General features: G+C 35.7%; 1 non-coding gene and 2 pseudogenes across 2 annotated transcripts; 1 reads left to right on the plus strand and 2 right to left on the minus strand.

Annotated features, from left to right (window-relative positions):
- Nucleotides 1-130,459: 130,459 nt before the first annotated feature.
- On the minus strand, nucleotides 130,460-130,569 carry LOC123838019 (U6 spliceosomal RNA). Its single transcript, XR_006789362.1, has one exon. It is a non-coding gene; the product is annotated as a U6 spliceosomal RNA (small nuclear RNA).
- Nucleotides 130,570-384,837: 254,268 nt separating this feature from the next.
- On the plus strand, nucleotides 384,838-385,285 carry LOC123837040 (large ribosomal subunit protein uL14-like; annotated as a pseudogene). The gene has a single exon (XR_008505451.1). The product of XR_008505451.1 is annotated as a large ribosomal subunit protein uL14-like (transcript).
- A 121,183-nt stretch (nucleotides 385,286-506,468) lies between these two features.
- Nucleotides 506,469-517,672, minus strand: LOC123836470 (CUGBP Elav-like family member 4; annotated as a pseudogene).
- Nucleotides 517,673-576,716: the final 59,044 nt, after the last annotated feature.

Genomic DNA, 576,716 nt, shown 5'->3' on the forward strand with positions numbered 1-576,716 from the left:
TTTTCAGTATTGCAGCTCCAGTGTTACTCAGAATATTCATCTTTGTTAAAGCCTAGTAGGTGTCTAAAATTATAGTGTTTATTCTCTTTCATATTTGCATCAGGCTTTTCTTGAATTATACTTTTCTGGAGTTGCTAATTGCTTGTCTTTTGTTGTGTTGGGAAAAAAAATTAATATATGCTTTTTATTTTTTAATACATGCTTTTTATTCTACAGCTCTCATAATATTCATGTTTGTAATGCAATTCTATTTTTATTTTTACTATACCACTTCATTCTATTTTTTTTAATTTCAACATACTTTATTTTTTTATTTAAATTCAATTAGCCATCTTATAGTCCATCATTAGTTTCAGATGTAGTGTTTGATCATCTATCAACAGCACATAACACGCAGTGTTCATCACATCATGTGCCCTCCTAAATGCCCATCACCCAATTACCCCATCCCCCCATCCACCTCCCCTCCAGCAACCCTCAGTTTGTTTCCTATAGTTAAGAGTCTCTCATGGTTTTTCTTCCTCTCTGATGACTTCCCATTTAGTTTTCCCACCCTTCACCTGTGGTCCTCTGCCCTGTTTCTTATATTCCACATAGGAGTAAAACCATATGATAATTGTCTTTTCTCTGAAACCATATGATAATTGACTTATTTCGCTCAACGTAATACCCTCCAGTTCCATCCACATCAATGTAAATGGTCAGTATTCATGCTTTCTGATGGCTGAGTAATATTCCATCGTATATATATGTGTATATATATATGTATATATATATATACACCACATCTTCTTTATTCATTCATCTGTCAATGGACATCTCAGCCTCTATGGTCAACTAATCTTCAACAAAACAGGAAAGAATATCCAATGGATAAAAGACAGTCTCTTCAATAAATAGTACTAAGAAATTGAACAGCCACATGTAAAAGAATGAAACTGGGCCATTTTTTTTACACCATACATAAAGATAAACTCAAAATGGATGAAAGACCTAAATGGGAGGCAGGACTCCATCAACATTCTAGAGGAGAACACAGGCGGCAACCTCTGTCACCTTGGCCACAGCAACTTCTTGCTAGACACGTCTCCAAAGGCAAGGGAAGCAAAGGCAAAAATGAACTGGGACTTTATCAAGATGAAAAGCTTTTGCACAACAAAGGAAACAGTCAACAAAACTAAAAGGCAACCTATGGAATGGGAGAAGATATTTGAAAATGTCTTATCAGATAAAGGGCTAGTATCTAAAATCTATAAAGACCTTATCAGGGGCGCCTGGGTGGCTCAGTCATTAAGCATCTGCCTTTGGCTCAGGTCAAGGTCCCAGGGTCCTGGGATTGAGTCCCGCATCGGGCTCCTTGCTCTGCGGGAAGCCTGCTTCTCCCTCTCCCACTCCCCCTGCTTGCGTTCCCTCTCTTGCTGTGTCTCTGTCAAATAAATAAATGAAATCTTAAAAAAAAAAAAAAGACCTTATCAAACTCAACACCCAAAAAGCAAATAATCCAGTCAAGAAATGGGCAGAAGACATGAACATATATTCCATTATATTTTTCTGTTGAACACCAAAGTCTTCTTGCGTTGTCTTGGACTGGCTTCTTTACAATTGATCTGTGGCTTTCAATTACAGTTGTTTGTTTTTCCTGAAGTTTCTGATTGCCTGTTTTACTTCCCAGTGTTTCATGTCTTTTTTGTATCTTATTTCTTCTAAAGTCTCCATCATAGTAATTATTCTGGGGAGCATCTTTCTCTCAAGCCTTATCTTTTGGCCTACTGTAGATCTAAAGAGGTCACTTAATTTTGGATCTCTTTACTGCTTCTTGTCTGTTGAACTCATGCATTTTTTTAAAATACGTCCTCAGTATGCATCTTCCTACAGAAGATACCAGGATAGTGAGTTTTTTCATGAAGGAAATGCCTTTGTTCTGCCTTCACATTTGATTGTTTAAATAAAGAAAGTAATCTATTTCTAAAAGTGTGTTTTCTCAGCACCCAATGCTTTAAAATGTGATGTACTTAGATAAACTGTTATTTTCCTCTATGATAACTTCCACTACTTTCATATTAAGCAAATAATCCTTAATCCTCCAAACAGATCAAAAGTCACTCAATTTCTTGTTATTTCATTTTCAGATTTCATATGTTATTCTGAAATATGGTATATAGTGTATGATAAAAAAAGAAAAAGGGATCAAAGTTGACACATTTCTCTATACCATTTGGTGAATAATCCATCTTTTCCCCTAATTTATCAGTGGTATGTCCTTTGGCATATTCTAAATATCAACTCTCTATATTTTTTTATTTTTTAAAATTTTATTATGTTATGTTAATCACCATACATTACATCATTAGTTTTTGATGTAGTGTTCCATGATTCATTGTTTGCATATAACACCCAGTGCTCCATTCAATACGTGCCCTCTTTAATACCCATCACCAGACTAACCCATCCCCCTATCCCCTCCCCTCTAGAACCCTCAGTTTGTTTCTCAGAGTCCATAGTCTCTCATGGTTCATCTATATTTAAATATCAAAATATCAATTCTGCTTGACCTGTATGTTGATTCCTATACCAGTATTAAATTATACAAATTATTAAAACTTTCTACTATGATTTAATATCTTGAAGACAAGTCTTCCTTTCTTATCCATTTTATTGCTACTATTATTTTTTCTGAATAAATATATGTATATATCTTTCTACACATAAAGATTATCATTATAAATTATAACCAGTTATTATAATCACTGTTAAAAATTCTGTATATAAAAAAGAGGAAAACGAAGATCAATGTATGTATAGAGGCACAGGGGAAACTATACACATTTATCGCTCTGTGTATCATGACTGCATAGAATTCCCTTGCAAACATGTCCAACATCTCTATACATGGTTCATAGTGGTGGACATTTCATTTACATCTCATTTTGTCTATTAAAAAACAGTGCTGCTATGAATATCCTTACACACATCTTTGCACTTACCAGGTTATTTAATTGATACAAATTCCCATAAGTAGAATTTCAATATATGCTCATTTCATAATTATTATGATATACGGGTAATTTCATATATATATATATATTTTTTTTTTTTTTTGAGAGAGAGAGAGAGCCAGCACGAACAAGGTTGGGTGGGGAGGAGGCAGAGGGACAAGCTGACTCTCCACTGAGCAGGGAGCCCAACATGGGGCTCCATCCCAGGACCCTGAGATCATGACCTGAACCGAAGGTAGATGCTTAACCAATTGAGCCACCCAGGCGCCCCATATGGGTAGTTTCAAATGGCAGTTTATGAATTTATGTCAAAAACTCTAATAGTCTATTCAAAGGCCTGATTTCCTCCATCATCATTATTTTTATCATTATGTCATTATTATTATGGTTGGGAAAAGGAAAATTGCTTCTATAGACAAAAATAATATCTTTATTATGACTTGTACCTATTGATTGCTAAAATTATTATGGGTGATATGCATTTATTTTTAAATTACACATTCATATTGTTTTTCTATTTCTATTAGACAATAACTTTTCCTTAATGATGTGTAGAAGCAGCTTAGTTGACTGTCAAGTGTTCCCAGTTTGTCATTTGTCTGTTAAACATGCTGTCATGTTTTTACTACAAGTAGTGTTTATATATTTTTTTAAAGATTTTATTTATTTATTTGACAGAGAAAGACACAGCGAGAGAGGGAACACAAGCAGGGGGAGTGGGAGAGGGAGAAGCAGGCTTCCCGCTGAGCAGGGACCCCGATGTGGGGCTCGATCCCAGGACCCTGGGATCATGACCTGAGCCGAAGGCAGACGCTTAATGACTGAGCCACCCAGGTGCCCCGTGTTTATATTTTTAAAATTAATTTTGTGGGGCTTTTTTTCTGGGTTTAGATCAGTATTAGAGAGGGTTTAACATGCATAAGATTTGTTTTATTTCCATTTCCATTTTCTTCCTAGAACTAGAAAATTCCATTTTCATATCTAATTTAGAAAGGAATATGGAATTTATTCAGGTATAAGGAATAAAGTAAGAATTTAACATTTTTCACAAATTACTAGTCATTTATCTTAATGCTATATTTTCCCTTCAGATTTGAAATATTATTTTAAAATTTGGTTCTGTTTCTGGATTCAATTCTGTTTTAGCAAACTATATTTCTACTTTTGTTCTGGTTTTTAAATTACATCAGGTTCTTAAAATATTTTAATATTTTTACCAGTTGGCACGTTATGTTCTCATTAATAATTTATTTTTTAATTTAGGGACTTAAAATTTAAGTCCTCTCTCTCAGAAGGCCTGGATAGTTTGCTCTTTTTATTTTTTCCTTTTTCTTCCATTTGCATAGGAAACTTCTTGGCCTCTCCTGAGTCTCCTGGACCTTGTGCTTTTTCATAGAGTTTGGGGACTTCATACTCTTATAAGCCAAGCCTCACATTCCAGCCCAACTTCCACAAAGCTTATATAGGGGGTTATAGTGTATCAGTCAAATTAACAATAACTTTTCCCATTGAGTCCACTTGTTAACATTTTCAGAATGCATAGTTACTTCAGGAATCTCAGAAGGGAAGGATACCCGTGCCAAGTTAGAATTCAAGCTTCCCTCTAAGGTGTCCTGGTCAGTCTTTGTAGTTCCTCAGACCACATCGACATCCATAATCTTGTGGTATGTTCCACAAGAGTATGACAAAATACCACACAAAACCTCACTTTTACTTCCATAGTTATCTGCATCACCATATGTTATTTTACTAAATGTTTCAATTATGAATATTTGCTGAATTTTATTAAATGCTTTAAATATATCTATGTCAATAATCATATTTTTGTCTTTTAACATGCGTAGGTGTGCAATTATATGATAGAGTTACTAATGTTGAAGTGACCATCCCTGTTTTTGTAGGATAAATTGTGATCAGTTTATGATCTATTATCCTTTTAGTGCACTCCTGTATTTAATGTATGGTCATATAAAAATATGTATAATTATTATGCTTAAAATGAAATTGTTATTAGTATCTAACTTATATCTATCAGATGTTTACATGTCTATTCGTAAATGAGAAATAACAAATTTACAAATATCTATTGAGTGCATACTGTAGGGTCAACAGTGTTCAAAACACTGAGGTTTCAGCTGTGTCTTCATGGAGTTTACCCTCCAGTGGCCAGAGATAAACAATAATCATGTTAAAAAAGGGGGTAAAGAAGGTAAAATAAATTCGCACTGTGATTCAACAAGTAAAATAAAATTGGTTGAGTTGGATTGCAAGTGCCTGGCACAGCACAGTCTTTAAGGGAATGTTCAGGGAAGGACCTCAAAAAGTTGCCATTGGAGCCTTAGTGATGTGAGGGAATCACACCTTAAGGAAGAATGTTCCAGGAAGAAGGTAAGAAACAAAAGTCCTAGAAAAGTGCTATTTTTTTTCTGAACTTTTTTAGATTTGGTAATGCTAGTATTATTAAATTATTGGGAGAAATTTTAGAATTTTGTGTTTTCTGGGATATGTTCTAGGTAATTTCAGTGAAATAAAGATTATTTACTCACTAAAGATTATTATACCATTTGCCAGAAAAATCCTAAGAACCCGGTTGCATCTGGTTTGGAGTTTCTTTGATATCTTTTCTATTTTTGTCTCTGATTATTGGATATCTCCTAAGTTTTCTACCATTTTAGTACTTATGTAAAACAAATCCTTGTTTTCAAATTTATGTCCACCAAATATGCAATATTTTCGCATGATTTTTAATGTACCCTCTGTGATTGCTAGTTCTTTTTAATTACTCTTGTCAAGTAATTTTCTTTATTTCCTCCGAAAGCGTTTCCAAGGTTTGCTGTTTTTGTTGTTGTTGTTGCTAGTTGTCATCTTTTCACAGAGTATCGATCAGACTAAGAATCATCAACTACTCTTTCTTTTGCTTCTTATTTCCTTAAGTTATGTCTTTGGGTATTATCTTCTTGTCCTGTTCTTTTAGCATCTTAGATCAAATTTTTTAACTAATAAATTGTCTTCCTCAACAAAAACTCTCTTTGATGACATCCCATAAGTTTGGATACATGGTATTGCAGTAATCAAAGTCTTCTCTTTGATCCAATATTATATAATAAGAGGATCAAATATTTTTAAGTTTTCATGGCTCTTATTTCTGTATAACACATTGGAGCCACCAATTAACTTTTACTCATTTCTAGTTTGATTAGCCTTGTAGTTTGTAGAAATTTCTTCCAGTGTTAATAATAAGTAGTTTTTTTTTTAGCTAAAGTTTTCAAAGTTTAAATAAATTTGTGTATTTTATTTATATCTATAATTATACTTGTAGGAATTTAATAGTAAGCTCTTTAGGAGGTAGTAGCCTGATATCACTTTAATTCATTCATTCATTCCTTCACTTAACACATATTTATTGAGCCCCTACCTTGCACAAGCTGTTGGCCCAAGAAATGAGGACAAAGCTACAAGCAAGAAAGAGAAGATCCTGGCTTTATGTGCCATTATAAATGGAATTTATAATGTGGAAAAATGGGTGCCTGGCTTACTCAGTCAGTTAAGCACCGACTCTTGATTTCGGCTTAGGTCAGGATGTCGGGGTCATGTGATCCAGTCCCCCCCTTCCCACCCCCCCGTGTGGGGCTCTGGGGCCTGTGCTCAGCACAGAGTCTGCTTGTCCCTCTCCCTCCTCCTCTGTCTTTTCCCTTCATCCCACCTGTTGGCCTGGGAATGTGCACATGTGTGTGTGTTCCCTCTCTCTCTCTCAAATAACTAAAATCTTAAAAAAAAAAAAAAGGTGAACAAAAGTACACATAACCAGAAGGATATGAAATCATCTACAGTACTGGTTCCACAAAGATGACCACTTACCATGTTGGTATATTTATTTTCTGTTTTTCTTAATAAGGTTTAAAATGAAAGATTTGGTGAAGAGATTTCACTCCTCTTTTAAACATAACAAGCCAAATTCTGAAGGCAATCACATTAGATTTTAAGGGTCTTAGGTGGGTCAAGTAAGAAACCTAAACTACTTGAACCAATGTCCTCAACCTTTTTGAAAACTGAAAATAAGCCAGGTTTTCTTTGTTGCATGCTTTCCACTAGCTGTTGCTTAACAGAGAACATTTCAGAAGCCTCTCTTTGCATTGCTGTCTTGATTTTCTTTTTTCCAATTTCAGCAGAGTGGCTCATAAATAAACATGTTCACGGCTCAGGTTGGGAGTGACAGTTTATTCCTACTATTTTGATGGATTGTACAAGATATCTACAGTTCTCTTCTCTAACTAAACATCCATGCATGGACTGTAAAATTAATCATAACATGGCAGGATGCCTAAAAATTTGGAACTGTTTCTCTCTTGGTGACTCTCAGTGTCAAAGTGAAGCTTTCATTTCAGTAATGATAATTAACAAAACCTACAAAACTCACTTTTGGAAATTTACTCTCTAAGTGATGTATATATTGCCCTTTCTCTCATATACGATGCTGCATGTGCTTAGATGTCTATAGATTCTTTTTGATTAGAAAGTAAATTTTTTCCTTTGGTTGTTGAATCATTGTTGATGCTTTTAATAGAAACTTGTGATATTTTTCACATATTTGCTGATGACCTTGATGTCTGTGTACATTGGTAGTGCTGCATCATTAAAGATTGGCACCCAACTGTGGTAATGCTCTTCTGTGAACCCCAGCTGCTGTGCACCTTGAGAACAAGCTTGGCCCTAATTGCAGGGGAAATGGGAGGTAAAGGGAAGGCTGTGTATATATCACTTACCCCAATACAAGGGGATGTCACACTTGTTCAAATGTTTACTCTCTTTTTTATTCTTCTTTCGGCTGAGCCCTTTCAACTCACTGGGAAGAGGCTGGTGCTTGAGATCTGAAGGTCATGAATTCAATCGCACTGGCAGGTTTCATGGATGTGGTTAGCAGATGACTATGATGCCTGTATTCTTTGTATATAGGGTCACAGATCATTAAACATCACTTCCATTAACATCTGCTTCTGTCTTTCAACGATAATGTATGTGAGCCAATGGAATGTCTTAACAGGGGAAAGGTAACAAATTTATTGGCCCTGCTTTACAGGCATCTTTGCACACATAGACACAGAAAATATTAATGGCTATACATTATATGATCATCACAAGAAATATTTGCTCTTGTATGCTACATAAAAAACACTATGACTGAATGAATAATTCAAAAAAGTAGAACCCATTTTCTTGAGATCCTACTAACCCAGCCTTAAAATGTTCCTGTTCCCTTTCACTGCTCTCCTTTCCTGTTGCTTACCCTTTGTTCACAGTGCTGGAAGACTGCAGAGCCTTCTATCTAGTCTCCACATCTCCAACGTGGTCTCATGTGTCTGTGTCATATTGGCTTGTTTATAGTACTTCTTTTTTTTTTTTAAAGATTTTATTTATTTATTTGAGACAGAATGAGAGAGCACATGAGAGGGGAGAGGGTCAGAGGGAGAAGCAGACTCCCCGCCGAGCAGGGAGCCCGATGCGGGACTCGATCCAGGGACTCCAGGATCATGACCTGAGCCGAACGCAGTTGCTTAACCGACTGAGCCACCCAGGCGCCCCTTGTTTATAGCACTTCTTTGTGCATCAGCCTCCTGCTCAAAATCCATCAATGGCCCCCTCTTGACACGAAGCATCCAAATTCCTTAGTCCGACATTCAAAGTTCTTTATGATATGAACTAAGCCTCCCTTTTAATTATTATTTCTTACTGCTATGCGGCTATACTCTCCTCTCTGGCCAAGTGAATCACACATTGTGAGAGAGTGTTGCATAGTCAATGCTTAGGGTATAGAGCTGAATGGGTCTGTAGCTTTAACACTAGTCTTACCTCTTATGATGCATTGCTAAAAATTACTCAATTTTGAGTCTCTCCTTCACTGGGAACAACCACCAATTTTGCTGGATAATGAATGAATGGGGGTGAAGTGCCTGCGTGGAGCTTGAGGCATGCGAGCTACTTTTTTTTTTTTTTTTTAATTTATTTGACAGAGAGAGAGATAGCAAGAGCAGGAACACAAGCAGGGGGAGTGGGAGAGGGAGAAGCAGGGAGCCCGATGTGGGACTCGATCCCGGGACTCCGGGATCATGACCTGAGCCGAAGGCAGACGCTTAACGACTGAGCCACCGAGACGCCCGCGAGCTACTTTCTTAAGGAAGCTGGTGGTTATAGTGAAGGTGCTAGCGGATTCTCCCAACTAGTACTTTCCATTTTTGTTACTTGAGTCCAATCCTTCTGTTAAGTGACAACAACTTTCCTTCTTGTCTTAGGAGGTTTTTTTAAGATTATTATCCAGCTACTAGATTTTTGCCCTCTCTCATTCCAATGACCTAATTATCTGCATTATTAATTTGTGTTTTAAACTCTCTTGTTTTATTTTCCATATCAAGATTGGGAGCTGCTAGAAGGGAAATCCCTTATGTTGTATATGTTGTCAGTTCTTTGCTACGATGGCAATCTCACAATTTTGCAGAGCATTTAATGCAGATTTGTTGGTTAATTTATCTGATATATTACAGAGTCAATGCCATACATCTAAAGAATATGGCTTTGTGGCTAGTTTAAATGGAACTTTCACTAATAGTCTGAGTTCAGCTCTGAGAGAAATAAATGCAATTTGCTAGTTGGTGACAGTAATTTCAAAATAGCCAAGATTTTACTTCTTTCGATTTCAGCTAACTTGGTTACATCACACAGATCCTTGTTGAACTGAATAACACCTCCAGCTTATTTTTATCCTATCTACTTTGTGTCAGGAGCATGCTAATCTTCTACATAGCCTTGAACATGTTATATTATTATTCCCATTTTATAGATGATAACACTAAAACTCAGAGACAATAAGGAAAGTGCCCAAAAGTGGAGATTGGAGCAAATATTCACTCACATCCTTGATCCCTTCTTGGGATGCAATACATTCTGTGCCTCATTTTGATCAGGCCACATGACTTTGGCAATATAATATCCATAATTGGATATTATATAAGCAGAGACTTTGAATGTGTTGTGTAGTTTAGCTTGCCTTTTGCCTTGCTGTTATTTACTATGATAAGAATATACCCTGGGTGGCCACTGATCCTCCGGTGTACATCAACCTGACCTATAGTGAGAAGTCAAGCCCATCCTGACCACTGCTTGAAGCAAAGCTGCCCACCCAAGCACAGCCCATAGGGCCAAATTGCCTTGATCTATAGACCCATGAACTAGAAAATCACATCGGGGTTGGTTTGTTAAGTGGCATGGCAATAGATGACGAATCCACTAAAAGTTGGATGAGCTAGGATCTGAACTCAGATCTTTCTAAATCCATGTACTTTTCACTATACCACACTTCACCAGCCAAAATGCACACAGAAGGACTGCATTTGGAGTGCTATTCAAAATCTCAGCTTATATGATTTCATATCGATCAAAATAACATTCTGCTTTCCTTATATTGCTACAAGAATACTTCTATGAAAAGCACTCTGATTGTCAAAATGAATGTCATTAAAAATCCTTTCTTAATGTCTGTGAATCCATTTTTGGCATACTATTTGTACAGTGAGGACATCCAAACCACAAAACTTCTTCAAATGTCTGCTCTCACATATGTATACTACTCTAAACAAATCCTGCTTGAGGTGAATTCATTACCACAAGATAGTTCTAAATCAAATATAAAGTTTAGGAACTGATTATATATTCACCAATGGTAAACAGTAATTTTTCAGAGGTAGAGGGTAAGCTACTTTAGAAAGTCACATCAAATTGGAGAGTGGATGATTAACAAAATGTTAATTGCCAAATGTGGTGGGTAATTGAAAATGTGATAATTGACATATAATTTTGGCTATTAGCACATCATTCACTGCTTATAATATTTGTATGTCCTTCTGATGAAAATACTGAGTGCCCAAAATAGATTACTAACACAACTGAACTGGCTTGAATCCATGATACTTGATTAACCAGTGCTAACTAGTAGTTTCTAGTTGGCATCTAACTTTGCCAACATCTCATCATGTTCATTATCATTTTTAAATTTTATCTTCAAGTCCCAAAATCCTTAAATAGCAGCAACCTTGTTGAAAAAAATTTTGGTTTTTCATTTGACATCTGAAATGTCACACACTGAAATTCCTGTTAGCTACCACTTCTCTTTCCTTAAGTGCTAGCTTGATAGTGATTATGGAGATGGCTGCAAAGATGGCTGCCAATAAATGATCACATTCACCTACATGCATATCCTACTCTTCACCCATGAGGTGGAATCCATTTTCCCTCTCCTCGAATCTTAGTTGAGACCTCGTGACTTGCTTTGACCAACAGAATGTGGCAGAAGTGACAGATAGAGGCCTCAAGAAAGCTGGTTGCTTTAGTTTTTGCTCTCTTGGCATCCAGCTTCCCTGTAAAGAAGTGTGTGCAAGACTTCTGAGTGATGAAAGACTATGAGTGCAAGAAGAGTCCCAGCCAGCCCTATAGCTCTTCTAACTACTTTATCTGAGGTGCCAGACATGTGAGCAAAGCCATCTCTGGTCCTCAAGCCCTAGTCAAGCTACCCCAGACAATGCCACATAGAGCAGAGAAAAGATGCCCCCAAATTGCAGAAAGATGACAAATAAAAAATAGTAAATGTTGCTTTAAGTTACTAAGTTTTGGGGTGGTTTGTTATGCAACATTAATTACTAAAACAGTGATATAAGATAAATACAAGATAGAGCCTTTCAGAATATTTTTAACCTTTCCTATGTATGATCTCAGTTCTAATAAAAGCATTTCACCAACATCTCTTTTTCCGTTTTAATCAAAATCATTAAAAAGTCATGCTTTATTGCATTCTTTTCTCATTTTTATTCGATTTGCATTATTGGATAACTCAATGATCTTTCAATCATCATTTTTTATAAATGTATGCATATATTTAGCAGAAAAAAATTAAAGTCCATATATAAAATATAGATGAGTCAATGATTTTTATTTGGTCTTACAATAATATATAATTAAAAATGAGTCATTTCATAGAATTTTCAACAGTAGAGGGTAATAATTACCCAATTATTTGGAAAATATTTACTTCCACAGAATATTTCAATGTTCTTTGACTACGTTTTTTTATATCCAAATCTGCCATAATATGGAATAATTAGCTACTCTTCAATAATAACTATGCTTAAAAGTGAATTATAATTAAGTACAATTAATTACCGAGTAGCAATAGAAAGGATAATGGTTTAAACTTTGTTTTATTTATTTTATTTTATTATTATTATTTTTTTTAAAGATTTTGTTTATTTGACAGAGAGAGACAGTGAGAGAGGGAACACAAGCAGGGGGAGTGGGAGAGGGAGAAGCAGGCTTCCAGCAGAGCAGGGAGCCCGATGCAGGGCTCAATCCCAGGACTCTGGGATCATGACCTGAGCCAAAGGCAGACATCCACCGACTGAGTCACCCAGGCGCCCCTAAACTTTGTTTTAAACTTATGCTAATTCCTTTCCTTCAAAGTGCGGGCATATATATAATTTGAAAATATTTTGTTAAAACTCTGTGCAGACAATTATGACAATAGCAATCTTAGTATATTAATTTTAAATTCATGTACTCCTGACCACTGTGTCTGACAAGCGAGATGAAACTGCCCAAAATAAACAGAACATGAATATGTTCCTGTACATACCAATTCAACTGAGAATCATTTTACCTACATTTTCAGGATTAGATAAGTCCGTATTAAGTAGAAAAGTCAATGACAAAAAGGCAGTAGATCAATATTAAAGCTAATTTAGTCAGTGTTTGGATATCACTTTAGATCAAACGTCAGCATCACTCATATGAAGATAATAGAGGTGAATTGGAAACAAACTATGGTATAACTCTCCTGATTTGATATGTCTATTGAATAGAAATTACCGTGTTGGAATTCTTGACTCAGATTGCCCAGATGAACACTGAATATTTGGAACCTCAAGAGGCATAAGAGGACTCAGGGAAATAATCGACCTCAAGTTCAGAATCTGAAATGTTTAACTTTGACTCTAACAGACAAGTTCAAAACTTAAATGGCCGGGAATGTCTTAGAATTTCTCATGATTCGTCCTTTTTTAACAATCACAAGGGAAGGAAAGGGCTTGGGAATGCACCTTCATACTGCACGATGAGAAGAGAGGAGGTAGAACCCTAGGATGTTTATCATCATTATTTTAGGAGTTAAAATATTCAGGAGAGTGCAGGAGCTCTGGGCTGCTTTGAAACAATCTGCACCTTGGTCACAATTTGTATAGAGTAGTTTGAGAATTTCATCACCTAAACACCTGGCGCGAGAATTCGAACTTTAGGAAGAGAACTGTCTTTGGGGAAAAGGAGACACTTGGAGGTAGTAGGTGAGACTCTGTAGAAGCCATGTTGGTAAAGGTGACTGTCATGCTTCCTTGCACTGGGTGTGAGTAGAAATGTTCATTCTGGTGTCTGGAGAGTAGAGGGACAAGGAACAAAGGAAATGGCTGGCCAGTGTGGGAGGATAAAACCTGAACCAAGGAAGTGGCTATGAAGTTTTAGGAGCAGTAGTATTTCCAATGTGGAGTATTTTTTTTTTTTAATTGACTTTATGTTTTAGAGCAGATTTAGGGTCACAGTAAAAGTACAGAGAGTTTGCCTATGACCGATGTTCCCACCCCCAGCCTCTACCACCATCCACATCCCACACCAATCTAGAATGTTTGTTACAACTGATGAAGCAATACTGACACATTTTTATGACCCATTATACCTCACGGTAGGGTTCACTCTGGGTTTTGCACATTGTATGAGTTTTGACAAATGTTTAAAAACACGTACCCACCATTATAGTATCAAACAGTAGTTTCTGTGCCCTACGTATCCTGGGTGCTCTGCCCAGTGATCCCTCCCATCTCCTAACCACCCACTATGGGATTTTAAGTTGTGAGCCTTGCTATGCACTTCTATCCCTCTAACCCTTAATGAAGCTTTATACACGAAGTATACTGAGTTCCTCTTTAGTGTTAGCATTTAAAAATGGCATGAGACAATCTAGACACTTAGTCAATCCCTAAATATAAATAAGAGAGCACTTGCAAAGCAAAAATAGCTTCAGAAATCCATAGAAATCTTGAAGAAGATATTTGATTCTCCATAAACTGGGGCATCTTAGAACTTTGAAACAATTTCCTTATCCAAAGAAACAGGGGTGCCTGGGCGGATCAGTTTGTTAAGTGTCCGTCCCTTGATTTCAGCTCAGGTCATGATCTCAGGGTTGTGAGATTGAGCCCTATGTCAGGCTCCATTAGGCATGGAGGCTGCTTAAGATTCTCTCTCTCCTTCCTCTCCATCTGCTCTCTCTTCTTTCTCTCTCCCTCTCTAAAAAAAGAAAAAAATCCAAAGAAACAAGTTTTAGCTGACATCTGCATTAAACAAGTTAGATAATGTTTTAAATGCATTTGATGATAAACAAAAACAAGAGCCTTCAATTTGGGAGTGATAGGAGTAGCCATTGCAAAATTAAGTAAATTGCCCAATCTCTTTGTAGCTTCATCAAAAGGCACTCAGATCACCATTTCCTTAGAGTCTAGCTGAGTTGTACCCACATAAGAAACTGGTCAATCAAATCTTAAATGGGATAGCCTTCAAGTAATACTTTTGTTGTTCATAAAGAGCTGACAATTTTTGAGATAAGATTTTTTTTTTCTTTTTTAGGTGGGGAGGATTCTTTCAAGTAAATGGAAAGGAATTTCAGAGTATTGTTCTCTCTGGGAACATTGTTAAAAAATAAAACAAAACAACATCAACAACAACAAAAACCTCAAAGGATTTTTTCATTGAAGGAATGGATTTTTCTAAAGGAAAGTTACTCATTTAAACCACATATAATCAAAATAAATCAGGGAATAAGCCCTTTGGGTAGAAGAGGAAATATTTGATCCAACAGCCTTGAGAGCATAGATTGAACAGAAATGTCAGCAGAGAGACAGGAGGAAGTCGTCTTGTGTTAAAGCTGGATGAGTGGTATGGGAAGGGAGAAAAAACAGACAGCACTGACAGCAATCAGAGAGAAGCAATGAGGACCCTAGCAAATTTGAAGAGATCACTGCAGGGAGTCTGTCCCATAAAGAAAATAAAAGGGCTAAAAATATAAGAGAAGGGAGAAAAGCAGAGAAACAGTAAAAAATATTAATATGTGCAGCAAAGAGAGCAAAGTGTTGCAATAAGAGTAATATCTGAACTAATAGGAAATAGAAATAATTAAACCAAGAGGTATGGTAGCAGTTAAGAGCATAAACTCTAGAACCAGCACACTTGGGTTCAAATTCTGGTGCTATCCCTACTGGCTGTGTCACTTTGGGCAAGGTACTTAACCACTCTGGACCTCAGTTTTTCAACCGTATAATGGGGCTATGGGGCCACAAGGACTGCATGAGTTAATCTACATAAATCATTTAGAATGGTGCTAGCATATAGTGAGCGCTCAATACATACTTATTAATATTATTAATATTAACCAATTTGTAATAATGATAATGAAGTATTATAACTGCTTATATAAGTAAACCACTGCAATATAAAATAACTGAAAAAGAAATAGGACAACAGAACAGCTAGTTGGAACAAGTTGATTCATGAAGACAACTTGTGACATATAAGAAATTAGCTCGAGAGAAAGCACATGAAAGAAGGCTCAGCCCTGGAACGGAGTCTTTTTCTCCAGTCCTTAGCGAGGAGCAGTGTGCAAGCAGCCTCAATTGAACTCATTGGCATATTTCATATAGTGATGTCTGAATTAGTTGCATATAACTAATAAAATAGCTTAATAAGTCAGATTATGGTTTTTTAGCCATATTGTTCTCATTAAACAAGTCTCCATTCTGTTTTTGTTTGTGTATGGTTTCAATTTTTAAATCCTAACTAGGAAACTTCATAGCAATGATGCCTGGATCAGCCTGAAGTCCATTGACTTTGCACAGGGATGGTTCTTCCAGGCTTAGGGTGCTATGTTGGCTGGGTCTATATCCATGTAGATATCAAAGAGCATCCTGATAGTCCAGTAGCACCAAAGCAGAACTGGCACTGCCTTCCAGGATTTATCTACCCCTTGCCTGGGAAGGGTTATCCAGTCTCACGTGCATTAGCTGTTTACTGATGGGCTTTCTCTGTGAATGAAATTTTCAGTAGTATCATCAGTACGTGATCCTAAATGTGAAGTATGATTAATTACATTTCCATAGCATAATAGAAATTTTTAGGTGAGACAAATCATAAACAACATGTAAGTGTCTCACTGTATACAACAGGGAAGTACATGGGAACAAAGAGATTAGGTGGATTTTCTATGATCCTACAGCCTAAATAAAACCAGGGCAAGAAACCAGATAGCTTTATTCCTATTCCTGCACATATTTAACAAACTGCCTTGCTCACTGGATGCTTTCTTTACTCACAGAATGATGATGGTTTTCAAAAGCCAGAATAAAAATGACAGTACAAAGTTATCAAAAGGAGTTGGGACAAAACAATGCTTGCTTAAGTTATAGAAATCCTTTTATCATGCTTATCATGTAAATACACATTTGGCACTCAGAAGCAGTATTCCCCCGGATTGCATAGATTGCTGCCCTGGCTTGAATCCTATTTATTTAGTAATCATTGTGATCTTTGGATCTCCGTTTATTTAGTAACCATTGTATTTTATGTGTCTGAGACATTCCATTTTTTATCTCTAAATTACCATGAACTCTTTCATAAATTATACCTCAAAAAGCTTGATTCAGACAAATGAGTGGCAACTAAAATAAAAGCACCTTTTTCTGCTCTAGTCTTATTTTGTTACTCATATGTTGAGTGTGTGTGTTATGTCTATACTATATATATATATATATATAATGTGTATATATCATGTCTGTGCCAGCATCTCTCTATGTATCTTATTATCTGTGTGTGTCTATATATGCATCTTTCTGTGTCACTCAACTCTGTTTTCTATCCATGTGTATTAATTTTATACATCTGTGCAACTAATTATTTATGTTTCAGAGAAATCCTTTAATGTGTCTGTAGTCCCATGGACTAGGACATGACAAAATGGTAACTTCATATGTAGAGCACATTAATTAACAGAAATCTGGGGGAAAGAATGCTTGGGAAGAGTGGGGAAGAGGTCAAGGGCAAAAGGAAAGGTCTGCAGTCTGGCAGTGATGCCGAATCCTGCAGGTAAGAGACAATAAATGTGAAGATTCCATTGCAGAAATGCTAAAGAATATTTAAGGAAAAGAACTTCTTACCGTTTATTTAAACAATTCCTCTGGCTCTGATTCTATGAAAACGACTCCCTCAATTGTCCTAAATCCACATATAATGCTTGTAACATACACATCCATGAACTGGCAGTACTTTAGAAAATGAAATGTTCAGGGTTATAACCTGGAGGTACTATAATGTGGAAACGAACATCATGCGTGGAAGGCGGTGGGGGTGGAGAAGCAGCTGGCCATTGCGTGGCCAAGAAGTGGAGACAAGACACTCCTACCTTACCCCCCAATTTTTTAGAGGATGTTACCATTGAAGGAAGATGGGAAACTGACTTTTGGATTACATATACTGTGTGACCACGAAAGTCCCCTGCACAACCAAGAGCTGTCGCCAAAATTATGTATCTCTCTGCTAATCATTTTATTTTGCAAGTGTAGACACACACTGCAAAGAGATACAATCATTCTCTCACTACTTTTCCATTAGGCATAACTTCACAAGAACTCCATTGTGAGAGAGGCTTAGTTTATATTCTATGGTATTCTACATAATAATAATAATAATAATGTGGTTCCTGGGTAACTGTACCACTAAAAATAGTACCACATCTTTATAATTGTGAGCCACAGTTGAGACTCTCTGTACAATAGGCAGGAATGTGTCTCATTCCAGAAATCATTTACAACTGCTGCAGTCCACCCAACGCTCATAATCTTAAGCAAATAAAAATAAACATATGTTTATTTCCCCCAGACAACTGCGTGCATACACTGACCTGCAGGTCTTCCCCAGTCTGATTTTTTTTTTTTTTTTTTGGTTACGAGCAGAAAAACAACACTTCCATTTTGGTAACTTTTAGTATCCTTCTAGTGTTCTTTTAGAGCTTTATCCCCTAACAAAGTGTAAGAGAACTCTAAAGATGGGGGAGGTGACGGCCTAAAACCTTCTATAACTCTATTACATGACTTCACATCACACACTTGACGAAACTGGACTTAGAAATACGTAAGATCTACCTGAGGATTATATTCCTGGGTAAAAAGAATCACTCTAAGATTTGATGACTGTGATCATTTGAAGCCCAACCTGGTCTCAATAGGGTCCCTGTGCAAGAGACTCCAAGTTCTCAAAGAGAGATTGAAGCAAATCAAAACAGGTGTGACGCTGGGATACGAGTCGCTCTGCTCTTTCTGTGACTGTAGGGCAAAGAGGCAGAAGAAGATGGGAGAAGAATTGATACCTTTGTGATGCCAACAGTGTAGGATTCTAATTTTTACCTTAAGATATTGCCTCAAAATATTTTATCACTATTATAAGCTAGTTGTATTAACATAAGTGGTTGTTTAAAACCATATATAGTTATAGAAATTCCTACAATGCCAAATATTCACTTAGACTGATTTTCTCCCCCTCTGAACTGACAAAGGGGGCCTCTGTTACGGTTTCACCAGCCCTCTTGTGCCTTTCACCCATGAATTGAAGAAAATTACACAAGTTGCTATTGGAATTGCACCTAACATCCACATCACACCTGGAACATTGTAAGCACCGAATAAATATCTGTCTCAGACAAATATTTGTAGTAGACATACGTAAGTTTTTGCTGGACTAGCACCCATTCCAACTTCCAGGACTCAATCTTCCTTTAGGGATTCAGTCCTCCTTCACGTTCAGGACACGTTTAGTAAGACTGACCCCACGCTCCAACCTAAAGCATAGACATGTGACCCATGTCTGGCGCTTCACATATTTTACATATCCCTTTTCCTGGCCAAAGTGAGAATGTAACTTCAACCAGGATGATAGACACTCAATTCTAAGATGTCAGTTGGAATTTTGGGGGGAAAATACCCCTTGCTTTCTAAAACAAATTCTGGCTGCAAAAATGACATGAGTCTGGAAATGTCAGGTTTCTCCACATCAACAATGTCTGTTTGGGAAAGAGTTCAAAACAAGAAAAAACAGAAAGAGAGAGCGTGAGAGCAAGAGGGGGAGACCTGACAAAATTGGCTGAATTCCTGTATTCTGCCAGACCTAAAGCCAAACACATTTCTGTATTTTTCAAGCATGCAATAATTTTTTTTTGACTTATATTTATCTGAATTGGGTTACGGTTATTTGCAAGTGAAAGAGTTCTGATTAATTCATTTTAAATGGTTTTACATTCCTCCCAAAGTGAAGAGTGTGTTTCATTCATGAAACGAAACTGGGCCAAATAGAGTATGTCATGTTTCTAGGATGGAATAGGGGAGTTGCACATAAATTTCTGTAGGCTGATCAGATAAAAATACTTTAGAGAATGTCAGTAGAAGGCTAAAACAGAAGAAATCACATATATTTTTCTAGCTCTTATTTCCTCTTGAATGGGAAGGTGTAATGGGCAGTCCCTAAATTGGCCCTACTGATTCCCCTCCTGGATTCCATGCCTTTGTCTAATCTCCTCCTCCCCGAGTGTGGGCTTAGTTTCTTCTAACCAAAGAAACCTGAAGAAGAGAAAGGATGTCACTTCTGCAGTGAGGTTATAATGAGATAGTGGCTTTCTCTCAAAGATCTTCTTTTCCTCTCCCCTCGATTTCTCATCAGGTCATGAAGCTGTTTTGTGTGGGGAGAGAGGGCTCTGCATGAATGAGATTTGTATCAGATCATACCTTGGTCAAATCTCAGACTAGACTCCAGCTCATAGGTTGATTGCAACCTCCTGAGAGAGTCTGTGGCAAAGGCATAGGTCATCACCAAAAATGTGAGGATAACATATGAGAATCGGTTCAAGTTGCTAATGTTGGTGTCATGTATTTCACAGAAACAAGTAACAATATCCAGGAGTAGAACCAAGATCAGCAACAATGCAATGGAATCAAAGTTTCTACCATAAAACTGTAGCCATCACTGTCTTCTGCCAATTAGCAAAAAGGAACCAGGGCACCTGGGTGGCTCAGTCAGTTAAGCTCAGGTCACGATCCCGGGGTCCTGGGATTGAGCCCCGCATCGGGCTCCCTGCTCAGCAGGAAGCCTGCTTCTCCCTCTCCCACTCCCCCTGCTTGTGTTCCCTCTCTCGCTGCTGTCTCTCTCTGTCAAATAAATGAATAAAATCTTTAAAGAAACAAACAAAAGAAACCAGCCAAGGAAAATTTGACTTCTTTCGGTTTCCCTGAATTCGACCAGCCACTACGATCACCACCATGAAGGACTTGAATAAAGCAGTTTCTTCTACGTAAACTCTTCCTACCATTTCAGGCTTTTCCCCTTATATTTTCAGTCTGCCACTATGTGATTTTATTTAGTATTTTGGAATTTGAGTAGAACTCACTATTGTGTAACCTGCAATTATTACCTTTAAAACACAAACAGGTTCTGAAAAGTAATTGCAAAGAAACTTCACTTCTGTGCACAACAACACATGAAATGAGGGCTGAAAAATTTCAGGGCTATCCAGGTAAAAAATTGCTAGAAGTTTTCCCTAGAGGACTTTTATGCACAAATATGCTATTACATACACTCACTTTGGGAGTTGAAATTTTACAAAGGTCTTGTGAATTTTCTTAAAGTTCGTGTGTACTGAGCTTCTGAACTTTGATTATGTATCTGAGAATTCAGAGACCTAAAATCTAATCCTGCTAAAACAAGGAGCAAGGAAGCAAGTAGTAGCAGAAAGAGAATATCAGCATGTAAATCATGTTTCCTTTTTGACATCTTAGAAACAACTACTTGTTTAATAGACTATCCCCCCCAAATTGGCAAATTTAGATTCTCTAGTATAGTTTTAATATAGTTAAATTGATTGTTTTCTACCCCATTTCTTATTTATTTATTTACATTTTTCTTTAAAGCCCAAATCACGGAGCTGCCGTCATGGGAGAGTGATCTACATGATTGCACAAATCTACTTATGACCTTTTCAAGGAAGTATATTCCAGGATCTCCTGAAATAGAGACCTGGAATTTCTAGAGAATTTCCAAGATATTCCATCTTCCCACACAACTGCTATGTTGGCTGCTCTGAAATGGTCTTAATGTGGAAAGTTCAGCTAGGAATCAGAGAGAATCAAAGGCAGAGCACTAGAGTAGGCATGACACCTTTTCAGTTTTCTGGTAAAATCTGAGTTACATCAATTCATAAGCCTCTTTTGTTTCTTTGACTAGTCACACTGGCAGAACTGTTTGTCCATTTATTTAATAATGTGAGTCATTGGCATAAAGCACAGGAGAAAGAGAGCTAGATGAGAGTGGGGGAGAGAGAGAGAGATTGGAATAACCAGATCTGTGTTTCCATACCTACCTTTCACAGGGTGACACTTCCAGGCCCTACCAGGCTCTTCCACATATCACCAATGAGAAAAGTAAAAGTAACCCGTTCTTTCAAAGAGAAGAGAAATTGGAAGGATTGAAAAGAGGGATTGGAACTGTTAACCCAATAATTCCCTCTTGTTGAGAAAAGCAGAAATCTCATTTCTGTCAGAGTGTGAAGGAATAAGTAACACTCTTCACAGATAATTCTTCCCACCTCATGTGGGAAGAATAGCCTTCTGTTCCAGGGAGCTATTCTTTTGCTCATTCAACAGTGCTTCTCAAACTTGAATATGCATACAGATTACATGGAGATCTTGTAAAATGTGGATTTGATTCTGTTGGTCTGGTTGGGGTCTGAGATTCTGCATTTCTAACTAGCTCCCAGGTGATGTCAGTCCATGAACTACATTTTAGTAGCAAGAATTAGAAAATCTGATATGTTGCAAGACTCTCTCTCTGTTCGTTACTGTGGAAATATATGCAGACACAGTTCTCAAGGAGCCTACAGTATATTCAAAAAGAAAAGTCAATCTGTGTGTTAAAATAGCTCATGCATTAACAGAATTGATAGCAATTAGTGTGCTGGGGAGGTACAGACAGGGCTGGCTTCATGGGCATGTGACCTGTGTAGTCCCCCAGGGCCCCATGCTTTGAAGGGCCCACATGTGGTCAAATGTTCTGCTGTCGCCGTCTCGAAATTCTTAGTAAGTTTTGAGCAAGGGACATTTCATTTTTGTTTTGTACTGGACCCCACAGATTATGTAACTGGGTACAGATAAGGTCCTATTGGGGCATGAAATTGGGTGAAATCACCTCAGGCTGAAAGGAATAAGAAAGAGTTTCAAAAAGCCAAAGCAGTGGAGTCCTGCCTAAAAGAGCAGGCAAGATCTAAACAGAGATATATGTGGTGAAGGAATGGGGGAGAGCAATCTGGGCAGATGGGTTGGTACGGATCAAAGAATGAAGACTAGAAAGGGTGGCATGTGGGAGGAATGGCAAGCAGTTTAGTCTGACTGGAACATAAAATGCTGAGCACATAGGAGGCACTCAATAAATTTCTGTTGAATGAAGTTTTGCTCAATGAGTGTCCCAGAGATCAAGGCGCAGTCTTGCCAAACTACCAGAGAGAAACAGTGATACCACTGTATTAGACTGGAACCAGTACTTTTGGAGGTTCAAAAGAAGAGATGGTTACAAGTGAAGATTCAAATAAGGTTTGTCAGCAGATATGTTTCCCAGCCCTGCAAAATGGTGGGTTCTTTAACTTGTCACCAAATGTACCCTAAGTAACTGGGGATGGGGGGTGGTGATTTCTTTTCACTAAAACATGAGATTTTAATTTTCACCCATCTGGAGGAATTCTGTTTTATATTTTAGACATTTTAGAGGAACCATACATTGAAGCAAAAAAAAAAAAAAAAAAAGGTGTTGCCTTTGAACAGAATTAGAACTGAGGTTAAACCATCACTACAATGCATCATTTATTTATTTATTTATTTTTAAAGATTTTATTTATTTATTTGAGACAGAGAGAATGAGAGAGAGAGAGAGCACATGAGAGGGGGGAGGGTCAGAGGGAGAAGCAGACTCCCCGCTGAGCAGGGAGCCTGATGGGGGACTCGATCCCGGGACTCCAGGATCATGACCTGAGCCGAAGGCAGTCGCTTAACCAACTGAGCCACCCAGGCGCCCTACAATGCATCATTTAAAAAATAGGTATCAATGATCAGTATACGAAGACGTATCCGTATCACATTTGGAGAAACCCACGCATAAGGATCGAAAGAATCACAAAACGGTGGAAGAGTAGGGCACGCTTTTGCTAATTTTGCTCCTGATTAGATGTGAATACCAAGCATAAGCTTTTATTTGTCTGTTTTTCTAAGAAAGAGGCTATCGTTTTGCAATAAATTCACTTGGGGAAGGCATACGACTTGCTGAGGCTTATCTTTCTCCTTTACAAGTAGTGTGTAGTGTCCAAATTGTCATGCCTGACTACAGTACTGCTTTGCCCCTTTGCTCTTTAGGCGCCTCTTCACTTCCCCAGCAAGTCCTCCTCCACGTCCTCACCTTCTGCCCCTGCGGGGACAGATGAAGGGGACAGGACCAGAGGATGCTGCAGGCAGCGGCATTCAGCCAGTCCCCACTAGAGACACTGACTACCCGGGCCAGAATGGCCACTATGCTGTCTCGCCATGATGCCACCTCCTGGGCCAACTCTTGGCCAGGGTTCCCTGTGAAACCAAGAACAAAAGCAACATTGCAACACGCATTACCCATGGTGGACCTCACAGCAATGGAATATGCCCTTGATCCCTAAATCCCCTCGGCTGGCTACTCTCTAGCTACTTTTGCGTGGTGTGATCGGTAACGCAGGAATATTTTATCAAAAGCTTACATAAACCAGGCCCCGTGCTTTGTATATGATATATTGACACAGTTTCTTTTCCCCTTCCATTTTGTAATTGCTGTAATTGTAATTAATTTTCCTATCCCTAAAATAACTTCTCAAAATAAAACCTGGAAAGGAAAGAGATGCATCAAAAGCTTTTAAGAAACATGAATGTTTAACCGTATAGTTTCTTTGCTTTCTTTCTGAGGAAAACAGAAAAAGATAAAAATCCAGCTGAAATGCAGCAAGCTTTTCTTTTATTATTATTCTAGAAACAAAAGTCTGGCTAGAAATTATGTTATAAAATGGATATTGATAATTCACAGTTAGGAAATGAAGTATGCCTGAATTGCAATAAAGATTTTTAAAGAGCCACATTTAAAATGTTAATTCCCTTATCTTCAGGGTCTTCAATCAAAAGGCAAATATTGTTTTTGTCTTGTCTGTGACTCAGTGTACTATCTCTCCAGTCGGCCAGACTTTGCTCATCAAGTATAAATGCAGATGCAGTGAGTTACAGAGTAAACTACAAACTTGGTCACTTGGGTCAGCTTTTTCATATATGGTCTGTATCGGAGGTCTTCACTGCTGCCATTAATCAGACGCTTTCTAAATACTCTGTTCCTTTCGTGTCACAGAGATTAAGTGAAATTTCCCAGTTGAGGAAACAGGTTGGCTGCTTGGTGCTGAGTCTCTCTGGCTTTTAAACAGAAATAAAACAGACCCGCTTTGTAACGCTGTTGTTTGGATTGTCTCACTCATATTCTAAGGTACCTGAGACAGTTACTCCTTAGAAAGCACATTTTTTTTTTTTTTGTAATGGGGACACTTGCATGCACAGAGGACAGACGAATGTCACTGAATGGGCAAGTCTCCACAGTCGGACTGAAGTGTGAAGTGCTGTAATTAATTGGGATGCTTCAGACAGAAACCTATTAGCCAAATAGTTAAAGGAATTGTGGGACAGGGGTTTCTGGCTTGAGTTATTCAATGATTATTTTCGATTTCACTTTGGCTATAAAAATGTGCCAGTGGATACCAGATTTGTGTATTTTGGGTCTAAGTGAAGCCCCGGCACTGTTGCCATAGTGAAAGATTTAGGAAATGTGCGCTCAAGTGCTTTGTAAAAAAAAAAAAGGGGGGGATCTTTAAATTTATCCTTAAACCTGAGCACATGTGGGCATTCTTTTCCTCTCACAATTAAACCTTTTATATGTTAGGGACCATTACCAAAAGAAATGTCTAAATGTAATAATTGCTGAGTTCTAAAAGTATATATACAAAACATTAGCAAGACAAAGCATAATGGCATCATAACATTCAGCATTAATGGTGGCTGATACATTTACTTTATCTAGTTCAACATTAACCTCTTCATTTTTAGGACCATGTCTAAAGATATACAAAGAAAGATTAGGTCATTTTTTTTAAGTAATAAGATACTACATATGCACCTTGAAAGAGGGACCAGATTCATTATGGGTAGTCTGAGGTTCTCACTCATGAAATACTATACTAACGTGGAGGGATTTAAAAAGGAAGAAATTAACTATGCTCACTTTCTATTTACTTACCGACCATACTTCTCTTCCGAAGTAAGAATATCCCTGTAACTCTAAATGCTTCAACAGCCAATATGCCTGGTGTTTAGCCAATTCTCGACTTCTGGGTAGGACTGGTAAAAGTAGGTGGGAGAAATGGGAGTGGCTCTTTCTCCACAGGACTCTGATTTTAGCCCTAACAGTTATGTAGACATCAAAGAACACCCCAGGACAACCAGCATAGAACAGCTGTGGACTTCCTTTGAACTCTGCTCAATGACCTCTTCATCACATTTAGTGTCCTTCTTAGTCTGGGGAATTTTTTGAATCCCTATTCCTTCTAGGGAAGCGACAGCCTGTAAACTAATGCTGGTTACCAGAATATTTTGCACGGGGGAAAGAACTGTATTAGTAAGAGTCTTCCCTATGGACTGTTTGTTCTCTATGCCCATTTAGTATTGAGAACTTTGGTTTTTTTACCCTTCTCTTTCTGACATAGCAACATCCCCATCTATTGCAATTAGCAGGAGAACCTTGATAATTCAGGGCTTGTCATCTACAGGCTGCCTAAGTCTTTTGTTTCTTCAGTATTTAATCATTCCACTGATGTTGTTCTCTTTATAACAAATTAGTTGGAGGAAAGAAATTCTCAAATCAGGCAATTAGTTACCAATTCTAATGAAAAGATTGGTTGAAAAAAGCAACTGAAATAAATAATGTAGTGATTTCAAGTTTCATGTCCCATGTTCTGTAGAAAAATAACTTTAATCATGGTTAGGATGTTTGTACAATTGTGGGCCTTCTGTTCAGTATTCAGACATTTTTTTTGAGGTCAGTTACTTCAAAACTATTAATATGACTTATTTTATAGATATTTCCGTTGCATTGCATTTAACTTACTCAGATTTGTTAAATACTAACTATAGAATAGACACTATGCTAGGACTCCTGTGGGAAATTTGAAAGGGGAATAAGTAAAAACTCAGCATCCCAGGATCCTCCTGGTCAGTGTAGACTGATACACACCCGAGAAAAAACTCTGATACACAGAGAAAATGTGATTTGCAATAATTGATAAAAATAATTGAAGATAAGGGCGCCTGGGTGGCTCAGTTGGTTAAGTGACTGCCTTCGGCTCAGGTCATGATCCTGGAGTCCCGGGATCGAGTCCCACATCGGGCTCCCTGCTCGGCAGGGAGTCTGCTTCTCCCTCTGACCCTTCTCCCTCTCATGCTCTCTGTCTCTCATTCTGTCTCAAATAAATAAATAAAATCTTAAAAAAAAATAATTGAAGATCGAATTATTCAAATTGATAAGCAGAGTACTGGTTTAGTGGAAAAGAAGGACTTGAGGAATTCAGTTCTTTGTTGTAAAAATACATCATGCTTATGGCATCTTGGACACCTGAATAAATTTATCTACTTATTCCTAAGTGTATCTGTATTTAAAAAAAAAAAAAAATCAGGCGCCTGGGTGGCTCAGTTGGTTAAGCGACTGCCTTCGGCTCAGGTCATGATCCTGGAGTCCCTGGATCGAGTCCCGCATTGGGCTCCCTGCTCGGCAGGGAGTCTGCTTCTCCCTCTGACCCTCCCCCTTCTCATGTGCTCTCTCTCATTCTCTCTCTCTCAAATAAATAAATAAAATCTTAAAAAAAAAATCATGAAGTCATTCATAAAACATGAAAATGTATATTAAAAATGCAAAAAAGAATCATAAGACAAAACTATTAGAAAAGCTATGTCATGGGGCACCTGGGTGGCTCAGTCGTTAAGCGTCTGCCTTCAGCTCAGGTTATGATCCCAGGGTCCTGGAATCAAGTCCCACATCGGGCTCCCTGCTCGGCAGGAAGTCTGCTTCTCCCTCTCCCACTCCCCCTGCTTGTGTTCCCTCTCTCGCTGTGTCTCTCTCTGTCAAATAAATAAATAAAATCTTAAAAAAAAAAAAATCTGTGGATTTCTCCAAGTATAATGTCAAATTATTTACCACCTCAGTACCTTGGGGAGCATGCTATAGAAAGAGCTGAACGCACTTTGTCCATTAACTTTTTGTTTCATTTGTTTCTTGTTGCCATAGCATTTATGGTAGTAGAAGATAATCTGCAAGAGAAATGTTTTGCACATTAATCAGTGCAATCAAACAGTAAATATATTTGCGTTTTAATAATATAGTGCCTTGTCCTAAAAGAGAATTAAAATGTAGATCATGTTGATCACTTTCTTTCCAATGACTTATAGGTAAGCTTATAGAAATGGAGTATGGTGCTCAAGAAATTGGCATATTATGTGAAGTCACTGTTTGATCCTCACTTCTTCCCAGAAACCTGGCTAGCTAAAGGCTACCTACTGTAATTCTCAATGATCCTAGCCCTTCTTCTTCATAGTACACACCACCCTTGTGATTCCTACTCACATCATTGCTAAACTGTAATGTCTATGAGGGTAAGGCCTTCTTTACTACTGCATACCCAGAACTATAGTAGGTAAATAAGTATTTCCTTAGTAAATGGATAAGGAAGAATTATGTTAGAGGATATAGAAAACTTTTTAAAAATTATGGCAAATTGGGTCCCTGGGTGGCTCAGTCAGTTGAGCGGCTGCTTTGGGCTCAGGTCATCATCCCAGGGTCCTGGGATTGAGCCCCGCATCGGGCTTCCTGCTCGGCGGGGAGCCTGCTTCTCCCTCCCCCTCTGCCTGTCGCTCTCCCTGCTTGTGCACTCTCGCACTCTCTCTCTCTGTCAAATAAATCAAATCTTTAAAAAAATTATGGCAAATTATGTTAGTTTCTACATTTAAGAAATGGATGAGAGCTTCCTGGCTGGTGAAGACATGGAGGTAGTGAGAAAGTGGCTGCTCAGAGTACATGGATGCTCCACCCCCATAGCATCTCTTCCATCTGGCTGTTCCTGAGCTATATTGTTTTATAATAAACTGGTAACCTTGTTTAAAAAAACTGATGTATTTATTCTTCTCTCTGTGCCATAAATATACTTTATAGACTTCTATGAAATCATATCCTTCATGGCATGATTTCACTGTCTCTCTTGTTTAACCTCCAGATCTTGCTCAAGGATCTAAGGAAAAGTGCCTTGGAGCAGTGCAGTATTTAGAAGGGGGGATCTCCAGGCTGAGCCCTCGGAAACAAAGAGGGACATTCACTCAGGATGGCTGAAATATGAAACAGTACAGCCAGAAGGAGAATTTGAACCATCGGCTGGAAGGATCCATAGTTAGTTTTAAAAAAAATGGTTGTCTTTCAGGCTCAAGTTTAAGATAAATCAAAAGCATAAATTAGGATCGTAGGGTTCAATCCTAGAGGATATAGAAGAGGGAGGGATCAAGAGTGAAATGCAAAGAGGAAAAATAATGCCCAACCAGGACCTTAATCTGTCAAAGAACACCGAAGCTGCATTTTTATTAATCCTCAGTAAACTAGACTGGCTAAAAATGCCATATCTGGCTAGACTATTAACTGCTAGATTATGTCTGATCTTTGAATTTCTAGCACTTTGCACAGTTGTTGAGTATATGATAGAAACCTGTACTTATTGACTTAATGGATAAATCACTGAGTCTTTCAAATCTCAGACAACTTTGTCTTCTGGTTCTACTGGATTCTTTTATCTTACAATGAGAATGTTTCCAAAACAATTTGACATTGTGAGCATCATAAAGTTTATTGCTAAAGCGATTAAAAATTGTGATTTAAATGTCTTGTATGGGGCGCCTGGGTGGCTCAGTTGGTTAAGCGACTGCTTTCGGCTCAGGTCATGATCCTGGAGTCCCGGGATCAAGTCCCGCATCGGGCTCCCTGCTCAGCAGGGAGTCTGCTTCTCCCTCCGACCCTCCCCCCTCTCATGTGCTCTCTCTCTCTCATTCTCTCTGTCTCAAATAAATAAATAAAATCTTTAAAAAAATAAAATAAAATAAATGTCTTGTATGACTAGAAAATAATGACATTGAATTCTTATTATATATACATATATATGTTCAAGAATGAAGTAGGAATATAAAATTGAATTTATTTCCCAGATTGACATTCTGGGCTTAAGTTTTATACTGGCAATATTGTCATATACTAATTGATGCAATCTAATATTAAATATATTTACTTTCTGATAATTTAGCATTTTACTGCAAAAGACAGTTAAAATGTGGATTATGGGGGCACCTGGGTGGCTCAGATGGTTAAACATCTGCCTTCAGCTCAGGTCATGATCTCTGGGTCCTGGGATTGAGCCCCAAGTTGAGCTCCTGGTTCAGCGGGGAGTCTGCTTCTCCCTCTCCCTCTGCCTCTCTCCCTTGCTCATACTCTCTCTCTCTGTCTCTCTCTGTTTAGTTTTTTTTAAAGATTTTATTACTTTATTTGACAGAGAGAGATAGGGAGAGAGGGAACACAAGCAGGGGGAGTGGGAGAGGGAGAAGCAGGCTTCCTGCTGAGCAGGGAGCCCGATGCAGGGCTCGATCCCAGGACCCTGGGATCATGACCTGAGCTGAAGGCAGACGCTTAACTGACTGAGCCACCCAGGCGCCCTGATAATGACATTTAAGTATCATCAATAACATCATTTTTAAATAGTAGAAATTACATAAATCTTTACTATATGAATATATATTGTATTTATATAATTTTAATTCTGCAAGGTAAAATTCCATGGTAAAATTGAATTGATAATCAATAAAGTTCTTTTAAAATTTTCTTTTCGAATGTAAATACTTAAGCCTTTTCAAAAGGGATATGGAATACTCCAGAATAGGAGAAATAAAGATGTCAGGAAGAAATCTACACAGACTGGGCTTCTTCACCAGAGCAGAGGAGTATATCGAGAACAACCATTCATGGAATAACCTGACTCCTGCCAGCTTAAGGAAGAGTTTCAGGCTAGACAAAGGCCAAAAGACCTTAGCTCCTTCTATATCAACGACCTCTCTCCTCCTACCAACCACACTCTCTCAAAATCTTGAATCCTCATATGAACTTTTAAATAATACATTGGAAACCAAAACCAAACAAAAATAATGTAATAATGTGACCTTATCATTGTCAGGAGAAGGCAATAGGAAGCCCCGTTAGGTGTGGGATTCCTGACTCAGGGAAGTTTCCTGGATTGGGGAGGTGAGAGGGTGGAACAGAAGAACCCAAGCAGATGCAAAAGTTTGAGTGGCAGGCCAGGCCCTCCGTCAGTGTTGAGTCAAGCTTCACCTAACTTCAAAAGTTGACTTGTTCACTTTGCTTAGTCTCCATCAAGAGACAGAAGCAATAAAAGAACAAAAATAAGGATAGAATAATGTCATGATAATAATGAAAATAATAAATGTTAATAATAAAGAAAAAAGTATGAAAGAAGTAGAAGAGGTAGATTTTTTTTTTTTTTTAAGATTTTTCTTATTTGAGAGAGAGAGCACAAGCAGGGGGAGGGACAGAGAGAACAGGAGAAGCAGACTCCCGGCTGAGCAGGGAACCTGATGCGGGGCTCCATCCCAGGACTCCGGGATCACGACCTGAGCTGAAGGCAGACGCTTAACCGACTGAGCCACCCACACACCCTGAAATTGATAGAATTTTTAAAAGATAAAAGAATATATAACATTTATAAGGTCAGTTACAATTTTAATCACAAAATTCTCCTCTATGGTTAAAATTTAAACCCTCTGTATCTAGGCACAATTTATAGGTTTCACATTGTAAACTCAATACTAAAATTACTAACTGAGAGCATGTTGAAAGCAGTGGTTCACTGGGCGTACTCTAATATTTGGGACATCAAGCTATCCTAAAGACATACTGAACAGATAATAAATCTCTTCTGGAATGGTGGTAGGAGAGTAATAGCCACTATTTGCTTTAAAAGGTAAGCATAACTATGAAAATATAGTTCTTGGTCTTGGAAAAGGTTTATCTTTTATTATAAACCAAAACCAATATTTATATACAATTTCATTCCGTTTTGACTTTGATCTTTAATTGTTAATAATGACTGATTCTTCTAGTAGTAGTTTACATTCTGTTTTGAATAGATGGCACTTGCAACCATCTTGAATATTTTAAATTAAAGTTAAAATGTTTTCAGAGTGCATACACTGCTCCAGGGCTTTAGGCCAATATCCATCAATTGCTTTGCTCTTTCGGTTGAGTGCGAGTCTCATCCATGACAGCTTTCTGTAAATTAGAGATAAAGCCTTACTCTGCCTTTCTAACATTTTCCATGCAGCTTGATAACTTCTGCATCTTTTCTTTTCCAGGGTTAAAGGAGAAGAAAATTTGTGTTAGATTTACTCCTCTCTCTCACTCATCAATTACTTGCCTTATATTTATATAAAGTTATCTTCTTATTAGCAATCAGATTAAAGTCACAAATTATGCTCAGAAGCCCACTGCTTTCCATTAAAGGAACATGTGTCTTTTTATTAGACAAATGATTTTTTTAAATCACTTTTAAACATAACAGATTTCAAAACTGAGATATAAATTGATTTTGCCATATGGCCTTTGTCCTAGCTTTGTTAAGCTATCGAAATATCTTATCACACCCTATGTCATTCATTAGCATATACTGACTCACTCTTTGTATGAAAAATACTCTGCAGTTATTCAAGGTTACAACTGTCTTTGCATTTTAAATTATTGGTACTGTAACAAAACCTTAAAAATACAATTTTTGTTCACTTAAATTCAATTTTTGTGTCTTTTCCTTTATTAATTTGAAGATATTCTGGTTACTAAGTATAGAATGTAATTTTCACATTAACAGTTTAAAAATAAAACAAATAACTTTTATTCTGTAACATTACGATGACTTTTTATCGCATTTTATATATAAATTTGCATTTCTGTCGCTTATATTTTCATGCGAACTATATTTATTTTTTATTTATTTCAGTTTATTTTGTTTTTCATACTAAAGAAGTAGCAGTTTCCATTTGCTATTATCAGCTCTTGCTACTTTTGTCAAGATGGATTAACAAAAATGAATCTTTATTCAGGATGGATTTTGACACTTGGGGCTAAATGAATGGCTACTGAATCCCAGGAGTGAACCAGGCTCTGCTCAGACAGAAGACAAATCCTACTTCCAATGACCTTCTGGACTCTGCAATATATATATATATATCCCTTAGTTATATATCTGAGATAGATAGATAGATGATAGATAGATAGATATCCTTTAGTTACTTAAGCGCTGTTGTAGAATTTATAGGTGTACGTATGATGTCCCTGCTCAGCATCATCCATGAATTACACACAAACCCCCTCCAGTCCTCCTTCTGGTCCTTGGAGCAGGTGATAATGAAGCAGGCAGGCCCACCACCATTCCCCATCGGACTCCGCAGAGCAGGCTCAGAATCCTCCGAGCCACACCAACTGTGCCTGGTTATGATGCCCTTGCCTTTATGTGCAGTTCTCATGTGTTTCTCATCTGTTTGGATGGGTATACGTATTAGAAGTATTTTAAAGTGCAATTTCACCAGTCACGGCATCAAATGCTTTACAAAAGTGCATGTATTCCATCTACTATATTCTTTTATCTTCTATTCCTGTCTGTAATAAAACAATAGCCCCCTCCCTACCACCAGATGCTTCTTCTAGATCCTTCTCATTAACCAAAAAGAAGTCTGCAATTCTCTGCAGCTGTGGCAAGCTCCAACCCCACCCCACCCCACCCCCATTCCACTTCCAAATCTCTCATTTTTACACTACCTCCCTGTGATGAGAAGCCCACTAATACATTCCCACTCTCAGCTGCACAACTTCCTGGAATAGCTCCCAATAACAAGCCTAAAACTTCCTCTTTCGGCTGCGCAATTTTAAATCCTCCCTACCACAGGCAGACTGGGACACCTACCTTGTATCCTAAAGAAGCATTCTTCCGTTCATAGCTAAGGATACGGTGATCCCGGCTAAAAGAAATATCACTACCCTCATCCTGCCAGAAGCCTCGAATGCCTTATAAAAATATCACCCACTATGTCTTTAACTTAATGTTATAAACACATAAACTTGTTTTGAGTATGGGGGGCAGGGAAAATACAAATCTGGGGAAGTGTTTGTATACAATAATGCATGCTGAGGAAAATATCATCCGGCATGCCAGTCAAATAAACAAAGAGAGGAAAATCGGTTTAATGGACTAACACGGATATTAAGTCTAGAAAAGAAGGCTGTATTTGCACAGTTCTATATATCTTTGTGAAGGGCAAAACTTCAGTCAGTCATCCATACGTTAGCTGGGGTATTTGGGTTAGCAGGGTATTTGATATTAGCTGGATATTTGATATCGGGTGTATGGTGTGAACAGTTACATTTATAGTTATGCCCAGACTTTCTAAGTATTTACTGAAAATAAACATAATAAAAATGGTTTTTGAAAAGGAAGATGAAAAATACTGTCCAAATTCAATACGACCACATCTCAGTACAGATTCCTTTTATCCCTTGAGGGTCTGTGAAATCTGACACTGCTCTGCAGGCAAGCTAAAGCAGTGTGTCCAGAATACCATCCAACATCAGAGGACACATGGCTTCAGTTTCAACAACCTTGACAGATGTGCACATCTCCATTATAGAACTAGGGCACACATGTGAGGAGATGCCCTTGCCCTCGGTTACTTCTGCTTTATCAATGCAAATACCAGTTTAATTAAATGATGGACTTGAATAGGCTTCCCAGACAGAAATGAGCTTCCATCGAAAGTATCTGGATTTGAAAACACTGAGAGGAAAACACATCTATTTAATGTAAGAAGTATTTAGAAGGTCATGTTGTCAGAAAAAATCAGTGACCTGCTGTGAGTCTTTTTCTAATTTTAAGCTGTGATGGATTATCCATGCACAGGCAGCGTGCACTTATAAACCAAAGCACAGATAGGTTTGCTATGATACAGTGGTTTTAAACTGTGCTTTAATTTGCAGCTATTTGAACCACTTCCATTTTTTACAGATATTGAAAATTGGAAATGAGTCAAGCAGTAGCATGTTCCAACATACTGCTCCAAGTAACAGCATATCGCTTCACCATGTACAGTGAGAGTCTGAAAATTAATAACCAAGTAAAAGACATTTAGGTAAAAAAAAATCACAAAATAAGAGGCTAAGATAGGCTTTTATTAAAACCTGACTGTTGCGGGGGGTGGGGGGGAAGTGCTAAATAGATAGAATCCAGAAATCTTGGCAGTCAATTCTGTGACATTGGTCAAATCCACATTTTCTTTAAGCCCCAGTTGTCATATCTATCAGATGGGAAAAATACCAGCCATTGTATATAAGCATGATTAATGTGAGAATCAAATGAGGTAACAGAATTTGAACGAGGAGAGCTCTACGACCTCTGGTTTCATTGTCATCTTCATAACCATTACGATTGGTCAGTGCAATCTGATTTCATCAAAATAATTATTAATATATTTTCTTCATGTGTAGTTCTCAGATATATCTTTTGCATTATCCCTTCATTCATGCATTTATCTTATACTGAATTTGTCATATATATGTCAACCATGGTTCCTTTCCTCACGGATCTCATATCTGGTAGGAGACATTGATATAGATAATTATATATAAAAAAAGAAGTAAACAGAAATAGAGGCATGTAATAGATCTTAATGCCACACTGAGAGAATAATCAACTAACTCCTTTTGGAGGAGTGAAGAATTACTTCATAGAGAGTGTGATGGTTAATTTTATGCATCTATTTTGCTGGACCACAAGATTCCAGATAGTTGATCAAACATTATTTTGGCTGTTTCTGTGAGGGTATTTTTGAATAAGATTAGTATTTAAATCAGTGGATTTGAGTAAAGCAGATTGCCCTCGCTATTGTGGGTGGTCTTCATCCAGTCAAAGATCTGAACAAAGCAAAATGATGACCCTCTCCCACGTAAGGGAGAATTCTCCAGCTGACTGCCTTCAGACTTCATCGGCAACACTGGTTCTTCCTGCCTGATGGCCTTTGAACCAGAAATCAGCTCTGTCTGGGTCTCCTGTATGGCTGGCCCACTCTGCAGATTTTGGACTTACCAGCCTCATAATTGCATGAGCCAATTCCTTATAATGGATCTCTTATACATGTAAAGTGCATCTGTATCTATATAGAACTGATTCTGTTTCTCTTGAGGACCTTAATGCAGAGTGTGCCACTTCCTCTGAATATTAAAGTAAGTAGGAGTTTGAGAAGTAGAGAAGAGGTAAAGGACTACATAAGAAGAGAAGGGAGAGTATGAGACATTAGAATTGGGTTGTGTGGAAACTCCAAGAAGGTCAGTGTGAGCATCAAGGTCGGGGGTTAGTATGAGCGGAAGGAGGGTGCAGAGGCAAGAGATGAGTCTGGGTGTGAGATCATCGAAGGGCCTTGTATGCCATATAGAAGCATTTGGACTTTAACCTATAGAAAATGAGAAGCCATTTGAAGGATTTAAACAGGGAAATAAGATGATTAAATTTGCATTTTAAAAGATTACTCTAGCCGCAGTGTCGGGTATGGATTAGAGAGGGTCAAGGCTGCTGACAGGGAGATTATTGAACCAGCATAAGCCAGGATAATGAGGTCCTGCACTAAGTCAGGAGTGGTGGAAATGGAAACGAGATGGATATAAAAGATACAAAAGAGACAGAACCAGAGAATCCACTAAGTGGTTTGGCATGGGGATGAAGGGCAGGGGGTTAGATAAACTGAGCAGGATGCCCAGCATCCAGGCCTGGGGAACAGGGTGAAACTGATACTGTAATACAGACAGAGGAGGTTTGGGAAAAAGGACAGTTAGTTCTAGTTTGAGCACGCTCATTGGTAGCCCCGGGGCGGGGGGGGAGGTGTCTAACTGGCATTCGGATAGAAGGATCAAGAGAGAAATTAGAAGTCAGAGCTGAAGTGACAAAGCTAGGGACATAAGAAACCTAGGTATAAATTATTAGTGTTGATGAGAACATTCAAGAAATCTGTGAAAAGTAGAAAAGGAAGATGATGGAGACAGAACCACGGAAAGCTCACAAAATATGAATCCCCAGTTTGCTGGATAAGGACATTTCTAGAGTTAGGAAGTAGAAGACCCTTTATAAGACGTTCTTTAAGAGATAACAGGTACTTAAGCTAAGCACTAGTTATGATTTGTACTATGTGAACATGTAGTCTGATGCTGCTTTGACATACCTTCATCTACCTTTCAACCTTGTTATTAATTACATCTACAGAGTCAGTACTTTAGTGAGATGCAAACACTTTGGAAATCTTGAAAAAAGAGAACTAACATTGATTTTAAGTTGATGACTTAAAACCTACCTGGTATCTTAGTAGAGAATTATGGAAGACAACACACAGTCGCTTTCTTCTCTGAGTAGGTTTCCTCATCAGGAAAATAAAACAACTTGGGAAACAGATTGGTGTTAATTTCTAGTAATAATAGCCGGAGGTCCTGTGGTTAGTATCCTTCTAATGTTCTTAAATAAGTGGTTTCTCAGTGCTGCATTACTTTATTACATGGATGGACCAATTTGGGCATTTTAGGAGCACCGGGGGGTGGGGAGGGGAAGAAAAAGGAGACACAGCAGCCAAGACAGAGGCTGTACGTGGCCCATAAAGCAATAAAAATATACATATATCCCTCTAGAAAAAAAGATTGCTGACACTTGCATGGAAAATGTATGTGTAAACAATATCCAGGTCTGAGAACAAACAATCAAATTAATATAATCTCCAGTGAACAAAAACAACCCACCACTACCAAAAAAACTTTATCTAAGTCAACATATAAATGACTAGCAATTTTATATCTGCTTCTTTCTGCCTGCGACATCTCCTTTGTAAAAGGGGTCCTTCGGGAAGCATTGATTTCTATCTCCAGCAAAAACCCCAAATGTTCCAGAAAGACGCTCTAAGTAACCTCAGATTGGAATAAGCAGTAAATGTCCCCATTAGTCACGAGGGTCTTACTGGCCTCTGAAACAGCCTCAACTCCTACTTTAGCTCTCTGCCATGAAGCCACAAGGCTGATTTATGAATAACCAAATCACTAGTTCCAAATTCCAGGACGCCCAACATATCAAACAAATCTTTAAAAAAAAAATCCACATATCTTATACTTCTAATTTTGCCAGAAAAAAGTTACAGACAAATGAATTGCTGTGCTTACTGATGGGAAGACAAAAGTTCTTTGAAATGGTAGCCAAAGGTGTTTTTTTCTTTTTTAACAGCTGTTTGTTTTTCTTTTTTAATAGTTTTCCACCAACTTTCACATAGCTCTGTTTTTCTTCATTTATCCCTCTGAAAAATTTCTCACCCACACCTCTCACCTGCTCCCTTTGTTTTCTCCCTCCTGCGAAAGGAGTGAGGGTTCCAAGAGCAATAAAACACAGACACAAGGACGCACCACACTTCCTCACACACTTTCTTCCTGCCCACATCCATTTCTATTTGCTTCCCACCTGATCCAGTAGATCTGGTTTTTTTTTTTACTGTTTATTTTACCTCCTAGCATAAAGATCATTTATTCTGATCTTCTGAGAACCAAGTTTTGCTGTGACTAGGATTTTTAAAACGTATTTCCTAGAGTTTTGAATAGAATAAAGGTGTTAATTACTATGAGAAAAAATATTTAAGAATCTCTAACAGAACAGAAAATATGGAAATGTCATTGTAACAGATGGTTGCATTCATTCAAAGGAAAAATAAGTAACCAAAGAGATGCAATGTCCCACTGAACTGAGCAAAACTGTAATTCAAAAAGTGTGGTTGTCCAGTTATAAGATAAATAAGTCTTGGGGATATAATGTACACTATGGTGACTATAGTTGATAATACTGTATTGTACATTTGCAAGTTGCTAGGAAAAGAGATCTTAAAAGTTTTCATCACAAAAAAAGAGAATTTGTAACTGTGTGGTGATGGATGTTAACTAAACTTCTTGTGGTGATCATCTTACAATATTATACACACATTAAATATTTGCATTGTACACCTAAAGCTAACATGATGTTATATATTGATCATACCTCAAAAGCACAAACAAACCTAGAAAACAAAAGACATTGCTGGATTCCTAAACTATCATATAGGAATCCAGAAAATGAAGTAATGCCTATTTCCCCTATTTCTAATTATTTCGTACCCAAGGAAAATCGGGTCAGCAGGATTCTGCTTACTTAGGACTTTTCTGCTGAAGTTCATGTTCTCATGTGAGGATGTCCCAGACCGAGGGAGACAACTTGTCCGACAGTAGATAGTACACAGTGAAGATGAGGAGCGATAATTTTATTTTTCTCAGCCTAATAGATTACTAACCCAATTTGTTGATGCAATTTTGTAAGGTATACACAAGCCTTGAACAAGGGAAATGAAATTAATCACTGAAACCTCAGTCAGGAGAAATGACCTTCCCAGTTAACGTCCCTTTAGAAACAGAAAAATTCCAAACTTCTAGAGAATTATAAAAAGCTCAGCGGAGCAGGCACTGCTGTGCTTTTTTGAACCCCCAGTGAAGCCTGTGAGCGTTACTCAATCCCACTACAGCAAGGTGGATCGTCTTACTGTTTCCACAGCTGCCAGAGTATTAAATCCTGACTGCATCCAATGCTGTGATCATCGTACTGTGTCTAACTACACACTAGTCAAGTGTTGGGCTCAGTGCTGGCAGAGGACTTCTTCCTCCTGGAGGCTGTCAGGCTCTGATAAGTCCAAGTCCTCTTGTTCTCCAAAGATCTGCCCGCTAGCCACGCGGGCTCCTCACTGACGACCACTAACCTCTCCTGACTCCACATGTACTCCATAGGATTTCCTGTTAGAGCCGTTTTACCCTGTTATCTTAAAATTCAAAAGTTTGCTTAGTAACAGAAAAAGGAAGTTTTATTTTTTATTTATTTTTTTTAAAGATTTTATTTATTTAATTGACAGAGAGAGACACAGCGAGAGAGGGAACACAAGCAGGGGGAGTGGGAGAGGGAGAAGCAGGCTTCCGGCTGAGCAGGGAGCCCGATGCAGGGCTCAAACCCAGGACTCTGGGATTATGACCTGAGCCAAAGGCATAAGGCAGACGCTTAACCAACTGAACCACCCAGGCGTCCCAAAGCTTTATTTTTTAAAGTGGGGGATGGCATTTACCACCACCTTAAAATCTTAAATAGGTATTAACCGATAAAAGACAGAGAAAATGAAGATAAACGGGTTGTGCCTATTCTTTACCATGTGCTGGTCTCTTGACCATAACTTCAGATACTGCCACATTATAATACCGAATTATGTCATACACTTTGCATTCCCACAGAAAGGTTAATATATACCAATCACCTATAGGAAATAATACCAAAGATAATACCACATTAAAAAAAAAAAAAGCATGCCATTTTACATATTTTTTAAAAATTTGACTCCATTTGTGGTAAATGGTTACAGAAGTTTTTATGTAGTGTTTCTAAAGAGGTCCTACTGTGTGTATATGAAAGTGGTGCTGTAAGCACTTTAAAGAATATGAGACATTTTAAAAATAAATTGAATTTTCTTTCTGTTGTTTGTAAATTGTTCTTTCAAAATAATAATATTCTAAAAAAGAAAACACATACATAAATATCTCTATATAATTGTACATGCAAAATTTTTCACATCGCACTTTACCTTTTCACAAAATTACATCCTCCCTAATTTTTATTTCCCAAGAACTACAGGAATTAAAGGCTTCAGATGTGAGTTTGCGCAAATTATAAAAATATTTTAGATTTCTTCCTCCATAGTAACCATTTGTGTAAACTTTGAAAGTACAAATAAGAAATATATTTGTGGGGAATGCATTTTGAAGCAGGAAAAACATATGAATGAAGAGAATAATCACTTGTGAATAACCGCCTATTATCATTCTTTTATAGTTCCAAGATCTTCCTAAGGAATAAAACCTACCAGATAAAACTTACAACTTTCTAATAATTAGTTTTATCATAGTTACAAATTACAGGAAGATAAACTTCACAAAACAAAATAACCTAAGGTAATACGAATGTTAGCATACAAATATTTTAAATACAAATTATGCTGAATTCTCTAGCAATTATTATAACACTTAGAGATAAAACCAAGATTTAAATTGCCATTAGATGTTATGTTGCACTTAGTGGTGTGTAATTTCGTGCCATATTTTTTTATAGTAATTTCCCTAATTTCTCACAACTGTTCTGTGCTGCAAATTAAAATCAACTGTTTCTTTCTAAAGAAAATAGAAAGAAGTGAATGCATGACGATGTTTGCTGAAAAGCACATAGACAATTCCTGATTGGCACAGTGTAAGTCTCTAGTTTGTAACTTTACTCATATTACTCATATTTATATAGAGTTGAAATGGTCTCATCTCAGGAAAGGTACATTCAAAGAACTAAGAGGGAATTAGAAAGGAATTATGTACAATTGAGATTCGAATGTCTGATAAAAGCTTATGGTCATTTCCTTATAGGCAATTTGAAATAATAATAATAAACCAACGAACATTTTTGAGTGCCTATAGTGTGTCAGGCAATGTGTTAAGAATATTATGTGAACTACCTATTTTAATTCTCAAAACAATATGGGCGCGATTTTCCTATCATTTCTATTTTATATGAAAGAAAATTAGGTCTTCGGTTAAGAAATTTCCCTAAGGACATACAGCTATTCTGTGACAGTCTTTTTGATGCCAACATCTGTGCTTCTAATCACTACTTAAAATAAAGGTGAAAGTAAGCACTCAGGTGAACAAAACAGTTTTTGCAACTGAGATTTAAAAACAACCCCCAAAGCAAAAGGAATGTTTTCAACATCTTTTCTAGAATTACAATTTTAGCATTATTGCTGATCCTTCCTTTTATTTCAGATGCTTTCCTCACATCATTGAACTTGACTTTCATAGACATAGGCTATGCATTCTAGCTATGCTATAGGATCTTACCAGTTGGAACTTTGGGGGGGATATTATTAAATTCTTTGTGTACATAGCTTAAATATATTTATGTTATAAATGTCACATGTATAGAGAATGATTATAGGGTGGGAGAGAGCAGGGTGGAAAACCAATCCTAACATTTAAGAGGTCGCCTTACTCTTCTCCAGGCTTTTGTTCCCGCTCCAAATCCTCGACTACCTTCGGTTTCACATCATCAGGATTTGCCCTCTGCCTGGGTCCTTCTGTCTCAGCATCTATATGTCCTTCCACTTACCTTTTTACAGATTTGTCTCTCCCTCTACAATCTGAATTCCCACAGTAAATAGAAAGATTTTTATTTCCCTCTGCTTCTTCCACTGAGATCTTGGTGCTTACCGCAAAGAGATTTCTTTAAATGTTTTTTTTTTTTTTTAATTTTTTAATGAATGACTGAATAAATGAATAATTACAATATTAGGTAGTGGACCTTAATTTGAGGGGAGTTTGGGATGCGTAACTTTGTCAGTTCCCTCTTCAATTCTGTGCCTAATATTACAGCTCAATTGAAAGAAAGTTGATGTGTGTGTTTATGAATTTGAGGCCCAATTTTTTTTTTTTTTTTAAGATTTTACTTATTTATTTGACAGAGAGAGACACAGCGAGAGAGGGAACACAAGCAAGGGGATTGGCAGGGGGAGGGGGAGAAGCAGGCTTCCTGCAGAGCAGGGAGCCTGATGCGGGGCTCAATCCCAGGACCCTGGGATCATGACGTGAGCCGAAGGCAGACGCTTAATCATTTGAGCCACCCAGACACCCCGAGGCCCAATATTAAGGATATTATCTAATCTTTGAATTAATTATAGAAACCATGAAATATATAAAAGAGAAACAATGTGACTTATGTTAATGTACTTACCACTCAGTTTAAGAAATAAAAATCTCTCAGGTGCCTGGGTGGCTCAGTTGGTTAAGCGACTGCCTTCAGCTCAGGTCATGATCCTGGAGTCCCGGGACTGAGTCCCACATCAGGCTCTCTGCTCAGCGGGGGGTCTGCTTCTCCCTCTGATCCTCTTCCCTCTCATGCTCTCTGTCTCTCATCCTCTCTCTCTCAAATAAATAAATAAATCTTTAAAAAAATAAAAGAAAAAAAGAAAAAAAAAAAGAAATAAAGATCTGACTCCTAGACAGACGTTAACCCCCTTCCTGAATTACAGATTTATCACTTCCATACATTTCTTTATGCTTTTATCATGCCTTAATATATCTATGAAAAATCTTTCATATTTATATTTATAGCATTGGTTTTGTGTTAAACATTTCTATTAAAAATGATGTCATGGGCTCCCTGCTCCATGGGAAGCCTGCTTCTCCCTCTCCCATTCCCACCGCTTGTGTTCCCTCTCTCCCTGTGTCTCTCTCTGTTAAATAAATAAAATAAAATATTTTAAAAAAATGATGTCAGACTATATTCTTCTATATTTCTCACCCAACATTTGATGACTCACCAATGCTTTGTATCTAGCTCTAATTTATGAGACCTAACTTTGAAAAGGTGCAAACAAAAACAGCATAGACTGTGTATGTGGAGAAGGCCAAAGAAAATCTGATCAGAAGGAGTCAGGGTTCCTCAGTTGTGTTTGGAGTTGGTTCTTACCCGTGTGATGGTTACGGACTGGCACACAGAAGGGGGAATCAACTCCATGAATGGCACAGGGGGTAAGAGGACAGCCATTGGGAATTCAGTGAGTTGAAAACAGGGAAACAGAGGTTGATTATCTCTGTGACTTATAACTTATTGACCTCGTGCTGAAAATGGGGCACACTGGATCGTAATGAAAAATTAATTTAGATGCAGATAAGAAATAGATGTGCACCCTGAGGTTAGTGAGAAGAATTTAAGTTTGGTGATGGGAAGTAAGTAATTAGGTAGGAATCTGAGGGAGAATATTATAATGATTATGAGTGGAATATATTGGACGGGATATAGATTCATGTCAGGGAGGTCAGTCATTAAGAGGGTACATTAAGTTAGGGATCAGCCATGGAGAGCGTGTGCTACAGTGGAAGCCCTATCAAGGCAGAGACAGACAAAACCAAGAGATCATTGTAGGGGGAAATAGGTATAACATCTTCATTAATCTCCTTTGCAAGAGGAGTGAAGAAAAGATTAGGGTTAATACACATATCAGTGTTCCAAACCTGAAAATGAGCGTTTTTCCTTTTAAGCTACAAAGTATGTAAATTAGGAAAACTATCCGAACTGATAGAAAAACTTACTGGTTGATGACTAGCCAAGGGTACAGATGATTAGAAGTTAAAGGATGATGAAAGACTGAATTGTTTCAGCCTCTCGTTTAAATCTCTTAGGACTCTGTGCAGGTTTTGGAGATCTGTGGGCAGAGAAGGACAAAAGGAAACAAAGAGGACAGGAAGAGCAACTGTGCAACAGGCTTTGAGGAATGGATTAATTTACTCAAAGGTAAAATCAAAATTCTGAGGAAAAAAGAACTCCCACCCTCACCCTACCAACACTGGTTCAAATGTTGGCTAATCTGCAACTTTATTTTGCTTTAAGTGTTTAACTAATTTATCCGTGCCCAAGCTAGCCCAATTGCCTCAAGCATGACATTCTTGAGGTCAAAGTCTTGGGTTCGATGCTCCTACAGAATAATTAACTTGGTGCTAATCTATGGTCACAGCTCATATCCCAAGACAACCCCTGACAAGTTGTCTTTCTTCCTAAGAAGGGGACCAGATGAAAGAATAGTACTGTGAGAACAACAACCCCAAAGCACCACTCAATGGACAAGGATCTGTTATGCCATGCTTGTTTATAAATTATTCCGTTTGGATTCCTGGTTTTCATTATGTATTCTTAAAAAAGGAAACCATAAAACTTGCTGTAAGGCATATGTCAAATCAAAAGCTTCTAAATTAGCGAACTGAAGGAATGCACTTAAAGATAAAAATATTATAGCCATTCAAAAATCTTATTTTCTACCACATAACATGACTAGAACATCTATAGTTAAATAGTATAATTTATCATTGCAATAAATAAGAGTTTATATTATAAACCTTTTCCAGAAGATTAGCATAATTTTTATATTGAAATTAGAGTCAGGTTTTTACCTCAATTTTCATTTGATTTCACTTATTTTCTCTTTATTTAGATCCAAAAAGTTATTAGCATTGCTCAAAGGGACTGGAAAATCTAATATTCATTCTAAGGTAAATAGGGATTATTTAAAGATTATTTCCATGCTTAAAAGTCAAGTAAAATAAGTTTTAAGATATTGTGGATTTTACTTGAATTGAAAAGTATTATAAGGAGATTTTGTTATTGTTTGTTTTGCTTTTGTAGAATCACTTGCCTTCATGGAATTCTTTTTGCTTTCTAATAATTTTATAATATTTCTCTATATTTCAATATATTTTATATATTGCTCTTTATTTAACTAATGATTTTGAAATATAAAAAATTCATTTTCTACTTGATCTATTCAGTTACTTTAAAAATACAGTGAAAAGGCTAATGCGTTAACACCTTTTTGTATTTCCATCTCTATAGTCAACATACTTATGAGTACCATTGTTTGTCATGCAATTGATGTACAAAATTATTCTCTGGTCTTTATGAAAAAATATTTGTATGTTGACTATACTCTTCCTCTTTATTATCTTACCTCTTTGTCTCAGCCTGTCTTAGATTGTGTATCAGATTTGAAACTTAAAATTTTTGCAAAATTTTTTTTTAATTTAACCACTGTCGAACAGCTTTTCTCATTTGCCTTGTCTCAAGTCTCTAGTGAGGGAAGGAAAACAGTCTTCATCATACTTGTGAACCCACTATGTTGTTATCAATGTCACTATAAACTAAACTGATAAAGAAAACTATGTCTTAACCATTACTATGGAGAGGATCTGAATAAAATGAGGTTAAGCACTGCACAGTCAGAAATGACTAGGTCTAGATAAATTAGTGTAGGAGTAAGCAAACAAATTTTCAGTCTTTAAAAATAAATTTTATTTTTAGAATAGATTTAGCTTTACAAAATATAACAGAAGGTATTAAAATTACAAAAAATTAAAATGATACAACCAAGAGAGATATTAGATATTACAGAGCTCTGATATATTCTACACCTAATTTCCCTAGTACTTCATGCTTATTAGTAGGGTACATGAATTACAATTAATGAACTGATATTGATGTATTATTATTAACTAAAATTCATGCTTTATTTAGACTTCCTTGGTTTTACCTAATGTTCTTTTTTGCTTCCAGAATTCAAACCACTCTACCCGCACTGTATTTAATTATCATGTCTTCTTACTTGCCTCTTGGCTGTAACATTTCCTTACATTTTTCCTTATTTTTGTTGACTGACAGTTGTACATACTGGTTCTCAAGTATTTTATAGAATGTCTCGCAATTAGGATTTGTCTGATACTTCTCTCATGATCTTACCGGGGTTATGGTCCTGGGAGGAAGACCATGGATATAAATTGTCATTTTCTCTCCGTCCTTCTTTTTTTTTTTTTTTTTTTAGCTTGACTACCCTACATTTTCCTACAAATGGATCGTGAGAGCTTGTTTAGGGGGCGCAGCTACTCATATACCCTTGACAAAAGAAAGGTCCTCCTCCTCCCAGGAAGGTCATCCTCTTCCACCCAGTGTGTAGCTTCAATAGGGGCACACATGGAGTGGTGAAGGAAAGGGACACCTGCTTAGCCAGCCAATCAGCTGAATCAATCCTGGTGATCAACGGGGTGACAGATGTTACATCCAGATCACCCTCACGTCCATAAACTGCCATTTTCATGATACCATATCAAGAGTACATACTATCAACATGACTTATTACTGTTGACGTTGACATTCATCACTTGACTAAGGTAGTGTATTAAGTTGCTATTGCTACCATAACAATGTGCCATTCATTGGGTGCCTTAAATAACAGAAATGTATTGTCTCTCAGTTGTAGAGGCTAGAAGTACAAGATCAAGGTGTCAGCCAGCTTACTTCCTTCTAAGAGCTGTGAGGGAGAATCTGTTCATGCCTCTCCTCTAGCTACTGGTAATTCGCTGGCAATCTTTCATATTTCTTGGCTTATAGATGTATCACCCCAATCTCTGCCTTCATCTTCTCATGTGATTTAGAGAGAACTGGGACACTGACATCAAATATTAATGGTACTTATCTCTATAGTTGGAGACAATAAGAACAATAGTATATTCTAAAAGAATCTCATAGGGTGCCTGAGTGCTCAGTTGGTTAAGCGTCTGCCTTCAGCTCAGGTCATGATCCCAGGGTCTTGGGACCGAGTCCTGCATTGGGCTCCCTGCTCAGCGGGAAGTCTTTTTTTTTTTTTTTTTTTTTTTTTTATTTCCCGCAATAAGTAATCATTTAATTAAAGAAAAAAATTAACAGGAATCAAAATGTTGCAGCTTTATTTTTTGTTAGACATTATATATATATATAAAAAGAAAAGTATAATACAGTCAATAATTTTGTGGAACATGAACTTAAAGAGTTCTCAAATTAACTGTGATCAGAATAAAAATGTCTTTTCAACATAATCCTGCAGGCCCCTGCGCCGCACGTCCGGCATCAGGGGCCCGAAGCTGTGCCCGCGCATGCAAGTCCCCCGGCCTCCGTTTCACTGCAGAGCTCTAGACCCTGGTTCAAAGGCAAATGACCGTTTTCTTCTGGGAGAGCGACTCTGGGTCTCCACTGGGCCCAGCAGTTTCCACTCTGCAGACACAAGCGAGCGAAGGACGTCCTCTGGGCTCCCCTCATACAGGTGAGCACAGCCCAGACTTCACCTGCCTCCATGATCCTGCTTCTGTCGCTGACGCGGCAGGGAGTCGTGAGCCGAACTTCAGGAAAGTTCCCTGATGAATGTTCAGTGTTGGTGTCAAAAATTAAACACAAATTCTTCTCAGAAGAAAATCTCTATGGCCTCTCCTTTGCACCACCCCCCACCGCCGCTCACTCTCTCTTTCTCTTTCTCGATGTCTCTCTCAAATAAATAAATAAAATCTTTAGAAAAAAAAGCACATAAATTCCCAATACCATACCTTTCTGCCATCCCTCCTCTTACTGTATGAACCGACTAGGCTCCAGTCTAAAACAAATCCATCCACTACTCTTTCTTATTCACTGATTTTGAGAAATTTGTCCTCTCTATCCTGCGTCACCAGCATTTCCTTCAGCTCTGTCATTTTTTGCCACCATCCTAGCCCAAGTCATAATCGTCTCTCTTTTGAATGATTGTGATATGCCCCCAAATGGCTTCCCTGCTTCCACCTTTGTCTTCTTATGGTCTAGTCTCAACAAAGCTGCAGACAAGATCCTTTAAAAAGATCCATCAGATCGTGACTATTTAAAATCCTTTAAAGGCTCCTCATTTTACACAGATTAAAAACCGTAGACCCATAGGTCCCTGCATGACAGGCTCTTCCTTTTTCTCTCTGACCACATCTCTGCCACCCATTCCCTCACTTGGTCTGCTCTAGCCAGAGACCTCCATGCTATTCCTTGAACCCCTCAGGCACATCTGTGTTTTCAGGACCTTTGCACTGTGTGTTTGACATGGCTCGTTCTGTCACCTCCTTTGGGTCTTTACTCAAATTAACTTTCTCAGTTAGGTCTATCCTGTCCACACTGCTTAAAAGGATGACTACCTGCTAATCACATGGTTTCTATTTCACATACTCTGCCTTACTTATTAAATCCATAACATTTATCACTTTTTAAGTCAGTATACCCTTTAATTTTTATGTGTATTTTCTAGTTTTCTCCATTAGAATATGAACTCCATGAGGCAGAGATTTAAGCTTTCCTGTATATGTCCAAGGACTAGACTAGAGTCTCACACTTAACAGACTTACAACAAGTGTTTTAAATTAATTTACATAACAATAATAATAGTAATAATAACAGCTAACATTTTGAATACTTTTATGTACCACATAATCTTACAAATTCATTAGACACATTAACAACACATTTCATCCTGAAAACAACTCTATGAAGTATGAACTATTTTTTCCACTTTACAAATTAGGAGACAGGGTAGATTCTCAAAGATCTCAAAGTGGAGGGTCCAAGATTAGTGGTCAATTTCTTTATCTTATTTCCTATTTTTCAAAAATCATTACAAAATTCCTCCACCTATTCCTGCAGTGTCCCTCTATAATTACTCACTCAGTAATTCCTTACAAGATGTATTAGCTGGAATCTGTGGTTCTCCTTCTTATATTGACTATGTAAATGCTTATTTTCTATGTATCTTTTTTTTTAGTATTTTGTTTATTTATTTATTTTTTTATTCTTATGTTAATCCCCATACAATACATCATTAGTTTTAGATGAAGTGTTCCATGATTCATTGTTTGTGCATAACACCCAGTGCTCCATGCAGAATGTGCCCTCCTCAATACCCACCACCAGGCTAACCCATCCTCCCACCCCCCTCCCCTCTAGAACCCTCAGTTTGTTTTTCAGAGTCCATCGTCTCTCATGGTTCGTCTACCCCTCCGATTTCCCCCGCTTCATTCTTCCCCTCCCACTACCTTCTACTTCTTTTTTTTTTTTCTTAACATATATTGCATTATTTGTTTCAGAGGTACAGATCTGAGATTCAACAGTCTTGCACAATTCACAGTGCTTACCAGAGCACATACCCTCCCCAGTGTCTATCACCCAGTCACCCCTCCCTCCCACCCCACCCCCCACTCCAGCAACCCTGTTTGTTTCCTGCAATTAAGAATTCCTCATATCAGTGAGATCATATGATACATGTCTTTCTCTGTTTGACTTATTTCACTCAACATAATACCCTCCAGTTCCATCCACGTCATTGCAAATGGCAAGATCTCATTCTTTCTGATGGCTGCATAATATTCCATTGTATATATATACCACCTCTTCTTTATCCATTCATCTGTCGATGGACATCTTGGCTCTTTCCACAGTTTGGCTATTGTGGACATTGCTGCTATAAACATCGGGGTGCACGTACCCCTTTGGATCCCTACTTTTGTATCTTTGGGGTAAATACCCAGTAGTGCAATTGCTGGATCATAGGGTAGCTCTATTTTCAACTTTTTGAGGAACCTCCATACAGTTTTCCAGAGTGGCTGCACCAGCTTGCATTCCCACCAACAGTGTAGGAGGGTTCCCCTTTCTCTGCATCCCCGCCAACATCTGTCGTTTCCTGACTTGTTAATTTTAGCCATTCTGACTGGTGTGAGGTGGTATCTCATTGAGGTTTTGATTTGGATTTCCCTGATGCCGAGCGATATTGAGCACTTTTTCATGTGTCTGTTGGCCATTTGGATGTCTTCTTTGGAGAAATGTCTGTTCATGTCTTCTGCCCATTTCTTGATTGGATTCTTTGTTCTTTGGGTGTTGAGTTTGATGAGTTCTTTATAGATTTTGGATACTAGCCCTTTATCTGATATGTCATTTGCAAATATCTTCTCCCATTCTGTTGGTTGCCTTTTGGTTTTGTTGACTGTTTCCTTTGCTTTGCAAAAGGTTTTATCTTGATGAAGTCCCAATAGTTCATTTTTGCCCTTGCTTCCCTTGCCTTTGGCGATGTGTCTAGGAAGAAGTTGCTTCGGCTGAGGTCAAAGAGGTTGCTGCCTGTGTTCTCCTTTAGGATTTTGAAGGACTCCTGTCTCACATTGAGGTCTTTCAACCATTTGGAGTCTATTTTTGTGTGTGGTGTAAGGAAATGGTCCAGTTTCATTCTTCTGCATGTGGCTATCCAATTGTCCCAACACCATTTGTTGAAGAGACTGTCTTTGTTCCATTGGACATTCTTTCCTGCTTTGTCAGAGATGAGTTGACCATAGAGTTGAGGGTCCATTTCTGGGCTCTCTATTCTGTTCCATTGCTCTATGTGTCTGTTTTTGTGCCAGTACCATGCTGTCTTGATGATGACAGCTTTGTAATAGAGCTGGAAGTCCAGAATTGTGATGCCGCCGGCTTTGCTTTTCTTTTTCAACATTCCTCTAAGCTATGCGGGGTCTTTTCTGGTTCCATACAAATTTTAGAATTATTTGTTCCATTTATTTGAAAAAAGTGGATGATATTTTGATGGGGATTGCATTGAATGTGTAGATTGCTCTAGGTAGCATTGACATCTTCACAATATTTGTTCTTCCAATCCATGAGCATGGAACGTTTTTCCATTTCTTTGTGTCTCCCTCAATTTCTTTCATGAGTATTTTATAGTTTTCTGAGTACAGATCCTTTGTCTCTTTGGTTAGATTTATTCCTAGGTATCTTATGGTTTTGGGTGCAATTGTAAATGGGATCGACTCCTTAATTTCTCTTTCTTCTGTCTTGTTGCTGGTGTATAGGAATGCCACTGACTTCTGTGCATTGATTTTATATCCTGCCACTTTACTGAATTCCTGTATGAGTTCTAGCAGTTTTGGGGTGGAGTCTTTTGGGTTTTCCACATAAAGTATCATATCATCTGCAAAGAGTGAGAGTTTGACTTCTTTGCCAATTTGGATGCCTTTGATTTCTTTTTGTTGTCTGATTGCTGTGGCTAGGACTTCCAATACTATGTTGAATAGCAGTGGTGATAGTGGACATCCCTGCCGCGTTCCTGACCTTAGGGGGAAAGCTCTCAGTTTTTCCCCATTGAGAATGATATTCGCTGTAGGTTTTTCATAGATGGCTTTTATGATATTGAGGTATGTACCCTCTATCCCTATACTCAGCAGAGTTTTGATCAAGAAAGGATGCTGTACTTTGTCAAATGCTTTTTCTGCATCTATTGAGAGGATCATATGATTCTTGTTCTTTCTTTTGTTAATGTATTGTATCACATTGATTGATTTGCAGATGTTGAACCAACCTTGCAGCCCAGGGATAAATCCCACTTGGTCATGGTGAATAATCCTTTTAATGTACTGTTGGATCCTATTGGCTAGTATTTTGGTGAGAATTTTTGCATCCATGTTCATCAGGGATATTGGTCTGTAATTCTCCTTTTTGATGGGGTCTTTGTCTGGTTTTGGGATCAAGGTAATGGTGGCCTCATAAAATGAGTTTGGAAGTTTTCCTTCCATTTCTATTTTTTGGAACAGTTTCAGAAGAATAGGTATTAATTCTTCTTGAAATGTTTGGTAGAATTCCCCTGGGAAGTCATCTGGCCCTGGGCTTTTGTTTTTTGGGAGATTTTTGATGACTGCTTCAATTTCCTTAGTGGTTATAGGTCTGTTCAGGTTTTCTATTTCATCCTGGTTCAGTTTTGGTAGTTGATACATCTCTAGGAATGCATCTCTTCCAGGTTATCTAATTTGCTGGCATAGAGTTGCTCATAATATGTTCTTATAATTGTTTGTATTTCTTTGGTGTTGGTTGTGATCTCTCCTCTTTCATTCATGATTTTGTTGATTTGGTTCATTTCTCTTTTCTTTTTGATAAGTCTGGCCAGGGGTTTATCAATCTTGTTAATTCTTTCAAAGAACCAGCTCCTAGTTTCGTTGATCTGTTCTACTGTTCTTTTAGCTTCTATTTCATTGATTTCTGCTCTGATCTTTATTATTTCTCTTCTCCTGCTGGGTTTAGGCTTTATTTGCTGTTCTTTCTCCAGCTACTTTAGGTGTAGGGTTAGGTTGTGTACTTGAGACCTTTCTTGCTTCTTGAGAAAGGCTTGTATTGCTATATACTTTCCTCTCAGGACTGCCTTTGCTGCATCCCAAAGATTTTGAATAGTTGTGTTTTCATTTTCATTGGTTTCCATGTATTTTTTTAATTCTTCTTTAATTTCCTGGTTGACCCATTCATTCTTCAGTAGGATGCTCTTTAGCCTCCATGTATTTGAGTTCTTTCTGACTTTCCTCTTGTGATTGAGTTCTAGTTTCAAAGCACTGTGATCTGAAAATAGGCAGGGAATGATTCCAATCTTTTGGTACCAGTTGAGACCTGATTTATGACCTAGGATGTGATCTATTCTGGAGAATGTTCCATGGGCACTAGAGAAGAATGTGTATTCCGTTACTTTGGGGTGGAATGTTCTGAATATGTCTGTAAAGTCCATTTGGTCCAGTGTGTCATTTAAAGTCTTTATTTCCTTGTTGATCTTTTGCTTAGACGATCTGTCCATTTCAGTGAGGGGGGTGTTAAAGTCCCCCACTATTATTGTATTGTTGTCGATGTGTTTCTTTGCTTTTGTTATTAATTGCCTTATATAATTGGCCGCTCCCATGTTAGGGGCATAGATATTTACAATTGTTAGATCTTCTTGTTGGATAGATCCTTTAAGTAGGATATAGTGTCCTTCCTCATCTCTTATTACAGTCTTTGGTTTAAAATCTAATTTGTCTGATATAAGGATTGCCACCCCAGCTTTTTTTTGGTGTCCATTAGCATGGTAAATGGTTTTCCACCCCCTCACTTTCAATCTGGGCGTGTCTTTGGTTCTAAAATGAGTCTCTTGCAGACAGCATATCGATGGGTCTTGTTTTTTAATCCAGTCTGATAGCCTGTGTCTTTTGATTGGGGCATTGAGCCCATTTACATTCAGGGTAACTATTGAAAGATAGGAATTTAGTGCCATTGCATTGCCTGTAAGGTGACTGTTACCGTATATTGTCTGTGTTCCTTTCTGGTCTATGTTGCTTTTAGGCTCTCTCTTTGCTTAGAGGACCCCTTTCAAGATTTCCTGTAGGGCTGGTTTTGTGTTTGCAAATTCCTTTAGTTTTTGTTTGTCCTGGAAGCTTTTTATCTCTCCTTCAATTTTCAATGACAGCATAGCTGGATATAGTATTCTTGGCTGCATATTTTTCTCATTTAGTGCTCTGAAGATATCCTGCCAGTCTTTTCTGGCCTGCCAGGTCTCTGTGGATAGGTCTGTTGCCAATCTAATGTTTCTACCCTTGTAGGTTACATATCTCTTCTCCCGAGCTGCTTTCAGGATTTTCTCTTTGTCTATGAGACTCGTAAGTTTTACTATTAGATGTCGGGGTGTTGACCTATTTTTATTGATTTTGAGAGGGGTTCTCTGTGCTTCCTGGATTTTCATGCCTGTTTCCTCTCCCAAATTAGGGAAGTTCTCTGCTATAATTTGCTCCATTATACCTTCTGCCCCTCTCTCTCTTTCTTCTTCTTCTGGGATCCCAATTATTCTAATGTTTCATCTTATGGTATCGCTTATCTCTCGAATTCTGCCCTCGTGATCCAGTAGTTGTTTATCTCTCTTTTTCTCAGCTTCTTTATTTTCCATCATTTCATCTTCTATATTACTGATTCTCTCTTCTGCCTCATTTATTCTAGCAGTTAGCACCCCCATTTTTTATTGCACCTCATTAATAGCCTTTCTGATTTCTACTTGGTTGGATTTTAGTTCTTTTACTTCTCCAGAAAGGGTTTCTCTAATAACTTCCATATTTTTTTCAAGCCCAGCTAGTATATTTAAAGTGATGATTCTGAACTCTAGATCTGACATCGTACTAATATCCGTATTGAGTAGGTCCCTGGCAGTCGGTACTACCTCTTGTTGTTTTTGTTGAGGTGATTTTTTCCGTCTTGTCATTTTGTGCAGAGGAGAATAGATTAATGAGAGAACAAAATGCTAGCAGAGTAACAACGTCCCCAGAAAATATACTCTAAACAAATCAGAAAAGACCTAAAGCAGTGGGAAAAGAAAGGGAAAGAGAGAAAAAAGAAAAAGGAAAAAAAAGAAAAAGATAAAGATAAAAACAAAAACAAACAAAACAACAACAACAACAACAAAAAAACAGAATGTGATCAAATATGATCAGGCTGGTATATAGATCAGTGCCACACACTAGATTTTCGGTGTATTTTGGTCTGTTAGAATAAAGTGCCTCCCAAAATTTTAAAGAAAGAAAAACTTATATATGTACAAAAATAAGGGTTGATATGATGAAGGGATGGAATATGACTGTAAAGATGGAAATTATAAAAAATTTTATAAAAGGAATTGATAAGAAGTTGTTTGAAAAAAGAAAGAAGAGGATTTAAAAAAAGGAAAAAAAAAAGGGAGAGGATGTGATCAGGCAGGGGAATAGAAAACACCATATACTAGAGATTTAGGGTATATTTTAATCTGTTAGAAGAAACTATCTCAAAATTTTAAAGAGAGAACAACTTATCTATATAAGCCAAAAATACGGGTAACTACTATGAAGGGATAGAATATGACTTTAAAAATGAAAAATAAAAAAAATTTTTTTTTAAAGATATTGATAAGATGTTGGTTGAAAAAGGGAAAAAGAAAAATTCAAAAAGAAAAAAAGACAGTTAAAAAAATTAACTTTGAAAGACTAAAGAATCATGGTAAAAAAGCCATGAATTCTATGTGCAGTAGTCCCCTAGCCCTGGAGTTCTGCCGTTCTCATTGATCGGTAAACTTGGTCTTGGCCAGCTGTTCTCGCTGATCTTGTGGGGAGGGGCCTGTTGCCGTGGTTTCCAAATGTCTCTGCCGGAGGCGGAATTGCCCCGCCCTTGCCCCCTCCCGGCTAAGTAATCTGCTCGGGTTTGCTCCCCGGGGCTTTTGTTCCCTGCGAGCTTTCCGTACAGCTTTGGAGGCGGGGAGTGAAAATGGCGGCCTCCCAATCTCCGCCCCAGAGGAGCCGAGAACTTGGGGCCCCGCTTCTCCATGAGCCCCCAGAGAAAAGCCGTCAGTCACTCCCGTCTCCCCGGTCTCCGGCCGCACTCCGCTCGCCCGGCCTGTGACCGCGCGTTTCTCTCTCTGGCACCCGACCCCGGGTGGAGTCTCCAAACCCAGCAGATCCCTGCGGTGCCCTCCCGCGCGGCTCCTCCCGGGGGAGGAAGGTGAGTCTCCCCGGATCTGCCGCTTGTTGGGTCCCTGCTGGAGGAGCAGGGGCCCGACTGTGCCGCGGATCATGGTTTATGGCCACCCCGAGCTGAGAGCCCGCACCTGGGCTTCGCCTCTGCAGCCGGCTTCCCTGCTCCGTTACCTGGGAGCTCTGCCGCCCTCAGGCACCCCCGGTCTTTCTGTGACCCCGAGGGTCCTGAGACCACACTGTCCCGGAGGGTTCCACCCCCCGCTTAGCCACCAGAGTGACGTCCCTCAGTGGAGCAGACTTTTAAAAGTTCCGATTTTCTGCTCCGCGGCTCTATCACTTGCCAGAAGCGGCCGATGGAGGCCCCTCCCCCGCCGTCTATCCTCCCGAATATCGCCGCGGATTCACTTCTTCGCACGTCCTACCTTCCAGAAAGTGGTCGCTTTTCTGTTCAGAGAGTTGTTGCTATTCCTTTCTTCGATCTCCCGTTGGGTTTGTAGGTGTTCCAAATGGTTTGATCCCTATCCAGCTGAATTCCTGAGAGGAGACGAAATCCAGGTCTCCTACTCCTCCGCCATCTTGCTCCGCCCCTCCTTCTATGTATCTTTTATCCTTGCGATTAGCTCCTGTGATTATAACTACTTTAAAAAAAATAAATCACAGATTTTAATATAGTGCTCATTCATTGATGTCTTGGGTGTTGAATATTTGGGTTTATCCAACTTTGATAAGGATGTGTATGCTTCTGTGTGTGCATTTTGAAAGTAAGCCTTTTTATAAGATTTTATTTATTTATTTGAGAGATCATGTGCCTAAGAGAACACATGAGGGGGGGCAGGAGGAAGGAGGGGCAGAGGAAGAAGTAGAACTCCCCACTGAGCAGGAAGCATGATGTGGGGTTCCATTCCAGGACCCAGAGATCATGAACTTAGCCAAAGGCAGATACTCAACTGACTAAGCCACCCAGGTGCCCCAAGAGTCTTTTTTCTTTTTTAAGTAGGAGTTACTAATACATTTGCTTCTTTTCTTTTATATTGAACTATAACATATTGAAGGCCTTCAGCAAGCTAAAAGATTCCCTAAGCAGCCCCTTAAAACATGTCAACGAAATAATACAGGGTAATTATTTTGTTCTATTTTTAAAGATGGCACATAGAGGTGAGGTAATTTTCTTGAAAGCAGAACATTTACATACTGTATTTTTAATTAAGCATCTTAAATTACCTGTCCAATTTACTCCTAAAATTTTTATGAATGTACCCGTGATTCAAAAGCTAGCAACTTGATGATTCCAAAGGCAAAGAGCCAACAAGTTTGTGGTAAAAAAGAAAAAAAATCACTAACAACCGTTACAATCTCTGTCTATTAAAATGGCCTAGTGATATATAATTGTAGTCATTATTTAGATGAACTGAGGTTAATTAAAATCAGCACAGTATAAAGAAAAGTAAAATTTGGGTTAGTTAAAACAGTCTTTGGTAATCAAAATTCCATAGCAGATTAATTTCTGAAAATACAAACCAAACTAAATAGAAGTTAACTGCTATATTTTATTTGGTATATGGACACTTACTAGGGGAGTGATCTATCATAGCATTCATCTGTGCCTTCCTGTTACATGTGCTCGTGTGTGTATGCGTGCAGTCATAAAATGAGGCTCACGTATGAGTGGTACTTTTTATAAAACAATTAAAACAAAAGTTAGCAATTGACAAATTGATACAGTGTTTCTTTCTCTAACATGATACTAAACGTAAGATAGAAATTAATGAAGAAAAGGAAATTAGTAGAGGACTGAGGTGATAAGGCTTTTGGGTGTCTGTACGAAGTATGGTACACAGATACAGAGAGAAACTTTACTAAAGACCTACTTCTCAAGTCGGCCAATTCTAGGCATTATTCCTTCACTGAATTTGCACATACCTTCTGTGGTAGATCGTTTTTGAAATAAGTATAATCATTTCCTTCCCTCGCTGTATGCATAGCTGATTCTCATTTGCTCCTGGTCTAGCCTTAGTGACTATTTTACCCAAGAGAATGCAATGGAAGTAACATCCCTGGTGTTACAAGATCAGATTAAAAGAAGGCTTGCAGTTTCTATCTAGGCCTCTTGAACACCGACTCTGGGGATGTTTTTACTTGGAAACCACTTCCTGGGCTGTGAGCAGTCAGTGGAAGCCACATGGAAATACCATGTGTCACTCTCTGGTAGGCAACAAAGATGAGCTCCTAGGAAACAGCATCACTGACAACAGTATGGATGAGCTGCCTTAGATATCTAGCCCCGTAGAGCTTTCATATCACTCCAGTCCCAGCTTCCAATGTATTGTCACTTCATGAGGAATCCATAATGACAATCAAATAGTTGAAACCAATCAACTTACAAAACCAGGGGAAATCACAATAAATTGTTGTTTCAAACCATGGAGTTTGGGGGATAATTTTTTCACAGTCATAAATAACTGGAACAAAAATTAGTACCAAAAGTTAGCTACTACCATCACAAAAGCTTAAAACATTCTTTGTAACTAAAAGGCAAGCACAAATTGGAGGGATCTCAAGGAGATTACAGTAGTCTTGAAAGGCAAAGAGGAAATTTGTTAGAGGATGAATAAAAGTTACCCATTTTATATAGCAGCAAAATGTTTGCAACAGTGTTGCTTGGGATTAGGAAGAAAATAGAAAATACATATAATGAATTGTGATTAAGATTTCTAACAACATTGGGGTACCTGGGTGGCTAAGTCGGTTAAGCATCTGACTCTTGAGTTCAGCTAAGGTCATGATCTCAGGGTTGTAAGAATGAGTCCCACGTTGGGCTGTGCACTGGGCATGGAACCTGCTGAAGATTCTCTCTCTCTCTCCTGCCCCCTCTGCCCCTCCTACCTTCAAACCCCTCCCTCTCTCTAAAAAAAAAAAAAAAAAAAGTTTTCTAACACCATAAAATTGCAATTGCTTTTTGAAAGTCATGTATAATTAAATACATACAGAGGGGGGATAAAAAGTGAATTGTTCAGTTTCAGGAAGAATTTTGAGGAAATACAACAGAGCCTGGAAATGTTGGTTCAAAATTAAACTGTTTCTCATTCTTGGACTTTCATGATGACAAAAAAGCTTTCAAAATAAGAAATGGACTCCAGGCTAAGATCAAATACAAGGTGTTGCCAGTAAAATGAGGCTTCAAGGTAGTAATGTCCAGACTGAGGGTGTGGTTATACGACCTTTAGTTAAGACCTCAGAAATATTTAAGGAAGTGCTTTGTGTACCATCTCAGCTAGATAAAAAGACTTCTAAGAATCTTAAGGGTATACTTCTTAGACATTTCCAGCTGGGGAGTCTAATAATGATATATCTTTTAGATTCTTTCTCTAGGCAAAAAGATTTCTAAAATTTTAATAACACTATGCCATAGCACCATGACTCTCAGCCCTCAAAGAAATTATTGACTATGCCTTCAGTCAAGTTAATTGAATTTCAATAAGATTTATAAGAAATATCTAATATCTTAGGAATATTGGATTAACAAAAATGTCATGCTTCAGAGTAAAAAAGGCAGAGGTAGTTCAAAATGACAGCCTTTGGGGCCTGCCACCATCTGCGGGCAGAAAGCAAGAGGAGAGCTACTGAGCTGCACACACAGTCTCATGGATGACTTGGATCAAAACCAAGAGTCCAGAGGATGAATCAAGAACCATGGAGAATCTCTCCTAAGAAGATTTTAAACTAATGAGGTAACTGGTAATATGTACAGAAGTGGATTTCAGAATTGCTCTAGACTGGTAATGGCTATGTACTGTCTGTCCTTTTTCTCACTTTTGTAGGTTTTTAAAATTTTATTTATTTATTTGAGAGAGAGGAGCACACAAGCAGAGGGATGGGTAGAGGGAGAAGCAGACTCTCCATTGAGCAGGGAGCCCGATGCAGGGCTTGATTCCAGGTCCCGGGGATCATGACTGAGCTGAAGGCAGATGCTTAACTGACTGAGCCACCCAGGCTCCCTTTTTCTCTCACTTTTGAAATGGAGTGTTTATTTCAATTATGTTATCTCTTTATCACCATTTTATACTGAGTTTGGGAGGTGGGCAGAAGAGGCAAAGAAATTATTTTTCTAATTCACAGATTTTCAAACTGAGAGGAGTCATACCTGATGACCCAGACTCAAACCCCACTCAGAGGCTAAAACCCTGGATTTAGAACCAGTACTGTAATGAGATGAGTTTTGAGCTCTTGGTTGGAAAATAAGTGGATGTTACATGTGGAAGGGAAATAAATTATGGTTTTCACAGGGTAATCTGTGGAGAACAGTCTCAAAGATGCTCATCATCAATTCCTTTCCCTGTTATATATGCCTACTGCTCTTCATATCAAGAAGTCAAATTACCTCTCCCCCTAAACATGAATTGGCTTTAGTGACTCTGACTAATACAAGATGGTGCATATGAGATTCTGAGGCTAAATTTTAGACTTGTAGTCCACTTGGTTATTTTAAAAAGCTGATTATTAGAATTCACCTTCTTCAAAAGAACCCACCACAGTATAAGAAGCATAAGCCACAAGTGCAGCAGCCATTCCCTGAAAAAAATCAATCTGAGTTTTATGTGAGAGCCATAATCAACTATCAGCCATGGGAATGAGCTATCTTGGGTATTAAGCCTTCAGATGACTCCAACCCTAGCCTCCTTTTGATTGCAACTACATGGAAGACCTCAAGTAAGGACTACCAAGGTGAATCTGTCAACAAATAGAACTATGAAAGGTACTAACAAATTAATCTTAAACCAGTGAATACTATTCTATCTGTAGCAGTAGATAACTAAAACATCATCCTTCTAGCAATTTGGGACCAGGATAGGAGACTAGAGAGAGCTTATCCATGATGACAGCATGTAGGAAATGACTGCTGGATGTTGGGGCCAGGCACTTCTGTGGACCCTTCTGTCATATGAAACAAAACCTTAAGTTCCTTGGGGAGAGGCAGCAAACACTCTTATCCACAAAGTGAAAGTGGAGGGATAAGCAGTAGCACAGGGGATAGATGTAAAACTCCGCCCTCATCCCAGAGTTCTTCTCTATGATGAAGCAATAGCCTCTGGGGCAAGGGCAAATGCTCTTAGGCCTTATATGAACACCAAGCAGAAGTTTTGTACCGCTAGAGTAGTGGTAGGAAACTCTGACTGACCTAATTTTAACCAGACACAAGTTTGAGTTAGACTGCCATGAGGAGATGGGGTATCAATGGTAAGAAAATCCCACCCCAATGTCTAGGTGCATATGGCCTCCCTAAGACAAAAGTGAGATCAGAATAGCATAGAACCTGCCCCACTTCTAAAACAACAACAACAACAACAACAACAACAAAGTTAGCACATATTAACAAGCAATATCAGTTAACTATTGAGGGAAAAAGAATGTGGAGAGAGCCCTTTTCTGTGGATTGGGACATAGAGACAGTAAAAGATGAAGGTGGAACCCAAACACTAAAAAGAAACTCACCCCTAATTTCCTTCCCATACACGTCACACAGTGGCAGTTGACAATTGGAGGAACTAAAGCTTGTGATATACTGACATTAACTATAGAAGCAGCCAAACTGAAACTCAGCTCAATTTCTGGTTATACTGACTCAACACCCGGTCTAATGGTGTGAATGAAGAAGAGAAATGCTCATATTCAGCTTAACTACTACTTACTCCATTTTCTAGCGCTAAAGACAATGTCTAGAATTCAATGAAAAATTACAAGACACACAGAAAAAGTAAAAAAAAAAAAAAAAAAGGCCTATTGTTGACAAGTAATCAATAGGATCAGACTCAGACATGACTCAGAGGTTAGAACTTAGAGATAATTATGATATTGGAAATTTAAAAGAACTATGATTATGGGGTGCCTGGGTGGCTCAGTCAGTTGAGCATCTGACTCTTGGTTTTGGCTCAGATCCTGATCTCATGGGTTGTGGGATTGAGCCCCATGTCAGGCACCACGTTCAGCGGGAGTCTGCTTGGATATTCTCTCTCTGTCCCTTCCCCCACTCGTGCTCTCTCTTTCTCTCTCTCTCTTTCTCTCAAAATAAATAAAATCTTTAAAAAAAAGTACTATGAATATAATATTAAAGGATCTAGTGGAAAATGTAGACAACATGAATGAGCAGATAGGGAATGTCACAGAGAGATGGTAAATATTAAGAGCCTAAAGGAAGTACTAAAAAAAAAAAAAAAAACCCAGAATGCTGTCTCAAATAAAAATTCCTTCACTGTGTCCAACAGTAGGCTTGACATAGTTGAAAAAAGAATTAATGAACTTATAGATAGTTAAGTAACAATAACAAAAACTAAAGCACAAAGAGAAAAACAAAAGGCAGATAAATAAAACAGAAAATCCACAAGCTGTAGGACAATACCAGATAGCCTAACATATATATAATTTGGTTTTACAAAAAGAGAAGAAACAGAGAATGATGCAGATAAAATATGTGAAGCAATAATGACTGAGAATGTTCTAAACATGATAAAATACAACACATCATGAATCCAAAACCTCAGAGAACACCATAAAGGATACATAGAACAGCAATAACTACCACTAGCACTACAACAAAAAGAGACATCTAGAAACGTTAGGGTAAAACTCATAAAAAGCAAAGGTGCAAAGACTATTTTGAAGGAACCAAAGAAAAATAGCACATAACAAATACAGGTGGGTAGTGGGAAAGTTAAGAATTATAGCACACTTCTTCAGAAACGACATAAACTGGATGACACAATGAAATGACATGTTAGGAGTGCTGAAAGTAGTATCAGTCCACAATTCTATACCAAGTTGAAAGATTTTTCAAAGATGAAGACAAAGATTTTTTAAACTAAAGAAGAAGGAGAGAAAGAGAGAGAAAAATTCTTTTTTAGCATACCTGTGCTACAAGGAATGTTCTTCATGCAGACAAAATACAATACCAGAAAGGACTTCTTTCTCCACAAAGAAATGAAGTGCTCAGGAAAGAGTAAAATGGAGGTACATATATGTATCACTATGTGTCACTCTACTCTCCCTTTCATTATTTGTGAAAATGTAGGCTATGCTTCTTAATGGACTAATAATATATGTTTTTATTAACCTTTGCTTTCTGTAGAACTTGGGACAGACTTTGGGCAGCTATCAGATTGGTTAACTATACTGACTGCATAGGAACGCAGATCCAGGTTTTCTTTCTTTTTTTTTTTTTTCCATGTTTCTACTCCACCATAATTATGCTAACTTTTTTCTTGGTTGCAAGATGTTGTGGATTTCATTCTCATGATAACATCTCAGATCAGAAAGAAAGTTTTTATCAGAGTAGAAAACCTTTCCCAAATGACATCCAGCAGTGTTCTCCTCAAGTAACATTGGCCAGAGCCCTGTTGCATGCCAGGCCTAAAATAATCACTGGCAAATGGAATGAGACTAGTGTGACCTATTTATACAAATAATGATCTGTTCTTGGGCCAGAGGAGAGTGACCCTCTCCTATGAAAGATATAAAGGACATGGGTGTAATCTTCTTTATTTTTTTTTAAGATTTTATTTATTTATTTGAGAGAGAGAGTGAGCAAGAGAGAGAGAGCATGAGTGGGGTGGAGGGGCAGGGGGAGAGAGAGAAGCAGACACCCTGCTCAGCAGGGAGCCTGACGTAGGGCACTATCCCAGAACCCAGAGATCATGACCTGAGCCGAAGGCAGATGCTTAACCAACTGAGCCACCCAGCCCTCCCGGCCCTGCCATGGGTGTAATCTTAAAAAAAATCAGAGTTTGACTAGGAAAGAGGAATATGCCTTCTATAGATTTTAATCAGGCAATCGCTTCCCCTTATCCAACACTGTGTCCAAGAGCAATTTCAAGCTCTCTTATTGAATATTGACAAAGAATCAAGCATAGAGAAAGCAAGCAAGGTTTCTCAGGTTGAGAGCAGGGCTGACTGAATATGTAACACAAAAGCTATCCATCCACTAGGTAAGCATTCAAGCCATTGGAATTTCGCAGTGTGTGCTGGGGAGGAATAAAGCTTCTATGGTAATAACAACATGTCTTAAAATGAACACTTAGTAAACACTGATGATCCCTAAAAGGGATGATGCCCAAACCAGGACAGGATAGAATGGTATATGAGTAGTGTGGAAGGCAAGCAATAGGATTAAGCTAAAGCTGCACAATGAAACAAGAGGAATTTGGACCAAATCAGGACAACGTTATACAGGTTTTACTACTTCCTTAGTAGAAATGGACATTAGAACCATACTTAAAAGAGTTGTTGGATCTAATTATGCCTAGGTTAGTTCTATGTTCAATATAATCCTATTCAAATCCTAGTAGATTTACACATTCTCCTCCCTCTCTCTCTCTTTCTGTCTGTGCTCTCATTCTCATACACACACACACACACACACACACACACAATCTTTATAAAATCTGGAGTCCAAATATCTATATTTGGACTAAGTGGAAATTATAATTGTATTAAAAATTGTCACAACCTTACAAAATATTACATTAACAAGTCATAGATTCTATTTTTGTGTTTGCAAATTACAATAGCACATTCCCTTTCCAAAATGACCACTACAATTGCATAGCGTTCTATATTTGGCTTTGTGGGTATGTACACATTGTTATATCCCATAAGCATGCCATTAAGAACTACTTATAGTCTATTTATTCCTCCGTCAAGACTTTTATTTTTTCTCTTGCATTGACCAAAATTTCTCACTTTTTAATTTCCATTAAGCTTCTATTCATGTGCATTGTTCACTTATCTTTCTTACTTCAGTTGTTTTTAAATTTGACAGGCTAAAAAACCATTACAGAATTGAAGTTAATACCTCAGAAAAGGGCATGACTTTAGGATTCATACTTTTATTACAGTAATATCTTATGCTTTAATGCATCTAAATATACAAGCACCTTATTCTTTAATGGAAATAACTTGTAAAAGGGTACAATAACCAAGGCTTTGAAATTCTCCCAATATTAAATGACAAAAAAAGTAATTAACTTAATATTCTCATTCTTCAAAAAGCTTTTACGCAATGCCTTGCTGTTATTTATTTTCGCCACAAAAATGTATACTTTGGATAATTATAAAATTTCTATAGATTTTAGTTAAATAAGAGTTACCCTCCAATTAACTATATCACTGAGATTAAGGCTACATTATGATTCTCAGATGAACCAGTTAGAAAGGGAATTTATATTAATAATCTCAGAATTATTATTAACCACTGTTATATATATTTCTATTTCTGTCTGTTGCATGCTTTTCCTAACAATGATCGTATTCTATGTAATCAATAATCCACATGTCTGCCCCTACCAATCACATGTATACCTAAAAGAGTATCTGATACATGAGGCTCCTGAGCCTCAAGTTTAAAGAATAAATGGATGGATAAATAAATAACATAGATAGCTTAGTGCATCTACCATCTATTGGGTGCTATATACTATAACTAATACACCTACAGCAAAAGCTTTGCTCTTTTAAGAAAATGAACAGAGCAAGTCCCCCTTCCCCCGATGTCAAGGGCAGCAAAGTGAAGGCATCTTATTCCTTTCATCTGCTCCCACTGACATTTTCTGTTATAAGGTCTTAAATTTCTAAGATTTCTTCCTCTCTGCATTATATACATTTTGCTTCTCTTCTACTTTTTGTTTTTTACATATTCATATAATTTTTTCTTGACTCTTAACCTCTTCTAACCCTTATACGGTGATAGTTCTTTCAGTAGAAGTAAGCCTATACATGTCTACATGTACAGGGAAATGATGGACAGGATGGACAGAATCTGGGTTAATTGACTCAGTATCTGTACTAATTCATTCCATTATCATTTTTCCGGTTTCTATTTTTTCTCCATACTATCTCATTTTGTTTCTTGAAGGCAGAAAAAAAAAATTGTTTTAATAATGAAGGGTCTACATCCTTTATTGGAAAAAAAGTCTCTTTGGTAGAATTCTGCAGGAATGTTCTGCTGCCCAATTGAGAGTCCCTTTGATTTCAAAATTTTCTGGTAAAACATCGGTTGTACAATTATTGCTAGTGAGTGTTTTCCACCTATAGTAAATATCTGCAATTATTATAAAACTTATTAAGCAAATTACTTTTGCCAATAAAACATTTTAGCTGAAAATAATATAAAATAATAAGGTGATGGTACATGTATATATATAATTAATTTTTAATTCAGATATAATTTCATGATTTTTTATAAATATTCAATTTTTAAAATATAGGTACAAGTGAGGCTTATCTGTTTATGGCTCTCATCTTGGAAAGGCAGCAGTACATTTACTGGATTTGTATCAACATTATATCAAATTAGCAATCTATCTCAGGAGTATATATTTATGTGCATATTTACATATGAACAAAAACATATTGGCACATAATTTGTACACAACTAAGCATCTTCACTGTCAAACTTACCCAAACTAAGATAAAAGAAAAAAAGTCCTTTCAGTTCAGTAAGTTCATATCCATCTGGTGGCAAAGAGAAGTGAATTGGCAATCAGTGAATTAAGAGGAAGAGACTTTATTCCAGTGCACTGAGCCAAGGCATTATTTTATTATTTCCTTAAATGTAAGGGCTGAATAACTTATTTCATTAAAAATGATGGTGCGGTAAGTTTAGATTCTTTATTTGCATATTACTTCTGCATCTATGAATTAACATTTGATGTACTCTCTTTAGTCAATTTGTGCATATGCACAGACAGATTTTCATTAGATCTACAACAAGCTGTGCCTGAGATCTTAAAGTCAAAGAATAGACCTTCTCAAATGGTCTAGAAGAAATCTTCAAGATTAATAAAATGTTAGTTGAGCCCCCTGGCTTTAAGAATTAAAGATGAAAGAAGAGAAAAAAAAAAGAAAAGGAACAGAAATATATTTCGGACAGGTTCTTCTGTGATGAGCTTACTTGTGAAGTCACTCCATGTGAATTGACTTTAAACATGAAAACATTCCTCAAGAAGCCGTGTTTACTTCTAAAATGACTTGTTTGAAAACAGAAAGTAATACAAATGGAGTGTTACTACCGCCAAGGGTAAACACCTTTTTTTTTAATATTGTTTCAGTGGAAAATTAGTAATTTCCATAGGTCCTGGCCTAGCCCCTGCTTGAAGGGCCAGCTGTTTCTTAAGGAAAATTCCTTGGCCCACCCTGAGAGGCCCATGCAGAAACTGGGCAAAGTGTCCTGGCGAAGATGACTGTAAAGACAGTTTTCCTTCTTATCTGTGAATAAGAGGCTTCTTCAAGCCTATTTCTTTTTTGTTTTGTTTTGTTTTGTTTTGTGCCCACTAAACCGCTTTAAGCACTGGATAGCAAAGATTAAAATAGCTAAGTAGTCTTCCAGATTAAAAAATTAAACATCTATTAATTGCTACTCTGAGTCCTAGCTTCTCTCAAGCTGGCCTTTGGGAACCTTGCTTTAGTTCTTTCCCAGCAGAAGTGGAGGTCAGAATTCCGAGTTCCTGTTTAAACAGTGCAGTCCCACAAGGTCAGCAGGTTAGCTTTTCTAACAATTTACAGAACAACGGGTTAACACAGTAAAAAATACTGCCCTAAAGAGTGACTAAAACAATGTAGTTGGTGGTTGAATTTGTGATTAAAGCACACACACGCACATACACACCTGAAACCTCCATCCTTTACATTTTAATGGGTTAAACAAAAAACTTCCTAATTTCTATCTTGTGTGTTGCTAGGAGGAAATGCGCCACAGAAGTGTTTAAGTCATTTAAACAGATTGAGGCAAGATGACATGAGGGAGAAAAGTAAAAAGTCACCTTGTGCTGAACCCGAGAGAAGCAACCACACAGCAGAGAGTAAGCAGGAAAAATCAAAGTCCACAAATGACCATGTCTGCTTTTTAAGAATGGGAGTGGGCATCCAGCAGAAAATAACTCTAGAAGTAGCTAAATTTGGGTTTTTTCTCTGAACTGATATTCATCCAGGAATACTGAGCTAGCTTGCAAATTTAGGAAAGACCAGAATGTGTCCTAATTTAAAAACATTAACATAATGAAATTTGGCATACAATATGTGTGGGAGTGTTGATGATTAGATTAGGCAGTTTTTACATTTTACATGAAGAATTGGATTACTGGAAGTAACCAGTAATCACATGTACAAACATCTTGAAATTGCAATTAAGCCTAATTACTTTTTTAAGTTTGAACTTTTTCAAGTAAGAGTTCTTCTTAATATAATTAGAAATTGTAGCTATTTGCTTTTGTTGAAGCATGTTTCTTATGTTTTTTATTACCTTTTCCTTTGGGGGTAGGGTGGGACAAAAGGATTATGCAGGCTTTGGAGAGGATCTGCAGAAAAACACAACAGATCTAAAGTCCTTTCATCTCCATCCATAGGAAATCTCTAGCCTGGACAGCACCAAGAAGTATGGTAGCTTTTCTTGCTTATAAAGAAGTCCTAGTCAACTAATCTGCCAAGCATGGCATAAAAAGGCAGGAGCAAAACCTGGTTCTCACTTTACCCTCACGCTGTTGGATGCTGTTGAAAGAAATTAATCTGAGCAGATTTAGGACTGAGGGCTTTATGTCCATATGGATTGGCAGTTGGTGAGACCTCACTATTAACGGTGCACAATTAATAAATAATATGTCTCTGTTTGCTTCGGTAGCTGTTCAAGCATTAAAAAGCTTATAAAAAGATTGCTTAGACAAAAACCCCACATATGGGCAAGGTCTTGATCCATGCTGGATGTCTTCCATTCAGGAATCCCATTTGCATTTTGCATGGTACATCGCCCCCCAAACACCAATTTGTTATTCAGTTTACCAAGAAGGACCAGATGAGTTAGGTACACTTATCAGTAATTCAAATAAATAAATAAAATAAATAAATAAATAGCATTAAAAATAAAAGAACAATCATATCCTACAATGGAATAAAGTTACTGTTCCAGCATGCAGGCAAAAACTGGGATCTGAGCAGCTACCACTTACAGCATGAACCTGTGGCTTCTCAGCATTCATATTCTCCTGCACAGTAAATGACTCTAAGACACTACTTCAGTTCTAATTTCAGAAGCAAGTTAAATATCAAAATTAAAACAAATTTAATTTTAATGCCTCTTTTATAACACCTGTCCACAGCAGCCCTTACCAAGAAAAATGGCAGGTTTTGTGATCCTAAGAGATGTTTGACCTGATTTAAACCTTGGGGCTAAAATGATAAAGACCCTAGCCAAAGAAGGCTTCTGCTAAAATACCTCAGCTAGCATAATGCTAACTCATGTTTGAATGCTGCTCTGTGTCTGCAAAATCTTAGTCCGAATTGCATCAAACCCAATCCATAAACTGATTGATACATTTTAGTTCTTTTTATTTTATAATGATAGCAACTGAATACATGCAATGCTCTTTAAAGAATAATTTGGGGGCACCTGGGTGGTTCAGATGATTAAGCTTCTGACTCTCGGTTTTGGCTCAGGTCATCGTCTCAGGGTCATGGAATGGAGCCCTGCATCAGGCTCCATGCTCAGCAGGGAGTCTGCTTGACACTCTTTCCTCTCCTTCTTCCTCTGTCCTCCTCCAGCTCCCACTCTCTCTCTCTCTCAAATAAATAAATCTTAAAAAAAAAAAAAAAAAGAAAAAGAGAGTAATCTGATCACCATATACTAATAGTAGCTTTGTAAATGAACTGAAATAAAAATAAAATGGAAATGAAAATACCTAAACCCAATGTCTCTAAAAATTGGCTCACATGTCATGGACATATGTTGACATTAGAGAATATGGTATTATAAGGTATCTTCACTTTCTCTTTCTATGATCCTTCCAGGTGAGAGTATATGCCTGAATTTTCTTTCTTTCTTTTTGTTCTTTTCTTTTTTTCTTTCTTTTCTTTTCTTTTTTTTAATTTTAAGGGAACTCTTACTCTTTTACAAGTAAAACTTTCCAGTAAAGTCTATATGGCATTACTGTTACATGAGTGACATTTGCAAATATTGAGCATAATTCAGTTTCCTTTGAAATTGGTCACAGTTTTTCTACAAGAAATTCAGTTTAATGGATAGGTTGTAGTGAATCTGCAGATAAATCAGGTAATTTTGGATGTACTAAATAAAGTTCCAATTCTCCTATACTCTTTACTGTATTACTCTGTAATACACACAGTTAAGGTTAGCATATGTTTAAAAGTATTTCATCGTATTTCCTTTTAAAATTAGTACAACAATTTCATTATTTTGGTTGATTTATTAAATTTATTCATTGCCAAAAAGTCTCTGCAAATGAACAAACACATTCATTAAAGAAGGGAAAAAAAAAAATCAACCCTACAACTTCTTTTTCGAGTAACACTTCCTGGGCCTTCAGCAAAGCAATTAACTAAAATAGTTGCTACATTCTCTTGGAAATTACATGGTTACACGCAAACAAGACTTCGTGCAGGATTTTCAAATGCAGATTTCTAGGAGTAACTTTTATTCCACGGAGAATCAGAAGAAATTACCTTTTGTATTGTAATGTAGATTTAGTGTAACCATGGTAAAATGGGGCAGGTTGGGAATCTTGTCAGTCATTGCTTTAGGGTTTAACTCTAGGAAAACACTTTAAAACAACACCCCCAGGACTTTCATAAGCTCTTCCTTATTGTCAAAGTGTCAGAATACTACATCAGGTAGCCACTAACCTTAAAAGTGATTTATGACTAAAAAATACACCTAAAGATTAGTTTAGTTTTATCACTTTGAAACATACATGCATTCTTTTAAATTGTATCTTTTTTTCTGCTCTTTGCAATACAACCCACAACAGAGCAGTTAGCTCATAAAAAGAACATACATTATAAGAATGTTCTAAATTTTCACATTTTGTTTATATTTTATTGCTTTTACTCAGGTTAACATGTGGTACATTTTTACAAAGCCTGATTGTTCACATATTTAATTTCTATGGCCATAAGGCCATATATTTTTAATACAATCCAACCAGCAGGAAATGATCAGACTCTACTAAATATTTTAATATTAGCCTGAAGTTGTGAAGTGAAATATAAAAGGGAAAGTGGTTTTAGAGCCTGTGACATTTCACACTATTCCATCAGTAATAAAGATATATAAATCAGCTTTTCTGGAATGTAATTTGGGAATTTTAAAATCCTAATACCAATGCTATGAAATAATTAATGAAATATGATATGTAAAGTCAACAATGAACATAACACAAGAGTATATTTCTTTTTGTCACTAACCTCTTTTCCATTATTAATACAAGAAGTTTTCCTTTTAAGAGACAATCCATTCACTATGCATAGGAATTCTGGTGGTTTTGTAAATTGAAATCCTGTATTGTTCTCATACCTGATATATAAAACTGCTGATCAATTTATTTAGTCCTAAATTTTAGGCATGTTTAAAGAATCACATCTCTGTTTACAAAAGTACTATTTTTACATCCTTTTTTCTCCTACTTGTAAATTATTTGGCTTTTAAGTTGTAGTTCTGTATCCATCCAAATTATACATTAAATGGAGGGCTGCTGAACATCCCATATATATTAAGTGGAAGGTTGTTGCAACTCTTGTGGGGTAAGCAGGAAACAGATAAAAAATCCCAGAAATAGGGGCACCTGGGTGGCTCAGTTGGTCAAGCAGCTGCCCTCAGTTCAGGTCATGATCTCAGGGTCCTGGGATCGAGCCCCTCATCGAGCCCCTCATCGGGCTCCTCATCAGGCTCCCTGCTCAGCCAGGAGTCTGCTTCTCCCTCTCCCTCTGCCACTTCCCCTGCTTGTGCTCTCTCACCCTCTCTCTCAAATAAATAAATAAAATCTTAAAAAAAAAAAAATCCCCAAAATAGGAACACTAAAGATTTTTCACTCCAACTTCTGAAGCCAACCTATGTTTGAGGGACAGAAAAAAGCATAAGCACTTTTAGTTTTTTGAAATAATGAAGGAGGATCATCTAAGTGGATGCTTCATATGTTCCTTTATCATGTAAGACCATAAGAAAAGTAATTAGTAGACATTTTGCATGCAGTCTTCACAGGGGATATTTTGTGAATATATTCACATTAGAGAAGAATCCCATCTCCTAAGGTTATTTATGGAATTGGTTTGTACCATAAGAAAACAGAAACAGAAAAAACAACATTTATAATAAAGAGACCATACGTATTTGAGACACAGTGTCTCAAAGCTTTAAAGTCAAATACTGAGCAATGTCAGGCAGAGCAGGTATTTCACTGAGGCTCAGTTCTTCTACATGGGTGGAATCTGTGTGGAATGGAAAAGGAAATCAGAGAGAACAGAACCCAGGAAAGGACAGAATAGAAGAATCTATACTAAAACTTGGAGAAAAGAGTATTTGATAATTGCTACTCTGTTCTTTAAAAGTGTTTGATGTCTTTCTAACTTCCTAGGTCTAACTTAACTTTCTACATACATTCTGCTCTTTTTTTTTTTTTAAAGATTTTATTTATTTATTTGAGGGAGAGAGAATGAGAGATAGAGAGCACGAGAGGGAAGAGGGTCAGAGGGAGAAGCAGACTCCCTGCTGAGCAGGGAGCCTGATGCGGGACTCGATCCCGGGACTCCAGGATCATGACCTGAGCCGAAGGCAGTCGCCCAACCAACTGAGCCACCCAGGCGCCCTACATTCTGCTCTTTAATTATTTCTCAAACTGCTCACCATTTCCCAAATACAACCTATATCTTAATTAACCACTTGTGGATACCTGAGTGTTAGCTGCCTCTACAGCTTTGCACATGCTCTGCCCCATGCTTGAACCGCCTGTTACTTTCTAGCCTATCAGGAACTTCTGCTCACCTGAGTCAGTTAACATGTTGCCAATTGGGGGAAGTCTTGTTTGATCCACTTTAGATTTTGTCCTTTGTGCTGCCATTATAATTTGAATGGATTTTTATTAGATTTAGCAGAGTGTATTACAATTATTTAAAAATATCTTTTCTACCTCCTAGGCTTTAAACTCCTTAACAGGAGGAAAATTAACTTATTTTCTATACCTTCGGTGCCTACCATAATGCATGGTATGTAGTAGAGATGTAATTAATTTTTGTTGAACAAATGAGTGGATAATGGATGGATATTTGCTTAGGTACTACTGGTTAGGGACATTACCAAATAGCCAATAAAAAATAGAATTAGACATTTTGTTTCACTTTTATATTTATTTTCTACTGCCTAAGACATTCTTTGAGGGTACTATGAGAAAAAATACTAGAGATGATAGAAGAGAAAAGGGATTAAAATCATAGTCATGGTAATCTAGTATTTGGGTCCACTTGCATATTTATTTAAAAGTGCACAGAAGTTACATTATTTTCTCACTTCAGTCAACTGGATTGTATTTTTCTCTGCACACCACTGCTTTGTGACTGGACCACTTGAGTTCCATGATTATAAAGGTTCGCCGCTCTCAACTTTCTATCTATTCATTCAAATTCATGTACCCAGTGGTCATTCTGCTAGCAATCTCTAAGACAGCAAGAAAACGAAGTTGTTTTATTAGCTAATGCTACAAAGTTCTAAGGTTCCCAAACAACACATACACATTTAATTTCTTTGTAATAACTGCCAAAAATCAGTGAACTCTCACGTTGTGCCAGGCACTGTCATAGGTTCTTTATATGTACTGTCTTCTTTAATCTCAGCAATTTATGAAGCAAGTACTATTTTAAGCCCATTCGCAGATGAGTAAACTGAAACACAGGAAGTTGCCCAAGGTCACATTGCTAATTAGTGAGCATATGAGAAAACCAAGCCACAAGAAATTTACTTGAGAAAGTATGAAACTTGTTTTACATGTAACAACACAGGCTTTTCAGTGAATCTTCCATATTTACATATGCCATTAGTTATTTTTGAAATAACTGATCTTATTTCTGAGTTTGACTTCAATGTCAATAGAATGATTGCCATTTGCTACAGGGGAAAAAATACTCAATCAAACACTCTTTCTAATTTTAACTAGATTTTTATATGTGAATCCATGCTTCTTCACCATAATCCTTAAAGAAAAAAGAAGTCTTCTCTCTTTTAAGAAAGCAAGAAAAATATTAATTAAATTTTAGTTAGTATTAATATTACAATCATTTTTAAGCTACACTTCCTATCATATTGATACTTTTTTGTATAATCAATGTACATAATTAATTTATTATACTTTTGTACATCTTGGAACTTAACTATTTCAAATTTTATACATGTTAGTTGTTATATTATTTTGAACTTTGTTACATATAGCAACATATTTATGACATACATCTGCAGCCCTGACTTGGCCCCTGGGCTTTCACCCTAAGTCTCCAACTGCTAGCTGGGTCTCTCCAGAGATCTTCAACCATTACCTAATCTTTAGTTATCCAAAAACACATTCATTATCTTTTTCCAAATATAGTTCATATCTCAGATGGCTTTCTTTCTATCATTGACATAATAATTCTCCCAAGGTCCTAGTTTGAAACCTTGGAGTCATGCCTGACTTCATTCTCAATCACTCTCTCTACAGACATTAAATCACCATGCCCTTTCTCTATTGACTTCTATGCCTTCCTTTACTTTCCCACTTGACCTACCTTACTCCAGATCCTACCACAGCAGCAGAGAATATCCTTGGAAATGCGCATTGACCTTCTTGAAAGGATCTGTTTTGACACATCTTTCCTTAAACACTTAAAAGGAATATGGCCAGTTAAATGATATCCCTTTTGTTTGTTTGTTTGCTTGTTTGCTGTTTAGCATCTTTGGCTATTAGCACTTTGGCTTTTTCTTATCTCTCTAAATATGTCCTCATCTGTACTCTCTCAACAATTATTCTTCTGTTCGTCCTAATCACATTTCCATTTGTTCACTTTTCCCCCCTTATTTTTGTTGTCTAACGTGTCCCTTCTCTTCTTTCTTGACACACCTTGGGCATCATTTTGTCCTGAGGCTTAACTCAAGTCCTACCTACTCCATCAAGCTCTCACCACCATTCTATCACATCTCTTCTCAACTTCCTTTCCATGCCGTTCATTGGACACTTAGCATATGTAGCTCTCTGCTTATATTTATGGTTTTACATGAATATCTTATCTCCTTCACTGGGCTACAAATAAGAGCAGGATTTTTAAAAATGTAACTGTTTAGCCTTATACCTTGTATTCATATACAGAACAACTATGAAACACTGTGTCTTTTTATTGAAACACTGTGTCTATTTATTGAATGTTATTGAGTGCACACTGTATGCTTTTCTTTATATAATTATCAAAGTTACTTTTTCCTAAAATGTAAAGTTTGCTCGGTTTATATCATGTTTAACCTCAAAAATCTTCAAAGACTCCCAATTTTCAATAGATAGCAGTCCTACTTTAGTATATATTGCCCTGTGACTTTTCCCTTTACACATTTACACATTTGTAGTGATCAGGTCCAAACACATAATGTGCTGACCCCGGCATGCCAGAAGCACTTTCATGACTTTTTCTGTTTTTGCTAATGAGAGTCCTTTATCTTAGAATTCCATACTCCTGTGAAATCCAAGTAAACTTTCTATGCTTCATTCAAAAGTTACTTTGTTGAAAGAGTTTCTGTCCTCTTTGCTGTCAAAGCACTTTGCTTGCCTTTCCATTATAAAAATTTCATTCATATTTGTCCTCTAGTCATGCATGCATGCATATTACTTTTCCTATACTAAGTTGTAAGCCTCTTGAGGTCAGCTGCTGTGTAAAATATGTCTCCATATCCCTATCGATATCCATCATTATAGTGTAGCAAGCATGCAATGAATTTACACAAAATAATTTATTCTTCATAATTTAATATTGAGCTCTATTTTCCAATTTGGGTTCTGATACGGAATATCTGAACCTTGTATTCACATAGAAAGGAGATAGGAATAGGCGCTATTTGTAACTGAAGCATGCTTCAACTAACTAGCTCATTCTCATGTTGTCTCTCACTAATGACCTTTTTTTAAGCAATACAATTTGGTAATGTTTAGTTGGCATTCTGGCTTCTCTAACTGGCAGTTGGAGGAGAGTCAGCTTGCGAGAATTTTTGAACTTGGTTCTTGGGAGACTTTATATGCAATTCCATGATACTTTAGGGCCATCAAAGACTAGTTCTAATAGCAATAGAATTCTTCAAGTTTTAATGGGTTTCTATAAGAGGCAGAGGGTTTACACTTACTGCTAGGCATTTGCCGTGCTCACTGGGGGTAATTCCATCAGTTTTATAGAGTACAGGTGAACAACATAGCTTTCTTCATGCACCTTAGCTGAATCATTTAAAAGCTCTGCAATTCATCTCTTTGTGGTTAGATATGCCATCAAATTCAATCCTGCCATCTTCACTGTGCTGAAGCACAACACTGTAGCAAGGAAAACAAAGAAATAAAAAGTATCTGGAGTAGCAAGGGATTAAGAGAGTTGTTTACAAAAATAATTTATGTGTATTGGAATCAATTTAGAAACACTTGGCTTGTGATATTGTTTCCTTAAAATTTTTTATAATCACCAATACACAACCCAGTGTATGCAATATAATGTCCAACTAGGACATAGTTTGCCATGAAATTCTGTGTTCAGTTGAAATTATTGTGTTAGGAGAAGACATCTCCATGGATAAATGGAGGGTCTCAGTAAACTTTACATCAACATGATCTTTTATGTTGGTGCATCAAAATTCATGGGCCAATGCTGATTATGAAAAATCACAAAATCTGATTGAGGACTCTTTGTTGAATTAAAATAAAATTTAAGAAAATCAGAAGATCTATATGAACATAGTAGTTATCTCTGTACTAGCAGAATGCTAGGTTACTGTATGTATTTATGCCCCATACATTATGATTTCAAATCTACTATAGCAAAGAATTGCTCCTAATTTGAAATATCTGATCTACTCAGAGTTAGTGTCAGACTCTACAGGTTTAAGGACTCTGTCCCACAAGACTGCTTTCCCTTCAGAGGCCAACAGCAAGTCAAGTAACATATCCCCAAAGTACCCACTTGTATTCAACTTGGCTACAAAGTCAAGGTTCCCCCCCTACACCCATTCAATAATCTTTTATAATGGCCCATGGAACTCAGAAACATTTTACTTATGTTTGGCAATCCATTATAAAGGATAAAGTGGATGACCAGCTAAGAGGTACATAAAGTGAAGTCTGTAAGGGTCCTGAGAACAAGAGTTTCTTTCCCTTTGGAGTTAGGGTATGCCACCCTCTCAGCACATAGGTGTGTTCACTAATTTGGAAGCTCTCCAAACCCCTTCTTTAAGGTTTTTATGGAGATTCCATTATGTGGACACGATTGATTAAATTATAGACCATTGCGGGGCGCCTGAGTGGCTCAGTCGTTAAGCCTCTGCCTTCCGCTCAGGTCATGGTCCCAGGGTCCTGGGATCGAGCCCCGCATCGGGCTCCCTGCTCCGCGGGGCGCCTGCTTCTCCCTCTCCCACTCTCCCTGCTTATGTTTCCTCTCTCGCTGTGTCTCTGTCAAATAAATAAATAAAATCTTAAAAAAAAATAAAAATAAAAAATAAAAATAAGGGGCGCCTGGGTGGCTCAGTCGTTAAGCGTCTGCCTTCGGCTCAGGTCGTGATCCCAGGGTTCTGGGATCGAGCCCCGCATGGGGCTCCCCGCTCAGCGGGAAGCCTGCTTCTCTCTCTCCCTCTCCCACTCCCCCTGCTTGTGCTCCCTCTCCCGCTGTGTCTCTGTCAGAAAAATAAATAAAATCTTTAAAAAAATAAAAATAAATAAAAATAAATAAAATAAAAATAAAATCCAAAAGTGTAAACAATAATGGAAAATACTAATAATTTTGGTGATATCTGATTATGAAATTATGTTCATTGAAATCCATGTTCAAACAATGAAAAGATATTTGTGATACGAGTAGCCACCAAATGGGGCTCAGTCGGTTAAGCGCCTGCCTTCGGCTCGGGTCATGATCCCAGGGTCCTGGGATCGAGCCCCGCACCGGGCTCCCTGCTTTGTGGGGAGCCTGCTTCTCCCTCTCCCACTCCCCCTGCTTGTGTTCCCTCTCTCGCTGTGTCTCTCTCTGTCAGATAAATAAATAAAATCTTAAAAAAAATAAATTATAGACCATTGGTGATTAAATCAAACCTCAGCCTCTCTCCCATCCCTGGAAGTTAGGGGTGGGGTTGATAGTTCCAAACCTGAAATCTCTTGGTTGGTCCCTCTGGCAACCAGCCCCATCTTCTGAGAGTCACTTCAGTAGTACAAACTCAGGTATGGCTGAAAAGAGCTTGTTATGAAAAATAAAAGATGCTCCTCTGACTTCTATTACTCAGGAAATTATAAGGGTTTTGGGAGCTCTGTACCAGGAACAGAGGATGAAGACTTTCTCAAGTAAATCAATGATCATAAAGACGACTAGGAAAATGAAAATAACCGTTAAAGAAAAGAATGAAACAGAGAAAACATGAGTACTTTTGCCATGCATAATTTCAAAGTCAAGTCTACTAATGACTGTTAGCTTGTCACAGTTTTGTGAAGGTCATAGAATTCCCCAATAGCCTTTTAAAATTTTCTGATTGGGGGACACCTGGGTGGCTCAGTTGGTTAAGCGTCTGCTTTTAGCTCAGGTCATGATCCCAAGGTTCTGGGATTGAGTCCCGCATCCGCATCCGGCTCCTTGCTCAGCGGGGACCTGTTTCTCCCTCTGCCTGCTCTGCCTGCCGCTCTCCCTGTTTGTGCTCTCTCTCCTTCTCTCTCTAACAAATAGATAAATAAATAAAATCTTTAAAAAAAATTAAGTAAAATAAAATTTTCTGATTGGGTTGGGAATTCCTTTCTTTAGTGCTTTAAATGGGGTGAGGATTGGGCATTGCCAATTTTTTCTTTACTGGCATTGATAGTATTTTACTTCAATTTTCTTTTGTTATTTAGCACAAGTGAATATTTTCTAAACATTTTTTCACTAAACAATTTTTAAATTTTTATGAACATCTATCGTTTTCTATACTTTGGTGATATTTTCATAATGATAATTTTTATAATGCTAATTTCTTAGTTTATTCCTACCACCTACTCTATTGTTAAAAAAACTTCAAAGAAATGTAAAAAAAAAAAGGTCTAGTTTTACAGATACATTTTTACTGAGCTTTAAGGTTATGTTTTATTATTTCAAAATATTGAAAATAAGCTTACCAAAATTAAAAATAGTGATTTAAATAATTTTTATATTATAAATGAGCTATTATAAACCAATATAACAAAGAAATTGACAAAATATTCTCTCTTATGTTTCCTCCTTTCTATACATCTTCATGATTTAATTAAATTCCTATAGAAAAAAGAAAACTATACAAAGTTAGAATTTCTATTGAGCAATAGAATCATCTAGATGTTATTATTAGTTTTCATTATTATCAAATGCAATGTACATATCTAGAGCAAAATAATTCATAACTATATTTGAAAAATAAAAGAAAATAACAAAATAATGAAGAAAAACACATTAAAAATTTATTTTACTTCTTCCTATATTCTTTTCTTTCCCTAAGTAGGAACAGAAACACAGTGACTACAAGATGGTGAAATTTAAACTTAAATTATTATTATTCTCTTCATCTTCTCCTTTTACATAATTTTATTAATTTTTACATTGTTCTATTTACATTTTTTAGATTTAAATACCATCAAGGATACCTATTTCAGTTAAGTAGTGTTGCAATTTGTCAATTTCACACTTTAAAAAATTATATCCATAAAGTCCCAATATAACATGGAATTTCTCAAGTATCAAATTTTTAAAAATCCATACACCAAGGTTTAATAAACATACACTTCAGATTTTCCAAAATTCTAAATATTTATTCTAGAATATACAGTCATACTTCTAATTTATGTCCCAATTATTAGATAGAGAGAACTCTGGATGTGTAATCTCCCATATCTGAATGCTAATGATTATACAACACCTCTCCAGCAAGACTCTATTGAGACTGGGATGGTAAAGAATAGTTGAAATATTTTGAAGTCAGTATCATAGTGAGTGACTTGCACATGGTCAGGTAGCTTTTTAATGGCTGAATAGGTGGCAGAGAATGAAGAGTGGAGAATGATATCTGCATCTCTAATGTGGACAATTAAGTAAAAAGTGATGTTTCTTTTGATATAAGGAATAACAGAATATTTTATGGGGGAGGATAATGAGCTCATCTTTAACATAGGAAACCTGGTACTTATGGGTCACTCAAATGGAAATATCTAGTAGGATATAAAATATATAGATTTGAGCTAGAGAGAAAAATCAAGCATTGACTTTATCAGCATGTGTATATTATAACTGAAGCCAAGAAAAAGGGTGAGATCACCTAGGGCTAATGTGAAAAGAATAAGACAAAATGCTGGAGACTATCAGAATGAAAGAGCATTTCATTGTAGATTTTGAGATAATCTTGTCAGAGGAGGGGCAGAGATAAGAAACAGTGGTATTGCACAGAAAAAAATGAGAATAATTTGCAGATGATATGATAGCATACAAAGAAAACCCTAAAGACTCCACCAAAAACTATTAGAAATAATAGATAAATTCAGTAAAGTTGCAGGATACAAAATTAATCTATAGAAATCTGTTGCGTTTCTATACACTAATAACAATGGAGCAGAAAGAGAAATTTAAGAAAATAATTCCATTTACAACTGCACCAAAAAAAGAATAAAATACCTAGGATTAAACTTAACCAAAGAGGTGAAAGATCTGTACTCTAAATAAACTCTAAAATATTGATGAAAGAAATTTAACATGATACAATCAAATGGAAAGACACTCTGTGATCATGGATTAGAAGAGTTAACATTGTTAAAATGTCCATACCACACAAAACAATCTACAGAATCAATGCAATCCCTATCAAATTACCAACATTAATTTTCACAGAACTAGAACAAACAATATTAAAATTTATACGGAACCACAAAAGACCCTAAACAGCCAAGCAATCGTGAGAAGGAGCAAAGCTGGAGGTATCACAATCACAAATTTCAAGATATACTACAAAGCTGTAGTGATCAAAAAAGTATGATACTGGCACAAAAATAGACACACAGATCAACAGAACAGAATAGAGAGCCCAGAAATAAGTGTTTTATGGTCAATTAATCTATGACAAAACTAGCAAGAGCACACAATAGGGAAAAGACAGTCTCTTCAGTAAATGGTGTTGGACAGCTACATGTAAAAGAATGAGTCTGGACCACTTTCTTATACTACACATGCAAATAAACTCAAAATGGGTTAAAGACCTAAATGTGAGACCTGAAACCATAAAACTTGCTGAAGAAAACATAGGCGGTAATTTCTTTTACAGGGGACTTAGCAACATTTTTCTAGATATGTTTCCTCAGGCAAGAAAAAGCAAAGCAAAGATAAATTATTGGGACTATACCAAAATAAAAAGCTTCTGCACAGTGAAGGAAACTATCCACAAAGCAAAAAGGCAACCTACTGAATGGGAGAAGATATTTGCAAATGATATGTCCAGTAAGGGGTTAATATCCAAAATATATAAAGAACTTCGACAAGTCAACATGAAAATAATAATATAATCCAATTAAAAATGGGCAGAGAACCTGAAGAGACAGTTTTCCAAAGAAGACATATAAATGACCAACAAATACACGAAAAGATGCTCCACATCATTAATCATCAGGGAAATGCAAAGCAAAACTATGATGAGATATCACCTTACACCTGTCAGAATGGCTAAAATCAAAAAGGCAAGAAATAAAAATTGTTAGTGAGGATGTGGAGAAAAAGGAACCATCGTGTACTATTGCTGGGAATGTAAATTGGTGCCACTGTGGACAACAGTATTGGGTTTACTCAAAAAATTTAAAATATAATGATGATGTGATCCAGTAATTCCACTACTGGGTATTTACTCAAAGAAAATGAAAGCACTAATTTGAAAAGATATATGCACTCCTATGTTTATTACAGCATTATTTTCAATAGCCAAGATACGGAAGGAACCCAAGTGTCCACTGATAGATGAATAGATAAAGAAGGTGTGGTGTACATATATGGAATACTACTCAGCCATAAAAAAGGGATGAAATCTTGCCATTTACGACAACATGGATGGGCCTAGAGGGTATTATGTGAAGTGAAATAAGTCAGACAGAGAAAGACAAATACCATATGACTTCACTTACATGTAAAATCTAAAAAATGAAATAAAAAAGCAAAAAGAGCCCCATAAATACAGAGAATAAACTGATGGTGGCCAGACAGGGGGAGAGTGGGCAAAATGAGTGAAGGGGACTGGGAGATACAGGCTTCAAGTAACAGAATGAATAAGTCACGGAGATAAAAGGTCCACCGCAGGGAATATATTCAACAGTATTATAATAGCATGTACAGGGACAGACGGTAGCTAGTTACACTTGTGGTGAACATAGCATAACATATAGAGTTGTGGGATCACTATGTTGTACACCTGAAACTAATGTAATACTGTGTGCCAACAATACTTCAGTTTTCTTTTTGATTGGAAAGAAATTTGACCTTTATTCAGGAGGCCAGCAACCTGGGGAGAAGGTGGACTCTTGTCCAAAAGCCAACTCCGTGCTTTTTGCCTGGCCTAGGGGTTTAGGGTAGTTAATCAGCAAAAGGAGTATAGTGGTCTGTAACATTTCTTTTTTTTTTTTTTTTTTTACTTTTATTTTATTTTTTTACTATTATGTTCAATTAGCCAACATATAGAACGTCATTAGTTTTTCATGTAGTGTTCAACAATTCATTAGTTGCATATAACACCCAGTGCTCATCACTCAGCCATCAGAAAGGATAAATACCTACCATTTGCATTGACATGGATGGAACAAGAGGGGATTATGCTAAGTGAAACAATACTTCAATTAAGTTTTTTTTTTTAAATAACAAAAATAAAGGTGCTGTTCCAATTGTAAAAGACAAAAGGAAAATTTTTTGAAAAGAGTTTTCATCTCACCTCAAAATTACATTTTGCATGATGTTTATTTGTCAACTGTGCAAAAAGATTTTTTAGGTCCAAGATGAAAAGTATTTCAACTGTCCTTCTCAATTAGTCCTTGCTTTCTGCTTTTTTCCAAGTACATAATTTCTCTACTCTTGGTTGAGATGTTCTACTTTTTGGTGGTTATTTCATCCTCAAAATTTTACATGCATAATTGAATTAATATGCTTAAAGTCAAGGAAGACATTTAAAGCCAGGTGCCTCCAAGGCAGCAAATAATTCGTCGGCTTTCAGCTTCCTTTTACTTTTGGCCTCTGGGGGAATTAGCTTGATTTCTCAAAAGCTAAGCTATACATTTAAAAGGATGTTTGTTATATTATCCAGAATTTCTTGGTGTTGCAGGATGATATTAATGATATCTGCCATATTACCAGAAGTAGCAATCTTAGTTGCTTTAAGTCTAGCAGTATTGGGGCGCCTGGGTGGCTCAGTCGTTAAGCGTCTGCCTTTGGCTCAGGTATGATCCCAGGGTCCTGGGATCGAGCCCCACATCGGGCTCCCTGCTCCGCAGGAAGCCTGCTTCTCCCTCTCCCACTCCCCCTGATTGTGTTCCCTCTCTCACTGTGTCTCTCCCTGTCAAGTAAATACATAAAATCTTTTAAAAAAAAAAATTCTAGCAGTATTTCCTTTTTACTTTATCCTGTGAGTTCTATCTCCAAACTGTTCCTGAATTCTAATTTTTTAAAAAGATTTTATTTATTTATTTGACAGAGAGAGACACAGGAAAAGAGGGAACACAAGCAAGGGGAGTGGGAGAGGGAGAAGCAGGCTTCCCTCGGAGCAGGGGTCCCGATGCGGGGCTCGATCCCAGGACCCTGGGACCATGACCTGAGCCGAAGGCAGATGCTTAATGCCTGAGCCACCCAGGCGCCCCCTGAATTCTAATTTTAACATGGATACATCCAAGTCAGAGTTAAAACCAGTAAGACTTTCTGGAAGGGGAAGGAGGGAATGCTACTCCCAACTTCCGAATTGAAGTCTCCTGTCTTGCATCTGTTGCTTTCTGAGGAAGGCCCACTTCCCTACACCATGCTTTACAGCTCTGTGAGACACCTGTGTGATGCATGACTCTATTCGTATTTGGACCACATGGTGACCTCGGTTCTCCCTCTTGGATTCCAGTCTTAGCTATCCCTCAGACTCCTCCTCCCAAGCTTGCAATGCTCCACTTCACTGGGTGAGGCAGGATGTGAAAGGATTAAATCCCATTTCCAGGAAATACACTTTTCCTTTTGGAGTCTGAGCTGAAACTTGGTATTCCGTTTGAGCAGTACTGTGACATTTTCTGTACACCACCACTAGTGCCTGTATTTCCACAACCCCCCTTTCTGCCTCATTTTTCTCATCTGTAAAATGATCTCTCTCCCCATACTAGATAATAGTGCCATGATCACAATCACATATAGCAACATTCATTATTGCCTTTTCCTGGGGTCTGCTGCAACTTTGCAAGAACCCTAGTTTTCAAATATTGAGAAAAATGTTTTAATGTGAAAATTGATGTGATAGGCTAAATAATGGCCCCAAAGATGTCTGTGCCCTAATTGCTGCACTCTGTGAATATACATTGCCTTACATGTTTAAAGTTAGGACTTTGTAGACATGATTAAAGTAATGATCTGGAGATGAAGAGGTTATCCTGATTATCCCAGTATAATCATAAGGGTCCTTATGAGCAGGAGGAAGTAGAATTACAATCAGAGAGAAGGCACTGTGATGACAACAAGAAGCGCACACTGGAGGGGTGCCTGGGTGGTTCAGTCACTTAGGCGTCCAACTCTCAATTTGGACTCCGGTCATGATCTACGGGTTGTGGGATAGAACCTTGCACTGGGCTCCACAATCAATGGGGAGTCTGCTTGGGATTCTCTCTCTCCCTCTCCCTCTGCCCCTTCCCACCCCTGTGTACACTTTCTCTCTCTCTCTCTTTCTCTCTTAAGTAAATAAATAAATCTTAAAAAAAAAAAAAAAAAAAAAAGGAAGAGCAGGTTGGAGTGATGTAGGCACAAGGCAAGGAATGCCACAGCCTCTAGAAGCTGGAAGAAGCAAGAACCGATTCTTCCTTGGAGTCTCCAGAAGGAACCAGCCCTGCTAACACCTTGATTTTAGCCCCATGAGCTTCATTTGAGACTTCTGAATTCTAAAGCAGTAAGAGAATGGGTTTGTGTTGTTTTAAGCAACTAAGTTTGTGGTAGTTTATTATAACAGCCAAAGGGTACTAACATGATAGGCAATTTAAATATACATAAGAACAGACATCGCCTCATTACCAAGAATAATAGTAAGCATAGACATTGTAGTAGTAACAATAGTCCTTCTCAATTAGTCCTTGCCTCACAGTTTCCACTTACAGAGATTCCATTATTTACAAGAAATTCCTCTGGGTGACTTATTTTATTTAGTTCATGTAATAGCACTGCAAAAAGTATATTACTATTTCCGTTTTGCAGAAACAAAACCAGAGAAACCAATCTATCCACTGAATGAGTAGCTGAGGCTGGATTTGAACACAGGACTTTGTGATACTAATTTAAAAATTGATACGTTGCATCAACAAAACACAAATTAATGAAGAGAAGTTAAACATGACTGAAAGAGGTGTTGAAACTGAATAAGCAGTGTTATAAGTTGAAACATCTCTCTCAAAAAAAGTTATATTAGAGTCTTAACCCCCAGTCCCTCAGAATGTGATCTTATTTGGAAAGAGAGTTTTACAGAGGTAGTAAAATTAAAATGAGGTCATTTGGGTGGGCCTTAATCCAGTATGACTGGTGTCCTTACCAAAAGGGGAAATTTAGTTACAGAGAGAAACTTGAACATAGGGAGAACACTATGCAAAGACAAGGGCAGAAATTGGGATAGTGCTTCTATAAGCCAAGGATCACCAAAGATTGCCAGCAAATCCCCAAAAGCTATAGGAAAGGCATGGAACAGACTCTTCCTCACAGAGCTCAGAAGAAGCCAACCCTTTTGACATCTCGATCATGGATTTCTGGCCTCCAGAACTGCAAGACAATAAACTTCTGCTGTCTAAGCCATCCAGTTGGCAGTGCTTTGTTATAAGACCTAGTAGACTAAGATGAGCACCAATGATGATGGCAATGATAAAATCTGTGGCTGTTTTTAAAAATCAACATCCATGCGTTATAATTATAAAATCTAAAAATGTAGTCCTTAGAAATCCTTTTATTATACATATTAGCCTAGCACGTTTTAGCAATCACTTTAGGTGGGGGGGGGGGGACTCTGAATAAAATTTGATCACATTTCCAATTTAATCCAACACATACAAACACTTTAAATGCATTTATAAAGACAATATTTTCTATTTCCTTTGTAAATATTTCACTGCCTGACTTAAAATCTTGAGTACTTAATAACTTCTAATAAATTAACTTCTAAATATGCTGAATCCAAAAGACTATTAAATGTTCCAACACTGTATGTACATGGTAAGATTTCAATTTAAAATCATAAGCCTAAATCAAGTACTGAGTTAGATGTTTAAATTTATTCTTATGGCTTACATTCTTTTCACCTTTCAAGCACATAAAATACAAAAACTCCTTAACCCAAATATATAAAAGTTATGGGGTAGATTCACTCAAACATTCTTTTTTTTTTTTTTTTAAAGATTTTATTTATTTATTTGACACAGAGAGAGAGAGAGGAATCACAAGTAGGCAGAGTGGCAGGGAGCGGCAGAGGGAGAAGCAGGCTCCCCGCTGAGCAAGGAGCCCGATGTGGGACTCGATCCCAGGACCCTGGGATCATGACCCGAGCCGAAGGCAGACGCTCAACGACTGAGCCACCCAGGCGCCCCTCACTCAAACATTCTTATACTGAATTCCAAATCTTTCTCAGGTTGAAAGATCCTTATGAGGGAACAGAAACCATTTATCAGCCACACAATTTTGGGGTTACATTCTCACTTTGCTGGAGCTACCTAAAGAAGAGAAGATAGAAGCTGAAGCATGACTGGGCTTGTGTCTATGTGCAGGTAGGAACTCTAAGTCTTATTCGTGGCCTGTAATAGGGTCTTAAGGAAGAAAATAGTCTCATGTTCCATATGCCTGAGATTTGAGTCAAATTCTTACTTACTCTTTAAGTCAAAATAAATTCTATACCCTTAACCATGTGGCTCTACCAATTGAGGGGTTTTGCTTTTCTCTGCCTCTTAAAAGCAAGCACTACTATAATGTTAATAATGTGCCAAGCATAGGTCTAAGTACTTAAGATATAGTAGCTCATCTAAACCGTGACTTGAGACTTTATGTTCCAGTGGTGGACTCTACATTTTATCAGCATCAACAAATGAGGCATGTCTACTTAGCATAACCAAAATGTCTTGTAGCTAGATTGGAAGGGGTAACAGAGACAAATCTTTTCAATAATCATATCTAGGAACAACCCATTAGAGTTATTTAGTTTGAATATAACCAATTCTTGTAAGAAGGGAAATGGACTACCTGGGTGACAGATCAGCCAGGGAATAACAGACTATGCAGATTATAACCCTATACCATACCAACTGTGACAACTCATAGCTCAAGGAGACTTGCTCCCCAACTAGGTTGCATTTTTGTCTCTCTACTAACTCTTGAAAGTCATAGTCTCTGGCTGAAGCCTTGGGACCTGGCCCTGATGAGGCCTGGCGCAGGACTGACACTCACTAAGCCTAGGAATAGTGAAAACATCCATGATGACCAGGTAACTAATGGGCCATCAAATGCATCCAACCTCAAGTTTGAGGTACTGTGGCCTCGAATATCAACTCTAAAGTATGGGTGTGTATTTTATTTGTTGACTAGAAAGTTTATTCTGAATAGACAAATTAATTTCATACTGGAAAATTTTTATAGTAAATATTCCCAAAATAAACATAAGCGATTTTGAAAGTTTATCTCTTGTAGTAACCTCTTAAACATATAAGCCAGTGAACTGGACATGATGTGGTTTACCATAGAATTCTAACACCATAAGTTTGACAATGTCTCCCATAGACCCAATAATATAATTCTTACAAAACCTCTGAGTTACCAGTTAAGGAACTGAGTGTTACAGAAGCTAATATGAAGGCTGGTCAGTAAGAAGCAAAGCTATGATTCAAACCCAGCACTGTATGCATCCCAAACTAGTGCTCTTGATTGTTCCACTGTTCTTCCTGCCCAGTGATTTCCATGGGGTTTTAGCCTCTTGCAATTGGTTTAGGAAGAAGACCTTTTTTAGATCACTATATTCTGAAATTGTGGATTAAAAGAAAAAAGAACATGAGAATGTTATTAAACCTATTCCTTATTTCAGTTAATGATAAATGACAAAAAATAAAAGTGAGAACCTTTTGGAGTTTGTAATGAATAGGAATTAACAAATTGGACAACAGAGAAAAAGATAGAGATGGATCCTTGCTATATTTTCTTTGGATTTGGAGGGAGGTTTATTTCAGGAGGAAGATAGGAATGGGAGATACTTCATTGGCATTTCAAGCCATCAATCTTGAAAAACAGCAATATTTCTAATCATTATCTCATAATGGCTACAAATCTTGGTGCAAATCCTTCCATTATTTCAGTAATTTAATATAGACAGCACCCAGCTACTTACATTTTAATAAGATGACAATTTATTGCTGAAAGTAATTTTGTTTAAGCTATTTTTACTTCTTCTCTCTCTTTTTAATTGTTGGAAATATTCTGATCAGCATATTCAGCCCTTTCCTTGTTATGGCAGTGTTATATGCTGCTGTGGTTTGTAGCTTTCCCTTTTTTAAGTCCAGGGAAAATATTCTGGATAATTCATTTTTATTATTCCCTTTTCCAAGAGTTGTGTTCATTTTTAAAGCAGTCAGCTTTATTTTCCTTTCTGCCAGACAATCTACAAATTATAAACATACCACAAAAATTCTTGAACATAATGAATCCATACCTTTTGCAAACTAAAACCAAAACTTCAGTTTACAACATTTTTTCAAAACAATGGTCTCTGTGTTTATTCTTTTTAGCCTGTTTAATTTAAAACATGGTCAGAGTCAACATTTGGCATATTTCAACACTATCCAGACTTAATTTTCTCCTCCTTGGCAGCCTCTGATCTTGTTCCAATCCTACCTTGAAGCAGGATCAGCATGTTGGTGGATCTTAACTCCACGAGATATTAGACTTTTTACTGAGGACTCCATGGGGAATGAAGACATTTAATAAAGTTCCCCTGTCAATGTCTGTTTCCCCCAAAGACCCCCCCTTGACTTCCATTAAATGCTTTATCTTCCCTTTCTCAGACTTAATGGGACATGCAAAGAGCACATTAGACAATTTTTGCAGTAAACAATTTTGAAAGGATTGTTAAAACTTTGCTTTTGAAATTATTTAGCAAGAATTGACTTACAATAAAATTACAATTGGTTCTAATTGTACTGTGTTAATCATGATAACTCATGGGTTCTTGCAAAGTGAGAAAATGTAACCTAAAATTGTTCTCATACATCATGACTTTTTTTTTTTAGAACTCAAATTTAACAATTAATGAAGTTGACATAAGGTTATGCGTTTGTAGACATTTAATTAAAATTTAATTAAATATTTATTTTTGACTATGTCATTTTTTTTTCCTGTGTTTTGAAGCCGATGCTTCTCTCAGGTCTGACGTATTTTCAGAGAACTCTGTAGAGGCTCACCATAATGCCTTCGAGGGCTAGTGGCAAAACATCCACAGCACTAGGAAAAATTCCTTCAGTGTTCCCATCCTCTTAGCCCTAGCCCTCAACTCAGATAATAATAATGCACTCGGAAAAACAAACGCTTGATAATTAGCACTCCCCAGCCCCTTTGAAAGATTTATATAGGTTTTGTCCTCCTGTATGCCTTAGCATCATAAGGAAATACAAATGCGATGAAAGCAAATCTTTCACTTGAGAGGATACTAACTCTAAGAATAATGGTTTCCCGCCTATTAAATACCTCCTCCTCAACCGGTGTATATTTGCTACACTCCGCAAATCTCCATAAGCTGCTTTCCAACCAAAGGCGGGTCAGACATTACGCCAAGAGTCTCCCTCTGGCCCAGGAGGAAGTGTAGCAAAGGTTGGGACATCACAGCCTGCAGTCTCTGCATCCAAAACCAGCCAGAATGGGATTCGATCTCACCACCTCACCTCCTAACACCCTAACCCCCTGTCCAAGCCACCAAGTCTCTCCCTGTGCTATTTCAGTGGCCTCCTAACTGGTCTCCTGCTTCAGTCCTTGGTGGTCTTCAGTCAGTTCTCAACCCAGCAGCCAGAGTGGTCTTGGTCAAGGTGTCACCGCTTTGTCATTGGCCCCATCTCACTACGTGTACAAGCCCGAGTCCTTGCGATGGGTGGCCTCACCACCTCTGGTCCCCTTTGCTTCCTGACCCCTCCTTGTACCGGGCTATCTCTGGTGCACTCCACTCCAGCTCCACTGACCCCTGTGCTGTTCTGGGAACAGAAGACTTCTGCTGAGGGCCTTTGAACTTGCTCACTGTGCTCGGTCCTCTCTTCTCCCAGTGGTTGACCCATTTCCCTCCTTTACATCTTCCTGAGATCCCTTCTCAGTTTTCTGCTTAGCACTTATCACTGCTAAAACATGCTCTATACCTGACTCACTGATCTTGTTTGTCGTCTCTCTTTCTTCAATAGACTGTAAGTGCCATGAGGCAGGGACTTTTTTTTTTGTCTGTATTGTACAGTGCTGGACCCCTTGTGCCTAGAACAGTGCTTAGCTTGTTTTATATATTTTACTATTTGTTCAATGACTGGGTACATAAAATGTTCCTTTCTTAAAGGAGTTAATGAGAAAAGGGACATGATATTTAAAAATAGTATTTAGGTCTCTACCACTTCAAGCCCCAAAGACTCTTCCTCTAATCCAACCCCTAATTTCCTTTCCCAGGAGAGTGGGCCAACTCAACTGGGAGACCATTTTGGGGAGAGGTTTTGTTGTTGCTGTTGTTGTTGTGTTGTTTTGTTTTGTTTTTTACCTTGGGCTGGTGATCTCTACCTGGAGAATGTTTATGTCTCCTGTCCCTTGCAGGCACTCCCCATTAATAGCCAGGCCACATCTGATCCTGTCTCTGTCAGTCAGGTCTGCTGTGATGAATATACTAGAAATAGGATTCCAAAAGGATGGAAACTAGGAGATGGTCCTTGCTTTCTAGCGGGGTCCAGCACATTTTAGGACAAGACTAGTGTCTGTTATTAGGCCCATGATCAAATATTGAGAAGGTATCTGCTTATCCTCCTCCACCTGAGACCCTTGCCTTGGAGGACTGAACTTAAGGGCATCCATCACTTTCCTGCTCCCCACATAAACTGCCCATCCAAGCTAGCTTGTCTTACTCTGTGTAGAAAGCTCGAGTGACCTCCTTACCTTCCTCCTATTCTCTCACAACAGCTCAGGAAGTCCTTGGTGACATTTTTCCAGCAGTAGATCCATAGTCCACATAAATTTCTCACTTGGTGATCTGCACCCCTCAGGTCAGACTTTCCACAGAGCTCTCATTAGCACTTGACACCAGCACAGTCCCTATAACACCACAGAACTCCCCTGTCTCAGAGCCAGCTTTTCTCTTCTGCTCATGCCGTCACTGCTGCTCTTTTACAGGGGTGGTTATTTATCCCTGTGGCTCCTCTAGGGAATGACTTAAGCACAACTCAACTATTTCTCCTAGTCCCTAATATTTCACTCCCAACACGTGCTCTGTCTTTCCTGCCTCACAATCTGCATGAGAAAAGATGAGCTCCTTCAGTTCAGGTGACTAGTCCAGGTGATGTGGGAAACAAAGGCAGAAGAAAAATTAAATTTCCTCACCCCTCACGGCCTATTCCCAAGTCCTTAAAACAGGCAGAGTGACATTCCTCTAGGAACTCAGCTGCCTCAATGTTAACACTTTGCTAAAGGCGGAAGGTAATCTTAGCTTGACCCCAGGATCCTGTAAGTCTACTTTAACATATAAAAATACCTTGGGAAACTTCCTTTATCTCTACCCCCCAAAATATATGTTGGCAATCATCCCCCAAGCATATGGCCCACCCATATACATCTAAAAGGTCTCATGACTCAGGTTTTATTAGATGGTAATAAATAACCTTTTCCCAACAATAGCTAGCCCCCTCAGGTCCTGGAAACCGTGCTTCCAAAATTCCTTAGAGACTTAACGCTATCCCTAAGCCCCTCCCAACTTGAAAGTATATAATCGGCCACTCTTCATGACCCCGATTCAGCTCTTTCTGCCTACGGGTCCTGTCCCCATGCTTTAATAAAACCACCTTTTTGCACCAAAGATGTCTCAAGAATTCTTTCTTGGCTGTCGACTCTGAACCCCAACATCTTTCTATGTTATAGGCACAACCTGGCATACACAATCTGAACCTCTCAAGATCCTTTTTTGACACTAAAAAAAGTCAAAATGCCTCAAAACAGTTGCCATACTGTTAGTGGTCATGGAGTGATTGAATTAGAAAAAGTGTGTGTGTGTGTGTGTGTGTGTGTAAATTTTATCTATAATTTGCCTACAGAATCACTGATTTAATTAGATTAATTTGTTATAGTAAATGTCAGGAGTCCTGATAAAAACATGGCATACTTAAAATGGGATCACTTGAGGTAAGTTTATTTGCAAAAAAGGCAATTTATTTCAAAAGTGTGAGTGTGTGGGAACCACGAAGGATAGTGGAATAACACAGAACTGCTAACTGCCAAGCTGTTACCACGCTTTCGCCGGAAAGAGGGTGGGGAGAGCAGTTCTAGGAACCTGGGAAGAGTATAAATTGGCTACCTTGCCAGGAGCAGTGACTTATAAGAGAGCCAAGGGAACAAATACCCTGAACACATTTCCCTCTCTTTCATCTTCTGCTGGGATTTCCATCAGCCCAACATAACTGGAAGTCTGAGGGCATAGGAGCCCTCCTATTTAATCCCCTTAGGTTGCCCCCCACCCCAGGAGAGGGAATGGATTTGGAGGAGCAAGTACAATGAGCTTGTCTCAATTCCCTACTTTATTGTAATTCTGTGGCAATTCTTCATTCCTCAGACATTTCTGTCCCTCAGTGCTGTGCAAGACTCTACCTTAGAAAAGACTTCTTAGGTTTCAGGGATTCTCTGCCTTTAGTGCCCGAGGTTCTTGGTCATGCTGCTTCGAAGAATAAAGATACCAGAAGAAGAGTGGTGGGCAGCAAATCAAGTTTATTGAGCAATAGCATAAATCTCCCAGAGAGGGAGGGGGACCTGAGAGAGCTGCCCCCAGAGTTTCTATGTTTAGGGATTTTTATGAGCTCTTTTGTGGAACTATCTTAAGCAATCAGGGTATTCCAAATCATGCCAATCAGGGCTTTGGTCATGCATCTCTCTGCCTATTAGGTTAGTGTCTACATGCTGATGGCCTTTTTTGGCTGACGTCTGGGGGCTTGTGTCTTAACTGCCCCTTGCCATGATGGTGACAAATGCTTTGTGGTTAATTGTTTTATTTTAGGACATTTTGCAAAAGTCGTTTCTGCAAAGGCTGCAAAACAGAATGCTAGTGGGGTCTTGTCTAAGTTGCAAAACAGGATGTTAGTGCTGTTTGATCTTAACTATCCTGACTCCATATTTTCTTGTTAGGGACACTGGCCTTGACTACCTAACTGTCCAACTAACTTCTAACACTTAACACCTGCACTTTTTGCCATTTAATGAAATTTCAAAAATAAATGGTCATTCATAAATGGTACTGATGAAAATATAAGGGAAATTCAAAGAGAGCAAACAGAAAACACTCTACTGAACATTTCTTAGACCAAAGAATTAAAAAGATAGAAAATCCTACAGAGAATTTCTGAGGCTGAAATTTTAAAATGCATTGAAACTATCTGGAGGTTGATTTTGAAGTTTATATGTCTGAAAATTTTTTTTCTTTTAAAACTTCCATTCAGGATTTCAGACGTTGATGTATTGCCCACGGGGAATACATTGCAATCCACAAGGCAGTAAGTAGGGTGGGCTGCAGAAACTCTGCAGCCTCGGGTTATATTACTAGATATCTAGACTTTGGATTTGTTAAGAGGATCCTTGTGGAGACTCTTACCGAATTACAGCGTTCTCTTTGCATATTGATACGGAGCACATAGGTAACAGAAATAGATTTTTTAAGGGTATGCGTATTTTCTATGTGAAACAATATGTATTAAATAAGCTAAACTTATTTTAAAAACAGGAGAATATTTTTTTTCTTAGAACCATTTAGTAGAAACAAAAAAGAAGTACAAACCATTAAGTATAATGACAGTTTTAACAAAAACTTGATAAGATTAAGGAGTTGCAGAAATTATACATTGGGCGTTTGGGAGGCTATTTTTATTTATTTATTTATTTATTTATTTATTTATTTATTTATTTATTTTTAAAGATTTTATTTATTTATTTGAAGAGAGAGACACAGTGAGAGAGGGAACACAGGCAGGGGGAGTGGCAGAGGGAGAAGCAGGCTTCCCGCTGAGCAGGGAGCCGGATGCGGGGCTCGATCCCAGCACCCTGGGATCACGACCTGAGTCGAAGGCAGAAGCTTAACGACTGAGCCACCCAGGTGCCCCTGGGAGGCTATTTTTAGAAGTCATTTCTAATTACTTTTTAATGGGAAGATTTCATATAGCATGTGTGTGTGTGTGTGAGCGCGCACGCATGTGTCTTAGATTAGCTCAGATGAACACCAACTACAAAAAAGCTGACTGCTTTGTTTTACAGATGCATTTTTAATTTGTCTCTATACAAATAAACAGATCTCTATCTTTAATTTCATAGCATTTCCATTTCATGTTTTGATGAAAAGACTCAATCCTTTGGCTTTCTTATTATCTGAAGTGCTTTTGTATTAACCTACTTGGAAAGGAAAAGAAGAAAAGAAAACAGAGTTCATATTCTAGGAAAGAAATTGTCCAGGCCAAACTTGAGAGTGATGCTTTGAGCGTGTAGTGGACAATTTTTATGATAATGTTGCCATTCGAATGCATTTGAGATTTTTCAAATAAATAGTGTCATTTTTCATTTAACTTTGGGTGTAAATTTGCCAAGATATCTTAGTCATATTCCTTTTCTGCTCAATCTGAAATTGTCTTTGGTATCTTCTGCTTATGTCCTATTAGAAGGGATTGCTGTCAGAAAGCATTATTTATTTTTTTGGAGAATGCAGTTAATACAGCAAATAATGATTTGTTTTAACTCTTCCTAATTTTATGTTTGCTTTTGATATTAAATTTTAACTTTGACTATTTAGAATCTAAAGCAGTTATTGTGACACATTTATAATGATTTTCATGATTTAGCAACCAATTATTAATTCTATAGTTTGGTGTTATTTTTCTGTGAAGAAAAAATAATGACATTGATTTAGGGCTTGGGCAGTATTTTTAAAATGGCACAAAGGAAAAGACTGATAAATTGTAATGCATTCAAATTAAAACCTCTATAAAATAAAAGACATGGTTAAATTAAAGGTAAGGATCAGACTGAGGAGATACATTTTTGTCATTTATAATATACTAAGAATCACTATCTAGAATATATAAACTACCCATAGGAAGCAAAATGAAAACTATCAATGATCAGAAAATAAGCAATGAATAGGAGTAATTCAAAAAAGAGGAAACAGATTGGCTAAAAACATAAAAAATACCAAATTTTAATGACGATCAAGACAATGCAATTTCAAACAAAGATTGTTCTTTTCAATTATTGAACTGGCAAAAATAAATGTCTCATAATTGCAAGGTTCAATGAAATTGTGCAGGAACTGTCATTTATTCCTGGTAAGAACATATAGTGCTACAGAATTAAGCAGAATCTAACAAAATTATAAAAGCTATAGCAGGCAGAATTCCAAGATGGCCTCCATGAGTCTTCCCTCCTCCTACTCTGGTATTATGCTGTGTACAATCCCCCTTCCTTGACTGTGAGCAGGACCTATCACCTGTGTCTAACCAACAGAATATGGTAAAGGTCATAGAATGTCACTCGTATGGTCAGGTGACAATGTACAAGCAATCCTTGCTTTGCACAGTTCTGAAATATGCACAAATTCATTTACCATAGTTTAGGTAAATAACACTAGTCTTCCAACTATACAATCTAAATAGTTTCCTGTACATTCATTGTGACTAACTGCAAAAATATCAAAATTTGCTGCTAGTTCTTCAGTCTACATATCACTGTGTAAGTAGCAGACACACATCATGATCAGTGACCAATCACTGACTTTCTTTCAAAGTCTGTTGGTAATTGGTTATTCACTCCATACACAGACAGCAAAGCATGTAGTTGTATTGTCTCCTTGTCCCCCCACAATAAATCATGTAGCATTTTATAGAAATGGATCATTAATAGATGCAGTTGACTAACAAAGATGAAAGTATAGCAAGCAAATGAAAAGTGAAAACACTGGGAGTAAAATTGGATTTGATTAAAATACTTGAATGCAGACAGAGTGAAGTAAAAATAGGACAAGACTTACCCCTGAATGAAGGTACTTTTTCAATGACATGTCGTTGACATTGAAAAAATGCCATGAAAATATTTTTTAAAAGGCAAAGTTCTTTTAATATCTTCAGTTAAAATTACACTGGAAATGAACTGCTTACTTCCACTTTGGATTACAGACTGTAATCATAATAGTAACAATCCCATTCAGTTTGTCTGGTATTCAGGCCAAAGTATTGAATTTGGTTGCCTCACTGGAAACAAAAAGAAGAAGAAGAAGAAGAAGAAGAAGAAGAAGAAGAAGAAGAAGAAGAAGAAGAAGAAGAAGAAGAAGAAGAAGAAGAAGAAGAAGAAGGAGGAGGGGGAGGGGGAGGGGGAGGAGGAGGAGGAGGAGGAAGAAGAAGAAGAAGAAGAAGAAGAAGAAGAAGAAGAAGAAGAAGAAGAAGAAGAAGGAGGAGGAGGAGGAGGAGGAAGAAGAAGGAGGAAGAAGAAGGAGGAAGAAGAAGGAAGAAGAAGAAGGAAGAAGAAGAAGGAAGAAGAAGAAGGAAGAAGAAGGAAGAAGAAGAAGGAGAAGGAGGAGGAGGAGGAGGAGGAGGAGGAGAAGGAGAAGGAGAAGGAGAAGGAGAAGGAGAAGGAGAAGGAGAAGAAGAAGAAGAAGAAGAAGAAGAAGAAGAAGAAGAAGAAGAAGAAGAAGAAGAAGAAGAAGAAGAAAATTACTGAGGCTGAAGCACTAAATTTTACTGCCGGTAGAGGCTGGTTTCATTGTGTCAGAAGTCAAATACCATGATTAACATTAACATTGGTGAAGCTATTAGAGCCAATAAGAATGCAAGTGTAAAATTTGCAACCAGATTCCAAGTATTGGCTAAGGTGGATTTAATGATTATCAAATATTTTATGTTGATGAGACAAGTCATTTTGGGAACACAACCCAATTAAAAACTTCTTGAAGGAAGATACAGAATTGCAAAATGACCATAAAGGAGAGACTCTGCATATGCACAGTGAAGAACTTAGTGAAGGTGTACTAATTGACACCAATGACGGAAGTGGTTGTGATCGAAGGCATGAAGAGGTCCAGCAGAAGAGACTGGAGGAATATTTTACATTAAAGGGACTCTTAGAGATATCTCATGATATTAAAGCTACAAAGGTTAAAATTTTGGAAGCTGACTCAAACTTAGAAAGGACTATGATATTTCACCAAGACACAGAAAAGGATGCTTATTCCATATAAGAAGTTATATGATGAGAAGAACACAAGCACTGTTCAAACTATTCTTGATAGTTTTTTTTTTTTACAAAGAAATCAAACACTAGTTCTAAATATTTCTACTGTTTGAAATTACAGTTCTAACTATATTTTAGTTTTACTATTTTAAAATATTTTTCTATGTATCTTTAACCTATTGTAAGAGAGTGTTATACACAAAACAATGATCATGGAACACTACATCAAAAACTAATGATGTAATATATGGTGATTAACATAACAATAAAAATTTTTTAAAAAGAGTGTTTAACGTTTTGACAAAAGTTTTGACAAAAATTTGTAAAAGTTACAAAAAATAGTAATGAAAATGGTAATTTATCATTGATAGTTAAGATCACTCTGCATGGTTTCAGCTTGGACTCTCAGTTGTATATTCCCACAATACTGAGCAAAGAGAGGACTGCCTGTGTCTATAGCACTCAGGCTTACTAGCACACACACCAGAAGACAGACGCGCTGCCCTTGAAGAATTAAGCTGTCTTGTGATGAACCACCGGTGGAGAGGGCCATGTAGAAGTGAACTGCTGTCCTCAACCCTACAACTGCAAGGAGCTGAATTCTGCCAAAAACTACATCAGTGTGGAAGAGAATCTCAATCTCTACATGAATCCATTAGCCCTCACTGTCACCTTGATTACAGCTGGTAGGCTCTGAACAGAGCAAGCACCAGGTAAGCCATGGCTGGACTCCTGACTCATAGAAATTGTGAGATAATAAATACACATTATTTCAAGTTAGTATGTCAATGTGTCGTTTTAAGCCACATTTATTTTAAATGCATTTTGATTGAACTAGAGTTCTCTTTGTCAACATGAATAGATTAAAAATAGTTTGACTGATGCAAATACCGCAATGAAACACATAATTTGAAATCATTTATGTAAATAAGAAAAACACTCAAAAATGCTATATATTGTCTATGAGAATATATGTATACATAAAGGTAAAGAAAATGAACTAGAAGTGTTTACACTGCATCCCAAACAATGGTTGTCTCTTGGGGACGGGAATGGGGTATTGGGAATGCTACCTGGAGTGTCAAACAATAGGAATTTTAACTTTAACAGAAAGAATTTTTTTTTAAGATTTTATTTATTTATTTGAAGAGAGAGAGAGCATACAAGCAGAGGGAGTGGCAGGCAAAGGGAGAGAGAGAAGCAGGCTCCCTGCTGAGCAAGGAGCCCAATGCAGGGCTCAATCTCAGGACTCTGGGATCATGACCTGAGCCAAAAGCAGACACTTAACCAACTGAGCCACCCAGGCTCCCCTAACAGAAAGAATTTTTTGATAAAAAAGAAAGCAATCACAAAAATATCAATAACTTGACGTTAAATGGCAGGTTCACAGGTATTTCTTATTTGCAATTTTCCCATATTTTTAATCGCTAGAAAGGGAATGACTATAATTTCTAATCTCAAGCACACTTTTATTTTTTATTTATTTATTTATTTATTTTAAGATTTTACTTATTTGACAGGGAAAGACACAGCGAGAGAGGGAACACAAACAGGGAGTGGGAGAGGGAGAAGCAGACTCCCCGCCGAGCAGGGAGCCCGATGCGGGACCCGGTCCCGGGACTCCAGGATCATGACCTGAGCCGAAGGCAGTCGCCTAACCAACTGAGCCACCCAGGCGCCCTCAAGCACACTTTTAAACCCTAATTTATATCTAGCCACAGAAAGAAGATGATGAGGAATTAGTAAGGAAAATGTTCAAAATATTTTGTTGAGGGTAGAAGAAGTTAAATGTTGAGTCCTAGAGAATAAAACCAAATGGAATAGATTCTTCCTTTCTGCTCCAGAATGGTTGCTCTCTGGGTTTCAGGACAAAACTTTCTTCAGTCTCCTGCTAACTACTTGCATTTATTCCTAGGCAAAAGTGAGACTCAGCTGGCTTCCACTGGGAGGAAGCTCAAAAGCACTTCAGCGTATCTCTTGTGATGATGTGTTTCAGAATCTCCTGGAGTGAGTCCTTATTAATGATACAGATGCTTGTGCCCAGAGCACATTTATGGAGTCACAATTTCTGGGGACCATGGCTAGGAATGTTCATTTTTACAAACTCTCTGGGAAATTCTTTTTTTTTTTTTTTTTTTAGATTTTATTTATTTATTTGAAGAGAGAGACACAGCGAGAGAGGGAACACAAGCAGGAGGAGTGGCAGAGGGAGAAGCAGGCTTCCCACCGAGCAGGGAGCCCGATGCAGGGCTCGATCCCAGGACCCTGGGATCACGACCTGAGCCAAAGGCAGACGCTTAACGACTGAGCCACCCAGGCGCCCCTCTCTGGGAAATTCTTGTGCACTCTCATTTTTAGAGTAATTATTACTATTTTAATAGTAAAATAGAGCTCAGGAAAATGACAAAATGTTTGAAAATTTTAATAACTATATACATGAGTAACATTTTATTGAAAACACATCTTTTAGGGAGATGGACAGGAGGCATTTATGGTGCCATGATTAAAAATGTATAATTTTCCCTTTGTTTGACAGACTCCACTCCCACCCTTGGGTAATGTACCATAGTAAATTCAGGATGAGTGAAAAGTACCTCACTCCTTTCTTTTTTCAATCTTTTTTGAACTTTTAAATTACAAGTGAATTAAAAAGTTGCAAGAATACTTTAATGAACTTCCTATTTCCTCACTCACATTCACCCGTTGTTAACTTCTGTCACATTTCCTCTGTGAATGTGTATACATAGTTTTGCTGAACAATTTCAGAGTAAATTAAAGATACCATGAATGTTTACCTCTAGATATTTCGGTTTGTATGTGTTCTTCAAAAAGTACATTCTTTTATATACAGTGTTATTATAAAATATTTCATACTGTTAAAATGCTATTATTTAATTTACTGTCCATATTTAAATTTGGCCAATTGTCCCAGTAAAGTCCTATATATAATTTTTCTTCTAATACAGGCTTCATGTATCTTAAGTCTGATTTATTCTGGAATGGTTCATCACCTTTTGCCATTCATGACACTGACATTTCTTATGAGTTAGTCAATAGTTTTATTGAATATTCCTTAATTTGTTTCTTTTCTCCGTGTTGCCTCATGGATAGATGCAGGTTATGTGTTTCTGTCAGAAATACAAGTGATTTCTTGTCTATCTCAGTGCATCACAGCAAGGCACACGTGATGTCAGTTTGCCACTATTTGGTAATGTTAATTTTGGTGACTTTTGGTAAGGTGTTTTTGCCAGGCTTCACTGAAAAGTTATCATTTTTCTTATAATTAATAAAAAATCAGTTATAACATACACTGAAACTATAAATATTCTATCCCCCATCAAACTTTTTTTTTTTTAGTTTTAGCATACACTGATGATTTTTCTCCTTGAATCGATTGTCTCTATGATTATAAAAAAAAGATTTTATGAGGATAATTTTTCCATTTTATTGTAAGAAAGAGCTTCCTCTTATTTATTTATTTAGTTTTCACAGGGACACATATGTTTTTTTTTTTCTTTTTTAATACAAAATTGGTTACCATCACTATTTTGATGCTCACATTATTCAAGATTTAGCTATTGAAAGCCCTTTATGTTTTTGACATGTTTCTGTTATTTTTGAGCACTTTACAACTTTGTAGCACCATAAAGTATTCCGGATTAGTTGCACTTTTCCTCCATGACCCTTCAATTAACCATTTCTCCTTAGTTCCTTGATTCTCTTTAGAATGACATGATATGTTAGAAATGAAAATGTGCAAACATACGCTCATGGCTATGAGTGGCTTTACCTCTCAGCTCTTCAGCCAGCAGGGCTTACGCCTCTCACTTTGTCCTTCAGGATTTTCCCTTTCTTTTCCCATTCCATATCCATATCTTCTTTTTTTCATGGTGAGATTCCTTTATCTAAAATTTATAGTTAATTTTGAGAACCAATACAACAACAGCTCTGAAGGTACTATGGGTGAATGCAAGCAGCGCACACACAACCCAATATATGAACCTTGGGAAGCTAATGGCAATATGTGGTTTCCCCTTGGTTCTGAGCTCAGTCACACTGGACAATGCCACCTAATGACTAGAGAATATTACTAAGACATCTTTCATCCATACTGGAAAGGGAAATAAGATACCAGAGCCCTATGAATGAAGATTTCTGAACAATCAAGCTGATTTATCTTACGCTTCTTTTTTTAACCCCAGGGAGTAGAATCAGATGGAGTAAAGACAGGTTGATAAGTGTACTGTATTCTATACTTGATTACAGTTTTGTAGATTTACATTTGGACGTTTAAATGACACTATATGAGAATAAGCTACATATTCTTATCCACTGTCTGATAAGATTTTAATAAAAATCAGAAAACAGACAAGAAGCAAAAAGAAATTCTATTCCATTAGTGGAAATCTCCTTACATAGTTGAATCAAGGAAACATTAACAGTAAAAGTGAGAAGGCGTTGGTTTTTTTGAAAAATATTTCCCTATTTTAATTGTATATCAATAAAAATAATTTCAGTTGCAGCTTATACTTTTCTGTTTCTCTTTTAATACAATAATAATTACTAATATTTATATACTGAGTGGTATAATAAGCACATCACATGCCTTATATTTAAGTCTTGAAACAATTACGGATGGAAGAAAGTGCAATCTCACTCTATAGACACAGAATTTGGTGTTTGGAGAGGTTGAATGACTTGTCTGCATCCACAAAGCTAGTTATTAATCAAATCAATATTTATAAAAGTCATATCCAGTTGAAGCCAACACATATTGATATAATATACTAACTAAAATGTGAAAATCAATAATTTTAACTTTTTAGAAGTAAAGAGAGTCTTTCATGTAGTTTACTTTTGCTCCTTTTAACTTAAGGAAATGTTCATTTTAATTCATTACTTTCAGACAACTTAATTCTTTTGAATTCAATAGCTAAAAAGAGTAAAATACAATTTTCTATCTTTCATTGTCATATCACCATCTAAACATAGAAACATTATATTGCCCTGGGTTCAAAGTACTCATCATCATTAGAAGGCATTTAACAAGATTCAAAAATTATTTGAATGTATAGTGTGTATTCTAGAAGTTCAGCATCAGTGTCAGTCTAAAAATAGTTATTACTTAGATTAAATTAAGATATAATTTTCCTCTTTATTGAATTATTATTAAAATATTTCTTGCACTTGTGCTTTAGGGCTTAGTTCTTATATAAAATTATTATTACATATAACTTACAAATCCATTAGACTCTTGAATAATTGCCTTTTTAAAGAGCTTATTCTAACTGGAGTAAACTCTAGCTATTCTTGGTCCTATAGGTCACTTGATTAGTCACCTGGCCAGAGAAAAGCAATCCTTGTTTATCAGTCTGAGCTGGAAAACAATCTTAGAACTGTTCGGCTGGGTGGAAAATGGTCACTCTGTGATGCTCCGAAGGTCTGGGGAGTCTTTTCCTCTGTACTTCCTGAGAAAAAAATTCCTTATGCTCCATTCTAGTTTAAATGTAAAATATCACCTTTAGGAAACTTTCCAAGGCAAATTAAAGTGCTTCACTGTAAATTTTCAAAAAAGGAAATGAGTCCTGGTCCCTATTCAGTTCTTTGGGTTTATGCTTTACATTCTATAAAGAAATGAATACAAAAATGATAATACTTTTACATATTAAATTAGATATGTAGAAACATTTTCCTTTTAGTGAAAAACTATGGGGAACCGGCTCTTTTCTGTAAGAGTAGAAGTGTGATATAATTAGTCATTATTTTTATATTTTTTAATTAGGGAGGAGGGAAATTCTTACTTAAAACAATATAATTTAGAAAATAAGGAACACAAATGCTGGAGTCAATTCAATATAATTATAAACCACAGATGATGATGGTGATGATAATGATTATGGTACACCTTACACAGTACTTATCATTTACATGCACGATTTTAAGGTTTTTACATATATATATATACACACACATATATATATATATATATATAAAACACTTCACGTGTATGTGTACATACATACGTTTTATATAACTACTCTTTGAATTAGTACCATGCTTATCTTCATTTAATGGATGGGCGAAATAAGGCACACAGAGGTTTAGTAACGTGCCCAAGATCACTCATTAGTGAGTACCAACTATGTTAAAAACCTAGGTATTTCTACAAGGATTTAATGACAGCTGGAGTAGCCCAAAGTACCTCAAAACTGAGAACTGGTCTTGGATATAGTAGATGTGAGAAACGTGGAACTTATCTTTATAGAACTGATATGAAAATGAGATCAGGAAAGAGTAGGGTATAATAGCACGTGTCAATTATATCTCAATTAAAAGAGTAGGACAGGGGCGCCTGGGTGGCTCAGTCGTTAAGCGTCTGCCTTCAGCTCAGGTCTCGATCCCAGGGTCCTGGGATCGAGCCCCGCATTAGGCTCCCTGCTCTGCTGGAAGCCTGCTTCTCCCTCTCCCACCCCCCCTGCTTGTGTTCCCTCTCTGGCTGTCTTTCTCTCTGTCAAATAAATAAAACCTTTAAAAAATAAAAAATAAATAAATAAAAGAGTAGGACAAAGACCAATACGTGGAGAATGGAATTCAACAACTCAATGTAAAAACTTTCTTACACAGCTGGGGTCACTCTTCTGTTTGAAAATTGTTTTGTTGTTCCTGAGGCAGGCAGAGAGGATGAGTGACAGGACATGGCCGTAGAATTAGATGGACGTGGGTTTGAAGCTCAGCTTTACAAAATTTTTTCTACCTGAATAACCAGACAAGTTACCCTCTTGTTTAAAGTTCTGGTTACTCATTAATGGGCTGTACACACTTCTTTGTGGGACGTGAAAGGATTTTATGAGAATCCTGTGCAACAGAACTTAGCACAGATGGTTGGTTCACAAGGCAATTTTACTGCAGTTTTCCTTCTTGCACCATTGACTTCTCCTATGCCACATACACGACTTCCTAAATTTTACTCTCCCAGTTCTTTACTCCCTTCCTTCTCACTCAGCAAACCATCTTGCCTCCTTCTACATCACAGAGAAGTATATCAGGTGTAAACTTTATCAGTTTAACTTCCTCTGGTTGAGAAGACCAGCACTAAATTAGCACAGACTCAAACGTTCATTAATTATAATCATGTATTCGCAAGTGGAAGCACAGTTCTGAGGGTGTGTAACCTGTGACTGTTTTGAAGGTACAACACACCACTTGGATAAGTGAGTCTTCATCTCTGACCCCTGGACTACCAATCAAAGCGAAGTAGAGTGTCAGGGAATACAAAGACTATTGTTCCCACTCTAGAACTTCTGAATCAGGACCTGTGGGGATGGGACCCTGTAATATGTATTCATAGTGTTTCCCATAATGTTTCTAATGACCTGAAATTTGAGTGTAACTGCATTTAAAGAGCTAGGATTACATATTTTTCACTCACTGAGAGACTAATACCTCCTGTGCAGATGACACAAAACTATTTGAATGAAAAACTAGCTGAGACAAATGGAAATCTCTGTCATTTCTGGAAGAAAACCATTTTTGTTAAACTCACCACAAATTGTAGAGTTAGTTTTTGGTATTTACTCTCTGAACATATCTGTGTGTTTCAGTCAGTGGCAGAGAGGATGAGCTTTCAGTGAGACTCCCTGTCCGGTGCACAGGGCTCCACCTGATCCATCTTCCCTTCACTATGCTCACCTCCTCTCTTTCTGCCCCCGCTCCACAGGCCTCACTGCCTCAGATACGAGGCACATTCCTCTCAGGACACTTGCCGCTCTGTCTTCCAGAATTTTCTTCCTTTAGATTCTCACAGGCTTTCTTTCTTTTCTTTCTTTCTTTCTTTCTTTCTTTCTTTCTTTCTTTCTTTCTTTCTTTCTTTCTTTCTTTCTTTCTTTCTTTTTAAAGATTTTTTTAAATTTATTTATTTGGCAGAGAGAGAGAGACAGCGAGAGAGGGAACACAAGCAGGGGGAGTGGAAGAGGGAGAAGCAGGCTTCCTGCGGAGCAGGGAGCCCGATGCGGGGCTCGATACCAGGACCCTGGGATCATGACCTGAGCCCAAGGCAGAAGCTTAATGACTGAGCCACCCAGGCACCCTGCTCTCTAACTTTCTTCAATCTTTGCCAAGTGGCACTTCCTAATGAGACTTCCTTGAGCTTCACCATTTAAAATTACAACTACATACAATACTTCCCTGGGGTTCTCTACCCACCTTCCCTGGTTTACTTCTTTCCAAATTAATAGTTTTGAATATGAAAACTAATGTATTTATTTTTATTACATGCCTCCCCGAACTGGATTATAAACTCCATGATGGCAAGGCTTTAGTTGTGTGTTTTCTCTTCATTACTATAACTTGAATGTCTAGAACAATACCTAACACATAAATGCTCAATCAATGCTTTTTGACTAACCTGATATGTAAGTTTTAACCTTCCATTATTCATGTTTGACATCCTACAGAATCCATCTGAATGTATATAGAACTCACAAAATTTCTTCCTCTTAGAATTTGAATTATTAGATGATAGATAACATGTTTAATTCTTCAAATTCAGATAAAGCCTACATGTAAATCAGAAAGTATATTTTTGATACTGTGGCTTATATAAACAGCAACGGGAAAACATGATTACAAATAAAATAGTGTAAACATGAAAACATTGGGACTTAATAGTAATTGAGCCATGAGAGTTGACAATTTCTTTTATTCTTATCCACAGAAGAGTGTGCTATCTAAAGATTGTAGGTTTAAAAAAATTAAATCAGAAGAATAGCATTGAAGACAGTCCTTCCAAAGTGCTTAAGAAATATAAGAAAATTTCCTTAAATGTTTTAATGATAAGAAGATGCTTGTTCTTCCTGATATGGTGGGTTTTAATTCAAATATTTTTCAATCACTCAAACTATATGTAAATTTTGAAGACTTGGGGGATACATTAAACTTTTTAGTTTAGATTTATAGTAAAATGTTAGATATTTCCTCCCCTTATCTATCCATTCTACTCTTCATTTCTCACTAATCCTCTGCTGTCATTATAGGGCAAACCACCTTCATCTTTCTTCTAGGCAACCTCTACAGATGATACGAATTGCAAGTAATACTTTAGAAATTGTTAAAGTTCTCCTTCCACATATGGCACCAAGTGCTGCTTCCTGGTGTTAGGAGGATTTGACAGAAGGAAAGTAACCTGCAAACCTCGCCCTTTCTGATTTGGGGAATAGAGAGTAGAACATAGGGGAGAGGGATGGAAGGAAAAGGCTGGAGAAAGAAAAGAATCTGAAAGCCACCAGATTCCCTTCTCCATTTCTTATGCCATGAGATCACCCAGCCAGCCAATACCTTGAAAATATCCAAATGACACCCTTAGGGAGAGAATCAGGGCGTGGGAAGCGAAGCTGGATGGCAGTATTTTTATCCCAGAGAGATTAAACATCATAGGAACTGTAACTATCAGGTCCGATTAATCTTTATGCAAAATAAGAATTTAGTTATGCCCCCCTTTGCTGACCAATGGGTAAGAGATGGGAGGATGTGAAAGACAAATATGAAAACTTATAGACAAGCAACATAATCCATGTATTATTATACACATCTGTAATATTTTAATTAAGTCCTGTAATTAATTAGATTCTGTGATCTAAATCAAATTATCTCAATCCCATGTTTAAAAACCTTAGTGTCTTTCCCTTAGTATAATGTACAAATTCTTAATATGCTAGGCCTAAAGTTTATGTAATCTGTCCTTTGCTTATTTAAATAATATCATCTTGCTCCAGCTTCTGTCTGGGTCACAGGCTCTAACAGATATTTCAGTTCCTTAAATGTGCCAAACACTTTGCTGCATAGGGTCTCCCTAGAGCATTCCACTTTCCATTTTTCACCTGTCTATTCTAATGTATCCTCAAGTGCTTACTTGAAATGCTATTTTCTATGAGTTTTTCTCAATCTATAGTGGTTCTCACATTATCATTATCATTATGATTATTATTATTGGCATTCTCTCCTTATCTTCCTTATACAACAATATTCTTTAATTATATACTTATGTGTGTATATCTGTGTCTGTAAACTCTGTGTTTGGGGACTGTAGGTATTTTATGTATTCACCCCTACCTGTTCAGAGCCTGGCACATAGTAGACATTCCATATTGTTATAGAATTAAAACTATTTTTTTCCCCTGAAAGCCGGGCATAAATTGTTTTCAAGGCAACTTTAATATCTGCTCTATCTAGTTCCTGTAATTATAACATCAGCATTTCACATTTATCTATATTTTTAACACCATTAATATTGTCTGGTCTAATTTAAGCCCAAGTGATTTTAACCTCTAATAAAGTGTTTTCAGTGTACTGGATTTTTAAATTTGTATAAAGTCTTTGGACTGGAAGTAAAAGAAAGATAAGAAATTATGAACTGCAACTAACTGGGAGCCATGTCCACTCTCATCCTTGACTCACTTGCATCATTAAGATTTTAAACACCAATAAGCTACTGTTTCAGAGGTGCTCTTATATCTCAGGGAAAAAAAGGCATGCATAGATAAAATGGAGTGCAGTTAGCAATTTTCCCATTATATTAACATGATGATTTGTGTTTGAAGAAATGAAAAAGAGTGCAATTTGATGTGTTGGAATATAATTGGTCAACTTGAAGTGTGGGCAGGTTTATTGAGTATGTGGTGAGATTACAAGTATAGATTCATGCAAGTCACTCTGATAGTGACTTTTTTTTTAAGTGTTTGTATTTATTTATTTATTTATTTATTTATTTATTTATTTATTAAATTTTATTATTATGTTATGTTAATCGCCATACATTACATCTTTAGTTTTTGATGTAGTGTTCCATGATTTATCGTTTGCATATAACACCCAGTGCTCCATGCAGAACGTGCCCTCTTTAATACCCATCACCAGGCTAACCCATCCCCCCGGCCCCCTCCCCTCTAGAACCCTCAGTTTGTTTCTCAGAGTCCATCGTCTCTCATGGTTCGTCTCCCCCACCCCCTGTCTTTTTTTTAACATCACAATGCTTCTGAGGGTGGCTCTAGAATTTAGCAGAAATAACATCATCTTGCAAGGTTACAGACATTCCCTGTTTGCCCCACTCCTCCATTAGCTGTGTGAGCTCTGGTAATTTGTTTAATGCTCTGAACTTTGGAGTCATCTGCTATAAAATAAGGACACTTATGAGTGGCCTCTACCACTGCTAATATATATGAAGCACTAAACACCGGGTCTTCGCATAGTAGGCATTCAATTAATGGCAGCTATTTTAAAGCACAGAGCGACTCTCAGCACAAGTAAGTGCATTAAATACTGTGCAACACAGAGTTTGGCCTCCAAGTCTGCACAAATAAGAAGCATTAGGAGATAGCTTTCTTTTAACTTTTCATTATCTGGAGCATCAGGTGAAAAGTGATTTTATTTTTATCTCTTCTCCATTGCACAGAATAACAAACAAGTTCCTTATGCATTTATAAATGACTATCTTTTGGGCATGTCTACACAAAATGGTAAGGAACTTATGATTGAACTGGGGTCAGGCATGGTATTCTGCACATACCAGATGCTCAATATGTATTTGTTGGTCAGTTAGCTGTCACCTTTTTTTAACATTTGTTTTTCAGATTTTAGCCTTTTAACTTTTCTCTTGGGGTTCTCTGTCTTTCTTATACACTTTAATATTGCTCATTTTTTTTCCCATTTAAAAACGTTGATGGTTTCTGATTCAATTCTATTTCAGGATCATTCCTGTTGTTAAGACTTATTTTAAAGATAGTTCAACGACCTCTCACTCAAATTATGCCAAAGAAACAAGTTATAATGATTCTGTATACAAATACATATTAAGTAGCCCTGTTATATTTGAATAGCTGAGACATATTTAACCAGTTAGTAACTGATACTAACTGTCCACCAGTTGGAATTTGCATAGGCTCAGCAGTCTGACCTGGCCAGTCACCTCAGTTGAGATGAGGCATTATGCACATAAGTATATGAATGTAATACCATTGCTGACATTGGCACTTTGGAATTTAAAAATACAGTCAAAATTTTAATCAAAACTGCCAGTAACAATGGAAAATTTATATGTGCAATAGAGAAGTATTAGAGCCTTTTTTCAATGCAGCTTTAAAATCTTCGTGCCCATTTTCTACTTTATCAAGAAGAGCCCTGTATAAAGTTTTGCACATTTACTCTATTCTTTTTGAGTTTTCATTCAGACATCAGAAACTCTTTGATCTCTAACAAACACACAGTCTCTAGGAAAAAGGATTGTTAAATGTGAAATCTTTATTAAAGAACCTGCCTTAAAAACAGGCTCTCTGAATATGCAAGATACAGAAGGAGGACGCATAAAGACAGGTAGCTGCAAGCGTAAACAGCAAGTAATCAGCAGCCACAGAATCACTAGATGTCCTTATTCTACTTATTAAAATTATTTACAGGATGTCCTTACTTTCTTTACTGTTCTCTTCAATTTTGAATAATACGTTCATCACATGTCATTTTACATTTATTTAAATTTTCAGCTCTGCTGTGATACTTATTACTGGTAATGAAAGTACACCAAATTTTAAAAAGTAAAAAAAAAAAAAGAAAGAAAGAAAGAAAGAAAGAAAGAAAGAAAGAAAGAAAAGAAAGAAATCACCTTCACATGTGTTTCTTATGTGATGATATTTGGTAAAACATCAAGATAAACAAGTAAACTTTTACTTTTCCATACTTTCTTGGCTATTGTAAAATGAAGCTACAAAATGAGACCTTGGTAGGGTAAATACATAGACACTTTGCTGATCTTATGTAAAGAGCAGATAGGAAGACTATATTGGGATGTTAGTGACATGAGTTTATCACTGATGAGACAGTGGTCATATTTCCCGAAAGCAAACCCTGAGAAATGATTTACTAGAAATTGATTTAAGGACAAATTTCTGGAAGTGTAGATTTCTCCAAGAAATCAAAAGACTCTTCAAAGTAGAGGCCTTACGGAAGTCTATTTCAAAGTGAGTATTAAGCATTTTCCTCAAATCACCTTATGAAGTTCTAGGATTCCTTTATCTTAGGATGATTTCTGAATTGGGAGTAGGGGGGCTGACACACAGAGGAGACCGTTTGGAAAAGACTGTATTATCTACAAGCTCCTGAAGGTCTCCATTATGGGGCCTTGTCAGGTCTCGTAGAGCTGCCCTAGAATTTCAGAATGTGAGTTTCAAAGTCTAGAGGCCACTTACAGTGGACACAAACAAAGGATATTTAAGCACATATCTGTTTTGACATGTCCGTTTCATCAGTGAGACCTGGTTATCAGGCATTTCCAAGGTAATTTATATGAAGAACCTCTAACAGTGCTAGTTATCAAAGCTGAGTGGAACAAATATGCAATCAAACTTTATTTATTTCGCTCGAATATATGAATTGGCTCCTGCTGTTTTAACAAGTATCCAACTGGCATTCGTTAGAATTAAATGATGATCTCCAAGTGAGAAATATAGTATGTTGTTAACCATTAGCATTTTATTGACCAATTTGGAATCACTGAATAAAACAGAAATCAAACAAATGGCTGTTTGTATAGTAAATAAGAATAAGAAAAAAGAAAAGATCTTTCCCCTCTGGCACTGTTAAATCTTCTCAAATGATTAAAGAGGAAATATTAACAGGAAGTCAAAAAAATAACCCACCTATCAGATTTAGCATTAGCTTGCAAAAGGCATAGGTCATAAACTCAATTATTGAAATTCTTAGAGATTTCCAACTCCTATTTATACTTGGGAAACCGTGTCCTTAACAGAATTGAAATCTGCAATATTTATGATCACTAATAAAACTTGTTTTCACTTTGTTTACATAGCTAATGTTGCAAAATTTTGCATAAATATTTGAGTTACTGTTTTCCCAAGATGTTCACAATGCTTTATTAATACTTTCTCTAATAATGTTTTCCCTGTTTGGTCATACCACAAGGACATACAGCGGTATCTCCAGCATTTTTATATTTTTAATTAATTTATTTATTTTTATTTTTATTTTTAAAGATTTTATTTATTTGACACAGAGAGAGAGATAGTGAGAGAGAGAGAGCACAAGCAGGGGGTATGGCAGGCAGTCAGAGGGAGAGGGTGAAGCAGACTCCCTGCTGAGCAGGGAGCCTGACGTGGCACTCGATCCCAGGACCCTGGGATTATGACCTGAGCTGAAAGCAGCCACCTAACTGACTGAGCCACCCAGGTGCTCCATTTTTATATTTTTTTAAAGGCAGGGAATTTAGAGGGTTTTGAATTCTTGAGGTAGATGGGGGACTATAGTAGCAGTGATCTGTGAAGTTACACTGAGGCAGGTAAAAGAAAAGAGACGAAAGAAAATAAAGGGAAGGATGGAAAGGGGGAGGGTTCAGGAATTCAGAGGGCACTACTTTCACTAGGAACATCACATGTGTCCTCTCGTTTACTCCTTATACTTTCCATGGATAAAAACCAGTGCTCGAATTCTAACAATAAAACAAATGAGGCCCAGATAGTGAAGTAACTAGTTAGACAACTAGTAATTCTAATAGAAGAAGGATTTGAACTCAAGTCTTTCTGAAACCATAGCACATATGTTTTCACTACCCTCCTGGATGGACAATATGTTTTGAAACTCTAATCAGTATTGACACTGTGTAAACAGGGATAAAGACTGATGATGAAAGTTGCAGATTTGCAAAACTAAACAGTGCATTCCCACCAGATCTCTTATGGTAAGTTAAGAGGGGTAGTTGGGGAAAAACAGGTCCCACAGATATGCCTTGGGGTCAATCAGACACAGATGAGGCTGAGAATTTGAACCCTCAAATCTGCCTGATTGTACCTTTGTGAGTAGCCCCTCCTATCATCCTACCTCTCCAACTACTTATTCCTGTCTAAGAGAATCAGTCTTCTCTCACATTAAGAAGTAAAACCACAACAAAACAAAACTTTAAATGTTACCTGGTGCAGATACTTCCTAAGCAGATGCTGATTCTCTTCAGTATTTCCTCTCAATGTCCCTCATTGACTCCATGTCCCAAATGAGAATTAAGTCCAAGCATAGCACAGAGAGATAAGTCAGGGCCTCCTCCAGGAGGAAATTGCTGCAACACCAAGACAAGTGTCATCTTGTTGGACATTCTCTCCACTAAGGCATTAAGGAATACATTGCTGAGGGGATCACCGGAATTCATGAGAAGAGATTGTTCTCTGTAGGTTAGAGAAGACAGTGAGCACTGCTGTGATGGAATTAGGTTCCCTGGTGGAAACAATGGGACGCCAGAGTGGTAGAGGTCAGGTGTTGGCATGTAACCTTTAGAGACAGAGTGGGCACATTACCATAATTAGCCACAGAGGTCTATAGCAGTGGCTAATTATTCCCAGGGCTCTGGGAATGAAGTAGCCGGGCAGCTTCCTAATGTGCTGTTTGATTTAGATAAGCAGAAAAATTCCAGGTCTGCTGAGCAAAAACAAGACTTGAAATAATGTAGTGGGGTTCATGGCCTCTTACTCAATTCTAAACTTAAATGATCTCACAGACCAGAATGACTTAATCGGCAGGGACGCCAGCCCCTTTTGAGGAAAGACCCTTGAAAAGGGCCTCGACTCTACTGTGAGTCTCCCTCCAAGTCCTCTCTGGAGGCTTAATCCTTAATAATGTGACTGAACAAAAACAAATAACCAGACCATACATGATTATTAGGTACTGACTCTGAATAGAAGCATGTGGTCCACTCGTCCAATCAGGGACTAGTGTAGGATTAGGTGAATGATGAAGTCTTGGCAAAGTCAGTCTTACCCTAAATTCTTTGGGGTGTGTCTCCTGTTATCTCTTTAGTTCTGAAATATTTGGAGCAAACATATTTACTGAGTCACTGGCAGAGTCCGCATATTGGTTCTCTCTACTATGGAATGAGGGTAGAGCAGACAGTGAGCTCTGCTGCAATGGAATTAGGGATCCCGAAGTGGCAGAGGTCAGGTGCTGGCAGGGAACCTTGAGAGACATAGTGGGGACAGTTACTATAATTAGCCATGGAGGTCTATAGCAATGGCTAGTTATTGTAGAAATGTTACATACAATTTCCTCTCACAGTGTCCTCCCCCAAGATGCTAGATCAAAAGCAATACCACATTCTTGGTGGGTATTGCAGACACCATCAAGAACTTAAGAGATAGATAACGGAGTCGAAATTTTTATTTTATACCCATTTAACTTTCCTGTTTACTGCAAAAGTTAGAGAGATCTTGGAGAATGACTGGATTATAACAACCTTAATCAGATGTTCTGGACATGGTATTTTCACTGGAGCAAATGAATAGATAGATGCCCTTGAACCCTGGTATGTTATACTATTTAACCTAAAAACACTGTCTTTAACTGCCAGCTAATTAACAATCAGAAACCAGGTAACTTTTTTTTTTTTTTTTAGTTCTATGACAAATTTTTGCTCTCTGTTTTAATCTAGTATAGAGGAAACTTCATTGTTTACTTGTGGCATTCCATAGACTACATGCTGATTCACTGCATTATGCTAATTGAAGTAGGTAAGAAAGAAGTAATAAGCACCATAGTTGCTTTAGTGAGATACATGCAGGCCTGCATAATCCATGAAGCTTTCTGGGGTCCCTCAGGTGGGGCATGTCAGGGGATACTCTCCTAAAGTGGAAGACAAGTTGCTGCACTTTTTATCACCCTCCAAAAAGAAAAAAAAAAGCAGAATTTTTAGTTAACCTCTTTAGAATTTCTAGCAAATATAGGGATGCCTGGGTGGCTCAGTCAGTTAAGTGGCTGCCTTTGGCTGGGGTCATAATCCCAGGGTCCTGAGATGGAGTCCCACATCGGGCTCCTTGCTTGGCGGGGAGCCTGCTTCTCTCTCTGCCTGATGCTCCCCCTGCTTGTATACACACACTCTCTCTCTAGCAAATAAATAAATTAAAAAATCTTTAAAAAATAGAATTTGGAGCAAATATGTAAAATATTTGGGCATGTTATTTTAATATACTTACCAGGTAGCATTTAAGGGTGCAGGCTTGAGTGAGGCCCAAAACAAAGGACAGCTACACAGCAGGTCTAGGCTGTTGCACAAGCTCTCCTGACATATGGACCTATAACCCAGCAGGCACAATGGTCCTGAAAGGGACTGTGGTACACAGAGATTCTTTGTGAGGTCTCTGCCACATCCAAACATGAGCATAACAACAGAGACCGCTTAGGTTTTAGATTAGATCGCTGCCCTATTCTGCCAGCAGTTTATTCTCCATTTGAAAACTAGCTCCTTGGGTACACCTGGGTTTTGGTAAATAAACTCTAATTGCCTAATCATGGGACACCCAGTGATTTTATGACTCAAGTTTCCCAAAATGGAAAAGCAGACAAGAAACGATTCTGAGGGATACAATGCTGAGGGGTGAATTGTGCTGATTATTCTATGTTTGTTCTTCCAGTTCAGCTCTTCACTCTTTTCCACCCTGTTGTGTGCTCTGCGAAGCCAAATGTATATCCTGGGTTCCCTTGCCCTGAAGCTTCTAGGCCCTGTGTTTGGCCAATGGGAGGTTAATGAAATGGAGGGCAATAGGAGATTGATTATTACTTCATCCCCTGGGCCTCCTGTCTGCTGAGCTGAGGTTTAGCAATAGTTATGTTACCACTCTAAGACCATACCTCTTTTTCCTACGGCCATACCTCGAACCCCTGCTAACTGTCTGAGGATAGTGTTGGTTCTCCTCCGACCCTTGCTAGTCCTTGGGACCCTCAACCTCTTTTGCTGCTCTTAACCTTTTTCATGACTCTGTAAATAGTTCCTTTATTTAACTCCCAGCCAATTATTCCTTTGAGTATGCAATCATTTTTTTCCCCCTGGAATAAGTGGCAGAACAAAAAGAGAATCCCAGGAAAATATCAGGTCTTATTGTATTTTGCATTTATGGACTTTTTAGTAAGAGATAAATAAAATCTATCTCTTTTAAAGACACTGTTATTTTTGGGTTTTCTATTATGGCAGCCAAGCATAATCCTCAATGATATAACTTCTCACTTTGGTAACTCCTTCTCCCACTTGTCTGGAAAGTGCTGCTTTTTTGGTCTGATCCCAGTATCCACTGCATCCCATAGATGTCTCTCTTCCTCTGAGTGTCAACAGACTTAGTGACTTTAGTGCTTATTTGGGGCTGAGAATATCTAAATGTTTCTTTATCTACCATTCCCGTATCATCCACTGTCCCTTAACCAAAATGTAGAAAACATGCCCTGAACTCAGTAGGTAATCAAAGTACATTGTTGATACTTTCCCGTTTATTTAGGAGGAGTCAAATTTCACAGCCATCTAAGGGCAGAAGATTGATAGTTTAAGTATTTTCTTTCTGGATTTTTGCCATAAGTCTGTCTTATGATAAGCTGGGTCTTTTTTTTTTTTTTTCCCCTGAGTCGGCCTGAAAAGCAATGTGGAAGAATATCACTGGGGATGCTTTAGTGAGGAGGGGAGAAGGACTATGGCAGAGATTCAGGCCCTGTTTCATCTAGCTCCATGGTCATGTGTTGGGGCAGATTTTGGAGTCAATGGCTCTCAAAGATCTTTCTGCTGGCTGTGGTACTGTCAATATCGCTCACTTAACTCCAGTGAAAACTTCTCTTTCTTAGGCGCGCCTAGGGGGCTCAGTCATTAAGCGTCTGCCTTCAGCTCAGGTCATGGTCCCAGGGTCCTGGGATCGAGCATTGGGCTCCCTGCTCGACGGGAAGCCTGCTTCTCCCTCTCCCAGTCCCCCTGCTTGTGTTCCCTCTCTCTCTGTGTCTCTCTCTGTCAAATAAATAAAATCTTAAACAAAACAAAACAAAACAAAAAATACTTCTCTTTCTTAGCTACATCTATCCCTCCAAAAGCTGTAGATGAGACCGCCAGCCTCTCACTGAAGGGTGAGTTTGTCTGTATGTGTCTGACTGGCGCATAGCTCATGAGACTAGAGGCACTGGAAGGGCAAAGAGTTTTTTTCTGCCTTGGGTACTTTTGTATCTTTAGCAGCTAACACATTTCTGGCTCATGGTGGAAAGTCAAAGTAACTTCAAACAAAATAGTAAACACATCTTCAGGATCTCACTCAAAATCCAGCATAGTACTCATCCATAAAACCTTCCTTCACACTATTTTCTATCACCTTCGAAATGCTATATCTGATAGTTCGATTTTACTCCCTCTGTAGTTCCATAGTCATACATGTTTCTCTTGTAGCGTTTGTCAGGGTACCTCACAATTATATATGTCTTTCCCACTAGCTTATGTCATTATCAAGCACAGTAGCTCTACAAGTGAGAGTTTAAACCCTGGGGCTCTAAATTCCAGCCCTGCTACTTTATACCTATGTCATCTTAAGTGATTTAACTGCTAAGATTGTTTCCTTATTTGTAAAATGGATATAATTCATTCATTAAGTATTTATCATTGATGTATTTATTATGTGCCAGATGCCAGTGTAGGTATTGGTGATAGAGTTAAGAGAAAAGAAAAATAAAGGGCCCCTGGGTGGCTCAGTCGGTTAAGCGTCTGCCTTTGGCTCAGGTCATGATCCCAGGGTCCTGAGATCGAGCCCCGCATTGGGCTCCCTGCTCAGTGGGAAGCCTGCTTCTCCCTCTCCTGCTCCCCCTGCTTGTGTTCCCTTTCTCGCTGTGTCTCTCTCTCAAATAAATAAATAAACTCATTAAAAAAATAAAAGAAAAATAAAAAGGAAAGTAAAGAGGAGGAAAAGCAAGTGGACAATGTCCTTGCCCTTATAGATAGTACGTTCTAGCTACAGATGGATACTTATCTATCCATGTCCAGATCTTCAAAACAAGCAAACAATATAATTTCATACATTTACGAGTAATCCAAAAAAATAAAGCAAAGTAAGGGAATAGAACCTGATAGAGCTGGCAGAAAGTCCTAGTGCTTGCTAGAGAAGCTAATTTGTGAATTAAAGAAGACCCTCCAATCCTTAGGGCTATGCATATATGTTCTGTTTCTTCTTGATGCATTGATAGGATTACACTTTCTACCGTCTCTTGAGTTAGGTATGACCTTGTGACTTGCTGTGGTTCATGAAAGGTGGACAGAAGGGATTCCCATGCAGAAGTTTTAAGAAGAGCCAATTAAGATTTAATGTATCTTCTTTCCCCTGTTGGAATTATTTTGGAAATATTTATTGAGAAGGGGCTTTCTTTAGCTTCGGCCTTCACAGTGACCCACACTGGACATCAGCCCATAATTTGGGAATGGGTTTACTGTAGCATGACCTATCCTATCCTTACTGATACATGCCTGATCACAATGTCTGGCACCCAGAAAGTACTTGGTAAGTTCTTCTTCTTATTAATTTTATTTTGGTAACATTTGTATTGTCAATGTTGAAACATACTAGGGAGTCAATATCTTTCTCTTAATAAGCATGAGTTTTAAGGCATTAAAGTGCAAGTCTTCTGAGCCTACCTTCACAAATAGGAAAAGTAAAGTCCAAGTAATTCAAATTACCTGTCAGAGGGGGCAGAGTGGCAGCACTTAGATCCAAAGAGGTCCCCCTGTGGGAAAAATTAAACTTTGTTTCTAATGCTCTTTTTCTATTGATTAGCAATATAAAACTAGATACACACACTTTTGAAGTTATTTTATTCAACAACATAGTAAATCTAATTATAAATTCAGAAAACCTTTAAAAATCAAGTATATAAATAAAAAATGTTAACTCTAGTAAAATACAATTAGGAATAATAAACTTTGTCTCAAAATGCCAATATAAACTAATAATGGTTATTTATTTTGAGCCACAAAAATTAAATTTTAAAAGAAATAACTAAGTAACTTAACTGGACAGAAAGGTCAGTTTGAACTGAAATATAGCTCAGTTTCTCTTAAACCTTTGCAAGGGAGCCACGGTGTGTGTGGGGGGGGGGGACACATAACTTTCTCTGGTGGCAGAAATTGCTAACAGCACCAGAGTAAATCTGCTGGTTGTGAAACATGTAAGGACAGATCTAGAGAAGAGGAGAGAAATGCAAAACACATCAGAGGCAATTTTTCAGTGGATAAAATTAAATCAAAGGAAAAAGCAAGTTTACTGGAACATAAATATAAACGATAAAATGAGAACTACATTTCTAAAATAAGAATGTGTCCCTTAAGTATTTCAATAATATCTATAAAATCAACTCCATGATTTAAAATTCTGTAAATGAAATTTTAAATATCTTATTTCTGATGTAGACTAAAAACTAGTGACTTGATTATATTGTTTCTTTTTAGAGCTCACTATCTACCACAACAATTGCTGCAGCAAAAGAATTAAATTGAATTTGTATTATATCTTAATAACAAATATAGGACAATCACCATGGTAGCTTTAATAGACTTGACTTGAGATAATGTGCTTTAATAGGTTAAATTTGAAAATATGCAGGTAATGCTTTTTCTAAGTCACTGAGATAACCAGTACAACTTCCTTTACTCTGGGAACTGAACAAGAAAAATTTATTCAATAGACTAGGACATAAGTTACACTGTACTTTTAATTTTCCTGTTGTTTGACAAGACATGTTACCCTAAATAGAACAGATTTGTAAAATGTGTTCAGGTAAGAATGAGAAATTGCCTTTTGCTTTACTTTTAGGATTTTTCTTTTCTTTTTATTCCAAGCTCACAGTGCTGATTATGTGCCTATCAAAAGAAACCTTAACCAATCAACCAAGTTTCCAGCAAGTAGTTTCTAGGAACTGCACGCTTCAATTTGTGTAGGTATAAAACCCAAACAAACAGACCTATGCACAAATTATCACAACAATAAAAATGATCTACTTCTTAAGTTTTATCAATAAAAACTTATTTTAATTCATCCGTCTATCCATTTCAGTTGATAAGTAGCTTTGGGATTTGGAAAATTGAATATAAACATAATTCCAGATAATAAACCATAAAGAAAAATAATTATATATATATATATCCTATATTAAGTCATACATATACTATCCATGGTGACATACATATAGAAAGATATAGACTGCATATACATATGTATGTACACACATATCTACATCTCTCTATCTATCTATATGTATGTATACACACACACATATACACACATACTCAGAGGCATACGTGTGTGGCTTAAATTCTGTGATCGTGTCCCATACTGGAAACAATACAAATTTTGAACTAATTTAAACAGAAAAAAAAAATTATGTTTTCTTTTGTTCTAAAATGAAAATACAGATCTTGTCCTTTTCTTGAGTTCAGTGAGTTTTCCTTAAATGGTTTGACACTACCGTGTTAGCAGGGGTAGTCAGACTCCCCAGAATTTCCAAAATGTATTAAAATAAAGGACTCTTCCACTAACAAACTCCACTAGAATTATCAATTCTTCACCACTGAAGTTTAGTCATTAGGCAGATGGATGGGTTTCTACTCCTCCTATCATTTTTAATTGTCATGGAATTACATTTATCCTCCCTAAACCAGTACAATGTATGCTGTTCTTGCTTCAGTTGAAAGGGATGCACCCTCGAAGAGATAAATTATTCCATTATCACCAAAACATTTATTAAATGTCCATATTTTTAGGAGGCAGGGCTGAATGTTATAGACAGGAATTAATTAGGTTTAATTCCTGCCTCACTGGGGGTGAGAGTGTGAGATGTCCAGACAGCAATGATGCAGGCACCCGAAGGCCATGCATCAAACATGGGAAAAGAGATGAGTTGAGTAAGTTGCTATCATGAACATTTGCACCCTTGAGCAACGTATATCAGTGTACTGGGTGAAAAAGGAGACCCTCCGGAGATGCATGCCACGGTGATTCACAACCACTCCACCAATCATACAAGAAAGACCTCTGCCAAAAGAAATCCCAGGATTTAACTGAGTGCTGTTCAAATGAGAGCATGATAAGAAGGGATAGGTGCAGTGGGATTTTTCCTAAATCTTCCATATCTCATCTCAGAACTTACCAAAGGGAAGTGATTGCCAGCTACATCTGCTGTACATATTTTTTAAAATGCCTTTGTGCTGGCGGGAGGAGGGATCAAATAGGAAATGAGCGGGTTACTGGCAAACATGGAGAACTACACCAGAGCAGTGAATACCTTTCATACTGGTAGAGTTTTAAGTATATGCTTAGAGAATTATACCCATTTCATACATCAGACACCCCTAATGCACCAATATGTCACTACCTCTCCTTTACTGCCCAGCTCTAAGTGGTTACTGGATCCCACTAATTCTACCATATTTCTATCTCTCAACTTAACCTCTCTTTCACCTTTTGCAAAACAACCAAATTATCATAGATTGTTCATCTTTTCTTTTTGAATAATTAAAATAACTGCCTAGCCATTTTTTTTTTTATTTCTAGTCTGTCTACCAATTTTTTTCCATAATGGGTCCACATGGTCTATTAATTTGAGGTTAATTTTTTTCAAAAATATACATAATATTATACACTTTTCACTTTAAAAATTCAAGAGTTTCCCATCAATTGGGCAATAAACTCTTGGCTAATCAAAATAATACATAAATAACTCTGATATATCAGTTTTTTTCTTCAGGAACCTCTTGATCACTACCTTAATTCCCCCATCTCAACCGCGAGTTTGATTAACTCATTGTGAGTTTTCATGCTTATCTGTATGTGTATGTATTGCTCTCTCTGCTTGAAATATTTTCTTTCTTCTCCACTTGAAGAGCCCTTCCCTTACCTCCCATATCAAATCTAAATGTTGTCTCTCCTACGTGCCTTTCTGGTGTGTTCCAAGGTACTCCCTACTGTTTTACCCATGACATTTTATGGGTCTGATTTTTCCAATGTATGAGAGCTCTGAAAAGGCAGACACAGGGTCTTGTTCATGTATCCTCACTTGCCAACACCATCAGTGATTTAATATCTCATTACATGTTGATTTTTATTTTTATAGTGATTTCAAGCACATTGTTTCATTTTATGGCTTTCAATGATTTTGCAAAGTACTACACCACAGATGTTGTTCTCATATAACAAGGAAATTGAGTATTAAAGCCAACAAATAAATGAGAGTTTTAGATTTGTTTTAAATATTTGCCTTGTTTTGTTTTATTTATAGCCTATATATCTTTCCAGTATATCATAGCATTTGTTACATAAACATTACATTCAATCACATGTGAGTGTGTGTGAATTTCCTTCTGCTAGGGGGTAAAAAGAAATATTATCCCTTTGTATGCACATGATTTTCTTTGAACATTCTTTAAGGATCAGGGTATTATAAACAACAAAAAATCTCTTATCCTTTATTTCTTTCATTTTGACTCTAACCTCATCATGACATAAACTATGGCTTGACAAATGATCCAACCAAGGTATTATAAAACATTTTTGATAGGTGCTTTAGGATAATGATTTATGAAATAGTTGTTGAGGTCAACTACCATGAATTGAGCATTCCAAAAGTCTCAGCACAAAAGTTCTAATAGATCATATCCTTTGTGCACTTTAGGGGAGGTAACCATCAATTTATTTGGATACTGTCTATGTTAGTTGGTATGTTTTATTTTTCTTTTATGCAAAACAGTGAGCATTAATATAAGTGAAAACCTGTGATGAATAGAGGTAAATACAAAAGGAACTGGTTAATGTTGTTCCTACATTTCTATGTTGAAAATAAACCAGATTTAGTTTTCATCATACATGAGAGGAAGGGGGCAGGGAATAATATTAGCCAATATAACCAACTCATTTTTCTTTCCAGAAAACAGCAAGATTTAAGAACATAGGGAAATAATGAGAGGAAGAACATCCAGGCATTTTTAGAACTCTGAAGGCCAATGATTAGATGATGGGTTTTGTGGAGTATAATACCGTTGTTTTCCTATATACAACACAGCCACTCAAGCAGCTTTTAGTGGGGCGCACGGCTTCAATTGCTTCTATTAGTGACTGTGATGGTTTTGTCCCGGTTCATTCACACTGGGTCACCCGATCCCTATTTGTGTGCACAGCCGGGCATTTATAAGCAGATGCCTGGGATCTGTTAGTGACTTTCTTCTGATGAATTGTGTGTGTAAAAATATCTCTTCTTATCTGAACATTTACAGCAAAATTTGGTAAATCATGTAAGATTCAGGAGGGAAGACATAAATCAAAAATAAAATCGTGATTTCAACACCTTGAACTCTTGCTGTGTGCTTTGTCACTCTTGGGCCTTACTCAAATGGTTAATGAGACCCAAATTATTTGAAATGCATGTCTCTAAAAATGTAAGTGGGATGCAACCACATTTGAGTACAGAGCTATTAAAATGATGAAATCATTATATTGTATCCAAGGATAAAAGACATTGTAAATATTTAGTCTTTCATAGTCACAAACCACTTAAATGGATGAATATAGTCTAGTCATTGGTTTATGGTTCTAATAACCTCCAGGAAATGTCAAATTCACATGTTATCCCAGAACACAAGATTTAGCTTTTGGATTTTTAATTTAACTAAAAGATGTGTAAAAGCACACAGTCATCCAGCTCCCTATTGGCTCCACATCTGTGTAGGATTATATGCAAACAATATTTGAGCTAGCACTGGCAGTCACATAGGTTTGCTAGCTTGAATGTAATTAATTGCGTGTTTTTTTTTTTAAGATAGACACAAAAAGAATGAAGGAGGACAATTTGGAGAAGCACTGTTTTCAGCAATAATCTTACATATGAGGTAAGGCTCAAAGTTGCCAAAATGGAATCTGGAAATAGAGATCCATCAGCTTTACGTCTAAAGTAAATCATAATTGTTCTGAAAATGATTAACGCTGGGTGACAGCCAATGTTCCTTTGATAAAATAGTACTTAGTTTGATTCCACAACTGAGCAGACAGGAAATGGCTCACCTTTTGGTAATGAATTAACTCTTTCATAGAGGGCTATAGTAATTCCAAAATATAAGCCCCCAAAAAGTCCAGGATGCCAGGAAATTAAACAGAGTTTCCAAGGGTAGCAAATAGTTGTACTGTTTCTAACACTGTCTTACATTCTTTACTTTTATTCTTATCTGCAGATTTTGGTGGACAATGTAACTATTGCTCAAGTTGTTTCTTAAAAATTCTCTCTGTGGATTTGGCAGCATCAAAGTAGAAGTTTAGTAAACAATGGTATTACGGTACTCCTTGGTGACCTTTGCAGCTTGCAAAAGTTACCCAAAATATTTTTCAATACTTTATAATAAGGGGAGACAGAGGCAGAGCAAATTCTCATAATTTGTCAAATGTAGTCAATAAAATTGTAATAAGATCTTGAAATTTCCTGATCCCTGGAATGCAAAAAAAAAAAAAAAAAAAGCAAAACAAACAAAACCCCAAAAACAACCCCCGCCCCAGGCCAAACTACTAAGTTGGGTCTCTGTCATCATCTGGTATATTTGAATGCTTCTTTTAGACACTCGTCTTCGCATTCTACTCCATACTCCCTATATGCAACATTGGCAAGTCCAGGCTCTCCCTTCCCATGGGGATAACTTAAATCCATCTAGAAAATGATTTGATCTGCAGAATGCAGATCATTTTAAACTGGAATGAAGAATAAAGCCTTGGAGACAGCAGAGAATGTGGTTATAGTAGTCCACATTAAAAATGACCAGAGCATCAACATGGGATTTGGCTGCTAGACTAGTGTGGTTATTAATGGACAAATGCTCTTTCCTCAACAGGGAAACTGCTTCTACTCCTTGTGGTTATGGGAATAGGAAATGGAAGGAAACAACACTTTACTGGCAGACACATTACTGACCCTGCAGAGGCAGCAAGAATAATGAGCAGAGAAGGCTTTAGAGAAGAGTGTCCTGCCAAGGAGAATAATTGCTGCAGGAAGTACAGGATACATTGGACATGATGTTGACTGGGTTGGATCATCCTCTATCAGAGTAGGATGGATCAACCAAATGGGTTGGTGAATCAAATTATCCTAAAATGTTGAAATCACTGTGTAGGAAGCAAGGGCATCCTGATTCTTGTCCATTTGTGAGTTATGGATATTTGAAGGAACCAACTTTTTACTTCACTTACAGGCATGTATGGACGGTTACTTGCTACCCATATATCTGGAATGGTCTTGAGTTCAGATATTCATTCTGCAATCAGAATATGTTTTGATTTTTTGTTTTAATGAATATGGCAATAAGAATGAGGTAGAGATGCAGTTTTAGACTAGCACAATTCTCCAAGTTAACGCTTAAGACAAACAAACAAAAGGGTCAGGATTTTTTTTTAATTATAGATTTTAGCAGATATGTTTGGTTAGAAATGAACAAATATTAAATGTATGTTTTTTTGATTTGATATTTTGCTCATTTCATATCTCAAAATGGTTTACTTATGACAGAATCAAATCCTTATGAAAAACATATTTGGAACTAGAGTCAATACAATCTAATGCATAAAACAGATGAAGGAGAAATAAATAATGAAAGAACATAAATAAATAAAATTAAGTGAGAAAACAAGCCATGTTACTGTAGGCTAAATAATATGTAGACAGGCCCCTCCTTAGAAGCAGATATTCTGTTTAGTGTTTTTTTTTTCTCTTTTCTCTAACACTTTGACTTAGGGAGCGCAGAGAATAGCTTCTCCTGGGAACAAAAGCACAATTAAAGGAGTCAAACAGAGGGACAAATCAGTACTCACCTCTGCTATTTAGAACTTGAGGCATAAGTGGATAATTTCTGAAGCAAGACGTCTTTTGCAGGGCTATATTTTTGAGATGCTTAAAATTTTTCCACTAACAATGTGTTCTCCCACTTGTGATTTATTATTGAATTTTAGAGCAGGAATTTATCGAGGCTTTTTGGGTCTCTAAAAAACAATTTGTTTAAATGAAACTCCCCCGGGAAAGGGTCAGAACATTATGAGCAGACACTCAGGCAGTTTTCTTTGTAATCATCTTAGAAAACCCTGCTTGCTGGAAAGGGAAAATAAGATGACCCTCGAAGGGGCTATGGGAAAAGGAAAATGGGTGCCTCGCCTGGGAAGAAATGGAAGTGAAAAGGTATTAAAATGGACTATGCATAGTCAAAATATTATCATAACTAACAAAAATGACAATAATCCATTTTATTTTATGTTTTTCACTTTTTCTAATTTTATTGAGGTATAATTGACATACACTATATAAGTTTAAGGTGTCCAGCATAACGGTTTGATTTATATATATTATAAAATGATTACCTCAATAAATTTAGTTAACATTCATCATCTTATAAATACAATAAAAGAAGAAAGCAAAAAAATAAAAAATAAAAAAATGGACTTTCTTTGGATCTCTGCCTTTTCTGCAGTCTGCCCCACTCTGGCATACAAAGCGGTCCAGCTCTGGCAGCTCTTCGTAATGATGTTCTTGGCAGTCAGCTGAAAGTCTGCAGAGAGAATGCCACAGTCACGGTAGGATTGTTTCCGTATTGAAAAAGCAGAGACCAACTTCTTGGCACTCCATCAGAAGAGATGTGATTTCCTAACGAAAGTGGAATGCTCAATCAGAAGGGTTGTTGGAACCTTCCCCTCTGCCACTAAACCTGGTGAATGGTTTGAATTTTTCCATAATTATTTCAAATTTAGCTGCTAGGAGGCTGTGCCGACCGTTCCAATTTTTCTTTCAATTTTGCCTTTTGTTGGATGCTCCCTCAAGTCTTCCAGGATAGTTCAGTCATTAGTCAGAGCTGGAAGGTTTATTATTTATTTTGACAGTCACCAGCTTATTTTGTCAAATAGTACACATTACTGCTCCATTTGACAGGTATTACTCTTAAAATCCTTCAGTTTCTTTTTCCTCCTTTGAGTGAGGCTTCTATATCTGCTGTCTTGTTTGCCTTCCCAAAGGAAGCACAGTACATTTTCTGGTTGATAAAAGCTTTGCTTTGTTGCTACTTTTCAGTGACAGATTAGGCAGCCATTGGTCAAAAACTTTTTTCTTGATTTAATCTAAATTTTGGTGATGTGCTTAAGCTGGGATCCAATGGGAGATAAAATAGAAGAATAAAAGAAAGGATAGTGGGCACAGTGTAACTAGAGGCAAGAAAACACTGCCGTTCACCTACAAGATGAATATTGTGAGGTTAGAAAGGTCAAAACGAGTTTTAAGTTTAATGGTGTGAGATTCGGTTAAAGAAAAAAGAAGATGCATCATGTATTTGATTCTCTCACACAAGAAAATACTGGTGGTTATGATGACATAGAAGAGAACACTAGGCCAGATGAAAGAAGTTAGGTAGGTCTTTCTGGAGAAGGCAACTTCTGAATTGATTTTTAAAGATAAATGGTTATATAGGCCAAAGAAGAGATGGTGGGAAGGGCCCTCTATAATGATACTAATATAGGTGGGATGGTGAATTTGATTTTGGATGTGTTGCTTATAACATATTATCAAACATTTAGGAATTAAGTTTTCTCTGATATTCATGGTCCATCTTTGTTACCCATTTGGTTCTCTAACTTCCTTATCTACTCAAATGTCGCATTTTCAGGAAGCTTCTGACTACCCAATGAAAATATTTCTCTATCACTTCCTTGATAGTTCTCTATCCTGTTAAGTCCTGTTTGTTTCTTTTTTTCCTTTTCTTTTTTTTTTAAGATTTTATTTTTTATTTATTTGAGACAGAGAGAGTGAGAGAGAGAGCGAGAGAGAGAGAGAGAAAGAACAAGCAGGAGCAGGGGCAGAGGGAGAAGCAGGCTCCCCGCTGAGCAGAGAGCCCAATGCGGGGCTCCATCCCAGGACCCTGGGATCATGACCTGAGCTGAAGGCAGATGCTTAACCGGCTGAGCCACCCAGGTGCCCCTCCTGTTTTATGTTTCTTAACAGAATGTTTTATCATGTGACAGGAAGAAAAAGCAAGTATTTGTCTAATTACTTATTGTCAGTCTCTTTCTGTGTTTTAGCAGTACGGTGCTATGAAACATACTCCCCTAACACTAAGTGGATAAAATGCAACATGTTTATTAATTACAATTTTGTGGTTCAGGAATTTAAGCAGGGCCCATCAGAGATGTTTAATCTCTGCTCTGTTGTGTCAGCGGGGCTTACTTATTCAGATGGTAGGTGGGTTGGAGGATCAAGAATGGCCTCACTCACTTGTCAGGGGCCATACTGCTGGGCTATTGTCTGGGGCTTCTCTCTTCACATGGCTCCTTTCTCCAGATGGACAGCCTGGGCTTCTTTACCAGGAGCCTCAGAATAGCAAAAGAATGCCATACGTCATAAAGCCTACACCCTGAACTAGTACAGCATCACTCTACCACTTTCTATTGGTCAAATCAAATCCCTAACCAACCCCATGTCAAGAGGAGAAAAAATGGATTCCATTTTTTAATGTGAAAAGTTGCATGCACAACATATGGTTGCTCATTTATTACTATTTTCTTCATTATGTCACTGAAACACTGTTGAGTACCACACCCACATCTCCAATCCTGATTTCTCTCTTTTTAACTAGAATCTTTTATCTCTATCTGCTCATTTGTATTTCTTCTTATATGGCCTAGTATCACTTCAGAAACAATATATTACAAATAAACTCATCTTTCCTCCCATGCCAGTTTTTTTTTCTCCTCGTAATTCTTCTATTCCATAAATGCTACTATCTCAGGCTTTTATTATCACCAAGGATTTAAAATGTGGAGTTATCTCTCTCTCTCCTTTTTGCAATCAGATAGAAGCAGAAGCACATTTGAAAATTGTTCTACACAAGTTGTTCTTTATTATTTTGGCAGTGTGGAATTGAGTGGATGACTTAACCTTTCTGATCCTATTTATTCACCATTTCAAATTGGTATGATACTTTCATCTCAGGGTGATTGTGGAGATTAGTTTTGGAAAAAAAAAAAAAAACAACCTTTCTGGAGGACCTGAATATGTTAAGTACTCATTAAATGCAAATTTATAACTTCATGAAATCTTTCTATAGTACTCATGTGCACCATATTGATCAGCAACATTTTACATACATACTATATCTTCACAATTAGGAGTAAACTACTTGAAGGCAGTGACTCCCCAAATCCTTGGCATGGGGCCATACACAATTAGAATTTGGAACATGATAAAGCCTGTTGATTAACACATTAACATTACTTTAAAAATATAAGCACCAGGGCCCCTGGGTGGCTCAGTCGTTAAGCGTCTGCCTTCAGCTCAGGTCATGATCCCAGGGTTTTGGGGTCGAGCCCTGCATCGGGCTCCCTGCTCGGCAGGGGGCCTGCTTCTCCTTCTCCCGCTCCCCCTGCTTGTGTTCCCTCTCTTGCTGTGTCTCTCTCTGTCAAATAAATAAATAAAATTAAAAAATATATATATAAGCACCATTTTGGGGGGAGGGAGTAAATGTGAACTCACTGGCTTTACCAACATTAAGGTAATATATATTAGTTTGTTGTTGTTTTGCATGCTACATTATGCTCTCTTCTCTATAAAGGAAACCTAAAAGAAATGGTGCAAAGGGACTACTGTTTTTGACAGTCAGAGGAGAGTTTTCAAAACCTAATGCCAGATGTTGGGTCAATCTTGGGAATCACATTCCTTTTAGTTTTACATTAAGAACTTTATATCTCTTTTTAAGACATCCAATAATATTGCAGCAATTACATTTTGAGGCAAAAGCATTTTAGAGACCAAACGCTTTTTTCCCCTCTCTCTAAAATATGATTATTTCAATTACTAGTAGCAACAATTAATCACTAACTGATTCATCAGCCTGCAGCTGGGATTGGAGAGCTGACTTCCTTTTTTTATTCCTATGTTATGCTCTACTGTGCTCAGCAGGGATTGAGTAATAGCAAGCTAATAACCTTTCCCTACCCTCAATACCTTTTTCTAATACCAGCAAAGAAGAAACTTTTGAATATTTTTTCTCAAGTACATCTTTCCCCCATACATTTCTGAAGGGAACTTTAGCATTGCAAGTCTTGATCCATTTTGCTGTAAGAATAAGACATTATAGAAAGATATTTCCTTAAGGTTTGACCAACCATTCTTTGCTATGTTTCGTTAAACAGCTCATGCTAGAGGAATGTATATATAACTCACTCCAAATGGGTAGTGCTTTTCTATTTCTTGGAACTAATCTGAGTCGTATGACTCCAGATATACAATATATTACTATACCCACCTACCCAGCAATAGATCTCCAAGCATTCTTGTGTTCTGATTATCAATATGTTGCATTTCCTAGAACTCAGTGTGAAGATACTGTAATCTATTTGGGTTCTTATGAGGAGGTGCCAGAAGCTTGACCTAGGACAAGCATACTCATCCTTTACTCCAAAGGAGTAGGTTCTCTTATAGCAAGGGTTCTCAATTAAAAAATCCATAAACTTCTGGGTCACTGGAGTGGCTCACTTGGTTGGGTGTCAGACTCTTTATCTCAGCTCAGATCTTGATGTCAGGGTTGTGAGCTCAAGTCCTGTATTGGGTTCCATACTGGGTGGGGCCTACTTAAAAAAAGAAATAAATCCATAGACTTCAAACTATCTGCAAACATCAAAGCACAATTTGTGTCATTGGGCATTTTCTATATTTTTCATCAGTTTTTCCAAAATATTAAAATCAATCCCCTGAGTTCATCTCAGGACATACTGAATAATTTTCTATATAACAACATTAATTTATTCACTTAACTATTTTAAAGTCTAGTATCCTATGAAAATGTTAGCTATAAGTTCTAAAGTCTACTCTCCCTAATATAACTGAAATCATAATTAGTATGCATTAGTAATACAGATGTCAAGAATTCAGTAAGGTCTGAGACTTTACCCTACCTATGTGCTAAGTTAGCTTGCTATAATTTCATGGGTGCAGGGGGAAGACATGAGACTCCTGAAACAGAAACAAAGAACTTTATTACTCACAGCAATAGTAGTAGTCAGAGTATCAGCATTTTATGCTGGTGTCCCACAGGGCAATGTTAAGTGGGCCGAGTGCCCGCTCACACATCATTATTTGACTTATAGGAGTAGAATTCCAACTGTAGGAAATAATGAATCTTTTAGAATGGGCAGTAAACCTGATTTTGCCCCAAAGGGAAACAATATCTGAACAGTAAGGCCCATGGAGAATTGTTTTTTAACTATATTCATTCCTTGATTCAACACTGTTTTGACTTCTGGAAAAATTTCCTATGAGTATACTACTCTGTCAGGCACATTGATCAATATGACTCACAGAGATTAGGACTAAATCTGTTAAATTATTCTCATACTACATTTAATTAGGGTTACTATCAACAAGACTCTGAGCATCAGGATGAGGCAACATTCAGTATTAACATCAAGTGTCTTAGACCCAATCAGCTAGGCAAATCTCAACCATCTGGATCTACCTTAGAAATCCGGGTGTATTCCTCCTTAAGTTTCCACGTTGACCTTTCCACTTGGCTCAAGGCCTTAATCCAGGTACAACTGGGTATATTAGAGATCACACAGACTCTACCTTGCCCTGCAAGGAGAAAATCTACAGCCAATACCATCTATAACAAGCCTGGCCACTGAGTTAAGGCTAACCTGAATGCATTCTAGGACAGAGGTGGTATCTTTAGGATCATCTCAATTAACCAACTGAGCCACCCAGGCGCCCTAGGATCATCTCAATTAATATCAGAAACAAACTTTATATCACTTTTCTTTATGAATTTGTGTGTCATCCTTGCACAGGGGCCATGCTAATCTTCTCTGTATCATTCCAATTTCAGTGTATGTGCTGGCAAAGCAAGCACTTGTATCCCTTTTTCCTAATAGAATTTTTTAATTCTAATTTTCCCTGTAATGACTCATATTGTAGGGGAAACTGACTATGAAGTTGGAGTAAGTAGCACATCAGCTACACTTCTGGGAAGATTCCCCAAGCAACTAAATGTAGCTCATTTTGGAGACACAGAAGAGTCATTCAAGGGCTACATTGTCTACTGGGAGTGTTTCCTTAAAATCTTGGAGATCTCTTATGATTACTCCCAAGAGGACAATCATCAGTTTAGGGGGAGAGAAATAAGCTAATCCTTGGTTTCCACACAAGACCTATAATCCCAAGAGTACACTTGGTATCCCTAAAAAGAGAGCCATTTACAATTATGAAAGCTCCTGAAGTGGAATCTACATCACCCAGAAGCACAAGATGATATTGCTCCATTTGTGGTCTCCAAGCTATCTGGTAGGTCTTAGGTTTCAGTTCAGTTGAATAATTGAGTCTACTCATTGTTTTTGAAGGTAATATTTGAGGATAGTTAGTCCAGTCTGTCTGGTCCACGCTATCAGCCAGATAACCTTCACCCAATCCAGGAAATCACTATGCTACAGCAGTGGGAATGTGGATGAAGCAGATAACTAAAGGTGTTTACAGGAATTATACTGGGGAAAAAAGGAATTGTACTGGGAAGTGTAGGGACTAGGGCTATTACCTTCCCTTTTGATAGACTTTTTGGTAATTTTAAGATGAATGGCAATCAAATGGTGACCAGAGCTGTCTTATGGGGAATTATGACCCAGAAATCAGTTAAATTTAGGTGCTTGATAGTTTGGGAGAGACACATGAGAGGATTTTTCTTGAGGAAGGCTCCAGCCATGGTCTAAAGGAAAAAATAAATATTAATGTCCTTTTGCCATCTATGTCTCCCATGGTCTAAGATGATCCTTCCCCAGATGCCAGATTGTTGCTCTTCTTACAGTGCCATAAAATACCTGTGTCCCATTACAATAGCTATAACTTTACCTTTTCTCAATCATCCCCTACTCACACTCCCAGTTTTAATTTAGAAGGGACAGGTGCAAAAGTTACAAAAACAATTTAGTTAAACTTATAAACTCTGTTATTTCCCTCACTTTGGCCAGTGTGGGCTGCTGTAGGGGAACTTAGCAAGCAGCGTACTTGACCAAGTGGTCATTATCTTTATGATGTAACTATGCCATTCTTCTAAGAGAATCCGGGTGGTTGAATAAGAATTAAACAGAGGTTGTACAAACCAAGCCATCCTGAAGTTGATAGTGAGGAAAAGTAACAAGTAGCGTGCTCAATAATGGTCAAGTCAGAATCTGGAGACAGCTTTATTTAGTGGTCAAACTGATTTACTACAGAGTGTAGATGAGGAAGAGTTGAGGGAGGTAAAGCCAGAAACCTTTTTGGGTCAATTTTTGAGGCTATTCTAATGTTCTACAATACCAAATGCCTTAGTCATTATAGGAAGTCCATTGAGTAACTTGATTATTAGCTCATTGTCATGTGACTTATACAGAAAAGATGCACCAGTGTTAGCTGTCAATGGTCCATAAAGCTGAACACATGGCATAGACTAGTTTAAAGAGCCACCACAGTGGTGTGTTGGACTCTGCTGATCAGACATGGAACAGCAACACTGTAATCTGAAAATTGTTGAGAGCTGTGAACACTGCTGATCCCCCTGAGAGGGGTCCATATTTTGGTTTAGTTGCTATGCAATGAGCAGGTGAGGGCAACCCCCAATGTGATATGGTTTCTCCTACCACAGGACAAACATCCACTTATGGTAAGATTCATATGTCTGGTGTACAGTGGTGGACTGTGTGTTATAAACCTATTGTCCTTTACTTTGTGCTCAATCTATGGTGATGGATGTGTTGCCATATCTGGTGGGAGGTAAGTCTAGACAGAAATAGTGGCAATCTAGACAGTATAGCACTTGGTCTCATCAAAGAACAGGCCCTCACTGTAGACATCTCCATGACTGGCCCAGATGGTTCAACAGGCAGCACAATTTGTTTCCACAGTTGGTGGTCCTAAAGAGAAGTGTCTCTAATCTGCCAGGCTCTAGTGTACCAGGTGGCAGAATAAACAGTCTAGACTACTGGCCACAGCTCAAGAGGCAGTAAACATGAAATGAGTTTCATCAAGGAGAGTATTGGTTTACTGAATTGAACAATCACGTCTATGTTCAGTTCTGCATAGCTGGTGTTGTGGTTGCACACCTGCAGCAGTCCAGTGGACACCATCAAGTGTCAGTTTAGATGAAATATCAGGGAACCAGGCCTAGGCACTTAGGGCAACCTCTGTGAATCAAGAATCCTATTGTGCCAACAGCTTTGCTTCAATCGGTGGAGAGGAAGATAAAGATTTCCCCAAAGAGATGATTACCAATTTTTTTTCTTCTCATGTAAAGAAAAGATGCTCTAGGGGCCAAGGCAGCCTCATTCCTCAACCATTCTTGGATACACTGCTTCTGCTTGACAAGAGAGGATTGTTGAACCCTTACTTGTTAGCCATTATTAGTCGCTGAATCCAACTCAACCCAACCCCAGATGGTAATATTAGGCTGGAAAGTCACAAAGCCTTCAAGGTGAAGTATGCAGTTTTGCCTAGTGTTTCATAGCAAGCTGATTGCTGATTTTCAAAAGGGTTATACCTGGTAACTGTGTCATGGAGGCAACAAATCCAAAACCTCTAAGAGCATCACTGAATGTAGGGTGCCTCCCTTTGCCAGATACTCCAAACAGCAAAATTATCAGTCAGAAAGACTTGCAGCTTAGAGAAGACAGTAGTTTAGAGAGCATGCAGAGCTCATTGGATAGCTTCCAACACACACTTTTGGTCTGGATTCCATTCAAAGGATGCTTATTTGTGGACTAGCCAATATAATGTTCCAAGTAGAATGCCCACTTGCTTCCAATACCAAAAGAGTTCAATAAATTGTTGGATCTCTCCTTGGGAAAGTGACAGCAGTTTTTCCTTGACTGCTGGAGGTTTGAGAGTTTTGATATAAACTCACATAGGCCCAAGATACACTTTGGCTGGCAGTCCTCTAAATTACTTTGGGATTTATCAGCCACTCTTGCTGGTAGAAATGTAATAGCACCACAGTTAAGGCCATTGACACTGAGGCTTCTGACTTGCCAATGTACAAGTCATCTATTTAGTGAAAACTTCAGACATTAGAAGGTAGAGGCATTGGTGTTACCCTGGGGCTCAACCCCTGGTGGCAAATGGCAGGGGAATTTATGTACTCCTGGGGGAGTACTGCAAATATATATGGAAGGCCTTACTACATGAAGCACATTGGTCTTGGTCCTTGGGTGCCAGTGGGACAGAAAAGAAGGTGTTTGCAATGTTCAACTCAACACATCTAGTGTCATCAATCTGTGCAATGGATTCATTTACAGGCCTATAGCAGCAACAAGTGGATCCAATGGCAAAAATCCATTGTAAACCCCCATCTCCCATTATCATTTTTCATTGGCCATATAGGGTTATTGTGTTAATATTGCAACCTACTCTTGCTACCTTTAAAATTTAACCAAAGTTGTGATTTCCATTTGTCCTCCTCGGATTATATATTGTTTCTGTTGGACCACTCTAAATAGGATAGGCAATATCAGATAGGCAGACATACTGGGAAGTGATTTACACATACTATTAGCAATTTCCTATATATTACACTTCCTGATTGGGAGAATCCATTCTGGATTTTATAAGTATTCACAGCACACACATTAATATACATTAATGTGTATAAAACATTAATATACATTACTATACATTCCTCAGTAAAAATCACAATATTATATTGAATCAGTCCAAAGACCCCACTGCAAGGATATATTAGCTCTCCTTCTCCAATGTATACCTAGCCCAAATTTTATTACCTGAATCTGGATATCCCTATACCTACCCTGAGTTGGGCACTTTTCTCCAATAGAATTATATAAGTTTTAGTTTCTTTATTCTTCCAAATTTGCCAGCTTACCTAGATGAGTACTCATGGCTTTTGGTTCTCCTTGGGATCAGGGACATCTAGAACTCATTCAAAATCATCTTTCTCAATGGCTTAAGTCAGGGTAGTGAATAGAGAAGATTCAAAGAGCCTAGAGGAATTAGAGGGCAAGGCAAACTTACTTTCAAATTTGAATAGAGTGGTTGTGGCATGCAGCTCAACCAAATGAACCTCTTATGTTTTCAGTCCATCCAAAGCCTCGTACTGACACCACATATTTTAGATCTGGGGACCCCTTCATTCAACTGCCATTGTCACATTGCTTTCTGGCTGAGGCTGTGGGATTTATTTCCTTTGACTTATTTGCATTTGACATACAAAGTGGTGCCCTTTTTTTTTTTTTCCTCACAGATTTCACCTTTACCTAGGGTATCTGCAGTCCCATTATCAAAATAACAACTCTTAAGTTCTTGTAGGGTCTCTACATAAAGCCTAGGGGAGTTTTCCAAGGTGGCATGGCTTGCTAAACAAGTTTATCCAGATTTCTCTGGGTCCATTTCTCATTCATTAGTGGGTCATTTTCATCAGCATTGTAAAACTCATCCAGGGCAGTAAGAGCCCCAGTACTAGTCAATGCCTCATCTGTGGTTTCTCAAAGGAGTTTGTCTTTCCCATGGAAATCTCCCTTAGAGGACCAAAGTTCCCTCATAGTAGCCAGGACCCACTGCAAAAAACCCTGATGATATTTATTGTCATCTCTGACAGGATCTAGGATTCTACATTGCAGAAGGAACTAAGACATAACACAACCCATCTATGGCCATTCTTCCTTAATAGGCGTATGTGCCTCAAGTCAAGCATTATATCCCCACATGTCTCATCTCCCAAGTCAACTAACAAAAATTCTAATATTTTGCCTGATTTCAGCCCACAGTGGTCATAAATTTCCCTCTACTCTTCCTTGGAACATCTCTTTTGAATGAAAGGCAGTGGAACTTTCTGCCATCAAACCCCAGGACAAATCTTAGTACCAGTTGTTGCAAAGCCACAGACCTGAGGATGACAACCAGATGGGAGCCCAGTTTCACCTCTTACAAGAGAATTAGCAGCACCCAGCACATCATATGGGTAGTTGTCTTTGTACTTACATCCTAGTGCTTTGCCTGAAACCATCTCCTCAATTCCTTTTAATTAAAAGGTAATAAAGTAAAGGACTCTACTTACCTACTTGACCATACATGAAATTTCCTCTACTCCTATTAACTGGCCAATGAGACCTTAATCTTTCCTCTTTCAGAAAGCCACATCTCTCAGAAAAATGGAGAGGTTTGAGATTTCACCTAACAAATTATTCTGTCTTTCTTTCATGGATGCTCACAGAAGACAATCAATCAGCCAATCAATCTCTTGGATAAAAAGCAAAAGACTTTACTATTTCTAATGACTGTTATACCCCAAATATCACTATTTATGGCTGGGTCCTCAAGCTCCAGTTCCCATAGGGTAGCATGAAGCGCTTCACGTGATATCTATGTATGTATTGGGTTACAATACAAGGGAGAAAACATGAGTTAGAGAAACCAACTCCTTTCTAATAGGTAGAAAGCATGCCTGATTTTTACCCAAAGGGAAAGATATTTTTGTTATACTGGACGGTAGTATTAATGACAACAACAATAAAAATTAACAAAAACCAATCAACAAACAACAAAACAAAACAAAACAAAAAACTCCACCACAAAAAACCTACCAACCAACCAAACAACTGCTCTTGCTCCAGAGGAAACAACTACCTCTATTTCCTGAGGCTATTTACTATGCTAACAACCTTGAAATAAGAATCCAGAACAAAGGCCTAAGCCTCTGCTCATAAAATATGCAAAAATGTAGAGGCCCATGAAGCATTGTCTCCCAACATTACCTGTAAAACATATATTAAAGTGCATGCTGTCTCTATCTTTGTTTCTGTCTCCATCTCTCTTTCTTTTCCACACACACACAGCAAATGTTAAAGAAGTGTTTTTGAGGTGTCTTATAGCTTTAAAACAATTCCCTGAAATTTTATATTAAAAATATCAGGATGTTCATTTGAAGTAAGCCTCAGAATTTCTTTAATAGCTGATAAGATAAAAAAAAAAAAAACAACCCTCTGACTTTTTTAGTAATCATTAATGGGAAATGGAATGAATTCTAGCCATATTCATAAACTAGATAAGGGGAACGACGGTGGAGAATAATGGGAGACTGATATGTGGTAATGTTGAAAGTCACAGAATAAGGAGCATTATGTGTAGCTAAGCAGATATCAGGCTGAGGAAATAGGCTGGAATGAGACAGTTTGGCAAATATTTGAAAAAAGAAAACAATTCGAGTTAAATTTATAAATGAAAAGAAATCCAGTCAGTTAAGGTGATGGAGGAGGAGTGAGGGTAAAGTAGTCCCGCTTCACTGAGCAAGATAATAGTCTGCTCAGAGTATTCTGGACCCAAGAACTTGAGAGACTAAAGATTTAAGGTGGCTATAAAAGAATGAATTGTAGTAGTTGACATAGGAAGGATGAATAGGGATATCAATTGAAGCCCACTCAATGTAAGAAAAATCTGGCAATGTTTCAGAGATGATGATAGTCAAAACTATATATGGAAGAAGAAAAAATTCCTCTCAGAATTTTTCAGTACAGAAGCCATTTAACTCACATGGAAGTGAAGGTCTTTGGGACAGCCAGCTATTTCACAGGACATAAAGATCTTCTCCAGTGGGAGATAACAGATACAGCCCTCCCAGCTCCTGTCTGAAGATATATGCAGCACAAGTTTAGGAAATGCTTATTATTATATTATTTTTATTGTACCATAAATATTCATAGCATCATACCACAGAGGAAAATTGTGCTGAAGGAGAGAGAATTCCAGCATCAATGAGCTTATGGAGCAATGTAATATGCAGAAGGAACAGAAGGAGAAATGTAATATACTGACTTTTAATTTTTATTTGAGACTGATGTTCATGACTATCTAAAGCCAGGCTCATTAGCAGAGGAGCAAAATAAATTATATTAGTACAGGAGGGAAGCATACTACAAATCCCAAACTCTAGTTTTGACAGACTTATTTATTGCATAAATATGATGAAAATGTAACGATTACCATTTATAATTATGCTTTGCCGCCAGGTTTTGTTTTCCCTTTTTAGAAATGCTCACATGTAATGTGCAAGAGATATTGAATAAGGCTAGTTTCTTCTCTCAAGAACAAATATCTTTGTATGGTCAAGGGTCTCACACAGGATATACACATAGAACAGGCCCTTCCTTTTTGATATTTCCATCGGGATCTGCCTTGACACTGAGAACTCAAAGGAGCAATGCCAAAGTTTAATACATCAAGACTTAGTCTTCCTAAAATCTCTAGCATAATCCCATAATGAAATAGAGTTCATTTGTGCTTAGCTTACTCAGAAGCCACCTACTGCAATTGCCTTGAATCATGCTGCCTGTGTAGTTTATCTTGCAACAAAATCTAAGTTTATTTGTACCCATATTATAGAAGCTAAAACACATCTGGAAAGTAGGACTGTGGAAAAACATTTGTATAGATACGTGTACATTATCATGTAACAACAAAGCAGATCTCTTTTGAATTGCAACTTTGGAATACAGTTCTATCAGTAGCTTTGTGTAGGCATGAGTATATGGAATTGACTTTGAATTCTAGGAATATGGTTCTAGTTTGATTTTATTTTCTACATCTCTAGGGAAACCACTGAAGGAAGTCACGCTATCAAATAAATAATAGTTTATTAGCTAAAATTTATTCAGTCTTTTCCATGTGTCAGGCATGAGATAAACATTTATATGCAATTTCTTATTCAACTCTCATCACAATCCTATGAGGCAGGTACTGTTACCTATTACCTCAGTTGCATACATGAGGAAATGCAGGTTTAGAAGGTTATGTAATTTTCCTGAACTCACAAACCAGTTAAATGATATTATCAGGGCTTAGACCAAAGTTCTCTATGACTTTGGAGTCCAAGTCTTCATCAAGATCTCTGCACGACCTTGAGAAACACCTAAACAGAGTCTAGGATTCTGCAAAGAAATAAATCTAAAATTGATTTGAAAAAGAAAGATGAGGCATGCAATTCAATTAACTCAGTTTGTTAGAACATGTTATTTAAAAATGTTTTCTGTTACACTCTCCTACATTGGAAAGTTATTCTTTATCGAGAATCCTGAGTCACAGAGTGCAAATCCAACCTGGGAAACTGCCCTGCAAATACAAGCTGCTTCTTTTGAAAAAGCCCTGCATCATTGTGGGTGGTTCAGCATGAAACATCACCTTTTTCAGAATCTCACATTCAGTCCATTATAAGCCCAATGGTAACTTCAGTATGTCAACTTTTTTTTTTTAAAGATTTTATTTATTTATTTAACAGAGAGAGAAAGAGCACAAGCAGGGGGAGCAGCAGGGGAGGGAGAAGCAGGTTCCCTGCTGAGCAAAGAGCCCAACGTGGGGCTCAATCCCAGGACCCTGGGATCATGACCTGAGCTGAAGGCAGACATTTAACCAACTGAGCCACCCCAGTGCCCCGAGTATCTCAACTTTATAGGTGAGTTTCTCAACAATAGTTCATTGTGAAAAATAATTTTAAAATTTAAAGAAATACCTTAAAATACCTTCAAGTTACAGAGTCCATGTTTAGACATATCATTAAGTACAGAGCAGTCATATTTAGCAGTTCAATGTATATTGATCAGAAATCGTAGTTCTTTAATCTTGCAAAATGATTTACTCAATAAAATCTTTAAATGAACTATATAAAAAATGCAGGTGAAAGCTGAACAATTACATTATTTAAATGTGCTCAATTGTGACCATTTATTTTACTGTGAAAATAAAATGGACTCTGATTAAAACTTTGATGAAATAAATTAATCACCACTTTGTATGATCATTAAAAGATTAGAGTATTAAAAATATATAGCTGTAATCATTTGTTAATGGATACACAAGGTAAAAAGATGTAAATTATAACATCAAAAACATTAATATGTGTGTGGGGGGATGAGAGAGTTAAAATGTAGAGCTATATTATGCATTCAAAGTTAAGCTGTTATCAACTTAAACTAGACTGTTGTAAATATAAGATCTTTAAATATATAGAATGAACTAGTGGTTGCCAAGGGGAGGTAGGTAGAGGGAAGGGTGAAATAGGTTGAAGGAGATAAAGAGGTACAAACTTTCAGTTATAAAATAAATAAGTCTTGGAGGGGTACCTGTGTGGCTCAGTCAGTTAAGCGTTGGACTCTTGATTTTGGTGCAGGTCATGACCTCAGGATCGTGTGATGGAGTCCCATGTCAGGCTCCGTGGGCACTGTAGAGTCTGCTTGAGATTCTCTCTCTCCCTCTGCCTCTGCCCCTGCTTGCATGGTCTCTTTCTGTCTCTAAATAAATAAATAAAATCTTAAAAATAAACAAATAAATAAGTCATGGAAATGAGAAGTACAGCATAGGAAATATAGTCAATAATATCATTATAACTTTTTGGTGACAGAGAATAACTATACCTATTGTGATTAACATTTCATAATGTATATAACTGTCAAATCACTCTGTTGTACACCTGAAACTAATATAGCATATGTCAATGATACTGCAATTTAAAAAATAAGTAAAAGATGATTTGTTTAAACCTCCTGGTAACCACAAAGCAAAAGGGTATGGTAGATTCACAAAAGATAAAGAGGAAGGAATTTAAGCATATGATTATAGAAAATCATCACATCACAAAGGAACAGAGCAAGAGAAAAGGAAAGAAACAAAGGGATTACAAAACAGGCACAAAATAATTTTAAAAATGGCAATAGTAAGTCCATGCCTATCAATAATTGCTTTAAATGTAAATGGACTAAATTCTCCAATCAAAAGACATAGAAAGGCTAAATGAATAAATAAAATAACACCCAACTATACGCTGCCTATTAGAAGCCCGTTTCAGCTTTAAGTACACACAGATTGAAAGTGAAGGATGGAAAAAGATATTCCATGCAAATGGAAACTCAAAGGGGGCAAGGGTAATTATACTTAGACAAAATAGACTTTAAAACAAAGATTGTAATAAGAAACAAAGGTCATTATATACTGATAAAGGGGCTAATCCAACAAAAGGATATAACATTTGTAAATATTTATGCACCCAACATCAGACCACCTAAATATATAAAGCAAATAGCAACAGATCTGGGGATAGATAAACAGCAATACAATAATAGTAGGGAACATTAATATCCCACTTTTTTTTTTCTTTTTAAAGATTGATTTATTTATTTGAGAGAGAGAGAGTGGAGGGAGAGGGAGAAGAAGAGACAGAATTTCAAGCAGACTCCCCACTGAGTGTGGAACATGGTATAGGGCTTGATCCCAGACCCTGAGATCATGACCCCAGGTGAAATCAAGAGTCAGCTGCTCAATGGACTCATCCTTCCAGGTGCCCCTGATATCGCACTTTCAACAATTGATTGAACAACCAGACAGAAAATCAATAAAAAGACATTGAACTTTGTGCATTAGACTAGATGAACCCAACAAAACACACATTCTTCTCAAATGCATGGAACATTCTCCAGGATAGATCATATGTTGAGCCTTAAAGAGGCCTGGTGCCCATGCAGACATGGTCAAGTGGGGCCAAGAGGACTCACCCTGGTTTGTGGAAGAGTAGGAGGTTGGACCAACATGAATAACTGGCACTGGACAGAATGGGTTGCCACCAACTGGTCCAAGGGGAAGCTCTGTGAGATCCTGGTGGACGTTGTTGTAGAGAATGTAAGAAGCAAGTAGAAGGCAAGTTTTCCAGGAGCAATCACAAAGGAAAGTCAATTTCATTCTATGAATGGAACAGCAAACTGGGCTGGAAAGGTACAGTTAACAAATCTGGTGTGAAGCACAAAGGATTGATTGAAATAACCAATCTCTCTGAAGGAAAGGAAGTAGATGACACCAAGGTGAATGTGAGTCAAAAGAAAGGTGATGGGGATATATTGAAGGATATTAACAAAACTTTAGGCACCACCAAGTCAGGGAGGTCCCTGGAGATTACCTGAAGCCACTTAAGACAGAATTTACAAGGGGAATGGTTTTACCATTTGAAAACTTTGGCAACCCAGGAATTGACTGCTAAAAGGAAACTGAGTGAGAATACCTTGCAGGCCTCATCTCCAGTGGCATTGGGGGTAAGGATTCCCACTGTGGCACTACTCATGATGGAACTGTTCAGCACAGCTGTGAAACAGCTGTGCAGCATCTTCACTGTGAAAGGTCTGGTGCAAAAATTTTCTGAAAGGGGAGGGAAATTCCAGATGTTTGATTGGCACATCACCAGTGAATATGTGAAATTGTTAACGAATAAAAAGATCATCATGAAATGGAGATGTAGGAACTAGCTAGAAGAACACTATACAACAGTTTCACTGAATTTTGTGTCTGCTTCAGGGCAAATGGAATTACAGTTGAAATGTAAAGGAGTTTCTGTCTCTAAAGAAGAGAACATGAAATTCTGTTGGCAGGAGCAACATTTTGAATAAATAAAAGGTTTACTGCAGCTGACCACCTTAAATGGCTAATTGGAAGATTCTATAAGGGCATTACCTTCTGTAAGCAGAAAAGGTGTCAAGTTTACTTGTTCCCTATTGTTACTTTTAAAAAAGAAAACAAAAACTATTAGTTTATATTGAATGAAATCCATGAACTTATAGGAAATTTAAAGCATTGTTTCAATCTTTACTGTAGCTAGATTCTGCATCAAGTTAAAAGCAGCAAGAAACCTGAAATCAGATATTAATCTCACCTCCCATAGATGCTCCTGTGGGAACAGGTTGAGTCCCTGAGTAAGATAATTGAAATTTCCCAAGCTAAAGTTTGCCTGAGCCAGTTTAACTTGCACCTGTGGTTTTAGTTCAAGAAGAAAAAATAATAAATTGCATGCTGATACTATTTCTTTACTGAAAAATCAACAATAAGAAAAACCAAACCAAACCAAAAAAAAAAAAAAAAACAAACTCAAAAACCAACAATAAAACAAAACAAAACAAAACAAAAAACTCAAAATGGAAACCTTAAAGCATATTTATTTCTTTTCATGTTTTTACATTTTAGTTGAGAAGTTCTACTTGACCTCTCATTAAGTTTTCTTGAAAAGAGCAATGCACCTATTATCTATTCAAATTGTTCTGCTAACAAGACAGGAGAAAAGCACGGTATTTACCAAATTATTAATACTTTAGAACTGTAATAGACATTTCTGTTTACATTTTGAAATTAGACCCACAAAGGAAACAGACCATACATTATGGAAAATCTTTAAAAGTTCAAACTACAATTTTAAAATAACCCCTTCATTCTCTCTATTCTGTTAATATAAGGTGGATATCGATAATATATTAGCTTTGAAAAGGAAAGGATTCAAAAACTACGAAGTTGACTGGCCTGGGAAAGGAGAGAGACCCAAGTCATGCTCCTAGGTTTACTGCTAGTACTAGTGTGGGCTTCAGTTCTAAGAGCAACAATTGCTAACAAACTTCACTCTTGCCTTCATGCAGTGTGAAGAACCTTTACAAAAAGCTATGAAATGAAGCCCTTGGCTGTTCTTCAGTTTCAGCATAACCATAAAATCTCAGTCTCTGCAGAGCAGTTCTGGTGCTCCCCTGAGGGTTGGAAATAGTCATAGAAGAAGCCAGCCTTGGACCCAGCACAGTCAGAAGATTCTGTGTGAAATGAGGTAATGAGGTTTTGTTGAAGTGGGGATCAGTTTAGAATGCTCCCAAGGATCATGAACAAAACCAGATGGTCTCTGAGGTAAACAGCCAAAGTTCCCAGGAGTTCTTAGACTAGGAATGATCCATCCATGACCCTACTATAAACTTCTCTGGTCCCTTAATGGGAATAGTCCTTTCAGAATTTCTGTAAATCTCCAAATTTACATCTGTGTAAAAAATCATGACTGGGAAAATTTCTGCGCTGCTGACTCCTGCCCTCAGATGCAGTCATCCCACACATTGGTAGTGATCAGTTGCCTCAAATTTACAGAACTCAGAGATCTGATCTCACCATAGGACATCCAAACACCCCAGGGTCTAGTGCACAAGCAGCCAACACAGAGGGGTCTGTTCTTTGTGTGAAAGAGTTTCATATGTTGCCTTGTGTCTTGCAACCTTGTTATAATCACTTATTAGCTCCAGGAGGCTTTTGTTTGTTTGTTTGTTTGTTTGTTTTTTGGTCAGTTCTTTTGCATTTTCTACATAGGTAATCTTGTCATCTATGCCATCTATTTCTTCATTTTCAATCTGAATTATTTAGTTCATTTTCTTCTTTGTTCCTGAGAGTTTTTATCACGAATGGTTGCTGGATTTTGCCAAATGCCTTTTTTTTTTAATATGATCATGTGATTTTTCTTTGTTAGCCTATTGATGTGATGAATTACATCAATTAGTTTTTGAATGTTGAACTAGCCTTGCATACCTGGGGTAAATCTCAATTGGTCATGTTGCATAATGCTTTTTATACATTGTTGGATTCGATTTGCTAATATTTTGTTGGGGATTTTTGTAACTGTGTTCATGAAAGATATTGGTTTTAGTTTTGTTTCCTTGTAATATCTTTGCCTGGTCTTGGTATTAGGGTAATACTGGTCTTATAGAATGAGTTAGGTTTTATTCCTTCTACTTCTGTCTTCTAAAAGAGTTTTCAGAGAATTGGTATAAATTATTCCTTAAATATTTTGTAGAATTCATTTTCTGTTTTCAGAGATTGTTAATTATTGATTCAATTTCATTAATAGATACTGGCCTATTCAGATTGTACATTTCTTCTCATGTGAGTTTGGTAGATTGTATGTATTAAGGAATTGATCTACTTCATCTAGGTTATAAAATGTGTAGGCATTGAGTTTTTCATAGTATCTAGTTTGCTTTATTATTCTTTTACTGTCCAATCTCTATCAAATTTCCTAAGTTGAAAACATAGATTATTGACTTAGATCTTTCCTTTTCTAGTATATTTATTTAATAATATATATTTCCTTGTACTTACTGCTTTCACTACATCTCACAACTATTGATAAATTGTATTTTCATTTAGTTCAAGATATTTTGAAATGTGTCGAGATATTTTCTTTGACCTATGTGTTATGTATTTTTTATTTTTATTTTTTTAAGACACTATTTATTTGAGAGAGAGAAAGAGAGTGAATAAGAGAGCACAAAAGATGGGGAGGGGCAGAGGGAGAAGGAGAAGTAGACTTCCTGCCAACAGGGAGCCTGATGTGGAGCTTGATCCCAGGACCCTGAGATCATGACCTGAGCTGAAGGCAGACGCTTACCCAACTGAGCCACCCAGGAACCCCGCCCCATGTGTTATTTAGAAGTGGGTTTTATTTCTGACACTATTCAATATATAGTCCATTTTTTCCTCAATGCTTTTAAAATCATACTTACGACAAGCAAATCTGTATACATACAAAAATATACTTATGCTTCTTTTCTTTTACTGATATATTTGTCTATTCTACTGATATATTTGTATATTTGCTTATTTGGTTCATAGTGTGACTTGATATTTTCCATATCACTAATTCTCAATATCATGTTGCTTCATATCACTAGGGAATATTTGGAAGGTATGGGGTATTTTCAGGTGTCACAATGATTGAAGGTGTGCCTTTACTTACTTTCACTTTTACTAAGTGAAGGCGAGAAATGTTAACATATTCCAATAAATGAGAGTGCTGTTGAGCAAAAAATTATTTTAATCAAAATGTCAGCAATACCTTATTTGAGAAACCCTGTTCAAGGAAAAATAAAAATAAAACAAAGCAGAAAGCAAACAAACAAAAATCAAATAAAAAGCAGTTTAAAATCATTTGGTAAAGTTCAATTTTAAAAAATGAATTTGACTTGGCATTCTTTTAAACCTCCTAACTAATTTGGAGGAGAATTAACAGTTAAGGAGAATTAAGAATGAAGATTAAAGCTGATTATCCAGGACAACCAGTGTCTTCAGGAAAGTTTATTTTTTTCCCTCTACGTAATCTATAGGAGCCGTATAGGTTTTCCTACTACTGTGAATGAAATTTGTCTTTTATTTTGCATGATGTTTTCTATTATATACATCCATTTTATTTTCTAGTAGTTATAGCCTGTGTCTAAGAATGGGAAAGCCATCAAGTATTTTTCTTTTTCTGATACACTCACTAACTTTTTAGAACTCTTTTCTTGGGCCTAATTTTAAAAATTTATTTGGTTTATTAATTCTCTTATTATCTGGAGATAGACAACCATGTTTTTTGCAAGAGAATTTTTTTTTTCCTACCATTCAAATATCTCATGTATTACTTTGTATAATTACATTAACTAGGAACTCAAGTAGTAGTAATACTAGCATCCTGTTTCTCACTTTAATGGAGTGTCACTAATATTTTATCATCAAATATACTGTTGACTCTCTTTCTATTAGATATGCTTAACCAAATTTTCCTTTTATTCCCAGAATATTTACTATTTTTATTTTATTTATTTATGTATTTATTTATGTATTTATTTATTTATTTTTAAGATTTTATTTATTTATTTGAGAGAGAGAGAATGAGCGACAGAGAGCATGAGAGGGAGGAGGGTCAGAGGGAGAAGCAGACTCCCTGCCGAGCAGGGAGCCCGATGCGGGACTCGATCCCGGGACTCCAGGATCATGACCTGAGCCAAAGGCAGTCGCTTAACCAACTGAGCCACCCAGGCGGCCTATTATTTTTATAAATAAACTTTAATCTGAAGACAAATGTATAAACTCTGCAAAAAACACTTATTCAATTATTATGATTTAATTGTTCAATATAAGATGAAAAGTGGGAGACACCTAATTGACCAAGTTGTTCCAATGACAGTTTTAAAATTAATTGTAGTAACAATTCCCCAAATGCTCTCTTCTCTTTGTATTTACATATTTGTATTTATTTTCTTCAAATTTGAAGTGGCTCTAATATTGTTTTTACCTCAATATTACTACTACTAGTTAACTAACACCTATAAGGTACATTCTATATACTGGATACTACTCTAAGTATTTTGTATATATTACTCATTTTTCCCATATGACATTCTTATGCAGATATTATTATCTTCGTTACAGAGATAAAGAACCAATCACAGGAAAGATAAGTGACAATACAACTGATAATTGACTATAATGGAAGATATTGGATGAAGATGGCATATTAATCAAATGTCATTTAATATTCTTCCCACTTAATCTCAAATATTAAATGCCTTCATTGCATTCCTGTGTATCACTGACAGATATGACCTTTAGTTTCTCTTTGGTTTGCTTTGCATTCTTTCTGATACTTACCAGTGATCTGCATTTGGATTTATGTCCTTTAGATTCATGACCTATCATTTTCTGGGGTGTGTAGCATTGGTTGTATCCAGCAGCAGATCCGTAAAATGGCACCAGTGGTACCTATGGGGCATCCAAACAATTGCATTTCTTCAGCATAATCTTGGATGTGGTTCCTCCTGCAAAACTTCTGTTGTTTTCTGCCAATTTTCTTAACAGTTCTTCCATCCTGCCAGCTAATTCTGTGAGCTATCTAGCATTCTTTCAACAAATTTATTTTCTCTTTTTATTAGCTAGAGCTATTTTTGCTGCCCACAACCAAAATCCCTAATTGAGAAAGTGTTACCAGGGAATGGGGTGCATTAGAAACCTGCAAGGGAACATGGAGACTATCAATTGTTTATCTGGCATAGCTGGGTCAGAAACTAGTCGAAATCTTACTTAAATGTCAATATGGGAATTCAGCAGCAGTGAAAAAGCTAATCAAATCATCGCCTGTGGTCACATGGCATCAAGTGCTCATTGCAGGCATGACTTGTGGGGATTGAGTTGCTCCCACCATACAACAATAGGATGTACATGAAGAATTTATGGACTTAGTAAGGGGGCAGCTGCTTTAAACATCAATGGGTAGCTTAAAGAAAGAGAATGACAAGTTAAAATCCTTGAATTCTAGGCTCATAGCACTGACTGAAATCCAGAGAGTTACTAGGATCAAGATAAAAAGAATCTCTTATCTTTTGTTGCTGCAGGGACTGAGCTGGGTAAAAAACAAAATGTGGTCTTGGAGATAGTAAAATCAGACTATCAGTTGAATTGAGAGCTTTTCCTTCTCTCTTATGTGAAAACCAGAGAATCGGCAGAAAAAGAGTATGTTAGCGTTCTGAACACTATGAATGAACTTCCACTCATAGTCCACTGACACTGAAGAACATACTAAAAAACTTCCTCATAGTTGTCCCTAAAGACAGCTGTAGCCACTTACCAAGGTAAAGGTTTATTCCCTGGGGAAAGTGGAATACACAAATCTTTGGGAGATTCTTATATACAAGCCTTAAGCGTATATTGGCCCATTGTGCCTATTGGGAGGATTTTCTTTCTTTCTGACCTACAAGGCCACTTGTGGAGCTCGTGGAGCAAAATAATGCCACAAGAGGCCCAGTTTTCTCTGGTACTAGTATGGAATATAGAGCTTCACAACTGTTTCACTTTGCCAAAATCTACCAGAATTTATGGAAAGTGGCTGACTGTTTTCCTAGATAATAAGAAATCTCAATGGAGCTGAACATGGAGATTAATAACAAGGATTTGGGGGAGAAGGGAGAAGCAGGAAATAATTCCTTAAAATGAGCTCAGAACATAGAAAAAGTCCATGCTGCATGTTAACTCAAAGGACCTTTCTACTCATACTAATTAAGTGGACAAGAGAACATAATTTTTTAGTGTTAGTTGTTTCCCATTCATAGCAACTTCAGAATTTACTTAATGAACCAAGTGGCTATGGTGAGAAAGATGAGTGATAGTCACAATTGCCACACCACAGGATTCCCTTTACTAGTGTATGGGTGTAATTTTACCAAAATGGTAAAAGTGAACCTATAATATGGTGCCATATGTTTTGGTGTCAGGTGATTTTTTTTTTTTTCACTTATTTTGTCATGGAGAGTTCCTATAATGTGGATTAGATACTCATTCTGGATTTGGATTTAGATTTGATTTCTCCATCCATCCTGTCTCAAGTAAGCATTACTATGAATGTCTGAGACAACTAGATGCCTTGTTCAACATCATGATATCTCTCATAATTTCTTCCAAGCAGGGAACCTAACTTCCCATAAAAGAAGAAAGACGATCAGGTAATGGCCTCAGGTAACTTTAGTCTTATCGCATACCTTATTGAAGAATCAGTTATGGCACCAGATCAGAGGATGCTATTTATGATTTGAAATATTGACTAATATATGTACCATTTCTTGCAGAGTGGCTATGTATGAGTCCAAAAACTGAGGATTAGAACTGGAATTAACACCACTCCCAAATATACCTCATCAACCACATTTTTTTTATTCCTACTCCTGAAATTGTGGCAACTGCTGGTTTAGAAGTTAGTAATAACTGAAAGAAGAAACAATCTCCCAGAGAATTCAGCAATGTTACATGGAGGTAACCAATGCCATCTAGACCATTTAGAGTCTGATGACAGTGAGTCATTAAGAATTGGGGGTGATATATCCTGAAAATCAAGAGAAAAAGAGGCTTGATTATGCATCAAGGAGGATGAGGACCCAACTGTTCCCTGGGGAATTTTCATACAAACTCTACTTGTGAAAGACTAAGACTCTATAGATAGGCCTAGCAAGAGCTCAGAATCCCTAGGAATAAAGGGTTGGTGACTCTACTGGCTAAAGAACTCTATAATAGCTCGTAACAAAAGAAATATGAGAGAAAAATAGAAGTCATATATATAAAACTTTGAGACCACTGTAAAAATGATTATGGCTTCAATGTATATATCTAAACTTCACACATGCACAATCTCTGCAAATCTGATTAGTTAAAATATATACCCATAATTGCAATCTATTTCTCCTTTCCTTTCTTTCCTTTCCTTTCCTTTCCTTTCCTTTCCTTTCCTTTCCTTTCCTTTCCTTTCCTTTCTTTCCTTTCCTTCCTTTCCTTTCCTTTCCTTTCCTTTCCTTTCCTTTCCTTTCCTTTCCTTTCCTTTCCTTTCCTCTCCTCTCCTCTCTTTTCCTTTCAGTCATTACTATGACAAGAATAAGTGATAGTAAAGGTCATTTATACTTTTGGTTATATTTTGCTGAGTATTAAGACTAGCTCCAAGAGAACTAGGGTCAGAATGGACACTATTCAAGGATTCTGGTCTTGGAGTTAAATGCAGTGACTAAAGAGACTTAGTTTTCTCCTTTTGAGACATTGGTGAACATGGATTTTTCTATGAAAGAAATTGCGTTGTGTTAGACAGGAGTTTTTTTCTGTCATAATAATAAGAAGATTTTATATGAATGCTGGATTGCCAAAGGGACAATTTTTAGTGGACATATTTGGGGACCATCATACAAATGCTTGTCTTATTTGGGGAATAAAGTCCCCATTATGTGGATCTTGGAGGGAGACAGGGTTCAAGATCAGACAAATCGGGTCAAATACTTCTCTTTCTTTCCTCAGGCACCTAGAGCAGGACAACTGACCTAGGCTCTACCAACTGGATGCCCCATTTTTTTTTTAATTTTGAGGAAATGATAAAAATAGGAATTTGTTAAAAATTGGTTGACCATAGTTGTTTTCCGTTGTAGCAATGCCCAGTGAAAGCAAGACTAGTACAGAGGTGTCCCAGGGCAGCAGAGCAAGTGGCACCTGTGTTCTAACCAGGGAATTCCTCTGATGGAACTTACCTGTGGTTTTTGGTGCCTGACATTCCTGTTTTCCAAAATATGATTCTCTAGCTTCAAGTCAACTCCAATCTCAATATCACCTCCGGTGGAACACTCTGTCTGACCCTACATAGCTCATTTAAATGCCACTTCAAAAACCTCGTATTATTATCTCTATCATGAGATGTCTTATATTATAATTGCTTTATCATATTAACTGCCCAGTTAGAAACAGGACTAAAACTTTCCTTGCTCATGCTGTGTGTCCATTGTCTAGTCTCACACAGTACCTGATATAAAGTAGGAAATCTGAAACTGTGTTTCCAGTAAAGGAATGTGGCTGATTTTCTGGCCAAGACCTATTCCAGTTATTAAGTATTGCCTTTCAGCTTAAACTCTTTCTTCTAGACTCTGTTCTGTGACGTTAGGGCTGGAAATTTGCAAACTATGTTTGCTTTACCAACTGCCTCTCTGTTAATCTTGGCCAGTAAAAAGCAGCAGAGGGAGCTGTAAGGATGGTGGAAGAAGAGGGACCCGCTGCATCTTTGCTTGCTGTTGGCTTCCTGTTGGCTTCCTGTGGCTTTCAACATCACCCTAGCCTCATCTCACCTCTTTTCCCTGGCAACAGCAGCTTGTTTCAGTAAAATGTTGGATTGAGTTTTCAGTGTTTTAACACTTGCAGAATCAGCCTCCATGTGCTGCAGGTGCTCAGTATCCCTCTTCAGATGTCTGGGTCCTGGGTCCCATGAGGCTTCTCCTCCAATCAAACAGACACCAGCACAGGTCAAGGAGCAACCCCTTCTCCCAGGTCTTAGTTTCAGCTCTGTGGGGCCCCTCCTCCAAGTTTGTGTATTTGCCACCTCCAGCCCTAGGATGGTAGCTGTAGCCTGTAGACACTCCTGTATAACTTAATTTTCCTTCTTAATTCTTTAATACCTAATTGTCAACTTTTTAAAAACGATTTTGTTATTATTTGAAAGAGAGAGAGAGTGTGCACATGATGGGGTGAGGAGTGGGGGAGGAGCAGAAGAAGACTATGAACTGAGTAGAGCCCGAGGTGAGGCTCAGTCCCAGGACTCTGAGATCATGACCTGAGTTGAAATCAAGAGTCAGACACTTAACCAATTGAACCACCCAGGCACCCCCCCATCAACTTTTATATAAAACTATTCCTGTTGAAATAATTGTTCTGATTTTTTTTTCTCCTTCTGACGGGACCCCGACTGAGATAAACTGCTTTCAGGGTAGTGGATGCAAAAGCATGCTCTATTGTACCCTGAACTTCTGTTCTGGCCTATTTAAATCCAAACTAGCTGTGAAAAAAATGCATCTTTCTGCTTGTGTTTCTGCATGCGATGCATTGACTCAGAGAACTAGAGAAATCCAGGTGCTTAAGCCAATCTGAATTGTGTTTTCAGTATTCACAATCAAAATATGTAATGAGGATGTTCATGTTTTACTCTATTTTTGTATTGTTTGAATAATTTACAAGAAGAATCATGTATCAATCAAGGTCCTGCAGAAAACAGATTACATATTCAAATCAGGTAATTTGAGATGAATTTAATAAAAAGACTATTTATGAAAGCTAGGGTAGGGTATAGGGAAAACAAGAGAGATGATGCAGTACCCCAGGGTGAGTTATGTGGACGGACCTGTTACCACCCTTAGATCTGAAAGGACTAAAACCCATAGGGAGACCTGTCAGCAAGAATCACCTGTCAGGAGCTGTGACCTTTGGCTGAGGTACACAGTCAACCTGCAGAGAAGGAGCGAGGGGGGTAAATTCCCCCACCCACGTCTGATCTCCTGCCAGGGATCCCCATTAACAGAGCTCAACTGGAAACCGGAGGGCAAGGGAATTGCTTGATGCAGTTCACGGAGGTCAGTCTCCTGGGGTTCTAGCTGGGTGGAGAAGGGGGAACAGAGGATCTAGAGAAGTAAATGAAGGATACCTTGCACATATGGGTTAATTGCCAATGTAATAAAAATGCTTTTATTGACAGCAACATGTTTAGGAAGAAACTGTTTTTGAATCAATGAAGAAAATTTACTGAGGGCAGGGAGGGAGTGGGGCAGGAAGAGAAGAGGAACACATTCACAAAACATTTCTGGAAGCACAGAAGTTAAATATCAAAGAGAAACACTGTCATCTGAAAACATGAAAGGAATTGGAAACATAACCGTTCGAAATAACATTTTTATTTTTAACAATAAATACAGATTTTTTAACAAACTTCCATCTTGATTCTGGAAAGCATTTTAGTGCTAAATAGCACAAAAAACACTGAAACAGTTTGACAAATACCTCTACACACATATAACATGTGTATATATGTATGCTTTAACATTTCAAAATATAATATGTGATAAGTTGCAGAGCATTTATAATTAATTAAGCTGTTTTCACAGCCCTCTAGAAGAATATTTTTCCAGGATAGCTGACTGCATAATGTTGTGCATGATTTATTTATAGACTACTAATGAAGACATATCTAATCATCATAATTAATTGGAATTTTTGTGCTTTGGGGCCTAATCACAAAATCTTTCATATGCTGGCTCAAAGTAAACCTGGCCATGGGGCAAACATTTAGGAAAAACCCTGCTTGTTTTTTTCTAATATACAACTCCATTGTATTGATTTATTTATTCAACATTTCTGGCTGTTATTATACAATGCCAGGGCAAGTAGCCCATTTGGTCAATCCAGTTTTTAAAAAGATTTTCTCGAATAAATCAACAAACAAAAAGAAACCAGAGGAGTTATATGTGGCATAATAGATGAACGGGTGAGTTGTTTACATTATTTATTTTGTTGTATTATTGTCAAATTTCATACTATTTATAAGACTTTTGATTATCTTGAAGTCAAAGCAGAATTTTGAAGGAGCTTTACCACTGTAGAATCAAAAAATACATTTTTCCCTTCAGATTTACTTCTTATTTTTTTTCTTTTTTTACGTATGTGAGAAATAATTCAAACTCATTGCTATGAAACAGATAAGGATCTTGTTAATCTATTATAATTATTGGGAGTTTCTGAGGAAGACCCTCAGAGTACTTTCATGTTTGGATACTGAAATAGTAAGGAATTACACAATGAGTAATGATGGATATGGTCAGGTTTAGGGCGTGGATTATATTTGCAGAATTAGGCTGGTTCTTACCCTCCATTCAGAGGAAGCCCCATGAGGAAGGCTTGTCCTGGAACAGCGTGGCAGAACCTAAGCTATCTTTGAGCAGCTTCCAAGAGGAGGAGGGGCAGAGTGGAGCCACAAATGCCCAGCTCTTCTTACCCAAATTTACAAATTCCATAAATCACGCTACCTCTGAATAATAGAATGAGTAAAGAGGTAGAGAGAGAACCAGTGTTATGCTGATTGATATGCTTTCAAAGGAGAGTTGGGGATAAAAGATTTGGTTCTGTGACAAAGAAACAGAAAACAATATTTTGTTTTTGCCAACAGCTTTTTTCAGTTTTAGTGATTCTTTGAATATTTTAGGATTAAAATATTCTAAGCATTTCATTTTATATGCCTGCTGGTAATCAAGCGATCTACACCATGGTTGCTGTTCCAAAGGAGACAATAGGCACTTGGGTATTAAGATTTCCAACCTGTACTATTCACCCCAGGTAAAATGTGTGGTAAAAAGGAATTAGCCATTTTGTGGGTCTAATGGAGCAAGAGCTGTGACCAGAACATGAGTAGATGGCCAGTGTGGTCTTCCACAGTGAATCAGTTTCTTCAAAGGTAGCCAGGTGACCTAGAAAGCCTGGGTGATCGGGTATGGACATGGCAGAAAGTAACCAAGGGCAACCCACTTATTTGGACACAGTCCGCATTTTGTATTTTTTCAAGATATTCTGACACAGAACTTCATTTAGGATGTTCAGAACTTACTTTTACCCACACTGGAATGGTAGTGGGTTCATCCTAAATATCTAGGTGTCGTGGAAAAACTGACATGTACCAATCTGATCCCACTCAGCTTAGGGAGGGGACAGTCAGCAGATATCACCAGCAGTCAGCTCTTTCAGGATCCATCTCAGCTCCAGAGAGCTACTTTGACCTTCCCAGAGTGAGTAGCCCCCATCCAGTTGCTAAGTGAAGTAAGGGTGAAAAGGCTAGCCCATTCGGGTCTAAAGCAAGTCAACTCTCATGGGCAACATTGGCCCAGACTCGATTGGGTCTGCCTCATAATCTTACTTTTCTCTTCCCAGAGGGGTCAATCCCTAATAAACATCTTGAATCCCAAACTCCACCTCAGTATTTGCTCAGAGAACCCAACCTGTGACAGGTGCCCCACCCACACTTTTTTTATGATTGTGAGCATGTTCTCATATTAAAATAATAATTAAAATAGATCATAAGGCAATGATCAAATAAAACAATATGGTAAGAAATTAGAATATACCCTTATATATTTAGCTTCCTATTTAGACTTAACCAAGTTTTTGACCACTCTTTTACTTTTTAACTAGAAACACTATTAGTTTGATCTTCTGCAAAGTATAGTGTATCTTCTGGACATTAATTTCTACTGCATTTCCTGGAATTGGAATAACTTTCATAATTAAATTAGTAAATCAGCTAATTTTCTTTTTTTATGATTCTTCTGTATCTGCGCATTTCATTTAAGTCAACTCCTTATTGATTCAATGTTATTTACTTACTTCTATAAAACTTACAATAATTAAATCATTCCTACTGAAGACCTCCCGAGAAACCACTAGAATGACCAAAAAAACAAAAACAAAAACAAAAGTGAATACTCTATCAACAAGAAGGAATCAGACTAAAGGAGCAATAGGTTAACATAATTGGAATGAATTAATCTGATATACGTGCTTGAAAATTCAAGTATTAGGAAAATCTGCGGTAAAAAGGGGGCACATTCCTAAAGCAATGCATTTATGAAGATGTGAATTATCTATTTGTATCAGTCAGCTTGGGCTATTAAAACAAAACACAGCAGACTGTATGACTTAAACAACAGACATTTATTTCTCACAGTTCTGGAGGCTGGGAACTCCAGGATTAAGGTGCTGGCTGATTCAGTTCCTGGTGAGAGCCCGCTTCCTGGATCACAGATGACCTTCTCTCTGGGTCCTTACTTGTCAGAGAGAGAATGCAATCTCTCTTTCTCTTCTTATAAAGCCACTAACCTGATCATGAGGACCCCACCCTCATGACTTTGATTTAAGCCAGGCTCTGTCCCAAAGTCTTATCTCCAATAATGCTTCAACATACAAATTTTGAGGGTACACAACTCAGTCTATACCACTATTCACAAAGGAACATTTTGAGATGAGCAGAAAAATGAGTTTCCCAGATTGTAGAGAAACATTCAGAATCCATTGGGTGTTGTTAGGAGAATGCTGAACTGAAAGTCAAGACACCTAGCACTGAGTTCCAATGACTTGGCCCAAGTTAGGAAACATCTAGGACTTTGACCTTCTCTGGGAGTAAACTGGGACTACCAAAAGATTTTTCCATGGGATTGTCATGTATTTCTAAATTAGATAAGAAATATACTGTGTCAAAACAATAATGGAAAATTACAGGTAAGATATCATGGAGATGACTTCTTCATTTTAGAGATTAACATATAAGTTTTTAAAGCATTCATGAGACTTACAAACTGTTTAGAGAAAGAGTAACTTGGAAAAAAGAAGAGTTGGTATGTAAGAAAGGTGTTTGGGGAACTCTCTCTTTTTTTTTTTTTTTTTGAAGATTTTATTTATCCATTTGTCAGCAAGAGAAAGAGAGAGAGAGAGAGAAAGAACACAAGCAGGGGAAGTGGAAGGCAGAGGGAGAAGCAGGCTCCTCACTAAGCAGGGAGCCCAACACAGGACTCAATCCCAGGCTGAAGGCAGACGCTCAACCAACTGAGCCATCCAGGAATCCCTGGGAAACTCTATTTGAAGCTTTCTACCACTGACTGTCCTACTAACACTTCTATACTCCTTATTGGATATTGTTCTTCCCAGGAAGTTTTATTTCCTTTCTTTAAAATGGAATCTATGAGATTTTAAACTGTATTTTTTGCATTCAATTGCTCTAATCACTTAAACAGAGTTGAAGGGTTTCTTAAGGAGTGCTGTCAGAACTGATGGGTAATTTGTTAAAAAAACAAAACTGTAAGATTGGGAAGAGAGACAGGGCATATCAAGAGACCCTTGCAACTGTGTTAGAGCATTGGGTTAATTATTACTTTCCAGAAGTTAATGATGAGAACTATTGGCTCAAATATGAGAGTGAGGAAAAGAACACAAGTAAACTCAATAGTTGTTTTTCAAGTATGAGAAAGTATCATTTCCCTGGAATGTGACTATTTTTATGGGTACACAGTTAACCTTTAGGGTCTGTGCCCAGCCAGCATTAGATATTAGTAATAGATGTGCTGCAATACGTTTGATTAGCACTACAAAGCAGATATTTTCCAAATGAACATTTTGTGTAATTTTATTAAATATAGTCCCACATTCTCTCCTCCCCCCCAATCTTCCTCTACTTGTTAAATGTGTGTCATCCATCTTTAAAAATTGTGTAGAAGACATGAAAGCCCTTTACAGTTTGAACAATAAATTGTGCATAGGAGATACACAAGTTTAGCTAGCATAGGGACAGAAGACCTGCTGTGTTTTATTCCAGCTATAAAAATAGAAATGATTCCCAGTGTAGTTTGATAGATAATGATGGAGGTTACAAAAATTATTGTGACTAATTGTGTTTATCCTTTTTGGTTAAGCTAATTGAAAATCAAAGTGGAATCTCCCTCTAGATAAATTCTATATTTTATTATGTTTATAAAATCATAAAACAGTATGTCATCCTCAATTTAAAAAAAATAATTATATCGTTCTTGAAACTGTCAGAACAGATTTTTCTATGGTATATTACATAAAGAGGTAAGCAATCTGATACGGTGACCTAAATGTTCCCAGTTTAGCCATTACAAGACTTGGTTCTCCACCTTCTGTTTGGAAGCAGTGAATTAATTGCATCTTATAACCTGTTTGCCTATGGTAAGGGATCTATTATGACAGCATACCAAATACTGTAGATTTTTGTTCTATAAAAGATCTCGATCTTAACGTCTTCATTAGGGTTATACATTAAACAAACTTTGATGAAACTAGTATCTTTTTATCTTCCTAAGATAAAAGGAATCATTTAAATCCATTTTGAGAATCCAAACTTTGGTGGTCAGTCGTCTTCTTTTGTTCTCTAAGTTTGCAATTAATGAGGCTTAAATAAAACTTCAGTCTGGTGGATAAACTGGTTTGGGCTTTTGACTTAATTGATTGGTCAGTCTGAAAATTGTCAATCAAATAGTTTGCTTCTACCCACCCCCCCCCATCACCTCCAAGACCTGGATTGAGCTGTTTACCTGAGTAACTTATTAGCCTGGTTTTATGTATTAGCATAGTCTTGGGTGAAGCAGTTTATCCAAATGTATTTGCACTTTGATAAAGCACTTGTTCAATAGAAAGGGCCATAAAAGTATTTATCATATTTCTGATGCGTATTAGTCAATAAAAAGTACGATTCACTGATATCTAACTGGGTGCAGTATTACATGGGGTATCAGCTCCAACGGGAAAGTAGAGATCTTTCCCTGATGGTGAGAAAGCTACATCTACATCCAAGGATGCTGCAAAGCAGGCAGCTGGATGAAATCCTGAATCACCTCACACACAGCTGCTGCTTCACTTTCTGCGAGAGCAGGGTTAGGCTGATGAAGCTATGAGTATTTGAAGAGGTGTTGTTGTTGTTGTTTCTTTTTCTCTTGTCTGGCCATCTGTGGAACATGGACAAACAGGAATGCGTGGTTCTCGCCCTGAGGCACCACGTTACCAATCCAGATCCTCCTCTCTCACATATAATTTTGTCCTGGCCAAACTGTTTTTCATTATTTGATCGGGTTCTGCATTTTCTTTATCTTTCATCCTGTGTCTTCTGCCTAAAATGATTTTACTCCAATCTTCATTTATCGAAAGGTACCAATGACCACCTTTTCCCTGAAATCTTTGCTTATCACTTGTTCCCGTATACTTATAAATGCTTTGCCCATACCACCATTATGGGAGTTTTTATACATAGTCTTGCATTTCTTCCTTCCTTTTTTTTTTTTTTTTTTTAAGATTTTATTTATTTATTTGACAGAGAGACAGAAAAAGAGAGAGCTCACCCAGAGGGAGAGGGAGAAGCAGGCTCCCTGCCAAGCAAGGAGCCCGATGCCAGGCTAGATTCCAGGGTCCTGGGATCATGACCTGAGCTGAAGGCAGACCCTTAACACTGACTGAACCACCCAGGGGCCCAGCCTTGCATGTCTTGTTGTTATTTTAAAGATATGTCCACAAATTCTTTGATACTCCCTGTTGCAAAAGGTTCAGCTTAATTCAGCAGTCCCTTGAGTTGGGGTTGGACTTAGTGACTTTTCTAGTGAATAGAATTTGGAAGAAGTAATGGAGTGTCACCTGCAAGAATAGATTATAAAGATCTGCGGTTTCCTTGCAGGATGTTATGTCTTATTCTCCCCTGAAGCACTCTCTCTGGGGGAAACCAATATCATGAGAAGACTCAGACAAACTTCGGAGAGGCTCACGTGTTGAGGAGGGACAGAAACCTGCCAAAAGCAGTGACCGTAAAAAGGAATCCTTCCTATTGAAACTTGAGATGCCTCCAATTACAGCCAACAGCCTGACTGAAACTTCATGAGAGACCCCAAGGCAGATTTATCCAGCTAAGCCACGTGGAACAGGTTTTGATCCTCAGGAACAGTGAGATAATGTTTGTTGTTTATGCTGCTAAGTTTGGGGTAATTTGCTTTGCAGTAATAGATAACTAATACACTTATATTTCCTTACTTTCTTTTTTATTTATTTTTATTTATTTTTATTTTTTTAAAGATTTTATTTATTTATTTGACAGAGAGAGACACAGAGAGAGAGGGAACACAAGCAGGGAGACTGGGAGAGGGAGAAGCAGGCTTCCCGCGGAGCAGGGAGCCCGATGCGGGGCTCGATCCCAGGACCCTGGGATCATGACCTGAGCCGAAGGCAGACGTTTAACGACTAAGCCACCCAGGTGCCCCATCCTTACTTTTTTTTTTTTTTAAGATTTTTATTTACTTATTTAACAGAGATAGAGAGCACAAGTAGGCAGAGCGGCAGACAGAGGGAGAGGGAGAAGCAGGCCTCCTGCGGAGCAGGGAGCCCGATGCGGGGCTCGATCCCAGGACTCTGGGATCATGACCTGAGCCGAAGGCAGACGCTCAACGACTGAGCCACCCAGGCGCCCCTACTTTCTTTTTTATTAAAGTATAAACTTTTTGACTACTATTGATATATTTTTAGTCAAGATAATACATGCCTACGGCTGTAAAAATGAAATCTCAGAAACTTAATCCAATAACAGTTTAATTTTTACTAACACCAAATCCAATATGGGCATATTTTCTCCAAGTGGTGGCTCAGGTATTTAGGCTCCTGATATCTTTTGGCTCCAGTGTTCGCAAGAGTCACCTCAGAGGCATCTGTTTCTTTCCCTGCATCTGGATGGCTGAGAAACAAAAACAGAGTAAAAGAGGCATGCTGGCTCGTTAATGTCTTGGAATGGAAGAGATCCATTCCATTTTCACTCACATTTCATTCCATTTAGAACTCAACCACATGGATCCACCTAGTCACACAGGAAATACATCTAGAAAATACAACTTTCTTTTGTTCCTAAGGAAGAAAAGAACCAGATATGGGAGAAAACTAGCAATGTCTTGCACAGGTTTCTAATCTTTATAACATTTAAGTCTATGTTTTACAAAATTAGTGCTCTAAAGAATTTGTTGAACGGATGGATAAATAAATTAATGAGTTATCATAGAATAAAATATTAATTTAAAATTAGCTGTATAAATATTACATTCAATATTAATTCAAGTCAAATATTTATTGAGCAGTTACTATGTGACAGACTCGGTTCTACCAGTTAAAGAAGTATTTTGTGGACAGCAATGAAGAGGCTGGAATTCATTGGACAGTTTTATGCAGAGAGATAACATAATTTGGTATAGATTACTGAACTTTTACTATCTCAGGCTGGGTTTTCTAGAAGCAGAGCATGAGACAATAAGCAGTATCAGGAGGGAAACAAGAATGTGGTCTCAATGGAGACTAGCTTCAGCCTGATCCCATGGGAAGGCGCTAAAGCAAAAATTGCAGCACAGAGTTAGTCCCCAAGGCAGGAGCCAGTCTTTTTTATCCCATCTATCAGTCACTGGCCATTTTCTATCCTGGAGCTATAAGAGGGTATATAGCCTCTGGAAAAGCACCTATTTGATGTAAGTCAATACTCCAGAGGAGACCAGGATGAGCTATGTATTATCAGCCAATCCTCACAATAGCTGGAAAAGGAGGCCAACATGGGTCTCCAAGAATCTCTACTACAGTCACATTGGCTGCTGAGTGGAGAATTGATTGTGGTGGTGGTGGAGCAGAGCAGGTGGAGAGAAGGAACACCAGTGAGTGGACTACTACAATATTACAAATGAGGGGATGGATGGATTAAATTGACACTGGACTTAGAGAAGGGCGGTTGAAGGAACCAAGAGATAGAGGATATATTCTGGAATGAGGATAATGAGACTAGATGTGGATCGAGAGAACGTGGGGATTAAGGATGACTTTTTTTTTCTTTCATGTATGGATAACTAGAAACTGCCACTTACAGAGAAAACTTATGGAGGGATAAGTAAGATTATACATCTTTCCAAGATCCCCCAAGATAATTTCTTTTTTTAAGAAAGACTTCATTTTCATATATCACTTGGGGAGAACAGGGGAGAGAGGTTTCAAGGGGAGGAAGGAAAAGTGGAGAAGGGAGGTACAGGTCTGAAAGAAGAGGGGTGTTTAAAGAGGTAATAAGATGCAGAACAGTAAGGCGCCTGGGTGGCTCAGATGGTTAAGTGTCTGCCTTTGGCTCAGGTCATGATCCCAGGGTCCTGGGATCGAATTCGGCATCAGGCTCCCTGCTCCTTGGGAGCCTGCTTCTCCCTCTGCCTCTCTCTCTCTGTCTCTCATGAATAAATAAATAAAATCTTAAAAAAAAAAAAAGATGCAGAACAGTAAATAAGGTAAGGAGAAAGAAATAAAAACATGTAGGAAAGGGAAAAATAAAGACCAAGGATAATGAGTGTGAGAGGGTTAAGGAAGAGAGAAATATGAAAGTAGAAGGGGATCTATAGAGCCACGGTTCTCAAAGTGTGATCTGAGGAGGCCTGGAGATCCCGGAGACTTTTGGAGGTCTGTAAGATCTTTCTTTGCCCCACTCCACATCTGTTTCAGGTCAGGCTTTCTTCATATACTTCAACCAAACTGCATCAAACTACATATTGCAACACACTGAATACAGAAAGCAGGTATGAGAATCCAGTTATTTTCTATCAGTGGGGCACTAAGGAGACTTGCAAAAATGCAAAACAATGCCACTCATTTTTTTTTTAAACTATAGTTATTTTTTATAAATATTTTATTTTAACATGTAATGTATTTGTTATTTATTTATTTTTTAAATATTTTATTTATTTGACAGAGAGAGCCACAGCGAGAGAGGGAACACAAGCAGGGGGAGTGGGAGAGGAAGAAGCAGGCTTCCCGCTGAGCAGGGAGCCCGATGCGGGGCTCGATCCCAGGACCCTGGGATCATGACCTGAGCAGAAGGCAGACGCTTAACGACTGAGCCACCCAGGCGCCCATGTATTTGTTATTTTTAAAAGGCTATTTTAAAACTTTTTTTCCAAAAAAAATAAAAAATAAAACCTTTTTCCGTTATGTTTTCTGATAAGGAAAAAAATCAAGATATAACACAGAGAAACAAAAGCTCCTTGGGGTCCTCACTAATTTTTGAGAGGAAAATAAGTTCCTGTGACCAAAGAGTTTGAGAACCATTGCTGTAAAGATTATCTAGGTTTTGTGCTAAATGGCAATGAATATACTCTTCCACTGAGCTGCTGTTAACTTGGGAAAAAGTATGGTATCATCTGGTTATTTAGTAATCATATTTCAGAGGTTTCATTCTGAAACAAATATCCAGGGTTGCTAGATAAGAAGTAAAATATTCTGCATGACAGCAATTTGCCCAAAGCTATGTCAACTCAAAGTCTTTGCACTGAATGGAGTCAAGTCAATATCAGAATGGGCCCAACAAAACGGAGCATTGTTTCTTTATCCTACTTTTTTTTTTTTTTTTTTTTGGTCTATCCTGCTCCAGTGTTCCATGATTAAAAATGTAGGTATTTTGGGGCGCCTGGGTGGCTCAGTCGTTAAGCATCTGCCTTCAGCTCAGGTCATGATCCCAGGGTCCTGGGATCGAGCCCCGCATCGGGCTCCCTGCTCGGCGGGAAGCCTGCTTCTCCCTCTCCCACTCCCCTTGCTTGTGTTCCCTCTCTCGCTGTGTCTCTCTCTCAAATAAAGAAATAAAATCTTTAAAAATGTAGGTATTTTATAATGTAAATAACAGAGAAATTGAGGCATCCCAAATTCATTAGTATTCCAAGAAATTCTCTGAACTGATGAATTGCTTTTGATGAAGTATGAAACTCACTTAAGACCTCTTACGTAGAAGAGATTTCAGTAGAAGGATAGTTGAGACCTACGTATAGAGCAGTAGCATTACTATGGACAGAGGGCATTCTAGGAGCCAGCTAAACACTGACTCTCAGTCCTGGTCCATGTTTTTGCTTAATGCCCTTCAAATTTCTTGTTTCTCCTCTTTTCACCGCATGGTACCCTGTATTTTCCGGGTCCAATTCTATGGAGGGTCACTCACTCCAATCATCCCAGCCTCAGGCAAGGTGTCCACAGGTATTGTTGCAACACTGTGCCCCCTCCCAGCCCAGCCTTGGCTGCTCCTCTCAGAATTCATCTGCAATTGGTACCCGAAATGTTTCAGTGAGCAGGCAGCAAGGGCCACGGACGACGTATAGTACATGATTTATTTTGTACATCTGTTTAATAACTTTTAAAAGAAGCTACAACTTTTCAAAAATCCCCGAATTGCAAGTTATTTTGAAAGCTCTCATGGTCGGGACTCATTTATAATAGAGTCAATGTCGTTATTCAGGCCGATTTTTTTTTTTTTTTTTTTTTCCATTTAATGTTGTCTTAATGTGGACTTTCACGCTTTGGCCTAAAATTAGAAGTGGAGAAATCGAACGTTTTTCCTCCAGGTCAACCCTTAAATATGTTAAAATTGTTCCTTTTTTTTTTTGGTTCAAAATATCCTCTATTCATTCTACTAAGGATAATTTTTGAAGAATTAATCAGAGGAAAGCAGACAGATTTAAAAGAAGATAGAAAAATCTGAAAGCAGGCAAACACAGAAAGCTCTCGACATAGATGTTGTCATAATGTATGGTAGATATCAATAGCAGTGGTAACAAGCTACTGAGAAAGTGCTTGTCATTTGGGGCTTGAAGGCAGTTTCTATGAAGAGAAATCTTTTGCCATACACTAGGTCTTGTGGTAAATTTGGGCAAGAGAATACTCTGCGAGATATGATAGGGAATGTTAGTCACATGGTCATTATCACCATGAGCCCTAAAAAATAAAAACATAATATATAAAGCATGAAGATACAGTCGCAGCTCCCAAACCATGTGACTGATTCAGACTTGCAGCGCAGCAGGGCGGCTTCCGGTCCCATTGTACTAATGGAAGTGTGAGATCTCATCCACTGCAGATGTGCGCTCTAAGCGCACAATTAACTTCTACTGAGATCCATAATCAGGGATTGTTTCTAGTTTTAAATTTAGACTGTTTATCTGAAGAGGCTTTTCAGAGGCAGTGTTAAGCCAGGAAAACTGATTTTTTTCCCAGCTTTATTGAGATATAATTGACTTACAACATTGTGTAAGTATAAGGTGTACAATGTGATGACTTGCAAAATGATTACCACAGTAAGGGTAGTTAACACATCTATGACCTCACATGGTTTTCATTTTTTGCATGATGAGAACACTAAAATGCTACTCTCATAGCAACTTTCAAGTAGATGGTACAGTACCTTATCCACAGTCACCACGCTGTATGGTACATCTGCAGAACTTACTCATCCTATAAATGACAGTTTGTAACCTTTGACCAACACCTTCCCATCCCCCTCACTCCCAGCCTCTTGCAATCACTAATCTACTCTGTTTCTATAAATTCAACTTTTCCGAATATTTTTTTAATTTGGCAAAAGATTATTTAGAGATAGATTTTATTTTTACAAGAATTTCTTAGACACTGTGAGGTTTTGATATGTTCAAATACTTTTGATTTACTTTAATTTTGGACCAAAAAACTCATTAATATGAGAATTCAATTATAGGGAGGAAAATTCAATTAGCTTTATAAAAAGTTCTTAATACAAAGATAGGTACACAAATACTCATGACAATATTCAATGAAAAACTGCTAGGTATTTTAAATCTATGTAAGATTAGCTTATCATAAATAATGTATTATCACACCAAAATATATTTTAAAATATATTAAATTTCTTCCAGATATCTTCATTGCTCTATTAGTATTCTTAATGTATCCTCTCCCTCCTCTTTAATTTCAGGTCTAATTCTATTTAAAACATCATAAATTCTCAGTTAGTGAAAATTGCATTGCAAAGATTTTACGGAATTGCTGAGAGTATCAGTCTATTTTAATTTGGAAATTAAATTATAAACTGTTTTGTTACATGATAAAGAGACATGCTACATGATAAAGGGACAGTGATTAAGTAATTTTAAAATAAACATGTATTCAGTAGTCATTTTATAATTCTCACAGTTCTAGATTATAATCTCTCTCTCTCTGTCTCTCACATACACACCCCAAATGAGAAAATGTGGAAATAGAGATTCACACAGGTTAAGTAACAATGCTAAAATCACAAAACTAATTTCACTTTAAATTCTGCTTGATACTAAAACAAATTGGATTTCTTCTTGCTTTGAGAAATTTAGTGAGAAAATGACAATTAGAGACAGACCCCTATACTCTGAGGTAGAAGACTTAGTTGTATAGAAGCTATGTGTTTCTTAAAAAAGAAAAAAAAATATCCTGAACCTTTAGCCACTGGCTTTCTCTTTTGCAAAGCCGGTTAGTATTACCTACTTTACAAAGGTGTGAAGATTATATTCCAAAAGTCCTGTTTCACCCAGTTGTATTTTTCCCTATGCTTTTTTTTTTTTTTTTAAGATTTTATTTTTTATTTGAGAGAAAGTGAGCGAGAGAGCATGAGCAGGGGCAGAGGGAGAGGCAGACTCCCCGCTGAGCAGGGAGCCGGATGCTGGGCTCAATCCCAGGACCCCGGGGATCAACCTGAGGCAAAGGCAGACGCTTAACTGACTGAGCCACCCAGGTGCCCCTTTCCCTGTGCTTTTTAAATGGATTGAGGCATAAAATGAGAAGCCAAAGGGGAAAGATACTCATTTGTCATGCTGTGCATGTGAGGAGAGAACTGTACTAATGATCAGTTTTGGCTGCAGAAACTCAGCTAAGTAGTGCAAAGCAAATGTTGTCACTCGTAGTAGTGATCAATGAGGGTTCCATGACAGAGAAAAAGGGTTCCATGCACCTGGAATCTAGATAGACAACTGTATTTGTTTTCTATTGCTGTGTAACACATTTCTACATATTTAGTGACTTAAAGCAACACCATGTATTATCTCACAGTTTCTTTAGGCCAGATGTTTGGCCATGACTTAGCTGGGTCCCTGCTCCAGGTCTCACAAGGTTGAAATCAAGGTGTCACCTGGGGCTGTAAACTTATCTGTAGACCAAAATCCACTTTCAAGCTCGGGTTGTTGGTACAATTCATTTCCTTGTAGATACAGGATAGAGGAACCTGGCTGGTAGAGTTCATCCATTGCCCTCTGCCATATGACCCTCTCCACAGCATGGAAATTTGATTTTAAGGTCAAACATGAGCATATCTACTGCTGCTTCTTATCTTTTACCTCTAGATCCTCTTTTACATGCTTCACCTGATTAGGACAGATCCACCCAGGGTAAGCTTTTTTGATTAACACAAACTCAACTAAATAGAGACCTTAATTATATCTTCAAATTCCCTTGATCTTTTCCATATAAAGGAACCTAATCACAGGAGTGATCTCATTATATTTATAAATCTTACCCATCCACAACCAAAGGGGAGGAATTATAAAATGGGGTCATGTTACAGTTTCATCATAGTTGGTATTATGGTTGTCATCTCATGATCTATTTCACTTCGTGCCCTTATATAGCAGTCATACAGTTTGGGGACAATACTTTGTCTCCTAGAGTAAGTCCTGATTAGAATAAGCAAGTGCTTTTAAACATTTTTAATGCAATTGATGAATGCATAACTATGATGTATTGCAATCTGATGCAGATACACACACACATATATAAATGTATAAATGAAAACATCTAGGATTATGATGTGTAATTCACTCTGTTGTTTTCTAGTCAAGTTTAGCTTATTCCACTCCATAATTACATGTTAGTTGTACTTCAGCAAATTGAGATCACAGACCCATTAAGGTGTTACCACCATGGGAAGTAAAGAAACACTGGACTAAGACAATTATTGTTATTCTATTCCCTTGCCAGGGACTGTTGTAAGAAAGCTAAGCATTTTACCCCTCAAAACAGGACGGACTAAAAATTCAGATGGAATGAGTTCTCCAGCGGGATAATTAGTAGGGAAATCAGGGCATTTAAAAGCAAAGAATCTGGAATACATGAGAATACATGTAGAAATATTTACAAATATAAATGGAAGACACATTACAAATTAATATTTTGTTCTCCCTCTATGGCTGTCCTGGGTTTTTAGTAAGGCTTGCTAGCATTGATGCTGTCCCTATTCATTCTGTATATTCTTCTCAATTGAGTAAAGCAATATTGTGGCTGAAGTCTTACCTCGTTTCAGTTATTTTATGTCGCCATGCTTAAGAATATAATGGGCAACCTGGAAGCTGGTGTCATGGTTTTATGTGCACAATGGCAGTACCAGTTGTCTGAAATTCAGATTTAGAGGATCAAATTTTTGTACCACGGGAAGGCTAATTGTATAAATGTCAATCTTTTCAGGGGCTCATTAAATTATGATACTTAATTAACATCAATGTCAGTGAAAGAAAAAAATACCCAAAGCTTTCGTAAAAGCCATTCATATTCAAATATATGTTGATTGATAGAAGCCTATTGTTTCTTGGTGCCTGGTAATGTTCTTCACTGCATATATTACCTGGAGACTCCACCAAACACTGAGATATTTGGAACTCTAATGAAAAAAATAGTTTCTGTTGTTAGGTAGAAAGTGCAATTTTATGAGCAGACTTAGTGACTCTCCCTATCCATCTACTGAGCATGTATCTACAACTTGATTGATTTCGACACATTCTTTACTAGCTGGTTATTGGTCACAGAATCCCATGAATAAAAATAAGAATCTATTTATTGGTTGGCATATCAGAACATGTTAGGAAAGCATGGTTTCAATTTATGAAGTATCATCTTGACTCCATTCCTAGGTAATGTGGAATAATAATAAACATGCACCTATGTGATTTCTTAATTTAAATTGACTTATCCAATATAATTTAAGTTAATTCTGTAAAACACTTAGTAAGTGATTACTAAATAATGAAAACAGTTAGGCCAGGAATAGGGTTAGACTCTAAAGAAACCATACTGCTATCAAGTAAGAGTGTGAATGGAAATGTGAATCTAGTCACATCTTTCTTGAGCCTTATTATTGGCTACATAAAATGTATTAGTTCTATGATATCTGTAACCAAAAAGTGATTCTAACTTCTTTTGCAGAATAGGAAGAAACATGAAGTGATGAAGCTTATTGAACAATGCGGATGGTGGATAGCCATGATCAGTTTCAATGCCCATTTGTACTATTTGAGATGAATAGGATATAGCGATCACAGTGATCCTACAGCAGGGTAGAGTATAAAGAACAAAGCGACAAATTAAATAAAAATAAAACATATTCATTAGGAAGCACAAAATGTATGGCATGTTTTTATTTCGCTTACAAATACATTGTTTATCAAAGCCTTCAGCATATGGCAAAAATGAATTATTTCTTTCCCTGTACCCTAAAATGCCTTTAAAGTCATCAAAAAAAGAATAATGCAGCACTAGAGAATAGGCCTAGAAATACAAAAAAAGAAGTAGAGAAAAACACAAACAAGTGAATCTATAAACCAGCAATTTAAGTCCTAATGAGAGAGGAAAACTATAAGAATAGATTCAAATACAAGCTACAGTTATAATATAATATTAACCTCCAAACAAAATGTAATTAAGTATAGAGGCAAGACCTAGTTCCATAAATAGCCATCCATAATCATATACAATTGGCATGCCATTATTTTCTATTAGAAAAGAAAGTAAATGAGAATAAAATGCAATATTAAATGTCTGAGAGAATTGAGCTCCTAATTAAGTCTTCAACTGAATTAAGTAAGCGTTTCCCTTTCACTTTTTCTTTATGTGTCATGTATAGGCTGTTAAAAATGCTTGGCATAATTACAGTCAAAATAGATGTATTTTTGCCTGTTCTGAACAACATGAAGTTTGGCAGGAAATGAAGCACCCAACAAACCACAGCCAAATTACTGAATCCTTGAATTGCTCATGCAAGCAAGAAAAAACTAAGGTCTCCTAAGCTGGAAAAATAATTATACTTTTGTGACTTCTCTGTCCAACACATAGTTTACAACAACAACTTCCTGCCACATCCAAAATAATCCTTACTGGCATTCAACTGTAAGCAGTAGTTTAATCTACTGAATATTTATGATAGGATCTTCACTAACATTTCTTATATTAGTAAATCTTAAAGAAATGCTTAAGTCCTTCACCATTTGGAAAGGGTAAATTTTTCCTCCAAATTGGTCACATTTCATTAGACTGTTACATTTTGGCCTTTTTAAATAAGCTTGAAATCTCTATATTTCAGTTCCTAGAAAGGCTCAATTTTGTGGCTGAGGGAAAACATGAGGAGATATGTAGTCTTTCACCACTAAGTTTTACATTTAAATCCAGTGTCCATTGTCAGTAGCCAAGTATCCATGGCCATCCTAGAGCTGCTATGAAAGATTTAGTTGCCTCAATTTAATTTCTAGTGAATATGCTGTATTTGTTACTTCAAACTAAAACCATGTCTGGCTGAAAGTCTTAGCTGAGTCTACAATCAAATGATTTGTCAAGAAATAAGCTACACTCTGAGTCTTAGTTGTGTGTGGAAATTCTAGTTCATTTGGGAAGATTTTGCTCTCTTCTGTATTTTCTAAGAACTTTAGAAAGAAACAGAATATTATAAATCAAATTTTTCCATAAATATGTTAAAATTATAAAAAAGTTAGAAATTGACTAAGTTATGAAATTTTAAAGTAAACTATGTTTCCTCTATATTAAAAAACAAAAGCACTTACGACTTCTGATTCTGGCCATAATGAAGTAGCTGGTATTATCGTTATTATAGGAGCTTCTTCTTTTTGTCATAAACAACTATAAATACTGGAAATATATATATATAACAACTTTTTGAGATGTTAGATAGTAGTAGAGTGCCATAGTTCTTGAGAAAAGGACAACACATGAAGTAAGCCACACATTTACCTTGACTTTCTCTCAGAAGCCATTTTCTAAGTTATGTAACAAAGTAGAGCTTAAGCTGAGAGCAACTCTGAATAGGAAAGCAGAGATTGCTATTCAGGCTTGCTAAATGGGGCTGAGTTGGAGGGAATTGAATAGAAAAGAAGGGAATCATAAGAGACTCTTAATCTTAGGAAACAAACTGAGGTTGCTGGAGAGGAGGGGGGTGGGGGATGGGGTAACTGGGTGGTGGACATTGGGGAGGGTATGTGTTGTAATGAGCAGTGGGTATTATATAAGACTGATGAATCACAGACCTGTACCCCTGAAACAAATAATACATTATATGTTAATTTTTTAAAAAAAAGGTAAAAAGAATAAAACAATGAACAGTCATAATCTTACAACCCAGTTTAAGAAATATGGGCGCCTGGGTGGCTCAGTTGGTTAAGCGACTGCCTTCAGCTCAGGTCATGATCCTGGAGTCCCTGGATCCAGTCCCGCATCGGGCTCCCTGCTCGGCGGGGAGTCTGCTTCTCCCTCTGACCCTCCCCGTTTGTGTTCCCTCTCTTGCTGTGTCTTTCTCTGTCAAATAAATAAATAAAATCTTAAAAAAAAAAAAAAAAGAAATGAAACTTTACCAGTGTAGTTGGGAAAAAAAAAAAAAAAAAAAGAAGGGAAACACAAAGACCAAATCTCAAAATTCTGCATAAAAACTCCCAACAGATCCTTGGCTAACTCATAAGTTATGCATATACAAGGCAAGACTTAAGGAGGCATAACAGAGCTGAAAAGAGATTTCAAAAGCCGCAAACTGCTGTGGAGATAGTAGAGTTCTAGCCCAGCCAGAGTGGAAGGAACCTGATGACCAACCTAGACATTGAGTTGAGACTTCAAAGGGCCAAGCTCTTGTAGTCAGGGCTATACCTAAGAAGTAAGGACAAAATTAAAATAGACCTGCTCCAGAAGAAGATTAAAACCAAGCCTTGAAGTGACTCAATTGCCCACTGGAAAATAAAATAACCTTCTTCAGAAGAATGTAACGTAATCTAGAACCTCAGCAATGGCCAGCATCCAATACAGAATCACTAGGCATATGAATAAGAAAAAAAACAAGTGACAGATATTCAAGAGATAAAGTAGTCTGTAGTCACAGACCCAAGGAGGAGCTAGATGTCAATATTAACAGCAAAACTTCAAATATGATTAAATGTTAATATTAAAAAATATAGAAAAATGTGAATGCAAAGGACTAACAGATGCAGTAATTAAAAAGAGAATAAGACCATTAAAAATGATTAAAAGACACTTTAGAATTAGAAAATACAGTATCTGAAATAATTCTGATAGCTCTTGATTTTTATCAGCAGTGTTACTGCAATTGAATGGGGAAAGGAAAGTACTTTAAATAAATGGAGCTATAGCACGTGGATAACTATATGGCAAAAACATGAACCTTGACTCATTGCATTCCATTAACGAGAATCAAATCTGAAGTGGATCAAAAACCTAAATGTGAAAGAACAATAAACTTCTATAAGCAAACATATGAAAACATCTTCATACTTCAGAGAATGCAAAGATTTTAGTAATACACAAAAAAGTCCTAACAATAAAAGGAAAACTATAAATTTGACTTTATCAAAATTTGAAATTTTGCTCCTTCAAGATACTATTAAAATTGTAAATTCAAGGCAGATACTGGTAGAAAACATTTGCAATATGTATGTTTGACAAAGACTTTTATCCAAAGTACATAAATAACTCTTATCATCAGTTTGAAAAAGACAAACAAGTTTTTCTTTTTTAACAGACAGAAGGCTTGAACAAGCATACACACAAAAAATCAAAAGCAAAAACGAATATCTGAATGGTCAATCAGATTGTTCCTCAACATCATTCACCATCAGGAAATAAAACTTAAATTTATAAATTAGAGTTAAAACTAAAACATACTTTCCAGATTGGGTCAACTAAGCAGACTGGCAACATCAAAAATTGGCAATGATAGAGAGCCATATATCACTAGTAGTAGCTTGAAAAGCATAAGCAATTTGTAAAATGTTTGACAGTATTTTATAAATTGACACAGTAATTCCATTACTAGATATATACCCCAGGAAAAAAAATACATTTTTCTAATTCAAGGCCAGTTTATTCACAATAAGCTACTACTAGAAACAACCAAGCCAAAACTCAAAAAACAGGAGAATGGGTAAATAAATTGTAGTACATTCATTCAATGGAATACTACTCAGAAATAAAAAAAAAGATTGAGATATTGTTACACATAACAACATGGATAACCCTCAAAAAGCATTATGTTTATTGAAGTTAGCCAAGCAACAGAAACATTGTGTGATTCAATCAATTTTAGGTAAATTAAAGGGAGAAGGAGAAATCTATTTATGGAAATAGAAGTTATAAAAATGATTACCTCTCTGAGGATCAAAGGGGAGGGAGGCAATTGACACAAGGGAACATTCTAGGTAATGGCAATATCCTTATCTTGATCCGAAGGTGGTTACATGAGTATATGCATATATAAAATTCATTAACCTGTATACTTAAGATTTGTACATTTCGATGTATGTCAATTATACTTCAACTTTAAAAATTCATCAGATAGCTGTTACGGTTGCCCAGAACTGCAAAACATCTGACTTATGACTTGAAATACAAATGAATAAAAAAGTATTTAATTTAATTTAAGCAAAAAAAGAAAACAAAAAGAATAGAAAAACAAAATGAACACATGGGACATTATCAGATGATCTAATATATGCTTAATTGGAGTCTCAGGAGGAGAGTTGAGAGAAAATGCGACATAAGTGATACTTGAGAAAATAATAAGCCAAGAATTTTCTAAAACAAATAAAGAAATTAATCCACAGTTTCAAAAATGACAGTGAACTTTTTCTAACCAGGAAAAAAAACAAAGGAAAATAATTAACCCATATTATGGTCAAAAACTGCTAAAAAACATAAAATAGACTATTAAAAACATCAAGAGGAAAAGGAAGACATTACCTTCAGTGGAACAAAAGAAATAGGTCTGACCTTTCAACAACACAGTAGAAGCCAAATGACAGTGAATAGGTATCTTTAAAATGGTAAAAGAAAAAAAAATACTTAGAATTCTATATTTATTTAAAATATTTTTTTAAAGATTTTATTTATTTATTTGAGAGAGGGAGAAACTGAGAGACAGAGCACAAGTGGAGGAGGAGGGGCAGAGAGAGAGGGAGAGGCAGACTCCCTGCTGACCAGGGAGCCTGACGTGGAACTCTATCCCAGGACCCTGGGATCATGACCTGAGGCGAAGGCAGATGCTTAACCGACTGAGCCACCCAGGCTCCCCTAAAATATATTTTTAAAGTAAAGATGAACTATAAAGATTTTTTTTTGTGCTGAATATCTGTCACCAAAAGACTTGCACTACAAGAAATACTAAAGAAAGTTCTTTAGCCTAAAAAATTATCTCATATGGAAGCATGAAAGTGCAAGAATGAATTAGCAGCATAGAATGAATGTATGTGAAAATGTGAGGGAAAATTGACTGTTTAAAACAACATGAATTTTAATGTTTTATGGGGTTTATAACATATGAAGAAGTAAAATATATGAGAATAATAGAATAAAGATGGGCATTATAGGTGAAATTAAACACTGGGTGTTGTATGGAAGTGTTGAATGACTATATTGTATACCTGAAACTAATATTACACTGTATGTTAACTACCTGAAATTAAATAAAAACTTCAAAAAAAGTTAAGTAAACTCTTTTGAAGGTTTTTGCATTGTTTGGAATATGGCTAGAATACTATATATAGTAGACAATAAGGTAAGAATGTATGTTATAATTTTAGTGTAATTATTTAAAAAAACTAATAGAAGAGATAAAATGGATTAGTGTGAAATTCTTGTTTCACACAAAAGAAGGCAGTAATGGAGAAATAAAGTAACAAAAATACCCTTAACATAAATAGAAAGCAAAAATGGTAGAGCCAAACCCGTTCCATCAAAAATTACATTAAGCATCTGATGTAGGTGCAAAACATACTTCTAAAGCCTAACCATGTATTAAATATTCAAAAGTCCAGAAGCTATAAATAATTCCTAAAAATTAAAGAAGAAACAGATTTTTTTTAAAGATTTATTTATTTATTTATTTATTTATTTATTTATTTATTTGAGGGGGGCAGAGGCAGAGGGAGAGAATCCCCAAGCAGACTCCCCACTGAGCCTGACTTGGGGCTCCACCCGGGGCTCCAGGAGGGGCTGGACATGGCGCTTGATGGCCCGCCCCATGAGATCATGACCCAGGAGATCATGACCTGAGCTGAAATCAGGACTCAGTCACTCAACCAACTGAGCCACCCAGGTGCCCCGAGAAGAGACAGATTTTAAAGTTTAGTTTCCATTCTCACGTTTATCCGTCATGTTCAATTTATTGTGTAAGTATGCTATATCATTATGAACAACAGGTGATATGCTGGATGGATATACTTGATATCACAGGAAATGGAATCGTTCATGAAGGATAAATATGACATAAATCTATCTGTATATTAAGGATATTTTGTATTTTTCACATTTTGCTTTAACATTTTTACCACAGTTCAACAATTTTGTTAAGTAAGCATTTGTGTATCAGTGAGCATTTGTGTATCAGCATATAGCTACTGATTAAGTGAATATGGTATCCCAGAAAGATAGTGCCTTAATGTGATATTGGTATAAATCAGAGTTCATGAATACAAACAATACTGTGTGAAATCCATCAGTGTAGAGTTCTAGTCAATGGCCCTGTTAGATTAAAACTATGAAACACATTTGAAAACTCTTCCGTAGTGCTTAAGCAAAATGACCTTCATTGCTCAGTCAGTTCAAGTCTCCATTTGCCAGGACTTGATACCTCTCTAGGATTCTATGAATTTTTCTTTTATATTTTCAGGTAGAATTTTTTTCCAAATCATCCCAGAAATACAAATTTATAAATTTTGATAAGTACACTTACAATATTATCGTTGTATAATGCAGAACACTTAATTATTAAATTGTGAATACACTTATCATTTTTCATCAGTTGAGAGATATTAAGAGAATTGAAAGATAATGTAAGCAAAATGCAAAAAATAAAATAAGGGAAGCAAGACTTTGCAGTGTTTAGAGACTAATTCTTTTATCAGCTTCTAAAACACAAACAGCTTGGTAAAATATGAACAGCTTCTATTCTGATAGTGTATTACTTCTCATTGCCTCAGCAAAACTATTTTTGAATCTACAAAGCTTTTGCCACTATCCTATTCATGGGAAATCTATCACAGTTCTGCAAATCACTCAAATTTTGTAGGAAATTATATTGCTGAAAATGATCACACAAGGCTCCATTTTAGCTTCAGCCTAGTTCTGTTCTTGGATATCAGAACATGCTGCAGGTGTTTAATCCTGAAATGACTCTATAAAATTTGGTTCTTACTACCAATGAGGTAGTCATTCTTTTTCAAAAGTCATCAATTTCATATTAATCATGATTGTATCTTATGCAATTGTTATAGTTACAATATACATATTAAAAAGTTCATGTTTCCAATTATTTAAAATCAATATTTTTATATTTACTGCTAATATTTTAATAGTAAAATATTACATTTTGAACATATTCTAATTCTAAATCGATCTGCCTTGAGGTTGAACATTACCACAGTTTGCTAGAGGATAAAGTAGGGTAGGTGATTTGAAAGGAAGGAAAAATCTATTGAATGGAGTTAGGAAGTGGTTCATTAAAAAAAAAGTAAATGGACTTGGGAAATGAGAACACACATACTTTGTGCAAGTAATAGCTATTCTTGTTGGCTGTGGCTTTACATATAATTTTGGAATATTAGAACGAAAAGCTTATTTTTCTTGTTATTTGATTGATTGATTTGGGGCCAGTAATGACTTACTTCTATCAAAGTTAAAACTTATTTAAAGGTATCATTTGTGGGCATGTACTTTTAAATTTTCTTTTCAGCTAAGGCAAATGAAAAGTTTAAGATATTAGAAAAATACTTCTCCAAATACTGCAATGTTCCAATAACTTCATAAAATTGCATTAAAATAAGTAAATTGACCTCATGGGCCACTAAAATAAAATTAACAATTAAAAGTTGGCATTTGAGATATTAGAAGATATTGAAATAGATTTATTTCATATGGAATATTTGACTCCCAAAATATTAATTAGTTTCATGATTACTATAAAAGTTTTAGACCAACTATGTATTAGAATTAGATTTAAATCAGAAACTAATTAAGGTTTGTTATAATTATATGCATTCTTATGTAGATTCTCACTTATCCATCATAACCAGATTTCTGTTTTTATAATCCAGAGACAAAATTGCTAAAATTCCCATATGAGATTAGGATAAAGTCAAGCAAATATAGGAAAACTTTGTTTCTTCCTCCTTCTCACTCTCTGATGTGAAAAACAGGATGCTGAGGGAGTTCAACTTTTCTGAAAACTTTAAGGAGCATAAAATCTTGTCATTTTCTAGTAATTCCTGCTGCTAGGTCGGTATTACCAGGAACAGACCTATTTTGACGGTCAGACCTGTAGTAATTCTTGCATAACTATTTTGTAAATTATTGAATTAATTAACCATAAAAGGGCAAATGTATTTGAGCTATGGTTTCTCACAATTCTAAAATTTCCAATACAGTTACCTTGGCTCATAAGACACATTCGTCACTGGTCACGTAATGTTTTATGGAAAGAAAATCCTGGTACCAACTTCAGCTCAAAACCAGAGTCGAGATGATCAAGCCTGTGAAAACAAGTTCTTGAGATCCTGTGGGCAAATAGGCAATACCTGAATTTTTAAAAGATTTTTATCAGGATCGTGTAATTCTAAAGGGGGTGTGCTTGACAGTTCGACAATTAGTTCCAGCTGTGCTAGTGGTGGGGCTTAGGCTAGTTTCATAGCAGCCTGAATTCTTCGTTTTCTCAACATTAAAATGAGTTTATTAATTTAGCAAGGAACTGATTACTTTCAGGCAAAAAACCAAAACATGCAGTGAGTAAAAACAAAGAAAGTCTGGTGGTGTAGGAATATTAAAATAGGTATTTCGTAATACCCAAGGATGAGTCAAGCAATAGGGCCTCAGCACTATCTAGAAACAAGAACTTAGAAAGACATTAACCATGCACCAAAGACATGGGCTGTGTTACCTGGGGAAACAGGGGCTCACGCTTTCAATTCTCTGTAGCTCTGCTTGGTTATTCGTTCTTTCTGCAGATTTTTTGTTCTGCCTCATTTACATAAAGTGGATTTACATCACTCTCTAATTCTAGCAATAGTGATATAGTACTCTTTTTTTTTTTTTAAAGATTTTATTTATTTATTTGAGAGAGAGAGAATGAGAGACAGAGAGCATGAGAGGGAGGAGGGTCAGAGGGAGAAGCAGACTCCCTGCCGAGCAGGGAGCCCGGTGCAGGACTCGATCCCGGGACTCCAGGATCATGACCTGAGCCGAAGGCAGTCGCTTAACCAACTGAGCCACCCAGGCGCCCCGCCATCATTTATTTCAAAACATGTTGTTTGTTCAGATGTTCATATAAAGAATGCTATGGTTTGTTTTTTTTTAAGGTCCAATAGCTGAAAAATTGAACACTTTTGTCCTTAAATTGTGATTTCTAATCTGATTGTCTAATGAGCATATCATTAGACAGTCATCTCTTCATACATCTTTTTTCTATGCATTTATTTGCCATCATTTTAATCAATAGGTGAGATAGCATGAGCTTTATATGTGAATTATAGTTTTACCAGATCACACACCGAATGAATACTTTTGGACCTGACTGCTTTTATAATTTTTTTTTTAATTTTTTATTTATTTGCGAGAGAGAGAATGGGAGACAGAGAGCATGAGAGGGAGGAGGGTCAGAGGGAGAAGCAGACTCCCTGCCGAGCAGGGAGCCCGATGTGGGACTCGATCCCGGGACTCCAGGATCATGACCTGAGCCGAAGGCAGTCGCTTAACCGACTGAGACACCCAGGCGCCCCGTGATACAGTACTCTTAACAATCTGCAAAGTAATTTCAAACTTTACTTAGCAGTTTACTGTCAACGGTGATATGATAGTGTAATTTTGAAGCCATCGTATAAATGTTGTCTGAATATATATGTTTGTGTAAGAATAAGTAGATAGATAGGTAAATAGGTAGGTAGATAGGTAGATTTATTATGAGGAATCAGCTCACATGGTTATGGGAGCTGAGAAGCCCCAGAATCTGCCATCTGCAAACTGAACGCACAAGGAAGCTGGTGGGGTTAATTCCACACTGAATCTGAAGGCCTGAGATCCACGGGAAATGATGGTGTAAACCCCAGGTGAAGAGCAAAAGACTGATGTCACAGCTCGACAGGCAGGGAGGAACTAAAATGGGTGAGTTTTTCTTTTCCCTCCATTATGTTCTACTTAGGCCCTCAAGAGATTGGATGATGCCCCTACTTGACTAACCCTACAGATTCAAATGCTAATATCATCTAGAAACATCCTCCCTGACACAGTGGAAATAAGGTTTAATCCAGCCACCCCCATGGCAATGAAGTCAACACCCAAAACTAAATATCACACCACCTCAATATTGGTGATCAAATTTGGCATCATTAATGGTGGGACAACCTAACAATATGTGACTTCTGCATAACACAATAAAAAAGCATACTGCCTATAAAGTACAATTTTTCTGCTACAACAAGTATCTGCATAAGGCAAATGAACTTATACTCAATCGGTAAATTGGGAAGTAATGTCAATGGAATATAGAAGGTGTGATGGTTCATTTATGATTTTTCTTAGTTAAGAAGAGAAGGAGTAGAATTATTACCTGGCCTAACGTTGCCAGAGAAAACCCTAGCTCTAAGAAGAAAGATCCTCAGGGCTTAAGGCAGAAAGTTCTCAGCATGTATAGAACCAGTCAGTAACAGTCAAGAACAGGTACAGGTGTATTCAGAGGTGGGCTGAGGAATAAGTTTGGGACATTATCACAATTAGCTGCAATCATAAATATATTCTTCCTTGATTTCTTCTAATAAAAGCTTTATATTAATACTTTTCACATTTAGTACTGCAATTCATATAGAATGAGATTTTGCATATAGTCTGATAGAAATGTCAAAGTTTGTAATTTTTTAATATACGCATACTGTTTAGGTGGCATCATTTATTAAAGAGATAGCGCTCTTTCTCCTGCTCTGCCGTGTTTCCTTTGTTATAAACTTTCTCTGTTGGTGTGGGTTCATTTCTAAACCCTCTATGCTGTTTCATTGGTCTGTTTGTCAATCCTTGTCCCTGTTGTACACTATTTAGTGAGGTGTTACAAGAAGATGTTTTCTCTAGTAGTTTAAGATTTCCAATTTGCACTTATTCAAGGTTCTCTTGACTATTCCTGCCCCTTTACATTGCTATATAGCACTTAGAATTAGCTTGTCATTTTCCAGCCCTTCCAAAACTAAAAAGGAACACTAGGATTTTTTAGAGATCATAATACCTCTCTATAAAGTTTGGGAATTGTCTTCTAATCCATTGGACACAGTATAGACCGTTATTTTTGTTTTCCCTTATACCTCTCCATGTTTTGTTGTTTTCTACATATGGTTCCTACATAACCTGCATTAGACTGATGTGATTGTAAATGGCATTACCTAAAAAAATAATTCTTGTTTGTGCTGGTATATATAACTACAACTGATGTTCATAGTAACTTCATGTCCAGTCCAGTGATGTAACTCAATTCATTAATTCTAGTAGTGTGAGTGTGTATTCTTTTGAACTTTCTATGGGAAAATCATGTTGTCTGCACATAGGAGATTTTTATTTTGGTATCATCATCATCATCATCATCATCATCATCATCATTATCATCATTTTATTACTATTTGGTTTTTTGCCCTGGGTAGGACTTGCAGGAAAATGTGTAAACATCATAGGAACCATCCTTGTTTCACTCCAGAACTCAGAATCCTTCATTTTACAACTGAATTTGTTTGTTGCTTTTTAAAAAATAGATGCTTTGTACCGGAATAAGAAAATTCTGTTTCATTTCTAGTTTCCTATTATTTAAAACTGTGAATGGGTTTTGAGATAATTATTATAATTCCTTTAATTATTTTGTGCTAAATTAGAAAACTACATTGATTTATTTTAAAATTTTAATCGACCCTTGAAGTCATGGAATAAATGTAATTTTTACAACATATTGTCTTCCTTGGGGGGGAGGGGCAGAGAGAGAGGGAGAGAGAGAATCTTGAGCAGGCTCTATGCCCAGTGTGGAGCCCAATGCAGGGCTTGATCTGACGACCCTGAGATCAAAACCTGAGCTGCAACCAAGAGTCAGACACTTAACTGACTGAGCTACCCAAGTGCCCTTGACATATTGTCTTTTTAATTAATTGATGGACTCCTTTTGATAATATTTTCTAGCATTTTTATATCTATTCAGGAAAGATAGCGGTCTTTTAGGGTCTTGGTATCAAGCTGGGGTCATAAAAAGAGTTTGGAATATTCCTTCTCTTGAGTTTATAAAAGTAGTTATTTAAGGTTGGTATTTTTTATTTATTTGTTTGTTTAAAGATTTTCACTTGGAGTTTTATCTGAAACACTATTTTAATTAAATTCAATTATAAAAGGACTCATTAGATTTTTACTTCTATCAATTTTGAGAAAACTATTTTTCTAGGAATTTTGTTTAAGTTTCCATATTTATTGCCAGAAAAACAGCTTATCCTTTTTGTTTGTTTGTTTTTGGCCCCACAATACCTCTGTGAAACAAACTACTTTAAGGATGATTGGCTTAAAACATACACTTCCTTTTGTGCATTGATTCTGTATCCAGGAACGACGTACATTCATTAATTTCAGAGGTTTAAATGTGGATTTTTAATTATCTACGTAGAAATATATCATCTTCAAATAAAAAGAATTTTGTTTCTGCCTTTCCAGTCTTACACATCTATCATCTATCTATCTACATCTATGTTGGCTTTGCTCTTTCTATTTTGTCAGCTTGGCATAGTTCTTAGGGTCTAAGCTGTACTTGAGGGGGGTCACATGCTTCATTAGCCAGCTGTGTTAAGCTGGGCAGTTTTGCTGATTTGGGCTGGGCCCCTCTCCACAAAACTGGAGCCTCAGCTCTGTCTTTTGGGCTTATTCAGCTGTGCTTCACATTGTCTCTCATCTGTTCAGACCAGCTTGGGCTTGTTTATAAGGAGAAGGTAGGGGTCCAACAGAAAGAGAGTGGAATCATAGAAGGCATCCTGAGACCCGGGCTTAGAAGTCACATGCCATCTTTTCCACCATATTTTATTAGCAAAGAAAATTATAAGATCCAATTCAAAGGATGTTAAAATAGATTCAACCTTTCTATAGGAGGAGCTAAAAAGTCACATTGAAGAAAGCAAAGGTAGAGGGAAAAATGGAGATAGAAGGCATTTTTGCAATCAATCAACTACACTCTTATTTTCATTGTCTTTATCAATGTAATGTTTTCACTTTTCTCATTTATGATATTAATTGTGTCCCTTTTTTCTGTTTCTTGGTAAATTTTTATGGGTTTCTTAGTTATTGATCTTTGCAAAAAAGCAAAATTGGACTTTGCTGCTTTTTTTCTTTTTCTTTTTTATTTCATTAATTTCTGCTCTTCTTATTTCCTTCATTGAGCTTTTTTATGGCATTATTTATCTGTTGCAACTTTTTACAGAAATTTTAAATAATTGACGTTTAAGTGTTCTTAAATAATTGACTTTTACATTTCCCTAATATATATGCATTTTGGATATTTTCTACTTTGCAATGTGATTTCTTATTTGAAAAAAACAAAAAAGCTACTTATGTGAGTTGCTTTATTTCAAAATACTTGGGAATTGTTATCAAGAAGTTTTTATCATTTCTGTATAATTTTATTCTTGTCAATCAATAACAAGCTACAAATTTCAATTTTGAGGTGTTTTTTTGTTTGGTTGTTTTTTCGCCCAACATACAATTAATTTTTTTCTGTTTCATGAGTATTTGAAAAGCATGTGTAGTAATCATTGCTGGCTGCAGTTTCTTATGTGTAGCATTAGATCACATTTGTTCATCATTCTACTCAAATATTCTATACTTATACTGACTTTGTCTGCCTTTTTTCTTCTGGAAAAACTATGCTACAATTTCTACCATGATTGTGGATTTACTTATTTCTCTTTTTTAATTCCTTCCATTTTATTTTAAATTGTTAGGTGTAAGCAATTTTGAATAAGAACTGGATATTAGATGATTTTAGGAAATTATTACTGATATTCTTAGGTATGACAATGGCATATTTATGTTGGCTAATATTATTTTTAGAAGATGCATAATGAATAATTTAGGGAAAAAGGCATATGACATTGAAACCTATTATCAGTATTTTAGGACATAAATTTTGTTTTTTATACACGTATAATTTTATAGCAAAAATTGACAATTACTTATGCTAGGTGTTAGGTGTATGTGTGTTACAGTATAATTATTTCAATATTTCTGTATGTTTAAAATTCTTATAATTAAAAATAATTGGACAGATATTCAGAATGTTCTGAACTTGCTGAACATCCTGCTGAATTGAGAGAAAAAAGAATTCCTACAGCAGGATGGGTTTAAGTTTCTTTTTGTGTGTTAATGCCTGCACTTCAGTACCTATGTTAATCTTTTTCTCAAAATCTTTCCTAATATATTCAGAAGTAATCACCTAACCCATTTGTCTCTGTAATACCAATCCATTTAGAATATTCTATGACAGAAAGTATCTGGTTCCTGATATCACACCCTTAGTGAACATGTGTTGAGTGACTTCAGACAAAGATCTATGTTCCACAGTATGCTAATTTTCCAATTTGGGGCATTAACAATTAGTTCCAATTTTATCCAATAGCAATTCGATGTACTCCATATTTTCTCTAAGGGTCTCATTGCTTGCAATTCCACTCAAGGAATAAATACCAATATTGAGCCTTGTTTAATTGCAGGAGACAGAAGCCTACTTAAGTTTGATCAAGTAAAAAGAGATTTATTATACAGCTATTAATGAAAAAGGGAATGCTGATCAAAGCCTCAGAAAGAGAGGAAATTTGGGATGTCATAATTTGTTTTTTCTTTTTTTTAAAGATTTATTTATTTATTTATTAGACAGAGAGAGACACAGTGAGAGAGGGAACACAAGCAGGGGGAGTGGGAGAGGGAGAAGAAGGCTTCCCACAGAGCAGGGAGCGCCTTGCAGGGCTCGATCCCAGGACCCTGGGATCATGACCTGAGCCGAAGGCAGATGCTTAATGACTGAGCCACCCAGGCGCCCCTGTCATAATTTGTTAATAAGAGATTGCTTTTAGCTTCTTTTGGGTCTTAGTTTTTTGTTTTGTTTTGTTTTGTTTTTTATCTTCTTATCTCAATATCTGTGTCTCAGATTTATCAGGAGAGACTCTCTGATTGAATCAGTCCAAATGATGAATTTTTCTTTGGAGAAGGAGCCTTCCCCATCCATTCAGATGCAGTTAGGTGGGAGACAGCTTGTATGTCCCATATTGCAAATGGAAAAACCATAGCTGTTGGCCAGAGAGATTCTTTCAGAAAAGATTGTGGGCTGGGAAATAGTGATCAACATCTTCAAGACATCTTGTCAACTCAAGCATTGTCAAGGTCATTAGCAAACTGAGCCAGTTTTCAGCAGTGATTCTAACTTGAAAAAGTAAAAGGATTAGGTCTGCATGTGCATGAATTCAGCTAATATTTTATAATAAATGAGAAGAACATTTTTAAAAATCTTAGATGTTTCACGATCAGCTTCTGGAAGAAGAGACTGCCCTGAATACATTACTTCATTAGTATTATACTAAGGACCTCAGACCTTCATCAAGGTGTAACAAAGTGTTTAGATAAAATAGCCAACCTGTAATTACAGCACTGATAGAATCTGCTCTGTTATCTGATCCACGGGTCTGGCACAGGAAGCTCCTTGAATCTATGCAAAAGAGGGGAGAATAGATTTACATTTACATCTGTCTTCCTGCAGAAATGTGAATGAAAGGAATGTCATGCATTTTAAAGAGGTTTCCAATGGATGCACTCCGGTTGGACCCACCTGTCTCAGGGAGGTATTTAATTCAACTTGGCAATTACAGCTTAAGAATACTAAGTTTTGTGGGGAAATTAAATACAAAGTCAATATCCTCATAGAACTTAAAGTGTTTCATGATTATAAAGTACACATTAGTTTATGAGCAAAACTGTTAATATATTAATGTATCTGTTATAAACTATGTGAAAGAGTAGTCTGGAGCAAGAGTTAAGAAATTTTCAGGCATGGTGTGTAATGAGCTTGTCAAATACATAAATTCTGGATAAATGGAGATGAAAAGGGAGACACAGCAGAATGGAGGAATATTATAAATGGAGTGTGATGAATTAAAGTTAGGGTACTAAAGGCCACAGGCTTAAACCATTTACAATTTTATGAGAAATTTTTGAAGAAAGGCCAGGGGAACATAACCTCTCCACTATAATTTTATGGAGGGAGTTGTTGTGCTTTGTGGAATTAGGACTGGAAAATTATGCTGAACAAGTCTGGTGAATTTGAAAAAGATGTTTCATTTCTTTGCTAATCTAACTGAATATTTAATGACTCAGGAAGATGCAAGTGTCATTTTTGTCATTCAGTATTATCTATTTTCATAAGTACCGTCCAAATACTGAAACAAACACAAAGACAAACCATGGATTGTCTGCTGCTTCTTGGCAATAGTACAGTAAATTTTACTAAACGGTTTTACTAAGTTATATGTTGTTTTTCAAATATTGTAATGAAAGTCTGACAAAAATTCTATTAACTAATTTTTTTCATTAAATCTTTTAATTTGAAGTACCAAGGATACTTTTGACTATTTTTCCTAGGAATCTCTCAAAACCCCAAAAATTCTTTTTCATGTAGATTAAAAGTTCATGTTAAGTAATAAAATGTGTAATTTATTGTTATAGCTTATCACTGAAAAATAATTCTTATCTTTTCCTTCCACTATATCTTTAGAACTTGCACATTTAAAAAAACTATCTTCCCCGCATTTTTATTTATCAAATGTAGTTAGTGATATCTCTCTGTAGGGTTATAGCGGGAATTAAATGAGATATTTGAGTAGATTTAAATGTATAAACCTGAGTAGCAGCAGCTATAATAATCTAAGCAATAATCTAACAACAAAGTATATCTATAGAGAGCCATTTTTAACATTATTAATGTCATGTCAAACATATCAGCAGGTAGTATAACTACATTGTAAACACACTACCTTTTTACTCCTCTCTTTAGACATTGTTTCAACCTATCCTTTATTTCTAACCAATATTAATACTCTTCCTTGAAATACCTCTTTTTCCACCAGCCAAACTATTATTCATCAACAAACACTCCTTCAATATTTAGAATGTAAGCATTTAAATGCCAAGTTTTATATAATTCATAATATATCTGGGCTCTCTGTTGTGGCTTGAAGATGTGAACTGGTCTTTAAGAATTCTGAACAGGGGCACCTGGGTAGCTCAATGTCTGTCTTCGGCTCAGATCATGATCCTAGGGTCCTGGGATCTGGCTTCTCCCTCTCCTTCTGCCCCTCCACCCCACATTTGTGTTCTCACTTGCTCTGCTCTCTCTCTCTCTCAAATAAATAAATAAATCTTAAAAAAAAAAAAAAAAAGAATTCTGAACAAATTGAAGAGTAAATGTAGCTTCAGAAATGGCCTCAAATATTAACTTCTTTTTTGGATTGGAGGATGAGATAAGTCACTACTGTTACCACGAGGAGGGGTTAGGGTTAAAGCTGGTAAGAGCTGGAGGAAAAGTGGAAATGTTTTATCCATATTCCCCTGGAACAGCAGAAGATGTTGAAAGAAATTTCTTTTTCATGGACCATGGAAAGAAAGCAGAAAATCGCAAGGACATGTCCTTCTACACCATGCTACCTGTTCAGAGTTGGGAAATACGACCTATATGCAGTTCCTTAGTGATCAAGAAAATATTTATACCAAAGGGGTTGTTAACAAATATTCCTCTGAGGTTTCAAAATGCATGATTCCCTGATATGCCTGTGATAATTCTACTCTTGACCTTCTGTCTCATCCCAATATTAATGTTTCCAACAAAATTTCAATCTCTATACTATTTTAATAGATCGTTGCTCTTGAAACTAAGAGACTACTGTTTTAAGTGAACCCATAAACTTCTTCTTTTAATCTAAGACCTGATAATTCTTTCCTTGAGAATAGCCTAAGGAGTCCCATTACAGCAAAACTTGTTGTGAAAGTCCTCAGATCTTATTGAGTAGTCCTTAAATTAGAATACCTTCATGATTAGTTAAACAAAGCTTTTCTTTTTATTTAAATTTTTGGGCCTTTTCTGGAGATTTAGCATAGAGGTTTTATTAAGAAATAGGCCTATATTATTTGAAACCTCTGTGAATACATTCACAAGGCTGATATTTCACAAAATAAATCCCCTCTGTATTCCACTCTCCTACCTTCTAGTTAATGTGACAATCTTTTTTTGTTTAGATATCAATCATTCATCATCCATTTAGGTTTTATTCTTTATACACTGAAGATAAAGCTACTAACAGCATAACATATTTAATTTACTGTTGGTATTATATAAAATGACTTCAGCTACATGTCATGGAAACTGATTCAAACTGGCTCCAACAGTCAAGAAATTTGTTGTCTCATAAATAGTTGTCCAAAGATAGGATAAATTTCAGGGCTAGCTGATTTCAGTTTCCCGGTTCCACTTTTTTGTGTGTGTATATATATCTTACTTGTCTGGGGCGCCAGGGTGGCTCAGTCGGTTAAGTGTCTGCCTTCACCTTGGGTCGTGATCCCAGGATCCTGGGAGTAAGTCCCGCAGCGTGATCCTTGCTCAGTGGGGAGCCTGCTTCTCCCTCTACCCCTCCCCCTGCTCATGCTCTCCCTCTCTCTGTCTCTCTCAAATAAATAAATAAAATCTTTAAAAAATATATCTTGATTGTGCATATTGGCTTATACTACAGGCTGTATTTCTTACGGTGGCCCCATTTTCCACACTAGCATATTTCAGCATGCAAAGAAAGAGATGAAAGCTTTTGTCCTAATATCGCTGGGAAAACTCTAAGACTCACTAAAACTGGAATGTTTAGCTCATATATGTACCCTGATGTTTGTCATGGGAATAGAATACACTGATTAATTTAATCCAAACTTAGTTATTAGGGATATAGTTGGTTATGCCCAAGGCCTAGCTATGGCTAAAACTTGGATATCTTAACCAGTTTAGGATTTATATTACTAAATGGGAAGACGCTGTGTAAGTGATCAACCTGCCCACTAAAATGATCCTCTTTTGAAACAGAACCTTTTGTCCAGTGTCCTTTTTTAATGATCAAAGGCAGTTTTATTCCACATTGTGCAAAGGGTAAGAGTTGCTTGTGTTGGTGTAGAGAATTTTTTCCCCTTTATAAATCTTGCAAGTACATATTTAGTTAAATATCATGATCCTTAGCATTTCATTTAAACCCTTGGGCTAATTATCTCAAAGGTGATCCATTACATGATTAAGGACAACATTTAGATTACTAAGGTCTATTGATTATTTGTCTAATTTATTCACAGTGATGGTGTTTCTAATCATTTCAATCAGAATGTGCCATCTACTCATACTTGCTAAAACTGTGTTTTAAAAGTAATATTTTACAATCATCCTTCAAATATTCTGAGGTTTGTATTCCCGGAAAAATCAGTGTATGTTAAAATGAGGACTATCTGATCCAATGTTCCCGTAGAAACAATTTTATAATGGGAATTATGTTGCAGACCAAGAGCCTGATGCATTTTTAGTTTTGTTTTGTTTTAGAAATGGCTACAGATAAACTGCTTTATGAACTCTTAAATTAAATATAAAAAAATATACTTGTAAGACAAATAGTATGTTTTTCAGTGGGTTTATTGAATTGGGTAACATCGTGCCCACGTACATAAAATGTTATGAATTCTGATAGAATTCTAGAAGAATTTTTTTTTTTTTACTTTAAGAAATTAGAGGTATAAAAAAACGTGAGTCAGGAACATAGAATGTAAGTGTCTCCTTTGAAACAATTTTAGCAGGAAACTTTAAGCTATTTTTAGGGATACAGAAGATAACTGCTGGATTTTGTTTGAATATTTAGTTGTCTGTTTTCTTGTTTGTTTGGAAGTTGGTTCATGAATGCTTTTTTTTTTTTTAAAGATTTTATTTATTTATTTGACAGAGAGAGCAAGAGAGCACAAGCAGGGAGAACAGTAGAGGGAGAGGGAGAAGCAGGCTCCCCGCCAAGCAGGGAGCCCGATGTGGGGCTCGATCCCAGGACCCTGGGATCATGACCTGAGCCGAAGGCAAACGTTTAACCATCTGAGCCACCCAGGCGCCCCTCATGAATGCTTATTTTGATAATTTCTATTGATCATTGTAATATTCTCTGCAGCAAAAATAAGCTTAGAGTCCTCTGTATCTGACATTGTATCTATTTTTTCATGACTGGGTAATATAACTGTGTTATATCTAAATTGTTTCAGAAAATTTATATGCACTTAAAGTTCAGTGTTAGAACTGCCATCGCCAATACTTAATGATCTGTTTTTATTTTTCCAGCTTTATTTATTTATTATTTTATTGGAAGCAAAATATTGTAGAAGGAAGGAACACAGATCTTCCCATCCAAATGTTTATTCATTGGGAATTCCTTTTCTGGGGGGTTGGGAGGGTTGGGGTGGAATTCTTTTTACTGCAGGATTGACAATGCTGTCCATGAGAGATGTTAGGGAGAAACTCAGTTCAAGCTAGCTGAGGCCAACACAGGGGTTTTAATTAGCTCACAGAACTAAGAGAGTCAGGAAAGTAGCTAGGCTGAAGCAAGAGTGGACATCAAGAGCGCTCTCTTTCTGTTCAGATTGTCTGAGTGCTTGTCTCCTTCTTTTCTCCTCTAAATACGCCCCCTGCCCCATACTACTGCCCCCATTAAGGTTTAATCAGTTTAGCTCCAGATTCCAGTAAAAGAGAGCCTTTCTCTCTGTCTCCATATATAAAACACCAGGCAGTAAAGTCCAAATAGTCAGACTGGACATGAAACAACCTGTCATATCAGTGTGACAAGCCAAAGTCCATGTGTATAATCCTGTGTCCAAGGAGAAGTAGAGACCTGTGATTGGACTCCCTCCATCAAATCTATATGCAGCAAGAGAGAAGAAGTATTTTATGAAATGAGAGTGAATATAGCAAGAAGACAGGATGAAGAGATGATGGGCAAATAGAAACAGTAGGTACCCAACTGTCTCTTTATACCTATGGTAGGTTGAATAATGGCCTAAAAGATAGCCACACCCTAATCCTTGGAATGTATGAGTGTTACCTTATGTGACAAACAAGGACTTTGCAGATATGATTAAGTTAATAATTTTGACAAAGGGAGATTACTCTGGTGCTCTAAATACAATCTCATGTGTTCTTTTTTTTTTTTTTTAAGATTTTATTTATTTATTTGACCAGAGAGAGAGAGAGAGAGAGAGAACACAGCAGGGGAAGCAGCAGAAGGCAAGGGAGAAGCAGGCTCCCCGCTGAGCAGGGAGCCTGATGCGTCTCCATCCCGGGACCCCAGGATCATGACCCGAGCAGAAGGCAGATGCTTAACCAACTGAGCCAGGCAGGAGCCCCCATTCTCATGTATTCTTATATGAGAGAGCCAGAGAGCAATTGACACATGACAGAAAAGAAAAGATACTGACCCACGAGGGTAGAGATTAGAGTGATGTGACCACAGGGCAGGGGATGCTGGCGGCCACTAGAACCTGGCAGAGGCAAGGAGTGGATTCTCCCCTAGGTCCTCAAGAGGGCGTGCAGGCCTGCCCACACCTTGATTTGGGGCCAGGGATACTGATTTAGGACCTCTGGCCTCCAGAACTGTGAGAGAGTAAATTTTTTGTGTGTTAACTTACCCAGTTTGTGGTAATTGTCCCAGCAGCCACGAGAAACTAAAACACTGCCCGGCAGATTGATATTTGCCTCATTGTAATTGTTCTTTGATGATTCCCGACTGGAGGTCTCAACAACCAAAAGTAGGTGAATCTGTTTTTCTTTCTTCTTGGTCCTTGTGGAAGTTTTTCAGAAGAATGCGCGTGGATTTTCTTGTTAAGGCTGCATGTAGATAGCTTTGTATAATCCTGATCCCTCAGCTTCCTTCCACTCTACTATAGTGCCTCAAATCCTTTTAGGAAGGAAAAATGGATGAGAAGAATGACCGTGCCTATTTTAATGAAAAGAGATAGGTTCAGTGTTGGTTTCAACCTTCTCAATTATTTGATTTTGTATATATTAACTGACTTCTTTGATGGAAATATATGCACACATTAATGGCACACTTATATCGGATATTTGGCATACTGTAGGTACTAAAAAACTCTTAGTGACATTACTCAATTCACCATCACCTTCCTGTCCATACAGGAAGAGATATTCCCTTTTGTAAATGGTCAACATATCTCTTAAAATATTGCACCAAAATCAGTGTAATTATTAGCATAATAAGCCATATGTGGACTAGTTAGCATATAACTAATTCATATTTCCCATTATCTGGAATATACACACACAAGTTATTGATTACAAAGTATTTCAAGTGATCATAAAATAACATTACAGATACTAATTGCAAGATTGTGATTTATAAAAAAATATACATATTTGGTCAACCAGATGACCAAAAGATATTTCTTATATACATTTGTCTTCATCCATGGCTCCTGGCTCATAGCTCCTAAACCCTTGGAATTTCCTAAGTGTTGAGAGTGATACAGGTGTCTTTTGTTAGGTCAATAAAGCAACTTTTGGAAAGTACCTAAGGACGGAAGCTGGTTGCCAGTGGAGCCAACCTGTGATTAGAGGGTTGGAATTTTAGTCCCACCCCTTGGACTTTAGAGAAGGGAAGGGGCTGGAGATTAAGTTCAATCACCGATTGTCAATGATTTAATCAGTCATGCCTATGTAATGAAGCTTCCATAAAAACCCAAAAAGGTGGGATTCAGAGAACTTCCAGGTCGGTGAACACAGTGGTGGGACTGGGAGAGTGGTGTACTCATGGAGCATGAAAACTCTTTGACCTTCCCCCATACCCTGCCTTATTTGTGTCTTCCACCTGGCTGTTTCTGAGTTATATCCTTTTATAAGAAACCAGTATAATCTAGTAAGTAAAATGTTTCCCTGAGTTTTGTGAACCACTCTAGCAAAATAATTGAACCCAAAGAGGGATTCGTGGGAAACTTTGATTTATAGCTAGCTGGTCAGAAGTCCAGGTTAACATCCTAGACTTGTGAGTGGCATCTGAATGTCAAGGAGGGGGTCATGGGAACCTCCGATCTATACCGAGTTGGTCAGAAGTATAGGTAACAATCTGAGTTTGTGACTGGCGTCTGAATGTGTGTGTGTGAATCTTGTGGGATTGAACCTTTAACCGGTGGAATCTGATGCTATCTCCAGGAAACAGTGCCAAACTTGAGTTGAATTCTCAGACACCCTGTGGGTGTTTGATAACTGTTTGTTGGTGTGGGAAGATTAAACACACACACATTGAAATCGGGTCCAGGAACCCTTTTACCAATATACCCCAAACCACAATAAAGTAGATGTTAACATTGGGTATTATATCATTGCTTCATGAAAAGAAATAAAATTTGACAGGCTTATTAAAGTCCATCCTCACTACCCCCACTCACTTTCTTAATCTCTACAGGGAAAGACTCACCTGAAATCGGTATATTTCAATCTGATATAGGTTTTGGTCACTCGGCAGATATAAATGCATTTATAACCATTGCGTTATTGCTTTCTATGGTTTAAAAATACAAAAATGGTGCATTGTATATACTACCTTGTAATTTCCTTTTATAATTCAAAAAGATTTTAAAAATTTATCCATGCTGAATAGTGCAGAAATTGTTCATTTATCTTAACTATTTTTTATTATTCAACTGTTTGTTAAATGCATATATTCAAATCATTTCATTTATACATTCCCTTGCTGAGGAATAATTAGGTTGCTTCTGTCTTTCCCCTATTACCAGCAGTCATGCAATTAACATGCTTAAATATGTTTTCTTGTGCAGTGTTGCCTGTGAACTCATGAGTGTAAATTATTAAATAATAAAGGAAATGAAAATTTATAATTTTATTACGTATTTTCAGATTGCTTTGCAAATGAATCGTACCTCACTGCTCTACCGACAGCTATGTAAGACAAATTCTATTTCCCCATAGCTTCGTCAACACTTAGTGTTTTCAAACTTCCTATTTGTGATCATATGATTTAATGATATCTTATAATTTTGATTCACATTTTTTGGTTTTTAGTGAAATTAAATTGACTACATGTTTAATATTGTCAATTTAATTTTCCTGTTCCATAAATTGCATTTTTATAACTTTGCTTATTTTTTTTGATTTTTTTTTTCTTTTTCACTTAATAGGTCTATGGAAGTTTCATATTCTCTAAATTTTGAACTTTTATTAATTAGATGTGATGCAAATATTTTCTCCAAGGCTTTCCTTTGTTTTTCATTTGGTTGATGGTTGTTTTTGTTTTTAGGATTATTAATGTGAAAAGTTAAATGTCAATGTTATCAAATTTCATGACCTTATCTGATGTCATAAAGATATCTTCTACATCATATTGTAATAATATTCATATTTACATCTTTAACCCATTTGGAATTTAATGTATAGGTATGAGTTAGGATCTGATTAAATGTTTCCATATAGATTGCCAGTTATTCCATTCTTTCTCCAGTGTTTGTAATATCATTTCCCATATATATACAGATATCTGTCTGTTTTCAGATTCTCTCATTTGTGACATTGCCTCACTTTTTTTTATAGCATTCTTAAATTTAGTCTAATTTTATTATGAGTTTTATATGTTGTTGGATAACTCTTCAAAGCAGCTGGGCTGTTCTTGGACTGTAAGTCTCACATAGACATTTTAGCATAGCTTTACAAGTTCATAAAATATCATGTTGGGATTTTAATTAAAACTGCTTTATATTTAATTTCATATTTAGCTTGGGAGAGATGACATCTTTATAATTTTGAGTCTTCTGATCCTGAATATGTTATAATCTCTCCATTTATTTGCCCTCTTTTATGCCCTCCAATAAAGTTTTATATTTTTTTCCATAGAGAATTTGCACTGATCTTTGGTTGGATTAATTCCCAGAAATCTTATGATTTGGGTTGATTTCATGAATGTTACATTTATAAGCTGCATTTCTTAATTATTTTATTGTGGCAAAGTAATGCTATTGATTTCAGAAATTGTTCTCAGATCCATCAAACATAATTAACTATATAGTCTATCAATTATGAATAATTATAGCTTTTTTTCTCACTCACTTGCAGTTTTTTTTATTCTTGTCTTGTGCTGAATAGGATCTCCAGTACAATGTGTATAGATACAAAGATCATGAACCTTCTTGCCTTGCTTCTGATTTTAAAGATAATGCCTCCAGAAATACAACAGTAAGAATATTTTCTATATTTTATTGTTAGTTACAAATACCTGGTTAAAGAAGTTTATTTTAGTAGTTTGCTGTGAGTTTGCTTTATAAATGGATGCTATGTTTTTTTCTGCATTTAGTGAAATTATCTTTCGTTTTCTCCTTTAATCTGTTAATATGGTGACTAATATTAATAGATTATCTTATATCCAATATCTGAATTGAGGAGATAAACTTTCCAGAAGTCAGGAAATATGTCTTAAATTTTCCAAATGCAGGGAAATCAGAAGCTAGTTTTTCTTTGCCTGTACTACTTTGCATAGTTTTGCATCATGGACAGGTAAGCTGACCAACCATCCCAGTTTTCCTGGGGCTGTCTTAATTTAGTACCAAAAGTCCTCCATCCTGGGAAACTTCTCTCTGGAACTCAAAAAGTCCCATTTTCACTGATACATGTGGAAGTTTGGGAGAAAAGTACAAAAGTTATATAGCAACCAAAAATAGGTTCTGGAGGCAACATTGTTTTAGTATTAAATGAACACAGCAGGGATGGTTGCCTTCCATTGTCCCTGTTGCTAATTTTTCCTGACCACTGATGTTGGCAGTCATGATTTATAGTTCCTGATAATGAATCATCCAATGTTGCCATCACTTGATTGATGCAAGGTAATTGTGTAACTTAAATGTGTTGTATTTGTGAACATTAACAATTTGCCTTTTGCCTGTGGATTAATTATTGTCCTTGTATTAAGATACCACTAGTTTCGTTTCAAACATTGTGAATACTGTGACCAGCTTTTCCAAGGGTTTAGATAATGAAAATGAGAAAAAATATAATATTAACATCAGCATTACCTAGAACTCAGTGGAAAAGAAGACTAAACAACGTTTAATTTCAATGAAAAATAAAAAAAGATTCAGGAGCTATGTAACCAAACAAATCATACCGTAAAATATGTAGAAAATAATTTGAGGGTGGGCATGGCGGGGAGAAAGCCCGTTTGAAAACTGAATCCATAAGTCAAAATCAGCCAAGTACTTCTAAATCAATCATGGTATTTTTTTTATCTACCAAAGACACCACTACTTAGTCAAAAATTATGGTTGCTGAATTAGTTTGAACAGATCACATGCGTAAACACCACATGACCATAGCTATCCCTTGATTGCTCAATGGCAATGAGTAATGTTACATTTCCTGATATAGAGATTGCAATTAAAATGTGTTGTGTTTAAAAAATAATAACAAAATCTCTAGTGTTTGTTCCTTATCAGGTAGAGCTGCTGCTGTCAGGTCTTACTAATTATCATGGTTTTTTATAGTGTATCAAGTGAATAGGTCAAATTACAGCAAGAAAAACAACAATAATGACAAAAAATGTTCCCCTTAGCTCCTACATACTTTAATTTCTGAAATGAAGGTTCAAATAGTCTGCTTAATTTCTATGAAAATTTTAATGAAATCATAGAAACTACAAAAGCATAAATTGCTGATATCTCATCTAAACACACACTAGGCCATGCTCATCTGTCTGCATATTCAGCAGAAAATGTATATATAAAACTTGGCAAATTCCATTCATCTATAAACTTCTTGCTAAAGAAAATGAACAACTCTAATATGCAAAAATATCCTGCATATCTTGTATACTAAAAAGAGGTATAATTTGCTTACCTATGATATCGATGCTGTTATAATAAAATTTTTTGTCACTTTTCATTTCATCAAAAGTACATAACATAATGAAGTCTCTAACTTGTAGAAGTTCTTATAAGATGTATATCATTATTGCCTTCCATAGAAAAGATTTTTTAAAAATCTGCTGTAAAACCATATTTTCAAAATGTGGGAAAGAAGAATGTCCTTCTCCTGTTTGGAAATTCATTAATGATGAGTGTAGAGAAAACAGTTACAGCAAGATAAAAATTCCTATGCTATTTCTCTGAAACTCTTTGGTGGTCTTTTGAAGAAGCCATAGGAAGTCTAAAAAAAGAAGTTAACTAACTGTGACCTGAATTGCTAGCTGTGATGTGAAGGTTGTGGAAAAAAACTCATATTGGGAAAAATGAACAATTTTTTAAATAGAAATAAGACTGCTTCAGAACCCAAGAATGTGATCAGAAAAGGACAGTGAGGTAAGCAGGACTTCTTCAATTTCTTTATTAAAACTGTAACTTAGTGGGATGTAATTTAAATTTCACAAATTCTAATTGCCCCTATGCTTTAAAATATTTTTTTTTTCCTGAAAAAGAGGTTAAAATCTGATGACATTCAATGTGATTCAGTGTTTAAAAATGTTGGCTATTTTAGAGATGGATATTCTATATGATAAATTTATAGATGCAAAGGACTTGATTGCAAAAACTGGCTTACTTAAACAAGACTGTAGATACAAGGTATAGGGCAATTTTGGAGAACCAGAAAGTAATTCCAACAAGTTTAAAAATTTGCTATTGCAGGGAAGTAAAATACTAGTATTCCATGCTCAAATGTTATTATTGAGAGGTTATTCAGCTTGATGTTATTAGAATGACACCAGAAATGAGTGTAATGGGGACTTGCTCAAAACAGAAATGGAAATTGAAATTAATCTTATGGTTGATTGTATTCAGTTTTACCTCTAAATAAAAGAAAAGGATGATGTCCTAAAGGCAGTTCAGGGAAGAATTATCGGAAAAAGAAAACAGAAAGGTAAAAACACCCTACTGTATCTTGAAATAGAAGGAAACATGCCATTATTATTTCATATAGGTAAGATATGTTAATTAGTCCTATTGTATTTATAAATTTTAAACACAGCATATCTTATATAATTTAATAGTCAATAAAAGTAAAAAAGAAAATAACTTGCTGTGTCAGAACGCAGAAACAAAATTTCAAGTGAGCACCAACTGTTCATATTTTTTAAAAGAATAACATGTATGTGTATAACTATTCTATAGTATTTACTTTTACATCTGGTGTGGCTGTGTTTTGAATTTACTCTCTAAAATATTGACTATGCAGGGCTCCTGGGTGGCTCAGTTGGTTAAGCGTCTGTCCTGGGACTGAGCCTCCCCCAACCCTGGGCAGGCTCTCTGCTCAGTAGGGAGTCTGCTTCCCCCTCTCCCTCAGCCCCTTCCACCCCACTTTTGCTCTCTTTATCACTCTCTCTCTTTCAAATAAATAAATAAGTCTTTAAAAAATTAAAATAAAATAAAATACTGACGAGGCTAGTGCAGTTTATATAATATGATCTTTGGTATTTGTTGTACTGTTTAATACATGCTTAATTTTTGCTTGAAGAGAATATAATCATTAATTGTAAGGGTTAAGAGTTTAATATACATATCAATGTATAGAGATTAATATTTGTTTTGTTTAAGTCATTTATATTCTTACTTTTATCCTGATTGATCTATTAGTTTCTAAAAAAAAAAAAAAGAGTTATTATTGTCCCCCGCACTAACTGAAGATATGTCCAGTTTTCCTCACAATACAGGCAGATTTTGAATTATTTATTTTGAGAATGTTTTAAGTTCATACCTGTTTTGAATTATAGCATCTTCTCAAATTATTCCTTTAATCATTGTGTAATGACTTTATCTCTAATAATCATTCTGCCTTAAATTCAAACCTGATTAATACCATTATATCAACTTAGCTCTCCTTAGTATTTGCCTATGTCACTTCATATGCTTTCATATGCAATCTTTCACTGTCATTTTTACGTGTGCTGCTTATTTACATCATATAACAGATTTTTTCTTTTTTTCTTTTTTTGAAGATTTTATTTATTTATTTGACAGAGAGAGACACAGTGAGAGAGGGAACACAAGCAGGGGGAGTGGGAGAGGGAGAAGCAGCCTTCCCGCGGAGCAGGGAGCCCGAAGCGGGGCTCGATCCCAGGACCCTGAGATCATGACCTGAGCCGAAGGCAGACGCTTAATGACTGAGCCACCCAGGTGCCCCTAACAGATTTTTTTTCAAATACATTTTAAGAATTTCTGTCAACTAATGATATTGACTTGTATCTATTTATTGTGATTACTGATATTTTGGATTTATTTCTGCTGTCATATTCTATACTTTTTATTTACCATGCTTTTAGTTCCTTTTTCCTTCCTTTTTAAAAATTTAATAAATTGTATTTTTAGAGCAGTTTTAGGTTCACAGCAAAATTGAGGGCAAAGTGTAGAGAGTTCCCATCTACCTCCACTTCCCACACATGCACAACCATCCCCACTATCAATATTCCCAGTGTTACATTTGTTACACCTGATGGACCTACACTGACACATGATTATCACTCTTAGTTTGCATTAGGTGCCTTAGTTCCTTCAGGCTTCTATAATAGAGTATCATAAACTGAGTGGCTTATAAACAACAGAAATTCATTTCTCATACTTCTGTAGTTTGCAAAATCCAAGAAAAAGTTCTGGAAAATTCAATGTCTGGTGAGAGCCAGCTTCCTCGTTCATAGATGGCTGTCTTCTTGCTGTGTTCTCAGAGTGGGAGAGGTGAGGGATCTCTCTGGGGTCTTTCTATAAGGGAGCTAATTCCATTCATGAGGGCACCACACTTATGATTTAATCATCCCCTACAGGCCCCATCTCCAAATATCATTACGTTAGGAAGTTCAACATATGAATTTTGAGGGGACATAAACCTTCAGCCTATAGAATTAAGGTTCAGTCTTGGTGTTGTACATTTTATGGATTTGGACAAATGTATGGGGTATGCATTCACCATTGTACTATCATACAAAATAGTTTCACTGCCCTAAAAATCCTCTGTACTTCTATTTATCTCTCCTTCTCCCCAACCACTCTCAACCGCTGATATTTTTACTGCCTCCATGGTTTTGTCTTTTCCAAATTGTCGAGTAGTTGGAATCATACAGTTTGTTGCTATTTCAGATTGGCTTAGTAATATGCATTTAAGTCCCCCCTACCCCATGTCGTTTCATGGCTTGATAGCACAATTCTTTTTAGCAGTGAATAATACCCTATTGTCTGGAGGTTACAGTTTATTTATCCATTCACCTACTGGAAAACATCTTGGTTCCTTCCAAGTTATTTTCAATTATAAATAAACTTGCAATTTTTTGTGTGGGTATGCTTTCAATTCATTTGGGTAAACACCAAAGAGTATGATAGCTGGATCATATGGTTTTATAAAAACTGATAAACTGCCTTCCGAACTGGCTGCACCATTTTGCATTCCCACCAGTAATGAATGAGAATTCCTATTCCTGTTGCTCCACATTCCCACCAGCCTTTGATATTTTTAGGGTTTTGGATTTTGGCTGTTCTAATAGGTGTGTAATGGTATCTCATTGTTGTCTTAATTTGCAATTCCCTAATGATATATGGTGTTGAACATCTTTTCACATGGTTATTTGCCATCTGTTTATATTCTTTGGTGAGATGTCTGTTAAGGTCTTTGGTTCATTTTTTAAAGTGGGTTTTTTTTTTATTGTTGAGTTTTAGGAATTCTTTGTGTATTTTGGATAACAATCTTTTATCAGATGTGTCTTTTACAGATATTTTCTCCTGGCATATGGCTTGTCTTCTCATTTTATTGAAAGAGTCTTTTACGGTGCAGAAGTTTTTAATTTTTATGAGTCCAGATTATCAATTATTTCTTCCATAGATCATGTCTTTGGTGTTGAATCCAAACAGTCATCACATAGCCAAGATCATTTATGTTTTCTTCTATGTTATATACTAGGAGTTTTGTAGCTTTGCATTTTACAGTTAGGTTTATAATCCATTTTGAGTTAATTTTTGTAAAGAGAATAACTTTTTTATATGTGGATTTCCAATTGTTCCAGCACCATTTGTTAAAAAGATTATCTTTTCTCTGTTGCATTGTCTTTGTTCTTTTCAAAAATCAATTATATTAATGGGGATGTATTTCTGGGCTCTCAGTTCTGTTCCACTGATCTATTTGTCTATTCTCTCGCCAATACCACAGTGTCTATTACTACTTTATGATAAATCTTGAAGTTGTATAGTATCAGTACTCTGACTTTGTTCTTCTTCAACATTGAGATGACTATTCTGAGTTTTTGGCTTATCCATATATACTTTAGAATCAGTTTGTTGATATTCACAAAATAACTTGCCTTGGATTTTGATTAGGATTGTGTTGAATCTATAGGTCAAATTGGGAAGAACTGACATTCTTATAATATTGAGTCTTCTGTCCATGAATATGGAATATCTCCTCATATATTTAGTTCTTCTTTGATTTCATTTATCAGGGTTTTGTAGTTTCCCTCATATAGTAGATCTTGTACACACTTTGTTAGATTTATATCTAAGTATTTTGGGTTTTTTGAGTGCAAATGTAAATGGTATTGTGATATATAGTTATATATAATTTCAAATTCCATTGCTTTATTGCTAGTTTATAGGAAAACAGTTGACTTTTTATATATTAACCTTACATCTTGCAACCTTGCAATAATTGTTTTATTAGTTCCAGGAGATTTTGTTTAGTCTTTGGATTTCCTAAATAGATGATTATGTCATCTGCCAACAAAGACAGTTTTATTTCTTCCTTCCTAATCTATAATATGGGATGTTAATGATTAATAAACATTAATCTTATTTATTAGAGTTTACTAACCTGTGTGCTGAGGAACATAATTTGCTTATAAATAGGCTAGAAAGGTGCTGATTTAAGACCTTTGATGTATTTCCCACCATCTGGAGGAATTCAATGGGCAGGGAGAAAAGCTGATATACAGGGAAGAGTTAGTCAAAATGGCAGAAAGATTCCTGGAATGATTTTGAGTGCCTGGTAGTTTTTGAGACTGAGCAAGAACACTCCTCTTTTCAGAATTTGAAGGTTAAAATTCCCTTCAATTTTTTGATGTAAGCTACTGTCTTTACAACAGTTGCTTCTTCCCCCCCTAAACCAGTTTGAATGACTTTTCTGTCACTTGCATACAAATGTGTCTTGATATAATCACATTAGAATGTTAGGATAAAAAAAAAAAATCAATGGAAATAAAACTGTATTTACATGTATAAGGATAACAACAACATGAAATACGCAAAGTCAAATATTTTTTAATTGTATAAAAAATCAGAATTCATTAATTCCTTCACTTTAAAAATATTATTGAGCACATACTCTCTATTAGCCATGTCTTTTTAGGCCCTGGGGTTGTAAGTCTTTAGATATTCGGATTACTGTTAATTTTATTTCTTGTTTTTCTTTTCAAAATGTTTTAAAATGAGCTAGTAATTTTAAAGAAAATATAGGAAGTGTAGAGGGGAAAATAAACTTTTGTTACAATAAAAGCAATTAGATACAAACACTAGTTGTAACAAGTGTGCTGAGATTATATTGTTAAAATGATAAAGAATGGAGATAGCAAAACATTAATATTATTTATTAGAGTTTACTAACCTGTGTGCTAAGGAACATAGTTTGCTTACAAATAGGCCAGAGAGGTGCTGATTTAAGATCTTAGTTTTCCTTGGAGCTGAGTGGAGGCTGGGGTAGCCAGGAGCTTAGGTTGGTTTCCACAAACTTAAAGAAGACTTACTCAGTCTACCTCTATTACTACTTTCTAAGTGGGCCATAACAGAGGTTTGGGGACATTGTTTTATGTGATCACTTATGTGATGTCTATAAATTTTTAATATAACATTCAGTTCCATTTAGATGACAGATGGACAAAATATGAAACCCTTCTGCCACAAATAGCTAAAAATCTTTGAAATAAAATAATTAATCAAGATAATGTGAATGCATGTCTGAGTTCCTAAAAATGGAAACAAAATTTGAAGTTTCCAAAATTGGAGTGAAAGCAAAAAAATAAATATCTGATGAAGTTATCACATGAAGAGGGTTCCCCCTACCTCCATTTTGACATGTATTCCCTGCCTCCCTTTCCTGGCTGCCAAAGCCATTTTAGGGCTGCTTATAGGTGCAAGATGAAAAAAATATATATCCTGGGGTGCCTGGGTGTCTCAGTCGGTTAAGTGTCTGACTTTTGATCTCAGTTCAGGTCTTTTTTTTTTTTTTTAAAGATTTTATTTATTTATTTGAGAGAGAGAATGAGATAGAGAGAGCATGAGACGGGGGAGGGTCAGAGGGAGAAGCAGACTCCCTGCTGAGCAGGGAGCCCTATGCGGGACTTGATCCCAGGACTCCAGGATCATGACCTGAACCGAAGGCAGTCGCTTAACCAACCTAGCCACCCAGGCGCCCCGATCTCAGCTTAGGTCTTGATCTCAGGGTTGAGAGTTCAAGCCCTGCACAGAACCTACTTAAAAAAAAAAATCTCGTGTGTGTGTGTGTGTGTGTATATACATATATATATAATAAAAATAATAATTATTATTTAAAAAGAATAGTATTTATTATTATTTAATAATTATTAAATTAAAATAAATAATAAAAATAAAAATCATATATATATAGATACATGTATATCTATATCTATATATCTATATCGATTTCAGATCCATAGTTCAGTCCCAGGCAAACTGTTAAGGGCTGGGTGGGGACAATCTGTGTGGCAGCTTCTATCTGTTCAGAAGTCCATGTCTTTATTTGTTCTCCCATACTCCCATCTTATGCTGATATGCTGTGTGGCTCCCAAGACTGAAAGTAAGGGGCGGAGTGGAGGGATGTGAGGAGGAAAAGAAATCCCTCCACTTCCAGGATTTTTGTCACCCCTCCCCCAATCTTATTAGAGGCCCATATACTTTTTTGAACGGCTTTTGTTTCTGTTTTTTTGTCGTTTAACATTATTGTTAGTCTTTGGTTTATAACATAAATGTTAAGAGTCCTTCGATGTGCTGAGCTTTAGCTTTTAAAACTCATGAAGATCATCTTCAGCCTATTGTTGGGACCAAGAGGTCCAAAGGCCTAATTTGCATTTCAAAGCTGGGAATTTTTTGTTTTCTTTTCTAATGTGACAACCCTTTCCTGCAGCCCCAGATGAATCAGTCTCACATCTAATTTAAGGAGAGAGTCCACAGACTAATAAGGGAATTATAGTAAATAAATAATACATGGTCTGATATCACAAAAGGTTATTCTGTCAGTTTGTTATAGTTTTGCTCTCCTCTCTCTTGTGGAGCAGACCATCTTCCTGGGTCATTGCCAGGACAAGAAGATCCAAGGGAAGCAAAGACTGACCAAAAGGCTGAAGTCTGGTCAACTCAGACAAGGCTACAAGGCAACAGACTTCCAGCTTTTCTGAAATCTATGGTTGCCTTCTACAGTGGAAATACCTAGAGAGTAAAACAGATTAGGCCATGAGGAATTTGGCCACAGGCTTATTAACTACACTGACTTAATTAGAGTCAGCAGAAGGATCAACAGAAGATAGTATTTGCCCCATTTTTACGTGAGACAAAACTCAAACTTTGCATACAAAACTCACTGACATTATGGCAATGATAGACAAGCACCCTATTTCATTAATTTTCTGTTATTGCCTTTACAAATTATTCCGAATTTAGTGTTTTAAAACAATAACTATTTATTATCTTTTTTTTATTTATATCATTTATTATCTTATAGTTTCTACAGGTTGGAAATCCAGGTGGTCTCAGCTAGATACTCAGCTTAGAGTCTAACAGGGCATAAACCAAAGTGAAAGCCAGCTGAGTGCTTAAAACTCTAAGATCCACTTATAAGCTTATTTAGGTTTTTGGCATAATTTGGTTCTTTGCGGTTATGGTACTGATGTCCCATTTCTTTGACATGTTGCCCCCACCATCTTCAAGGCAGTAATACTGTTTCAAATAATTCTTGTTTAAATCTCTCTGACTTCTGTCAAATCTCTCTGATGTCCTTCTGTGCTTTAAAGAGCTCATGTGACTACAACTGGGCCCTCCAGATAATCCAGAATAATCTCACTATCTTGAGGTCAACAGATCTGTCACTTTAATTATATTTGTAATGTCTCTTTTGCCATGTAGCATAATAAATTCACAGGTGTTACACAAGGGGACAAAGACCATGGGGGCCAAAATTTTGCCTATCACACATGTATACAATATAACAATTGTAAAAATGACATGGATTAACATAGAGCATGGTTAGGTTCTACATTTCAACATTCATGCACAAGAAGCGTGCCCTGCACATGTTATCTGACCACTGGCAGAAGCAGAAGAGCCTCTTCTAGTCTTTCCTTAGACAGTGTATCACTTGAGATACGTCATTTCATCTCTCCGTGCCTCTGTGTTTTTATCTTAAAATAGGAATAATACATATTATCATACCTAACTTGCTGAACTGATGCAAGCATCACAAGAAAGAAGTAAATAGTGGTAAGCACAATATTTCAAGAATTTAATGCCTATTTCTTATTTCTCATCACTGAGACTAGACCATGATTAGAACCATTGCTCTTGGTGTAAAAAGAAAAAAAAAAAAAAAAAGGAAATAAGAAAAGCCAGTGTTTAGAAGAATATGTATTTAGCATTATTTAACTCTAATGAACTTGGAAAATCTTATGGAAAAATCCGTATGGCGTGTGTAAGTGCAAATAGACAGAAAGAAAAAAATCAGATGAGAAATCTATTTCTTTTCAAGTTTCATTTCACCAGGAGATAATGCAGTCCTCACTCTGAAATCTCATCTGTCACACTGTGCTCTATAAAGTGACGGGACACGATGTGACATGTTGATGAGACCCAACGTGACACAGGGCATGGTTTGTGGTCTGTGTTGGCATAGATAATTAGGAAAACCCCGGAAAAGGGTAGTTTGAGAAGGATTTAATGAAGAACTTTATGACAAATAAATAAAAGGTAAGAAGGAGCATATCTTTTTTTAATAAAATAAAACATGCAGAATATTAGATGGTCTTCCCCTGACCCCCAAATTTTATAATCATCTGTTTGGCATTTAACCTTCATATATGATTAAGATAGCAAACCTCATACCACAGCATTCCCCTGTAAGAGGAGAATATAGTGATATGAGGTAATTGCATTTTGTTCTGACCCTCTTTGGCCTCTGTGCAGAAGCAATTGGTGAATTATTTAGGAAAAAGGAAAAGGATATTTCCCTCAAGAGAGAAATGCTGGGTGCAAAGAAGAATTTAGTTCAGTGGTGCACTGTCTCTTAGAATACATCTGCTTTCCCAGCTTGAAATGAAAATCGAAATGGAAATTTCTATTTATCCTTATGCATTAACAAGATCCCTTCCTTTCACTGCCATGCTTCGTATGGGCTAAACTAGACCAATGGCAGATCTAAAACTTTACAAATCATGCTGAAGCCTTTGTTATTAAAATGACAATCTATGACTGAACCAATAAAAGAAAGTAACCCCATTGTAAATAAATACAGCACGAACATTTGAGCTTCTGAAGCCAAAACTAAGGCAAATTAAGAGCAGTGTAGATGTTAATTGTAGCATTTCTCTTCCATTATACCTCTTTATATTTACACACTTTAAAAAAAGAACTGCAGCTTATAGGCAAAAGAATAGAGGTGAAATGAATAAAAAATTCTTTTTTTTCCTTGTCTCTTTCTTCTGTGTTAAAGTACTTTTTATGTTGTGATTACACAACTTTCCCTCCGAAAGAATAAAAAAATGCCGATATTATCATTGAGCTTTAAAATCAATCACAAATATGTCTAAAGAATACTGTTCTCCAGAGATTACGGATACACTACTTTTTATAGCCATCAACAGTATTGGCATGTATGTGACAGCAAAAAAGGGCAGAATGAAAATGATTTAATAAAGAAATTCCAAACTAACACACACAAAAATGGAATTGCAACTGGACTGTCACAGCCTTAGAGAGTTAAGAGGCCAGTATGAAACATTTTGTTTTATTTCTAAAGCTTTGATTAGCCTGCCAACATGCATTTGGGCTGTCACTCTGAGGACACTTCTTGGAGCGCTGAAGTGGCAGGCAGCTCTTGATTGATGAGTGTTTGCATCCATTTTATTATTTGTTGCATATTTCTTCCCTGACATGTTTAACTAGAACAAAAATTCATACGAGAACTTTTACAATTCTGTGAGTCAACCTGCACCAGATTTCCATTTCGGTGTGGTTCACAAACTGCAGCGAAGACAAACACACAAACACAACAGGCTTCTCGGAGATAAGGAATATGATGCCAGTTCCTTAACATTAGGAAGAGATTCCTGTTGAAGAAAGGGGGAACAAAGAATCTAATACCAAAAAGAAAAGGTTGTAAAGAAATCAGACATGGCTAAGAACTTTCTGCAATTGTTCAAACAACTTCTTTGTTACCTTGCTATTTTTTCATTGCAATTTTTTTTTTTTTTTTTTTTTTTTTTTTGCAAATGGTAAAGAACCTCAAGTTTGAGACTTTAAATTACAGCATCTGTCTAGGCGCCTGGGTGGCTCAGTTGGTTAAGCGACTGCCTTCGGCTCAGGTCATGATCCTGGAGTCCCTGGATCGAGTCCCGCATCGGGCTCCCTGCTCGGCAGGGAGTCTGCTTCTCCCTCTGACCCTCCTCCCTCTCATGCTCTCTCTCTATCTCATTCTCTCTCTCAAATAAATAAATAAAATCTTAAAAAATAAATAAATAAATTACAGCATCTGTCTAAATATTAGTGAACAGTGTTTAGAGACTACAGTGCCCTTGTAATCGAGGATTTAGCATTCTCATTTCCTGAGCTTCTCGGGGTTGGTACAGTGTTAATGCCGTAAGCCCGAGGTTGGCTCAGGGTGCAGGTTGGCTTCTACTTGGTCTTTTATTGTGCCACTGGCTGAATAAAATGCGTGCAAAATATATCCTCCTCTTGATTATTCTCCTTGATTTCTCTTCCCTATTATAATGGAGCCGTTTTTGTGTGTGTTAGGGCTCTTAATGCTTCAGTTAAAAAGAAAATAACTCAAACTGGCTTAAATGATACATGATAGGGAGTGGGTTTTGCTTGTTTGTTTTGACTTTTATAACTAGAGGATCCAGGGCTGGGCATAAATCAGGACCGACTTGCTTTAGCTGCCCTGGGCATTGCCACTCTGCATGCCTTGGTCAGGTGCTGCCACATCTTCGGACCGGCTTCTCTCCGAGCGGCAAAAGGACTGCACGGATTTACGCCTCACGTTCACCCCCCTCACAGTCAGGAGTGAGACACCAGGCTAGCTTCTTTCTCAGAATCCACAGAAAGCTCAGTTGCCCGAGTTGAGTCAGAGGTTCTTTCCTGAGCCAATATAAAGAGCTTGGTGGATGATCACCAAATACCAAACACAAAACAAAATTAAGAGAATTTTAAGGCTCATGAGTTAAGGGTTAATGTGTTGATGAGTGTGGTGAAGAAGTTTTTGTGGAAGTCGAATTAATTAGCATTAAAATTTTTCCCGAGAGAAATTATAATTGTAAGAGAGACCAGAAATACAGGAAAGAAGTGTGATGAACTAGGAGGGGTGTGTATATGTACTCACTCCTACTTCAGTACCTCTGTGTAAGCATGTGTGACGCTCTTAAAAACAGTTTCCCTATCAAGCACTATTGTAAGCACTATGCTAAGTTCTTTATAAATATTATTTCATACCATATAATAACCCTGTTTAGAATGAGATATTATTATATTTATTTTGTAGATGAAGAGACTGGATTTCAGAGAGATTAAATAACTTTTCCAAGATCATTGATAGAAAGTGATGGAGGATAATTTGAATTCATATCTTCCTTCAGTTTTTTTTGAGTGTAGTTGACACATAATGTTACATTAGTTTCAGGTTTACGAAATAGTGATTCAACATCTCTCTACATTATGCTATGCTCACCACAAGTGTAGCTACCATCTGTTAGCATACAACGCTATTGCAGTACCATTGACCCATGGTCCTTATATTGTACCTTTTATTCCTATTACTTCATCCCGTAACGGGGAGCTTGTATCTGTTTACCCACGCCCTGCCTGCTTACCTCTGGCGACCATCAGTTTGAGTTCTGTATTTATAGGTCTGACTCTGCTTTTTGTTTGTTGGCTTATTCATTTGTTTTGTTCTTTATATTCCACCTATGAGTGAAATCATATGGTATTATCTTTCTCAGTTTGACTTATTTCTCTTCGCGTAATACCCTCCAGGTCCATCCATGTTGTTGCAAATGGCAAGATCTCAACTTTCTTATGGCTGAGCAATATTCCATTGTGCATGCCTGCACACACGTGCATGTATGCATACATATATACATATACCACATCTTCCTTATCCACTCATCTATTGATGGGTATTTAGGTTGTTTCCATAGTTTGGCTCTTGTAAATAATGCTGCAATGAACAGGGGTGCATATATCTTTTTGAATTAGTGTTTTCATTTTCTTTGGGTAAATATCCAGTAGTGGAATTATTGGATCATATGGTATTTCTATTTTTATCTTCCAATTTCAAAGTTCATGATCATAACCACTACATTATTGTTATACCTTTTTTTTTTGGTTTACAGGTCAATCTCTTACTATATATGAACATCCTAATGTCCTAAGGGCAGGGATTTTTTTTCTGCTTCATTCACTACCATATCATCAGCCCCTAAAATCAAGCCTGGCTTTTGGTAGCTGCTTAGTTAACATTTAAACATGGTTGAATAAAGGACTGATTATATCTCTTTGGCTAAAAAAATGATATTTCATGATTGGCTTTGGGCAATCCTGAAGTTCATTTCTATATAAGACCGGAGGGACAGAACTTACCATAGAAAATAAAATAACTATAATCTCTAAAATGTCTGTGGATAATCCTTGAGAAAAAATTCTGGATTTGAAATCTGGCACCAATTTTTATTAGCTATATAACTTAAATATAATTTTCTGTGCCTCTGTTTCTCATTTTAAGAATTATGGTAATTTACAGTATACATAACATTGTTTCATTGTGTGTCACTGAGATGATTAGATAAGGTTACATATTAAGACAGTCATCATGCTTTCTGCTGAAAGTAAGCACTCAATGAATATTAAATAGTATTTTTATTTTTATTTATTTATTTTTTTTCAACAAATTTTTTTTTTAAAGATTTTATTTATTTATTTGAGACAGAGAGAATGAGAGACAGAGAGCATGAGAGGGAGGAGGGTCAGAGGGAGAAGCAGACTCCCTGCCGAGCAGGGAGCCCGATGCGGGACTCGATCCCAGGACTCCAGGATCCTGACCTGAGCCGAAGGCAGTCGCCCAACCAACTGAGCCACCCAGGCGCCCTTAAATAGTATTTTTATTATTATTACCCTCTTTTCCTATTTCAGCATCATCCTCCTCATCATCTTCACCACCATCATCATCAGGTCTCAAAGTGGCTTATTTATATATATCCTGAGGGATGCCATCTTTATAATCCACTTTAAAGTGTAAGATAGTCCTTAATGGCATCAATAAATCTATTTCAGTTGAATAAGTATGCCTGAGAAGAATATTTGGACTTATTTGTCCTAAATCGGAAACTCCCTAGAGACTGTCCTCATCAGAAGTCATTTAAAATTCTATCTAATGAGGGCTTTGCCAGTAGCAACACAAAGAACTTAAAGGATGTCTTTGATATCTAAAAAGAATATTTTTAATTCTGACTTGGTAGACCCAGGTAGCTGAAATAAATTACCCAATTTTTCAGTTTCTGGAAAGTAGAATTTAGGAATTCTGTAAAATACATTTGGTTCTGAAGACTTAATTAAATTTTATTCCCACTCTTTAAGACTGATCTTAAATTCACCTCTACTTTAAGAAACTGTTTTTTTAAATCACTTTTTATCCACTGAAATGTTAATGCTCACACCTGACATTTGTAGCTATTTATCACATAGAATCTGACAGTATTAGTTGTTGTTTAATGTGTGTTAGACTTGCTTTTCTAAAAGTTTTTGATCATTATGTATTCTCATGGTGACAGCATTTTCCAACCTGAAAAACTCACAATATAATTAACGTGCATACACACACATACGCACAGAGTACTTAGGAATTCTTTTAAAATACCAACCTCCTATAACATAGTTAGAGCAAGTCATTTTATTTTGCCATTGAGGAAAGTCTAAATTTCAGAGCATTAAGTCATTTATTCAAGGTCACTCATCTAGTAAGTGACAGATCCTAGGTTTCCACTCAGGTAGGTCTTTACACTTCAAATCTGGTATTTTGGGCTCTTTTCTAACATAAATATTGCTGCTGTGTGTGTATATTCTTATACTAGATTGGCAGATTTATGAGAGTAGGTACTTTTTCTTGATTTCTTTTTACTTCTCAGAATGTTCAATGTATTTCTCAGAATATACAAAGTTACTATATAAAAAAAATAGGCTTAATTGATAAAAAAGGAAACCAGAAGCATGTACAGAGGCTGTGTGTTGGAATGATCTAGTCCTGTCTTCTGTGGATGCTTTCAAGTAATAGCTTTAAGCAAGGTTGAAATGTAGCTTCATCGTTTATAAAACACTATAAATTTGTAGATCAAACTTGGATAACTTGTTCCCAGTTTATTTAAAAACATAGTGATCACAAAAATGTGTGGGGTGGACGGGAACTGCAGGGAATAGTGTAGGAATCTGGGAGTTGTCTCCATCCTTAGGCTTGAAGAACCTGGGAGGAGAAAAAGTCTATAAAGTAGACCCCCAGCCAACTGGAGGCAACCTTCTCAGAGGGAATCATGGAAAGAAGGAATCTGACTCTGCTCTCCTTCCTTTCTTCTGCCAATCTTTTGACATGGCAGAGCATTCTATTTTTATGGTCTCTAGAGGCTGGTCTAGAGGAGTAGAGAAGGGGATGGGGAGGGGCGGAGAGCAGATTTGGAGGTACAACAAAGATTTTGAAAATACACTGATCTTTCTATATAGTTGTGAGAAATAATAAGATCATGTGCATAAATGTGCCTGGTAAACTGAAATGGATAAAAGTATTCTTTATTTTATGTCATTTAAAGGTTTATTAAATAATTGTTAGTTAATTGAATCAAAGTGTAATTATTTTTATTAAAAAAAATACAGATCTGTAACTTGTCCAGCTAAAGAACAAAATTTTAGTTCTAATTCTATTACATTTTCTAGGGAAATGTGGTGGTTCAGAATATCTCAACTATTTTTTTAAATTGCTGAGTGAACTAGCCTTGTAGTTAATAAAAAAAAAAAAATCACACAAAAACAAAAATTGCATTTGGGCTGTAAATGTCATCAGCTCTTTCTGTCTTCAAGTCCACCACGTGTACTTTAACAATCCTTTAACTGAGCAAACTCATTCCTCTAAAACTCAGAAAATAAGAAAATTAAGTGAAATGACTCAGAATTTTACACTTAGAAGAAAAATTGAAGATGATTAAATCCTCCATTTTCTATCTACACATGATGGAAATAAAGCTCAGAAACATAAAGTAACTTGCCCAGGGTCATGAAACTCTCAGATGGGATTGGCTATGAAGCCTCTAAGTTCCAGCATGGGGCTCTTTGCATTACTCTATCCTCATTTAGCTACACCCACTGAAGGTGCTAATTTATTTAGGCAATCTCTGGGTTTTTGGGTTTTTTTGGTTTTTTGGTTTTTTAACTGACTTTTTTTTCCCAGTGTTTTTATTTTCTGAACATTTATTATAATATGTAGAATATGAGAGTAGTGTGTCACTCCAGTGACCCTCATAACTGGTTCAACTTCTTTGACAGTATAAATAGGGGTTCTGCTTTCTTCTATACTCCTACAATCCTTTCTAATATTGTATCCTCAGACAAAGAAGGTGACCATTCCATAGAGATGAGGATGCAGACCTTGCTAGAGCCTCTAAACAACTAAATATTACTTAACCAACAGATTATCATTCATTCATCTCTTTGTTTATTTATTTAATAAATATTTATTCAACTCCTATTGGATCGGTGGGGATTTAACAATGAATAAGATAAAGTCTTTGACCTCAAGCGGTTTATAGTCTAGTGTATAGTGCCAAGAAGGACATTGATAAAAACCACAGGGATACATTTGATCTTGGGTGTACTACGTATCTATTCTAAATAGTTCACATGTGTTGGCTCAATTAATATTCACACATGTCTGAGAGATAGGTATTATTTACTTCATCATACAGATAGTACAATAGAGACCCAAATAAATTAAGTAAATTTCTCAAGGTGGTGATAGTTATAGAGTGACAAAATTGAGGCTTAAAATTACACTGTCTGACTGAAAAATCCAAGTTCCATACTATTTCCTTGCAGTCCAAGAACTTGGTGGATACTATTACGTCACTCGGAAGAGTATACACTATATGGTTATTTGTGTGCATGTGCCATTTTTTCTGCTAGATTTTTAGCCCCTGAGAGAAAGAAACCATATTTCCTGTATCTGGGACTTACCCACAGTATCTATCATCATGTTTTGGAAATAATTACTTTAGAAACAAATTAAGGAGTAATTTGTTTGTATACATTTGTAATTAAAGAAAATATATGAATAATATCAAATATATGGAATGAGCCAAACACACGGAGTAAAATTTGCAAATACATTCTGTAATAGCAAAATGTAGGCTCTTATAGTAAGGCAGGATGAGCTTAATGCTCAAAGAATAATCCTGTTCTATTGTTAAATCAAATAGGACGTCTAATTAGCTAAGCATAGATTTTTCTTTCTTTTTTCCTCCCCCAGAAACCCATTCAATTTTTAAAATATTCAAAATTCCTAAACGAAACAATTTTAATCATCTATCTGTAAGTTGGTAGCACTATAGGAAATTGACAGGCTGGCATCAGAGTTAAACACCCTTTTAATTCTTCTTGCTCCTAATTTGTATCATTAGCGTATCTTAGTCTGTCAAAGTAATCAAAGCCATCAGTGGGGGAGAAAAGGTGACTTGTACGTACGGGTATCATGTATTTATTAATATGATTATTTAAATCATTTAGTTGGAGAGAGCTTATTTATAATGAGTACAGTTGCTGACCATGTATATATTAGCCTCTTTCTACAATGGCAAAGGTCCCATTCACAGTAAGCAAGCTGTGACTAGCATCAAGGATTGATAATACAGCTCTGAGGAATGTGTGCTCATGGACTATGAGGGCATACATGTGTGGCCTTTGTGTAAGGCATAAGCAAACTGGTAGAATCAAATCAAAGGCATCTGGGATAACATCTCTTATTTCATTACTCTCCAATTAGAATAATATGAGACCTTGCGGGCACATTGTCTGGAACGAAAAACCAAATCTCACCCTGAGTATGCACACATGGTGCACCTTAATTGTTGACAAGAACTGTTTCTCTCTTGTCCACTAAGTGTCTTTCTCAGCCCATTACCGCCAAAGAGCTGCTTCGTGGGGCTGCAGAAGAGCTTTCTCTGGAACACCAGATGGATGATTGGGAACATCTACCTGCTTCCTCTTCCTGGCTTCTCACAGCACGGGTGTGCTCTTATGCTACAGCTGCAAATCTTCCGATACCCCGGACTGAGTTTGGTCAGTGCCAGTCACTAGGATTGTAAACGCAGTTTGAGGAAGCTAACATTTGCTTTTGGCCTTCAGTATGGACTCCTTTTTCCTCTTTCTCTTGACCATTGCCTGATCCTCAGTAAAAGAAAATACACATGAGCATGCATGTGTGCGTGAGCTATACATATGAAAGTATATAGTCGTATTCGTAGATGAGAAACACACACTCACCCGTTCAGAATTCCCTAGGAGGAAGAACATAACTTAATAAAATGCAGTGTTTTATTTTTAGTTTTGAGAAAGTATTCATTAAGGGTAAACCGGAAAGACGATCAAAGCACATGAAAGAGAAACTGCATTCTTTGTACTTTCCTTGTTGTCTTGACTGAAGTTTAGTCCTCTTCACCTCTTGCCCCACTGGATTCACTAACCTCCAGTTTTCTTCTCCCTATTGTGCTAAACTCAAAAAAATGCCCAGAAACCAAAGAATAAGGTTGCCTGTGACTTACGTATGTTTGGAATAGGGAATTACCATACCTAAGCTTTCTCTGAAACTTTTGAATTATTTTTACCCCTCAAGGAAATGGAATCCTTTTTTTTTTTTTTTCTTGTTTCTTCCCTGTCCCGCTCCCACCTGCCTTTGCCGGTTTAGATGCTGTCTCCAATAGGCGCTGGGAAAACACTGAGCGGCCGTCCCTCTCCCTTCCAGCCACCAACACCAGAATGGACTATCATCCAGCTACACAACCCTGGATTATTTCCCTGTGTTTGCTTGCTGCACTGAAACTCTAAATCCTGCCGAAGCCCAAAGTTCAGTAGAGACAGGGCAGTGCAGAGCCGCAGAAATAACAGCTTTTCTGAAAAGCGTGTGTCACAAAAGCAAAACCATGAGATTTCCTAGGTCAGCCAAAACACGAAAACTGGAAGTGAAAAATGCCCTGTTCAGTGATCCAGTCAATGAGATTAAATCACAAAACTCCCAACCGTTGTTTTAAGTAATCTCACCCGTGATGTTCTGAGTACAGATGCATATCCCGCGATCCGGTATCCTTTTCTGTCTTCCATGTCTATTCCGTGTACCGTCATCATTTATATGAGTTTCCTGTAATGAAAGCATCTATAAGCTCTAGCATCTGGAGTCTTCTGCGATACTGTTTTTTTTTTTTTTTCTTTTTACTCTCCAAACGCCCCCTCCCCTCACCCTATCCAAGACATGAATTTGTGTTATGGAGCGCCAAAGCACGCACAGTATGGCTTGCCCGCTGGGGCTTGGAGGTGTCCCAGCACAGGACTTACGAGTCAGCTCCTTCTGAACTCCTGGGCACTGCTGGATGGAAAATAGAGTTTTTTTCTTTTCAATTAACTTTAAAGATTTAAAAACATGACAGTGCAAGACATTCAGAAAGTAATTACATAATCATTGTGTGACAGTATAAATATTGTAAGCAAAAAAATCCCCATGTGGTGTATCTGATATAAGATATTTAACTAAAATAACCAAAACCATTTAAAGATCCTGAGTTTTCATCAGGAAGAAGTAGGTGGTTTAACCAGATGTCATGAGAATTGGACCTATATGGAAGTTATCCATATCTGTATCTTTTTCTACATGGAGTCTTTTTTATTGTTGATCCTATGCCACTAATAATCTAAAACTCAAAATAAGTAAACAAACAAACAAAGCAAATAAATACATTCAAAAACGCAAAGGCAAATTTGCTCTGCAACGCATTCACCGCAAAGTGTTCCGTGTCCCTTAAAAGCATTTTTTCTTTATTATAGACTGCCCATAAAGAGTTAATAGGGGGAAGATTTCTTCAGTGTTAATTATTACACAATTAAATAAAACAAGTTAATTAATAAGATAAAGTACAGCCTCCAAAACCATGCCTAACAGTCAGAAAAGGCTGTTAAGAATGTATTATTCAAGTAATTTTTCAAACAATAAGAATTTATTAATAATTCCTTCTTTTAACAAATATTGCTTGAGTTTCTTCTATGTGGTAGATTTTGTTGTGGGTTCTGGAACTTTAGCAATGCACAAAATAGATGAAGGCATGCTCATAGGGTGTCTACCTCATATATCAAGCATCTGTCTCCAATTCTACATTAAAAGTTGAGGTAACCGTTTTTTATAGATCATTAAATTACCTAGTACCTTATCTTAGTCATTGGAGATGCTCAAATTCTGTTTTAAAAGTAAATTAATTACTAATGCCTTTGAGAATGGGATGCTTGCTTGTAAAAAGCAATGTGCCTGCGTGTAAAATGATCAGCCAGAAGATTTTTTTTTAATGCATACTTAATTATAAAGAAAAATTACATTAGGGCACCTGGGTTGCTCAGTTGTTAATCGTCTGCCTTCGGCTCAGGTCATGATCCCAGGGTCCTGGGATCAAGTCCCAAATCGGGCTCCCTGCTTAGCAAGAAGCCTGCTTCTCCCTCTCCCACTCCCCCTGCTTGTGTTCCCTCTCTCACTGTGTCTCTCTCTGTCAAATAAATAAAAAACTTTAAAAAAAAAAGGACAAAAGAAAAATTACATTAAAGTCTGCATTGTAATGCTAATTATAATGTGTAGCTTTTTGATAGCACATTTCTAGAGGCATGAATGCTTTGCTTACTCCTCTGCCTACAATTTAATTTAAGTATTTATAATAATATTCACAGAAATGGTAACATTTTACTTTTATCAGAAATTCAATATTGAAGTTCTTATATATAAAGTGGAAAATCTTGCCCATGTGACTCATGCACTGTGCCTGTGACTTTAATGCCTTTAACAAGACAGCCTAATGGCCCATTATTGTTTTTAACATGCCACCCTAAAATAACCTTTCGGCAAATTTTCTGACATATTTTATCTTAGCCTCCATTTATTTCATTTATATTGACCCTGGTCCCTTTAAAATAGCTGGATTTTGAGAAACATTGGAGTAAGCACTGCATTTCTGCAAAGATTTTAGGATTCTTCCAGTAATTCCATGTTGACGTCGCTTCATTTTATGGGTAGCAATCTGCTCTTTGGGAATCTGTCAGGATCAGAAAAATACACATTAATCATTTACTATAGGAGCCCGTACAGCTCCAAATGTCCCCTATTTCAAGATGACAATTGGACACTTATCATGAATTACCTACATCCTTACAAGTGAGGAGTTGGCTGTGCAGTGTAAACCATGGACTGCAAGTCCTCATCAGATGGTGTTCTTAGAGACCCTCGAATGGACCTCTATGGACTGTCATGTGAATTCAGGACTGCCATAAAAATGCTCTGTGTTTACGGATGTACTGTATTTATTGATGTACTATCGTGACTGTTTCACTTCCAAACTGAATCTGAACCTTGATGAAGCTCTAAAGGAGCAAGGCAGCTTTTAAAGGACCTTTGGGTTAGGAGTAATGCCACCTGCAAAAGCCCTCTTCAGACTGGAGTTGGACCTACTCATGGAGGAGGCCAGGAAGATCATGGTTCCAAACTAGACAAGCAGTGTTGTGGGGATTCAGGGAGAGATTTAGCTTCTCCCTCAGAGATATGAAAATATCTCTTTGACTGTTAGACATTGTGTGAGGATATATGGTCCCCAGAAATCATTCAGTGGAAGCCTTGTAGGATAATTTTCACCAACGGAATGTCTTTACATTTTTATTATCTTTGAGATTCTTACCTTCTCTAACATTCTGACCTAGGTTCATAGCCTTTTAATTCCTCTTCCCATCTCTAGCAGGTAGTATTCTCGATCAGGGGTGGGAGGACACCCCTCCCACGTAGCTCTTGGAAATGCAAAACCCAGAGTCAACTAGAATGCAAATATTACTTTTCTAAAATATATGATAACCGAATCACTCTTTTTTAGCATATAAGCCAGGCAAAATACTCGAGATAAATACATATGTTATTTCTTACTTAATCCTAGATCATTCTGTCTCTGAAAATATACAATTTTTTATTCTTCATATTTTGACTCACGTTATGCCCAATATTACTAGATCATTTATAGTGTAACTTCTACCCACATGTCCAGATATATTTTCAGTTTGCAAGAGAGAAAAAAGAGACTTAATACATCTATTCGCATCTATTCATTTTTTTTTTGTATCTTTCCACACATTTTATTCACATCTATTTTATTCTACTCAATATCAAGAGTTTAAAACTGGAAAGTAAAGATTTAACATGTAGTAAAAGATAAATTACAATATGAGTGGAAATCAAGTGTTGAATTAAAATATTAAAATTAAAAGATCTCAAACACATGAATGTTTCCATAAAGCAAATTCAGTATTGTCAGATATGCACAGATAAGGTATGAGAAATAAAATAAAAAAAGTTATGAAAGACATTGGAACTCGTGTCTTCAAAAATTTCTTTGGATAAATTTCACATAATCTTTTCAATAAAAATGATCAAAGAGTAGTTTAAATGTTATATCCAATGAGTATATATAATTCCAAAACACACTAGGACTCCCTACTCAATTTTGTTGGATAAATGAATGAATGGATGAGTGAGAGAATCAATGAATGAATAAATAAATACATATATCGGTACATACATATATACATACAGGAATAGTTCAAGAAAGTTACTGTTGTCTGGATTTCATGAAAAATCACATCTGGCCCTTGAATGAAAGAAATCTGAAAAATAGATAGGAAGAGCAGGGTGCTATATTAATATTCAACATGTGGAGCTGAGAGTATGGAAGGCATCTTTAGCTATTGAGGTTAGAAAAAGAGGGGAACATTTTTCAAAAATTATGTAAGTGATATATTAAAAGTGATTTTCAGGGAAGACTAATTTGGCAAAGTAGGAATACAAATTAGTAGAAACTTTCTACCACATAACTTGATAAAACATATTAAAACCCCTTTATTTGAATGTTTAGTATTTATCTGGCCATCCATATTTAAAGATTTATCTTAAGATAACTGAAGATATATAAGAGTATATGAGGGGCGCCTGGGTGGCTCAGTTGGTTAAGTGACTGCCTTTGGCTTACGTCATGATCCCAGGGTCCCGGGATTGAGTCCCACGTCAGGGTCCCCCTGCTCTGTGGGGAGCCTGCTTCTCCCTCTCCCTCTGCCTGCCACACTCCCTCTGCTTGTGTTCTCTCTCTCTCTGTCAAATAAATAAATAAAATCTTTAAAAAAATAAGAGTCCATGAGCATAGAGGTGCCTGGCTGGCTGGCTCAGTCGGTAGAGCATGTGACTCTTGGTCATGAGTTGAAGCCCCATGTTGGGCATAGATAGAGCTTGCTTGCTTAAAAAAAAGAGTATATGATTATAGAAATTCATTTTAGTATTGGTTTTAATGATAAAAGAAATAGACAGAAAATGGAACAAACCAAATAGCTAAAATAAGCTTACAGGTTAAATAAATTAATCTATAAAGTGTGTGAATAATTTCTGACGTGGAAAAAGTGCCCAGACTATACTTACTGAAGAAAAAATAAGTTATGGAGAGATTTTATTATATAATCCATATATTAAAAATATATATATTTCTGTGTTTGTTTTTTCTGAATCCTTTCATAATATGCAATATGACCTTTTATGGCATTCCATGGTTTCCTTGCTTCGAATCTGCATTTTTAAGATTCTCTCTCTCATCTGTGTGTATCTATCTATATATCCATCTAAATTTGCCTATTAACTCCAGTTAAGAAGAACTTGTGCTTAAATACAAATTTCTTGGGACACCTAGGTGGCTCCGTTAAGCATCTGACTCTTGATTTTGGCTCAAGTCAACATCTCAGACTCAGTGTGGAGCCTGCTTGGGATTCTCTCTCTCTCTCTCTCTCTCTCTCCCTCTACCCCTCCCTACTGCACTCTCTCTCTCTCTAAAAAAAAAAAAAATTACAGATTTCTCTTTCTTGGTTTGGCAATGCTGCTCTTTTGCCTTGCTTATGATGACCTACTCATTATGATTTATTGGTCAAGATACTATTAAAGCCATCCTTGATCTTCCAGGACATACATGACTTCTCAAAACTTCCAAGGCACTTTGACCATAAGAAAATCCTGATGTCCACGGATTTGATTCTCAATCCCCTCCCTTATTAGCTGTGGTCTGAAGGAACTAAGTTATCCTATCTGAACCCCAGACTCTTCATCCTTAAAATGGGGACACTGAGTGTGAATTCACAAGAGTATTGTATAGATGACATGTGTAAGCACCTGGAAGAATGTGCCCAACTCAGGTGAAGGGTTCTAGACATGTGAGTTCTTCCTCTAGGCTTTCTGTTTATATGATATTTCCTAACTGCACTGAATAGTGTTTAAGGGTAAATAAATTGAAATCTTTTTATCCCTGGTAATATGATAGAGCACCATGTATCTAGCAGTTGTTCAATAAATATTTGTTGACGGTGTGAATATAAATTCACCATAATGGAAATTTGAAACAATTTTTTAAAATAGCTTTTTGGGAGACATATGTAAAATGGACATATTTCCAAGAATATACACTGTTTTCTCTTTCCAGATATCTTTATCTCTCTAGGAGAACAGAAAAATGTTTGCTAATGCAATGGGAAACACAAAGCAGTAATCCTGGTAAAGTGTACATGCATGATTTTCTAGTTGGTCACCTACTCACTTGGTCAGGCAATAGTGAGAACCACAAAAGAGGTGGAAACAAGGCCCAGAAAATATGATAGAATTCAGCAAAAGAGGTCATGGAGTTTATCAAAATTATAAAAATAGCTACTTTTTAAGAAATGCGATTCTTTAAAAGGAAGTTTTTTTCTTATTAATGAAATGTGTTGGCTTTGTTAATTTGCTAAAAGCTGCCTTCTTGTCAGGGCAAGATATTGTTGGGGAATTTACTATGGGGGCTTTTGTTTTGGCTCAGATATTTCCTTTAAGGCAAGCAAGCAGTCAAACGAGCAAACAAACAAACAAAAATCCCTGAGAGAAGCAAGGAAGCAAGATTTGTCTACTGAATTTCCTATTAATTATATAAGAGATAGGGATATTTCAGATAAAAGTAGGCAACTGTGAACTTATAAATTTATTTTTTTAGATTAAGAGTCAATACAATGTAATACTCTGATCACCCCCAAAGTAAAAAATACTGTCACTTGTTTTAGGCATTTACTTGGCATAATCAAAGACATTTACCTGGCTAAAATGGGCTAACAGCTTTAGAGAATAGAATGTGTTTTGTTGGAATGAATATAAGCATATTTGAAAATTTTTTTTTGCTCAAGTCATTTGAGAAATGCACTACTAACTAAATTGGAAAATAATTGCAAGGCCTGGCTCCCACATTTAATCAGGTGGCAGCTATTGGGCTCTCAGCTAACAGGCTATAAATGAATTCTGTAACATTATTAGTAATTGTAGCATCACATTTCACAAAACTAGCTAAAAATAATAGCAATGTGTAAATCTCATTGCCATAAGGCCCCCACTGCTGAGGCATTTATTTTGCATCATATCCTCACCAAAAGAAAAAAAAAAAAAAAAAAACAGATCAATAGAACTGTCACTGAGTCATCACACTTCTTAACTCTGTTCCCTATCGACAGATGCAGCCCCTGCTGTAGTTCCTGGTTTTGCACTCCCGCTTGCCTAGAGAGTGATGGTATTTACTAGGGATCATAGGAACCGAGTGGGGTCTGACTCAGTGTCACAGAGGCCAATGTATCATGCCCCCTGTAGGTAAGGAGAACTGCCAACAACATGTTCTTAATTCACAATGGACAGATTGTGAAACTGAAACACGAACACAGAAGCTGTGTAGGAGGAGGAAGGAGAAGAAATGAGAAGCAGAAGAAAGTGGCAGATGTAAATTTTTTGTTTGTTTTTCCTTTGTGGTACTGGGTCCCGATAAAGGGCTAATGATTGGAGCATCTTAGCCATGCTTTTTAAAAGATGATGTTTAGGGGTGCCTGAGTGGCTCAGTTGTTAAGCGTCTCGCATTGGACTCCCTGCTCTGCGGGAAGCCTGCTTCTCCCTCTCCCCCTCCCCCTGCTTGTGTTCCTTCTCTCGCTGTGTCTCTCTCTGTCAAATACAAAAAAATGTTAAAAAAATAAATAAAAGACGATGTTTAAGACCCATCTCTGGTTAGAAGGCGGAAAGATAACACTTTGAATTTTGGAACGAAGAAGGTGTCATTATTTTCCACCTATTTTTCTTTTTCTTTTTCCCCCATCCGTCCCTCCCATTTCCCTTCCTCCCCTTCTCCTACCCTCCTTCCTTCCTTTTTCGAAGTTTATAATCACTGAAACAACTTTTAGCTAAATATTTCTGAAAGAAAGAGAATGTTTCAGTGTGAGTGTGTGAGTGTGAGTGCATGTGTGTGTGTAGGGGCACCGTTAAGTAACATTTGCTAAACTGTGTCTTTGCCGATTTTAAATCCTTCCCCTGATTTTTTTTATTTTGTCAGAAATGTATTTGTTTTTCTTTACTTAGATAAAATAATTTAAATTCTCAAAACTTATGTGACCACATCAGCTTATAATACATTTTCGCCTTAATACTTGAGATTTAATTTAAATGTTCTTACATGCAACTAGAAAAAATGAAAATAGTGACTACATGGACTCTTTCTTGGAATAATTAAAATAACTTGCATTCAGTGGGAACAGCACAAATTTAGCCTTTTGACAATGGGAGAAAAATTGGTCCACCTTTATTTTACTAAAGCAAAATCGTGTTACAACATACCATTTGTAAAGTAACAGAAAACCTGAATCTCTAATATAAATACTGGCAAGAATTGTTTTGTTTCTTGGGTCTGGATTACATAAATCTAAATTATAAAATGATTTGATGCATAAAATATTTAGCAAGTTACTGTGCTTTAGAAAGAAATCATTTAAAGTAGTGCTATTTTCAAAGAATCAGTCTACAATATATCAAGGATGTGAAAATGACTTTATATGTTAGAAAATTGGCCTTTAACAAGAAAAAAATATTAGACAATTTTAAGTGCAAAGCTATTAACTGGCTTATTTCTGATCCCTGACACAGGATGTCATCCTCAACCCAGTGCCTGGCTGCTCAGCATCCTGTGGGAACCACAGGCTTCCGAAGATTTCTCTTTACAAGTAACAATCAGTTCAGATAGAGGAGACACAAGGAGAGCCAGTTAAATCTTTCACATCATTACCAGCCTCATTGTTTTGCAAATCAGTAGCATAAAGTAGAACATGTGCATAAATCCACTTACAGGTTCCTGAATGCTAGGGATTTCAAATATGTGAATCCTGTTGCTAGCAATAAATGAGTAAGCCACATCATAAATCACTACCTTTATCAGCTAGGTAGCTAAATTAAAGATTACAGGTTATGGTTTGAATTCTTCAAGACTTGTCCATCTGAAATGATGAGGCTTTCCCCTATTCATATGTCAGTCCGTCATTATTGTGAAGTCTGCCACATCTGATCACTAGCTCACTTGAATAGCTCAAAACAGCATTTTGAAAGTCTCCTATTTATAGTAGAGATATGCAGAGTAATCCAAAACACTGTCTGCTTTAATATGCTAACCCTCTCTTGGCAAGAAATTCTTCTCAGGAGACTCCAATTTCTGAAATGATCAGGTCCCAAAGCTGAGTGCCACAACAATGGGATAAAAAGTGATTTATCTGTATTTTAACTGGCTACCCGTCCCCTCCCCCCATTGTAACTTTCACAAATGCAATTATTTATTTTCTTCAATAGGTGACTAAGTTGATCATATTGCACTTATAGATATTTAATATTCATTTTCTTGTAATGATTTTTCAGTACTATTTCCCACAAATGTCAAAATCCTGAGTTGTTTATTTGAATCCTACATTAGCGTTCTAACAATGAGAAGCTCTAATTATAGAGTGCAGTGAACTAGGCAGCAGAAAGAGAGCTTGCATCCCAAATATTACTACTAACATGGAGACATATGATGAATACTAGTAACTTCTTTACAATACATTCGCTACTTTCTGGTGTTTGGATACAGACTGTTGTCTTACTTTTAGAGGGGTTGCAGCAAGCTCTGGAGTTAGAGAAACTCCTTAACCTTGTTTGTACTCTCTATTCAAATTGAACTTCATCTCTGTAAGCTGAGAACTCACCTGAAGCTTATTGCCCTGGAGTGGTGAAGACAACACTTTCTCTCACTCAACTAAAATAGCATAGAAAACAGACTTGACATTGATCCTCACTCTCAATCATTCATGTGGGTGGTACAGTGCCACTCCGCTCTCAAACACTTGTTTGTTACACATATCTAAACAATATTAGTTATAGGGAGCAAGCAAGGAAAAAAGAAGTTTTCCCCTCCTACTCCCCATCTGTTGTGGAAAACACACAGGTTTTCCACCACAGGTTTAGAACAACCTCATGTCCTTGGAGTATAGACTCAGACTGCGTTGTAATAACAGTGGGAACCTTCCTCCCACTCCTCAACCCACAAACCTATTTTTAAGGCTGCATTCTGAGAATAGCCTTCACCATGACGCTGTTGGAACATAAGCTACCATGTTAAACAGCAATGGCGTGAGACTGACTAATCTCGGTGAAAATGACCTGCTGGCTCACCAGCTCCTCTGTAGAGCAGTAGTGACTACAAGCTTGGTGCTGCATCTGTGGGTTAGAATACCTTTGCTATGCTCTCAAAAGGTAAATGGTACAAAACTACTCTTCATCAAGGCAAAGCCTAATTTTATTGATTTTTATTTAACACATTTAATGTTTTCACAAAATATTTGCCGATTTTAATTAAAAAATTAAATGCAATTTCTACATCAATTGTTGACTTATTGCCTCATCTGTGGACTCAATGATCAGAAAATACACATGAGGGATAAAAATGACTTAAAAGATGCAGACATAACAAAGGAAGAACATTGAGGAAGTAGCTGATTCAGCTATAAAGCTGAATTCAAACTCAGAATAACTCTCTCTCTCTCCTGAATAGCACAAGTGATTTAAACACAGTGTGCCGTGGAAGACAAATTAGATGGGGGCATCTGATTACAGAGGTACGAATCCAAAGGTCTGTGTTCTATTCTTGGCTTCATCACAGGTAATTTGTAGAATCTTTCCTAAATTACTTTTAACCATTTCTCCATGTTAAAATAGACTCCACATTAATTTAACTGCCATTCTTCTAATTAAAAAAATAACATTTATTAGCAACTGACTCTTGGGAAAGTTCCAAAAAACAAGATGCATATAGTCTTTATAGATCTTACAACTTATTTTTTTAATGCACTTTTAGTATCACTCAAGAATAAACAAAAAATGATAATGCCAGAACTAAAACAAGGGAACCTAATTTATAATAGCCAGTAATGTGTGACTTGTGTTAGTATTAATAATTTTACCTCAAAATTTAATTAGTAATGAGTTTTTAGATAGTCAAAAAGTGACAAGATTCTACATATAATGTTATTTACAATTAAATTTTTTAAGATTTTATTTATTTATTTGACAGAGAGAGGCACAGTGAGACAGGGAACACAAGCAGGGGGAGTGGGAGAGGGAGAAGCAGGCTTCCCGCTGAGCAAGGGAGCCCGATGCAGGGCTCGATCCCAGGACCCTGGGATCATGACCTGAGCCTAAGGCAGATGCTTAATGACTGAGCCACCCAGGCACCCCTCAATTAAGCTTCTTAAAACTTACCTTTTGATAACTTTTCATAAATAACCCTTTATAATTAATTTCTCATAACCAATCCTTCATACCTGAAATATTTTGTCATTACCTTTTTTTTTTTAAAGATTTATTTATTTATTTTAAAGAGAGTACACGGGGAGAGGGGCAGGGACCCAGGGAAAGGGAGACAATCTGAAACAGACTCCTTACTGAGCACGGAGTTCGACTCAGGGCTAAATCTCACGACCCTGAGATCATGAGGTATCCCAAATCAAGAGTTGGACGTTCAACTCACTGAGCCACCCAGGCGCCCCAGTCATTACCTTTTATTTAATTTGCTAACATCCTTCCACTGCTTGGGCCCTCTACACAGCACTCATTGGTGGCACTGGTGGTTGATGCTTTCCTCCTGCCACCCTAAAATCTGAGGGGAATCCTCTCATTGTAGTTGTGTCTCTAAAGCATATTTGAACTTTGACCTTACATGTCTTCTGAAGTACTGTTAATTACAAGAAGATAGTGAGAACAATGGAGACCAACTCAAAAATCAGTTTATATTAATATAGTAATTAATTATATATGCCAGAATAACTTGAGAATCTTTTCTTTGTATTTACAGAGAGCCTAAATTTATTTGAAATAAAGTATTAGGAATATTAAATGGAGAAATAAATGGAGATCAGTATGAACTAATGTGTTAGACTCTTCATAAAATTAAAAAAAAGTAATAAGAAAATAATGACATTTTTCAATGATGAGCTTTCTTTTATCTGAAGTTAGAATGGAGATAACTTATATCTCAATGCCATTCATCTCTTTTTTTCTTTTACCATATCAATGAAGAATAGGGGCCAATTCTCAGTAATACTTTGGATACTTAGAAACCCTAGTGGTTTATTTGAGTTTACACTATATAAACTTATGTACTCCCAAAGAACTTGTAATGCCAATGGTATTTATCAGGTATTGTTTGTAAAGGATATGAATAATAATAGTCTATCTGCTATATTCCCTTTTCATCAGAGGAATCGTACAAACTAATGTTGGACTGGATGTAATCCATTTAGGATGACTCATGAGAGTCATAAAAATGAGATCTCTCTCTTTTAAAAAAATTCCCTAGCAAGTATTTGTCCGCTAATTATTTTTCCTTCTTCTTTTTGTAAAGTCCATTTTAAAGTTCTTTAACTCTGTCAAGTACTTTATGACTGGGAAAAATACCCAACAACATCGACAGGACCACCACCATCAACAATGATGTTAATTAAGCCTATATTTGTAAAGACCTAAGCTTATGCTGTGATATTTATGAGAGAGAGAGAAAAAAAAGAGAGTATATGAAGATGAATCAAATATCACAATAGAAGAAAAATGAAAACTAATATTTATTGAGTGCTTACCAACTACTTTAGAAATATTATCTCCTTTTGATTTTCACAGTATCTCTTTGAGACAGAAACACAAATGAAACTCACTTTACCACTGGGGAAACAGAACTTTAGAAAACAGAGAACATCATCCTGAGGTCTCACATTGAGGACATGAGAGAGTCAGTACTGAAATGCTGGTCTATTTTCTGACAAATGTATGCTCTTAGTTACTATGAAAAATAGTCTCTGTTCATGGGCTGATGGAAAGCAAACCTAGATAATAAAGTGGTCTGGAATGACAACATTTTATGACTAATTGATTTTATTGATTAAGAAGTCACTGGTACACAAAACTATTTAATACCAGTAAACCATTTACACCAGGTACAATTTATGTCAGTCCTCATTCATGAGCCAATAGAATTTCTCTTCCAATTTTTATGGAGAGAGGAGCAAGCAACTTCTATTTAATTGTATCTTTACATTTTTTGTTACATGACAAAATGGAAGATTGCTAATAGCGTAGACATAATAAGAAAAAATAATACATGGGCAGCTCACAAATGGGAACTATCCCAAGTCTTACAAAGATTAGAACATACGCAGTTTTGCAGAATACTTCCTCTCATAGACATTCTGGCTTTTTCTTCATTTGTTCTTCTACTGTAAACATTTTTTCATCCTGTCCCATCCTTCCTTTTTTCCCCCCAAGTTGATCTATTCTTTTCCATGTTCAATCACAATCTCCTCTCTTTAACTTATTCACTCCTAATATTATCACAGTGTAAACAGCTGAAGCAAAGGGGAAAAGATTGCAGTATGGAATTTTTTATTCCAAAATATAAGATCTATTGTTTGAATGATTTCCTTTTGGGCAATAAAGGATCTCCTCTTATGCTTCCTTACTAGATAGAAGGGTGGTATAGTAGAAAAAGCAAAAACTAAAGGCTCATATACATTGGGGTTTAAATTTTAGCTCAGCTATCTATTGGTATGAACATTTGACCAAGTAATTCTTGTGTTCTAATTCCATCTGGGCATTGGAATTAATAATACTTATGTTTATTTTTAATAAGTTAAGGATAATTTATATATTTAATTCAACTTAAAAAATGTATTGGGTGCTTACCAAGAGCCTAGTAATTTTCCAGGTTCTTGGGATACACCATGAACCAAATAGATAATTATTTCACTACTTATGGAATTTACGTTTTAAAGAGGGGAGAAAGAAAGTGAATAATTAACATAATAAATAAGTTATTCTTATGTTAAAAAGTGATTTGAAAAAAAAAGTAGGGCAGGATAAGAGATTTGGGAGGGCTGGGTGTGGAACACACTGCAATTTTGCTTATGCAAGGTTGGGTAGATATTATTGAGGAAGTGACAGAGCTGAAGAAAGGAAGAAAAACTATGTGACTGTTCCAGAGGAAAGGGTAGAACCAGTGCAAAGACTCTACAGGGGGAGTGCCCTGTATTAAACAAGAAGCAGTATGGCATGGAGGCCACTAGGAGATAATTCATAGACATTACAGAGGGATAGGGTCTTGCCTCCCAGAGAAACAAGACATGCAACTGTTATGGTGTTGGAATGAGAAATGTTAGGCTTACCAACAGAAAAAATATATATTGTCCTGTAACTGAAAAAAAAATAAACATAGCCTTGTAAATATTTATTTAATATTGCCTGTGTGTCGAGCATTGTACTGATCAATAAAAAAATTCTCATTTATTCCCCGTGAAAGCTGTATGTGGAAAATGCCATTTCTATATCCACTATACAGATGAGAAAATGGAGTCTCTAATACGTTAAGTAACTTGTTCAGGATCACATTTTTATTAAATGACAGAGGTATTATCCAATACCTTAATGTGATTCCTTTGTGTTTAATGTTGAATGCGTGTATCCCTTTGCTTCTCTCCAAACCATACTTGTGATATCCTTTTCATTTCCAGATTAGCCTTTTACTTTCTTTTAGTTCTTAGATGGGCTCTTTTGAGCTCTTTATCATTATATCCTTTCCATGAAAGGCATTCAGTGTGCTAGTTGTGAAAAATAAATTACTTTTTACCAGCTTTCTTCTGGATTCACCTTTTACTAGGGACTGGATTTGATTGTCCTCTAGCTATCATTTGCTCATCGTGCAGGGATTTTATTTTAAATGTGGCCCAGCAACAATTTTGTGATTTCATTTGCTAAATCATATATTTTAGGTATCTTTCTTTTTTATTGTTGGTGTTATATTACCTCTCAAGGTATTCTTCCTTGCATTAGCATTGATTTACTCACTCATTAGATTTGGGGTATTATTTTTTTCTCTGAATGATTTTACTCTGCTAAAAAAAGAGAATTATCATTAGACTTTTGTTTAAATTTTTACGTAACAACATGCAAATCATTTGATCAGATTTTATTGTTGGCAATATGTCAAAAAGCCTGCTGCAGGACTCATATGAGATAAAGGTATTAAATATTATGTGTTCTTTCTTTTCAAAAATTATCATCAGTTTACCAGTTTGATATTTTCAAAATTCAACAATGAAAGGAACATAAATTCTAATATATCTTCTAAATCTAGGATGGGATTTGTTGATTAAAACATATTATTACGGGAGTGCCTTGGTGGCTTAGTCGCTTAATCGACCCACTCTTGATTTCAGCTCAGATCATGATCTCAGGGTCCTGAGATTGAGCCTGCCTCCCACAGAGCACAGAGTCCATTTAAGATTCTATCTCTCCCTCTCCCTTTGCCCCTCACCCCACTCTCTTGTTCTCTAAAATAAATAAATAAATAAAATCTTAAAAAAAAAATTACAAGGTTAATGTGTATAAGCCATATCATCTCCTTGTTTTTATATTTTTATATAATTTTTAACACCATGGCTTAATATTTATATTCCCCCTAATTTTAATCCCCCTTGTTTCTATTTGCTTGTGACAACTAAAAATTTGCTATCAGAGGATTCAAACTTTAAGAAAGTGTAAAAAGCCAAAATTATAAAATAGTTTACTTACCAGAAGTATGCAAGTGGTTGTTTGCTTTTGAGAGCATTTAGATAATTGGATTTTCTTTTACTTTTAATCTGATTCTTTTAGCATAATATGGACAAACCCGAATTCTTTTTTTAGGCAAGGCTGACACAATTTTTTAGTAACGGGAGGGTTATACCCAGTGCAATGTATTAAGAATCTACAGTTTTCAACATAGAAATTTGTTATGCTGCTTTCCTTATATCAGAGTACAAGACCTATAAGCACAAATGAGATTAGCTGCAAAATCCTGATCTCCACTCAATCACTCATTAATCCATTGGTTGATGAATACAACTTCATGGTTTAAGAAAATTAAGAGTTTACATGATCCAATACTCTTATTGGAAACTTGGAATTCTCGTAAAAAGAGGGAACTGGTCAAATATATGTATGACCTTAATCTTAAAACAGTTTGAAAACTGATGTCACATAAATGTGTCAAGGAGCAACATTCATGGAATATTTAGCATGTGCGAGGAACTGAAGTATTTAATTAAACCATGGCAAATACTCATGATTTAATATTGAAAAATTCATTTAAAAATTCTCTAAGACCATTTATAGTTCTCAATAATACAGTACACAAGGTGATTTTTATGATTTTGTTACCTATAACGTTGGAGTATATTAAAGCTAGAGAGGGTGAGAGGTGAAAAAGCCAAGGCATTATTGAGATGAATCAGTGAAAATTGAAGATCTAAAAAAGTAACTTAAATGTTCAATCAAATACTTTACCCAAAGGACAGAAATATCTATCATGTTACAAATGAGAAAAAAAAAATGTCATGTTGAATCAGGAAGAGAAGATTTTTTTTTTTTTTAAAGGAGAACTTTTAACCGTTTCATACCACTCTAACTCTTCAATCTTAGTAGGATATTGAGGGTAAAACTTGCTGCATGAAGAAACTAAGGTGACTATACAAACAAGCAACAATAAATTAATACCAGCTGATTATCTTTGCAAAATTTTTTCATGTAGATTATCCTATTCTGACATACATTCTGTAATCTATCACTATTTTGTTCTATGATTTTTCAGCCACTTGTATGAGGGATGTTTATGAGAGGTATATGTTAGTGAATATGCCAGTTAGGTCTTAATTTGTTCTGGAAAAAAAAAATCGGTATGGACTATTGGTAAAAATTCCACTTGATTTTGAAAACGTCACATGATTACATATTGCCTTATATATATACTAGCCATGTTATTACAAAATAAAGCTAGTAGATTTGATTTCTACATTCTAACTAAAATGAAGAGTTTTATTGTTTTTCTGGTATAATAGGCTTTGTTTTACTTCGTTATGTTTACTCTGTTTTACATTTTTAAGTGTCAGGAACCTCAACTAACAAACTAAAAAAAATTTTTTAAATGTTTAAATCTCATCCAATTTTATTTTTAATACATATAAAAACTCATATATTATTAAATGTAGGTAATTTAGGTAGATTAGGGAGTCGATGCTTGTAAATTCACTGATTTATTCCATATTACTAAGTTAGTATATAGAATTCAAGAAATTTAAACTCCATGAGATTTCTACTATATAAACTTTCTAATTGTCATATATCTTATAGAACGATGTCTGTAGAGTAAAAATATGTAGTCAATTGATAATGACCTCAATTTAATTTTTAGGCAAGCTCTTCAAGAAAAATAGTTAACCTTTTATATTTTCCTCAAAAAAAAAAAAAAGGTTTGGAAAGAAATGGGCTTTTATTCTTAATTCTCTGACCCACAGCGATCACAGGTTCCATTAAGAGCCTCTTGTCTTATAGAAGCAGAAATACAATCAATGTAGGTTATTGATCATTCTCCCAAAAGATTAAAAGGGTAGCCTCAGAGTTAGGAAACACAATTAAACTGCTAAAAATAAAACTTTCTTCACTGCGATATACAGTATGGGTCTGGCATGAAGGCAAAAATGGATAAAATGAACACTTTACGTGTATTAGAAATTTAGTGCATTTAGCTTTTATTTACTTAAATGATTTCTCTTTTGCACAACACCGTGCTGTTTTTCTTTGACCTTTTTCGATTTGAGAACGTTTTTATTTGTATGTATTATTCTTTAAAATATCTGAAAACCAAAGCACTTTTATTTTTTTAAGTCTAAATTAATATTTTCATTTATTCAGTCATTGAGTTTTATACAACAATTGATCCATATGGGGCACAGTTCTAGGTTCTAGGAACACAGCTGTGAAACAGACTGACATTCCTTATTGCTGAGGAACATGTGTTTTAGTGGTAGGTACAGCCAAGGAAGTGATTGGGTACAACATAGGATAAGGGTTGTGAATAGGAATATATGAATTCAATAGATGCTGGGAACTTAGAAGGATCTACTAATCTGGACTTGGCACACTGAGCATTTTTTTTCAACATCAAATGTGGAGTCTGACAGGTGGAGCAAAGTTAGTCAAATAATGGGGAAAGGAAAAAGGATAAACTAGGCAGAGAGAATAGAGGAAGCCAAAGAACTTGATGAGTAGTGAGATATGGGGAGTGATAGAGAGAAAGGAGTCAAGCAACTGGGAAAAAAGCAGTGACATTCAGCATTAAAAAAGGGGGGTGGAGAAGAGAACAAAGTCAAGGGTAGATATATTGACTTTAGTTTTTTGGACACAGTTTTTGGTGAACATAAGATGATCTCTAGTAACACATGTATTATATACATACACACATATATTTTATTGTTTTTAAGAAGCATGTATTTTCACATTTTAATTTTCTAAAATCCAAAAACATGGCACAAGCAAAAGTGTCTTACAATTATAATTGCCAGTGGGCTTTCTTTCTTGCTTGTACGTAAAGTATTGGTGCATATTATAGTGAATAGTGTCTCAAATTGAATGAAATATGATATGCCATGGATTTCAGTCTCATCCTGCAATATTTAACTTGAACCTAAATCATTCATAACCAACTTCCAGCCCTTGTATATCATTTTTGATATCTTCAGTGAACTTCAAACTCTCTTCACCCTGAAACCAGTTCCAAATCCAGGCAGCACAGCACTTTCTAAGTCATGATTAGAATCCCAAAACAGGTATGTGCCCATCATGCTGTTTAAAAGACTGATTTAGAGCCATATTATCATTTTACAATTCTCTATCTCTCAATCCACACAACGTATCTGGGAAACAAGAGAACATTCTTACCTGAGAAATTGTCCAAATGCCTTGCCATGAATACAACATACCTCACAGGCAGAGCCAGGATAAGCATCCACGTCTCCCTGCTGCCTCCAGCTCCAATCAGCAGTATTCTAACACTGTGTGCACACTTGTCAAACCTGCTGGGATTTGGGGCGGACATCTCCTAGATTTCTTTTCTATCACCTCTTTTCCATTTATTTTTTGCAAGAACCATGCAATAACTCTTAGTAATTTTTAAAATGACCTTCTCATGGGGCGCCTGGGTGGCTCAGTTGGTTAAAATGACCTTTTCATCTAGTAACTCTGTGAGACCTGATGCTAATTAAGGGCTTAGGGGTGATAAACTAACAAACATAAAATGTATCTCAGACTTAGTCTCTCGTGAGATTCCAGGGAATGTGCTTAGTTGAAGATTAAAGCTTTGGCTGGAATGTTATGCTTGAGTTTTTGTGAGTCTTCTTGTGGTAATCAGAATGAGTAATGTTTTCTTTTTTTCCAATGAACAAAAGGTTACTTAGTAACTAAGCTAAGTTACTTTCAGTTTTAACTTATTATTTATTTTTAATTTTAATTTCTCTATTTTCATTTTTGAAGTTTTTAATTTTAATTCTATTATAGTTAACATACAGTTTTAACTTATTTTTAAACTATAAGTTAAATAAAGTGTGGGTGTGTATGTGTGTACACGTCGTCACTAGGGATACAAATAATGAAAAGATGCAAGGCACCTTTCCTTTCATCAAGTGGTAGGCATACATATAAATATCCTCTTTCAATAGAATGAGGGAAAGCAGAAAAACCGAGAGAACAAAGGCACTAAAGATTAAATCTAGGGGTGAGGGGGCTTTAAAGAAGTAGGTGTAACTGAGATATTCTTGATTGGTGGAGGATTAGAAGAGGCCATTAAAGGCTGGGGAGTTAGGTGCAGATGCTGAGAAGCATGCATGTGTACAGGGAATGACAACAGTCTTCTGTGGTCAGGGAACAAGGCTCGTAGAAGGCTAATGTGGGAAATGCAGCTTCAAAGGTAGTTTATACAGTTAGGGTCAGACCACTGAGCTGTGCTAAACTGTTTGTTTATTATTTTGAGGGGATGGAGAAACTATTGAAGGCATCTGAGGTCTGGAGAGCCATTACTGAACCCCTGCAAAGCTCCAGTATCGAACGAGACCTCAGATGTATGCAGTTTTACACCACTCCACAAGTGAAGAAACAAAGGTCCAGAGAGACAGCTCGTCAGTATTGGTCTTGTTCAGCCTACTGTTCTATCCTATGAGAAACAACAAATTAGCCTTAACAAGACTATTATTACTGAACGAAATATGTAGGGATTGTAAATGAATAAGAAATGTTTCATGGACCTAATATTTAACTACACAGATAAGATATTTTTAAATTAGAGTCACAAAGGTATCCCTAAAACAGAAGAGCCCCCCACCCCCCTGCCAGTACAACCCAGAGATGTCATGATATGCAGGGGGCATGCGAAGTAGTAGGAGGGCTGGGTAGTAGGAGGGCTCAGTTTATTCCTGGTCCTTGCCTACCAGCTCACATTCCAATGAGAGAGTCAGAATATAGATATAAGATCACAATAACTTATCTGAGGGGGGAAAAGGGTGAATATTTAAGAGTTGAGAAGAAATAATAGATGTTGAGTTTTACTTCTGCTTTGACTGCTTATTACAATCTTTGCACTATCTTCAATCCTTAATAATCCTCAATTTAAGACATCTTTTTTTTCCTATTGAATCAAATCATTGAAAAAAAAAAAACAGTGCAGAAGAGTATGAACATTTAATAATATAACACCATTAGGTCTGATATAAAACTGATTTCATCCTGTTGTAAAATAAATATAGGATAATGTCAGTCAGCTTAGGCTGTCATAGCAAAATACCATAGATTAGGTAACTTAAACAACATAAATTGATTTTCTCACAGTTCTGGAGGCTGGAAGTCTGACATTAGGGTGCCTGCATGATTCGTGAGGACTCGCTGGCGTGCGTCATTGGCAGGGACAGTTCTTGGCTTCCAGATGGCCACCTTCTTACTGTGTGTTGACATGGCCTTTCCTCAGTGAGTGTACATGGAGAGAGAGGGAGAGAGAGAGAAACAGAGAGAGAGATAGACAGAGAAAGAGAAAGATATTTCTTCCTCTTGCAAGGCCACCAGTCTTAATCAAGTTAGGACTGCACTCTTATGTCATCATTTAACCATAATTACCTCCAAAAAACCCTATCTCTAGATATAGTCACATTAGGGGGAATCTGGGGAAGGGGATAATTCAGTTCATAGCAGGTCACTGTGGAAAATTTGGAATGTGTAGAATGACATTCCAAAGAAAACACCATCATTGTTCATTTCTTCTCTCAAAGATAACCACTCTAAGCTTATGAAATAATAGTTATTAATATTTTAAAAATATTTGCCATGCCTTTTCCCTTTAACTCTCAGAGAAGTTGATAGAGCTCCTTAGTAGTGGAGTCAAAAAAACCCTGGAAATAAAACTGAGGAAGTCAGATATATGATGGATGATATGTGTTCATTCGTTCATTCATTCATTAGTTCATTCATTCATTTACTTAGGATTTACTATGTGTCAGATCTGTTCCTGCCAATTTAACAATGAAGTGGAGATAGGAATTAAATAATCACAGGTTAACGTAAAATTGATAAAAGCAATGAAAAAAAATGCAGAGTATATGGTAAATAGACTAAATTTGGACCACATGTGAGGGTAAGGGGATTAGAAATTCCTCTTTGATGAGAAGTGTTATTAATATTGTAGAGATTCCTTACATGTGGTGCATTATTTTACTCTTGATGCCTTTAAGATTTTCTTTTTGTCTTTGGTTTTTGACAGTTTGTCTATGATATACCTTGTTGTGTATTTCTTTGAAATTATCCTACTGGAGTTTGTTGAGCTTCTTGGATGTACAGATTAATGCGTTTCACCAAATTTGGAAAGTTTCTGGCCATGTTTTTTCAAATATGCTTCATGTCCTTTTCTCTTTTTCTCTCCTTCTGGGACTCCCATTATGCACGTGTTGGAACACTTGATGGTATCCCACAGGTTTCAAACGCTTTGTTCATTTTTCTTCATTATTTTTTCTTTCTCTTCCTCACATGGATAATCTCTATTGACTTATTGTCAAGTTCACTGATTCTTCTGTAAGTTTAAATGTAGTGTTGTGCCCCCGTAGTAAATATTTCATTTCAGTTATTGTACTTTTCAACTGCAGAATTTCTGTTTGGTTCTTTTTTCTAATTTCTTTAATTTTTATCTAAGTAAATTTTAGATTTAGATAACTTATAGATTATATTATTGATTGACAGATAGATAGATAGATAGATAGATAGACTATTGATATTCTCAGTAAAAGGCTTATTTAATATCTTTGTCTAGCAGGTCCAAAATCCAGCCTCCATAGGAATAGTTTCTATTTTTTCCCCCTGTATATGGTTTATAGTTTCCCTTTTCTTTAAAGTCATTTATTTTTTTTGCTGAAAACTGGACATTTTAGGTAATATATTGTGGCACTATGAAAATCATATTCTTCCCTATCCAGTGTTTGTTGTTATTATTATTATTGTTTGGTTAGTGACCTTCTTGGACTAATCCTACAAAGTCTGCATCTCATGAAATTTGTATTCACAGAAATTTCTGCTCAATCGGCTTAGTGGTCAGCTAATTCTTAGAGATTTCCCATAATGCCTTAATCTGGTAAATCTCCTATCTTTTGTTGAGGGATATTGCACATATGGGGAGGAGGAAAGCTTACATACTTTTGTACATCTCCGGTTTAGACTTTAATTCCTGTTTTTGCAGGGCCTCTGGTTCATCCAGAGATGAGTAATTGGGACCTCTTAGTTATTTTCTGTGCATTTTCACAGCCCTCTGCATGTGTATTTAGCCCACTAGATCACCAGGATTATGTCAGAGATTTTCAGGGCCCCCATGATCATCTCTTTCTACAAGTCTTCTTTTTAATTTTTTTTGTATGTTTGTCCCAACTTGTATCTCAGTTTCAGGCAACTGTGATAATAAATAATTGCAGCTGACTGTTTTTCAACAAACATCTTGAGAAAAGGACTTTTCCCGAGAAGGAACTCTTAAGTTGTATCAAATAACAGCAATACACTATGAATGATGATTTTTCAGGAAGCTGTGAGACAATTCAAATAGTAACAATACTCGGGATGGGAAGTTTTGAGGAACTCCAGTCCTGGTCTACTCTCTCGGGTGGCTGTAAGGTGGCTAATTTTCAAAGCTACCATGATCATAATGCTGTTGGTTTTCAAAACTCCTGCAGCACTGGGAAGGGAAGATGGGAATAGGCAAAGGTAAAAAGTCATGAATCCCACTGTTATCAATGTTCAGCAGTTTGTTTTCTGAATAAACTGCTCTTATGGTTGTTTTAACCCTTTAACTTCCAAAATTCTGAAAAAATTGATTTGAATAATTTTTCCCATATTATGTGGCCTTCATGGAACAGTGCATTTATGGTAGTTCTTACTCTGCTATTCTGGAAGTCCCACCAAGAAATCCTCTTTGAAAAAGTACATTAGTTTGAAAATTGAAAGGTCAGTAGAGATTTATTAGATGATGACAAGCTAGCAAGTGGAAAGTCCCTGAGGCAAGAAAGAGCCAACTAAGAGAAACATAGGGAAGATTGGTAAAGTTGGAGTACAAAGAGTGGAAGAATAAGGTTACAAACATGACCTTTCACATTGCAACAAGGTATTAGGGATAACAAAGTGAAGGGCCATATTGATAATAAAGGATATTTAGTTGTTCAAATGGATTAATTTGTAGTGTAGTGATATAAAGTATTGATGATGGGGAATGTGAAGAAAGGTTGAGATCATCATGGTTTAGAGGAGCATGTCTGAGTGTTAGAAAGTGAATTTCCCTGCTGTTAACAAAAATAGCAACAACTGCTATTTATTGAGTACTTACTCTGCTAGGAAATGTTCTAACCACTTTATATGAATTGGCTCAATTAATCCTCAGAACAACCTTATGAGGTAGGTATTACAATTATCCTCAGAAGAGGAGAGTCATCAGAACATGTTTAAGGTCAAAGTTTTTAAATGGCAGAGCCAGACTTCCAATCAGCCACTCTGGCTCTTGGGTCCATTATCTGAACTCCCAAGGCTTATCATGAAATTATGGAATTGTCTTGTAAAGCCAGATACTAGTTTTATAATATGAAAAGTCATAAAAATTCCTGTAATTAAGAAAGATATGTTTCATATTGTACAAACATCTTCTTAATGAAAGTTACTGAAAAGACACTAAAGTTAAAGTTGTCAGTAACAATTTAAGTATATGAGTTGTTGGAAATATAATACATAACTGCTGTTTGCCTGCTTGATATACAATCAGAAATTTTATCTGTTGTTTAAAAATTAAACAAGACCACCAGAGTTTCAAGAAATAGTAAATTTATTTACTTGTCAATTCAGAGATGTACCAATGAAAATGTTCACTGAGTAGTTCCCTGGGGTGGAAAAATAGAAATTTTCACTGATGAGGAAAATCAGGAATTTTTAAGTGCTAGAAATTTGAAGATTCATGAAGGTTATAGCATTTTGTTTATACTATCATGATTATACTAGCACAAATTTATGCTATGCAATTTTAAAAACTAGAGTGCTTACAGAAGTATTGATTTATAGACATTCTTTATATATTTTGAATACAGGTCATTTGTCAGAATTACATATTGAAAATATTTTCTCCTAGTCTGTAGCCTGCCTTTTCATTTTCTTAAAGAGCATTTTGATGAGAAGATTTTAATATTGATAAAGTCCAATTTATCAATATAATTTTTTATATTTACTACTTTTTGTGTTTTATCTAAGCAGTTTTTCCCATTCCAAGGTTATAAAGATCTACTCTTATTTTTTTTTTTTTTGAGAAGTTTTGTAGTTTTACCTTTGATACTTAAGAGTATGATCCATCTCAAATTATTTTTCTATATGGTCTGAGGTAGGGGTTGGGATTCTTTTATCCCCATATGAACATCTAATAACTCTTGTATCACTTGTTTAAAAATTTTCTTTCCCTATTGAATTAGCTTTTTGGCTTTTTAGAAAATCAATTAAGTATACATGTGAAGGCCCATTTCTAGACTCTTACTTTCTCTTTCAATGCTCCAAATGTTTATTTTTTTGTTTTAAGTAGACTCTACACTCAACATGGAGCCCAATGCAGGGCTTGATCTCACAACCCTGACTGAGCCACCCAGGCGCCCCTCAAATGTCTGTTCTTACACCAGTCCTACTCTGTCTTAATTGTTGTAGCTTTATGAGTCCAATCATGTAGTGCATTCTCCATCTTAGTTTTCTTTTTTTTTTTTTTTTAAGATTTCCTTTACTTATTTATTTGAGAAAGAGAGCAGGAGGAGGAAGAGAGAGAGAACCTCCAGCAGACTCCTCACTGAGCATGGACCCAGCTGTGGGGCCTGATCCCACAACCCTGAGATCATAACCTGAGCTGAAACCAAGAGTCAGGCACTCAATTGACTGAGCCACCCAGGTGCCCCTTTCCTTTTTTATTCTTTCCTTGCTATTCAACACTCTGCATTTTCCTTATAAATTTTTGAATCAACTTCATTTATGCAAAAAAAGGCCTGTTTAAATTTTGATTGGGATAGTATTTAATCTACACATCAGTTTGGAGAGAACTGACATCTTAAAAATATTGAGCATTCTCTTCTATAAATGTGGTGTATATTTCCATTTATTTATTTATTTATTTATTTATTTATTTATTTATTTATTTACTTTTTGAAGATTTTATTTATTTATTTGACAGAGAGAGACAGTGAGAGAGGGAACACAAGCAGGCAGAGTGGGAGAGGGAGAAGCAAGCTCCCCGCTGAGCAGAGAGCCCTTGCGGGGCTCTATCCCAGGACCCTGGGATCATGACCTGAGCTGAAGGCAGACGCTTAACGACTGAGCCACCCAGGCACCCCATATTTCCATTTATTTAAATCTTTATTTCTAAGTATTTTATATTGTTATTTATGCTATGTAAATGGATTTTCCTTTTTTCTAATTTATTGTAACAGAGAATTACAATTGATTTTTGTAAAAGATCTTTTATATGAGATTTTGATCATTTCTGTAATTAATTATAGTGTGTTTTTTTTTTTTTTTTGTCAATCCATATCATTTGGGAATAAGGAGAGTTTTACTTTATCTTTCTAATCTTTATGTCATTTGTTTCTTTTTCTTGCATTGGTAATGGCTAGATTTCCAATAAATACTGTATAGAAGGAGTGAGAATAGATATCCTTGACTGACATACAGGTTTTTAAAAATGTGTTTAATATTTTACCATTAAGTATGATGTTAGCTATAGGTTTTCATGAATGTCTATTATCATATGTAGAATATATTTTTCTACTTTTAGTTTTGCTGAGATGTTATCATGAATAAATATTAAATTTTGTGCAAAGATTTTTTTTGGTTTAAAGATTTTATTTATTTATTTGACAGAGAGAGACACAGCGAGAGAGGGAACAAAAGTGGGAGAGAGGGAGAAGGAGGCTTCCTGCTGAGCAGGGATCCCAATGCAGGGCTCTATCCCAGGACCCTAGGATCATGACCTGAGCCCAAGGCAGACGCTTAATGACTGAGCCACCCAGGCACCCCTGTGCAATGATTTTTTTTTTTTTACTCTAATGGAGGTAATTATGTCTTTTATCCCCCTACTTCATTAGTGTTATGATTTATATGGTTTTCAAATGTAAAATCAACTTATGGTCATAATGTATTGGTTATAAAGTATTATTGGTCATAATGTATTATTTTTTGTGTGTTGTATTCAATTTACTAATATATTTTAATGATTATAATGCTCTCTTTATGTGATATATTGGTTTGTAGTGTCTGTTAAGTTTTGGTAGCAGGGTAATGCTAGCCCCATAGAATAAAGTGTGAAATGTTCCTCACTCTTCTACTTTTTAAACAATCAATATAGAATTGATTGTTTTTATTCCCTAAATGTTTGATATAATTCACCAGTGAAACCTTCTGAGAGTGAAGTTTTTTTGTGGGCAGATTATTTTTTGATGCTACTTAATTGTGATTGATATCTAAACATGTGTACATATTTAAAGTGTACAAATTGACAAATGTTGTCATACATACATGCCCACAAGACCACTACTATATATGTCTCTCTTTATCATGCTCCCTTTTCATATTTATAACTGAATTCTCTGGCAGTGATAAGCCCAAATCTTAATATTTTTAGTATATTTATCTTGTTTGATCAACCTCTTAATAAGTAACTAACTTCTTGTTACTATCATCACTGTGCCTTGCCCCCACTCAGGTGGATGTCCTCTATATCCTACTCAAGGTCTAACACCCTGCCCTGTGCCATCACATCTGTTCCCCTATTTAAATGCCCTCTTTTCCTTAGCAACATTCCAACTTCTGTCTCCCATCCCATGTAGGTTTCTATTATGAATTGAATTATGTCCCCCTAAATTTAATAACTTGAAGCCCTAACTTTCAATAGGACTGTATTTGGAAATGAGGCCCCTAAGGAGGTATGTAAAGTTAGATAGATCATAAAAAATGAGGTCTTAAGCCAATATGATTGATAATGCTTATAAGAAGAGACTCCAGGGATGTAGATGCACAAAAACAATGCCACATGAGAAAACAGGGAGAAGGTGGCATCAGCAAGCCAAGGAGAGAGGCCTCAGGAAAAACCAAACCTGCAAACACCTTGATCTTGAACTTTCAGCCTCCAGAATTATAAGAGAATAAATTTCTGTTGGTTAAGCCACCTGGTCTTTGGTATTTTGTTATGGAAGTCTCACTACACTAATAGTTGCCTCCTCACACTGCTCAAATACCAGCACTCATGCTCAGTCATCTTACCAGGGAGAAATCTCACCTCAGGCTTCAACAACTGGCAACAGACCAACTCACCCTCCTGGCTCCCGTCAGTCCTTCCAGGTTGTACTCCTTCCAGGTTGTGCTCCAACTCTGCATTGTAGGTTATCTTCCCTAGTGGCAGGCTTCTTTTTACATCGTAGTAGACTACCTTTCCATAGCTTCCAATCCTTATACTCTGATATATATTTTTGCATCCATGTGTAGATGCTGTTATCACTACATTTGGATTTTCACACTGTACACCAGGCTGACCTTCTGTAGTGACAGTAGGTCATCCTTCTGCTTGAATATCATTCTCACTGTGTTTGGGCTTGGACAACTTGTATCAAACTCCCCCTGCCACTTGGGTGCCTTTTTCATGCTAAACTTTGATATCTCACACCAAGATCCCTTCACATAGACTCATTTCTCATCCTTTTCAGGTTCCAACTCTGTGTTCTGTGTAACTGTGAATCCCCCTTTACCACTCTCCCAAATACATATGTTTTGTTCGCCTGGCTAACTGCTCTACCTAACGACTTCTGACTAATTTTTTATTTTATTATTTTATTTTGTATTTTATTTATTTAATTTTAGGAAAAGAAAGGAAGTGGAAGGAAATAAAAAGGAGAAAATTGAGAGTTGTCTAGAAACATTTTACTCCATACTGGACATTGTGAATATTATGTTGTAGAAACTGGATTTACTTTTCTTGGGACACCTGGATGGCTCAGTCAGAAGAGCATACGACTCTTGATCTTGGGTGGCAAGTTTGAGTCCACGTTGTGTGTAGAGATTAATAAAAAAATAAATAAACTTTAAAAAAAAGGATTAGTTTTCTTCCTTGAGGAGTGTTGATTTTTGTTGTGCCAGAAAGTTAATTCTGGCTGATCACTTTGAACTTGTGTAGGCTTAGGTTGATACTTTTTATAGGGTGGTCTCCTTAAGTTTTGCCTTTACTACTAGTTCTATTGTTTTAGTCTCTAAATATAGCTCTACTCCTAAGGCAAGAACTTTATGGTGATTTAATTGGAAAGTACAAAATATTTATCAAACTCTAATTTTCTGGGACTCAAATTCTAAACTATCTCCTCGGTAGTAGGCACAAGCTGAAAATCTCTGCTCAGTCTTTCAAATTTATAGCTTTTCTCTGGACCACTTGAAGTCTCCTGTTCAATTCAGTGGTAGGTCAAGGATTTAATGGAAATTTATACATAGATTTAGTGTTCTCTCTCTTTTGGCTTCTTTCTATGATCTTCTTCCTCAATTTCCATCTGCACTAATGGTCTGATACTTCAACTTTTATCCCCTCAACTCTATGAAACAAGCTTTCTCCTTAAATTCCAGACAATATCGACAGTGTAGCAGGAGCTGTGTCCTTGGGAGAAAAGCTATATTAATGTGGATATCACTAAGTTTCATTCCATGCTTTCAAAAGTCATGTGCCTCCAGTTTCTACTTGCAATTGTTGTATATCAGTATCTTCAAATATTTGTGTGTATTTTTTTAAGGTTGTGTTCCAACTTTATAGTTGTTATTAGCAGGAGGCTCAGTATAATATAAGTAATTTCACCATTACCAGTATTGGGACCATGCCTTGTATTCAGTTTTAATATCTCTTAGGCATGTTCTAAGTAGTTGAAAATTTTAATTTTTTTCTGTCTTAAAGTGTTACAAATATTTTGGAGAAACAATCCAAATGTTAATCTTACAAATAAAGATCAAATGAAACATTTATATATTTTTATATGTATGCGAAGGAAAAAAATCATGCACATATTCTAGAAAATTCCTTGTAGGCTTAGTAATTGTTATTTAAATATCTTTTCTACAACTTTCTTTGAACAATTAAATAAAGCTATATTGATGACAAGCTTATGAATAAAACATGACACTGCAAAAAGTATTTTGAAATCAGGCTAATATGTGATTTTTCAAATTACATATTTTATTTTTTTATTTTTTATTTTTTTTAAGATTTTCTTTATTCATTTGAGACACAGAGATACAGAGAGAGGGAGAGCATGAACAGGGGGAGAGGCAGAGGGAGAGGGAGAAGCAGGCTCCTCGCTGAGCCAGGAGCCCAATGTGGGGCTCGAACCCAGGACCCCGGGATCATGACCTGAGCTGAAGGCAGACGCTTAACCATCTGAGCCACCCAGGCACCCCTCAAATTACATATTTTATGCAAAATATTTGATATTTTGTATCATGTTTATGTATTTGGTAAAAATTCAAATCTTTATATCAAAAATTTAATTCAACTCAAATATATTGAAAATTAAAAAGAAAAGCACTGGACGCAATTGAGATTTAGTGATTTTGATGGATTTTCCTGGCTTATACAGCTGGTAAAACTAACATTCAAACTTAAGCATTACCAACTAGATTTAACTATCTATCCACACATACGTGTATACATATACTCATAAATATATACATATGTATATATGTACACATACAAATACACACTTCTTTTAAATTATATGTCTTTTTAATGGACACTTAAATTATTTACAGTTTTTGTTAGCGTGTAATAAGTATTTGAATATAATATATGCTTTTATGATTATACTAGTTGTACTTCTATATGTTATTAGGAGCAGAATTACTGGATCAAAGAATTTTTGTAAAATGCATTATACTAATATAGCCAAATAGATTTCAATTCAGGGTCAAATAATTTCCTCATACATTTCAAAGACTAAATAATTTGAAATATGTGGTTTCATTTGATTTGGCTTAATTTTGCAAAATAGTTTGGATAAAAAGAAGTATCATGTTGTTTTTCTAAGTTGTATTTCCCCAATATGCACTTTAACCTCCATGTCAGGTTGACATTCTGTTCATTTCTTCTTCTAATTGCCTGGTCACATACTTTACTTACTTCTCTATTAGACTGTTTTTTGGTAGATATATGTGGTTCCCTTTGTATTATGAATAATTAAGCTATTTTTGTTACATTCATCTTAAATAGTTCTTTTTCTTCAGTCCATTGCTTGTTTTCAAATTCGTTATGGATGATTTGCCATGCAGAGTTTTCAATCCTCTTAATCAAATCTATCAGACTTTTTATCCTGAATTTTTGATACTTTAGAAATACTTTCCATTCTAAAATTGTGTATATAAAAAGATTCCACATGTCTTCATAGGTATATGAGTATTAAATTATTATCTTTTACTTTCAGTAATTTAATCTAAATTTCTTTTGTGTAATGTAGATTGAGGTAGTTAAAACATCTTAGCCCCTCAATGGCTCATCTGATGACCGATAAAATTTATACGTTATGTATCCTTTTATAACTGTTATTTTCTATGAAACTACTTGTCTCTTTTAAAACTTCACATTTTTTTTAAAGATTTTATTTATTTATTTGACAGAGAAAGACACAGCGAGAGAGGTAACACAAGTGGGGGAAAGGGAGAAGCAGGCTTCCCACCAAGCAGGGAGCCCAATGCGGGGCTCAATCCCAGGACCCTGGGATAATGACCTGAGCTGAAGGCAGACACTTAACCGACTAAGCCACTCAGGCGCCCCTAAAACTTCACATTTTAATTACTGTGATTTAATATTATTACTTTAAATAAATGAAACTTCTTATCTCCATTCTGATCAAAAGTATCTTAGTTGTGATAAAATTTTAATGTAAATATTTGGTCAATTTTTTTTCTCTATGTGTTTAACATCTCTTTGAAAATATTTTCTTTTTGGGCGCCTGGGTGGCTCAGTTGGTTAAGCGACTGCCTTCGGCTCAGGTCATGATCCTGGAGTCCCGGGATCGAGTCCTGCATCGGGCTCCCTGCTTGGCAGGGAGTCTGCTTCTCCCTCTGACCCTCCTCCCTCTCATGCTCTCTGTCTCTCATTCTCTCTGTCTCAAATAAATAAATAAAATCTTTAAAAAAAAAAAAAGAAAATATTTTCTTTCTAAATTATCTGTTTACATTTTAGGTATATTTATGTCCGTCTATATTTATGAATGTATTTATACCCTGTTTCATACAGAAAGAAATTTAAAGCAGCATCAAAGGTCATAAAGTACAAAGATATAACTACAAATGAAATGCATTTGTGGGAAAAGAAAGAAAAATATTTGAGATAGAAAAATTGTTCCATAAGTGAGATGAGATGTGAAACACACAACCTACCTACGTGCTAAACTGAGGCCGGCTATGAAAGAGTAACAAAGACCAGACTTACCCTACATCTTAAGTTACTGGCAACTTAGAAAAATTATATGAATCATTGGTATTGTGTTGTTAATTCATAAGCATTGCAAGGAATGATCCATGAAAAAAGGAGAATAAATAAATTGAGCCTGAGAGAGTCTTACTTTAGTCTCTGGAGAGAATTTCCAAGCTGTGGTCAAAGTAGGGGGAACCAAACAAAGCACATCAGTCTCATTGTGTAGAGAATATACAGTTTGGCATTTAGGGAGGCCAAGGAAGCTAGAATTTGCAGAGCAAAATATCAGAGTAAAAAGAGAGCTGCAAAAAGAAAGAGTGTTCCAGGGATCTGTAAAGGGGTTACTTCGAGTCTTTGGCAGAATACTTATCTGAACATTTGAGGAAAGTACCCAAGGAGAGTGGTGATGAAATAATCACTTAATAAAAGTGAACAGAACGATCCCTGAAGCTCACAAACTGCTGGAAATAATTTTTGTTTCTTCTAGTCAAAGCTAAATGTCCTTCTAATACTGGCATCATGTAGAATCCTCAAAAACTGATTGCCTCAGTTACAGGGACAACTAATTAGACTGTGACTTAAATGAAAGACTGCCCTGGACACAGGCTACCATGCTTAAAATAAGTCAGGGAAGATCAAAACGATCCAAATTAACGTAACAGTACCCCAGAACAATGTTAAATAAAATGTAAGGGAATGCAGCCCTCATTAGCATAAAATTCCAAGTGCTTAGTATTGAGTAAAAAGAGGGACTTTGACCCATAACTAGGAAAAATAATCAACAAAAATAGCTATGATACAGACGATATAGATACAATGATACAGATGATAGAATTAGGAGATTAAGACATTAAAAGCATTATTATAAATAGACTGCATATTTCTAAGAAGGTAAAGCATAAACATGATGAGAGAAATGGAAGGTATAACAAGGCACAAACCATTTTTCTGGGAATGAAAAATATACTTCAAATGAAATATACTTTGGATAAAATTAATAGAGGATTAGATGTTTCATAAGAAACTTCAGAAAGAAGAAATAGTGAATGAGAAAATATAGTAATGTAAAATATTCAAAAGAAAACACAGAGAAATAAAACATAAAAAAATGAACTCAGAATCAGTGACCATTCAAAAAGTACAAAAAAGGAAGGCAGGAGTTAAGAACTATTGGCCAGGGGTGCCTGGGTGGCTCAGTCATTAAACATCTGCCTTTGGTCATGATTCCAGGGTCCTGGGGTCGAGCCCCACATCGGGCTCCCTGCTCTGCCGGAAACCTCCTTCTCCCTCTCCCACTCCCCCTGCTTGTGTTCCCTCTCTCGCTGTGGCTTTCTCTGTCAAATAAATAAATAAAGTCTTAAAAAGAAAAAAGAACTATTGGCCAGAACTTTTCTAATTTATGAAATCTATAAACTCACAACACTAAGAATTTCAATGAACTCTAAACAGAAATAATTACGAAAAATATCAAACCAAGGTATAATCAAATAAAATTTCTAAAAACTGATAAAAAGTAAACCTTAGGGACGCCTGGGTGGCTCAGTCATTAAGCATCTGCCTTCGGCTCAGGTCATGATCCCAGCATCCTGGGATCGAGTCCCGCATCAGGCTCCCTGCTCATCAGGGAACCCGCTTCTCCCTCCACCTGCTGCCCCTCCTGCTTGTGCTCTCTCTCTCTCTCTCTGGCAGATGAATAAATAAAAACCTTAAAAAAAAGTTAATCTTAAAGGTATGTAAAGGGCTGGGGTGGGGGAGAAGAGACAAATTATATATATTAAAAAAAAGAAATGTATGACAGTTGACTTGTCATAAAAAATCATGCTTTATTGAAGAAAATGAAGTAAAATCTTTGGATTATTCAAAGAAAATAAAACCACCAACTTAGAATGATATACCTATAAAATTACCTTTCAAAAACCTAAGTAAAACAAAGCTTTATGTAGACAATCAAAACTGAAAGAATTTACTGCCAGCGTATCTGCCCTCCAAGAAGTGTTAAAGGACATTATTAAAATAGACAGAAAGAAATTTGGGTCTGCACAAAGGAATGCAGAGCACCTCAAATAACAAATCTGTGGGTAAATATATATTTTTTAAATCCTCTTTTTTCTTTATATCAAAAATATCACTGATAATTTAAAACAGAGTAATAATAATGTTTTATGGAACTTATAAGTATAAGAAAATTATATGCCATCAGTAGAACAAAGGGCAGAATGTGAAAAATATAATTGTACACTTTAAACTTCTTACAATAATTATGAAGTAGGATCCTTAAAGATAAAAAATTGCATGTTTTTCCCATAAGATGGGGAATAGAGTTAAAACGTCCATTTCACCATGCCTGTTCAACATTGTACTTGAAGTCCTAACCAGTTTAATAAGGCAAAAAAAAAAAAAAATACATAAAATGATGGAAGGTTGTAAAAGGAATAAAGCTATCTATGTGTACATGCTCCATTTGGGCATGTAGAAAGCCCTAAAATGTATATAATAAAGATATTAGAAATAATAAGTGGGTTTAGCAATGTTGCAGTTTGAAAGTCAATATATGAAAAAAGTCTTTTTTATATACTAGCAATAAGTAATTCCAATGGAGAAATGAAAATATATAATTTATAATAGCATCAAAATATGACATATTTTAAGGTAAATTTATCAAATACATGCAGGAATTATACAACAAAAACTAAAAGCATTACTAATAGAAAAAAAGAAAATTTAGTTAAAGATATATCGTGTTTATGAATTGGAAGGTGCAGATCGTTAAGGCTTAAATTCTCCCAATTTTGCTCTTTATATTTACACAACACAAACAAAATTCCAGAAATATCTTTTTATAGAAATTGACAAACTGATCTAAAGTTTATATGAAATTACAAAGGACTTAAAATGGTAAAAATAATTTTAAAATATAAGGACAAGGTTAAGAAAACTTATACTATCTGATTTTAAGACTTACCATAAAGTACAGTAAGCAAGATACTATGGTTTTGGCTTAAAGACAAGCTAGGTCAGCTCAAGAGAAGAGAGAAAGTCCAGAAATTGACATGTCCATATACAAATGAATGGTTTTTACTAATATTTCCAAGGGAAATTTAATAGAGAAATTTAATAGAATTTAATAAAGAATAGTTTTAAACAAATAATGTTTAAATAAATGTATATTTATTTATTTAAAAGTATATTTATATATGTATGTATATTTATATTTATTTAAAAGAACATTGACTCATATAATACCGTAATAAATTTTAACTCTAAATAGATCATAGTCCAACACAAAGCATACATTATAAGAAACATAGGAGAAAAATCTTTATTTCTTTAGGATAGGGAAATATTTTTTAGATTAAAAAAATAAATGATCAATTAGCCTCCATGAAATTTAAATAATTCTGCTCTACAAGACACACTGTTCAAAAAATATGAAGGCAAGCCTCCAACTGGGAGAAAATATTTGCAATAAACATACCTGATTAATGACTATATATAGAATATGTATCATTTAAAACCCATTTAAAACCCAATTATTATCAACCCAGTAAAAATGCACAAAATATTTTAACAGACACTTCACAAAATGAGATCTAAGAAAGGTCAAAAAGCACATGAAAGATGTCCAGTGTCAATCATCAGGGAAGGTACAATTTAACACCAGAATTAGAAACTCTATACACATTTTAGAACGTCTAAAACAAATTGACTGGAAAAACCCAAATGCTGACAAGCTTTCAGAGCAACGAAGCTCTTTTACATTGCTGTTGGGATTGTAAAATTATACAAGCATTTTGGAAAACAGTTTGGCAATTTTTTATGAAGTTAAACATATACTTACCATGAGACCCAGCCAGTCCACTTGTACTTGAAATGAAAATATTTTTCCAAAGAAACATTTGAACATGAATGTTTACTACAGCTCTATTCATAAGAAGTCCAAACTGGAAATGACATAATTATAACAGTTATATGGATAAAAAAATAATGGTATGTTCATAAATGGAATAGTGCTCAGCAATAGAAAGAATGATCTATTGAAGACATGCAACAACATGGATTAATCTTAGCAACATTACCCTGAGTGAAAGAAGCCTGGAACAGATGCGTGCATACTGCAGGATTTCATTTATTTTAAAATCTAGCAGAGACAAATAGAATCATTGTGACAACTGGAAGTTTGGTAGTTGCCATAGTGGGGGTAGAATGGACTAGAAAGCATGTATAAAGAAACACTTTGGGATGATGATAATCTTCTGCATTTTAATTGTAGTAGTGGTTACACAAATGTACCAATTTATCAAAACTCATGAGTACATTGTGTTGCAGTTTGCACATATTCACAGAATCCATAAAATAGACAAAGAACTTTCCTCATACAGCACGGTGATGCAGTGAATTGATCCAAGTGTGAAATAGCCATCTGGAAACATCAGTATTCATAAAATAGAATAAAAAAGTCAAAGTTTAAAAGCTTAATCAAGAAAAATAAAGATATTTGAAAAGTTTGCAGAAAAAAGATTATTCTTAATATATGGAAATGCTTATATCAGTAGTTCTCTGCTATGCCGAGCGAAAAGTTAATCAGTAATACTTGATTATATTATTAACATTGTGAGACCAAAGAACACTGTAGATGTTAAGCATTTATTCTGAAACAAAATATTTTTATTAGAAGACACTGTGGGCAAAATGATGGGAACACATCCAATGTTTAAATAGCTTGTAAGTTGGCAGATGCTGGGGTTTTCTTTTTGTCACTATTCCATGGCATTCTCGTATAAATCGGAATATCTTTAGAGAAAAGAATATACCAATTCCTCTATTTATGTTAGCAGGTTAATTCCACTGTCATTGCCATAATACCTCTTTCTGAAAATCACTAGCTCTGACATTCTTCGGTGGTTTAGAAATAGAATCTCGCGGTTAAAAACAATGCCATGAAAATCTCATTCCTATAATTCTATTTCAGTAAAAAAAAAAATGTGAAGCCATAGTGAAATAACTGGCTAAGAAAAGCGAAGAACAGACCAAGAGCTGACTTACTTTAGAAGAAATGAAGAATTAATCAGAAAAACAAAACAAAATAAACATTGTGGAAACAGATGGTCTTTATTACCTGGGTATCATTGGACTATTCAGATCTAAGTACCTACATCAAGTTATTATCAATTCTTTTTAACTTTTTAAAAATTAAAAAAATTTGAAAATAGTTGACACAAAACATTACGTTAGTTAAAGGTATACAAGATAGTGATTCAGCATCTCTGTACATTATGCTCTGCTCACCACAAATGTAGCTACCATCTGTCACCATACAACTCTATTGCAATATTACTGAATATATTCCCATGACTTATTCATTCCATAACTGGAAGCCTGTATCTCCCACTCCCTTTCACCCATTTTGCCCAACCCCGAACCCCCTTTCCTCTGACAACCATCAGTTTGTGGGGCTCCAACTCACGACCCTGAGATCACAACCTAAACCGAAACCAAGAGTCGGACGCTTCACTGACTGTGCCACCCAGCCACCCCAACATCTTTTTGAGTTAGTGTTTTCATTTTCTCTGGGTAAATACCCAGTGGTAGAACTACTAGATCATCTGGTATTTCTAGTTTTAATTTTTTGGAGAACTTCCATACTATTTTCCCCAATGGCTGCAGCAATTTACATTCCCACCAACAGTACATGAGAGTTCCCTTTTCTCACATCCTCACCAACACTTATTATTTCTTGTCTTTTGATTCTAGCCATTCTGACAAGTGTAAGGTGTGGTTTTGATGTGCATCGCCCTGATGATCAGTGATGGTGAGCATGTTTTCCTGGGTCTGTTGGCCATCTGTGTGCCTCCTTTGGAAAAATGTCTATTCATTTTCATGGGTCCTCTGCCCATTTTTAAATGGATTATTTGTTGTTGTTGTTGTTGTGTGTGTGTGTGTGTGTGTGTGTTTAGTTGTATAAGCTCTTGATATATTTTGGAAATTAGCCCTTTATTGGATATATCATTTGCAGATATCTTCTCCCATTCCTAGGTTGCCTTTTTGTTTTGTCCATGGTCTCCTTTGCTGTGCAAAAACTTTTTATTTTGATGTAGTCCCAATAGTTCATTTTTGCTTTTGTTTCCCATGCCTGAGAAGATATATCTAGAAAGATGTTGCTAAAGCCGATGTCAGAGAAATTCCTGCCTTGTTTTCTTCTAGGAGTTTTATAGTTTCAGGCCTCACATTTAGGTCTTTAATCCATTTTGGTTAATTTTTGTCTATGGTGTGAGAGAGTGGTCCAGTTTCTTTTGCATGTAGCTGTTCAGTTTCCATAGCACTATTTATTGAAAACTGTCTTTTTCTCATTGTATATTCTTGCTTCCTTTGTCATAAATTAATTGACCATATAAGTGTGGGTTTATTTCTGGGGTTTCTTCTTTTTCATTAGTCCACGTGTCTATTTGTGCTAGTACCATATTGTTTTGATTGTTACAGCTTTGTAGTATTATCAACCCTAGAATCATTTCAATGTCTCTATATCTGTCCTGGTCCATTTTGTTAGTATTTATCTCATAAAATATTTTCCTTCCCAATTATTTAAAAATAATTTTGTTCCTCCAGATGATTTTATTGCCTGCCTCTGATTTTGTCTATCTTTTCTATGCCTCATCTTTAAGACCAAGTGTTTTGGGACTTACCTCGACTTTTTCTTTTCTAATTTTTTTTTAAATTTTAAATACCACCTTTTTACACATTTAATTGCTATTTCATTGCTTTAGGTGTACAAATAAGTTCACATAAACCTAGGCTTTACTTACTATAGGATATAAGCTACACATTCTCTTTTTACCTTCTCAGAGTGGTCTGGACTAATTGGATACAGCAAATATTTGGTTATAACTAGTTATTGATAAATTGCCATTATAAAAAAATTGCCAGAATTTGAAATAATTTCAACACTAAATAATAATTAATTACTGCCTAACAAAGGTGAACCTTTTCTTTTTGGGGATTTCCAGTTACCTAGAGAGAAAACCCTATTCTCATGGAGGGCACTCTGAAATCCTTCCTGGGGAAGGATACATCTGAGCCTAAGTTTGATGACTTAGATTACTAAGAATCAGTCATGGGAAGAACTTTTATTTTTGAGAATTTTTTTTAAAATTTTATTTATTTACTAGAGAGAGAGAGCGCGCCAGTGAGCAGGAGCAGGGGGAAGGGCAGAGGGAGAAGCAGCTCCCCAGTGAGCAAGGAGCCTGATGCAGGACTCAATCCCAAGACGCTGGGATCATGACATGAGCCGAAGGCTGACGCTTAACCGACTGAGCCACCCAGACGCCTGAGAATTTTTTTTTTAAGTAAGCTCCATGTCCAATGTAGGAATTGAACTCACAACTCTGAGATCAAGAGTTGCATGCTCAGGGCTCCTGGGTGGCTCAAATGGTTGAGAGCTTGCCTTCAGCTCAGGTCATGATCTCCAGGTTCAGGACTGAGCCCCATGTCAGGCTCCTAGCTCAGCAGGGAGTCTGCTTTTCCCTCTCCCTCTGCCTCTCCCCCTACTTGTGCTCTTTCTGTCTCTCTTTCTCTCTCAAATGAATAAATAAAATCTTAAAAAAAAAAAAAGAGTTACATGCTCTACCAATTGAGCTAGGTGCCCCCAGATGTTTTAATTTTTTATGTGCAAAATTCCTTTGTATATTTATATTTTACATATTATGAAATCACTGACAGTTTTCCATGTTAAAAGTGTGCATCTTTCACCTCTAACTTTTTGCATCACATTTTAATTAAAATGTTATATATTTAGTATAATAATTTCTAAATCTTTATTCCATTAGTGGAAAAGTAGCTTTTTTTTTTATACTGTTTATTTTTTCCACTTTCTATTCAACAATTATTTATGTTGTATCTCCCATTGCTGTTCTTGGCAATATGAGTATAGTAGTGAGTAAGACAAAAATCTCTACTTTCACTGATCAGTGCTGCATAAAATTTTTGTATATGTAGGGAATTAGGGCTTTTGTATCTGATTTTCTGAGTTGTAATTTTACTTAATGTTTCTTACTTGAGCAAGATATTTTACATGACAAAACCTCAGTTTTCTCTTCCATAAAATGGGGATAATAACACAAATTTCATGTGTTTCCTGTGAGGATTCCTGAGGCTAATGACCACAGAGCACTTAGTATGCAGCGAATAGTAAAAAATTATTAAAAGAATTATTGGGTCCAAAGGAACTTCCACTATGTGCCACTGCTGTACTTATTATGCCCACTGGGCCTTCAATGGGTTCTCCCTAGTCTATCATCTTCAAGACTTTATTTATTTATTTGAGAGAAAGAGAGAGAGAGAGAGAGAGAGAGAGAGAACACTAGCAGGGGGAGGGGCAGAGGGAGATCAAGAAGCAGACTCTCCACTGAGCAGGGAGCTCATTGCCAGGCTCCATACCAGGACCCTGAGATCATGACCTGAGCCAAAGGCAGATGCTTAACTGACTCAGCCACCCAGGTGCCCCAGACCTGGTCTATAATCTTAACCCAGCCTTAGTGCCTTGGGATCCCAATGAATCTATATTTTAAAATGGGGGCAGTCTCTGCTACAAGGTGTTACTTCACCCTATATTTACATAAGTAAGGATCTTCCTCAACCTTTCTAATAGAGTTCAGTAGATAGACTTCAAGGTAAAAGTTTTCTGAACCAATTTATGATAAGAAATATTTAGCCACAAGAAAAAACTATGTGTGTGTGTGTGTGTTTTCATGTCCTAGTAGATACATTGTTGAACAGCAAATGATTTGCTATAATTTTAATGTTATCCCCTCTCCTGGTTCTATATAATTACCTCCACAGTCTATATTCTGTTTAAATACATTGGTTTCTATGATTTATGGGAAAATATTATAAACTATAATGAAGAATTTATCTGAATCTCTCTCTCTCTTTCCTCCCCACATGCCCATCCCTCATATTATGCCATCCTTTCAGTAATGGTATTGCTTCTAATTATTTACCATCAATTGCCCATTTTAACATTTCCTTTGGATACTATTTAATATCAAAACACAGTACTTAAGCTTTATGTTTCATTTTTCCCCCCTTTATTTTTATTTTTAGAGCAGGGACTTAAGTGCCATTTAGTTTCCATTCTGTATAATAAGAATGCTAAAAGGCATTTTAGAACTAAACAACTGTTTCATTTTCCTTATATTTATTATTATAGGTTCCCTTAAACTCAGCAGTTTTAAGCTTTATTTTTAGAGGCAAGTCACTCTAGATGGCAAGGGACTATTATTTGGCACTGAAACTATGAACTGTGTCCCATTCTTCTTTGAGACCTTTCTATTTTTTTTTTTTGTCAGCAAATAGCCAATTGTGAAGAGTCTATTTTTCTCAGTTTTTAGTTCCAACATCCCATCAATCATATGAGACCTGAGGGGAGAAGGCATCATGTGTGCGCTACATTTTCAAGCCCAAAGCCATGTTGCTGCTCTCTCTAGCAGTACCATCTGCTCTGAGCCAAGTTTAAAGCCAAGGGACTCCAGAAAACCAACACGTCAAAAACTTCCCACTATGCAAGGAAATCATTCTAAAGGCTCTGTGTGAAATGTGAACCACACACTTCAAAGGAAGGAAATAATATTTGGGATAACGCCATAGAATTCAGAGTGCCTATTACAGAGCTCGCAGAGAAGCAGCTACCCCAGGAGGGGACACACTCCAAAGTACAAAACTTAAAGTGATATAAAAAAGAAAAAAAGCTGATCAAAATATTACCATTAAATAAATATAAGCATACTTTAGTGACACTGAGGGAAAAGAGGACTTCCTAAAGTTCTGAAAGTACTTGAAGATCTTTTTCCAAAAAAAAAGTTGTATCTCTATTTTTTTTTTTTTACTTAGAATGATATTTTAAAGTAATCTTTAGTGATGCTCAATATTTAAAATATTTTAAACCATAAGATTATAGTAATTTAAAAGATTAATGGGGGCGCCTAGGTGGCTCAGTTGGTTAAGCGACTGCCTTCGGCTCAGGTCATGATCCTGGAGTCCCTGGATCGAGTCCCGCATCGGGCTCCCTGCTCGGCAGGGAGTCTGCTTCTCCCTCTCCCACTCCCCCTGCTTGTGTTCCCTCTCTCGCTGTGTCTTTCTCTGTCAAATAAATAAATAAAATCTTTAAAAAAAAAAGATTAATGGGCAGGGTGCCTGGGTGGCTCAGTCATTAAGCATCTGCCTTTGGCTCAGTTCATGGTCCCAGGGTCCTGGGATCAAGCCCTGCATCAGGCTCCCATGCTCAGTGGGAAGCCAGCTTCTCCTTCTCCCTCTCCCACTCCCCCTGCTTGTGTTCCCTCTCTCGCTGTGTCTCTCAATAAATAAATAGAATCTTAAAAAACAAAACAAAAAAACAACAAAAAATTAATGGGGCATTCAGAGGTGCTTAAAAAGTCCTAAAATTATGAGGTCATCATTATAGGTGAAGAATTTTTAAACAAAATAATAAAAATCTTATTTTATACAGTTATTTAGAGCTAAAATGCTTTTATTTTAATGATTTAAGTGGTCTTAAGTTCATTATGTTTAAATGGATTTTCCTCTAGAAAAGATGAAATAATAGAATTTATATTCCTAATCAGAGCTTAATATATATCAAATTATATAAATGAATATATACATCATATTTAATTTTGACTAATGTTTTTCTCCTGGAAGTTTTAGATGGTAATGCAACAGCCAGACAAAAGTGTACTTTTTAATTTTCTTACAATTGTTTAATTTTGTCTTCATTTATAGTGTATTATCTTGTGTAGAAAGTCTGTAGTACAGCTTGGGGAAAAAGGGATAATAGACTTTTTAGTAGAGGAAAGAAGAATAAGAAATCTTGAAGAAAATGGCAATGTGGATTTTATGAGCTTGAAAGACCTCCAGGAAAGGAAAATTTGAAGGCAGGAAATTCTCCTAAATGTCAAGAATGAAGGAATATTTTATTACATGCAAATATATTGACTAGGGATGTCAGGGTTTTGGGGTGTTTTTGTTTTTGTTTTCTGTTATGAATGTTAAACATTACCTCAGTACCATTTTGCAGTAGAATAAATCACTCCAAAATTTAGTGGCTTAAGACAATGTGATTCTCTCACAGTTCTAGGTGTTGACTGGGATTGGCAAGGTGATTTTCACTCAGTTGTCTTTCATGCAGTTGTAGTTCAGATGGCTAAAATATTCTTCTGAAAAAAAAAATAAATAAATAAAATAAATAAAATATTCTTCTGATAGTGTCACTACTCCAAAACAAATACAGGTGCTATATTTTCTATGAAACAAAGTTTAACTTTCTTAATGAAACATACAAGATTTTTTTTGAATTCTATCTTTACCTTCTGCTCTAAACTGCTTAGCAAAATGGTTTCTCCATTCATTAGCACCTACACACTTGCAACGTTTTAACATCTGCTCATGAAGTTATTCACAAAGACGTACATCTTTCTAAAACCAGTCATCAGTTCAATCAAATTTTCTGCAAATATGACAAAAATTAGTCATTCCTTTATTCTTGAAATACTTTAATGTCTTAGTTGGTTTCTCTCCTAATTCTTTGGGGAATTTCTTGTTAATTTTTTTTATTGCTTCCTCCTTCTCCAAGATCCCTTTCTTAAATTTCATATAACATCTAGGCACTTACCAGTCTCCATTGTATATTTTCAGACCAGAACTCTCACTTGGCTCCAGGCTTGACTGTCTACAGAAAATCACCATTCCATGGCCAAAGTGAAATGAATGACCATCACATGCCCTCACCAAATCAGCTTTCCTCTGAAATTTTTCCTTATGAGTAATATCTAATTTTTCTCATTTTTATACATTTCATTTCTAATCATTAGCACTTTTTGTTAGCACTATCTTCAAAATTACATGAGTCTAACCACTTCTCACTATTTCCATTATCAAAACTCTAGTCCAAATTCCTTCATCTCTCTTCCAGATTTGTGCAATAATCTCATTGGTCTTCTTGCCTCCACTTATGCTTGTCTACAAGTTGATCTCCCACATAGGAACAAAGTGACCCCTCCAAAACATAAACCAGATCACATCAGTTCCATGCTTAAATTACACCAGAGGTTACCAATTACACATGTAATAAAAATGGAGTTTATAAAACTTTACATGATCTGGTCCCTCCCTACATACTTGATGTAATCTACTCTCTACCGTGTTCTGTGTATTCTAGTTAAACTGGATTTCTACTGTACTTCAGACATATAAACTATGTTCCTGTCTCACTGTCTTGGTGTTGGAAAAGCTATTCTCCTATATATTCTTTTAAATAATTATTTTTGAGTAAGTGTGGGATGGAGATTAAGGTTTAATATATTTTTTTCCATAATGATATTGAGTTGTTCCACCAATATTTGTTGAAAAAAACTACACTTTCCTCCTGAATAGCCTAATATCATTGTCCAAAATCCACTGTACATGTGTGGATCTATTTCCGGATTCTATTCTCTTCCATTAATCTATGCACCATCTCTACACTGTCTTGATTTCTGTAGCTTTATAATAAGTCTTGAGATTAGATAGTATAAATCTTCTAATCTTATTCCTCTTTTTAAAGATTGTTTTGCTCCTGTAGGTCACTTATTCATAAGCAATATATCTTTTTCCCCCCACTCTGGGAGCATTTAATATCACTTTGATGTTTGCAATTATGGTACAATCTGCCTAGTATTTAAAACATTATTAATATTTTGTTCTGCTTGGAACTCAGCTTTGATAATCCCTCTGAATATTCAGAGACCCATTATATCAGTCATCTTTTTAAGGGGCTAATATTCGGTGGAATGATAGGATATCCCATACAGAGTAAGGAATAAATTATGTTGTCTTCCAAGTGCCATTACCTAGAGAAGAGGTAGGCCTGTCTGTGATCTGGGACAGCATATTCCATACTTGGAATACTTTTCCAACTCTTTTATTGAGTAACTTGGATAGCTGTCATGAGGTCAAGAGCAAGAAAGAGTTCTGTAACAGGTCCAGGTCTCACTAGAAGCAGTACAAACTATTGGGCCAAAAACCTTGAACTACACTATGGAAGAATCTCTGTGGAAAAACATACCATGTGGGGTTTATGGCAAGTCCTGGTGGGAGAATCTCACCGTAGATATCTAGGTTTCTGGAGCAAAGCAAAATTCTCTAAAGCAGAAGATCATACATCATTTAAAAAATAGTCTCCAGCATGTTAATAAGTCCTGGTAGAGATTGAGGCTCTTGCCATGGAACATAAATGATTCGAACAAGTTATAAATTTAAGCAGATGGTGGAACAATTTATCATATGATGGAGGTGACAATTATAGGATTAGGCTTCAGCAGAGGGCACATATAAGTTCTAAGAGCATATAGGCCAATACATCTCCCTTAGCTTACATCTAAGACCACATGAAGGAGTTTCTTATGTCCAGCTGACTGAAAGAAAAAAAGCCAAACTTGGATAATGAATGAGTCACATTGGTGGGTACAATCTGAAAAGGGACTGCTACTATTCTGCAGTCCCAAGCACTGGTCATCCACTTGGGTGCAAGGTAAAATTTGGCCCAAGGTTACATTTACATATAAATTATGAGCAGTGGCACATGGTTTGGCTATTCAGTCAGAGGCTTGGAAAGAGAAAATATAAAAGATCATGGGCAGTATAATGGAAGAAAATATTAACAAATAATATATCTGATAAAGGGTTAATATCTGGAATACATAAAGAACTCTTACAACTCAACAGCAACAACAAAACAAGTAACCTTTAAAAAAAATGGGCAAAGGATTTGAATAGACATTTCTCCAAAGATCATACACAAATGGCCAACAAGAATGAAAAGATGTTCAGTATCCCTAATCATTAGAGAAATGCAAATCAAAACCACAATAAGATATCACTGCATCCCCATTGGAGGTGCTACTGTATGAATTTGCTAGAGTGTCCTTAACAAATATCATATTCTTGGTGGTTTAAACAATAATAATTTATTTTCTCAGATTTCTGGGGGCTGGAAGTACAAAGTCAAGGAATTGATAGGTTTAATTTCTCTTGAGGCTTCTCTCTTTGGTTTACACATAGCTGCCTTCTCCCTGTGTCCTCACATGGCCTTTCCTCTGTGCAGGCACACCTCTGATGTCCCTTTTTTTGTACAAATATCCTCATTTGATAAGGACACCGATCAGGGTAGATTAGGTCCCACCCCAATGGCCTCATTTCTACTTATCAATTGTCTGCATCACAACTACCACCATGTATGCCCTCCCTCGTGGTCCAACATCAGTCTGTGGCTTATTTTCTGCAGTGATATGGCATATCCAGTCATCAGGCCAATGAGAGGCTTGATTTTGTCCTGGTATCAAGATTATGCATAAGTCTCCCTGCAAGGGGTAGGCCAGCAGTGATATCATCAGCCATATGACCATCATCACTACTACTTTTTTTTTTTTTAAGGTTCCACTCGTGAACAGAAAGAATACATTCCCAATATCTGAATTCCAGCAGTAAGCTAGGTTCTGAGCCTGTTGTCTTCCCTTAAACAGACTTAGTCCCTTTACCACAGCAAACTCCTGGCCACCAGGAAGCCAGAACCTGCAATAGAATGGCTTTAGCTTTACATCTGTATTCTCTTTGTACTCTACAATATTATCTTTGTTTTTGAGACCAGTGATTATTTTATTTTGTTTTCTTATTGGATATATCATTGTCATGCACATGGGGCAGAAGCTATGGCAACACTGGGAAATCTTCAGCATTATCTACCAGCTCTTCCTATCACAATTAGTTTCTGATTCTGTATTTTAGTATATATAATCCTCCTTCAATACAGCAAATACGTATCATCTTCAGTTTCCATGCTTTTAAGTATGGTCAACATCTTATATCCTTCATAATTTTTAACACAATGACTTTCATAGAATGGACTAAATTAAATATTTGTTAATAATGATGAGTTTAAGGAAAGTCCCATACAGAGAAAGAAAACAGCAGAAAGATGTACTTTGTAGGATCCCCAAAAGGTGAAGTCAACCTTCAGGGCCCACTTTTTCTTTTTCTTTCTTTTTTTTTTTTTTTTAAAGATTTTATTTATTTATTTGCCAGATAGAGCGCGCAAGTAGGCAGAGCAGCAGGCAGAGGGAGAGGGAGAAGCAGGCTCTTTGCTGAGCAGGGAGCCAGACGTGGGACTAGATCCCAGGACCCTGGGATCATGACCTGAGCCTAAGGCAGCCGCTTTACCAACTGAGGCACCCAGGTGCCCCAGGGTCCACTTTTTCATTAACAGTTTATATCTAAAAGTGCTCATTAAATTCCATTACATTGTTGTAGTGTAGTAATAAAATTATGGCACCCAATAATACAGAACAGGAATTTGTTAGATTTTCTAAATAGCTCTTAATAAAGAGAAAATATATAAGAAAAGACACATCCAGCGTTTGGAAGAGAGGGTGCCAAAAAATATCTAAGCATGGCATGTTGCTTAAAAGTAGAGTTCCCAGAGCACCCGGGTGGCTTAGTCGGTTAAGCATCTACCTTTGGCTCAGGTCATGATCCTGGGGTCCTGGGATCAAGCCCCACATCGGGCTCCCTGCTCAGCGGGGAGCCTGCTTCTCCCTCTACCCTTCCCCCGCTACCCGCTCGTGAGCTCTCTCTCTCTCTCTCTCTCTCAAATAAATAAATAAAATCTTTTAATAAAAAATAGAGTTCACAGTGGGTTTCCTCTTTATTTATATTTGTGTGTATTGGTTTTAGGAGAGAGGGGTTCCCTTGGGTATCAGGAGCCAGTGCAAATATGCTGGGCACCTAGGGGAACACAGAAAATAGGACTTAAAACTATCAACACTGCCAATTTCTCAATTTTTCTGAAAGCTACCTCAAGTTGTTTGCAATGCTTATTTATTGGTTTATGTCCTTTGAATATCACAATTATAATTTTTTTTTTAAATTACATATATATCGGGCGCCTGGGTGGCTCAGATGGTTAAGCGTCTGCCTTCGGCTCAGGTCATGATCCCAGGGTCCTGGGATCGAATCCCACATTGGGCTCCCGGCTCAGTGGGGAGCCTGCTTCTCCCTCTGACCCTCTCCCCTCTCATGCTGTTTCTCTCTCACTCGCTCTCTAAAAAATAAATAAAATCCAAAAAAAAAAAAAAATTACATATATATCTATCTCCTTTAAGGATTAGGGGACAGCTTTAGATTCAATAATGGGAGAAGAAATATAATAGAGCTAAACAGTAGAGAACAACAAAAAAAAGATACTATCTAAACATTACTTCTAATTTTTATAGCACCTAAAGCATTTTTGGCAGGAAATCTCACCATATGACCCATATCACTTTGTTTTTGTTTCCATGGCCTAATGAATTATAGTACAGTATCAGAATGTGAGCTTTTCTTTTTTTTTAAAGATTTTATGTATTTATTTGCAAGAGAGAGAATGAGAGACAGAGAGCATGAGAGGGAGGAGGGTCAGAGGGAGAAGCAGACTCCCCGCTGAGCAGGGAGCCCGATGCGGGACTCGATCCCGAGACTCCAGGATCATGACCTGAGCCGAAGGCAGTCGCTAAACCAACTGAGCCACCCAGGCGCCCCCAGAATGTGAGCTTATTAAAACCATGGTCCTTTAGGAGACAAAGAGCTCATTCTGCTTTTTTCCTTTGAAATTTGGCTGTTATTTGTTATGTAGTATGGCTAAACTAAAAATTGTTTATTTAAATATCATTGCATATCTAAAAGGAAGGTTTTATTTTACTGCAACTGTATTTTCATACTTAATTTTTTATTGCCACCAATTTTCAGCAGTTCAATAATCCCACTGTGGTTTTTACATTGAGATAAAAGAACTAAAAAGACAAGCTTTGCAACCCACTACTTACCAGGGTAAGCTCTCCACAGCTCCCAAGCTTAGATCCCTACACTCACAAGACCTAAAAATTGTTTCGAGCTTTAAGGAAGTCATGACACCGAGATGAAAACAGAATCAATATGGAACAATGTTTGAAAATATAATACTGGATTGAAATGTAGAATATGTCTCTAAGGTACCAAATCAGATCTACTCATTTTTAAAAGCCAAATTCAATTTATTGAGTTAAGTTTTAAAGATTTACAACTTTTAATGTATCAGCCACCTGTCTAAACTGATATTAATTCGATTAATATAGTAAGACTTGTTTCATAATGCTTTTTCAAGAAGGAAATTAAAGAAAACATACTGAAAATTTGGGGAAACCTTAAGTTTGCTAGTGTAAACTTAAAGGTACAGTCGTCACAGGATAGTTTGAGGGAAAGTTCACATAATCGTAAATGTGTTGTATGCCAGTTTTGGCCCACGTACTGAGTACAGTGCCTTTTGATAGCATTCGTCAGAAAAATCTGGTACCGGTCCCAGTGGCCTTGGGGCAGGAACCACAAAAAGAAGAGAGAAAGACATCAGAGCAAGTCTATACCGCCTGGTTGGAATCTTAGCTCTGCTGCTACTAACTCGCTTTAGGAATTTGGATAAATTATTGAACTCGGTGCCTCAGTTTCTACACCTGTAAAGTCAGGATGTTGATAATAATAGTACTCAGCTCATAAAGGACTTGTGAGCATTAAAAAAGTCAATAAGTTGATGTGTATAAAATATTTATAACAGTGCCTGAAATATTGTGTACTCCCAATAAATGTTAGCTATTATAATTATTGTTAGTATAAACTATTAAAACACTTTTCAAAGTGTTAAAAAAAAAAAGAGGAATATGTTGGTAGTAAGTGCTTTGGAGGCCTTTACACTGTTTTGCTGATACCATCATCGCTCACAACCTATTTGCAGGCCTTTCCTTGAAACTGCTTTCAAGGCCTACAGAACATAAACATTCAGCTCACATTGGATACTTGGCATATACTGTATGCAAGATACCACTCTTGGTGCTGGGGATGAAAAACGAGTAAAACACAGTTTCTGCCCTCAATAGGTTTATGCTCCATTGGGAGAGCTAGAATACACAAACAAGGACCACAGCACAGCATCCTCTCAGTGTTTTAGTACAGAATTTTTGACATTGAGCCGTATTTGAGGATTTATATGCAATCCTGATTCTCATGGGACTGAAATGTATACAGAATAGGGATTGCCCAGAACCAGCACTGGGATTAACACCATGTAAGTATCCGAGAAATGATTGCTGAAGGAATATAAACAGTAACAAATATACATAAGAAAATGGTAGTGATGGTGGAAACTGTCAAAGCTTCATAAGAATGAGTAATATTTTCATTAGGTTTTGAATGCTAAATAGGAGTTTATGAGGTAGGGAGTCACAACATCATTTTGTGTGTCCGGAGAATTATCAAGCGTTTGGTATTGGCATGGTGTTTAAAAAATGTAAAACTTTTCTTTTCTTTTTTTTTTTTTTTTTAAGATTTTATTTGAGAGAGAGAGAATGAGAGAGAACACATGAGAGGGGGGAGGGTCAGAGGGAGAAGCAGACTCCCTGCCGAGCAGGGAGCCCAATGTGGGACTCGATCCAGGGACTCCAGGATCATGACCTGAGCCGAAGGCAGTCGCTTAACCAACTGAGCCACCCAGGCGCCCTAAAAAATGTAAAACTTTTCTAAGCCATCTCAAGAAGCAGAGCCCCCCGAAGGGAGATTATCCAGAAGGGAGGGTATAGAATTGTGAGACTGGATTCAAGGCTGCAACAATTGAGAAGGAGAAGACCGATTCTGAGCAAATTTAGAAATCAATATCTGCAAGATTTGGAGGTGAATTGAATGGGGAGTGGTGTGAGAGAGAGTGCATGGGGGTGTTGTTAGATTTTGGTCTAAGGTGAAACTTTTAATGACCAGAGTGGTGACAACTCTGTATTTTGATGGCCAGTTTTAGAAAGAGCTAACATTTTTTGGGCGCCTGGGTGGCTCAGTTGGTTAAGCAACTGCCTTCGGCTCAGGTCATGATCCTGGAGTCCTGGGATCGAGTCCCGCATCCGGCTCCCTGCTCGGCGGGGGGTCTGCTTCTCCCTCTGACCCTCTTCCCTCTCGTGCTCTCTGTCTCTCATTCTCTCTCTCTCAAATAAATAAATAAAATCTTTAAAAAAAAAGAAAGAGCTAGCATTTTTTGAGCCATTATTTTTGAAAAAAGGGATTTTTAAACTAAAATTCAGCAACGAGATACTGTTATATGTTTTTCCTCTGGCATATCCAATGCTTGTAGATATCATTAGAAGAGCTCCCAAACATTTTAATTAGTGGAAACGTATGAGAATTTCTGTAAAGTCTATATGGAGTTAATTTTAAAGATGGAATTTCGTTGAGTAACTAAGTTCTTTATTTAAGATCATCTTGTGATTGTATTATCATATCTTATATTTGTTATTGCTCTATGGCACTAGGAACTCATGACCATGCTATAAGGCCTCTCACTAACAAAAAATTCCTCTTTGTCTTCCTTGATCCAGAGTCGCAAAATGATGATAGAAATTAAGGGGGGCAATATTTGCTGTTTGTGTTGGGGTATCCAGTTAGTCATTTAGATAACTGTGCCTGAGGAACTTAAGAATACCATAATCTAGGCGATCTCTCTACTTAGCTAATATATTTCAGAAGTAAGAATATGACATTTTTGAGGCACCTGGTTTTCTAACATCATTTTAAGTGTTCAGAAGTCCCTCTTTCTTTTTTCAAGCTTATTTCTTATGATCCTTAAACTGAAGAAAATGTCTTTAGAATATTTTTGTGCTAAAGTATTAACCAAGTTTGCGCAACTTCAATTGCTTGAATCGAACATCACAGCAGACTTTCTGGGGGTGATGGAAATGCTCCTAAAATTCAGGACAAGTCCAGAGGCTTATGTTTTTAAAATTTTGAGGTGGCAAAAATTACATTATTATACATTTACTAAATGTATAAGAAGATCAATTTCAGGTAAGAATCTAAGTTAAAGACTTAGACTAAAGGGACACCTGGGTGGCTCAGTGGTTGGGCGTCTGCCTTCGGCTCTGGTCATGATCCCAGGGTCCTGGGATCGAGCCCCATGTCGGGCTCCCTGCTTGGGGGGAAGCCTGCTTCTCCCTCTCCCACTCCCCCTGCTTGTGTTCCCTCTCTCACTGTGTCTCTCTGTCAAATAAATAAATAAAATCTTAAAAAAAAAGACAGGCTATTGACATTTTTATTCTAGATTTACATGTACTGCCTTTTAAAAAAATGAATGCCTATAGGTACACCCAGTTACCACGGATATTTTTTTAAACCTCTTATGCATGCAAGGTATTTATATGCAGACCCTAGCAAAGCTACTTATCAATGCCCACTGTGGTACCACTATATACAATACAATTATCACAGACACACAGGTATGTTCAGTATACTTAAAAATTCTTATACACTTTGCATAAACAAGATACTTTCTGATAATTTTGGGTGGTAGATTAATTGCTCTCAAGTCACTTTTAATCCAAACCGCATAGCACATCCCTAAATTGGACCATGAATGCTTCAGTCTGTTTCATATCCTTTTTACTTAAATTCCAGTGATTTTTTTTTTTTTTTACCATATTTTATGGAGCAGCTGCGGGGCTCGAGCTTCTTTTTGTCTTGAAAAAAAATAAAGGCCTCATTTAGCTGGTGGTAGAGCTATGAGCTGCAATGTGTTTGTTAGTCTAATGCATCCGTCTTTTGTGTAGCCCCTAACTCCAGACAGCATCGTGACTCCTTTCCGTGCTCAACTATGTGAGAAGACAGTAGGTCATTGCTGCAGTCTGCCATCCAACAAAAGAAAGAGAGGTGTGAAGAAAATGTTTGTGTACATTTGAGATGCAGTGACTATTGCGAAGTAATTAGCATAAGACAGAGGCTGGCCCATCACCACAGGAAGGATAAGAAATTTTACTGACAGCTCAATTGGAACTATGCTAATCTGGCAAAGATTGTGTAGAAAGGATGCTTGTATTTAGTTACCAGTGCCATACTATGTACAGTTTTCTGTATCGTTAGGCGATACTCAAAATTCTTGGTGAAAGCAGTCAGTGTCCTGATTTGTGAGGTGTGAAACCATGGTCAGTTGTAACCATGACTACCCTGTCACCGGGAAGTCTGACAGACAATGGAATCCACTAATTATAACAGTATAACCCTCCCCTATCTCTAGTTTACCAAATTCTTCACAGGATTATTGCATTTAATTTGTCTCTTAGTGAACGACCTGGAAACCCCACAGCTCTCTCACAAATCTTATCAGAGGAGCTGTTTACCATTTCCAGAAACCTCCCTGAGCTCTAGCTACAAGACAACCTTTAGACTTTCCTCTTCCCCGGATGTCTTTTCAAGCAGTACAAACTTCTTTCTAGTTGGAAGATTTACTTCACCCATTAATCATGTGTAATTGTTTCCATGTTACAGAGTTTTTAGTACATTCTCAATGATGTGATTTATTAAATTTTATGTTTTAAATGACTTAGTTATGCTCAGAAGAAGTAAAAGACATGCACGGTGCATTCAGGAAACACTACTCTGAGTTACAGGTGGTAATTACCTTAACATACTCGAGTGATTTCTCCCATTTCAGAGTCATAATTCATAACCACTTTTATGACCTAATTTTTGGATACTTGGAATAAAAGAGATGAACTTTTATTAATCTTTATACTTTTCAAATGCGTATGCCTACATGTTTGTTAGTACTAGAAATATTAGTGAGAGATTTAACGTTCTTAAATGATAGAAAGTTCACACTACTATTTCACATCATGACTTTTCCTTAGGTAGTTGGCAACTCCAGGATCTCTAAAAGGAAGACTCATATTATGTCTGCATTATGAAGTAGTCATGAAACAAACTATGTTTGAAGTGTTTTTAAATACAAAATTATATGTTTGGAATGTTAGCAACAGACAGCAGTTGAGGTAGTTCAACCATAAAACATCATTATAGCTACAATGAAAATAATTGTACCAGCAAAACCAGATACCAGATAGACAAACTTAACTAAAATTCAAACAGAAAAATACACGTTCTAAAATTGTACCTAAAAGAATGAAAATATAAAATAAAAATACTCACTATGTTATGTCAGAAATCATAAACCAAAAAACCAAAAAAAAAAAAGAAATCATAAACCATAAATAAGTCATAATTTTTCGTCTTTTGGTCTGAAGTTCCATATGATTTGCTATTGATGTGAGGTAAATTTTATTTTAATTATATATATATATAGTATTTATAATCCCTACACTCTTTCTAATAGTTTGATGTTAATTGAGAATTATACCTTACAGATTTTTAGGGAGAGGGCTATGTGAGATATAATTAATTTAGACCAGTGGACGTAATTAAATACCTGAAAATAAATACTGAAAAAAAAGGAGGAGTTGTAACCTCCAAAAGAAGCTTCTAAGGGTTGAATTGTATGTTCCCCAAATTCATACACAGAAGCTCTAAACCCCAATATCACTGTATTTTCAGATAGGGCTTTTAGGTAATAAAGGTTAAATGAAGTCATGTTGCTCCAGTCCTAATACAGGAAGCTTGATGGCCTTATAAAAAGAGAACTAGAGAGAGAGCTCTCTCTCCACGCCCAGGCACAGAGGAAAGGCCATGTGAGCACATAGGGAGAAGATGGACATCTGCCAGCCAAGAAGAAAGCTCTTACCACCACCTGACTCTCGTGGCACCCTGACCTCAGACTTCTAGCCTCCAGAACTGTGAGAAAATAATTTTCTGTTGCTTGAGCCTCCCCATCTGTGGTATTCTCTTATAGCAGCCCAAGCTGACTAACCCAGAAGCACAATATATAAATTACTTATTTATGTCTGAGTAATTTTTATGTCATGAAAACTGTAAATCTCATCCATTGCATACTTAATTAAAGATGTTAATTTCATTACTGGGCATAGAGCAGAAATGTAAAGCTTGGCACTAGAGGTTTTCATGAGTATTTCAATACCAGCTGTCTTGAGATACAAGAAATAAGATTTTTATCCACCATCTTTTCTAGCTTGTTCAACCTTACTGTCACATAACTGAGAAATGAAATGGACATATATTGTACATTACACATTCTCAGTTATATGATACTTCTTATTGAGGAGGGCATTTATTGAGACTATGCTTTTGAAGATCACTGATAATTGTTTTCCTTATTCCTCCTTAAATATATATAAAATCATGAGGTCTAAAAAGAAATAAACACCAGTCTACATAAGTGACAAGTAAGGAAAATAACAGTGCCATTTATAGAATACTACTGTGTCGTTTTCCGCAAAGGAAAGCTGGTGTGTGTTTTTGAGGATATTTTCAAATAATACCCTTAATTAAAATTTATTATTGTGGATGATGTGCAGAGTCTCCTTTTTGAACCAAGGAACTCATTCCCACAGCTTCCTGGAATGCCTGTTGCTGACAGAACTCATCTCACTGATTGCTGAGAATCCTCTTGCCTGAAGGGAATTGCCTCACCTGAGGTCTTTGCCCTCCCAAAGGACAGTTCACATACAACGACTAATGGATGAAAGGTACAGAGGCTTGCTCCCCTGCTTTAACTGGGACATCTCTGAAGGGCCATTTCAGCTCCAGATGCCCTCTGGGGTCGTCAGCATTGGAATTCATATATCCAATTCTACCTTCCTCAGGTGCAGTTCCCCAGAACACTCCCCAATAAATGGTGTCTGGGCAAATCTTCAAGTGTCAATTTTTCATTCTTCTTGAAAAACTTATTTTATATAAAAAGCCACTTAGGGCAACATTTGATACATATCAAATAAGAATTTATGAAAAGTCACCTGGGAATGGTACAATTACTTAAGGGTAACTCACTATCATGTTTTCCACATGGGTGGGTGATGCACTTCCTGAATCATCTTACAGTAATGTAGGTATTATTTTCCAAGTTGTTGGGAGCACTGTCAGATTATCCTTAGCTTTCAGTCATCTTTGTGGATTATCTCAGATGATAAAAACTGCCTCGCCCAAGGCCATGCCTCTTTCAGGGGCAGACTGCATCCAATGGCATATTAAAATGAAGTTAAAGGCAGCTCTGAAAGGCCATCCCAGCTCAGGAGTTACTGGTGGGTTTGGCTAAGGGGTGACAAAGCTTCCTTAAAGCAAGGGTAATTCTCAGAAAAGGAAAGCACCCTAAACTGTTGGAAGCCACTACTCTAAGCAGCTGTGGGAATTAAGTCCTGGTTCTGAAGCGGGGAATCCAGGGGGGATCCAGCATCACAACATTTACTTCAGTCTGTCTAATTCCCCCCCCACTTCCCTTCCTTTTGTATTGGTCCGTGAGTGCTCATGGTCCGTGAGCACTCACTAATACATTTTACAAGCTAAAATTTGCCTAGACTTCTTTCAAGGGAATCCAACCAGTGATGATATATATCTGTATGTGTGAGTGGGTACATGCACATTTTATCAGGTGACTTCTAATTCTATTGCATATTTAATAGCTTAACTTTCAGAAGTCATCTTTCTTTGCTCTTTGTCCACTTTAGCAGGATTATATTTTGCAGAAGTCTAGATGGTATTTTGTATACTTTATATTAGTATAAATACTACTTCTTCCTTTTCTGTCCATCACTCAGTTAACAGATAAACCCAATGCACTCCAGTAAGAAGCATGCTTGTAAAGTGAATTATAATTCTGTGCTCAGTTTCGATATAAGTAACTGAATAGTCTCTTCTCCCATAATTATGATCAACAGAATGGATTTAGTGAAATCTTCTTCTTTTTTTTTTTTAAAGATTTTATTTATTTATTTGACAGCTAGAGAGACAGCTAGAGAGGGAACGCAAGCAGGGGGAGTGGGAGAGGGAGAAGCAGGCTTCCCGCTGGGCGGGGAGCCCGATGTGGGGCTCGATCCCAGGACCCTGGGATCATGACCTGAGCTGAGGGCAGACGCTTAAAGACTGAGCCACTCAGGCGCCCCGTGAAATCTTCTTCTTATTGGATCCCTTAGTAAATGTATATTGCTAATTTTTGTGATGATAATGGTAATGCAAACAAAGAAGGCATCTTCAGTTTATAAAACTTTCAGCTCATGCTAGCTTTGAAGATGTTAAGTAGTGTGCTTGGCATTTGCCATGTTTTCTTTAACTGCACTACCAAACTGCTGGTAGTTTCATGTGGTGAATTACTTTTGCAATTCATTTTCAGTTACCCAAGTAGCCAATTTTGGAAAATCCTGTCTAGCATAAAAGGAAATAAAACTCACATGTCAGGTTGTCACATACAGTTCAATGTTATATAAATATATAGACTTACAGTGGATATGGTCAAGATGCAATTTAGTTTTGATGCAATTATCAGAGATATCAGATTATAGCTGGGTCCTCATACTTGGAGTAGTGATTCTGATAGAAAGGGTCATGATGTGCATACATGTAACATGTTCTGTCTAGTGGAGTGCCCAGAAAGGCTTCCTTGAGATGGACAGGTTCCTCACTTGAGCATCATTAGGGAAAATGGGATGGCCCTTGATGGAAATAACAGTGTATACAGCAAGTTGATAACTAGCTAGTTTGTTGATGCATAATATAGAAAAAGTATTAAGTTATAAATACAGGTGTCAATAAACTACAAAGTGAAGAAGTGGTGGAAAATATGATCACTCTTAAACAATTGAACAAAGAACAGGTGAAAGCTACCTACAGTTGTTGAACTATGCTTCCAGATTCACAATTGACTGAATGATAACCTCAGAAGAAAAAAAAATATCTTTGCTATTTTATGGAATTTAGTAATGGTAGGTATAATTTTTTTTAAGAATTTTATTGTGGAGGCAAAATGTGTAGGAAAATATTAGTAAAAAGGACACCAAAAAGAACAAAATGCCTAGAAATAAATTTAACCAAGGACGTGAGAGACTTGTACTCTGAAAACTATAAAACACTGATGAAAGAAATTGAAAATGATGTAAACAAATGGAAAGATATTCCATGCTCATGGATTAGAATAATCAATGTTGTTAAAATGTCCATACTACCCAAGCAATCTACATATTTAATGCAATCTCTATCAAAAGACCAACAGCATTTTCACAGAACTAGAACAAATAATACTAAAATATGTATGGAACCACAAAAGACTCTGAATAGCCAAAGTAATCTTGAGAAAGAACAATGCTGGAGATATAATCCCAGATTTCAAGATATATTACAAACTTGTAATAATCAAAACACTATGGTACTGGCACAAAAAAAGACACATAAATCAATAGCAATAGAATAGAGAGGTCAAAATTAAATCCACACTTATATTGTCAATTAATCTATGACCAAGGAAGCAAGAATATGTAATGGGGAAAAGACATCCTCTTCAATAAATGCTGCTGGGAAAACTGGACAGCTACATGCAAAAGAAGAAAACTGGACTGCATTCTTACACCATACACAAAAATTAACTCAAATGGATTAAAGAACTAAATGTGAGACATGAAACCATAAAACTCCTAGGAGAAAACAAGGCAGGAATTTCTCTGACATCAGCTTTAACATTGTCTTTCTAGATATGTCTCTTCAAGCAAGGGATACAAAAGCAAAAATGAATTATTGAGACTACATCAAAATAAAAAGCTCTTGCACGGCAAAGGAGACCATGGACAAAACAAAAAGGCAATCTATGAATGGGAGAAGATATCTGCAAATGATATATCCAATAAGGGGCTAATATCTAAAATATATAAAGAGCTTATACAACTCAACACACACACACACACACACACACAAACCCCCCAAATAATCCATTTAAAAATGGGCAGAGGACCCATGAAAATGAAGACATTTTTCCAAAGCAGGCATACAGATGGCCAACAGACCCAGGAAAACATGCTCAACATCACTGATCATCAGGGCAATGCACATCAAAACCACACCTTACACTTGTCACAATGGCTAGAATCAAAAGACAAGAAATAACAAGTGTTGGTGAGGATGTGAAAAAAGGGAACTCTCATGTGCTGTTGGTGGGAATGTATATTGCTGCAGCCATTGTGGGAAACAATATGGAGGCCTGTAAAGAAATAAAAACAGAAATATCATATGATCCAGTAATTCTACCACTGGGTATTTACCCAAAGAAAATGAAAACACAAATTTGAAAAGATATATGCACCTGTATGCTTATTGCAGCATTCTTTATATTAGTTGTGGAAGTTGTGGAAGCAAGCCAAGTGTCCATGGATAGATGAATGGATAAAGAAGATGATATATACATACGTACATATACATATGGGAAGAATGGCGGGGGGGATGGGCAAAATGGGTGAAAGGGAGTGGGAGATACAGGCTTCTGGTTATGGAAATGAATAAATCACAGGGATAAAAGGTAAAGCATAGGGAATATAGTCGATGTAAGATGTCAAGAAAGTAATTTCAGGGAATCAAGACCGAGAAAATGCTGATGCTCTTTCTCCTGGTGTCTTGTGAGTTAGCCGAATCGTGGCAGTTAGTGCTGAGTCTCACTGCCTTTCACATTTGCCCAGGTGCACTGAAGTGGGAGAACAGCAGGGAGCAAAAACATTAAAGACCCATATTTCTAGGCTTAATATAGTATGAAAGCTTCCTTCGCGGATTTTGTTCAGGCAGTTCCTGATTAATTCTTCCAGGATTCTGGACTCTCGTGTTTCATGTTTTTAAATTTAAAAAAATGTATTAAACTGTATATTTTATTTTCCTTGTATGAAGTTATATGATAATTTGGTAACAAATGCCTTCTTAAACTTTTCAGATTATTTTCCATAGCATGTATAACACACAGAATCATCTATTACAGTCATTTTCTGTATGCCGTATTTTTACAATTGGTCTAGGAGATCCCTGAAAGCAGGAACTCGGATACAACTGAGCACTTTGTCTTTAAATTATATATATGCAATAAATGTATATTCAGGGATTACATTTGAAACAACACCAGTAAGAGGTTAAAGATGTGGCTACTCTATCTAGCCTGTAAGAAACAAAGCCTTTAACTCTTTGACAACTCCTGAATTTACAGGCCAACTCCTGAGGGCCGTATTGGTCATAACGTCAAGTTAAATATACTGTTAATATACTTCACGGGATAAGTCTGAATGTTTTGCTTTTTATCATAAGTGCGAAGGGCCCATAACTCAAAACCACAAACCCAGTTGAGTTATTAAAAAATTTTCTCTTAGGAAAAAAACAAAACAAAACAAAACAAAAGCTTGGTTTATGATAGGATCTTTGTTGGTGAACTGCCCTGTTTAAAAATAAAAAGCATAAATGAACCTAGCCTTAAAAAACAATGGAACATTAAGAAAGTATAATAGAAGTTCAAATAGAATTAGGTACAAAGCATTCACGAATTTTTGCCAAGCTCACTGAGAAAGGCAGTGGATGATTTCATGAGGCTTCACCCTTAAAATAGACTAGAAATTTATTTAACATTGTGCAGTTTATTATTTTAAATATCATGGCATACATGTTCAGTTGTGTCTGACATGATTAATGTGGGCAACTGCTAAAGAGATGTTGAATAATGACTCAGAAAGAAGCTAACTAATCATGAAATTTGGTTCATCGCTGTGATCCAGTCTGTCCTACCTAATGTACACAAGAGTCTCAGCATTAGCGTACTTGTGTTAGGAACCAATACAGAAAGAAGGCTCTGACTTGTCTTCACACCAGGGAGAAGGCCTAATATGTATGAAGAAATTTTAAAGCACTAAGTATGAAGGGTTTTCAGATGAAAAATAAATCGCTCTTTGTAAAATATCTCTTAATTTTAAAACAAAAGTTTTTCATGTGTAACAATTATCCCAAATCTCACAACTTGGAACTGGTGACATTTCTTCTTTGGTGTGATTTCTTACAACTTTTTATCCATGCGTGTGTGTGTATGTGTGTGTTTTAAGTTGAAATCCTAGTATGTAATTACCATTTGTATTGTTTTTCATTTAACATACATTTACTATTTTCCCACATCTCAAGCTGGACATTTAAAAAATAAATGCATCATCTGTCTTTTAACCCCAATCCCCTGCTGGTGTTCCCATCACATAAGTGATGCCGCCGCTTCACTCTGTGGCTTATGCAGAAACTTGGGAGCCATCCTTCGCACTGCTTCTCCCTCTGCCCCACTCTTGCCTTGGCATAGTCGCTCCTGCCCCTGCCAATATCATTTTCGCACAAGAGTCAAAATGAGTTTTTCAAAATTGAAATATGGTCTTGCTACTTCTCTGCTTAAAACGTTTCAATGATCTGGGCTTGCTCTTAGTAAATGCCTTAACGTAGGCCTTTGTGATCTGGTTCTTGTATCTGTTCAACATCCTCTTTCTCACTCTGGTCTTCTTCCGCTCATTCAGATATTTGACACTCCCTCACACTCTCCGGACATCTATCTCGTAGTCTGCTCCTTCTGCCTAGAATGTCTCCCTTTGCCCCTTTCACCTTGTTGTTATTCTCTAGGGCTTCCTTGAAACATGTCCCTTGTTCACTAAAATCTTTCCTGTTGTGTATTCTTAAAATATTTCTTGTACTTCTGCTTAGTAGCACTCATCAAAATTTATCTTACATAACTCCGTGTGTAATATTTATTTAACTTGTGTCTCAAAAGCTAAGATCCACGAGTACAGGAGAACATTTTTTTTCAACACTATATGTTCACTATATCAACACTGTATCTAGGCCAACAACTGACACATCTGGGCACTCAATGAATGGTTGTTATTAGTTTGAATAAATGAAAGAGGGCACTGACTCTAGTAACGTTTTTCTGATCTTTTTGTTACAAAAATTCTTCCACTTTAGTTTTATCACTACATAGTCCTATCTATAAAACATTTTCAATGTGATATATTCCATAGGTTTTAAGCTTGAGTGTCCTCATTACCTAGATATTTTATAGATACTCATTTCTTTTTTTTTTTAAAGATTTTATTAGAGAGAGCACATGAGAAGGGGGAGGGTCAGAGGGAGAAGCAGACTCCCTGCTGAGCAGGGAGCCCAATGCGGGACTCGATCCTGGGGCTCCAGGATCATGACCTGAGCCGAAGGCAGTCGCTTAACCAACTGAGCCACCCAGGCGCCCTAGATACTCATTTCTATTTCCCTCTGATTGTTGTTTTAAATTTTATATGAAATTAATGAACCTATGTTGAATTATTTGGTATTTGTTACAGGTTTTTAAGGTGCCCTAAAACTATTTAATATAATGTGTTTCCATTTCTACTCTTGTCTCTGATGTCACTTGTTGTTATATTCCTATCTAGACCAGAGTCTGACTCATTGACACAGGATCAGTTCTACATTTCAGGGGCTTTGGAATTTATTCAAAATTCTTATTCTTATTTTATTTTTTAGTTGCACTGTAATTTTCTTCATAAATGATAGATCCTCAATTTGGGTGGAAATTGCTGCCCCACCCCCAACACACACACATTGTGAGTTTTCGGTATCATGTGCATGTGTGTGCATCAGTGTTATGTGCAATTGGAAATGCTTATCTTAATGAAAATTTACCAGAGAATTGAACAGAGACTGCAGGGTGCTTCCATTTGAACTTGAGAACTTAAAGATTTATTATTCATTGTAATGAAATGGAAAGCTGCCTTGAACCTAGTCGAGCTTTCCACTCAAACTTTCCTTTGAAGTTTGTGTTCGGGCAACTTTTCTTGACTACTTTTATGCAGTCCTCTTATTGGGATGAGATATAAGCTATCTTATAAGATATAGCATTGTTTCTATTCCTTGGCTTTGCCCAGCCAAAATTAGAATGGTGTAGCACAGCTGATAAGCCCATCTAACGTCTCCTCTGAAGAAAATGCTAGTCTGACTTTTGAATTTTTTATTACATGCAGTTGCTAGGTGATTAAAGTATGATGTGAAAATATTAAAAATGAATGCCATTACCACACACCATAAAACATATAATTTTGAGCCTACTATATACCATGTTAAGCAGTTACTTTTCATTAAAAAATGCAGCATTATTATTCATAGATACAAAGCAAAATTTAGAATTGGAGGGGTTAAATAATTTCCTAAAGCCTAATAAATTCTTAGGCCAGAATTTAATCCAAATTTTATTCCAAATTATAATTTCTTTTAACTTAATCATATAGAAGTCACCTGACTATCCATACACTGTGGCACAAAATGATAAACGATATTCCTTTGCCGATAAGGTAAATTAAGAAGCCATTCTTTTGTATTTGATATTGAGTTTTGTTAGAATTAGAAAGGATTATGAAAATCATATAATACATAATGGTTGGTATATCAGAAAATAGGGAACTATACATTGGTTCTCATACTGTTCCACATACACAGGCTTCAAATAAAGATGAAAAAATGAATATAAGAAAACTTTGGGGAAAATAGAGCCTCTGCTTGTGCTCGGGGATAGAACGAGTAAGGTATATCCTTCACTATTCATAATATTTCATAGGTAGTAGATAATCAACAAATATATTGGATTATAATCTTATCCAATTTGATGAGTGTTAACTGTTAAAAATAAATGTATAGAGACCTACTAATGCTTCACAGGAGAAGGAATATATTATTCAATAAATCACAACCAAATGACTGCTTTGTCAATTGTAAAGAAAAATCAATATACCCTTTATTTCACACTTTACCTCAAAACTAACTTCAAGTATGTTGAATATTTACATATTTATAAAACCAGGAGAAAATAGAAATGAATATTTATTAAATCTCGGTACAGGGTGCAGGAAGCAGATGTTCTATGTTCAGATGTAGTGGAGAAAAAACACAAAGAGAAGATCGATAAATTTAAGCATATTGCAATAGAAAACATTCGGGTATTTAATATGCAATAAAATTAACATATGAAAATTATTTGGTGTGGAAATAGATAGTTAAAACATAAATCATTTAAATTTATAATCAAACCCCAAACCTTAAAATGTAAATGGTGAAAAAAATAAAGTCATCATAACTAACAACTCGCTTGAAAAATCATAATACTTATCAGTAAGTAAAGAAACGCCAATTAAGCCATCAGTGAAACACTCATTTTCCCTTTCAATTTAGGAAATATTAAAGAACACTTTAGGTTGATAAAAGAGGAGTAAAATGTTTATTTTCTTTTGTGGTGGAAGTACAATTTGTATAAACAATCTTAAAATAATCTTGCAATATTTGTTAAGTGACTTACACAAGTCTCTTTCCTGGGTTCTAGTATAAAGAAATTATCCTGGGCCAGGGTGGAAAAGCATTAGGTAAATATATGTTTAGTGAGGCATTACTCACAATGTTAACATTTGGAAATTATTTGAATATCTAACAACTAAGAGCATGTGTATACTGTGGAATCTCCATTCAATATTACCCAGTTCTTAAAATGATATGTTTAAAAACAAGTACGATCATATTAATTTTCATGCAATTTTCCTTTATAATCTTAAGGGATCTAGCACAATGCAAAATAATCTTGGCCTACTTTAATTTAGGGTTTTACTAGAAAGATCGATTGCCCTTTTTAATCAATTAAATCGATGGAAACTTTAAGAAATTATGTTTTTGGTTGTTTCAATGTTGAAATGTTGAGTTTCCCTAGTTCCTACCTGAGTGTGGGTGTAAATTACTGACATTAACATAACTTAAAACCTCTTGGATTGTGCTGCTACCTGCAAATGTTGGAACTCAGTGTTCACTGCCCACGCCATCACGCAACACATTGCCTGCCAAGATTTCAAGAATTTTGAAGTCCCCTGATTTCTACATGTGCTTATGACTAAGCTCACTTTTGCTGGAACTGGTCTTCTCTCCTGAAGCCATTTTCTAAGAAGTGATGTGTGTGTGTGTGTTGTTTCATAGTGTATGTAATAGGTCACTAACCTAGCCATCTACACTGGGACGGGTTTACCATTGCTTTAGATTTAAACACTGTTTTTCCTTCCTGAGCCCACTCTTATTCTGCTGACATTACAGTTTCTACTGTTTTGTTTTTGGTGGGTTTTTTGTTTGTTTGTTTGTTTGTTTGTTTGTTTGTTTTTATGGTCTTCAAGACTGCCTTGATTAGGCCTGGGGCTTTCTGCTCTCAAGGGCATTCACAGGCACTAGGAACTCCTGAGAGTTCAACCTCTTCACCAAATAGCTGGAACTTCTTCACCAGGCACAAGCACACTTTCATTACTCCTCCAGGTAAACCCAGGTGTGTCTTGTGCCCCTGATTCTGTCTCTCACTTGTTCCTGCTGCCAAGCACTCATGGTGCCAAAACTGTGAGGCAACTCTATCAAAGGGAATGTAGCAAGGAAAAGAAGAAAGCTTTTTTTCCCCTTAATGTCACATTTCACTAGTGGATCCCAAAGCAGTGCATCTTGTGATCCAACCTTTTACAAAATGTGCTTTCCATTTTTTTTTCTTACAACCATTTTCATTTCAAAGATCTAAATTCAAGTGACAGCCACTCTGCTATATTCATAATCGCCAGTCTTTTTTGATGACTAAAATCTTTTTACTGGATTAGGATTCTCACATCTGGCTTTATGCCTTCTACAGCTTCCTAGGAATCCAGCTGTCCACTTCCAGTCCTTTACACCAATACCGAGCAACTTTTTTGAATAGAATCTAAATGCTAACCCTCTTTCCTGCATCTCCCACACGTATTTCATGAGAAGCATACACACATTCTTTGCTCTGAGAAACTCTGGAGTCCAGGTCAAACTCTGGAGTCCAGTCCATCACCAGGCATGACCTCATGCAATTTACCAGGTCAACTCTGGAGTGCAGGCAATAGCTATGGATTTCTATGCAGCAACAACTTCTGTAGGTCAGCTTTGGAATAGTCACTCAGTTCATTGTTCACTTTTAAAATTTTGCATCTGGGATTCAGGCCAGAGATTTAAAAATTAGACAAATGGTTCTCAGAACTCACTTTTGAAATGTACACCTTCATATCCCCTGAGGCTCTTATGTATCACTTAGGGTCTTAGCAAAACATCCCCTTTAATATAAATTCTGAGTGTCAACAAAATCACAACCCTAGAATTCAGTCAAATCATGGGTTTTCTGTATATAAAGGTAATAACTAATTTAATGTGTTCGATCGTTGTTTGTATTTTAACAGAGCAGTTTATATTAATGGGGCTGTGCCTAAATAGTATCTAGATAACTTACATGTCTTCCTGACACTTTCATACTTGTCCCCTGAAGTACATTACCAAATACACGTGTTGATCTATGACAAGCTCTTGATCAAGTAATTGAACTTCAACCTTTCACAAGTATTGCTGCAAAAAGACAAAATCCTAGATTTCTTGAAAAAACAGATTTCCTAAATTACCACAATATCATAATGTAAGTTCAAATTTAGAATAGGTCATACTATTTTTCCTTGAATGCCATTTTTATACTTTAGTTGGATTTGCATTTAGAGCCCATCATAAATAGTAACAAAATGCTAATAATACATAATGTTTCTATTAACAGTTGTCACTGTATAAAGTTTATTGTGAAAAGTCTTTATGGATCAAAGTGATATTGAGGTGCTGCTGAACTTTTGAATATAGATCTAAAATAAATCAAATCTCCAATTTTTCCCCCTAGAAACAGGCACATTGATATGTCTTTCACATAACCTGATTTAGCTCTCTAAAATAAGATGTTTAGAGGAAGTGCTTCATCTTTCCTCCCTAACAATTTTAAAGGCAATAGCTATGGACTTCCACTCCATCTTCATATGTATATATACATACACATCTATGAAATATAGAATATATGTATATATGTTTGTGTATATATATGTGTGTGTATGGAATGAATACATATAAATGAAATAAATAGATATGTGTATTGTATCATGTGTTTATATACATATGGAATGTATATTTTATACATGGATTACATACACATATGTATATAATGCAAATGTGTACATATATAAATATATACCCTCTAAATAAACATAAGCAAACTAAATAATGAATTCATTTTAAATGTTTAAGTATCCTTAAATTTCTGCCTATTGGTTTCTTAGCTAATTATTCCCTAGTTTCTCACCTGCATTCCTTAAAATGGTAAGTAAATTTCTGTTGCTATGGTTTAGAATTTTGAACAGAAGACTGACAATTACATGATTCGAAGTAGATGACAGTTTGCCTTTTTGGAGGTAGTATTTATAGTCTAAAATAATAATTATCTGTAAGATTGTCAAGGAGTTACAAAGTTATTACAATTATTAAACACTTTTATTCATCATAGTAATTTGGAATGCAGCATTAAATGGTTAGTCTCTACCTTTGTAGTAGAAATTATACATTTTTCGTATAATGAGTGAGGTAAAAGATTGAAAAGAGAAAATCCAAATAAATTAGGCACTGACAATCAGATAATAGATATCTTAGTATAGAATATTTGGCATACTGATCAGACCGATGGTACATCCTTCCCATGATTCAATTTCTTGGAAATTTGGGCCAGTTAATATAATAGCAAAGCTAAGATGGCAGTACAAATATACTTTTAATGGCCTGTTTTTGTCTTTTGACTAAGAATTTAACTTAATCCCTTACTCTATATAATATTTGGTGGTGTAGAAATCTGTAACCCTCCTATCTACTGTATAAAAAATCTTTCATTCAACTTACTTTTAAATAGCCTCTTTCATGATTCATAAGAAACAAATCTTTAGTGCATTCTGTGACTCTATATATAAGTCCAGGTAAATTATATCAGTATTCCTCATAATTATATAAACTTAAACCATCTCTCATTCAATCTTCATATTTCTAAAATAAAGAGCTTCTATGATTTTGTTTAATAGAAGAATATAGTTATCCTTTTGATTGTCTTGTGCTTATACCTTTCCTTTCTCAGTTTTGTTTTTATTCTGTTTTGTATTTTAATAAATGGTGATCCTACACTGTATTCAAGTATTCTTATTTTGAAGCTTTAGCATGGGAGGAGCCTAAGTCACTATGATTTAATGAAAAAATATGTGTTCTTGATCAAAATCTTGGCTCCCCTCCTCACCAAGCATGACCTCATGCAATTTACTTTACCTCTTTGACCCTTACTTTTATCATTTATAAAATATAATAATACTTTCCTCATTGAATTTTTATCATATATAACTGAGATAGCATACAAGTAGTATTTAGACATTGTCTGACATGTTGCATAGAAGCTCAATAAACAACAACCATTATTATAACCATTATTATTAAACCCAATCAAGGGCAAAGCATAGCTGCTCAACTACCTGACCTCAGGGGTATGCAATACTGTATTTTGTTTTTTCTGTTCATCTTCTACTCTATTCCCAAGGAGAAATGCTGATACAAGAGCCAGGACCACAATCCTAGATGCATGTACTTTATTCCTGGAAATCCATTTCTTGGAATATTTCTATCTCCTCCACTTGTGAATATAGAGTAACCGCTTACTTGGAAATGACTAGACCTAGAAAGACCAAGATTTCACTAATTCTTAGGGAAAACACTTCTGTTTTTACACATGTGGATATGGTTTTTTTTGGATTAACTTTCTCTTACCATTGAAGTATTAGAATAGATGTAGACCAGGAAAAAGTAGAAATAGGGTCTAAGTTTGTCTTTAACCTAGACAAAAGAGTGCCTCACCAGTCCAGCTCAAAAAAAAAAAATTGCATTGGACTTTGGTGGCAGAGTGTAATAGTAGGAAAAGTGTGTACATTTGGTCTTGAACTCTGCATATCTATTTCTTTGGGGGACCTTAAAAGGACTTGACAGTAATCGAACAAGACTATGTTTTTATATGACTTATGAAAATCCATGGTCAAATATTCAATAGAGTCCATATGATAGAGCATTTGATTTATTGTTTGTTATTTTTCACTCTGTGTCTCTAAGCAAGACTGGCCAATTCTCAAACAGTGTGGTTGATCAGTGGTTAGTAAAAACACACATAGAGTTACTTTCAGCATTAACTCTTACTTTCTGCTTCTTTCCATTGTCAGCTTCTCCAATGTGTTTGTCTCAATGACTGAATTTGTCTTCCTTAGCTTTGATCTTTGATACATACCCTAGGGTATAAGTTTCATTTATTCATTTAGTCTTATAAACAAACAAAAGCTACAATGTGATTAAAAGTTTGACCTTCTGGGTAACCACTGCCAGATCTCTGGGCTGCAACTCCCTTGGTAAATGGCCCAGATGGACATAGAGGGGGAGCCCTCACAGAATGATCTAAATCCTGTTGCATTTTATAACCCATTTTATTGTAAAAGTGCAACACACATACAGAAAAGTACAAAACTAAATGTAAGCTTATGAATTACTATAAAGTGAGCAAATTTACTGGCTAAGATGAAGATAGAGAATATAGCTAGCACCCTCAAAGCTCCCTTTTTGTCCATTCTTCCAAAAATAACCAATACCTTGGCTTTTATGATAATCCTTGTCTGATATTCTTTATGACATTGTTACATAATTATGCATTCTTAAATATTAGAATTAAGTTTCCCAGATTTTTAAACTTTATTGCATAGGAAACACACAGCAGGTAAGTATTTTTATTTAGCTTCTTTCACTAAATATTTTGTGTGGCATCTGTTCTTGTCTGTGGGATTTGTTGATTACTTATCCATTGTGTGGATATTTCATAATTTAAGTGCTCATTCAAGTTATTTGCTAGTATTGACTAATATGAAAATCACTGCTCTAAGTATTCATATTCATATCCTTTCATGCATATAATTACACAATTCTTTTGGATGTAGGCATGGACTTACTAGATCAATAAGATAAAAGTATGTTCAGTGTTAGCAGACAATGCCAAAAGTTTTTCAAAGGATTATATCAATTTACATTCCAACCAGCAATGTCTGAGATTTTCCATTACTCTACATCTTCTTCAACTCCTGGAATTTGCTTTTTATTTTACTATTCTAATGGATATATTAAAATGATTTGTCTTAGTTTTAATTAGCATTTCTTTGATACTAATATTGAGAATCTTTTTATATATTTATTGGCCATGTAAAATTGGCCTATTTTGTGAAATGTTTGTTTAAGTCTTTTGTCCAGACCCTATTAGATTCTTTATCTTTTCTTTTTGGTATGAGGAATTCTTTATATATTTTGGATATCTTAGATTATAAGATAGATGTTTAAAAATAAAGTGTTACTATTTGATTTATTGAGCATCCAAAAATTTCATTTATAGAATTTTGGCCTAATTAAAAGTTTCATGGATTAACTTAATAATAAATAAATCTTAATTTAAAATAAGAATATACCAATAAAAATATTAAATTTATATTTTCCGGATATGATTCCTACTTAACATTTGACTTAAACACAGAATACCACTGCAAAAAAAATTGAAAACCACTGCACCCAGAAAAAGCAAACAAACAAAAGCCACATGAATTTATCAGGCAAATCTAATCTTTTTCTAGATTGATGCTAAGAAATGCCAGTTCCCTCTTAAAGATACAAAATTTATACCTTTTTGGAATATCTTTTAAAATTGGGCTTATTAACTTCTCAATTATGGAATCAGAGGGAATCCTCAGAATGGCTTTAAGGTGTTCTGGATCCCCTGTACATTTCTGCAAAATTGTCTATCTATATTGGGTTGTTAGAAGAATGTGCCAAAGGGCGCCTGGGTGGCTCAGTTGGTTAAGCGATTGCCTTAGGCTCAGGTCATGATCCTGGAGTCCCTGGATCGAGTCCCACATCGAGCAGGGAGCCTGCTTCTCCCTCTGATCCTTCCCCATCTCATGTGCTCTCTCTCTCTCATTCTCTCTGTCTCAAATAAATAAATCAAATCTTTAAAAAAAAAAAGAAGAATGTGCCAAAGCCTTAATTACATTTCCACTATTAGTAGCCAGATAAAAATATATTGCAGAATTAAAGGAAATTGGATTTCCCTAGTCCCAAGCAAAAGAGAACACATTGGAAGAGGAGTTACGGTTTTTCTAACTTTGCAGGCTTTGTATAGGTTACAGAAACCCACTCTATCTGTTAAGGTGATTTTCAGATTTTGTTCCCTTTATTGTCATTGAAGGAGTCCAATATTGGTTGTCCTTCTGGGTTCTGTGTGGAATATTAAACTATCTTCAGGGAATGCAAAGACTCAAATAAGTGTTTAATACTTCATAACTCAGCAACTTTTCATATTAGTTAGGATAAATTACTCTGAATATGTCACCTTATACAAATGGACTTTGAAGGTTTGCATTTTTTTTTTTAAGATTTATCTATTTATTTGAGTAAGAGAGAGAAAGAGAGGGAGTTCAGGACGGAGGGGGAGAGTGAGAGAATCTCAAGCAGACTCCCAACAGGGCATGGAGTTCATGGGGCGGGGGCGGGGAGGGGGCTCGATCTCATGACCTGAGATCATGACTTGAGTCGAAATCAAGAGTCAGATGCTCAACTGACTGAGCCACCCAGGCACCCCTGAAGGTTTGCATTTTATGTTTTTAAGGCAATTATAAGACATTTATTAATGAATCTCTACCATGTTCAAACCTCTATGTTAGTCTTTCCTCTCGTTTGGTCTTAAGATCAGTATGTTATTTCCTCTTTGACGAAACCATCAATTTTAATATCACTGGATAATATTATTTAATATCAATAGAAACAAGAATTAATCATTCTTATAAAATTTTGTTTTAGGTAGAACATGTGTATGTTTATGTTTCAGTTTTACTAAAGGTGTTTACTTACCTCCTATCCACATTTCTGTATAATTTCTTAGATATCTTTTAGCTCAGGCAGTCATAATTCCTTCAAACCATAGAATTATTTTTTCCCATATACTAGATGAGTAGTTTGTGTTGCTGCAAATTTTATATATTTTATAAGCTTGGAATAAATATCACTAGATTTTTAAAATAGGATTGTTCAATAGAAAATTCTGCCAAGATGGCAATGGCCATCACATGTAGCTATTGAGTATTTGAAATGTGACTGCTACATCTGAAGAACTGATTTTTAATTTTATTTAATTAGTTTAAATTAAAATAACTACATGTAACCAATGTGTACCACTTTAAGCAGTGCAGGTCCAGAAAATTATCTGTCAAGAAAAATTTCTGAAGCATTTCTTTTTTTTAAAGATTTTATTTATTTATTTGACAGAGAGAGTGAGAGAGCACAAGCAGGGGGAGCAGGAAGAGAGGGAGAAGCAGGCTCCCCGCCGAGCAGGGAGCCCGATGCGGGGCTCGATCCCAGGACCCTGGGATCATGACCTGAGCCGAAGGCAGACGCTTAACCATCTGAGCCACCCAGGCGCCCCTCTGAAGCATTTCTTATAGTTGCAGGAACCACATTGACAAGCTGTCATTCTTCAAGCATAATGGCAATTTCTGAAAATCCCAAATTCTATACAACCTTTGAAACTTTATACTGATATTTCTCAAAATATCCTCGTCTTTTGATTTATTTATATCAGTTATGTTGATATCTAGTTTCCTCGCTGAGGGGAAGGGAATATCCTAAACATTTACATGAGTTTATATCATCTTAATTTTCTTATGTATTGCCTTTTTCAAAAGAATTACTAAAAAGATTACTAAAAAAATTTTCACCAAAAAGATCTGGTGAAAATAATTCATTGGGCTTTACTCCTATATCATGTCATTCTTTTTGCACAGTGTTTAACAAGTGGTCCCAATTAAACATTAAAAAAAAAAAAAAAGAAGCTTGTTTTAGAATTTGAATGGCTATATTTAAATAGGTATTTGTCTTTTGCTAAAATATTTCCCCAATTTTCTATAACATTTAGCCCATGACAGTTTGTGGTCTTATTTTTTTCATTTTCCTACTTTTAAAAAAGTATGATTTTTTAAAAAAACTAATGACAATCTATCTTGATAGCTGACAATTTGAGCTATCAACAGTGTTTTTTCTCTTTCAACATTTGACCTTTTGGTACACACAGAAAATGTTTTTTAAAATAATGTACTCAGTAGTTTTCATTTTAAAAATAATATCGTTTTTAACATTTTCTTATTGCCTTATTTTACTGTAGTTTCCTTTCAAAAATTGGTAAACACATACGTGGTTCTTTTTTAATTTTCATTTATTCTTCTGAATGTTGGCTTGTGTTCTGATCAATATTTTTAGAGCTAAGTTTTCTGTACTCATATCTGCCCTTTACTCAAAGTCAAATTCAATGTCCTGGCTTGCTTTGTGGGTCTAAGTAAATTTGTTTAAGGAAGCAGCCCTAACTCTATTTAAAAACCTTACCTCAGCATTGCATCATAGTATTCTATGAATCCTTGTATGGAAAAGATAACTGAAGGTTCCTTGTACTATACAGTTTTTGAAGTCTCATTAATTTGTTAATGTAATTCATCTATAGAATAACTATTTCTGCTGTTAGTACTGCAGACTACATAGTTCGTAATTATTAAATTTTTGGAGTGTTTAAAATATCTTCAGAAATGATCAGTTTGAATCTTTGTAGGTTTAAAATTATTCTCAAGCATGAATTTTGAGAAAGAACAGAATACAACTAATTACTTAGGAGAACATAGTGCTGAAAATAACAAGAAAATAAGAACAGAGAGATGGGGGTGTGAATTCCAAAGTACCACAGTATCACAGGGGAGTAAGAACAAGGAATACACATTTTCTTTGTGAATGTTGATATTTTCCCAAGGTTTTTGTTTTGTTTTGCATTGTCTATCCACTTCTCCTTTTTCTGACAACTCATCCATATTCAGAAAGTCAGGGACACCAATTTATTAGTAAGTTTAGCTATCCCATGTCTAATACTTCGAGGAAATATTCCTAATAGTCAGGAACTGCTTATCAAACCAATCAAACTAAAAACCAATCATCTGCCCTAATTTTGAAGGCACCTTTTAATTTACAGACTTTTCATGTTTAATCATTTAGTTAAGATGCTTGGAATAGGAGAAATCATAATCATAGCTATTTCAGGGTAGAATACTTCAAAACTTGGAGGATGTACATCTTAAGTCATACAACTGAAAAACCTTGCAAAAGATAATTTCACTTCTCTGTGTTCATTCAGCAGCCTGATAAATCTTAGAATGTGGGTCTGCAAGATTCCGCATTATGTTGACAAATGAGCCATGTTTATGCTTAATGCACATCATTCAGTGAAACTCCAACACGAATTTTAAAACTGTGATCTGGTTTGCTGCCTAATTTTAATGATAAACCTTTACATACCTATTGTTAACAGGAAAAAAGAAAGCAACAATTTCTATCGATCCTAAAGTAGTTTTGTGTTTATAACATTTCTCTTTAATCCTGAGATGGGAGTGTGGACTTTTTGCCCCCTCATTTTGCCTCATTTATTTCTCCTGTTCTCCATTTGAAATACCTTCTCAAGACATTAGTGAAATTGATAACAGAAATGAAATTATTGGAAGTCATTATGTGAGACAACTGACAAACAACATACCACAACAGTGATCTCACATGAAGACTTAAAAAAAAAAAATATTCTCATTGACATCATGACATTTTTTTCCCTAATCATCAGAACACAATGGTTAAATGATTTAAAACTTAAGTACATTTTCAAAAACTATACTAGGATTTTTTTAAGGGGTAATTTTTAGTAGATCTCAGAGAACTTAAGTAAAAAGGCCCATAACTTCACATCAACATTCTTTTTGTTGTTAAAGGCAACAATCAGTGATAATGTTGGCAGCTAATAGCATAACAGTCAAGATTTGACATCGACCTCTGACAGCACATTTTAGCTTCCATTTATTACTAAGACATCAGCTAACAAAGATCGGAAGGGACAATCTGCCCCTCCCACCACTACTTTGGTGTGTTACAGCAGAAGAAAATTGATTTAAGTGACAAAGTCTCAATTACCACTGTTCTTTTCACGCAGTATTTAATGGATTCTAAATCTGTGGAGAGGATCATACTCAGACAGTGTCTAATTCTAAATAGCATCCTAACCATAAAAATGTGACTCCTCTGTCAGCACAACATAGACCTCCTATGGAAGATTTAAAAAAAACCATGCACAGAGATGCAAATATTTCATTTCAACTTCCATGCCATCCCATGCTGTGATGTTTTCCTTGTTCCTTATGTGCAGGTCAGTCTGCATATTTCCCACAGAATTCCCGCAGAGGACCTTTGACTTGTACACGAAGTTATAAAAACATTTAGTTGAGCTAGGCTACGAAATAAAGAGACACATTCCAAAACTTTACCCTGTAAAATCCTATGAAAATAGTTATAAAGGGAAAGCTAATTACCTGAGTGAGAAGTTGCCTTTATTCAATTTTTATTATCATTTTTTAAATGATGTTTCCACAAATACCCATAGAAACTGCAATCAGTAACTTAAAATGAAAATACATGTATTTAAACATATTTTCTTTGCCTCCTTTGGTGGCCTGAAGATGGGAACAAGGGAAAAACTTGTGCTTTGGGTGATCTCTAATATCAAGACTAGGACTACATCCTCTACATGTGTAGTCAGGAGTGTTCTTACTTTCCAAAATATACTTTTGAAGTAAGTACAATTAAGTGTGAACACAGGTCAAAAGGGCAGCTGTTGGTGTTTATCACATGGCTATTTGGTTGGTTCCTAATATTGAAAGCAGCACCTTCTGTAAGTGAAGATATCAATTAATTAATTAATTAAAACAAGGTAAGTCAGTGCCACAGTTGTAATCCATGAAAACACAAGGACTTAGAAAAAATGTGTTACGAGTGGAAGCGACACAGAGTTATTTAGGAATCTCAGTGACTGGCCTGGAAGTAAGATACTTGGATTACAACTCATTCTGCTAATTTTCTGTCGTCACTTTAACAAGAACATTGTTTGTAGACCATGTGAGTGATACATTTTATCTCTGTTTATGCTGAATATAATGATATTTTAAAAAATAATCTTTATATTTTAAAATGTTTTTTAAACCATTTTACAAAAATATGCAGAGACAGTACAGAGAGTTCCCATTTATCCAACATGCAATTTCCCCTGTATTTTATATCTCACATCAGTATGGCACATGTGTTCCAATACACTAACCAATATTCATACAATATTACTATAACTAAAGTGCATACTCTATTTGGATACAAATGCTATGTTTAGTGAAGAAAAATTAGAGGTCTTACGGAGAGGAGAAAGTTGTAGGATTATAGATAGACCTGAGCTTCGATTAGTGTCCAGTTACTTGTATGTTTGTGTCCTTCTTCACTTTCTGGCCTCAAATTCCCCATCTCTTAATAAAAGGTTGAATCTTTTATTAATCTCTTTCCTCTTTCTAAATTATCTGATTATGTTATGACAAATCTACACAATAGGCATTTAATAATATACTAGTTAATAAGCATAATAGATAGATAAAACTGCTTGCTTTTCAAAAGTAGGAGTATTAGAAAGGTCTGGGAAGGATCTCATTGAAGCTTTTTGCCAACCCACTTATCTTTAATCAAATTATCTCATTCAACAAATATCTATTGAGTTCTTACTATATGCCAAGTTCTTTCAAGTACCATGAATAAATCTATCAATAAAATAGGCATAAATTCCTGCCCTCATGGAATTTGCATTTCACTAGAATATATTAAAATTATACCCAGTAACTCTAAGTAAGTTCATATCTGTTAATATCATATATTTAGAATTTGAAGAATACAAATTTTAAAACAAAGAACATTCAAGTGAAGAAGAAGGTGATTATTTTAGGTTATAAATAAGGAATTTATGACAAAATGTGATGAAGAAAAACTAAAAGCAAAAATACCCCCTGCCCATTTTACATACACAAAAAAGAAGGGAAAAAGTGCAAAAAAACAAGGAGTATCTTTTATCTGTTTGGCCAGACTGTTTCAGTTTAGGCCAGTTGTTTAGTTAAAGTTCTTAACAGTCCTCGTTTTCATTATTAAAAGTGTCTAAATTTGGACAATAAATTATACATTTAACCCACCCAAAATGTAGCAAAATACAAGAAGAAATTAACTCTAAAAATGTCTTGTACTTCATGTTAGGGAATTTTTACTACAGGTGAAAACAATCATGGGCCAGAGGATAGTGACAGGCAAGGGCCTGATGAGATTTAAGTGACAGATAATTCACTTGTAATAGTAATATATTTCTCTATTAAAACAATTTGTAATTATTTTAGAAAACATGTAATGTATGAGAAAAGTATAAGGAAGGTAACATAAATTACATGATTCCTATCGTTCAAATAGTATTTCGATGTATATCATTCCAGTGTTTTTTTATTTTTATTTCTTTTATTCTATACACACATGTACAGACACATCCATTTGATTGCTGGCCCTGGACGGGTGTGGGCAAATATTAGAAATAACAAGACCAGAAAATGTACTACAGTAATACTTCTGATTAAAAAAAATCAGGGATTGGAGTAAGCGCTAGCAATAAAAATGGAAAAATACAAATTTCAGAGATAATAAGAGACCCAGTAGAACTTAATGGTCTTGTTTAGTACGAACGCTGAGGGAAAAAGAGAAATCCAGAAAGACTCCCGTGTTTAAGGGTTAAATATTAAGCCTCATCTAGGAGAAAATGACAGTAAATGCTGCATAAAACAAGAAGTATTCATTGATTCATTTATTCATTCAAAGTGAATCAAATAGTGATGCTTTTGTTTGTGATTTAACACCATATTTCCTTTTACATATTCTCAGAGTACCAATCCTGTGGCCTGTGGGTACCAATGGGCACAAATCATGTAAAACAAAGTCATATTTTATGGCAATTTATTATTTTTTTTTAATTACTTTAAAACATGTTCCTATACCTTGATTTAGAAACAGGATATAGACTGTTTTTAAATAGAAACCTATGGGTAAAATTAACAAATCATGTTTTAACTTAAGCCAATTGTAAACAATGTGTCAGAGAGTGGTTTTCAGTCTTCTCAAGACCTCCTCATCTAAATCTCTTTTTAATTGTTTTAACACATATCCCTAACTTGAAAAGTCACCTTTGGAATTTTCCCATGTACACATGGGATATTGCAATCTTTTTGGTTTTCTAAATAGGATGATTAGGGATAATATTAATGTTAAATTAACTGAATTAATATTAATATTACACTGGAGGCAGTTCACTCTGTGTACAACAATGTGTGCTGAGGGGAGGAGATAGAATCTTCATTGCCTAGCTTCCTAAGATAATTGGCTTCCCTATGCCTTGCCTTTCAAAAGGGACGCTTAGTGAAGAGTAAGTTTAATATGATAGCATACACTAATATATGTTAAGAAAAAAAAAAAGAAGAAGAAGAAGGTAGCGGGAGGGGAAGAATGAAGCGGGGAAAATCGGAGGGGTAGACGAACCATGAGAGACGATGGACTCTGAAAAACAAACTGAGGGTTCTAGAGGGGAGGGGGGTGGGAGGATGGGTTAGCCTGGTGGTGGGTATTGAGGAGGGCACATTCTGCATGGAGCACTGGGTGTTATGCACAAACAATGAATCATGGAACACTTCATCTAAAACTAATGATGTAATGTATGGGGATTAACATAAGAATAAAAAAAATCATAAAAATAAAAAAAATATGATAGCATACACTCTGGGTTGAAAGAATTTGTCAATGCTGTTTTGTGGGAGAGTAGCAGGCTTCTCTGATGTTGAGCACACCTGTCCAGTGTTCTTTCACACATAACTTTTCCTTTCAAGAAGTTTGATGAAACATTTCCAGATGAAAAATGAAACTTACATATCATGATTCTTTGCAAAATATCACCAACCTCCTTCCTGCCTTCCTGCAGCACTCCTTATAGCTTTGAAAGCCTCTGATAGGCATCCTGTAATGCTTAATTTCCAGATGATCTGAAAATTCCAGAAGACTTGAGGGTGGAGAACACCTAGTCCTAGGCCTAGGACATAGACCAGAACAATCCATGTTCCTCCTATTGACTGCTTGTCCCATTTAGTTTTTCTCTAACTTTAATCTTTCTCTTCCCTTATGCTTATTCCCTTTGCTTTGAATTTCTATCCAGTTCTAAAGGTTTCCAAAGTTTGTGTTTTATAACATGCTCCTAATTTCCTAAAATTTCCTAAAATTAAGAGAAAGGAATAATATGTGTAATGCCTTTCTATGTTTTCTTCTCAAAAAGGACAAACGTGTATGTACAAACTCATTTTTATTTTATTTTTCATCCTGTGAAAGAAATCTAGTTGAATAATATGGCTCATGGCCAAATGATAAATTTTATCTTTTTACAAATAATGACCAGCATTTGTCTCTCCGTGGAGCTTAAATATGGGAGACATAAATGAAACTGTTTTTGAAAATTTGTATCTTTATTTTAAGGTACTTGGGAAGTGCAATTATTCAGATGATCAGAGCCCCAAACAGTCAAGATTTTTTTTCACAGATACAGAGAGAGAGAGCACATGTGTGAGCAGGGGTGGGAATGGGGGACTTGATCTCATGACTCTGAGATCATGACTTGAGCTGAAATCAAGAGTCAGACACTTAACTGACTGAGCCACCCAGGTGCCCCGGTAACATCTTTTAATGTTAGGAAGACCCTAATATTCATACATGCATTCATTCAATAGTAAAAGAATATTAATTAACCAAACAATGTTTGATGTATATTGCACCAGGATACTTCAGTGATAAAATTATATAGGTAACCTGGTCCCTGGTTCCAAAGAGCTTACACTTGAGAAAAAATAAATTCCAAAATAATTATGAACTAAGGTAGATAATAGTGTTATAAATGAGGTTCAAGAAAGTCTATGAGACTGAGGGGCGCTGGGGTGGCTCAGTGTTTTAAGCGTCTGCCTTCGGCTCAGGTCATGATCTCAGGGTCCTGGGATCCAGCCCCCCATCGGGATCCCTGCTCAGCGGGAACCCGCAGAGAGCCTGTTTTTCCCTCTCCCTCTGCCCCTCCCCCTCCACGGCCCCAGCTCATTCTCACTGTCTCTTCTCAAATAAATAAATAAATAAATAAATAAATAAATAAATAAGTAAGTAAGTAAATAAAATCTTAAAAAAAAAGCCTATGAGACTGAAAGGTCAGAGTCGACTTCTGGTTAGGAGATGATTAGATTTGTCAAAGGAAATAACAGTGAGCTAGACCTAGAAGAACCTGTAGGAGCTCAACAGGGGAAGGCCATTAGGAGGGGGCTCTCATGAGCAAAGGCAAAGCAATGAAAACATTTATTCAGCAATGAAACAACCCTTGGCAGGAGAAATGTTCTACCTGGAGCAGTGGTGAATTTTAGCTAAAAAGATTAACTTCGGTATTAAAAAACCTGGAATTTCAAAACCACATGTCTCCACACAGTTTGCAATGAGGAAAACTTAGTTACTTCTGAATTTGATAGTGTCCTTTCAAAAAAAATATTACACAGTGACTTCAGATACAGTTTTTAATTTAGAAATAGGTGATTATACATCACAGGGGAGGATACAAGTGAATTAAGATCTTATCTTTCATATTAAAGAGTCAATACATAATATCTTGAGTAGATGAATCAAGAAAACAAGAGAAACCCTAATATTTAGAATTATGGATGTAATTACTAGAAGAACAAAAAATAGAAACCTAAAGAGGTCATCTCAGGGAAATGAGACTGGAGGTAGTAAGGTGTGGAAATGGATTGTGTCATTTTATAAGTTCTTACTGAGATGTGAGTAATAAGGATATGAATGACTCTCAAATACATATCTCCAACCCAAACATCTCCACTGAGATATGGACTCACATATCCAACCATTATAAGAATATAAGCTTAAGTGTCTATAAATTGCATTAAAATATAAATTCTATGAAACTGAGGACACTGACTATCTTGTTCACTAATTCATGTCCAATTCTTGGTCCTTAATAGTGTGCAGCCCATTACAGGCACCGAATAAATATTTTGCCAATAAATAGTCTTCTCAAACTTAATGTGTCTGTAAACAAAATCATTGTTTCCTTTACTGCAAGTGGGTTCCATTAATCTCAAACTTTTGGTGCCTCAAATTTCTCACAGTAGCATATAGAAAGTGGCCAACAATGTTTTAATAATAATTTAACAAAAGAAGAACACAAAGTCTTTGGATACCTTTCAACTAAAAAAATATTTTATTTTAGAAATTGTTTCCTTTTATGCTTTTATGTTTTCCTGTGTGCATTTATACTTCAAGGTTAATGCCTGTTTGTTTTCTTTTTTTGTTTTGATTTGTTTATATTTATTTATCTATCTACTTATGTATACATTGAAACTTATTGATCATTATCAATAGAATCTCAATAGCTATGATTCCTTGTTTCATGTCTTAATAAATTGAAGAAAAGAAGAGAAAAATGTGTATTTAACAATAATTTTCTGACAGCCAGAATGTAAAAAACAAAAATTCTGGTGACAGAATTACTATTTTCCTCTAAAAGAACAGTTTTCATAGTTTTCCATAGTAGGTGGAGCTGACAAAACCGCATATAAGGGTGGGTATACAGCAAAAAATCATTTTAAAACACTTTTTTACCCTAGCACTAGAAAGACACATAATAACCCACCTATAACCTCTGAAATGGGACAAGATATTTGCAAAGATTTGGAAGAGGGAGGAGATAGTGGGGGTGGAGGGTAAGATAATTCAAAAATGTAGTAATAAAAGATGCAGCAAATCTGAGTGATAGTATTTTACTCCTGGATTAGGCAAGAATTGAAACTTTGACAAAATGAGAGGTGGCCTCCCTTCCTTGACCTACTCCTCCTTCAGGCTCAACCACGACTTCCCTTCTTCAGGACCTGTACTTCCTCATGTTTGAGGCTCTCCTCCAGCCCTTTTTAGCAGGAGGGTTAATGGGGGGGGGGTGTTGGCCTCTAGTACCTCTTCTTTCTTCCCTTTCTCTTACTACCTTTCCTAGTCTGCTTTAGACTTCTTGATTGTCATCTGTCACATCCAATGATTGGTTTGGTTTCTGTTCCCTTTCTCACTGCCCAAGGAGCTCAGAACCCCAACATTCCCTTCTTTTCACCACCTTCTTTTTTGGGGTAAATGGAAGGGACTGAATTTGTGGGGGGAAAGTAGGAGACACATCAATAATGAGGAAACCTCCAAGCTGGAAAAAAAAAAAAAAAGAATTGAAACCTTGTGCCTTTCACTTTTGAGAATCATTACATTCTTGTTTGGATTCAAGCAAATAGTTTGAAAGTTGAATTTTCTGCATCTCGAATCATCCCAAATGAATGTTCTCAATTCATCTCTGCCTTAGAGCTACTTATTTTTCAGCTAAAATTCTGGAGAGAAAAAAAAAAAAGTAGGATATTAACATTCTATTTCATTATTTTTCAGTAATATGTTTATTTTTGGCTGCTTAGAGAATTATATAATAAGCAAGTGATTTACTGTTAATCTATTAGAAATTTAGAAGGATGATTGAAAAATAATTATGATATTTCAATTGCTGAGCATCAATATGCTGAGCTTATTTTTCTATATGGATATAAAAATGAATAAAACAGATCTTGAACTATGAAAAGGTCTAGTCTAATAGGCAGAAATATAAACACAAAATTAAAACAATGTAGGCAAGTAACGAGAGAAGTGTGCACATTGGGGACTTGAAGTATTATAGGAAAGCCACTTGAACTCAATTTTAATGGAAAAAAAAGAGCAGTTATTTGGGTGAAAATAACCCAATAACTAAATGGAAAAGAAGGACAACTTTCCAAGAAAGGGGATAGCCGAAGCAAAGTCATGACAGGAATGAATGGCATGGTGTGTACAGCTTTGCAGGTGCTGGTGTTTAAAGTGTTTCCTCTCTGAAGTTTTCCATGATTACTGTTTGATTTCATGTCACTCCCGTCGTCTACCACAAGCATTGTCTATTCTTCTCTAGAATTATTTTTGCTTCATGCATCCATTTTTTGCTATAGGTATTAAGCTCCTTAATGGCAGCAAAGTATATGCCAAAAATTAAGAATGAATACACAGGGGCGCCTGGGTGGCTCAGTCATTGGGTGTCTGCCTTTGGCTCAGGTCATGGTCCCAGAGTCCTGGGATCGAGCCCCACATCGGGCTCCCTGCTCCGCGGGAGGCCTGCTTCTCCCTCTCCCACCCCCTCTGCTTGTGTTCCCTTTCGCTGTGTCTCTCTCTGTCAAATAAATAAATAAAATCTTTAAAAATAGATAAATAAATAAAAAGAATGAATACACACACATATACATTAAATTCCATTGGTCTAATACTTAAAATAATTTCTTCCCTACTCATGCTTTTTGGTTTATAAAATATTTGAAGAATGACTAAATAGGTGATCAATAAATTCAGTACAAGGAAAATTATAATCAGTGAGAAGAACTTGAGTATATGGTGTTTTTGACTTACTCAGTTATCAAGATACTGATATTCCCAAGGATTATTTAGAAGACCCTGAAATTATTATAAAATACTATTTATATTTAAGGTAAAACTTCCCTAAGTGTCATTTTTTTCTTGATTACTTTTTAAAAAAGTTTTAAAGCAAGGAAATATAATTTCTTGGGAATAAAATAAAAGGCAGAATGCTTTCAGTTCTCAACACTAATATAGCTACAACTTATTAAGAAAACATCAATAATGTTTAGGCTTCTACTAATATAGTTTCAGAACAAAATAGCATGTTCAAGAACATATTTTCACCTTGCCTTCTTTCCTGAGAATTTATAGGAGTCACAAACATGAGGGCTTCAAAACATTCAAAATTTTAAGGTTAGATAAAACTGATGTTCTACCAGCCTCTTTTGAGAAAACAAAATGTTGCATTGATAAGCCATAGCATGCCTATTGCACATATATGTGGCTGGCCCTTAGCAAAATAAGGAAATGGGTGACAGCTTAAGAGTTCTCTGATTCATCTTTTCAGATGCTTTATGGCTCGGCTTGCCTGGCTGTGGCCCCATTTGCCTGTGCTTTGAGGACTCTCTGCCCCTAATGTGGGCCATATGTGATGCTCTCAAGACAGACCTCCTTCCTCTTCTATCCAGCAGATCCTATCTCTCCATCAGACCCTCCTCCTCAAACTCTGTAATTGCTGGTGCCAGTGAGAACAGTGAAGGTACCTTTTTAATCATGAAGAGAATGATGTATGTTAAACTCATAGCTAGCTAAAATACTTTAGACATCCTAGATAACTCCATCCTTTGGCCCACTTAAAATATAAAATCTTATTGAGAAATAAGTGCCTGGAGGTATGATATTAATGGTGAAGAATTTCAACATAAGGGCAAGCCAACAGAATAACATAGAGTAGATATTTTTAGGCACTTTTTGGTGTCACTTAAATCATATCAGTGAAATGATTTATTCCATTTCCACATAAACCTAGGCCTTCCCATGAGGTCAGAATTGAGCAGTGGAAGAGAACATGAAAAGTGTTAACCAGATAATTCATACATCAAAATAAAGATTAGATTTGAGAGATAAATTTCAACCCATCTTTTTCTGTGTGGGCAAACAACTGGTTATCTTTTGTATACTAATAGTAATATTTTTAATACACTGTTTGCTCTTATCAACTATAACTGTAAAAACTCAGAGAAAAAAAATAATGACACGGTTCCCAATGAAATATATACATATACAGATGAAATCTAACTCTGTATCACTAGTGTTAGGTTGAGGGAAGAAATGGGATTGGGAGCAGTTGCTCTTCAGACTCGATTATCTGTAAGACTAAATCCACAACTAATTCTCAGGGAGTGAGATTTAAAAATAAGCCTTTCTAGTACATGCCACTTTATAGTCTTTCTTTTAGGCTGTTTCCCCCAAACACACACAAATTTATGTCATCCTTGTTGAAATTTTAACAAGAATTAGACCGCAAAGAAGCTCAAGAGCATCTGGTCAACAATTCATAAAATCACCACTTGTATACTTCAAGGCAGTTATTACATCATTCCTCATGCTTCTCCTTTACAATCACACATTTCAAATAATGTTATTGCTTCTTTGATATTCCAATTTTCTAATCACTTAATCTACTTCTGTCTTTTGGGCCCTCTACAAATTCTCTAGCTTTCAGCTGTCCAAAATTTGATACACTGTTTTAGCTTTAAACTGATCAATGTAAAGTGTAGATGAAGTTTTATCTTACATTTTTTTTTATCAGAACAGTCCTGTTTTTTTTTTCTAGTACATTTCAGTATTATGTGTTCAAGCCTCTAAAATAATGCTGCTGAGCTGAATTATGTTCATGTCCCCTGTGATCTCTACGTTCTTTTCTGCCATGATCATGCCTAATTAGTCATTCCCCATCTTGCATGGATCATGTTTTTCCTTACAGTAGTTCCTGCTTTACATCTGACCTCAGGATTTTCATTAGTTCCAACTACTCTTCCAAATTATCAAGGTCAATTTGAATTATAACCTTCTCCTCTAAAGGGCTAGCCAATATACACATTTATTCTTCTAGGTCACTGATAAAATATATAAAACTGTACTCAACTCAGAACCTATAAAATAGCCTTTACTACTTCTCTTATAGTAGGTATGAACAGTACTGTGTTAATTGAAAATGTATCTTTGTAGTAACCAATTAGGTAAAGAATGCCAAGGTTATAACTCTAATCTTACACCAACCCATCAGCTTTCCTATACTTCATAATCACAGACAATATTTCTGACCCTTGTCGTGAGTGACACAAAGACATGTATATTCAACATTTGAAAGACAAAATGAATGTCAAATAACATTAAATATCATTGCTATTTAAAGGCTATAACCCATTATAAGTTGATATACCTACCAATATTGAGATATAAACTAACTATTAAGGCAAAATGTAGACAACCAAGGCCAGCAATTCAGGCTAATTATAGTCAACCAATCCTAAGTAAGAGAACTGCAATAAGAAGCATTGGTTGTATAGTGAAAAGGTAGAGATGATGTAATAATTTATTCATTTTATTCCCCTTATGATTCTCACCATATAGAGAGTGATCTTTACAAAGCTATGTTAAATATTTGTCTTGAATCTTTTAAGAAGATGATAAAATAATTTTATGAACTGAAGGTTTTTGAAAACATAAGTAATAAGTATTATAAGAAGCAGCTGTTTTCTCCTTATAATAATTTTGAATAAAATTTTATGTGCATGGAGTATAAATACAAAGTCTAAGTAGAAATTTTTATACAAAGATTATTCATACATATGTTGAGTTGCCATTTCCCTTGACATATAAGACTTGCTTGTGGAAGAATAAACTTGTCTTCCAGATCAACACACCCGAGGGATGGTCTATTTACCGAATGGCAGCTAGTCTAGTCTCTAGTCTCCTTTGCGAGACCCTCCTCATCTCCCTGGCCCTTTAAGTTAGAGGAGTTCAGAGCTCAGCCTGTAGCTCATTTCTATTTTCTATCAACCTTTACTTGTATAAACTTATCCAATGTCATGGGTTTATATCCTGTCTTCATATTAAACCCCGCATATCAATATATATTATCTATCCATCTATCATCTTCATCCAGGTTAAATGTTTTCCTTTAACTCCTCCTTAGCTGCAACTCTCATTATTCATTATATTCCACTCCACCCACAGAGGCCTCCCTAGAATCCTTCGAATATTCAGGCATACAAGTACCTTAGAACATTTGCATTTGTTTTTCTCTTCATCTCTCTACCCCACATTTGAACATATGTACTTTTTCTCCTTTTTCAGCTCATTCAAAAGTCATGTGAAGAGATCTTCTCTGATCACCCAATCAGAATTCCCTACTTCCCTTACTTATTTAATTTTCTCTTTAATGTTTATATCTAAAATAATATTTTTTTCTTAATTATTTTGACTACCCTCACTAGAGCAAAATGCAGGTTGCTTTTCTCAGTTTTGTTTACTATTGGATTTCTAATGCTTAGAATGGTGCTTGGCATATAATGGCATTTCAATAAATATTGACTACAAAACAGGTATTAGGACAATGCATCAGCAGACAAAGAATATAAAGTAGTTAAAATGCATACACTCTTAAGTCAAATTGCCTGAGACTAGAAGCCCAGCTTCATCACTCTAATTGTGTGACTTCCAGAAAGTCATTAACTCCATTGGGCTTTGGATCCTTTATCTTTAAATGGCTGTAACAGATTACAGCAAGTTGCTTGGTTTAAAACAACAGAAATGTATTCATTCAAGCTCCCTATCCAGGATCTGGGAGGTAATTTATCTCATGCCTCACCCATCCTTAGTATTCTTTGTCTTTTATTTGCATTATTTTACTCTTTGCCCAGCCCACAGCTCCCCCCCCCGCCCCCTCCCCCCACCAATTGCCAGATGGGCTTCTCACTTGTGTCTCTCTGTGTCTCCAGTCTCTTTCTCTTTATGAGGATATCCGTCACTGGATTTAGGGCTAACTCACTTAATACAGTCTGATCTCACCTTATCTCTACTCTATCTGCAAGGACCCTATTTCCAAATGAAATCCCATTCAGTCACAGTAACAAAAATGATAATGATGAAAAAATTAAAATAGCTATCTCATCCTACATACTCTATGCTGTGCACTATTCTGTAGTTTGCACATGTTAAGTACTTTGAACCTCATAACAACTCAGTTGGTTAAGAGTATTATTTTCTCTTGATTACTGACTGAAAATGAAGACACAGAGAGGTTAAATAAATTGCCTGAAGTCACACAGTTAGTAAGTGGTAGAGCCAGGCTTAGAGCCAAGGATGTCTGGCCCGAGAGCTTCAGTTCAGGATCTTACACAGCCTCTTGCTAATATAATCCCCCTTTATGTTCTACATTTCTCTTAAACTGTAAATTCCATCAGTGTTGAGCACCTGCTCTCCTGCTCACAGTGTGCGCTCAGGGTCTGACATACTTTCTGGTGTCAAATAGGTACTTTAGTTCATTTAATAAATGACTGGCTATGCTATTAATAGGGTGGGAGTTGATACGTTATGTTTATTAAAAAATATTGAGCAGAAACTTTGATCCTGATTTCTCTTTGAATTAGAAAAGCATAAGCCTGAAAACAGTGGCGCTTGTCTAAATATTATGTGGATGTATTACCAATTGATTAGCTCTGAAACCATTTAAGTCATCTTATAATCAATAATCCATTTAGTAACTGGTGTGAAAACATTTCTCAGATAATGATCTCAGAAGAATTACTACCACAAATGCAATATGCCCATTTGATCATCTCTCCTAAGAGATTTCAGATTCCTTCACTTAGCATTCCTTTACAGTAGAAATAATATGATTCTAATCATTGGGTGATATCACACATTTAAATTGCTCAAATCTTTTTAGGTGATTTTCAAAAAACAAATGCATAATATCTACTTGCTATGGACTGTAAACAAAATAATCATTCATTATACCATTGTGTACTTTCTCTTATTTTACATCTAACAGAATAAATACGCATAAAATATCCTCAATTTAAAGAGCTCTCAAAGGACTAGAATGTTACCTCCAGATAAGAAGTAAATTGCTTGTTAAATATATTGATAATTTATACTATTAGTATTGTAAGTAATATTTAAATATTACATATGTATATAAGTGTATATACATATATGCCCTGCAGTCACAAATAACATATGAAAATACTCAAGATTTAATAGGAGCTGTACATAAATATAGGAAGAGGGAAAAATGAATGCCATAATATGCGGAGAACATGATTACATGTTAAAGAAAAACAGACAAATGGGACAGAATAAAGAGGTGAGACACAGACCCTCACATATATGGAAACCAACAAATGATAGAGGTGGAAAGAACTCAGTGGAGAAAGGATGGATTTTTCAACTCTGTTAGCAAAATCTGGTTATATAAAAACTAGATTGATTGCCATGCATTAAAATGATTATATATACATGAAATAATTAAATGTTGAAAAAAACCTTTGAAATGTTAAGAGAGGATGTAAGAACTTTGTTTTTGAAACATAAGCACAGGGCGCCTGGGTGGCTCAGATGGTTAAGTGTCTGCCTTCGGCTCAGGTCATGATCCCAGGGTCCTGGGATTGAGTCCCGCATCGGGCTCCCTGCTCCTTGGGAGCCTGCCTCTCCCTCTGCTTCTCTCTCTCTCTCTCTGTCTCTCATGAATAAATAAATAAAATCTTTAAAAAAAAAAAAAGAAACATAAGCACAGTGGCAGATTTCTGAAACAGGATATAAAAACACAAACCTTTAGAAATAAGTTTAATTTATTGAACTACATTAATATAAAAAAACTTCTGTACTACAGGGGCGCCTGGGTGGCTCATCCGGTTAATCTTCTGACTATAGATTTCAGCTCAGGTCATGATCTCAGCGTCCTAAGATCGAGCATCACGTCAGGCTCCGTGCTGGACTTGGAGGCTGCTTAAGATTCTTTCTCCCTCCCCCTCTGCCCATACCCCTCACCCCTGCTCATGTACGCCCTCTCTCTCAAAATAAATAAATAAATTAATTAATTAATAAATAAATTAAAAAAATACAAAACAACTTCCATACTACAAAAAGAACCATGAACAAAGTTAAACATGCCAAAGAGTGCATAGAGGAGTTTACAACACATGCAAAAGGCAAAAGATCACACCTAGATATATGATTAACTCTTCAATTCATTTATTATTTTAAAGCTTACATATTAAGTACCTGTTTTATGTCAGGCACTTTTGTAGGCTGTTGGGATATATTGGTGAACAAAGGAAAAAGAGATCTCAACTTTTGGGAGTTCACATTTTAGCTAAGAGATACCACAGATAATAAGTAATAAATGTTATGTGGGCAAATATAAAAGCAAACAAGTAATGAGAATCGAGAGTATGGAGACAGGGTGATGAATTGCAATTTTCAGTCTAATGGTTAGGATAGGCCATGTGGAGAACTTCACATTTAAGTGAAAACCTACCGAAGTGTAGAGTTAGCTCTTTATGTATCCACTCTTTGGGCAGAAGTTTTCAAAAACTAATGTTGGAATTTGTCAGTATATTCAAGGAAAAGAAAGAAGCTAGTGTGGCTTGGAGTGAAATGAGGAAGGAGGTGAATAGGAGTTGAGGATGTCAGAGAAAGAAGAAGATCCAAGTTATGTAGTCTCATAGGCCATTTTTAGGATGGGGGCTTTTACTCTGAGTGAATTCCTTCACAGGAATTTGGTGTGTGGTGATAAGATATGAGTTGTGTTTTAAAAAGAACACAACTGGGGTGCCTGGGTGGCTCAGTCAGTTAAGCATCTGCCTTTGACTCAGGTCATGATCCCAGGGTCCTAGGATCGAGCCCTGAGTCGGGCTCCCTGCTCAGCAGGGAGTCTGCTTCTCCCTCTGCCTCTGCTTGTGCTCTCTATCTCTCTGTCAAATAAATTAATAAAATCTTTATAAATAAATAAACAAATAAATAAATAATAAAATAAAAACAACACAATTTTGGGATTAAAATTACATTTACCATGATGAGCACTGAATAATGTATAGAATTGTTGAATCATTATATCATATACCTGAAACTAATATAACACTGTATGATAACTCTACTGGAATTAAAATTAAAAAAAAATTAAAGGAGCACAATTTTAATTCAATAAAGAAATTACAAATACAATTGCGAAGTAAGCAAAGGATGTAAATAGGCAACTCACAAAATAGAAAATCAGGTTAATTTATAAGCAGGAAATATGCTCAAACTCACTGGTAATCAGAACCATACAAATTAAAAATGGATAAAGTATTACTCCATAGTTATATAGTTGACAAAATTTCGATGCCTGATACCACCATTTGTTGGGGATAAGGGACTCTCCTGTACACTGATTGTGGGAGTGTATAAATCCATCCAAATAATTTGGGAAAACAATGTGAAACCAAGTAGAAAAGATGAAGATATATATATGGATGAACAACTCTCTTACGTATTCTGGTTATATAAACTAGATGTTATCTAGATACTGTAATTCTTTGGAATTTTTGCCAATACAATAGACAAAAGTAGTATTGCTTAATTTGCACATCCTTAATTACTAGTGAAGCTGAGCAATTTTCACAAGCTTGTCTCCTGTCTATTATCTTTGCTTTTAAAAAAACATACTCTCTTTTTCTAGGAAAATTGTAGGTGCTTCTTATATGTTGAGATAAATAATGTATTTGCAGGATATATTAAAAAGACCTGTATCTCAACATATTAAAAAATTATTGTCAATGTGAAGGAGTTCTTTCCCTGTTTTCTTCTATGAGTATTACGGTTTCAGGTTTCACTTCCAAGTTTTTAATCAACTTAGTGTTGATTTTTATATATGATGTAAGGTAAGGGTCTAATTTTATTCTTTTGCATATTGTTATCCAGTTTTCCCAATAACATTTATTGAATAGATTTCCTTTGCACATTGTGTATTCTTGGCATTCTTGTTGAAAATTAGTTAACTGTATATGCAAAGTTTAGTCATGAGCTCTTTATTTGCTCCATTGTCTATTTTCATGCTATATTACTGTTTTGATTACCATATCTTTGTCATAGAGTTTGAAATGAAAAGTGTGATGCCTCCAAGTATGTTCTTTCTCAAGATTGCTTTGTGGTGCTGTAAAATTTTATTTTTTTTCCTATTTCTGTGAAAAATGCCATTAAAATTTTGGTAGGGATTGCATTGAGTCCCTTACAGTAATTGAATTGTATATTGCTTTGGATAATAAGGACATTTTAACAATATTAACTCTTCCAATCCATGAACATGGGATATCTGTTCATTTATTTGTGTCTTCAATTTCTTTCATCAATGTTTTATAGGTTTTATGTACATGCGTTTCACCCCTTGGTTAAATTTATTCCTACTATTTTTTCCTTTTTGATGCCGTCATAAATAAGATTGTTTTCTTGAGTTCATTTTTGGATAGATTGTTATTAATACAAAGAAATGCAAATGATTTTTATTTTTATTTTATTTTTACTTTTTAAAGTAAGCTCTACCACTCAACCTGGGGCTTGAATGCATGACCCCAAAATCAAGAGTCACATGCTCTACCAATTGAGCCATTAGGTGTCCCTTGATATTTAATTTCGTCTTGTGAAACTTTACTGGATTTATTTATTAATTGTAACATTTTTAAATGTAGTCTTTAAGGTTTTCTACATATGGGATCATGTCATCTGTAAACAGGCACAACTTTGCTTTTTCCTTTTTAATTTGGATGCCTTCTATTTCTTTCTTTTGTGTGAATGCTTTTGCCAGAACTTCCAGTGTTATGCTGAATCAAAGTGGTGAAAGTGGCATCCCTAAATTGTACCAGATCTTAGAGAAAAAGCTCTCAGTTTCTCCCCATTGATTATGTCAGCTGTGAGCTTTTCAGAAATGATTTTTATTGTGTTAAGGACATTTCCTTTAAACCTATTTTATTGAGAGTTTTTATCATAAGTAGATGTTGAGTTTTGTCAGTCGCCTGCATCTATTGAGATGATCGTGTGGTTTTTATCTTTCATATGGTAATGTAAGGTATCACATTGATTGATTTGTATATGTTAAACTTACCTTGCATCCCAGAGGTAAATCCCATTTGGTCATGATATGTAATTGCTTTAATGTGTTGTTGAATTTGGTTTGCTACTATTTCATTGAGAATTCCCCATTTCTGTTTATTAGGGATTTGGTCTCAGTTTTCTTTTCTTATACTATATTTATCTGACTTTGGTGTTAGAGTGGTGCTGGCCTTATAAAATGAGTCTGAAATTACTTCCTCTACTTCTATTTTTTGGAAGAGTTAAAAAAGGATTGATATTAATTCTTTTAATGTTTCTTAGAATTCAACCATGAAGCCGTCTGCTCCTTGGCTTTTCTTTGTTGGGAAATTTGGATTACTACTTCAATCTCTATTTGTTAATAGTCTGTTTAGGTTTTTTATTTCTTCTTGATTCAGGCTTGCTTGGTTGTATATTTCTAGGAATTTATCCATTTCTTCTAGGTTATCTAATTTGTTTGTATATTCTTGTTCATAACTGTTCCTTAGGATCCTTTTCCTTTCTGAGGCATGTCCTATAATGTCTCCTTTTCCATTTCTGATTTTATTTATTTGAGGCTTCTCTCTTTTTTTTCTTAGTCTATTAAGGGTTTGTTGATTTGTTTATTTCTACAAGAAAACCCACAATTCTTAGCTTTGTTGATTTTTTCTATTGTTCTTCTATTTTCTATTTCTGTTCTGATCTTTACCATTTCCTTCCTCTTATTAATTTGGCTTTAGTTTTTTCTTCTTTTTCGAATTCCTTGAAGTGAAAAGTTAGATTATTATTGGACATCTTATTTTTTAAGGTAAGCATTTATTGCTATAAACTTCCCTATTACTACAGCTTTTACCGCATTTCATATGTTTGGGTAAGTTGTGTTTTCATTTTCATTTGTCTTGAGGTATTTTTACAATTCTCTTTTGATTTCTTTATTGATCTAGTGTTTATTCAAGAGTATGTTAATTAGTTTCTACATATTTGTGAATTTTCCCATTTTCTTACTGTTATTAATTTCTAGTTTCATTCCATTGTAGTCAGAAAAGATACCTTGTATGACTTTGATCTTCTTAAATTTGTTGAGACTTATTCCATGACCTATACTGGAATATATTTTGCATGCACTTGAGAATAAAGTGCATTCTTCTGCTGTTAGGTGAGTGTATATCTTTTAAATAACATGTCACAGGATTTTTTTGTTCTGTGCTATTTTAAATATACTTTTCTTATATCTTAACAGACATGTTATAACAAATGTTCTTTTACTCTGTATATTAGAATTAAATATTAACTAATCCCTTTCCCATGATTCTAGGACACTTTTAATTATTTCTCATTATGAAAATACTATGTCCAAATATAAAAAGAATTAAAATTATTGAAGTTTAAAAGGAGAAATAAAATAAAGGAAAAAGAAAAAGAAAATTAAAAAAATATAAATATAAAAGGAAAAATAATCTTGTAAGTCAATGGTAATAACTATTATGATCTTTTTCTATACAATTTGTGACTATTGTCAATAGTTTCTTAGTTTGTAAAATAATTTTCTATACTATGTGGCAACATTTGGGTTTTACAAGTAAAATTTGATTGATATCCTTATTAATAAAGTCTTGCCCATACCTTTAGTATATATTTTTAGATAATCAGTATTTGGGTCAAGGTTTGATCATATCTAAGTTCTTAAACATATTGCAAATTGTTCTCTTGAAATGTATAAATTTATTTCCACTTCAAATATATGAAAGGACTCATTTAAAGCCTTCATCTGCAAACAGTGGATATTATATTTCAATCTTTTACCAATTTATGGGTCATAAAATAGCATTTCATTGATTTAATTTGAATATGTGCAAAATCTGAACTATTTTTGAATATGCTTCATGAGTATTTCAGCTTTACCTTTTCAGTTTCTTCTATTTTATTCAATTTTTTCTTTATTATCATAAATAAAATAGTCTTAACTGCAATAATCAGTCATCTCATTTTGTTTCCAATTTGACTTTATGCTCATTTCATTTTTTTCATCTCTGGTCTTATGCCAAATAGGACTAGGATCTTTCCACCTTTTTTCTTTCCATGAATTTAAAATATATGCAACTCCCCCTCCACCCCTAGCTGCTGATTATCTTTATGTTCTCTACAATCATAAATTCATTTTCCTTTATTATTCAACTTCATGAAAGGAACTATAGAGTGTGTTAATATAAGGTGAAGACTAGAGTAAGCCCTTATTCTCTGCATTCTCTTTCTACTTAGAGATTTCACAACATGCAACTGCTACTTGACATTTTTCAATACATTTTTTGAAACTGATTTTATCTCCTTCCAGTTGGCTTTTCAGTTATTTCTAATACACTGTCATCATACTGTAGTAGGATCTCCAATCCATTACTTTTTATGAATACTCTCAATTCAGTAGTTTTTTTTTTCCTTCTTACTTCCTTTCTCTTCCATTTTAAAACCCTACTTAATTATTTTAACATTCTTGCAACACACAAACTTCATTGACCCTCTCCCTTTGTTGCCTCAACAGTCAAAGATCTAACCCTAGGTGAATATAATTCTCCCTTTTGTTTTAGTTTTTATTTTTGCCTGTCTAAAGGACAGTCAAAAACACCTGAAGAAAAAAGTCACAGAGCAAGGAAGCATACACTGTAACCCTATAAAGTCTCATCAGCCTCAGTTCACCCCTAGCAATCTTACTATGATTTCCTACATAATTCACATACTTATCATCAATCATACCAGTTTGAATCATTTCCATTTTCCTTAAACATCTGAAACCCCCTGCATCTTCTCTCATCTGCTTTATACCTCTCAATGAAAACAGAAACCATTAGATCTACCAACATGCAAATTTATCCATGTCTGCACCTATCCTGTTCTTTCTTGCTAAAATAAAGGAACTGTCTTCCCCTACCTAGGACTGATCTCTCCTTTGGATCTAATCCTTTAACCACTTACTCTCAAATAGATCCTTTTTGTTAACTTTTAAACTGGCTTAAGCTTTTTTTTTTTTTTTCCTTTTCTTTTTTTAGAAAAATCTCATCCCTTTTTTCTTCTAGCTACTACCTGGTGTTTTACCTCTCAGTCAATCTGTCTCTATTTCTGTACTGTTCACTGTGTCTTTATTTCCTCAAGTCTAATAACTGTAAGGTCACCAGGAACCTCTACATTGCTAAATACAATGGATATTCCTTAACTCTTATAGTGAAACCTGGTTTTCATCTGTTCAGTAACTTTCAGTTACTTCTTCTGACAAAAGAACCTCTATTTACTATAAAGAAATTCTGCTAGGAGATTTAGTTGGAGTTGACATTATTTTTGAAATCCTAATTGAGTAGGCCTACCAAATCAGAATGCTTTATTCATATTGCTCAGTGACAGGGCAAAGAGCAAACACATGATTCAAGCAAAGCTGAGAACAGAAACTATCTCATCTGTGAGATTACTTTCCACATCACTCCTTAGGAAAATGATAAGAACAACAATACCAAAAGTGGTTAAAACCTTTGCTCCTGAACTTGGGTGTTGAATAGCTTGTCTCTTCCATTTCATAGATGGGATTAAATATAGAATCTATATATTTTTACATTGACATACTAAGGTTCTTACTGAGAGAAGAGAAGGAACACAATCCTGATTATTTGAGAAAACATGTTGCCTGTGGTGGAAGTGTGCTCATTCACATAGGTTGGTGTATCTTATATAGACCAATCCTTGCTCTGAAAGAAGTGAGTCTAATCTTGACCTTCCACTTTCATTTTTGGTAACATTGTTTTATAAACTTTACATTAGCCATGACTTTATTAGTTAATCTGTTTCTCTGTTCATGGCAGATAGTAAAGTTCTTCATTGATTCCAGTAATATGGTTAACTTTTATCCTTGATTCCTGTTCTCACTAAAATTCTTTTACTTTCTGTATGTCTTTATATCTATTCAAATAAGAGAAGACCCCAGGCTCTGTTAACTCTCTGCCATCTCAATCTATATTTCTTTATTACATGTGTTATTTTTCATCATTTGTATTAATAATTGTAATTATTATGATTATCTGTAATTGATTCCCAAATATGAGGGAAGCATGGTGCTAAGCACTTTGTAAACATTTTATATTTTTATCCTGTCAACACTTCAAGATTACAATTGTTTTATCTGTTCTACTAATGAAAAAACTGAACTTCAGCAAGGTTACATGAATGATAATGATCATAGAGCTGCTGGTGGTGAAGAGGAACTTGAAGTTAGATTCTCTGCTCCAAAGTTTATGTAATTTATCACTGTGCAATGCTAATTCCTTTCTAATCATTTTAATACATATGCCCTAATCTGTAGATACCACACTGTCTTTTCAGAACTTAAATTTTTTAGGCAAATCACTCTTACCCTTATTCATGGATACTAGCAAATCAATACATTTAAATTCATGCTATGGAAGTATCTACTTTTTGCTGAAAAATTAAAAATTAGTATTAAGTTTTAATTTATTTAGTAGTATTTTAATTTTTATTTATTATATTTATTTATTTGCTACTCATTTTCAGTAACAAAGAGAAAATGCCATTTTCTTAGTTTTAAATCATGGCAATAAATACTTGTATATTAATGTTTTTCTTCTCACAGCTAAATTTTAAAATATCACTAATTAATGTTTTTTTTCTAGGCATTTGTTTCATTTTTACTGAAGTAAGTTTTTCAATAGAGCACATTTTATTTCCAGAAAAACAACTGGAACCTAGTCACATTTCCAGGGACAGATAAATTCATGTTGTATTGGTTGGGAATGAATAGGATATTTGATTACAAAGTGATAAGTGACTTTTTGGAAACAGCAATTAATGTTAACTTGATATGGTTAGTAAGCCAAACAGAAGAGGACAAATTGAGTGTAAATTACTCCTTTTTTAGTGATCAAACACAGGCATTATTGGGAGTGATATTTATTAATTCCTAGAACTGAAATTACATACATATGAGAATTAGTCAAAATCTCTTAAATGAATGTTATATGTTCCTTTTTATTTATGTGAGAAGTTTGTTTGGTTATTTTTCACATAAATAAAAAATTTAAAAAGAAATAATTACTTTTCACACAACCTGAAATTCAAATATTAGCTTGTATTCTGTTTATTAATTGGATCTGGGAATAATAGAGACTTAGTTGATAAAGAACTTGTGATACATACCAAAAATGTGCCTCTTTATTAGGTATCTGTCCTTTTTGGTGTGTATATAATTTGATAAGCCTGTTTGTTTATTTGCTTATTTTAGATTGACAGATTTAAAGGATTTCAGGTAAGAAAATCACTGACTAAAAATAGAAGAAAAAGCACTATCTTGAGGAAAGGAATCTTTCCCCTCCAGTTAGGCAGTTGCCAATTATAATAGCCCCATTAAACTTCAGAAGGCAAAAAAAAAAAAAATATGGTGACAATCATGTTAGGCAATCATTAAAAGAAGCTCAACATGTGGGTGGAGTTGAGAACAGTAAGTCATATCATCCTTCCTGTTTTATAACTTAATCTTTTGGCACTTGAATTTGCTGAGAGAACATTTAATTGCTTTCTTGTGTTATGCAAAAATGCAGCCATGATTACATAATAACTTAGTAAAACAAAAGACTGAAGGTATTTTTTACAAATCTATGGTCAGTGTTAATTTTGGTAAGCTGCTTTTTAGAAGTTACAGACCGTAAAGCTAATTTTAAGCCAAAGAGAATCAAGTTAGATATAACACTAAAAAACTGAGACAAAATATGAAGTTCCTATGTGGATTTGGCTAATACACTTGTTAATTTGTATATATTGAATTTAATAATACAACTTAGGATAAGTGAAGTCTGGATAAAATTTATTTTGAATTAGATAGAATCAATTATCCCTAAACTTTTGTTGCTTGGAAGATGTTTAATGATGTGATACCGAAGTGCCAAGTTACTTCCCAACAGAAGGTCAACTTTCTTGGAAATGCAATGAGAAATTGCTTTCCCCAACAAAGGGAGCAGACAATGCACCATGTCTGTCACTGCCACATGGAAATAACGTCAATTTCAATACAAAGCAAAGATTCTTGAGAAGTCCTCCATTAGAGAAGAGATGCTTTTGCAAAAACAAAACATAAAACAAAGATCTTCCAGAGCATAAAGGAAGGAAGAGGACTTTATTAAGATGTTAAAAGTTTAAAAAAAAAAAAAAGATGTTAAAAGTTTCACTTAAACTTAACTCTTAAACTCACTATGAATATATTAATAGCAGCTCTGACACAAAATAGCCACTAACATGAGATGAGATAAAAAAATATGGAGCAAGAAACTTTGTTAAAGATTGACAGGAGAGCAGGGCAAAACTTGGGTAATAAAGGGGAACAAACCAACTAGACCACAAAGATGACAACTCAGCAACTGAGTTGTTGGAAATGGGTAGTATTTATGGTTCTTGTTATAACAAAATACAAAATATATACTCTCCCTGTAAAATTCTGGCCTATTCCTTTTCCAGAAATCATATTTTTCCTTAAATATCTCAAGTTATTCGTCCCATGTATTACTGCCTATAGGTCATTGAACAAGGGGAATGAAGATTAAAAAGTAAAAGGGAATCAACCAGGTGCTGGTGATGATGTGAGAGAATGGGCACTCACCCCACTAGAAGTAATTTGACAATATGTGTTAAAAAATTAGGTTTTCAGATCCTATGATAGAAGAATTTCTCTTCTGGAATTGATCCTAAGAAATAATGAGACTAAGTCCAAATATTTATATATTGGGATATTAATTGTAATTTTCAATTATAAAAAATAAGTGTGACAGTTAATTTTATGTCAACATGGCTGGACCCTGGGGTGCTCAGAGATTTAGTTAAACATATTTAAAGTGTGTCCATTTGGGTGCTCCTGGATGACATTAATGTTTAAATCAGCGGACTTGAGTAAAGCTGATTGCTCTCCCCATTGCAGACAGGCCTCATCTAGTCAGTTGAAGGTTTGACCAGAACAAAAAGGCTGTGTAAGGGAGAATTTACTCTCTCTACCTATCTTCAAGCTGGGACATCAATCTTCTAGTGCCTTTGAATTTAGACCCTGACTCAGACTGAAACTTACACCATTGGCTCTGCTGCTTCTCAGGTCTTCAGAAAAAGACAGAACTATAACATCAGTGCTCATGGGTCTCCAGCTTGCCTTATGCAGATCTTGGAACTTCTCAGCCTCCATAATCACATGAGCCAATTCCTCATTATATATATGGAGAAAGACCAGGCAGCCATATGGAAGGCCCATGTGGCAGACAACTGGGGTCTCCAATCTTAAACTCCTAACTAAAGGCAAGATCAGCTTCCTAGCCATGAGAGTGAGCCATCTTAGTTGACCCTGCAGTTTCAGTTGAGCATCCCCAACTGAGGTTATATCAAGCAGAGAAAAACTAAGTTACAAAACCAAAATGTTGAGCATTTTAGTGATGGTTATTTTATTTATTGATTGATTGATTGATTGATTTAGAGAGTGTGGGGGGGGGAGAGAGAGAATTTCAAGCAAACTTCACACCCAACACAGAGCCCAACATGGGGCTCAATCTCACAACTCTGAGATCATGATCTGAGCCAAAATCAAGAGTCAGATGCTTAACCTACTGAGCCACCCAGGCACCCCTAGTGATGGTTATTTCAACATAAGTGTGCAGTTTCTAAGAGACATCCCGGAGTGCTTTAGTGAACCCCCAGGGCTTCCATGGATCAATATAAAGGGAGAAACACAATATTTGATGCCTATTGGCTAATGTATGATTCATTAGTTTCATGTAATTCACAGTTTCAACATCATAAGATCAGCTATAATTTTTTCAGTGACAATGTACTTTTATAAAGGTGGGTTTTTGGCAGTTCTAGGGAGAAAAACAAGTACTGTGTGAAAATCAGTGTGGAAAAGGAAATGAGACTGGTAGTGTCCAATATAATTCCAAAGTTCGAAGAGCAGGCAGTGCCCAAAGGTACAGACATCCCATCTGTGATTGTGGTTATTTAGGAATACAATGTTTTGTTTTGGGTTTTTTTTGCATTCTATGTGCGTTATTTTTCAAATGGCTTTAAGATATAAATGCTTCTTAAGGACAATAATGCTATATATTAAGGACATAAATGCTTATTAAGGATATTATTAGGATATTAATGCTTATTAAATTGTTCGCACTTAACTTTTTAATAAATAGAACTACTTTTTTCCTAGAGAGGCTGTGAAGAACAAATACTGAGACACCAAGAGGCCTATGAACTGAGAAAATTTGGGAAACTTTGCTATAAATCGTTACAGAATACTATTTGATGCATAAAATAAACAATTTCTTGTGAAAATGTTCATGATAAAACCTTTGAGTGAAAATTGTTGTAAAATAATATATATATAACATATAGTATATAGTATGATCTGAATTTATATATATACTGTGTGATGCTTGTTTTAAATAAAGATTGAAAATATATATGCCTGAATGTTGATAGTGTTTATTTCTGGTCAATGTATTATGAACTGTAGAAAGTTAAAATTTCAGGTCTTGATATCAGACTTTCTCTGTGGATTCTATTAATTACTACCTGTAAGACCTTGGGTACATTACTCTTTTGTCTCAGTTTCTTCGTCTGTAAAATGGATGTAATTATAGGATCAAATTCATAAAGTTCTTGTGAAAATAAATTAATTTTTTAGCAATGGGTAGCATAGAACTCAATAAATATTAACAATGAATATTATGATGATATTTCTAATTCTTTATGCTTCACAAAATGAACTACTTTCTAATGCTAAACATTATTAGAAGTGTTATTAAAGCCAAGGCATTTATGTTACTCTTCCTTGGGTTACATATAATACTTTTCCAGTCTGTTCACTTTCTCCTTCTCTTCCCCATTATTCAGCATTGGTGGTTGTGATCTTGCTTACAGAATCTGACGGAAATAATAGTGGGAATATCACAGCGTGGACTCGACTGAAATGCATATTCTAAAAGCAATGCTGAACCAAAACTGTTTCAGTGAGGAATTTTCTAGAATAGTAAATCAAGAAAGAAATTGAATAGAGATTCAAGATTGAGCCTGGAATGTAGCTAAGAACATTTCGTCCAAAGTACCATTTCTAACTGTACACGGGAAAATTTACCAGGAGAGGTTCGAAAGTAAGGCAGGCTGTGGTGTCACAAACAGGCCACAGCAGGTGGTCTAAGACTGAGAGCGGCCAGAGAGTGGGCACCGGTGTCTGGTTCACATTGATTTCATTTGTGTTTAAGTGTGCATGTGTGCAAATGTGCACATGTGTGTGGATTTGTGTGTGTTCACACATGCTTGTGTGTGTAATGAAGAGAATGTCCAGTTTAAGTAAGTTCCTGTCATTATGTTGTGGGGTTCCTGTACCTGTAAATAAATATAGGTATAAGTAGTATGAGATTATAAGGTTAGTGAATTTGAGAAAATGTGTTTTAATATTGCCCCCAAGTAAATAAAGGCCTTTCGGCCTTATTACCTGGCCTAAGCGTAATGACTTTCAAAATCTGGCATGTGAGGTTACTTCAGACTCTACATGTTGAAAGTGCCTTTTTAAAAAATTCATAATCTATTAACATATTTGAAAAGAGTTAACTATTGGCACTTTAACACAAAGGGATACTGACATTTTATCTATAATAACGATATCAATTTTAAATCATTTATTTAAGTAAAAATATGACTTGGTTTAAAACTACATGTAGTGCTTAAGTGTGACATAAATCATGAAGTTGATACGTGACTAACTCAATTTTGGGAAACATTGCAATAAGAGACTGGACTTGACAAATTAGACAGAGAAGCAGGAATAGCAAAGTGACGAAGAAGACTGTGTTCTGCATATTTTGATAGAGGGGTAAAATAGCTTTGTTCTTCTCGCTGTAACTTTGCTTCCCTAATTTGCTGAAAATACCTATTGTTCCTTGCCTTTGACGCATGGTATTGTGAATGTGTCACAGTAAAGGCCAGTTCTTGATTGGCGATCTTTTCCAGATGACTGGCAAGGGCGCCAGGGCGTTCCACCACAGCTTGCATCAGTCACCCAAGAGGGCACACATTCCTGCCGCTCATCTGATGAACATTCCACAAGCTGATAAATAGGCTCCCTTCCTGTGAAGGATACATTTTCCAACCCAAACTTTTAATTGTCATAGGAAGGGCAGCACTCAATACATATAATTTCTATCATTGTAGAGCTAGAGTCATATAGGGAAAATTAGAGTCCTTCCCAAACCAAGAGTTAATTTCAGTAAACACCTGTTCTATTATTCTTGACAATGTTAATGGTATATATTTTTTGAAACGGGAAGTTATTTCATGCATAACTAAAAGTCCTGAGTTTTATATAAGTAAAAGGAATAATGGAAATTTAGAGAGAAGTTAATACAAATATTTGTGGACATGTCTGAAAATCAGAAGTGTTCAACTTTCTAGAATAGGATCATGACATTCCAGTTCCACAATAGTAGACATTTCTAATAGGTCTAATGTTTATTGGAACTTCAAGTGTTATTACCTAGCAAGTAGCATTAGCATCTGTTTAATAGGCACTCATGAAACTTTCAAGATCATTGGAGAACTATATGTATCTCATAAGTTCTTAGAGTAAATATGAAACTTTCAAGATAATAGGAAACTATATCATAAGTTCTATGTCTGTGTTGGCTAAAATCAAACAGTGTATGGCGTACTTCTTTAAATGTTTCTTAATAAAATGTTAGTTTCTACAGGGGGGATGGTTGCAGTAAAGTTTTTCCACAGGTGGATGTCGTTCTTCCCTTAATGTTTTACATAACATCTTCAGGTTAATAAGAGGAATAATGTATTCCGATAGTGACCATCGTTTAAGACCTTTCTCTCTCTTCTACCCTATAGGAGTAACATGCTTGTTAAAAAGAGCAGACAGAAATTATGATAGTGAACACAATTTTGATCCTTAGTGTTACTTACAATAATCGTAAAATATTCTCACGCTCTTTGTGAAGACTTAAAGATGGCAAAATAAAATCATGTATCTTTTTCATTCTGTTAATTTAATAATTTTCCTAATAATAATCATCTTAATAAAGAAAAATGGAAAACATTCATACTGACAAATACTTCCATGTTGACTCAAAGCAGAAACATTTTTTAGTGTCTGGTCAATACAATAAGAAAGAATCTACAGTAACAGTCTTGTATAAGCCTAGTTCATATCTTTAAACGGCATTACCAAGTGGTTTTGAAGTGTCATGAAATCATACATGTTCTTGGGAAATAATGTGCTTTTATATCAGATATACTCATAGTATAAATAGGAGAAATTTAGTTAAAGACTGAAGCAGCATTGGCATTTTGCTGTGTGATAGAACTGTTTTAAATATAGAGATGTTGTCATCAATTTGTATAATCTTTAAAGCTCCACCCCCACTCCACCCAATGCTACTGGTTTCTTCAAAGGAATGAAATGCTTTATCTTCTTGACAGAACAAATTGACTGGAAAATTACATAAACCCCTCAGCAGATGTTCTTTTCCACTTTGTTGGGGAATTTGCACTGCTATACAGTGTTTCCAAGACCCATGTGGAGATGGGCTTGCAGGATGCAATCAACGTAAGCAGACTACTACTACAATGAATGCAAAGGCTACTAGTTATTCTTTGTTTGTATGGCCAAGTACGATTTGGGCAATAAACCATAATACTATTTCCTAATTTTTAACAAAATTACTAAACATCCAAAAGATTTGAGCTATTCAAATTAGCCCTACAAACACTAAGCATTTTCCAACCCAAGTGAAAATCCAAGCTCCAAATTGCTAGAAATGTGTTTGCCATAATGACTGAGTCTTGGAGTAAAGGATGTCAGGCAGCAAAGAATAGGAAAAAGAAATCAATTTTGACTTCCAATCCCCTGCATCATATCTCTATCAGTATGGCATACTAATCTGTGCAAATCAGATGGCATCTTCAAAATTATAATGCACACCATTGAGTTAAGCATCTGTATAACAATCTGACTTGTCATCCATCTCTCTGTGAACAGTATACTGCAACTTAGTGTCACTTAATGCTAAATGACATCCATCTACATAGTCGGCTTCTCTGTCTAGCATGGTAAATTTATAATTGTATTTCATCCCTTTATTTTTCAGGCTTTGCAAAAATATATTTTCCATGCAGTTAAAAATAAGAGAAAGTAATGCAACTGGCCCTCAATAAAAGGCTATCAAGCTGTTCACTAAATGGCATATTGAAAACATCTCAAAGTAGATGTTTACATTCCCAAAAGATTACAATTTCTTAGCAACTCTATGGAATGCATTAATATTTTCAGCTAAAGAGATTATTTTTGGAGGGAAAGGGGAGTGAGTCACTGGAAGTAGAATAAATGTTTTAATGAAAATTCCAAAAGTTAGAGTAAGTCAGAAAAAAAATCAAGATAATGTTGGTGTAAACTAAGGTACCAATTGCCATAGTAACATGATTTGGAGATGGGCAACTGTTCTATGCATGAGCTTTTGTTATGTAAGTTGGGTTTCTACTGAGGCATTGATTATGAATCCTAACAAGTCATACTTCATAGAAATTTCCACCTTCTAAAAGAAAATGCTCAGTTAGAATTTGCTATCTCAATTCAAATAGCTAATAACTAATATACTTAATAACTAATGATTATTAACTAACTTATATAACTTATAATCTTAACTAATTAAGATTTCATTTTGGTGATTTCTTCTAAACATTTTATCTTAAGCACAAGAAAAGGATAATTTTTTTCACTTTTTTTTTTTTTTTTTTTTACTTAAATGACTCGGTTTTGCATTGATAAAGAGCTAGAACTGCCTTCAAAATACTTGAATTCTACTCCGGCTTTCCTAATAATTAAATGTGTTTCATTGTTCAAGCTATTCTCTTGATGCTATGTTCCCCATCTGTAAAATTATGGAGGTTTCTTGTTCCTCCTTAAGATCCATTAGACACCATGGAAGAGAAGTTTGGAGATGTTGACAAAATAGGGTCTTTGGGAAGATTTGAATCTCACATCAAGTAATGTGGGCTTTATCCTACAGGGAAGGGGCTTGTTAATGTGTTTCAACCACAGAACCAACCTCACTCCTCAGTGCTTCAAAGCTAGTGGTTTGAAGAAAATGCAACAAAACTCATGTTTGCTAAGTAATAATTGCAAGAAAAAATAAATTTTACATGTTTCATGATGTTATTAAGAAAGTTAGGGCGCCTGGGTGGCTCAGTTGGTTAAGCGACTGCCTTCGGGTCAGGTCATGATCCTGGAGTCCCGGGATCGAGTCCCGCATCGGGCTCCCTGCTCGGCGGGGAGTCTGCTTCTCCCTCTCCCGCTCCTCACTCTTGTGCTCTTTCTCTCTCTCACTCTGTCTCTCAAATAAATAAATAAAATCTTTAAAAAAAAAAAAAGAAAAGAAAGTTATAGTAAAAAGAAAAATATGCTGTGAAAAAAATATGTAGAAAGTAGATATTTTCTTTGATTTCTCCTTCTTTTCCCACAATGGAAAAGATTTTCTTGAAATGCCCTATTTTTTTTTCCTAAAGAGCAGATACTTCTTTTTTGAGATGTGACTTGGATATACAAAAAAATAATCTGTTTTCATATGCCAAAATTCTCAAAAAGAAATCTTTTAGTCCAAATTTTGTATAATGGTCATTGTTTCTATCATTTAAGTATATTAAATTGTCCTTTTTTATATAAAAAAAACTAGTTGAATCTGGTGAATGTCTAAGAATATTTGATTATAATTATAATACCAGCTCAACACTAGGTAGGCTCAGTTCAGGAGTTAAAGCCTCTGTGACTCACAAAATTAGAATGCCTTTAGATTAATGCCTAAACTTCTGTTAATAGCCTAATTCCCTTCTTCTTCTTCTTTTTTTTGGTTGTTGTTAAATACACTCTCAGTAAATAAGATATAGTATATAACTTAGTGAATAATAAGTATATCTGGCAGGGCTGTTCTCTATTTTTTTCCTTTGGATATTCTGAAAAATTATACTATGTAAATAGAAAGTTCTAACTAATATGGGTTTACTAAGCACCACCATTATTATTTATCACTGAAAGTGCTTCATAACTTAGAAGTGTTTACAGCAAGCATGGTTGTGATGAGTATTCAAACTCTTCATTGTTTTGGAAAATATCTGGACAAAACTAAATACAAATGAACAGACAAATATCCCCCTCTCACCCCCCAAAAAACACCTGAATAACATTGTTTCAAGATGGTAATACCATGCCAGAAAATATCTGTAAATACCTCCATGAAATCATGGTTTCTTATAAGTCAAATAGCAGATACTCCTTTTTTCCCTTATTCTTAAAATACCGTTTCTTTTCTGCCACCAGGTAAAAATGATGCAAACTTAAATTTATATATCTATAATCTGGCATATCAGGAATATTGTCATTATATGAGATAATCATTTTAGTGAAATTTTTTACAATTTACATAGAATAGTAATTCTAAATTTGTAATTATTTAAAAAATGACAATGTGGGGGGTACCTGGGTGGCTCAGTTGGTTAAGCGACTGATTCTTGATCTCAGCTCAGGTCTTGGTATCAGGCTCATGAGTTCAAGCCCCAAATGGGGCTCCATGCTGGGCATGGAGCCTTCTTTAAAAAAAAAAGATAAAATGACAGTGTGAGTGAGAGGTACTTTTATTTTATCTAAAAGTCAAACACTCTTAGCTGTGTGATAAAAGTTCTAGGTAAAGGAAACAAAATCACCATGAAAATGAATTTACAATCATGGTAAAATAAAACAAAACTTGTCTGAGTCTATCATGAGATAAAAATGCATATTTCTAGTTACATGGCTCTTTAAAGCTCAGTTTACTGCATGTGTATCAGCAAAAGAAGTCCAGCTGATTTAGGGCTGCATTCACTCAGACCCTGTATCTCTGATTTAGATTGCCTTATACAACTCTTTGACTTGAAATACGTTATCCATCAAATCCTTTTCAAATCATCTGACTAGAATGAATATTATCTATTTTATTATGTGCTCTCTCTGTTTTAATCCACCTCTATTTCCACACTCCTGCATATATGTTTGTTTAGCAAGCCTTGGTTTTGTCTGATCATCAGTCCAATTATTTACACATCATTTAAATTTTAATAACTTAAATCATAGGAATTTAAAGAATAATGGGGCTCAATCGAGGTTAGTAAATATTCTCTTGTTAGAAATGTTCGCACATAATATAAATTAACTCTCCATGGACCAAAGCTTGTGTGATTATGGTGTATTTTGAAAAATTCTGGAGGTGACTGCTTCCTGCTGATAGTTCATGGGCACCAGGAAAGTTAAGGCTGGAAGGTGGGCAGAATGGTTTCTTAGGAAAAACTATGACCAAAATGTAAACAGGGATTCAACTCCTTATAATAATAGAAATAAATAGATCAAAACTAAGTCCTCATAATAAGCCTATTGTCACTCCATATTTTATCCCCAACTAAATCCATTCAACACTTGTAAAATATATGAAAATTCCTAAGAATTGATTAGGTCATGTTTTTTTTCTTTGGTTCTCTACTGTGTATAAAGTTCTCAATTTCAAAATTCCAGTTTTAGGAATATCCTTGGGATTTTTTCAAACACAGTCAAAGGGAATATAGTCAATAATAATTTTATAATTTTGAATGGTGACCAATGATAACCACACTAATCCTAGTGAGCATTTCATATCAAATCACCATGTTGTATACCTGAAACTAATATGATATTTTATGTAAGCTGTACTCAATTAATAATAAAGTCAAAAGTACTCCACAAATCATTACAGAGAATCCTTTGTGAGAAGTAGGAGGGTTTAGGGTTTGAGAATGCATTTCAGGGGTGCCTGGGTGGCTCAGTGGTTTAAGTATCTGACTCTTGATTTTGGCTCAGGTCATGATCTCAGGGTTGTGAGATCAAGACCTACGTGAGACTCCACGCTGGGCATGGAGCCTGCTTAAGATTCTCTCTCTACCTCTCCCTCTGCCCCTCCCCCTACCCTCTTTCTCTCAAAAAAAATGCATTTCAGAAAAATGTGATCTGAGTATTGTGTGATCTTTAATAATCTGTAAGAGTAAAGAAGCCAATTGGAAATTTTCCTTACTCTCAGGTGTATTAAGTGTCAGTGTTCTCTTTTATTTAAAAAGGAAAACAAATGGGCATAGAACATTCAGAGCACACCAAAGTGGCATTCTGAACGGGTGGTCAAATGTATCTCAACCCTCTAAAATAATAAAAACCTCATTTGTTTATAAGAATGATAGAGAATGCAGATTATTTTATTTTTGGTAACATAGAAATATTGTGAAGAAAAATAAAATTTTAAAAATATTTCCAGTAATAATAGAAAATGCAGGTGGTATTTATCTGAAATTTATAAAAATTTCCAAATGAGTATTAAATTGGCATAGAAAATACACAAAAGGGTCTGGTGTGTGTGTCTGTGTGTGTACATGTGTGCAGGGGCAATGGATTATAATGATATAGGATATATGATAAAGATGACGAAGATAAAATACCAGACAGAAAAAAAAATTATATTCTGGTAAGTGATAGAGATATCAAATGGTTGTTCAGAAAAAATAGTTAAAAGTGCTTCTAAATCATACCTTTGAGGGTATTCTATGGCCCATGCTTTAATATCCCTCTTAAGTAAACATTTAATAATTATGCTTAAAATTATTCCACCATGCAAAATATAAGCTCACAGGTGCATAAATAAATGGACAATGAACGGTCTTCTACAGATGAATACACTTTGGCAGTTTTATTCTCTAGAGACATTTTCCCCTCCCTGAACGTAACTATTGTAAAAGCTCATTAATGTGAAAAATGGAATATTTTGAAAAAAATCATTTGATTAAGTTATTATGTAAAGTCCATACTTTGTGTTAACTAAGAAAAGCAGATTTTTTTTCATAAATAGAAATCATGCTACAAGTTACAGGTTCCAGTTGAAATAAATAAAAGTATAAAATGGAGTACTGTCATTTTAAATGTTACATGATTGTAATTGCTGCTAATGTCATCGATTTCAGTAGGTATTATTTCAGTAGAGTAGTTATAATGGACTTTGCAAGTATTAGTGGATGATACTACAGATGCTAACATTTCTTTTTTTTTTTAAAGATTTTTTTTTTATTTATTCATTTGAGACACAGAGATACAGAGAGAGAGAGAGAGCATGAGCAGTGGGAGAGGCAGAGGGAGAGGGAGAAGCAGACTCCCGGCCGAGGCAGGAGCCCGATGTGGGGCTCGATCCCAGGACCCCGGGATCACGACCTGAGCCGAAGGCAGACGCTTACCATCTGAGCCACCCAGGCGCCCCTAACATTTCTTTTTAATTTTTATCTTTGGTAGTGTAATTTATTCTTCTGGATATAAATTATAGATTCTGTAAGACAAGTTAATATTTTCATAAGAGCATTTGGCCGCCTATTAGGGAAAGAAAATTTTCTTTTTCCTTATATCTGTAAATCCAGATATACAGATTTGGATTTATGTATACACACACACACACACACAAACACACACTTATATTTTGCAGAGCATTTTAACCTAGGAAATTATGAAATTTAGAAAATAAATATAGGATATCAAATGTCAAATATTAGGTCACTAAGAATTTCTCTGGTTTCAGTATTTTCTGGGTAATAATTCTCTCCATGAAAAAAGGGCCTTCGGTAATGTGAATTCACACATTCTTCTTGCTATTAAGCATAGATTTGCACTAAATTTTCCAAATTTCTTTAGACTTGACATTCTAGCACTTCCAAAAAAAGTCTACAGATATGAATAAAAAAAATTTATGAGTTAAAGTACTTTAACTATTCAACATTATCAGTACTGAGTACCATGACTTAAAACATGAAAAGAGTATTTTAACAAAATCAAATTTTTCATATCATGAAAACAGGAAGAATTCTAGATTGAGTCTGAAATTTAAGAACTGGAAGTTTCATCACTGTTTCCAATTTCCTAAATGTATCCAACAGATACTTTTAGGGACAATCTTTAAAGTTAACTCCAGAGAGCAAAGTTACTAATGTTACTCCAGAAGAGTAACCTAGTCCTCTTGTTTTATTCTTTGAGCCAGAAGATGGACGGGTGATTCTAAAATAGATGGGAGAGGACTGAAATATCCCCACCTTAGGAACTGAAAATATAAGAACTAAATGAAGGGAAAGCATGGTAGTATATCCATGACTATGACAAACAGCCTTGACTTTTTACTTAACTTACGTAGGCTAATAAGATTTTAGTAGTTTCCTGTGTGTACCAGATCCGCAAATTCTTTTCAGTCTTTCTGCAATTGCCAGTGTGGTAATAATGAACTTTATTAAAGGGGCTTGATAAAGAAGGTTATTATTTACCAAAAAGATTTTCTGCATAACACCTATACTTAAAATATTCTAGGAGAGGGGGTTCCTGGTTAAGCGTCTGGCTTTGGCTCAGGTCATGATCTCCAGGTCCTGGGATCAAGCCCCATGTCATCAGGCTCTTGGCTCAGCGGGGAGTCTGTTTGCTTCTCCCTCTGCCTCATCCCCCTGCTCATGCTCTCTTTCTGTCTCTCTCAAATAAATAAATAAAATCTTAAATAAATAAAATCTTTAAAAAGATTAAAAAATAAAATATTCTAGGAGAAAAGGAGTTTTGTATTAAAGTAAGTTTATGAAAGTCTGCACATTATGTCACACGCTTGGAGATTTCTAATGCACAAGTGTCATTTGATATTGCATCATTACTGTGTTTCTACTATATTCACTAATCTTTGAAAACACTTTTTAATGCCTGCATAATCAACCAATACATGATGTTATATAATTTATCCATTTCTCTACTGTTAACATAAGGATTTTCAATAGTCTGATTTTATTAACAATTCTGTACATAAAACTTCATGCATACTTCTGATAGTTTTTATGGAATAAAAAAAACTAGAATTAGAAATAATAATGTATCACACTGAATGAGTATTGTAATAGTCCTAATAAATATTGTCAAGTTGCCTTCCAGAAAGTTATACCAATATGAGTATTACTGCATATATTCCCCAAGTTACACATATAAGAGCTTTTACAAATCAATATAAAAATCCCAAAAGAACAATGAACAAAGCCCTTAAAAATGGGAAATTCAAATAGTATAAATGGAAAAACAATGTGCAAACTCTTGAATAATTAAAATAATGCAAATTAAATCAATGACTAAATACATTTAATCTGTTAGATTAACCAAAGTAATTTGAGAATTAAAATAATATCGTAGGCATTTTTACTGTTAATAGGATGTCAAAGTTGCCCAAAATTTCAGTAAAGCAATATAACAATATTTATCTAAAATAAATAAATGCCTAAAATAATGCATTTCCTTGATATGTATTAGAAAATCAGAAATGTGGATAGAAATATTTTGTTTTAGGGTGATCAACACAGCATCATTAATAGTAACTATTTTTTTAAATGGCCAAGAGAAGACAGAAATATTTATGTTGATACTGCTAATATTGCCTAATGATCCATTCTCTCCTACTTCCTTTATTAAAGCAACCCTCAGATTTTAATTAATATATTGCCACCTAGAAAAATACTGTAACTCTAAGCCTTTCTCTTTGCTAAGGTGATTATATGACTACATTCAGGCCAATTGGATGTAAGCAAAAAATAAATGTGCAACATCTGTGACCTTAAGATGAAGGATAGTCCTCTACTACTTCTCTCTTCTTGCTGTAATGTGACTCAGTAGAATGAGCTGGAACAACCATATTCATCCATGAGATGGGAGCATGGATGGCAGGGGAACAAAGTAGATGATCTTGGAGCTGATGATTTGGTGCTACAGGAAATTACTGGCCCACATTCTATATGAAGGATAAACAAAGGTCTATCTTGTTTAAACTATCATTGTTTGGGCTTCTTTTGTTACAGTAGTTCAAACTACTTCTTAGGTACATGATCCATACATGTAGGGATGTTATGTAGCAACTAAAAGCCTCCAAATAGCATGGAAGAAACCAATAAAATAATGGTGCAGAAAGAAAGCAAAATATATTATGTCAGTTTTTCAATTATGATATTAAAGGGAAGTGATCTCCAAAATGCTAATGGGAGTAAAGTCTTGGTGGTTAAGATTAGTGATGATTTTAAGATGTGCTTCTATTTCTAATCTAATTATGAAGAAAATATCAGACAAATCCCAATTGACATTTTACAAAATACCTGACCAATGCTTTTCAATACTGTCAAGGTCATTAAAAACAAGGCAAGTTGAGAAAGTGTTATAGCCAAGAAGAATCTAAGGAGTCATAATGACTAAATGTAATATGGTCTCCTGGATAAGATCTTGACATAGGAAAAAAAAAAAAGTAGGTAAAACCTAAGGAAATCTGAAAATGGTCTTTAGTTAATAATATTTTAATATTATTAATTCATTGATTGTGACAAATGCACTATAGTAACATAAAGTGTTAGCAATAGAGGAAGCTGGCTGTGGGCTATACGGGCAGAGTTAAGCAGCACACAGTGCTTGGTAACCAAACCCAAGGAAAGACTCCAACTACATGGAGGATAGCAAAGATCAACACAATTCCAGGCACCAGGAATGGAAAGACTTCTGCCCACTGCATCTTGGTATCTGAGTCACCAAGGAAAGCACAACACAGCCAAGCACTGGATGGTAGAATGATTTCACTCCCATAGAGAAGAGACAGTGCAAGGTCCATGCCAATAAGGGTGTCAGTCTCTCATGGCCAGTAGGTGTCCCTGGCGGCCGATGCAGGGCAACTGGCCTATGTGCCCTCCACTAATGCCCCCACATAATTACCTTGATCTCTCCCCTGCCAAACACTGAAAGCCCTGAGCAAGACTGAAGGTCATTGAATGGTAATAACTGTGGGCTCCCTCTAGGTAAGGAAGGCTTAGAGGCCAAGGCCTATTTTTATGTGGCTGAACGAGACTCCAAAAACCATACACGTAAGACTGCCTTTCCCAAGAGGAAGTCTTGTACTATCCTCACGAGGTTTCTATAAACATAAGTCTATATTAAAATTAAAAAATATATATAGAGAGAGAGATATAAGTAACTCTCTCTCTCTCTCTCTCTCTCTCTCTCTCTCTCTCTCTCTCTCTCTCTATATATATATATATACATATAAAATGTTCCAGGCACTATTGTAGGTCACAGACTTTGCTAATGATCTCCAGCTCACTTTGTCTGTGTGGGCAGAAGCCAGGCCTGCATTATCTCAAGCTTCTTTCAGCATCTCTGACTTCCTAAACCGCATGCATGTTTAGCTCCATGGTCAAAGACAGCGGCTTCCCTTCAAGTTACTGGCATCATTGAACTTGGAGGTTTGGAAGTGGTAATGAATCAATCTGGGCCTCAGCCTCTTTTCATGGATTCCAGTTTTCTTTTACTCTCTACTACTGTCAAGTCCCTCTTACCTTCTCAGCTGCCTCCCCTGCTGACCTCACATCCAGGGGCTGAGGCAACAGATGGACATAAACATTTTAAATAGTTTCCAAACAAGGTAAAGACCATATAATAAACCCCATGTACTATATCTTCCCTCATGATTACAATTCTCTGATTAAATCTTGCCTGCTATAGCTATATAATCTATTAGGACCACTTACTAAAAATCTTATGTATTGAGCACTAACTGCCTTATTTCAAGGGCTAAGGGCCACAGAATCAATCAATCAATCACAAGGGGGCTGAAAATTAAAAGACAACATGTTCTTGAATTCTGATACAGTATCTTGGAACCTCCTCAAATGCTGCCATTTTCACAAACGAATCAAGATAAACAACCATTTTGTTGAGCTCTCCATTGAAGAATTAATAACATTAATGAAATCTACTATCCAATCACTATATATTCCAACTCTTTTCTAATTTCAAATTCATTACATCTATAATGAAAATAAAAGAAATTCTTAGTGGTCAAAAGACATAAAATGATTAATCACGTATCTACTAATGACATTTTAAAAGTACCTCAGCCCAGAAATGTGACACTACAATCATTAAAAATCAGATTCCATTTTCAAAGATACTAATCTTAAACTTTATACTGCTGGCAGAAACATAAAATTATATCCAGTAAGCTCAGATGCTCTGGGTAATGGAAAAGCTCAGTTCTATGGTGCTGCCAGAAAATAACATGCTTTTAGAAATTCTGCAAGTTGAGTACGGAGATAACTGATCAGAATATGACAAAGTGGTGTTACAAATTGTTCAGAACAGAAAAATTCCAGATCCAAAGTGATTTTTTTTTTTTTGAGACACTGATTGAGGTCCAAGAGCAGCATAATGGTACCAAATGGATAAAAACAACAATAAAGTCACTTCTCATGCATAATGCATAGGCATTCTCTATTGGAGTTGATATCACCATCTGGTGTCTAATTATTCCCGCCTCATACCACACGGTGGTATGCACCTAATGGAATGACTGTACATTATAATAACTCAGTACACAGACTCTTTGCTGCTAATTATAAGGTGCTAGTTGTTGTTGTTGTTTTAAAGATCATGGAAATTCCAAGGAATTTGGTGTTCATGGCTTAAAATAAGTATTTTGTAGGGTGTCACTAGGAAAAGAGAACTCCAGTGAACTTTTATTTTTCCAAAAGATCTATTGTTCCTTTATGTTTAGTTCATTTCTTCCAACATCTGTACCACAGAAATTAATTAAGGTCCTCATTCCCTATTCTCACCACATGATTCTTTTTTCAAACAGCATCTTTCTTCAAACTGAATACTTTTGTTTTGCTTTATTCATATATACCTTCAAGTTGTAGGAATCAGGGTTAACCGTTATTTGTTCTCTCTGAAAATAACAAAAAAGACAACAATTCTAATGAAACCAGACATTTATTCATCATTCATTCTTTCATTCCACAAACATTTGTGGTGTATTTACTAAAAATTAGAAAGTTTAGGGTCTGAGGGAATAATTGATTACCACTTGAGAAGAATGAGGGCTAATTAATGAAAAAAGATAGAGAGCCATGATAAAAATAAAGCTTTGTAAATGCTGTGATAGAAGAATTTATAGGTTCTTCATAGAGAGGAGAGATTCTTCAGGATATCTTTTAACCCCTGCAGATACTGCTTCTTTTCTTGGTTGCAGTTTTAGCTGTTTCCTGATGCACATTAAACTTCCCCCAAAAGTAGTGGTTTAAAATGACGATTATTTACTGATGATTTTATAATTTCATCAGGGCTTGGAAGCAACAGCTAATGCTTGTTCCACAGGGTATCTTTAGGAAAGCTTTACTGGAAAAACTAGAGGATCAATGTGAAGGTGGCTCACTCACATGGAATAAAAGTTGGTCTGGCTTTAGATGGTATCTCAGGTAGGATGGTCAGTTGGGGATCTCAATCATTTGCCACATGTGGTTGCTTGGGCTTCCTCACAGAATGACAGCCAAGTTACAAAAGAGCAGAAGGAGAAGCTGCCAGCCTTTTTAAAGTGTAGACCCAGAAATGGCAGAGTATCAATCTTCCACCTCCTTCTACGTAAGAAGACAGAGGTTCAGGCCAGATTCAATGGATTGAAGACTCAGACTACATTTCTCAGAGCTCTATTTTTGGCTATCTTTAATTCACTAGTCGGTGTAAAATTTACCAGGTAAATATAATCCTGGAAAGTACTTCAGGGAGAAATGTAAAGGCTTACTTCTCTTAAAATCCAGAGTGCGTATATGTAAAATTCCATTTTAATACTATGGTTCTGAAAAGGAAACTATATTCCATGGAATATTGGAAAGACAGGGTTTTATTCTAGATTTCCTGAAATAGTTGTGCTAATCAAGAGAAATCTTTATCTGTCTCAATATGTATTAGATACATTTGATTACAAATCAAATTCTATGTACATGCGAACATTTGGAAAATACTTGTTATGTATCATAAGGTGACAAATATTTTATATGCTATTTCACTCAATCACCAGAACAAAAGTTTCAGGCAAAATTAATATTCCCTTAAGAAAACTGAGGCTAAGGGAAATGAGTAGTTTATCTGAGCTTATACAGCTAATATGTGGAAGGTCTTGAATTCAAGCCCAGGATGCCTTTCTCCAAAGTCTTAGTGTTATATCATATTGCTTACGCACAGACAAATTGAATGTTAACTTTTATAAGATGTATTTTTCTCTATTTTCCCTTCTGATATATTCACTGTCCACTTGCAAATAAAATTTATTATTATTTACTACACACTCTATACAAAAATTTTAACTTATAAAACTGTTTGCAATGAAAGTATGTGTTACCAGATATATGTGTATATCACAAATCAACATTTAAAATAGAACAGGTAAAACTGGGAGATAAAATTATTTATGCTCAAATATCAGATTTAGGTACCAGATTCTATGTTCATCTAGTTGCTCAAGTATTTACCTTTTCTAATCCCTTCTTTTTTCTGTTCCATAAACTCCATGATGGACAGTAATAGGCCTCTTACTTTATACACAAGGCAGACAGCCTAGTAGGTATTGAATGAGGGGAATAAGTTGTAGAAGTCCTATGCAAAATTTATGAAAACAATTAATTGGGTGAAAAGTCAATCAGAAAACCCAAATCCATAATACTAGGTCAACTGTAATCATATTGGAAAATTTCCCTGGGAGTCCTTTGCTCTACAGTTTTCTGTTATACTAAGAGAAAATTACATGAAAGTAGATTATAGTTATACTTTGAGACAATTATTTCAAGACCATTTGAGAGCAAAGAAGAAGTACTGAAGAGCTTTTTGAAAAATTACAGTTGTATTTTTTTAGAAGGTTTCTCCATTAACGTTAATTATGTTCTCCCTAGTGTCATGAGCTTAGGAGCCTTATGAAAAGGAAAATTTATTCACCAACAGGTGAATGTTTTAAGTTTTCAATTCATTACCATTTGACCTGAAACATTTAGAGTTGCTTCTTTTTCTTTAAAAAAAAAGCAGCTTTATTGAGATATAATTCACGTACCAAAAAGTTCACCCAATTAACATTATAATTCATTGGTTTTTCATTTGTCTACTGAATTTTGTGATCATCATCACACTTAAAATATTTTCATCATTCCAAAAGGAATTTAGAATATTTTCATCACTCCAAAAAGAAACCATTTACTGAATAGCAATTGCTCCCTGCGGCCTCACCGTCCCACCCTCTATGTTGCCGTAGGCAACATAATCTATTTCGATTTGTCTTTCAGTTCAAATAGAGAAGTGGGAAAAGGAAAGTATTCTCAGATTATGGGTAATATAATGTGTAATTCATAGATCTAGATTGCCTACATGTCAATCCTGTGTTAATAACCTTAAAGACCAGGCAATATAGCATTAAGTGCATCCTATGAAGCAATCAAAATGGTTTTAATGAAATACAGAATTATAGCAATGGGGGCTGGCTCAACTTTCATCTCAAAAATCTTGAATTAAAGTCACTGTCAGAGATCCCATTAGGAATAAGTGGAGAGAAGAGCACATATTTCAAACTTACAGGCTTCCTGCACACTTGTTTCGTGCCCCGATTTTTTTTCATGTCCTTCATTCCTAAAATATGTTTATGTATCTACACTCCTTTCCACTTCTTTTTTTTTTTTTAAGATTTCTTTATTTATTTTAGAGAGAGAGTGGATACTAGTAAGAGGAGGAGCAGAGGGAGAGATTTTTCAAGCCAACGGCAGGCTCAGTGCAGGAGTGCTCCATCTCACAATCCTGAGGTCAAGACTTGAGCCCAAAACCAAGAGTTGGTTGCTTAACCCACCGGTCAACCCAGGCACCCTTCCACTTCTTTTTTGTTTGTTTTGTTTTAATTTTATTTTATTATGTTATGTTAGTCACCATACATCATTAGTTTTTGATGTAGTGTTCCATGGTTCATTGTTTGCGTATAACACCCAGGGCTCCATTCAGTACATGCCCTCTTTAATACCCATCCCCAGGGTAACCCATCCCCCCACCCCCCTCCACTCTAGAACCCTCAGTTTGTTTCTCAGAGTCCATAGTCTCTCATGGTTCATCTCCCCCTCTGATTTCTCCCCCTTCATTTTTCCCTTCCTGCTATCTTCTTCTTCTTTTTTTTTTTTAACGTATAATGTATTATTTGTTTCAGAGGTACAGGTCTGTGATTCATTAGTCTTACACAATTCACAACGCTTACCATAGCACATACTCTCCCCAATGTCTATCTTCCAGCCACCCCATCCCTCCCACCACCCACCACTCCAGCAACCCTCAGTTTGTTTCCTGAGATTAAGAACTCCTCATATCAGTGAGGTCATATGATACATGTCTTTCTCTGATTGACTTATTTCGATCAGCATAATACCCTCCAGTTCGATCCACATCATTGCAAATGGCAAGATTTCATTCCTTTTGATGGCTGCATAATATTCCATTGTATATATACACCACATCTTCTTTATCCATTCATCTGTTGATGGATATCTTGGCTCTTTCTACAGTTTGGCTATTGTGGACATTGCTGCTATAAACATCAGGGTGCACATACCCCTTCGGATCACCACATTTGTATCTTTGGGGTAAATACCCAGTAGTGCAATTGCTGGGTCATATGGTAGCTCTATTTTCAACTTTTTGAGGAACCTCCATACAGTTTTCCAGAGTGGCTGCACCAGCTTGCATTCCCATAACAGTGTAGGAGGGTTCCCCTTTCTCCACATCCTCGCCAACATCTATCATTTCCTGACTTGTTAATTTTAGCCATTCTGATTGGTGTGAGGTGGTATCTCATTGTGGTTTTGATTTGTATTTCCCTGATGCCAAGTGATGTTGAGCACTTTTTCATGTGTCTGTTGGCCATTTGGATGTCTTGTTTGGAAAAATGTCTATTCATGTTTTCTGTCCATTTCTTGATTAGGTTATTTGTTCCTTCGGTGTTGAATTTGATAAGTTCTTTATAGATTTTGGATACTAGCCCTTTATCTGATATGTCATTTGCAAATATCTTCTCCCATTCTGTTGGTTGTCTTTTGGTTTTGTTGACTATTTCCTTTGCTGTGCAAAAGCTTTTTATCTTGATGAAGTCCCAATAGTTCATTTTTGCCCTAGCTTCCCTTGTTTTTGGCGATGTGTATAGGAAGAAGTGGCTGTGGTTGAGGTCGAAGAGGTTGCTGCCTGTGTTCTTTTCTAGGATTTTGATGGATTCCTGTCTCACATTTAGGTCTTTCAACCATTTTGAGTCTATTTTTGTGTGTGCTGTAAGGAAATGGTCCAGTTTCATTCTTCTGCATGTGGCTGTCCTATTTTCCCAACACCATTTGTTGAAGAGACTGTCTTTTTTCCTTTGGACATTCTTTTCTGTTTTGTCGAAGATTGGTTGACCATAGAGTTGATGGTCCATTTCTGGGCTCTCCATTCTGTTCTATTGATCTATGTGTCTGTTTTTGTGCCAGTACCATACTGTCTTGATGACTGCAGCTTTATAATAGAGCTTGAAGTCTGGAATTGTGATGCCACCAGCTTTGCTTTTCTTTTTCAACATTCCTCTGGCTATTTGAGGTCTTTTCTGGTTCCATACAAATTTTAGGATTATTTGTTCCATTTCTTTGAAAAAAGTTGATGGTATTTTGATAGGGATTGCATTGAATGTGTAGATTGCTCTAGGTAGCACTGACATCTTCACAATATTTGTTCTTCCAATCCATGAGCATGGAACATTTTTTCCATTTCTTCCTCAATTTCTTTCATGAGTATTCTATAGTTTCTGAGTACAGATTCTTTGCCTCTTTGGTTAGATTTATTCCTAGGTATCTTATGGCTTTGGGTGCAATTGTAAATGGGATCGACTCCTTAATTTCTCTTTCTTCTATCTTGTTGTTGATGTATAGAAATGCCACCGTGCATTGATTTTATATCCTGCCACTTTACTGAATTCCTGTATGAGTTCTAGCAGTTTTGGGGTGGAGTCTTTTGGGTTTTCCACATAAAGTATCATATCATCTGCAAAGAAGCCCCTCCACTTCTTTTTTTAAAACTCTTCCCACAATTGTCCATGACAGTAACCACTTTTATTTTACTCACTCAACAATCCTGTGAGTCTCCTTTTCCTAATCCTGATCCACCAAAAATACCCATATATTTCTTTAAAGTTTTGTTTTCTTTTTCTTTTTTTCTTTTTCCTTTCTTTTTTTGTTTTATTTTTTTGTTTCCACAAACTCTGTTCAGATCTCTGATTTACTTTTCTTAGATTCTTTTTTACCTTGCATCATGGGCAATTTTCCTTTGCTCTCTTCTTCTCACTGTTTTGAGAAGTAACATCTTATTCTCTTAACCCTCCAGTGAAGTCTGTTGAACACATCTTGCATTACCTAATGTAAATGATGTCTCTAACAAATTTATCAGCAGCATATCTGAGCCTCTGGTGCAAGCATTTCTGTTATTGAAATAAGTAGGTATATGTGCATTTTTTCTGCATTCTTAATATAACCATGCAACAAAATATAATATAATAAAATGATTAGAGACATGGATTTGGGGTCATATGATAGACATAAATTCCTAATTCTGACTCTAAGTCCCAAGTCATTTGAATTATCTAAACTATAGTCTTCTCATCTGTAAAATAGAAATGATAATATTGCTCTCATAGAAGAGCAAAGAGAAAATAATAATGTATTCAAGCAGCAGAATGCCACAACTGACCAGTAATATTAGCCATCATATTATTTTTATTGCTACTCTTCATACACATTAAGCCTTCACTAGACTTCTTTTGGGTGAATCTGATTAAAATACATTTAAAATATGATTTTTATGGGAAAGTAAATTCCAAATAACTAACTTAAACCAATTTTTTTCGTAGCACAGTCTTGTTTGCTGAAGAGTTGCTGTGTAAAAATAACATAACTGTTAAAGATGTTCTAGCTGATTCTCTGCTCTGTGGTCAGTAATATATACAAATTCATCTGCTTCTTAAATTTCTTTCATGAATATGATGTCATTTAACTGTGTTTTAATAAACTAAATGGAACCAAAACATTTTTCTAAAATATGTGTTTGCTATCAAAACTTGTTAGGTATAAGGGAAAAAAGAAAAAAAAAGGAAGTACAATCTTGTCATGTCATTATGGAAATATTTCTTATAAATCTGAGAAAATAATATCTGCTTTTATCTCTCATTGTAAATCAGATTTTATCAAAGATTTTTTCCAGCAAACATATGTTTGCTGTCAATTAACCTGATAATTAAGATAAAAGGAAATAAGACATAAGGCAAAGTCTGGAATCCGTTTCTTAAGTTGATTAACCCCCCTGGTCCCTTTGACTGAATTCCCTAAACACAATTTTGCTTTGTTGTAATCCCTCTCTATATATGCTTTCTTAAATAAAACAATAAATTCTCTTTTTTTAAGACTTTATTTAATTATTTGGCAGAGAGAGAGAAAGAGAGTGCAGGAGCAGGGAAAGGGGTTGAGGCTGAGAGAGAAGCAAACTCCCAGCTGAGAAGGGAGCTGGACTCCAGGCTCCATCCAAGGACCCTGAGATCATGACCTGAGCCAAAGGCAGACATTTAACTGACTGAGCCACGCAGGTGCCCCAATAAATTCTTAATTGTCCACCTCCCCCAATTTTTAAGTTCCCCGAAAGCAGGCACTTTGTCTCTATGTATTGCTAATCTCTAATAAATTGCAGTTGAATGAATGAATACAAGAGTGAATTCAGAAGGATTTTTTTAGACCTATTCAACCTATTCAATGGGGAAATAATGCCCATTCCAAATAGGTTCCTTTGAGAAGAATAACAAGAAATTGGTATCTAAAATCGCAAAATATCTTTTACTCAATATGTATATGTGCATGAAGCTATATATATTTTCCATGGCCATGCTAAATGTGGTCACTTACATACATATAGCAAGGTTAAGTAGAGCGCGATTGATGGTTAAACTTTTTTTGATGCCCTGAGAAAACTAACTAGCTAAGTGGCACCCCTTATACTATGTTATCCAAATAAGGTTTACCCCAGTCTTGTAATTCTCTAGAGAACATAAGCACTGTTTCTGTGATCTAAAAACATAAAATACATTCTGAATATTCACTGAAAACTTTTGTTAAACACAAAATACCAGGATTTGTGGTTAATATGATCAAAAATTTCAAATGTTGAAAAACAATTTTCTAATATAATAAATAATAAAGGTATAAAATGACTAAGAAATAATTCTAAAATTGGAGAACTAAGGAACACTGGTGTTCTGCTAGATTGATCAAGGCAAATTAGATTATAAAAGGACCTTCCAAAATATTTTAAAAAAAAGAAAAGAAAAAAAATGAATGAATAGAGTTTTCTCAATTTTAAGATTTTCTCTCAGCTTTTCTTAAACTTTTGACACCTGCCGGAAGGTACGAGCAGATGAGAAAATGAGTGAATAGGTAGCAAATGGATACTAACAGAAGAACTTGGAGATAATATGATCATGGTGAGTGTGACAGCTCCTTTTCTTCTACTCATAGAATGATTTAGTTTGCATCCAAAATATCATAGTAATGTTTATTTTCTAGCAGCAAAATTAGTTTTAAATTTATATTATGAAATTGTTATGCCAATATTTTGTGGGGTAATGCAAAAAAAGAAAAGAAAAGCTGATGTTCATGATTCATGTAGTCTTCTACCTGGCCCTACCTGTGATCCTCTGGGGTATAAAATGAAACCACATATATATTAACCCCAGCCAATTGTCTTGAGAGTAGGGCCAACATTTCTATCTTCTTTGTGCCTCCTGCTACCACCACATAGCATTGCTCATAGTCACTTCTGTTTTTTTGAATAAATAAACAAAACACCACCTGATGTGCCCTGGAAAATACCTAAATAACCTAGAAAGTGGAAAAGTGTGCACATTCATGTGCATCTGTGAGCGAGGGGAAGAGAGAGAGAAACCGAGAGGTTAAATAACCTGAACAAAAATCTGATGTATCATTATTGTCTTCCTTGCCTAAAATATGTAAAAGATATAAAAAAATCAGTCTTGATTATTTTGGTCAATATGTTTTTAGCAGACAAAATTTGATAGAAGATTATAATTTTTATTTTAAGAATGTGCCCTTATTTCTTTATCAACAGTTTTAAAATGTGGGTATTTGCAGCATTTGGCAAAAACCCGAAGGAGATTTATCTATAGGCACCAGCTGATGCCCACATAAGGCCTCACAGGATGCTGTTCTGCTGGTGGCCATGATGATGTAGGGCTTGAATTATTGCTTTTAAACTCAAAAACATGATTTGGTTGCTATACCACATGCAGTAAGTTACTCAGACTGAACATGCTTATTAAATCATAAGAGATCCTCCGGGAAAAGTCAAATATTTGTAGTTTCTGCTAAGTCAGGCATTCATTCCTTCTCACAAACTCTTTTCTCTAACTGAAATACCGTCTCCCAAGTTTTCTGACAAACTGTTCAATCCTTCTAGGTTCGGCTCAAATACTAGCTCAAGCACAAATGAACTCTGGCTTTGGAGTTCTTCGTCTATGCCAAATTGTAGCCTAGATGAAACTCCCTTATAATCATCAACTCATTTTGTTATTTGTCTGTTTGCTAGCCTGCCTGCCTCTTCTATAATATAATTCTCCTTGGTGTATAGGGACCATATATCTGGCCCTTCATCTCTGTATCATGGGTATAGGACAGAATTCCTCAAGAATCAAAAGGCAAAAAAATATTTTTGAAAGGAATCAAAGGACAGAAAGAATGGAAAGATGAATGTATAAATTGTCTTATTAAATGTATTTGTTTGCATAGAAATCATATATACAATTATGTGACAATATTTGCATTTATTAAACAGATGATTCTCTCTGTAGCTGTTTGCATGAAGAGTATGGAATCAGAGCTTAGGTAAGTGAATTTGGTCATCTTAACAAATAAAGGGAACAATTGAGATAATGGGATAGCCTCATAAATAACTATATACCAACACTGCAGAGCCATATTCTCCCAACAGACAGAGCATTCCTGCTGGTTCATATATGGGTGCATTGAATAAGACTCAAGACCAATATATTCATTTTGTGGGTAGACAGGAGGATGTCAATTCTTCTCTAGATTTTAACAGCTTTACCCACCTTTCACCTACCTTCTATCCCCAACTTACATTTTTAGTCCGAGTAATACTATTGTTTAAGGTATAGATTGATTATATTTGAAATCACCTTTTTATATTTTTAAACCTATTTTGGGATTCAATTTTATTGTAATATGTAACATTACAATAAAATAATAAATAATGTGTAACATTATTATTAATGTGATACCTTTAAAGTGCCCAGCATTGTGTCTGGCACCTAAGAAACACTAGATATTGCTAAATAAATAAAATGGAGTCATATTAATTTTCAGGTGATTTCTTCATCTAATAGTTTATCTATATAATGTGTTCATTTTTCCTAGGGTCACTGAGTCATCATTAGTAACTATTATGTCCTTGTTTAATTGCAAGGTTATGTTACCAGAAATGTAAATATAAAGTATATGAGGGAAAACATCAACATGTTCAGAATTAATCTTCTATAATATATTTTAGCTCATTTAATTGTTTCTGGTTTGATTAGCTTACAAAATCAAAAAAAGAACACTATTTATGTTCAAGTATTCAATAAAAGTAGAATCAACTTGTACGAAACGACTATGATGTCATGCCTTTAATTTAATACTGTGAATTCATTCGTTTTTATATCTATTTTTGATTATGCAGTCTTTCAGAAATGATTGTGAGATATAAATTATATTTAACTTAGTGTGTGAAGAATGACCCTGCTTTAAGGTGTACCACCAAAAAGTTCTGTAATCATGTCCAGCAAATACAACCTCTGAATCTAGTTTTTCTCTTCTGTAAAATAAGCGAATTGTATTAATTAATCTCTGAATTTCTTTCCAGGCATGAGAGTCTAATGTTCTATTTGGTGATGGAATACTACCAGGGATCCTGGATACTTCAGGGTAACCATAAAATGTCAATTACACGGCAACATTGTTTCAGGTAATTTCCCCCTTGATGGATACTCCCCACTGCAGCAACATTCATCATTCAAACAGACACCTGCAAGTTCAAAGCTCAATTAAAAGTGATTAGTAGCACATTAGAAAAAATTATAAGGCTGTGTAGACACATCTGAAAAAGATAATCCTCTAAGACTGGATTAAGTTTGCATTGCAAATATTTGTTTACTTTTCCAGATCTACCACAAGAATTAAAACATTTTGAGGGAAGGGAGCACATATTAGTCGTTTTTCTTTCTTCATTTCTTCATAAGAGGTACGAATATAATACCTGTTAAATGAATGAGGGACAAACAAAAAGAAAATAGGGGTGCCTAGGTGGCTCAGTCAGTTAAGTGTCCGACTCTTGTTTTAGCTCAGGTCCTGATCTCATGGGTCCTGAGATGATGAGTCCTGAGACCATGAGTCCTGAGATCGAGCCCCACGGTGGGCTCCACACTCAGTGGAAGTCCACTTGGACACTCTCCCTCTGCCTCTTCCCCCCTGCATGTGTTCCCTCTCTCTCTCTAAAATAAATAATTAAAAAAAAGAAAAAGAAAGTTTATATAATTTATATATCTCATATTTCTTCTATCACTTAAAAATATATGAGGAGCTTACATTATTATAATATTCCGTATATAAGTACCCAAAGTATAAATGACTCTGGGAACAGTTGTGAAGTAGGCCAAGACTGTATTTATTATCTCCAGGAATCTTTTTGTCCTGAATTATTTGGCTTGATTCCCAGATACCAGTGCTATATTTTCTATCTTCCTTCCTCCCATTCATGGTTAACTTCACTTACAAATGTGTGTGTGTGTGTGTGTGTGCGTGCGCAGTATGCTGAGGATGATGGGTGGATATGAACATATCCAATAAAGAATGTGTTGATACATTTTATTCTGTTACTTACTTATATTTGAGTGTTCCAAGCTTCACATAATAATATGGTAGATACTATAAGGATTAAAAAAATAATGGCCCACTGTCCCTCAGTTTCAGATCTGATGTTTAAATAGGAAAACTGCCGGATGAACTAAGAATCTCCTTTATTGTGAAATCGTTAAAAAATTTTAAAAAATAAATAAAATAGATGAAAAAATAAATAATAAATAAATAGGTAAACTCCTATAACAGTAAACATATAGACATGTGAGTGACTGATAAATCTTGCCACATCAGTGTTTGCCTACTCAGCTTTTACTGATAACTGGACCTCACCTTGTTGTCTAATTTCTACCTCCTTAGATGAATGCAGGCTGCCTTCCCACATTCTTCCACCAGGTTCTTTTTTTTTTTTCTTTTTCCTCTGTTTTTTTTATTCTTATGTTAATCCCCATACATTACATCATTAGTTTTAGATGAAGTGTTCCATGATTCATTGTTTGTGCATAACACCCAGTGCTCCATGCAGAATGTGCCCTCCTCAATACCCACCACCAGGCTAACCCATCCTCCCACCCCCCTCCCCAAGCCTACCAGTTATGCTGCTTCTGTCAGTTCCTGTAGACATCAGAAAGAATTCAGACAGTAAAATAGCCGTTGCTATCAAAATGTTTGACTCGTAACAGCTAGGCAAATGTTAATTTCTTTGGAGAATTATCCATTCTGTTTTCAAGTGCAAATTTATTTTGAATTAGACAAAAGTGATAGATATTTGCAAATTTTATCATACCAGTGAAATAATCTATATACCATTTTGGAGGTTTCTAATGTGAGAGTGTTATAAAACTATCCTTAGGCATCAATTTGATCTAGATTTTGAAAAATAATGGAGATCATTAAAGAAAGAATTTCAGCCATGCTTGTAATTTCAATTTAAAAAAGAACTGCAGTTTCTCAGACTAAGATAAGCCACGATTATTTTTTTTTAAGATTTAATTTATTTATTTGAGAGAGAGAGAATGAGAGAGAGTACATGAGAGGGGGGAGGGTCAGAGGGAGAAGCAGACTCCCCGCTGAGCAGGGAGCCCGATGCGGGACTCGATCCTGGGACTCCGGGATCATGACCTGAGCCGAAGGCAGTCGCTTAACCAACTGAGCCACCCAGGCGCCCAAGCCACAATTATTTTAATATGGGTATTGTCCCACTAGTGCTCTGCACATTTATAAAATCAAAATAGGAACCAGCCTGCTCCTATACACAATCCACTTTCTCTTCCTCTACTGTCCCCCCAAAAAGTATTTTATTGAACCTGATCGTCCTGAGAATTAGACCTACTGTTATATAAAGAAACTAATTTAGGAATAACATAAAAATCCTATAGCCTCCAGCAATTGCTTTTGATGTAAAGTAGTTTGTTCTCTAACTCCTCCTTTGCCAATCCAGAAGAACCTGGGGTGTGAAACTTCTGTTTTGGTTTTTCTTTTTTCTTTTTCCTTTTGCTGTGGGACTACCTATAACCCTCCTAAGGCTGAGGTCAGACCAGGGGAACATCTGTAAAAATGCAGATCAGGTTTGCTCTGCTCAGAGAAATTAGTGGTTTTAAAATAAGCATTTTCTCATCAGTATTCTGTGCCACCATCTTAGCATGAAGGAGGAAAATACAACAATGAACTTAAGAAGAGGAGAAGGTAAAAGGCAATGACTCAGAGGGAGGAAAAAAAAGTTTCTTCTTAATTGAGTTTAAAAGTAAGAAAAGAGAGGAAAATAGTCCCACAGCCTTCTCTTAGTGAGATATCTTCGGATCATTTTGAAGTATATGTATCTGTATGACATCCACATTTAGTGCACCAGATGGAATATAGTTAGAAGTAGAAAAAAGGCTTATGGGTATTGTGGACACAGAAGCTGAGCGCCACCTGAGGGACAGAGCCGGCAAAGCTCTTCAGAGAAACAGAGACTTGGACCTCCTGGTGATAATCAAATTCATCAGCTGGTCCCCGTTACAGTCCAGAAATACTGAAATCATTTTGACTCCTCTCTCCCTTGTCTCCATATAGATATATTTTTATTTTCTTTTATTTTTCATGTGGATATAATTTTAAATGTGGAAGTTTTTTTGTTTGTTTTTGTGAGATTATTTTCTTATGAACGACTTCCTCAAGTCAAATTCTCTCTAACATGTACTCAAACCCAAACTTAGTAATTTCACTTAATCAAGTTGTACTTAACCTGCAGTTACAGTTTTCTAACATTTTGTCCTCTCTGCAGTTGCAATCAATCAATGACACCTTCATGATACTATCAAGATCTTGTCTTCCCCAAACATTATTTTCTTCATGCCATTTGCCAATTGAAGACATTTCAAAAGTTCTGTATGGCATGTCTAATCATGAAAAAGACAAATGTTATGTCATAAGCACTTACAGTTCTTCATTCTGCTCCTTTTGAAAATAGTCATCTGGAGGAAAATCTTTGAATTTTTCCCAGAGCTGATCACTTCTGTAATTGAGGCAGGTGGGAGAAGCATAAAAGGAATTTAGAACACCTTATAAGAGATTGCCCATTAATCATCCAGAGCCCTAAAACCCCATCATCTTTTTCTCCTCTCAATTCCCACCATCTGATTCATCCTTTGCCTCTGGACAATGCACTTTCCAAAGAGCTCTGGACAGAGCGTAGGAAGTTGTAATCTGATAGTGGGTGGGTGAGTGCCATAATCAGCTGGACATTTTCCTATGAGCTGAGGCAGGTCTAGATCCATCACCACTGTTATAGATACCTTTAATTTCAAAAGTTTTGTTATAAGATATATTATGTATTGTACTTCCTCTCACATATCATTTGGGGACTTTTCCCAAGAAACTATAAGTAAAACTCGACATGATTCTTCACAGATTTTAGACAGTCTTTTTTTTTTTTTTAAGATTTTATTAATTTATTTGAGAGAAGTAGTGAACGCACGAGAGAGCATGAGCCAGGGAAGGGACAGAAAAGCAGACTCTCTCCTGAGCAGGGAACCTGATGTGAGGCTCCATCCCAGGACCCTGGGATCATCACCTGAGCCAAAGGCAGATGCTTAACCGACTGAGCCACCCAGGCACCCAAAAGAGTCTTATCTGTGGTCCTCCCGCCCTTCCCCAAACCATGACAGAAACTGGTCTCCAGGCGGAGCTTGGGTAATTGCACAGGTGGTCCAAGGGGATCTAGTAACACTCATGTAATACTCATATTAGATTTTGAGATGTATCATCAAGGATTTTTGGACCTCAGGTGCAGTATTTAGCTGCTCCTTTGATTAATTCAGGAAATCCAGCAGCACAATTCATTGTGGTGGGCAAGTTGTTAAACTTAGGATGCAAGCAATAGGAGAATGGCCTGACAGCAGACCTCATGATTCTTGATAAACAATTTAAAAATCATAGGTAGGGGCACCTGGGTGGGTCAGTTGGTTAAGCGGCTGCCTTCGGCTCAGGTCATGATCCTGGGGTCCTGGGATTGAGCCCCACATCCAGCTCCCTGCTCAGCGGAGGGCTTGCTTCTCCCTCTCCCTCTGCCTGTCACTCTGTCTACTTGTGTTCTCTCTTTATCTCTCTGTCAAATAAATAAATAAAATCTTTAAAAAAAATAAAAAATAAAAGTCATAGGTAAATTATGTCAACTACTCTTGAGATCAAAATTGAGGAGAGGCACTATTCTAAATAAACGGAATTTCTGCATGAGAAGCTAGGTATATACCATATTTCAATAGAATGAGGAAGTTTAAGAAACACCATCCTATATTGCCCTATAAATTCTTTTTTTTAAAAGATTTTACTTATTCTTTTGAGATACAGAGAGAGAGAGAGAGAGCAAGCATGAGCAGGGGGAGAGGGAGAAGCAGGCTCCCCGCTGAGTCAGGAGCCCAATGTGGGGCTCGATCCCAGGACCCTGGGATCATGACCTGAGCCAAAGGCAGACGTTTAACCCTCTGAGCCACCCAGGTGCCCCGCCCTATAAATTCTTAAGGCAAAGAGATCTTTCCTCAATGGAGAAAGAGATATGGAAAATATTGTGATTCATTCGAGATACTTGCTAGACCAGTCTGGTTCTGGTCTTCTGATTCTGGTCTTCAGAGGTCTGAGCTCAAGCCAATAGGGACCAGATTTAGCCTACATGTTCCCAGAAGAACGTTACAGAGATGAAGAAGCAAAGCTAGAAAGTATATACTTGAATGTTAGGTATAAATGCTGCTGAAATGTTATTGAAGTTAATAAGGAATGGGGAGGCAGGATTGAAGAAAGCCTTGAAGGTAGAGAAACAAAGGGGATTCAAAGACAGTATCAAAACCTTTATACCTCTATTTCTCAGTTCGAAGCTCAGATTCCATGGTTCTCAATTCTAGTTGTATATTATTAACTTTTGGGTGATCATCTTTAAATTAAAAAAAAAAAAATCAATTCCTGCCCTGATCCCAACTCAAACCTAGATCAAGAGGGATACTGCCTAGGCATCTTCATCAATTTTTGAAAGTTCCCTGAGTCTTTTTAATGTGCAATCAGGACTGAGAATCACTGACTGAATTTGAAAGAGCACATGACAATATTAAGTGTTGCCTCAATTTGAATGAAGCACTTAACTACAAGTTCCTAGGGAGAAAAGAAATCTTCTGCCCACATAAGCAGATACCAAAAAACCTTTGTTGCCATAGGACAGAGCTTGAGAAGGGGCAACAAGGAGACAAGGGAAGCTTAACACTGGCTACGCAATTTATACACAAATGTTACTGAACACACTTAGGCTTTACCAGAATTCTCCCCTTTGATAAATTTGAGGAGAAAAAGAAGTGAAGGATTCTTCCTCATTGTACTGAAAAAAGGCCAAAGTAAGACATTGGAACAAAGACCTTAAGGCAGGTTTGAGACGCTGAGAGCAAAGCAAGCATGACCCATCCTTGAGGTTAAGTTTCTAGTAACTTAGAGGTTGGCATAGGCAGACTCCAGTTCTAAATCAGAAAGCCATCTTGAAGCCTGCCGGGACCTATCCGAGGCTACTCCTCTAGAGGTTCATGATGTTCTAGTTATATTGCTGAATTAAAACCCTCACTCTAAAAGTGAAAGCCATCATCAATATGTTCTTATCATTTACCAAACTACATGCTTGTTAGATCACAAAATCATTTCAGTCGAACTTGCTTTCTTTTCTGTTTTATCAGTTTCTATGCTATTTTGATTTTTTTTTTTTTACCATTTTGATAATATGATTCTTCCCTTTTCCCAACATGTTTTGCCATGACAAATTCATTAGGTATTTTTAATACTGACTTGCTATCTGGCTCGATCCATTAATTGACTTCCTCATATGCGTGCTTTTCACCTTAGTGTTCATTCATTATTTATATTGTCAATTTATGCATTTCTCATGCATATTCCTGGGTAAATTAGTTCTTTATTTTCAAATGCCTTACCTCATCATCTTTAAACTGAATTTACTCTCTCCATCATTACCTTTCCAGCTCCCTCAAGCTGCTGAGCATTGTGACAAAAGATCAAGGAGTAATTCCAATTGGTACTAATTGAAAGTCATGGTTTCCATTCAGCACCCAGATTCTCCTTCACTGCCCTCAGCATTCATTATTCTACTCCTTAATCAATTCTTCAAAATCTCTATCACTCTTTTTAATCATTAGCTTTAACAGTTTCTCAAGTTTTCCCTTGTTTTTGATAACTTTGACAGTTTTAAGGCGTTTTTCTCCTGTTTCAACAGAGATTATGAATTTGGGGGAGCACGGCCTCGGAAGTGAAATGCCACTCTCATCACTTCATATAAAGGGGTGCATACTATCTAGAAGACTTATCACTGTCAATGTTAACCTTGATCATCTGGTTTAGGTAGTGGTTGCCAAGTACCTTCACTGTAAATTTACTCATTTTCCCCTTCCTATACTTTTTTTTAATTTTTTTTTTTTAGATTTTATTTATTTATTTGAGAGAGAGAGACAGAGATGTTGAGAGAGAGCACAAGTGGGGAGGAGAGGGAGAAGCAGGCTCCCCACAGAGTAAGGAGCCTGATGCGGGGCTCGATGCCAGACCCCGGGATCATGACATGAGCCAAAGGCCGACACTTAACCGACTAAGCCACCCAGGCGCCCTTCCCCTTCCTATACTTTAATCTAGGAAGTCGCTGAGTACAATCCATACATAAGGGATAACCAGTTAAACTCCACCTCTTTGAGGGCAGGGTATCTACATAAATTATTTAAAATTCCTCTGTTTAAAACCTTCCAATAGCTGCCGATTAATAGAAATATAAGAAGCTAAGTCCTAAACTCAAGTTATAAAGCACTGCATACCCTCCATACTATAAACCAGTGGATCTCAACCTTGGTTCACCTGGGAATCACCAAGTTGCTTTAGAGCATGCAGATGCCTGGTCCCCACGCTAAAGCTCTCTAATTTATTAGCAAAACACGCCTTTGAAATATTTTAGTACATACTACCTTTTTATTATTATAAAATATGTATTCTCACACAATTATTTTATAAAAGCCATCATTCCAATAATTATAATTATTCATTATATTATTCACAAATTTTCTAGGTTTTTTCTTTTTTTCAGTTGATTATTTGGAGCCAGTGATTGCCTTTTTTTTTTTTTTTTTAAGATTTTATTTATTTATTTGACAGAGAGACACACAGCGAGAGAGGGAACGCAGGCAGGGGGAGTGGGAGAGGGAGAAGCAGGCTTCCCGCGGAGCGGGGAGCCCGATGCAGGGCTCGATCCCAGCACCCTGGGATCATGACCTGAGCCGAAGGCAGACGTTTAACGACTGAGCCACCCAGGCGCCCCTGATTGCCTTTTGATATTTCAAGTACTTGGGTACATGTTACAAGCATTTCAATTCCCTCTCATTTCTACATTTTTAGTAAAGTGTTTCCATGGTGCTGAGAAAATGTAATTACTTTATAATCAAGAAATGTATTTTAATGCTGTTACAGACCTCTAGAGCAATGAAAACTTCTAATCTAAGATAGTCCCCAGATAAACTATGTTATGAAGTATCGTCTGCACATAAGTTATTAATTTTCTCTTCATAATCACTGACCTCATTTACCTATACTAAATTATATTTATCATTTATTTAAATAATTATTGTAGAATGTTCTCAAATTAGTTTTTAAAACATAAAATATAGATTGCATACAATATACTTATATGTAAAGAAACAATGAAATTAGAGGACATATACTAAATATTAGAAAACAGTATATTTAACCATACCACCCTTTGATTTTAGAAGATTTTATTTCCAAATTAATACCTTAAAATTCAAATCTGAAAAATGCGGTGTTCACAGATCAATGTTTCACACCCCAAAATCCTCTATTTTATACTATAAGAAAGGACAATATTTTCTTGAGCCAAACATAACTATATCAAATTTAAGAAATGAGAGTTGTTATTGTGGATATGATTTGATAATTCCTTCTTTCATTTCTCTTTCTGGAAATAACTTCATTGGCATTTCAGGTTATTGAAATAAGATGTTTATTGTCAAAATGAGAAAATTAGAATGTGTAAAGAATATTCCTCCTTAAAGCCATACCATCCACATTTTCTATTAGGTAAAACTGTCCTTGTAGAAAATATCACAACACATATATATACACACACATATATACGCATATATATACACACATATGTGTAATGTATGTGTGTATATATGTGCATGTATGTGTATATATATAGTAATAAAGTGTATGTGTGTGTATACATCCACAGTAATAAAGTGTATGTGTGTATATATATTAGCAGGTGGTATATATGACAGGATCTTGGATTGGCTATTTATATTTTATGATAAAATTTCTACTTTGTAGTGCTAAAAAGAAGGCAGAACTCTAGTACTTCAAAACAGTTTTAAAATATATGAAGTGACTAACAACAATAAAAAATCTTTCAGTGAAAAAAATAAAATTAAAAAAATTAAAAAAAATATATGAAGTAAATATTGACATGTTATGAAGAAAATGTATGAGTCTATCATCATAAGTTGAGATTTTAGCAAACTTCTATCAGTACGATAGGTCAAGTGAACAAACATTTCAGGAAAGATATGTAAGATTTGAACAACACAAAACCACAAGCTCAATCTGCTGGATAGATTCCTCCATCGAAAACAGGCATCACATTTGAAGTGCCTCACCTTCCTCCTACTATATAGCCACATGTTGACCTCCACTGACAGTCAAACTCTGTATTCCCTCTTTTATATCAGAGGTCTTTCTGTTGTACTTAAAATCAATTGTCCTACTATACCCTGTCCCCCAGCCCCTTCCCATACCTTTCTCAATAATGTAAGGGAACTCTTTAAAAGACAAATCCCGACTTTTTTTTAGAGAGAGAATAGGGAAAGTACGTTTTATGTACTCATATTAACTTTTTATATCCACTGCTTATTATTTCTTTTAGATCATTTCTGAAGCAATACTTATCATGCTGGAACTAAATTTCCCACCTCAAATAGTGAATATACTTGGCTGAGCAAACTCTTCTTCTGAGATTTCTTTCTAGTCTATTGCACACTAGCAAAAAGTTATCTAAAAAGAATACCTCACATGCTCCCAAAAAGAGCCATAGAAAAATAAACAGATATAGACAAGTCAGTTTTAATTCACTGATTTTTTCATTTTAATACAATTATAATTAGCAAAGGTAAATAAATGTCCATAGTTTTCTCACCTTCTGTTTTCTCACTCTTTAGACAGAAAATTTTCTATTGTTGTAACCATTCAAATGAGGTAATAGACAAAGCAAAAGACATTTCTATTTGGCTTGAAGCCATAGCTAAATTAATTAAGCCAACTTCTGTTAAATACTTACTAAGTGTCAGGCATTGTGGTAAGTATGGGGAATGCAAATTTAAATGAGAGACAGTATGGATCGGTTATGTATTGAGTTTGAAGATCTGATTCACAGAGTTTAAAAGGACACAAACATTGATTCTATCATATATAAGAAGGCCAGAGGAAGGCCCTGCTTTGCTGATACTCTAGCTATACAAAATTATCATGTTCCTTGGTTCCTTCTGCTTCTCTTTCTTGTCTTATGTGACTGTCATTCTCAAGGTTACCTCATGGATCAAGACGGCTGCTGGAGCTTCAGCTAGTAGATAGTAGGCCCAAGGGGCAGGAAGACAGAAGGAGAAAGAAAATTTAAAAGTAACCTGTCCTTTTAACATGCTTTTCCAGCAGTTCCATACAACGTTTCTCAGAACTTAGTCACATGGCAGAGTATAGCTTCAGAAGGCTCTGTACTTTGTAGGCTTCCAGTGGGGCTCATTATCTCAATGAGTAACATCAGGATTTTATTAATAAGTAGGAAAGGAAAAATGTGTGTTTTGGTAGGCAATCATCTGGCTTCATCTCACAGTTTCTTCTTGCCTTCAAGGTATATAGGGTCTAGCAAAACAGATTAATAGATGCATCAAAAAAGAAAGAGCAGTGAAAACTTAAGAGATATGAAAAAGGCCTTTTCTTTAGTACTGTGGGTCATAAAGGTGTAGGTAGTACTCAAGTCTACTTTGGAAGGTCATGAACACAATAATTTGCATATTTTTGTTTATGAATGATATTGGTTTTAAAGTGTTTCCAGTATATTGCAAAAATTTTCCAAAAGGGGTAGAGAAACTGGAGTTTGATATCAAGTGTTTTACTTGCACTTTTTCATTTAATCCTAATATAACCCTGTGAAGTAAGTATTATTTCTATTTCCCTGATAGAGACATGCCTTTTTGAACTGTAACAGATAGTTACCCAGGACTACTAGCAATAAATGAGGGTAGTATTGAAATCTAGGTCTTTCTCCCACATTTGATTAGTTTTTCAATAATACCATAAATTACCAAAATCATTCCAACCCAAAGTGCAAAACTGGAAAACAAATCTCTTGGTTTTTTATTGAAGTGTATGGTTAAAAATCATTTTAAGAGAGCTTCCTGATTGTATATTCTTCATCTTACTAATATTCCAAGATTTTAGATTTCAAATGTCTGCCTGCATGAAAGTCATCCTTTCCTAATCCCTTTCTGAACTCCCCAAATTTTTCTGGCTTCCTAATATCTTTTAAACAACCTTGCCATGTTTTGCTTGCTTTAGGAGTCCCACCTCCTCAGTGTAGAAGCCAGGAAATGCACATTCTTGCTCTCCTTTGCAGTGTAACTCAGGATCATGATTCAGGATTCCAACAATTGCACTTGCCCAAGGGAAGCTTCATTTGGCAGCACTCCACTTGTGTGGTAAGTACACCCTGTGTGGAGTTCATTTAATTGTCACTAGATTTCCAGGAGTGGTAGTAGTTACATTTCTGACTTCTGGTCCTAGAACTATTATCAGTGCTGGTGGAATTTTGGTTGCAGTCAGGATGAGTTCTTGGCAGCAGGCCAAGCCATTTTGCCTCAGGCCAGTTTGGGGAGTGTTTTGAGCTATTGTTCCTGAAATTTGAGCATTGAGTAGTACACAATGAATAGTACAGTCCTTACACCAAATATAATTAGAGGAAAGCAAAATTACTATGACTGGAAGGTAATGTTTCTTGAGAAAAAATGCTGAATCGGGAGTAGCATATTAGGTCTCTCACTACTCGTGTGACTAGAAAAAAGACATTTAACTTCTCAGAAGGTTTTTTCTTTTTTTAATTTAATATGTGAATAAATGTAGTATTAAGATTCCATCTACCGGGCGCCTGGGTGGCTCAGTCGTTAAGCGTCTGCCTTCAGCTCAGGTCATGATCCCAGGGTCCTGGGATCGAGCCCTGCATCGGGCTCCCTGCTTGGCGGGAAGCCAGCTTCTCTCTCTTCCACTTACCCTGCTTGTGTTCTCTCTCTGGCTGCCTCTCCCTGTCAAATAAATAAATAAAATCTTAAAAAAAAAAAAAAAAGATTCCATCTACCTAAAATGTTTTTTTTTTTTCTCCCCTCATGAAGAGATGCAGTGGGATTGAATAAAAAGCATAAAGCCACTTAAGACTGCAGAGCTCGATAACAGCAACGGTTAATTCTAGCTTCTCCATTCTCTGGCAATATGACTAGGTAACAACCCCCTAACCTCTGTCTCAGTTTCTCATCTGAAAATTGCATATAGTACCTGAATTATGAGATTGTTCTGAAGAATAAATGAGTTAATATGTTTAAAGGGTTTTGACAATGGTTGACACTTTGTTTGAAAGCTTTATTAAATGATTATGTGTTAGCTATCATTGTTGCCATTGGTATTGTCTTTTTGATAATACTTGGCACACTTCATTAAAATACAGATTCTAGGGCCTCAACTTAAACCAACTAATTCAGAAACTCCAAGAGTGATGTTTAACCATGTATATTAGAATAATTATATACAGTGATTGATTTTGTAGCAAACTAAGGTTGAGAACAACTGAACCATAAATATTAGGGGTCATTATTAATGCTAGCCAAATGGTAAAAGCTTTGTATTTTCACACCTCAGTAAAAACACACAAAAACATTTAAAATTGAGTAGGCAAAAAATTATGGTAGAGATACAGAAACAGCATGATATAATGGAAAGTGCCCTCAAGAAAAATCAGAAGACATGTCTGAGATTCTGGCTCTCAGACCCACTCACTCATTGACCTTGGATCTTGGACCACTCACATAATCTCTTTGACCTTCAGTTTCCTAAACCAAAGCCAAGGAGGGTTGATTAGATGAACCAGAATGGTTTTATGTTGAGAGCTATTGACTGAACTATTTGGGAGGAAATACATGTGTATGTGTATGTATATATATGTACACTTACATACATGTAAATATTATATATAGGGTACATAGGATTCAGGAATCAGAAAGATATTACTAAACCATTTATTAGTATTTGACCCTGAGTAAACATCTTAATCAACTCAATCTTTAGTCCTATGTGAGATTTATATACAGTAATATAGTTAAAATAAATAAAAAATAATTAGGAACTAAATAAACATTAGTATCCTTTCAATTCTACAATTTCATAATCGTCTAAATTAAACTGGGCCCTATGCCATCTTTAATCACTTTGACCTAGGTGGATATTTAGTCCTGGAAGGAAATCCGAAAATAATGCATGACAATAGAACCTCAGAAATCTTATGATAGGAACTATTAGAACACACTTTAAAATATATTTAAAATCTTTTTTTTCACATAAAACCTCTTACTTTATTAATCCTCTCATGAAAAATCTGCACAATCACCACAGATAAAGTCACTGCAGAATCTTCATCCCTTTTAGCCAGCACCAACATTGGCTTTTGCAGTCCCCCTGTCTTCATTCCGTTCTTGCATTCCTTTTGTTTTTTTCTTGAGGTGTATTTCTTCTCATACAGGCCATATCTTTCAAGTCTATGTTTGGGTTCATCTTTATTATTTATTTATTTACTTATTTATTTTTTGCATAATCCAAGGAATCCTGAATCATGCCAGCCAGTTACCACCACCAAAATGGGTTCTGAATCCAAATACAAAGACGACATCTGGTGTGGTCTTTTACATTTTGGCTAGTTTTTCCCAAATTTCTGTCTTAGGTACTGTTGCCTTTCCGGTGAAGAACGTTAATGACCGTTTGTTTCTGCTGAAGTGGTTGGTTGGTCATGAACTTCCTGGTCCAGATAATTATTGTGTTGTTCATGATGGCGGCGGAGCTTCAAGCAGCCACAGAGAAGAGATCTACTATTCGCCGACCAATCATATATTTAAAATCTTGACGTAATGAAAGCTTTAACCAAAAATACATTGTAGTTGATGATTTGCACATTTGCCCTTTCTGTTCTACATGAGATGTTACTGAATGCTTTCATCCTATACCCGGTATCTTAGTTTATTTTATGCCACTTTGGAAGCAATTATTTCTTATAGAATTGGATGATGTGATGGCTAACCACAAGAAAACACTAAAAAAGGTCAAAGGCAGTAAAGTGTGTTTTTTTTCCAAACAGAAGTAAAAATGACTTTACGCCTCTGTAATGTTTCACTTTCATGCTTTTTATATTGGCTCGGTCAGGAAATACATCTCATTCACATTGATCATTATAGCACATGCCATCAGGATAGACATAGCAGACTGTTAGAATATAAATCAACTAGACACCAATGAACATCAAGAAGTAATACTTCCGAGTTCCTTACAGTCTGTAACCCATACATTTATGTCAACTGGCAGGGAAATATATAGACAATAAGTCAGCATTAATACAATAATATTAGAGAAAAGAACATAAGTATGGTTATTATATAAGAATTTCAGATGTTGACTTTTAAATTAGATCATTTTACTACTTAATAATTGTTTATATACTCTCTTTCCTTTGAGTATGCAATTCTCATCTTTCCTCTTTATATATAAAGATTCTTACCTATGGTATTTACTTTTAATGTTTTACAGAATATAATACTGAGCATTGTTATCAAAAGATCTTTAATTGGGTTAGCCTGAGTCCTTACATTTTTCAAATAGCTATTCTTGACTCTTGAGATTTTCTTATTTAAAAAATATCCTGTGACCCATTATTCATTTGTTATTAATTTAGCTTTCTTTCTTATGATTTATTATTCTTTGTTCAAGTTCAAATATTTAAGATTTAAAAGAATTCCGTTATTTAGGAATTAGGCGTTACTTATTAGAATTATCTTGTTTTTCTCTAGACATCTATTCTTAAGATTATCTGCCTCTTGAAATTGGTAACATAAATCTCTAAAACATCAAGAGTCTGCAATAGTGAGGGCTCATTTGATTTTTCACATGGTTTCAAGCAACATGTGAAATCATTATTTGACAAAAAACAAGTATTTGTCCATTATAACCTCACAAAATTAATTAGAAAAATATGAGTCCATAAAAACTGTAATTCCCACACAAATAAATTACTCTTGTTTTTATGTCTTTTTTAGCTTATGATATCCAAGGTTGTATGATTCTACATAAAATTTTCATGATATCCCCAATGGAACATATCTCTGTTTTCTGTTTTGCCAGATTTGTTGACATGCAGGGGAAAAAGGGGATCTTTTTTTCACGTTTAAAAAATGTGTCTTGAAGAATCTAAAATAACGGAAAAGGCAAAAATATTCAAATATTACCTAGTTTTTCTTTTTTTTCCCCAAGACATTTAGTTTTCAGTTGGAAAAGGAAAAAATGATTATGATAAAGAATTGAAAAGCAACCAGTAGATAAGAAATCATTTGATCCAGCCCCTGGAGAGTGCAAATAAATTTATGTCTTCAAATAATCACTACTTAGAATACTGAGAGAATTTCTATTTTTAGAATGTCCACCCCCCCCCTTTCCCCTGTAAGAACCTGTAATAAGAGTTCTGATTCATGCTATTTCTTCAAATGTCGGTCTACATGTTATGTCTTCTGTGAAGCCTTTCCTCTTCTTCCTTTGTGCACTCCCCTGTACTCCATACCTTTATCATCTATGGCACTTAAAACACTGAATTTCTATATAAACAATGTGGGATATTTTAAAAAATCTTTCACCTAAATTTTAAGTTACCTGAGGACAAGATTTGTGCTTTATTTTTGTTTTGTTTTGTTTTTTTAATAATTTATTTTAATCAGACGTACGGTCTTTTTTTTGGTGGTGGGGGGGGAAAGAGAGTGTGTACATGCCACGGGGTTGGGGTGGGGAGTGGCAAAAGGGAGAGGGAGAGAGAATCCTAAGCAGGCTCCATGCCCAGTGCAGGAGCCTGACCTGGGGCTTGATCCCATGAACCTGAAATCATGACCTGAGCCGAAATCAAGAGTCAACCGCCTAACCGACTGAACCAACTAGGTGCCCCAAGATTTGTGTTTTATTGATATTAGTATCATTGTTAATAGCACATTGGTAAGCTCCTGATGAGCATTTTTAAATGATTTAATCATAAATCAATTTATAAATCTTTAAGAAATCAGAAGATATAAAGAGGTACTATAATATTTTTATCAATTACTTTCAAATGATGCTCTACAGTATCCTACTAGTAGTCCCTTACAGGACTGGAATGGAGTGTAAACAAAAGAAGAGAGGTCAACTGCTGTCCTCTTACTTACTATACTTACTTACTAATAATCTTACTACTAATAATACTTACTAATCTTACTATAAAATCCAGGCATTCCCATCCCTTGTCATTTGACAAAGGCGGCTTCACTTTATTTATATATTAATATTTTGCATAACATCTTATTTGAAGAAATGATTTTTATACTAGAAAAAAAATCTGAAATTTTAATTTTAGATGATCAAATGACTCCATTGGAAAAGCAAAAAGTTTATGTTCTAGAAGTTCACTGTCCAGTGTGGAACCAATAGCCACATGTATTTTCTTAAATTTAATTTAAATTAATTACAATTAAATAAAATTTTGAACTCAGTTCTTCAGTCATACTAGCGTGGTTTCAAGTGCACAATAGCCACAGTGCCTACTAGATATCATTTTGAACACCATACAGCATATAATATTTCCATCATCATAGAAAGTTGGACAGTTTTTTTTTTTCTGAAACTACTTTAATTGAGTCTAATATCCATTATTGTAGAATCTTAGAAGAATCCAAGAAACAAAATTGGGATACATTATTAAGAAAGTGCATGATATGTTTACTTGACTTGTATTAAGACACGTGCTCCATACTAATTCTCTAATGCTTCTAAGTCATATTATAGGATATAAGACTGGCAGACTAGTTGAAAGTGGGAAGCCTAGAGTGAAAGTTTTCAAGTTAGTAAAGCACTACCTGTAACTCTAATCAAGTTACGTAACAATTCTAATTAATGTATTTTCTGAAAAATGTAATAATAGTACTTAGTTTATTGGGATGTTCTGAGGATGAAATAAGACAGAGCATGCATGGATTTAGCATAGTCCCTGATACATTTTAGTAATCAAACTTATATCATTACCCAATTGATAGTAGTCTAAGTTACTACCATCTGGTTGGGTTCTCCAAGCACTTACGGTTATGTCTACAGCTATTTTGATAGATTAATTTGATGCTTTGCAGCACAACAAATTGGGTTATTTGAAGACAAGTAAGGCAGCATGTGGATGATAATATAAATATTTATTTAATTATTCAGTGCAAAGTGAGGTCAATCAGAATCTACCAAATGACTTACAGGCCCCAGATGGTCAAGGCCTAGTACTCTCATTACAGGTTCTTGCAGTATCCAATCATGGTTCAGAAAACAGACTCTCAGGCAAAACAGTATGACATTGGCACAAAAATAGACACAGAATAGAGAGCCCAGAAATAACCCACAATATATGGTCAATTAATGTACAACAAAGGAGACAAGAATACACAATGGGGACAAGACAGTCTCTTCAATAAATGGTGCTGGGAAAAGGTCAGGTACATGCATACACAAAAATAAACTCAAATTGGATTAAAGACCTAAATGTAAGACCTGAAGCCATAAAACTCCTAGAAGAAAACATATATAGTAATCTTTTTGACATCAGCCTTAGCAACATTTCTCTAGACATGTCTCCTTTGGCAAGGGAGACAAAAGCAAAATTAAACTATTGGGACTATACCAAAATAAAAAGCTTTTGCACAGTGAAGGAAACAATTAATCAAATGAAAAGACAATCTACTGAATGGAAGAAGATATTTACAAATGATATACCCCTTACCAGTAAGGGGTTAGTATACAAAATATTTAAAGAATTTATGTAACTCAACACCAAAAGCTCCAAATAATCCAACTGAAGGATGGACAGAGGACATGAATAGACATCTTTCCAAAGAAGAAATACAGATGGCCAACAGAAACATCAAAATATGTCCCACATCAGTAATCTTCAGGGAAATGCACATAACACCTCAAAGATATCACCTTATACCTGTTAGAATGGCTAGAATAAAAAAGACAAAAAATAACAACTGCTGGCAAGAATGTGGAGAAAAAGGAACGCTTGTGCACTCTTAATGGGAATGTAAATTGGAACACCCCCTGTCTCCTCAAGAAATTAAAAATAGATATACCACATGATCCAATAATTCTACTACTGCTTATTTACCCCCCCCCATGAAAACACTAATTTGGAAAGATATATGCACCCTTCTGCTTTCTGCAGCATAATTTACAATAACCAATATATGGAAGCATCCCAAATGTCCATCAATAGATGAATGGATAAAGAAGGTGTGGAATATTACTCAGCCATAAAAAAGGATGAGATCTTGGGCGCCTGGGTGGCTCAGTTGGTTAAACGACTGCCTTCGGCTCAGGTCATGATCCTGGAGTCCCAGGATCGAGTCCCGCATCGGGCTCCCTGCTTGGCGGGGAGTCTGCTTCTCCCTCTGACCCTCCTCCCTCTCACGCGCTCGGTCTCTCATTCTCTCTCTCTCAAATAAATAAATAAATCTTTAAAAAAAAAAAAAGGATGAGATCTTGCCATTTGTGACAACATGAATGCACACATTATGCTAAGTGAAATAAGTCAGACAGAGAAAGAAAATACCATACAATTTCATTTATATGTGGAATTTAAAAAACAAAACAAATGAATAAACAAACAAAAAGCTGAATCAGACCTATAAATACAGAGAGCAAACTGATGGTTGCCAGAGGAGAAGGGGTGGTAGAATGAGCAAACTGGATGAAGGAGAGTGGGAAATATCAGCTTCCAGTATGGAAAAATAAGTCACGGGAATAAAAGGCACAGCATAGGGAATATAGTCAATGGTACTGTAATATCATTGCATGGTGACAGATGGGAGCTCTACTTGTAATGTGCATAGCATAGCATATAGAGTTGTTGAATCACTATGCTATATACCTAAAACTAATGTTAACATTATGTGTCAACTATACTCGAATAAAAAAAAAGAACCAAAAAGAAAACAGACTCTCACTGGTCATAAAATCTTAACAGGCATAATCCTGTTTCTTATTATACCTATAATATATACAACAAAACAAACTATATCGAACATATATTAAACACAAATAAAATGCATTTGGCATTTCTGGTATTAATAGCAGATCTCAGAAGTTATTTGTTCCTTTATTCTCTCATTTAGATGTGATTAGAAGAATCTTTCTTTACCAGTCTGATAATGATTCATTAATAATAATTAAATGATGACTGATAATGAGTGCTTAATGTATTAGTGATTTTAAGTGTCCCTTTTCTACCTCTAATCTCTTCTTATACAGCGACTTTCCAAACAGACCACCACCTTCCATTTCCACATTGAGATACTACTTACAGGCAGGTAACATGGGGATTTGAGAGTTTGCCCTTCTGTGGCCTGCCACTCTTGCATAACTATATTTCCACTGTGTTTTGCTATTATACAAAATCAAATGTGTTTCTCTGTCACTGGATGAGTTATTTCCATAGACCTGCAGAGGTTATGGCAACAAAGTAATATCTCCTGTATCTTCAGTATTTCCTAGAGTAGTGTACAAATTTCATCCTTAATTGAATAATTCTCAACTTTTGGAAGCATTACTTTTATTTTCAGTAGCGGATTCCAACTGTGAAAATCAAATAAATATCTTTTCCCATGTCTCAGTGACTTCCCTAGCATGTATTTATGAGGATTTCCAATGAGATATATTCTCAAGTCATTTAATTTCTCTAATACATGCCTTTGAAAGGATCAAGAACAAATAAAAATATAGAATACCTTTAAAAAATTCTAAACTAGCCTCATTTCCATTTTCCAAGGATTTTATATAATGTAGCAACTATAGACACAACATCTAGGATTTTAATTCCTCCATGGGCTTTTCAAAGCCTTCTAAGATATCTTCGCTTAAAATCTAGAAAAATAAATATTGAATTTAGTGAAGGGTTTGTAGTTGGTTAAGCAAATATGCTAGAAGAGTGACAATTAAGCAATTCAATAAGTTTTTAGTGTAATAGGAGATTGTACTTATAAGGCTTTTCCCCAGACTTCCAGGAGTATACATCTCATAAATAGATTTGATATCAATCAGCAAGGTGCAAGGTATATCCTGGTACCTGATGTCATGGATCTTTAACCTGCATTGAGTGTTTTTGAATGAGCACATCAATAGCTTTCTTATTAAATTTACAAGTGTAAAAAAATGGATAAGAGCTAGTGCACGAATGAAATTGTGGTTTAAAGCATTAAAATCTAAGTACCATCTACAGAAATAAAAGTTAGGACATAAAATTAACTGCGTAAGTACAGTAAAAAAATGGCCCTGGTTATGTAGCTGTTTGTGTAAAAATATACATCAGGAGTTTCAGTTACTATAAAAACATTGTTTAAAACATTAAAGGAACTTAACTCATTACTAGTACTACACTAGTGGAAACAAGGAATATGCTATTGTATTCTGCATTGACAAAATTCACTGGTTGCTGAGTTCTTATTTGGGGGGAGCATTGAAAATATATGAGTGTACTCTAAGGTTGAAGTCCAGAAGGAATAGTGCATACAAACCAAACCATGGAAAGAAGGCTTAATTAAATAAGAAAGTTGAGTCCAGAGACGAGAAGCCCTCCAATGGTCACAATACCTCTTTTATATATTTGAATGATTGCCTTGGTTGTATCTGTTTGTTTGTTTCTCTCCACATCCTATGGGCAAAAGTTAGATAAAATGCAACAAAGTTGTAAGGAAATACATATGCCTAATTATAAGGATATGCTTGAATTTAGCACTGGCCGACAATGTGAGTGGTATCTCAGTTCCTCATTCATGAATTTGTCCAGGGTAAGCAGGGGTATTAGAGAAAAGAATCATCATTGGAAGAAATGTGTGACTAAATACTGAATGAGGGTAGAGGCAAACCAGAAGAGAAAACGATAATACCTCAAGATCACGTATGACATGTCTAATAATTTAGCAGCTGAGCTAACCCTTTAAACCATAATTAAATTACTAGATAAAATAACAAAGACGGCTATGATATCGACAGTCAGTATAAAATACCGTGGGGTAAGATATGAGTACTAGTGCTTGCTGAATGTTAATCCAGAGTACTGGTGTTAAGCATTTAATATATACATTAGAATTCACATGACACTGTTTTTGTCTGCTTATTTAAGTAGGCTCTATGTCCAATGTGGTGCTTGAACTCAGGACCCCGAGATCAAGAGTCACATATTCTACTGACTGAGCCAGCCAGGTACCCCTCTTGTGACAAATTTAAATAGTCAAGGAAAAAACCTTTCATTTTACCTAAGGAAGGTTTATTCTGTAAACCATCAGGAAGATTAACAATGAAAATAGTCTCTAAAAACTTTTATGAAATATATAGCAGGTAAAGAAAGATTATAAAGTCTAAAGTCCATAATAATTCCCTTCCCTGATGTTTTAAGTATCGAATGATTTTAACATAAGGTCTTTTGAAACCTACCACATTGCAATCTTATTCGGCTCTCCTATGCTAGGACTCAGACATCTCTAAGTCATCTGTTTTCTCTGATGTGATCAAGTGGTCTGACAAGAGCATTAAATTTATGTGTATTATACCTACCAACTCTGTTCCTACCAGTTTGCTACTAACTAGCAAGTGCCCTTAACTAGCTGTGCTTGTTTGGCATATAACTTACTCTCCTGTGTTCAGTTTCCTAACTGTAAAATTATAGGGTTAGGTTGGCTGGCTTTTAAGTATAGTATATTTATCCTCTGAAATTATTTGATTCTCTGCCAGCAAAATCTAAACAGAACCTACTTTCTCAGGGGAATTTTGATGACAGATGGCCTCTACCTTTTATCTACTCTGCAACACTGGAGAGGCTTATACTAGTCTCTCTTCATCCTGTTATGTATAGGAATCATAGCTTTTCATAGGTACTTACCAGAAAGCCTTTAGTCAGGGATTCTTCTGTTTTGCTTTCCAAGAATTCAAGGAATCTGAAATCCACAGACAAAAATGGCCCTTTCAACTCAGTTTTGCTTTTTAGCTTTTGCCGGAACCAAATAAGTAAAACTCAAAGGCTAGCGCAGCAGTCTGGGTCCTGCCCTGGTTTGATGGCAGTTTTGCCTTATCAGAAAGCACCCAGAATGAGTTTCCTGCATGATCACTCTGCGTTTTCAATTCTCCACCTGCTTCTTAGGACATGTGTAAAATATATTTTGCGTCTGCTCTCTCTAGTTTTAGCATTTTCCCATTTCCCGTTCTTAGGCTCATAGAATTTTAAAGTAGCCAACCCTTTTCCTTAATGAATATTTTTAAATAATTTGAATATTCAAAATAGAACAAAATAGTTGAAAGAAAAGTTTTTCACATAAAAACAAGAACATGTTTTACAGACTTCACACTTGTTCCTTTTTTTACTTGCTCTAGTCTAAAATGACTTTTGGGTACAGACAGAAACCTAGCTACCAGCTGTCCAGATTTCTTTCCCTAAATTGTCTAATTTGAATTGTTATTTGATGTCATGAGGCTAACTTCTGATAATTTAGTATTCTGCAGCAATAATTTGCAAAATATTTTCTGAAGAGATTAGAAATTAAGGTAATACTGAAAAAGTCTACTATGTCCCAAGAAGTAACTTATACATCAGTCTAAGTCCAATCAAAAGGTAGAAATCACACAGTAATTTCAACAAAGTAAGTTTAATATAAAGAATATGAAACTATGCTAGGCATGCAGAAAAATAGTTAACATAACAACCCTGAGACTATTATCTATAGGAAGGACTGCTTATAAGTTTGGCCTTTGGCATCTGGGAACTTGTATTTTGGGAAGGTTTTCACCATTCCCTGATCACAAAGGCTCACGGTGCCTAAACTGTTGATGCAAACAATATGTTTTATGTCGAATACCTGCTTTCCTTCTAGGACTCTGGAATTTTGACACATACTAGGCAGATGGTGACTATGTGACCAGTCTCTAATGAAATCCCTGGCCACCAAGTTTCTAATGAGCACCCTGGTAGACAATACTTTGTGCTGTCACTAGTTGATTCTGAAGGACTTAAGAAAGTATGACTCAACTTGGTAAAGACTCTTGTAACCTTGTGCATGGTTCCATGCAACTTTTCCCTTGCCTAGTTTTTCTGTGTAATTTTTTTCCTGTAATAAATCATAACCATGAATACAGCTATATGCAAATTCCTGTGAATCTTTCTAGTGAATCATGGAAACTAGGGATGGTCTTGGGAACCCTAATACACTAGGTTACAATAAAAATATGAAGGGAATTCTGAAGAATACCCTAGGACACAGAGAGCATCTCAGAAAAGATAAATTTGGAAGGGTGGCCCTGCCCTCAAGGCTGGGGTTCTGAGAACTCATTGAAGAAGATACAGTTGCAGCCCAAGGGGTGGCAGAAAATTTTGCTGGGTTGCCAGAGCTAGATCTAGTCCAGTCCCTGAACAAGCAAGAAACAGTATTGCAGAGTTCAGGCAAGACAAGGTTGGTGGGAGAATACACAGAGGGAGTTAGTGGGTCTTATAGAAGGCTTGGAGCTTTCTGCAAGACTGCGTTCTGTAAGACTCAAGCTCTGAGGCTCCATCAAGCAAAAGATGGTGGGTGGGAATGCAGACGGAGGCTAGGCCATGCAGGCTTGAGTTCTGGATCACACAGTGCCTGCAATCCAGGGGGCCATGGCTGCAAGGTCATTGAAGGTCTGCCAGCTCTAGGCTTGCAGTTGGAGAGAATGTCCCTCCTTCTCCCACCACAATGCATGACTGACATCCTAAAAAGTAGGAGCAAGGAAAAGCAGAGGTAGCACTTTGGAACCAGGAAGATAACCACCACTTCTGCCTCCCCTTCTTCTTCCTTCAATGCCCCTCCAGCTCCCTCTACTGACAAAGTTTAACATGTTCACTGTAAAGGTGATAATGTTGAAAGAGCCCCAGTTCATTGTCTGAAATCGGACACTGAAAGACGAATTTGCATCTGAGCGGCAATATATTGATAACTGGCTGGCACATACTGTGAAAGCATCTAAGAGACCACTAAACAAATTTCCCTTTTAAATATTCTAAATTGTCAATTGATGTAAATTAAATGAAATCACATTATTTCTATTCCTTGCAAATAAATACAAAATAAACTTTTATTTTCTCTTTGGTCCAGGTTTAATATCTCAGTACATACTCTTCTTGAAGTTCTCATTATTTTCCTAAACATAGTATGCCTTTCATTTGTTCGTGTATTTTTTAAATGGTAAATAAAATTGCAGGACAATAAATATACAAGTAATTTAAATTTTAATATTGTCTGGAAGTCACTAGTCTCTCCCTGTTTCACTGGCTATAGTAAGATAGTACTATATTGAATGTACAATAACACAACTAATTTGGGGTAAAAAAAAGTGCTACTTAATTTTTAATCTGTATTCTGCTTGTTTACTATTCACATTTTACTCAATTGAATTTTACTCAAATAGATTTCAGTATTTTTTCCTCCATTTTGTTCTCCCAGGTTACACTGAATGTTTAAATCAGAAAAAGCGCTATTGATTTTTTTCTTTTTTATCATGAAAATGTTTCTAGTCTTACTAGGTTGGTGAACTTATTTCTTAACAGAACTTACATTTCCAGCTTAAATTACTTTGTAGTACAACCTAATGTCCCATGAAATGATGTTATACCTGTATTTGTGTCAAATCTAATTATGAAGGCTTGATTTGCGTAATGTGCAAGAAATTATTTCCACTTTCCCTACCATGCAAACAGATCAATTTTCTCATTAGCCCTTTCCATCAGTTCTGATTGCTTTAAGCTTATGCTTTTTATATTACTTTGTTTTCTAGCCAAATTTGGTCCTCACTTCAAGTATGGACAGGTTGACTGCATTTCAGGAGACTTAGTCATGTTGATATATTAACTATGTAAATCAGCAATAATGCAATATTTTTCATTATTTCCTTGATTAGCAATTACTTATATTGGCCTGTTATACTCTTTCTGCACTTTCTAATAGATTTCTTTCTGCCTTTTTCTTGATGTCGCAATTTAGAGAAGAACAAATAAGGAGATGAACCACAAAGTAGGTGACAATAAAAGATGAAGAGGAAGTGGGAGGTATAACTCATTGTAGGAGCAAAGCTTTGGATAAAAAGACCCTAAGGGGACTTCTTCTGGCTCTGTACTCTGACAAAAGGAGTTATGTGGTGGTGCATAATTTTCCCACAGATCTTTTGTTCTTTGATGTGTTTGATGCACAAATAAAAATGTGGGTTGAAAGTTTGCAGACTGGAGTTTGTGTGTTTACAAAGGGGGTTGTAAAGTGAATATGCTGATGCCTGTGAAATCAAACCTGCTGTAGATAATGGACACTATTAGGAAGATATGTTAAGAAAAGAGTTTTCAGAATGCCACAGGCTTCTGTGAATGCCAAGTTTTGTTTATTGTCTGCATGTAACAACCATTCACCAAGTGCACATTCAAAGCATTTGCTAATAAAATGCTCTCTAACAGGAAGGTTGTTTCTGTTTCATCAATGGAAAAATTGAAGTAGTATTTACATAATAAAAAAATAGAAGTACCAGTTTGGTGACCTTATCCTTTATAATTTTGAATCTTCAAGACCCCAGTACTCAAACAAGATGATAATAAAATATCTCTCTCTTCTTTGTGGTTTCACTAGAAACACTTGTGTAGTTTCTACCAAACTTTCTTTTCTTAGTCTGTTTCTATGTGTATATATAGAAATTGTATAGCCCCTCTCTATCTGTATGTATAGAGTTATTATAGCCTAAACTTAAAAGTCGTTAGGCATGAGACAAGAATTTCCTGTTTAAAGTCCTAAAGTACATAATTCCTAGAATTGCCCTTCTCTACTCTTCCCTCCAATAAAATCCTTTAATTTCCCAGTGACACATCAGGATCATGGTTAGATCAAAAACCTTTTGTACTGACTGTTATATTTGAAGACCAGCATAGCCCAGTGTTTAGTAATATTTAATAAATAAATATTTATTGCATGAAAAAGCAAATAAGTGAAAGCATAAATAACCCTGCCGTTCCCACCTTAACGCTGACCCTACTGTTCTCAAATGTCAACGTTCTGGTTTTCCAGAGACTGACTGTCAGAAACAAGTCTATATTTGAGATAAGCTTTTTTCCAGTCACCTAGACACTGCTGTCAAGTAGCATTCTGAACCTAGATTTATTCCCATTCAGGCTCAGATGTGGCCAGGTCAAGACAACTTTTCTGCTCCATGGGGGCAAATCCAGGAATCAGTCTTGGACTTCTGACAGATGTATGTGAAAGAGAAGCAGACTCCATCAGTAACCAGACAGCCAGACTGTCTCTGGGGCCAAAGAAAGTTCCATCTTTGTCTGCAGCACTGGCCAAATCTGCAGGCTTGGACCCCAAAAGTTGCCCATTAGCAATGGGGGACTTTTTAGCCTCATCACAGGTATAGGGTTGAATTTCAAGTGACTGTATCATTTCCCACTCCAGCCGACACTCTGCTGAGAGTGGAAGTGTGAGGGTGATGCCGACACTGGAAAACAGGGGAAAGTCAGGGCGATGTATGCAAACAGGGATTTACAGTCACACTCTCCATGAGAATACTTTTCTCCTAGCTCAAGTTTTCCAGGGAAGGCTCTTCTGTGGAAGTAATAACATCTTCACTCTTTTTGAGATCCCTTATTTCACTTCAGAGGGGCCAGGAGGCTGTTGACTTTCGATGACCTGGTTCTGCTTCTGTTTCAGAGATCACACAGTGATCAATAGATTGGTCCTTTTCCCTTTGTTTTGTTCTCTTTGTATTGCTAGATTTTTGTCTGTTTCATTCATGAAACTCTCCCAAAGCCCTAGAACTGTGTACTCTACATAGTTATTGTTGGATGAATATGTCATATACATTATATATTTGTATCATAATAATATCTCTATAACTAGCTGCTGGTTCCCCCTAGTCTTTAAAGTATTATTTTTCTCTAGTATACATGAGGAAGGGGAGTGGTTTTACACTGGTTTTTGCATTACCACCATTAGGTTCCACTCACAGTCATAATGGACTGAGGATTTCCAATCTCCGTCTTGATGAGATTGTGCCATATTTTCAGGGCTTCAGTGGAGAATGCTGGTGATATTGGATCATGGTTCATTCCCTTCTTATGGCTCTACCCTTTGTTTTCCTTTCACAATATCACAACACCAAGTTGCTCAGTGGTATTAACATTACTGAAAATTTAGAGCAAACTAAAGTTAATCAGAGTACATTTTTATGTCATGTACCTCTTATTTGCTGGCCCCTTATCTACATAACTTTCTAGTGGAAAGAGTAAATAGCCACTTGTTAGGGCTCAGCTAAATTTTTAGATAAGAATCCTCATAGTCTTCATTTTTAGTGAGATATGTGTTGGGGCATTAGGGAGTGGGAGAGGCAAAGAGGATGGAAAGGTAGAAAGAATATGTCCTTCATTTAAGAGTTAATACATAAAGTACAATATTAAATCATATAAATCTATACAAACACACACAGACACAGAAACACACACACACACACACACACACGCCCCAAATTTGCATGATTCTGTTTCTGGTTGGGAGGTGCTAAATACCAGCAAATCAAAATGATGAAGTGGACAATTTGTTTCTTGTTTTTGTATGAAATTTATTTGGGATTACTCTTGAGGTATATAATTATTAGAACTCCAGACAAATCGCTATTCTAATACTGAATCCCTGTTGCACATAGGTACACATTCAGCATTTACCACCGTAACTAATATCATTTTTTAACCAAGAAGTGGTTACTCTGAGACTAGAAGACACTTTTAGAGGATATAAAGCCTCCAGATGACTACACTGAATGTTCTAAAAATGAGAACTATGATTACTAATTCTGGCATTTGAGGTTGAATATTTTTGTTATGATAATCATTCTGGAAAGAATATATTTGGAAGGTGGCCCATGTGGCCATCAACATCTAATCAACTGTTTTCTAAAATTTGTGTAAAATATGTCATATGATCTCAATTTTGCTGGTGGCCCTGTACCTATCTCCTGTTCATAGATTCCAGGAAATCCAACACTTTTAGCCAAAAGAATGAAGAGTCAGTGCTCAGCAGCAAATGTGGATGATATTTTTGTTTCATGAAAAGATTTCCTAGGGGGCGCCTGGGTGGCTCAGTTGGTTAAGCAACTGCCTTCGGCTCAGGTCATGATCCTGGAGTCCCGGGATCGAGTCCCGCATCGGGCTGCTGAGTCTGCTTCTCCCTCTGACCCTCCTCCCTCTCATGCTCTCTGTCTCTCATTCTCTCTCTCTCAAATAAATAGATAAATAAAATCTTTAACAACAACAACAAAAAGATTTCCTAGGGTCTGGATGGAGGCAGCTGGAGGCAACTATGGAGATCTCATCTCATTGGAAATGGTAAAATGGACACCTATTGATGAACAAAGAATGGCTTGTTGAGCAATAAGGAACTTGTAATTCTTATCAGAGTGTGAAATTTAACAATGACTCTTCAGGGCTTCCTAGCAGTTGAGTCATTTTTTTTTCCCCCTAAGAGGACTCTAACTTGAAAGAGGTCTCATTCAGAATAATCTTCATTTTAACTGAAGACAAATGTCTATTTATTAACAGAACCACAGCAGATTGTGACAATTTGCTCTGTAAATCTGTACCTGAACTCCTTGTGAAGGGGCATGTTTGTTTGCTTTTCTACCTGTTTTTCAGGTGGAGAGATCACTATCGGGGTAATTCTACTGGCCCCATTTGCTTCTTCTTTCCTTCTCCTTCAGGGAATGAATGGTCAGTTTTAAAGAAGGAATTAAGCTTGTTTAGTTTAGACACTTGCTCTCTTGCTTTTGTCTTTGGAATATGTGTGAAGAAAACACACATTCCCTACTGCTTAGTGTAGTAAGTTTTATAGAAGTAGTATTCTTAGGGAAGGCCAATGAATTTCTAGCCATGTCCATACCTGGATGGGAATATTTTTCCAGGGCTACATTTTGGGCAAGCTCATTTGCTTAACAGACTAAATAATGCCATATGATCTAGCTTTTATTACTATAAGGGTGTAGACTGATCTCTTTGGCTGACTATTCTCAATCTCTCAAAGGTTTATTAAAGATGCTGATGACAATCATATATATATGATCTCATAATTTACTAACACTTCTCAGTTTGTCCCTCTCCATAATCCTTAAAGCCCTTTCCCAAATTTTTATATAATTTCTATTATCTAATATCTTAAGGAAATTTCATGTGAATTAATGGGATATTCTTTACCACAGAAGAGTACATTGAAGCTTAGTGCATTATTTTTCTCACTATGTACATTAGTTAAAGGTCAGTAATTAGTCACAGCAAGCACACTATATATATTTTGTGTGTGGATATAAACATAGGGTACTAATAAGACTTGTCTGCTCAGTCTTGTTATTGTAATTCTTATGTCTGAAATCATCAACTAAATATATTAAACAAAAAAATTTTGTGCATGAGAACTTTACTGAAAGATACAGGATGACATTTTCAAACTTCCTTGAGCTAAACTACCAAGATACATTAAGAGAGAAAAAAAAATCAAAGCCGAATAAAAGCTTATGAAAGACAGAGTAAATTCTTTAGGATGATTAATTCAGTGAAATGTTAAAAGAATATTTTGTGTGCATGTCAGGTCTATTGCTATTCTCAAACTAGTAATTTGGATTCACTTCATTATAGCCACTGAAGTACCTTAGCAGAGTCTGGGAAGAGGAGTGAAGAGCCAGAAAGAAAGAGCAATAACACTTAAAGGATGGAGTTGTTCTCATAATTCAGCTCTAGATAACTCAAACAAGCACCTTGCAAATGACAATGCAGGGCTGAGCTCCACTCAGTGTGAATGAAAATGCATAAGACACAGGAGCCCTCCAGGAGCTCCCTCAATGAGCCTCAAAATGAATATTCCAAAGATGTAACTCATTTCTCTGTTTCAAGAGCTGATTCCTCCATTTTAACTCAAGGATACTTTTCAAACCAATAATATTTGACACTATGGCTGACTTTCAGGTAATAAAATTTGTCATATTTTGCTAAAAGCATGTGGATTTTTACGTATTGGTGGCTTGGTGAATGGGAAACTTTTTAATGCTCTACCTATTTAGTATAATTTTCCAATGGCAATATCATAAAGTATGACATTTTCTGAATGATCTGATTATTCTTCTGGCTCTTTTCAAGGAAAAGTTGATATTCAAAGAAATACTCTAATGATAGTAAATAGATTTGAATTATTTGTAAGCAAAAAAAAAAAAAAAACGAGAGCAATGAACAATGCTCTGTGGGGTTGGGGTGCAAGCTCTGGATTTTGACAGACAGGGACATAGGATTAAATTCTAGATCCAAATTTTACTAATTGTGTGACTGCTCCAAGTTAATTAACTTTTCTATGCTTCCATTTCCTGATCTTTAAAATGGAAATTATATTAGGTACTAACTTTGTAAGTTTGTGTGAATATAAATACAATAACAACAACCCATTATTAAATGGTATTTAACTGCACACCAAACACTAAGCCAACTGCATTTTGTGATTTAATTTAATCTTCACAGCAAATATTTGAGAATACAGATTACATTTTCCTATGTGGTAGCTGTCTCTCCCATGGCCAAATATTCCCAAAGTCTGACTTCTAGTTCAAAACACCCTTCTTAGCTCCAGACTTATATAGTTCTGCACTGTCCCATCTGGCCATCTGTTAACAACCTTTACAACTATATAAGCCCAACTGTACTCATCATCTTTAATCCTGTCCTACTCTTTTGTTTATCCTGTTTTCCCTAGTAAATGGCAACACCATCCAAACAGTGCTCAACCTATAAATCTAGAAGTTATGCAATCACCCCATATATGTTGATTTATCTCAAACCCATCCATTCCCCCCTTGCAACTGTCCTAGTCATCTGACACCTCAACTATTCTTATAATCTCGTCACTGGCCTTCCTGGTAACAGACTTGTCTCCCTCCCATCCATCCTGCAATCCATTACTTATAGGGGAGGCAAAGTGATATTTTAGAAACCCACATGTGATTATGTTGCCCTATTGCACAATACCCTAGTTTTCCTTTAGATAAAGGTGAAACTATTTAACATGACCTATAGGGTCCTGCTGGGTCGAGGCTTCACTGGTTTCTGCAATTTTACTGTACTTCATTTGGCACCCACTGTCTTTGCTGCAGTCATATTAGTCATGTTTCATTTCCTCCAATGTATTTTCCCCTATATTTTCTCAAGACCTTCATTCACTCTTTGCCTCTGTCTGCAATACTTTCCTTTCCTGTCGTGGCTGAGCTTAAGGACAACTCTCAGGCTAGGAAGTAGGTTAGTCTTCATCCTTTTTTTTTTAGGATTTTATTTATTTATTGAGAGAGAGAGTGAGAGAGAGAGCACAAGAGGGGGCAGCGGGAGAGGGAGAAGCAGACTCCCTGCTGAGCAGGTAGCCCGATGCGGGCCTCGATCCTGGGACTCCAGGATCATGACCTGAGCCGAAGGCAGTCGCTTAACCAACTGAGCCACCCAGGCGCCTGGTTAGTCTTCATCCTATGCATCCATAGGACTTTGTACTTTTTGAGCTCTCATCACATTTGAAAATAGTGTAATTGTCCATATCATCTGCTAGATTGTAAGCTCTATGATGACAGAAAACCTGTCTGTCTCCTCACTGGAAATCCAGTACAGAGCATTGTTCATTGCTCATTGTGGGTATGCAGTACTCTCTGTTGAATCAGTTGAAAGTCTGAGCAGGGGTTTGTAATCTGTTTCCTTTACTTTTAGGTTCTAGGAATTGGTTTTGAGCTAGAGAGAAATAGATAGATTCTGAGAGAGAGAAAAAGATTGGTGGGGGGACAGGGGAGACAGAGAGAGATAGTTGTATGGAAGAAAATAATGAGAGCTAAAAATCATGAAAGCTTAGGGCATGGGCAGCGCTGCCTTGAGATCAATGTGCTGAAGGGACAGAGAAGGTTACAATGCTGAATGGCCTTAACCTAGCCAGGGCATTGCTACTATTATTGTTAGCTTCCATTTATTAAACACTTCCTATGTGTTTACACATATAATCTTATTTAATCCTAACAAGTCCATGAGGTAGACTCCTCTATTTTCCTCATTTTATATATGATACGGTAGAGACAAAAAGGTCTTAAGTGACCCACCAGAAGTGGTAGAAGAACAGAGATTCAAGTCCAGGAAATCTGACTCCAGAGTTGTGCACTTAAGAACTGTGTCTTCGGGGGCGCCTGGGTGGCTCAGTTGGTTGGGCGGCTGCCTTCGGCTTAGGTCATGATCCTGGAGTCCCAGGATCGAGTCCCGCATCGGGCTCCCTGCTCGGCGGGGAGCCTGCTTCTCCCTCTGACCCTCCCCCCTCTCATGTGCTCTCTCTCATTCTCTCTCTCTCAAATAAATAAATAAAATCTTAAAAAAAAAAGAACTATGTCTTCTGCCATTGGGGTGCTTCACCTGCACAGCGGTCCGTGAGCACTGGCTAGTAGTATATTCATGAGAAAATCCTGACGGTGAGGAACTGAGAGGGAATTCAAAGCAAGACTGCCAGCAGGTGAGTAATATATGACAGATATTCTGATCTCGTTCTGAACAAGCCTTTCTGGTACCTTTCTGGCTTGTTCTGGGCAAGCCTGCCTGGCTCATTTTTGAAAGAATGGTCATATGTGTTTGTGTGTGTGTATCTGTTGTAAAAGATAAAATTCACCAAAAATCTGAAAACTATAGAATTTAGGTGACTTTCCTTTGAGTTGTCACTTAACTGCACATGGAAGGCATGAATCCTCAGCCACTCAGCTCCTGAAACTAGATATCTGTATTAGTCTGCTAGGGCTGCCATAACAAAACACCACAGCCTGGGTGGTTTAAATGGCAAAAGTCAATTTTCTTGCATTTCTACAGGCCAGAAGTCCAAGATCAAGGTGTCGACATGTATGGTTTCTACTCAGGCCTCTCTCCTTGGCTTGCAGATGACCACCTTCTCATGTGTCTTCACGTGTTCTTTCCTCTGTGCACGTGCATCTCTTATCACTATCTGTTCTTGTAAGGACACCAGTCATATTGGATTAGGACTCAACAATATGACTCCGTATTACCGCTTTAAAGACTCTATCTTTAAATACAGTCTCATTCTGAGGTACTGGGGATTAGGATTTTAACATGTGAATTTGGAGCAGGGGACACAGAACTTAGCCTATAACACCATCCTTTCCATGAATGTATAAAACTCTACTTAGGTCTGTGGAAATGATTAACTGGAACTGGTCAGTCTCAGCCTGTGAAATCTTTAGAGAATGAAGGCAAAAACCAGTAGTATTTTGTTTCTTTGTTTCCCAACTGTGGCAAAGGTGGAGAGAGGAGCATCCGTAGTGGCTGTCTTCTGGACTACCCTCTGGTAGCCCCACTGCTTGAAGCAACTGAGATAGTCAGTGTAAGAATTTTAGGTGTCATGACAATTCCTTGGGACTAATAAAGAATTGGTATTATAGTAGCTACAGCTAAAATTTGCAGCTGAAAATATCATAAAAAATGTATTGCTTTTTATGATACAAATCAACAGGATTGAGTCTCTCACATTTGTAAAGAAGTCATTTTCCAACTCTCCCTTTGTCACAAGTGTCCTTTTTTGGGGGGAAAGAACACTAATTCTGTTCAGAAATGGGTAGTCATGTACTTTAGTGAACACTAAACCCTTCATAATCCAGGAATGGAAATATGCTTAGTATATACCAACCGTGGAAATTGTTCTTCCTCCTAGCCAATTAATGGTTTAGAAAGGGCAACCATTTCTTATGAATGAGACATGAAGGAATGCATGTTGAGTGGAACCACTAGATACTTCAGAAATTTCTTTATTCTGAAAATGAGAAAAAAAGTAGAGAGAGTTTTTCTTTCATGACTCTGCATCTAGTTATGCTGAGAAGGTGGCATCTGCAACAGCAGGCATTCTGCAAATATGAGGGGACTGGTGGAAGACCAAGTGTACTGGGTTGAACAATATCCCCCCCAAATTCAAGTCCATCCAGAACCTGTGAATGTGAACTTACTTAAACACAAAGTCTTTGTAAATATAATCACATTAAGATGAGGTCATATCTATTGACAGCAGGATCTAATCCAATGGTTGGCGTCATTATAAGAAGAGGGAAATTCGGACATATGAGATACACAGGGACAATACTATGTAATGGAGGTAGCAGAAATTGGAGTTGCAAACCAAGGAACATCGAGGACTTCTGGCAACAAGGTAAGGAGAGGCAGGGAAAGTTTTTCCTATTGCCCTTTTGACACCTTGATTTCAAACTTTTAGCCTCCAAAACAGTGAGAGGATAAATTCCCATATTTTTAAGCTACCTTGATTTCAAACTTTTAGCCTCCAAAACAGTGAGAGGATAAATTCCCATATTTTTAAGCTACCTTGATTTCAAACTTTTAGCCTCCAAAACAGTGAGAGGATAAATTCCCATATTTTTAAGCTACCTAGTCTGTGGAACATTGTTACAGTAGCCCTTGGAAAGTAGGGCACAAGGCAGCCCTCATAATGTTAGGGTGAGCAGTGAAAACAAAATGGGTTCTTGATGATGCTAGTGAGCCCAAGACGAAACTGCACTACCTCTGGTCTTCTTGTTATTAAATGATATTCTTTCTTCCTGTTTTAGCCAATTCTGGTTGTTGTTGTTATTTATTGTTGAGACATCTCAAAGTGATATGCGATATTTGGGGTGTTGCAAATATTTGGGGAAGAAGTACACTTGGAATAGCCTCGAATTCCCTACACTGGCCAAACAGGTGGAGTCTCCAAGTGTAGAGATTTGGGGGATTAATGTAAATGTGACCTCATGTGTTCTCACAGTCTGGTGAAGCTTTGCACTTATCACTTACATTCTGTTACTTATTGTCACTCCACTGCTATCCCAGACCGGCGTGGCCTGGGGAAACGCTAGCAATATTTGCTTGGTGGCCAAGCAACATACAAGTAAATTCCACTTGCCTCGTATCAAGATCCTAGTCTGAGTTTTGATTAAAGATAAAGAGATGCAAAAATACCCAAATCACATGCATGAAAACAAAATGTCTGCTTCTTCAGATAGTTCTATTTTTGTGTCTATAATTCTGTTCACCAACTGCATGTGTAACCTTTCTTTAAATTTGCAAAATAATTCAGAAGTTTTCATGCTGCCAATTGCTAATCAAACCTTCTTCATCAACATCCACGCCCTCTTCCCATTTGTCATCTTATTCATACATTGCAAACAGTGGCTCATGCAGCTCCCTCTTCTCTTTGCCTCAGGAAAACAGGCTGCAGATCCAAGGGGAAGCTTATTAGTAGCTAAAAGCTAATTTTTAATGCTACCTAATCAGGTTGCTGACTCATTTAAATTATGAACTTTAAGAAAAAAAAATTTCCTCATTTAATGATTCAAATATTAGTGTGGCTCTTCACACAGTAGCTTTAATATTGCTTGCTTCCTCTTTGAGGAGTTCAAGTCCTAATCCTTTGTGAGAATAAATTGGTAAACCTGTTTCTTTCTCAGTGCATATGGCGAAAATCTATGAGATCTGTTTGATTTATATAAGTGTATTTGGCTGCTATTTTATATTTATCCAAACTATATTATAAAGTACAAGTAAGGCTCAGCTCCAAGAATAAGATTTTTTTTTAATGTAAAGACCGGACATGTTAGTGAATATGGCACATGCAGACTTCCCAATTATGACTGGCTTACTAAATTGATTTCATTCATTCTACATCATGGTATTTGCTTTCATCATTGATATATCCTGTGAGCTAATGAATGAAAATGCAGGTGCTTGACATTTTCATATGTTTTAAATATGTTTTCAAAGCTGCAACATTGTAAAAGTATTTTTACAGTGTTTGGATTTTTTCTAACTGGGCGTGTTTTCATTTGTTAAGAAGAGGAAAAACCTGTGGCAACAGTTTGGCATCTCTCTGCTTCCTGTTAGCACTATCAAGAAATTGATTTGACATGGAATCACCAACAAAAGGACGCTACCTATTCCAACATGAACTGGACATGCATGTAGGTCATGTAAATTTACATATAGTAATATCATGTGGCGTGAAGTCCATGACTTTGCTCACTTAGAGGAAATTATTTCAGGAACTACTTATGGATATCAGTGAAGCATCCAACAACATTTGTGGAATCAGCATCTGACATCTACGAAGGAAGTTTTGCTCCCTTTACAAGTTTCAAATATTCCAAGTTTGTTCTAGAATGGTTCAATCGATGTATTCTTAACATACGAGCTATACAATTAGAGGACACTTACAATAACCTGCTACCTGAAAATAAGGGATATTTGAGCAACAGGGAAGATGATTATCTGGTCTTTGACTGAAGACTACAGAAAGAAAAATCTTACTGATCCAAATTTTCAGTTTGAAGGCCCTTCCACTGAGATTAATTCTCTTCTGCAACATAAAAAAAAAAAAGCACGCACCCCCCAAATCTTATACCATCTTCCTTCCCACATGATATTCTTTCAAATATTTGACAACTGCTATGTCTTCATACACACATTTCAAGGCAAAATAGTCTCAGCATTTTCGTCCACCTTGTTGTCCTCTTCTTTACGCTCTTTAACGGTGGTGCTTGGTATTAAATACAACATTCTGGCTTGATGTGACACACATGGGATACAGCATTACTATACCCCGTAGATTGTGTACAGAGACATAAAGAGACGGTTTGGAAGGGAAAAAAAATCTAATTTTAAAAGAGAATAAGCCCTTCTTCCCTTTCTTCTCTCCCTCCATGTCTTCCTACATGCCTTTCTCTGAATAATTTAGTCTACAATCAATTATGTTGTGCTGATCAAGATAGGTTTTTTTCACCCAGAAGAGAACTGCAGAGCAGTGTGGGTTGTTGGATCTCTGTGTGTGCAAGAGGGCAGTAGAAGCTGTCAACATTGGGGTGGGTGTTTCTGTGAGGGGAACAGACGATAGCGTTATAAATTTCTCTCCATTTATTTAGATCTCCTTTTATTTCTTTCAGCAATGTTTCATACTTTTCTTTGTGCAACTCCTTTTATTTCTTTTGTTAACTTTTCCCCTAAATTTTATTTCTTCTGCTATTTTGAATAGAATTATTTTTATAACTTCATTTTTGGATTGTTCATTTTTGATATATTGAAATACAACTCAGTTTTGTATTTTGATCTTGTGTTCTGCAACCTTACTAACTCATTTTTTAGTTCTAACAGTGTGTGTGTGCATGTATGTGTATACTCTTTGGGTTTTTCTATATATAGAATTATGTCATCTGTTATTACAATTTTACTTTTTGCTTTCTAATCTCTATATGGTGTTAAGTTAGAAAAACTTTTTTGCCTTATTGCACTGGCTAGAACGTACAGAACATTGTTGAACAGAAGTGGTTGAGGGCATACACCCTTGCCTTATTTTTAATCATAAAGGGTGAGCATTCAAGCTTTCAACACTAAGCATGATGTTAGCTGTGGGTTTTTCACAGATGTGTTTTATCAGTTCCTTTGTAGTTCTAGTTCTAGTTTTTCGAGGGTCTTAAAATAAATGGATGTTGAATTTTATCAAATTTTTTTTTGTAATTTATTGAGATGGCCATGTGTGTGTGTGTGTGTGTGTTTGGTCTTTATTCTATTAATGTGATGTGATAGACTGAATAATGGCCCCCAAAATATGTCCAGATGCCCACGCCTTATTCCTGGAACCTGTGAATATGTTATATATTATCTTAAGTAGCAATAGGAAACTAATGCAGCTCTTGGTACTTGGAAGTGGCATACTGCTCTCACAAATACCTAAAAATGTGGCAGTGGCTTTGGAATTGGGCAGTAAGCAAAGCCTGAAAGAATTATGAAGAATATATTAGAAAAATTCTAGATTGCCTTGAACAAGCTGGGTGTTAAAGGTACCATCAGTGAGAACTCAGAAGGAAAGGAGGAACATGGTAGAATAAAATCTGTTTTCTTAGAGAATATTTAAACAGTCATAAACAGACTATCGGCAGAAATATAAGTATTAAAGGTGCTTCGGATGAGGGCTCAAAAGGAAATCAAGAACATGTTCTTGGAAACTGGAGACAAGGAATCCTTGTTATATAATGGCAAGAAGCTTAGCTGAATTGTGCCTTACAAGCTATATGAAAACTAGAACTTGTAAGCAATGAACTTTAATATTTAGCTGAGATTTTCAAGCAGAGTGTTGAAGGTGTGGCCTGTTTTCTCCTTACTGTTTATGACAAGCCACAGAAGATTGTTTCTAGCCCTTGAAACCAAATAGTTTGCCTGGTTGGATTTTAATTGTATTGGGCAGGTGATTCCTTTTGTCCTTTTATTTTCTCCATTTTTTAATGTTTTCCTATACCTGTCCCAGCACCATGTTTGAGGAGTGGTTAACTTATGTTCTAGTTTTACAGGTGCGCAGATGGAGAGGAATTTTGCCTCAGGATGGATTACGCCCAGAGCTTCACTCATAGCTAATTTCAATAATTTAGATGATGAAATTTGAGACTTGTGAACAGATAAGTCTTAGGTGAGATTTGAGACTTGAATTAATATTATATTAAAGACCATAGGATGTGGAGGATATATTTTCTGTGGGATGGCTCCCTTTGGGACTGACTTATAGCCCTCAAGTTATCCTCCCCAGGCCCTGTGAAAATGTTACCTTACATAGCAATAGAAAACCAAGACATGACAAACAGAGAAAGACATGTATCATATGATCTCACTGATATAAGGAATTCTTAATTGCAGGAAACAAACTGAGGGTTGCTGGAGTGGGGGGTGGGGTGGGAGGGATGGAGTGACTGGGTGATAGACACTGGGGAGGGTATGTGCTCTGGTAAGCGCTGTGAATTGTGCAAGACTGTTGAATCTCAGATCTGTACCTCTGAAACAAATAATGCATTATATGTTAAGAAAAAAGAAGAAGAAGAAGGTAGCGGGAGGGGAAGAATGAAGCGGGGGAAATCGGAGGGGTAGACAAACCATGAGAGACGATGGACTCTGAAAAACAAACTGAGGGTTCTAGAGGGGAGGGGGGTGGGAGGATGGGTTAGCCTGGTGGTGGGTATTGAGGAGGGCACATTCTGCATGGAGCAGTGGGTGTTATGCACAAACAATGAATCATGGAACACTTCATCTAAAACTAATGATGTAATGTATGGGGATTAACATAAGAATAAAAAACAAAAAACAAAAAAACCAGACATGATATATTATGTTAACATATGTTTGGATGTTGAATTAACTTTCCACCCCTTAATTGGATAATTCTTACTTGGTCGTGATGTTTAATGCTTTCTAAAAAATATATATAGCCTGATTTGTTTTACTAATATTTTGATAAAAATTTGCAATTAATTTTTAAATACTCATAGTGGTACTTTATTTTTATATATGTTAAAATTTACCTTCTATGTGCCTTTTCTATAGAGTTGGAACTCTCACACTACAACCTGTCTCAGGGTAAATTATTAAATATAATATTGGTACATCGATATTAACCTTTATTGGGTGAAAAATATGTAATACATTTCTATAGTTAAATTATTTTCTTTAGTTCTACTTTAATCTTAAATACATGCATATTTTTATGTAAGTCTGGTACTTTTGAAAAATTGTACTTCCTTTCTTAACCATCTATGTTACTCATTTGGAATAGAGTATATCCTTGAAATGTCATAACCTGTAACATAAGGTATATTCATTCAATTGTGTTAAATATCAAGTATCTTTAAATACTCATTACTTTATCATTAATTGGCAGAAATATTATTTTATACATTCCTCACAGTCCCATTAGGAATAACTCTGAAAAATAAGGAGGAATATCACTGGTTGAGCTGGCTACTTCTTCAAAGCAGCTGGAGTCTCCAATAAAATGAAGATAACTCAACCTCTGTTTCTTTTTACAAGTTGCTCTAAGACAACTTTACTCAGATTTTAACTTTTCTTAATTTTGTTCACCTTCCTATGTGCTTTGGTCTTTCATAATATGGCTGTCTTCTCAGGTTCAATGATCCCAACACTTTGTCTTCATTCCTATGCGTGTATAATTGATACTGTGCTTTGCCTATGGTTAATTCCTCTTATGTTTATATTTTCTCATTTCATGTACAAATACTCACTGACAACTCTGTTCATGGCTTCTGGACATACTACTTAAAGGGCAATTAGATCCACCTGGATCTTTAGTCTCTAGGACCTTCCATTTGGCCACTCTCCTCTGCCCCCTGTAGCTTCAGCTTTTACTACCTCCACCAAACTCCAAGTTCTTGGAATCTTTATAATATTGCTCCTTTCATATCATAGATGTTAGCCCAGAAAGATTTAAAGATCATTTTAGTTGTGTTTTATTATTGTTGTTTTTTAAATTCAATTTAAAGAATTATTGATTACATCACTGAAATATATCAAAAATGCCTCATCTCTTTCAATCAAATATGATCATTATTAAAATACAAATGTCAAGTGCCATTATTAAAATACAAGTGTTATTTGTTCAATACAAACAATTCAGTATCACTATGTATTAAGTCACTATTCTAGGCATTGGAATATATGGGTAATTAAGCTTGGTCTGAACTCTCAAGCTGCTCATGGTCTGTTATAGGAGAGATGAGGATAAACTAATAGTTCCTATTGATGACAAGAAAAAAAAAATAGTGATTTTTTTTTTAAATAGTGACTATTTTAAAAGTTTGATAACATTTGCCAAGTAAATGCTCACAAATCATAATGTAGGAGGATATGGGACTTTTTCATGTGAATCTTGTGTAGACTGGGGATTTTAGAAAAGTGTAATGACATGTCCAAAAGCTGATGTGTGTGGCAGAGGCTTAGTTTGATTTCCTCAGAAGTAAAACCTTAGATACTGTCTTGAATACATGCAGTTTATTTTGGGGAGTGAACCTAGTAAACAAGACTGAGGGAAAGAGCAGAGAGAGAAAGGAAAAACAATAAAAGCTTTCATTCTGAGTTTTGCTCTAAGCAGCAAAGGTTCAGTCTGTCAGTGCCTCTGAAAATAAAGGGAAGGCCTCCAAACTGTTCCCCTAAAAGTCAGGATGATAGAATATTTATCCACCACTTCTACCCACTACCGGTTGAGGATTCCCCCAGGCGTGGTGCAAGGAGACAGAGCTTGTGGAGAACCGTCCAGCAGGGCAGGTCTGAAATCAGTGGCAGACAGAGCTGTTACACAGGCACCAGAGGCCTAGAGGCATGTTCTAACTGGGGACGTGAAAGTAACTTGATACAAAGAAGGCATATGATGTGTGCGTGTATGCGTATGTATAGCTGGGCGTAGAGGACTGTGGGCCGTGAGGGGCAGGACAGAGGACTGAAAAAGCCGGTGGGAACAAGATGATTAGTGACTGAAGGGGCCAAAGTATGAAATTTGAACTCTCCCTGGGATAAGCGCTGGAGAACAATGGAAATTCATAAGTAGAAGGAATGTGGTGGTATATGTGTTTGAGAAGCGTTCCTCTGAACACTGGTTTGGTAGTGACTTGAAAAGGAGCAAGGCTACGGAAGATGAGATTAGCAGAAGATGAAAGCAGTGGTTCCTTTGGGGGATGAAGTAGTAATATTGAGATTGGAGAGTAGGGACTGTTTAATGGAGAATGTATAAGCCATGGACCAGAAACTAGTATTTAATTAGATGTGGAAAGTAAAGGGAAAGAGAGAAAAGAATAGTGACTCATATCTTTGCAGATGAACAGGTGAGATGGTGACCCTAGCAATTAGAACTAGGGATGAAGTTCACATGTTCAGCTGGCTAAGGGTACCAGGAGGCATCTGGAGCTTGAGCAATAGAAAAGGCTCTGGGTTGGGGTATGGATTGGAGTTTTCTATAACTAACCAGCAGGGCAATCTGCTATTGTGCATGTGATCATCCACAAAGAATATTCACAAAAAGAAGAGATAGGAGCTGAGGAATCTGAGTAATACCACTATCTAAGGAGTGGGTAGAAGAGAAACCACAAATGATAGTGTAAGGAGTGAGAGGGAAAAGTTAAACCAGGAGAGACTGTAGTCACAAAATCTAAGAGAGGCTAAAATGTAAAAGAGAATATATTAAATTGTTTTAAATTGCAGGCATTTTAATAGTACTAGCAGTGGTCAATCGTGTTAACTATCTTGTACATTCAAGTAATGTGAGAATGATAAGTGGAAATTAGATTTTGTGGTTAAGCTATTAGTAGTGACCTTTACAAGAGCAGTTTCTGTGTAGTGGTGAGAAAAGTCAGCTCACAAGAAGTTAGGGAGAGAATGGAAGGGAAAGCAAAGTAACCTGGATAAGGATGGAAAGAAGAGAAGTTAACAAATAGAGGGGATGATGTAAGAATAAATTGGGGCTTTTTTTTTTTAATATGAGAGCAATGCGAACATCTTTACATGCTTAGGAGAAAGGACCAGCTCATATAGGAGAAAGGAAAAACTAATGGAGCAAGACATAAGGTGAGAGCAGTGCTGAGAGCATGACAGGTTAGTGTTGGATATAAAAAGGGATACATCTTTCTCTCAAAAACGGAAAAGGAAAGAAACAGGAAACACAGTTAAGTTTAGGTGTTTTAAATTAGCACATGTTAATCGTCCAGCTATTTGCAATTTTAACGGCAGCAAAATTAGACAAAACAGATTTTGGCTCCACGAGGACACTGGTTATTAGGGAGAACTTCCCCTTAATAGCATTTGTTAATGAATTGGGAGCGCTTCTCTAGGAGATCTTTAAGGACAGCAGAGATAGCCATCAATCAGGAGTGATTTAGGGGATGCCTAGTGATGAGACCCCTGTTGATACCTCCCAGCACTATTCATTCTGTCAGTAGACTATTGTCAGATAAAGTGCATTTTGGAAGTGGCAGTTCTTAGCTCAGTTGTAGGTAAACGGTACACAGTAAGTACTTAATAAATAGCTATTAACTTAAAGACATAACATCCTCTACACTTAAAAAAAAAGATATATCAATAGTTTCATAAATTATTATCCTTGGACCAGAAAATACTAGTACCACTGGGGTTTTAACTAAGAAAATTATTAATAGAAAGACATCTTAGCTGCACGATTTGCTTAATTTGTATTTATGAGATAAATTTTACACATTTTTGTAGTAATGCGCTTTTGTGATTTTAGTTCCTGTCTTTGAACACAAAAAAGTCCCTGTTTTTTTATTTAAACAATCAAAGAAAAGGCACTGCATTTCAAGACCTGTTTTTAGAAGTGCAATATCTAGGGCATCATTGGGTCCGTTTCTGATATTGCTTGAAGCCTCTGCGGAGTCGATCCAGAGATGGCTATCTCATTTGTTCACAATAGAGCTCACATGGTCTCTTAGGTGGGGTCCCTTAAGAGGTAGGAAACCTGACGAAAAATTGCCCAGTCTACAGTCAATAGGCAATTGTTTTCTCAACTGAGAATTATTCACTTGCCTTGACCCACCTTATGGGTTTCCTTGTCACTCTGCAGCTCTAAATGCAACAGGGTAAACTGCTGCAGAATGTGGCGGTCTGCCTGTTTTCTACTGAAATTAGACTATTCTTTTCATGTCATGAGAGCAAATCTGCATTTGAAGTAGGAGAATCAGATTCACGGCTTGGTTGTCTAACCTTCGATATTATGAAAATATAACTTGCAGTTTCTCTTCTATAATATTTCACATTTCTATAATATTTCGACAGACATATTCTCCTCAGATATTAGCATTTTATTTCAAATCAGTTGTTTGGAGAATGTTCTCCCTTTAAATAAAACAACTATTTTAAACTTTTAATTTATAAGATGACATACAATATAAAATTATGCTTTCTACAGGAGCTATGATATAATGGTCTTATTCTTTTCTCTCTCTCTCTCTCTTTTTAGGGTTAAGAGATAGATCCTTTAAGTATATATTGTGGAGCATTAATGCATCATTATGAAGGGAAACAACTTTCCTTCTTGCAAGTTTCAGAGAGAACAAGAAGAATATGCATGAGTAAAGTGTATTTCACCTAGACAGAACCATGTCTTGGTTAAGATGTCATTGTCCACTGAGTGCTGTTTATTGGTATAATTACAGTTTTCCGTTGGATTCTCTAAATTCAGAGGCTCTTTAACTTTGGAATTATGAAAGGCACACCAAGACATATTGAGAATATTGGGCCCACACTAAAATGAAAATGATTTACAGTTTTTAAAGCAGTCTACTCATATATAATTATCTACACCAGAAACTATCCATGTTCTAATGTTGGATCTTGTCTTACAGGTAGTTACCGTGCAAAAAGTTATTACCAAGTCATCACAGTCTTGGCTTATTTTTTTTTATAATTTCAAATAATATTTTCAGTCACTTGTTCTTATGGTGAAATATCAGGTAGCTACATCTTTAGGAAAGTTCTAGTTGCTTTCAGATATATCTGAAACCCCTCGTTCAAAAGAGGAAGGGTATCCTCTCACAAATTTTTTACAAAAAAACCAATCACACTTGTTCTGGCTTCTAAATCATATGCATATGATCAGCACTGAGTGGTATAGAATATTAGCACTCCAAGTCCTCATTGGAGAATATCATTTCAGACTAGTAATTATTTTTCCAGAATTTAGAAAAACCTTTTGACTCTAAATAACAGAAGTATTTACTTTGGCTCATAGGCTACGAATTGGTGTCCCATAGCCCAAATGAGCTTATGTATAAGTGTTTTATTCAGCTCATTGTGTCCAAAACTTATTTTTAAATTAAATAACAATATTTCAAAATCAAGAGATTTCACATAAAATTAGAATATTTGACTTTTTGTGGGAAACTGGCAACCTATGTTGTTACAAGTTTACAACCTACACAGGTTTAAGCAGTCCTCATAATACCTTCTTTACCCACTTACTACTTTTGTAGTCACTTGAGTTTGCTACCCCTGACTGCAAGAACCCGGTTCCATTCTAGGTTCACTTATTAATTGTGTCAGCTTGAGAAAAAAATTATATAACTCCACTACCCCTCAGTTCTCTCATGTATCCAATGCGAATCACAATACCTGCTTTACTGAGTCATTTCTGTTAAAGTAAGTTCTAGGTATTTCAGAGTTCGGACAATCCCTATGATTAATGTGGTAATACTGGGGAAACTGTACCTTCAAATTCCTTGGATAATGAATTTATGAGGTGATTCAGAATCTGTCCTATTTTTTGCAAGCTCCAAAATGTGCTTGGTCAGCATCCAGTGTCAGTTCACATTAATCAAGTCTATAATTCTGATGTTAAACATTCAAATGTATGCTATTTTGTGGCATAAACTTTAATTGTTGAGGTATTAGACGTTTGAGTCCTATGGCCAACACATTTCCCTTTGGAAAATTTACATGAATTGTCAAATTCCTACCAGGGGGCTGTTTATTCACAATTAGAAATATAACAGGCCAGGTTAGTATATACACTATTTAAGTCCTTGGGCTGGGTATTCTCTTCTTCAGATACTTGATAGGGAAAACACAGCTCAGTTAGAAGATGACTTGGTGAATATGAAATCAGAAAAAAAAACGGAATTAGTTATAAGATTTGAACAGTTGATGGAATTAAATGAAGCCACACTGTTACAACTGGACAGGAAAGCCTTTGGTCTAAGTCACCCACTTCCTTGGGCTATCCTTGGATGGATCATTATTATATTTGACACTGAACTCTGCTTATTTTATTTTTCATGCTTAACCTACACTCCTTCTGATTGATATTGGTATTTTGTTGGATGTGTGAATTCATGCAATCAGGATTCATTCAAGGCTTGCTCTTCTGAAAGAATCTTTGTCTTTCTAAGATAGGTTGTCTATTCCTGTCCAGGTTGATTATGTCTTGATCTTCCTGTTTAATTCTCAAAAGATACCTTGTTTGCAAATTCTTTGTAACATCCTAGTTACAATTCAGACTGGCCCTTTTCCTTTCAGCTCCTTGTAAGGATTTCCTCCCCAAATTCCACTAATTATCTTTTTAACATGTTTGTCTCTGTGTGTTGTTTGTATGTTTGTATTCTGTGTGTATGTCTGTGTGCCTTAGGAAGCATGTTTAGAGGAATCTGCTATACATGTTTCTTAATTTTTAAAGAAAATATTTTATCCTCTGTAGCTTCCGTTTTTTTCAATCTGCTATATGTGGTGGTTACTAGAGGAAAGGTGAGTTGGGGGGATGGGTGAAATAGGGGATGGGGATTAAAGAGCATGCTTATCAATATAGAAAAATAACTAAAAAAAGAAGATCTGAGATCCTTCCCATTTTAAGTTCCTGAGATCTCAGTATTAATATTAAAAAAGTCATGATATTGATTGAAATACAGCAGTTTGTAACATTTTTTACCTAAAAATGTCAAATAACTGCAAAAAAATCATACGCATTTGCTCTAAGTTATAAAATAAATAACTTGAATTTCTTCAGATTTTACTGGCAGATCTAAAACGACAAAAATATTTACTACAAAATTGTGGTTCTCAATTTTACTTCAATGACTAATACATTTATTAAAAAAAAAAAGTACAGCTTTTTTTTTCCTGTCCTTTTCCTGCATTCAAGATGTCTGAGCAAGGATGTGGTGGGTCCTCCGTTGCAAAATTCTGGATTTCCCTGGGTCTTTCGGTAGGACCTGTGATCGACTGTGCTGACAACACAGGAACCAAAACTCTGTTTATCATCTCTGTGAAGGGATCAAGGGACCACTGGGCAGACTTCATGCTGCAGGTGTGGGTGCCATGGTGAAGGCCACGGTGAAGAAACGCAAACCACAGCTCAGAAAGAAGGTACATCCAGCAGTGGTAAATCCACAATGAAAGGCATACTGGACAAAAGATGGTGTGTTTATTTTGAAGATAACACAGGGGTCATGGTAAACAATAAAGGTGAAATGAAAGATTCAGCTATCACAGGACCAGTTGCAAAGGAGTGTGCAGACTTGTGGCCCAGGATTGCATCCAATGCTGGCAGGATTGCATGATTCTTTGTTGTATTTGTTAAAATAAATAAATAAATAAATAAATAAATAAATAAATAAATAAATTGCTCTTCCTCCCCAAAATATAAAAATAATAAATTTTTAAAAAGGGACAATATTTATTGACTACATGAATACACTAACATGAAAATACCATGCTTCATTTTCTGATTTGTAGATTTTAGGTCATTATTTGTGAGGTTTTAACTTTATATTTTAAAGTGGTAGGAGAGCACTTTTATGTGTATTTTCCACAGTATAATTATTCATATTTAAAAGTTTAAAATTATGTTCAAATATATTTTAATTGCATTGTTTTTTATATTGTATGAAGTTATAAAACTAGCATAAAATATATAACAATTGCTCAGTCACTGTATGCATGCCACAATTATTTAAAAACTATAATATAGAATAATAGTAGATTATAAAAATTCAATTTGATCCTAATTTATTGAAAACAGTTGAGCTCTTAATTATTTACTTTGCTTTATAAAACTCAAAGTCTATTTATTATACATCAGGTATGCCTTGAAATCTAAGGAAAAAAAACAGGTCATATAAAAAGGAGAAACTTGCCTAAAGGCTAGGCAAAACCTTAGTGAAGAAAAAAAAGGGAAGGGAACTAAGTTTACTGTACATAAACATTTTTCAGCCCTATGTTTCCTGTGAACACAAGACAGTCAACATTTAAAAGAGAGGGCGCCTGGGTGGATCAGTTGGTTAATCGGCTGCCTTTGGCTCAGGTCATGATCCCAGGATCCTGGGATCAAGCCCCACGTCATTGGGCTCCCTGCTCGGCGGGGAGTCTGCTCCTCCCTCTCCCTCTGACCTTCCCCCTGCTTGTGTTCTCCTGTGCTCTCTCTCTCAAATGAATAAGTAAAAAGTCTTAAAAAAAAAAAAAGATTTAAAAGAGAAAGTAGCTAAATTGGCAGTGAAGTCAATAAATATTAATTGGTAATAAACTACTTAATTTAATTTTCAGAACACATGTAGTTTTAAGATAGTCATCAGTGAGAGGAAATACCTTTTTTGAGGGAATTACTCTTTTGCCCAAATTTTGTAGTAATTGAAGAAAAAGAATAGTCAGAGATAAAATGAAACCTTTACTGTTCCTATGTAGCTTATTGTGGAATTTTTAATTTCCAGTATTACTGTCTTCTGTCAGTTGGTATGCAAGAATAACCAGTAACTGAATAGCTGAATTCAGTTATTTATCCAGCAGAAAGAGAGTTAAATGTAAAGGACAGTGAATGAGGATATCAAAGAGATATCTGCACTCCCATGTTCATTGCAGCATTATTCACAATAGTCAACATATGGAAACAACCTCAGTGTCCATCAATGGATAAACAAATGGATAAAGAAAATGTGGTATATAAAATGGAATATTATTCAGCTACAAGAAAGAAGGAAGTCTGGCCATTGTGACACCATGCATGGAACCTGAGGGCATTATGCTTGGTGAAATAAGCCAGACAGAGACAGACAAATACTGTGTGGTGTACTTATATGTGGAATCTAAATAAAAAGTCAAAATCATGGAAACAGAGAGTAGAAAAGTAGATACCAGGGGATAGAGAGTTGGGGATTAAAAAAGGTTATAAGCTTTCAGCTGTAAGATGAATAAAGTCAGAGGATCTAATGTACAACATGGTAACTATAGTTGATAATATTGTGTTGCATAATGGAAATTTGCTAAGACAGTAGAATGTAAATGTTGTTACACACTCAAAAGATAAATATGTGAGGCAATAGATGTGTTTGTATGTCTTAACTAACTAGATGGGAGGAATTCTTTCCCAATGTATGCATGTATCAAATTATCACAATGTACAACTTAAATATCTTACAGTTTTGTCAATTATACCTCAATGAGGCTGGAGAAAGAATAGTGAAGGGGCTTGTGGACTAGGCGGAAAGAGGTTCATTAAGTGGAATGTGGGGTTAGCATGTGAAAGGAGAAACTGATGACTATGTTAAAAGACAAAGTACTGAGCTACCTAGAGTAGTCAAATTCATAGAGAAAGTAGGATGGGAGTTGCTAGGGACTGGAAGGAAAGAGGAATGGGGAGTTAGCATTTAATGAGTAAAGAGTTACAATTTAGGAAGATGGAGGAGTTCTGCAGATGGGTGGTGCTAATGGCTGTACAACGATGTGAATGTGCTTCATGCCACTAGATGGTATGCGGAAAGATGGTTCAAACAGCGCTGCTTGTGCTATGTACAGTTTATCACAATTTTTAAAAATATGATATAAAAATAAAATAAAAAAAGATAAATCCCACTGCTCAACAAAAAGAATGCATTCCTTCCTCTTACTTCCATTCAACCCAAGGGGGAGGGAGAACACAAAGCTGGGGCATAGGATCTAACACCCCTGTTTCCTTTCAGTTCTCCTATTTCCATCTGCACTGAATGGTCTGAGAGGTAGGACAATTTGATTCTGCTTGATAATCTCTTATATTCTGCAAAATCTTTCTGTTCTAATACTTAAAATAAGCCACTTGTGCTGAAAAGTCCAGAATTGCATGGTTTTTATGTGTTTGTTTTAATTCTTTCCTCCTGAAATAACTTCTCTAAATGCCATGATTAACTCCAATATAGTAACCAGTTTGGAGGAAAATTACTAGAGGAATTAAAGCACCTCTGAACTAGAGGAAAACAGACTATAATAATCTCATCATGTCAATGGCTTTCTCTAGACTATATATGGCTTTCTCTTTACCCACAAGTAAAGTCCTCTTTTAATGTGATTTTCAAGACTTTCAATTTTTCTAAACTGCTCTCTAATATATAGGATAAATATACAATAAAACCTCGTGTCTAAAACTGAGTTATCCTCACAATACTACACAGTACCTTTATCCCTTCCTCCCTACCTCTGCCTGTGCCATTTCCACAACCTGAAATCTCACCTTTGATCTTATCTTTCTAAATTACATGCAGATTTTAATTTCCACTTTAGCCTTCTTTAACCTTGCCAGCTCATGGTTTACACTAAATCTTCCTTAATAACACATCTGAAAAGTGTTCTTTCATCCAGTAATTTGCCATGCCCTTCCCAGGGACACCTTTGAGGAATTATGTGGTGTTTGGAAAGTATAGAATTCTGTCATTATGATGTTTGCCTGATGATGATGTATTATAATACACTCACAAAGGATTTTAGACTCTGAGAATTTGAGTGACTTGCTTAAGATCACTAAAATGGTAGGTAGCAATATTAAGAATAGACCCACAAGTTAACCTGACTCATGAGTTTGAAGCTTTTTCTTATATAGCATTCTGTATTGTTTTTCAGTCCTTCAAATTTTTGGTAACTTTTGAAGACCAGATGCTAGGAAACTTTCCAAAGCCACTCAGTCTTTCTCATTCCCCGCCCCCCCGCCCTGCACCCCCACCCCTGGCTCTCTCTCATGTGCTCTCACTCTTTCACACTTTTGCTCTCCTTCTCTTTTTTTTTTAAGATTTTTATTTATTTATTTGAGAGAGAGGGAATGAGAGAGAGCACATGAGAGGGGGGAGCGGGAGAGGGAGGAGCAGACTCCCCGCTGAGCAGGGAGCCCAATGCGAGACTCGATCCCGGGACTCCAGGATCATGACCTGAACCGAAGGCAGTCGCTTAACCGACTGAGCCACCCAGGCGCCCTGCTCTCCTTCTTTATTTCTGGATTGATTTCTGTTGCTCTTGCATCTGTAGCTGCCTTTCTCACTACTGTATGCAGATAATAAGCCAGGATAGTAAGTTATATTAATGTAAATCAAATGCCTATGTCATCAGAATTTCATAGAGTCTGATATGAAACAAGATGAACAAATTTGTTTCCAAGCTATTTGTTCTCAATCCTAGGTCAGAAAGTCAACTCAATACATTATGCTTGCTTTTTCAGGTCCAAAGAAGTTTTGGGCTACCAAATGGAGATCCCAAATGTTTATCATAAAATTTATCATTTTAACTCTTCTAATTCTGTCTTACCAATGGAAAACTTGTATTAGTTTGTAACATAAAGACACATAACAGTTAGTGTTTTGTGAACATGGGCACGCCAGAGTTTAAGGATTATGATCTTTATCTGCGTACCCCAGAAAGTGCGTGATAGTCGTCATGTTTGTTAGAGCCAGCCCAGTTCAAGGTCTAGTATTTTAATTCCCAGCATTCTTAGGAGCAGCTATCCTAGTGTCATGAATAAAGTGGGAGCTGAATTACTGATAGTTGATGAAATATTGTATGGCCCACATGTCAGAGATAGCTCTGCTCAGTAAATGACACAGCAAGTGATAGAATTCAATTAAGATATTTTCTCATTGATATATTTAGTACAATGAGATTACAATTTCTTATTCATACTGCAGCAATGATGTAAGTATGACTTATGTCACTACAGTTTCTTGCCCAATATCCTTTTTGTCCTCTAGCTTTACTAATATAATCTTAATTTAGTTAGGGCTAAAAAAAAATAAAATAAAATAAAAAAAGAAGTGTTGTTTTCCTGGCTCATTTTCCTCTAAGGGTTGCCATGTGACAATGTTTAGCCAATGAAATGTAATCAGAAATTGAATTGGGGTGGAGGGAGTCATGAAAGTTTTTTTGTTTTTTCTTGAAATAAAGGGATAAACTTAGCTGACATGAACCTCATGACCTCTACCTTTTTCTTTTGCAGTTTTGACTCTGATGTGGGGCAGCAGCCTGTGAATGGGAGGAAGAAAGGAGCTTGGTTAATTCCTTTTTGCAACATGGACCAATCCTAAATGGCTTACTTCCAGACTTCTGTGTTATGTGATAAAAAAAAAAAATGTTTAAGCTGGATAATTGAGTTCTTTCATCGGCAGCCAAACACAATCCCAATTACTATACTCTTTTCAAATAGAATCTAGTATATAGTAAGAGAAGCAAGGTACAAGTATCCTTATAACCACAAAGACCTGATTTTAGGGGAACTAGTGATCGTAACTTGTGTGATGAAGTCTCCTACAGCTGTTGCACACTGTAGAGCACCAAACTCCGACAAGGTCAAGGTCAAACCCAATAGTACACTCCAGTAAGTTTTCCATGCTCTGTGGTTTACCAAGATTCCAAATCTGAAAGCAGAAAGGAGAATTTCCCTGGAACAATGAAATATTGAAATGATGAAACATTATTTGTTTGGTATTTGATTTTGGATCATTGACCTATTTCAAGATTTGAAAAAATAAATGAATGATCAGGTCATTCACCAAGAAAAAATAAAATTAAATTAACTCTAAATGCAAATAGTAAGACAGATACATATATGTAAAATGCTTCTAGCATGTAGTTGCATTAAATTTATTTGTGATATGAGGCCTGCATTTTATGATTTAATTATCTGAATCCTCTGAACTTTGAAGTCAATTTTGACAAATAACAGTTTACCATTTATTTATGCAGTAAATAATTTTCTTTCAAGTTTAGCCATATGTCTAAAACTTTCATTATTAATTAACAATAAATAATCATTGAGAGTTTATTATGTGTACTAGACATCACCTTAGCTAGAGTTGGCTTACGCTAGCTCTTAAAAGCCTGTTCTCATCTCTTCTCAGTTCTCACTTCAGTGACATCACATTTTGAGCTTGAAATCTGCCATACTGGGGGATATCTGGATGGCACCTTGGTGATTCAGATGGTTAAGCATCTGCCTTCAGCTCAGGTCATGGTCCCAGGGTCCTGGGATCGAGCCCTGCATCGGGCTCCCTGCTCCACGGGAAGCCTGCTTCTCCCTCTCCCACTCCCCCTGCTTGTGTTCCCTCTCTCGCTGTGTCTCTCTCTGTCAAATAAATAAATAAAATCCTAAAATAAATAAATAAATAAATCTGCCATACTGGGAATGCTTACACTAAAGAAATCGGCTGATGCTGCAAATCATTCGTGTGTGTGTGTATGTGTGTGTTGGGGTGGGGCTACTAGTTGCTAAGCACCACGTGCATACCACTAAAAGGATATAAACCTAAGACGCCATTCTTCTTTCTTCAACAAATGTTAATTTAGCCTAATTCTATGTCATGTACATGTTAGGTTCCATGACTATTACAAAGATATTCTGCATGATCCTTTCATTCATTCGTGAAAATTTTTAAAATGTACACTACAAGCAGCCATGCCCTGCTGCTATTTGGAGTATACATTCTAGAGGGCAAGGTCTTCAGTTCAAGGTGTTTACAATATAGCAGGGGTTATTCCATCTCCGCACACACCACTGTAGTGCAAGGCAGTGTGTGGTAAGGACTGAGGGAAGGCAAAGTCAATGGTAATGTAATTCTGAGCAGGAGAGGGTGCTTGTGTGTCATCTGGTAAGCCTTACGATGCTTCACCAAAGTGGTACCATTTGTTCTCAATCTCAACATTTGGAGAAGAAATTCATAAATTAAAGTGAATGTGGGTGGTGGGCAGATAGCTAACTTCCTTACAATTTTGAACTTATTTCTGTTATTTCCTCATATTTTATTGTAATAATGTTTATGTGTCTTTTTTTCCCATTACGCTTTGAGAACTCTTCACAAAGCAGAAGATGAATACTAGACTGTTTTGTCTTCTGGCACAAAAACTGTCACAGTGCAAATCCTCAACAAATGCCTCTGGACTGAATTCAGATGGGAGAAATAAAAGGAAGAGTGAGCTATGTTTAGGAAATGGTGAGCACTGTAATTTGGTTGAATGAAAGATTATGGGCAGTAAAGTGCATTAAGACAGATAAATAAGAAAATGAAGTGAAATCAGATCATGAATTTGTTACATAGACAGAAACTGACCTTTATTTTTAGTGGGCATTTAAAAAGTATTTAGTAGGGGAGAATAATCAAAACATGCTCTAGAAGGATACTCTGACAGATGAGTTTGAATGTGGATTACAGTGTAGAGAAGCAATAATGGACATTTAGAAAATAATGAAATAACATAGGTCGCAAATCAAAATGGACTGAACTACCAAGGGGCCAAATGGAATGAAATGATAGAATACAGTAGACTCTGAGGTAGATAAAACAAGAAAATTTGTTATCATATTGTATGAAAAAAAATGAGTTGGATGAAAAAAAATACCTTAGAAGTTCTGAGCCAAAGTGAGTGAAAACATGAATCTATTAGAAAACTAAGGAGTTTCAAAAAATACTTCTTTTTTTGTCTGTTTATATTTTCAAGGATGTGAGATTTTTGTATATGTTGAGTTAGACTATTAGATGGCTTATAAATATGTGATATAAAATATATTAAGGAAAATAAAGTTCGGTATAATGTTTATTTTCAGAATAGTATGACACATACTTAAAAGAAAGTCATATTTATAACATATTGAATTATCACTGAAAATACATAGCATACACCAAATGTAGTGCCTGATTTATCTTTATCCTTAATCAAAATTTCTACGTTCACCCAAGCCTACTTGAAAAATAAATAAATAAATAACTCTACCAAATTTCTATGTTCACCCAAACCAGTAAAGTTGAAATAAATTACTTATATTCCATTAACTCATAAAATATTGGTAAAATTTTCTAAGTATACTTTGGGGTTGTTTAGTAGTTGTCACACATTAATCTGAAAACAAATGACATGGCTAATCAAATTGATAGGTTATTTGCCAAAAGACTATAACACAATTGATCTATTCCCAAAAGTTCCATTGAACTTACGTGAGTTTCACATATAGCATAATGACTTTAGTTTTTCCCCAGTTTTATTGAGATATAATTGACATACCTCATTATATAAGTGTATAGCATATTGGTTTGACTCTAGATGTGTGACCTAGAGTGCACCTTATGTTATAAATTCATATTTAATGAGATTGATGGTTCTTATCTAAATGACAATGGAACACAAAGTCAAGTTTGATTTACAACTTGCTTGACTTTAATGTAAAATTAAAATAATTTCTGGATGGCAAGTTAATCCCTTTTTGCCACTAGTTACTTACTGAAAGTGAGTTATTTTCATGTTCTTTGCTAAAATAAGGCCTATTATAGGGGTGCCTGGGTGGCTCAGTTGGTTAAGCGTCTGCCTTCAGCTCAGGTCATGATCCAAAAGTCCTGGGATCGAGCCCCACATTGGGCTCCCTGCTCAGCGGGAAGCCTGCTTCTCCCTCTCCTACTCCCCCTGCTTGTGTTCTCTCTCTCGCTGTGTCAAATAAATAAATAAAATCTTAAAAAAAATAAAATAAAATAAGGCCTATTACCATGTCTATAAAACCATCTATGAATTCACTTTTTCCATTAAGTAAATGACACAGAATAATATTTGAGTCTACCTCAGAAGAACATTTTTAAAAAGATTTATTTATATATTTTAGAGAGAGAGCATACAAGGAGGGGGAGGGTTAACGGGAGAGGGAGAGAATCTCAAGCAGACTCCCTGCTGAGCACAGAGCCTGATGCAGGGCTTGATCTCACCACCCTGAGATCATGACCTGAGCTGAAATCAAGAATTGGCTGCTTAACCCACTGAGCCACCCAGGCACCCCTCAGAAGAACATTTTTGAGAAAGAATTAGTTTTAAATGTTTTCAGTTGTTGACAGGAGAAATTCCTGTTCACTAGTTCCAAAGTATTATTATGATGATGGATATATGAAAACAATAATATGAACAATAATTTTATGTGCAGGAAATACTAGCAAAGACCTCAGAGTTAAGGGACTAAAACTGGTAAGTAGTATGATGTGAGATTTACTTTAACTGCCACCAATTCTTTGGGGCCTTAGATATGTTAATAAAGATGCAGATTAACTATTCTTGGGCTTCTCACGGGCAAAAAAAAAAGACAACATACCAAATTTTCATCAGAGTTTCTTATCTATTTTGAATTCTAAAATATTCATTTCAGGAAAGTCTAACTAAGGTATGTGAGAGTGTGCATGTATGTACATTGTTGCTAGGTATGATTTTTGTTAAAATATATATGAATACAAAGAATTATGAACCTGAATTAAAGAATCCTCTGACAGCAGCAAACAACAATAAGGAAAATATTGACTATTAAGGGGACACACATGGTGCACCTGGGTGACTCAGTCGGTTAAGCATCTGCCTTTGTCTCAGTTCATGATCCCAGAGTCCTGGGCTCAAGCCCCGCATTAGGTTCTTTGCTCAGTGGGGAGCCTGCTTCTCCCTCTCCCTCTGCCTGGCACTCTGCCTACTTGTGCTCTCTCTCTTTGTCAAATAAATAAATAAAATCTTTTAAAAAAGGAGGGAACACACAAAAAATTTTTGGACAATGGTTGAAACATAATGAAAATAGTAAATTGGGAAATATTTCAACTGCCTCTGTCTTGTCATGTGCATTTAGTAATATACAAATGAGGAAACTTAGAATATCACATAGAAAAGCACTTAAGATTTTTTTTAAATGCATAATATATTATATAAGATCTGCTTGGGAGTTAAAAACAGTTGTGTGGAAGTGAGTAGGGCATGTGTTTATCTCACTGAATATTTATTTCTGACTTATTAATAACCCCCAAATTTTTTAGATTCTACTCAAAATGAATATGCAAGTCACATCTTACTTTTTTCCTCATAGAATAATGTTACTGCTTTTTGATGAATTTAACAAAGATTCTGAGTTGAAAACATTGATAATTCACTCCCTATTGTATCTGACTAATTGCCTTCTTTAGTTATGAGCTGATGGACAGAACATGAACTTTATTGAAGAAACAATTAGAGGTTAATAAAATCTAGTTTTCCCATCAGAAACAAATACCTTTATGGTAGCTGGGCAGAGTCACCAATGATGCAGTTTACGAATGGAGAATATTATGCCCATTGTACATAGGAGGGTAGTTTTACAAAATGATAGTTCCGGGCGCCTGGGTGGCTCAGTCGTTAAGCGTCTGCCTTCGGCTCAGGTCATGATCCCAGGGTCCTGGGATAGAGTCCCACATCGGGCTCCTTGCTCGGCAGGAAGCCTGCTTCTCCCTCTCCCACTCCCCCTGCTTGTGTTCCTGCTCTCACTATCTCTCTCTCTGTCAAATAAATAAATAAAAATCTTTAAAAAAAATGATAGTTCCAAATTCTTCTTAGAATTTTACTTTATCATGGTGACTAATAAACTATGTTGATGCATCAAGGAAAATTAAATGATAGAGCAAAAATATAATTCTTAGGATAATCAACAACTCTGACTCATTAACTATGTCCTAAAGGCTGCTTTTTTTAACCTTTCAGTGATACCAAATATATAACAATCTGAGAATCTTCTTACCACTCTGCTCCGAATTCATTAATATCTTTGGCCAGAATTATTGTAATGATCCCCAATGGGTCTCCCCACCTCTACCCTTCATCCCTACAAGATATTCTCAACACAGTATCCAGAGTAATCCTAGAAGTCAGACCACTTCTATTTTCAAAACCCTGAGTAAAAGCAAAATTTCTTACAACGGTCAAAATGCCCACATTATGTGCCCTGTCCCCCTAAGTCATCTTTCTAAACTTTATCTGTCGCTATTCTCTTCTCGCACCATTCCAACTGCACTAGTCTTGCTTTCCACCATTATCCTTGACATGCTTCCACACTACTGTTTTCCACACTAACTAGTCTGTCTGCTTGAACATTGTTGGCCCATATATCCTCATGTCTAACTCCCTTATGCCCTTCAAATCACCTCTTCAAGGCTATCTAGAACACCCTATTTAAAGTAACACTTCCCACACAATATTCATGGCCCTCCTAACCTTGTTTTACTTTACTTTATGGTATTCATTGCCTTCTAACTTACACATAATTTACTTGCTTATTGTGTTTGTTGTGTGCTTCCCTGTTGGAATTTTTTCTTGCTTTGATCACTGGTAAATCCCAAGATTTAGAAAAGCAGGGTATAGTAGGTTCTCAACAAATATTTGTCAAATAAATGAAGACTTTACTACAGTTAAAGAGTTGGGGAGGGGCGCCTGGGTGGCTCAGTCGGTAAGCATCTGCCTTCGGCTTGGGTCATGATCCCAGGGTCCTGGGATTGAGCCCCACATTGGGTTCCCTGCTCAGTGGGGACCCTGCTTCTCCCTCTCCCTCTGCTGCTTTCCCTGCTTGTGCTCTCTCTCTCTCTCTGTCAAATAAATAAATAAATAAATAATCTTTAAAAAAAAGAGTTGGGGAAAAAACAATAATCTCTTACTATTTCAAGAAAAATAATTAGCCCAACAATAAAGTTTAGAATGCCAATGAGTCAGTGAGCATAAATAATTTAACTGCCACTGAAAAACAAGAGGGGTACTTATTAAATGCCTGCCTTCCTTTATATGATTTAAGTGTCTGTTCCATTTCTAGGCAGATTATAATGAAAGCTATAGAGTATTCATTGTGTACATAGAATTCTTGGTTGACCATAATCAGAGAATTATTTAGAGGGAACAACCACACCACTATTTTCTTAAATGCTAAGTTTAGTGTAATATCATACCAGTGTATTTTATTTTATTTTTATTATTTTATTTTATTTTATTTTATTTTTTAAAGATTTATTTATTTATTTATTTGAAAGAGAGAGAATGAGAGAGAGAGCACATGAGAGGGGGGAGGGTCAGAGGGGGAAGCAGACCCCCAGCTGAGCAGGGAGCCCGATGCGGGACTCGATCCCGGGACTCCAGGATCATGACCTGAGCCGAAGGCAGTCGCTTAACCAACTGAGCCACCCAGGCGCCCATACCAGTGTATTTTAAATAAATATAAACAGTATATATTAGATAATAAAATAATCTGAACTCCAGGTATATGAAAAATATATGTTATCTCTTAAGGTGGTTTACTTATGGTAATGATTATAGGAACATGGTATATTCAAAGGTGTAGAAAGTGGGTGGGATTCCAATTTCTTTAAGAGGGTCTTATACTGTCATGGAAAATCAGTACTGGCTTAGCCTTCAGATGTTCTATAAACTCATTCAGCTGAAATGTTTCCTAGCTTCTGCTGTTCCAAGATTATAATTTTTTCTAGCACAAATAAGTCCTTTCAAAAAAACAACCAGCTTACCACTAAGAGTCCCTCTCTGTTAAGCAGGTCAGTAGGGTATACTTCTGTGCCAAAGTCCACAGAAATGGATGGAAGAAACTTTGTGAGTTTAAAGTGTATCATTCCAATAAAAGCAAATGAAATTAGATAAAAGCTGCATTCGTTGAAGTATTGTTTCATTTTGAATATGAAATAAATTCATATCAGCTCTTTTAAGCAAGACAATTGTACATTTGTCCCAAGGTCAGGATGTAGCAATTTAGGTTTCCTTTGAGAAAAAAAAATGTAGAAAATATTTCAGCTCTTTTTTTAATTAAAAAAGAGAAGTAAAAAAGTGAATACTGCTTTTCAAACTTTATCTAACTAAGCACAAAACACATGGAAAAATGCATAAATGTAAAATTAACTTTTTGCTGTTCAGAAAAAGAATTTGGATTTGAGAGCAAGAGAGCTAAAATAAAAACATGCATAATTTACACTACAGATGGGTATATTCTCTGCATTAAATGATACCTAGCAATTTCAAGGAGAAAGAAAATAAAGTGACAATCAACATTAAGAAGGTGGCAGAAGTAATCAAACACATGCCATGTGTAAGAAAAGGCATAATGAAGTTTCCATAAGAATCTTTTTTTCATGACTCAGACACCAAATAACTATTTCACAAGCTTCAGCAGAAGTTCCCAGTGCACTTATCAATAATGCATCCAGCCACAGCTTTAGATATTAAAACAAGAGGAAGTTGACTATATCAAAGATCCAAAGTTCAAACATATTATACTATGGAGCTTAAAACCAGAAAAGGAAAATGTAGGGGTGAGGAAGGTGGATTGTGTGCAGATACAAAAAAATACTTTTGTTGAGGTTGAGAATAAATTAGTAATGAGATACAGGGCCTTAAATCTTACAAATCAGAGTTATACCGAAGATCCCCTAGGTGTGAAAAAATGTTCACCATTTAAATAATATCTGTTAGGCAATGGAAAGATGGAGATCATTGTAATTTGAAGTATTTGCATTGCATGAGGCAATTCCTTTGGCAACTACAGTGTTTGCTGAAAATCTCAGCAGAAGACAAAGAGCTATAATGTAGACCTTTACATTCAGGACTGAAGCACATTAATAAAGCAACAAAGTAAAGTTTGCATTGCCAGGTTTGGTAATTATAGTTGCATAATTGCAGACAGAGATTCAATATGACCCTAATCATAATTCATAAATAAAATGTTATGGGGAAAAATCCTCATTATAAGAATAACTGAAAATGTTGTTTGCTGTGCTTTAACAAATATTATAGTAAGTACATGGTCCTTTAATTTACTTGGGCCTTACCATTTTGCCTTGCTTTTTGTTTACTATTATGTTACTGAAACATTCTGGAAATATTTCAGTTTCTTTCGAAGAGTAAAGTCTGAAAAATACATACTTTATGGCACTGTAAGTTTCTGATAAATATCTGAAAATTATCTCTTGATTAATTAATAGGACAAGTAATTAATTAATAGGACAAGTAAATAAAATAAACATTCTTTCCTTTATGTTTGGTTCTCTGGAAGCCAGCCAAATGAACTTCAAGTCTTGACAGAGGTATTAGGTAGCAAAAATTCAGAAGATTTAGCAGATGGCAATCACATATGTAAAATGCACGGTTTTAGAGTACCAAAAATTTTAGTTTGGGTACATTTTAGAAATTTTCCTTTGAAGTTAAAGCAATTAGGGCACTGTTTTCTAGCTTGGTGTCTTAAAAGTTTTGCTTGGATTATGGCTATAGTTTCTATGCTTGGGAACCTAACTTAAAGATGTTAAATCTGATAAAGCCTATATCTGGATCATTCCCAGGCTTCATTGATTCAGATTATACTGTAGTTAAGGAGAAAGGAAGTCATGTGTATCTACCTTACTTCTTCGTTAGACGCACTTAAAAATCTTAACTCCAACAAAATTTAAGGAAGAAAAAATATATCAAGATAAAACTAAAAAAAAAAAGTTCAATATCTTTGTGTCCATCTAAAAGTCACCCTTAAAATAAGAAATGATGTATATTTCCCTGTGAACTATCAATATCACTACAATATCACTACAGAATCAATACAATTCTAGGTGGAATGGTGATTTAGTTTTCCTATAGGAGGATAATTCAAACTCATAAATAATTTCTCGGTGTAAAGATATTTTAACTGCTAAATCAACAGCAGTAGGCTTCCATTCTAGAGCTGAATAGCACATCATTTTAAGTTGCTATATTTTTAAAAAATGATGTGCTCCTCTCAATCGACAGAGTGTCTGTTAAAAACTCAAGGGGAACAGAATTGAAGAAATATGTTCTGTTTGACTTCACAGTGCTCAGGATACACTTAGTAACTTTAATATGTGGTTTAGCCCATTTTAGAAAGAATGTTTGGTGTCACTGACAAAGACAGAACTTGTAATGGGACTTTCTTAGAGACTATTTTCACCTCAGATGGTCTTCCTGGAATCACGACCAAGCGTGCCAAGGTGCATCAGGTTATGGACCTCAGGTTAGCAATGCCACAGGGAGATGTATGTGAAATTAAACAAAATGCTACTGCTAGGTGTTTTAATTTTTATTTTTCTGTTAATTAAGCCAATTAACATGATTATAAGTTATTATTTTGTATGCATATTGCAATCTAAAACCAAGTAAAAATTTGGAAATGAAGTGAAAATTAAGGAAAGAATTCAGAAATATTGATTTTGATTGCTCTTAAATATAACCTAACTTCATTTGATTTTCACTTCAAATTCTGCTTCAAGCAATGAAGGATGTCCTAAACTTCTACCCCCAAAATGTGACCAGTGTAAGCCACTTATATACAGTTAATAGTAGTTATTTGACACAGTTGTCCTCAAAAGTGCTTTCTGAATTCTATTGATCAGATCAGATTAATATTCTTCATAGATACTTACTATACAGTGTACTGGGTAAAAGCAAGGATACTAAAATCAGACTATCTTATAATGAATTCTAGAAATTCCCTTTATAAGCTATGTGATCTTGGGGAAATCATTTCCATATTTTGTGTCCCAGTTTCCTCTGAACAATGGGATAATAATGGTTCTATGAGTGTTGCATCAACTATACTCAAATATAAAAAAAAGAGATTCAGCAGCAAAAAACAGTAATAATGCTGCTGGCATATGGTAAGCTATCAATAAATGTTATTTACTACTACTTTTAAAAAGTCTTTTTATTCTTCCTCAAAGATAAAATCTTAAGAGAGCTGAGATGTTGTTCTTGTACTGAAAAATTAAAGCATGTTTGAAGCAAAGTGCAATTTAAGTTTCTGAACATAGCCATTGAGTACTTTTATTCTACAGACACATAAGTTATATGGGTCAAATAGATAAAAACATTGTCATACTTGGTTACTAATACGCTGAACAATGTTCAGCTAAAGAACTAATGTGTTCAACAATGTCGTGCTTTCAGGTTTGTTTTTGCAATTTTTGTATAGTTTTTATTTTTCCAGAATAATGCTTAGCAGCAAGGCAAAACAATCACATTAAGACGAAAGTTTTCAAAATGACAGGATAAATGCATAAATTACAACTCTGCTGATAGATTACCAAAAACTGAGGCTAGGTATATGTAGTGAGCAGACTGTATTCAAACTTGCCATTTAATTATTTTTTTCTGGTAACCTATTTGATTAATGTGGGTGATATTAATGCAAATTGGAGAAGGAACTGCGGCAGGTGTAAACAATGCTACTTCAATGCTCTATTTAGCTAAATAAAAACTAAAGCTAAACTGATTACAAGTAGCCTGGATCATCTTTTGCAAAATGGGCATTTTTCTGATTACTATTACGAGCTAGCTTTTCTCTATAAGATTTCACTATTATCTAGAGTTCTTTGTGTACAGATATTATCTCTTCTAAGTGATTAAATAGACTCTTTGTATATAAGGACTATTTCCCCAGTATCTAGCAACTCTTTGTTTCAAAACTGAAGTGAGCGAAAACAATCAAGTACCCAGGGAAAGAAAAAAAAAAAGAGTAAAATGGAACTCTTGAAGCCAGAAGTTCAGAAATCCTTGAAAAAATAGCATTTCATTATAATCAGTAGAATTGTTCAAAAATAGATCTAATCTATTTTAAATTTGAACAATATGCCACCGTTCATTTTAATATAAACAGAAAAGGAGCATTCCACTAGGTTGAACAAAAAAGGTTTCTGATTACTTTTCAAAACGTTTATACTTTTACAACAGATGTTATTAGGCAACTTGAAAGATCTTCTGTACGCATTTGGTTGCCTCTAATGGTTTTCCTATCTCATTGTGTATATATTTCCAAGCATGCAAACAAATGATTGTGCTAAAAGATAGTCTATGTAGTGAAGTATGTGGTATTGTCACAGATTTCAAATGAAAGCAATTAGTAAACTGTAAACATAAAAAGAAAATAGCTGTCAAAATCATATTTAGCTTATACATTAAAAGATAACTTTTATTTTCTCTGCATTCATGGTGAAACTCAAGACTGATTACAGCAATGCAATAATTGAGGGATTATTTTTTTTAATTTTCATGATAGTGGATTTCTTAAAATGGAGTTGAATTATCAATGAGAGACGAGCAAACATAAGAGTGGATATGTACAATGCTATGCTACAAAAGTCCAGTTACTTTCCGTAGTCCAGAAATAACATGCAATTTCCACACATGGGAATACGATAGGATGCTACTTACACAGTTTGATTTGAATATATAGTCAACTTATTTGTCCTGGGCCTATTTTTTTCTCCTTCTCTATCTTTAAGTTAAAAGTGATGTTTCTTTCAGCCTGCCGTTTGTCTTGACAAACAACCTCGTTCCTTCTTCTCCTGGCATAGACTTGACTGAAGGAGATGCATCAAGTAAGGGAGTAAAATTTCGTTTCCCTAGTGCTCTACTGGTGCCTGCTGCTGACTTCCCATAAGGGAAATGACAACAGTTTCACATGGTCTTTGCAATTTCATATTTGCCTGAAAAGGGACATAAAGTTTAAACCACTTATAGGAGCAATATATAATCTGGATTGGAAGGAGAAGCAATTCTATTTAAACTTAACCCCCCCTTTCAATTTGGCAACTCTCCCACTGAAAAACGTTAGCATTTGAGACTTACTATTTGGAAAAGAACCTATGTTGTTTTGATGAAGGGAGAAACGTTTTCATATTTTACCATTTGTCTGCAACAAAAATACTTTGACTTGGTTGAATTCTTAGTCCTTAGAAACATTAAACTGACTTTATTTATTCCTATATCTATGCTCTTTATATTATTTGTAGAAGTGGAGAGATTTTATTTGTTTCTGGAAAATATTTATTGTGAAGTCCATGGATTAAATACAGAAATAGCAAAAAAATCAAATAAAATAATGGGCCAATTTTGAGAAAACACAGTGAAATAGTGTTTTGATAGGCAGAGATGTTTTTCTGTCAATCACTTGATTCAAAGTATGTACCTTCATATCCATACAACTGAGATACACTAATCATAATTAAAAGAGTTTTAGTTCGCTAAAACAAACACTAATAAAGCAAGCCTGATTTTCCACATATCATTTCTTTCATTCTTGATTTCTAGAACTCTTTAATTATGATTCATCACTTAAGCCAAAACAGGCATATTTATTGGATGCATTATGATTCCTGTCATCTTCTTTTTAAATGCCCTGATATTTTCCAAATGTGTTGTCTGGTCATTTGGTGGTGTGACATATTGGCAAACACTGAGTAGGCGAACATTCCCACCTCACTCTCAAGAGCACCACGAATATATCTTCCAATACTTGGGTTAATATAATAGTATATTATAAACTAAGAGAAAATCTTAAATCAATATCCTAAACCACCACTTTTAGATACTAGAGAAAGAGGAAGCTAAACCCAAGGTAAGCAAAAGAAAGGAAATAATAAAGATTAGATTGGAAATAAATGACACAGAAAACAGAAAGCCAATAGAGAAAAGTCAACAAAACCAGTGGTTAGCTCTTTGAAAAGATTTCTTATTTTAAATGACTAAACCTCTAGATAGACTCACCAGGAAAACAAGAGATAAGACTTTAGTTAGTAAAAGCAGAGATTAATAAAAAAAAATGTATGGATTATAATGGACTACAATTTACAGATGTATGCAAACATGTTAGATAACCTAGATGAAGTGGACGGAGAAACACAAAGTACTGAAACTGACTCAAGAAGTAGAACATCTGAATAGATATATAACAACTAAAGAGTTTGGAACTAGTAATAAAAGAATCTTCTACAAAGGAAATACCAAGAGCAAATGGTTTGACTGGTGAATTCCCAGAATGGCTATAATAAAAAAGACAGATAGCAATAAGTGTTGGCAAGGATGTGTAAAAATTGGAGCCCTCATATATGGGTGGGATTATTAATGGTCACGACCGCTTTGGAAAGCATGTTGGCAATTCTTCAAAATGGTATGAATTATCATACAATCCAGAAATTGACTTACTTTGGTAGGTAATATTTTAAGAGATGCAAGCAGAAGCCTAAAATGTATTTGTTAGTTGGGATTGCTTACTTCTGCCCCTGTAATAAATATGCAATGTACCCAGCCTAGTTCAGGGTCCCAGAAGGAAGAAGAGAGAAGTATGAAGTAGTGCCATCCCAGTCAAGCCCTGCCTAGATTAGATGACTTAGAGTTTATATGCAGCCAACTGACATGTGAGGGTATTAAATAAATGCTGATTGTTATAAATTACAAATATTTATAGTTTATTTCCCACAATAGTAAATTAATTCACCTCTACTTTTCCTCTCCTCTCTGCAGCCCATAAAGTTTAAAAGTAGCTGAATTAGTTGATCTAAAAAAAAAACTGGTCCGGGGCGCCTGGGTGACTCAGCCAGTTAAGCGTCTGCCTTCTGCTCAGGTCATGGTCTCAGAGTCCTGGGATCGAGCCCCATATCGGGCTCCCTGCTCCATGGGGAGTCTGCTTCTCCCTCTCCTGCCCCTTCCTCCCTCTCCCTCCACCTGCTCTCTTTCTCTCTCTGCTCTCTAATAAATAAATAAAATCTTAAAAAATAAATAAATAAAAATAAAAAAACTGGTCCAATTTAAAAACATTACTGATTGTAGTACTGTATCATTCAAACAATCTTAAAAGAAAAAGAAGGAATTGAACATGACCCATAAATTCAACTAGACCCAAATAACTTCTTGACACATGACAAATTTTAGTATATAATGAAAAATAAATTTCTGTCCATCAGAAACTATTTAAAATTTATCATTGATTCCATTTCATTATACAACCTGAAGTGTGTTGTCTTCTGAATTTCCTTACCGACACTTGTCTTTCCAAATTCACACATATTTTTTGTCTTAAATTTAAGCTCGTATTTAAAATAATATCAAATTCGATTTTATTTTTTTAAAGATTTTTATTTATTTATGAGAGAGAGAGAGAGAGCATGAGCAGGGAGGAAGGGCAGAGTGAAAGGGAGAAGCAGACCCCCCACTGAGCAGGGAGCCCAATGTGGGACTCCATCCCAGGGCCCTGGGATCGTGACCTGAGCCAAAGGCAGATGCTTAAACAACTAAGCCACCCAGGTGGCCCTCAAATTAGATTTTAAATTACCTTAAACATTATAGAAACATTCTCTATTTCTTTATACATTCTTACATATTATAGAAGATCAATTAATCTGTAGATTTGTTTTCTTATGATTGGTACCACAACATTTCAACTAGTTATGTATGGCTTTGGGCCCCATATCTAAACCAGGTTGAATAAATGTAATTTCTTTTTTAAAAATTTATGGAATTATACACATTCTAAATCATTAAACCAGCTATTAAGTTCTATTTCCTTTCATACTATCTTACTTAACAAATTTCTTTCTTTTTTCTGTCTTTGGTAAATCACTTTAACCTCCGAATTAACATTTCTGTAAAAGGTTATCTGCAAAATTTTCTGACTGATAAACCCCTGTTCCTCCTAGGTAGGATATTCTGCTTCTAACTCTCTAAGATCTGCAGCTAATGCTCATTTTTGGTTCTTTATCTTTTAAACTGTACATTTTTTGTCTCATTAGATGAATCAGAGGGATATCATAGTGTTCTTTGTGGAGTCAGAATTGTTCATGGCAAATTTTAATATTGAAGCTATATCCATGCACAAATGCACATGCCCAGATTGTACTTTTAAACCCTTTTATTTTGAAATGTAAATTGTGGTTCTGTAATGGGAGTCTCTGACAGCTTTCACTGTGTTTGAGACTCTGAAGCGAATTTAAGTTTATGTATCTCATATTAAAGCAAAAGGAAATAAGGTGGAAAAAAACATACTTTCTTCAAGACTTAGATTTCTGAGGTTAGTTTGATGTCTCATCCTCAGTAACCTCAGGTGCCATAGCAACAAAATATTCTTTACGATTGAGAAAACTTGTCTTCCACCTGCTAGATATGCTGCTGATTTAATGGATAATGGTTAGGGAAGTACATACAGTAAGGCAATATCCTCACCGTCTCCTCTAGGATCCATAGATCCTTCAGAGCCACCTGCTACCTCATCCTTTGCATTCAACAACATATTTCTCAAACTTATTTTGATTTCTATTTCTCAAACTTATTTCTATGAGAGAAAGATGCCATGCCCTATTGGATGATTTTTAAAACGGAGCACCTACTGTGTGCCAGGCTGGGCCAAGAGCACACCACAAATATTTTGCTACCTTCTTAATCTTGAATTTCAACTTGGGAAGGATTTAGGCAAAAGCAATAAAAAAAGAAACCATTTTTACTTCTTCACAGTATAAACTTTATGTTTTCAAAATACCTTCAGTGATTCACACAATCAAGTTAAGCTGTCATGTATCAACTATTGTGTTGGGTAAAATGATGGCTCTAAAAGACACCCATGTCATAATCACAGAATCTGTGAATACACTGCCTCACATGGCCAAAAGGACTTTGCAGATTAAGTAAATTAAGGATATTGAGATAGTAATACCATCTTGAATATCTAGATTGGCCTGATGTAACCACAAGAGTTTTTTTTTTTTTTTTAAGATTTTATTTATTTATTTGAGAGAGAGAGAATGAGAGACAGAGAGCATCAGAGGGAAGAGGGTCAGAGGGAGAAGCAGACTCCCTGCCGAGCAGGGAGCCCGATGCGGGACTCGATCCCGGGACTCCAGGATCATGACCTGAGCCGAAGGCAGTCGCTTAACCAACTGAGCCACCCAGGCGCCCCCACAAGAGTTTTATAAAAGGCAGGCGGATATGATGATGAAAGCAGAAGACGGAATGATGTGGGGCTGGGAGCCAAGGAAGGAGGACAAACTCTAGACGCTGGAAAAAGCCAGGAAATGAATTCTCCCCTCCAGCCTCCAGAAGGAATGCAGCCCGGACAACACCTTGGTTTTAGCGAAGTGAAACTGATTTCTGATTTTGTATCACTAGAATTACAAAAGAATAAATTTGTGTTGGATTAAGCCCCTAAATTTGTGGTAATTTGTCACAGCAGCAATAGAAAGCTAATACATCCATAATCTCCCAAGTTTGTCTTTTTTTCTTGCCTACTATAGTTGTCATTAAGAGATAATACATCCCAGGAGGCTTCACAAAATATTATAACCCCCTATAGATTGTCCCTAAACTTATCTACACATACCTTCCAGGAGAAATACAAGAAATAATTTAAATGCTCCGTACATTTAGCTTCTCAGCTGTGAGGGCTGTTGTCACATTCAAACATAAGCAAAGCAAAATGATTTTAATATGTGCTTAGTAATAAAACCCCTGTAATGTTTATGGTTTGCTCTTAAAATAGAGGTCGTTTCTCAACCAATCATTTTCTTCTTATGAAGAAATATCAATAAAATGAGAAATCATTTTTTAAAAAATCTTTGCAGTGTATCTATTTTATCACTCCATCATCCAAAACCATTATTAGTTTTTAGGAATGTCAGTTCTGAGAGCAAGAGAATGAACACTCAAGAGTACATGTGCGTGTGTGTTTAGACACACACACACACACACACACACAGACATGGCTTTCTTAGCAACTGGATATAAATTAAGCATCAGAAGTCACCCAAAGAAAAACATTTTTCTTGACAAATCTGAAAACACATATTCAAAACACCTCAAATGCCTCTTGTATCAAAACTGGAAGAGACTTTAAAACAATATTTCAAATAGCAGAAAAGGAGGCAAGAATGGGCCTATGTATTTTGCTTTGTAAGTCATTTAGCTAAATATCCTGTAATAGGTTTGACCAATGTCACTTCCACTATTTTTTCATTCAAATAAAACAGCTAAGAATGAGTAGACAACTGAGTAAAAAATACATGAAATTTAAATGTTTAAGGGTGTCAGTGAAAGCAGTAATTCAGGATATGTTCTTGTCCTACTTTAATGTAACTTATGTTCTCTCATTTCTGAGTGAGTTATAGAGTTCATTGTGCAAGCTTCATCTGCTTTTCTCATATCATTCCTAATTTCCTCTCTACACTTTGTCTCCCCCTTCCTTTGCAATCCACCCTGACTTCATTTTGCAAAATTAAAACCCAAATACAAGTTCCATCAGTGATTCTAGTTATAAGGAGTAAACTACAATGTTTCTGTTTAAATTGTATAATATTTGTCCCCAGTTCAGATGGAGGCTACGGTGGAAGAATGTTTTGCATATCAAAACTAGACAGAATGAGAAAAGATTTAATTGAACATCCATTAATTCATCCACTTAACAAAATTTTTAAAAAGATTTTATTTTTAAGTAATCTCTACACCCAACGTGGGGCTTGAACTCAAAACTCCGAGATCAAGAGTCACACATTCTACTGACTGAACCAGCCAGATGTCCCAACAAATATTTTTTGAGCATCAAATGTATGCCAGACAATAGGGTTGAAGAAACAACATTGATCAAAGTTTGTCCTCATAGAGCTTAAATAGTAATTAGTGTTTAGAATATTAAAAATGCTGTCCAGATATCTCCCCTGACTTCTGATCGTAATACTTTTTATCTAAATCACTGTGTTGCTCTTAAAATCTATGTGACAATATATATAATCTCCCCATGGCTAATCAAAAATGGGAAGTGAGAGTCCCCTTCCAGAGTGCCAGACAATAATTGACTTTGTATATCTTCACTTCTCCCTTTGATGCTCATGAAAGGGGTTAAACAACCTCTTTTGGGGTTTTGGGGGGGTTATCGTTATTTGTTTGTTTGTTTTACAACTTAGCCTTTTATGAGTATATGAGAGCCATGGCTTTTGATCATTTATCCACTTTAGGTTTTATCTGCCCTCTCTAAACTGTCCTTGAAAGAATTTGCAGTGGAATCATTTGGCCAAACTCTCCATGTACCACACAATTATATAGATTCATCTTCTTTTTGCTTGCAAGAGGTATTAAAGTTCATTTGCAAACTTGTTCACATAGAACACTAAGAACTACCAACAGACATTATTGATTCCAGAACTAATCTGGCACATGTTAATTGTGAGTTACTAATTCTTTTTTTTTTTTTTTAGATTTTATTTATTTATTTGAGAGAGAGAGAGAGGGAGAGAGCATGAGTGGGGAGGAGGGGCAGAGGGAGAGGAAGAAACAGGCTCCCCACTGAGCAGGGAGCGCTATGTGAGGCTCAATCCCAGGACCCCAGGATTGTGACCTGAGCTGAAGGCAGACACTTAACTGACTGAGCCACCCAGGTGCCACTAAGTTACTAATTCTTAATGTAATCCTTCAAACCCTGGAAACATAATGATCTCAACGCTTTAAAACTTTAAGAGGTCTTTCAAAATGAAAAGTGCATCTTCTCTTGTTCGGGTATTTTAAATATTTTGTTAATTTTGTTTTTGTGTTCCTAGCCCACTTCTTCTATTGACATGTTCTTTCCTTTGTGTGTTTAAGACATCTTTATAGATTTAAAAATATGCACCCTTTCTTTTGTTATATATGGTTTAATAATTTTTGAGTTTTCCTTTTTTATTTTAACTTGACTTATATAGTTTAGACCAATGTAATTTTATTGGCATTGCATTTGATTCACAGATAAATTTAGGGAGAATTGACACAATGTAACTGAGTGAATACATTCAGGAAGTTGATATGATTAATACTCTAATAAATTTATGACCCTTAGGGGATGTTTAATCTTTTCTCATTCATTTCATTCCTTAGTATTTAATATTTTTGCTTGCTATAATACATGGTATTATCTTAATCAATACAATTTTAAATGAAATTTATAAATATATATTTCATCCTTTTGAGTTTGTGTACATATTTTATATCTGGTGACTTTATTTAGTTATTAAGCCATTTTGTCTGGCATTTAATATTGAAACATTTAATATTATGACTTCAGCTAGAGCAAATTAATTTATGTATAAAAAAAGGTGGGGAAACTGATCTGTGGTAGATTCTATCTTCAATCTTGAGATTCAGCATTTTAGGATACATCTGAATATTGGTTACATTTCATTAATGTTGTCTGCAAAATTGTGAGCCCCTTTATCCTACATGTCCATAAAAGATGTAAGTATAGAGTTGGCTTTCCAATACAGTAGATATTAGCCACAATTTCTTAAATAATTTTTAGTTAATTGAAATCAGTTGCTCAATCACCTCACATTAGACACATTTAGGTTGTTCAAAACTTTGAGGAGAAAGCTATTTTGTAGGAGGGAGAGAATTTGGAAAAAAAGTAACAAATTACCACAAACTGAGTGGCTTAAAAATAACAGAAATGTATTCCCTAGAGGCTAGAAGTCCAAAATTGTGGCTATTGGAAAGAATCTGTTCCATGCCTTTTTCTTAACTTCTGATATTACTGGCAATCCTTGGCGTTCCTTGGTTTATAGATGCATCACTCCAATCTCTGCCTCTGTTATCACATGGCATTCTTCCCTGTGTCTCTGTCTCCATTCTTCTTTTCTTACAAGGAGACACATCATATTGGATTAAAGCCCCATCCTACCCCAGTATGACTTCATCTTAACTTCAATGACCCTGTTCCCAAATGAGGTCACATTCTGAGGTTCTGGGAAGGATATAAATTTTGTAGGGAACACTAATCCAGTACTGTCCCCAACTATTCCCTACTAGAATGTGTGCTCTTTCAGTTGTGAAAAGTATCCCTCCACTTATGAATAAACTGACAATATAAATCCACAGGCAAATAGACCTGCTTCTGAAAATTGTTCATCTTAGGTGGCATATGGTTCTGCTTAGAGTGCTCTTTGCCTCTTCCCTGGGCAGTACTCACCTCAAATCCTTGCCCCTCACATTTATATTGGATTCCTTCAGCTTCATGAGATTTCTTCACATGCTACTCTTGCAAGCCTAGTTCAGCAAGTTCCACTCTTGATATATAACATAACATATATTTCCTCTTCCACTTCTGATTTGGTGCCTTTGAAATGCTACTAATTCATGACAGTGAAAAAGGTAGTTCATTTTAAATATATGTATGTCTAACTAATGTCTTCTAATAGATAAGGGCATTTGCCAACTTACCCTTAACTAAATAAAGCTGGGTCCTTCCACAGGGAAAACCATCCTATTTTTATTGAATGAGGGATGGGTGAACATGATAAGGAAGGAATAAGTCTCCTATCTAGAGAAGAATATTAAATCTTGGGAATTTTTTGGCTTGTTTTTGTCAGAGTCTGATTGATTTAATATATTTGTTCCACTAGGCACTTACTTTAAGTGACAGAAAAGGCCAAAGTGAAATTCTTCCCTATTGATTTTACAAGCACCTAACAATACAGCAGCTAAAAAAAAAAGAGATTAGACACTTGTTTAAAGATGAAAGGTTAAAATACATGAAATACTCAGAGACCCCAGTGAATGGGAAATAAATCAAGGCAAATCTACAAAGAAGAGAGAATGGAGAAAATTAATACACAACTTTGGTAACTGAAGGCAGATGAGCAAAGCATAACTGACTTATCAAAAGGGAGAAATCTGTCAACAAGGAATGCACTTTGTTTATTTTATTTATTTGTTTGTTTTTGTTTGTTTTAGAGAGAGTGTGCCAATGGGAATGGGGAGGAACAGAGGGAAAGAGAGAATCTTAAGCAGGCTCCATGTTCACTGTGGAGTCTGACACAGGGCTCGATCTCACAATCCTGAGATCATAACCTGAGCTGAAATCAAGAGTTGGAAACTTAACTGACTGAGCCACCCAGGCACTCCAGAAAGCACTATGTTACACCCAGTCAAAGGGGTATGAATCGGTGGCAAAAGGTATCACGGAAGATCAAAGATTAAGTGTGGGGCTGAAACAAGAGAGGAGACTCAGTTACAAGTCCATATAAGAAGTCTTTAGATCTCCAGATCTCCTCCACAGTGATGGCAGAATATTGGAAAGATTAACAAAGGGTATATGGATTGAAGGACACTAGGCCCATTGTAGCATGGCATGTCATACTCATAAAAGGATGATAAAAGGAATATTTACATGATGAATTCTGAGATTCCCAGCACTCCTCTCTCAGTCATGTCTAGAATGTTAGCAGACTGGTTTATTATTCAAGATATGGGATTAGAAATTTCCTTCTCAAAATCTAGCCATTGCAAAAAAAGATATTTACATTAGAGGTCCCCAGTGAAATGGTCCAGTCAGATTAGCCAAAAATGAAGTTCACATTTGGTGTGTTGAAACTGCACTCATAGTTTCCAAATAGCTTTTTAGTCTTTCTTTCTTAACTCAGAGAACAGTCAAGGATTGCTAGGTATCTAAGAGGCTCAGTCGGTTAAGCGTCTGCCTTCAGCTCAGGTCATGATCCCAGGGTCCTGGGATCGAGCCCCGCATCGGGCTCCCTGCTTTGCAGGGAGTCTGCTTCTTCCTCTGCCTGCCACACCCCCTGCTTGTGTGCTCCCTCCCTCCCCCCGTCAAATAAATAAATAAAATATTAAAAAAAAAAAAGAAATACCTTCAAAGATAGAGACAGGAAGGAAGGAAGGAAGGAAGCAAGGAAGGAAGGAGGGAAGGAAACAACGAAGGAAGGGAGGGGCAAACAAACATCAACAAAACTAAGAGGAAAAAGCTATTTTGTAGGAGGGAGAGAACTTAAAAAAAAGACTAAAAATAAAAATTATTCTTATTCCCAGAGAGATAAATGAAAATATCATCCTTAAAATAAAATAAGAGCTGCTGCTATAAAAAAGAAATTTTGTGAGATCAAGACTTAGCTCTTAGAAATATAAAGCATAGAAGCAAAAAAATTTTAAACTTAATAGAAAGGTTGGAAGATAAGCCTGTTACGTTCCTGAAAATAGAATAAAAATGTAAAAAGATGAAAAATTATTTTAAGATGATTTGGACCCTGACTTTCAACCCAGATTTTACCAAGTTAGAAATACTTTGGAAGTACATCAGTGAAAACTTACACATCAAATTTCAAAAAGAAAAAAGTTCTTGATATCAAACCATTAGGACTATTTTAATTACAAAGAAAAATGACAATTGTCATTATGTTGACATTGTTGATTGTGATCAATCTAAGCCACTATGGCTAAGGAGGCTGTCTTGGTCTAGTGCTTCTCGGTGCCACATCTGTTCCAGGAAAGCCTACTACTCTGGACAGCCAGAGCTGATACTTAAACCCTCACGACAATGATGGAAATCACACATTTGTCTTGGCAATATCCTGAAAGGTAGAATGGAAATTTGCCTGAGACTGAGGAAAACAGGACTAGGTCCATCTCTACCCGTACACTGATGAGTAACAAATATGCTACTTAACCTCTTGGTCATTCAGTTTCTTCATATGGGGTTGTTGCTCTTTGAATTTCTTTAAAGTTCAAATGTCCTATGATTTAATATGAAATCTTCACTATAACTGTAGACCATGTGTACATATGAGTATATGTTTTATATATCTGCTTTTCCTAGCCACAGATGGACATGAACAGCAGAGCGCTGTCATTAGATTGCTTCTGGGTTATTCACACTGGACACTGTTTTCCAGTTTAACTATTCACTCCTGGGTCCTGCCAGTTCTGCCTTGTTTTAGGCCTGCTCTGCTGTTGCCAACCACTCAGTGGGACATCAAAGTGACAGTGAATTGGTAGGAAAGTTGATAAACGATACAGAGTGAGGGCCACTTTGAAGCCCTGCAGAGTCACCAGAAAGGCCAGAGTGAAACCAAAACAATGAGAAGTGGGGGGCAGAGCATGAACAGCCACAAGAACTGGTCTTCAGGGGATAGAAAAACAGTTCCAGGGAAAAAATATTAACAGGGAAAGGAGATGATAGCAGAAGAGAAGGGACAAAAAAATAATAGAGAATATATAAATCTTTTAGTTTTATTCATATAACTTTCCAAAATCCATGATGAGTTGGCCTCAGGGACTTTTCATTTAGGATATTGCTGGGGCTGCTGTTGAACATGTTCACCGATAAATGGTGAGATGAAAGTGCTGATAGACACTCATTATGTGGACTTTTATTCTGAGCATCGTCCCCTCTGTTTCATCATCTGTTTCATTTTTGAAAAGTACACTTGACTACTGAAGAAAGGGTCAGAAAAAGTAAAGGGCACAGTGATGATATCTATTTAGTGATATGTGAATCCACTTGATGTGAATTCTCAAAAGTAGAAGTGAAAAAACGTGATCTACTCATAAGAAAACACCAAGAGTATCAGGTGCCCCGGCAGAAACAAACCTCATTAGGACAGCATCTGCTTATTGGGCTCCAGAATCAATGTCAGAGTCAGGTAAGACCTAAAGTATAAGTTTCAGATACCTTTTACAGAGTCTGTAAGAATTCTTTACAGAGAATTTATCAGGACAACAAATTACTTTTGAAGACAATTAAGTGTACACTCTAAATAAAAGGAAAACAACTTTTGCTTAAAAGAAAAAACATATACCTATATAATAAAAACTTATCAGCCAATAGATGATATAGATAGATAGATAGATGATAGATAGATAGATAGATAGATAGATAGATAGATAGATAGATAGATGATAGCTTAAAGTAGGTAATATAAATGAGGGAAGCAAAATATATATATCGATATATCTAGATATATCGATATCTATCTATCTATATATATATCTATATATCGATATATAGATATATATAGATATCTATATCTATCTTTGCTAACAGACTATAATCAACCTAAGCCGCTATGGCTAAGGGAGCTGTCCTGGTCTAGTGGTTCTTGGTGCCACATCTGTTCCAGGAAAGCCTACTACTCAAGACATCCAGTTGTCACTTTCCCTAATGAATTTTCTCAAAGCACTGCCTTTAAAACTCTCTTTTGGAGGGCATACATCTCAGTCCTCAAATCCAGGTGCACATGATACCTAACTTCATTTACATGTTGAATATGTACAAAATCAGTGTGTCAGTTTGCTGTATCGATTCTCTAAGAATTCATTAAACACCAAAGTATTCATGAACACGGGGTGGATATGGATATACTAGAATCTGGTCTTCCACATGATTGGTTCATGCAGGCATCTCTAGGATATCTCTCACTCCTCTTGGCAACACAACTTAGATCGAGCAGCCTTCACAGTTAATTCTGTACCATGCACCGGCACACAGAAATCCTTCTGCCCCTTCCAAGTCATGCTGGGGTAGAGGAATCTCTCTAAAACTACTGAAGGCAATATATGCCCAACCACATCACAGAATTATTTCCACTCTCAGGTGTTGCCTCCTCTCTAAGGCATAAATCTCCTCAGCTCTCAGATCCAGATGCTTAATTGAGATTTTTGCTATCTCCCTGTTCTCTGCTAGGGAAGCAAGGCATGGAGTCTCCCTTTCAATTGACCCACTAACTGTGCACTTTGATCTCTTCTACTTCTATCCCTGTCATTTACTGTCATCTCCTGTCAAAGTCACAGGGTCCTTAAGTATACTGATTTTAGCGCACATTGTTTCCACCCTAAATACTCTCTGAATCAGAATCTTTTCATTTCCATGAAAGCAAGGATCTCTTAGGTAGCTTCAGGCTCAAGGCAAGTAACATAAGTACATCTAGTAGTTGTAAGATAATAAAGATGACTGATATTGTGTCTCAGTGCTGGCAAGACAAAGGCATGGGCAGGGACTAAGACCAATGAGAGAGCATGTGTCCCAGACAAAGCAGACAGATGATAAGCAGATTCTTCTATTGGTGCCATGTGGGAATATTGCCCGGGTTGCAAGATCTGAATCTTCTAGAGAAACCAGAAAGCTAGATATAAATATTAAATCTTCCAATTTCAAATGTTGGCCACCATTTCTAGTTTAAAACAATGTGGGGGCCAACATTACACCAACGAATAAAACATTTTCTCCAGGAAAGATTTGGCCTGAAGACTGCTAATTTGAGACCTCTGCTGTAAGTACTTTACACCATCAGAAACAAGCCAGGAAGATTCCTTAGCCTCTACTTTCCATTGTGACAAATCTCTCCCTTGTGGTAGTGAGTTGAGAATAGCCTAGTTGTTTGAATAAGGGGAGGGAAAGGAGGGAAATGCTGGCTAAGAAAAGTAAAAGTAAGTTAATAATTCAGTAAAATCATACCACTGTGGGCTAAATTTTTAAAATTTTGAAATAATATAGAAAATATACAATATATGAGGTAGATGAGGTCTCAGAACCTAGAAATCAAATATATTGGTGAGTTGATGAGTTGTTAATAGTTTATGAGAATACGTACAAGAGTTTCTTCGGTTTGGAAAGGACACAAAACCAAAACAATAATTTTGAATGATAAATAGCCAGTAATAAACTACAGTAATTATTGGTAATTCCACGGGGAGTATTAGGATGGTTTGTATCCTTGTTTATCAGTACTGGAATGACTTCCAGACCATTTTCTGAGAGGAGGAAAAAATGTTTAATGGCAGGTGATTAGTTAATGCTTAGCCAAGACGTTGGCTACATAGCAACTTTTAATTCTCTTCTCTTAAGGCCTATTTGAGAAAGAGAATCTGATAATTTGTTAATTCCATGGTTTGCCCTTTAAAATGTCCTACTAAAGAACTTAGTGAAAAAAAATTGGGGGAAAGTGCAGGCACTCAGATGCCAGGCATAGGATATTTATTTATGTACTATATTTCCTTCACTTATCTTAGTCCAAAAAATTGTCTAAGAATGAATTCTTTTCTTAACAAGGAATAAAGATTAGTTTATTCTTTAGCACATACAAAGTCTACAGCTTACAAATTAATGTCCCATTTTCCCCAATTATCATTAGCTTTTCTGGCTTGTACTCTGAATTTTACTATCATCTCTTCATCAGTGGAGAAAATTCCTCTATATTCCTAGTTTACTGAGAGTTTTCACCATGAATGGGTGTTGAATTTTGTCAAATGCTTTTTCTGCATATACTGGTATGATTATGTTATTTTCCTTTTTTAGTTTGTTGATTTAATGATTTACATTAATTAGTTTTTTGAATGTTGAACCAGCCTTGTGTACCTGGGATAAATCCCACTTGGTTGTGGTGTATAATTTTTTAATACATTTTTGCAATTAATTTGCTAATATTTTACTGAGGATTTTGTGTGTATGTTCATGAAATATATTGGTCTTTACTTTTTTTTTTCTTGTAATGTCTTTGTCTAATTTTAGTATTTTAGAGGATAATGATAACCTCTTACAATGAGTTAGAAAGTATTCCATCTGCTTCCATCCTCTGAAAGAGACTATAGACAATTGGTATAATTTCTTCCTTAAATGTTTGATAGAATTCACCAGTGAACCAATCTGGGCCTTGTGCTTTCTGTTTGGGAAGCTTTAAAGTTAATGATTCATTTATTTAATACCTATAAAGCCCATTCAGATAGTCTATTTCTTCTTGCATGAATATTGGCTGAGGTGTTTTCCAAGAAGTTAGTCCAGTCATCTAGGTTATTAAATTTGTGGGCATAGAGTTGTTCATCGTATTCTTTTGTTATCCTTTTAATTTTCATGGGATTAGCAGTGATGTCCCCTCTTTCACTTCTTTTTTTTTTATTATGCTATGTTAATCACCATACATTACATCATTAGTTTTTGATGTTAGTAATTTGTGTCCCTTCTCTCTCTCTCTCTCTTTTTCTCTTAGGTAGTCTGGCTAGAGGATTATTGGTTTTCTCTTTCAAAGAACCAGCTTTTGGTTTTGTTGATTTTTTCTATTGATTTTCTCCTTTCAATTTCATTGATTTCTACTCTAATTCTTATTTTTTTTTTCTTCTGCTTACTTTGGATTTACTTTGCTTTTCTTTGTCTAGTTTCCTAAATCAGAAACTTGGATTATTGATCTTAAATCTTTCTTCTTTGCCATCATAACTTTCCTTTTAAATATCTGATAATAATTTTGCCATGCCCCCCCTTAATCTAAAAGGGTATATATATATATATATATATATATATATATATATATATGTGTGTGTATATATATATATATATATACACAAATTGGCTTTATATTTAATGGTTAAATTTCAAATGCCACATGTCATCCTTATCTGATACATCACAGAATGTGTATTATTACATTGAATGAAATTTAAAATATGGCAGGTGCAGATTTTATAAGCAGCAGTAACCGAAAGACCAACAAACAGGGCTGCAATTGGCATTTGAGTCTTTAAGCAACAAAGCAAGGAGGTCTTTCCCTAATCAAAAAACAACAATAACTATGTGAGTTAATTATGCATGAAATGATTGCACCTGCACTTAATTGTGGATGCAAAAGGAAAATTAGTAGAACTCTTCTTGAATTGGCTTTATATATTTTTCTTTTATTGTTATTTATTTGCCTTCAATCAGAAGTTGTAAATACGGTCTGTTTCATATATAAAGAGCTTTTATGCATGTATATTGGTAAGTGATAACATGTGCCCATCATGCATTGATGGAATTTTCAAGATGATTCCTGCTCAACTTGATCACTGGCTAGGTGATTTTCACCTAGAATCTAGGCACAAAATTATTTAATTTTAAATTTTAAAATTTTAAATCCTCTGTGAGGAGAAATTACTTAATATTACTTTGATCTTATTTTATAGTTTAGTTTCTTTTCCAGATTTCTTATTGCAGTGCATAAAGGATACTGGTGTTTTTTTTCCTTCCTCCCTCCCTTCCTCTCTCCCTTCCTTCTTTCCTTTCTAATTTTTTTTCTTATAGTGTCTTTGTATGGTTTTGATATCAGGATAATATTGGCCTCATAGAATGAGTTGAAAAAGTATTTTCTCTTCTTCTCTTTCGTAAAAGTGTTTGTGAAGAAATGGTGTTAGTTTTTCTTTAAATGTTTAGGAGATTTCACTAGTGAATCTATCTATGCCTATATTTTTTATTGCAGAAAGTTATTTTTTAAAACTAATTCAACCACTTTATGTTTTTTTTTTTTTTAATTTTATTATTTATTTGACAGAGAGAGAGAGAGACAGCGAGAGAGGGAACACAAGCAGGGGGAGTGGGAGAGGGAGAAGCAGGCTTCCCGCAGAGCAGAGAGCCTGATGCAGGGCTCGATCCCAGGACCCTGGGATCATGACCCGAGCAGAAGACAGACGCATAACGACTGAGCCACCCAGGCGCCCCCCAACCACTTTATGTTTTATAGGTCTATTCAGATTTTCTGTTTCTTCTTGAATGAGTTTCATAGTTTGTGCCTTTCTGGTAATTTGTCCATTTTATCTGGGTTATCTAATATGTTGGCTTTGATTGTTAATAATATCCTCCTATAATCTTATTTATTTCTGTAGCCTTCATAGTGATATTCCCAAATTTATTTCCTGTTTGGTAATTTGAGTCTTCTCTCCTTTTCTCTTGATCAGTATAACTTAAGGTTTCTTAATTTTGTTGATCTTTCTAAAGAAGCAAGACTTGGTTTTGTTAATTTTCTATGTTGTTCATTATTGTCTGTGTCATTTATTTCTTCTTTAATATCTATCATTTCCTTCCTTATGTAGTCTTTGGGTTTCTTTTTCTAGTTTCTTAAGGCCTTAGGTTAGGTTATTGATTTCAGATCTCTCTTCTTAAATAAAGGCCCTTAGGATCATACATTTCTCCTTAAACACTGCTTTAGCTCCATCCCATAAATTTTGGTAGGCTATATTTTCATTTTCATTCATTTTTTTTTAAAGATTTTATTTATTTATTTGAGACAGAGAATGGGATAGAGCATGAGAGGGTCAGAGGGAGAAGCAGACTCCCTGCCGAGCAGGGAGCCCGATGTGGGACTCCAGGATCATGACCTGAGCCGAAGGCAGTCGCTTAACCAACTGAGCCACCCAGGCGCCCTCATTTTCATTCATCTTAAAGTATTTTCTATCTTTACTTATTATTTTTTCTTTGAACCATTGGTTATTTAGGAGTGTGTTGTTCAATTTCCATATATTTGTGAATTCCCCATATTTCCTTCTATTATTATATATAATTTACTTCCATCTTTATTGAAGAACATAATTTGCATAATCTCAGTCCTCTTAAGTTTATTAAATTTTTTCTGATGGCTTACCATATGGTCTACTCTGGGGAAAGTTCCAGGTGCAGTTGGGAAGAATATGTATCATGCTTACCTTGGGTATAATGTTCTATAAATGCCTGGTAGTTTTAATTTATTTATAGTGTTATTCATGCCCTCTATTTCCTTGATGACCTTCTGCCTAGGTGACCTATACATTATTGAAAGTAGGGTATTGAACTCTCTCTTATTTTTCTTTTTCTTTTTTTTTTTTTGATGTATACTCAAAACTATTATTTTGAGTTGTCACTTTCTCCCTTCAATTCTGTCAGTTTTTGCTTCTTGTATTTTGGGGCTCAGTTGCTAGGGATATATGTGTTTATAATCATTATAATTTCTGGATGGATTGACATGTTTATCATTACAAAAAGTCCTCCTTTGTTCCCAGTAACAATTTATGTCTTAAAGTCTATTTTGTCTGATATTATCTTAGCCACTCCAATTCTTTAATTAATATTTGCTTGGTGTATCTTCTTTCATGCTTTTACTTCTTATTCCTTATGCTATTTTTTGAATACTTTTATTAGTGGCTGTCCTAGTAAGTATAATTAACACCTTAATTTAAGCAATCTAGTTCATATTAATACTAACCTAACTTTAATACTATACAAAAAGTCTGTTCTAATAGAGGTCCATTTCCTCCTCCATCCTTTTTGCTATTATTATTACCCAAACTATGTCTTTATTATTTATAAGGCTATTAACACACCATTATAATTATTGCTTTATGCATATGTCCTTTAATTCTGATAGAAGAAGAAAAGAATTACAAACAAAAAATATTTTGATGCTGTCTATTATATCTACCTGTGTAGTTAATTTTACTGGTGCCCTTTATTTCTTTGTGTGGATTCAAGTTTCAGTATAGTGTCCCTTCATTTCAGCCTGAGGATTTCCTTTAGTATTTCTTATAGAGCAGGTGTTAGTTAGCAACAAATTCTGTCATTTAAAAAAATATGAAAATGTCTTAGTTTTTGTTCATTTTTGATGGATATGGAATTCTTGCAAAAAGTTTCTTTTTGGATTTAACACTTAAATATGTCATCCTATTGCTTTCTGGACTATTTAATTTAGCTATTAATCTTTTGCAGACTCTGTACATGATGAGCCATTTTTCTTTTTCTGCTATCGAGATTCTTTCTTTGTTTTTTTGTTTGTTTGTTTTTTGTTTTCAAAAATTTCATTATGCTGTACCTAGATGTGGATCTCTTTGAAAATAGAATTTTCTATTCTACTATTCTACTTCTTGGATGTGTAGATTAATTTTTTAAATTAAATCTGGGAGTTTTGAGCCCGTATTTCTTCAAATGCTCTTTCTGTCACTTTTACTTTCTCCTCTACTTCTGGATTTGCAATATGCATATGTTGGTGTGCTTTTTGGTATCCCACAGATCTCTGAGTCTCTGTTGATTTACTTCCTTCATTTTCTTTTTGATCTTAAGATTAGGTCATCTAAAAAAAAAGATCAGATCATCTACTTTACACATTTTCAGGTTTGCTTATTCTTTTTTCTGCCACTACAAATTTGCTGTTGAACTCTTATAATAAAATTTTCATTTCAGTTATTATACCTTTCAACTCCAGAATTTCTTTTTTTTTTTTTAAGATTGTATTTATTTAATTGAGAGAGAGAGAGCACAGAGGGAGAGTGAGAGGGAGAAACAGACTCCCCACTGAGCAGGGTACCCAATGCGGACTTGATCCCAGGACCCTGAGATCATGACCTGAGCCAAAGGCAGACACTTAACCGACTGAGCCATGCAGGCGCCCCAACTCCAGAATTTCTATTTGCTTTTTTCACCTCTAATGTCAATCTTTTATCTATATTCTCTATTTGGTGAAATATTGTATTCTGCTTTCTTTTAATTCTATAGATATGGTTTCTTTTATTTTTTGAACATATGTATATAATAGCTGATTCAAAACCTTTGTCTAGTAAATCCATCATCTAGACACCTACAGGGACAGATTCTATTTATTGCTTTTTTCTTGTGTATGGGCCATGTTTTCCCCAGGGTGTATTATTATTATTATTGCTGTTATTATTGTTGCTATTGCTGATTTTTTAGTACTTTTCCTCTACTAATTCTGTAAAATCTGTATTTTTGTCTTGTATAGTCACTTAAGTTTCTACTTATTTGACTTAGTGGTCAGAGAATGATTGAACAGAGATTTCTTTAAATGCCTAGCACATTAGCTCTTCCATTCTTGGCTAAAGAGTTCTTTATCTCTGTTAGGGTAGGTTTTCATTGTTCTAGAACTTTACAAACTTTACCTTAGCCTCCACTTCCTGCCTGTTCAGAGCTTCAAGTTCAGCCAGATATGAGAGACTAGATGTCCTCAGGTTATTCCTGGTTATTAGCACAGCCCTGCACATATGCATGGCTTTCTAGATTTCTAAGAATTTTTCAGATCTTTTCAAAGCTCCTCATGGACTTCACTTTTCCCAGATTTTCCTTTTAAAATTGTTGACCAAACTGTTGTTGACTCCAAATGGTATCACCACCTCAGTAACTGTGTGTTAAGTAACTGCCGTTTATTTTTTAGATAAACATAAGAGGATAGAGCTTTCCCACCAAGTGAGCTTTGAATCAGGTCAAATAAAGATAAGCTTTTGCATGAGGATTTTCCAGCAAACTGCCAGACAGATCAAATAATGATAGAATGGTGGTACTCTGGGGATAGTTTTTTGGGGATCTCCAAACCCATTCTTTCCTTTCCAGTGGCTGCTAGGCTCCTAGTTTTCACTGTGACCATGGTTGTGAGGCTGTTCATTCTCTACACTCCTGGTAATCTGTGAAGAAGGAATGGAAAGAGAGCTTACTATTCTTACTGAGATTCAGCCATTTTTCTTAAATAAATGTTCCTCAAGCTGCTTAAAGGCCGTCAGTTAATTTCTAAAGTTCTGAACAAGTTAATTTTGATAATTCCTTCTGTGCCCTCATTATTTTTATGTAGAAGCAGGTTTTCAGAGGTCCTTACTCCACCCTTCTGGAAGTGCTTATCTTTGGGGGTATTAATTTTGATCACTTGGATGATACGGTATCTATCAGGCTTCTACATTTCAAAATTATTTGTTTTTCTTGTAATTAATAATAATTTTGTGGAGAGGTACTTTGGGTCTATGAAGTTATCCTGTTTCTAACTGAAATTTCTATTTATTCATGGATTTATGGATTCCTATTTTGTTCAATAAATTATAATATTTTACTGTCATTATCTGTTTCAATAATTGAATCATCCCACACTCACCTGATTGAGGCCATTTTAAGCAGACTTCTGCCTTTTGGCATGTTCTCATCATTTTCTGAGCACTTCATTTCTATACAATAGATATTCCAGACAATCTTTTATTTTCCTTGCCTAGCCCTGAAATGAACTATTTCTCTAGGGGTTTCTGATTCTTTTCAGTAGATAATGGTATATAGAAACCAAGACCTAAGCACTAGTTGTGCCTATTTTTATAGGAGTGTCATAATTCCTAAGCTGTTGCAGCTGACGGAGTGAGGGAATGTGTGTGTGAGTGTGTGTGTGTGTGTGTGGTTTATATGTGCATTGTACACATAAGAGCAAATCTATGTACATACATATATGTATGTCATGTCTTCATATATATTCACTTCTAGAAACAGCTATATTTACTGAAAACTTTGACTTTACCCCAATAATTCTAATTCCGTTAGCACAAAAAGCTTTATTCTAATTTTCCTCCTTCTCATATAGATTACACTCCATCTCCTGTAACTACCCTTATCATCAATACATTTACTTATTTAAACAAATCTTCCTTTATATAGCCAACCTTCCATTGCCATTACCTCTATGCCAACCTCCTTTTCTTGTCATCTCCCCTTTGCTTAGCTTTGGCTCATACATTTGTGCCAGACCATGCTCCCACCCTCACCACAAGGGTGTTCTTTCCACACAGGCTCCACGATGCTGAGCCAAGCCACTGCTCCTACAAATACCCTTCTCATGTGCACTGACTCTGAAACCCCACAGCTGACTTCTGTCTTACTCAGAAGGCTTCCTCACTCCCCTCTATTTCTGATACCGCCACACTGCAATGCATCTCCTCCCCTCCGAGGATGCCCTTTTTATCCCACTCAGGCACTGGCACTCCGTGGTTGGCCACCATCCACACAGAAGCCTTCTTCACCCTGCCTGGGCTCTGACACAGCATACCTGGCTGCCTTCAGCAAGAACGCTCTGCTTACTCCACTCAAGCCCAATACCCTGAGCCAGGGCACCCTGTTGTGTTTGTGGCCTGTTTGCTTAGGTGAATCCCTTAACTACAGCCACAAAGATTAAGCATTCCCTGTGCTGAGCGCTACCTTGCACAACCCTGTATAATGGCTGTCGGAATGAATTGATCAGAAAGTAAAAGCAAGGGGAAGGGAAAAAGAAGAAAGCATTTGGAAATTTCCTATCATATTTTTATGAAATATACCTTATATTCCAAAGCTACAGATATGTAATTTGTCTAGTAAAAGGAATACATTTACACTTTTGGTACTCTGCCTTTTTTTTTTTTTTTGAATTCTAAAATCTTTGACCAACTGCTATATTTTGTTTGTAGCATATATTTCTTAGCTTAAAGCAGTTATTAAAGAATGAAGGTTAACAAGAGCAGTGACTTCAGATTTTCTAATTGAATTATAGAAATATATTCTTGTACAAAAATGACTTAAATTGAGAGATATCCAATAAAGGAGTACAAAAACTGCTCCCATATGCTACCCAAATACCTTTAGATTTTTACTGGTTTGAAATATAAATGTGAGTAATTTCTAAATAGATTTTACAGCCTTTTAAATTATTCACAATTAAACAAAACCTGGAAAAATATAATCATTTGCAATAGTACACAAACGTGTTTTTCATAGAAATTACAATATACAGGGGCGCCTGGGTGGCTAAGTCAGTTATGCATCGACTCTGGATTTCAGCTCAGGTCATGATCTCAGGGTCCTGGGATGAGCTCTACACTGGGCTTTGCATTCAGTAGGGAGTCTGCTTGAGACCCTCTACCTCTCCCTCTGCCCCCTCCCCTCTCTCTCTCTTTCTAATAAATAAATAAATCTTTTTTAAAAAGAAATTACAATATACATACATAAGTGTATTGTATTATATAGTGTGTGTGTATCAATCATATATAATCAGTCATATGCTTATTTGTTTTAAGTATCTGCATGTTCTGTGAATATACACATACATATACAGTTAATGTATATGTTATCATTTTTCAGAAGTACCCATTTTTATTAGATTAAGAATTGAGGCAGGAAAGCGTGTTTCCTTTACTTGGGAGAACAAACAGTCATTGTTTACTTTTATTCTCAGAGCTGTCTTGCAAAAATAAAATAAAATAGAAAAGAAAAATGAGTTTTCACAATGTGATAAATCCTTCTAACTTCAAGCTAATGTCCAGAGAAATTAAGAAAATAAGAGGAAAAATGAAAACCCACTAGCACATTTCCATTATTCACTGAATTTACTTTTAACTAATCAAGGCAAGGAATGTTGAAGTTTGAATAATGAATATGTTGCGGCATCAACATTCTTAAAAAAAAAAAAAGGAGGGCGCCAGGAGGAAAATGTATTGTCAATTGTTGATAATTATCATGTTAATATATGAATGTTTCCCTGTGAGTAGGATAGTTTAAAACTGTATTCTCTAGACTTGGGGGGAAGAGGATATTGGGATAATGGGTTACTCCCTAGATTTGTATCCAAATAAATCTTTTTAAAATTCTAAAAGAGAAATTCGGAAGCAACACATGAGGAATTGTATTCCAAAAGCCATAATTGCAGCAAAATCAATTAGACAATTTTTCTTGATCGCATTGGAAGCTTTGACATCACACATTCCGTTGATTTGCTTCTGGCCTAATAATCCTCTGCATGCTGGGGAAAATCTTTGTTCTCTGATAGAAGTCATAAAGCTGTCTGCACGCTTCCCTCTTGTGAGACATGGAGTGTTCCTATTTTATTTAATCTATTGGTGTGCAGCCTTTTCAAAGTAAATACTTCACACACACTGAACAGAGAAAGACATGCAAGGGGGCTGGCCCGAGAAGTGTAAAAATTAAAAAGTGTCCTGTGAAGAAATAATGATGGCTCTCTAAAAAATTAAATAAATAGGAGTCTCAGGTCAAGCGGGCCTTGACTCTCATTGCTGCTCCAGTGTGCACTGCTTCATATTCTCCCAGACCCCCCTTTCCATTCAGTTGTTCCTCTTGAATAGAAAGCATCGAGAAAATGAAGAGATCTAAATGCCAGCAGGAGAGGAGCTGCATTCTTCTAGGCATGTCCTGAGCCTAGTCACCCAGAACAACTTGTGATCCCTGGACAAAGCCGTTCACAGCAGGTGGCCATATCAAGAAATTTTCCTCCTGGAATTAGATATTATCCCAGGAATCACTACTGAGTCAAACATAATGCCCTGTCCTGCTGGGTCAAGTAGGATTCCATTTCAATTTCTTTACACAACGATGCGTTTCATCTTGTCTGCGTACAATGACAGTGCTCAGGCATGAAATAAATTGAAGTGCCTGAAAGGCAGAATTATCCCTTGAACCTGCAGCATTCCCAACCCCAAAAACATACATTGTCAAGTGAGTTCCAGATAAGCAGGATCTTCAGCAAGTGTTTGTGCTGGTTGGCTTCCTTTAATCATACTCCCTTTTGTAAAACGGATTTTCGAGGGGGAAAGATAAATCAATGCAGAGGAAAAAAAAAAAAGGTCATTTTAAAAAAGCTTAAGAGGTTCATTTTGTGTGGCTTTCCAAGGTGAAACAGGTAATTCAGAGTGGTGAAAGTCTTTTGTGATCAACTTAATGCATCCTTCATATTAGGAAGAAAAAACTATTGAAATAAAGCTGAATAAAGTTCTTTACAGCAATGTTCCTGCAGAGAGAAAGTGATTTCTTATTTGCTAGGATACTATCCAAACTCTGGCAAATGAAAGTTGGGTTTGAGAAGCAGGTTTTCTTCCACCTTGTCTTCAGAAAATGTAGCAGTTTTCCAGGATGCCTGACAGGTACATTTCAAAGTTTTATCAGCAACATGCTTTTCCTCCAGAGCATCAAGCTAGCTTCAGCGTGGCTGTGTGGCCAGAGGACATTTTCCTCCAACATCAAGTTATGTTTGAGCTCTTAAGATATACAGATATATGGGAAAATCCAAGAAATCGGCTTTTGTTTTTGCTTTATGAGATGAAAGATGCTTCTTCAGCAGTCAAATGTTTTTTAATCTTAAAGTATATTCTGTCTGTAACAATAGTTTTTTGAATATATTTTGGAAAGTACTGACACAGAAATTAGATTAAATTTTAATAATTATGAAAAGCTTAAAAAAGTCGCTAACCAAAACTCACCATTAGAACAAAAGGAAAGAAAATTAAAATGTATTCAGTAGCTTGGGATTTAATGTATGTTTCTTATAAAATTATACTTTTGGTTTTGATTTCTTTGATTTAAATTGTTCATTTTTAAGCGGTGTGGATGGTTCTTTAGAATGCAAAAACAACTGTGCATTTTAAGTTTTTACTCAAGTTTAGAAACTCTGTTATAGCTATTTTTATCTATGTAAATGAGTATTCGACAGTGATCCCAACATTTGCTTTCTTCCACATTGTACAGATTATTTGGTTGTGTGTATTGTGGAATGAGCTGCTTTAATCCTGCAAATTAACTATAGCTAGAAAAATCAAGCAGTTGTAAATGCACATTATTTGCCCACTGACCACACAGAATTTTATCTGAGTAGTCTAGGGAATCTAGAAAAAGATATTTACTAGGGAGGGTCAGTTTAAAAACAATCCCATTTAGAAAAGGAAAACACTATGCTTTTGGAAGTTATGTTAAAAATATAAATCAATTACTAGGTGTTTTTAATATGTTTCTTGTTTACTGACTTTGATGTTTTTCATTATTACTTTATTCCCTTAATTTTGAAAAGATCCACTGAAGCTTACATTTAGGGCTCTGAGAGAATCTGTAGTTATCCCAAGCATGTCCAGATATCTACCACTTTGAGAAAAGACAATATTTACTAATAATGTTTCTTTTCTTTTTCTCCAAATTCTTACAGCATTTCTTCTTTATTTAGATCAATATCTATATTTCTCTGAAATATTTATGTTTTTCCTATGTAAAGATACACTGAAGTTGGAACTCACGTTACATACTTTTATATACCTCATTACACTTAGCTCAGTGTTTTATGTATAAAGTTGGTCAATACCTGTGTAATAAATGTACTAAAAATTAAATGTTGTATTTAAAAAACAAATGCACATTTGAAATCAACTTATAAAAAGTAAATAGTTGATGACTATTTGCCTTATAAGATTATTTTCATTTTGGAACTGATATTTCTCATTTTTAAATTTAAATATCAATATCTTAAATCTAGGAAAAATTTAATACCTAAATTTTAAATTCTACATAATTTTCCAAAATTCAATTTCAAAATTCTAAAATAGCCATTTATATAAAAATATTATTGTTGAAGAAATTTCTCACATGGATTTTTCTTTAATATATATTAAGTTTCCTCATAAAGCATTTCCAGGGGTAATTTTCCAAAGCACTGAGAAGTTTTTGTTTTTTCCACTTCCATGTTTTTGTTTAAGACTATTCCTTACAAATATTTGTCATAAGCTTTGCCTGAATGTTCTCATTCAGCCATGTGTGAGTCTCCAAAGGAAAGACATGTGTTTTTTTTTTTCCCCTCCACTTTCATAATCTATAGGAAGAAACAAAATTTTCTGCTCCAAAAGGAGGTTCTCTATGATGTTGTCCACTGGCAAAGAGATGGGGTGATAAGAGAAATTTTAACTTCTGCTTTCCAGTTTTGAAACTGTAAAATGATCCAGGTTTACGGAAAGGAGTTTTTGTTTTCACAGTCTATATAAATGGTAGAAAACGTTTGCATTCAGGGTCCTGTGCAAAAAGATGTTGGAAACACCAAACATGTCAACAGGCTGGGCTGGGCTATGGTGCAGTAACAATTAACCACCAAATCCCATCCGCTTAAACCAGCATCTCATTTGTCCCACATGACCTTATATGGCATCAGGGTTCTCTGTTCAGTGAAGTGTTTGGAAGTCCAGGCTGAGGAAGCAGTGATCGTCTCAAACATTGCTCGTCACCACGCCAGAAAGAAAAGGAGAATGTGGCAAATGGCTCATGGGCTGTAAAAGCTATTACGTGGAAGTGACTTGGGTCACTTCCACTTAGACTTCACTGGCCAAAGCAAGCCATATGGTCACCACTAACTACAAGAGGGTAAGGAAGTGTAACCCTATCATGTGCCTGCAAGGGAGAAGAAGCAGAATTCATAGTGAGCAGAATTCCTGATTCTCAGCAGTCTTCTTCTTCTTTTTTACTTCCTCCAAGGCTTTAAACCTCTGACTTTAAGAATCATCCAGGACATATTCATTTAAAGCTTCTTATTTGAAAAATGCCAGACTCTCCATGTGGAAATATGACAGTTTCCTCACTCTTAGCTGGACTCCTCTTAAAACACTTTTGTTTGATAACACTGGTGATACGTTTCTGCATGTTTTTAATCGGTTATCGCACTGATTAGTGGCCACCACTGCATTCAATAATTTTGTTATTCACATCAGTATCTTCATTATTAACAAGAGTATCTTAATTAACTAATAAAAACACCTGTGAGCACTTTAAGACAGTGAAGCATTGTATTGAACATAAAGGCTCATAGTTCACTTAAACACAGGCATTGCCCAACTGCCATCCAGGGTCAAGGATAAAAGGGGTAGAGGAACAGCCAGGCCCAGAGATGCGGTCTAGTAATAAATTCTGTGCCCCCCACAGCTTTGTGTCCTGAAGATTATTTCTCTTATAGCATCTGTTCTCAAAACATTTCAGACCCACCGTGGGAGAGACAGTATCTGCCCCCAGGGACAAGAGAAAACATGTTTTTAGAAGAAGAAGAAAGGACTGTTTGTCTTGGATGGTGTTTTAGAGATGTGAAGGAAGAAACAGGATTTGGAACACACAAAATGTGGAATGAGAGGTGGTATGGCTGTGAAGCACATGTCTCAGAGACAAAAAAGATGATATTGGTCTAATGATGGCAAGAAAAACAAGACTGATAGAACACAGAGGACTTCTGATGATTTCTGGTTTTGAAGTAGGTTAACGATTTCTCAGTGGAAAATATGAAAGCTTAATTTAGCTTAAAAAATGAAATCTAGAGCATTTAATCTTGCCTAAAGAAAGGAATCACAAAACCTTAATTATAAAAATAAAAATAAAAATTTTCCTAAAGAAAAATAAAGCATGAGAGTTCAGATAAGGAACAGGAGATATAATGTCAAGAAATCAAAAGGATAGTAGTTAGTTGTCTTAATTTTATATTGAAGATAAATACATATCTTCTGTTCAAGATGTCTTCTATTTTTCTATCCTCTAGGCAAAAGAAAATATTTAAACTTAGCTGAAAGTATATTTGTAAATGAATGTGTTATGGCGAGGGGAAGAAAGAGTACAAGCTATCTTAGGTATTTGAGGTTAATGAAAATAGTGAATCATTTTCTTCCCATACCCAAGGGTTTTGAAAGTAGAGATAAAAAATGGTACAATGACTACTTTGTAGAAAAAGGCCAAAGAAACACTAAAGAAGAAAACACGTACTGTAACTGAAGAATTCCTGGCAAATGTAGAAAAATAAATTGTAAACAGTACTGCCGTAAGATACAGGAAGACTTATCCTTACCACATAATGGAAACAAATTTCTAGGCTAGTATTTTATAACAAACTCATTTTACTTCCATTTTTACTGAGGAAAATAGGACTTTGATATAGAGATGTCACGGAGAAGAAAACAAAAACAAAAAATAAAAAAACCCTGCTATGTACAACCATAACTTCCTGAGTGCATGTGAGCAGCAAAGGTGGATAGGGAGGTTAATGTGGGGCTGGTTACAGCTGAATCACTTTGAATAACTGAGGGAGAAGAATGTGAGGGAGGTAGTGAAGCAGAAAGTGGAGAAAGTAATCAGAGTCAATAAGGTGGCATGAAGCTAGGGACATTGTGTTGGGAACGGATCACTAAAAGATCTCTGGTAGTTGATCAAATGGCTTTTAGAAAAACTGTGTGTAACGTCAAATATTAGAGTTGAGGTCATTTATGTCCACAAAATTAGCACTCCATCTGATCCTCACATTCCCTTGATAAAGCCCAATACAAATATTTGCACATGTATATATTTGATGATGGAGAGTTTTTTTGGGGGTGTGAAACTCAACTGTAGCTCAGCTTTATGCCTATGTCCCAAGCAATTTGAAACATAGGTAACGTACAGGAGATCATGACATGAGCTAAGGACTGAATTAAGTCACTAGAAAAAAGAGGTGAGATACAGAGTTAAGTATGAGAACATAAGGCTTTCAGATGGCCTCCAATCCAGCAGAGAAATCTTGGAGAATGCTCAAGAACTCCAATGGGTATATGAGGGAGAATTATCCTTGAGACAAATAGTTACATTTCAATGGGCAGGGAAACATCTGATGACATCTGGTTTGCACAGTAATATAAGGAATATATTCTTAAGTTGTTCAGTGTGATTATTAAATTCTTCTGCAATGTTCTTGGCTAACAGGCAGCATGTTTCATCTCTTCAGTTCAATCCAACTGACAATTATTGAGGTCCCCTCATTGGTAATTATGTAAGTGCCAGACATACAAGTGTGAATAAAATACAGCCTCTATTAGTAAAGCCCTCACAATCTATTCATCTCTTGAGCAGGACTCGAGATAGGGACTGAAAAACCACCCTTACAAACACAAGGAAATAGTTCTATGGCAGCAGTGTGAATCAAGGGCTAGGAAGGTAGAGATGAAGGGAGTGGGAAAGGATCACTTTGATCAGGAGCTTAAAGGATGAACAGAGTTTCACTAGACAGAAAAATATGGCTATTTGGAAGCCACCAATAAGCACATAGAGAATGAAATTGCTTTATGTGACTGGGGTCAGCTTGGGAGCAATTTGGTGTAACAGGCGAGAAAGGTGGGGTGCCTCCACTAGCTAGTGAGTGGGCAGGTATCGGTACTATAAAGAAACAAGATGCAAACAATAAAACAACATGAATGAGATGTTATAAAGCTTTTCTTATTGCTGATTCTATGTTATCGAGTACAACAATTGATTCAAGTTTCCCAAACCATTCTCTTTGTCTTTTCTCACCTAGGCCTTCCTCCTGTACTTGCGACCCAGTCACTGTCACCTTCCTCTAAACAACCAAGCCAGAAAGCTTAAAGTCACAACTCATGGTACAAATTTACCTTTTCTCTTTCCAAAATCTTTTGGTTTGGGGAAAAACAAAAGCAAAACAAACACAAAATAAAACACACTCCTCCTTACCATAACCAACTTCTAAGTGGTCCCTAAATTTACTCAGTGCATCCTACACAATGTTCCCAATTTTGCTGATTTCTCTCCATTCTTATTGCAGAATCCCTAACTCAGATCTTCATAATTACAGATTTGAATTTCTGCTTTTATTTTCCTACTAGCTTCCTTGCATTCTCCTTATCAATTTCTTTAAGCCATTATCCAAACTGCCTCCAGATGTGTCTCTCTAAAGTTCAGAAACAGGCATGTCACTTCTCTCATCATGAATCTCAGTGGCAAAATGTCTGATTTGACATTTAAGACCATTATTTCCCTGCCTGCAAATTGCAACTAATTTTGCAAAATTATTCTCTGTCAATAATAGTTAACAATGTTAGAGCATTCTTGGAGTTATCTTTCCTCTGATTGCCTTTTAAATTCCTGTATATGGATATATGGGAAATGGTAAATAGAGCTTCCACAACTCTGCTGACTGCACTATCTGAAATATATATTATATAAATATAAATATATAGCCTCTATTTACCGTGACTTTCCCATCCCAAGCCTCAGTCCATTGGAAACCTAATACTAACTTGTACTCTCATGTTAAGAACATTGTGGCTTTTAAATTGCTAAACATTTACAGATAACATTTGAGGAGCTTAAGTTGTTACTAACATAGGTTCTAAATTTTACTTCACTTACAAATGTTCCTATTAACTAAATCTATAGGGCCCTGTCCTCATGGGCTAGGTTGAGGTGAGAGGTGAGGGACGTAAAACAGAATACGGAACTCATGACTTTTAGATACAGTGGCTGATGTTTTGCAACTCAGAATGTATCATTCCCAAAGGAATGGAGCTGGAGGGGAGGAAGAAAGTCCTGAAGGTCCTGATTTATGGAGGCTTTCTGCCATACAGCTGCACAAGCCCTGGGTGAACTGTGAGTCACACTGTTTGTTGTGTCAAGCTTTTCTCGTGTTACTGAACGGCATCTTCTTTTGGTGTTAAGAAAGAGTGGGTAGTCTTACAATGGAGCCAGATCCCTCTACCACGTAAGATTTAAAGCTGCCTTTTTAAAGGATTTACCCATCAGCCAAGGTGCAAAACTTATCATGGTATCATATGCAAGAAGCAGCTAAATTTGACAAAGTAAGTCCAGGAAGGCAGATAAGGCCTCCGTTGATCAAGTTATGAAAGTAACTTGTCCTCATTTTTGGTAAGAAGTATCGCATTTTCTTAATATTGCCTTCTTATTTCTGAAAGAATTGCCTAAATTTGTAATTTAAAATCCAAGATCAGAGATTTCGTGAGCCAAGGAATGATTAGGATGAAATGCATTCAGTGAGTTTTACTGGATTAATTCAGATAGAAAAAAATAGTATATTTTAATATTTTGCTTGCATAGGTTTGCTGTTCAATAAAAAAATCTTTACATAATCAGGGCAATCGAATGCAATCACTTTTTTACCTTAACATGGTGAGTGACCTAATCAATTTTAAATGATGTAACTGAGAAAATCTGAACATGAAAGATCAAAATATCTTTCTATACTGTATGCAAAAAATGGCCAAGTAGAGACACTGTGGTAAGGGAAAACACAGTACTGATATCCACTGAAACCAGAAGGTTACATTGAAAGGACTTTACCATTTTACTGATGGGTTGAAAACTAACCTAAGATTATCCACTTCAGATGAAATCAACATTGAGCATCCCAGGCAGCAATTCCTTTCCTGCTTTTATAAAATTTCACCCTATAAAACAGTTATCAGTTTTTGAATATTTTACTGTGGAAGTTCATTTAAAATAATCCTTGAAAGGACATTTCTTTTATTTTCTTTCTTTCTTTCTTTCTTTTTTATTTTGAGGAGTTCTTTATTATTATTAAAGTGGTAAGAGCACTAGCTGCCGCAGGAGCCACTTAAATAGAGGTTCAAATGCCGTGTTCCAGATAGGACAAGATTTTATTTTATTTTATTTTATTATTATTTTTTAAAGATTTTATTTATTTATTTGACAGAGAGAGAGACAGTGAGAGAGGGAACACAAGCAGGGGGAGTGGGAGAGGGAGAAGCAGGCTTCCCGCTGAGCAGGGAGCCCGATATGGGGCTTGATCCCAGGACCCCGGGATCATGACCTGAGCCGAAGGCAGATGCTTAACGACTAAGCCACCCAGGCACCCCAATGACAAGATTTTAGTATTTATTTTTTCAAAAGATTTTATTTATTTATTTGAGAGAGAGAGAGCACAGAGGGAGAGTGGGAGGGAGAAGCAGACTCCCCACTGAGCAGAGAGCCCCATGAGGGGTTTGATCCCAGGACCCTGAGATCATGACCTGAGCTGAAGGCAGCCGCTTAACCTGCTGAGTCACCCAGGCACCCCAGTATTTATTTATTTGTTTTTAAAGATTTTATTTATTTATTTGAGAGAGAGAGAGAGGTGGGGGGGGAGGGCAGAGGGAGAGAGAGAAGCAGTCTCCCTAGGAGCAGGGAGCCAGGCCTTGGGCTCCACCTAGAGCCTGGAGCTTGATCTGGAGTTCCTTTCGGGGCTGGATCCCAGAACCCTGAAATCAGGACCCAGACAAAGGAAGCCACTTAACCCACTGAGCTACCCAGGTGCCCTAAGATTTTAGCATTTCATACACAGAGTAGACTGATATGATTTCCTGTGGGTTTTTTCAAAATATTCAATAGCCATTATGATTCAACAAAGTATTATTGACATGAAACTAATAAAGTGGGATTTTTATCTTTCTTTCAGCTCCCCCCCCCATTCTTGTCTAAGAATATGAGATAACTTAAAGATAACCAGAATTCAACTGGAAAATGCTTGCAGAAGAGACAATATGGTCCACTCATGTGGAAACCCAATTTCCCTTCTTGAAATCATCAACTTTCTAATGTGGCATCTAGCTGCAGAATAGTATGGGATAGCAAAAGGAAAAAAAAAACGGTGCTTCACTGATATTGAAATTACTCTGATCAAAGCTATACCATGTATCACTTGTAAAAACAAATTATTCAATAGTCAAATAAGCCAAGATCAAGAATAACTAAATAATCTTCACGTTTTCATTTAAAAAAAAAAATTAAATAATAATAAAAACCTACATTGGCTCATCATAAAAACAATCACTGGCAAAAATTTTCCAATTTATTTGACAAGATTTACTAAATTCTTTCTTCTGGTACAAAGAGCTGTGAAATATTCTTTAGGAGTGAACACTTAATGCAAAGTTTTCTTCAGGTAGGGAAGAGTAGATGCAAGGTTTAAGAGCTCTTCACTTTTGGAAAGTGGCAGCTTGAAGATACACTAACATTCCTCAGCTGTTTAATGCCTTTTTCATGCTGCTCATGTGCAAGCGAGCACGCGAGACCGCGCGCGGAAACGGGCGCGCACACACACACGCATACACACACACACAAGCACTATACTCAGTTAATGACAAATTGTTGCTGTTTCTGTTTGAACTGATTAAGATATATTTTTTTAAAAATAGGCTTTTGGCTTTTGAAATGGCACCCGTAATACCAAAGTGACATAACACTGCACTTCTGTAATTCAAATGGGCTGCCATTGAGGCAAGGGAAGCAAGTGCCTCTGTGCAATTTTCCTCCTTTTTTTGTGAGTTAAGCAGATTTACTCTTTAACGGTGGAGCTTCAGCGGATGATTATGACATCAAAGTGTGACAGACAGTGATTATGTACTGCAGGGAGAAAAGGCGGTTAAAAAGAGACAATTCATTCCCATAGCTTAAAGGGACAATTTCCTTGGCCAAAAGTGAAATAAACTCTGTCTTGCCAGGCTTCTTTTTAAAAGAAACGAGAGTGGAGGCTTAGTCTGTTTCGTTTGATTTTTCATTTCCTTTCATATTTTGAATCAAATAGTCTCCCCTCATACCCAAGTACCTTTCCAATCACACTCACTGACCGTCTGCAAATCCTATGGGATCTGTTTTTTGACCCAATTATTTGGTGGATTTGACTATTTTTATCAGCAGATTTCTCAATATCAGGAGCTTTTACTTTAATGAAACTGACATCTGGTGTTTTAGCCTATTTTTTTTTTCCAACTCAGCTATAATCTTTCTCAATTTGTGACCTCTCTTTGGTTTTAATAATGCTGTTGGAAACTGTACATGCAGCGTTATTCAGTCAGATCTTCAGGCATTTATTAGAAAGATGAAAAATTTGTTATTACTTGCTTATTATATATTTAATTTTACTGTTTCTAATTCTTGGCCTATTCAAATACCCTTTTCTCAAATATAATAATTACATGAGCTAAACATTATATCTTATGTTACTGAATTTAACAAAAACCAAAAGTAATTTACCATATTTAATTTGTAGTTTAGTTAGAAAAACCTCCGTGATTATTAGCCAGATGCACTGTTCTAAACACAAAACTAATGTATAATATCTGAGATTTAAAAATGAATATTAATATAATTATTGTGACATTTTAAATAATAATTTAAATATTCAACTTGGTTTTCTCTTGAAAAAAATTGTCAAGCCTTTTTATGGTGTGTGAATTGTTTTTAAATATACTCTTAGAGACCTACACATCTTTTTATTATGTTTCCTATATAGTGAAAACTATATATTATTTAAACATATGAACATCTTTACTATTAGATTTACTCTCATAATGATACTAAGAAAAGGAACAATGAACAGAATGCCCATAGTATATTTATTCAGAGCAGCAATTTGTTTTATTTTGTGAATTGGGTGTCATCTAAGTAGAATTTGTAACAAAATTCTGTTGAGGTGTCCATAAATTTTCTACTTGGGAAAGGAAACAAGCTATATAGAGTATATTCAAAATGTGGACAGTTCCTATTAAAATATTTGAAAATAAATTAAAACTTAATAACACACAAATAGATAATATTAACAATATTTTGTATGAATGGAATTTCTAGCAAGTGCATTTTAAATGTATTATATTCCCATATATTGAAATTTGAATTCCATAGAAAACAGAGTATGCTGCAAAAGCATATTGTAATATCAAGAGCAAGTATTAAATAAAGAGATTCTTTTTTTTTTAAGATTTTATTTTTATTTATTTATTTGAGAGAGAGAGAGAATGAGAGACAGAGAGCACGAGAGGGAAGAGGGCAGAGGGAGAAGCAGACCCCCTGCCGAGCAGGGAGCCCGATGCGGGACTTGATTCCGGGACTCCAGGATCATGACCTGAGCCGAAGGCAGTCGCTTAACCAACTGAGCCACCCAGGTGCCCTAAATAAAGAGATTCTTAATCCTACTATTTTACTATCCAAAAACACCCAACTCATAGTTTGTCATATATTCCACAATCTTCTCTCTTTAGGTGTTGTGTTTTAAAATATTTATCATGCTGTTTTATTTTTATATTTAAAATACTGTGCCCTTAATTTAGACTAGCACCCACTTACATATTTGCTATCCATTTTAATACCTCTATGCTAATGATTTCAATATTGTGTGACATAGTGTTACCTGCCTAAACACAATGCTGAAGAATTATCACTTGTTTGTTATCTGGTCTACCTTGTCTGTCTGCCTCTCTGTTTGTCTGTCTTCTGTCTATTTTAGTGGAATAGGAATCTACCCATAGGGAAGCAGATACATAAGCATATATACCAAATGATAAGAAACATTGTGTTATGGTTTAACTGGCAGTTTTTCCCCTTCTCGGTAGTACATAAAATAATGGTGCCTCTTAAAACCAATAACTTTGATGCCATAAGTTGTAGAGTACTTCTACAAGCCCACTCCAGTAACTCCATTCATACTACCTGAGCATCTGCAACATTTACCTTTCCAAGTACTCTTCACCCACTTTTGTCTCTCAATGCCTATGCACAGCTCAATAAAATGCCTCTTTCTAATTTCTCCACTTCATATATTCAATTATTTTTTAAGATCATTTTATTTAAGATCACTTCAAAAGGCACTTTCTTGGTGAAGTTTTTCTCTATTATCACAGAATTATTATTCTGTCCATACTTTAGTTAGCACATAAACTGTGACTTTCTCTCCCTGCCCCTCCGAAACCATTATGTACATAGGGAGAGTGAGACAGTCTGCTATGACTCTAGTACATATATTTTTTATATGAATCTGTTATCTAGTTGATTGTAATCTCCTTGAAACCAAGGGCTGGGTTCTACCGAATAATGTAATCACAGAAAGCAGCACAATGCATGGAATGATATCTGTTATGTGTTTGGTGGGTTCAGCAAGTATTATTTGAAATAATAAGGAAATAAAAGTCAATAGTGAATATATGTCTTCAAAATATATATTTTACAAACATAGTTTAACAAGTTAGTTAATGTGACAGTGTTGAGGCTAATGCTAGGAATTTTTTCTGGCTCTATTACCCATTTATACCCATTATGCACAGACAGTGTTCTTGGTTATTTCTAAGACTCCAGAAAATTCTGCATGGATTAGTGCAATTTACCCTCACTATGTGAAAAAATCAGTACTTGTTGATGGAAGGTTAAAATCTGTCCAATTTCCAAAAATACCACATACAGTAAAATAACATTTATATTAATATATTGATAATACATATTTTCAAATAATAACTCAAAAAATAACTTATATGTATAACATGTTTATCTTTATCTTCCTTTATTAGTTTTCAAAAATATTTGCAAGATTAAGACATTTAGGCTATAAAGCCATTTAAGCCTTTTGCTTTTACTGTCTCTTCAAACATTAATGAGACAAGGCAAACATGAAGGAAATACATATGAACTTAACATTTGCTTGAATATTATAGTTAAGGTACCAAACCGTATGGGTAAGAATTGTTTTTAAAGACTGATTGTGCTTAAAGTGGAACATTAGCCTGATCATAATAGGACATCCAAGTTGTTTGTTGTATCCTTATTTATTTACATTTTTGCTGTATGCTTTTGGTTGCAATTAATCTCCAAAGGCATTTTACAAAACTACCCCAAAATGTTATTTAAATACTTTCTTCTCTTTTCATCCCCATTTATTTGATAAAATATTTAATTTTTCACTCTGATGGCTTGTTATTTAACTATGCCTGCTGTATTTAGTAGGGTCTAGCAGTACACCCCCCACCCAATCATCAAATATGGCAGAATGATCAACTGTCATTGTCTTTGATTTTTCATATTTGAGGCTGTTGATTCTGTTTTAAAACACATTTTAATTTGAAAGAAGTTTTAATAAATCTCACTTCTCCTTTTAGTGTCTGTGTACTATGGGCAGGTGTTTACTACTCTGTGCCTATATTTCCTCATCTGTAAGATTGAGATAATAATAAAATAATAATAATAATAATCACACCTACTTCACAGGACTTTTGTGAGGATTAAGTGGATTAATACATGCAGTATACTTAGAACAGAGTATATTAATTATTTGAGAGTGACTTTTGAGATTATTGCCATTATTCTACTTGGTTAAGAAGATAATTCCTGACCAAAATGTTTTCCGTGCACTATTATGCTTTCCCATTTCAAACAAATCAATCTCTTGCATATAGATAAGAAGGATAGGCTTAGCATATAATTCAAACACGGTAGGACAGAAAGGTGAGAAACAAGAAGTAGATTTCAGCTCAGTACGTGAAAAAGCTCTGGTAGAGTCCTCAACTACTTGCTTGAAATTACTTGCTTCGTGAATCAGTTCGCTTTGTGCCTAGACAACTGTCCAGTCACTGAAGGGATTCCTTAGTCTGGTGAGAAGTTGGCTTAGAGGACTCTTTTTCTTACCAAAGAGTGGGTATTATTTGAAAGCAGAATAGATGGAGCTAAGTGGGGTAATCTGAGGAGTAGTTCCTTTATTCATTCCCTGGCATAATGTCTCTTTGAATTTTGAGTCCACAGCTGAAATACATATAAAAAGGAACTCCTCTTATTGTGTATTATTTAACAATTACCTGAGACAAAAAGGCATGTTAAATTCTAGAATATGTGAAATCTCCAAAGAAAGTAAACTGGTGAGGCCCTCAAAACAAATTGTGTCCATTTTTTAATTTGAACCAGTTAAACCTGTTACACCGTCACCAATTCTCACAGTTATGTCACAGAGGAATGCCTGGGTCTCCAGGTGTCTTCCTGTGAGAGGAAATGACTCTCAGTAAAGGTCAATGCTGTTAAATCAGATGAATAAGTCACAGGACAGTGAAGGAATACCTCATAAAGATTTCTTCCTGGGAGCATGTACATAAAGCAGCTACAAATGGGACCACTGTGCTTCTGAAAAGCTTCGGTTTGACCTTAGAGTGTTGGAATGCAATTATACGCAATAATAGTGCTCAGTAGAGCTTCATTGTATTGCAATATGAGAGACCTAGTCATGAAAATGGTAGGGAAAGTGATCTGATTAATTTTATTAATTAAATTTCAAGACTACTCTCAACCTGGCTCCCACTTTGCAAACATATTGTTCACCTTATGGGTTCTTCCAGTCTTGATTATTCATTCAGTCATTGTCATTCCCTGCATTCATCTCCGCCCCATTTTGGAAGTCTCACATGTGCAAATATTGGCATGGTACAGCATGCAGCCCAGGTCTTGCCGTGCTCTGGACTGGAGCTCCATCACTAATGAGTTTTTGTTGCTGCTCCTACCAGCCCTTCAGCAGGCTTCTATGGATACCGATCTAGAGCAGCCCAGCATATACTAGCCTGGTCCAAATCTTCACATGTTCAGAATCCTCACTGACCTCACTGAGACTTCCATGAAACAGATGCACCAAGTAAATATAGGGAAATAATTTTAAGACACAACTCTCTAAATGGATCACCTCTGTTTTTGCCCTCCATATTTGCATAGATAAAGGTATAGTGGGAGAACACTCAGAGTGAAGTCCTAGGTCTTGACTCACAATCACAAAGTTGTAAGAATGGCCAAGTATTCTTCCATGATCATTTAAGTTTTTAAAGGTATAATTAAAAGGGAAACAGCAGAAAAATAGCTAGAGTGATGAGCTGTAAATTTTATAGATGAGTATATGTGCTCAATTGTCTGTAAAAATATATCAATATGCATCCTGGCTACAGTCCATCTAGAGCTTAAAGAGATTCAGAATAAAGACAAAAATATCCTATGTAAATTTTTTAAAAAGCTTTTGTTGATGCTAAATGAATTTTAAAAGAATATGATATAGTTTCTTAATTCTGCAGTATTTAAGTGTTTTAATTTTATTCTTTTAAAAATGTAGAATTATAAGGGGCGCCTGGGTGGCTCAGTTGGTTAAGCGACTGCCTTCGGCTCAGGTCATGATCCTGGAGTCCCAGGATCGAGTCCCGCATCGGGCTCCCTGCTCATCAGGGAGTCTGCTTCTCCCTCTGACCCTCCTCCCTCTCATGCTCTCTGTCTCTCATTCTCTCTCTCTCAAATAAATAAATAAATAAAATCTTAAAAAAATGTAGAATTATAAAGGCATCAAAATTTAAAATCTGTATAACTGGAAGAAAATATAATTTTATGCATTGTTTGGCAACTTTTCAATACTGCAAAACAGGTGAATTCAAATATGAATAAAAGCATTGACTTCACATTATTTTTCGATGTGGGGTAAGACCCTGTCAATATATATATTGCATATATCAGTTGTATCTACAAATTATGAAGCTTTGTATTAATTGAACAGAGAACTTATATTATCATTCAACCATTTCCCTCAAATTAGTTACTGAGGAAAATCAACTCAATAATGAAGCTAAAATACAACATTAGTGCAATTCTCATATATTTTACTTCAGAGTGAGGTTCTTATATTTGTTTGTTTGTTTGTTTGTTTGTTTTGTCAGAGAGAGAAAGAGAGCACAAGCAGGGGGAGCTGCAGAGGGAGAGGGAGAAGCAGACTCCCTGCTGAGCAAGGAGCCTGATGCGGGACTCGATCCCAGGACCCTGGGATCATGATCCCAGCCCAAGGCAGATGCTTAACCAACTGAGCCACCCAGGTGTCCAGTTTGTATATTCTTTTTTTTTTAGGCTTGGTTTTAATTGAAACTATCATTAAAGGAGGATTATTTTTTCCTATTTGAAGGTATGCATTCCTCAAATATAGTAACTTACTTGAAAGTAACATTTACTTAGATATATAATATTGATGACTTTAGTTTTTAAAAAATAACATCATTTTCTAATATTCCCATGTCTTCATTCTTTCTTCATGCTGGGCAATGTCCTTAGAAATTGGGATAAACCTCACTGATTTTTTTTATTTTAGAAAGAATTTCTAATTATGTATTTTATTTTTGTTATAAATATGTTTATATTATGTATTGAATATGGATATTTAAATTTAAATAGCACTTTATGTTTCTTAAATTGTTTTACATATAAAAATAATTCTGAGAATCATCACTATTATGCAGTGTTATGAATTGAATATTATCTCCCCCCAAATTCATCTGTTGCAGCCCTAAACCCCAAAGTTACTGTATTTAGAGACAGAGCCTTTAGGGAAGTAATTAAGGCTAAATGAGATCATAAGTGTGTGGGGGGGTCCTAATTTGACAGTTCTGATGTCCTTCTAAGAAGAGAAAAAGACATCAGAGAAAACCCCATAGGAGGACACAACAAGAGGGCAGCCTTCTACAAGCTAGGAAGAGAGCCCTCACCGGAGACCAAATTCGCTGACACCTTTATCACAGACTGCTAGCCTCCAGGATTTTGAGAAAATAAATGTCTGTCGTTTAAGCCACTCAGTCTGCGATATTTTGTTGCAGCTGCCCAAGCTTACTAATACATACGGTCATTACTATTTTTTTCTTACTGAGGGTCTAAAGTGCACAGAATTGATTGGTCGTAATTCTTGGTTCTTAACCACTACTATCGGTTGTCCTTTGCCAAGCCATATTTTATTTTATTTATTTATTTAACTGGACAACTGGACTATTACCAAAAACTTGTATCTGCCGGTGTGTTCCTCACATATATGGTCTGCCAACATTCTGATAATCTGTTTAAAGTTCCTTTATGTTCCTTTTTCAGTTTTCTCACTAAGTAATATATTGCTTAGTTTTATTTTACTAAATATTGACTCCTTGAACTCACTTTTTTTAAATCAAAAATATGTTCCCAAGCTTTACTCATGCAATTGCTTGTCATTGTGGTTCATTATCACTATTATATAATATTCCATTCTGTAAATATATCACAATGCATTAATACTTTCTCCTGGTAGTGGAAATTTACCTTGTTATCAGTGTTTTTGCTGTAACAGCCAATGGGGGTATGAATATTTTTGTACCATATTCTGGTACGTATGGGCCAAAGTCCTCCCGGATATTTTCTCACAAGTTTATTGCTATTCTGTAAGGTTTGCAAATGTTCAGTTTTATAAGATAATGTTAAGTTCTTTACCAGTTAGCAGTTACCAGTTAGCACTGCCACAAGTTTAATATGTTTTGTATTATAATTGTGTCTTTTATGCTTAAGTGAAATCATAAAATTCATATTATTAGAAGAATAAAATACTGTTGAAAATATAGAAACTATTATACTACTTTGTGAACTTTGCCTTATGCTGCAGGAGATATTTATAATTTTAGCCATATTCTATCATTCCATATATGAAATGGTAGGATAGAATGGTCACAACTAAATACAACATAGTAAAAACAACTAAATACACTTTAAGTACCTCTTTAAAAACTTCTTTTGCCTCTCTTACTAAAAGAAGTTCTACAGATCCTGACCCACTTAGGAACATGAATATTTAAATTATTATAACATGCAATAATTGGAGGACAGGAAGAAAAGAGGCATGCTACAAGAGGAAACTATTATCGGAGGCCTGAAACATTGATATCTGAAATCATTTAGATGTTAATTTCACAGCCATCTTAACTGGTCAAATCAGTGGGTAAAATGATCAGACAAAAGATTTTTCTTTATTTTTTTCTTCTATCCAGAATCCATTCACAATTATTGAAGTAAATAATTATTTACCTGATGGCTTTATGGCATTAACACAGCACTTCTCACAATTCATTCACTAATTCAGTTACTTTTTGACCTTGTAATTTAAGCATTTTTAGCATATATTTTGTGTCTACCAGATTTTTATCTTGTTTGCTTTATAGTTAGACAAGTCTGTTTTATTACTCTGTAGTTATAATATTTTAAATGTTGCAATGCTTTTTCAAATATTCTTAATATTAACTTAGAACCAAATTGTTTTAAATTATTAATTAATAAAATTACCAGTGGGTATAGTATTGAAGAAAACAGAGCACCTTACTTGCTTATATAATGCGGTAGTGAAAAAAATTAACTAGAGAGCAGGTAAAATTAACTAACCATAGTTTTGCATATCCATATTCTTATTGAAGCAAATCCTGCTCTTAGGTTTTCCGTAGTTGCTTTTCAGAGATTTAGTGAGAAGCAGTTATATAGATCTGTGGGCAGAATTCATTCTGAAATTAATAACTGAACTCACGTGTGAGAGATGGAATGTATTCTACAATAACCATGTACTAGCCTCTTAGACATGCTTGTACAAAATTCCTTAGACATATAATTTATTAAGGAAAGCTCTCTTTCAGTTTTCAAGATATTTAGAAATTAATTGAAAATGATAAAAACAACCAGACACAATAGGACTTTGGATGAAATCACTTAAACAAACAAATTGTATTTATGTCAAGATGATTCAAATGGATATACAATTTTTACTTAAAACCCAAATCAGAATCTACAGATGTTTCTATTCCATCTCTAATTGTTGAATTTTCTGTTCTCAATGATCTATTCGTTCCCCAACATCTAAAAAATGCTAAGAATCTGGAAGGCTTTATGCAACCCTAGTTCTCAGAACACAAAACAGGAAACTATCTCAGATTCTCCTAGTTGATCCATCTTTGTGTTCGAAACACAATGCCTCAAAAATCCACCTGCTGGAAGTCGGGTGGTGTATGCAAAGGGATGTCATGGTAATTTGAAAACTGTTGAATACAGAACAGAAGCTTTTCCTGCCCTCAAACTCACCACACTGGTTTGTCTGGCTCACTACATGCCAAAACTTTTGATTGATGTGCTCACTTCAGTCACGGGTAATTTTAACTCATATATTAAGTAGCTGCTGTTTCCACTCCATTATCGTTCCTTGTGTGGGGCAAATCAGAGTCTGGTTTTGTCTGTATTGGGCTGACCCAGAGCCATAGTGTGCTTTTGTTTGGATTTAAGTAGGAGGTAAGCTAATATTTCAAAACTAGCAAACTTCTACGATCTTTGCTTTTCTTAATTGTAGGGATCCCTGTGGTAAAGAGCTTTTTATTTCTGCCGCAGAGCTCTTTAGGAGCTCCAAGGAAGCCAGAAATGTCGTTAACGGCTTTCTAAATACATAGACATTCTTTTGAAATGTAGGAGATTTAAGTGGATTAATTCAATATAACTAACTGTGGCAGCATTTTCCCCTTTTATCTGTTTGTATTTGTGGAAGACAATACGTCTTAACAGTAATTTTTGGTTGTGTATCTCAGGATCTGCAGCAGATCTGGAGATGGAGAACATTTTTATTCATCACCATCTGAGAGTCCACTGGTTGTACAGAATACTGACTAATAAAAATGACCATATAAATGGTAGATTAAGATGTACATTTCCATTAAATTCCAAACTTAATATTAATTCACATCAGTCTGCATGGAAAATAATATAAAAAGAATTCATTCCTATCAATAAACTTCGCCTGTCTTCAAAAAAGTTACCTACTAATTATAATAGAATTAAAACTTAAAGTTAAACCAAACAAGTCATTTATTATTATTATCATTATTTTAATAACTCAAAAATACAATTTACACTGGGACACATCCTTTGCTCCCAAGAAAATGAAAGTATTTCTGAAATGAAATAAACTTTGTTAAAATGATAAAAAAAATAATTTTTGGTAAATCCTAGAGAATGTGACCTCTGTTAAATATGCCAATATTCACAACAGAAACTTTGTAATATATAATATAGATTGTATTCAAGAAATGCCTAATATATATGCAAGGAAAACAGGTCTGACAGGGCAAAAATAGTCAATATTTTACAAATTGCTCAGAAGAAAGATAAAAATTAGCCTAAAACATATATATAAAAAACCCCTTTCTTATATATTCTTTTTTTGAATATAACTAGTTGGCATAAGAGTATATGCCAAGCCCAACAACCTCCCAGGCAAATCCCCTTCCATTTGAACCAAATAAAATGAAATTGCCCATGGAATGAAAGGTTGTAAATATTACATTATTTTAACTCATGAGACTCTAAAGTCTAAGCTACACAATCGAAATTATAGGAGGCTTGGGAATTATCTAGTTTTAGATGCCAGTCTGGAGAAAACAGGCAAAATGAATGTTTTTCCAAAAAGTTGGGCAGATATGTATGTATTTAGTTTATTTTAAAGCTTGTATTACCCAGAAAGATACTAATGTAGATTTTAAAATAAGATTATTTACTTTATCTTAAAATCCTTAGTTGTAAATAAAAATAGTTATAAAGGGGGTCAACTAACTAAGGACCATGGCCCAAATCTAGCTTGATTCTTGTTTTTTGTAAATAAAGTTTTATTTGAACACAGTCATGTCTGTTGATGTTTATATTGTCCATGGCTCCTTTCCTGCTATAAAGGCAGAGTTGAGTAGATGAGACAGAGCTGGTATGGCTTGCAAAAACTAAAATAATTATGATCTAATTTTTTTAAAAAAAAGTTTGCTAATGCCTGATTTAGAATAAATATTTTATGTTAAAGACAAAGGCCATAAATAATAAAGTTTGAATATTTTAAAATATTTGAATATTTGCAAATATGGAACTTAAGTAAGAATATAATAAAATAATTGGAAATGTATTCCTATACTCATTGTTTCAACATAATTATCATCTCATACTTACAATAATGTACTCAATATTACATGTAACATGCCCAGAGGAGTTATTCACAGCTTTCAAGGAAAAATAGATAATATATAAAATACAAATTCCAGGCACTATGTGTGGTTTATTCATATATTTCTTCATATATATTATGGTGGGGAAAAAAAAACATTTTAAAAAGTTCCCATTTCCTAATCATTAGTTTTTATTTTATAAAAGTAAAATAACTCAACCTTTAACAAAAATTCCTGGTGAGTTTTTATGATGAATTCTAATTTCCCAATGCTCTAGCACAAGCCATAAAAAAGTCACGGTTTTCTCTCCTATGAAACACAGCATGCATATGATTATAGCTCAATTAAGAAACCGGAAACACTCAGATGAGGTACTCAACTTGCACGCTCTGGGTGGCTGAGTCAGACAAGCATTGCTGGAAGAAGGTGACTCCATTAGCGCTCTTTAAAGAAGCCATCAACTAAGCAGCCATTACATGTTTTGTGTCCTGAAGTCAAAGGGGGGGCATTTCCTTTCTTAAACACCCTTCAATATTCAATGACTTCTTACTGAAAATTTGACATTTATTCATTATATTTTGCTTGTAATAGGGGATGAGAGATAAGTTTATCTGAGATAAATGAGGAGAACACAGGAGAAAACATAGTATATTTACTGAAATTATGAAATTGAACATAAATAGAACCAGATGATCCAAGGGAAAAAAAAAATCGTAGAGCTTAACAATATTTTACTGGCTTCCTTAATTCTATCCTGGCCTTTTCCGGTTATTACTTTTAAAATTTTACTTCAAGACTTTGCTACCTCTACTAGTGCTTCTAAAAAAATAAGGCACAGGGATTACTTAGGGATCTTATTAAAATGCAGATTCTGATTCAATAGGTCCTCAGCTAGGCCTAATGATCTGTATTTCTAGCAATATCCCAGGAGACTGTTGTTTTTGGTTCCAGAGCACACTCTAAATAGGAAGACCTTAGATGACACAAATAAGGACTAAAAATTAGGGTATTAGAAAAAAGGCAAACGCATTTTTCCTGAGGAGAATTTGGTTGTTATTTCATTACTTTTGTACAAACAGCTCAAAAAAATGAGTAAAAGCTGACAAAATTTAGTTCAAAAAGGACTTTTCTACAGATATTTTTAGTAGGAAGAAATAAAAATATCCTTCCATGTCCACAAATACCATTCTACTTCACTCTTAAAATGTTTCTGGATTGCAATAAATCTAAGTATATTTTGGGGATTACTCTTAATAAATATAGATGAGAAAAATATTATCAGTTATCTCTTTAAGTAAGCTTTATAGTTTTCATATGTTCTTTTAAATACATAATTGATTTTGAATATTTTTCTTATTCAGGAGTGGAAAATAGTAAATTAAACTATTTCATATATTTCCTTTCACTGATATATATATTTATACATATGTGCATATTAACATATGACAGTTCTGTTTTTTTCTATTAATTCAATGTATGGTTATCAAAAGAGAATCTAGTTCTTGAAAAATAACAAATCCAAATAAACAGATCTAAATAAATAAAGACCAGATCCAAGTAAACAGATAAAAATATTCTTTATACTTTAAACATTTAAAAAAATAATCAAGCCTTACAGAACATGTTAAGTTCTCTGGATTTTTTTTAAACAATAGAATGGCAAATTAAAACTATTTATTTCATAAAATCTTGACATAGGTATTCTTTATTTTATTTTAAATTTTATTTTATTATGTTAGCCACCATACAGTACATCATTAGTTTTTGATGTAGTGATCTACGCTTCACTGTTTTCATATAACACCCAGTGCTCCATGCTGTCTAGATTTTTTTTTAATTAAACCTTAATATGGAGGGGAAAAAAGTGTACATTTAAAATCTGGGGTCTCAAACAAATATTCAAAAAAGATGATGTCATATAGTATATACTGTGAAATAAAACTATTTCCTAAAACATATACATATACTTTGTGATGTAGACACTCCTTGGTAGTATTTACATCTAAAAGTGCCAGACATTATCAGAAACTCACTATAGAAAGTGCAAAGCAGAATTAAAATTATTATGATGATTCTTAAAATAGTAACAGTTTGCACAGAGTATCACAAAATCCATATGGCAAAAGACACTATATATATCTAACCACTAACTTTATTTTAAGTAAGAAATTCCAAGAAAAAGACATGTTATGGATTTTCCATGAATTACATAGCTATATGGGAAGTGGCAAAGAGTTTCAAGAAATTCCTTTATAAATGTTGTTGAACTTCTTCAAAGCCATAAACAGGAGATAAAGAACATTATTAAACTTCACAGGAGGAAGTAAGAAATCCACTTAGCCTGTTGCTAATCTCCTAAAATTCTTCCAATGAACACTGATAAAGATATAAAATCTGGGATTATCTAATATTTTTCTTCTACTCTTCTTAATTCTCTCCATTGATTTAAGCCCTAGGAGAATTGGAATGCTTGGAGATACAAATAGAGAAAAAGTATTCTGAAATCCCAGATACCTTTGACATTCAAAAACAATGCATCTTGAGATCTTCATATGTTCTTAAATATCATGAGAGCAAATAATTTTCCCAATAATTACATTAATATAGAACTGGAAAAAGAAAGTAATTCACTTGGAACACCAGTGATTCTGCAAATGCAGGCTTAAAGTTAAATAGCTTTTTAAGTAAAGTTAGCCACTTAACATAAACTTTTTAGTATTTAAAGAAATAATCAGGAACTGACTGCAATCTTTATTCACACTTCTTATTTTTTAACAAAGAAAAAACCCATAACATTTTTTAGATATTTTCAGTTTTTTTCTTAACAACATTGCTGGATATTTGCTTTTGTATATATGTGAAATATATATATGTCATATACATATATGACAGCAAAATATTTGTTAAATGCTTATTACTTACCTGCTCATACTCTGTATTGTCTCACTGCCTCTTGTGAACAAATCAATTCATATACTAAACTCCTTTTTTTCCAGTAGCACAAATGTTCATCTGTTTCTTAAAAATAAACATATAAGAAAATATTTCACTGTTCTTTGTTCTTTAATATCCCTCTATTTCAACATTAGTGATCTTCTAAACTATTTGCTTTCCTTTACACGTGCCCTTCATATCTAAGCCTGTATTCTCCGGAGAATTAAGGCATATGCAAAAAAGATATTTTCTCTTCTGAATCAATCAACTCTGACTCATTACTCTGAAATCTTCACGTGTCATAAGCATTACCTTCATGTATCAGCTAAAAAGGTAAGAAGAGGAGATGTTAATTTTACATTTCTAATATGAAGGAGAAACATTTAATTGGCTCTAAAGTATATAAAAGAAAAAATTCATAACCTCCATACATATATAGCTATTTCAGCTAATACGATATGATTTGGAAGTAGACTGCAGAAAGCCTTCAGGTAGCTCTATGAGAGGCAATTGAATTAATTTATTACAATCAGACAATCTGAAAGATGCAAGCAAAGATGAGGGGTTTCCTTTAACACATTGCATTGTTTCTACTGAAGCTTTTGCTTTGATCTCTTCTGATGACAAAAGAACTACTTTGGAATCAGAATATAATACAGATGTCAGAGATGATTGATGGAGTGAGAGTGGAGGCGGGGGAGAGGTTTACAGGGCTAAGCCAATAGACACACCAAGTGTATACATGTGCTGGTATCATTTTATGTTTGCTGTTGTCTCTGTTGTTTCCCCTTTTCCTTGTTGGCCTTCCTGTTAACTACAGTTTACATAAGATTCCTTATACTTTGACTCTTGGTTCTGGCTGGCTGTTCTTTTTTTATAGGCAGCTACCATGAATTATTTTTTTCAGTTACAATACCATGAAGTGTTATTGTAAAAATTCTTACCATACCCCTTTTGCTCTCAAGAGATGCCTTTTTGCTTTTTCCTGTGTTTGCTGTTTGTTGGATGGTTTGTTTCCTACCTCCAGAACAAACTGGAGAGAACTTTCAGCTCCAAGTTAGGACTGAAATACAACTTTTTTTTTTTTTTGTAAAAACATACTCTTCAGCAACTTTCAAAATTCTCCTTCCACACAGTGTCCTAGTGAAAAATATAAATTTAATAAAGTTTAATACTTTTGACATCATTTCTTTGAAAAACTTGCTAGATATTTTCATATGCAAAGAAAGAAAACAAGATGATCTGAACTTGTCCGAGGAGAGTTCTCTACTGGCAGCACAGTGCCCCCTAAAGTTATCCTTGAGAGAAAATACCACAATCTCAAAATGAATTATATATTACTTAACAAAATATTATCACTTGACTTTATTTTACCAAATAGGTAAACCTTCCATCAAAAAATAGCACAATTCATACAAGAAACGATACAAAATTTTTGGTTTATGGCAATAATAAATTTAATCACAAATAAAATATGTCCTTTTATCTGAGTTCCCATTCTATGCTATTGAAAAACTAGGGGCGCCTGGGTGGCTCAGTCGTTAAGCGTCTGCCTTCGGCTCGGGTCATGGTCCCGGCGTCCTGGGATCGAGCCCCGCATCGGGCTCCCTGCTCTGCGGGGAGCCTGCTTCTCCCTCCCCCACTCTCCCTGCTTGTGCTCCCTCTCTCGCTGTGTCTCTCTCTGTCAAATGAATAAATAAAATCTTAAAAAAAAGAAAAACTAATAATAAAGTGAAATATGTTAAGGCTGAGGACTCAGTTAAATGTTTATTCTGATTACAAAATATGGTGTGTCAAAAACATCCTGATAATTTTAGAATCTGAATGGAATACATTTGTTGAAAGAGAGCAGAAGAATTTTCAAATGTAAGCTTGCATTTAATAAAATATAAAGCAATGTCTGTGTCTCAGAGCAGTAATTGAACAAATATGGGGAAAGTATTCAAAGAGAATGTATACAAATATTATTAATAAGCTATGGTTTTATTACTATATTGCATATATTTGTAAATTTTAAAGTACACTAACTATGTAAACTATTGATCTGATGTTATGAAAGTAAGAATAAACTCAGTTTGATTAGTCAAAAGAAACCAGCCATTGCTTTTGTCTTTCTTATAAATCAATTTTCTTTAAAAAAAATTCAAATCTCCCATATTTTAGAGCAAACAGTAAGTTCACATCAACTCCCAAATATACTATAAAATATGCTGTCTGAAAGGTATTATAAGATATACAGTTAGTTTATATATATCTGTCTTGCTTAAAATATAAGTTTTTTAATATAAGTTTTTTAAAACATAATTTTTCTTATTTGCTTCTGATGGAGGCATAGGCATAATCATGATGCTAAGATACACAAGTTGGCAACAGAAATTGAATCTGCTATTATTACAGGGTCCGTTCCTGTTTCTGCTGTAACTTCTTTTGTTTAGGATTTGAAGTAAACTTGTCAAGATCAGAGGAGCTAAGTTGCAAAATGATTACCCAAATTAAAGTTTTAATGTCTCCTTAGGATTGGAAATGTATTCAGTGATAATCATAGCAGAATAAGTGTAATAAGTAAATCTCAAACATCAGTTTTTACTATGGCTGCAACATTTTGTTTGTGGTCAACACTCAAAGGCAAAGCATCATAAAAGCCATCGAAACTATATACTGGAGCAAATGAAGACTATAGCCAAGCCAGGTGTTATTTTCCACAACCTTTAGACTCACTGATCTTACCAGCTAGAGATGGAATAGAAATAGCACTAATTCTTACATTATACAATGTTTTTGGTAAAGTTATAACTAGTGGGAATAGGCAAAGGTGTCAAGCCCCACTTTTGTAGATAGAGTATGCATCTTTTTGGAGACCAAAAAGCAACCAAATCCAGTTAATTTGGGAAAATCCACTGAGTTTCAATTAAACTATTCCCAGGTCAGTCCATCGCTGGATGTAGGTATGCAAACTTCTTTTTTGGGTCTTGGATGTAAAAGGAGGAAAATATGTATTTGATGAGTACTTAGTACTGCCCGTCACTGTAATTCTATGTATGACTTAATTTAATTCTCACAATAACATTGTGAATATGTATTATTATTCCCATTTTTGACAGTTTGAGCAATCTGAAGCTTTCTCTAAACTGCCTGATGTCAGACTGCTAATAAATAGTAAATTTAGAATTACAATCTCTTTTCAGGGCGCCTGGGTGGCTCAGTCTGTTAATGTTGCCTTCAGCTCAGGTCATGATCCCAGGGTCCTGGGGTTGAGCCCAGCATCCGGCTCCTTGCTGGGTGGGGAGCCTGCTTCTCTCTCTCCCTTGGTTTGCCACTCCCTCTGCTTGAGCTCTCTGTCAAATAAATAAATAAAATCTTTAAAAAATAAAAATAAAAGTAAAATAAAATAAAATAAAATTACTTTTCTTACTTCAGAGATAATGCTCTTTCCAATTCATCACAAGGGCCAATGGATGACTGGAAATGGCTCAGAACTATAGAAACCTATTGCCAGAAGAGTGGATCTGGACATTTGCCATAACATCAAACCATTTGTAGGATGATACTTTATGAATACATCTAGTTTGTTTTGGAAGTTCTGTGTAGTTATATATCTCTATGTCTGTATATCTATCATCTATCTATCTATCTATCATCTATCTCTCTATCACCTAACTATCATCTATCTATCATCTATATCTATCTAAAAATTTTGAGGACCTATTATTGATTCTTCTAAACCTAATTAATGATGTTATCACATTTCTTGTTTTTAATTTATAGACTGTTTTCTTAATATTTCAACTTGTCATGAAACAGATAATAGAAAACAGTTAAACATTTTTCGGTGTATCTCATTTCTACTACTACCCTGAAAAAGATACAGTACTGTTTTTCATCATTATTCATCATAGTCTTTGTGGAAATATTTTCAACTTAGAAGAAAAGATAATGGCTAATTTTTAGTTATATCCAGCTTTCTATGATCTCAGAACATGTTCATCAGTTCATCAGAAAGTTTTAAATTTATGTTTATAAAATAAGTGTATCCCTAATTGACACAGTGGCCCTTTTTAAAATAGAAAAATGTTGAAACAATTACCTGTGTGCTTTTTAATAAAATTCTGCCATAGAAATACAATTCCCTAAATATATTTATATCCAAAAAAATAGCATGTAGAGAAAAATATGTATGTAATGTTAAATTCATAAAATTAGTCTGATTTTAAGTGCACACTGTTAGTTAACAGCAGGGATAGTTTTAAATGTAAATCCTAAAATGACACGATTGAGCCTAATGATCTGTTTTGACAATCCTAGATCTGCATATTTAATTTGCATGACCGGAAATACATCTAAATAGGATCTCCATTATTTAATTGAAGTGAAAGAGTTTTATTGGAGAAAAGTAAATTGCAGAAATCATATATTTATTTTCTTTCATTAAAAGGTGACCCAGAATTATAGAAAAGCTCCTTATCATTAATATGATTGTTGAAGCAGAAAGCAGTTAACCAAAAATCATGCTCCTTTCCACTCTTTATAATGACTGATACAACTTCCTTTAATTCCTCCTGGCCTTATTCTGAAGGAAGTCTCCAGGTCGGCAAGAACTTGGTAACTTTGTTTTCCTCTCTGAGCTTATGTTTCAGATAGTCCTTCATTGAGCCCACACAGCGTGCAGTGTCTGCCCTCTAGCCCACTTTTTCCCCCTCAAATCTTTGATCCCTGGATTATTTACAGTTAATGATTTCTTTCATGTTCAAAATAATTCTTCTGCTTAGAGTGATTATATACTAGCAAAATTTTCTCAGTATCTTCTTTTTAATGATGTATACGTATATATTTTTCATTAAGTGTTGCCAATTTCAAAGAGACTATTTCCCAGGAGGTACTTTAGAAATAATCTCACAAGCAGCATATAAGAAGGCAGAATGATTTTTAGCGATTGCAAAAAGCTATGAAGAAAGACATCAGTAAAAAGACCTTCTATCTTGAGAGCCAATTTGGAAAATATTCTTAAATGTAAATTAAATAAGTATAATGTATGCATAACAAGTTAATCAACCTATGGTATTGCTCTGCTATAACAGATAGTCTCAATAGATCCTATAAATGAATCTTCTTTTAACTATCTCAATTTTCTACTTCTTACAGTAGAAAAGGAATTATATACACATGTATAAATCTGGCCAAAAATCACAGACAATTCCAAATATACAGAATTGAGATTTTTTTTCCTCCTTTGTTGGAAAACATACATGCACACACTACATATGGAAAAACCTCTGGCATATAAAAATCTGACAATAATCTTCTATAGTTATTAACGATTTTATGTATTATTCTTTATTCTTTGAACAAGATTTTTTTCTCAAAAATTTTGGCCATGTAGAGAATATCTTTAAGAAAAATTCCTTGGCAAAAAAAATAATAAACATGAATTAAAGCATATACATCATTAATCAAACATCATTTAGGAGATTAGGTTAAATGAAATATAAGAAGCTTGTCAAACTTCAATATCAACAGAGAAAATGTTACTGTTATCTTTTCATATATGTTGATTGTTCCCTGCAGAAACCACATTTATTATACACTTACCAACTTCTTTGTGCATTGCTGAAAATGCTAGTTTAGGATTCTTCTGTTTTGATATATAAAACTTTTTGCTTGTTTTGAGTCCTTTCAAAAACATGCAATGATTTTATTGAATATGATATAGCAACAGTACAGAAGCTTAGATTTCTTTAGTTCAAAAATGAAGAATTGTGATTTTAAAATACGTTTTGTGTTTTTTTTTTCACATGATTTCAGACACAGGTACATTTTGCTAAAACATTACCAAATGAAAACATGAAAACTTCATCTGAGCTACAAATTTATGAGGTCAATTAGATTTGCACAAAAAATATTTGGATAAATGCTAGCAGATTTAACATGGTCGATCTTCATATTTTCTAACGATGAAAAAATTGTTTGAAAAGAACATATTTTTATTTCTTTCTTTTTTTTAAGAACATATTTTTAAACTTAAGGAAACCAATCCAATCGAAAATTATTTTTATTAATGATTGGGTCATTTACATTTCCTTTAAATTATGAAATTACAAACAGCATTAGTTAAAGTCTGTCAGTTAATCACTTAGAGTAATTACTTGTCACTATAAAGAATTATGAATATCTTGGTGAAAAAGGAAGGAATTTTTGTTGGAATTTAGAATTTTTAAATATACCATTTAGTGACTTCACTTCCTACAAGTACACATCCAGCAGTCTGTGGTGAATGCATCTGTGATGATTGCACATGTGTGGGTCCATGAACTCAATGAGAACTCTCCCTTAAGAATGCATGATGAAGTACTGAAACATCACCAGGTGATCAACCAATGGCAGTATGATTCATGGTTAATATTTCACCTTGGTCAGACACCTTTAAAATTAGTGAAATCCTCTGTTATAATTAGTTTCTATGAATAGTAACTTTCTAATAGAGAAGAGTTTTCCCTTGAAATATTACTTTATATTCATTAAAAAGCATTCTCCTATCTTTTCGAAGACTAATGCCTGGAACTAGATTTGCCTTTTAAAAATATGTGTCTTTCAGAACAGATATTTTCTGTCCCTTTTTCTACTATAGAGTAAAATGCTCAACATTAAAGTTTAGCCTTCACTGATTTATTTCTTATTTACGTATGTGTGTATAAACTATACATGCACAATTTTTGTATATATAATGATTTCTTTTGTTAACTATTTCCATTTTGTTTGACATTTATTGTACTTAATCAACAATACATCCATAGTCAATGTCTTTTATGGCATTAATTTATTGTATAAAGAAATTACCATATAAAATCATGCAGACAAGAAATAAAGTTAACATCTGTTACCTTTCCCCTTACATTTTATTAGAATGTATGCTTTCTAATTATGGCAAGCAAATTTAGCTAGTTACATAGTTACTTTACTGAGAGATTTTGTTTCTGTTTGTTTTTCTGAATTAACACCATTTCCTTTTTATAAGAAAAATGTAACAACCAATTATTTTTTACAATGATAATATTTTTTCCAATTTTGTAAAAACAAAAGACAGAAATTTAAGTTTGCCAACCTAAAATGAAAGCTATTTTGTGCATATGAAAGTATTCACATATGACATAGCTTTTTAAAAAAAAAAATTTTAAGATTTTTATTTATTTACTTGACAGAGAGAGACACAGCAAGAGAGGGAACACAAGCAGGGGGAGTGGGAGAGGGAGAAGCAGGCTTCCGGCTAAGCAGGGAGCCCGATGTGGGGCTCAATCCCAGGACCCTGGGATCATAACCTGAGCTGAAGGCAGACGCTTAACGACTGAGCCACCCAGGTGCCCCATGACATAGCTTTTCTAATAGTTTTGTCTTATGATTCTTTTTTTGCATTTTTAATATACATTTTCATGTTTTATGAATGACTTCATGATTTTTTTTTAAAGATTTTATTTATTTATTTGAGAGAGAGAGAATGAGAAAGAGCACATGAGAGGGGGGAGGGTCAGAGGGAGAAGCAGACTCCCTGCCGAGCAGGGAGCCCGATGCGGGACTCGATCCAGGGACTCCAGGATCGTGACCTGAGCCGAGGGCAGTCGCTCAACTGAGCCACCCAGGTGCCCCTGACTTCATGATTTTAATAGTTGCCTGAGATTCCATGAGTTCAGAGCAATCTAACCTAATTATTAATTTGTTTGGGGATAATTAGGTTATTTTAATTTACTTAGTTATATAACATTTATGTTCCCTTCATTGCATATATCAATGAAGCAAATTTATTTATGCAATAGTCTTCATTACCTTTGAAAAATAATATTTATTTCTCTGAGATAAATTCCAGAGAGTAGCACACTTAATGTGAACATGATCACTGAAAATATTTTTGTTACAGTTTTTCAAGCAATGAATAATATATTTTATCAAATTCAGTAGTTTACTGGTATGGAATGAGATAACAAATCTATTTTCATATGTATTAAATAATCTTTCTAAATAATTCTTTTTTTTTAAAGATTTTATTTATTTATTTGACAGAGAGAGAGACAGCAAGAGAGGGAGCACAAGCAGGGGGAGTGGGAGAGTGGGAGAGGGAGAAGCAGGCTTCCCCCCAAACAGGGAGCCCGATGTGGAGCTCAATCCCAGGACCCTGGGATCATGACCTGAGCCGAAGGCAGACGCTTAACGACTGAGCCACCCAGGCGCCCCAAAATAATTCTTAATAAAAATATATCCCCAACTTGTTCATTTCTTTTTCTTATTAAATTATTTTTATATAGAAAATTTGAAGTATAATCAAATCAGTGCATTCCTGTGTGATTTTTAAAAATTTAAATCTCTATAAAGTTTCAAGTTATTATTATATGAACTGATAAATATTCCATTTCCACATACTATGTTTTTGTATATTTTTATATGCAATCTATTGATTTATCAGGATTCTATATTAATATTTTACTCCTTTGTTTCTAGGCAGATAACAGCACATTGTATATTCACAAAAGACTATTGTTTCACAGAACTGTCTGGTTTTGATTTTACTCTGCTTAAGAAATTGAAAGAAAGTATCTCTTTTTTTCCCCTATCAAGGGGTGCCTGGGTGGCTCAGTCCATTAAGCGACCAACTCTTGATTTTGGCACAGGTCATGATCTCAGGGTCATGAGATTCAGCCTCACTGTCAGCTCTGTACTCGGCAGGGAGTCTGCTTGAGATTCTCTCCTCTCCCCCTACTCCTTTCCCGCCAGTGCTCATGCGCACACACGTCCTCTCTCTCGCTCTCTTTCTCTCTAAAAGCAAACAAACACTTTTCTTTCATTTGACCTCCAGAGAGACTGGTTTCAGCAACACTGAAAAAAATGAAAAAAATGAAAATAAAAAATAATTTTCCAATTATATAGTATAATAAAATATAATTTTATTATAAATATAGGGATAGATGTCTCCCGTATTTATGTTCTATTGTTAAATGATCTTGAATTGCTAGAATAACTTAAATATATGTAACTCTGTATCAAATTTGACCTAAAAATTACTTAATCTTGAAAAGTACTAAAATCTTTGTTATTTCTACTATGGATTTACCAAATTCAATCAAGGGAAGCCTTTGTAAAGGACTTAAAAACTTCTCAGTTAGAGAACCATTTATTACTTATAAGGATGATTATTGCACCTAAATTTAGATATCTTTTATATTTCTATGAAATCTATGTTAGAATAATCAATGATAGCTATAAATACATATAATATTATATAATATATAGTTTTCTACAACTATAGTTATATACAAAGCCTAATGATGTATAATTAATAATATAATGTATATTATTATTTTATAATTGTGTAATAATTAAAATATAAATATACTTCTATATTTCAAACTCTTAATGGTTTTTCTGTTTAACATTTTTACTTTTACCAGCATAAATAGTTATGTACAATGTCAAAATAATTTAATATTTGTAAATATAAATTGTCATATTAATCAAAGCTATTTATAGGATACAAATGCCCCCAACTTTATATGTTGATGCTCTTTTGATTTCTGTGCCCATAAATAATACAGGTTTTATAATTGTTTTCAGTAATTTATTTCTTATAATCAATACATGTTTTAAGTTTGAGATTTGGGAAGTTCATTTACATGTTTACTAAAATCCTTTGTAATTTTTAATTTAGATTTCATAATCCCTGATTGCAGGAACACAATATTCTTTCCACCAGTGCTATCAAGGAGAATAAAGTAAATTGGGGAAGCATTATAAGGCATGTATAAGTAAATACACAAGTTTCAAATTTGTTGGTGATTTGGAATGCTTTTTTTTTTCTTTTTTAGGATTAAACCCAGTGAGAAAACAAGGTCAGTTTTCAAGAAAGGAAGAAGTCAACTTTAATTGGAGTTCAGTTGTAACAATGGTGGATTCTAAGGCTAGGAGGAAATGTCAAAGTCAGAAGTCATAAGTTCAAGTCAGAAAATATACAGTTGAATTTGAAATTTATTCTATGTGCAATGTGGAGCCAGTCATATTTGGCTGAAACTCGTGGATTCTGACATTTTTAGTTTTTGATAATAGAATACAAGTCAGTAATACTTGAGTTTTCTTTATTCTTCTCAGAGTCTTTTTGTCTTCTAACCACATATAATATTCTCCAACCCCAAATTTCTAACTCCATTTTACTGATGCAGATTATGTTTGCAATTGTTTAAATTTATTGAAATCATATAACCAACAAACAACAATAACAACAAAATCCTCAGTAATCATATTTTGAAGAATAGATGATAGATAAGGTAAACCAGAACCAGAACAACTAATAGAGAGCACACACTTGTCTTTCTCCATTTTCTAAATGAATCATTTAGCAAAGTGGAGAAAATGCTTTCCAAATTACACATATATTCCACTATGGCCCAGTTAGATATAAGCATTAATCTTGCAGAGAAGTACAGTATTCCTATAGTTCTGATAGCTGAAAAGAACCAGAAATGGGTGTTGCATCTCTCCTTCTCAGAAAAAAAAAATTCTATAAAAACAAGTGATAGTACTTTGTAGAGGATATCCTCAAAGGATATAAAACTAAAATAAGAAAAATGCCAGTCTCATAGCTGAAATAATATAAACAATAACGTGTGCTGAAAACCCACTCACACTGGGAGTTTTAAAATTTAGGAAATTTAGGAAATTAAAAGATGGCAAGTTTTATAATTTTATCCTAGAAGACATTTAAAAACAGGATATAATTTCAGTGTTCATAAAAGTTACATATAAATATTTGTGTTGCAATCTATTTTTAAATTTGAATGCAATACAAGTTAGATGTAAAATTTCCAATCATGAGGGCAAAAAAAATAATGTACTTAAGAACTACAGTCAGTCCACAAAACAAAAGACTTGGAGAATAATCACTGAAACAACAATACAGCCTAAACTGAAAGCATAAGGCAATAAGACAAAGTTAATCCCAAATATTTAGTTTGACAATAAATACAAATGTTTTATATTTAAATATAAACTTCTCCATTAGAAGGCAAGTACCCTCAGATGGGTTCAAAGCAATAGTAATAGCAAATAAAGGCAAGTTTCTATGCATTCTACAATGCATAGACATTAAAATAAGCAAGGAGTGAAATATAAATGCAAAAACAAAAAAGTAGGATCTTGAATATTAGTATCAAATAGAATAAGAGGCAAGCAGAAGTTTTACATTTGACTTTGTATCGCCAAACATATATTACTTGATAAAGATGATGGGAATATTGCTGTTACAAATGACATTACACTGAAAATAAAAAACAAAGTTGATTACAAATAAAATCATTTTTGGGTAAATCTGATGGACACCAATGAAAACTATGTTCTTTTAACATATAAGGAATACAACAGATTTTATTTTCAAATTTACTTAATTGTGTGCCTTGGAAACAGAGAATATGCTTATTTTGCAAATGCCAGTCCAGTGAACAATTACAATGACTGGTCATATTTTGAGAAACAATTTTAGTTAATTACAAAACATTAGAAATTCTACATAGCAGCTCTCTGACCACATGGAATACAACCAATAACTGCAACTTTAAAAAAATTATAAAAAAAAATAGAAACAAACGTGAAAATACAAACCATGACATAAAACTCTCCTAATAAGAAAAACAAATATAAAAAATTGTAAGTAGGGGGCGCCTGGGTGGTTCAGTTGGTTAAGCCACTGCCTTTGGCTCAGGTCATGATCCTGGAGTCCCGGGATCGAGTCCCGCATCGGGCTCCCTGCTCAGTGGGGAGTCTGCTTCTCCCTCTGACCCTCCCCCCTCTCATGCTCTCTCTCTCTCATTCTCTCTCTCAAATAAATAAATAAAAATCTTAAAAAAAAAATTGTAAGTAGACTATGATTCAAATAATCACAGCCATCACAGAATCTCAGAATTCATGAGATTCAGTTTTAAAACTATTATTAGAGAAATGAAATCATAGTTATATATATTTATTATTAATATAAATTAAAATAAATGAACTGGATATTTAATTTACTTGGATAAATGACAATATAGAAAGACCAAATGAAATGAGAAGAAGATTTTCATATAACTAATTACTTGTGTTCAACTTTGACACCAATCTATCTAACAACTGATAGGTGGGTTTACCCAGAATTAGTATTTTTTTTTAACTGTGACTTGAAGGAGAAAAAGATTGTTTTAAAAATAGACAAAAAGTCACAATATATTAGCAGTCCTAGCTGACTGTATTGATTTAACTAGGAGTTTAATTTGCCATGTAGGAGACTGAATTAATAATTCCATTTTGTCTCTCTTCCTCATTTTCTTCATTATTGTCTGCTTCTTTCTTCTTCCTCATTTTCATACATATGTCCTTACAAAAATTATAACTTCTCAAACATTCTTCTCACAGTTATGGAGCCACCCCTCCCAATGACCAACATTACTTTATAATGTTTATTCACGAAGTGTGTCACTATCATTGCTAAATCCTAGCTTCAGTGGTTTCATGGATGAAACTTACTATTCTTTAGGTTTCCTCTTTATATGCTGGACTTTATTGCTGTGTCATGCTGTGCTTGGCTTCTCTCATGTTTGTTTTTTGAAATTTATACACTTTGAAAAAATTTACTTATCCATTATGCATTGAGTGCTCTAGTTGTCAAGCAATGTGGAAAGTAAATCCAGAAATGGAAAAAAATAAAACAAAAACAAAAAAAAACATGTCCCTGACCTCATGAAGTTGAAAGTCTAGTACAAGGTTGCCCAAACGTGCTTGTTTATAAAACTCACAGGGCATTTGCTAAAAATGCAGATTTTCATCAATATTCTTTAAAAAGTCTAAATTTCAGGCGCCTGGGTGGCTCAGTTGGTTAAGCAACTGCCTTCGGCTCAGGTCATGATCCTGGAGTCCCCAGATCGAGTCCCGCATCGGGCTCCCTGCTCGGCGGGGAGTCTGCTTCTCCCTCTGACCCTCCTCCCTCTCATGCTCTCTGTCTCTCATTCTCTCTCTCGCAAATAAATACAATCTAAAAAAAAAAAAAAAAAAAAAGAATCTAAATTTCAAGATGTTGTAATTTTTTACTAGGCTCAGAAATTGTTATTTTTAACAAATATGCCAGGTGATAGTTAGGATCAAGCAAGTTTGGAAAATACTTGTCCTTTGACTTTAGTCATTGAATACTTATAGTCATTGATTACTTAACCTGAAATTTACAGGTATGTTCTCCTGATAATCTATGAACAATCCATTTGGATTATCTGCTCATGGAGTCAGTGACCTATGTAGGACATCTTCTCCTTTTTTAATTATGTTGATCATACTGAGGAATAACTGAGCTGATAAATCCAGCCTCAAAATTCCCCACTATGATGCTTCTCAGGGCTCTTCACTGGAAAGAAGTGAACTTTTAGGTACCTTAGTGGTTTGGGGCAGAAATAAATACGTCCCAAAAGAACACCAATTTATAGAACTAGAATTGGGAAGAAGAAAATTTTCTTTATTGTTTTCTTATTGATGTGATAATTTATTTCTGGGAATTTATTTCCATTTTTATAAGACCTTTACTATTAGCAATTTATTACCATTTACTTCTTAATGGTTCAGCTGCATTGGAATGAGCAGGTGAAATTAAAATTGTAATACTAAAACTAAAATAAGTCCCAGAGTCTCATACTCCAAAATTCTCACTCAGTAGGTATGGTTTGGGCAATAGTCAAATATTGTAGATGAACACTCTCTAGTTCATTGATTCTAATGCATAATCACGTTTAAGAAACACTTCTGGTGGCCAGCAATTTCTCTGAATGGGTACACTTTCTCTCCAGCTGACAAGAGACCTAGGCACATTGTATAAGGAAAAACATAACTTTAGAAAATGACTACACTGGTTTAGATTCAAGTATTTTATATGTACATTCCTCAGGTTGATAATTTTCATATGGATCATATATGTGTGTGTGTGTATACATATATATGCAAATGTAAATACATACACACTATCTGGACAAATAATGGCTACAATATAAATTGAGGGCTAAGACTGACACTCTCCTCTGGTTCACTTTCCCTACTCTGATTAAAGAACAGTGGTAAATAGTTTATATCACTGGGCAGGAAAATGGAATACTAGTATCTGGAGGAAACAAATGAATAAGAAAAAACAAAATCCAATCCTCATGTTTGATAATCTTCCTGATAGAATGGTAAGATCACCCTTAAATCAATCATATCACACTACACATTATTATGCAAAGGTTCTCTGACACATGTATCCATACACAGAGCTTACAATTAACATTTTGGACCTTCATTCTCAAATATTAACAGAGTAAACACCAGATTCTCTAGTATAAAAGATAGAGAATAATATAACCACACCAAATCAGACAAACAACAGAATAGAAATGACTGTTGAAAACCGAAATAATAGAGAAAGCAGAATTTATACACACACATGAAGATATTACAATTATGAAATAAAAACAAGTTGTTATTACAGAAAAGAAGCAAATAATCAGAGAAAAACAGAAACTCTCCCAGGTGTTAAAAATAAAAGAGCAGAAACTGAAAATTGGATAGAATATTTAAAAGAAGAAACCAAGAAAGTCTTCCAGAAAAAAGAGAACAGAAAGAGAATGTCAGAGGAAGTAAGAGAAGTAAGTCAATGATTTATAGTATTAAATTAGGAGTTCTGGGGCTAAAACAGACAGCAGCTTGTTTGTGTGTATATACATGTCATAGACCGAGACAGAAGAAAGGGAGAGAGAGAGAGAGTGAGAGAGATCGAGAGAGAGTCTGAACGGGGGGAAAAATCAGAAGCCCCATCTAACAGAGCCAACAGAGAGAAAAGAGAACACAGAAGAGAGGTAATCTTTAATGAAATAATTCCATAACATTTTCAGGACTGAAGAACATGATTTTTTTTATATTATAGAAGCTGAAATAATGACCAGCAAAAACAGACTTTTTAAAAGATTCACATCAAGGTGCATATTTTTTTTTTTTTCAAAACATGGAGGATAAAAAGAAGATCCTAAAACCTTTCCAAGATGGAGGATGGGGTGGAAGGGTGTTGTGGGGGTGCGTAGTATACAAGGAAAATACATAAGCTACGTGAAATACAAATTCTTACTGTATCCATTTGTTTTTGAACAGCTTATCACACTGTACCTTTTCACTGATTCTCATTATAATATATTCTATTTCATATAAAGAATACAATAAAGAGGCAAGGTCAGGGTGAGGGAGGGTGGGGTATGTGGATGAGGCACTACAGACTTTATTGCTTCACCTTTGCTTTTCTCTAAGACACTCAGAATAATGCTTTTTCTTTAATCCTAAAATGAACTGATCATTTTAGGATTCAGTTCTCATTTTGGCTTTGAAGTTTCCTTTCTGACTTTAATTGCCTTTGATGGTAGGGTAAGACTCTTGCACGGAAGAATTTATATACTTAGGTTAATATAGCATAAATTAAAAAAGAAAAAGAAAAAAAACACCTTTTGCCTGAAGCAGCATTCTAAATTCTAAGGACACATCACACTGACACACAATAATAACATTTAACAGCTTTTAACTAAGCTGGTGAGTGTTCTTTTTCCCCACCCCCTCTTGAAGACAGCTGCCCCTTCCAGCTCATGTACTGTTTTTTTGCTGATAGACTGATGTCTTTATTTAGGGAGTTATAAAGAATTGCTTCTAGTCATCAGCAGTTTCAAAAACTAGCCATTGAAGGAGGGATAAAGCCTATTCAGAAGATGGATGACAGCTTTTCATTTGAGGATCATACAGAAGGATATTTCCTTCTATAAAAATAGATTCTACAGTGTAGCTTGAGACTTATATTTTGCAAGGGATAGCCACTCTAAAAAACGATGCTGAAAACTGGAGACTAAAAGACAGAGACATTCTTTCTTTTCATGTAAAAAGGGCCACACGTGACAAAATTGTTTCAAATCAAGTTATACTATTTAACACATGAAAGAGGTTTCTGAAACTTGTGCTTACCATAATCACATTTTTCTAGAGCATTATACTTGAGGAAAAATGACTAAGTTATCTTATTTAAATAAGCATTTTGTTTTCTTGGACCAAATTCTGTCTAATATCATTGATTAAAAAATACAGTTTATAATGAGGTAAAAGGATAAATAAGCATATCACATTTATGAAGGCACAGAGTGTTGCTTTATGTTATTTTCTATTATTTAAGAAGATGACAAAATTCTCAATTAGTAAAGCAGGAAGTACATAAATGCCATCAAAAGTGATTAAAATTTTTGAACCTTGGGTGATGATATTTTTCTCATTAGTTTTTTAGCAATTGGCACCCAAAAATATGGTCCCATTTTCTCTTAACCTGAAAGTCTAAAGAGAAGAGAGAGTTAATGAATAAACTTCAGTGTACCTAGGAACTCTCTAAAATGTATGCATAGTTTGGTGTGTCTATGTATGGATGCTTTGCTGGCCGCTGATAATATTTCTATCCAGGTTCTGATCAGCAGTCTACTGTTTTTATTGAAGTTTCTCTGAGATGTCCACTTCTGAATAACCTCTCTATTAAATCCTACATACATCTAAGCTAATTCAAGTCCATCATTTGATTTGAATAGTGAAAATGACTATCTTCCCTTCCCAAGTTGTAGAAAAACATTACCTTGGTATTTCCACTCTTAGGTTCCACAACCCAAAAGCTGGATATGCTTTTTTTTTTTTTTTTTCACTTATCACATCTACCAATAATAAAATGTTTTATTTTATGCTTTAGGATATTGTTATAATCCCGTTATCTTTTTATTATGTTTAAAATTTTAATTGACATATAGTTGACATATATTAGTTTCAGGTGTACAACATAGTGATTTGATAGGTTTTTTTTTTAGAGATCTTATTTATTTTATTTGAGAGAGAGTGTGAGCAAGAGAGAGAACAGGAGCAGGGGGGAGAGGCAGAGGGAGAAGCAGACTCCCCACTGAGCAGAGAGCTCCACACAGGGCTCAATCCTAGGACCCCAAGATCATGACTGAGCCGAAGGCAGACGCTTAATCGACTGAGCCACCCAGATGCCCCTAACAATTATATACACTACAAAACGCTTACCACAAGAAGTGTAGTTTTCTATCACCACACAGTTATTAGAATAGTAATCACTATAATCCCATGATTTATTTATTTTATAACTGCAAGTTCACCTCTTTTTTTTTTTTTTAAGATTTTATTTATTTATTTGACAGAGAGAGAGATAGCAAGAGCAGGAACACAAGCAGGGGAAGTGGGAGAGGGAGAAGCAGGCTTCCCGCCGGGCAGGGAGCCTGATGTGGGAGTTGATCCCAGGACCCTGGGATCATGACCTGAGCCGAAGGCAGACGCTTAACGACTGAGCCACCCAGGCGCCCGCAAGTTCACCTCTTAATCCCCTTCACTTATTTTGCCTATACCACCACCTACCTCCCCTTTGGCAACCACTGGTTTATTTGTTATATCTGAGTCTGTTTATCTTTGTTTGTTTGTTCAGTTGTTTTTGTTTTTTATGTTCCACATATAAGTGAAATCATATGGCAATTTGTCTTTCCCTTTCTGACTTATTTCACTACGATAATACACTCTAGGCTCATCCATGTTGTCATAAATGGAAAGATTTTATTTTTTTTGTGGTTGAATAATATTCCATTGTGTAGATACGCCACATCTTCTTTATCCATTCATCCATCAGTGGACACTTTGGTTGCTTCCATAGCTTGGATATTGTAAATAATGCTGCAATAAACATAAGGGAGCATATATCTTTTCTAATTAGAGTTTACCTTTTCCTCGGGTAAATACCCAGAAGTGGAATTACTAGATTGTATGGTACTTTTATTTTCAATTTTTGGAGGGATCTCCATATTGTCTTCTGTAGGGGCTGCACCAATTTATATTCCTACTGTTATCTTTTAATGTAAAAGACAATTTTAAATCCCCTTATCTTTTAATGTAAAAAGAGAGAGTATTTTTTATCCTTAAACTCCTTAGAATATTTTAATTCTAAGACTACAGTTCCACTATAGTGGCCACCAATTTTGTCCACCAAACCAAACTGGCAAGAAATGTGACATTATTTTTCAAGAATGCAATTCAGTATGCTAGTTCAAGTCTTCATTCCATCAGGTATCTGAAACCTGGCTCTGTTGACTCAGAATACCCCCAGGCCCTACATTCTCCCTCACTTTCATAGAGTTCTATCTATACCGAAATAGCCTTTGCCACCCCCAAGGCATTGGGTATAATGCCTTTTCCTTGAACCATATCATCTCTGGATGCTGACATTCATTAAACATCCTTATTCTTATCTAGTCTTCAGGATTGCTGATGTGTTATTCCTTGTTCTTGAATGTAAGGCCTTTCCAGGTCCAGCTCTCTTTCAATCACTTCTAAACCATACTGAAGGCTGTCTAGAATTCTTTCAGGATGCTTGAGGCTCTTTATTATCTTTGTAATATCACACTCCAGCACACAGGGAATCAAGGTTGTAGATAAAATTATAAGGTTCTCTGGCCCATTGCCATTCCAGGATATGGGAAGCTGAGTTTTTGCCATGTCTCCAAGTTTAGCTAAAAGTGGAGTACAGGTCCCCTCTGCCATTAGGTAGAACTTCAAAACTTTCTGAGATTACTTCAGGAGGAAACCTTTGAAACTATTTTAATACTATATCCAGATACTGGATTTTGAACATCAAAAGCCAAGGACTTAATTTATTTCACTGTTTAGCTATAAGAACATCTTGAAAAGACAGAAGACTTACATTTCATTGGCTGGAATAGGAGAAGGTCATAGGTTTAGAGAAATACAAATAAATGAAAATCCACATCAGTAAATATATCAAGATATTATCCTACCACATAATTCACGTTTTTTTTTATAGAGGCAGAGAGAGCACATGTGCAGGTGGGGAGGGACACAGGGAGAGAGAGAATCTTAAGCAGGCTCCATACCTGGCCCACCATGGACCTCAACATGGGGCTTATCTCAGGATCCTGAGATCACGACCTGAGGCAAAATTAAGAGTCCAACTGAGCCACCCAGGCGCCCCGACATAATTCACATTTTTAGTTAAACACAACAATTGTAGTGTTTTTAAAAAAATTGCCCCTTCCTTTTTAATTGGATAAAATTCATTAGCTAAACATTGAATAATAGCACATAGAATTAAATTAGTTTTAAGTGGTGGTTCAGTACTTTGATTAATAAGTAATCTAGTAAATATTAAAAAACAACAACAACAACAAAGTTTCACTTCCCACTTCTGCAGAATAGGGATAATAATGCCTAAATATTAAATGTCAGAAAGTTTAAATGTTAGAATATGTATAAAGAATTTTGGCAACATTGGTAACTCTCAGCTATGTAGGCTAGTGTAGCACACTCACACATTTGTGGAAGGCTTTTGCAAAGAGGTGTTAATAGATCAAAACTGAGGGGCGCCTGGGTGGCTCAGTTGGTTAAGCGACTGCCTTCGGCTCAGGTCATGATCCTGGAGTCCCGGGATCGAGTCCCGCATCGGGCTCCCTGCTCGGCAGGGAGTCTGCTTCTCCCTCTGGCCTTCCTCCCTCTCATGCTCTCTGTCTCTCATTCTCTCTCTCTCAAATAAATAAATAAAATCTTAAAAAAAAAATAGATCAAAACTGAGTGTTACAAAGCATACTTTAGAATACATCATCATGAAGATTACTTTTAGTAGGAAATTTACCCTATATCTAATTACTGACTGCCCTTAATCCTTTTATCCTGGCTTATTGTTCTTTATTGCACTTATCACTGCATCTATGTTTCTATGTATTTATCTGTCTGTATTTTTTCATTTGAAAAATGTCTCTCTCACCAAAATGGAATCCATGAGCATAGAAACATTGTTATGACTCTACTATGTCCTCAGCTCCAGGTATAGAGTACATGATTAATTTGTATTTGTTGAAAATATAAATAAGTAAAAAAATAAGTGAATTAATTTTAAGTTGATTAAATTTAGGCACTCAAAATACACAAAACATAAAAAAATACAGGTGTATGTTTGTTAATTAAATTTATATCATGGTGAACGTGTACCATATGAACATTAAAAAAAAAGCTTGTTTCTTATCATTTATCTGCTGCCACTATGTAAACATTTCACAGAGGCCAAAAGGAGGCAGCTATAAACAAAATGACTTAGTGCTAAGGAGCGGAAGCCTCTTCCTGATAGTATTCAAACTAGAAATTATTTATTCAAGTAAATTGCTCTCATCACAACAACACAGTGAACTTTATACATAAAAGGAATTTGGAAGAGTAGAAATAATTTCATACTTAAAAAAGATCTGTTCTCACTAGATTAGAATTTCTACATTTTCTTTTAGCCTACACATTTAGGCATTAGCTAATAAGAAGAGTAGTAAAACTGCCTTTGATAAATCTGAACATTTTTACTGCTGAATTCTTTTTTTTTTAATTCTTTTCTTTCATTTTTTAAAAATTTTATTATGTTATGTTAATCACCATACATCATTCATTTTTGATGTAGTGTCCCATGATTCATTGTCTGCATATAACACCCAGTGCTCCATTCAGTACGTGCCCTCTTTAATACCCATCACCAGGCTAACCCATCCCCCCACACCCTCCCCTCTAGAACCCTCAGTTTGTTTCTCAGAATTACTGCTGAAATCTGAGCAGTCATAGAGGACTGATAACTATTGGTGATTCAAATGTTAGGGCTCATGTATTGGGAAGGAGAGAGGATAGTATGGAACTTAGGCTATATGGACCACGGATGTAGATCAGCCCACAAGACCAACAGGGTATTAAGAGAAGATCATATGAGCCAGAAAGAAGCCATTTAAGTAAGATCTTAGGAAGAGTGGACACTGTAGATGGGGTTCAACAGGCTAAGACAGAACGGAGGCATTCAGGGGCAAAACAGAATGCCATGGCACGCAGTCAGGGAGTGTAGGGCATGTTTGAAGAATCAGCAGTGGTATGCTACTAAATGTTTAAAAAATGGCTCTCTGAATGAAAAAAAATCAAATATGATTTGTGGCATTTACAATTTCCATGGTACAAATACCCTTACAATGGCCTATGTCAAGTTAAAAATGTTTAATAACTAGATTGCAAAATCATTGAAAATGTGTCACATACATTTGGCTCAGCATGCCAATCATGGAGAGGAATCATATCTAGGTGAACAGGTGGTATGTGAGTACTACTGGAAATGCAAGTGAGAAATATATTCAATTTCAGGCTAATGAATTCAGACTAATGAATTTGCTCTTTATTCTGTAGGAAATAATGACCTGTAGTAGATTTTGAGGGGTGTGATGTGTTCAGACCAGACTATTCATAGGCTAATGTTAGAATGAGGTTAATGAATTATAAACTAAAAGCTAAAATAGAGCCATATATTTCAGATTGCCAGAGGAAGTACACACTGAATGTATAAATGTATTTAATGGGAAATAAACTCCTTTCATCATTTTCCTTTTCCCTCTAGTGATATCTCTTTGAAATAAAATCTTGTATCAAAATAGATATTTTACTCTATTCTCTCTTTCCTTTAACTCTCTGTTAAACTTGCTTTTCTAAGAGATTGCACTTGCCTTGGTATACTGCAAATTCGCCACATAGGAAAATGGAAGAAACATAAAAATGCTTATTATTTTGTTTGGCTCTATATCTTTAATAAACCTATTTTTTTAGGTAATAGTCCTAATTAGTTTTGCCATACTTCCCAGAACCTATCCCCATAACCATCCCTGAACTCATGTCAAACTGATCTGTGGTAGGGATGGGAAGGAAAAAAAATTGGAGGCAACTATGAAAAGGAAGAAAAAGGCAAGCAGAGAGGTGTCTCTTCAGAGAGTTATGTTTAAAGGCCTCATTAAGGAGGCCCACTTCTTAACCTCCAAGATATGAAAATCCCCATAGACAAGTGTTAGCTGTTTGATATTTATATTATTTATGTCTTGCTTCTTATTTTGCCTAAATTAATGTGAGAGCTAAAGTAAATTTTTGTACTTTTTAGGAATTTCCTGTGCTGTGACACCTGACAGGTCTGAAATCTATTTTATTAGGATCTCTATAATGATCTTACTCTGAGTTTAAGCAACTTTCGTTAAAATGTTAACTCATCAAGTCATGATAAGTAATTTAAAAACTCCTTCACTTCTTTTCTTGATGAAAGACATGTAAAGTGTAATTGGATGCTTTTGTGGTAGATAACATTTGGTATGATTATTCCTGACACTTTGCTTATCACAGTACAATCTTCAGATAAATAAAATAACAACTCACTTCCCTTCACAACAAAGAATACACTCAGAGATAACAATGATTGGGGAATTTTGAAACTCTACTAAATTCATATGTTAATGAACAGCTGTGATGTTTCCCAGACACATTACTAAAGAGAAGACAATTCCCAGGTTTCTGTACAATCTAAAAACTTTTACAAAGACTCAAACTAAGAGCTGAAAGCGAAAATATCAACAGTTTTCAGAATATGTCCATATACCTTTGTGGTTCTGAGTTGTCACTCTGCTTGTTTAAGAATGTCTAAATATCGGGTGCCTGGGTGGCTCAGTTGGTTAAGCGACTGCCTTCGGCTCAGGTCACGATCCTGGAGTCCCGGGATCGAGTCCCGCATCAGGCTCCCTGCTCAGCAGGGAGTCTGCTTCTCCCTTTGATCCTTCCCCCTCTCATGCTCTCTCTCTCTATCTCATTCTCTCTCTCAAATAAATTTAAAAAAAAATCTAAAAAGAATGTCTAAATATCATATTGGTATTTTTATTTGTTCATACTCTTCCACCTTTATAGAAAAGTTGATGCCTTCAAACATACAACAACTGTTCAGGTTGTTGCAATTGTTTGCTTTTGCTCTCCAGAAACTGTTAAAAGTGAGGCTGCATCAGGAAAGAAATAGTGTTTAAATTAACAATTATGTCGATAGATTTAAAAGATAATTACACCATTTGTTTATTCTCTCCCTCAGTGCAGCATGGAGATCTAACTATGTACCAACAAATGTAATTAGTAAATAGATACAAAGATGATTGAGAGTCCTCAAAGAGCTCTCAGTCAGTTACGTCCTTTCAAAAATATATTCCCTGCCATCACAGATTTTAGAAGTTAGTTGGAGAGGCAAGACATATGTACATGAAATGTAAAATAACCAAAAAATTTGAAATTAGATACATTCTTATATTTCTTCTGTGACTAAGTCCTCTTGGAAATAACACTGAGGATTTATGATTTTCTACCTTTTAGTATAAATTAACATAAAGAGTGATTTAGAAGGAAATATTACTGCTTTCACATCAGGATAGAGTATGGCAACCCGGTTTACTTTATTTCTAGTTGGTCTAACTGCTAATATAGTTTGTAAAGATTTGTTCACTCTGACATTCACACTGATAGGAGATTTTCAATGGAAAGCAATTCAGATACTTCTCATTGTTCAGTCTGCTGTGCCATGAATACATGAATGCATCCAAATAATATTATGTTAATCAAGTCTACAAAATGGTAGGTGCCATGAGAAATATAATTATTTCTCAAAAATTATATATATCCACTAGTATTTGATTTAAAAAAAAGATATTTCAAAAAGGGGTATAAATGTATACTTACTGTAGTTTGTATCTATATTTAACTTGTAGAAACTTGGGACATTTCTCAACAAACCACATCTACAATCTTGTCAAGGCATAACTTTTTATTACTTAATTTGGGCATCCGGTTATTACATACCCTTTATTTCTTGGTCACAGTCAGTGTTAGCTACTTCACTCTGTAATTGCATATAAGGCAGGCATGATATCTAACAGATTTGGGGGACATATTACCTTCTACAGAGCTCAGTACAAATAGTCTTGGTAAATATTTGCAAAAGCTTAATTTCATGGTAGAACTTCTTTACCCATTTCTTCTGTTGAATCTTACTCTATCTGTTGGTTTTCCTCTCCTTTGTTTTCAACTTCTCTATGTACTAATTGCTTTCCTAAGGCTACAAACATGCTAAAGACTGTTTCATATTAAAGAATTCTCCCTTGATCCTAGTTTCTTCCCTCCCTCCCACTCACATTAAGTTCACATTCCCCTTCTGCCTAAGACAAGTACCTCTAAGGAATATTTGACCCCCTCTGAGCAATTAGTTCATAGAGTCAGAACTAGCAACCCCCCTAGTGGACTTCTAATTGCCCAATTCAATATACTCCGTTTAATTCTTTAATTTGACTTTAAGTTTTTATTTTAATTCCATTTAGTTAACATACAGTGTTATTTAATTTGACTTCTGTGACATTTAAATATGTTGACCATTTCTTGAAACCAGCATATCTGAGTCTTTATTCTAATTACCTTCTTTTTTTTTTTTTAACTTTTTTCTTTTATTTTAAGATTTTATTTATTTATTTGACAGAGAGAGACATAGTGAGAGCAGGAACACAAGCAGGGGGAGTGGGAGAGGGAGAAGCAGGCTTCCCCCCGAGCGGGCAGCCTGATGTGGGGCTCGATCCCAGGACCCTGGGATTATGACCTGAGCCGAAGGCAGACGCTTAACGACTGAGCCACCCAGGCGCCCCCCTAATTACCTTCTGACTTTTAAATCTTCCTTTTTTTTTTTCACTAATTCCATTTTTTTGCTTATTTCTTAATTTGTTATCTCCCAGGTGCAGTCCTTGGTCTTCCTCTTGGCAGTACTCTCCACTCAAGGGCCTTCAATCACCACCCAAATGAGGGAGTCTAAATCTAAAGTACATATCAGAACACAGGGAGAAGTTTGCAAAATAGGATCTTGGGTCCCTCTCCCACAAATCTGTCAGTAGATTTGGATTGGGGCCCATGGTCTCTGTAAATGAGGGGAAAAAATAACAACAACAACTGAGTATTCTGATGTATGCTTCCGTTTGAGAAGCCCTGATGGTATTAGGTCTCTAAATTCCAAACCCATAGCTCTAACTGCCTGTTGACCATATTCACTGTAGGCAACCAGAGATAACTTCAACTTGTCTTAGACTAAAACAGAAATCATCTTCTCTTCTAATACAAATATATAGAATCTTCTATATTCCTTAACTCTGCCATTAGCATTATCATCTATGTAATAACTCAAGTCAGAAACTTGGAGATATAATTGATTTTTTACTTTAATCAATCTCATATGTAGTCTTTCCTCTACGTTTCTAATGTCATCTTTGCCATTTTCCCTTTATATGAATGCCATTATTTCCCATTTAACATATATAAACATATATATTTCAGAATTCAGTTCAAACTCAATTTTCTAATAATATCTAGCTTGTCTTTTATACATCATACCCTGCCCTCCTTTCCCTAAAATAATATTCTTATTTGTGACTCTCATTGTTCTCAACATTATTTCTATCACTTGGCTTGAAATTCTTAAAATATCTGTGTGAATATCTTTATAATAGGTTGAATGTGCCTTGATGTAGGAACTATTAGCTTTTATGATTTCCATTGATTAGCAGAATATCAAACCTACTGTAGAGGCTTAAATGTTTGACATATATATGTGTGCATGGGTGTGTGCATGCATTTAATATTCACATGGATATGACTAAAGGCCTAATGTTGCTTTTATAATCCATCATCAGGGGCGCCTGGGTGGCTCAGTCATTAAACGTCTGCCTTCGGCTCAGGTCATGATCCCGGGGTCCTGGGATCGAGCCCCGCATCAGGCTCCCTCCTCCGCAGGAAGCCTGCTTCTCTCTCTCCCACTCCCCCTCCTTGTGTTCCCTCTCTCGCTGTGTCTCTGTCAAATAAATAAATAAAAAATCTTAAAAAAAATAATCCATCATCATTTTATACATTATTTATAGTTTTCTACATTTCTTTAAAAGAGGTTGGATTTCAAAACAGAATATATATATATATATATTTACTCTCTGAGATTGTTATTTTTAGTTAATTTATGACACACTAAAGTATAAAGAAGATTTACAACTTACTCAATTTCACATGGTACACTTCTTATCTAGTGCTATTTCAAATGGAAGAATAAAGTCACAAATATCAGGAATACCAAGATAGTTGCCACTAGTTTAAATGTGAGATTTGGAAGAATTTTCAATAGACTCCAATAAGGTTGTGAGTGTCTCCATTTAAATTCTGCTTGAGTATTTAAAACCACTTAAAACCACCTGTTTGTGCATTCAATTTCTCATGTTGCACACATAAATGTGAGTTTTTGCAAGCAAAAACAGATGCACTCCTAAAATGTGTCAGCACATTTTCAAAAGCCTACTGAAAATGTGTCCTCATATGTCTCCAGACTTTGTTATAACTTACATCAGTGAGCTGTATAAATTGGTTTCTTGAATATCCATTAATGCAAATTACCAGGCCAAGAAAACACCACACAAGGACCTGTAAAATCACAAAATATAACCTCTTTCCCAGGAGGGTACTAAAGAGAACGAAGTTATGCTTGAATTTTTTTTATCTTATAGGGAATCTTGGAGGTAAAGATAACTTATTAGAATATATGCACATATTCTAAGTTATAGATAGTACTACCTTTTTGTCCCTCAAATACTTGTGTATTTGATGATGCTGGGTGAGATGAAGAAAGAGCAACTACAGCTTTAGTGTAAAAATAGAAAATGTGTTCCCCTTATATCTTACTATAAGTAGACTGCAATGCAGAAAAAAGAGAAGATTGGGGTATAGAGGGATGATGTTATTTTTTGAGCAAAATATCCATTAGAATGTATTGCAGAATTTCCAATCACGATAAAAAAAAATTAAGGACAATCTGTAAATACCATTCATCTTTCCTCAGTTGGTTATTCTTAGATAAGATACATTAGTCTGTACTTACCCAAATTGTTACTAGAAGGGAAAAAGCGGTACTCAAGTCCCACAGAGTTCACTATTTTAAGATAACTGAGATGAGACTGAATACGCCCCCCAGTATTAAGTGGCAAGTTGGAACATACCACCTGCTTCACTTTCTTCTCTAAATCCCTGCTCTACCAAATTCCTGAAGAAATCACATGCACCCCTCCATTTTTTTTCACTACATCTTTGCATTCTATTTTTAAAACATGTGTCAATGTCTTACATCACTTCCTTTTCTTTTTTTCAAATGTGATACCTGTGAGGGTTAATTTTTTTTTTTAAGATTTTATTTATTTGACAGAGAGACACAGCGAGAGAGGGAACACAAACAGGGGGAGTGGGAGAGGGAGAAGCAGGCTTCCCGTGGAGCAGGGGTCCCGATGCGGGGCTTGATCCCAGGACCCTGGGATCATGACCTGAGCAGAAGGCAGACACTTAACGACTGACCCACCCAAGTGCCCCTGTGATGGTTAATTTTATCTGTCAACTTGACTGGGTTCCACAGTGCCCAGATGCTTGGTTAAACATTATTTGTATGTACCCATAAAGGTGTTTCCAGATGAGATTAACATTTGAATTGGAAGAGAATAGCAGATTGTCCTCCTCAGTGTGGCTGGGCCTCATCCAATCAGTTGATGGCCTGAATAAAAAAGCTGAATAAGAAAGAATTCTCTCTTACTGCCTGATTATATATGAGCTGAGACATTGGTCTTTTCTTGCACTGTACTTAGACTCAAACTAGAAGCAGTGGCTCTTCTGGGTTTCCAGCTTGGCAACTGCAGTTCTTAGGACTTCTTAGTTCCCATAATTATGTGAGCCATTTCCTTATAATAATTTAGATAGATAGATAGATAGATAGATAGATAGATAGATAGATAGACAGATAGATAGCTGACAGATGATAGATGATGGATAGATAGATGATAGATAGATAGATAGATAGATAGATAGATAGATAGATAGATAGATAGATAGATAGACTATTGGTTCTGTTTCTCTGGAGAACCTTGACTAATAGAGCAGCCTATAATATCTCTGACTTTACTTTCTACACCTCTTTCCCCACTGCATTCTATCACATGGCCATGTGATATACAACTGAATAGGTCCTTAATTTTTATTTCAAAAATATGTTCATTATATATATGTATCAAAGAGATATTCTTATAGACCAATGGGAATTATAGATTTCCCAGAAAAAGATATAAGATTTTTAGTACTTGGAAATGATATTACTATCACAAGTCAGTAGGAAAAAAGATTAACGAACAAAAGGTATGGGAAAGTCAGCTCACCAGCAGATCAAAATAAAGTTGTTTCCTACCTCTGACCATGTTTAAATAATCTCCAGATGGATTAAAGATCTAAATGTGAGTAAAACTGTAAGGAAAACAAAGGTATTAGAATATATTTGTGACCTTAGACATATGTTGTTTAAGAAAAAAAAATGATGCATTTAAACACATCAAAATTAAAGATTTCTTCATCAGAAAAAAAGTGGCATTAAGTTCTAAGTTAGGTGGTAGACTAAGAGGAGATACTTATAATGACTATATATGAAAAGGATTAAATTACACATTTAGAGTAGACTGCCCATTTTGTACATCTCCATTAACAGTCGTCAAGAGTATCTTCCCAGTCAAAGACTTACTACCTCTGGGCTTGAGGGCTTTTTTTGGTGGAAGTAAAAAAAGGGCCTCAGTGCTAGGTATTAATTTATATCTCTAGAGGCTTCCATCTGTATTCTGTACGCCTAAAATTCCTGCAAGTGCCCCCTTTATTTTCTTCCTCTTCTTCACAATCTCTCCTCCACCCCTTACATCGAGGCCATGGAACATGAATCTCATCAAGGATCTTGACCCTACTCACAACAGTCACCAACAGAAGCGCAAGTCAACTCTTACAACTTAGACCTTAATCCTTAATCCTTACAAAGTTCTGCCCTTTACCCTCATTTTACCCTCTCTCATGCTTTCCAATCTTCTGAAACCTTGTCACTTTACCATCTAGATCCCATGGTCAATAATAACAAATCCCCTCCATCCTCAACCTCTGTGTCTTTTTGTTCTAGTTGAAAGCTGGCTTTTACATGATGCTGCTTCCCCAGAAACCCTCTTGGGTGGGAGTGTTTTTTTGTTTTTTTGTTTTTTTTCCATATCTTCTGTGCTAATGAGCTGTAACCACCTAAAACACAGAATATATGCTCATTCAATATTTATTGAATAAAATTATTTATGAATTTAGCTCACATTTTCTTTATTCCTAACTTTTATAAGTACTTTTAACTTTTTAACCTATAACATACTGTTATACATGAAAATGCTTAATTATATTAATAAATTATAATTGTTTTCAGCAAGGAACCAAAGTCAGTAGCACATGATTTATAAATGTGTTCTCATTGTTTTAGGCTGATTATTATAGAATAATGACTGCCAGCATGGCATCCACAGGGCAGCAGCAGCAGCTGGGAACTCTTAGAAATGCAGAATCTTAGACTCTACTACAGACCTACAGCATCAGCAATCTGTGTTTTCACAAACCCTCCTGGTGACTCTGGTAGCCATTAAGCTTTGAGAATCACTAGAACACAGACTGACAATCACAAGACAGACTGATGTTGGGATTCTTATGTAGGTGCTTTATTGAGGGAATGTTTTGAAGTGAAAACTGCAGAGAAGTGAGGGACAGCATATTGGCAAAGATATGAATTCAGCTCAAGTCTAGCCACAATCTAATCCTGCGGGGAAATCTCCAGTGTCAATGAATCCTAAACTGAGGCAAATGAATAAAACCTGTTACTCCTAGGGGCGCCTGGGTGGCTCAGTTGGTTAAGCGACTGCCTTCGGCTCAGGTCATGATCCTGGAGTCCCGGGATCGAGTCCCACATCGGGCTCCCGGCTTTGCGGGGTGTCTGCTTCTCCCTCTGACCCTCCCCCTCTCATGTGCTCTCTGTCTCAAATAAATAAATAAAATCTTTAAAAAAAAAAAAAAAACTTGTTACTCCTAAATCATTATGGTGCCCCTAAAGTAGAGGTGTAGCCTCGAGGCATTTTTGCATAAGATGGTCTAGTAGGCCCAAGGAAATTCCCAGAATGGTGTTGCCATAAGCCTTGGCCTTCAACACTCACAGAACTTTGGACTAGATGGACTGTTGAGAGATAGTATAAGAGGACATGCATGGGGCACAAAACTATATTTTATAGCACATTTTATTTGAAATTCCTCAGAAAGAGAGAGAGTATTTAGGTTTTTATGCATATTTTCCTTTGGAAAACAATAAAATAATATTTCATCCACAGACAAAAAAATTCAAAGATAAAAACTTACAGTGCCTTCAAGATAATTTTAATTAGCCCTTCAATCAGGTGCATAATTCAGTCTTTCTCAACACTTTTTTTTAATTCTTGCCAATCCATTTTATCCTCAGTCTTAAAATGAAAAGGTTTTTAATTTTTTTAATTTAAAATATTTTTATGAAATGACCTCTTGACCACATAATGAATCTATCCTCTTATCTATTAATTCCTTCAAATCCTAGGTATTTTAAATTGCTCAAGCCCTATTTGGTCTAGACGATTATGCTGTTTCTTGTGATTTTACTCCTAAAAGTTGATAGTATGTTCATTTTAGAATCATGAATTAAGCCATAATCCTAAATAAATTGCTCAATAATAATTTAAGCTTCTGAAGGTCTGATTAAGAATGCTAAGGGATTATAAAGAAAGTATGATGACCAAGTATAGGGGGAAAAAAGGCAGTGTCTTCAAAACTTTTTTTTTAAGTATCCATACTTGGAAATTAATAATATTAAATATTTTTTCACACTTTCTCTTTCAGAAAGAAAATGCAGAATCAAAGTGAGTTCTAAATAACTAGGCACTATTTAAGCACTTTTATAAGTAAGCATAAGCATATTATAATGTCCTGTATTAATTTTAAAAATAGCTCCCAAAAGAAGTAAAAGACTTTTTTTTTAAAGATTTTATTTATTCGAGAGAGAGAGAATAAGAGAGAGTGAGCACATGAGAGGGGGGAGGGTCAGAAGGAGAAGCAGACTCCCCGCTGAGCAGGGAGCCTGATGCGGGACTTGATCCAGGGACTCCAGGATCATGACCTGAGCTGAAGGCAGTAGCTTAACCAACTGAGCCACCCAGGCGCCCAGTAAAACACTTTAAATTGTCATTTCTACTGATGGAGAGAACCAGAAATTATATAATTCTCATGCTGCATTGGTAGGCCCATGCTCCTGTCTCACCTCCTTTTAAAATACCCATGTTTAGTCTCTTTTAAAAATGTGTATATAATAGACATGTTTTTTTCCATAGTTGGAATCAAGACTTATTTTCCTGCAGGCTTATTTCAAATGCCTCTTCTTTTAGTATCTTCTTTCTTTCATCAGTTTTTCTTTAGGTTATTTCTCCTTTTCCAACATGTTTTAGTGTTATCTATTTCTCTTGAGATATAACTTAAAGAAGATTGAAGAAAAATTATTTTAAGCATGCTTCTGTATCTATACTTCCTTGATTTCTCTCATTGACATATATCTTTTTAGGATAAAGTCTAGTCATACTGGTACTCTGGATTGGTCCCCATTTTTTCTACTCTTTCTTTTTCTCCCCAATCCATGTAAACCTCTGTCTCCCTGTGTGAGGTGATACGCCAAGTTGGTTAAGAACATGCATTCTGGTGAGAGAAGCCTCACTTCAAATTCTTAGTTCCAAGATGTGAGGCTTGGAGCAGGTTAATGAAGCTTTCCATTGCCCACCTCTGAGCTTTCCCATATGTAAATTGTGGGTAGGTAATGATCTATCTGTAGTAGATGCTTTTTGTGCCCCACTCAGACTCCCTTTCTGTGGTGAGTGCATACAGTCACACAACTGCCCTTTTTCTCTAGATAATACCTCTCTGCTGATAGCACCCCCTTATCCAGGAGGTTGACCACTCCACACACTTACCCTTGTCCTTGTAGCAGCAAATAAGCAATGACAGATCCATGAGTATGGAAGGCTGATCACTTATCTCCAGGGGATACAACTCTGGTAGAGATTTGTGCTCCAGAGATTTCTACTTGCTCCATAGATTAGGCCATCCTGCCCAGCTGAGGCCGCATCCTTGCCCAGTTCATTCCCTTTCTCTATCCTACTTCCTCCACTCCCTTACAGGTTTTACTGCAGTATGTTCTTCAATGCGTCATGTGTGCCCAAATTCCTGTCTCAGGCACTGCTTCTAGAAAGTCTGATCCAAAAATTTTGCTACCAAGAGTGATTTTAGGAAGCAGGCACAAAGGATGGGATGCTGGAGCTCAGTCATCTATTGGTCAGAAAGCAATGAAAACACCATCACTGGTGGTCAGTGGAGTATTGATAGACCTTAGAAGTATGACTGCTAAGATTTTAACCTGTGGTGAAAAAAGATGGGATACGGGTATACAGTACATACAAGATGTATGTATCGCTTGTGCAGTGTCTCTGGTCTTTTAGACATAGTGAAGAAATAGTAATTATAAGCAGTAGGGATTTTGGTGACTGCTGCTAAACATCGTTAATGCTTGAAGAGGGAAAATCACAGGCTCAGGGAAATCAATCATTAATTTAAAACAAAGTGTGATAGAGTGTCTCCTTGGCAGCCTTTAAAGAGACTCTTACCTCCTGCTGACAGAGCTGAAAGCCAAGCATTGAGTCATCACTGAATTCAAACTAGTACAATAACTACTTGTATTGGTAAATAAGCCACCAAAAATAGGTTAAATCATGATCTGTATTCTGTGTTTAAGGATTCAGGTAAGCACAGAATATAGTATGGACTGATTTCAATAAAAAATTTTTAAGTTTCTTGCTGAAAAAGGTTTAAAAGATATTAAGTACTGTAAATAACTGAGCTTTAGCCTGCAATGTTGTCCTCATTTTTCAGAAAGGAAAGGGATATTGCACATTTTAATGCCTTTGCATTATATGTATCACATTTAATTTTCACAAATATCCCAGGCAGGCAGATACTGTTATAATGACCATTGTACAGATAGAGAATAACAGGCAAAGAATTGTTAAAACTTCTAAAGGTCAAGCACAGTGGCAAGTGGGGCAGCTAAGTCAAAATCAAGTCTTGATTCTACAAAATGCTATGTTGTTTGCCTATATAGTTCTTCCCTTTTCTGAACAGCTGGAGAATTTTTCAATTATAGTTTTTTTATTGTTTATTCTTCTTTGTTGGACATGGGGGAAATGTATAGTAAGCATATTTAAGAACTCAGGGTGTAGTATAGAGAATAAAATTGCCTAAAAAAGTCACCTAGTGAAATCAGATATGAGCAACATAATCCTTTGGGTTAAATGTAGCAGTAGTCTAGACTTAGAGGTAGAGGCCCTTTTGGACACATGAAGGGTTCATTTGCATTAAAAGTGAGAAGTGTCCTGGAAAATAAATCATCTAAGGCAGGGGGGTTGGATGGGGGTAGTATGAGATGTTTAAGGACAGTGGAAAAATGAGGATGTAAAGGAAGGAAATCTAATTGTGGTTTGCTGGTAAGAACTTTTGGGTTCAGCATCTGCAAACTCATCAGATGTTATTAAGAAATGGGAGATTTTACTGTAAGAATTCACATAGATTGGAAACAGTCATTTGGAATCTGAGACAACTCTGTATACTATTATCTCAAATCCTGTATCTTTATATCCTGTTTTTTTGCATCTGTTCTCTCCTCACCAATTTCCTTCATAATTTCTTGTCCAGATTGATTAGCTTAGTTTATTGGTTAAATGCCTAGTGGGTAGAGCTCTTTTTTTAGGATCACTGACAGGTCTCCATGACCTACCTGTGTATCAGATGCTCAACCTGGTCCAAAGAATGGCCATCTTTGCACATGGTACATTTTTTTCATTTTCCTAAACAGACGCCTTTGCTTTGGATAGGCAGTTTCAGATGGAAGTATTATTTTTAGCAGCAATATGATTGAGACATTAGTATACAAATTGCATTACTCTAATATTTTGGATATCATGTATTTCATCATCAAAACTAAGTCATTTCTGAGAGTGAAATCAGTGCTCTTAAAAGTTACATCAGATCAATAGGCATAATCAAGACTCTCTCTCCCAAAATGGAGTACATATCCACTTTTCCTATGGCTCTGACTTTTATTTTATTTTTCTCGTCTTCTGAAGTTGGGAGGCAAAGAAATGCCACATTTATCTGCTGAGAGTTCTAGGACACATGGTATCATTAATGTTAGTAGCTTAGCCCAGGTCAGTGGCTTTGGACTGTTCAAGATTTCAGTTGTGGAAGAACTTTGTGTCTTAAGTGTAGACCCATAGACTTACAGCCCTAATATCACTGAGCTATTCCTTGTGGGTTGGCAGATGCAAAATGCTGGGAAATAAGGATTGTTAAAGAAGTCATAGAACCAAAAAAGGGAAAATGTTTATGAGAAATGTCCCATTCTCTATTAGTGCTTGATACATTGACTTTGTTTGTCCCCACTTCCTGATCGTGCTTGATAAAGAGTGACAAATGTATGCAAAAAATAAGTTTTGTAGATTTGAAGCAATTAGTAGAAAATCAATAGGATTCAGAAGATGAGTAAATTCTTAACTGTGTGGTTTTAGTCAAATCACTTAAACTTTCTGGATTTCAGTAGCCTCAATTAAAAATTTGTCACTCTAATATGAAGTCTGAAAGTATTTACTTTGATAGGCTAATAACATTGGAAAGAAGTAATTATAATATCAGATAGAACTGATCTATGAATGAGACCAAAGCCACATTTGGAGTTATAATTTGCGGTTTGTGTTAATCTGGTTCCTCCAAGAAGCAAACACTAGGAAGGAATTCAATGTGCAAGGACTATATTAAGCAATTGCTTGTGAGAGAAATGGGGATGGATCTGTGGAAGGCTGGGAATGCTGCCAGACAATACAAGTCTGATCCAAGAGAAGGAGAGAGGGAAGGATGGTTGGTAGAAATGTCCTAGACTGACATGAATTCTAAAGAAGATTTGGTTAGGCTCTCAAAGAGAATGCAGACAGTCTCAGCCATCCAAGGATTGTGTCTACCTTAATATTAATATCTTGCTGTGCTCAGCCCATGGGAAACATGGCTTTGGTGCAAATGTGGCAATGGATTCCAAGTTCAGAAGCTTTGCTAGAGTCAGGGATCAGCTCCACGTTCTCTTGTGCCCTTCTTCCTAAAAGGAAGCTTATTGTGATAAACTACATCTCTCATTTCTGCAGTTGATTTCTGGCTTGTAACTGGTACTCATGTTCTTCTCCACTATCTCCATGCTAAATTCCCCTCACCCTTAGTGATCACCCAAGTAAGTTCTGCTTATTTACTAGGTGATAACCTTCATTACCAAGGTGTTCCTGTCCTTGATAATTGTACTCTTCTCAGTCCTGCACAGGCCAATTCACAGGTATAATGTGGCAAAGGAATACCAGGAGGTGCCCAAGTAAATCCTCTGTGTTTAACACATATTTTCCCTTGTTCCCTTTGTATAAAGGCATCCCCAAACATGACCACCACCAACAACAACAACCACCACTCCAGAAAACAAAAAAAACAAAAAATAAAACCCAGACAAAAAACCTTATGCTGTTCAGAGTTAATTACTTCTACCAGGAGGGTGACTATTGATCTTGGTTGTCTGTCACTGGGCACAAGGATGCCAAACTAGTTCACTGGGACCCTTGCTGTGTTCCCTGGTAAGCTCATACTCTGGGGACTCAACACTCCAGAGAGCTCACTCTACAGAGCCCAAAGCTGACAGACAGAAGGTACAAAATTCTCATGTGGGTCATTAGGAGTAATGATAAAAGAAGTACTCCAGCTTCCATCTTTTAGTTCCTGGGATCATGTATCGCTCTTACTGGAAATGCAGCACAAAAGGATTCTCTGATCTAATAAATATACTGTGTCCTGAAGGATGGTACCCCATCTTTTCAGATATTATAGTTTCAGCTTCACTTTTAGAAGGTCATTCTAGTGTTCTAGGAACATGTTGTGGTATGTGATACAATAACAAATTCCAGGGTCATGGGCCCACTCCTATACCTCCTTTACCATAAAGTGTGTCCCCTCTCCATACCTGTGGATCAGGCATTCTGTAAGCCCCAAGATATTAGCGCTGGTCAAGGATGTGCAGACAGGAAAGGAAAATTCATACCTAGAATAGGTTTCTCATCCTGTCAGAACAAATGTATGGAATTTCTAGGATAGAAGGGAATCAATATAGACAACTTGCCAAGAAGTGACTGATTGGTCATCTAAAGAAATAACACCTTATTGTGCTGCTGAAAAGATGGACACTTGCAATATAAACATCTCACAAAATAAGATCTATGGCTCACTTGATCTAGAATCATTAAAATCACATGAATACTGCTCTCACTCATGCCAGTAGCCAACAAGTTGTTGAAATTATTTAGAAGTATGGTCTCTTTCCTCTGCCAGCCAAGCAAATTCCCAGATAGGTTATGCTGGAATTTTACCTTAGTTTTTAGCCTGACAGCCAGGAGAGTCAAGGAAGGGAAACTCCTGAGAGGGGCATCTGCTGCCTTGTGTGGGAGTGGTTTCTGCAACTTCTACGACAGTAAAAGTAAAAGTAAAAATGTAAAAATAAGAGCTATCATTATAGATGGTGGTTCCTTATGCAAGTTTAGAAAGTCTGCGGGAAATTGAAAACTCAACATCTTTGGGGACATTCTTTTATATATTACCAGTCCCATGTTTCATGATTCTGGGTTTTCCCCACCAGTGCCTGACTTCAAGTAACTTGGCCTTGGATGAGCATTCAAATGTCTCTGAAACTTTGTGACTCTAGCAATTAGGACCTCGGCAATACACTTCAGAAGAGAAAGGCCACTATATAAGCTATCACAAAGCTCTCTAACTTAGCTTTAACTGCATGTCACCAGCCCCCAGTCCCTAGGCATCCTTCTGCAGGAAATCAGTACAATAGCAGTAACAACCCACCTCTGTTGTAGGCATAATTCTCTTCATAATTTTCAAATTCCTGTATCATCACACCTATTACAAAAAAATACTCCTCTGTAACAGGATATTTTCCTAGGTTACTTCCCATGAAATCTTTGATATTGAGGTGCCATTTTTTCCCCAGTAATTATCCATGCCCCAACCTATGAACCAAACCTCACTGCCTATTTTTTTTTAAAGATTTTATTTATTTATTTGACAGAGAGAGACACAGCGAGAGAGGCAACAGAAGCAGCGGGAATAGGAGAGGGAGAAACAGGCTTCCCACTGAGCAGGGAGCCGATGCGGGGCTCAATCGCAGGACCCTGGGATCATGACCTGAGCCGAAGGCAGATGCTTAACGACTGAGCCACCCAGGCGCCCCTCACTGCCTATTTTCTGTGACAATATGTGTGTACACACATACACACAAGCAATATCAAAACAAGTAGTACCTATACATAGCATTTGTATGATGTATATTTTATATATGTTATATTTGATTTTGAGTGAAGAAAAACAGAAAGAAGTCTACGTGGAAACATTCTAGACCACTGTGCATTCATGCAGTCTAAGGAAAGTTTGGCAAGGCTGCCATGAGACCTTCAGGCCAAAAGCAACCAGCAGAAGAGTTTCAATTCTCTGGAATGAGCCTGCTATTCCTTTTGCAAATTAGGCTACTGGGAAAGAAAATGCAACTACAGAGAAAATAAAATTTTAAGCATGTGTTCTCTAATATACATGATTTTTCAACATATACAGTATATTTATTGAAAATAAAAAGAAATTTGAAGGACTGCATGATGGCTGGTAGAATCCAGTGTTCTTTAAGCACAAATAGTAGGGTTATATTTCTTATTTGATTTGGAAACTTAAGAAAGGAAAAAAAACCCTTTAATTATGGAGAGAATTTTTTAAAAAAATGAAAAGAAGCAATAAAAATATCATTATTGGTACCCTACGCATTTTAACAACTTGTGTGGAGTGAAACATCAGGAACTCATCAAGGAAGTAAGGCAAATTCCTATTCTGATCACATGTGGCTTAACAGACAACTAATATGTTTCTACCTCTTAAATCATGTATATGTGTATCATAGATATATATCTCTGCCTGTTAAGCTATGTGCAATCAGAATACAGACTTGCCTCTTTCTATGATATATATATACATATTTACATGTGTATATGTGCATATATACATATACACACACAAACACAGACAATATACATATACATATATACACATTCATATACTTTGAGAGATTTCTATAATTGTCAACACTGAATAGATATTTATAAGTTATAATGTTTCACTCCACCTTCTTAAATTATCCCTGCTGTATTGCTTATTCATCTTGAAAGGAAATGCTATGTCATATTTTATTTGAGATTCCATTGTTCTGAATCACTGACTATACATGTTGCAATGTAGTGAAGAGCAATGGTGTATGTCTTTTCATAAAAGCCTTGGATAATAAAGGAAGCAAAACTGTCTGCAAAGAGTAAGTAAAATGGATATCTTATTGCAAATAAGACCCTGGAAATGAATGGCAATCCTGTAAAATTTACTATCTATTCTTTCGTTACAGTTCCGTAGTAACATCTGTGAAAAGTGTAAGCTTATATGTGTATAAGTGTGTGAGTGCATGTACACATACATTTTTATGTATAAATTTCACACTCACATTGTTGTTAGAAAAATATTTTCTTGAAAAACAGAAGTATACATTTTTCAGTTATAAAGAAAATGCACTTTAAGAAAGTTGATGCCCTGTAATGTACTTTATTTCTATGTTTCTAAAAATAAAGACCACCCTAGGAGAGAAAAGTTTTTGTCTGAAGACATATGGACTGGCTTGATTTCATGGCAGAGTTGCTATAGGACCTTGATAAGTAAGTTAGTCACTTTGCTCCCAAGATAACTTATCTTTAAAATTAAATTAAATGAGGGGCACCTGGGTGGCTCAGTGGTTAAGCGACTGCCTTCGGCTCAGGTCATGATCCCGGAGTCCTGGGATCGAGTCCCGCATCAGGCTCCCTGCTTGGCGGGAGTCTGCTTCTCCCTCTGACCTTCTCCCTTCTCATGCTCTCTCTCTCAAATAAATAAATAAAATCTTTAAAAAAAATAAAAAATAAATTAAATTAAATTAAATGAATTATAAACTACATCATGTTCAGAATTCAATAATAAAAAACCCAGAAAGTATACAGAGCCACAAGAAAGAGTATAACAAAAACAAAACATTTTTTTTTCAGTAGTGTTAATAATGTAAATTACTTTTCCATGACAAAGCCAGAATTTCCAATTCAGGGCCTGTTATAATTCCCTGTTCCCTCCTCTTAAAATTCTTCCTGATTACCCCACAACCACTGTTACCAACGAACATTAAAATTATTCTTTCTCATTTTTCCCACTGGAGTGTGAACTATTTGAGATAAAGGGCCCTGTCTTAGTCATTTTTATATCTGTGTTCCCAGAATACTCCTTGTCATATCCCAAATAGTTCCTTAAGGGAATAATAATGCAAAATAATGCAATGTATTTCTTTCTTTTTATATATATATGTATATATATGTGTGTGTGTGTGTTTCTACTATTTAATGTATTTTCAAATGAGGGGAGCAGAATAAAAAATAAAACAAAAATATGTTTTCATGTAATTTTACCATATATAAAGAATAAATTTTTAACTTGCAGTCTTTTTGATTGTAGTAAGAGAGTATATATGTGTATGTGAGCATGTGTGTATACACATCCATGTACAGACACTATAATGTGATCTGAAGACCAGTTATGACTTACGTATGAGTCACAGGTCCCTAGACTGCTGGATTGGGGAACGGCAATGCTGCTGCTGTGAGCCTTCCCTGTGACACCAGACAGAGCTCTGGTTACATCTCTACCAGGCCTAGAGTAGCCGAGAGGCAAGAATTTCTCATTCAAAATGCCTCACAGATGGAATCCTGTTTGTACTATCAGCCTATGTCTCTGGGCTCTAACCTTTCAGAATGGACTCTAGAACATTGTCCATTAATTTTTTTTAATTTATTTTATTTTATCATTTATTTTATTTTTTTCCAAGTTTTTATTTAAATTCTAGTTAGTTAACATACAGTATAATACTAGTTTCAGGTATAGAATTTAGTGATTCATCACTTACATACAACACCCAGTGCTCATCACAAGTGTCCTCCTTAACCCAACACCTATTTAACCCCACCCCCCTGCCCACCTCCCCTCCAGTTACCATCAGTTTGTTCTCTATAGTTAAGAGTCTCTTTCTTGATTTGCCTCTCTTTTTTCCCCCTTTGCTCATTTGTATTGTTTCTTAGATTCCACACATGAGTGAAATCATATGGTATTTGTCTTTCTCTGACTTACTTGGCTTAGCATAATAGTCTCTAGCTCCATCCATGTCATTGCAAATGGCAAGATTTCATTCTTTTTGATAGCTGAGTAACATTCCATTGTATATACATACTACATCTTCTTTATCCTTTCATCAGTTGATGGACATTTGGACTCTCCATAATTTGGCTATTGTTGCCATGTATTTCTTTAATAGCATTTTACACCTATCTCTGCTACATACTCTATAACTTAAGTGTAAAATGGTGTCACCTTCTTCTTTTAAATGCAATAGTTTTAATATGCATCTCATACTGTAGGGACCATATTAATATACTCAATCCGTCTAGATTCTTGGGGTTAACGGAAGGAAGCAAGTGTTGCATAACAATGCTGTATATTTCTCCTAGTCATATATGGATTCATGTTCTGGTTTATACCTAATAGGTCTATTTTCTGAATCATTTGTGCATGTATGTTATATAAATGCAATTGATATAACCCACAAGGAACTTAAAATTGAAGGGAAATAGACAATTTTCTTCTTAGTTTTCATCCACCTATCATGTTGGAGGACTACTCTATTATGTTATACCATTCTCTTTACCAAATAATACCACTAAATTTTTGTACAAAACAGCTTAGCCATATTTTACATTTTATCACAATATCTTAGGAATTCATCATCAACACTTTAAAATATTTTTCTAAACAATCACACTTCTGTACCAAAGTGAAATTTTGTGACAGTTAATATCCCACTCTCAAGATATAGGTTTCTATATAAGATTCTATCTTCCAATTCTTTCCCAATGCTATAGTGTTGGGTTCTTACATTTATTCAAGAACCAGTAAGTACTTACTGACCATACTTTGAATTAGATAATTAGGAGATTACACCTAAAATGTTGATGACTTAATTCTCATATGCTTCACCCTAAGTAAGGCGTATACTTTGCCTAATGTTTTTGCCTTTAAGCATACAAATCAGATTAAAATATATAGTATAATATTTTATTATTAAATATATATTATTAAATATACAAAAATATTAAGTGGAATTTTATACACAATATATAAATTATATAAATATGTATATTTATTATGTCCAATTACTCTATATAATTGAGAAACAATTGCTTACCAATTGTTTTCAAGACATCCAGGGTGGCAGGATTCATGGTGAAGAAAATTATACACCAATATCTTTAATGAATGAATGCCATGACCATGTTCTGAGAATAGCAAGGAATAGGAATAAAGAGTGATACTGATGGGCACTAGTTCCTACTTCAATCTTCAGTAATTCCTTCAGTCTGCAAACTTTACTTTGTGTTTATTTGTTGCTCTGTTTTTTTTTTTTCTAAATTTTACTCTTAGTTACATATTTTCAGTATTTCCTTTTGTTTTAACAACTTAACTGAGGTATCACTGACATAAATTGTACTCTGTAAATTAAAAGTGTACAATTTGATAAATTTTGACATATGAGAACACTTATAAAACTACCACCATAATGAAGATAATGAAAATACCCATTACCTTAAAATAGTCACTTGGCTTATTTACAATTCTTCCCACATGCCCTTCCTCATTGCCCCCAATCCATTCTCAGACAACTGATGATATGCTGTCAGTATAGGTTAGTTTGCATTTTCTAGAGTTTTATACAACTGGAATCATATAAAGTACACGTTTTTGTGTTACTTCTTTCATTTATCATAATTATTTTGGGGTTTAACTGTGATATTGCTTGTGCTGTATTTTATATAGTAGTATTCCATTTTAAGTGTGGACATTTAGGTTTGGGTTTTGATTTGCCTTTTTGTCTTTTGCAACTTAAGTTGCTATAAACATTCATGTACAGGTCTTTATAGACATATGCTTTCATTTCTCTTATGCAAGTTCTAAGAATGAAATAACTGGTTCATATAGTTGTGTATTCAAATTCTTAAGAAAATGATAAAATGTTTTACAAAGTGATTATACTAATTCATATCCCCACTAACATTGTATGAGAGTTCCAGTACCTGCACATACTTGCCAACAATTGGTATGACAGTCTTTGTAAATATAGCCATTCTAATAAGAATGTAGTGGCATATTATTGTGGTTTTAGTTAACATTTCCTAAATGACAAATGGTGTTGCATTTTTTCATGTACTTATTTGTCATCCCTAAGTCTCCTATGGCAACACATCTTTGAATACTTTGCCCATTTTTTAAAAAATTAGGTTTTGCTCTTATTGAGTTATATTATTAATTAGTTTTAAGAGCCTTTTTAGATTTGACAGAATGTTCTATATAGATGATCTTATTATCTCTAAATAAATATTTTAATTTTGCTTTCCAATCTGTATGTGTTTCATATCTTATTTTTGCTTTATTGTACTGGTTAGAAATTTTAACACAAGGAAAGAGATGATGAAAGCAGAAATCCTTGTCTTGTCTTGATGTTAAAGGTGATAGCACTTAGTCCTTCACCATTAAATATAATAATAGCTGTTGGGGTTTTTTTGTTTGTTTGTTTGTTTGTTTGTTTGTTTGTTTTAAATATATATAGAGAGAGGCAGAGGAGGGGCAGAGGGAGAGGTAGAGAGAGAATCCTAAACGGGCTCCATGCCACTGAAGGGCTCAATCTCACAATCCTGAGATCATGACCTGAGCAGAAATCAAGAGTCAGATCCTTAATCGACTGAGCCACCCAGGTGCTCCAGCTGTTGGTTTTCATAGATGTCCCTTGCCATGTGGAGGACATCTGTATGTTCCTAGCTTTTTTTTTTTTTTTTTAAGATTTCATTTATTTGACAGAGAGAGACACAGTGAGAGAGGGAACACAAGCAGGGGGAGTGGGAGAGGGAGAAGCAGGCTTCCCACTGAGTAGGAAGCCCAGCACGGGGCTCGATCCCAGGACTCTGGGACCATGACCTGAGCCGAAGGCAGACGCTTAACGACTGAGCCACCCAGGAGCCCCTGTTCCTAGCTTCTTGAGAACTTTTATTTCAAAATGGATGTTAGATTTTTCAAATGCTTTTCTGCATGAAATCATCACATTTTTCTCCTTTATAGGTTTCTGTTACGATGAATTACTTTGATTGCTTTTCAAATATTAAACAAACTTTCAGTCTTGGAATAAACCCCACTGGATCATCATTTAGAGTCTTTTTATATTACATTTGCTAAATTTTGTTTAGAATTTTGCATCTAGGTTCATGTGTGATATTTACCTATAGTTTTTATTTTTCTGGAATTTCTTTGATTTTGGTTTCAGATTAAAGATCATCTCATAAAATGAGTTGAAAGTTTTCCCACTTTGATTTCCTTCCTGTAAGACTTTGTGTAGAAAGGATATTTTCTTCTTAAATGTTTGGCAGAATTGCAGAATTCACATGGAAGGATTTTTTTTGCCTGAATTTTTCTTTATGGGGAGCTTCTTTATAAGTTTAATTTTTAAAATTAGTTATCTATTTCTTTTCTTAATTTTAATGCCAGTATAAACAATGTTGTATTAGTTTCAGGTGTACAGTATACAGATTCAAGAATTCTATACATTACTCAGTGTTAATCATGCTAAGTGTACTCTTAATCCCCTTCGCCTGTTTCACCCATCCCCCCACCTACCTCTCTGGTAACCATCAGTTTGTTCTCTACGAGTCTGCTTTTTGGTTTGTCTCTTTTTTCTTTGTTTTGTTTCTTAACTTCCACATGTAAGTGAAATCATATGGTATTTTTCTTTCTCTGACTGGCTTATTTCACTTAGCATTATTATACTCTAGGTCCATCCATGTTGTTGCAAATGGCAAGATTTCATTCTTTTTATGGCTGAGTAATATTCCATTGTGTGTGTATATATATATATATATATATATATATATATATATTTCTTTATCTATTCATCTATTGATGGACACTTGGGCTGTTTCCATAATTTAGCTATTGCAAATAATGCTGCAATAAACATAGGACTGCATATATCTTTTTGAATTAGTGTTTTTGTATTCTTTGGGTAAATATCCAGTAGTGGAATACTACATCATATGGTAATTCTATTTTTAATTTTTTGCATAATCTCCATACTGTTTTCCACGTGGCTGCACCAGTTTGCTTTCCAGTGCATGAGGGTTCCTTTTACTCTACAGCCTTGCTAAAACTTGCTGTTTCTTGTGTTTTTTATTTTAGTCACTTTGACAGGTGTGAGGTGATGCCTCATTGTAGTTTGTATTTCCCTGATTATGAGTGATGTTGAGCAACATTTCATGTGTCTGTGGCCATCTGTATGTCTTCTTTGGAGAAATGTCTGCTCATGTCTTCTGCCTATTTTTAATTAGATTATTTTTATTTTTAGTGTAGAGTTGTATAATTTCTCTATATATTTTTGATGCTAAACCTTTATTGGGTATGTCATTTGCAAATATCTTCTCCCATTCAGTAGGTTGTCTTTTAGTTTTGTTGACTGTTTCCTTAGCTGTGCAGAAATTTTTATTTTGATGTAGTTGCAATAGTTTAATTTTGCCTCTGTTTCCTTTGCCTCAGAAGACATATCTAGAAAAACGTTGCTAAAGCCAATGCCAGAGAAATTACTGTCTGTGCTCTCTTCTAGGATTTTTATGATTTTTGGTCTCAATTTAGGTCTTTAATCCACTTTGAGTTTATTTTTGTGTGTGGTATGAGAAAGTGGTCCAGTTTCATTCTTTTGCATGTAGCTGTCCAGTTTTCCCAACACCATTTAGTGAACAGACTTTTTCCCATTGTATGTTCTTGCATCCTATATTAAAGAATAATTGACCATATAAGTGTGAGTTTATTTCTAGGCTTTCTATTCTATTCTTCTATTCTATTCTATTCTATTCTATTCTATTCTATTCTATTCTATTCTATTCTATCTGTATGTCTATTTTTTGCCAGTAGCATACTGTTTTCATTACTACAGCTTTGTAGTGTATCTTGAAATCTGGGATTATGATACCTCCAGTTCTGTTCTTTTTCAAGATTGCTTTGGCTTTTTGGGGTCTTTTGCAGTTACATATAAATTTTAGAATTATTTGTTCTAATTCTGTGAAAAATGCTGTTGGTATTTTGACTGGGATTGCATTAAATCTATAGATTGCTTTGAGTAGTATGCACATTTTAACAATATTTGTTTTTCCAATCCATGAGCATGGAATATATTTCCATTTGTTTGGGTCATCTTCAAATTCTTTCATCAATATTTATAGTTTTCAGAGTTCAAGTATTTCACCTCCTTGGTTAAGTTTATTCCTAGGTATTTTGTTCTTTCTGGTGCAATTGTAAATAGGATAGTTTTCTTAATTTCTCTTTCTGCTACTTAATTTTTAGTATATATAAATGCAACAGATTTCTGAACATTGACTTTGTATCCTGTGACCTTACTGAATTAATTTATCAGTTCTAGTAATTTTTGGTCAATCTTTAGGGTCTTCTATATATAGTATCATGTCATCTGCAAATAGAGAAAGTTTTATTTCTTCCTTACCAATTTGGATGCCTTTTATTTCTTTGTCTCATCTAATTGCTGTGGCTAGAACTTCCAGTACTCTGTTTAAAAGTGGTGAGAGTGGACATCCTTGTCTTGTTCCTGATCTTAAGGGAAAGCTCAGTTTTTCACCATTGATATGATATTAGCTGTGGGTTTTTCATATATGGCCTTCATTATGTAGAGGTATGTTCCCTCTAAACCTACTTTGTTGTCTTTTTTTTTTTTTAATCATGAATGGATGTGTACTTCGTCAAATGCTTTTTTTGCATTTATTGAAATGATCATATGATTTATATCCTTTCTCTTGGTGTGATGTATCATGTTGATTGATTTGCAAATTTTCAACCACCCTTCTATTGCAGGAATAAATCTCACTTGATCATGGTGAATGATTTATTTAATGTATTGTTGGATTCAGTTTGCTAATATTTGTTGAGGATTTTTGCATCAATGTTCATCAGAAATATTAGCTTATAGTTCTCTCTCTCTCTCTTTTAGTGACTTTCTCTGATTTTGCTATCAGTGTTATGCTGGCCTCATAGAATGAGTTTGGAAACTTCCCTTCCTCTTCTATTTTTTTTTTTTTTTTGAATAGTTGAGAAGTATAGCTATTTACTCTTCTTTAAATGTTTGGCAGAATTCACCTATGAAGCCATCTGGTCTTGGACCTTTGTTCATTAGGAGTTTTTGATTACTGATTCAATTTCATTGCTGGTAATTGGTCTGTTCAAATTTTCTATTTCTTCCTGCTTCCATTTTGGTATGTTATATGTTTCTAGGAATTTGTCCATTTCTTCTAGTTTGTCCTATTTGTTGGCATATCGTTTTCCATAATATTCTCTTATAATCCTTTGTATTTCTGTGGAGTGAGTTTTTATTTCTCCTCTTTCATTTCTGATTTTGTTTATTTATGTCCTCTTACCCCACCCCACCCCTTCTTTTGAGTCTGGGTAAGGAGTTATCAATTTTGTTGATCTTTTCAGAGAACTAGCTTCTGGTTTCATTGATTCCTTCTAGTGTTTTTTGTTTGTTTGTTTCTATTTTGTAATTTCTGCTCTAATCTTTATTATTTCCTTTCTTCAACTAGTTTTTGGTTTTGTTTGTACTTCTTTTTCTAGCTCCTTTAGGTGTAAGGTTAGGTAATTTATTTGCTATTTTTCTTGCTTCTTGCCGTTGGCTTGTATTGCTTTAAACTTCCCTCTTAGAACAGCTTTTGCTACATCACAAAGATTATGGACTATTGTGATTTCATTTTCATTTGTCTCCATGTATTTCTGATTTTCTCTTCTATTTCTTGGTTGATCCATTCATTGTTAGTACCATGTTATTTAACCTCTATATATTTGTGTTCTTTCCAGATTTTTTCTCGTTGTGTTTGATTTCTAGTTTCATAACATTTTGTTGGGAAAGATGCATGGTATGACTTCAGTCTTTCTGAATTTATTGAGACTTGTTTTGTGGCCTAACGTGATGTATTCTGGAGAATGTTCCATGTGCACTTTAAAAGAATGTATATTCTGCTGTTTTAGGATGGAATGTTCTGAATATATTTGTTAGATCCACCTGGTCCAATGTATGATTCAAAGCCACTGTTTCCTTGCTGATTTTCTGTTTGGATGATTTATCCATTGATACAAGTGGAGTATTGAAGTCCCTTACTATTTTTATATTATTTTCAATTACTTCCTTTATGTTTGTCATTTGCTGCTTTACATATTTGGCTGCTCCCATGAGAGGTGATAAAATATTTACAATTGTTGTATCTTCTTGCTGGATTCTTCTCTTTATGATTATATAGTGTCCTTCTTTGTCTCTTGCTACAGTCTTTGTTATAAAGTCTATTTTGTCCAATATATGTGTTGCTACCCTGACCTTCTTTTCACTTCCATTTGCATGATAAATTCTTTTCCATCCCTTCAGTCTCAATCTGCAAGTGCCTTTAGGTCTGAAATGAGTCTCTTGTAGGCAGCATATAGATGGGTCTGCTTTTTTATCCACTCCATCACCTTATGTTTTTTGATTGGGACATTTAGCCCATTTGCATTCAAAGTAATTATTGCCATTTTGTTACTTGATTTATGGTTGTTCTTGTCGTTCTCCTCTGTTCCTTTCTTCTCTTGCTCTCTTCTTTCATGGTTTGCTGGCTTTCTTTAGTGATATACTTGGATTCATTCCTCATTATTTTTTTGCTTATCTATTACTGGTTTTTGATTTGCCATTACCATTAGGTTTATATATAACATCTTACACATATAATAGTCTACATTAAGTTGATGGTCACTTAAGTCTACACCCATTCTTTACTCCTCTCCTTCACACATTTTAAGCATATGGTATCATACCTTTATATCTTTTTACTTTGTGAATCATTAACTGATTTTTATAGAAATACTTAATTTTACTGCTTTTGTGTACTACTTTTCTTACTCCTAATTATGGTCTTTTCTTTCCATTCAAAGAGTCCCCTTTAATATTTTTTGTAGGTCTGGTTTAGTGGTGATAAATTCCTTTAATTTTGTTTAGGAATCTCTTTATCTTTCCTTCTATTCTGAATGAATAGTCATCTTGGATAGAGTATTCTTTGTTTTGTTTTTTTTTTTTTCTTTCAGCCCTTTGAGTATATCATGCCACTTTCTTCTGGCCTGCACAGTTTCTGCTAAAAAATCCACTGATAGCCTTATGGGATTACCCTTGTTTGTAACTGTGTTCTTTTCTCTTGCTGCTTTAAAATCCTCTCTTCATCATCATGAGTGCCCTTAATCTATTTTCCTCCTTTATTAGTTTTTCTTCTCTCTCCTGTTCAGCTTGATTGATTTCCAGTACTCTGTCCTCCAGGTCACTGATCCACTCTTCTGGTTCCTCTAGTCTACTATTTATTCCCTCTAATTTCATTTATTGAGTTCTTCATCTCTGATTAGTTCTTTTTTATGTTTTCTATCTGTTTGTTGAAGATCTCACTGAGATCCTCCACTCTTTTCTCAAGTCCAGTGAGTATCTTTATGATGATTACTTTATATTCTCTATCAGGCATATTACTTATCTCTGTTTCATTTAGCTCTTTAGCTGTGATTTTGACCCGTTTTTCATTTGGGGCATATTCCTCTGTATCCTCATTTTGTCTAAGTCCCTGTGTCCGTTTCTATGCGTTAGGAAACTCATCTACATCTCCTGCTCTTGGGAATAGTGCCCTTTTGAAGAAGAAGTCCTGTAGTGCCCTACAGTGCAGTGTCCTCTGTTCACCAGAGCCTGGTGCTTTAGGGATGTCTCCAATGTGTGTTGTATGCACCCTACTGCTGTGGCTGAGCTGCATTTTCCTTCATTCTAATTGTCTGCAATGGCTCTCTTTGCCTGTTTTTGGCAGGTTTGGTCTCTGTGTTGTTAGTGGGCCAGTCTGGGGTCTCCTTCGGCTTGAGTTGAGTCAGATCAGGCATTTGCCAGAGATGCAGTAGCACTGAACTGCAGGGGCCTGTGTTATCCCCTGAGAAGTTTTCACTGGTGGGTGGGGCCAGCAATTAGACCATATGTCTACCACCCCTGCTACCGCTATTGGGGCCACAGTCAGACTGGTACGTGTGGTTATGTTTCCCTCTCCCTAGGGCAAGAGTCACTTTAGAGTAGTGATGGCCCCTGTTGAGGCTGCTTGCACGCTGTTAGTCTTATGGCACCACTTTTCAATGGGCTCCAGCCAAGGAAATACTGGAGGGGCCAGGTCCCCAGGAGAACTCACGGGCAGCAAGTTCCATGCTGCTCTGCTGCAGGAGTGAACCTGCAGCCACTTAAGAAAACTCCTTCCTAGGCCAGGCTGCAGGGGGTGTTTCCACAGGAGATCATGGGGCTGGGGGCACTGTTAGCAAGCTAAATGGATAGTGTTTGTGCTGTGTTGGTTTCCACAAGCGCTCATGCATCTAGGTTGGGGGGTCAGGGAGGGAAATAATGCCCACCAGCTCCTTTGGGCTTAGAAAAGTCCCTCAAAGATCCCTACCCCTCCAGTCATGCTCTGAGATTAGTAAATATATCTCCTTTCCGTATACCCCAGGCATTTATCAAACTGCTGTTTCTATGCTATATTTCAGCGGGGCTATTGTGTGTATTTAAGGGTTGGAACTCAGACCTGCTGTCTCTCTCAGAGCCCAGTCTGCTGATTTTTAAAGTTCCTGGTGTTAAGCCCTACTTATTGTTAGGCTTCTTCGGTTCTCAAAGCCAAATTTTATGGAGATTTGCCTTCTCTGTGTGGGTCCCTCATGTCTGAGGTGCCTGGTATGGGATCTGGTCTTCTCCCCTCTCCATGCCCACAGTGTCTCTTCATCCTGCAGACAGTCCCTTGGTTCCCTTTTGCTCCCACTACATTCCAGCCTTTCCTACCCTCCTATATGTGGCCTCTTCTCAACATCTAGTTGTGAGAGTTTGTTCTGCTGGCCTTTGGGTCATTTTCTGTGTTATTTACACTGATGTGTGTGTTATCTAGTTGTATCCATGGGATGAGGTGGACTTAGGATCCTCCTACTCTGCCATCTTCCCCAGAAGTCTGGTTATCTATTTCTTTTTGAGTGAACTTTGATAGTTCATGTTTCTTCTAAAGAATTTTTCATTTTATCTCAGTCGTCAAATTTATTGGCATATATATTATAATATTAATTTATTGTTTTAATTTCTGAAGAAGCTGCAGTGGTATCATTTCTCTTGAGGTTGATAATTTTTTTCTTTTTATGTTGATAAGGTTTGTCAGAATTTTATTCAATCTATTTGATGTTTACAAAAAAAACAGTAGTTGGTTTCATTAATTTTCTCTATTATTTTTCTGTTTCTCATTTTATCAGTTTTTGCTATGGTCTTTAATGTTTTCTTTTTACTATTTATTTTGGGTAGAATTTGCTCTTTTTGTTCTTGTTTATTAAGGTAAACAAAAAATTAATAGAGCTGTTCAATGCTATAAATTTTTCCTTTGTGCTATTTTAGCTTCATCTCACAAATTCTAATATGTTGTATTTTCCATTTTCATGCTATTCAGAATGCTTTCTAAGTTTCATTTTGATCTCACTGACCCATATGTTATTAAAATATGTTATTTAATTTATAAACTTCTGTAGATTTTCTGGATACCTTTCCATTACTGATTTCTAATTTTATTTTATTGTGGCTAAAGTACATACTTTGTATGACTAACTTCTTTTAAATTATTGTGAGTTCTCTTATTACTTAGACAATGGTACACCTTTTTTTTTTTTTTTTTTTTTTTTTTTTTTTTATTCATGAGAGACAGAGACAGAGAGAGAGGCAGAGGGAGAAGCAGGCTCCCAAAGAGCAGGGAGCCTGATGCGGGACTCAATCCCAGGACGCTGGGATCATGACCTGAGCCGAAGGCAGACGCTTAACCATCTGAGCCACCCAGGCGCCCAACAATGGTACACCGTTCTTATTCAATTACAAATTCACCACAGTGTGCGTGTCCATAAGTTTTTATTTTGGAATATTTGAGTTTTCCTTTGTAAAATAATGAATGGCCAAATTTTGTGAAACTTACATATCTGTTTAATCTATAATTTTCTTTCTTTTTAAAAAATATTTTATTTAGGGCACTTGGGTGGCTCAGTTGGTTAAGCGACTGCCTTCGGCTCAGGTCATGATCCTGGAGTCCCGGGATCGAGTCCCGCTTCGGGCTCCCTGCTCAGCAGGGAGTCTGCTTCTTCCTCTGACCCTCCGCCCCTCTTATGTGCTCTCTCTCTCTCTCTCAAATAAATAAATAAAATCTTTAAAAGTATATATATTTTATTTATTTCAGAGATAGAATGGGTCCGGGGGAATGACAGAGGGAGAGGATTCCAAGGAGACTCCCTGCTGAACACAGAGCCCAACTCAGGAATTGATCTCACAACCCTGAGATCATGACCTGAGCCAAAATCAAGAGTCAGAAACTTAATGGACTGAGCCACCCAGCCACCTCTAATCTGTAATTTCCTGAGAGGATGTTCTCACACTACAATTTTAGATTCATCTATTTCTACCTGTAGAATTCTAGTCTCTGCAATGATAGAATAATGCACAGATGACCTGCCTCTTCCCAACCACAAACAATTATAAAACTTGTTAGACAATACGAAGCAACTTTTTTTTTTTTTTTTTTTTTTGAGGCTTTGGAAAGCAGATAGTGCATGGCCATGGTCCTAAAGAAGGAAAACACTTGATTTGAGTTCCATGTTCGCCCTTTCTTCTGGTGCATTCTGCAAACTATGGTACTGGGAAATGGAATACAAATAAAGATCATCAGGTCAGCAAGGTGGAAGTGACAGTAATCAGATCCCAGATATTATGAGGAAGTTGATATTTGTGGGTTAGGGAACTGGAGATGAGGGAACTGTATAGAGGGGAGTCTCAGAAATCTGTATAGGTTTCCTCCTGAATTCCGGCCAAATACTAAACATATATGCAGGTTATGCAAGGCCTGAAAGAGAACAGTCACTGGGAGACTAAAAACTGGATGGAGATCTCATAGGTCCCACAGTGCTAAGAGATACTAAAGCATCCAGTAGCCAGAGTGGAGATACCTTGTTGAACACAAAAGGAATTCAATTGAGAAAAAAGAAAAAACACACCATGAGGCAAGGGCTAATAGAGTCTTACAATAAGGATTACAGTAGATCTATCTTAAACATAAACCAAAACTGAATGAGGCCTGGCCAAATGATAGTAATTATACTTCTTTCAAAATAAAAATCAACACTCTTTAAAGGAAGACAACACAATCACAATACTCAGCAGCATAGTAACACAATGTTCATTAAATAATTAATAATAATAATAATAATAATAATAATAAACAATATCACTCATTTAGGAAGAATGAAAATGTGACTTATAACCAGGAAAAAAAAAGTCAATAGCAACAGCCTTAAAGATAACAAAATTTTTGTTATTAGCAGACCAAGAGCTTAAAACACCCACTACAGATAAATTCAAGGGTATAGAGAAAGAAAATATCAATACCATAGGTTAATGAATGGGAACTTGAGGCAGAGAAGTTAAAACTGCAAAACCAAATAATCAAATAGAAATTTTAGAACTTAAAAACTTAATATCTGAAATGAAAAAAATGCAAGAGATGGGCTTTACTACAGATTTAATACTATAAAATGAAGAGATAATGAAGTTGAAGACTGTATAAAACTATTTAATTTGGTCATATTTCTCAAGTCTCTTTTATTCTTTTAAATTCCCTCTTCCTTTTTCTTACCATGGATTTGTCAGAGAAACAATAAGTTTTCCTATATAAAGTCCCACATTTTGGATTTAAAGAACCCTCTCACTCCAATATCTGATATTTTTCATTTATTCTAGTGTTTCTTTTCTACTCAACTGTAATTCTAATCCCAGTATTTTTCTAATGGAAGTCTCTGTCAGTTTCTTTGGAATATTCTGAGATATTTCTGTATCTCTAAAACAGCACCATCTGATAGGATGGTATGAGTCATATAAGCTCATAAAAGCTTTAACTTTTCTCCTAGCCACACACACACAAAAAAAATGAAAAGAAACAGGTGAACTTAATTTTAACAATACATTTCACATAATTGATTTATCATAAATAATAACATTTCAATTTTAAATTAAAATAAAAACTTGGGATATATTATGGTCTTTTTTTTTTTCTTTTGGGGGGGGCACTAAGTTTCCAAAACCTGGTATCTCATTATCAGTAAATTTCAATCCAGACTGGTTCAATAGCTACATATGGCTAGTGGCCACCGTATTTGACACCTGGGCTCTTTAGATAAAACTACCCCAGGGTGCTCTGATATTCATGCTGCCAGTTTAGTGGGGCTTAGTGAATATTTTTAAGCTCTCACTCACAAATTATAGCCTATAGTTTATTTTTCCTGTTTCAATTTTCTCAATGTGTGGGAGAATGTCTGCTGGGATTTTCTGGATTCTGAGACTTTAGAGCTATTAGAACTCTCTTTTTCTCTCCCCTCCCCCATTACTTTTGCAAAGCTATTAAACCCATGAGGGGTCTATGAGGAATTTGCTGTATCAGTCATGTTCTGGGTATGACTGGGTTGGGGCGATAACTCGTAACTTACTTTTGTTGAAACTATGCTACTTGTGTGTTTTCTTTGCTGTTCCAATTACTATTTATGTTTCTCTGTTAGGGTTTACAAAGCAAACAAAGCATCATTATTTTGTCCAATTCAGAATCCTACCTCCTTAGATTTACCTACCTTTTCTACCAATTTGTTTGTTCAACAAATCAAAACATTTTTTCTAAGATTTCTCTTAATATTTAATAAATTCACAATTGAAAAGTTTCTTTGTGAATGTTAGCTGGAGTCTGCTTAATTTCTTTTTATTATGTTTCATTGGTTTCTTGGTTCATCCCTTTTTTCCCAGTTTTTAATTATATCTTTCTCTTTCTTTCCTTATGATGTTATCATTCTGAGAAAGTAATCTTTGTATATTTTCTTCAAAGGTTTTTTTTGAAACAAACCAAAATCTTATTTACCTTTATTTCTCCTTAATTTTGAATGTCACTTCTGTTAGACATTTAGTTATTAATTTGGAAAATGAATGTTCATGATGGTTTTAAAGATATTTTTCTATTGTTTCCTGGCAGCCAGAGTTGTTGATAAACTATCTGATATTTGCTCTTTTGTAAGGAACTAGAATCCTGTCTATGGAATCTTTTAGGAATTTAATTTGTTATTCTTAGGACTCTGAAACTTTTCTTTTCTGAAACTTTTCTTCCCATTTCTTTTCTTTCTTTCTTTCTTCCTTTCTTTCTCTTTTAAACTGTGGATTTTTTGTTTTGTTTTTTTGTTTTGGCTAAGGCAGGAGAAAGCACCACCTAATAGTTATAGAAAATTCAAGGAATTTTCGGGAGTTAAGTGTGAAAAGAGTTGTTGTACTGAACTGTAAATGTTTTTTTATTTGTTTGTTTATTTTTTTACTTCTGGGCATCCTAAAAGAAGGAGCCAAGAGAAAGAAAAAGACAATTTTAAAAATAATAGCTAACCAACAGAATAGAAAGTGACAGCAGGAGGCCTAAGAGGAACCAGACAGTTGTTCTTCTGAATCAAAAAGAAAAATGTAAAAAGAAAAAGAAAAAGAAAAGAAAAAATGGTAGGTCTGAGATGCCCTGGATTCCAGATGAACTAGACATCAATGAGAGGAGGATTATCAAGGCAGAATGCCAAAGCAAGTCTTCCCAAATGTGCAAATAAGTTATAATAAATATGCTATACTTTAAAATATATGTGTTCTTAAATAACTCAGTGTTTTTCTCATTCTGAGTTGTTTTAAGAAGCCTTTTTTTTAACTCCTGTAAAGTCATTTACCAAAAATAAATATTGTGCTTTCATTACATCATTTTCCTAGTCTTTTTTATCATTACAATTAAAAGTCCTATAAAATATGCAAATGTATTTACAAAAAACTGAGCCAGCATCATTTAAACATTCCTGTTTTTCAAAATTCCTTGTAAACAGTTTTCAGAAATTCCTCAAAGATTATTTTTCTCTCTCTTCTTTAAGGTTTGTGTAAGTGTGTGCTTGTGTTGCTCAGTTGTTTTAAGATGAAAGTTCCCAGGTCTCCCTTGCCTGGAAAGTCTCTGGAGCAAGCAAGGAAGATGAGTGAGGTGGAACGGGTTGAGGGCTTGAGGAGAGAGGGCAAGCATGTATCCAGATCCTGGGTAAGAAGGGCAACGGCTGGCAGTGAGCCTTTCTGCCTGGGGCACAGCCTCCACAAGTGGTGGGCACTCACAAGCCTGCAAGTCTGGATGAGTCTGGCCTGGCCTTAGGGGTCAAGGGCTTCTGACAGCACTCCTGGGGAGAAGGGATGAGCACTGAGTCTAAACTCTGTAACAGTACAGTCCTACAACATCTGGGATTTTAGTAGTAATGCTAACATATATAGGGGTTTTTTCTTCCTTTAATTTAAAAAAAAAAATTGCTTTCCTCTAATTTTTCTTCTATAATATAGGTATTTTAAACTTCTTTTAAGAATTCTGTACAATTATTATGGTTTTTAGAGGGGAAAGAGAAGCATTTACAGACCTTCTACAACAATTATCTTGCTTTGTCAGTTCCTTTTTTAACCTCCATGTTTTCTCATACTTCACAGTCAATGAGTTTAAATATTTTTGTTGCTTTCCCCAAATATCCACCAATTTGTTCATCTTAACAGCTTCGTCCAGACATACAATATAGAAAATCGTAGGAAAGTGTCATAGACTTGAATGAGGGTAATCAAAGCACCTCTCAAAGTATCAAAGAACTATTATTTTGCTGTTTTAAAAGCATTGAAGCATTTTTCCTTTTTTTGTTTTTTTTGTAGTTTTTAAATTTTGTTTTTTATTACATTTTTCAGAGAATTGCTCTAAGCTGTTCCAAGAACAGCCAGGAGGCAGGAAGGAGGTTCTCTTCCACCCACCCTCTATTTGACATAGCGCTACACATCTGCAATAAAAACCTTGGTCTTTTGGTCCCAAAATAGCTAAAGGAATAATAGAGATGCTCAGTGGCATCTTCCCAGCTGCCCCATGGGAACCAGGCCTGCCACACATCCCCAGCCTGCCTCAAGGGCCCATGGGCTAGAAAAGCCCTGGGGATCAGTGAGCAGCGTTTCTTCCCAGTTCCAGTCCTTCAGCATCCCCATCTGGTCTCAAATTATTTTGTTGTAAAGTTGCCCTTTTTTGTGCTTTTTTTCCTCTCATTTTTCATCTTCTTCTTCTTCACCTCATATCTATTTTCCCCCCAAACATGTGCCCTCTGAACCCCGCAGATTCTATACTTTCCTTAACAAAAGGTTACAGTTCACAGAGTGTGTCTGGAGTCTTCAGGTTGGTTGATATTAGCTGGTATGTCAACAGTTCTTATTTTTAAATATATATTGAGAGAGGTTTGTTTTTTAATGTAGCCTGTTCAGCATCCTGCCCTGTGCAAGTCCTGGTCTCCCCCAGGTGGAGGAAAGAGACCCACTGACACTAAGTATGGGTGACTGGTCTCTCTGGGCTGCTTGGGCTGCACTTTGAGCCTCTTCATGTTCATCTGGAAGCTGTTCGTGGCCTGGCTGATGGTCTGCGTGCTGGCCAGGTTGTTGGAGCTCACAGAGCCTTCTCTCTGTTGCTGGTGGATCACTGGAATTTACTGAGGACAGAAAGACCTGTCTTACTTGACCATAGTCAGCACAGTGGGTGGCTGGACGTGCATACTTCTGACTCCAGCGTAGGCCTGCTGCAGGGGGTCTGTGCCGGTGTGGTTCTGTGCTTAGGGGTGGATGCCTTTGGTAAAACACAGCTTCCACTGCAGGTTGCCCAATGGCCTGCTGGGGGAAGGCCGGTGAGCCTTTCACCCCAGTAGGGGATGGGATGTTAGGCACGCACAGCTGGTGAAGTGATGCTCCCAAAGGTGTTGCCACCTAGGTTGAGGTTATGGGTGAGGTCACCAGGCCATTCATGTTGAGTGCCACCATCTGCTGCATCTGGGCAGCAGTGAAGGTAGCCATGGGGTTCAGGTAGCCATCCTGCTCGACTGATGCCATTAGTCCCACTTGCTGCTACTTCAGTGCCTGTGTGTCGGCGCCATGGGCCCCGAACGGGAAGGAAGCATTAGCTGCGCCATGTACTCCTTGTCACTGTCAGCAAACCTGACCACCAGACTGGATGAGGTTCCCAGCATAGTCTAGCTCCTTCCATTTTTTTTTTTTTTTAAATGTGTTTATAACACTAGGAAAATTTTCTGGGACCTTCCTCCATTTGATTAATTTGATCTCTGGTATCGGCCTTTTTTCTCTTTTGCCTGTTAGTTGACATAATTTTAATTTTACCTTGCCAAATTTATTCACAGTTTATAGGAAATCAAATTCTTCTTTATAAGAGAAATATTATCCTAACCACTTTGATGAAATTATTTATACTTAGATAGAGTCTTTGTCTTTCTTATTAATTCTGTCACTTCAGCTATTAATTCTTTAGTTTGTTAAATTTGGAACTTAAATTACTGTTCTTTTCTCAAACTTTTTTCTGAATCTTATTCTTTTGTCTGGATTTTTAAAAAGATGTTCTTTGCTTGAGGAATTGCCTTCTGCCCCTATTCACAATTTTCTGTGCTGCTCTGTGTATTTTAATGAGTGGGGAATGATATTTCTTAGAGTTCCTTGCCAGTTCATTTCTGGCTGGACTCTACCAATGGTCGGAGGAGGAGGACTGATAATCCGCATTAATACAACAGTAGCTGACACCTATTCTGGAAAGAGCCTCCTTCCCACAGTCATCAGTCAGAATCAGCCCCTTATCTGTCTCCCTTGGTGCTCTTGTTATCCCCACCTGGCACTTTTTCTTGGGTTCATACTTTGCTTTGGGGAGTTCCTCCCCTGTGCTGCAATATCAATAGCGGGGCCCCTTGTCAAGGTCTAGGGACAACCATGCAACTTCTCCTGTTCATTGTGGGCTCCAGGGACAAAAGCCCCTCCCTTTTGTCCCCAACCCTGCAGATCATAGCTCTTTCCTGTAGTTACTAGTATCTGAGTTACCTCACTATTTCCCTTTTGCTCTCTTAGGCCTTCCAATACCTCTGTAACCATTTTCTGTACCAAATTTTCTCTGAAATACATAAAATGGTTTCTGTTTTCCTGGCCTTTGAATATATTCTTATTGTCTGTCTTTGGAAGCTTATTAAACAGAGTTGCCAGATAAAATACAGGATGCAATATTTAGTATATGCTTGTAGTGAGAAAATGTCCATTGACTACCTAATTTTTTTTTTTTTAAGATTTTATTTGTTTGACAGAGAGAGACACAGCAAGAGAGGGAACACAAGCAGGGGGAGTGGGAGAGGGAGAAGCAGGCTTCCCGCCCAGCAGGGTGCCCGATGCGGGGCTCCATCCCAGGACCCTGGGACCATGACCCGAGCCGAAGGCAGACGCTTAACGACTGAGCCACCCAGGCGTCCCTTGACTACCTAAATTTAAATTGAGTTGAATGTCCTAAATTTTTATTTGTTAAATCTGTCAGCTCTATGGTTATATTCCTCACCAACCTGCTCTTTTGGTCATGGTAGATTATGGTTTGGAATATGCCACTGAGAGAGATGTGCTGTTGCTGGTCAGATATGAGGTTTCTTGCGTATTTCTTGAGGTAAGTATCTACCTGAGGCATTGTTCTCACTATCCAGTTCTACAGCCAGCACGCACTGCCATAGACCAGCAACAAGTGCAGATGCAGCTGCAAAAACAGCGCCCTTGGGGTTTAGGGACTCATACTGTGTTGGAATTCATCATATGAAATCATTAATGTTAAGGGACAGTTTTCTTAACATAATCCATATGGGTTTATCCTGAGTAATTTTCTACTTGAAGATTTATAGTCTACTCTTCTACCATTCAATTGAGCTGAATGTGTGCATCTGTTTGTTGGATAGTTCATATGTGAATATACTGAAACATTTACCAATTTCTAAATAAAACAGGCCACACAGGCATTCTACTTTGTCCTACAACACTGTAGAAGATAACTACTTAAATTTCCATTTTTCTCTTAAATTAAGAGAAACAAATGAAAGATAAACACACATCTTGTGATTAATGTGCAACCTTGAATTTAATCAGTCATGCAAGGAATTTTTGGACTTCATGTGAAAGACCTAACAGATATAATGGCACATCTACTCAGAATCAGGAAGCAGATTTAATTAGACAATTAGTATTTTGTAGCTCAGTTCCCATTTTGATTGTCTTCCCTATTACTCTGGAATTCAACAGATCTTATGCATAGTATGCTGAAATTTAGCTAAATCCTTTCCCTACTCCATGAATTAAACTTTCTTGGAGGGAGCTTAAACTAAACACCTGATTCTGCTAAAACATGGTTGTACTTTATTACATTTTTCTAATATCTTTATATTTGTTTTCCACATGTGGCAAGATATACAAATAGGGTAATTTGGCAATAAAAGTTAAAGATACAGGAACAAATGAGTATGATACAGAGAGAGAAAGATGGAAAACATCTTTATAAATATGAGATCAAGTCTATTAAAAATAATTTTAAATGAATAAAGCAAAATACTTTAGTCAAGAGTCCAGATCTATTTGGTCTCTTATGCTTGTCCTCTTCTAGGGAAGAACAGAACACACAAAGTATGTTGCCTAAAATTACCTTATTTCTCTGAACTTCACCAGAGAATTATCTTGCTATTTTATAGGTGAACCATTCTAATAAGTAAGATTTTTTTTTGAAACATCAAAAATTAATTTGCTGGACTAGGTCCAAGCAATGGTGATATTAATAAATTGAAAATGAAATTATTTTCATATAAAACTATTTCTACTAAGTTCAAAAAATATCCACTTGGATATATCTTGTAGTTCATCTTGTTTAATTATCCCACTTATATGAGATACAGGCTCAGAAATCAAGGTTACACAAGTTAATTGAAGAAACGGGACCAGATGCAATTTGCTGGACATACAGAAGAAGTCTGGAATAGATGTTTAATAAATGTTAAAAAAAATTATGTTCCTCAGTCATATGCTATAATATGTTTCCATTAAGCAATGTGGAATATGCTAATATGGAACAATTTTCTTATCCTATACCTCAATCACGTCATCTATGACTTAGAAGAGAGAAGAATTTTATTATTGGTGGGGAGAAAATAAAAATTTAGGGGCATCTGGGTGGCTCAGTCAATTGAGCCACCAACTCTTGATTTTGGATCAGGTCATGATGTCAGGGCCATGAGATGGAGCCCCACGTCAGGCTCTGGGCTGGGTGTGGAGCATGCTTAAAATTCTCTCTTTCCCTCTCTCTCTCTCTGCCCCTCCCCTTGCTCACACACACACTCTCTCTCTCAACAACAAAATTAAATAGATATTTCAAAATATAATATGAATATAGAATAGATATGTTTTATATAATAATATACTTTGTTATCAAATGTCTATTTTCTGTGATTTATAGATTTTTCCAGGACAGTTAAGTAGCCTGAGCTACTAATGCACCCTGTTTACAAACACAATATTTTTCCAAAATCTCTTCTTAAGGTATTCTCTGGGCATATCTTTACTTGCTTGAAGATCAATCAGAGGTATAAACTATTGATGGTTCCAAATTCTTGAGAGGTGGGGTCTACAGCAATCACATACTGTTATTAGCTAAATAAAAAGAGTTTCTGCAGTTATATATTGGCTGTCAACCAACAAGGTGAGAACTCTGATATCCTCCGTATTGATATTCCTTCTTTAGTTTCTAAATACAATTGTTTTGTTCTTTGGTGATAACAGTTATGTATAGCCTGCAAACTACAAAACCTATGTTAATTCTCTTCAAACTGTACCTTTACAGTATATATGGCATTGCAGTAAGTCCCTAGAAAAGTCTAAAGGAGGAAATTTCATATGTATATGAAATCTCTAAAAACTTTTTTGTTGCTTTTGCAACATTAACAAATAAAGGTCTCATTTCTTATAAATTAGTGTATAATTTAATAAATCCATCAAATGATTCATATGTTTCCTTATCATCTTAATAAAACACTATAGAAATTTAATACTTTCTAATAAAGAACAAGTATAAATTAATAAAAAACGGAAGGAAGGTCATCATTCTTCTACGAATAAATTTAAGATGGCTTTATTTTTATATCATTTGTGGTATGCTAGTAATGTGAGAGTATTTATCTAGGTTTGAATAAAATATAATTATTTACTTTTCTTAAAGAGTATCACTATAAAGGAGAATGAACATTAAACACATATTGCTATACATGTGGAAGGGTCCTTGCTTTTAGCTTTATAGTAAGGGAATACTAAAATTCTAAATTTTGGAATAAATTTTCTTTAGTGTTATTTGATACTGAAGAATAAGTTAATACATCTTTCCTGAGTTTGCTTTTGGGGCTTTGTAATGTCTATTGATAAACTGACTTTGCAAACATTCAAGCCTGCCAATTGGCTTTCTCTTACTTTCTAGGCTCCTGTGCAAGATTATTTAGTAAGGTTTTTTGTTTGTTTTAAATTTAGAACAATTTTGTTTTCCCTTCCAGTAGTACCTGAGTCCAAGGTCCAGGGGTTTTTGTTGTTATATGGGATTGAGACAAAAATAATTTCTCCATACATTTTGGTCCTGTGATTATTAATGAATTTTAATTTCCCAAGTCCTCTGATGGTCTATCCTATTAAAAAAAAAAGGAAAGAAAGGAAAAAGCCCTGTTAGAGTTATGTTTAAGGAAGCATCACAGCAGGGCTGAGTTTAAAGAGTGGAATCTAACCAGTCAGTCCATTTATTGTCCTAGGGAGCAAAGTATACTTAATTGAACTTTTCTTTAGTTTCCTCATAGTAAGTGGTAAAAATTCTTGTCAGAAAAAGATGCTGTAAGAATTAATGAGCAATTCCATTTAAGAGCTCCATGTCTGACAACTGGTAGGCATTTAAAAATGCTTGTTGTATTATTGTTGTCATTGCTACCATTTTGATGGCTCTGTTAAAAATATTCCTGACAGTTCAATTCCTCTCATGAAAAAGGTAAATAATCAGGAAAAACTTTTGAAGACATATAAAAGAAGATGCAATAAATTGATCCAATGTATTTTCATCTGGCAAAATGTATTTTGTACTTGACAATAATGGGATTGCAAGTATTCTAATTACTGAGCCCATTGTACTTTCTGACGTTTCAAAAATAAATAGACAATTACAGATTAGCTGATAATTCTTTAAAATGAAACTTTGGTCCTTTGACACTTCTCAGTCCCCATTATAGATTGGTTAGAGGATTAGGTGAGGCCAGGAGGCTAAACAAATTATAGAAAATCTATATTAATATACAAATTCCTGCAGCAAAACCTGAGTGACTATCAAACTGATATAGAAATGCTGCTTGGACAATTCTGCATTATCACTGGGCACAAAAATGTGCTGGTTCTATCAGAATGTTTTTAGATGGGAGACTGCCATCCTTTTCTGGTGATCTCTTTGCAGAGAACACAAAATGCAACCATAGTATGAGTTCTGAATATGGGTGCTACTCAGAAAGGCCTTCTGAATCTCTTGCCTTCTGTTTTATTCTCTAAACGTATGAAAAAATTCACAAGTATATAGTGACTTAAAGGATCACATTATAAGACAATAAATTAAATGATATTTATATTTCTTTTGGTAAAACCCATGTGTTGGTCCTAATACACACACACACACACACCAGAATACACACACATGCATACACACACACACACCAGAAAAGCCAAGATAAACTTTCTGTCTGAATTAAATTCTCTAAAAGCAGAATTCTAAGAACAGTATAACTGAAGTTGTATAACTAGGTCCCTTATTTTTTGTTAAGAAAGCTTATTATATATCATCAGAAGTTTAGGTCCAAGATCAGAATATCCATGGTAAATATGAGAAGCTCTAACAATTTATGTAAAGAGGTAACACAAGGAAGCTTATTTTAATCACTAACAAGCAGCATCAGCTATTCCTTGAGTAATAACTATCATTCTCCCCAGATTTAACATGTAAAGTCAAAATTCATTTTCATCCTTAACTGTACTTCTATTTCCTATCTATGCTAAAGAGTGTTGCTTCTTTCTGTTCTGTAATTTTTGGTCATATTGGTTTTACTCACTATACAATTTTGTTGCAATATTCACTCTGAATCTTTTATTCTATTTGAAATTAACTTGAATTTCATGAACACCATAGTATGCATTTTCCTCTTCAAAGCACCTGTGTGCTCGCACGTGCATATATGCCCATGTGTGGTTCTATTTGTGTGTGTGGGTGTGTTCACTGTAGGGCTGTCTATTTAAAAGCATGATTTCTTGAAAACAATGCACATGCATATAGCCCAGGCAAAAAATAGGGAAGGAGAAAGAAATGATGCATTGATTAATGGTGTAAAAGTCTTCAAAACATAGCTGCATCACTGACAGAAATAGGGAAGTGGCAGAGTTAATTTTTAAATGAAGTTGAGGCATTTGATACTACAGCTATTGAGGTTGAAATGACTAGCATATTGGCAACCAAATAGTGTTTCCCCTCTTCCCTTTATTTCTAAGTTTAATCAACTCTGTATTCTTTGTTTTATGCATCTACACAATATAGATTCTAGACTCACAAACTAGATAGCGACTCTTTAATAAACATTTACCATTTGATTGAATGTCAGCTAAAAATAATAATAAATGGCAGCTGAGGAGGGATTTAAAATTCAGAATAATCAATTTAAAATAAAGTATATTGCTTTGGGCTTCTTGTTATATATAAGGCCAAAATCAATACTTATTATTATTTTGTCCACAACTAAGTCTAATAATCATGTAACAAATGGCATTATTGCATTTGAATTCAACCACTTACAGAGTTCAACCATAGGAAAGTCAAGAAACTAATCAAAGCAAAACCAACACAAACCAGTAATTTCATCTGTGGATGCATATGAAAATCAAGAACATGTAGCAAGGTAATGTTTGCCTCCTGATTCTTATTTAAGCTGACATACACCAATACTGAATTTTTTTCATACATAAGCTACATTAGTGATTTAAGTGCTACTCTAAATCCCATTTATTTTTATTTTGAGGTTTTAATAATGACCTAAAGAAATTGTGCAGAATAAACAGACATTCCAACTTCATTTAGCTGGTTTGAGTGATCTCTGTAACCCTAAGAAAAGCAGCCAGTGTTTGAACAAGAGTTGAAGTGTTAGGGAGGAAATGTCTGAAATAGAGTTTAGATGTGAATGAAATGAGATTAAAGAAAGTCTACATTGTTTTTTGTAAACTTAATCTCTATATAAAAACTAACATCTGAAGAGTAAATCTACGGAGTATCATTTTGCCAAGCACGTCTATTAATATAAAATGGGAGAATGAGTGAAACATATGCAGGTTTCATGAGAAGTAAATACATGACTTCAGGAGTGAAAGACATTAACATCTTATGGTTGGTTTGTTTGTTTTTAATAATATCTGTCAATCAAAAACTTATGAATAAAAAAAAAAGAAAAAGCCTGCTATGCCAAACAGATTAGACACAGAGAGCTAAGAAAAGGAAGATGGATAGAATTGTTCATGGGGCAGATAATCTTTCCCCTTTCTTGCTAAGAATAAGCAGAGCTGCATTTGTGGAAACTTAACTAAACAGAAACCTGCAGCGTCTGTTCAGTGCTGCTGACCTGCCAGCCAGAGAGAGCTGAGTTTAAAGGGTTTAAGCTCTCAAAGAAGCCAAGACTTGGCTGATCATCTTGGGCTCAGCATATTGTGAGGCATATGAACACTCTCTTCAAAACTGGCAGGGAAGAAGGAAGGAAAATTGAAAATCTAAACACAGTAGCCAGTTAAAATTCAGACAATTGTAAGGGTTGTGTTTTCTCTGAAGCATTTGCTTATACTCTATGCCACTGAATAAATAAATAAATGGATTTACTTTTGGGGGGAAAGACGAGCAGTATAACTTGAGATTACTGCACTACTCTTTGGTACACTGGGAAAAAAAAGGCAAAAAGAGAGAGAACATATACATATTCTAGTAGGAAATAAAGAAATTTGTGTCAATTTTCTTCATGTGATCTAGTTTTTTTCCACTGTCCCTAGAAATTTGTTTATATTATTTATGAACAAGTTTTATTATTAATTTTAACAAAATTAAATGTTTGAATACATTTAACATAATATTCACCATTCTAATGAATAAACTCCAAAGGCATGCTTTTAGAAATGAATATGTACAATAACCCAAAACTAACAATGGCTTCATTAAAAGTAAAAAAAAAAAATTGACTTGGCTCAAAAAGAGTGAAAGATATTAATTTCTATTCTATTTTGTTTTCTAGCTTAACATTTCTGGGTTTTCTGTATATGAGAGAAAACACAATGCCCCTCACTCCTGGGAATGTAAAAACATGTTGCCAACAACATCTCAAACTGACATAGTTTGGATTTGTTACATTGATACAAAAAAAAAAAAATACTAAAGACATTCAAAGTTCACCACTGCTGGGTACTTCATAGGCTGAGTGCCTGAAGGGCAGATGTGGCCCATATATCTGCTATCAGCATTTCTCCTGATGCCACCCAGAACTGCTGAGCTGCAAACTGAGAACTATTGGTCACATTACTGACAAGTTTTTGAAAGGTTATGGATAAAGCATTCACTGAAGTTATAGTAAACAGTCTTTTGCACTATATTTACATTCACAGTTCTAGGCTAAAACTAAAGTCCAGTTTCAATACAGAAAATGTCTTTTCCTCAAGAGAATGAGAAACACACGAGAATAAAATACATATATCATCTGAGACTCAACTCTGAATGATTTCAAACATACAATTGAATATTAGGAAACTTTTATATATTTTTTGTATTTATTACTACATAGGACTTGTTTTTAGCTTAATCTCTTTAAACTACTCTTTCAATTTTGGATTAAATCTAATTAGTGTTTCAAAATATTATTATTCTAGAAATCAAAGTAGAATTCAATATTCTACAAAATTTCTACCATGCGTAGAGACATTAACTACATCAATAAGGCAGAAAAAATGAATTTTTTAAAAAGGAATTTAGACATTCTTTACTGTTAACACAAATTCAACAGAAAAGGAAGGGTAGGGCTTTTTGATTACCTCCAGCCAATAAATCACATGCTATTGTAAAGGCTCTTTAGTTTGAGAAATATATCCTTTTCTAGGAAATAGATTTTCTTTCTGATATGGTCTTGCTCAAAATCTTTTCAGTTGTTTTCATTGTGCCAAACTGAAGTTTTTATAAATTGTTTATGGGTGTCAAAGTTCCTTAAAAGTTCAGTTGGACTGTTTACTCTCCAAGCAATAGTAAGTAGGCAACAACATTTCTGTCAGTGTTAAAAGTTGATCTGCCAAGTTTTAATGCGTGGCTCAAGTAGGAGAAGCAGTTTGTTGGGAAAGCAAGCTGTCCAGTACTTGACAAGATTTGGTTTGTCAACAGTATGGCTGAAGGTGTTTGACATGATACATTCTTTCTCCATCATACTTCCAGGCCTATGTCAGAATGTATATTCTCACCTGGACTCAATCTGCTGAATTCTTTTTAACAGGAAAGAGAAAACTACGATTAAGGAATAACAGCAAAGGATATTAGAGAGTTTTTACACATTAATTTTCATGAGACTGTGACTAGAGATAACGAATGCTTCTTTTTTTTTTTAAAAGATTTTATTTATTTATTTGAGAGAGAGAATGAGATAGAGAGAGAGCATGAGAGGGGGGAGGGTCAGAGGGAGAAGCAGGCTCCCTGCCGAGCAGAGAGCCCGATGCGGGACTCGATCCCAGGACTCCAGGATCATGACCTGAGCCGAAGGCAGTCGCCTAACCAACTGAGCCACCCAGGCGCCCGATAATGAACGCTTCTTTACATGCAGCAGTAAATTCCCTCATCTAGTCATATGAAGAAAAACAAAATCTATCTTAAAAAAAAATTATTTCATAAGAAATCTACTTGGCTGGGGCGCCTGGGTGGCTCAGTCGTTAAGCGTCTGCCTGGGCTCAGGTCATGATTCCAGGTCCTGGGATCGAGCCCCGATCCCTCTCCCACTCCCCCTGCTTGTATTCCCTCTCTCGCTGTGTCTCTCTCTGTCAAATAAATAAAATCTTAAAAAAAAAAAAAAGAAAGAAAGAAATCTACTTGGCCAAACTAAGGAAAAGTGCAGACACTGTGCAACTGAAGGGATTTCTTTGCAGTCCGAAATGGCTGTCTTACTTGGCTGTAAATCTCTCTTACACAATGCCTGGGGTCTTGCTTGCAGGAATGTAATGAAGTTACACTGCCTGAATGAAAATTTTAAAAACAAATTAGGGCAGAGGGCCTTGCCAGCTATCCATGATTTGTGGCAGTGCTTATCAGTAGCCAGTGTGGGGTGATTCACCGTGAGAACACCAAATCTCTTTGTCCCAGGCCGCCATGTTTCACTCCAGTGTCAACATATCAGGGGAAATGAATGCTAAGCTGTAACAGTCATAGTGTCAGGCATGTTTGTAACACATGCACAGAGAAATTTACAGCTGGGAAAAACTAAGACACATCCCCTAGTAACTTGCTTTACAGAGTTCTTGCTTCTGACTGATTCAGTAGCAGCCACATACCTTTAGACATCGTGACCTCACTGATCTTCAGTGTTTTCAACACGGCTGTATGGATTAAATTACTCTATGAACCAGGGTATTTAGAATTATCCTATGGTATCTGTTTAAAGTGAAGTTCCTCAAAATTAAAATTTTATCTTTTAAATAATTACATAGTAAGTACTAATGAACTAAAACTTTACTAATTTGAACTTTGGGGCGCCTGGGTGGCTCAGTTGGTTAAGCGACTGCCTTCGGCTCAGGTCATGATCCCGGAGTCCCGGGATCGAGTCCTGCATCGGGCTCCCTGCTCAGCGAGGAGCCTGCTTCTCCCTCTGACCCTCCCCCACTCATGTACACTCTCTCTCTCTCTCATTCTCACTCTCTCAAATAAATAAATAAATCTTTAAAAAATAAAAAAATAAAAAATAAAAATAATTTGAACTTTGTAATAACTCAGACCAAGAACAGTACTCTTTCCTATTATCTCTAAATAAACAATATTTTATACCAATTATATGTTATATTAACATCATAAATTTTTGGATTTGTTTTATATGGTTTTGTGGAAATAAAAACTCTTTCTAGGTATTGGAGGCAATTTAGAGACATTTTCATAAATTGACTATTAGCTTAAAATCATTGTTATTAATATGTTTAAATTATTTGCTAGCTTAGCTAAACTTAATTGATATAAAGCTTATTTTCCTATTTTGGGGAACACATATCAGAGTTAAAAGACTGGGCACTTCAGCCAACTCTTCTGTCCTATGTACCCAAGGCACACTTTTTACACACATGAGATTTTTGTACACCCATGGATGCTGAAAGAGGAGATTGCAAGATTTTAAAAACAGAATTAGAATGTGTTATAACTGATTAAAGAAAAAAGGAAGGGGTGGTATCCAAATAATGAAATCAATGTTAAGGCCAAACAGAAGCCTCACATGTAGTAAAAGAAAGTAATCCTAAGCACTTAGAAAGCAAAGCATATTCAATCAATGGGGCAATTAACCTTTATTTCCAAAAGTGGCAAAACCTGATCCTTGATTCTGCTCAGAAACAGCATTCATGTAACAGGCCTAAAACTGTTCTCTCCCAAGTTGTCTACTCATGTAATCTTCATATGCTTTTTCCAGTACAGTAACAAGAGTTTCTGAATTTTAACATCTGGAGAAATGACACCATCACTCACTTGCCTCAAATAGTAGCTGAAAGGAGATCAAATTAGAAGACTTCTCCTTGAACAATTCCTGTGGCCCCTATATCTTCAAATTCTCTCTGAAAATTGCCATTCACCTTTTCTCAGGTTTGCATTCCATTTTACAAGTACACAAGGAAATATATATAGTCAATTTGAATAGGAATCCAGTTTAAGAAGTACTTCTATCAGTTGTCATAAGCAGTTCCAATTTTAGTTAACCATTTCTGATATTTGTGTAAACTGTACATTTTACATTCTACTGGATTGAGGATAGGTGATCTAGACATGGTCAGCCAATATGTACTGCAGATTTTCCTTTTTGTATGGAAAGACCAAACCGCTTTTTAAGAACACATTTTTTAAGATTGCCATAAGATGCTAATCTATTACTAGACACATTTGGCTCACAAATTTGTTTCTATTTTTAGTGGCAAAGATAAATGTCATAACCAAGAAGTTGAGACCAAGCAATCAATGTCCATCTATCTAAAATAATTTTTCTGACTTATTTCTCTTGACGTCGCTGGAATTCAGGAACAAAGTCATAAAGCTACCCTTTGATCTTCCTTCTCCTTCTCATCAGCTAAGCAATTGACACACTACAATCAATGATTCCTCTATATTTTTGTCTCCCCACAGCCCCATTTCCAACTCTTTGATTATCTATATATAAAAGTCTCACTTTTGAGTTACTTCAACAATCTCATATTTGTATTTATTGACTTCAGTATCTTTACAGGCCACTCTTTACAACCATCTACTTAAGCTTCCAAAAATACTATGCAATTGGACTGCCCAAAATTTTGGATAAGACCCCACTGGATGAGTGTCCAGGGTATGTCCAATTTTTTTTGTCCTCTGATCATGTCATTTTACTGCATCCTACACATTTTGATTTGTAGTACTTTCAATGTTTTCTAATTTCCACTTCGATTGCTCCTTTGACCTAACAGGTCAAAAAGGAATTTCTAGATGCTGGTTATATTTTATTTCTTGACTAGGGTAGTGGTTATATGGTCTGTACTTATTATAAATTTATCTGTATGTAGAGAGGTATATTTATACTTGCATACTTTTCTGTACTGAGTTACCCTTCAATTAAAAAAAAAATTCATTTGAAAAAAAGACTAAATTGTTAAGGAACAGAAATGCTTCAACTTGGGTGGTTGAGGTTGAAATGCAAAGTGTGTTTCACAGCAACCATCATGTTACACAAAGTAGGACACCTCCTGAGAATGGATCCAATTAAGGGAAACCAGAGTTGAAAAGTGTAAAAAAGGCAACACTGACATAAACCTACAGAATATATTAATTCATTTATCGTTAGATACAAGAGTCTATTGTATGTTATAAGATATCTTATAACAAATTGTATGTTATAACTACAAATGTAAAAGTCTAACATTATATGCCAAGCCTTTTCTAAAAAATTTAATAAATAACAATTTTCTTATGTAATACTACTTTGTTATAAAATACCTCTTAATTTTCAAATATATTACTACTTATTAGTTATCTTTTTGTTACTGATTCTTGGCTTAATTCCATTGTGATTAGAGAACCTATTATGTATATTATCAATCCCTAAAAGCTTGTTGAAGTTTACTTGCTTTGTGGAGCATATGGTTACTTTTTATAAATGTACCAGGAACGAATGAAACAAATGTGTTTTCTGCAGTGTTCTATATAAAAAGGCCAATTAAATTCTAAGGTTAGATAATTATGCTGTTCACATGCCTATATCCTTCCTATTATTTTTTTTCCCGTGTGCCAATCCATAGTTTAAAAGTTGTATTGATTTGTAGTTTTAGAATCCATTTTACTATTTTATATAGTCTCTGGGTTTCTGTCAACATTTATTGTCATTACAACTTTTGAAATATTCACTATTCTTTTAGAATCAGATTCTAAATACTCCAATTTCTAAATCTCCATTTTATCTGTTTCTATCACCTGTTTTTTTTCTCTTGGTTTTTAGTTATTTCTTATTTTTTATTATGAATTATTTTGATTGGATTTTTGAGTAGGGAAATTTAGTATAAAGATTAGATGATTTTATTTATTTTATTTATTTATTTATTTTTAAAGATTTTATTTATTTATTTGACAGAGACAGAGATAGCGAGAGCAGGAACACAAGCAGTGGGAGTGGGAGAGGGAGAGCAGGCTTCCCGCTGAGGAGGGAGCCTGATGTGGGACTCGATCTCAGGACCCCGGGATCATGACCTGAGCCGAAGGCAGACGCTTAACGACTGAGCCACCCAGGTGCCCAAAAATTAGATGATTTTAAAGAGTAAGTAATATATTCATCCAGATTTTCTTTCCCTGACAGGTTAGTGCAAATCACCTTCAACCAGGGTTTCTAAACCTTGGGACTATTTTTATTTTTGACTGGATAATTCTTTGTTTTGCAAAGATGCCAGTAGCATTTTCCCAAGTTCTGACAATCAAAACTGTTTCCATATATGGTCAAATGTCCCCTGGAGCTGACTCTGGTGTCACCCCTGCTTAAGAACCAATGCCTTAACCCATTAGGAGCTGAGTTAATTTAAAGTTTGTTTAGGCCTTTCACAACTATTCTTTTCTGGTATGACCTTACTCCTATGATCTTTATTTTCCCAAATGAAAGCCCAGGGTATTTATTAGAACCTGAGCTACTTTGAGCCCCCCACCTTATGAAACTAATTAAAACTTTATTCTACATCTTACACTCTCAACTACCTCTTCCGGCTCAGGTTCTCAGCAGAATTCCCATTCTCTGCTTCTTGGCAAATATCTGAGAAGAAAGTGATGCCAAATATCAGACTCACCTTCTGGAGTTTTCTTGCTGCACTGATAAAGCCCCAATCCTTTTAAATAGATGCTTTATATTATCCTTCCAGCTATTTTAGTTGTTTTTGGGTGGTTAGGTGGTGTAAAGTAATCTAGCCTGCCATTGTCAGAGGCTAAATATTTTTTAGACCAACTGTTTAAACCTAAGTCTCAAGACTGCATTTTCCTATCCTTATTGGCCTTGCCTATGTCACATGCCCATCCCTGAATGTCACTATATCCAGGAAAACAAAATGCTCAATTTGCTGAGCTCTATGTCCAAAGATGTGGATGGGGTCAACCTTACTTGAACTGCATAGAGATGGATGATGGGTAGTTCCACAAATTAATGGCTGTTACCTAAAGGAGCAAGGGAGGAGAGGCACAGTGAGAAGGAGAGGTGGATGCCAATATCCATTCAACAGGTGGATACTGGCAGATGAAAAACAATACTTTTCTACCAAACATAAGTGAAAGCTGAAATATGACTGCTGCTCTTTAAGTGTTAAATTTCATTTAAAAATATTTTACTAGGGATGCCTGGGTGGCTCAGTCAATTAAGCGTCTGCCTGCCACTACCCCTGCTTGTGCTCTCTCTGACAAATAAAGAAATAAAATCTTTGGGAGACGAACCATGAGAGAGGATGGACTCTGAGAAACAAACTGAGGGTTCTAGAGGGGAGGGGGTGGGGGGCTGGGTTAGCCTGGTGATGAGTATTAAAGAGTGCATGTATTGAATGGAGCACTGGGTGATATACGCAAACAATGAATCAGGAACACTACATCAAAAACTAATGTATGGTGATTAACGTAATAAAAAAAGGCGAGAAAATAAAAAAAAAGATTTTATTTACTTATTTGACAGAGAGAGACACAGCAAGAGAGGGAACACAAGCAGGGGGGGTGGGAGAGGGAGAAGCAGGCCTCCCATGGAGCAGAGAGCCCCATGCAGGGCTCCATCCCAGGACCCTGGGATCATGACCTGAGCTGAAGGCAGATGCTTAACGACTGAGCCACGTAGGCACCCCAAGAAATAAAATCTTTAAAAGAATATTTTACTGATTCGTAAAACATTTTCTTAAAAATTTAATCTCTAAACATTAAGTTTAAGATATTATATTATGAATTTCTGATATACTAATTGAACTCCATGTATGAGGAATACCATTCAACAGAAAGAGACGGTAAGTTAATTCAGAAGAGAACTGGATTTAAAGATAGACATACTTTCTCATAAATGTGGCTGAATCACTTTAAATATTATATATCTTGTGGTCAGAAAATGTTTTACTTACCACACATTTTTCATGGCTGGTAGACTTAAACTAATGCATTGATTTAGGATGTCTGGGATGGGGAAAGGGAAGGAGAAACTAATAAATAGAAACTATAAACTATCCATCAAGTTCTTTTGTACCCAAGTTTTTAAGAGCTAAAAATAATTTTATATTGAAATATTCATATAATTAATTAAATATAAGGAAAGCATTATTTAGTGTCTTGTTAAGCAGACATTTTAAATGAAACTAACATTTAGTGGAGTCAATATGAGGTGTTCTGAAACTATTATTTTTGAATTTCAATGAGTACATTTATGATTATTAGTTGAATTGAATGGTCATTGGTGTTCCTCAGATATGCATTACCCTATCTCATAAATCCTATTACTATCACCATTTCAAATACTGATTAATTTTTCATATATATTATATATATGTATGTGTGTGCAAATACACATTTTATATATACAAAAAGTTGACCATTAAATTTGACCATTGATTTAAAAATTAAATGCTTAGCGTTTATTTGTTTCTATTAATAGCATGCACACAGCAATTATTTATCATTGATAAAAACGTTCACTCTTCTGGTATTTAGACTGTTATATATCAATTCTCTACCATTTCTGTAGACATTGTTGCTAATAAAGCCCAAGTCAATTTCTACCCAGAATTACCCAATTAGTTTATTTAGTTTATGAGAACAGACTACCTGCCAAGTGCTAGCCAGCCATCTCTCACCCATGTGCCATTGGCAGAAAACTATCAGAAGAACTTACTTCAGAGGACTGCTACAAATCCTTCTCACCTGTCTTTCAGAAAATAATTAAAACTGCATTTTTTCCATATATTCATTGAATACCTTTATCTTTTTGTGTTTTTGCCACCTTCTTAGCTTTTTAAAAGTTTTTATTTAAGTTCTAGTTAACATACAGTGTAATATTAGTTTCAGGTGTACAATATAGTGATTGAACACTTCCATACAACACCCAATGCTCATCACAAGTGTACTCTTTAATCCCCATCACCTATTTCACCCATCCCCCACCACCTCCCCTCTGGTAACCATCAGTTTGTTCTCTATAGTTTAGAATCTGTTTTTTGGTTTCTTTCTCTCTTTTTTTCCTTATGCTCATAAAACTGCATTTTTAAGGTGGGTGGGGAAATGGGCAAAATAGGTGAAGGGGATTAAGAGTACACTTATAGTGATGAGAACTGAGTAATGTACAGAACTACTGAATCACTATATTGTACATCTGAAACTGATACAACACTGTATATTGATTATACTGGAACTTAAAAAAAACACTGCATTTTATACTTGTAGATTGTAGTATGCATGTGTGAAGTGGGGGGGGGGGAGTGGAGAGGGAGAGGGAGAGAGGAATGGAGCAAATAGTATTGTTTTGTATAAAAAATGGCCGAAGGGCAGCATTATGGTAACTTCTATCATAGAGGAGTATCAAACCTGGTATCTAAAACATATTTATTTTTTTAAATGGGCAATAAATAAATCAGTAATGACTTGGACAATTATTGAATGTAATTTGGTAAGAAATTCACCAAGGATAAAAAGACTTCAAGAGATTCTCTGAACCTAGAATAGGCAAAGTAGGATTGACCCGCCATCACAGATTAAAAGGATTTTTTTTCCCAATTCCATTAGTAATATAACTGGAACAGAGGGAAAAGTGTAGAAATATGGATTGGTTAACTTGACTACAGAAGAAAAAAAGCCATTATTGCTGGTTTGTAACTAAGATAACATAGCTGTTGAAAAATCCAAGTGTTTGCCAGTGTACAGGGGAATTTCACAGAAAACATATGCATACACTGTCAATTTCTTTTCTGCCACTGTCATAGTAAAAAAAGAAACCTTTTTTGCCATGAGAAAATCAAACTGTTCTAAAGAAGTTTTTTTTTTTTTTAAACGCAGATAGAAAGAGAAAACCAAAAAAGTTCATTTAAAAATACTTACGCTAGCCCATGTCATTATTTTCTGAAATAAAGAAAACTTACAAATCTACATCTAAGTGAAGAGGAAAAAGGACAACTGTGATTCCTGATATAATGGAAATTAGTTTCTTCTGTCAAAACCTATCCTGGAAAAAGGAGAGAGGAGAGAATGGCACCCACAACATAGCAACATCAAAAGCTAGGAGACCCAGTGAGACAGAAGATGATTTTGAAAAAGTTGTGTGGATTTTGGGTAGTTCTAGCCGAGACAGATTTAGGCCAGCCATGGTGGTGATAGAATGATGGGTAAGATAAAAAAATTAGTTGGAGTTTGTTATTTATACCCATATTCCACCTTCCTTCCACCACCACCACCTTGGAACAGTCATCAGGTGCTCTTTTCTGCTGAAGTCAGTGGGTGGTATCAAAGCCCCACAGAAGTCCTTGGATGAGGTGTTGAAGGATATAGGTGAGACATGATTGATTTTTCTATGATTTTTTAAATGATTTTTCTAAGAACATTGCCTTTTCCCAATGCTTCTCCTTTTAGTGAAGTCCTAAAACTGACCTTGTGGAAATTATAGCAAATATATGGAATTAACAATGGTTTGATGGCACCTGGAGTTCTCTACCAAGGGCTCATCCTCCATGGCCTCCTTGAACTCACTTGAACCAGGTGCCAGCCTGTAATCCCTTAATACATACTTTATGTTTTTTTAAAGATTTTATTTATTTATTCGACAGAATGAGAGATTACAAACAGGGGGAGCAGCAGAGGGAGAGGGAGAGGGAGGCTTCCCACTGAGCAGGAAGCCTGATGAGGGGCTTGATCCCAGGACCCTGAGACCATGACCTGAGCCCAAGGCAGATGCCCAACCATCTGAGCCACCCAGGCATCACCCCCCCTTAATACATACTTTAAAGTAAAGTAGGTGATAGACTCAGGAAAATAAAGACTCATACAATAAGGAAACCTAAATATTTAAAGAAAACTGTTACCTTCAAAGGAAGAAAGACTAGGCATTCTACACCATCAGAAGCAGAAATAGTAGAACAGTCAGACCAAAAATTTAAGAAAAGTAAGTTATACTAGCAAATTCAATAAGAATGTGAAACCCTTAAAAGAGCCAGGGGGAAATATCAACTGATATATATATCAGTTGATATATATATATATATATCAGTTGATATATATCTGTTGATATAAATCAACAGATATATATATCAGTTGATATAAATATATATAATACTATATATAAGATATATAATATAATATAGATAAGATATAATATAAATTTATAATAAATTTAATATTAAAAATACAATAAAAACATGATAAATTGGAATAGTAGATAGAATTCAGCTGAGGATCAAGTTGTTTAGTCAATTATATTAAGGAACCCTCTCAGAAGTAAACAAGAAAAAGAAAATACAAAATTTAAGAGCTATGGCAGATAAAAGTAGAAACACAACATTCAGATAAAATAAGTTGTCAAAAATGGATGGAGAGGAGTCATTTGAAGAAATGATAATAATTTCCTTGAATTAGGAAAGGATAGCCTAAACTGTGTATGGAGGAACAGAGTGCCAAGATCCACTAACAACAACAAAAAAGAATAAGGAAGTACTTAACTTATACATTGCTGTAAAATATTATAATTAAAATGGCTTGGCTATCACCCAGCCACCCCATCACTGGGGAGGGTATGTGCTATGGTGAGCACTGTGAATTGTGAATTGTGTAAGACCGTTGAATAACAGACTTGTACCTCTGAAACAAATAATACATCATATGTTAAAAAAAAAAAAAGAAGATAGCAGGAAGGGAAGAATGAAGGGGGGAAAATCAGAGGGGGAGATGAACCGTGAGAGACTATGGACTCTGAGAAACAAACTGAGGGTTCTAGAGGGGAGGGGGGTGGGAGGATGGGTTAGCCTGGTGATGGGTATTAAAGAGGGCACGTACTGCATGGAGCACCGGGTGTTATATGCAAACGATGAGTCATGGAACACTACATCAAAAACTAATGATGTAATGTATGGTGATTAACATAACATAATAAAAAAAATGGCTTGGTATTGGTGAAAGGATAGACTAAATTGATCTGTGGAGCCCAAAGAGAGCTTAGACTCATATTAACTTAAAACCTTGAGAAATGATACAAATGAAATGAAAAAGTCACTGGAAAATTAAGGAATAATTCAATAAATGGGGTTGGAAAGAAACATCCCTAACTCATACACAAAAATAAACTCTGGATTAAGAACTTAAGTGTGAAAAGGAAAAAAAATTAAACTTTTAGAAAAAAATACAGTGTATCTTTCTGATTTGGGGAAAGATAAAAGATTTTAATAACTACAAAATAGTCATAAAGGAAAACAATAGTAAATATAGCATTAAAAATAAAATTAATTCATCAAAAGACATTTAAAGAAAGTGAAAGATATGCTATAAAATATATCTGTGTCACATAGTCACAAAGAACTTGTATCAAGAATATATATGTAATTTAAAAAACTTTACATTAATTAAAAAAAGACCAATGAAAAAAGAGGTATTAAATCATGAATGGGTATATTATACAATATTTATCACAAGCTTATTAAGAAATGTTAAATCTTACTATTAGCCAAAGAAAAGTGAATTAAAACATAAATGAGATACCAGTTTGGAAATATTTGAGTGGCACAATGCTAAAAGACTGACCACATCAAAGGACTGACCATACAAAAGATCTGAGGGTCTTTGCATAATCTGTATTGCTAAAACATTGCCAGTGAGAGTTTTTAGCCACTTTCTAAAACAATTTGGCAATATTTTATAAAATTAAGAGTCATAAAGGAGCAACTCAGGTCATGTATACAAAAAAAACATGAGTAAGAATTTTTATAGAAATGATCTTTGCATTACCAGCAAAACTGGAAGAAACTGAAATACTCATTGACCAAAAATGGATAAAAAATAAAGCATACTTACTCCATAATAGATTACATAGCAGTAAAAATAAATGAATAGCAGGCATATTCAATAATGATTAATCTTATTAACATCATACTTGTGTTGGAAGAGAGCTCTTAGTAGAAAATATATGCTGTATTGTTTTCTATGGATTGAAAGCAAGTAAAAATTAACTATATATTGTTTAGGCATTAATTATATACATAAAAATGAGAAAATGATAATATAAAAATAATAGCTATTCTGAAGGGAAGACTTGGAGATAATATGGGGAGATTTACATAATTAGATATAAGTAATAGAGAGTGTGCTAGTTTTGAGGTTGGATGGTATATATGTTCATAGTGATTTAATATATTATGAAGTGTATGAATGAAAAAACATAAAACAGATTATGAAAATGGACTATGGATGGACACACAAAAATGTGTTGTGAACAAAGAATTGATGAATTCAGTTCTATGTATCTAATTTTCCATTAAAGAAAAATGCACATAAAGGGGCATAAAATAAACTAATTTTTGTCCTCAAATTCTTATATTTTTTGCTATTAAAAGTAAACTCATTTCTTTCAATCTAAAAACCAAACCATTTTTTCACTCATTAAATCTCATCTTGGAATTCCTACACAAATTATTTTTAAAAATATGTAAGTGGTTATAATGGTCTATCTGAAGAAAGTACAAAATATATCTAAAAGATTAAAAAATCAAAATGAATAGAAAATATAAGAAAACAGTAGATATATTATACTTTCAAGTTTAGAGACAATTGTAGGTGTCAGCTTCAAACAGACCATATACCACTGATTTTATCATTACAGTATTTATGTATCTTCTATGATCTGTATTTTTTTCCCTAAAACATTATTTGACAAGTAACTGATTATAGTAGGCAAAGTTCACTTTTTCCCTTTTTTATTGAGATGTAATTCACAAGCTATAAAATTCATCCTTTTAGTGTATAGTTCAGTGGTTTTTAGTATATTAACAAAGTTGTACAATCAGTATCATTATCTAATTCCAGAAGATTTTCATACCATACTCATGAGCAACACTGCTCATTCCCCACTATGGCAACCTTGGCAACCACTATGGTCTCTGGATTTGCCAATTCTGGTATTTCCTATCACTGAAATCATGTAATATGGGGCCTCTTGTATCTGGCTTCTTTCACTTAATATGTTTTCAGATTTCCTCTGTTTTGTACCATGAATCAATATTTCAATCTTTTTTATTTTTTAATTTTCTTTAAATTTTAGTAAATTAACATATAGAGCAATATTGGTTTCAAGACTAGAATTCAGTGATTCATCACTTACATACAACACCCAGTGCTCATCACAAGTGCCCTCTTTAATACCCATTACCCAATTAGCCTATCACCCACCCACTTCTCTTCATCAACCTTCAGTTTTTTCTCTATCCTTAAGAGTCTCTTATGGGGGTGCCTGGTGGTTTAGTTGGTTAAGAGGCCGACTTTTGATTTCAGCTCAGCTCATGATCTCAGGGTCATGAGAGTGAGCCCCGTATCAGGCTCGGCACTGAGTGTAGAGCGGCTTACAATTCTTTCTCGCCCTCTCCCCCCACCCCAAATGTGCTCCTGTTCTCGCTCCAAAAAAAAAAAAAAAAAAAAAAAGTCTCTTATGGTTTGTTTCTCTCTCTCCCTTCCCCTCCTTCCCATATGTTCATCTGTTTTCTTTCTTAAATTCTACATATGAGTGAGATCAATATGGTATTTGTCTTTCTCTGATTTATTTCCCTTAGCATAATACACTCTGTCATTCTTATGTTATGGCTGAATAATATTCCATTATATGGATATACCATGTTTTGTTTATCCATTCATCTGCTGATGGATATGTGGGTTGTTACTAGAGTTTGGATTTTAGGAATTTATGCTGCTCTAAACATTTGTGTATAAGTTATTGTGTGGACAAATGTTGTCAATTCTCTTGAGTATATGCCTAAGAGTTGAATACTGGGTCACTTGGTAACTCTATGTTCAATTTTTAAGGAAATGCCCAACAGTTTTCCAAAGCGACTGCTTCATTTGCCATCCCACCAGCAATGTATGAATTTTCTAATTTTTCCACATCCTCCTTAACACCAGTTATTGTCTTTTTTATTATAGCCAGTCTAATGGGCATGGAATTTTTATCTTACTGTGGTTTTAATTTGCAATTCTCTACTGGCTAAACAAGTTGAGCATCTTTTCACATATTTATTAGACATTTATGTATCTTTTTTTGGAGAAATGTCTATTCAAATCCTTTGCCCATTTTTAATTGGTTGATTTTTGTTTTTATTGTTGCAGTATATACAGAAATATATATTCTGGATACAAAGCCCTGATTGGTAAATATTTCCTCCTATTTTGAGCTGTCTTTTCACTCTCTTGATGGCGTTCTCTGAAGCAAATAATAATAATAATAATAACAATAATAATTTTGATGAAGTCCAATTTATCTATTTTTGCTTTGGTTGGTTATACTTTAGTATCCAAGGTCTATGGCTCCTTCTGAGTTTTGACATCTCTGACATCTAGATATTTGATCTAGTTTGAGTTCATTTTTCATATGGTGTGAGATCAAGTCCATCTTCATTTTTTGTGTGTAGATATCCAGTTTTTTTGACACCAAAATAGTCTTTTAAAAGACTATTTTAAGGCAGTTGGGATTTTGATTAGGTTTGTGTTGAATCTATATAGATTAATTTGGGAGATATTACACAAAGGATATCTTTCCACTCACTTAGATCTAAATTTATTTCAGTGATGCGGTTTTCAGTGTACATGTCTTATACTTGTTTTGTTGACTTTATTCCTAAGCATTTCATTCCATTTCATGCTATTGTGGGAACAGTCTTCATAATTTCATTTTTGTATTGTTAATTTCTAGTGTATACAAATACTTTTTTTGTATATTGATCTAGTATCCTGCAACCTTTATTAGCTCTAATAGTTTTTTTGTGAAGTCCTTAAGATTTTCTGTAGATTGAAGATCATGGAATTTGCAAACAGGGATACATTATGCCTTTTATTACTTTTTCTTAATTACCCTGGCTAGAATTTCCAGTAAAATGTTTAATATTAGTGGTGAGAGGGGACAGCCTTGTCCCCCTAATCTTAGTCAAAAAGCCTTCCATTTTTCACTATTAAATTAGTTGTGGTTTGTTTGCAGATGCCCTTTATAAGTTAAGTTCCTTTGTGTTTTTAGTTTACATAATATTTTTTATTAAGAAGGGGTATTGAATTTTGTTAAATACTTTTTTTGCACTTATTGATCATGTGGTTATTCTTTATTCTAAGTGTATACCATTGATTGATTTCTATATTTTGAGACAGACCTTCCATTCCTGGTATATATATCCAGTTTGTTCCTGGTGTATACCCCTTTCTATATTTTGCTGGATTCAGTTTGCTAGTTTTTATTGAGAATTTCTACTTCTACACTCATAAGTGATATTCGTTTGTAGCTTTCTTTTCTTGTGATATCATTGTCTGGTTTTGTCACCAGGTTAATAAAGGCCTCAGAATGAATTTGTAAGTGTTTCCTCTTCTATATTTTGGCAGAGTTTGGGAAGAAGTGATGCTAATTCTTCTCATATATTTGGTAGATTTCATCAATAAAGTCATCTAGTTTTGGTGTTTTCTTTGTGGAAAATTGTTTTGATTACTAATTTCTTCAGCCTGTTATAAGTCTAATCAGATTTTCTATTTCTTGAGTCAGTTTCATTAGTTTATGTATTTCTAGAAGCTTGTCCATTTCATTTATTAAATTTAATTTGTTGTCATACAACTGTTCATAGTATTCCCTTAAAACACCTTTTATTTCTGTAAGTTTGGTAGTGATTTCTTCTGTTTCATTCCCAATTCTAATAAATTGAATCATCTTGTACCTCCTTTGGTCAGTCTACATAATAATTTATCAATTTTGTTGCTCTTTTTAAAGAAACAACTTTTGCTTTTGTTGATTTTTTCTATTGCTTTACTAGTCTCTATTTAATTTATTTTCACTATTTTGGTTATTTTTTTCCCCCCAGTAAGTCTTATGCCTTTTCATTCCTTTATTCTTCCAGTACGAATTGTTTTTGTATTGAATAGATATTTTCTACAGTTTCTGTCAAATTCCCTTATTGTTTCTTTTTTAGTAATTTTCTTAGGGATTACCTGTGGATGGCAATATTTTAACTTTTAACTAACTAGTATGCAGTAATACTACCCTAAATACAACAGTATACAAAACTTTGCTATTATATAGCTCTTTCACTTACCCATTGTATTGTCTTCTCATACAAATTATATCTTAATTCATTTTATGCACATCAACACAAATAATTGTTTATTCAGTTGTCTTTTAAATAGGATAGGAGACAAAAAGTTTCAAATAAAAATTACATTTATATTTATATGTATAAAATACATATTGTATTGTATGTATATTAATATGTATAAAATACAACTATATATTGTTATTTTAATCTATGTAATTACCAGTGCTCTTTATTTCTTCCTGTGGAAGTTACTTTCTAATGTTATTCCCTTTCAGCCTAAAGGATGTTTTTCATATTTCTTGTAGGGCATGTCTGGTGATGACTCTGTTTTTGGTTATCTGGGAATATCTAATTCCTCCTTCACTTTTTAAAAAGATTTAATTATTTGAGAGGTGGGAGAAAGAGAGAGAGAGAGCACGAGCAGAGGGAGGGGAAGAGGGGGAGGGAGAGCAGACTCCCTGCTGAGCATGGAGCCCAACACAGGGTTGGATCCTAAGACCTTGAGATCATGACCTGAGCCCAAATTGAAATCATGTCTGACGCTCAACTGACTGAGCCACCCAGGCACCCTGATTCCTCCTTCATTTTTGAAGGATAGTTTTACTGATACAGAATTCTTAGTTGACAATCTTTTCCTTTCACCACTTTTTGTTTTGTTTTGTTTTGTTTGCTTGTTTTTTTTCTTTTAGCAATTTGAATATGTCATCCTACTGCTTTCAGGCCTCCATGGTTCTGATGAGAAGAAAGTAGCTCAATCTTGAGTATTCCCTCCACTAGATGAAAGCTTTCTTCTTGCTGCTTTTAAAATATTCTTTGTCTTTCAACTGTTTGCTAATGATTGTCTAGTGTGAATCTTTTTAATTTTTTTTAAAGATTTTATTTATTTATTTGACCGAGAGAGACACAGCGAGAGAGGGAACACAAGCAGGGGGAGTGGGAGAGGGAGAAGCAGGCCTCCTGCGGAGCAGGGAGCCTGATGCGGGGCTCAAACCCAGGACTCTGGGATCATGACGTGAGCCGAAGGCAGATGCTTAATGACTGAGCCACCCAGGTGCCCCGAATCTTTTTTAATTTATTCTAATTGGAGTTTATTTTCCTTATTGGCTATTTAGACTAGTGTGTTCTGTTGAATTTGTCAAGTTTTCAGCCTTCATTTCTTCAAATATTTTTTCTGCTCTTTTCTGTCTCTTCTCATTCTGGGAATCCAATTATGTACTTTTGGTATGCTTGATGATGTCCCATGAATGTCTGAGACTGTTGACTTATTCTTTATTCTTTTCCCCAACATTTCCCTGAACCATAAAATCTCAATTTACCTATCTTCAAGTTCGCTGAATTTCTTTATTTTGCCAGCTCAAATCTGCTGTTCAGACTCTCCAGTAAATTTTTCATTTAAATTATTATACTTCCACCTCCAGTATTTCTATTTGGTATATATATATATATATATATATATATATATATATATATATTTGTATATTCTTTATGTGATGAGTGAGACATTATTCTCATACTTTCCTTTCATGGCTTCCTTTGTTTCTTTGAACATATTTAAAATAACTGGCTTAAAGTTTTATCTGGGCTTCTTCAAAAAACAGTGTCTATCAACTGCCTTTTTTCCTGTAAAGGAAACTTTTTTTTTTGTAATTTATACTTTTTTGGTGGAAAAAAAAAGGATATTTTAAGTTATACAGTATGACAACTCTGGCAATCTGGTTCTCCCTCCATCCTCCTTGGTTTGTTGTTGTTTGCTTATTTATTGACTATTCTCAACTGAGTCTGTATGAATATTTTGTGTGTTTGTGGCCACTGAAGTCTCTGCTTGATTAACTAAGTAGTCAGTGATGACTGGACAGAGATTTCTTTAGATGCCTGGAATTAATAAGTCTCCTAGTCTCTACCAAGAGGCTCCGTGTGCATATTGAATCATGCTTCCAACACTCAGCCAGGTAGTTTACAACCACACCTTAGTCTTTACATCTTCTTGAGCAGAGCCTCAAAGTTAGCCAGAGTTGAGACTTTAGAGACTGTTATATTTTTCCTGAGAATGCATAACACTCTTGGCATGTGCACCCTACATATGTATATGGCCTTCTAGATTACTCAGAATATGTTGGAACTTTTAAAGTCCCCTATGGATATCTCATTTCCCAGCTTTTTCTTTTAAGTTTTTTGGTTGGCTTATTGTTTTCCCCAACTACTATCCACTGCTTTGGGCAATTCAACAGTTGTTCAAAAATTCAACAATTGCCTCTGATTGTTTTTGACAAATGTCCCACAAGACTGCTTGGACTGAGCAAGCTCAGAGTCAGATCCAATAAATATTGCCTTTTAAATGGGGTCTCCCTGAGAGCCACAGGTAAGTCAAATAATGACAATTCCCTGAGAATGGGGCTTTGAAGGTACTCTAATCCCATGCTGCCTCTTTCCATTTCTGCCAGATTGTGATTTTCACTGTCATTGTGGTTGTAGATTTCAAAGGCTACTGAAAGCTGAGAAGAGGAAGATTGGATTAAATTATGTTAAAGTGCCATAAACCGTGTTAAAAATGTGGGGTACCTGGGTGCTCAGTTGGTTAACTGTCGGACTCTTGATTTTGGCTCAGGTCATGATTTCAGGGTCTCAGGGCCCTGAGATTGAGCCCCGTGTCAGGCTTTGTGTTCAGTGTGGAGTCTGCTTGTCCCTCTCCCTCCCTCTACTTGTGTGCTCTCTCTCTCTAAAAGAAATATAAAATCTAAAAAAAAAAGCCATAAAGCTCTTTTTTCTTAATGAGATTCGGCTTTTTTTTTTTTTTCCTGGAATAAACATTCCCTTGATTGGTGAAAGTCTGGTTAATTCGAAGAGTTCTAAAAGATTAATTCTGACCATTTTTGCCAGTGTTATTATTACTTTTACAATAGAATTTCCAAGAGAACTCACTCTGCCATTTTCACTCATGTCATTATGACAGTTATTTCTTTTTTTTAAATTTTTTTTAAGATTTTATTTATTTATTTGAGACAGAGAGAATGAGAGAGAGAGAGCACATGAGAGGGGGGAGGGTCAGAGGCAGAAGCAGGCTCCCTGCTGAGCAGGGAGCCCGATGCGGGACTCGATCCAGGGACTCCAGGATCATGACCTGAGCCGAAGGCAGTCGCTTAGCCAACTGAGCCACCCAGGCGCCCATGACAGTTATTTCTTAAGAAACAACACAATGCATTGGACTGACCCCACTGAATTATTTATATTTTTGTTTGTATAAAATGAAATCTTAAATTTATTTTTTAAAACCATAAATTAAAGGGCTATAATAACAGCTGTAACATTTACAATGGTTAAAATCATTGGTTAATCAATTCTCTTATGTGGGATAAAAACTATTAACCTATCAGAAAATGTTATCTCACCAGTTTTGAGTTACAATTCAATCTAATAACACACCAATAAAAATAGTCTTTCAATATAATTTTATTCTTTTTCCTCCTGAACAAAGTTAATTATGATTTTTGAAGATGCAGACATCAATTCCTTAACAAAAAGGTAATTCTAAATCTAATATATTAAAAGAAATCTTGAAGTAGTTAATAACATACATTGATCAATCCAGCAGTAGTATTATGTGGTTAAACTACATTAAAATCCGTATTTTTTTCTTTATATAACATTGAAGGGGGGGTGACTGGCTGCCTTAGACAGAAGAACATGTGACTCTTGGTCTCAGGGTCATGAGTTTGAGCCCCACATTGGGTGTGGAGACTACTAAAAAAATAAACTTAAAAAAAAATTGAAGGTGAGCACTGTGAATTGTGTAAGACTGTTGAATCACAGACCTGTACCGCTGAAACAAATAATAAATTATATGTTTAAAAAAAAAAAAAAAAGAAGAGGATAGCAGGAAGGGAAAAATGAAGGCAGGGAAATTGAAGGGGGAGACAAACCATGAGAGACTATGGACTCTGAGAAACACACTGAGGGTTCTAGAGGGGAGAAGCGTGGGGGGATGGGTTAGCCTAGTGATGGGTATTAAAGAGGGCACGTACTGTATGGAACACTGGGTGTTACACGCAAACAATGAATCATGGAACACTACATCAAAAACTAATAATGCAATGTATGGTGATTAACATAACATAATAAAAAAATTGAAGGAAGGGTTTTTGGGTATATTTCAATTTATATGTCAGGTTTATTTTACATTACAATAAAGAAAAATAAGCTCTGAATGCCTACAAATAATAAAATACATACATATATGCTTATGTATATATGTGTGTATATGTATTTATATGTTTTGCATATATAATATATAAGCTTTGAGAAATTCCATCTTCTTTTTTAGAACTAAACCAGGGATCCACTAACAAATGATTTTGAAAAGGCAAATAATCTATGAGGATTTTTGTCAAAGATAAAGCAGATATTATTCTTTGGTAGTGGAAAACATAAATTTGCAAGGCAATATCTATGACAATTTGAGAATGGGAGTTGATAAATTTTACAATTTTCTTTCTTTTCCTTTTAGGTCTATTTCTTTTTCATATTTATCTTGCAGCCTCACTTGAAGAACAAACAAACCACTGCTAACCTAGTATCCCTTAACAAGCAATGAGAAACACTAGAGTCTAAAGAAATTTAAAGGACTGACCAAAATTTAGGAGTTAATATGTAACGTTAACCCATTTGTTTGTTTGATGTCAGTTTACAAAAGATTTAAAATAAACCATGATAGCACTCATTTCTGACTAATTGTTTTCTGCAGAAAGTATCCTGGCTGATGGTCAAATTCCCATTTAAAAAAAAGAAAAAGAAATTCATGGAGAGTAAATAGGCTGCATGGCAGCATAGGTGGATCTTTATATGACTTTAACAACCATATGAATGGAATCCACTAAAGATTTTTAGATGTCTTTCACTGCTCTCCAACTTCAAACCCATCTGATACCTCTCAATAATAAATTCTTGTCTTTTTGATACTTTTCACTATGACTTCAGGTGAGTGTGGTCATCTAGAAAGACGATTCTTGATACTGTGTAAATATTTACCTTAAAAAAGATGGGAATGGGTTTATAGGAGAGGAAAGGAAGGAAGCAGATATGAAGACACATTAGGATAACATATTCCTATTTTCCGCTCTCATAATTGAAATATACTTACAGAAAATAGATTGCCAGGTTCAAGAAAGGAATTCAATATATTAACTAAAATATTAAACATGTGATTAGTAAATACTTACCCCAGTAATTTAGCTAAGGCCTAAGACATGCCATTTCTTTCATATCCCACACAGAAATCTAATAGTACTTACTGATCAGCTTCCAAAAATAGGTACCTCTTCAAATCAATAATTTTACTTCTGGTATGGTAGAAAAAAATAATTACAGTGTCAATTGTTTAAGCTCCCTAGTATCACCAAAAGTTTTCTTTCCTTTTCTTTCTTTTTTCTTTGTATAATGTGAGGGGTGTTTTATACCCAACGAGCAGAAAGTATCTGATTTAAAATTTAGGCAATAATAGAAGAAAATATTTCATGTGTATCTAGGTGTTCTGTGGATGAGAATAGGAAACTCATAGAATGGAGAATGTATGGGATAGAAGGAACTTTTCATAAATCAGAAAACTAATGGAAGGAATTTAATATGGAGCTGAAATATTCCAACATCATCACTGGGGAGGTTGATGCAAATTTCTGTGGTCAGTCCCTTCACATATATATAAACACACACACAGATATAGAAGAACAAAAAATAAAATTTCTACATGTTCCTCTACTCTATAGAAATTGGAAGGAAGGGAGGAAGGAGAAAGGGAAGTATTGACAAAAGGAAGGGAAAAAAGCATGAAGATCAGCACACTGAATATTGACAGTGAGGCTCTAAATACTTAGGTTTCAGCTGTGTCTATATGCATGAATCTAACACTATTATAAATATTAACAAAACTATACCACAAAGCACTTTCTGATCACTGATATAGTTATAAATGTTAGAATTATAGAGTACCTTAGACGTCATCTATGAAGTTTCCTCCTGCTGCCAAACAGAAAATTCCAAGAAGCTAATTTTTTCGAGATCCTAGATTTATTTAATACCAAGGATCCAAGTCTCACAATTCTCAAGCCAATGTTCTTCATTACATCAGTTTATTCAGGCACTGCCAAAATGTTTGTAGAGATAAATGAAATACAAATGACATTCCTGAAGGAAGACAGTCATCAACAAGAATGAGTTTATGTATGTTTATTCTGTTCTTTATAAGAAGAAATGGAAACTCACTGAGTTGTGGCCACTGATGAAGGTCTGTGGCAGAGGTCTGATTTAGCCAGTCCCATGGCTCTGGCCATTACAAATTGCTTTTTCACCCAATGATACACCTTTTAATGCTTTTTATTAGATTCAAGTATTTCCTGTGTCTGTGGCTACTTTAAACTCACTGTTGCTCCTATGTTATTATTTATTCAATTATTGTGCTACTGGTGTCATGCATAAAATTGACCCAGACCACTAGGAACAGGTAGAAAGCATACATTTTGGTGATAGAGTTGTCTCTTAATACAAGTATTTATATAAACAATAAGTTTTTTTAGAATTTTGAGATTCTAGAGAATATTTTGTTTTTATCAAAATGGTATTGGACAATTTGCTTTTTGTATAAAATATTAACAATGTTCTTAAAATCCTAACATTTATTTTCTTATCTCCTGTTGAATTCAATAGCTTTCTTATTTTAAAATTAATCCAGGAAGGTCCATCCTTTTCTGATTTTTTATCTCTATGCTATGGTTTTAATGTTATGTTAGCTAAAAATCAGGAGCCTTATTAATGGGCAATAGACTGTCAGATATTTTTATGTACATTATACCTCTGGAAGATAGATACAAAATTATATAATCAGGCTTATTAATATTTATGATGGGAAAAATAAACACTCAAACCAGAAATCTACCTTCAGTTTTATGCAGTCCAACTCTCATTATGATGAAACATGCTAACAGAGTTTAATAAATGCCACATGGTCTAAATTGAATAAATGTTTATAGGAATATATATGGAACAGTAAACAGAGTTCTTATGTATAAAAATTCAATTCTGTCGACAAAACCGAAAGACAACCGACAGAATGGGAGAAGATACTTGCAAATGACATATCAGATAAAGGGACAGTATCCAAAATCTATAAAGAACTTATGAAACTCAACACAAAAAGAACAATCCAATCAAGAATTGGGCAGAAGACATGAACAGACATTTATTCAAAGAAGACATACAAATGGCCAACAGACACATGAAAAAATGTTCAGCATAACTCAGCATCAGGAAATACAAACCAAAACCACAATGAAATACCACCTCACACTAGTCAGAATGGCTAAAATTAACGTCAGGAAATGACTGATGTTGGCAAGGATGCAGAGAACCCTCTCACACTGTTGGTGGGAATGCAAGCTGGTGCAGTCATTCTGGAAAACAGTATGGAGGTTCCTCAAAAAGCTGAAAATAGAGCTACCTTATGACCCAGAAATTGCAAAACTGGGTATTTACCCCAAAGATACAAATGTAGTAATCCAAAGGGACACCTGCACCCAAATATTTATAGCAGCAATGTCCACAATAGCCAAACTCTGGAAAGAGCCCAGATGTCCATCCACAGATGAATGGATAAGGAAGAGGTACATACATACAATGGGATATTACTCAGCCACCAAAAAAAAAAAAAAAAAAGAAAAGAAATTTTGCCATTTACAATGACGTGGATGAAACTAGAGGGTATTATGCTAAGCAAAATAAGTCCATCAGAGAAAGCTAAGTATCATATGATCTGGCTGATATGTGGAATTTAAGAAACAAAACAGAAGATCATAGGGGAAGATAGGGAAAAATAAAACAAGATAAAATCAGAGAGGGAGATAATTCATAAGAGACTCTTAATCATAGGAAACAAATTGAGGGTTGCTGGAGGGGAAGGTGGTGGGGGGATGGGGTAACTGGGTGATGTACATTAAGGAGGGCATGTGATGTAATGAGCACTGGGTATTATATAAGACTGATGAATCACTGAACTCTACCTCTGAAACTAATAACACTGTATGTTAATTGAATTTAAATAAAAATATTATCAAATTCTAAAAAAATTAAAAAGTAAAAAATTTAAATTAAAAAAATAAAAATTCAAATCAGATTGCTCTGCAAATGTCAAACTCTGTGATAAAAATTAGTCCTTTCCATTCATAAATACTGGTTTTGATATTCCACAAACATTCCCATCTTTGGTTTAAAAATTAGCTTTGAAATTTACCTATTCCATTATTTTAATCTGTTCATTTTCTCACCAAGTGTAATATTTCAAAAAGGTAAATGTCTTAAGTATTACTTTGACATTTATTTTGAGGACAGCCCTTTTCTTTTTTTTTTTTAAGATTTTATTTATTTATTTGACACAGAGAGAGATAGAAGAGAGAAAGAGAGAACACACAAGCTGAGGGAGCTGGAGAGGGAGAAGCAGGGTCCCCACGGAGCAGAGAAACCAATGCAGGGCTTGATCTCAGGACCCTGGGATCATGACCTGAGCTGAAGATAGATGCTTAACCGACTGAGCCACCAAGGCACCCTGAGGATGGCCTTTTTCTTAATATAATAACTACCAACATATATATTTAAGAAAAAAGGTAAAAAAAAATTCTCTCTTTTGTTCCAAATTAAATAATGGAAGACCTGCAAAGAAATGTTTTTCATGTCATCTTTTCTGCCAAAACCTCAAAATGATTTTTACTGAAAATATACATGTAAAAATGTATACATAGATTTTGTTTGCTTTATTTATATATAGAATTTTTCTGATTCTTCTCTATACTTCTGAATTGTTATATATTGCATTCTGCCTTTAAAAAAAATAGCTCTATCCATAGGCTGGATTTTTTTAAATTTTTTTTCAAAATGGCAAGAAGAAAGTTTGAGTGGATAAAAATTTGAAATAGAATTATTTTAAAACAACAAGATAAAATGAATTAAATGAAATTAAACCTTTTTTTTTTCCATTTCCCCCCCCAGCTTCTTGAGAAGGAAGAGGAAGATCCTGGTTTAGTATCATTTCTCTTTTTCTTTTTTTTCCTTCCTCAGCATATAGCACAGTGCTTGGCACATCATGAAGCTCAATAAATATTTGTTCAATGAATGAATGTGTGAGTAAAAAAAAAAAAAAATCGCATATGCAATTAACTATACTCCAAGTTATTTCTTATATGTGCCAGTACCCATTCTTGTTTCAATTTTTATGGAAAAGTGACTACTGGAAACCCTCTTTAGAAATTTTACCCAGAATGACTCACATCTGACTCAAATCAGAAGAACAATCAATTTGGCGCCATCATAAGAGCTCTCAGATGTTAAAGGTGACAAAATGGGCAGAACTCCTCCTAACAGATTATAGATACCATGTGTGACAGAATTAAGTGGGAAAATGTTCGTAGAAAAGCTGAAGTGGAAGGCATGTCATGCCCATGTGGCTTGGCTGCAGGATACAATGCATTCACTGACATGATGGCAAAGTTGGGTGGCATATCACGTATGGCATATGGCAGGCTTCTGCTTCAGCAAATGCATACCACATGCCAAAAAGTGGTGTAGTTTCTACTGATTATTCTGTTTCTTTTTCTTTCAAGTGTTCAAAATTAATATTAAGTTTTTTTAGAAACCCAAAAAGGAACACAAGAAGTCCAAACATACTTTAACTCATTCCACAGTGGATTTCCATATTAATTATTTGTCCACCTTAAAAATTGCATATGTACACATTATTCCTTAAAATATAAACTAAGAATGATACTGAAAGAAAAAAAAAACACCTCATATTTAGTCAAAACAGAAAGAATCACTTTCAAAAATGTAAGTGTACATATGGATACTAATGCATCTGCTTTCCTATTTTACTTCTTTATATTCGTGTTCACTTATTTAGATCTTCACTGGGTGCTGATTCCTTCACTGATTCCTTCTTTCAAGGAGCTTGCAGTCTAGATAGGGAAAAAAGGTAAACAAACAAAAAACCTAAGGTACAAAGTGGTAAGTACAGTAGGAATGGAAATGGGGTTGGGGGTAGTCCTGAGAAGAATAAAAAATAATTAATTGGAAAGTATCCCAGAGTAGATGAATCTTGTTATTGGTCTCTAAAGAAATGATGGATTAACCATTTAAGAAGGGAAAAAATAATACTATGAGCAAAATAAGGAACACTTGCAAATGCAAAGAAGCATAAATTAATATATTGGTTTTCAGGTGCTGCAGGTAACTTAGTATAGAGAGAGCATAGTGTAGAGAAGTATGGCAATATGTCAAGAAGGCAGAGGCCAGAAACTTCTCTATGTTATTTTAAGGTTAGATTTTATTCTAAAGGGATACAAAACCACAAAAGGGTTTTAAGTGGAGACTGATGATCAGCATATATTAAAAACATCAATCTGCAGGAATTGCAAGAATGGGAAGAATGGGTAAGAAAATTATGATATTGAAGGCTGCTGCAGTAGTCTAAATGGTAACAACCAGGGCCTCATTAAGGTGTTACCAATGCAGATGGGAAAGGGAGGGCTGCTCTTAGAGTCATGTTGACAGTAGAACTGGCAGGACACAGTGACCAAGTGAAAGCCCCTGGGCAAGGGACAGAAGTAGTTTAGGATGACTCCAAGAGTTCTTGCTCAGTTAAAGTAGAAAAAAAGAGGATGTGAGAAAGATGTATTAAATAGCTATAAATGCAGTTTTGGAAATTTTGAATTTGGTTTGGCAATGGATTTATCTAATTGGAACTCTCTAGTAAAGAGGTCAATGTGTGGACCTTTAGGGGAAGACTTAGACTGGCGATAAACACTTTGGTCTTGAACAGAATGTGCTTTCTATTTTGGAGGATGTTATGTGTTATATGTGTCCAACGGATCACCATTTTGGATTTATATGAAGGAAAATATTTATATTTTCTTTGCCAGTATTTTGTTTAGGAGTCTACACCTATGTTCTAGACTAAGATTATTTTTTTAGTTTCTCTCTCTTTCTTTAGTATTATCAATATTTAATGTTATTATTAAAATTATGTTTACCTCATAAAGATTGCGAAGCTATTCTTTTTTTTCCTGTCTCCACAAGGGTTATGTTAAAATTGGATTATTTATTCTTTGGATGTTACCATCTCAGTCAGATGTTTTCTTTGTGGGGAGGTATTTAACACATTCAACTCTTCTGATGATTTTAAGATTTCTCAGGTTATAAACATACATATACAGTTGTATATATAGTTATAGGTAATATATATGCAGTTTTATATGTGTATGTGTGTGTGTATATATGTTATGTACATATAGTTTTCAATTTTAATGTTCCTTTTAAATAAGTTTAGCTCATCTAAGTGCTCGAATACACTGTGTGTAATTGCTGAAAATACGCTTTTTTAATCTTTTTGATCTCTGAAACATCTGTAGTTAATTCTCTTTTCATCCTTCACGTTGTTTATTTCAATTTAGGTCAATGATATAACTTATTAGCCAAATCAAGGTACTTTTGAGAATTAAAGGAGATGCTATTACTTATACCATAATAATAGGTATAACCTTGGAGTATCATGATATGGGACATATGGACGCCAGGGGAATATCTAGTTAGCTTCATATTCTTAGCATTTGGCAGCAACATTTCTTTCTATTTTTTTTACATTACTTTCACTTAGCCATCCTGTGATTATGATGACACCCCAAACATGTTTTAATAATAAAAAAATAGACGTATCTTTTAAAATTAAACAATGCAATAAGAGGATACTGCTATTTATATTTTATCAATGGCCAGTGCTAAATAGTGATTGCTTAATGAGATTATATGTAACTTCTATGGGATAATAAAAGAGTGAAATGTGTATTACAACTAATGAGAAATGCATAGGTATATAGCATTTATTGAGGATTTACTATGTGTACAGCTCATGCAATACCCATTAAAATCTGCATGTCCAATATTATCTCCACTAGGAAGATGGAAAATCTGAGGCGTACTTTGTTCAAAGTCACATGACTGAGAAGTGGTAGAACTATAGTACAACTTGGGCTCGTAAATTTGTCCATCTCTTAGTCAACATTTAGCATATTGAAAATTCCCAATAATAAGTAATCACTATATACTCAAAAACTTTTCAACATATACTTAACTATGAATATTATCTTTTTAATATAAAAGAAGTGGCTTTGGTTAACTTACGAGCATTAGTGGAATATTATTCACTGAAAAATTTGAAGTTACCTATTTCATACTAAGGTATCTAAATGCCTAGCACTTTTCCTAATAATGTATGAGAACTTTCAATCACTCGTTCATTCAAGCAAAACCTCAGAATAAACCATATTTTGACAATGCTAGGTACAGTTCTGGTTGCTAGATATAGGTTGAACCAAAAATAGACAGCTTTTGCTTTCAAGGTGTTTCTAATTCAAGTGGGAGAGCAAAAAACAATGAAGTAAGCAAACAAACATATAATGAAATTTAATGTAATAATTAGCTCTATGAATAAAAATGAAGTAGTGTGAAGCCATAAAGAGTAACCAACATGGATGTGGTAAAGTCTTGTGAAACTCTCCAGGTAGCATCCTAGGCCTGGCAATTAGAGTGGGCAAAGTCCTCCCCATCAGGTAGAAAACAGACAAGTGCTTTCAGTTTGGCAGTAACAAGGTCAGTGAGAAAGGAAAGAAGCAAGGAATAAATTTAGAGAGGTAAGATATAGGCTCCCACTGCAAATGAAATGTTAAACATTTTCTGTTTTGTTTATTACTAAGAACTATGTACAATATACTCGCCACCATCTCCGACCACATGTTATCCTTGAGATTCATGATATCTGTGATATTTTTGGTACTCAGAAAGATGAAAAATATACTTGGTAGTAAGAGGCTGTATTCTCATAAATACAGAAGCTAAGGGAAGATGTAAAGTGGCAAGGCAGAGAGGAAGAGCACATCTCAAATTGAAGCTTTATAATGACTTCGTGGTGTATCAGTTTCCTGAGGCTAAAATTCCTTTTCAGTATGTGTCCCGATAGGTAAGGAAGGATAATTCAAAATATATTCTCTTGCAGTTTGAAGAAGTAAGGAAAGCAAGTCATTTCCTAGCATAGGCACGTGCGTGTGCATGCATGCATGTGCACACACACACTTTCTCCCAGTTACTCAATCAAACTCAAATCTAAGTGCTGCTCTGAAGGGATTTTGCAAATGTAATTGATGTTTCTAATCAGCTGACTTTAATTTAGTAGATTATTTTGGTTAGACCTGACTTAATCAGTTATTAGTCCTATGAAAAAAGGACATAAGCCTTCCCTGAGACAGAAAACGAGTGAGTAATTAGTGGGCAACATGCTTAGGTCCTTGTTCATGGCGTTTCAATCTGCTTGTGATCTTTCCTTCTTGATTGCTGGCTCGGTGAACTTCAGACTTGTTTAGTCAGCCACCACTACTAGATAAGCCAATTTCTTATAATAATTTATATATCTATGTATCTCCTACTGGATCTTTTTCTCTAGGTGAACTCTGAGATACAGGGAGTACCCATCACAATACTCAGCAGGTTAGACACCAAAGAACACATGGAAATATCCATGAGTCAGTTTTAAATACCTACCAGATCCAGAGATCCTGAGGCAGGTCACAGAATCATCAGTGAAGTAAGTACTTTCCTATTTTTTTTTTAAGATTTTATTTATTTATTTGAGAGAGAGAGAATGAGATAGAGAGAGCATGAGAGGGGGGAGGGCCAGAGGGAGAAGCAAACTCCCTGCTGAGCAGGGAGCCTGATGTGGGACTCGATCCCGGGACTCCAGGATCATGACCTGAGCCAAAGGCAGTCGCTTAACCAACTGAGCCACCCAGGCGCCCTCCTATTCTTTTTTACCTTTTTTCCTTTTCCTCAGTTTAAATTGCTGAGGTCAGACATTTTGAATGGAAATCTGGAAGTCTTTTTTTATGGTTTGTAACTTGTTTAATTTTAAAGGGCAAAGACAAGTGTGACCATGCCCCGAAATCTAGGTATATGATGTATTAGTTTTGTATGGCTGTGTAAAAATTACTACAAACTTAGTGACTTAAAACAGCACAAATTTTTTTTTTAAGATTTTATTTATTTATTTGACAGAGAGGGAGCGAGAGCAGGAACACAAGCAGGGGGAATGGGAGAGGGAGAAGCAGGCTTCCCGCGGAGCAGGGAGCCCTATGTGGGACTCGATCCCAGGACCCTGGGATCATGACCTGAGCCAAAGGCAGACGCATAATGACTGAGCCACCCAGGCGCCCCAAACAGCATAAATTTATTACTTCACAGTTCTGGTGATTGTAGAAGTACAACACATCCCTCACTGGGCTAAAATTAAAGTAACAGCAGAAATCAGTTGCTTTCTGGAGGCTCCAGGGGAGAATCTATTTCCTTGCCTTTTCTAGCTTCTAGAGGCTCCTGCATTTCTTAGCACCATGGACCCCTTCTTTCATCTTCAAAGCCGGCAATGGGGGGTGGAGTCCTCTTGACAGCATCACTCTTTCTCTTCTACCTCCCTCCTCTGCTTTTAAGGACCTGTGATTACATTGGACCCATTCAGATAATCCAGGATAATTTACTTATATAAAGGGCAACTGATTAACAACTTTTATTCCATCTACAACTTTAATTTACCTTTGTTCTATAACATAATATAATCACTGGTGGGAATTTGGACTTCAACAACTTTGGCAGAGGTGAGTGGTTGGGTAATTATTTTGTCTATCATATAGAGTTCTTTGCTTATTTGGATCTGGGATAACTAAACATTTCTGCACTTCTTTCATCCCTTGATAAGACATCATTTTTTTGAGACAAATGAATCCCAATAGACAGGAAATCACTCCTGTAATTACAGAGATGGAAAAACCTGAATTTGTCAACTAACTGGCAATTGATCTATGTCCAAAGACAGAATTTCTCTTTTTATTGCTATATATCTTAACATAAATTGTCATTTTCATCTAGCATTCATTTTTTACATGAAAGGCATTATCATTAGAGTTTATACATATTTTTTTCTATAGCTTTAAGTGGTATCCTGTATTTCTGTACAAGCGTTTTCCAATATATTGCTAAAAGGTAGCTTTTAATGTGAACAGAATAATGGTCTAATATTCAAAGCTATTTCAAAGAAGCATTTGCTTGAAAATGTTAAAAATGGAGGTCATTATACAAAATTGACTCCAAATGGCTTCTTAGTCAAAGAGAGATAATTAGGTGCTTCCCTGAAGAAAGTGGTATATTAGGAAATTAATCTCCATGGAATTGGTAACCTTTCTGAATTTCAGTGATTTTTTAGTTCTTATATTTGATTATATAATCTGGAAACCTCCAAATATACCAGCAAACCCACAGGCCTGACTGACATCTGCTTGAGCAACCAGGCAGAAGAAGGGAAAAAAGAAGAATTGAAAACAGCAACAACAAAAAAACCCAAAACTGCAATCTTGATTTTACCAGCAAGATTTCAAGATAGTTTTGAAAGTGTGAGAACTTTCTTGTATATTTCAGTAGTACTAGTCAAAAAATATGATTAAAAAGGAGGTGACTTTAAATAGGAACAGGTAAGGATGAAGAGGGAAATGTGAAGATGGGCACTGCATTAATGCCATATATGAAATGTTAGTTCAGAAAAGAAAGGGATCAATTAGCTTAAACGTTTTAAAACCATCTTGGCAGTTTTAAAGACAAAAGAAAAATCATCCTGCAGAAATACAGTTCATTGTTGAGAGGAGATGAGCAAAGAACAATGAATACCATCAGTTTTGCAGGCAACATTCCTTTTCCTTCATACAGTACTATCCATTATTAATGAGCACTATTTCTGAGTGTGAAAGAACTGTTTGAAAAACATTAACATAGTCTATTAGATGTGATTGACATTGTCATTCCTTTCATTTTCTGTTGGCAAGAGGCATCCCCATAGACTTATGTGCATCTGGACATTACTAATATTCTTGTTATTCACTCTGGACAGCTGTGATATGGAAATTTTTGCATGGTATTTTATGGTATATTTTTTAGTTTCTACATTGTGTTCTGTTGCAAAATGCATAAGTCAAGCCTTTTTGTATGCAATGATCAATCAGAAAAATTATCTCTTTTCTAATCTGACTCTTCTCTAAATTTTAAAAAGAATTTATTCCAATTCTAGAGATGTGCAGTGACCGTCTGGTAGCCAGGCAGTTATTTAGATCCATGTCTATTCATGGTATTTCTTTTTTGCAATCCAGTTTTCAAAGCTGATTACATTTTTAATTGTCCTACTACATAAAAAGAACTATAGTTACCATTTACCTGCTGTTCAGTAACACCACAGCACTGACTAACCCACATACATAATACCTTTTAATAAGCAGAATTGAAGGTAACAAAGTCAAGGATTAGAGAAGTAATGAATACAAGGAAAAAAATTAAGCATCACATCCCTCTTGATTTTTAAATATGTATGTTACTAAGCTTCTTTTCTCCTCTCAGCTGCCCTGCTTCTCCTTCCTCACAGCCCATATGCACACCCACACAGAGATCTGCGTTCTTAAGTGTTGCTGACTTACTTCATATGAGCATACCACAAGTCGATCTGTTTCTCTGTACATTAATAAGCCATCAGTGAAATGGAGACTAAAATATTTTCAGTCAGCTATTCCTGATAGTCATTATTAGGTGGAAGTACAGTACAACTGCTCCCATTCTCATTTTTTATATTCTACTGCCAGTTCTACCAAGTGTTTTGACTGTCCTAAAAATTCATCTTAAAAAGGATTCCCAAAATTATGCTTTGTCTCTTGGGTTATCAATAAGTGTAATGCAAAAAAAAAAAAAAAAAGAGGAGCAGTTGTTCCATTGTAAAAGTAATGTGTGAATGTTCTATGTCAATACTTTGGAGTGCCTCGGAGCCAGATAAGCTCTTGTAAGGCTGATATACAACAGCCTGATAAAGGTATTATAATTATATGGTTTTCTTAAAATGATATTACTCTAGAATATTTTCTTCTCACAGACTGTCTAGAGTTATTAGTGTTCTATGGAACACATTTTTGGAAATTCTGATTTAACTGAATCTCCCTATTAAGCATACCATTATACTAATGGAATCTACTCTAGGGAAAAGCAACAACATCAACAACAACAAAACTTCTACTTCCTACTCTTTCCATATACAGTATAGTATGTTGATTGAAAGGACTGGCTCCAGACTTTCACTTACTGGATTCAAATACCAGCTCCTCTAATTACTAGTTGTAATTACTACTACTTGAGTAGGTCTTCTATCCCTTCTCTGACTCAATTTTCTCTATAGCAAAATGAGAAAAAATAATAGTGCTTTAGACATGAAATGATGTGCATAAAGTAGTAGGCTATAATAATTGCTATTATCTCTCCCCAAACCTTTGCACCTGAAGCACATTATCTCTTTTATATCAGGAAGACACATGGTTATGTCATATGGTATAGTTTGCTTTATCCAGGGTGTCATATATATTGGAGAACTCTCCAGAAATTGTCATGAGTCCCAAAATTGACTGTCAAACTTCATACATTCTGGTTTTCAGTAATTAAGTAGGTGGTTTTATGAATTAGCCAATTCTAAGTAAATAGTACAACAAAAGCTATATGCTACACCAGTTAGCACATTTTTACTGCAGGCTCTAGGGGACAGGACCCCCATTCCTCTATTGTTTGTTAAGGCATATGTTAGTCTAAAGTTAGAAAGTTCAAGCCTGTCATGAATGATAAGCAGAAGACCCTTTAAAATCTATTGAAATCCTATCATGGTGGCACCAATTTATTCAACACTTTTTTATTGCATACCCATCATGTATCAGTCACTGTTGTAACTAAAATCAGAAAAACAGTACCTAAAATATTATATGACCAAGAGAAGTTCAGAGAACAACAGGTGATGTGATAGAGAATAGCAGAGGTGTGACAGGAATGGAGAACTTCAGCTTGGGAAGTCAGGAAAAGCAGAAGTGTCAAGTGAAACTTGAACTGGAATATTGGTAAAAAGAAGGAGCCAACCATGCAAATGAGTATTGTCAAGAATGAGGGTGCTGCTTTGCTTGCTAACACCATGTGCCTCGCCTCTGCATTCTCCTGCAGACTATCCCATCCAACCAACCCTACTTGCTGTCAGTCCCTCCAATGTAGTGCCTAATGCATCTCATTTTGCAAGCAGTCCCAACAGTGGTCAGCACCACCCCAAAGTGACTCTTACCGTGGGGAGAGGGGATGATAACCACACACACCAGTTCAACTGTAGCCCCAGCACTGTGATAGGGGCAGACATCTGACTGGTTGTCAGCCCTGACCACCACCAAAAATCTCACATGCAGCAGCACAAAGAGAGAGCCCCATTTAGGGTCACTGCAACCCCAATAGACAGACTAAGGGCAAACATCTAGTCTGACTACAGGTCCCACTAACCAACAAAAGTCTTTCAGGGGACAATGCAGAGAGAGTGCCCTGAAGTTGAGAGTGACCACAGTTCCAGTAAACAAGCTGAGGGGAAACATCTGGTCTGAACCACCTATGAGCCCAAGGCAGCCCCGGACTGGCCCCTTCATAGCACAGAGACCAAACCCTGCCAGGAGAGGCAAAGTGGACCATTGCAGCCAACTGGACAGAAGGCAAATGTGGCTCAACCACAACAGTAGGGCACACACAACATAAGACACACCTGAAATGTCAGATTCTGGTGAAAAGGAGACATTGCACTCCAGGGCACTCCAGGCCCTCTTCTTCATAAGGCCACTACTTTCAAGATCAGGAGTTGTATCTGACTTTCCTAATATATAGAAACAAACGGAGAGTTAGACAAAATGAGGAGACAGAGGAATATGTGCCAAATGAAAAAACAGGACAAAGATCACAGCAAAGAACTAAATGAAATGGAGATAAACAACATGTCTGATAGAGCAAAATAATGGTCATAAAGATACTCACTGGACTTGAGAAAAGAGTGGAGGAACTCAGTGAGACCTTCAACAAAGAGAAAATATAAAAAAAGAACAAATCATAGATAAAGAACTCAATAACTGAAATTAAAGATACACTACAGGGAATACAGTGTAGACTAGAGAAAGTAGAAGAATGGATCAGCAGGCAGAAAGAGAATAATGGAAAGCAACCAAGCTGAACAGCAAACTGAGTATCAAGAGAAAAGGGGGAAGAAAATGTATTTGAAGAAATAAGAGCTGAAAACTTCCCTAAGCTGGAGAAGGTAACAGACATCCAGATCCAGGAGACACAGAGAGCCCCCACAAAATCAACCCAAGGAGGTCCACACCAAGACACAAAATAATTAAACTGGAAAAATGCAGTGACAAAGAGAGAATTTTAAAAGCAGTAAGAAAAAAGAAAACAGTTGCATACAAGGGAAACCCCATAAGGCTATCGGCTAATTTTTCAGCAGAAACTGTGCAAGTAAGAAGAGAGTGGCATGATGTATTCAATGTGCTGAAAAGGAAAAATCTGCAGCCAAGAATACTCTGTCCAGCAAGGCTATCATTCAGAATAGAACGAGATATAAAGAGTTTCTCAAACAAAATCTAAAGGATTTTATTACCACTAAACCAGCCTTATAAAAAATATTAAAGGTCATTCATTGAGTGGAAAGAAAAGGCTATCATCAGGAATAAGAAAATTAAGAAAGGAAAAAACCGCACATACACAAACATAATATAAGTAGTAGGTTAATCACTGATAATCACCAATGCAAAGGTAAAACCAAAAGCCAGTAAAATCAGTTATACCTATAAAACCCAATGAACCAATTCACAAAAGGATGAAGAGTATGATATCATATACATAAAATGTAGGTGGGGGACTAAAAATTTAGTACTTTTAGAATTGTTCAAACTTAAGTTATCATCATCCTAACACAGATTATTATATGCATAGGAAATAGTAACCACAAATAAAAATCTGTATAAGTATGCAAAAAAATAAACAGAAAGGAATCCAAGCATATCGCTAAAAAAGTCATCAAACCACAAGGAAATAGAGCAAGAAAAGAAAGGGACAGAGAAGAAAGGAATGAATCCTATCAATTGTTGCTTTGAATGTAAATGTACTAAATGCTCCAATCAAAAGAGATAGGGTGACTGAATGGATAAAAAAAAAAAAAGAAAAAAGAAAGCAAGACCCATCTATATGCTGCATACAAGAGACTCACTTCAGACCTAAAGACACATGCAGACTGAAAGTGAAGGGATGGTAAAATATCTATCATGTAAATAGAAGCAAAAAGAAAGCTGGGGTAACAATACTTATATTGAACAAAATAGAATTTAAAACAAAGACTGTAACAAGAGACAAAGAACACTACATAATTATAAAGGGAACAATTAACAAGAATATATAATAATTGTAAATATTTGTGCCCCCACATAAGAGCACCCAAATACATAAAGCAACTATTAACGGACATAATGGAGGAAATTGATAGTAATACAATAATAGTAGAGGACTTGAACACCCCACTTAGATCAATCGATAGATCATCCAAAAAGAAAATCAAGGAAACTGTGGCTTTGAATCACAGATTGGATTGGATCTAACAGATATATTCAGAACATTCCATCCAAAAACAGAGGAATACACATTTTTTTCAAGTGCACATGGAACATTTTCCAGAACAGATCACATGTTAAGCTCAAAACCAATTCAAAAAAGACTGAAATCATATCATGCATCTTTTCTGACCACAATGGTATGACCAAAGAAATCAATTATAAGAAAAAAAATCCAGAAAGAACACAAATACATGGAGACCAAATAACATGCTACTATTCAATGAAAGGGTTAACCAAGAAATCAAAGAGCAAATCAAAAAATACAGAGACAAATAAAATGAAAACGCAATGGTCCAAAATCCTTTAGATGCAGCAAAAAACTGTCGTAAGAGAGAAGATAATAGCAATATAAGCCTACTTCAAAAAGCAAGAAAAGTCTCAAACAACCTACACTTACACATAAAAGAGCTAGAAAAAGAACAAAGCCCAAAGCCAGTAGAAGGAAAGAAATAAAGACGAAAGCAGACATAAATGGAATAGCAACTAAAAAACTAAGAGCACAGGAGCTGGTTCTTTGAAAAGATCAACAAAATTGATAAACATTTAGCCAGCCTCAACAACAACAACAAAGAGGGAGAGAGGGAGTGTGAGAGAGTGTGTGTGCAAGTGCTTGGATAAATAAAATCATAAATAGAAATGGAGAAATTGCAACTGACACCACAAAAACACAAAAGATTATAAGAAATACTATGAAAACTTACATGCCAACAAATTGGACAACCTAGAAGAAATGGATAAATTCTTAGAAACATAAAACCTCCCAAAACTGAATCAGGAAGAAATAGAAAATTTGAACAGACCAATTACTAGCAATCAAATTGAACTGGTAATCAAAAAACTCCCAGAACAAACATACAGTACCAGACAGCTTCATAGATGAATTCTACCACACATTTAAGAAAGATTTAATACCTATTCTTCTGAAACTGTTCCAAAAAATAGAAGAGAAAGGAAAGCTTCCAAATTCATTCTGTGAAGCCAGCATTATCCTGATACCAAAACTAGAGAAAGTCACTAAAAAAAGAGAGAGAACTAAAAGCCAATATCTGTGATGAACATAGATGCAAAAATCCTCAACAAAATACTGACTGCAACAATACTTTAAAAAAAAAAAATCATTCACCATGATTAAGTGGGTTTTATTCCAGAGATGAAAAGGTTTTTCAATATTTGCAAAACAATGTGATACATCACATCAGTAAGACAGAGGATAAAAACTGTATAATCAGTTCTATAGATTTTGCAGAAAAGCATTTGAGAGTACAATATCCATTCATGATAAAAACTCTCAACAAAGTAGGTTTAGAGGGATCATACCTCTACATAATGAAGGCCAGCTATGAGAAACCTACAGATATCATATTCAATGGTGAAAAACTGAGAGCTTTTCTTCTAAGATCAGGAACAAGACAAGGATATCCACTCTCACCACTTTTATTCAACATAGTAGTGGAAGTGCTAGTCAGAGCAATCAGACAAGAAAAAGAAAAAAAAGGCATCTGAATTGGTAAGGAAGAAGTAAAACTTTCACTATTTGCAGATGACATGGTACTCTATATAGAAAACCCTAAAAACTCTACTAAAAAATTACTAGAACTGATATATGAACTCAGTAAGGTCATAGGATACAAAATTAGTATACATAAAGCTCTTGTATTTCTACACACTAATAATGAAGTAGCAGAAAGAGAAATTAAGAAAAAAATCCCATTTACAATAGCACCAAAAATAATAAAATAACTAGGAATAAATTTAACCAAGGAGGTGAAAGACCTGTACTCTGAAAACTCTAAAACATTGATCGAAGAAACTGAAGATGACACAAGTAAATGGAAAGATACTCTAAGCTCATGTATTGGGAAAACCAATATTGTTAAAATGTCCATACTATCGAAAGCAATCCCTCTCAAAATACCAACAGCATTTTTCACAAAACTAGAAGAACTGATCATAAAATTTGTATGCAACCACAAAAGACTCCAGATAGCCAAAGGCAATGTTGGAAAAGAAGAACAAAATGGGAGGTATTTAATGCAATCCCTCTCAAAATACCAACAGCATTTTTCTTTCTTTTTTTTTTTTAAGATTTTATTTATTTATTTGAGAGAGAGAATGAGAGACAGAGAGCATGAGAGGGAGGAGGGTCAGAGGGAGAAGCAGACCCCCTGTCGAGCAGGGAGCCCGATGTGGGACTCGATCCCGGGACTCCAGGATCATGACCTGGGCCGAAGGCAGTCGCTTAACCAACTGAGCCACCCAGGCGCCCTACCAACAGCATTTTTCACAGAACTAGACTAGAACAAATAATCCTAAAATTTGTATGCAAGCACAAAAGACCCCAGATAGCCAAAGGCAATGTTGAAAAAGAAGAACAGAATGGGAGGTATCTCAATCCCAGATTTTAAGATATACTACAAACTGTAGTAATGAAAACAATATGGTACTAGCACAAAATAGACACATAGATCAATAGAACAGACAGTCCAGAAATGAAACTGCATTTTTATAGTCAATTAACCTAAAACAAAGGAGGAAAGAATCTACAAGGGAAAAAGACATCTCTTCAACAAATTGTGTTGGGAACACTGGATAGCTACATGCAAAAGAATGAAACTGGACCACTCTCTTACGCCATAACCAAAAATAAACTCAAAATGGTTTAAAACCTAAATGTGAGATCTGAAACCATAAAAGTCCTAGAAGAAAACATAAGGCATAATTTCTCTGCTATCAGCTGACGAAACAGTTTTCTAGATATGTCTCCTTTGGCAATGGAAATGAAAACAAAATTAAACTATTGCAACTACACCAAAATCAAAAGCTTTTGCATAGTGAAGAAACTATCAACAAAACAAAAATACAACCTGATGAATGGGAGAAGATACTGCAAATGATATAAGCAATAAGAGGTTAATATTCAAACTATATAAAGAACTTACACAACTCAACACCAAAAATACCCCAAATAATTCAGTTAGCAGATGGACAGAGGACATGGATAGACATTTTTCCAAAGAAGACACATAGATGGCAAACAGACACATGAAAAGATGCTCAACATCACTATCAGGGAAATATACATCAAAACCACAATGAAATATCACCCCTCACTTGTCAGAATGGCTAAAATAAAAAATACAAGAAATAACAAGTGTTTTTGAGAATTTTGAGAAAAATGAACCCTGGTGCACTATTGGTAGGAGAGCAAGCTGCTGCAGGCACTGTGGAAAACAGTACAGAGGTTCCTAAAAAAATTAAAATTAGAATTACCATATGATTCAGTAATTCTACTACTGAGTATCCAAGAAAAATGAAAACACTAATTAGAAAAACTATGTGCATCCCCTACCCCATGGTTAACTGCAGCATTATTTATAATATCCAAGATATGGAAGCAATCAAAGTGTCCTTTGATAGATGAGTGGATAAAGGAGATGTGAAAAGAAAAAAAAGATGTGGTGTGTATATATATGCATATACACACATATATACATACACACACAATGGAATATTACTCATCCATAAAAACAAATGAAATCTTGCCATTTTCAACAACATGGATGGATCTAGAGGATATAATGCCATGTGAAATAATTTAGTCAGAGAAAAACAAATACTTTTGATTTCACTCATATGTGGAATTTAAGAAACAAAACAAATGAACAAAGAAAAGAAAGGGAAAAACAAAACAAAACCCCCTGACTCTTAAATATTGAGAACAAACTGGTGGTTGCTAGAAAGGAGGTGGGGGTGGGTGGGTGAAAGAGTTGAAGATGGTTAAGAGTACGTTTATCATGATGAGCACTGAGTAATGTATAGGATTGCTGACTCACTATATTGCATATCTGAAATTAATATAACACTATATGTTAATTATACTTGAATAAAGAATGGTTAAAAAAAGAAAAACAAAGGAATGGAGGTGCTGAAGCAGGAATGCACCTGGTATCTGAGGGAAAAAGTGAAAGCCACTAGGGCTGAACTGTAATAAAATAGGGCAAGAAAGTTGGAAGGTGAGATTGGAGAGAAATGATCACATCCCCATTTAAAAAAATCCTTTCTAGGGGTGCTTTGGTGGCTCAGTGCTTAAGCGCCAACTCTTGGTTTCAGGGTGGTGAGATCAAGCCCCATGTCTGGCTCTACACTGAACAAGGAGTCTGCTTGAGATTCTCTCTTCTCCCTCTGTCCCTCCCACTTGTGCTCTCTCTCTCTCTCTCTAAAAATAAATAAATCTTAAAAAAAAAAAAAAGTTAAAAAAAATCCTTTCTAGAGAACAGACTGAAAGGAGGTGTGCAGACACAGCATGGAAGCAGGGAGACCACTTCAGCTGCAAGAGCAGTGATATATGCCAGAGTAATGTGAGTTGGCCTAGGATGAAAGCAATGGAAAAACAATTAAGTATCAGATTTAGCATATTTTTTATAAGTAAAGCTGACAAGATTTGGAGATGGACTGAATATGAAATATAATGGTAGGAAGAAACCAGAGATGATGCCTAAATTTTGGCTTGAGAAACAGTTAAGGATAATATTACTTTGAGGCCTGGATAAGACTTGAGGATTGGTGGACATAAATTCAGCATTCTGCTTTGGTCACAATAATTTTACATGGCTCCTAGGTACTCAAATGGGGAAGTGAAATTGGGGAAGTGAAATATCTTAATCTTAGAAATCTTTTTTTTTTAAAGATTTATTTATTTATTTGAGAGAGCGAGAATGAGAGAGAGTACATGAGAGGGGGGAGGGTCAGAGGGAGAAGCAGGCTTCTCGCTGAGCAGGGAGCCCGATGCGGGACTCGATCCCGGGACTCCAGGATCATGACCTGAGCCGAAGGCAGTTGCTTAACCAACTGAGCCACCCAGGCGCCCTTAATCTTAGAAATCTTAAACCAACAAACAAACCAACCAACCAACCAAAGCAGGGACCTTAGTCTTGCAATCATGAAGAGATATATTTTGCCAACAAGCAGAGAGAACTGGAAGTGGCTTTAGCCGTCTCCAGATGAGGACATGACATGCTCAGCTAACACCTTGATTTCAACCTGGTGAGAACCCAACCATGATGGACTGAATTTCTGATCCATGGAAACTGAGAAAATACATTTTCTAGAAGAGGAAACAGAAGAAGAGCAGATAAATAGTATCAATTTTTCATTTTTATTTTTTTATTTATTTAATTTATTTATTTTTAAAGATTTTATTTATTTATTTGAGAGAGAGAATGAGATAGAGCATGAGAGGGGGGAGGGGCAGAGGGAGAAGCAGACTACCTGCTGAGCGGGGAGCCAGATGTGGGACTCGATCCCAGGACTCCAGGATCATGACCTGAGCCAAAGGCAGTCACTTAACCAACTGAGCCACCCAGGTGCCCTCAATTTTTCATTTTTAAAAGAAGGCTCTTATCAGTATGAGATTAGTGTTAAAATGGCATGGGAATGGGATTTTTTTTTTTTTAAGATTTTTATTTATTCATTTGACAGAGAGACACAGTGAGAGAGGGAACATAAGCAGGGGGAGTTGGAGAGGGAAAAACAGGCTCCCTGCTGAACAAGGAGCCCGATGTGGGGCTCTATCCCAGGACCCTGGGATCATGACCTCAGCCAAAGGCAGCCACTTAACCGACTGAGCCACCCAGGTGCCACGGGAATGGGATCTTTTATGCCAGCAGAGATGGGTGGGTGTTTGGCTACCGAAGTCCAAGTAAAAGACCTCAGATTAGTGTGGTGGTAGCAGAGATTGAGAAAAGAGGGCATTATTTAAGAGACAATATTGAGGGACCGAAACAATAAGTTATGAAAAGAGATATCAAAGAAGATGGGCATGTGCACTGGGCCAGCCTAGTTCACAGTATTGGCTAGTCTTTTAAGTCTAAGTCATGCTGGGATATTGGTTTCCAGCTATAACATGAGGAAAATTGGGAAGGAGATCATTTAGCATATCATCAACTTTTGTTTATACAGTTACATATTTATGCCACACTCAAATTACATATTATAATCATTATTTTATATTTTTATTCAATGTTATATAGCACATGCAAAAGCATAAATGTAAGAGTAACAAAGCCCAAGAACTTCTGTAATTTAAATATACTACTATATTATGAATGGATTCTAATGATGCCAAACTAGCTAAATGACATATTTGAATTGTAACACTTTTTTTTTTTAAGATTTTGTTCATTTACTTATTTGTCAGAGAGAGAGAAAGCATGAACAGGGGGAGGGGCAGGCAGAGGGAGAAGCAGGCTCCTTGCTGAGCAAGAAGCCAGATGCCAGATTCAATCCCAGGACCCAGGGATTATGACCTAAGCCAAAGGCAGATGCTAAACCTACTAAGCAACCAGGGGTCCCGTAACACAACTTTTGATAACAACTTTTGGAATCAACTTTCTCTATACTTATATCACATTTTATCAATTTTGAATTTGTGATTTATTTCATCTGCTGATCCAATAGATTATGCATTCAAGCAATTAAAAAATATTTACATAGAATGTTTATAATCTTATTTGTTTTATAAGTGAGATTCTCTTTCCTGAATCCTTAAATGTGAAAGTCAATGTAGCTATGTAAAAGTTGTGACATGATCTTTCCCCTCAAAAATTTACAAATGTTACTTATTGTCTTCTGGCATTTAGTGTTGCAGAGAGAGCTGAGGCAAGCTTGATTTTAGTTTTTACTGCAAAAAGTATGACATTTCGTTTTGCTTTGCCTTTATTGTTGCGTCTTTTTTTTTTTTTTACTAAATAGGAGAAAAATACTATTATCATTTATATTCATTTGCCTGTTTCAAAATTATTGTTACTGTTGTTGAGTTTATGGTTTGTGTTGAATTTTCCCATAATATAGTACTTCCACAGTGTGTATATCTGATATTATCTCAGCTCTCCAAAGTTGTCTTCATTTCTGTCTTTCTTATACTCATACCAATCATTATATTGGATAATTTTCATTCTTTCTTCTATTTCCTTTTTATTCTTTGAGAGATTTATTTCAGAATTTTTCTCAAAATCTGATTTGGTTTCCTTGGTACCAATTCTCATTCTCATTGGCTTGCACAATACATTTTATTTCTTGACTACTTAAATGTTTGTTTCTTTTACATATTTATTTTTCTATTATTTCTGTTTCTTTAGAAATTTATTATATGTTCCAATTTCTCAGTTGTGAGGTTTTCTATTATTCATTTGACATCGAGGAAGCTTTATATGTTTTTTTCTGATTTCTGTAAGAAATTGTTTATGGGATCTATTCATTCTTTAAATATCAAAACAGTTTTGCCATCCAGTTTATCTGTTGTATTTTTTTTAAGTTGGGTGCCTATAAATGAGGAAAGTGGTTGTAATAAAAAATAAAAAATAAGTGCTCCAGAGGAGATGACATCGGCAAAAAAACTTTAAAGAAACTCTCAGAGATGTTCCATGACATTGAAAATGCAAAGGATAAAATGTTGGGAGTGTGCACTGTAAGTTATATGAAGAGATGAAAAGGCAAACATTATTCAAAAAATATTTAATTTTTTTCAAAGAAATAAAGCACTTAAATTTTCAATATTTCTAATGTTTAAATTATAGAATATTAACTATTAGTTTTACTATTTTTCATTTCCCTGTATATTTATAACTGCCAGTAAAAGTTTTTTTTTTTAATTTTTTGACAATTTTAAAAGTCACAGAACAATTGTAATTTTTCCCACTGATTATTAAGATTGCTTTGCACAATTTCAGTTTGTATTACTGCTGTCCTATATTACCAACAAAGTGAAGATTTTCAGTATTAAGTCTGTATAATCCTATTTATACAAGGTTCATGTACCATCATCTAGATTCACGTATTTTATCCATTTTTAAGGATATGGAAAAGACTGACAGGAAGAGAGCAATAATTATTTTCAAATAAAAAAGTAATTTCTTATCAAATTAGTGCTTTCCTATGATTTCTGAATTTCTAAAATAAATAAGTAAATGTAAACATTATATTTCTTACACATGAAATCATGTGTTTTCAGAGAGGGGGTATTGTTCTTTAGGTGACACAAATGTTTACTGTATTGATTTATCAACATCATGTTAAAAGAGATATGAAATAAATATGCATGCTACCTAGCATCATAGCCCTAAAAAAGATGCAGTTATTTGCATACACACAAGTGAGGCTCATAACCTGGGAAGCTTCCCTCAGAGCCTTTATGTGACAGTAGAATATAGTACTCTTCAGTCTCTGCCACCAATAATTCAATCTGATTTCTTTCCTTCAGGAGCAACTGTCATCTAGGAAATTTGCTTAAATAAGAGCAACAACATAGATTATCATTTATTTTATTATTCTATTCTTGGCCTAGCTAGATAAGAGCAGAAAGATAATTAAGTCAGTGACGAGTTACAGGTAAAATGCCATTTCAGCTATTAAGAAATATATGGAGGGGGCGCCTGGGTGGCTCAGTTGGTTAAGCGACTGCCTTCGGCTCAGGTCATGATCCTGGAGTCCTGGGATCGAGTCCCGCATCGGGCTCCCTGCTCAGCAGGGAGTCTGCTTCTCCCTTTAATCCTTCCCCCTCTCATCCTCTCTCTCTGTCTCATTCTCTATCTCAAATAAATAAAATCTTTAAAATATATATATATATGGAGGATTACAGTAGAGAGACATGATGACAGACCTCTGAGGGACATCACTTTGACTTCTTTTCAGGCTTGTCTGTCCTCAATGATAAATATTCATCATTTAGGACTGCAGTCCAGGCAATTACATGTTAGATGGATAGACAGATAAATAGACAGACATTTTACAGATATATATTAGAACCAAAATATTTTAAAAATTTAACCTGCTATTTTATCAAAATTTTTTCTTTTAAAAATAATTCAGATGGAGATAGTTATCTTTTAAGTATGAAAATAGTCATCATTGGATGGTAAATGCTATTTCACCACTATAAAAAAACACATCTGATAATCTAATCTACCCTACTGATAATCACAAGAATTATAAGCATCTGGTAAATATTTTCAATATTGTAAAATGTTAAACCTTGAAGGTAATATGTTTATGTTATTAACAACATAAATGTAGCTAAATTGCCAAAAGAAAGCAAACTAAATGACCCACATAAGATAAAAAATTCAAATATAAAATTTGAAAATATTCATTCATATTGTGTTGATATGTATGGCAAAATGGTCACATAAATGGGTGTGTAATCTTTAATCAAAGTCCATAATTCTGCCTTCCCCATTGATTAACATCATATATTTAAAATTTATATTCTGAAGGTATTCTGAAGCTTGGAGAAGGTAATGGATCAGGCTTTGTTTATGTTTTCCTTATATTTTCCTAACTATACAAATGAGAAATGATTTTGATCATTTTCTTATTTTACATGAATATTTTTTAAAACATAGTTTTATTTATATTGTAAAGAATTTAGCAATTTCTCTTTCTTCATTACTTTCTCCCTTCCATAAATACTAGGTGTCTACTATGTGTCAGGGACTGTACTATACAATTATATTAAATAAGACTTCACTCCTTCCTAAAGGAGATTACAATCTAAAAAAATAGAAAAAGAAATCATCAAGTATTCCTGTAGAGTCTGCCAGAAGGAATAAAAATTAGACTACTGGATATTCAGGGAAAACTTCCTAAAAATAGAATATAATTGACCTGAGTGTTGAAAGATAAATGATAATTAGCAAGTAAATTAAAAAAAAAAAAAAGTGTGTGTGTGTGTGTGTCAAGAGAACATAGACCTGAAGGTTCAGGATGTAAAATAGAGATATAAAACATATCCAGTATTGGGGCACCTGGGTGGCTCAGTCGAGCGTCCAACTTTTGATTTTGGCTCAGGTCATGATCTCAGGGTCCTGGGATCGAGTCCCTCCTAGGGCTTTGTACTCAGCAGAGAGTCTATTTGAGATTCTTTCTCTCTATCCCCCCGCCGCCCACCACGTGTTCTCTCTCTCTCAAAATAAATAAATAAATCTTTTTAAAAACACACACACACACAAAAATATACAGTATTTATTCAGTGCCCTATTATTGTAAAGACCCTGGAAAGAAAAATAAGATATTGTTTCCTTTCTCATAAAGCTTATAAACCAATAAAGGGAAAAAATATATATATATAAGATATACATGCAATTGTAATGCAAGGTAGAATGAGCCACAAACAAAATATCAAAAATGCTTCAGAAGTTCAACAAGGCAGGTAAACATGTCTGGTTATAGAGATCATGAAATATGTGGCTTTGAAATAGTAGTTAAAAAAATAGGTAGGATTTCTGTAGACCTATTTTTGAGGGATAATTCAGTCATGAGTAACAAAAATAGTCATGGAAGAAAACATTGAATATCCTGGGAAAACTGACCAATTTGATTGAAGAGATAAAGCAAAAATGACTTTGATTGGAATGCTAAGGAAAAGCTTATATATTTATATATTCATACAGTTATCTTTTTAAAAAGATTTACTTATTTGAAAGAGAAAGAGAGACAGCAAGAGCATGAGGGGGAGGGGTAGAGGGAGAGAGAGAGTATCAGGCAGGTTCCCTGCAGCCTGATGGGGGGCTCCATCCCACCACCCTGAGATCACTACCTGAGCTGAAACCAAGAGTTGGAAGCTTAACCAACTGTACCACACAGTCAACCCACAATTATTTTTATAGTAAGTAACAGGGAAGAATTTAAAACGTTTAAATAGCTCACCTGACTGTATTCTGTTATGACATAAAGGTGGAATACATAAATGAGTTTTATGCATGTAAATACACACAAACACATACCAACACATTTTAACTACAATGGATCATATTGCATACTCTTATTTTTTAATCTATCTTTTAATGTAATATAATTGTGAATATTTTCCATACCACTAATGATTTTATACTAATGATTTAAAATGAAAATGACTATATAGAAGTAGTTAATCAAGGGAATAAGGGCCATGCAATAAGGGCAAATATAGATATATATTTATATTTAGGTTGTCTTATAGTATTATTATGTTATTTTATGTAATTAAAAAAATTAAAAACTCTAATAAACAAACCTGAGCAAATGTCATCATGAAAATTCCTAGATATTTCCTACAAATATTTCCTAGAAGATTATTGCATTGGTAAGTGTAAACATTTTAAGAATGAGTATCTTTGTCTTTTATTTCCAGTCAAGACGAAGTAATTTGTGTCTGACTATAAGAATAGACAAAATATATAAAGAATAGATAATATATATACAGGCATGGAATAACAGAAAGAGGTGGGATCCTGGAGAGAAGGACATTGGGTGAGAGCCACAATTATCACAGGTTTCCATTCACAAGCACTTTCCAGATTATTGTGCACTGGGAAAGGGTACCCAAGTAGAGAATAGTCTTTTCTAGGCTAAAGAGGAAGAGATAAATTTCAGAAGATGGTAATGGCTGGAATTTTCAGGGAAGGACATGAGACAAGGAAGATTCATGGTAGGTGGGTTGAAATAACCCAGAAGCCTATGTGGGCATCTCTAAGTTCTTGGCCAAAGGATTGGGACCTGAGCTTGTATGGCAGAACTATGTAAATGTTCACAAGGAGGGACTACTGGGGGACAAAGAGCTGAACAGATTCCAGAGATTGTCCATGATAGGAGTGGAGAGCACTCACTGAGCATCTCATTCAGCTGAGACTCCAGAGAGGCAAGATCTTAGCAATGACCTTGTTTTAGGGGGCATGACCTAAAACTAAAGACAAAAGCAAAATGAACTTATCATAAAAAGCAAAAGAAAAACAAAAACAAAAAAGCAAACCTGAATGGATCAAGGGAATTTTCCTCTAATATAATCCCCTTCCAGAACAAAGCCCAACACAAAGGATCATCCATTATGTTTAACATACAATTTAAAGTGTACTAGAAATATAAAGAAGTAGAATGTGAAATCAGTGAAAATGGTGGAGTAGGCAGCTCCAAGCTATTCATTCCTTTTACAGAAATTAAACTATCAAGCAAAAACTGACAGAACCCAATTTTGTCAGAACTCTGAAAAACAGTTAAAGGCTTACAGCAGCCAAGCAAGGAAAAGCAACTAAAATAGAGTGGGAAAGCCTTGTGATGTTTTCATTTGCCCTTGCCCCATCCCTTCCCCAGTGCTGCAGATATTCTGAAGAGGGCAGCCCCTGTTCCAGTGTGGAACCCTGGTCCCTGATCCTGGAAGATGCAGGGCAATCCTTATTAACAAATACTTGGGTATGCCTCTTCTAACCTACCTGGGGCCTCCTGAAGGACTGATGCCAGCTGTTGGTCTTTGTTTTGCCTAAGTAGGAACCTACTCAAAGTGAGTAAATTGCATTCTTCAAAAACATTTTAAAGTCAATGAGCAGCCCACAGCAGCCTGAATCAAAAGATTATATCCTTGAGGCATTCTCAAGAGCATTAAAAGCCTGGGAGAAAAAGCTGGGGAAAGTTTCTTTGGGAGATTAGAGCATTAAAAAGTGCCCTGTATACATGCATGCACAAAACAGGACACTTACTCAGAAAAGACCAGAGAAGATCCTAAACTTTCACCTCTGGGTTACAAGCAAGAAGTGAAGGCAATGGCAGAGGTGTGAATGGCCTGGCAGAGTGAGGAAAAAGAGTCTCAGCACAGAGCCAATGTGCAAAGAAGTGGAGAAAGGGTGTTTTTTTCTCCTTTTGTTTTTTCATCTCCTCCTCTTTTTAAATATTTGACAATTTAATAGGAATAGGTATCTCATTTTCTAAAGTGAATTCATTTTGTTTCTAGTACAGTTGAATATCTTTTATGAATGTCAGTGATATTTTTTTAATCTTTCAAAGGACCATTTTTATGCCCTTTTGCACCATAAAGAGCAATGATTCAATAGTGTTTGAGGATATGAGTAAACTGCTAATGGATTTAATTTAAAGAAAACTAAACTGTCTGGAATAAGTCTTAGTTTTGGGAAATATAGAGTTTAAAACAATTGCATAAGTTGAGTCAAATTTGGAAATAAGCATGTGAAAGAATTTCTTAAAAAGAATAAGGGGAGTCCAAAATGGCAGAGGAGTAGGAGATCTTAATTTTTTCTGGTCCTAGGCAGTCAGCTAGATAGCTATCAAATCATTCTGAACACGTGCAAACTCAGATGGAGAGCTAAGAAAAGAGTAGCTGCAACTCTACAAAGAGAAGAGCAACCACTTTTTGCAAGGTAGGAGATGCAAAGAAGAGAAGCTGAGGCGATATATGGGAAAGGTAAGCTGTGGGGAGAGGTGGCCTCCATAAATCAGTGACTGGCAAGCAATATAGTAGCAAAGCACAAAATCAGAACTTTTTAAGCCTGCTCCTGTGAGGGCTATCACTCAGATGTCTAAGCAGGGGCGGAACCCTAGCTAGGACAGTGTGGTCTCAGGATCCTAGAGATCACAGGTATTCCTGAGTGTGGCATTGCTCCCAGGCATCAGAGCATGACTGGCTGCAAAGAGTGAGCCCAGGAGTGGGCTCTCACCTAGGGGTTGCCTTAAACCACAAACTGCAGCACAGCCAAGCAACTACTCTCCAAGCAGGGGCCCAGTAAGCAGCAGAACCAGTGAGACCACCTTCCCCACCTGGGAGGAGTGATGTAGGAATGTGCCACAGGAGTCTACAGGGTTTGAGACTCGAAGCAGGGTCATGTGGCTGAGATAGAAACACTCGTCACAAACTGGACGAGCATGGAGATATAGTTTCTTCTAACTGACCAAAATACACTCAGGAGATAGTGTATTGCTCTATTCTGTTCACCTGTTATGTCCCTTCCTTTGTTGTTGTTGTTTTCTCTTTTGTTTTTTCTTGTCTCTTAATTTCCATTTTTACAATTACAGTCTATGCTTTCATTGTATTTAATTTTATTTTTGTACATATATAAGCTTTTGTTTCTTTACAATTTTGGGATCTAGTTTTCTAAAAAAACAGACCAAAATACAAACAGAACACAGTGTATTGCTCTATTCTGCTCACCTGTCTGATTATATTGTCTTTTTCTTTTTTTCTTTTTTAAATTTTTTCTTTTTTCCAGTTTCAGGTCTCTTCTGATTTGTTTAGTGTATATTTCTTGGGGGTCGTTGCTTCCATTTTACTATTTTGTTCTTTCATTCATCTATTCTTCTCTGGACAGAATGACAAGGTGGAAAAACTCACCTCAAAAGAGAACGAGAGACAGTACTTACTGCCAGCGACCTAATCAGTATGGACATAAGTTGAAACTAGAGTTCAAAATAATGATAAAGATACTAGCTGGGCTTGAAAAAAGCATAGAAGATACTAGAGAATCCCTTTCTGGAGAAATAAAATAACTAAAATCTAACCAAGTCAAAATGAAAAAGGCTATTAATGAGATGCAATAAAAAATTATTGGGGCTAATGTTGACCGTGAAATCATCCATAATACCTGGCTTGCTAAAATGTAACACAGAGGCCATTGGGGGCAGGGAAGGTTTTGGAGAAGGGTGTCTTTGAAATGCCGAGGCCTGCGTGACCACTCTGCTGTAGGAACGTCATGGGGAGTTGCCTTCCCTGAAGCTTTCTTAGCCCAAACAGCTGCCCTGTGATCTAAGAGATGTATGTTTGGTCCCCTAGGCTATGTTTAGCAGAACTTGTAGAACACACAGAATAGCATATCATATCTTTCCTGTAAACAGATCCTCCTAGTTCCAGTAAGACCCCTTGTCACACATCATATGCTTGAGAAACAGTGATAAAGATTTAGGATTATCCTGAAGGACCAATAAAAGCAGGAACAAAGAAGAGCAAAGGGTCTTCATCTCTGAGCATTGACCCCCTTGCCTTCTCCTCTCTTTCACAGCAAAGTTTGAAGTAATCTTTCATCTGTTGGTACAGGGAGTGCTGGCCATTCCCAGCAAAAAATGGAGGCTCTAACTGCTAGGATAAATGAGGCAGAAGAGAGAATAAATGATATAGAAGAACAAATGATGAAGAATAAAGAAGCTGATAAAAAGAGAGATAACTACTGGATCACAGATAAGTGATACTATAAGCAGAACAATATTAGAATAATTGGTATCCCAGAAGATGAGGAAAGAGAGAGGCAGAAGGTATATTAGAGCAAATATAGCAGGGAACTGCCCTAATCTGGGGAAGGAAACAGGTATCAAAATCCAGGAGGCACTGAGAACCCCCTCAAAATCAATAAAAATAGATCAAAACCCTGACATATAATAATGAAAATTGCAAATCTCAGAGACAAAGAGAATATCCTGAAAGCAGCTTGGGACAAGAGGTCTGTAACATACAAGGGTAGAAACATTAGATTGGCAGCAGACCTATCCACAGAGACCTGACAGGCCAGAAAGGACTGCCATGATATATTCAGGGTGCTAAATGAGAAAAATATGCAGCCAAGAATACTTTACCCAGCTAAGATGTCATTCAAAATAGGAGTGATAAAAAGCTTCCAGGACAAGAAACTAAAAGAATTTGTGATCACCAAACCAGCCATACAAGAAATATTAAAAGGGATCCTCTAAGCAAAGAGAGAGCCCAAAAGAAACATAGACCAGAAAGAAACAGAGACAATATATAGTAACAGTTACTTTACAGGTAATACAATGGCACTAAATTCATATCTTTCAATAGTTACTCTGAATGTAAATGGGCCACATGCCCCAATCAGAAGACACAAGGTATTAGATGGGTTAAAAAAGCAAGACCCATAGATATGTTGTCTGCAAGAGACTCATTTTAGACCAAAGACACCTCCAGATTTAAAATGAGGGGATGGAAAACCCTTTATCATGCTAATGGACATCAAAAGAAAGCTGGGTGGCAATCTTTATATCAGACAAATTGGATTTTAAACCAAAGACTGTAATAAGAGATGAGGAAGGACACTATATCCTACTTAAAGGGTCTATCCAACAAGAAGATCTAACAATTGTAAATATTTATGCCCCTAACATGGGAGTAGCCAATTATATAAACCAATTAATAACAAAATTAAAGAAACACATCGATAATAGTAGGGGACTTTAACACCCCCCATCACTACAATGGACAGATCATCTAAGCTTAAGATTGACAAGGAAATAAGGGCTTTGAATGACACACTGGACCAGATGGACTTCACAGATATATTCAGAACATTCCATCCCAAAGCAACAGAATACACATCTTCTCAAGTGCACATGGAACAATCTCCAGAAGAGATCACATCCTGGGTCAAACATCAGGTCTCAACCAGTACAAAATGATTGGGATCATTCCCTGCATATTTTTGGACCACAGTGCTTTGAAACTGGAACTCAGTCATAAGAGGAAATTCAGACAGAACTCAAATACATGGAGGCTAAAGAGCATCCTACTAAAGAATGAATGGGTCAATGAGGAAATTAAAGAAGAATTAAAAAAAATTCATGGAAACAAATGAAAATGAAAACACAACTGCTCAAAATCTTTGGGATGCAGCAAAGGCAGTCCTAAGAGGGAAGTATATAGCAATACAAGCCTTTCTCAAGAAACAAGAAAGGTCTCAAATACACAACCTAACCCTACATCTAAAGGAGCTGGAGAAAGAACAGCAAATAAAGCCTAAACCCAGCAGGAGAGAGAAATAATAAAGATCAGAGCAGAAATCAATGAAATAGAAACCAAAAGAATAGTAGAACAGATCAACGAAACCAGGAGCTGGTTCTTTGAAAGAATTAATGAGACTGATAAACCCCTGGCGAGACTTATCAAAAAGAAAAGAGAAAGGACCCAAATCAACAAAATCATGAATGAAAGAGGAGAGATCACAACCAACACTAAAGAAATACAAACAATTATAAGAACATATTATGAGCAACTATATAACAACAAATTAGGCAATCTGGAGGAAATGGATGCATTCCTAGAAACATAGAAACTACTGAAACTGAAACAGGAAGAAAGAGAAAATCTGAACAGACCCATAAAAAGCAAGGAAATTGATGCAGTAATAAAAAAATCTTCCAACAAGGGCTTAGGGCAGGATGGCTTCTCAGGGGAATTCTACCAAACATTTAAAGAATTAATACCTATTCTTCTGAAGCTGTTTCAAAAAATAGAAATGGAATGAAAACTTCCAAACTCTTTCTATGAGGACAGCATTACCTTGATCCCAAAACTGAACACAGACCCCACCAAAAAGAGGAATTACAGACCAATATCCCTGATGAACATGGATACAATAATTCTCACCAAGACACTAGCCAGTAGGATCCAACAGTACATTAAAAGGATTATTCACCATGACCAAGTGGGATTTATTCCTGGGCTGCAAGGGTGGTTCAACATCCGCAATTCAATCAGTGTGATACACCACATAAATAAAAGGTCAAGAACTATATGATACCCTCAATAGATGCAGAAAAAACATTTGACAAAGTACATCATCCTTTCTTGATTAAAACTCTCACAGTGTAAGGATAAAGGGAACATACCTCAATATCATAAAAGCCATATATGAAAAGTGCACAAAGAATATCATTTTCAATGGGGAAAAACTGGGAGATTTTCCCCAAAGGTGAGGAACACAGCAGGGATGTTCACTATCAGCATTGCTGTTCAACACAGTACTAGAAGTCCTAGCCTCAGCAATCAGACAACGAAAAGAAATAAAAGGCATCTGAATCAGCAAAAAAGAAGTCAAACTCTTACTCTCTGCAGATGACATGATACACTATGTGGAAAACCCAAAAGACTCCATCCCCAAATCACTAGAACTCATACAGGAATTCAGTAAAGTGGCAGGATATAAAATCAATGAACAGAAATCAGTGGCATTCCTATACACCAACAACAAGACAGAAGACAGAGAAATTAAGAAGTCGATCCCATTTACAATTGCACCCAAAACCATAAGATACCTAGGAATAAACCTAACCAAAGAGGCAAAGGATCTGTACTCAGAAAACTATAGAACACTCATGAAAAGAAATTGAGGAAGACACAAAGAAATGGAAAAATGTTCCATGCTTATGGATTGGAAGAACAAATATTGTTAAAATGTCTATGCTATCTAGAGCAATCTATACATTCAATGCAATCCCTATTAAAATCCACCAACTTTTTTCAGAGAGCTGGAACAAATAATCCTAAAATTTGTATGGAAACAGAAAAGCCAAAGAAATGTTGAAAGAGAAAACCAAAGCTGGTGGCATCACAATTCCAGACTTCAAGTTCTATTACAAAGCTGTAATCATCAAGATGATATGGTACTGGCACAAAAACAGATACATGGATCAATGCAACAGGATAGAGAACCCAGAAATGGACCCTCAACTCTATGAGGTCAACTAATCTTTGACAAAGCAGGAAAGAATATCCAATAGAAAAAAGACAGTCTCTTCAACAAATGGTGTTGGGAAAATTGGACAGCCACATGCAGAAGAATGAAACTGGACCATTTCCTTACCTCATACACAAAAACAGACTCAAAATGGATGAAAGACCTAAATGTGAGAGAGGAATCCATCAAAATCCTAGAGGAGAACACAGGCAGCAACCTCTTTGAGCTCAGCTGCAGCAACTTCTTGCTAGACACGTCCCCAGAGGCAAGGGAAACAAAGACAAAAATGAACGATTGGGACTTCATCAAGATAAAAAGCTTCTGCACAGCAAAGGAAACAGTCGACAAAACCAAAGACAACTGACAGAATGGGAGAAGATATTTGCAAATGACATATCTGATAAAGGGCTAGTACCCAACATCTATAAAGAACTTATCAAACTCAACACCCAAAGAACAAATAATCCAATCAAGAAATGGGCAGAAGACATGAACAGACACTTCTCCAAAGAAGACATCCAAATGGCCACAGACACATGAAAAAATGCTCAATATCACTGGGCATCAGGAAATACAAATCAAAACCACAATGAGATACCACCTCACACCAGTCAGAATGGCTAAAATTAACAAGTCAGGAAATGACAGATGTTGGCAAGGATGCAGAGAAAGGGTAACCCTCTCACATTGTTAGTGGGAATGCAAGCTGGTGCAGTCATTCTGGAAAACAGTATGGATCTTCCTCAAAAAGTTGAGAATAGAGCTACCTTATAACCCAGCAATTCCAATACTGGGTATTTACGCCAAGGATACAAACATAGTAATTTGAAGGGGCACGTGCACCTCAATGTTTATAGCAGCAATGCCCACAGTAGCCAAACTATGGAAAGAGCCTAGATGTCCATCCACAGATGAATGGATAAAGAAGAGGTGGTATATATATACAATGGAATATTACTCAGCCACAAAAAAAAAAAAAAAAAATCTTGCCTTTTACAATGATGTGGATGGAACTAGAGGGCATTATGCTAAGCAGAATAAGTCCATCAGAGAAAACCAAGTATCATATGATCTGGCTGGAATTTAAGAAACAAAACATAGGATCATAGGGGAAGAGAGGGAAAAATAAAACAAGAGGAAACCAGAGAGGAAGACAAACCATAAGAGATTCTAATCATAGGAAACAAACTGAGAGTTCCTGGAGGGGAGGGTGGTGGGGGGAATGGGGTAACTGGGTGATGGACATTAAGGAGGGCATGTGATGTAATGAGCATTGGGTATTATATAAGACGGATGAATCACAGACCTGTATCTCTGAAACCAATAATATATGTTAATTTAAAAAAATAATTTTTTTTTCTTTAAAAAAAAAGAATTTCTTAAAAAGAATAAATGGTATTGTGCTAGGAAAAAAACCCAGAAAACAATAAATTCCATATGTTTAAGAACTGCTTCTTTGTAACACCTATACTTTTGGCTTTCAGGGAAATTTTATGTTTGTAGGAGAACTTCAGGGACATCTGCTCTAGGCAGATGTTAATGGTCTCAACTTAGCATTCTGGTAATGAGGGGGAAAAAATGTATGTGAGGGAAAAGTGTTGAGACTTGTGAGGTCAAAAGGGTTGTTATAAACAGTGCAGTCTAAAGAAAGAATGAGAATGATTGCAAAGCTCTTATAACTGTATCCCTATTGCTACCATATTAACATATTTCTAAAAAAATGTCCCATCCTTTTAAATAGAAAATGTTAACATTATATAGAATATTCAGTAAAAATGAAATGCAAGACAAAGCACTGACTTAATAAGAAATTAGGTCAAACTAAGAAAATGGATGATTAAAATTTTCTTTTAATCGTCTCTAGATGTGATTAAACTTGCTGAATCTAAATCGTTGCATATAATTTGACAGCCTTCAGAGTTAATGCATGAGATCCAATTGGAAGTAACAGGAAAAGGAGGCATGTTGTTTAGTACATTAAATTTCCATAGCAGGTATATGCAATGAGGACAATGGCAAAATCAGACATGACTGGCCTACTAAGAGAAAGATTCTGATGCTGCAATTCACTCTGGCAATGACAGGAAATGTAAGACTCTCCCACTGCAGCTAAGGAAACATAGATTCCTCTGTCCACCGGCTCTGAAATAATTATGGGATGAACTAGTCACATTTTCTGACTTACTCAAATTCACTATATTTCACTTCATTTTTGAATTACTGATTACATGCTAATTCTAAATTGTTTTGAAGCATACTTTATTACTATAAATGTGAATTCCTTATTAAATAAGCATAAGAAATGCCACTGAAAAGCCATTCATAAATAAACTATAGATGAATCTGAACAATCTGTTAACTACTTGGCTATAATAATCCTATTGTCAGGTCATTTACAAATACACAGACACCCAAATAGCTTCTACTTTATAATATCCCTTTGTCCTCTCCTCACCTTTCTTCCATTCAACTAACTGTGATCTTGCAGCTACCGGGACAGATTTTTTAGAAAAATCTGTGAATTTAAGATTAAAGGACAGAATAAATCCTAAAATTATGGAGAGTCAGGTAGGATTCTTATGTTGTGCTAGACTCTCTACAGGTGGCCTCTCCCCCCAAAATATTATCTCCTTTCATTTTCTGAAAAATTCTTTTTTGTTCTGTAGTTCTCCTTTTATTTTACATATACGATTCTGAATTGGAAAGTCACTTGTGAATAAGTGAGTCAATCCCCTAAAAACCCCAAGGGACGAGGAACCATAATTGCATGTTTGCACACATTAGTTTGATAAAACTGCTAAATTCCTAATGCCTAAATAGCTCAGTTGAAATTACAGTTGACTGAAATTTTAATATGAAGCAATTAAACAAATAACAAAAAAAGAACTAATTAATCAAATTTCTGAATGTGTTAGTACTTTTTAAACTCAATAACAATTTTAGACATAAATTTAAAAATTGAATGTGTGCATTAAATGTAAAATTATCTATATGGCAGCATATATAATTAAATACAAATTACAAACTAGAAAATCATAAATCAAATATGACAAATTTTATATCCTCACATTTGTAGTCATCATTTAAATTATTACAATAAAGTTAAGAACTGGATGGATAAAATGACAAAAAATGAAAATTAAACAATACCCAATGAGTATATAGAAACTACAGCAGTTTTAGAAGTGATTGCTTAAACATTGGTTCAAATATTACGAGATGATTATTTCACCAAAGTAGTAATTACAAAAATAAGAATACTCAAGGCTGGTGAGCTAAGACACTTTCATACTTGGATCTTGCAAGAACAGAAACAGTTGCAAATGTTGTGGAAAGCATGCAATAATATGCTTCAAGATGTTTTCATTTCTGTGTCTTTTTACCCAATAGTTCTCCTTCTTGGTGTTTATATTAAGAACATAACCAAAAAATGAAAAATATGTCCATTAAAATAAATAGTAAAAGAGTGGATATAATTGAATGCCTAACAATGAGGAAATTTTGATTTATAATAGATCCATAAATGAATTATAATGTGATCACAAAAATTATGTTCAGCAAATATTTCTAGGAAGAAGAAATGTTTAAGCTATAATGTTAAGTGATAATAAAAGGTATTAAAATTATGGAGTAAATGTATAGAAAAAAATGGAATGAAATCTGAAATAGTAATGGTAATCTCCATGTTATAAAATTCATGTGCTTTGTAAAAATTCCCTTCATACTTTTTATCCTATATTTTCTTGATATGTATTATCCACATTTTCTTGATAAGCATGTATTATTTTAAATCACACGTTAGTATTATTTAACAGAAGTGTAAAAAGAGATTGTTTAATTTTAGTTAAAACAGTCTCAGTGCATGCACTTATTCATGCATTCCATTGACAGATAATAACAAATGGAAGTGATATATGAAAAAGCATATCACATGTGTATACTCCTAGAGTTTATGTAGAGGTGAGCAGTCTATATAGGAGAAAAATTACGCCTGATAATCAAAGAAACTTTGTGAAGGCCTAAGAAGCTACTGACTAAAATTAAATGGAAAAATAAAGCCATCTTTGTACTAAAGAGAGACGACTCTGAAAGAACTATAGAAGATCGGTTGGATGAAAGAAGGCTGGAAGCAGATATGCGGTTGGTGGGTACCACAAGAGTTCTATAGGATACTAGGAACACCTGAACTAAGGCACTGGCAGTGTGAAGTGTGAAGAAGACAAGTAGGAATGTAAGGCATCCTCAAGATGGAGAACCAACAGGACCTGCATATGTTGGTAAAGGAAAGAAGGCATCAAGATGTCCATTTATTGTCTCAGGCAACTGAGTGGGTAGTGACATCATACACTGAGATACACAAAAGTCATAGATTTTTGCTAAAAAAAAATACTGGGATTATTAGAAGAGGTAGCACCTTAAGCTCTTATCATTTTATGTATCTTGCATGTAATTGGTTCCATAGATACTAAGAGCAAGACCCTGTACAGGACCCAGAACAAGCACCAACTTCAAGATTTTGCCTGGGGCCAGCCCTGGGTACAAATAACTTGTGTAATTTCCATAATGGGATTTTAATGGATAAAACTTTCTGGATTTTTTCTTTCTTTCTTTCAGAAGAGCGCCAATATCTTACATAATACCAGTATACAAGTGTTAACAGGATATATTAGGAGAACAGTGTAAGGCTGTTTTATACGTGTGGTATCGGCGTGATTACAATATCATTTTCTCACATAACTTAATCAGACTCAGCTCCTCTATGTAGGGATACATAGCTGTCATGTAGCTAGTCACAGCTGACCTATTTGAACAAATTAGTTAGCAAACATCCTGTCACTATTTCAACAGAGAGAATACTCATGGCAGTCTGTTTTTTTTTTTTTTTTCACACACAAACTAAAAGCTTTTAAAGCAATTCAGATTAGATATTATTCTCAAAGCAAATTGAAAGACATATAATTCATGTTTCCTAAATAGAACTGTCTTGACGAAATTTACAAATTACATTTATAGAAATAAAAAGAGAAATGCTCATTCATGACTGCAGGGGTTTTCCACAGATATTTATGGCTAAAGATAGTGATGTATCATGGTTTTCACCCAAATTTGATATATAATTGCAGAAAAGTATGACAGACTTGTGGGTCTCTGCTGATTGAGCAATTTATTTCTTGCCTATGATGGCACATTTCATTAATTCAATTTTACATTTGCATTTCCAAGGTTTGAATAGAATCCTACTAGTTATGTTTCTGTTTGCTTTTGGGCATGATTGCATAATTACTAATAATGATTGCCTCCTTCATGCATGAAATAACATTCGATTTTAATAAATAATGCTAATAGTTTAATTTTTAGACATTGTGATATAGGAACACTCTTCACACCATAGATATAGCATGATTCACTCATGCCCCATAGATGAACTCAGAAAAAGAAAAAAAAAATCATGCTCAGTTATAGTACAGAATGTAAACAAGCTGCATTGCATTGAATTTATTTGACTTAAAATTCCATTTTATTTTGAAAATTTCCAAACAGCAATTATACATAAATGTTTAGGTAATATTGCTCTAAATACTAACTGACAGAAGCATCAGCTTGTATAATAAATATATCCTTAGTTCTTACAGTAAACAAAAACAGAAAGGAAAACAAACAAAACATAAAATTCAGTAGAAGAGAAAACATAAGTAGATATATTAAACTTGTA

Source organism: Mirounga angustirostris, unplaced genomic scaffold (genome assembly GCF_029215605.1).
Source record: "Mirounga angustirostris isolate CCGP_5_RB_7025 unplaced genomic scaffold, mMirAng1.0.hap1 SCAF_8, whole genome shotgun sequence".
In the NCBI taxonomy this organism is placed as follows: domain Eukaryota; kingdom Metazoa; phylum Chordata; class Mammalia; order Carnivora; family Phocidae; genus Mirounga; species Mirounga angustirostris.